Source organism: Mesoplodon mirus (genome assembly GCF_964341445.2).
Source record: "Mesoplodon mirus genome assembly, chromosome: 15".
NCBI lineage: Eukaryota > Metazoa > Chordata > Mammalia > Artiodactyla > Ziphiidae > Mesoplodon > Mesoplodon mirus.
In genome coordinates, this window is record NC_138991.1 from 51,472,100 (window position 1) to 52,048,815 (window position 576,716).

The 576,716-nt window shown below is 45.1% G+C and overlaps 2 protein-coding genes and 1 pseudogene across 3 annotated transcripts; 2 read left to right on the forward strand and 1 right to left on the reverse strand.

The window, feature by feature from the left end:
* Positions 1-24,781: 24,781 nt before the first annotated feature.
* XYLT1 (xylosyltransferase 1) lies at positions 24,782-331,634 on the reverse strand. The gene is made up of 12 exons (XM_082645213.1): positions 331,188-331,634; positions 243,881-243,919; positions 161,668-162,178; positions 103,442-103,614; positions 102,267-102,469; positions 71,336-71,416; positions 56,248-56,464; positions 53,022-53,198; positions 52,223-52,485; positions 45,636-45,831; positions 38,798-39,131; positions 24,782-33,047 (listed from the first exon to the last, which is right to left on the reverse strand). The coding sequence occupies exons 1-12, from the start codon at positions 331,539-331,541 to the stop codon at positions 32,725-32,727; spliced, it is 2,871 nt and encodes a 956-aa protein (XP_082501339.1). The 5' UTR covers positions 331,542-331,634; the 3' UTR covers positions 24,782-32,724.
* A 63,627-nt stretch (positions 331,635-395,261) lies between these two features.
* LOC309817160 (polyadenylate-binding protein 4-like) lies at positions 395,262-397,504 on the forward strand. The gene has a single exon (XM_082645214.1). It carries the CDS (start codon positions 395,503-395,505, stop codon positions 397,348-397,350), a length of 1,848 nt encoding a protein of 615 aa, XP_082501340.1. The 5' UTR covers positions 395,262-395,502; the 3' UTR covers positions 397,351-397,504.
* A 59,136-nt stretch (positions 397,505-456,640) lies between these two features.
* Positions 456,641-457,041, forward strand: LOC309816751 (ubiquitin-conjugating enzyme E2 W-like; annotated as a pseudogene). Its single transcript has one exon. The product of its transcript is annotated as a ubiquitin-conjugating enzyme E2 W-like (transcript).
* The last annotated feature ends 119,675 nt before the right edge of the window (positions 457,042-576,716 follow it).

The window sequence follows — 576,716 nt, forward strand, 5'->3', positions numbered from 1 at the left end:
TGCCTTGGGAGGCCCAGGGAGGATGGCACAGCATGCTTCTCAGAGTCCAGGCTGGGTGGAAAAAATTCCGAGGCAGGTGAAATGTGACCTGTGAATCTTTGCCCACATTTCCACGTGAACTTTCTGTTTTCATGAACTTTCCTTCCTTCCTCTCTCCCCTCCTTCCCTTGCTTCATCCATTCCTTCCTTTCTTTCCTTCCTCCCTCCCTCTCCTTCTTTCCTTCTTCCTTTCCTCCCTTTCTTCTTATTTTGTTGAGTGCTTACTCTGTACCAGGCACCTAATAGGCATCACCCCATTTATTCTTCATAACTACACTGTAAGATAAATACGATTCTTATGTTACAGATGAGGACACTGAGATTAAGAGAGGTGGAATGCCCTAATCACATAGTAAGTTGCAGAGCCTGGATTTGAAGGAACTCGGATGTCACTACCCAGGGCCCTCATACCCTCTATAAATAGAAGTAAATATGTTTATTATTATCATCATTGCCCTCACCACCACGTATTAGTCAGCTATTGCTGCATAACAAACATCTGCAAAATCTCAATGGCATACAATAATAAGCATCTATTTCACTTCAGGATAGGGTGGCTCTGATCCTCATGTGTTTATTCTGGTGCCCAGGCTGAGGGGGAGGCAAATACCCAGGGAAAGCTCTTCTCATGGTGACGGTAGAGTTATAGAGGGTCTGCCCAACCACACAAGCACGTTTCAAATCCCTCCTGTTTCATGTCTACTAATATCCCATTGACCAAAGCAAGTTGCATGGTTGAGACCAAAGTCAGAGTAGGAAATACACCCTCCCTTTCGTAGGATGAATTGCAAGGTTTTATGGCAAGTGTGTGGATACAGAAAGGGGTGAAGGGCTTCCCTGGTGGCGCAGTGGTTGAGAGTCCGCCTGCCGATGCAGGGGACATGGGTTCAAGCCCTGGTCTGGGAAACCACGGAGCGGCTGGGCCCGTGAGCCATGGCCGCTGAGCCTGCACGTCCAGAGCCTGTGCTCCACAGCGGGAGAAGCCACAACAGTGAGAGGCCCGCATACCGCAAAAAAAAAAAAAAAAAAAAGAAAGAAAGGGGTGAAGAACTGGGGTCCAAAAGGTCATAGAGTTATTGTTGTCATCGTCATCATCCTCATCCTCATCCTCATCCTCCTCCTCCTCCTCATCATCATCCTCATCCTCATCATCATCACCTCTATGGACCAGGCCTCTCTTTACCTTGATCTGTGTTTAAGTAATGAGTGATTTCTTTACTAAGCTCTTCAAGAGTACCAGTCATTACTGGAGCAGCTAGTCATTCAACTGGATTAACTTTTCCATTAATTTTTTTTTAAAAGAACCTCATATATTGGTTTATCATAATTTTCAAAAATATTGTGGTGACTGTAGTTCAATATAATGTTTCTTTTGAATCACTGTGTACTTCACTTTATACATCTAAAAACCTAATTTTTCTGAGATGGGGTTCATAGGCTTCACCAGACAGCTGAAGATTTCTTCTGCACGAGAGTATTTAAGAACTCTTGGTCTTCACCTGTTTTTCCCTGGCACAAGACATCAACTTGATTTGTAATCACAGCTCTACACATTTGTAGCAAGCTTTACAGTTGACAAAGTCTCTTTCCCCCATCTTTACATTTCATCTGCATAGCCATTGGGACCTGCAGGTGACATACCCACGTAAGGTTTCTAATAGCCATTCCTTTGGTAAATGAGGCATTTAACCAGAAATTGCAATAATTTCAGTATCCGAACCTAATAAGTGAGGAGTGGTCAATTTTACTTAGAGAAAATCTGAAAATATAAGAAAGTAGACTCATTGTTTTAAAGAAATAAAAGCTATTTAAATTTTGTGTTCATTCTCTAAATTTCCACATTTGCAAACCTCAAAATGCTCAAAACACCTTACTTGTTCAGAAACAAAGCAGGAATAAAGGCAATCTTGGACTATGAAATATAATGAAAATGCAGGATTATTTCTTATAGGTTCAACCAGGTACAAAGTGCTTTTAAAAATTTGCTTAAATATTCCCTTGCAATTTGTTTATATATTACTGTAACCTGAGGAAAATTTTTATTTGTCTTTTTTTCATAGAGTCTTACTAGCCACTCCATCTCCAGCATTTAACACAATACCTGGTACAGGTATAAGCTCAATAAGTATTAAATGAATGCATGGATAAATGAGTGGGAATTTTTGGAAGGGCAAATCCCAGCTCTGGAAGAGCTCACATGGCTCATAGACTCTAAATCCATGAGTGTTCTCTATTAGTAGGTAATTCTGCTGAGAGAGGTGAGGTAGATCTGGAGTAAATAGAAAAGCAGCAGATGAACAAGGCCATTCTTGTTGCAGTGACACATTGGTACAAAGCGATTATTTGTTTTCTCTAACACAATGTAAAAAGTGCTAATGGGATTAACCTTTTGTGATGAATACTAATATGAAATGAAAATGAATGCTAATATGCAATGTGAAATTACTAACAAAGGAGAAAATTGCTAATAGAATTCAGTGGACCTCAGTGACAAATGCTTTGTACATCCCTCTGGTCTGGCCAAGGCTATTCTCGTAGCACAGGAATGGCAGTAGGCTGGGGGGAAATCATAGCATATGAGTTGCTTGGCGATGGGTGGATTTCAGTTGCTTCCTCTGAAATTACCTCTTTGTAGGTGAGGATGTGAGAGAAGGCACACATAGGATAACCACAAACATACCCACTTGGGCTTGCGGTGTGTGGAGGATCCAATGGAGAGGTCTCCACAAGGAAGCTAGAACATGGCCCTTTCCACCTCTGTGTCAGGCCTTTGAACTTTTCCAGTGTTCTCTCCCATCTATCATGCTGGTTGGCCTTACTACAACCTTGTGCAATTATGAGGCAGGCATGCAAATGGAAAAGTAGACACAGAGAGAAGTGTCTCACCTATAGTCACAGAGATGGCAGAGCTGGGGCCCGATGCTACTTCTGGGTCTTCCCCTGGCTCCTCCATTTCCCCCCTCCCATCTCCCCACCCTCCATCTCCTCTTCTTCCTCCTCCAGCTTCTCCCCTCCGCGTCTCCTTCCCTTCCTACCAGCATACTGATTTTCCCTCCTTTTGTTTATGGCAGGAGATGGCTTAAATAAATCACTTAGGTTGGTTTAAAAAAATCAGTCTGTGCTAACACAGGAAGTGACCAGGTTCTGGTCTCAGGTACTGAGACCAGTGATGGCAGCATAGGGTGTTTTAACTCAAATGGACGATGCAAAGAACTCTTGGAAAGTGAAAACTTTAGATGAAAGTCTTCAGGCAAAGGAACTATGGAAGGAACAAGAGGAGAAAGCAGAGATAAAACCCTTAAAAAAATTCTGATGACCCAGATGCAAAGTGGGATTCCTTTGAGGAAGGGAAGTTGAGGCACCACCTCAGGGGCAGAGCGAAGAGGATCCCGCCCTACACAAGAGAGGATTCCGTGGAAGATAGAGAGAGGATGATGATTCTTTGGCTATCAAACCACCCTAGAAATTGTTTCAGGAAGAAAAGGCTCATCACAGGAAAGAGGAAAAGAGAAATGTAGGCATCATAGTCATTCAGCAGAAGGCGGGAAGCTGGCTGGAGTGAAAGAAAACTGAGGAGAACAGGATAAAGCCTGCTGGAATGAGAAAGACAAAGGAGGAGGGAGATGGCAAGAGAACATTCCAGGAGAGGAGGGACCACCTTGAGCAGTTAGAGAGGAAGCAGATGAGGGAGAAGTCGAAGTAGCCAGAGCGTAGGGAGCGCGAGGCTGCACATCCATCGCTGGACCTTGAGAGAGGACCGTGACGTTAGTGAAGGCACACCACTGGACACCGCCATGTGAGCGGGGGCCCCACGTGAAGCCAGTAGAAGAGAAAATGGGGGAGAGAGACCTGCTGTCTGCCTTACAAGGGATCAGCGATGTTGAAAGGAAAACCGGCTGAGCTGAGGCCCTGTCAGTGGAATCCAGCTCAGGTTCTGAGGAGGAAGAGGGGGTCCCGTGGGGGGTGGAGGGTGCAGGGGGCAACTCCGGGACCCGTCTGGACCCGAAATGAGTGGAGGTGAAGAGGGAGGGAAAGAAAACCGTATTGTAGTTGTTCCGGAGTCACCGTTTGACTGAGGGCTGGGGAAAGTGAAGAAAGGGAGGAAGGCGTGGGGTGGGTGAGGGCACCCGCAGAGCACCACCGGGACCCAAGGAGACCTCCTGCGACTCCCAACCTAGGCGCCCACTGAGCTCAGAGAGGAGCCGCCCAGCACCCACGTGTCTGCAGGGCCGTTGGAAGACACCAGTGCCTGGCCAGGATGGAAGGAGGCACTGACGGGGCGGTGCACAGAGCACAGGACAAGAAAACAGACGGATGGTGGCTCTGAAGGGGCTGCAAGTGGAGAAGAAGAAGGGCTTCTGATTATGCTGCTGGGGAAGGCCACCCTCCCCGTCAAGGCCCAGCCTCCCAGCGTTATCACCTGTCAGAGGAACGGTCATGGGCAGCGACATGGACAGATCTACACCGTGATGAACTGCGTAGACCGTGACCTCAGGAGCCTGATGGAGACCGTGAAGCAGCCTTTCGTTGGGGAGGTGAAGACCCTGATGCTCCCTCCAGCTGCTACACTGGCGAAGCATCTGCAGGACAAACTGGATCCAGCACAGGTGTACAAACTGCTGCTGAGCGAGGCGGGCACCCTCCAGGTGGGAGTCTGGCCACACCCTTACTGAAGGTCACACCCTTACTGAAGGTCACACCTGGTCGGCACAACCCCGTGGTGCTGCACCTCAGAGAGACTGCGTGGTGCTGAGGAATAGGACACCAGTGGACATGTGGTTGGTAGGCTGCATCTTTGGGGGGGCTGCTGACTCAGAAGCCACTATTCCCCGGGAAGGTGGAAATCAATTAACTCAACATAGTGTTTGAGGACCTGTGGACCCCCAGTGAGAAAATCTAGCCTGGCTACAAAGACCTCCCCGCAGTCAAGAAGATGACCTTCACCAAGCACCCCTGTAACAACCGCCTTTCTCAGACCTGGGCTTCCACCTGTGACCTATTTCCCAGGGTGGAGGGTCAACTCGGAAGACAGCCTCGTACATGAGTATTTCCATGAGATCCCCCAGCCCCATCGGCCCCCCAGTGTTCCCGACGTGACCCATCAAGAGCGAACAGTGAAGAGTGAAGGGTGGCACCTGCCTGCAGCCCCCTGAGGAAGGCCTGGGTTACAGCTGGCTGGGCGTCGGCCTCCACAAACCACGGGGCCTCAGCGGCAGGCCTTGCCTTCAGCCTCAAGTTCTGAGATTCAGAGTGGACCCCAGGCCAGCCCTGGGGAAGGCCAGCTGATGAGGTTCAGCCAAGACTAGGGGCAGGCGCTGGAAACAGACCCAGATCCTGCCCGGACTGGACACACCCGCTGCTGGTTTGGGTTGCCCTGGGTCGTGACCATGTAGCTGGTCTTGTATGGTCTTCCACGTTGCGTTTTTGTTTTATCTTGGCTTGTAAATTTCTAGAATTAAATCATGTTTTCTTTCTTGTGGGAAAACAACATCGAACTTACTCATCTATCCCCTTCCTGCTCTCTCTCTCTCTCTCCTCCACTTCCATCCATACCCTCTGCACCTCTCTTATCTGTCAGACTCCCTCCACATTTTCCTCCTCCACTTTCTACCCCTCCATTGTTTCTTTCTTTTCCACCTCGTCCCAGTCTTCTCCTTTTCCCAAATCCTTGGCCTCTACTGTTTGTATCCAAGAATCATTTGCTCCAGCAAAAGCTAACATTTATTCTGAAAACAGACTTTGGTTTGGGAGCAGCTCATTTTGAAATCAAAGTTAGAGTGAAAACTTGGCTCAGGTGCTCATAAATGCTGCAAAGATACAGAAATTCTGTGAGCCTCAGATCCCATATCCATCGGATGGATTTCCTTAAAGGTCGCTGCAAATAGCCAACCTTTAATTGCAACTCTGATTGCAGTTAGGACTATATAGTTATGTGAACTATAATTGCAACTCTTCAAAAGTGGGTATGTGTGGGAAAGAGGACTGGGAAGGAATACTGAAAGACTGAAAATGGCTGACTAGGGTGAATTTTTTTCTTCTTCAAAATTTTCTTTAATAAAGTTGTTTCATTTTATTTCTATGGTTCTCCACCTTGTCAGACTCAATGCCCCTTTTTTATAACTAATATTTTGTGACATCCCCTTTACATGAAATGAAATTCATAGGTTATATAACTCACTTACACATAATTTCATAAAAATTTAATAGAATGCTCTAACTATGTTATACAGGAGAATAACAGAAAAGTAATTTGTATAAAATAATTTGTATTTCAATAGATAACTGCCTGGCTGTGAATATAGAAGAGATGATGAAGGCAGATTCTTGCATCTCTACCACGAACGGGATGCTTGCAGAAACCAACTGACACAGATGTGTTTTACTGGGGACTGTCATACCTTGAGTGGCTTCGCCACCAGTGATGGGGGTTCCTGAAATAGTAAAGGAACTGCTCGTAGTGTTCTTAATAAAACAAAGTGAGGTTTACAATTTAGTCCACAGACATTTCAGTATAAATTAAGACTGTGAAAAATTAAGTTTGTGTTTCTAGGAAAAGTAGACTTTATAAATAAGTTTTTCACTGATTGAGTGTCCAGAGGGACATTAGAAAGTCAGCTGGGACTTGGGCAGTTCTGCATGGGCTAAAGTGGTCCTCTCTGTGGCACGATCCCACGCTCTCAATATGCACGGTACCGTACCTCCAGCAAGCAGACAACCCAAAGCTTCCACACATTTCCAAAATGCCTTCTGGGAGGTGGAATCTCCCACGCTGAGGCCGCAGCTATGTTTTCATTAAAAAAAAAAAAATACTCCTGTTCTGTGCGGGCTTTGACAACCTCTGGGCTGGTGTCACTCTCTCTCTGAGGCTAAAAGCAACAAGAATAGCGACACTGATCCCACATCTAGAAAATTGAAAGTGAACTGATTTTTTATCATCTAACCTGACAGGTTCAGCACATCTCTCCTGTCACATTCCTGTCTGTCCTCAGAGCTGTTGAACAGGATCTTTCCACGGATCCCTGTTATTGCCAATAGGGTTTGTCTTAAACTAAGTGTCCAGCCACCTCTTGTTTCCTGAGACCATGGTGGATTCTCTCCTCTCCTCCCTGAGCCCAACCTTCATTGTACTTCAGCTAATCAAATAATTTCCTGCCAGATGGCAGGGAGAAAGCATGGCCCCTGGGAGAAATGATGGTGCTGTTACCAAAGGCTGGACTGGTCAGGACCAGTTTGGATTAAAGCCAGATACTCTCAAGATGAGACTAACAGTGAGGTTTGCAACAGACAGTCCCACCTGGACAAAGCAGACGCTCCAGGATGCTGGGACTCTCCGGTGGCGAACAAGCTTTGGTCCATGCGATGGGCCTGTGGAAATCTCTTCTGATGTCAGGGTTCTGTCTGCTTCAGAGTTGGGGGGATCTTAGAAGGGCTTGGGATTTCAAAAGGAAATGGTTTGGCTCAAGTGGAGAATTTAAGGTTCTTGAAAAAAGCTCTCTATTCATCCTGTGATTCTAGCACCATCCTGGAGGCTGAATCCTTCATTCTAAGCCTTTTTCCTGGAATGTATTATTGTTAAAAACAAGACAACACAGTCCCCAAATGGAGTTGCTTATGCTAAGCCCTACATCACCAAACTGAGATTCAGTGTAACCACAGTTTCAGCCCTCCCAGAAATGGAATCTTAACATAATCAGGAATCACCTGCTCAGCACTAGTGAGGTCATCTGCTGATAGACCGTCACCAGCCCCTAAAGGAAAGTGACCTTGCCATGACCAATCCTAGTTTGTCTAGTATAACTTCCTTGTTCTGCTCCCTTCTGCCTATAAAAGTCTTTCATTTTGTACAGAGCCTCAGAGCTCTTTTCTATGCGCTAGATGATGCATGATTCATGAATCATGGAATAAAAGCAAGAAAAATGTTAAAAAATTACTCTGTTGGATTTTGTTCTTTAACATTATCTTAGGAGATTCTTTCAGTTGCTCGGCCAAGACTTTGGACTAAGTTTCCTATTCTTTAGAATCTGAAAGGCAGGTACAGCCCTACCCTTGAGATTCCTCCTCCTCACCCTCCTCTAAAATATTGCCTTGTAACATTTCCCTAGGGTTAGTTCCATCCAACCACTGAAATATTATCTAAAGATTATTTCAAAGTAAAAATCCTAGATCTGGGCAAAATGGGGCCAGTGTCTCTCTCTCTCTCTCTCTCTCTCTCTCTCTGTGTGTGTGTGTATGAGTGTGAAATTCTGCCCTATTTCCTCTAGGATGTGATATTACATGAATCCTGGTACACGTCTTTGAACCACAGCTTAGTTACACGTGCAAATCATGTATCATCTTCAAGGTTTATTCCTTCACCTGTGAAACAGAGGCAATAATGGTACTGTAGGGGAGGAAAAGTAATTTTCCCTCTACCCTTCTAGTTTCCTGGCTGAGGACCTCCCCTCCCAACCGCCGAAATAAAAGACAAATAAATAGGAGAAAAACAAACAGAAGTTTAATAACATGTATACCTTCTGTATACATGGGAGATACTGAGGAAAATTGAGTAACTCCCCAACATGGCCCAAGCCATTACCTTAAATACCGTCTCCAGCTAAAGAAAAAGGAAGATGTTGGAGGGGGTTCAGGTATGGGAGGTTATCAGGCAAAGCGTACTAAACAAGGGTGTGGTTCTTATACAGATTTAAGTCACTTTCTCCCTAGATAAGAGTTTCTTGTGATTTCGAACCACCTTTTCTTCCTGGTACTGAGAGAGAGACACCCTTACAGATGAAGAGTTCCCTCATAAGTATAAAGGTCTCTTACAAAAGGATAACTTCTACTCTGCTTTCAGAACTTTTCCTATGTCTGCTGTTTCTTAAAAATAATCAGCCTAAAATAATCTTTATGCCAAAGAGGTATATTTTGGGGCGGTGAATGCTTGCTCCCATTTATTGCCTACCTTATGGGGTTGCTGTGAGGATTAACGAGATTCAGGTGTACAGTAATCATTGCAGTGCCCGGCTTACAGCACCCCCTCCTCAGATCGCCCCTACTAGCTCTGTGCTCTGTCTGTCTTGTCTCCACTCAACTCTTGGGCCCCATGCATCCCAGTCCCAAAGTTGCTCCCGTCAAAAGTGAGGATTCTTCCCCTTCTCTCATGCCCTGTGCACTTAAGCCATTGGTAAGTCCAATGAGCTCTCCCTAAAAAACATGCCTGAGTCTGTTCCTGTTTCTTCGTCTCCACCGCTACCATCTTCCTTCAAGCCTTCACCTTCCATCACCTTGGCTGTGGCAATACCATCTTAACTGATCCCTCTGTTTGACCCACGGCCTTTTAAAATCCATTCTCCTTGTGGCAGCCAGAGCCATCTTTTAAAATTTTGACTCATGTCACCCCTTTGCTTAAAACTGCCAATGGGTCCCCATACCACTTAGAATGAAATTTAAGATCTATACCCAGGTGTTCATGGTTCCCTGTGATCAGACCCCTGCTCATCTCTACAGTCTCATCTCGTACCCTCCCTTCTGTTCATCCTGGTTCTGCTACACTGACCTCTTTGTTTCTCCAATAAGTCAAACTCATTTCTCCCTCCAGACTTTGTACTTCTGGTTCTTTCAGCTGAGGATACCCTTCCCGGGATGACTTATTTTCACTATTCAGGCTGTAGCAGAATTATCACTTCCTCAGAGAGGCCTTCCCTGACCACCTTGTCTGGTGTAGCCAATGACTATAGGATCACTAATAAGGTGACCATATAATTTATGATCAAATCTAGAGCACTTAGAGGAGTGAAAGGGCCTCTATAACAATTAAGCCAGGACAATAGTCCTGGTTCAGTCAAGATGTGTGATTGCCCTTCTCCTTATTCATGCCTTCTCTACTGTATCACTGTGCTTTATTATCTTCATAGTCCTTGTCAATAACTGATATTATTTATTTACATATATATTACCTCTCTGCTCTATTACAATGTAAACTCCAAGAGGATGGGGCTGCTGTGTCTTTGGTTCACTGTTGTACTCTCATCCCCTTGAAAACTAAACTGTGTGTTTAGCACATAGTAGATGCTCTATAAATATGTGTGGAATAAAATGTATTGACTGTAAGGCATTGTGATTGCCATGGGTTAGGTAGTTGTGGGTGAGTTATCCTGGCTACAAGTCACTTGTCATTTGGAACAACGAATCATAAAACCTACCTTTCTCTGCTGACCAGGAATCGTGTTCTTGTCCATATCAGGAGATTCCAACCAAAGCTGGCTTAGGGTATACAGGGCCACCCAGAGATTACTTAGTTACTTCTGGTGACCCCCTTGTTTGAATTAGGTTTGATAAGTACAGATCAGGAAATAGTTCCAGGAGTGAGAGGTACTTACTTAACTTGATAAGAAAAATGTCATGGTTTTTGGGCTTCCCTGGTGGCGCAGTGTTTGAGAGTCCGCCTGCCGATGCAGGGGACATGGGTTCGTGCCCTGGTCCGGGAAGATCCCACATGCCGTGGAGCGGCTGGGCCTGTGAGCCATGGCCACTGAGCCTGCGTGTCCGGAGCCTGTGCTCCACAACGGGAAAGGCCACAACAGTGAGAGGCCCGCGTACCGCAAAAAAAAAAAAAAAAAAAAAAAAGTCATGGTTTTACAACATTTGGGGCCATAAAATCACTTTTCCTTCTTATTGATTGGAAATGCCAGAAAAGCAGTGCTAGAAATAACACAGCAGGATCACTGAATTAATTAGTGTGGATACCGATTGTGTAAGATTTGGTTATTGTGGAGTGGGGATTGGATTGCATATTAATATTTAAGTCCTTTGGAAGTGGCACCGAAGGAAGACCCCTCCCCCAATCCTTTGGTTCCTCCACAGCCCATCCCCCATGAGATGGGATTTCCTGGGGGCTCCAAACAGAAATCCCCTTATCCCAGGCAGCACAGATTACAGGCCGGTCTTGGACTTGCACTATTTGCATTTCTATAAAGGAAGGGCCTGGTATTATGTAACTGTGTGTGGGTTCTGAGGGCTTCTAATGGGCCTCCCTTTGTACAGTTTCTTAGCAGCCAACTGAAGTTTGTAAGCTGAAACAGAGAGACTCTGAGTCCATCACTCCCTGACCACACTGCTGAGTCTGGCCTGCCTCTAGGAAAGCTAGCACCTCCCCTTCTCTTCTCAGCAAAGCTCAGCAATCCTTGTTCAATCATGGTTCCTCCTGGGAAGAAAAAGATAGGTAGGGACCAGCTGTGTTCTGTTGTTAGAACTTCAAGTGAAGCCAGGGAAAGTCTTCAAAAGAGCTGACCTGCATTCATTCATTCTAAAATGAGGTAATGCTGCTTAATAGTGTTAAAGGAAAATTCAACTGAGTAAATTTTAAAGATCTAATTGGCTTTATTGAACAATTCATAAATCAGGTAGCATCCCATCCAGCAAGTAGAAAGGAGCTCTGAGGAGCTGTATAAAATGAAAGGCTTTTAAGGGCAGAAGGGGGAAGGGATAAGAAAGGGCTGATTACCTCATCTTTCTCTGGGGGAATAGAGAGGGTCTATGTGGCAGATTACTGCATTGGCACTGTCCAGGAAATTCCAAACTAACTGGTTAAGACTACATTCCTGGGGGAGGTTGAAACAGTAATTAGGTTAGGTATCAAGCTCTGGTTCGGTGGTGGTGATGTGGGCTTAGCGCAAGTGACTCCATTTTGGGCCTGTTGTTTCTTTTTGACAATAGTCAAGAGTATCCTTTAGGGTCAGTAGGAATCTGGGCTCTGTCACTTATTAGCTCTATGTCCTTGGACAAATTATACTTCTGGGTTTCAGTTTCTTCACTTGTCACACAAGAACAAAAATTGTACCTTCCTCATTGGTTGGCTGAGATCATTAAGGTACATCATACATTTAACAAATATTTATCCAGGGTTAGAGCTTCCTATTTGTCAGGTACTATACTTGGTGCTGAAGTCACCAAAGTAAATAAAATAGACAAAAAATCCCTGCCCTCATGGAGATTATATTCTAGTAGGAATAGACAGACAATAAAAATATAAAAATATATAAATACTATGGAGGGAGATAGAGAAGCTGACGGTATTTGTGAGAGCATGGTGGAAAGTATCACTGGGAATGGGACCACTGGGCAAGACCTGAAACACAATCCAACTAAAGACCTTTATATGGTGCACAGAGGTTGTAATATACATGTTAGCTATTTTTTATTCATTAACTCATTATTTTTGTTAGCCACTCATCCATTCAGCTCCTCATTCATTCAGTAATTCAATGAATAATTCTCAATCACCCATCTATCTCTTCATCTATCCATTCATCCTTCAGAAAATGTCAAGTAAAGGGATATATGCATTGTGGATTGAATGCCCATCTTATCATCTGACCCGAGGTTCATTCCGGAGGAATTAGGGAAGGGAATTGAAGGCTTGGGATGGTTATTGATCAGAACATGGTGTATTAGAGTTTTTCACAAAACATAGGATAGAAAGAGCCTAAGTGGTTTCTTTTCAAACTAATGTTTATTGAGAATATACTTTTTGCCATGACCTGTGATAAATGCTTTATATGCATTATCTTATTTAGCACTGAGAAGTTAATTTGTAGTTGCTACTTAATTTGTAGATGAGAGAACTGAGTCTTGGAGATAGCTAATCAGCCTAAGGTCAGAGAGTGATTGGCAAAGTTATCATTCAAACTTGGGTTCGACTTCAAAATTCATGGGCTTACATGCCTGGGCATATACCCAGGCAAAACTCTAGTTCAAAAAGATACATGCACCCCTATGTTCATAGCAGAACTATTTACAATAGCCAAGACATGGAAACAACCTAAATGTCCATCGACAGATCAATGGACAAAGAAGACGTGGTGTATACACACACACACACACACACACACACACACACAATGGAATACTATTCAGCCATAAAAGGAATGAAATAATGCCATTTTCAGTGACAGGGATGGACCTAGATTTTATCATACTAAGTGAAGTAAGTCAGAAAGAGAAAGACAAATACCATATGATATCACTTATATGTGGAATTTAAAATATGACACAAATGAACATATCTACGAAAGAGGAACAGACTCACAGACATAGAGAACAGACTTGCAGTTGCAAAGGGGGAGGTGGCGGGTGGGAGGGAAGGATCGGGAGGTTGGGATTAGTGGATACAAACTAGTATATACAGGATGGATAAGCAACAAGGTCCTAGTGTATAGCACAGGGACTATATTCAATATCTTTTGATAAACTATAATGGAAAAGGATATGAAAAAGAATATATATATATGTATAACTGAGTCACTTTGCTATACAGTACAGCAGAAATTAACATAACATTGTAAGTCAACTCTACTTGGATAAAATTTTAAAAACAAACAAACCAAACCAAAACAAAACAAAACAAAAAACAAAATTCACAGGCTTAGCTGGTTTACTGCAAGGACTCCACCAACTCTGGGTCCATAAGCCAGTCAGCTGACCCCTTTTACCTTCATGTTCTCAGTCATCAGATGTAAGATTCCATTTCTGCTCAAATCTCAAGGTTGAATGAGAGGACGTATGTGTGTGGACAGGATCGGGAATTACCAACCAGAAGGGGTGCCATGATTGATTCACTGTGCTCCAGCTCCAACAAGCCTGAAAGGGCTTGTTATTACATGACCTTTCATTTCTCAAGCCTCTGATGATGATAAGACAGCAGTCTGCATGCAAGGTGAATTTGAACTGCTACCTGCTTTCCAATTCCCACTGGAAGGGCCCTTAGCAGGCTAAGAAGCTGGAAGAGGTATTTCACTCTGGTTTCCAGTAATTTGTTCTGCTCTGTGAACTTCTATGTCTGCTTGTCCAATTTCATGAAAATTGGATTAATGAGTGTTAACTGGTGCTGCTTAGCTAGTTTAAAAGGGATAGTATCAAATGGAGGAAGAGCGTCCTGGTGTGATGGTTGGATCCCTAGGCTGCTAAGAATCAGGGTTCTGCATGAATGCCAATATCACAAGTTATTGTGACAGCCTCCTCCAAGCTACTCTTATAGAAGGCAGTATCACCCCAGAGACCTTTGAAAGGAGGAAGGACTCTTATTCCACTAAAACAAGGAGAGGATTTGCTTAAGAGACTGGTAGTCTTGGTCAAGATGTTCATTCATTCATCAAATCTTTTCCAAGCACCTGCTATGTGTCAGGCTCTGTTTTGGGCTCTGGAGGACCAGTGGTGAATAAAACAAATTTTCTGTCCTCATGAAGCTTATGTTCTATCTGAGGTAGGTAAACGATAATCAAATGAATATATGATTTAATGTCAAGCAGCATTTCCATCCGGTGCTTCTATATTCTCCACTAAGTATGAAAAAAGTTTGTCTTTTTTTAAAAGACAGCTTTACTGAGATACAATTCACATACTATAGAACTCGACCATTCAATGGTTTTTAGTATATTCACACATGTGTAAAAATCATCACCACAGTCAATTTGAGAACGTTTTCATCACCTCTGAAAGAAACTGTAACCTTTAGCTATCACCATCTTATATCCCAGCGCTCACCTCCAGCCCCAGGCAACCACTCATCTACTTCCTGTCTCTATAGATTTGACTATTCTGGACGCAAAAAGGTCTTTTGAGAGTGAGGGGGCAAGGAAGGAGCTTTTATTATCTCCACCTCCTAAAATGAGGCCTCTTGGACTCAGTTTCCCTTGGAGCTTTCTCCAAGGAAAGATCCAAATTTCCATAGCTTTGGTGTTTGGAGCTGATAGGGGGTGCTGGCCAGTGTCCTGACAGAGGCATGACAGAGATATTGCAGGTTCAGTTCCAGACCACTGCAATAAAGTGAATATTGCAATAAAGCAAGTCACACAAATTTTGGGGTTTCCCAGTGCATATAAAAGTTATGTTTATATTATACTGTAGTCTATTAAGTGTGCAATAGCATTATGTCTAGAAAAATTATTTGCATACCTTAATTAAAACATACTTTATTGCTAAAAAAGCCTAACCATTATCTGGGCCTTCAGTGAGTTGTACTAGTAACATCAAAGATCGCTGATCACCATCACAAATATAATAATAATGAAATAGTTTGAAATATGAGAATTACCAAAATGTGACATGGAGACATGAAGTGAGCAAATGCCGTTGGAAAAATGATGCAGTAGACTTGTTTGATGCAGGGTTGCTGCAAACCTTCAATTTTTTGAAAAAAAAGCAATATCTGTGAAGTGCAATAAAGTGGAGCAGAATAAAATAAGGTGTGCCTGTACACAATTACTCTTTTATTATCTTACCTTCCACATCTACACCCTACCTGAGGTTACATACTCCCAGCCAGCAAATGCTGAGCATGAATATGCATGCACAGACACCGAAGATGCCTGCCCCCTGTGCGGTCACATCTGAAAGCAGTAATAATCCCGTCAGGTTTATAGAAGCCCTGCCTCAGTCCAGTTGCCATAGTTCCCCACCTGGACTCTGCAGTAGCCTGCTCTCTGGTCTCCCCATTGCCCATCTGGACTTGCTTCCAACCTGGTCTTCCTAAGATACGAGGATACATGTTATAAAGCATGAATCTGACCACGTCGCACTGTGCTGATGAAAATCCTACATGGTCCTCATGACAGTCGAGGTTCCTCTTCGTGACCCTGTACAACCTGGTCCCTGCCAACCTCTCCAGTGTTATCCATCACTATTCCCCCTTCACTATCTGAGTCACTTGTGGTCCCTGCAAAGTACCACGCACTCCCTAGCAAAACTTTGCACATGCTGTGGGCCTCTCTGGAACACTCTCTCCTGTCTATATTGCCTGACTAACTCCCACTCATCCTTTAGGTCTTAGAGATTACTTCCTTTGGGGAAGGAATATTTCTTCAGGATGTGGTTAGGTACTTGTATTAGTTCTCTATTGCTGCTTAAAAAATTACTCCCAAATTTAGCACTTTAAAACAACAGATATTGGGCTTCCCTGGTGGCGCAAGTGGTTGAGAGTCCGCCTGCCGATGCAGGGGACTACGGGTTCGTGCCCCAGTCTGGGAAGATCCCACATGCCGCGGAGCGGCTGCGCCCGTGAGCCATGGCCGCTGAGCCTGCGCGTCCGGAGCCTGTGCGCCGCAACGGGAGAGGCCACAACAGTGAGAAGCCCGCGTACCGCAAAAAAAAAAAAAAAAAAAAAAAAAAAAAAAAAAAACAGATATTTATTATATCATGTTTTCTGTGGGTCAGGAATTCAGAAGTAGCTTAGCTGGCTTGTTCTGGATCAGGGTCTCTTGTGAGTTTAGTCTTGACATTGGCTGGGGCTGCAGTCATCTGAAACTTGATGAGAGCTAGAGGATCTGCTTTCAAAATAGCTCACTCATATGGCTGTTGGCAGGAGGCCTCAGTCCCTAGCCCCATGGGCTGCTTCATAGGACTGTTAAATGTCCTAACAACTTGGTAGCTGGCTTCCCCAGAGTGGTCCAAGAGACAGCTGGGAGGAAGCTACAATGCTTTTTATGTCTGCAGGGAACTAAATGTTTATGTACCCTCAAAATTCAGATATTGAAGTTCTAACCCCCAATTCTAGGAGGTGGGGACTTTGGGAGGTGATTAGATCATGAGGGTGGAACCCTCGGGAGTGGGATTAGTGCCCTCATAAACAGGACCCCAAGAACTCCCCCTCCTTCTTTCCGCCATATGAGGATATGACAAGAGGATCACAGTCTGTAATGTGAAAGAGGGTCCTCACCAGAACCTGACCATGTTTGCACCCTGATTTCAGTTCAGTCTCCAGAACTGTGAGAAATAAATATCTGTTGTTTATAAAACACCCACTGGCATTCTGTTATAGCAGCTTGTGCAAGGTAAGGCAATGTCCCAGAGGCCGATGTCACATACTGTGGTTTCTACCATGTTCTATTGGCTAGAAGTGACTCATTAAATATGGCTTACACTCAAGGGGAAGAGAATTAAGCTCTACCTCTTGAAAGGAGGAGAGTTTGTGGACACATTTTAAAACCATCATACAGCCCCTTGTCCATGGTCCCACAGCGTCCTCCAGTTATCCTTACATTAGCACTTAGCACACTATGTTGTCACAGTCTGTCTCCCTCACTACTGCACTGTGGGTTCCTTGAGCATCAGGACTGGTTTCCATTTACAGTTATATTCCTAGATCCTACCACAGTCCCTTGCACAGTGCTTGGTAAATATCTATTTGTTTGAATGACTCAACGACATGTCTGGACACATAAAATGTATAGATCAGTGCTTTTCAGATTTCCATGCATATACATCACCTGGGTGGTTTGTTAAAATGAGGATTCTGGTTCAGTAGGTCTGGGGTGGAGCCTGAGATGCTATTTTCCTAACAAGCTCCCAGGTGATACTGATGCTGTGCTTCATGGAGCAGGCATCTAGATCACATGATCCTACTCCCAGACAAGCTTAATAACCTAGCTGGGGAGACAGTTCATCTGGCAGGACAGCCCGAGGCCACCCACATAGCAGTGTCAGCCCAGTCATGGGCACACCTACTGCATGCTGGGCTCCTCTTCCTTCAATGGCCTAGGATGAAAGAGGAGATGTCAGTAAAAGACAGTCCAGAAAGGGTCTGCGGGGGCTTCCCTGGTGGCAGAGTGGTTGAGAGTCCGCCTGCCAATGCAGGGGACACGGGTTCATGCCCCGGTCTGGGAAGATCCCATATGCCACGGAGCGGCTGGGCCCGTGAGCCATGGCCGCTGAGCCTGCGCGTCTGGAGCCTGTGCTCCGCAACGGGAGGGGCCGCAGCAGTGGGAGGCCCGCGTACTGCAAAAAAAAAAACAAAAAGGAAGGGTCTGCGGAATACAGAAAGGCTTCCAAGGTTATGTGTGTTCTCAGTTGGCTCTGCAATGCACAGCTGGGCAGGGGTCACTCATGTATGGGCAAAGGGATTGTGAGGCCTGAGCAAGAGCCAGAGGGAAACTGGCTAAAGTGCCAGTGGGCAATGGCAGGTGATGGAGTCCCCACGCCCACCCCAGAGAACTTATGGAACCCAGTCTGTCTGTGTGATCAAAGCACCACTTTGGCTGGAGGCAGGGAGATTAAGAAGACGATATATATATTTTTTTTTTCTTTTTTCGGTACGCGGGCCTCTCACTGTTGCGGCCTCTCCCGTTGCGGAGCACAGGCTCCGGACGCACAGGCTCAGCGGCCATGGCTCACGGGCCCAGCCGCTCTGCGGCACATGGGATCTTCCCGGACTGGGGCACGAACCCGTGTCCCCTGCATTGGCAGGCGGACTCTCAACCACTATGCCACCAGGGAAGCCCCAAGAAGACGATATATTTGTACTGTTCTTCACAGTTCTTGGGATGTACAATTCTGAGTCACGTTTTAAGGAAAATTGAGTAGAGCCAGACCATTGAGATGTTTTCCGTTAATACCTAGGATCTCACTTTTATCCTAGTGGCTCTGATTTTAACAACGTGGGGCACTGGTGTATATGTGTAAAGTCTATGGTCTTAAGACAGGAGATTTCTTCTTACTACATGAAGGGCTGATATAAGCATAAGGTAATAATGATAATTCCCAACATTTGGGGAACAGTTTCACATCCATTTAATCTAGGGGTTCTCAACCTTGACTGCACACTAGAATCACTGGGGAGCTTTACTGATTACTGATGCCAGGGTCCTACCTCCAGAGATTTTTGACTTAATTTGTCTGGGGTGTGGCTTGGGCAGCATTTAAAAATCCTCCCCAGGCAATTCCATTTTGTGGCCATTGTTGAGAGGCACTGATTTAACCTTATAAGAACCCTTCACTAATAGGCAGATAAGATTATCTTTTCTTTTCCTGTCTTCCTCCCTCCCTCCTTCTCTCTCTCTTTCTTTTCTTTCTTTCTCTTCCTTTCTTTCTTTTTTCTTTCTTTCTTTCTTTCTCTCTCTCTCTCTCCCTCCCTCCCTCCCTTCCTCCCTTCTTTTCTTCCTTTCTCTCTCCCTTCCTTCCTTCCTTCCTTCCTTTCTTTTCTTTCTACAAATAAAAAGCTGTATCACAAAATTGACTGACTGGCTCAAAGTCACACAACCAGTAAGTGGGAGGTTCAGATCTCAAACCTATGTTAACTGGTTGTGCTTTTTCAATTTGGATCAGTATTGCCTCCAGGTGGCCAGTATTATGCCCATTACAAAGAAAGAGAAACTGAGTGTGATGGTTGATTTTATGTGTCCAGTTGACTGGGCCAAGGGGTCTTCAGATATTTGGTTAAATATTGTTCTGGGTGTGTCTTGGATAAGATTAATATTTGAATCAACAGATGAATAAAGCAGGTCACTCTCCCTAATGTGGCTGGACCTCATCCAATCAGTTGAAGGCCTGAATAGCATAAAAAGACAGAACTTCCAGCAAGTAAGGGGGAACACCTCCTGCCTGACTGCTTTGAGCTGGGACATTGGTCCTTTCCTTTCTTCAGACTGGAACTGAGACATCAGCTCTTCTTGGGTCTCGAGTCACCAGCCTTTGGACCTGCAGCTACACCATCAACTTTCCTGCTTCTCAGGCCTTTGGAATTGGACTGCAGTTTACATCATCAGTTCTCCTGGGTCTTCAGCTGGCTGACAGCAGATCTGGGGACTTAGCTTCCATAATCATGTGAGCCAATTCCTTATAATAATAAAATTTTAAAATAATAATAGTAAATAATAAATATTACTATTATTTATAATAATAAATCTTATATTCTAATAATATATCTCCTATTGGAGAATGCTAAGGGATGGAACAATTAGGTTTCTAGATAAAGGTCAGACTTTGAGTTAGGGGACAGTTAGCTAGGGTTCCAAGTCCCTTACGTCCCTGGATGTTCCTTCTTCTCTTGTTTCTAGTCTTTGAAGCTAAGTTTGGGCCAATACCCATATCAGATAAACAAATTCTAGACTCCTTGATGATAAGGTCAGTGTCAGTGTCTGCAGATGCAGGCCATGAATAGTCAAGGTTGGAAAATAAAAGTTGGCAGGAAAGGGCCTCCCTGGTGGCGCAGTGGTTGAGAGTCCGCCTGCCGATGCAGGGGATACAGGTTCGTGCCCCGGTCTGGGAGGATCCCACATGCCGCGGAGCGGCTGGGCCCGTGAGCCATGGCCGCTGAGCCTGTGCGTCCGGAGCCTGTGCTCCGCAACGGGAGAGGCCACAACAGTGAGAGGCCCGCGTACAGCAAAAAAAAAAAAAAAAAAAAAAAAAAAGTTGGCAGGAAGGACTGTACTTTATTGGAACCAAACCAAGAATGTCAATGATCTTAGTTTTGAGCAATTCTTGATCCTGGAGTTCATCCAAGTTCTCCTTGGACTCTTGCATCCTACCTGCCCACCATCCATCCCCAGTAAAATCAGCAGATGTTAATGATGGAATTTGGAGATGCTGAAATGATTCCCACGGTGGTGAGGAAGATCCTAAATGTTTTACAAAAAAATAAAAATAAAAAGTATTATCTAAGGAAAGGAGCCAAAGTGCTCAGACACCAGTTGGCAGCCAGGGAGTGTGTGAAATCAGAACAATCAGGAGGGAAAAGTACTTTGTAGTAATTTTTTTCGAAGCTGGTTCCAGAGCTCCTTCCTCTTAGGAGAGAACTGTCTATGTTTAGAACCAAGGAGAGTCTTACATTTAGAGTTTTCTGTAGGTGTGGAGTGTGAGTCCCTGAGGGACTGGTCTGCAAAGAGACAGTGGGATGACGAGATAATAGGGCATTGAGCGGGGAGGTGCCTGAGAGCAGACAGAAGAAGAGAATGAGGAGAGGGAGGCAGACATGTGCCTGGATGCTGGAGAATGTGCAGGTAGGTGGCTGATCAGAGATTTGGGGATTTTGAGAATGGGAACATCTAATATTAAATTCTAAATCATTTGAAATGCTCATGCAATTTCTTACCTGAAAGCTTTGGTAAAATATTCGGTTTATATAGTCTAGCCGTAGTATTTTGGGGGATTGATGGATTCGGATGTTTATTAGGAGGGGTGATATGGTGCAGAAAGAAGAAAAAGTATGTCTGGTATTTTTGCCGTAAGTACTTTTGCTGCGTAACTAATTGACCATAAGACAGGTTTGTTGTAAAAGATAAAATAAGGAAAAATAAAAGAGGGGCATTAAAAAGGACATAATGAAACATGAAAAATGGGTAACAAAAATTAAAAAGACTTTATTGCAAAATACAAAATATTTGAATACATTTGAAATGTGTGTAAATTCATGGTAATACTGCGCAAATAACTGATTTTATTTTGCATGTTGTATCTAAGCACTTGTCTTCCAAGTCTTTCATTCATAGTATTTTATACTGTTTATTTATTTATTTTGTTTGCTTGTTGACTTGTCGCCTCATTTGGCATCACACTTCTTCTATTTTGATAAAATTCTTCATTAAGAGAGGCATCAGCTTCCAAATACTAGGATGCAAGTTTGTACCTGAGCTTTGTATCGTGTTGGGAAAGCTGTTTGTTCTTAGCAGGTTGTCACATGTCCACTGATAGACGTTCCAAAGTTTTATGGACGGTGTGGGTTCAACACTACACCTTCAAATCACTGAAAGCTTTGCAAACTGATACATTATCATTTTCTAGTACAGCATTCACTCTGGCTTTACACTCTCTTAATCACACTTCCAGTAAGTTTTATCACCGTCTTTTCTACCAAGTCCATGTAAATAGTTATCATCTACTATTTTAAGACTACCCTGCTACTCATCACTGTTTAGACTATCATGAGGGCTAAGATTAATGGAATGTAAAAATTGGAGTCCTATGAAATGAAACCAAACTGTCAACCACTTAAAACCAAACTGTCAACCAGTTATCTTTTACGGCAAGATTGCCTTATGGCCAAGTAGTTACGAGGCAAAAATGTTTGCAGCAAAGATGTTTATGGCAAAGATGCTTACAGCAGAAGTACCTAGAACTGAAAAAAAGAACCTGCAGAATAGAGGAATGATTTGTAAAATGAACCAATTTAGTGGAAGTGGGAGCCAGGTTGTAGCTGAACTTGAGGCTCCCTGAGAATCTCCAAAGAGACTGGGGGCAGTGCTGTGCTTCCCTTCATTCAGGTCATTTGAGAAACTGTCACTTGAATCTTAGAAGTCAAGGTGATGCCACCTTGTCATGAATAGAAGACATCAATTCTCAAATAGAGAATAATTGTTCTGACCAGACGAAATGAAACGTCCCTGAAGAAATTATGGAAGTAGTGGCAGTCCTGTTCATTTATTCATTCATCAAACACTGGCACACCATTTTGTGTCAAGCCCCTTAATGTGTGCTGAAAATATGGACATTGTCCCTGCCCTCAAGGAGCTTTACATTTGGGTTGTGAAGGCAAGGGGACCTGACCTGTTTTGAGCTCCTCCTAAGTGTAGACAGTAGTTTTTGTATTTTACGTGCACTGTCTTTCTAAAATTCTCCCAACAGCTTTATGAGTAAGTAACTATTATCACCAAATAGACAGGTAAGCTGAGGCTCAGAGATGTTAGGGAATTTGATTCAGCTAATCCATAATGAACTCTGTGTTTGAACACAGGATTATCTGACTCTAAATTTGGAGGAGGGGTCCTTATTTTGGTCAGTGGCACTGGAAAATTGGTAGTAAGGAGTTCAGACTTGATAATGTGATTTGAAAAGTATTCCCCATATTTGTCTTGAGTCCTACCCAATCTGCTGCTGTGCCCATCAGCTTATCTGCTATCAGAGCTTTTCAACTGGGTTAACCATTACTTTCCTCCTCATCTCCTCTTTTAGAAACTTAACACCAACTCAGCAAGGCTCTGTCACCTCGTCATGGATGAATTTGCTAGCATGAGGGTTTTGGGTGCCTGCTGCAGGGGCAGAGGAGAGACTGGGAGCCCAGGAGGTCGATGCTACAGAAACATGGAAAAAGATGTTGTTCTTCTTTGTCTGGTACAAAGACTTTGTACCAGAGTCTTTGGTACACAGACTCTGTTTTTTGATGCAAGTTAGAACCATCTACCATAATTAGCAAAGGGCAGTAACATGAGCCTTTTAAATGAGTCCTGTGCCCAGGCTACAAGGAGGAAAGGAGAGATTCATTATGTTGTTTCATAAGCATAAATACAACTAATTAAGTGAAGGTGAAATCTCTACCATCTATATGATGTTTATTTAAAATGATTTGCTCAAGACATGCCCAGAATCCTTCTCTTTAGGAAGGTAGCTAGGAGCTGGGTGGAGACAATTTGGGCATTTGAGGAGCAGGAACAAATCGGACTGGCAAGCTGAGAAACCACCTGAGCCAGGAGTTGGCTGTGACCAGTGGATGGACATCTGATGTTTTTGTCTGTTCAGCACATCCTTGGGGAGATGTTCTTCTTCCACTCTGACCATGTGATTGGGATGGGGCTGCCAATCACAGTTTCTTACCCGATCACCTGGCCACAGGGGTTGGTACATGATCCAGACTCAGCCAATTATAGTACCTTGTTTGCCTGGCCCCAGTGATAGGTCCAGGGCTGGGCATGTGACCCAAGCTTGCTTGTTGGAGCCATTTCTTTTGGCAATGAGAACAAAGGACATAGATCTTTTTTCTGTTGTGCAGCTTAAAGGATAAGAAGGAGGGACTTCTAGGGCCTTTTTTCTCTATCACATGGCATCAGCTGTCTGTAGGGGAAAATGGAATCAAACTGGGAGCAGCAGAAATGGAGGAAAAGGAGACCAAGAGTATTGAGGATCCAGTTCCCATTCTTGAGTCTCCTAGAGAGGCTCTCATTCTTGTCCTTTGCATTTTAATTTTGTTCTTTTCTGCAATTTCATGAGTCAATAGATTCTCTTCCTGATTAAACTTGTTTGAGTTGGGCTACTGTTACTTCCAAGTGAAAGAACCCTGACTAATGTAGATAAGAACATCAAAAAATCATATTTTGAGAACATTTTCTTGTAAGGAGCTGGCACCTTACATGTTCTGTATTGAGTGCTTGGTTGAAACTTGAACCATGTAGGTTGGGGCAGCATGCAGCTTCCCAGCAGAGAAGGAGATCAGACCAACTAAATATGGAGGCACAGGATCAAGAGTGTCCAACACTTGACCTCAGGCCAGCCATACCTCCTTTGGGCACCAATTCTAAAATTCCACCCTTTTGACTTTCCAAGACCAGGTAAGGGGTGAATTAGTCTTAGTTTGGTCTCATTCTCAGAGATCCAGTCTAGAACTCAACTCGCAGCACCCTGGCAGCCAGGTTTCCAACCAACGCCACCAAAGGTCCAGCTACTTCTATGAGAGGTAAGAGTTTTAAAGCATGGTTGTCTACATACCTACCCCCTGGAGACACCAAAGGGACTGGCTGAGGAGGAGAGAGGGAGACACTGCTAAGACAATTTCTACTCCCACTTCAACTGCACCAGCCCTCCCAGCCCCCGATTTCTTTCATTTTGTTTTATTCTATTATTTTAAATTGAAATATTTAGTTGATGTACAATATCATGTAAATTTCAGGTGTACTACATAATAATTTGACATTTGCATACATTATGAAATGACCACCAAGCTAATTCTAGTAACCATCTGTCCCCATAAAAATTGAACACAGTATTATTGACCATATTCTTTGTGCTGTATATTACATTCCCGTGACTTATTTATTATATAACTGGAGGTTTGTATCTCTTAATCCCCTTCACCTATTTCCCCCGCCCCCCACTTCCTTCTTCCTTCTGGCAACCACTGTTGTCCTCTGCCAGCCCCAATTCCCCACCCCCCCTTATTTTTTGGCTGCGCCACACGGCATGCGGGATCCTTGTTCCCTGACCAGGGATGGATATTGTGGCTCCTGCAGTGGAAGCATGGAATCCTAACCACTGGACCCCAGGTCTTTTTTATATAATATGGGGGTTTAATGCACAATTTTGTTTGAAAATGGGTTCCCTTAAAATAAAACCTTTAAAACCATTAATCTGACGAACTTAATCCAACCACTACTATTCTCTGAACAAAAGGTGACATGTGACATGTCAAATAAATCAGTAGGAAAGAAATTCCAACCAACTCTTTCATAAAAAAAGGCCCAGAAACATCCTTACTGAAGGGGAAAAAATCACTATTTACTTTACAATAACCCATGTTTTGCCAAATATTATCAATCAAATGTTGGATGTAAAGATAGCATCTTGGACAAATGACCCCATGCCCATATGTTAATTAAGAAATATGGCTTGATTCGCTTGTTCATTCACTAAATACTCACTGAGTGCCCATACCTTGGGCTTACTGTGCTAAGTGCTGGGAACACTGGGTGAACAAGATCTTTGATCTTTCCTCCCATGGAGATTTTGGAAGTTTATCCTTCCCTTGCAAGAAAACCCCCTTTTTTTTGGAGGACTTATCTTTGAGCAAAGGAGGGGGAGATTGTCTATAAGATCCAACTGGAAAAAAGGTTTGGGCACTATACCTGGGGTCCAACCATCCTTCCAAACATAGAGTCACTTACCTTCTCTAACCAACTTTGTTCCAGCTGTAAAGTCCCATCTGGGTCTCGGTGCCAATCTTTGCCTTTAGGATTCTGAAGGATGATTTAAAGGCATGTCTGTGACCCAGCACCTGGGCACTCTCAATCCTTGGTTATGGCCGTCAGGAGTCACTATAAATTTCGTAATGAGGCCAACCAAAGGATGGAGAACCAGTCCTCCTAATGAGTTGTGAAAGTCTCACTGTGGGATAGGAAACCTTGGTTCTACTTCTGACCATGATGCTCATATCTTGGTAGCTTCACCCATCTGAGTCTCTGTATCTTTACCGATGGGATGAAGGGGCTGAAACTTGGACTTTGCCGGAGGACTATCTGAGTTTCCATATCTGGATGAATTAGTTAAGGTAAGGCTAGCTGCTGTAATAGATAAATTCTTGGTGGCATAACATAATGCATGCTTCTTTCTTTTCACATCATAGTCAAATAGGGGTGGTCTTCTATGTCACCATCTGGGGCCCAGCTCCTCCCATATTGTGTCTCTGCCCTCTTTTAAGTTAGGGGCTGTGTGAAGCTTCCAAGAAGAGCAGTAGAATAGACAAATTTATGAATGCCCCAAATCAAGATGATTTAAAACACTTGAGCTGGTAAATGGGGGGAGAGAGAGAGAGAGAGAGAGAGAGAGAAAGAAAGAGAGAGAGAGCTCTCTGGGGAGTTTTACAGGCCAGGTCTAAGAAGTGTCTTACATCCATTCCACTCACATGCCATTGGCCAGGAGTTGGTCACATGACCACACCTGAGAGCAAGGAAGTCTGGGAAATGCAGTCTAGCTGTGTAGTGAAGAGAAAAGGAAAACAGGTTGCTACACAACCGGCCAGTTGGGTATAGAAAACGCTTGCCACTTTAGATGGCAGTCCTCCTCACTATCCTCTATTTAACAAAGGGATTTAAAACCAAACACTTCTACCTTAACCAGGGGTATCATTTACAGGAGGGTGTTGCAATAATCTGGTTGGGAGATGACAGCGGGCTTGATTAGGGAGTGTGTGCACACATCAGGTTTTGAGAGATGGTCTCAGCACGAGGACCGTGCAGAGGAGGGGGGCGAATACAGAATTGCATGAAGATGCAGTTTATCACTGAAAATACATACACCCACTGTTGCATAAAGACAGTATTTTTTTTTAATTTTAAAATTCTGCATCTGAAAACACAGTATGACAGAAAGCGTCTATATACACCTGCAGTGTTTTTGGTATGATACAGTATTCAATACATCCACTGTTTTCTGCAAAAAATTTTGCTTTGTCAGACAGAAACAAACTCCCCTAGACAAAAAAATACAGCTAAGGCACAATTTCGTTGTTGTTTTTCTGCTAAATGAAAAGACAGAAAAGGTGCAAAAATGGGCGGGTAGTGCAATTGTTTCTGAGAATCACATTCTACTGCGAGGAAAAGCATTCGGATGATTGGAAATTTGATTACTGGTCAATTTCAGATAGTTCAGTATCTCTTAAAATACTCCTTTAAATAAATAGCAAAATATCTACATCTTTCAGTGTGTGCCTTTCGAATTCTCTTTTTTTAAAACTTTATTTACAGTCTCTTTTTTTAAAAATCAATACATTACAAAATATTTCTGTACAGTTTTATGCGTATTATGATCTATAACAAAATAGTTATTTTTTAAAAACTATATCACCACATGTCTTTGAAAAACAATGAGGGGGACGGTAATAACTTATTGTGAGGCCTCTAAAAAAAAATACCCAAACGTCTTTGACAACATAATAATATATATATATAAAAAAAAGACAAAGGACGACAAAGACGATTGCGCTCAATTCCAGTGAATTTCCTATGAAAACCCTGGGGTTGTCTTTGGCCTCCATCAGCCCTGGAGCTATGGCAGGGAAATGGGTGGGATTCTGAAAGTAGGGAGAGTGTGATCCCTTTGAGAACGTGACCCATCCGCTGGGACTATTTAATGCTATCACTTTCCAGGCAGGAAGGATGGAGAGATAAATTGAGAAACTCTCCTGATTTACCCGTGAATGAAGTACCTAAAGTCACCAAGTTTTTTGGGGCGGGGGGAGGGCTGGAAAGCCCACGTCGGCGGCCCATCGCAGTGGCGATATGCTCTAGGAGAGTGCTTCGGGAGCTGGCTGAGGTTTAGATGAGCACCCAAGCCTTCATTTTACCCATAGGAAAAACAGAAGAATATTTTTCTTCAAGACGACACAGAGAAGCCATTTCTATCACATCTGCAAGCTACAGCTTGGCAGCCCCTGGCTTAGGAGGTTGCCCTAAGAGCTTCAAGATGCTCTTTCTTCTCGGGTGTTGGTGGAAATGGGAGGGGGAGGGTGGTTAGCTTTCCCAACATAATTTTAAGGCCTCATTTCAAAAAGGAGAAACCTACGGCTTTTGGGGGTGGGGGAAGGGAAGGATAGGGAGGCAAACGAGGGGTGGAGAGGCTGGAGCTGGGAACGGAGGTGGCGAGGTGCAGAACCTGCTTTCCTGCGGGGTGTGTAGGCAGAGGCGGCTGGAGTGCCCCTCGGCCAAGGGGAGGGGGAGAGAGGGCTGCTTTCTCGCTGCCTGGGGCTTGGCAAGGCCAGAACCCATGACAACGTGAGGGGCAGACACGGGGGGCACGTGAAAGCCCTCCTCAGTCTCAAGAGGGGTCTGTACAGTATCTTGTTTGCCAGGTAAAAAAAAAGTAATACTTCTGAGAGAGCGAGAGAGAAAGAAAGAGAAAGACAGAATTTGCATAGATTATGCATTTAGCTCCAGCAGAGTTTGGACACCTTTATCCACCCCCCCGCGCCCCTCCCCCCCGTAAACTTCTCAGCAGACACATGAGGTAGCGCCTGTGGTTGACCCATGGGCATAGTAAGGTAAGTGAGGCAGAAACACAGAGGACCTCCCGTGAGCGCGGCTTCTGAAGATGTTTCCGGACATGTGGCAAGATGGCTGCCAAAACCTGGGATCTGGAGAGAGCCGGGCTGTTAGACACGCCAACCCCTCCTCCTGAAACACATCCTGGACCTCTCTGCCTGGTAGGATGGAATTCCGGAAGGTGGGGACCAGGCCAATGTGGACCTCCATACGTCTAAGGGGCAGCTCTTGGGGTCTGCAAATTCCGTGCCATCTTCCCTTCAGTACAAACTGTCTTGAGACCAGGAGAGCTGAACACGCCAGTTATGAGACACTTCTCCTCTGAGGGACCATTTCTTTGGGACGGGAATGACTAGTAAGAGGTCCCCATTCCCTTCGGAGCTCGACATAAGCTGTTAGCGTTTTGCCCCTTCCTAGTGGTGCCTTTTTCCTCCCCCACCGGGACAAGCCTAGCTTCCTTTCAAACCACGTCTCCAGAGAGCAGAGGCTGCCGGCAGTGCACAGGCTGAACTGTGAGGTTTCTCTTTGCCTACACTCTGGAAAGAAAAAAATGCCAACATTTCAAAACCATATTTCCTATAAAAATGTGGATTTCTGGCTTCCCTTACCAAATTAGATGATTCTGCTGCACTGTGCCCGTATCCTCACATGCAACTCAGGCTGGAGCTGAGCTGCAGCTGTAGTTTTTTGTCTGTGTCATGTGCATGCTGCAGACTACAGTACCCACCACTCCCTAATGTCTTACGCCAACTGCATCACTCATCTATGCTAGTGTACTGGACCCTATAGCCACTTGTAACCCCTGCCAGGGGGTGTGGCTTCGATCTGGCGGGTATTTGCCAACAGCTGTTTCTAGCACAGCCCCCTTGGGTGCTGCTGGAGGAGAGTGTCCTGAGTCCCCAGCGAACTTGGCTACGAAAGGGATCTTTGCTCGGCCCCCACCCAGCAGCTACCGCCCTCCTTCCCTCTGCACCCCCTCGGCAAAGAGATCAAGGTTCCAGCCAGCGTCCTCCTAGCACCTGCAAACTGGAGAACCGGAAGGAAGCATGTTCCCCCCCAGTCCCGGCATGTGCCCAGAGCAGCTGTAATCTGCCCTTTTGGTGGGGGGCGTGCTCATTCCTTGTCAACTCCACTGGCATTTTGAAAGTTAAACTAACAATGGCAAATGAAGTCGGAATGACTCCTGATGAGATCAGAATGGCCTTTCTCCAAAGGGAGGAGCATGTGCACTTCTGAGAACATGGGGGTCCTAGGAACTGCTCATGCTCTCCTTGGAGACAGACCGCCTTGCACATGGCCAGGGAAGTGGGACTCAGGAAGGCTGCCTGCCTCCTGAGCATGGTTTCCACCTGAATGTCACAGGGGTGAATGGGAAATTGGATAGAGTCTTGCAGCTTATTCAATGAGTCCTTCTCCCCCAAGCCCATGTCCCACCTCTAAGCCCTCCTGAAGTCCGAGGACCTGGTCAGTGACTCAGCCCACCGTCACTCTGCTTCTTTAATAGGATTTCCAGAGACCACATTCTCAGGTTTTGAAACTGTCAGGCAGCCACAGCTCAAGGTTGCCTGACCAATGGCCTCTAACTAATAAATCATCCTCAGGTAGATTATAAGAATGACTTAAACTATTTCCCCTGGGAAAACATCACCTTTGCTCAAATCATCCTGGGCTTTGTTTGAAATTCTCCCTTTTTTCCTTAAAGCCAAATGTAACATCTTCAAAGTGATTCTCTGGTTCAAAAACAGAAGTTGCTGAGGAACATCCCATGAGGCCCCTCAGCTTCCCAGTCTCCTGGCAGTGAGTAGGGAATGGGGTCTGGGCCGGGGGGGTGGGGGCCGTCCCCAGAGGAAGCCAGCTCTGCCATTTCTCCACGTGTTCCCAGATGGAACAGGAGTCAGCAATGTCAGGGTGCAGGTGGGGCCCCGTCGAGAAGTCTGCAGGCTCATGGGTGCACAGGGACATGCCAGGGCAGAGCCCCCCAAACCATCACAAATGACACACAGGGCCCTACTGGTGAGGAGGGTGAAAGGGCGGCTCCCCGGGCAGCTTCCACAGGCTCAGGGAGGCCCTGGCCAGAGGCAGAGGCTGGGAGCAGAAAGCGGATGTGACACGGGCCTCTTGGCTCCCACAGAACTTGCAAACCCATGTGGAGCTCATGGGGGCTTTCTGAGAAAAGCCACGCCGAGGTCCCTGGAAACAGCTCCTGGGCTCTCCTGGCCAGGTCTGACCCCCTACCATCTTCCTAAAATAGATCTCTTTTCCTCCAGGGCGTGGAGGGAGCCTGCTTTCCCTCACACGGAGGCCCATGGTTAGACTGGCCGCGGGAGGGCAGCGATGCAGGAAGCGGGGACGCCCCAGGCTCTGCAGCCGGCACAGCCTCCCTCCGCAAGTGGCTGGCTTGCCGCGTCCCTGTGCCGGGGGCGGGTGGCAGGGATGTCTCAGGAATTCCAACACCCCCAGAGCCGGAGGGCTGAGTCACGCTAACACCCTGCAGGAGGAAGAGCGGGGCAGCACTGTTCCCAAGGGCACCCCACTTCCGGCCATTGGATGATGCTGGTTGAGGCATCCTCCTCATGGTGTCCAAGTCCCCTGCTTCCCACTGAGGACGCGGAAAACGCAGGGCAGACAGAGACAGAGATGATAGATAGATAGATAGATAGATAAAGCAGCAGAGAGACAGAAAGAGACAGACATGAGGGGCTGGGGGATGAGAGGGGGAGGGAGTGGAAGGGCGGGGGGAGGGGGCCTTTTGTGAATAAAGGCAGCTTCAGTTAGTAAGATAACGTAATTGACAAGCTGCAAAAACAGCACCTACTAATTAGTCATTGACTAAAACATATAAATAATAAATATCTAAAGTGTCCCTTCTCTATATCCTCCATGGCCCATAGGACATTCTGCATTGCTGGGCTGGGGGTGTGAGTAGGGGGCGACAGCTGACAGGTCACTGGGAGCAAACGGCGGTACCTTCAAACCCACGCTGGAGGGGAATCCGCCAAGGACCAGCTCTCTGTGGGAAGGACTTTTCCAAGAGAACCCTGTCCTTGGCGGGAGGGTGGGATCAGAGGAGGAGGGGGCCTCCGGGGAGGGGTCTCCGGATGAGCAGGGCAGCCCTCCGATGTACACATGGCAAGGAAACCCTTTGGGTTCCTAGTAACTCAAGCAATTTGAATAACACTGTTCTTTAGGTTTCAAACAACCAGATCCTCAAGCTTCCCACTTTTACACTGCATGTCAGATGGGCCTGTTGGCACCTTGGATAAGAAAGGGCATGAATTTGAAAACCAAATCTAAAATGCTTTTTCCTGGCCGTGAAAAGTCTGTTCCACGCGGTTTGGTCGCTCCCAGCAGCACCGAGTGTGCGATTCACAAATGTTCCAAACGCCTGACCTCAGAACAAAGGGCTCAGGCACGGGACAGGTATTGCTGTGCTGACCAGCTCGGGAGGTTTGCTCCCAAGGATCTCTACGAGTTTCATGGCCATGGTCCCCAAAGTTCCCTCTGTCAAGGCCCAGAGGGGTCATGGTCTTGGTCTCCTCGCCCATGCACGGCTGGGGGCTTGACCCTCACGCTCATGAGCTCCGCCCAATTTCTGCCTCCAGGGAGGGTGGCCTGGAGCCCAGGATGTCTGGCAGTCGCACTTTGGGTGGTCCTTGGCCATGGCACATCAGAAGGCTCTCCGGCTCATCTAGTTACTAGGGAGGACGGCTGAACCTGAGAAGGGCTGGTGGGAGGCCCTGCCAAGCCCGCTACCTCCCTGGGGACGGGCCCACGAGAGAGCGTGACTTTAACGTCCTGTCACTTCAGGGCTGGCACAAGGGTTTCCTGGCCCAGAGGAGCTGAAGGGCGGGGCTGGAGATCAAACCCACCCTCTGGGCAGTGCTTTTCAAACTAGGTTTTGCAGAGCCCTTGCGTTCTGAAGAGGTACCTTAGGAGACGCCCTTGGCAAGGGACTGCCGGGTGGGCTGAGCTTTGAGAAAGAATCTCACACTCGCAGCTTCAACCAGAGCAGCCTGGATTTCATCCTCACCCTGGACCTCCCTCCGCCTACGACTTAGTAAACAAAGCTCTGCTGCTCAAAATAAAAGTTTTGGAATCATTTGTCTGGGTGGCGTGTGGGGGGGTCAGGTCACTGAGGGGGAAGACAAGGAACCTGTAGCACTCGAGGATCAACCAGAAGAGGTAAGACCACCACGGTGCTGGGACTGAGCCATCCCCACCCCCGGGAGCCGGCCTGCTGGGTGCAGGTGGCTGGCAGAACCTGCTTCGGCCTCCAAACCTTCCCTCTCCGTCATTCGATGGCCAGGAGAGCCCCGCTCCCAAAAGGCACCCCCCGGGGGTGGGAGGCCAGGGTCCGGCGCCCACTGGCCCTCTGGCTGCTTCCCCTTTGAGATCCACTGGGGCCCCCACGTGCCCAGTGCTACCTGAGCCGGCCGTCGGGTTTGACCGCGCCCAGCTCTGACTTGGGGTCAGGGCTGAAGGAGCTCCAGGCCGTCTGGCTGCAGGACTGCATGACTGGGCAGACGGTGGGGCCTGTGGCACAGATGTCCATGGCGGTCCACATCCCGCCCACCAGCGAGTCCAGCCAGCGCTCCAGTGCGGCGCCGGCGGACGCGGCGTTCCTCCGAGCCTGCTCCACCTGGGCGGGGTTGATGGGCAGGCTGAGGACGGGGTTCAGGCTCTGGAAGCTCTGCTCCATGTAGGCGTTGCGGAGGGGCCCGTTGTGCAGCCTCAATGCCTCCTCTGAAAGCCAAAGGGGACAATTACATCATTAGAAGAGCCATGGACCGGTCACCTACTACTGTGTGCTTGGCACTGTGCTGGGCACCACGTAGCACCATTCAGTTCACGGGACAATCTCACGAGGAAGTTCTTTTAGCACTCCCATTGAACAGACAAAGAAACTGAGCCTACGAGGACATTCCTTCAACAGGTATGAGCCCACTCTGTGCAGGGCATGGTCCATTCATTTATTCATTCAGCATGTATTTGTGGAGCCCTTTCTATAGTCCAGACAATAATTTATTCAACACATATTTACAGAACATCTACATCTGCAAGGCATTCATTCATTTATTTATTTGATACAGATTTATTAAGTGCCAGGCTCTATTCTGTGGTGGAGCAAACCAGACAATGAAGGAGACTGCAATCCAGGGGAGGAAGAGTGATGACAAGAAAGAAAGAAACAAGTAAATAAATCAGGTCGTTCCAGAAAGTGGCAAGTGTCATGAAGGGAATAAATGGGGTGTGTTGAGTCGGAGCAGGGGCTTGATAAACTACGGCCCTTGGGCCAAATCCGGCCCACCACCTGTTGTTGTAAATAAAGTTTCATTGGAACACGGCTAGGCCCATTTGGATACATATTGTTTATGGCTGTTACCACAGCACAGCTGAGTAGCTGAGACAGAGATTGTATATGGCCCACAAAGCTGAAAAATTTGCTATCTAGCCCTTTACAATAAAAGCTTGTTGATTCCTGGGTTAGAGAGTGACAAGGGTGTTTATTTTAGTTGGGATGGCAGGGGAGACCTCTCTGAGGAGATGACCTCTGAGCTGAGTGCTGATTCACGGGAAGGAAGAAGCCACATGCAGATCCTGGAGAAGGGAATTCCAGGCATTGGGAACAGAGGATGCAAAGCCTCATTAAGCATCTTTCCCCAAATCATACAGGTGATGAGAGTCGGAGCCAGGGTTTGAACCCGGGTCTGTGGACCTCAAAGCCTGGGGAGCAGCCCCGCTCTTGGCTGCTGAATGCCCACCATGAACTCTGTATAAGACATGGATCTCTGCTTCGGTCCAAGATGTGGGGCATGAATGGCCCACAGCAAGGAGTCCTGGAAACCACGAAGCTGGGACCAGAGTGGGGTTGGGTGGGAGGTCCAGCTGGCTCCCCAAACGGCTCTGCCTTGCTGAGCACCAGGGTCTCATGCCAGAGCTCGGGGACAGCAGTCAGGCTGTCTGGGTTTGAATCCCCACGTCCCACATACCAGGTGTGTGACTTCTTCTTCATCAATAAAACGGGTGGAGAACTAGTACCTTCCTCGTAGCTTTGTTTGTGATGATTAAATGTGCTGACTCATGTGAGGTGCTTAAAATGGTGCCTGGCATATTCTAAGTACTCAGGAAAGTTTAGCTAGGATTATTATTATTGGCATTATTAGTACACAATGCACACACACACACGCACACACATTTTATCACGCACACATTTTATCATCCCTATTTTACAGATGAGGAAACGGAAGCAGCTATAGTTTAGAGACAGACCTGGAGTTAAATCCAGGGCTGGCTGACTCCAAAGCCCATTCTTGTCATTATGATACCCTACCAAGAGGCTCATACATCAGCAGGAAGCTAAAACAATGCTTTTGTTTTTTATTTTATTTTTCCATCTGGGAGCTAGTCTTTTGCAGACTTGGTTTCCCCATCTGCAAAATGGGGATACTCACCCTTCCAGCAATTAGACTCACAGGGCTGGCACGAGGCTCAGGTAGAAGTTCATGTGCTTTGTAAACAGTAAAGTAACATATGAACAAGAGAGACAGTGACTGTTTCCCAGGGCTTAAAGATGGGGAAGCAGAAAGTCTAGACATTTGGGCTGAAGGAAAAAAGCTAGATGTTTCTAGTTTGAGGACGTTCCCACTCATGGCTTATTTCATTGCCAAACACAAGAATATATTTTTTTGAAAAGACTGGCTAATGATTCTGGTAGGTCATGTTTTACCAAATCAGGTTTTGCTATAGCCAAGATCACTAGGATTAGAAGAAACCTCCTTATAAGACAATGCAGCATTCAGATGACAATGCTTCCTCTTTGCTTGATGGTGGCTGTCACCCTCGGAGACAACCAGGAGAGCCTGGATAATCAGCACATTACTTTCTAATATGTGTGGTCTTGAGTGAGGAAGAAAGACCGTGTATATATGCCTGCCCTTCAAAAAGCAATGGGAGGGCTTCCCTGGTGGTGCAGTGGTTAAGAATCCACCTGCCAATGCAGGGGACACGGGTTCGAGCCCTGGTCCGGGGAGATCCCACATGCCACGGAGCAACTAAAGCCCGTGAGCCACAACTACTGAGCCTGCGCTCTAGAGCCTGTGAGCCACAACTACTAAAGCCCGCGAGCCTGGAGCCCGTGCTCCACAACAAGAGAAGCCACTGCAATGAGAAGCCCGCCAACCACAACAAAGAGAAAGGCCATGTGCAGCAACGAAGACCCAATGCAGCCAAAAATAAATAAATAAGATAAATTTATTTAAAAAACAAAAAGCAATGAGAAAGCTAGTTGAATTAAAAATATGCTTTGACTTGCATGTACGAGAAAGTCATTCCTTCAGTTCCCAATGCCCCAGGAAGCTGGGGGGCTGGACTCTGGTCTGGAGGGGAACCGGTGGGAGAAAGCCGAGAAGCACGCCTGGAGCACATGTCCTGTCTTGCTATACTTAGCAGAGCTTCTCTTTCTCGAGTTCCTTAAGAAGTCTGGCCCACCTCTCCCTGATGCCCACCAAAGGGTTTTCAGGAAAAAAAACCTGTTTTCTTTTCCTCTATTTTTTCAGGAGGACAGAGCCTGTTCTCTTTGGAGCAGGTCCTGACTTCCCTACTAGAGCCTCTCAACGCCTTCATCTCTGCAGGGACTGCAGAGATGAGAAGCTGGGGACTGGGGAGACACCCAAACTGAGAAAAGGCAGGACATTCAAAGTGAAAAGAGGAGCTAACAAATATTTGAATGCTGGAAACCAAATACTGTGGTTGGTGCAGAAAACCCTTATGAAAAATGAGGTTAATGTGGGAAATGCTATTATAGAATCAGCCCACAATGCTCGCCTCTATAATTAAATTTCCCTCAATTCCACCTCATCAGATTTCTTGAGATTACCAGGGATGCATCAATAGCAAATTACTCTTGATGAATCATTTTACAAATTGCATTGCTCCCACCTTCGTGTTCCTTGTCACCAGAATATCATTAACAGATACAATTACTGATGACAGGGGGGTTGCTCCCAGTAGGGTCAAATGACCCTTGGCTCATCCTGGGCATGCGTGGGGAGAGCCTCGCTGTCCTCAGAAATTCCAGGAGAAAAGATCGGAAAAATCAGGACCCCATGAATGGCCCCGGGCTATTTTACTGAGGTAGGGATGGATTCAGGGTCACTCGTTTTCTGTCCGATTAGCTGTATGGGAAGCAAAGAGGAGACGGCCACTTCCATCCCTCTCCTCCACGACTGGCTTTGGGATCCCTTAGAGATGCTAAGGATGTGAGCCTCATCAGTGGGACACTTGAGGACCCTAATTGGGTGGGCTCTGGCCCCGCTAGTTCTGGAGGAGCTGTCTTTTGCCTGTTTCATGGGGGAGAGGAGAAGCAAACTTCCATTACCTGAAAACATGAGGTCCAAATCTTTCTGCTTGTTCAGCACAGTAACTTAGCAGAAAAACTTAGCAGAAATTCACAGAATTCACATCAACACTCCCTTCTTAGGACTCCAGGTGCCCCTCCCCATATCTATGTCCCCCTCTCCTTGTGTCACTGGCTAAATAACACCCAGCCCAAAGCTCCTTTTAGCCAACAGAGGCTGTAACGCGTTTCTGGCTTCTGGGTTTGTGATCTGTTAAATGGAGGCGAACAATTTCAAACACCAAGAGACCCGGAAATCCTTTTTCTAGGAATCTATGTTATGGATGCATCTTCATGGGCACATACTATCTTAGGTTCAAGAATCTTCTTTGCAGTGGTATCTGTAACAACAACAACAGAAGAAGCTATGTGTCTACCCAGGTGGGGGTGGGGTAGGGACAGATAGATTGTGGGTCCTTAACCCAAAGGAATACTAGGCAGCTGACAGCTTTACATATATTGACTCGGAAAGTGAAAAAAGCAAGTTTCACTACAAAGTGTATCATTCTATTCTTAAAAAAATGACAATGTCTTTGTGATTTATTTTGTGTTTATGTCAATGCTTTAAAAGCACTGAGAAACATCTAGAAGGACTGTACACCAAACTGTTGGCAGTGGCCACTCCTGGGGATGGGATTGAGCAGGGAGGAAGACATTACCTGTGATAAAAGAAAGGGGGTGGGGAATAGAAAAATAAAAGAAACCCTTCTGGAAAAAAAAGAAAAAAGGCAGGCATGCTAGGAGTCTGACACCCCTCTCCCTGACCCCATGCCCAGTGGGAACCACCATCCTGAATTTCCTGTTAATAATTTCCTTCATTTCTTTACAGCTTTCTACTGAAACATGAATCCTGAAATACTATATTGTTGGCTTGGCCTGTTTTTGAACTTTAAATATATGCATGGTAATTTTGATATCCCCACCCTAACATTATGCTCTAGAGGCTTATCCAGATCAGCACGCGGAGGGTCCTATGCTGTGTTCCCTGCTGCGTAGACCTCCACTGTTGGAACAGACCACATTGTTGGTCCATTGAATGTCAGATGTTTGGATTGGTTCTGGTTTGGTGCTATTATGAACAACTTGCTGTATTTCTGCACAAGTCTCTGTGGCCTCTACCTCGGGTGGAATTTCTGTGCGGTAGGGTATGTGTATATGTTCAACTTCATCAGCAAATGCGAACTCATTTTATTACATGGCTCTCTCACTAGCACTTACATGGACAGTTATTATTCTCCATCTTGACCATCAAATGATGTTGTCTCATCTTCAAACATGTCCTAACATGGCAGATGTGAAGTGGAATCTCTTTTTGCTTTTAATTTGCATTTCTCTCATTATTCATGAGGCTGAGTATCTTTTTATATGTGTGTGTATATGCTCTCTCTTTTTTATTTCTTTTATATCAGGGACTGGCCCTTTCTCTAAAGGGCCAGATAGCAAATACTTTTGGCTCTGTGGGCAGTTACTCAATGCTGGCGTTGTGGCCCCAAAGCAACCACAGTCAATATGTAAATGAGTGTGACTGCATTTCAATAAAATTTTATTTACAAAAACAGAGAGTGGGCTGGATTTGGCCTGTGGCTTGTAGTTTGCTCTGACTTAGGGGATTTCTGAATTTGAGTACTTTTTGTATATTCCAAATATGAGTACTTTTTTGTGTGTGCAAATATTTTCCTTTAGTATGTGATATGTCTCCTCACCTAGTATATCATGCTTTTGATGAACAGAAATTCCTATTTTAGTTATTTTTTTTAAAACATTGAACAAGATTTGCTGAAACTCAATATCAGCTTGCGTTTATTTCCCACCTGTCTTAAATATGATCAGGACCTTCTAGAAGTCCAGGGAGAGAGCATCTAATAAATAGGTGTCTAATACAGAGACAGATAACGTCACCTCAGTGTGCAGAGACAGGCAGAAAATTAGAAGGTTCTGTATGACAAATGAGCAGGAAAAAATCCTGAGAACAGAGAGCACTGTTCTCGAAGGTGGCCCACATGCCCCATGTCTGAGCAACACTGCCCGCCCAGGTGAAGGACCCAGGAGGCCTCTGGCAATGGAATATTTACCCCACAGAAATATTGGAAGTACTCACCCGGTTTGATGGGCTGCCTGTTTGAGAAGGTCAGAGGCGCGACGAGGAATTTGGTTTCTGCGACTGGCACCCAGTGGTGGAGAATTTTCACTGTCCAGACCCCAGGCCTCAGGGGCAAGTTCAAAGGGGGCTTGTAGTGGGTGAATTCGGCAGTGGACTCAATCAGGATGTCGTAGGTGGCTGCGATGATGTTGACGGGATCCACCCAGACGACAGTCACAGTCACGTTGGGGCCCTTCCCCCATTTCTGCATGCCTACCGGCTCGTCCATGGGCCCCAGGAGACCCCCAAAGTTGCGAAAGAGCCGCTCCTTGGCATCCCAGTCAGTGCCGACCTGAAACAGGAGAGCGAGTTCTGAAATCACTGGGCCTCTTAGGAAGGAAGGCCTAGGATACTGCTTATTGGGCTTCATATACCCATATAACAGATGAGGAAACTGAGGCTCCAATTAAGTTACTTGCTCAGTAACTTAATGTTGGACAGGCAGTAAGCAGAAGACCTGGGATTTGGACCTAGTCTGAAGGAGTACGAGGCCTGTGGTCCATTTCACTAAGCCTTTGGGCCTCCTGTGCCTACTGTGTGGTGTGTACATGTAATGAATGAACCTGCTTGCAGGCCATTCCATGGAAACATACACCCTGCCACTCAACGGGTGCAGCTGATTTCCACTTTGGTCACTGGCTTTCCAGATAATGTGCCTCTTATTAGTACAATCATTCTGAACAAGAGTGGAGCTCAGGATTTGGAGCTGCCCTATTATAAGCTAGGAAACATGAGGGTCCCTTAGTATCACCTATTACTTGCAGGAGTTCAGATAGCTTTCCAAGGAAGAGGCAGCTTTGGCTTCCCTAAAGCATTCTGAGCTGGACTCTAGGGGTGGGAGATGGTTGTACAATATTGCATCCTTCCTGCCAGCCAGCGGGGGGTGTGTATGGCTTTGACCCCCCAGGAATCTGCTCTTGGCTTCCATCCTTCCTCTTTTGCTGCCTGCAATTTATTCTCCACCCAGTAACCAGAAAGACCTTGTGAAATGTCCTCTCACTGCTCAAATCCCTGTGGCTGGTCCCCTGCTGATTCCTGGTGCCCAGCACTGTGCTTGGTACACAATCAATGCTCCATCAATCACCTGTCAAATGAATGTGTGAATGACTTCGCAAAAAATGAATTAACCACATAGATCCCTGATACTGAGCTTTGATACTATTTCAAGTCAGATTAAATTAGGGGCTCTTCTCTCCCCCAGGAGGTTTAATATAATGTTCTGAAGACACAGTGTGTGGGTACATGGTAGCAGGTGAAGAGCACACTACAAGGACGCTGCCGTGGTTCTTCCGTGAGCAGCGTCTCTGATGTGTGTGTGTGCAGGTTGGGGTGCAGGTGTGGCTAAACATGTCTACACCCTGAGTAGACGTCACATGTGCAGTGCAAACATGAGCTGGTTTACTTTCTCGTTGTTTGGGCCACAAGTTACTACACCTAGGACACAGGGCTCCATGGCTAATATTTACCAAGAGCTTCTGGGGTGCCAGACCTACTTGCTAAGTGGGTGGGTGCATCGATTTGGCTAACATTCCCAACTCCACCGAGGGGGGACCCTTGACATTATCCTTACTTCACACATGAGGAAACTGAGGTTCAGAGCAGTTGATGACTAGCTCTGATAAGTGAGGGGGACTCAGGAAGTCTGACCCCAGAGTCTGGGTTCTTATTCACTCTTCTATATATTGCCTCCCATTCACTCACTCACCCACTCATTCATTCATCATACATCCGTATGAAACATATGTGCCGGGCGCCTACCACCTACTGGGGTGGTTGTAATACGTGCATGTTCACAGGCCCACAACCTGCTTCAGGTTTCCATCTTTAGGCCAAGATTGGCCTTGAGGAGCTGTCCTAAGGGGCAGCAGAGGGAGTCAGGCTGGGACAGAGGCAGCCGTCCCTCCCAGCCTTGGGAGATCTTGGCCTGTTCTGCCACCCTGCCACCCTCTCCAGGTACTGGCTCCTACTGAGGACCCCTGGGGCCTAGCACAGCAGCTGAAACACAGGAGGAATGAAAACAACGCTGTCTATTGAAGAAATAAATGAATGAGTGGGCAGGATGCAAGCTAGGCCTCAAAGTCAGAGATTGTTCTAGAGAAACCTGATCCTGCGACCTCCATCCACACAATCCTTTCCAGCTCCTTCCCACTGTTCGTGAGTCCAGTCTTTCCTCCTGTCCTATCCTGCGAGGTCTGGTCCTTTACGATCGACTCCAGCTTCATCTCCATCCCTCTCCCTCCCCTCTAGTCCCCCCTGCTCCAGGCCACCCTGGAACACTCTCAGCGCCTCTGCCAGAAGGGCTCTCTCTCCCCTGATCTTCTGTCCACGCCCGGCCCTCTCTCGGGCTCAGTCTTCCTTCCTTCCCCGCCCTCCTCCTGGCCAGTTCATCATCTAGCTCTCAGCCCAGGTGTCACCTCTACCTGGAAGCCTTCCTTGCTTACAGGCACCCCCGATGTGCTTGTCTAAGCATTTGCCCAGCATAGCTTTTTTATCTATCTATCTATCTATCTATCTATCTATCTATCTATCTATCTGTTTTGCGCAGTATCACAACTTCTAATTTACATGTCTCTCTCCATAGCTCAAAACTGTCATGTGAAGAAAAATATATACATATATGTGTGTGTGTGTGTGTAACTGAGTCACTTTGCTGTACAGAAGAAATTAACGCAACATTGTAAATCAAATATACTTCAATAAAACAAAAAAAACAAATTGTCAACTGCATGAGGGCAGGGACTACATCTGGCTTGTTCACTACTATATCACTAGTGCCTAAAAGAGTGTTGAGCACGCAGTGGGTGCTCAGTATCTCTATCTATCAATCCATCCATTATCTACGTATGTCATGAATGATTAGGGGCCGAGCACATGGACAAATGGATAAATGATCACAAAACCACTTTGGGGTCCTACTTACCGAAGGGATGTATGACCTGTTAGGGGAGTGGGGGGACAGTCCAGAACATCATCTTTTGATCCCCCAGTGAAATGGGGGTGAACAAGTCTCCTAAGTCTGAGTTCTAAAACCAAGATAACCCAGGTGGAAGAGTTGTGGAGCAGCTGACAGTGGGAAACTTGAATGTGTCCTGTATCTAGGAGAGGAGGAGGAAGTCAGCTGCCGTCTCCAAACATGAGGGGAGGTGGGGCTGCCCGAGAGGGAGCCCCACTGCTGTCACATCATCTGTGGCCCTCAAGACCTTCTCACCAGGCCTCACTGTGGAAGTCCACTGCCATTCACTGCCAAGTGGTCAATTACTCAAATTTAAGTACGTGTTGAAGTTCAAGCTCAATATACTGGTCCCAGCTTCAAAGTCACCAAGGCTTCCTTCCCACTGCACCTAAAATGCAATTCAAACTTCTTTCCAGGGCCCGCGAGACCCCTCATGATCTGTCCTCTGGCCCCCCTGAGACCTTCCTCCTGCTCACTGGCCACACTGGCCTTGCTGCTCCTTGAATATGCCAAGCTCCTTCCTGGAGCCTCAGGACCTTTGTGCATGTTCTTCTCTTGGAAGATCCAAGAATGTTCTAGGTCTTCCCACCATTGATTCTTTTACAGGTTTCAACCCTAAAGTTATCTCATTAGAAAAGCCTTCCCAAATGAATCGTTCCATCAAATGTAACCCAGCAGGACTCTATGGGGCCTTCTCCAGACAGATCCTCCTAGGTCCTCCACCTGCCTCTTGTCTGGAATAAAAACTTTAGCCTCCTAGGCCTTCCTTGAGTTCCAAAGAATAAATTTAATTAGAGAAGTGAGAAAATTCAGAAAGAAAGGAAAACAGTCAAGTGAGACAAAATAATAATAGTCTAGTCATTAAACAAAGTCAAGGACCTTTTAGTTCCTCCTCAAGGGCTATAGATAATATCCTGAGCCATATCCTTGAGCTGTTTTGCAGATACTGAAATCCCCACCAGGAGGAAGAAGTTAACTGTATGCTGCCCACAAGCACTAGACCCCAGATGGGTTGCAACCAGGAGGTTTATGATGTTGACTCCTGATTACCTCACCACCAGCCAATCAGAAGAATGTCCATGAGCTGATGATGCACCCAACAACCGCCCTCCCTCATCCTGTCTTTAAAAAACTTTCCAGAAAAACCATCAGGGAATTTGCGTCTTTTGAGCATTAGCTGCCTGGACTCCTTGCTTGTTGCCCTAGAATAAACACTGTGCTTTCCTTCACCACAACCCGGTGTCAGTAGATTGGCTTTACTGTGCTTGGGCGAGCAGATCCAAGTTTGGTTTGGTAACAGAAAGCTGTCCCTACCAGCCTCTCAAGTCCTCAGGAACCACATGAATGAAGTTTTATTTTCTTTATAATACTTGCCTTTAACTGGAGCGTTTTTGTTCATTAATTTGCTCACTCACTGGCCGAGTGCCCCACTAGACTTCAATTCCACACTAACAAGGGTCTGGTCTGTCTGGTACACTACTGTCCCTCCCATACCTCATGTATTGTAGGCACGTGGGGGCTGCCCGCCGAAGGAATGAGCATCTTTCCTCTAAGCCACAAACATGGGACTCCCAGGGATGGAGAAATCGGAGCTATTCAATGACACTGGCCGCCTGCCATGAGCCAGGCCCTATGCAAAGCCTTGGGACAGTGCCGACCCGACGGAGGTTCTCAGTAGCTCGCAAAGAGGCCCTGAAGTTCGTTCCCCTCTTCTCGTCCAATTTTACACTGTTTGCCTTAAAACTAAGGGAGAAAAAATCAAGATACAAGTTTCAGGGTTCCCTGCATCACATGCTGTTACTCTGCCAGAGATCAGGGTGGTTCCCACACCAAGGGCACCAGAGCTGTAGTGGAAACCCTCATAAATCACTAGCCACGGAGTGGTCAACATCCATCACTGCCAGAAGTGCCCAGTTACCCACTGGCAGGCTGATAAACAGGGAGAGCCCAGCCACCAGGCATCCATCTCCCTAATGGGACATTAATGTCTTCAATTGGCCTCTTGGGCCCCCAGCACAGAATCCAACTGGGACAGCGTCTAACTGCCCCCTGATGCCAGTAATTTATGGAGTGAGCTCCCATGGCAGCTCGGATCCAGCCAATCCATTTGGAGCCTTAACTGAAAATGGTGGCTGAACAAGAAACTTCCACCCATGCCTGTTCAGTGCCCATCCAGTTGGGCACAGGTCGGCCAGGCGGGGCCAGAGGGACTGGAAAAGGACCAGCAACTCAGACACTTCCTCCCACCCCACTCCTGACCTTCAAGATTCTCCATATTCTAAAACAGGATTCTTCATCCCTAACTCAGCAGCCAAACGCATTGGGAATGTTGAACTCTGGGAATGAATCACCTCTTTAGCTTCTTGCTGACGTGGGGAAGTTAGAAATCAGGTGCTGGAGTTTTGTGTGGGCAACACTCACCAAGCTTGATCATGTCTCCCCTTCCCGCCAGCATCACTACCCAAGCACATACACTCACTCATTCAGAAATCTTATTCAGCATCTACGAAGGCTGTGGACTCTTGTATGTGCTGAGGGTACAGCAGTGAGCCAGTGCTGCAGTCTCTGCTCTCTTGCAGACAATCACCAAGTGATCAGAGAAATCAACAAGATCATTTGAGATGGTAAATGCTAAGAAAAAAATAAAATAGGGGGGTTTCCCTGGTGGCACAGTGGTTGAGAGTCCGCCTGCCGATGCAGGGGACATGGGTTCGTGCCCCGGTCCGGGAAGATCCCACATGCCATGGAGCGGCTGGGCCCGTGAGCCATGGCCGCTGAGCCTGCGCGTCCGGAGCCTGTGCTCTGCAACAGGAGAGGCCACAACAGTGAGAGGCCCGTGTACCGCAAAAAAAAAAAAAAAAAAAAAAGGGATGTGCTGGGTGTAGAAATGTGGCATAAGTGGGTGGGCACGGAAGGCTTCTCTGAAGGTGCACTATTTGGATTTAGATCAGAATGAACAACAACAACAAGAAAAAAGGTGAAAATCTGGGGACAGTATTCTAGGAAGGAGGACCACCATGTGTCAAGCCCGAGGCAGGACCAAACTTGGCATGTTTGACAAAGATGCAAGAAGAGTGAGCGGGAAGGAGAGTGGTCCTGGATGAGGCTGGAGAAGCAGACAGAGGCCAGATCATGTAGGGCCTTTCAGGTCTCGACGTAGGGCTGATGTTACAAGGGTGGTGTTAGATGAATCCATCTCCCCAGGCAGAAAAATAACTAAAAGCCATTGCAGTCCTGGGGAGGTGGGAACTGCATTCCACGGATCCATGCATCAGACCATCTGTCCATCCACTGACACCTCTGTCCATCCCTCTATGCATGCATGCATCCATTCACTCATCCATTCAATGACTGATCTGGTGCTTACTTTCAGTTAAACCCTGTGTTAGGAACTGGGGAAACAAAAGCACAATTAAGCATGGGATTTGTGGCCTAAGAGACCTGGATTCAATGTTGAGCTCTTCCACTTCCTAGTTATGGTCCAGAAAATCACGGACTCTCTATAGGCCTCAGTTCTCCAATCTGTAAGATGGGACTCATGCCACAACTTCATTAGGAAACTGATTTGTTACTGGTTTATTACATAGGTTTAGGAGGAATCACTGGTTAGGGTGAAAAATGAAAAGGAATAGAAGTTCTACTATAAAAATATACCAAAGCTCAGGTTGGTTGGTGCACTGACATTGACCACCCTGAACCTTCTCCAGGCACAGGGCCAGCTTCTCGTTGGGCCTCTTCAAGTCCTCTTCTCCTCCAGCTCCAACTACAAGTGTCAGAGCAGAAACAGAACCCAGCAAGTGGACGGCCAGAGGGGACGTCGTGTGATAGTTTCTGGCCTCTTACCTCAGAAAACTGAAGTCTCCCAAAATCGCTGGGTGGGCTGGCGATCTTGAAGACTTTCTTTGGCATCACCCATGTCTCTAGGGTCTCGAGTTTGCTCACGGCCAGATTGGTAGCATGATGCTTGATCAGAAAGCCCTGGAAACGGTCAGCAAGGAAGTAGAGGTGGACAGAGGCTGGGTGGCCCATTGGGTAGTACCTGAAAAACATGCACAGGCTCATGCAAGCTCATGGGTCAGGGCTGGACATGTGTTGGATCACAATGGGGTTCCCCACCCATCACTCTGATCCTGTCCTTAAAATAATCCCCATTTTATACAGAGCTCACTATATTCCTGAAAGCTGCTCCCTGTGTTTCTATGATCTCAGTAACTGTTAACAATAACTTTTTACTGATCATAAATGTAAAACATGCTGACTGTATGAAAGTACAATCAAGAAAATAAAAATGACTACTTTTTTTTTTTTTTTTTTTTGCGGTACGCGGGACTCTCACTGCTGTGGCCTCTCCCGTTGCGGAGCACAGGCTCCAGATGCGCAGGCTCAGCAGCCATCGCTCACAGGCCAAGCCCTCCGCGGTATGTGGGATCTTCCCAGACCGGGGCATGAACCCGTGTCCCCTGCATCGGCAAGCGGACTCTCAACCACTGCGCCACCAGGGAAGCCCAAAATGACTACTTTTGATGCTTCTTTCCATAGATGATGTCAATTCACAGACATTCATTGACCCTCCAGTGCTAGGTACTGAGAAGTGACAATGGTGTGCAAACAATGTCATTGTGACATATTTCTTTTCCTCTCTAACCTCCAAGGGGCTCTTGATGTCTGCTGCCCAAGTTTATCAGAAACATTGTACTGATTTACACTTCACTGTCCTTAGCAGTGGCACTGGGTATGGTCCTTAAAAATTATTGCCAAAATGAGATAAATTCATACATACACAAGTAGGTAGCTTGTTTTAAGATGCATGCCTTTGATCCACAAAGGCTTCTGGCTGAAAGGGGCAGGGAAGCTAAGCAGAGATGCCCAGAGGAGGGGGGAGTGAAGAGAGAAGGAGGGAGGAGCCTGGACGAGCCCAGCTCTTTGTCCTTCCTACTTGTAAAATGAAAAGCTGTCGGCTTCTGCAGCGTGTAAGGTGCACGGTACTTAGAGGGTGCTTGTGGTTTCTTAATGACAGCGTTCCACAAATCACTGTCCCTCTCAGCCTTCCTTTCCTCTGGTCCTGCTCTGGAGTTTAAGTCTTTATGTCTGATTATAACAGTTAGGGAAGCCGCCTTCCTGTGTTACGCATCTCCTGAAATCACTGCCTTGTTATCAGATGCCTTCGGGGCTTTGAGAAGAAAAACCTGCACTGTCTTCAGACTGCTTGCTGGGCATTCCCGGCCCACGCAAGTCCACTTTGGTCTGGACCTTGGAAGCAGAAACCCCTCCGTCTGGACTGTGCTGCAGAACTCGCTGCCATGATGGAATGTTCTGCATCTGTGCAGTTCAGTTCAGTAGCCTCAGCCACTTCTGACAACTGAGCCCTTGAAATGTGGCTGGTGTAACCAAGGAACTGCATTTTAAATTTTAGTTAATTTAGACTTAAATGTCTCCTTGTGGCTGGTGACGATTGTGGACAGCATAGATGGCATTGTGAAAGTGTCCTGGGGACCGCCTGCATTAATGTCTGCAATTTGTCGCCTCTCCTGTCTCTTTCCCATGTGACTCTGTAGGTTTCCTTGCACCGATGAGATGAGTCTATTCCCCCATCTCAAATCTGCTTTGGCCAGAAGAGGAAGGGGTATCATGCCAGTTCTGAGCCAGGGCCCCAAGTAGCCTTGCACATTTCCACTCCCTCTCTCTCTCTTTTTTTTTTCCGGTACACAGGCCTCTCACTGTTGTGGCCTCTCCCGTTGCGGAGCACAGGCTCTGGACGCGCAGACCCAGCGGCCATGGCCCACGGGCCCAGCCACTCCACGGCATGTGGGATCTTCCTGGACCGGGGCACGAACTCATGTCCCCTGCATCGGCAGGCGGACTCTCAACCACTGCACCACCAGGGAAGCCCTCCACTCCCTCTCTTGCTCTTCTGTGATCACCGTGAGAGCACGCCTAGACTAGCCTGTGGATGGATGAAACACTCAGCAGAGCCGAGCCACCCCAGGTATCCCAGCCGAAGCCATCCTAGATCCGCCAACCACTCCCAGCCAAGACCTGCAGCTGGCTGCAGATGCAGGAGAGATGCCAGCTGAGCCCAGGAAAACTGCTCAGCTCACCTGCAAACTTGAAGGTTCTGTAAATGCTTATCGTTTCAAAGCACTGATTTGGGGCTTGTTACACGACATTACTGCAATAGGTAAATAATAGGTCGTCAGTGTTTGTTCTGTAAGGTTGTCAGTGTTTGACTAGTGAAGGTGGAAGAAAAGCAGGAGAGATTGTTGTCATGGGAGTTAAAAGAAGAAAGTGTTTCCAGAAGGCGGTGGTCAGTTGTATGGGGTGCTGCTAAGGGGTCAGGCAAACAAGCAATAGTCAAGTGCTCCAGAAATCTAGGAGTTAATCTTGGGTTGCTCGCTTTCCCTTATCTTCTTCCAAGAAATCCTGTTTTCTCCACCTGAATCCATCCTCTACTGTCCTATGCACCGCCAGCATCTTGGTCCAAGCCAACATCACGTCTTGCTGGACCTTTGCAGAAGCGTCCTTACTCGTCTTCCTCCTACTTTTGTCTGCTATAACTGATTCTCATAGTAGCAATATGCATCGTCCCTTCCTTAAATACTGCAAGGGGTTTTGCTTATACTTGGGTAAAACCCAAACTCCTTACCTGGTCTAAAACTCCTACCTCTTTCTCTAGCCTCATTGTTTCCCTCCGTCCCAACCTACCACCTTCTAGCCACGTGGACCTTATTTTGGATTCTTGAACATGCTAAGCTCATTTTCACCTAAGGGCCTTTGCATAGGACATTCTCTCTGCTGGGGATGCTCTTTTCCTCTTATGGTTGCATGGTTGTTTCTGTCTTATTTTGCTTAAATGTTACCATCTCAGAGAGACCTTCCTTGACCACTGAACTTAAGTCGCCAGCTCACTGCTGTTACTTGAGTTTATCTTCATTCTTCATTCTCTATAGGTCTTTTGTTCTTGTTTCTGTGAGCTGGGGTACTGCCTGCTTTCACTCTAGAAGGGGAGGGCCTTGAGCTCGGGGCCTGGTCTGTCTGGGTCATGGCTGAGCACCCAGTGCCTAACACAGCCTGCCACATGGTAGGTGCTCAATCAATACTTACTGTTTGAGTGAAGATTCTAGAAGGATTTTCTCTTGAACCCTTTGCTTCTAAGGTACATCTAGGGAACCTGTAACCCAGGACTGAACACAAAGCCCACTGGTACCTCTTCTAGACTCTATATGGTAATTAAGTAATTAAGACTAAGAAGAGAGTTGTAAGGAGATGCCAGATGCAATACAATAGAACCTAAAGGATGCTTCAGGTGCATTCACTTGGCCCAAAGGTGTTTTTACTTCTTATTTAAATGAGGTGGGTATTAAAAAATTTAGGAGGCTCACACAAAATTGTGGATTTCTGATTTGTCTTGAAAACTCAGGAGATGTGATTGGCAACTCCAAGGGTACATTCCCACAAGGAATGTGCTGGATGTGCCGGAGGGCAAGGATATGCTGGAGTTCAGCACCGGGGCCCCGGGGGTCCCTGGTTTACAGGTCAGCCCACCCTGCGCTGAGGATACATGCTTCCTGCCTGGCCCTGATGGTATTTGAATTTGAGGACATGTAATAAAATACTGACATCCTTATCTCTGAATGGGGCTCACAAGAAAACTTTCAAACTGCCATTTTGAGATTTTCTGCAATGAACAAATGTTATTACCTAATGAGAAAAAAATCAATAAACATAATTTTTATGAAAGGTTATACTATAGACTAGAAAGACACAATTTGCATGAAATGCCCAGAGAAAATGAGACTCCTGAAATAAAGTTTTCACTTGCTGTTTCCCCAGATAGCCCAGGGGTAGAAATTTACTGTTTTTTGCCTTTTGGGACAAGGGTCCTTTGTCCTGATTTATTTGCAGGCTCATATTCATAAATATATAGGCTTTGCCCACAGCAAGGCACAATGGTTCCATTATAATAGCACAGGGAGATCAGTTTGGTGCTTTGTGACCACCTGGATGGGTGGGATAGGGAGGGTGGGAGGGAGGGAGACGCAAGAGGGAGGAGATATGGGAACATATGTATATGTATAACTGATTCACTTTGTTATAAAACAGAAACTAACACACCATTGCAAAGCAATTATACTCCAATAAAGATGTTAAAAAAAAATGTGGTAGAAGCCAAAGGATTCCAGGCCTGAGGCAACCTGATGGCTTGCTTAATCCCAAAACAAATACCAGGCGAAAATTCCAACAACTATAAATCAATTGGAGGAATCTTTTGAAATTTCCTATAAGATTATTTACCTTATAAATGCTATGAAGCCTGGGATTAAAAGTACTCTTAAACGGCATTTGCCTCCCAAGCATCAGGCACTGTGCCATCTACTGGGGATGCATACTGTGGTTCCTCGGCCAGGGATTCTAACCCCGGACTAGCAGGGGGAAAAGACATTCACCAACGACCTTGGTCCAAGACACTGCTGCTAAGTGCAGTGGGAGTGTTGGAGGCTACTTTGGGCTCAGGAGAGGCACGGGGTGGGCTATCAGGGGAGCTCTTAGCAAGTTTCACAGAGGATGTGGCACCTGAGATGACCCTGGAAGACTGGGAAAAGGTAGAATGAGTGGGGACAGTGGGGACGGTCAGCAAAGAACAGCGCAGAGGGAGCGATGAACAGTTCATGTAACCAGTGATGGAGCATGTAGCTCACACAGCCGGCTCCCTATTGGCTGCTTTTGGCAGTTTAAGAATATTGGCAACTAAGATACCAACAACAACATAAACATGTACCAAGCACTTCATATGTAAAATACTGTTAAAATGGGGAAAATAATAATAATAATACACAACTCATAAGGTAGTTTTGGAGGATTATCCCCTTTAAACCTCACAACACCATATGCTGTAAGGCTTATGATTACTCCCATTTTACAGATGAGAAAACTGAGGCTCAGAGAGGTTCATGACTTGTCCAAGGTCAATAGCTAGTAAGTAGAGTGGAGTTCAAATGGCAGGTCCTGGGTTCCTAACCCATTCTAGTCTCCCTTTAAACTAAATCAGAACCTGCAGGGAGAGGAGAAGGAAGGCTGAGGGAAAAACTGTTGCAGCCCTGTGGAAATCCAGCTGGCCTGCATGCATGGGGCCCCATGTTTTCAGAGTTTTAGGGAACAAAATGGTTCCTTTCCTCTCTTTCTTCTGTTCTTGAGAAGAGGGAAGAGCGGGGCAGGGAGGGACACATAGAAGGCTCAGTGGAGAAAGACTGATATTAATAAATTTTTTTTCTTTGTTGTTTAAAGAGGAAGGTGGGAGGCGGAACAAGAAGGAGAAGGAGAGTGGCTAGAGGCACTTCTGGGAACCCATCCTCAGGAAATAATCAGAAAAGAGAAGGGGGAAAAAAGAGGCTTTCTGCAAAAAGATACTCATCAGAACATTATTTACAATGGTCCATTACTGACAATAGCAACAGGAAAGGGCTGAATTAAGCAAACTCTGGAATTCCTACTCAGTGGAATACTAGTGGCATTAAAAAGGGTCATTATCCTTACGGAAGCTGCAGAGCAGCAAGGAGAGGACGGGCTGGTATTATAATGCCGAGCGAAAGAAGCAGGATACCAAATCCTTGCTGTCATTATGGAAATATCTGCAATGTACATTGCTAGAGAATGGAAGAGAAGGTACACAAAATGAGAAGGGTTGATTGGCTTAGGGAAAGGCAGGGGAGAGATGGGGTTAAGTTGAATCGTTTTCCCACCTTCCGTCTTCTATTCATATACTCTAGAACATTCTTTCCTGAAGTGTCAACTGGTACCCACTAGTGGTAGGTGAGATGATTCTAAAGGGTACATGAACATTTTAAATAATAGTTCTGCCTTTTTGTGATGTTTTTGGTTATGTTTTTAGGTGTAACAATGATAGTATGGTTACGTTTTAAAAAGGAGTCAATTTTCAGAGACAAAATATGTCCGGGATTTGCTTCAATCAAACTGATCTGGGACGCGGGGAAGGTGAGTGAAGGCACACATGAAAACGCATTGGCCGGGAGCTGGTAATTGCTAGAGCTGGTGACGAGAGATGGGGTTACACTGTTCTCTCTATTTGGTGTATTATCTGACATTTTCCATAATAAAAAGTAAAAAAAAAAGTTCTGTATTTTCATGATTACTTTCCATGTAAAACAAACATAACTATCTAACACGGTGACATAAAGCTTCCTTCTAAAATACATATATTTAGCACAAAGAATGAGTCCACAGAAAGGAAATAATTAGGTAAATATTAGATCTGCTATCCTGGGAAGGTTAAAGGGTGACGAAGGCTTAGACAGGAAATGCTCTGAACGCTGGGATGTCTGCGTGGATGATTTTAGGGAGAAGCTTGGGTGGAGATGCAGCCCCTACAGAGGAGGACGGTCCCTCGTCCCTGGTCCCCCTGCTCCCCGGCTCACCTGCAGCTGTTCTCCCCGGCATCGTGCAGCAACAGCTCCGCCCGGCGGAGGCCCAGGCGGGAGAAGGAATGATACAAGGTCAGTGTCACGTCGCTCAGGCTGTGGATACCGTCAGGCTCATCGTAGACATTCTCCCAGTACGCGCGGAGGCCCGGGGTGCCCGCGGGGTAGTTCCCATACAGGTAATAGTCCAGCTGCCCAATGATTTCCTGATTCACCACGGCTTCGAACTTGCGGGCAAAGAAGGTGGGCCGGGCTGTCTGCTGCGCTCGTGAAATAAAAAGAACAATGTCAGCAAGTGGGGATGAGGGTAGGTGGGTATTTAGGAGCCAGGCTCTGCAGCCAGCCTGCCTGGATCCACATCCCAGCTCTGACACTTACGGCCCTCTCTGTTCTCAGTTTCCTCATCTGTAAAAAGGGTGTTAGGATTGAATGAGTTAACATTTGTAAAGCATGTGAAGCAATGATGGACATGTAGTAAGCATCATTTAAATATCTGTGAAATAGGGGATTCCCTGGTGGCGCAGTGGTTGACAGTCCGCCTGCTGATGCAGGGGACACGGGTTCATGCCCCGGTCTGGGAAGAGCCCACATGCCGCAGAGCGGCTGGGCCCGTGAGCCATGGCCGCTGAGCCTGCGCGTCAGGAGCCTGTGCTCCGCAACGGGAGAGGCCACAACAGTGAGAGGCCCGCGTACCACACACACACAAAAAAAGAACCAGGGTTGGAAAGTGCAGAATCCAATGACCTGCAGGGCTGCCTCGGATGCCTGCAGACGCTGGCTGGAAGGCGCGGCTCACCTGGAAGCGGTGAAAGTCCTGTGGCTTGAAGTCGTTGGGGGAGCAGCCGCACCAGTCCACGATGTGCTTGTACTGGCACTTGCAGCCCAGCTTTCGGTTCCAGTTGGTGATGCGCAGGTTGTTGTCCACCATGGTGTCGCAGTGGGGACTGTTCTCCAGGACCGTGTGGAAGAAGGACTGCGGGGCAGAGAGGGGCCAACCTGAGACCTCGTCCAGCCTCCCTCGAGTGGGCTGGGGTGAGGGGTCCTTCCCGAGGGCCACCTGACAGTGAAGGGACTCTCCTGGAGACTCAGCTGTTCTCCCTGCAAATGGGGTCAGTGCCAGTCCAGGCCAACCAAGGGTACACCCTGGAGGTTTTGTCCAGGGTGGCTTAATGCTGCTTAGAAGTTACTGCTCTGAGTGTTTCTCTAAGATGTCTCTCCCCAGCAGCCTAGAAACTGATTTCAAGACATCTCTTATCACCCAGGACATCCTCTGTCCGCTCAGCAGAGAGAGAGAAATTCCCTTAGGGTATGTCAACACATGGGGACCGGAGAAAAACACTGGGACAAGTTTCTAGAAAACCCTGGGCCAAAAGGGCTCTTGATTTTGCAAATAGTTAGACCTGAAACCAAAGAGACTCAGGTCTGAGATATCTTGAAAACAAAGACTGAAGCTCTGGAATTTCACTCCTGGGAGAGGGAGGCCAGAATCACAGATGCCCTCCTGCCCTAGTCACTGGAGTAGCGACTACAACACTGGGAGGGGAGGAGGTGGGGGTCCATTGGGCTTCCCACTGTCCGTGGTGCTGAACCAGGCGCCGTAATCTCCCCCTATTCCTGAGGCTTGGTCAACCTCTCCTAGGAATCCAAGAAAGAGGCAATGCTGAGAGTGAAAAGAGAGATCAGAGAAGAGACACATGGTTGGAGCTGCTAAAAGAGAGAGAGATGGGGTGTGTGTGTGTGTGTGGGAGGGAGAGGGGGAGAGGGGGAGAGAGAGAGAGAGAGAGAGAGAGAGAGAGAGAGAGAGAGAGAGTGTGACTTCTATTTGGACAACTGTTTTATAACAACCTCAGATACCAGGCAGATAGGTTTTCCCCTGCTCTCTGCTTCCTAGGGAAAGCTGTTGGGGAACACGTGTCTTCCTGTTACAAATTCATGGCACAGCCTTCAGATTTCTTCTAAACTGGTCCCCTGGAGGTGGTCTGGGAGAAGGGCAGGACAGAAAGGCTGGGATGGAGGAGGTGGGATCTAACAGGGACGCTGGAGTATAAAGTGCCTGTGTGCGCTGGGAAGTGGGGGATGGTTGGGACAGAGAGAACCAGCATTGGGATGGGCACCTTGACTAAAGAGCCAAAGCCCCAAACAGTCTCTTCTCAATGGGTGAGTGGACAAAAGGAGGCTCTATCCACACCCCAGCTGCCCTTCTGATGATGTTAAATGACATGCCTGTGAACCTGCATTTTAAGCTTGAATCGTCTACAAGCCCACAGAGGCACATATTCTCCATCAAGCAGTGAGGGAAAGTACCCAATTATCAATTGCCCTGTGTCCTTTTGTAATGATACAGAAATTCCCTGTAAGATAATGGATGAGGAGGTTATCAGAATTGATAGAAAAGGTGATTTTCGCTGAAATAGGATTAAAAGCTGATTACTTAACGTGTGTGCAGAATAGCAAAACCTGGCCCAGTGATGACAAGCCCATCATCCCTCAGGATTGAAGTGGGCAGTCAGCCTTACTCAGAGCTTGCCCTTGCCCCAGATGTCGGTGAGGGATGTGGAAACCATCAGATGAGTTGCATTGTCTTGTCTGGCCTAGAAACACACAATCTGAGTGGTCCAGAGATGGGGCACAGCCAGGAATGGTGGGCCATTCATGGGAGGTGTTGCAGGCACAATAGAAACAGAACCAGCTCTGGAATTTTCTGAAGTTGGAAATTAGGGTGAAAGTGAATTGGAGGTCAGGGAGCTAATCTAGAATCTCTGTCCAGGTCTGATAAGAAGGCTGCTGGCACGTCATGGGCAACACTTCAGCACTGAGTCCCTACCCATTTCCAGATGGGGCTGGGGCTGTTTCAGAATACCCTGCAATCTTACACAATAGGACTTCTGAAATAGGCTGAATGTTTGTGTCCCCCCAAAATTCATAGTTTGAAATCCTAACCCCCAATGTGACAGTGTGAGGAGGTGGTGCCTTTGGGAGGTGATTAAGTCATGAGGGTGGGGTCCTCATGAATGGGATTAGTGCCCTTATAAAGGGGACCCTCACCCCTTCTGTCATGTGAGGACACAGCAAGGACTGTCAGTAGTCAGCCTGCAACCCAGAAGAGGGATCTCACCTGACCATGCTGGCACCCTGATCAAGGACTTCCAGCCTCCACAACTATAATAAGTACATCCATTTTATTGTATTTTGTTTTAGCACCCTGAACTAAGACAGTTTCCCATCCTGAGGTCTGAAAAGTGGGGAAAGACTTCCCAGAGCTTTTCAAATACTTCCAAAAGCCGACAGGAAATGCCGAATCCCAAGCATTTGGACACAGTGACTGTCAATGCAGGGGGCTAGTGCAAACCCAACAGAAGCCCTGGCTTTGGGATCACTGGAATTTCTGGTGTGACTGATGAGGCCAAAACTACTGTCTGTCAGGGAATGATAGAATACTATTCAAAATTAGAAAAGGAATTCTTGGGTTGAAAAGTTATTACAGGATTGGTAAATGTGGAGGATCTGTCAAAAGTTGATGTGGGTGTTTCCTGAAAAAGCCAGCATATACAGTTATGCAGGTTACACACTGCACAATTCTAGGGGGCGCCATTGTTATTGTAGGTATGAGAGCTTTGTATTTATATAAATAACAGTTTTCTGAAAAATGGCAATAAAGTGTCTTGTTCTAACAAAATCAGTATATGGTGATGGTTTTACGACCAATGGGAGCCAAGTGTCTTGAGGAAGAACTGCCTTTTTTACTTTACATCTTTAAAGATGTTGTCTAGATTGCTGGTGGCAGCATTGTGCATCTACTCCATACAACCTCCATGTAGACTGGAGGGGACCAGGGGCCCTGCTGTGACAGTAAGGTCCCTGGTAGCCAATACAGTTCCCCATCTTCCTCTGGATGTTTGGAGGACAGCGTATTGAACCCTGTGTGGCTTTGCCAAAAATTCAGCAAAAATTCAGCATCCACTTTGCTCCAAAGGCTAGAGCCAACCCCTACCTTCCTCAGGGATTTTCTCCTGGATACTCACCTCTGCAGGAAGCAGGGTGTAGGAGTAGAATTGCTTCATTTTGGTCACCAGATCGTCTGTGGAGAACGTCACATACTCAACAAACTTCCGGTTTAGCAGGAACCAATCTGAGCCGCCATCCACAGCAATGCCCTCTGGGATCCGCCGGTCCCCCAGGCGCCACATGTGGGCATCACACTCCAGAAAGAGCCGGTCCAGGCCCTGTTTCCGGATGAACCTGGGCAAGACAAAGTAGTGCTTAGCCCTGAAAGAGCGCCACCTAGAGTCCAAATGAAATGGCACAGTCTTGGCAATAAAGGCATTTATTGAGTACTTGTTGTGTGCTAGGGACTGAGCTAGGGGCTCTGTGTGTAGTTTTTCACTTGATCTTCACAAGCGAGGCTGGTGTCTATAACCCTATGAGGTAGGTACTATTATTATGCCCATTTTACAGATGAGGACACAGAAGCTTAGAAGGAGACTTGCCCACCCAGCACAATTAGATGGCAATGATCATCTGCTACATCTGCTTCCTCTTTAGAGAACTTTTGAAATCACCTTTTCATGCCATGGATGCCTTGGCAGTTTGGTGAATACAGCCTATGGACCCTCATCTCAGAATAATGCTTTTATTTTTTTAATTATTTTTAAAAAATTAATTAGTAAATTAAGTATAGTTGACTTACAATATAGTGTTAGTTTCAGGTTACAGCAAAGTGATTCATATATATATATATATATATATATATATATACACACACACATATATATATATACACACACATATATATATTTCAGATTCTTTTCCTTTATAGCTTATTACAGTATATTGATATAGTTCCCTGTGCTACACAGTAAATCCTTGTTGTTCATCTATTTTATATATAGCAGTGTGTATCTGTTAATCCCATACTCCCAATTTATCCCATTGCAGAATAATGCTTTTAAATGCATACAACAAAAATACACAGGGTTACAAAATATTTTCAAAAATACCAAAGTGATGATATAGTAATTCACATGATTCTTGATTCACACATTAAAATGAGTATTACAAAATATTTTTTAAAACACCACATTTATGATAATTACATGTGTTTCCTTTGTAACACATTTAATAACAAGGTCTTGTCGTAGGTCTAAAAACTACTGTAATTTTGAAGAAGAGGTGAGCATATATGACATTTAGAAGTGGTTGCATCAATTATAATGCGATTTGAAAATATGTGATTCCTGGGCCTTTCCTGGCGGTTCAGTGGTTAAGACTCCACGCTTTCAATGCAGGGGGCATGTGTTTGATCCCTGGTTAGGGAACGAAGATCCAATATGTCACGTGGCATGGCCAAAAAAAATAAAATGTGATTCCTAACAGTAACTGCTAATACTGTGGTGGTTTGTTACCCTACATTTTGCCTACATTTAGCTAGATTTCAGTTAGAGTTTAGTGAAAATTAAGATCATTTTCTTCCTATTCAAAGTCATAGACCCCTGAATTCTATCCATGAACCTCAGATTAATAACTCCTGCTCTAGGACACACACACACACACACACACACACACACACACACACACACACACACACACACACACACACACACACACACACACACACACACACACACACACACACACACACACTTGGGATTCTGCTAGCCAGGCAGGGTGGAATTGGCATTTCCTAATTTGTAGATGCAGAAATCAAAGGTCAAAGAGCTGGTAAGGTGGGTGTGTTGGGAGGGTAGACAGAACTGGGGCCAAGCTCTCTGGCCAAAACTCTCAGTTCATTTGCAGTTAGCGTTAATTTCGCACCTACTATGTGCCAGGCATGTGCTGGCCTTGGTGGGAGGCAAGGAGAAGTGAGGATGGTCCCTGCTCCTCAGGAGCTGGTTATCTCGTTGGGAGTTTATAGTCTACAGGTCTCCCCACCCAGGGATCTTGCTGCCCCTCCAGCTCATACAACATGAAATCAACCATTTTAAAGCATACAATTCAATGGCATTCGTTCATTCACAATGTTGTGCAATCGTCATCTCTACTTTCAAAATATTTTGTCACCCCCAAAGGAGACCCCCATCCTCATCAGCAGTTACTTCCCATTCCCCCTTCCCTCCAGTCCCTGGCAATCCATCTAGGGATTTACCTGTTCTGGATATTTCTTATAGATAGAATCACACAAGTTGTAGTCTCTTCCACTTAGCTTCGTGTTTTCAGGGTTCCTCCACATTGTAGCAAATAATGGGGCTTCATTCCCTTGTTTCTGTCTGCCCAGCATCCATTCTCTGGGAACCACACCTTGATTTTATTTTGGACAGTTGCTCACCCTCAACTCTCAGTTCACTTGGTTTGTCTCACCCCCAGCACCAGGGGTGGGAACACAACTCAGCCTGGTCAATCAGAGTATTCCACCTGCTTGGCTGCCATAATTGCTTCATGGATGGGTAAGCAACTCAAGCTGAGTCTGAGACTAGGTTCTGGATTTTTGCTGGAAATACTAGGAAGGAGGACTTTTCTAGGGGAATTTTTTCTGGAAGAATGTAAGCTGAGGGCTGCTGACAGCCATCTTGTCACCATGAGTATAGAGGTTGTCTGATCATGAAGGTAACATAGAAGAGAAGACAAAAAGAGAGAGACGGAGAATGGGAGGAAGGGAGAGAGGAAGTAAGGGAGGGGGAGAGACAGACAGACAAAGCCTTGATGACTTTGCTTGAGACCCTGGATCTTGCTATACCTGATTCACCCCCAGACTTGACAGTAAAGTGCTTAAGGCATTTTAAGATGGGATTCTGTCACTTGCAATTGAAAAAGTGCTGACTAATACATTCCTGAATGATTTCCCCTTTATCGTTACCGTGATGAATGCAAATGTTCTTAGGCTCCAGATAGGGCAGGTAGCCATGGCTGTGGCACATTAATGCCACCTCTTCCACTAGAGCAGGCTGCATCCCCCACTGTGTGTCTAGAGGTCTTTGTGCCTCCATGGCAGACCTCATCTCTGTCTTCACATTAGAGTTACCTGTCTCCTCCGAGGTAGATGCTGTGCTCACTAGAACTGATCTTGGCTTCCTCCTTTCTGCCTACCTTACAGGTCCTGGAAGAGTACAAGGCATCTGCTCAGGAAAGGTCTATGGTGATGACCAGACGTCAGGGCATAGAAGCTGGAGATAGTTCCACCCTGTTGGTCATGCTGAATTCTACAAAGAATCTCTCCCATTGGGCCTCCCACAAATCCACCAAAGGGAACTGCCTGAAACCTCACTAATAAACCCACATCCCTAACACTTTCTTCTGCGTAAATAGAGGACCTGCTTCTTGACATTGGTCACTCACTGAGCACGATGGTGTAATATATTTAATTCTTAACCAAACTGATGCTAGTGTAATAAAAATGGTGACAACAATGATGCTGGTGGTGAACGGACTTAATTCTGCTAAAATGTGCTTTTCATCTACATTGCAGTGTGGCTCTACCAGTAACCAGCTGGGTGAATTTGGAAAATGATGACCTTGACTCAGTTTCCCCCATGGGAAACTGACAAAGTTGGGCTAGGTCTAGGTTATAAAATTAAATGTCTACAGGGGTCAGACAAATAATATAAGTTTGTGAGGTGGGCTTAGTATAAGATAACAGGGTAGGTGGAGTTAGCAAAGACGTAGAGACTGCATTTTCTGAAAAGCACTCAAATCCCTTAAAAAAAGCATTTCTGGCTAAATAAGACATATCCCTAGGCTGAATCCAGCCCACAGACCACCAGTCATAATAACGCTGGGTTAGGTAATCTCTAGGGTACTTTCCAGCTGTGACATTCTCTAAGTCCCTCTGTTATACTCAGGAAGAGGTGTGGGGCAAGCATTAGACGGATGCATGGGAGCCCAAAGAAGGCTGACAACTTTTCTGAGGATACAAACAAGGGCAGAAGCCAACCAGAAGACCCACGTGTCCAGCGTCCCTGGTCCTGTTCTTTCCCTAACACACCTTTCCTAGTGCCAAATCCAAGTTCATTAGCAAAGCCATGTCCTCTCTGGGGAGCGACCTGGTGAAGGGTTTTCAATACACTCACCATAGCACTCACTGACACCAAACTTGGCTCTAAATGACCCACTGAAGGAAGCCGCCAAGTCTGAGGAAATAAAATCCTACCTCGACTCTGGCTGGTGCCAATTATATGATAATGTCCAGTGGGCACACTTAACTGTGTTTAAAACTTCAAATTTTAGATACTCTATATCAAAACTTACATGGTAATCAAGACCAACCGAGAATAAGAGAGAGAGAGAGAAGAAATACAGGTGGGACGACTTGCAAAATGTTTCTTTCCGTGGACCAGCTTTTTAATTTCATGTTCCATTAGATGGGATAACAGCATCATCTTGCAATTTTAATGTGATGTCCCGGACCGCAATATCCAAATACAATATTTATGCAGTAATCTCCAAAATGAAATATTCACGGGGTTGGGAGATTGGCTGCTGTATTTACTGCCTTCAAAAACTGATAAGCGGCAAACACATGCTTTGGTTAATTATGAGTAAATAGAGACCACAGATTGCCTAGGTATCAGAAAGGGGCTACCAGGAACTTAGGTCTGGACTCGGAGAAGGTGGCAGACACCCAGAGTCTGGGTATCTAGCAGGCGAAAAGAATCAGCTGTTTCAACAGTGATTTGCTTTTTATTCTTCCCCGTGGATTTACTATAACTTGAAAAGGTAAAAGTTGGAAACCATAGTAAGTTTGTGAACACCTGGGTGAGTCTTGTCATTAATGCTGGCTCACCAGGAAAAGGTGCACGGCTCTCTCACCTGAGGAATGGAGGGAAGATTTGCAGCAATGGGCCCAATTCACAGAAGGTGACCAACGATGCTGACCTCCCTTCAGTTTTGTTTCCAGTTGACCTGGTTACCTGGTACAACTGGGGTCAACAGGTGACACCATAGAAGAGCAGACATGAAGAGGGTCTGGTACCAAGGCTGTCTGCTTTCACTGAGAAGTGGGGCTGGCTTAACTTCTCTGAATGCCAGTTTCCTCACCTGTAGGATGAGCTCCATGACACCTGTCCCGACAAGTTTCCAAATCAGCTGCAAAATTGTGATGGGTGATGTCTACAAAGGTCCTTGCAAAGTAAGCACTCTTCACCCAAGCAATGGGCTGACCCAACCATCAGTTCTTTTTTTCATAGAGATACCATCCCTCCCCAATCCTCCTTTGGTGTTTTATTTTTCTCCATAGCACTTTTCACTTTCTAATATAATATACAGGGTATTTATTAGTTTATTGCCTATTTCTACTACTGGATGTAAGCCCCAAGAGGGCAGAGATTTTTGTCTATTTTTGATCACTTCTGTATTCTACTACAGTGCCTAACATACAGCTAGTGCCCAATAAATATTTGTTGAGTGAATGAATAAAGGGAAAAATAACAGCCATGTCTGTCAGGCAGTCAGGAAGTAGCTGTCATTAGTTAGCCAGGTATCAGATTTTTCTAACACACATTCGACAGACAAAGGAACTGAATCACAGGAAGGTTAAGTAATTTCTCCAAAGTCACGCAGCTAACAGGCCTAGACATGAATCCAGGTCTGGATGAATCCAATGCAAATGCTTAACTACTCTGCCATTCTTCATTTCAATTCGCCAGGGTCCCTCCAAAAGGACCCAAAGGAAGGATCTGAGAACTTCTATTTCCTCAAAAAGACAATGCCCAGAAATGAGTGAACCAAGACAAAATGGAAGAGGCTTTCAGCCAGACCTCACAAGGGCTCTGTCTTCAGAATAAGTTACTTAAGGGCAAACATGGTATCGCTTGCATTTGGTTTTACCTCCTGGGCTCTCAGGGATGGTTTGCCTCCCTGAGATTTTTCTCCACTGCCACAATATGGGACAAAGTCAGAGCTAAATATGCTTCTACTAGGATGTCACAAGGACCAAATCTACTCAGTTGAGCATCAGAGGAAATCAGATGGAGGATGGCAAGGGGTCCTGAATCTCCCCCATGGGAGAAGAGGTCAGTTAAGAAAGTATCTGTAGCCTTTGGAAATGGCCTCAGAAAGGGCAGACAATGAAGAAGTCTCTCAATTCAGTTAATTCCCTGGCTACAATCTCGGTATATTCATCAAGTGTGGAATTATTCCAGAACTGTCTTGTCCTGTAATGAATTCTGAAAGGAAGAACACTGCCCCTCAGATTTTACAGCATGTTTGAGCAAGAAGGAATCTCAGCAATCAGCTAATATAACTAATTTTATAGATAAAAAACCCCAACACACTGAGACTCAGAAAGGATGTGTGATCCAAAGTCATCTGAAGTCACACAGCCTAGAAAAATATTTTCTCTTCTTCTATTTCTCTCTCCAGTGATCTCCCACTGAACCCAGATTACTCCTTTAGCCTAAGTACAACCTAAGCATTTTAGTTTAAAAATAAAATCATGGAACAAAGCATGAAAACACAATGTATGAAATCAGCCAGCTATGTGAATGGACTCACACAAAACAGCCATACCACACAGGGGCCAAACTTTGGGCTCTGGAGCCAGAATATTTGGAACAAGTCCTGGATTTGCCACTAACCTTGGGTGACCTGAACACGGATGCCTCAGCTTCTTACATGGAAACTGGTGATTGTCATAATATCTGCCTCAGAGAGTTTAAGTGAGATTATATTATATATGGAGAGGGCTTAGCGTAGTGCTTGGCACTTAGTAAGTGCTTAATAAGTGTTTACCAAGATACTTAACTTCTTCCCTCATCAAGCCAGAAAATTAAAACTTCTACCTCTCCTCTTCTCTGTTCTGGGATTTGGTAGACAGGCATGTGTAGGGCACCTCCACAGCTAAGGAGAAACCCTTTAGGCTCTGAGAAGCAATGCCTTTTCAGCACCAAGGACAGAAGCCCAAGCCCTCATAGTGCACCCATCTCCTGCAATTATTTTAGTTCAGCAATGCCCATGGCTGTGGTGGTAGAGGGTGACAAGCAACACGGGCACCCTGATTCTGTCTGAGAACCACAAATACAAAACCCTCCCATCTTTCCAAGGCACAAGTCGGTGAGGATTCAGGTCACTGGGTTCCTAGTTTGGCAGCTCCACAGGGGCTCCGCTAGCCCTTTCTCACATGTCCAGTGTGGGTTATGCCCCTTCCCAAGCTGGGCTGGAGTCAACTGTCAGGCCCCAACTCTGCAGTAGTTGGAAGAGAAAAGGGGCTTGGGGTATTTGCTCATTCAGCAACTCTCCAAGTCTCTGTGCTGAGAATATGGTTGTGAAGAAGACAGACATCATCCCTATCCTCTCTCTTCTAGGATGAAAGATAAAACCATAATATTTACCATTTATTGAGCACTTGCTACTTTCTAGGTCCTGTTCCTTGTATTTAATATATATTCTCTCATTTAATCTTTTGTTTTTGTTTTTTGTTTGTTTGTTTGTTTTTACATCTTTATTGGAGTATAATTGCTTTACAATGGTGTGTTAGTTTCTGCTTTATACCAAAGTGAATCAGCTATATGTATACATATGTTTCCATATCTCTTGCCTCTTGCGTCTCCCTCCCTCCCACCCTCCCTATCCCACCCCTCTAGGTGCTCACAAAGCACCTCTCATTTAATCTTCATCACAATCCTATGAGGGTTCATTTTCCAAATGAAGGAACAAAGACACAGAAAGGTTAACTAATTTTCCCAAGGCTACACAGTTGGTTAGTGGCAAGGAAGGGATTCAAACCTTAGCAGTCAGGCTCTGGATTCCACACTCTTAGCTACAGGACTATAACACTACTCTAATAAATAGGTAAGTAGTCATAAACAGCTACAAAACACATGAATATGTAATTAGGTGTTTGTGATAAGTGTTATACAGGAAAACTTAGAGCGCAATGACAAAATAAAGAGACAGGAACTTAATTAGTGGAGACTATTGGGGAAGACTTTGCTGAGGAGGTGGCACTGACAAGAAGGATGAGAAGGAATCAGTCATCTGAAGAATTTTGGAGGAGACAGAAATAGTGTGTGCAAGAGCCCAAATGAACGAAAAGAAGCTAACGTGGTAGGAGTGGAAGCTACAGGGAGAAGCTCAGCTTCACTACCTCACACCAGAGGAGACCAGTCACAGGAGAGGCAGACTCTGACCTGATTGGTGGAAGGAATGTATCAGCCATAAGTACATGTGGCCTGGACATGGCAGGAAACTCCACAATGAACATACCTAGGGAAACGGTATAGCACAGTGGCTAGGAATGTAGACTCTGGAGCCAGACTGCCTGGGTTTGAGTCTCTTTCCCCATTCCCAAGCTGTGTGTTGTTTAATCTCTCTAGCCTCAGTGTCCCTATCTGGAAAATGGGCATGATAATGACTGCACTTACACCATGGGATTGTTGTGAAAACTGAAAGAATTAACATCTCTAAGGCATTTGGGCCAGTCTCTGGCACACAGTAAACTCTATCATTACACATTCCCTGGGCAAAGAAAGCTGACTTGGCTTTGACATTCAGGAATGGAAAAAAACCCAGCCTGAGCAGAAATGCAGAGCTAGGGGCCCAAATCCTGGAACTGAGAATCCCAGGCTTGGTGGCCCATGCTCTTCACATGGGCCCAAATCAGCTTGCACCTCTAAGAGTTTAAAGGTCCATTGAGGGCTAACTGATTTTCCCTATTTCACACATATTTAAAAACAATGTCTACTGCCTTCTGTTCTTATTATAAAAGTAATGCAGTTCCTCCATAGAAGGCATGGAACACAAAAAGAAAGAAAAGAAGGAAATAAAGAACCATGCTCTATGTCTCAGAGATGACACTGCACATATTTTCCTTCTAGCCTTTGGTCCAACTTTGACATGTATTGTTTTGAAAAAAGAAAAGATTGAAAGTTGACCTCAAAACTCATACGGAGGGCTTCCCAGGTGGCGCAGTGGTTGAGAGTCTGCCTGCCGATGCAGGGGACGTGGGTTCGTGCCCCGGTCCGGGAAGATCCCACGTGCCGCGGAGCGGCTAGGCCCGTGAGCCATGGCCGCTGAGCCTGCGCGTCCGGAGCCTGTGCTCCGCAACGGGAGAGGCCACAACAGTGAGAGGCCCGCGTACCGCAAAAAAAAAAAAAAAAAAAAAAAAAAACAAAACTCATACAGAGGCCCAGAGAGCGTCTGTGTACACAGCTTTGTATAGGTGCCTGTGTGATGCTAAGTTTTATTTTGACATGGCTACCATAACTGGATTAAATAAAGTGAACATGCAAACAGGGATAAACTCACCGGTTGGGTTTAAGAAAAGCAAGAGGGAAATGCAATCTGCTTTCCCCATTGGAGATGAGATATTAATTACCTCCTCCCATCAATCATGGTGCTACGAAACAGATGGGGAGAGAGCTCTTCTCCTGATAAGCAAGTTGGCACCAAAGGGCCTCCTGAAAGCAGATTTGCTTGGAGGAGGTTCCTGGCCAGGCTCTCGATGGATCTGACAACTTTTGGTTAAACAATTGCCTATTTATACATCAAGGGAGGTTTGGGCCTGAAGATTAGTTCAATGTCAGAGAGAAGAAGCTGCTGAAGCTGCTTTAGCTGCCATGCTGGTGCCCAGCGAGGGACTGCCGCCTCTAGCAAGTGGGCCCCAGACCAGGGAACAGGAAGAAACTTGTTTATGCCACTTCTGGCCTGAGGGCTGGGACCCCTCCTAGCTTCCTTCTGGTCTAGTCTTCTTACATTTGAAATGCTAGTTGTTTCTCTAAGAGTTGTAGAAAGTGTTTCGAAAACATTAATCACGTGTATATATACCATCTTCAAGGCTTTTCCATCATTGTCACCATCACCACTATCAACATCACCACCATCATCAACTTAATATGAGTAACTAACTATTCCAAGAGCTTACTCACATAGTCACTCATTTAATTCTTGCAGCAATTCTATGAGGTTGATTTTATTATCATTATTCCCACTTTACAGATGAGGAAACTGAAGCACAAGTGATTGATGTAACTCACCCAAGGCCACACACCTAGTGAGTGCTCAGCATACGAACGCTGGCAGTCGGGGTCCAGAACCCAGATTCTTAACTGCTATGCTATAGGTTTTATGAAGTCTGTATGAGACTTTCCTTAATATTTCTTTTCTAAACCAACTTTAGATAGCTTCAACTGTTTTCTTTTAAACTTAGTCTTATTCTAAGCATCATGTCCATGAAATCATAGATGGGCTAATTATATAAATTTTAGTTGATATACATAAAATCAATACTAACTCTCCCATGATGCCCATTTATGAACACCCCAAAATAATCTCACATATCACTGGTGGATTGTGAACACACTTTGGGATAGGGTGACTCTAGAAAGTAGGGGAAGGACTGATTTTCCTCCCTTGCTCCTTTAAAAAGGATTCTGCTTAAAATCAGCAGAGTTTTGCTCTTTCATCCACACACCCCAAGAACTGAAAACAACAGGTCCTCTCAGATGCAGTCATTAATTATGGGGTGATAAAAGTCAGACCTAACCAGACTCCAATGCCAGCTGTGTGGAACCTTGAGCAAGTTAAAGCAACTTTGCAAGCCTCAGCTGTACTCTTGAAAAGAGAATAAAACAACTCGAAAGCACCTGGCTTGGCACTTCCTGTGGTCAGTGAGGATACTCAGTCCTCTGCAATCCCCACATCACTGTCCAGATCTTATAAAGAAGAGGACATGGAGAGTCAAAGCCATTTGTCAAAGTCCCCTGGCTGTCATACGGCAGAGCTGGCATTTTGGCACAGGTGTCTGGACTCCATTGCCCAAGCTCTTACCACTACACCACACTCTGCCCCAGGGCTAAGCACTGGGGCCCTGGTGACCTTGAATTATTTGGAGAACTTAGACCAATCAAGGCCAGAAAATTCCCAGAGGAAACTCTCTTCCAGCTGAGGGAAATGATTTTCCCTTTCCATCTCCCTGTAAGGGGGCTGTCCCTACACACTGAGCCTTGATCAGGCTGCCGAGATTTGGGAAACTTCTCCAATACTCCCCGAGCAGAACCCAGGAGTTCCCGGGGATGTTTGCCAAGACCTGCTTATTCAGGGCACTTACTTCTTTTAGCCCTGCAGAGGTCATCTGGGAAACTGATAATTGTGCTATATGTCTTTCAATATATCTAGCTACTTCATTTTTGGAGGAAAGCAAGGAAATACAGTGAACACAACACTCCCCTTGATTTAATTATAGGAACAGTCAGGACCAATTTGGCAGCTATTAAAGTACCAGTTTGCCTTTATGCCATCTCTTAGCAGCGGGAGCTGGAAGTCCAAATTGGCTGCTAAAGGCTGAAGTTGGGGACGGAAGGTCAAAACTGCTATCAAGAGCCATGTGGAATTAAAAACGAAGGCGCCCTGTGGCCTATTTGGTATCTCACTGCTTGCTTTTGTCCCTCTCCATCTCTCTGTCTTCTAAACTCTCTGCCTCTGTCACACTGTCTGGTCCCGAAGCATGAAGCATCAGAATGGGAAGGCATTTGGAGATCATGTCATTCAACCACTTTGTTTTTCAAAGGGAGAAAATGAAGCCCAGAGGAGCAGAGTGGCTGCCTCAAAGCCACCCAGCATATTGGAGGAAAGCAAGACCAGAACACAGAGAGGCTGCATCATGCAGGGATTTGAGCTTGGGCTCTGGGGACACACTCACTTAGGTTTGAGTCCTAACCCTGCCCTAGTTGCGTGAGCTTAAGCAAGTTACTTCACCTCTCTGAGTCTCAGTTACCTTACCAGTAAAATGAGGCTAATATGTTGAGAAGGGTCACCGTCTGGAGCCAGAAAATTAAACCAACACAAAGCGAAAGAGAACTAACAGAAGTTAATGGGTGAGGGTGGTTAAAAGGTACAAATTTTCAGTTATAAAACAAGTAAGCTCCGGGGATGTAATGTACGGCACGGTGGCTACAGTTAACAATACTGTGTTGTACATATTTGAAATTTGCTATGATCTTAAAAGTTCTTATCACGAGAAAAAAGAGTGTAACCATGGGTGATGATGGATATTAACTAGACTTATTGTGGTGGTCATTTTACAATATATACATATATTGAATTGTTATATCACTTACTTGAAACTAATATATGTTGGTTATATATTAATTTAAAAAAAGATTCCTGCCAGTGAACTACTTGGCTATTTGATGTGATGTGTTTATTTTACTTTAACCCTCTCCAGAAATAATAAGAAATAATTAAGCAGCCAGAAAAAAAAAAAAAAAAGAATTAACAGAGAGTCTGGGCTTGATGATATCATTTGAACTGCTTGATGCAGCTATGTCTGAAGTCAGATACTAATGTTTTAGTTGCATCACCCAATAACTTCCTTTACCCTTTAAGCGAGTTTGGGCTGAGTCTCTGTCACTTCCCACCAAAAAGGGTCCTTCCTAACATGCCGTCAGTGCAGAGCCAGAGCGAAGCCCCACCCAGGCTGCACCCGTGGGAGACATGAGGGAAGATGGGCGTGGCTAGGTTTGTTCACTCAGCAGGTGAGGCCTCAACTGACAAAGAGGAGAAAGTCACCGTTGATGGCTCATTTTACTATTGAATTAATTCTAAATTAATCTCCTGAATTCATCTAAGTGAGAGAATCCCAGCTGAGGACTCATGCGTGAGTGTTGGAACTTGTGAGCTGTTTTGCCCAGAGAGCCTTGGGTTTTAGGGTTTTAGAGGGAGATGCAAGCAGCAACTCCTTAGCCTGCGTCTTTATCCTGCTGTGCCGTTTGGGTACCACCTGTCAACTGCTGATGCATATCAACTGGACAAGATGTACTCATACACCCAGAGGCACAACTCTGGCCTATACACCATCTATTTATTTCTCCCACCTGCAATATTTGAGTCCAATATTTATCATGGCAATGACATCATCACTACCACCACCATCACCATCATCATCTTCATAGGGCATTTACGATATGCCAAATGCTTTATATACAACATCTCATTTAATCCTTCCAACAATCTCGTGTGTATAAGTCCATTAATGCTTCCATTGTACAGATAAGGGAACCGGCTCAGAGAGGTTAAGTCACCAGTCCAGTGAAACACAGACAGGACGTGGTGGATCAGAACTTCAACCCAGGAGGTATGACCTCAAAACCTCATGATTTTAACCTCTGTGTTGTAGCCAGTTCCTAGCACAGGGTCTGGAAATAGTAGATAGAGAATAAATACTGAGCAGGCTGAAACAACAATACTAGGGTGGATGTAATTCAGACACAAGTCTATCAACTTACAGTGGATTCCTTCTAGTGATATGACTTTGCACAAAGCATGTATTATAAGTTACCTGGAAGTGAAGAAGCATCTTCATTCTCTACCTAAGGGTGGGGATACCAATATCTGGTCTAGTTCTGATAACTTACCACCTCCATGGAATCTTGTTCAGCTCCACCCTGCTTCCATGGGCTTTGGGGCCAGAGAATTGGGTTCAAACTCTAGCACTTACCAGCTGTGTGACTTTGGGAAAATCATTTGGGCTCCCAAAGCTCCCCTTTCTTCTCCTGACAGATGGAGATAATAATACGTATTTTTACATGGAATGACTGTAAGAATAAAGTTGGATCCCGTGTGAAAAGGGCCCAGCAGAGCGATGTGCACTTAGCAGGAACACAGTCCACTATATGTCTACAATTCTTCTTTATCCACCAGGCCTCTTCAGTGTAGTGGCCAGAGCATGCTATATTAATCTGTGCTAATTTACAGAGCATCTTCAAGTCTGGGGGCTCCTTTTAAGTGTAAAGAATGCAGGCTGCCAGGAGGACAGGCCCAATCTAGAAATAGACAGCTGGATGCAATCAAAGTTAAAGTTAAGGAAAATGATACAACCCAAGGATTCTGGGGTTACTTCCTGAAAACTCAGGAAATGGAGCTCGCTGCTTGCTCCTGTGGATCCCTTCTGTGGATATCTGGGTAAAGTGGATCACAGAAACAGCTAAAATGACACCTCCACTGGCAGTGGCAGAGGACACCTACAGCAGCGATGGCAAACTGAAATGCCAACAGGGTGAGCTAGGGGAGAGGGCAGCAAGGACTGCAGCAACCCGTAGAACGTGGGCTTTGTCTAAGATCCAGATCATAACTTCCATGAGGAAATTCAAGCACAGGTTTAGTGGACCTTTGGCTCTTTTAAGATGAGCTGGAAATCTGGATTTCCCTGGGAAATATTGCTATTTTTAAATGGGGCTATTAACTTTCAAATGAAGCACCTGAATTAAACAAAACAAAACCAGCACGAAGGCCAAACAAAACACATTAACACGCTAAAGGTATCCTGTGAGCTGCCAGATTAAACTCTGAATGCAACGCTAGGAAAAGGCTCTAAGATGGCAGAGTGATCCTGGGCAGTGTTTTATGTCCAGATGGTGGAGCGGATCCTGTGGTCCCTCCTACAGAGGGTGCTCAAGACTGTGTCCCTTCTAGCTGATCTCTGGCCACGGAGATTTAGACTCAGCTCAAAGCGGGACTGTAGTGATGCTGTTTGGCTTTGCTCAGTGTAAGTGAGAGAGGCACAAAGACCCAGGTTGGGTTTCTGGTGCCTCAAATCCCTGCCAACGTCTTAGGCAGCAAGAGTGAGGCAATGGTGAGGGCACAGCGCTGGGAGTCGGGATACTTGAGTTCAACTCCATGCTGGTATGAGACCCTTTCCTGCTAGAAGGTAAATTCCATGAGAGTGAGGATTTTGTCTTGTTCTCCTCTAGAAGGGTGCCTGGCACATGCTTGGCACTAAGTGAATATTTGTTGAATGACTGGCTGACCGAATGAATGATCTGGGGACATCATTTACTTCAACTATGGGCCTTAGTCTTCCTACCAATAAATTGGGTATTAAAATGACTACCCTAGTTTCCTTGAAGGACAGCCATAATGTGATCATGGACTCATGAAAGGGCTTGGGGGAAAAGGTGTAAAGGACTATGACACGATGAGACACATTCACTGTTATCTCTGTCCCTGGCTGTCAGGAGACACCATTTCAGATGCTACAAAGAAAGGGCCAAGGCCCATCCATGCCAGGCCTCTCTGCCATCCCCAACTTTTCTCTGGCTGCATCAAACCAGCCTAGAAGGAAGCCCCCAAATGATCACTCAGATTTTCATTTCCCTTTTGCACAAGGGTAGGGGGAGGATATACTACCTTGCATTGTCCCGGCCGTGTGACTTCAAGAAATTCATATCTCGGTATCGGGAGAGAAATGCCACCAGCTGGTCATTTGTCCTGTGGAAGCAAACCGAGAGGAAAGTCAGGGTCCTCCAGAAATCATGGAGACTTTGTGTCCTGGCTCCCTTCTTTGTCACAGAAACCAGGTCCTCTCCTTCTTTCACACCATGCAGGTAGGTAAGGCATCTTCTTTCATGTGTCGCCATCATTGAGCTTACCACAGTATGCTAAGATGGACTGTTTGTCTCTTACATACTCCATATGCTGTGAACTCCTTGAGAATAAGCATAGTACCTTATTTGTTTTGGAACCTCCAGTGCCCAACACTGGGCTTGGCAAACAGTAAGGCATCAGTGAATACGTCAATGCCAGATACAGAGTAACCTCAGGGCCTTTGCACTTGCCGTGCCTGGGAAATTCTACCCCATATCTTTCCATGTCTGCTCTTGTCATCCAGGTCTCCTTTCAAATGTCACCTCTTCAGAGAAGCTTTTCTTTTTCTTTTTTTTTTTTTTTTTTTTTGCTGCCCAACCTAAAGTAGCACCTGCCTCCCCCCACCCCCATCACATCACTGTATTTACAGCATGAGCTCATCACCATCTGAAAGAGCCATATTTGCTTACATTAGGATGTAAGCTCCGTGAGGACAGAACTTAATGAAACTCACTCATCACTGGCACATACTAGGAGGTACATTAATGTTTGTTGGATGAATGGATGACTCAAGGTGAGATGAGTTTAAACTGACTCCTTCAAATGACGCCTTCAAATTGAGGAATGAATGAGTCAATGAATGAATGAATGAATCCATAACCCCCAGGCTGACTGAGAGAGCTTTAAGAAATACGAAGTGCGATGCAAACGGGTGACAGTGTTCCCGGCACTGTTATCCCAGATTTATCGCCATCAATCTCAGCACTTGCACTGTAGTCACAGCTAATCGGCTTGTGCATACAGCTGTGACAGTACTTTAAAAGGCAGTCACACGGGGTCTCCATCTGCCAGAAACGCGGTTGCCTCTTACGCTGAATAAACCCAAACAGGTAAATGGTGCTGAAGTGACAGCTCCTTTATCATCTGGCTTCTCTGCTCAGGGATTTTTACTTAGAAGGAAAGGGTCGACCATTGTTTCAAATTGGGAGAAACGGTGAAGGCACATCTCTGGGAAGAGAAAGGAGGCTAGACTTTGGGGGGCAGGTGGGTGCCTAAGAAAGCGATGCCTGTGCTCTAGAAGCAGAAAGGGCTGGGGACAGATCCCAGCTCCACTCCTGACCCAGCTGTGTGTCCTACGGTAAGTCATTCAACCTGAGTGGTGGCCTTCACCTGGCTGCCCTTTACACAGTAGGTATACATACTGATGCATAACTGGGTGGACTTAAAGGGCATTCAGTAGGTGCACAATAAATGCGAGCTGCTCTGCTCTTGGCCTCCCACCACCCGGTCAGGGCCGCCCTCACCCCTCACCCCTCACCCCGTCCTTCAGTTCCCTGCATCACCTGCGGTCGCGCCACTCCAAGCCCCTGCTCTCTGGTTGGACAACTGTTGTTGACCAACTCATAATTTCAGCGGAGGGGGACAGAGAAGTTAACGGATGCTGCAGTGGAAACGAGCACTGCCGACATCCCGTACTAGTTTACAGAAATCAACACCACTTCAAAACCTGCCGTTCTAGTGGCCGCAGATGCCAGAAAAACCCCGTGTGCCTACAGCGAGGTAAACCCGCCCAGGCACAAACACAGAAGGCTTAGTCCTGCGGATGCGCACAGAGGCGAACCCCAGGGACGCAGGCAAAAGGCCAAGTCCACGTGTCCGTGCGTACGTGGAGCATCTCCGCAAACAGGCGACGTAAAGCCCACGCGTGCTTCCCTCCCAGTTACGGGTTGCTGTGGGCAGAGGGCCTCTTGAAGTCGCTGGAGAGGTGGAAACTAAACCAGCCTGCGAAGGAAATGAAAGCAATCTCTTTCCAAACCATAGAGGCCCGTTCCATCTCCGCGTCTTAGTAGTTCCTGTTTACCAACCCCCTCTCTACTCTCTGCGACAGTTCATTATTGTCCTCCTGATGAATACCGGGACAAGTTAACCTCTGAATGGGTCCCTGGCAGCAGGAATAATAAAGAGGGGCCTCTGAGCGGCCTCAGAGCGGCAGGATTGAAGGGGCCGGGCCGGGGCTCCTAGGCCCCCTCTCACGAAGCCTCAGGCCTCCCAGGGTCAGCGGCTGAGGCTCCATTTAGCAGCCCCAGAAAGCGCTTTTCAGGGCCCCGAGCTGGGGCCATTGTCACATTTACCGCTTCACTGCGTCCCCATCTGACGGGGATGAATAGGCATTTAGCGAATTTACTTAGCGATACTTCCACATGAAATCGTCTCAAAAGATGACATCTTAGGGGAGGGAGCGCAGACAGGGAGGGGGCTGCGGATTCCAGGCCCAGAGCTTGTGGGTAAAGCGATTTTCAAAGCACAGCGCTGGGTCCTGGCTGGGCTGGACACGGAGGGGACCCTGCCTCCCCCTCCCTGGGTGAGGAGCCTGCCCCGTGAGCTAAAACCTGTCCCCCCAGCCCTTCTGCAGGGGCAGACAATTCGGCTGAGGACCAGGTTTCCCTATGGGGCTTTCCGATGCCTGTTGGTAATTGCCTACATAATATTTAGTTCCCTCTGGATAATTAACAGCTTGTGATCTGTTGTCATTTTACCCAGTTCCCTGCTCTCTCCCACTCTCTCCCCCTCACACGCATTTCTCACTCCTTTCTGGTGGAGTCATTTGCCAAGTGAATTCCACAGCTCATCACTTGTGTCTGTCTCCTCCACAATTTCCTTCCACTTTTTGTGGAAATTATCAGAAGACACGTCTATGCCAGTTCCTCCGATTCATGGTGGGCCTCTGGGACCCATCACTGTGGCCTTTGGAGCCACTGGGACATCTTTATGGGAATATGTAAGTAAATAAATATTACAGTAAATAATTTGTTTTAATAAATACATTTATTTTAATGTAAATAAACTTCTTGGAACCATGTGCGAAGCTCGGTTAGAAGGAAATACATGAATAGTAAAATGAGCTCCCGAAGCACCACCATTATGAAATGTCCACCATGCCCTAAGCCCCAGGGCAGACTTTTGCTACAATTTATTGCATTTAATAATCACAAAGGTCTCTAAAATGCGAGTTTCATTCCCATTTTACAGATGGGCAACTGAAACTCAGAGAAAACACCCATTTAGTGAACAGTGCAGAACTAGGATTGGAACCTGGTTCCAAATGCAAAGCTCGTGTTCTTTGCTACTAGATGGCTTCTACAAATGAATGGATGGATGGATGAATGAATGAATGAATGAATGAGTGCATGAATTCCATCCCAGGTACAAGAGAAAACACACATGTGTTCCACTGCCTCCTTATTCAGAGCCTGGTCTTGGGAGCAGCAGCATTAGCCCACTGCTATTAGACACGCCCTACCTCAGGCTCCACCCAAGACATACTGAGTTAAAATTTGCCTTTTAACAAGACTCCCAGGGCATGTGTGTGCCCTTTAAAGTTTAGGAAGTGCTGCTTCGAGCCAAGCATGAATATTGGTAGTTAATTCTCTTCCTCTTCATCTTCTCCCCACGGTCTCTTCCTGAGAGCCCAGACTTCAGGCAGGTTACTTTCATCTCAATAAGCCTCAGGTGTTGGGAGTATTAAATAAAATAATGCATGTAAGACCCGTGCAGTAGCACCCAGCCCACAGTAAGCCCTTGATAAAGGTTAACTGCTATTTAATAGTATTATTATTGCCATAGTGAGCATCAGAAGCTTAAGACATTTTGAACTGAGGACAGCAGTATAAAGACCCAACCGGATTTGAACTTGGAAAGCTCCCTGTGCGTCATACCCACGAATTTTCTGCAGAGCATGGTTTGGGAGATGCTCCACAGAAGGGAACCTGTCTACAGCCTCCCAGCTGGCGTCACAGTTATGAACTGGCTCCCAGAGGACCACCACACTGCTGTGTGTGTCAGATACGCATGTAGCTCTGGGCATGAAGACACTCAGGAAGAAGGGGGAGAGCTCTTAGGTCCTCGGGTGCCCAGAAGTCCAGTCACAGCCCAGCCTGTCTGCAGGCAGCGAGTGGCAGGGCAAGGAGCGATGGGACCTGCTCAGTCCCACTTGGAAGGAGCCCATCACAGAGCCAACTGCCCTCCTCTGGGTCCCTCCTGCCCACCCCAATACCCCTTCCCTGATACAGGATGCTAAGACGCTGCCAAAGGTGTTCCTGGCTGATGGCGAGGCTGATGGCGCTAAAGCAAAGTTCAGCAAAGAGTTGAGTGAATGTCAGGATTTCAAACCCCTGATGCTGCCAGGTATGCCCAGACCCCAGAGGGCACCGGATTTAGCCCTCCTGGATGCAGTGGGTGGGCCATTTGTGGAGCAAAGTGTGTGTGAGAGGCAGTGGATGGAGGCCTGTGGAATCGGGCAAGCTGAGCATTGAGGCACCTTCAATCTGAGCTCAGAATATACTACAGTATTTCCCCAACTTCTTCCACTAGCGTATCATCTGTACAGTTATTTCCTATATATGTTCAATTTAAGTACCATCTTTGCATTACCCTGTGCAACAATATTTGTGGTAGCTGATGTACCCTTCTATTTTTCAAATTTTAAATGGTGGCAAAATACACATAAAATTTGCCATCTTGACCATCTTAAGTGTACAGTTTAGTTGTATTAAGAACATTCATATTGTTGTGCAACCATCACCACCATCCATCTCCAGAACTCTTTGCATCTTGCAAAACTGAAACTCTGAATCCGTTACACAACAACTCCCCACATCCCCCTGCCCCCGGCAACCATCCTTCTACTTTCCGTCTCTGAATATTCAGCGTAGTCAAACTCTAGGGACCTCACATAAGTGGGATCATACAGCATTTATCTTTATGTGACTGGCTTCTTTCACATGGCACAATGTCCTCAAGGTTCCTCCATGTGGTGGCATGGGTCAGAATTTCTATCCTTTATAAGGCTAAAAAATATTCCATCCTGACGTACCGTTTTTATGTCTTCTCCTATGACATGTGAAAAGCAATAATGATGCCTTGTCCATATTCCTCCTAAAGCAACTGGGCCACCAAAGGCATATGGAGAGTGGCCATCTGCCTCGGGGTGCCCAGGACTGAGGGGGTGCCCAGGACACAGAAGTCTTCATTTTAAAATCAGATGGTTCTGAGCACATGGATCTGCCACGGGATGTGTGACCCCAGGAGAAACGTCATCCTCCATCTTTCTACGATAAACCCGAGTACAGAAAACCACGATGGTGGGAAGGCCAACTGTAACCATCTCCTGTGCTTTTAAAATTATAACTATGAAACTCAGGCTACAGCAAGATCATGAAATTACAGCAGAGGCAACAACACCATCTAACACTTGAGTACCTACTATGTGGGGACACTATTTTAAGCACCTTGCACCTGTTAACTCACTTATTCCTCATGTCGACCCTATGAAGTAGATGCTGCAGTATTTATATCCATTTTTTATTACAGAAACGGGAATATGCATCTTCGTGGCTTTTAATTTTTTTATTTTTTTTTGTAGAACGCGGGCCTCTCACTGTTGTGGCCTCTCCCGTCACGGAGCACAGGCTCCGGACGCGCAGGCTCAGCGGCCATGGCTCAGGAGCCCAGCTGCTCTGCGGCATGTGGGATCCTCCCAGACCGGGCATGAACCTGTGTCCCCTGCATCGGCAGGCGGACTCTCAACCACTGCGCCACCAGGGAAGCCCCAGACTTCATCCTTTTAATGGCCACACAGCCTCCTGTGGAATGGGCACAGCCGATCCCCTAGTGATGGACATTTAGGTTGTTTCCTCATTCGCCTCCCTGCTTGCAGGTATTGCTCCTACGAACATCCTCGCACATTTATCTTTCCACATGTGGTATGATAGATTTTTGTAGGATTAAATTCCCAGATGTGGAAATGTTCATGCAAAGGATGCTTTTGAGTCTCTCTTTGCTTTCAGAAAGACTCATTACGTGGACTGAGGCTGCCCCAAGGGTCGAGGGCCTGGCGGGGGCTCACATCATTGCACAGGAACTGACCAGCTGGCTACCAGTGGTGTGGGCAGGGAGAAGGAAACTGTAAAGGGGATGGAGGGGGAGAGGCTGGTGGGCTTCTCCAGCAGGCTGGCCAGGTCTGAGCAGGGGCCTTCTGGCTTCCCCATGGTACCAACAGCCAGTGGGACCCAAATGAACCTTCTGTCAAGCAGCAAGGGGTGTGGGGGGCACGGCAGAGAACTATCCTCCTCAGTACTCGGGGCAGCTGTTCCAGCTGGTGCCCATCTGTCTGCTAATACCCCCGGGATTTTCAATCAGGCACCTTGGATGATACTTTTCAGGAGCCTGGCTAGAGTCATAAGGTGAGCAGGCATTGGGTCTAATTCCATTCTGTTCCTCCAGGACCCGGTACACAGTAGGTGCTCAACAGTGATTCAGCACAGCGCCCGCCCCATGGGACGGGCTCAGCCCCCGAGGGCGGAGAGCACAGGCATTCACTTCTACATCTGTGCCTTTGCCCAGCCCATTCCATCTGCCAGGAATGCTGCTCCCTGTGTCTGTGACCTGGGAGAGATATGGGGCAGAAAACAATAATAATGAGGGTAGAAAACATGCCTTTTGTTGCCTGCAAAGTGCTAAAGGCTCCTCCTTCTTTTAATTTCACAGTAACAACATCAAGCAGGTACTAGTTTATATGTGAATAAAGTGGGACACACAGATTTAACAGTTTGGCCAAAGTCTTAGAAGAGGTGGAGCTGAGATTTGGACCTCAGCACCCCAGGTCAAGAGTGCAGGCTCTTTTCAATCCTGCTTTCCTCGTGGTGAACAGGCTACAAAAATGTGCTTCATTTCTTTAGAAAGAGCCAGGAAACAAGCAGAGGAAACCGCAGCCACCTTCTGAAGCCTCCTACTTCCTTCCAAGGGGATTGTTGTGGAGCATATGTTGCACATAGGAGTTCATATAGATAAAGCCGTCTGTCCGGGGTGTGGGCCTTTCTGTGGTGCCGTCTATAATCTGACCCCAGCCACCTGATTCCTCTCACTGCACTCCATCTCACAAGTGGATTCAGACCCATTTTTCCATAAGGCTTATTTCTTTTTGGGTTGGGGAGAGACACTGCCATCACTGTCCTCGACTTTCCAGATGGTTCATGCTTGAGCCTTAACGAAGTCTTCTTATCTGCTAGGAAATCTCTCAGGAAGGCCAGAACTCCAGAACAACCAGAGGAAAGGCCAAGTTCAGGGCTCCCTGAAGAAGAGGCAAGAGCAAAGGCAACTGGAGATAAGAGAAGGCAACCCCTGATCCAAACGTGGTGGAAGCTCACAGCGAGACCCGAGTGCTAGGATACAGGGAAAGCTAGATGCTGTAATTCTTCCTGGACCCTGGGGGCATAATTACAGCCATAGTTGGGTACCTGAGGAAAAGTGAACTGGATAAAATGCAGCCCCACTAGACTCTAGACTCCACTCTAATCCATCCTTGGGGAAGCAGTTGTAAGATCTTCTAAAACGTAAGTCTGATCGTGCCTCCTCTTCTACTTAATATCCTTGGTGGCTCTCCATCCCCTGCAGGACAGTGTCCTAACTCCTTAGCAAGGCTAGAAAGTGGGTTGTCAGCTGGTTCTGCCTGTTCAGTCTTCGAGATTACTTGAAGTTCTCTAAACGTTCTGTGCCCTTTCATGACTTTAAGACTTGGCAAGTTCCGTCTGCTCTCCTGGGAAACATGATTTCCCAGTTTGATAGGTCAGATGCCAGACCCCTGGAACCTCAGTAGGTAAGGCAGTCATGGTACCTGTCCTCTAGTGGTGGGGACAGTGGGGAAGGCAGACAAACAGGGAGATTCTTGGGATAGGGGGCGAAACACCACGTGAACTAAAGCACAAAGCATTCTGGAGGCACCAGGGGACAGCTCTTCCCCTCCATACAGGCAGAGAGCAAACTAGATAACCACCTGGATAATAAAACCCAATTGCTTTTAATTGGATGCATCTTTTTGTTACTGGTGAAAATGACACAGAATTAAAACATGCTCACTGCATTTCTAGGAACTGGCAAACCATTTCTCAAAGCCTCAACGCTTTCACAGAACATTTGTAAAACACATTTTTCATTTTAAGCATACATCAGCCATTCTAAGAGGCAGTTTATGACTTTCCATCAGTGGGAACTCTAAACACGGCAGTCCTTCCTCCAGACGGCTGTAATGGAAAGGTAACTGACAAGAATCAGCACCCAGAGGCCGAGCCTGATACAAGAACACTACTGGAATCATGAATGAAGAACTGAATTGCCATTCAGCTGCACACGCACGCGTGTGTGTGAGTGTGAAGTCTGTTTGATTGTATTTTAATTCTCTGAAATCTGGTTGTCCTCATATGCCACGAGACATCTCAAATGAGCAGAACATTTGGTTAACTAAATTCTGCATCCCTTTACAACGACTGATTACAGCCAGTTATTTGATTTGGTTTTGAGGGGGACAAGACAAGCCCTCCTTTGGAGGACATCAAAAGACTGAATCTTAAAAGTAAATGCAATTTATGTGGGAAAGCCAAAACTTCGCTGAAATGAAAGCTGTTTTTAGAAAGGTGTTTGTAGAAGTTTCTCTCTGATCTTTGCCACTTTCTGGCTGTTTGATTTTAAGCAAGCTCGCTGAGTCTTAGTTTTCTAATCTGCAAAATAGGAATGACAATGCCCTCTGAGTTGCCTGTGTGTTGGGGGTATGGCACACACAGTACCTGGCCCATAGTAGGTGTTCAGTAAAAGGGAGCCTTCAGAAGGAAGTCCCTAGATCCTTTGCTTAGAAATGCTGGAGGGAAGGCATTCCCACTCCTTATCAATCTTCTATCAAGCTGTGACATTTTAACTCTTATATGCCTGTGTTCCCATTTATAAGTTATATATGTTCAGTTCCCTTGACTGTAAGCTACCTGAGGACGTGAACCTTGTCTGATTCGTCTCTCTTTCCCCACAGACCTGAAACAGGGCAGGTTCTAGCAGCCACATGCCTCTTCCTCTTTGGGTCCTCATGCCTGTTTTAGAGTGGCCCACAGAAACTGCTCTGCACACGTGTGCTGCATTCCAGAATGAAGTCCGTTCTGTACTGTCCCTTATGCTGGTGACACCTTTCCGGCACATTTGCCTGGTCAATTCCCGCCTGTTTTTGCAAGAATCGGCTCAGTGTCAGTTCAACTGGCAAGGGATAGAGTATAAATGAGTGTTAAACTAAACTGATCTGTATTGATAAGTTCAACTTTCCTTCTGTGTGTATGGCTAAGAACAGATATTTTACACCATTTCACATTCCCCTGGGTTCAAATGATGGCAATGACCTATGATCCATAACAAGTCACCAGACAAGTGTCCCCAGTGCACCAACACTGACACATCAGTATTTGAAGTGGTTAAACTAATACAGAGATGTAGGTTCAAGTTCTGGTTCCACCACTTATGAGCTGGTGGCCTTGGGCAGGTCATTTCATCTATTTGAAGCTCAATTTCCTCTTCTTTAAAACTGAGGATGGGGGCTTCCCTGGTGGCACAGTGGTTGAGAGTCCACCTGCCGATGCAGGGGACACGGGTTCGTGCCCCGGTCCGGGAAGGTCCCACATGCCGCGGAGCGGCTGGGCCCGTGAGCCACGGCCTCTGAGCCTGCGCGTCCGGAGCCTGTGCTCCGCAACGGGAGAGGCCACAACAGTGAGAGGCCCGCGTACCGCAAAAAAAAAAAAACAACCAAAAAACTGAGGATGATAACAATACTTACGCTTTATGGGGTGGCTATGAGGATTAAATGAAATAAGAGGGCATTAACTGTTGCTTGCAACTGAACAATCCTGGCTGATACGGAAACTGGTATCAGAAGTGGGGTAATGACTGGTGGGCAGGGGAGAGCAACAGGGATCACTCTAGGTTGAGTAGCTTAGCCCACAGAAGGCTGAAATGCTAGCTATCACTATCGTTGTTATTATTATTACTTCTCTAGGACTAATGTCTGCGTTCTGCTGGGGGTGGAATACAACAAGGATCTCCATCTCCCAGAACATCAGGGTTAGGTCAGTTCAGATTTCAGCCCTGGGGTGAGACTTAGCTCACAAGACAGCTGACTGTCCCTGAGCACCTTGGCAGCCTGCCAGGTTCACTAGCCTGTTCATATTGGAACAAGGTCAAGATGCAACACAGAAGAGAAGCCATACACTCCTCCACGGGGAAAAAAAAAATGCTGTAGCCACCCTTGCAAACCTCAAGCAGACACAGATTCTAGGCTCAAGAGAGATTCTGGAGGATCAGGACATGCTACACCCAGTGTATTCTTTTTTTTTTTTTTTTTTTTTGGCAGTACGCGGGCCTCTCACTGCTGTGGCTTCTCCCGTTGCGGAGCACAGGCTCCGGACGCGCAGGCTCAGCGGCCATAGCTCACGGGCCCAGCCGCTCTGCAGCATGTGTGATCTTCCCAGACTGGGGCACGAACCTGTGTCCCCTGCATTGGCAGGCGGACTCTCAACCACTGCACCACCAGGCAAGCCCGGATTCAGCTTTTTCAACTGGTATCACTGAGTTGTATGGACCCATTTCAATGGGGGTAATTTAAGCCCTGGTTTTATTTGACTCTCCATGAATTCATGCATCCTGCTAATTGGGTAAAGCCTATCCATTTACAGGCACTCCTTTAATGATGTGTTTACTAGGGGTAATGCCTTAGTCCCACTCCCCTTTTGTTCTTATAGTGACAGTGTTTCTTAAGAAAAAAAAGTTTAACAAATGTCATCTGGGACTATTCCTAAGACCTGTTCACACATGGCTATGCTGGAAAGGTGCTGGTACAAATTCACTGATCATTGACGAATTATTTGCAGTGCGAGGTCCTCGGTTTGGACTATTAAAGAGGACTGTATTGTAAATTGTAAAACAGGATGTATGTATGTTGCATGGGGGGGGAGTCATGTGTATTTTGTTCACGTCACTCTATCCCTGCTCATCCATTCAGCAGATATTTATGTTAGACCTACTGTGTGTCAGGTACTGTTCTAGATGCTGGAGACACAGCGGTGATGGACTGAGACCATGTCTCTGTCAGAACTTATCCCTGCTCCCGGGGCATCCACTGTATGTCCTGGATTAGCTTGCCTCCTGTGTATCGGGAATGGTACTAGTTATGTTCCATACTTGCAAGAATCAAGAACACGGTCACTCTGATGATCTGCTGTGTTCTGAGGTTCAGATGAGGAACCCCAGCTGAGAAAGCCTTGGCTGGCACCATGTCTGGCACAGAATAGTCGCTTAATATACACAGGGACAAAGGTTGAATGAAATCCCTGAGGCTGTGCAAGGTCCCTGAAATGGAATTACCAAACGTACATAGAATCCCTTTTACACCAAGGCAGACACCTGGGCAGGTCCAACTGAGATGAGTCCAACTGAGTGACAGCCAGATGTGCCACTGTCCTGCAGGGACATCACTCTGCGTTGGGTGACCGGGTTTGAAGCTTGCCTATTTCCTTCCTTGCTGTGTGATCTTGTAAGATCTTTACCCCTCTGAGCCTCCGTTTCCTTGTCTGAGTTGGGCAAAGACTTCATGAGATCATGTATGTGAAAGGCTCAGCCCAGAGCCTGGCACACAGTAAGTGCTTGATTATCCCAGAGCTCTTGTTGCCTGTTCCCTCTGAGGGAGGGGAAGGATGACTGGCTAGCTGGCCTCCCCAGGCACACCAGTTACCGTCATCAGGGCTTTCCCCAGGGGGAGCTGTGGCCCTTGGGGGCACGGACAGCGCCCAGGAGCTCAAGAACAAAGCCAAGACCAAACTCTTTGTGGTTGGTTCCCTTGCTGGCTCCCAAACAGCTGAGGTTGGCAGAAAAAGGAAATCCAGATACAGAAGCCGAAATCCCTCTTTTCCTACTTTATCTTTTTACTGTTTCTTCCTTTTCTCACATAGCTGAACCACATATGTTAAAAAGCCAATAATACTCAGAAGAATTGAAAACGGGTGTTCAAAAAAACCCTTGTATATGAATATTCATAGCAGTACTAGTCACAGCAGGCAAAAAAGAGGAAACGACCCAAACATCCACTGACAGATGACTAGATAAAGCAAATGTGGTCTATCCATACGACGGAATATCACTCAGCCATAAAATGTCACGAGATACTGACACACACTTCAACATGGATGGACCTTGTGAACATGATGTCAGTGAAAGAAGCCAAACAAGACAGACCATATACTGTACGATTCCACTTATGTGAAATGTCCAGAATAGGTAAATCTATAGAGACAGAAAGCAGATCGGTGATTGCCAGGGGCTGGGAAGCGGGGGAAATGGAGAGTGACTACTTAGTGGGCACAGGGTTTCCTTTCGGGATGATTAAAGTGTTTGGAACTAGATAGTGATGGTGGATGCACAGCATTGTGAATGTGCTAAATGCCACTAATGGTACATTTTATGATATACGTATTTCACCACAATAAAAAAAATACCAGTGGAAGCCCCAAACTTCAAACTGAAAAAAAGTCATTATAACATAGCTACAATAAGAATCATGCTTCGGGGCTTCCCTGGTGGCGCAGTGGTTGGGAGTCCGCCTGCCGGTGCAGGGGACGCGGGTTTGCGCCCCGGTCCAGGAGGGTCCCACATGCCGCGGAGCGGCTGGGCCCGTGAGCCATGGCCGCTGAGCCTGCACGTCCGGAGCCTGTGCTCCGCAACGGGAGAGGCCACAGCAGTGAGAGGCCCGCGTACTGCAAAAAAAAAAAAAAAAAAAGAATCATGCTTGGTATTTCGTATTTTGTATGCACTATTCACTTGATCCTTGCACCACTCCAGAAGGTAGGCAGCAGTAGCTGTATTTTACAGTGGAGCAAACTGAGCTTCTCAAAGCTTGGATAACTCACCTAAAAATGGTGATGATGATGATGATGATAATGATGATGATGATGATGATGGCTACTGAAGATATAAATCATGTGTTCCAGGCACCTGCCATATATTGACTCTTATTTTGCCTTCTCAACAACCGCATGTGACGGGTGCTGTTATCATCACCCATTTTGCAATGAAGAAGTACAGAGAGGTTAAATTACTCGTGCCAGGTTAGACAGTCCACGTATAACAGGAACAGGGATTTGTACCTGGCCACCTGACCTCAGGGTCCAAGGGCTTCACCAAGGAGGCCTGGAGGATACGTGGTGGTCATGGAAACTGGAGGGAAAGTGCTGCTATGTCTGCCTCCCAGCCCCCTCTTGTGGAGACAGGGACAACTGAGACACCTGCCTTATGACATCAGGGGATTGCATGTGATATCGGACCCTCTCCCAGCTGCAAGGGAGCCAGCATGTGGCCGGACAGGTGTGACATATCACCATCCCTTGGCCTGCTGGGCCCCCAGATGGGGCTCCTCTCTATCTGTGCCGGCACCTCCAGTTAAGGGGAGAAGTGGCTGAGCCAACTTTAGGATTTACGAGAACCCACCATGGCCCATTGCTCTTCTGAAATGGACTCTCTGGCTCTTTGGAATGTTTTCCATTTCTATGGCGGAGAGATCTGAAAATGCCTCTGGTGGAAAGAAATAAGTAAAGACAAAAACCTTTCCACTGGTCCTCAATCTAGGAAAAAACTCTGAGATGCTTTTAATAATCATGGAAGTAAAAAAACATGCAATAAAGGATCAGCGAGTCTTCCACCACTTGGGAATAAGTGGCAACTGGCACTGCAGCCACAGTGGTGTTACATGGGATGGCCATGGATCCATTTGCTCCCTGATTTCTTACTTCAGTAAGGACTTACTGAGCTCCTACTATGTGCCAGGCACTGCCCCCGGCACTAGAGACACAACCTAAGTGAAACAGATGTTGTTTCTGCACTTGAAAAACTGTCAACCTAGTGGATTTACCCTATCGTCACCCTATTGTCATCATTTATTGATTGAGCACTTTCTCTGCGCCAGGCAAGGCACTTCACATTTCACAGCTTCAGCCCCACAGCGAAGGCTGAGGTAGGTGACTGATGGTTCCCATTTGACAGATGAGAAAACCAGGGTATGGAAAGGATGAGCAACTTGTCCAAGGTTTCATGACCAGTAAATGGGATAGGCTGGCTTCAGACTCTGCTGACTCTGCAAGTGTACACTCTGATCCCTTTGCTACACTTCCCATGGCCTCAGTCCTGAAAAATTTCTGCCAAACAGAGATGAGAAAGAAGGTTTCTGGGTCCGGCTCCAGGTTACAGTGTCCCTCCAAGAAACCCAGGGGCCTGGGGATTAAGAAACCCGTGTGGGCGGAAGGCCCAGCAAAGAGAGAAAAATAACTGTACCAAAACAACAGGGGCGACTGGCCTGATGCAAAGTTATTACCTGAACTATAATGTATATATCCACTAGCAGAAAATATTAGCTATTGTATTTCCCTTCTTGCAGCAGCCTGATATAGCTCTCTACTTTTTTTCCTTCCTTTTATTCCCACTGCCAAGCAATTGATTAAGAACTAAAGCAATCTCATCATGGTGCTTTCCAATAAAAAACTTTTCACAGGTAACCTGATGCTTTTAGGATAAACTGGGGCTTCTTAACATGGCTCTCAGGGTCCCACAGCATCTGGGTCAGCCTACCTCTTCAGCCTCATTCTACTGGCTTATCCCCTTACCATACCCTGTCCACCTAACACTCTCAACTTGCTGCATGGGCCATGTTCCCTCATGTCTCAGGGCCTTTGCACACGCAGCCCTCTCTGCCTGGAATACTCGTCCCCTATTTTTTGTTTTTCACCCAATTAGTTCTTTCTCTACTTCTCTCAGTTTAAGGACACTTCTCCAGGGAAGCTTTCTCTAGATTCCCTAGAAGAGAAAAGGTTATATACAGGTTGGTTTCCTATATTATATGTATGTGAACTTCTGTCCTAACAATGTCATAAGGATATAATTATTTAATGCTAATCTATGAAGGCAGGAATGTTAACTACCCTATTGGTGGCTGTAACTGCAGGTCCTAGCAAATGTCTGGCACATTGTATGTTTCCGCTAAGCATGTGCTGACTAGTCAGTCAACAGATTGACTATATGAATGGATCAGTCATTCAATAGTGAGGAACTTATATGTATGTGTATAACTGAATCACTTTACTGTACACCTGAAACTAACACAACACTGTAAATCAACTATACTTCAATAAAAATAAATAGTGAGGAACTAAAGCTGATATATCATTAGAGTGTATTTTGTGGTCATCACCTTGGTTAAAAATTCATCTCTCTTTTGTCAAATCAACATTGCAACCTGTGGCAGACTCATGGGACAAATTACAGACAGGGAGCCCAGACACACCCAGGCAGAAAGACGGTGGGGAACCAGACACACAAAATCAACCAGATTTACAGAAAGCACTACAGGAACACGTGTCCAGTCACTCTGGGAAATCTTTGAGAATTAGCTGGCTTCAGGGCATTAGTCAGCAACTTGCCTGATCAGCCAAGGAAAGACAAATGAGTCTTGTGCTTTGAGGGGAAGCGGGAAGCTGGGGTACATCCTGAAATCAATGAGTCTCAGGATTCAATGTCATTAACCTTTTTGATTCAGATTGAGGTAGGTAGCGCAGGGTGATTTAAGTGCTAAGGGGCACCAGCTATTTCTGACAGGCTTATTCAGAGAAGGCTGAGTGGTAAGAACATCCAATTTGCTCTGGTTGACACATACTATGAAGGGCTGGATAGGCCTACAGTGATGTAGGCCCCTCTGTGAACAAACTGCCATGTCTCTGCCTGGCCCTGGTCAGGCAACACTGACGGGTGAGATGGATTTCATGTGCTTCTTTCTAGCTCAAGTTCAGTATTGGTAAGCCATGCAGGTTGGGGAAAAATAAAGTAAAAGGAGACTGTTGTTTTGTGTCAAGTTCAGCTACCCACGGCTGGGTGGGGGTCAGGCCAGGCTCCAGAGGATGTTGACCAGAAGACCGTGGGAATCTCTACCACCCTTTCTCTATCCAGGGTCCTGAAAGTTGAAGTAAGGAGTCCATCAACGTTGGCACCTGGGTGACAGACTCATCTGAGATAATGCAGGAAAGGCCATGCCTGGGAAGATGGGTGGGTGGATAGGGAACTAAATCTGCAAAGGTTGAGACAGGTGTGTTCTGGGCAAGGCCATTATCTGAATGTGGGAGATCTGGCAGAATGGTCTAGTTCAGGGGTCTGTGAACTATGGCCCAACACATGTTTTCATATATAAAGTTTTACTGGAACACTGCCATGCCCATTTGTTTACATCCTGTCTATGGCTACCTTATTGCTATAGTGGTAGAACTGTGTCATTGTGACAGAGACCATACAGCTTGCAAAACCTAACCTAAAAATAATAAATATTTTATTTACTATCTGGCCCTTAATAAAAATGTTTGCTGACCCCTGCCATTATGCTGTTCTTCTTTTTTTGGTCATTCATACGTTTTTCTCACAATGTTTTGGCATATCCACCTTATCAAAGCGCCTTCCTGGCCCACCCTCCCTTCTCTTTCCAATGCTGTAATTTTCCTCAGACATATTTCCACCCTACGCATTACCCATTCTCTTATCTATTGTCTCTTTCTCTCATCAGCACCGGGTGGGGTGGTGAGCACACCATGGATATGCTTTATTTATTGTTGTATCCCAGCACCCAGAAAAGTGCCTGGCATACATAGCAGACACTCAATAAATATTTGTTGAATATCTGAAGAACCACTCACCCCTTGTAGTTTGCTTTATTAATATTTTCTCATTTAGATCAACTATTTTTTTAAAAGAAAACTTCCACTTCAGAAAGCTGGGGCATGCTAGTTTTTCCTTACATGTGTTAATATAGATAAATACTGCCATTTTCAAAAACTCACCTGCGTACTCCTTTAAATCATCTGGCTCACTGCGGCTCAGACTTGGGAAGCCCTGGCTTGTGGTTAAGGACAGGTGGGTTGAAGCCTGAGCTCCATCTCTCAGGAGATGAGTGACCTTGGGTGAGTCCTCACATCCCTTGTCTCTCCAATGGGGATGATGAGGTCCTGCCTCACCAGGTAGCTGAGACATGAAATGAGACCACAGAAGCATTAGCAGAGCACCCTGTGCACGCTTGGGGCTGGGTGAACAGAGGCGGGGACACCGGGGGGAGCGGGCATCTCCTGGCAGATCAATTCATGACAAGCCGCACCTCGGTTCTGCAGCCATTGCTCTCAGTGAAGCCCATCTCGGACACTGCCCTGTTGCTGAACGGCTGCTGCACCGCATCCCGGCAAAGCAATTTGGATTAATGGGACCATTTAGCTGTAGGTGTTCAGAGAATGCCTTGTTTAAAGTAACTTGTTAGAAACTTCCCCAGGGTGGCAAACTTTTAAACAAAGATTGACTCTGTAATAAAAAATTGCTTGGCCTTAAACCACATTCCAGCATCTCAAAGAGCACATGTATGCTCAGAAAGGAGTGGCAACGTTTGTGCCCCTGGCTGGGTCTGCCAAGTAATGTTGACTGATGAACACAATTAAATTGCAGCAAGGACACTCCTTCTCTGGGGGAGGAAAGGACACAGGAGACAGCCGGCAGCTCTTGGGGACACAATTTCCATCCCTCCTCCATGAGGGAACAAAACACTGATGTGGGATTCCACTCAGGCCCTACCCTGGGAAGCCTGGCCAGCACCACCAAACGGCCTCCTCTTTCCCACTCTCCGTTTTCCGACTAAGCAGTGTTATGGGCACTGGGCCAGGGCCAGAATCTGGGTTTCAGATGCCCAATCTGGCCTCAGTGGGGCTGTTTCACTTCAGATGGACAAGATGTGTGGGAGGAGGCTTGGGTCTCCGCTCTCTGCCTTGGCATCTACTCTGTGACTATTTCCCAGGCTGGGACCCATCCAGATGTCAGAGCTGACATCTGACATGTTCAGAAACTGCCTGGGAGCCTTATAGTGGCCACCAGGTTGGTCAGGGACAGATTGTTTGAGCCTGGTGATGGGGTGGGGGAAGTGAGGTTGAAGAGGAGGTCTACAGGTAGAACTCTGGAGGAAGGTTCCAACTTGAACCTTCAGGGAGGTTGCAGCTACGATGACTCAAGAGTGTGGCTTCAGCCCATTGCAGTCAAGAAGGCTGATCAATGCCAAGGCTCTTTTCAAACAGCCTTGCAGCAGGAAGGGGCAATGGGGGCCGGGCTGCTCAACTACAGACTGACCACAAGAAAGGCCAGACCATGATTTTGGTCCAGAATTAATAACTGTCCAGGATTTTTAGCTATCATAAGAAGAACAATAAGAGACCCATGTTCTGGGAACTTGTAATAAATGCCCAACTCTGCACTGGGCCCTGTGTTTTACTATCTCTCATTTTTATAAGGACCCTAGGAGGAAAGTGTGGTGGGGAGAGAGGGCTCCGGCCTTGCTTCGCATATCAGGCCCTCCTCTGCCCATCTCCTTAGGTTTACCCAAAGGGAGGGGAACTGATGGTACGATTAGTCAGGGCCGGAGAGATTGCTTGGTTACTAGTGGGCTGGGTTACTGTTTGGTGAAAGCCCCTACCTGGATTCCACTACTTTTTCTCATGTTTCTTACTCAAACCTAGGCTGCATCTGAACACTTGGGGCCAGAATCAGTCACGCTTTCTTCTTATGCCTCTTCCGTTCATGTAACCAGGTGGTCTCCCCGGCAGACCCGGCCATCTCTGTCTTCTCAGTGCCGTCACCATGGCTGAGCATCCTGGGCCCAACGTTTAGATGGTGGGAGAGATGAACACGAGGACGCACGTGGGTGCCAGGCCTGAGCCTTTGTGCCCACGCCTGGCTGCATATCAGACAGCTTGCAGAGCTGGACCTCAGGCAGACCTCTGATTCCCACCTGGCCACTGCTAACATCATCATCTCCCTCTTACAGGTGAGAAAATCGAGACTCAGGAAGGTTGGGTTCACCTGTCTTGAGATCACGCAGGTAGAAGGGGATGGAGAGAGGATTCAAAGCCAGGTCAGGATGACACTGCACATTCACCCACGTGCCCTCGTGGAGTGAGTGAAGGCACAGAACGGGCCAGCATCGTTTCGATTCTGCAGTGGAACAACTGCGCACGTTTGGAGGGAAGGCAGCCATTCGTTCTTAATTATGCCGCTTGAGGCTAAGGTTTAAACGAGTGAGAATTCCATCAGCACTGCAGTTTGGCAGTTTGGGGAGGGGTCTGGACCGTCTGAGATCAAAAGGGACAGGATTATAAAGGAATCTGAAAGCTAGGTGTTCCCAGCTAATGCAGAACAGCTGGTTCCTCCGTCCACGCTCACAGCAAACACAACTGGTAAAGCGCGATCTGCCATCAGCCAGAGGGAGACAGCCCACAAGTGTGGAAATGGGACCACACTAGCCATGGGGGTCACGTGGTGCGGTCTGTGCTGTTGTGATTGGCTTTTTCCCCTGGGGTCCACCGCCGGCCAGCCTCACAGTGAGGGAGCTGCGCGAAGCCGAAAGAGGTTGCATTTGCGAGTCACCTGCACCTGCCTTCAAACCCAGGCTGGGCCACTGCCAAGCTGTGTGACCTTGGGCAAGTCACTCAAACCCACTGAGCCTCAGTGCCCTTCTCTGTGCCGGCCCCCTGGGGATGCTGTGGGGGCCAACACAGAAAATGACGGCTGCTTAGCAGCTGGCTGAATGATGGTGGCTCTGGATTCAGGTTCTGATGTGCACTGCTCCCCTCTTGGTTACTGGACATCTTTGCCACCTGGATTCTCTTCCAGATGAAGAGAACAAGGATTTAGATGGGGAAAGAATGAGCAGGAGAGCTTTGGTCCAGAACAGCCCAGTGGGTGCAATATGACCTATTGGTGAACTTTTTTTTCCTTTTTCCCCCGGTGATGAGAGAAGCATGAGTGAATCTTGGTTCTGACCCCCACCAGTTGTGAGGCACAGGGCAAACTCCTTAACTTCTCTCAGCCTCGGTTTCTTCATCTGTAAAATGGGATGCAGACATAGCATCTACCTTCTGGGGTTTCTGTGACTTTAGATAACACATGGAAATCGTCTGGCTCAGGAAGCCACATATGGTAAACACAGCCACCCTTCCGTATATGCAGGGGACTGGTTCCAGGACCCACTGCGAATCTACCAAAATCCGAGGATGCTCCATCTCTTACAGTCGGCCCTCCATATCTGCGGGTTCCAGATCCAAACAACCTGGATGTGGACCTGTGGATACAGGGGCCGACTAGACTCATGAAATGCTAGCTAATATTATTAACCACCGGAGTCTGGCAGATCGTGAAGGGCTTCCCCAGGCATCTATTTTGAGAGTCCGTAGTGACCACTCTCCGTGCTAGGCAATGATTCAGAGTGGCAGCAAGTGGGAGGAAGGAAATGAATGATGATGATGGTGATGATAAAACCCCCATAGTTTCCATCTATCCACCCAACAACTGGACCTTAACCCTGTCCATTGGGCCCATGCTCATCTAAATCTCTGCTGCCATCAATAAAAAGGGGTAGAAACTCCCCTCCTTTATCCCACTTGACCTTTTAAGACATGCCGTTCCTCTACAATGCCCTTGAGAATAATCTCCATCTGCAGTTACACGTGAGGGGGAGGCTGGGGAAGAATAACAGGCTCTGCAGCACTGATTGCCCACATTGTGGGCCACCTGGGCTCACATTCAAACTCCCAGGGTGCACTTGGATGTGCTTAGAGCATCCCAGAGTGCACAGCATCCCTGCTCTTTGCCACTGGTGGACAAGCCACATCACTGAAGCTTTCCCGAGACGCAAACATGCTCAATGCACTGGACAGGAAGATGCCTAGGGCTGGAAATGTCCCATCAATGGACACGTAGAGAACTTCTGCCAAGAGGAAGAACTATGAGATCTGAGGAGGGAGGAGTTAGGAAGAAAATACCTTACAAAATTCATGGCATGGTCGGTCTGGGATGTGGTGAGACCATCAAACTGGCAGAGCATAGAGATCACTTTTGTTTCTGAGCTGGGAGCATCCACTCTCTCTTATTTGCTAACAGCAGTGCAGTTCTCTCTAGTGGAAGTATTCCTGCCCCACGACAAGGTCCACAAGGGCAGGAGTTTTTTTTTTTTTTTGCGGTACGCGGGCCTCTCACTGCTGTGGCCTCTTCCGTTGTGGAGCACAGGCTCCGGACGCGCAGGCTCAGCGGCCATGGCTCACGGGCCCAGCCGCTCCGCAGCACGTGGGATCTTCCCGGACACGAACCCGTGTCCCCTGCATTGGCAGGTGGACTCTCAACCACTGCGCCACCAGGGAAGCCCGGGCAGGAGTTTTTTAAATCATTTTGTTTACTACTCCATCTCGAGCATCAACGACTGTGGTGCTTAGTATGTTATTTGTTTACATTTAAATTAAAATCAAATCACACTGAAGATTTGGTTCCTCGGTCCCACAAAGCACATTTCAAGCTCCCAACAGCCACATGTGGCTGGTGGCTACTGCACTTGGACATCAGCACAGTAAGTTCTACTGGACAGCGCAGGTCTAAAGCACTGCCTGGCATCCAGTAGGGTCTCACTAAGCGTGCGATGGATGAAGGAAGGAAGGAATGACTGAAGTGCTCCGCCCTGCTGGCCAAAGCCAGGACACGTGACTCAAGATAAAACCATCCGCCTCCTTTCCCCAGGACTGAACTTTTCTCAGTAACGAAAGAAGGGAAAACAAACAAACAGCCAGCAAACATACAATATGGCTGGGAAGTATTTAAGCCAAATGGCGGTATCCCTTGGGTGAAAAAAGTCATGTCATTCTTGCCTTGTGTTCTGCCACCTTCTGCACTGATTATGTGGACTCCCTACGTCCTCCCAGGATGTCCTTCCTTACCTACTTTAGCCAACACAGTGTTCTACCTTGACTTTCTGAGGAGTCTCGGTGCTTTTCATCTGTGTCCCATGAGAACTCCAGCCTCCCTCTGTCCAGGGGATGCTCTGGGTCAGTCCTCCCCTCCAGAAAGCTTGAAGAGCTGTCCAACCGAAAGTACAGCTCAGGAGACCCAGAAGAGCCAGCAAGGGGAAAGCAAACTGAGTTTCTGCAAAGGCAGGAGTGCGACCCGTCAGGCTGAAAAATAACAGGGCTGAGGAAATGATTATTTTGCTACTCGATGCAAACAAAACTGTAACGGCATAATTACTGGCATGTTTTTCCAGTTCCCTCGTGACCAACAGCCTGAGCGGATAACACCCTTTCCGACTCACACATTATCTGGGCGGAGCTTTCCTTGGATGGTGCCCACCTGGGTTTTGGGGTCTCAGGAAAGAGGATGTGCATCTCTGATCACTCAAAGAATAAAAGTGGCTGGATTCTGAGAAAGCAGCCAACAAGAGAGATGGTCGCACCCAGAGATCTGGTGTCGGGCTCCCAAATAGGACGTCCCACAAAGTACTGAGGCTAACAGATTTTCCACCCTAGCACTCACCTTGCTATTTATTACTGTAATTAAGGGATGAATGTCTATGTCTCCCCCAGACCAATGACCTGCAACTCTCTCTGTGTATTCAATCACCTGCGGAGCTTTAAAAAAGAGATAGATTCTTGCTTCCCGTAAGGAATTTACACTCAACTGGTCTGGGTTGGAGTCCTATTATTTTAAAGAACCTGATACTTGAAAGGTGTTTTAGAGGAAATTTCCAGGAATCACACAGAACTCTGATTTTCCCTCATTGAGAACCATGTCACGGGATGCCGTGCTCCCTGTGGCAGGGACCCTGTCTGTCCTGCTGTCTGCTGTCCCCCAGGGCCCGGAGGTTGGTAGGTGTTCGGGAAATGATTATTGAATGAAGGAACTGGAGGACGTCAGCTCCATCACCACACAGAGCTAAGAGGATGGGTTCCTTGCAAGAGCTGCCTTCAGAGGGGGCTCCCAGCAATGCCCACCCCAGATGCTGCTGGAGACCCAGGACAGCACCGTCCCCTCTCGCAGGGCAGCTGCATCCCACACTTGGCCCAGCAAGGGGCGGAGGGAGGCTGTACCGGGTTTAAGGGTGTCCCCCCTCCCCAAATTCATATCCACTCAGAACTTCAGAAGGTGACCTTATTTGGAAATAGGATTTTTGTAGATGTAATTAGTTAAGATGATTAGGGTGGGCCCTAACTCCAATGACTGGTGTCCTTATAAAAAGGTCGTGAGAAGAGAGACAGACATATAGGAAAGAAGGCCAAATGAAGATGGGGGTAGAGATTGAAGTGATGCATCTACAAGGCAAGAAACACCAAGGGCTGACGGTGACCACCAGAAACTAGGAAGAGGCAGGAAACGTTTCCCCTTAGAGCCAGTAGAGGAAACATGGGCCTGCAGAAACCTTGATTTCAGACTTTGAGCCTCCAGAACTGTGAGAGAATAAATTTCTGTTGTTTTAAGACACCCAGTTGGTGGTCATTTCGTACAGCAGCCTGAGGAACCCACAACACAGGCTAAGGGCACGGAGAGCAAAGGCAGGTGGGCAGAAGCAGGAGTCACAGGGCTTGTGTGTTTCTCCAAACTCACCTTGCTCCACCCCCCTGCCTCCATCACTCTGCTCCACCTACTGCTCTTCTCTTTAGTTCCTGGATGCGCTGGGCTCTTCCCTGCCTCAGGGCCTTTGCATATGCTGTTCCCCTTCACCTGGTACCTCCACTCCCTCTTTTGCACAGTGGGCCCTATTCCAGGAGTTGGCTTAAACAGCACTCTTTAAAAGCATCTCATCTTCCCTGACCATGCTCCTTAAAGTAGGACCCCCTTCTTATTCCCCATCACGGAGCCCTGACATGACTTTACTGACGCCATCACCATTTCTCCCATAGATTGTAAACCCCCTCAGTGAATGAGCGAGTCCGTTCCTCTGCTGCATCTCCCAGTCCCTAGCACAGTGCCTGGCACTCAGCCTGGCTTAACACCCAGTCGGTAAGTGAACTGCACACTTGCTTGAGTAAATAAATGATTATATCCTGCAAGCTGCTCCCAGAGGGGGTAGTGGCCACTGCTTTTCCAAATGGCCCTGGAGAAGCTCTAGCCTGTTTTCAGAGTCTGGCTCAGACTATGTCCTCTTGGGGAATTCTGAAGGCCCAGGTGTGAAGCAATGAGGGTCTGAATTGGGCCTAGATAGAGCAATCATAGGTGGAAACACACATGAGAAAGATGTCAGGGTTAGAATGAGAATATGCAGGCCCCCATGGAGTGGTGAGATAGAAGGCACACAGGTTTCCAGCTGCTGGTGAACAGGTGGTCTTATTCAGGATGGTGAATGAGAGGGGGGACCGATGTGGGCTGGGAAGAAGTTCTAGAATAATCATTTGAGGGCTATGATCCTGTGGGGAGACAACTGCCTGTAGCTAACCTCATGGGTCTACTGAGAGTTGTACCAGCTACTCAAAGCTTCCAAGGGTTCCAGGGCCCTTGTTTTGGGAGTTTATGTTCCTTAAAAAGAATAAGAAATGCCTCGCACCCATTAGGATGACTACTATCAAAAAAAAAAAAAAAAAAAAAGCAAGAAAGAAAAGAAAAATATGTTGGCAAGGATGTAGAGAAATTGGAACCCTTGTGCACTGCTTGTGGGGATGTAAACTGGTACAGCCACTAAGGGAAACAGTACGGAGGTTCCTCAAAAACTAAAAATAGAACTACCATATGATCTAGTAATTCTACTTCTGGGCATATACCCTAAAGAATTGAAAGCAGGGAGGTGAAGAGATATTCATACACCCATGTTCATAGCAGCATTATCTACCATAGCCGTAAGGTAGAAGCAACCCAAGTGTCCATCAGTGATGGATGAACGGGTAAGCAAAATGGAGTCTATACATACAGGGGAGATTTATTCACTCTTAGAAAGGAAGGAGATTGTGACACCTGCTACAACATCAACGAACCCTGACATGGTAAGTGAAATAAACCAGTCACAAAAAGACAAATACTGTCTGATTCCACTTCCGTGAGGTACCTAAAGCAGTCAAATTCACAGAAACAGAAAATAGAATGCTGGTTGCCAGCGCCTGGGGGAGGGGCGATGGGAGTTTTGTTTAATGGGTGTGGAGTTTCAGTTTTGCAAGATAAAAAGAGTTCTGGAGCTTGGTTGCATAACAATGTAAATGTACTTAACCACTGAACTGTACATTTAAAAATGGTTAAGATGGTAAATTTTATGTTACGCATGTTTTATCACAATTAAAACCAAAAGAACAAAGAGGGGTCTCGAGCCACCTTCTTTCTCAGGCCTTAGCTGTCCCCTCCTGCTGTCCCCTCCTGCCTCTCACTCAGTCCTCTTCTAAAACTCTGGCCTCAGGCCCCTGGGCGTCCTGGGTCCTCTGCGCCAGCCCTGCTCTACGGGTCTCCTGAGCATGGAGCTGTTCCGTGCAGATGGGGGGCCTGAGCGCCACACAGGAGGCGGCCTGGCTCTGTGCCTCAAAGGCTGAGCTGCTGCTTAGATTCAGGAAGCTCCCAACGGTTTACAGGCCTCCGGCCTCCGCTGGGAGGTTTAGGGAGGAGGGGGCTCCCTGAATGTGGTTCCAGGACAGCAGCTGCAGCCCCCATCCTTCCTCACTGGCCTCCCCTTTCCCGCTCCATCCCCTCCCCACTCTTGTCTCACAGTAGCCAAAGTGACCCCTCCACATTGTAAATAAGGTTACTTCACGCTGAAACCACACAGCTCATGGGCTAAGGATTCAACCACTGGATAGGTGATCAAGAGTCCCTGCAGGAACTGGCTGGACCATCCTCCCTGGTAGTAAGGCAACCCCTGGCTCGCTGTGTTTCAGCCACGTCAGCCTTCTTTTAGCTCCTCAGGCATGCCAGCATCCCTCCTCCCACCAGGCCTTTGTCCATGCCATCCCCTTTCCTGGAACACTACCCCAGGATCATCCTGCATACTTCCGCTAGCTAAGCCCAACCCATCTCGCACACCTCAGTTCACGTGCTGCCTCCTCAGGGAGGCCACCCCAGGCTCCCTGGTCCAGGTGAGCTTTGCTAGCTAAGTGCTCTTATATCCCTCCTTCCTTTCAGAACACTTGCCTCACTTTGTGACCACGTGTTCACTCGTGTGATCATTCTGGTTAACGTCTGTCTTCTCCCATCAATAACAATGGCTGTCACACAGACAGTGCTTACCGTGTGCTAAACACATTACATACATTAACTCATTTCATCCTCTAACAACCGTATGGGGTGGTGCTGTTATTGTACCCATTTTACAGATGACGTAACTGAGGCCCAGAGATATTAAGCGATTTTTCTCAAGTTCACTTTCACACAGCTAGTAAACCGAAGAGCTGGGATTCAAGCTCAGTAAGTCTGCACCCTTGACCACTAGGTTGAGGGCAGGGACTGACCATGTTCTTCTTTCCCGTTGAACACCTGGTACCCAGCACAGTGTCTGGCACATAGTAGGTGCTCAATAATTATCTGTTGCATGATTGAGTGAAGTCAGAGGAGCCCTGTTTCCTGATCTCATCCGCAAGACCATTTTCAGCTGGCCTCACAGGCAGGCCTGAGCTCTTTCCTCCCCAGGACACCCCCAGGCTGCCTTCAGAAGGGGCTTGGATGGTGAAAGAAGGAGGAAGGGAAAAAGGGAAGCTTCGAGCTCTGACCCTAAGCCTCCACCTTTCCATCTTCAACCTCAAATCTGCCTCAGCCAACCGGAATCACTGGAAAGTTTTCTGCTAGAACTAGGCAGAGGTGGGCCAGGCTGAGTGGGAAAGGTCACCAGGCTTCTGTGGACGGGGGTGCATCAGATCAGCACCCCTACCCCGACCCCAGCATCATCAGGGATCAGTCAACAAAAGTCCCTAAGTACCGGGCTTCCCTGGTGGCGCAGTGGTTGAGAGTCCGCCTGCCGATGCTGGGGACACGGGTTCGTGCCCCGGTCCGGGAGGATCTCACATGCCACGGAGTGGCTGGGTCCGTGAGCCATGGCCGCTGAGCCTGCGCGTCTGGAGCCTGTGCTCCGCAACGGGAGAGGCCACAGCGGTGAGAGGCCCGCGTACAGAAAAAAAAAAAAGTCTCTAAGTACCAATGCTGTGCAGAGTCTCACGTGATGGAGCTGCATCTTCTTAAACCTGATGAGGTCCTCACCTCAGGACATATGGCACAATCCAGGCTGGCCAAAAGACACGGCTTTTGGGGAGTTCTTAAGAATCCCGGCTCTACCACCTGATGAGTGGGCAAACAAATCGTGGTATAGCCACACAATGGAAATGTATTCAGCCATAAAAAAGAATGAAATACTGGCACATACTACAATGTGGGTAAACCATGAAAATATTATCCTAAGTGAAAGAAGCCAGTCACAAAACATCACACACTGTACAATTTCATTGATATGAAACATACAGAGTAGGCAAATCCAGAGAGGCAGATTAGAGATTGACAGGGGCTCATGGGGGGAGGTGAATGGGGAGGGATGGAGTTTCCTCTTCGGGGGATGAAATTGTTTTGGAACTAGATGGAGGTTCTAGGTCGCACAGCATTGTGCATGTACGAAAAGCCACTGGATTGAGCACTTTAAAATGCTTAATTTAATGTTAAGTGAATTTTACCTCAATTTAAAAAAAATGATCACTGGCTGTATCCTTGTGGTCAAGTTCCTTAACATCTTTGTGCCTCAGTTTCTTCATCTGAAAAATGGGACCCCCAAAGTATGTATGTACTTCATGGAATTGCTGTCAGGACCATGGATAGCACTTAGAATCAGGCCAGGGATGTACTAACTGCTGTAAATGGCATTTGCTGTGTTTGCATTTGCTGTTAACAACAGGATTTCCTTGACCCACTCGAGAATCACTGAACTGACTAGAGGAATGAAAAGCAGGGGATCAACTGTGCACAGATGCCTGAGTCCTCTGCCCAGATCCCAGGGCGACTAGGCTCTGTGCCGAATATTATCAAGGGCTTAAGTTTCCTGCAAGGTTCACTAGAAGTTCTGTTTGAATACTAACCTCTTTAAACATTTTTACACACCGGAAGTCATGCTTTAACGGATGAGGATTAAGACACATACGTGTTAAAGGTCCCAGCAGAGGGCCGGGCACACAGTAGGTACACAGGAAACAGCTGCTGGATCTGGGCGCTAGTCTTGTTTGATCAGTGCCATGGAGACACTGGTCTTGGGGACGTTGCAGAGAAGCCGAGACACCTGCTTCCTGTCTGTACGAGCTGGCCTTTCCTGCTGAGGAGCCGCAGAAAACCTCTCAGGCTCCTGCTCTGGGTCCCTGGTGGTATGTCAAGAGAGAGGTTCGGGTCTAGGTCAAGTGTAGCTTAAATAGCCACACGGTAGGTCCCGCTAGGTTAGCCCTTGTTGCTGTGGATCCCCAAGAGGCAGAATTAGTAGATCCTGGGTTTAGCTTGAAAAACTGAAATACTGTTTTCCCCTACCACATGCTCGCACACACCTACACACATGCATGCATGCACCCACGCATGCACACATACACCACAGACAGAATGTGAGCCCCAGAGGGGCCATGGACACACTCGGCCTTTGCATCTGATTTGCTCCGGGACACAGAGCCCAGTGATAGACTGTGTGGGCTCTGTTGCTAGTGGCCCAAACCACACAGACCAACGGCACAATACTTTAGGGTTTCATCCCTTCCTGTGGCCCATCTAACCAAAGAAGCTAGCGCAGTGTCCAGCCTTACTCAGTACATAGAACATATTGAATAAAACCGTCATGTCCTTTGAGGATTCCAGATCTAGCAGGGTCTCAGTGCTTGAAAACATCCATTTTCATTCACACGCTGGATACATAAACATCTCCAACCAGAGCCTACGTGGGCCAGGCGGCCACATCAATGGCGAAGGGGGAAGACTTGGATTTTTTTTTTTTTTTTTTTGTGGTACATGGGCCTCTCACTGTTGTGGCCTCTCCCGTTGCGGAGCACAGGCTCTAGATGCGCAGGCTCAGCAGCCATGGCTCACGGGCCCAGCCGCTCCGCAGCATGTGGGATCTTCCTGGACCGGGTCACGAACCCTCGTCCCCTGCATCGGCAGGCGGACTCTCAACCACTGCGCCACCAGGGAAGCCCCCAAGACCTGGATTCTTTAAACATACTTCACTTGCACATTCCAAACATGAGAATAGTCTTCCCATTCATAGATGAGTTGGTTCTATCCTGCTTCTCTTGAAACATTTTAGCCTTCAAGCCTAACTTTGATTTTCCCACTTTTGAAAGAGATGTGGGTTCAAGAAATATTTTCCTGGTCTTCTCACGAGTGAAGGGAAAAAGGAAAGCAACTCAGTTGATGGTGAAGTCCAGCCCACGGGGTCCACGCTACTCCACCACTATAATATAACAGCCTGCATTTAACGAGCACTTCCTGTGTCAGGCACTGTGTTAAGCCCTTGACATGCAACATTTCCTCTAATCCTCCTAACTGCCCTATGAAATAGGTACTGATATTGTGCCTCCTTTTAGGTGCTGACGCTGAGATGCAGAAGGCTGAAGCTGATTGTACCAATTCACACGGCCGGTCGGTGGTGGCAGATTCTGCAGCCATGCTGTCTGTGTCCAGAGTCTCATCGAGGCTACTGGCCAGTGAAGAACAATAAGTCTGGCCAGCAGTCAGAACTAGGCAGCAGACCAGGCAGGCGATGTCAAATCACAAACAGCTCAGAGCAGCCACGACAGGTGGCCTCTGCCCTTGGATATCTCCCCAGGTTTTCAGAGCCTTGTAGAAGCTACTGACTTGGGCACTCATGCCCCTTCAAGAAGGCTCCTAAGTTTGCTCATCCTTCCTGGGAGGGGAGAAGTCATGGTTTTGGAAGCTACAGATGGAGCGGCAGATGGGAAGTGAAAGCTTCTCAGAGTTGCCCAGGATAAAACCATTCATCTGCAAAATTCATATGTTTCTGTGTGGGGCGATTTTACGAAAACAACAGCAAGAGGAAGCAGCAGTGCCTGATGCGTGAAGTGCCTCTGGCCACGAGGCTGGCAACGTGAGTGGCCAGAAGAGCCTGGGGTGGGGCGCATGGGAATGAGGGCCCGTGGGGGGCAGAGGAGAGACAGACTGACAGAGATGTCGAGACAACTGAAGCATTAAAGCTAAAAATATGACGACTCCCTTCTCTGAACCCCCAAAGGGGTGGGGCACACGGTCTGAGAAAGGATTTCTGGATCTTTCTTGGAGATTATGAGGTGCAGCCTTGGAGACAGATTGGGAATTAACAGTTGACATTTACTGAGCTTTGTAAGTGCCCAAACTCTGCTCGGTTCTATTGTTATAACCTGATTTCACAAAGACTGAATTTACTTGCCAAGGGTCACCCGCTAGTAAGGTGGCAGAACTCAGAGTCAAACCTTAAGCCATCAGATGGAAGCCTGAGCACTCATCCTCCTGCATACAAAATGCTAGAAATCCTGACATCCTGGCCGAGGTGACCTGGCTAAGTGCCGCTGTTACAGCTTCAACTTGCAAATCAACAGAGGGCCTCTGGGGGGCAGCACTGAGACCTGATGAGATTCTTTGGGGAAGGGCCATGGGCTGGCCCACCGGCCCTTGAGATCTCTGGCCAAGTGTCACCACCTGACAGAGGCTGAGATGAACTCTGAGGCCTCCACAGGAGGTCCGGAGGTGGGAGAGTGAGACCCTAGACCCTTGAAGGGAGTGCCTGCCATGCTAGCAGCTGCACTCAGCATTCTGGGATAGTTCTGAATGCGGTCCTTATTTGGAAGGTGGAGGGAGAATGTTCTAACTCACCCATGTACTTAAGAAATCTCTGTTGAACGAGTGACTGAATGAGCGAATGCTCACATGACTCTCAGGCTCAGGGTGGACCCTGTGCAGAGAGATTTCATGGAGACAGTGCATAAGCGTCTCACAGAGGCAGAAAGGCTTCTCCAGACAGGGGGCAGGCTGCTTCTGCCTCTGGCTTCCCAGCTGTGACAGGGGAAGCAGGACTTCAGAGCAGGCTGGCCTGGGGCCGGGGCCGCCTTACCTGATGGGGTAGTCAGCCGCGCTGAGGTTGATGAAGAAGTCCCAGGGCCAGTCGGTCATCTCCAGGAGGTCCCGCATGCTCTGCAGGTACGTGGACAGCAGGCTGGCTCCCCCCCAGATGGTGGCCATCCTCCAGGGGGTGACGCGGACGTTGCTGTACTGCCTGGCGAACTGGAGCACTTGGCGATGCAGGTAATTAGAGCGCTTTTCCCAGGAGAGAAAGGGTGACAGTCAGCAGCGCAGAAAACACCAAGACCTGTCCCTTGCCCCCTCTCTGTCCCTTCCCTTCTAGTTGACAGGGCTTCTGAACTTTGCCAAGTAACTGATTCAGGCCTGGGGTGTCTTTCTGCATTGCTATTCGAGCTTCATTATTTTTAAAATATTATTTTAGCTATCTGAAATGCAGATTCCCTGGCCCCACCTCTAAGTCACTGGTTCACTAGGTGTAGGCGGGTGCCTGGGAGTCTGCATTTTTCTACAAGATGGATACATATGGTCTGAGGTTAACAAGCTAAGAAATATAGCTGCATCTAGACCTGATGAGTATTTCAAGAGGTGGAATTTCTCCATTACCCTCTCGCAGGCCTGCTAGAAGCAAACTTTTTGGATAGGCATCCCCTTTGCCTTCTTGACCAAAGACAAAATCATGTCACGTCAGCAGACCAACAGAAACCTCTGGAACAAGGTGCTCAGGGGTCAGCAAGCTGGCTGCAGCTTTTTTGTAAAGTTTTATTGAAACACAGTCACACACATTCATTTATGTATGTTTGTTATGGCTGCTTTCATGCTACAATGCCAGAGCTGAGTAGCTGCGACAGAGCGTATGGCCCACAAAGCCTGAAATACTTGCTCTCTGGCCATTTACAGAAACAGTGTGCCCACCCCTGGGTTAGTTATCTTCACAGAGCAACAGGCACTGCATTGGGCAGTGGGACAGTGAGGAAAAGAGGTACGAGTGACAGTGTTTATGGAGAAAGTCTAAAGTCACAGCTGGGAACTTTGAAACCAACACACACACACGCGCGCGCGCGCGCACACACACACACACACACACACACGGCACTTCAAGACCAAATGCTCTGGGGGGAAGCAGCTGTTCAGCCTGCAAGCCTTCCCTGAAAGGGAGGTCAGCTTGGAGAGAGGCAGACAGACCTGCAGAGAAAGGGTGGTCCTCACCTTGTCCACGTGGATGTAGTAGAAGTGGTCTTTGTGGTAGATGGCCTTGAACATGCGCTGCAGCTGCCGAGAGGCGCGGCCGTGGACCACTAGGACGAAGGCGATTCTGACCCGGTTGGCCGGCATGTACTCCACCGAATCCTCATCCCACTGAACGTTCTTGCTGGCTTTGCCTGGGAAAACCCGAGAAACCACAGAGGCGGGGTAAGCTCGGTCGTCCTCGGGGGGAGTTTCTCTGATGCTTCCTCCCGGAAACTATTTGAGGGGCACAGGAGTCATATTGGGCCCTGAAACCTGATTCAACTGAACGAAGCAAGTCCTGGACTCTTACGCTGTCCTGGTACAACAGGAGTAGGAACCCTGAGGACCCGAAGACATGGTTTCCATCCCCAGGGAGCTGAAAACAACGGACGGAGACATGTGTACACATATTAAACTACTGAACAAGGCAGGAGGAGATGAGAGATGTAAGAGGTGTATTTCTGAATCACAGAGGAAGGAGCAGTTAATTTCAAGTTGGGAAACGCAAGATACACTTGCTGTTTTTGCCTGTCCAGAATACACTCTCCCTTCTCCTCCTAACAGCATCCATTTAAAAAAAAATTGTAGCAAGAACAGATAACATGAGATCTACCCTCTTAACACATTGGTTTTTTTTTTTTTTTGCGGTACATGGGCCTCTCACTGTTGTGGCCTCTCCCGTTGCAGAGCACAGGCTCCGGACGCGCAGACTCAGCTGCCGTGGCTCACGGGCCCAGCCGCTCCGCGGCATGTGGGATCTTCCTGGACCGGGGTACAAACCCGTGTCCCCTGAATCGGCAGGCGGACTCTCAAATACTGCGCCACCAGGGAAGCCCTTAACACATTTTTAAGTGGACAGGATAGTACTGTGGATTATGAGCACAATGTTGTATAGCAGATCCCTAGAAGTTATCCATCTTGCATATTGGGAAATTTATCATCTGATGTTTTGGGGGGCATCATCCCCCTCCTCAACTCTCAGTCTGTGTGGAAGGAGAGGGTCTCTCTCCATTGTCAGTTTCAGGGGTGGCCACAGGGATGAGGCTTGGTTAATCAGGACACTGCCTCTCTCTGGCCACAGTAGGTATGGTTCAGCCCTAACCAAGCTGTTTAGCCAAGAAGACAGAATTCTGGACTTTGGTTGCAACTACTAGATGAGAGAGGTTTGAAATCCATGAAACTGGCAGGTGCTAAGAGCCCTTTTGTCCCCACATGGAGAGGAAAGCCAACACAGAGGGAAGCACTGCTGAGTGATGGAGGGGGTCTAGGTCCTCATGAATCCACTTGAGCTCCTGGATCAGCCCGGGTGGGGATCAGCCACGGTCAGAGCTTATTTTTCTTTGAAAGCCCAGAACCTATACCAGATGCTCCTGAATAAATGATTCCAGACATCTTTTATCCTGGAAGCAGCCTCAAAGACACCTTTTCTCCTTTTCTTCCCTTGCAAATGCTCCAGGGGCAAGGTTTCAGGGAGGAACACAGCTTCCTGGTTCAGTTCATTACAGTCCCAACTAGAAATATCCTGGTTTTCCTGAGCCGAATTTCCTTTGGGTTTAACCTGATTTCTTGTGGGTTCTAGGTTTGTGGGACTCAGAACCTTGTCAGGGTAGCAGCTGCAGGTGTCTCCGAATGTCAACTGGGAAAGCTGAGAACTAGGATTGTTTAGCCTGGAGGTCAGGAGATTGGGAGCCTGTCAGCTGCCACTGGGAAGCTGAATGGCCACCAAATGAGCGAGGCTCCTTCTATGTTGTCCCAGAGGACGGATTGAGATTAGCGTGTATTGTGTCCATGGCCTGCGGGACCTGCTTCCTGCAGATATGACTGCACACCCCTGTGCCTTGATGGCTCCTACCATCTACCTCACCCCTTGGCCTTTTATCTTTTCCTTGAGCAAGCTCATCTCTGCCTTGGGACCTTTCCACTGGCCATTCCTGACACCTGGGACACACTCTCCCTAGATCTTTGTATGCCTACATCTTCTTGTCACTAGTTCACAGGTCACAATAAGGCCACCCGGCTCCCACCAACGACATCACTCTCTTTCACCTCGGCCTATTTCGATTTTCTGCATAGCATTTAACACCATCTGAAATTGTTTCCTTGTTTATTGTCTGAACCCCCTACTAGAACGTAAACGCCAAAAGATGAGGGACTATATCAGAATGTTTGTCATTGGATACATAACACTATAACAATATCTGGCACACATCTGGTTTTTGGTGAAAATAAAAGTTACAGGTGGGTACATTTTGGTATCATAACGATTACAGTATCTCTTCTTGAGTATTCAGCAGTCCTTACCATTATTTCATTTAATCCTTATAGCAACCCTGAAAGGTAGGGCCATTATCTCCGTTTTGCAAATGAGGAAACCACAGCTTAGAGAGGCCAAGGGATTTATTTGTTCAAGGTCACACTGCTTTAATTAAGTTAAGCTGAGATTCAAACCCAGGTCTGTTTCCAAAGCCTATGTGCTTAACCACTAATACACACTACATTACCATACCCAGAATTTGGAAATATTTATAACAATTCTTCTTAGTTAATGAAATATCTTGTAAATTAGTTATTGCAGGTAGATTGGCATGTACTTGAGGAAGTCAGAGGCATTGCAAGGTGGATTCCTGTATCGTGTGGGAGGCTGACTCTAGGTGGCCAATAAGGTTACATGTTTTCATCCACCCTCCATCCATCCATGCATCCATCCATGCATCCATCCATCCATCCAAATTCAACCACCCATCCAACAAACCATTTAACTACCCACCTAGCAAAGCATTCAATGGCCTATCCCCTATTCCCCTCAAAAACCCAACCATTCATCCATCCACTCACCCATCATCCTCTAAGCAAATCATCCATGCATCCACTCTTCCAAACATCTAACGATCAACTCAGTGATCCACGCAATATTAACTTAGCCTATACTACATGCCACATACTGTGCTAAGTACTAGAAAAATAAAATTGAGGGAAAAAATCCTTGCCTTTGAGGACTCTCAGCCAAGTGGGAAAAACAGAAGACAATGCTCAATTGTTTTATGATAGAAGTGTGCTCTTGGAGGGTGGGGAAAGAGTGAACAATCTGCCTGCAGGGACAGAGGAGACCTCAGAGAGTTTAGCCCAAAGCTCCTGAGCTCATTTCCCCACGCTCTTCTGATATCCCACTATCTTTGGCTCCTTGACTGTTCAATCAGTAGCTGTGATCCTGGGGATAATTACCATCTTGGCTCTGGTTGAAGACAAACTGGGGAGCAAGCAGAGGGTTATCCTAACCACCCTCTAATCTTCTCTCCAAACCACTTGCAAATACACTGGGCCTTCCTGGTGGTCGTACGAGAGGTGTGCCTGGAAGGATCACGTCCCTTTAAACACTCACACAACCACCTATTCATCCATCCATCCAACCACCCAGAATCCTTAAACCCTCCCACTTGCCAGTCCTGGACAAAGTCTTGAGCACAAAGGCACATGGGATGTGAGCCTGTTTTCACAAATGGATTATGAATGGATTAAGGAATGTGAGAATCCAAAGGAAAAACATAATGACAAATGAGAAAAGCTTACATTCTCTTTCCCACAGCCACAGCCCAAAGGCAGCATAATTATCTCAGGGCTGGCTGTAACCTCTCTCCGCCTCCCTTGGAGACTCTTTATCAAACAAAGGGAGGGATGCTCAAAAACAATGGCTACTTGTGTCACTTTTTTCTACCTGGATTTCACTGGGTGATTTTTCAGAGGTTTAAATGTGGACACTATGCTTCACAGGAAGTCCACTCTGTAGGAGTTCCCGGTGGCACTCAGATAATACTGCTCATCCCTGCCCTGAGGTCTCTGGGTAACAATGATCTGGAGTTCCCAGCAAGTAAGGTTTATGAGGCCTTTGGGAACAGCCACACTCTCCAGCCCTGGATGTCTCTCGCCATGTTGTTGAATGAGTGAGTGAATGAATGCATTCCGGAGAAGACTGGCCGCTCTGGTCCAGAGGAGCTGACGTCATCTGAGTGCCGGTCCGGGGGGCTCTGTGTGGGTCATTACTTAGCTCCAGGAGGAATTCTCTATCATACTCGAGACTCAGAGAGGTCAGCACGTTTCCCCGGGTCACGCAGAGAGTGCAGACAGAGGTGGGAGTAGGGGCCCCAATCCAGCCCCACTCCTGCCACCCCCCTCTGCTGCATCGGAGAGCAGGATGGGGAGTGAAGGTCGCTGGTGTCTAAGGGGACTTGGGTGTTGACGATGAAAACGCCTTTTTTTTTTTTTTTTTTTTTTTTGCGGTAAGCGGGCCTCTCACTGCTGTGGCCTCTCCCGTCACGGAGCACAGGCTCCAGACGCGCAGGCCCAGTGGCCATGGCTCACGGGGCCAGCTGCTCTGCAGCATGTGGGATCTTCCTGGACCGGGGCATGAACCCGTGTCCCCTGCAACGGCAGGCGGACTCTCAACCACTGCGTCACCAGGGAAGCCCGAGAAACGCCTTTTGTAACTTCTCTTTAGGGTTTTTAGAAAGCAGAGCAGATTCACAGACAGACAGACGCAGACATGGATGCTTCCCTTCTGGAGAAGGGGAAGGAGCACTGGGAAATCAAACACTGCCACACCAGCAGCAGAGGCTCCCGGGCGTAAATAGTATAAAGCCATCCTTGGGTCAGACGGTTGGTCTGGGGAGAGTAAAGACAAGGGGGAACGAAAACCCAGAGTTCTTCTGGAGCACTGCTATTTTGGGAATAAGGGTGGGTGAGAAAGACAAAAATATCTACAGAAAGGAGATAGAGAGATGGAGATGGGGATGAGGGGTGGGGATCGGGGGAGGGATACAGAGAGGCCACACACATCGAGAGAAACGCAGAGAGAGACCTGCAAACAGACAGGAGGACCTTCCCCTCCCACACATACGGGGGACCACGCATGTAGAGAGACCCACACAGAAACGCGGGGAAAGACAGACACACAGACATAAATGGAGACAAACACACATAACCAGACACACACACTGAGACAGCTTAGGCAGAGGGGAGCCACGCTGTAAAAGCTGGATCCACTCGACCTCAGAGCACTGCAGCTATCCTGAAAAGCAAAGGCCAACGAAAGTTCCAGAATCTCAGAATCAAACAGTGCCTCCAGGCCTGAGACGCTGCCTGCTCCTCTCCCCCTGCCCCCCAGTCTACCTCCATCCTTTACACACCTGCCCCTCGCCTGTGCCCTGACCAGCCCTGTCCACTTATGAGCCCAGAGGTAGAGGAAGAAGGTGAGGCTCAGAGGGGCGAAGTGCCTTGCCGAGGACCCATCAAACTGGTGGGAGAGTCTCAGGCTGGCTCCACGACCACAATGGCAATGTTCCCCATTCTGGCACATGGTTGGACCCTGATGGGTTTTATCGAATAAACAGGAGAGTGAATGTGCGAGTTCTCTGCCCCGAGTTGCAGCAGGGTGGGGTACTGTTCAAAGGGGCCGAGGTTCATGGTGCCCTTTGCCAGCTGCCAGTAACCAGCATCCTATTGTTGCTCCACACCCCCGGCTCCTGCATCGCCCTTTCTGGCAAGCTGCTCAGACACGGGGTCGCCGGAGAGGACAAGAAAACACCCCGTAGACCAGGCAGAGAGACCCCCCTGGGGGTGGGCCTCCTCCACCCGACCCACCGTTTCTGGGACTGTGCTCCTGAAAAGCACCCAGCCTCCTGCACCAGGAGGTGAGATTCCCAGCAGGGCGGGAACTGGGGATGGGCTCTCTCCCACCCTGCTGGAGGGAGTGGCAGCTGGCACAGCTTGGCTGTGATGTGGCAAAAGTATACAGTGTTAAATATGCAGTCCCCTTGACCCCGTAACTCCATGCCTAAAAATCTATCCTGGGGGAAGGAGAAGGCAAATATGCCCATCTCTGTGTATAGGATATTCTTTGTTCATTTAGTTACTCATGCGGCATCTCCTCTGTGCCAGGCACAGTTCTGGTCCTGTCAGTGGACACAACAGAGTCCTTTCCCAAATGCTGCTTAGGCTAGTGGGATAGAAAGCCACTAAAAAAGTAAGCAAATAGAGAATACGATTGCAAACAGTGACATAAGTTGTGAAGAAAAAAATTTAAGCATGTTCAGGGTGGGGTTTATTTGGCTATGGTGGCCAAATGTAGGCTGATGTGACATGGATACACTTGAACAAGCTTGAACGAGTGAACTGAGGGAGTGAGTCATGCAATTATCATGGATGGAGGAGGATTCTGGGCAGCTGGCATAGCAAGTGCAAAGGTTCTGGGGCCTCCACCTCAATAGTGTGTATAATGGTCCAAAATGCGAGTCGACCCAAAGGTCTTAGTAATACTTGTTGATACAGAATTGTCTATAATATATTAAGCAAAAGAGAAGTCCTATAATGCAAACCATAACAATTTAAAAGACATGGACCCAAATATTAACAGAGGGTCAGGTGGTGGCATGATGGTTTTCATTTCTTCTTATACTTTGCTGTGTTAACTGCATTTTGTAAAATGGATTACATTTTTTTTTTTTTTTTTTGCGGTACGTGGGCCTCTCACTGTTGTGGCCTTTCCCGTTGTGGAGCACAGGCTCCAGACGCGCAGGATCAGCGGCCATGGCTCACGGGCCCAGCTGCTCCGCAGCATGTGGGATCTTCCCGGACCGGGACACGAACCCGTGTCCCCTGCATTGGCAGGCGGACTCTCAACCACTGCGCCACCAGGGAAGCCCAAATCGATTACTTTTATAATAGAACCTAACAATAAAGGTGATGCTTATTGCTAGTTCTAATACTGTTTACTGAATGCCTACTATGTGTAAAACAATTTCTGTGCATGATTTTTTTTACTTCTATCCAAACCACTATGAGAAAAGAGTTATTACCTTCCTCTTATACAACTGAGGAAGCTGGAGCTCAGAGACATCCCAGTTAGGAGTTGGCTGAGCTGGGAATGGAGCTAGTCTGTGATGCCAGAGCCCTATCATTGCCACTATGCTAGATCAAATTGTCCCCATTGCCAAAAGACAAAAATCTGTTCCTAGAAGCCTGTCAGTTGACTTTTTTCCAGCTGCAGGACAGATAACAATGACGTGTGGTCAGAGCTCTGTGTGTCTTTACAGACTGAAACCCAAACACTGCCCGGCTCCTAAAAAAAAGCTATGAATTTAACAGTGTAATCAGATTCCTGTGGCACAAAACAGAAAATAGGTGGAAGAATCAGAGTGATTAGAGGCAGCGGGGAAAGCTGACTTCAGACAAATGTTAAAAACCCTGGGTTGTAGGGAAGCATATCAAGTATACTTTTGCGATGCAGGTGTGGAGGCCAAGGATAGGGACTCACGGAGGGCTGGGCCACCTTAGGCCTGTTACCCACCCAAGCGCTGTGTGTCTCTTTATCATCATATGGTCAAATAAGGATGATGTAAACCTTGGGCCCTAAAGAGACGGTGAAGATGAAGGTACTTGGCAAGGGTCAATGGGCTGTGCAGATGTCGTGATGTTAGCAATGATCACGCTTGTGGTACCTTGTAGGAATATGATCTGGGAGGAGAAAGTAAGCTGCAGGGGTTAGGAGTGTGGCCTCTGGTCAGGCAGGTCTGCATGACCTTGGACCAGTTAAGCCACCTTTCTAAGTTTCGGTTCTCTCATCTGTAAACATGGGTATGTTATCATCAGAGCCTGTCTCTCGTGGGCGCTCGTGTCTATTAGAATAGCTATCATCACCATCAGTGTTACTGTCATCGCTCTATTTGGCTGTTCATCCCCAAGGATCAGGATCAAGTCTGGTGGACCCAGTGGGCCCAGCTCTAGCATCCTACCCCAAGGCGGCACAGTCTCCCAGGGCTGTGTATACCCCAGAGCCCACTGCTTGCAAATAAACATCCACACCCTGGATCTCCCTCTGCAGCGTCTGCCTCTGAAAACAATGTCTAAATAACAAACGCAAAACGAAGGAGCCTCTTGACTGGAATAGTTATTCCACCAACAAAGCCCTCGATTCTACTTATACTCTGAAAAGGCCTCTTCCGGCTACTGCGAGGGGAGCTTTCTGACTTGGTTCCAAATAAGAGGGGAGGCTGGGTCCTGGAGACCAGTGGAGACAAGGCTGTGTGCAAACGGGGCTTGGGTCAGGAGTGGGCCCAGCTCCCTGCCGCCAGCGAGGCACGGGCTCTGCGGCTCAGAACTGGGTCCAGCTCTGCCTCTTCACCGCGGGGGCTTTGGAAAGACACCTCTCCGGTTGTCACTTCTTCTTCTGTAAACTGGGTTAGTCACAGGTAGTTCTATTTTTTTTTTTTTTTTTTTTTTGCTGTACGCGGGCCTCTCACTGCTGTGGTCTCTCCCATTGCGGAGCACAGGCTCCGGACGCGCAGGCCCAGCGGCCATGGCTCACGGGCCCAGCCGCTCCGCGGCATGTGGGATCCTCCCGGACCGGGGCACGAACCCGCGTCCCCTGCATCGGCAGGCGGACTCTCAACCACTGCGCCACCAGGGAAGCCCGGTAGTTCTATTTTTAATATGTCGAGGAGCCTCCATACTGTTTTTCCATCGAGGCTACTCCGTTTTGCGTTCCCACCAGGATGAACGCTGAGGACATGCGCTGAGCGAAATAAACCAGTCCCAGAAAGACAAATCCTGTGTGATCCCACTCATATGAGCTATCTTCCATGGTCTAATTCATAGACTCGAAGAGCGGAAAGATGGTGGCTAGGGGCTGAAGGGTTGGGGAGATGAGGAGTTATCATCAATGGGCAAAAAGTTTCAGGCAAAAGGCAGATGAACCAGCTCTAGAGAACCTGAGTACAGCACTGCATCTGTAGCCAACGGCACTGTATTGTGCACTTAAAACCATGCTAAGAGGGTAGAGCTCATGCTAAGTGTTCTTCCAAAATACAATAAAATTTTTTAAAAAATAAAGAGGGATGAGTGATCCATCCCTGGCCCTGCTGGCGGTGGGGTGATTTGTGCTTGTGGATGGCTCACCTTTGCCCACCAGGCACACCGCACGGAGTGGGGCTCATGTCATTTGAGGGGAAAGCCTGACAGGCTCCAGGTTTTGTCAGACTTGGGCCGAGGGGACTTTCTCTCACTGGGCAGCACACCAAGGGCCACAAGTCTGGGTCCAAATCCTGCTTCTGCTGTGAATCAGCCGTGGGGCCCTAGGCGAGTCATTTCCCTTCCTTGGTCCTGAAGACTCTTCTAGAAAAATAATGATGTCTGAGGCATATTGAGCCCTAAGCATACATGATTTCATTACTTAATTTTCCTAAGGCCTACGAGGCAGGCACCGTGATTATTACCCCCATCTCATCATGGAGGACTCTGAGGCTGAGAGGCCCTGAGTAATTGATGAGTTACCCTCTCTGTAGAGTGTCGGCTCAGAGACAAACCCATGCTTTATTCTAGCAGATGAGTAGATAACATTCCCATAGTCTGGGATTCTAGCCCAATCATGGAGTTAGCGTCACTGAATAGAAAACTGTCCTCCCTTGAGACAGGGTTGGTTTTTGGTAATTCACTTCGTTTCTTCCTCCCTCCCTCCCTTTTTCAGGTTTATTGAGGTATAATTTATTATTATTGAGGTATAATTGACATATAAAGTTGTAAGATAATTCAAGTTGTACATTGGGGTGATCTGATATACTACACGTTGTGAAATGATTCTCCCCATCTGGTTAGTTAGCACATCCACCACCTCACTTATTTGTTTGTTTATTATGTACTTTGGGGGTGAGAACGTTTAAGTTCTACTCTCTCAGCAAATTTCGATTGTACAACACAGTGCTATCAGCTATGGTCACCATGATACAGTCACATTAGATCCTCAGACCTTATTCATCTGATTGCTGAGAGCTTGTATCCTTTGCCAGCCTCTCCTCTTTCCTCCACGCCCCAGCCCCTGGTGACCATTTCTCTACTCTATTTCCAAAAGTCTAACTTTTTTTTTAAGAGTCCACATATAAGTGATATCACAGTGTTCGTCTTTCTCTGGCTTAGGTCACTTAGCATCATGTCCTCAAGTTCCATCCATGTGGTCGCAATGGCAGGGTTTCCTTCTCTCTCGAGGCTGAGTGATACTCCCTTGTATATATCACATCAGGTGGGCTTTCTTTTTTTTTTTTTTTTTTTTCTTTGCGGTACACGGGCCTCTCACTGCTGTGGCCTCTCCCGTTGCGGAGCACAGGCTCCGGACGCGCAGGCTCAGCGGCCATGGCTCGCGGGCCCAGCCGCTCCGCGGCACGTGGGATCCTCCCAGACCGGGGCACAAACCCGTGTCCCCTGCATCGGCAGGCGGACTCTCAACCACTGCGCCACCAGGGAAGCCCTGCATTTCTTCTTTTTAAAAAAAATCTGTGGTAAAATACACATAACATAAAATTTACCTTTTTAATCATTTTTGAGCATACAGTTCAGTAGTGTTAAGTACCTTCACGTGGTCGTGCAACCGTCACCACCAACCTTTTTGTCTTGCAAAACTGAAATTCTATACCCAGTAAGCACTAACTCCCATTCCCCTGCCCCATCCCCTGGCACCCAGTATTCTACTCCTGTCTCCATGACTCCTCTAGGTGCTCACATAAGTGGAATCATATAATATTTGTTCTTTTTGCAACTGGCTTCTTTCATGTAGCAAAATGTTGTAGCACATGGCAGAATTTCCTTCCTTTTTAAGGCTGAATGATATTCCACTCTGTGTATGTACCACATTTTGTTTATCCATTCATCTGTCAGTGAACAGCCGGGTTGCTTCCAACTTTTGGCTCTTGTGAATAAAGCTGCTATGAACATAGGTGTTCAGATATCTCTTTGAGACCCTGCTTTCAATTCTTTTGGGTATATACCCAGAAGTGGAATTGCTGGATTATATGGTAACTTTATTTTTATTAAGTTATTTTTTGAGGAGCCCATCCTGCACTACTGAACTCAGCCATCCCATGTAGGGGCTCAGCCTGGGTCTGTATCCTGAACCCACCACTTACTCACAGGTCATTTGGCTGCTGTGTGCCTTTGTTTCCTCATCTGTCAAAGAGTGCTCACCTCCAAGGGATGCTGTAAGGACTAAAAGCTATAACACAAGCAAAATATGGTCATGCAGCTCGACAGTGGAGAAGCCAGCTGTTGAGCCCATGCGGGGTGACTCTGGAACCCTTGCCCAATGCAGTGAAACTTGTAATTGTCCACACAGCTGGGTGGGGTGGGGGTGGGGAGGCAAGACCTGACCATAAGGACTTCAGAGCTGGTGTTCTTCCCAAGGGAAGATTTACATAGCCCACACACAGGACATCGAATGGCACTAAGTCAGAGTGGGAAAGGGTTCCCTTTTCAATTCTCATCCAGCCTTTCTGATTAGCCAGCCCACCAAGGGAGTCTCAGATCAATGCAAACATTTCCTCAACAGCAAGGGGACTGAACTTCCTCTCCCAACAAGGGGAGATCTGCCCACAGTATTGGTGTCTCCGGCAGAAAAGAGAAGTAACCACGGGCACTGAAGACCACTGTTGTGATTTCACCGATTCTTTTGCATGGTTGCTGTCTCTATGGCAAGGGAGAGAGAGATCTCCACTTCTGGCAGTGATGCAAAATGACTTTCAAAATACAATTGACTTAAGTAAAGATGAAAGTGAGTCTATTGCAATGAAAACGTTATGCAAGTAATAGGGCATAATGGCAAATAGGGATTTGGCAAAATCGTGAAGGTGAGAGAGTGTGAAGGGAGCTTGGAGAATATTAATTAGACTCCACAAACTTGCTTTTCAACTAGGATGTGCTGAGTTTGCTAAACAAATGAGGGCAGGTGAAGGCCAGGTACAGACTGATGCCCAAGCAGCCTCGTATTTCATGGAAGGACTTGTAGGTCCAGATAACATTTGCTTTCCAGGCTTCAGAGGCCCAGGAGGGTTTCGTTGGGAGTTTTCTGGAGTAGCCACTGGGAGGCCACCTTCCTGCCACACAGAGAGAGAGAGACAGACAGACAGACAGACAGACACAGGGGTCTGCTGAGAAACACTGTCCTTTTGACTTGCACTCCAATATGTTGAGCATTTAGTATTTATAAAGTGGGGCTTCCCTGGTGGCGCAGTGGTTGAGAGTCCGCCTGCCGATGCAGGGGACACGGGTTTGTGCCCCGGTCTGGGAGGATCCCGCATGCCGCGGAGCGGCTGGGCCCGTGAGCCATGGCCGCTGAGCCTGCGCGTACGGAGCCTGTGCTCTGCAACGGGAGGGGCCACAACAGTGAGAGGCCCGCGTATAGCAAAAAAAAAAAAAAAAAAAAAAAGTATTTATAAAGTGTTTTGCACAGACTTCTTACCTCTCATAGCAATGCTGCATATAGAAATTATCCCCATTTACAGATAATTGGCCCAGGCTCAGAGAGGGTGAGGAACTCACCCAAGGTCACAGAGCCAGGAGGTGAAGAAGAGATTAAGAAACAGAAACAAACTGACATGACTTCAGATACCATGCTCCATGCATGCTCCTAGCAAGAATCTGGGCATCTCTGTCTCCACTCAGGCTCCCATTGCCAAGCTCATCTGGACCCAAAGCATCATATTCCCTGAATGGCTTCTAAACCTCTGTCTACTTTAGAATGGGGTTTTGCAGTCTGGGCATGATTGATATTTGGTACCAGATAATTCTTTGCAGTGGGAGATGAGCACCGTCCTATGCACTGTAAGACGTTTAAGTTACATCACTGGTCTTTACTCACTAGATACCAGCAGTATCCTCCCACTTGTGAAAAAGCAAAAATGTCTCCATTCATTGACAAATGCCCCCTGGGAGGAGGGGCAAAATCACTCTTGGTGGAAAGCACTGCTCTAGAACAGAAGTTTTCAAAATGTGGTCTCTGGTCCGCAGCATCAGCATCATCTGGGATCTTGCTAGAAAGGCAGAATCTCAGGCCCTACCCCACTCCTTGTGAATCAGAAATTCTGGGGTGGGGACCAGCAATCTGTGTTTTAACAAGCCCTCCAGGTGATTCTCACGCAAGCTGACGTTTGAAACCACTAGCCCAGGCTACTGATGCTCACCTCTGCCCATTAGAATGACCTGAACGTTGTAAAAGAACAAAACAAAAAGCAAAACCCATGCCTTGGTCCCACCCCAAGAAATAATAATTTAACTACTTCGGCGGGTGCCAGTATTGGCGAGTTTTTAAAGCTCCTCAAGTGATCCAACATGCAGTCAGGGTTGAGGATCACATTTTGTACCTTCTTTTCCTTTCAACCTCCTCTTAAAACCTGCATCTCTCAAGGTGGAAAGAGTTTTACCCAGATACATCTCTGGGTGCCACCTCACATGCTCACAGCCTCCCGCTCCGCTGGAGACCCAAGTCTGCCTCACTCGTTATTTTTCTCCCACTCTGAGAAATGTCTCCCTCCACTCCTGATCAAGCACTCAGGAAATTTTCCTGCTCATTGATTTTTTTTCCCCCCTCATTCAAGTCTGGAGTTATTAAACCACAGCCCATGGCTGAACCGTCTTATTGATTTTATTGTCAAGAGCCCTGGGATATTCTAATGATGTACTGCTCAGTAAATGGAAACCAGTGGGATAAATATTGATGGCGTATGGTGCATTTCGCCGCAATTCACTGGGTCCCAGTCACTTTGCCGGTTACCCAGCAAAAGCACTGTGCTGAGGCCTGCAAGCTCTTGTCCATCCTGCTGATGTTACTTTTCCCACACATCAAGGATGAAAGCGCTATTATGATGAACAGCTACTACTGTGTGCCACTTCCGGGCAGAGTGTTTTTAAACAGATATTATCTCATTTACTTCTTATGGCAGACCTATGAGGGAGGTATTCTAATTATTCCCATTTTACAGATAAGGAAGTCAAGACTCAGAGTGGTTATGTGACCTGGGGCCTGTTAATACACTGTGGAATTGGGATTCAAATCTCCATTTGTCAGCCACTAAAATGAGGGCTTTTAACCCCTGCTATGGTGTGAATGTTTGTGTGCCCCCCAGAATCATATGTTGAAAATCTAATCCCCAAGGTGATGGTATTGGGAGGTGGGGCCTTTGGGAGGTGATTCAGTCATGAGGGTGCAGCCCTCATGAATGAGGTTAGTGCCCTTATAATACAGACCCCAGAGACCTCCCTTATCCTTCTGCCAAGTGAGGACACAGGGAGAAGACAGTGCTCTATGAATCAGAAGCAAGTCCTCACCAGACACCAGATCTGCTGCACTTTCTAGCCCCCAGAACCATGAGAAATAAATTTCTGTTGTTTATAAGCCACTCAAGTCTGTGGTATTTTGTTATAGTAGCCCAAATGGACTAAGGCAAGCCCTAAGCTAAACCATGCAAGGAAAGAACAGCTTCTATTGTTATCCGAGTAACCTTTCAGACGGTTTTGGTACAGATTAATATTTCACACATTTCCCCCCCCCTTCTCAAGCAGTGTTTCTCAACAGGGACCACTGGCATTTGAGGAGAGATAATAATTCTTTGTTGGGTTGGGCTGTCTCATGCCTTACGGGACATTTGCGCTGTCCCCCAAACAGCCTCTTCCCCTTTACATTTCCCAGAGTCCCCTATAGTGAATCAATATGGTTGTTGCTTGAGAACCACTCATCTTACTGGGAGGCAGAAGGTTCCCTGCCAAGATGGCCTACTTCACTTTTGGCAACATGGGCAGTCACTCTGGAAAGGCAGCATGGCAAGTGGAAAGAAGTTTGGCTTTGCAATCAGAGAGATCGGGCTCCAACCACAGCTCTTCACTCCCTAACTCTGTGAGGTTGGGCAAATTATATCACCTCTAAGATTCTAGTCCATTATCAGTACCAAAAGGGTAAAATATTGACTCCTGTTTCACAGGGAGGGACCCACGGAATCATGTGCTCAGAAAACCTAGTACAGAGTGGTGGTTCTTAACCTGGGCTATTTTGTCCATGCCACCACCCATCTCCTAGGTATTCTTTCTGAATTCCCGATCCACAGAATCAATGTGCATAAAAAATGAAGTGTTCTGTGCCACTGCATTTGGGGTGGTTTTTTTTACTCAGCAGTAGTAACTGGAACAGGCACCTACGACATGCCAGGCAGGCAGTGTTCTAGGTGTAACAGAGCAAAGCACATGCCACCGAGAGCCTGGGCTTCTGAAGAGCAGACCTTCCCAAAGGGAAGACAGACAATAAACACATACACATAAATATTTCCCAGATCATTTCCATGACATGAAGAAAATTAAATGGTGGCTGTCATTACAATTACCTTACTTAATGACATGCAAGGAACTGCATTCTACTTCTCTTCTCCCCTTTCCAGCTCACTTCCCACTGTACTCACCCAGTTTCCCTTTCCGGGAAGCTGTAACATAATGTCATCAAACCCCTGTTTCTGTTCCTAACTGTTCTGTTCCTTTTTCAAAGATACGACTTGCTATGAATGGAATTGTGTCACTCACCCAAATTCCTATGTTGAAGGCCTAACTCCCATGTGATTGTGTTGGAGATGGGCCTTTTAGGAGGTGATGAAGGTTAGATGAGGTCATGAGGGAAGAGCCCTGATCCGATGGGATGAGTGCCCTTATAAGAACAGACGTCAGAGACCTTGCTCTCTCTCTCTCTCTGCCATGTGAGGGCATAGGGAGAAGGCAGCCTGTCAGCCAGGAAGAGAGCTCTCACCAGAAACCAACCAGCTGGCACCCTGATCTCAGACTTCCAGGATCCAAAACTGTGATAAGTAAGTGTTGTTATATGGTATTTTGTTATGACAGCCTGAGCAGACTAATATATTAGTCGGAGCTCAAGGGATGCATTCCTTGGAGTAAGATCTACAGGTTGAGTAAGAAGTTGATTAGGTAAAAGGGGGGAGCAGGCAGAGGGAACAGCATATGCAAAGGCCCTGGGGTGAGAGAGAGCATGGTAAATGAGGGGACATGCAAGAGGGTCAGTGTGGCTGGAGCACAGAGGCCATGACAGAGCACAGGGTGAGATGGGGATGGAAAGACAGCAGGGGCCCCATGCAGAGTCTTGGGCACCATTTTAAGGGCTGCAGTGGAAGAGAGTGACAAACCATCACAACGGGCTTGCTAAGGGTGGCTGAGGAGTGGACTGCAGGTGGAACCACAGGTGGGCTGGTGTGAGAAGCCTGGCTTCAGGGTGCAGAGTGGAGCCTGGGCCCTCCTGCAGGCTGCAGCTTGAGGTGTTAAGATCACCTGCTCCCTCCCTGCCTTCCGAGCCTGAGCTGCTGTTCACAGGTTCTCCTAAGAGCCTTCCCGTCGCCTGACACTTTCATCTCTGTCCTCCTGTCACCTCTCCTGAAGGTCCTCGAAGGCTCCATAAATCCTGCCCTGGAAAAACAAAGGGACTCATCTATTTTTATTACAAATGGAGCCACTGGAGGAGGGAACAACACTTATTTACTTCTCAGGAAAGGGTTTGAGAAAATAACAGGTTTATTTTCTCCAACTCTCCAAGGACTAGAAGAATAATACGCTAAAGTAACAGTACATTAATTAATGCCAAATTGGTTGGAATTTTCCTAATAAAAATCCTTATAGTAATTACATTAAGGGCCATTAACACTGCCTCCTGATCCTACACCATAAATATGTCCTGCAGGTGCCTTCTATTTAAATAGGGATGTTTCCTCCAATTGTTACCCATTTGTCACGTTAATGCTGTCACATCACGGAACGCAGACGGGAGTAATGACCTAGGCTCACGTTTGTGCAGCGTTTACTCTGTGCTGGTCACTCGGCCATTTAGTCCTTGCAGCAAACTTAGGAGATGAGTGCCACTGTCATCCCCATTTTCCAGATGAGGAAACTGAGCCACAGAGGGGATCTGCCCAGGGCCAAACAGTTAGGAAATAATGGAGCTGGGCTTTGAATCTAGGCGAGCTGATTGCAGAAACCTCAGCCATCCTGCCTCTGAGAAATAAGTACCTGTGGGAGCCTCTTGGCTACCCCCAGTGCTAACAGGCTGTCCAGTTGATTTCAACAGCAGTGACAGACACAGTCAATCCAATACAACATTAGGTTTTGTTCCTACTGGGCAGGGATTACGTTTTTCTTTACTTCTGCCTCCCCGGGGCTCAGCCCAATGTCCAGTGACAATGCCAGAAGCACCTGGGACACACTGAATACATTCCCGTTGAAGGAAGAAATAGATGTCAAAATACACGTGCAAGAGGGCTCATGGCAATGAGTAACACAGCATCTCAGGTGCACTTGGGATCATGACAGATCCGTTTCCCTGCACTGGTGAGACTAGGGCACGGGGACAGACACCCAGACTGGAGATCACGGCACTTGGGAGCTGCAGTTACAGGATTAAACCAAGAAGAAGCCCATCTAGCTTTGCCAGCTCTGGGTGGTTTCCTTGGTGTCTCTGTCTATGTAGATAACATATACTTATTATAGGAAATTCAAGCATACAGAATAATATGAAGAAAGCAAAAAAAAAAGAAAAAACTCAAATAGTAGAGCATCCAGATATCACTATTGTTAACATTTTGGTGAATGTTTTCCAAATATTTTTATGCACACATATTACATATTATTATGTACCTTCTGCTTTGTCATATGCGTTCTCTTTTCAACAATATGCTCTTGACATCTTCTCCATGTCAGTGAGCACAGATGTGCTTTCTTTCCTTCCTTCACAAATATTCACTGAGCATCTACCATGACCAATGTCCCTGCCAGGAGCTGGGGATGCTCAGAAGAATGAAACAGATATTGAATTTGTCTTCAGGGAGCTTACAGTCCAGTAGAGGGGTGGGTGAAGGGAAGAGACAAAACATATTTTACAAAAGATGTTTAATGCAATGAAGAAAAGGTACAGAGTACCAGGAGGAGGAAGACGGGGTGGGGGGGATCCATGCAGACCAGGTGTTCAGACTTCCCTGAAGAAGCAACAGTGAAGCCCAGATCTGAAACACGAGGAGGTGGGAGCCAGGTAAAGAGGGTGTCTCTTCAGGCAAAAGAAAGGCCACGAGTCAAGGTCTCAAAGAGGTAAAAACGGTACTTCGCAGAATTTTTTAAAGGGGTGGGGGTTTTTCCATTTTTTTCCGTTTGGTTTTTCACAATCCTTTCCTGTGTTTGTTTGGGGTTTTTAAATTATTTATTTATTTATTTTTAACATTTTTATTGGAGTATAATTGTTTTACAATGGTGTGTTAGTTTCTGCTTTATAACAAAGTGAATCAGCTATCTTTCCTGTGTTTTTGAAATTTCTCTAGTGTAATGACAAAAAACATAGTGAAGGGTCTGTCAGTTCTTTCTTGAATACCTCTAAAGATGCGCACCTCAGTGCCTTATACAGCAGCTAGCCACGCTTGTGGACAGTGCTGAGCTGTGTTTTTCCAAACTACGCCTGCCAGAAGGTTTCATCCACTGGTCCTAATTCTGCCTTCAAAAATAGCACTGCAGCCTCTCCAGTACTTGGAAATTATTATTATGCAATTACCCCGCCCCCGACCGAACTCCAAGTCCAGGCCAAGTGTGCACCCCCAGCTCACTTCAGTTCGCTCCTGCTGCATTTAGGGTGCCTTCGTCACGATCTTTCCTGAGAGTGAGTAGACATCATCAGACTTTGGCTGACATCTGTGGCACAGTACAGCTTAAGATCACTGTAAAAATTTTTTTAAGTCTCCCGAGCATGTGACACCATTCATTTGATACATAATTATAAATGCCTGTGAGTGCTATGCCCTGGGGTGGGCAGCGCACAACAGGATGGATACAGGCGCACCTCGTTTTATTGCTCTTTGCTTTATTGCACTTTGTGGATACTGTGGGGTTTTTTTTACAAATTGAAGGTTGGTGGCAACCCTGTGTTGAGCAAGTCTATCGGCACCATTTTCCCAACAGCATTTGCTCACTTCGTGTCTCTGTGTCACATTTTGGTGATTCTCGCAATATTCCAAACTTTTCCATTATTGTTATATTTGTTATGGTGGTTTGTGATCAGTGATCTTTGATGTTACAAAGCCTTTGACTGAAGGCTGACAGACTGGTTAGCATTTTTTAGCAATAAAATATTTCTTAATTAAGGCATGTACATTGTTTTTTTAGACATAATGCTATTGCATACTTAATGGGCTACAGTATAGTGTAAACATAACTTTTATATGCCCTGGGAAACCAAAAAATTCGTGTGACTCGCTTTATTACAATATTTGCTTTATTGTGGTGGTCTGGAATCAGACCCACAATGTCTCCAAGGTATGACTGAATATCACGTATTTGAGAAATAATTATCAGATGCCTGCTACTGGGTGACACACTGAGGGGTCTGGCATGGACCAGATGGGCGCAGTCTCTCTCCTAGCAAGTCTCTAAATAAATGTAGAATGAACAAATGCTATGTCTTGTCTTTCACCACTAGAGCTTCATGGTGGGATAACCATCATTTGCCATGGTGTTTGTATTAATCAAGTCCCCTAACATGTTGGTTTGAGGCTTCTTGATCAGCCTAGAAGACCAAAGGGACACTGGTTTCTCAACCATGGCTTGGAAGCTTCATTTAAGCCAGGGGACTTCTGAGAATACCCTTTCGTAAATAAGAACCCCTATAAATGAACTGGCAGACGAAGCTCATCTTACATGTGGACTAGATGTTAGACCAGAGAACTCTAGGGGAAAGCAGAGTCGTAGCTTTTGAGACAGGATGGGGTTAAGATAAGCCTTTGAGGAGACAAGACCCGCACTACTGCAGCTTTGGAAGGCCACTGACAGTGACAACAATTTAAATTAAATTAAATTCAGTCAGCTCCAAAAGGAAACATGTGTAATGTTAATTTCATGGGGGTACCAATGTGTAAATCTAACAGATGATGCTTAAATGAGAAAGGCAGAGAAATGACATTTGGTTAAATAATGCATCAGTGGGTAGAATTTGTTAAGACTGTCATAAAAAATATACAAGCACAATTGAAAGTTCAGCAAGCTGTCACCCAGGCCAGGGCCCCTAAGCGTTCTCAGTACCATGTGCTTGAGAGGAGCAGTGGCAGCTTGGGCTGAAGGTGGTCTGGATGAATTGAGGGGACTCTGGCCAACGCCCCTGTTGACTTTTCTCATGTTTTTCAATTGACATATAGTTGATTTACAATGTTGTGCTACTTTCAGGTGTACAGCAAAGTGATTCTGCTATATATTTATATACACACATATATACCTACATATATTTTTCAGAGTATTTTCCCATATAGCTTATTACAAAATATTGAGTATAGCTCCCTATGCTATTCAGTAGGTCCTTCTTGTTTATCTATTTTATTTTATTTTTTTAGATTTATTTTTTTATTGAAGTATAGTTGATTTACAATGTTGTGTTAATATCTGCTGTACACTCACCTCAAGAAACAAGAAAAATCTCAAACAATCTAACTTTACACCTAAAGCAACTAGAGAAAGAAGAACAAAGAAAACCAAAAGTCAGTAGAAGGAAAGAAATCATAAAGATCAGAGCAGAAATAAATGAACTAGAAACGAAGAAAACAATAGCACAGATCAGTAAGACTAAAAGTTGGTTCTTTGAGAAGATAAACAAAATTGATAAACGTTTAGCCAGACTCATCAAGAAAAAAAGGGAGAGGACGCAACTCAGTAAAATTAGAAATGAAAAAGGAGAAATTACAACTGACACTGCAGAAATACAAAGCATCATAAGAAACTACTACAAGCAACTAGATGACAATAAGATGGACAACCTCAAAGAAATGGACAAATTCTTGGAAAGGTAAAATTTTCCAAGACTGAACCAGGAAGAATTAGAAAATATAAACAGACCTATGACAAGTAATGAAATTGAAACTGTAATTAAAAATCTTCCAACAAACAAAAGTCCAGGACCAGATGGCTGCACAGGTGAATTCTATCAAACATTTAGAGAAGAGCTAACACCTATCCTCCTGAAACTCTTCCAAAAAATTGCAGAGGGAGGAACACTCCCAAATTTGTTCTACGAGGCCACCATCACCCTGATATCAAAACCAGACAAAGATATCAGGCAAAAAATGAAAATTACAGACCAATATCACTGATGAACATAGATGCAAAAATCCTCAAAAAATACTAGCAGAGTCCCACAACACATTAAAAGGCTCATACACCATGAACAAGTGGGATTTGTCCCAGGAATGCAAGGATTCTTAAGTATACCCAAATCAATCAATGTGACACAACCATATTAACAAATTAAGGAATAAAAACCATATGATCATCTCAATAGATGCAGAAAAAGCTTCCGACAAAATTCAACACCCATTTATGATAAAAAACTCTCTAGAAAATGGGCATAGAGGGAACCTACCTCAACATAATAAAGGCCATATATGACAAGTCCACAGCAAACATTATTCTCAGTGATGTTTTGAGAAAGTATTTCCTCTAAGATCAGGATCAAGACAAGGATGCCCACTCTCGCCACTCTTATTCAACATAGTTTTGGAAGTCCTAGCCATGGCAATCAGAGAAGAAAAGGAAATAAAAGCAATACAAATTGGAAAAGAAGAAGTAAAACTGTCACTCTTTGCAGATGACATGATACTATACATAGAAAATCCTAAAGATGTCGCCAGAAGACTACTACAGCTAATAAATGAATTTGGTAAAGTTGCAGGATACAAAATTAATGTACAGAAATCTCTTGCATTCCTATATGCTAACAACGAAAGATCTGAAAGAGAAATTAAGGAAACAATCCCATTCACCATTGCAACAAAAAGAATAAAATACCTAGGAATAAACCTACTTAAGGAGGCAAAAGACTTGTAGTCAGAAAACTATAAGACACTGATGAAAGAAATCAAGGATGACACAACAGATGGGGAGATATACCATGTTCTTGGATTGGAAGAATCAATATTGTGAAAATGATTACACTACCCAAAGCAATCTACAGATTCAAAGCAATCCCTATAGAATTACCAATGGTATTCTTCACAGAATTAGAACAAAAATTTTACAATTTGTATGGAAACACAAAAGACCCCAAATAGCCAAAGCAATCTTGAGAAAAAAAAAAAACAGAGCTGGAGGAATCAGACTCCCTGAGTTCAGACTATACTACAAAGCTACAGTAATCAAGACAATATGGTACTGGCACAAAAACAGAAATATAGATCAATGGTACAGGACAGAACTCCCAGAGATAAACCAAAGCCCCTATGGTCAACTAATCTATGACAAAGGAGGCAAGGATATACAATGGAGAAAAGACAGTTCCTTCAATAAGTGGTGCTGGGAAAACTGGACAGCTACATGTAAAAAAATGAAATTAGAACACTCCCTAACACCATACCAAAAATAAACTCAAAATGGATTAGAGACCTAAATGTAAGACCAGATGCTATAAAACTCTTAGAAGAAAACATAGGAATAATAATCTTGGACATAAATCACAGGAAGATCTTTCTTGACCCACATCCTAGAGTAATGGCAATAAAAACAAAAATAAACAAATGGGACCTAATGAAACTTAAAAGCTTTTGCACAGCAAAGGAAACCATAAACAAGACAAAAAGACAACACTTAGAATGGGAAAAAATATTTGCAGATGAATCAACAGACAAAGGATTAATCTCCAAAATGTATAAACAGCTCATGCAACTCAATATCAAGAAAACAAACAGCCCAATCAAAAAAATGGGTGGAAGAACTAAATAGACATTTCTCTAAAGAAGACACAGATGGCCACGAGGCACATGAAAAGATGCTCAACATCTCTAATTATTACAGAAATGCAAATCAAGACTACAATTAGGTATCACCTCACACTGGTCAGAATGGCCATCATTAGAAAATGTACAAACAATAAATGCTGGAGAGGGTATGGAGAAAAAGGAACCCTCTTGCACTGTTGGTGGGAATGTAAATTGATACAGCCACTGTGGAGAACAGTATGGTGGTTTATTAAAAAACTAAAAATAGGGCCTCCCTGGTGGCGCAGTGGTTGAGAGTCCGCCTGCCGATGCAGGGGATACGGGTTCGTGCCCCGGTCTGGGAGGATCCCATATGCCGCGGAGCGGCTGGGCCCGTGAGCCATGGCCGCTGAGCCTGCGCGTCCGGAGCCTGTGCTCCGCAAGGGGAAGGCCACAGCGCTGACAGGCCTGCGTACCGCAAAAAAAAAAAAAAAAAAAAAAAAAAACTAAAAATAGAGTTACCATATGATCCAGTAATCCCATTACTGGGCATATACTCAGAGAAAACCATAGTTCAAAAAGACACATGCACCCCAGTGTTCACTGCAGCACTATTTACAATAGCCAGGTTATGGAAGCAACCTAAATGCCCATCGACAGACAAATGGATAAAGAAGATGTGGTACATATATACAATGGAATATTACTCAGCCATAAAAAGGAATGAAATTGGGTCATTTGTAGAGACGTGGATGGACCTACAGACTTTCATACAGGTGAAGTAAGTCAGAAAGAGAAAAACAAATATCTTATATTAACACATATATGTGGAATCTAGAAAAATGGTACAGATGAACTGGTTTGCAAGGCAGAAACAGAGACACAGATGTAGAGAACAAACGTATGGACACCAAGGGGGGAAAGCGGGAGGGTGGGTAGGATGAACTGGAGATTGGGATTGACATATATACACTAATATGTATAAAATAGATAACTAATAAGAACCTGCTATATAGCAAAAAAAAAAAAAAAAGAAAAAAAACCCCCAAGAAACAATGTCTACATTGAACCTGCCAGAAATAGAATACTGAGAAAAACTCACATTTTGTTGAGCCCTTACAATATGCCAGGCACAGTGTCAAGTGTGTTTTTGGTTTTCTGTTTGCTCTGCTGCACTTTTTCCTCATTGAATCCTCATGAAACACTGTGAGGCAGGTACCGTCGGCTAATCTGATTTCAGAGACACTACCCGCTTCTGCTTTAAATGTATTGTGAACCTGTTTCGGGGGGCAGGTGAGGGAAAGAAGGTGACTGCTTCTCACATGGAAGCCTCTGAGCACTAGACCCTGTATTAGTCAGAGCCACACAAGGCTCTGCTGCAGTAATGTGTACGCCCTCAAATCTCAGTGGCTTGACACAACGAACGCTTATTTCTCACTTGTGTGCCACGCTGGCAGTTCCTTCCCAGTGCCTATCCTCCAAGAGGTGACTTGAGGACCCACTTTGTTTCCACTGCAACTCCACCATCTCAGAGTCCTCTTGCTGCACAGAGGGGTTAGGGATCAGGGTGGAGTTCACACCCACCCTTAATTGCCAGGGTCAGGAAGTGAACCATCACTTCCACTCATGTCCCTATTACGGAGACCCAGCCCCAGGACCCCACCCAGAAGCATGGGAGTGGGCAAGAGAGAGGAGAACATGGGTCCCTGGGGAACATTTACAGTTTATGGCACAGAAACACAGTGAGTCATGTTCTAAGCCAACCAGGGGCAATTCTGCTCCCTCCCGGGAACATTTAGCAATTTGTCTGAAGACATTTTGAGCTATCATGACTCGGGGAGAGGGTGCTACTTGGATCTAGTGGGTAGAGGCCAGGGATGCTGCTAAACATCTTACCATGCACAGGACAGCACCCCAAAAGGGATTCATCAGATTCAAAATATCAAGTGCTGAGGTTGAAAAACTCCGCTTGAAACCAGTGATTTGCAAAAGATTCACTGGGCAGCTTATCAAAAATGCAGATTCCTGGGCTCCTCCCAGGAGCTCACTCTCCTGACAGCTTTCACAAGGTCCTCTGGTGATCGTGATGATCGCTATTTGTGGACCCCATGCAGGGGAACCTCGCCAGGAAAATGAGACAAGAACGCCAAGGGTGAGGGGAAGAAGTGCTGATGGAACGGTGCCGAGACACTCCCCGAACTCCACTGTCGGGGTCAGTGTGAGACAGCTGTGCCAGGGGAAAAAAAGCTGACATTTGTTCAGTGCCTCTCTCCGTCTCTCTCTTGCAAGCCTTGAATTGCAGGGAACATATTGTAAGACTAACCTGTCAGCCAATGACAACTAAATTACTAACCTCGCCTTCCCCCGTGCCCCGTATCCCTGTCAGACACGCAGCCACATTAACAGAGTAATGTTTCCTGAAGATGCATCCCCAGCATCGGGGAAGGTGACCCTTTTGCCGGAAAAGAGCCACATGGTCACATACTTCAAAGGGGCCAGGGGACTTGGGCTTGGATAGAAATAACCCAAAGGAGAGGGAAGCAAGACCAGAGCAGTAGAGGAAGCAAGACCAGAGCAGTAGAGCAAAGCAGAGTGGTGCAGGCTCCTTGGTAAACCCATTTCTGCTTTTTCCTTACCACTCATTAGAACTGACTTCCCAGCATCCTCTGCAGTTACATCTGGCCCAATGACTGCATTTTAGCTAATAAAGTGCAAGTGTAAGTAACAAGCATGCATTTTAGGCTTGACCTGCAGGTACCTCCCTCTCACTCTCCTCCATGCTTTCCCCCCTCCACTTCTGGATGCAGAAGAGCACGGCGATCTGTGTGTTGAAGCTGGTGGAGCCATAGGACTGAAGGGGCCCGGGTCCCTGAATCACCAGTTGGAGGGGAACCAATTTCAGGAACATCCATTTTGGATGGCATAGCATTGAGAGACAAGCCTCCTTCGTGTTTGAGGCATCATACGTTACTGGGTCTGTTTCTTACAGCAGCAAAGGTTGCCCTAAGTAATATACTGATTGCACATTTGGGCTCTGAAAGCAGAAAAGTCTAGGACCAGTGCCTGCTAACAGTGTGATCTGGAGAAGTTACAGGAACCTCTCTGAGCCTGATTTCCTCAGATGTAATGGAAATATACTTGGGAGGATTAACCTACATATTTTAATTAAAGGGTGTGACACAGAGTAACCATCTAGTAACTGGTAGCTATTACATAGGCTCTCAGCGTTGGCCTGTCAGCAACCAGTCGGGGACATGAATGGAAGGCAAGGCACCGAGCCAGGCACAGGTGCAGGCATTTAGTTATTAGCCTAAACTTTCCAAATGGTGCTTGAATGAGCAAACACCTTTAGCAGCATCACCTTTTATGAGGATCAAGCACGTGCAGGCCTCATCTCCCCTCCAGGGCAAGATCCACTGTGACTCAGCTAGTTTTCTTTGTCAGTCTGAGCAGAGTGCTGTGTGCAGAAGATTACTCAGTGCATGTCTGTTTGTGACCTGATGCAGGTAAACTACTACAATTTAGAAAACATGGACTTTAATTAATTACTTATACCTGGACAATTTATTCAACATCCTATCCCAAGTGCTTAGCCCAGGGCCTAGCACATAGTATACCCTGATTCAGTATTTATAGAATAAATTTGTAGTATCTTTTTCAACACAAGCAGACTTCATTTCTTATTTTACATCCCTCAAAAAACATGGTGTCAGCTCCTGGAATAAGACTGACAGAAGAGAAACTATGCATATTTATGTATTGAAGAGAGGATGTTGGAGAAATGGGGAAGTGACAGGTACATGTTTTTATATCAGATCAAAAAAAGAACATGCACTTTAATACTTTCAAGTCAGGTGGACCTCTCTCTGTGAGCAAACGGTTCAATCTCTTGAAGTCAGTGGGTGTGGCAGAAACAGCTAACCACCCATCAAAATCCATTCTCCCCTCTCTTCTGTAGATGGGAAAGTGGCTGCCCAGCTGGGACAGCACTTCTGAGCCCCTCGTGCAGCCAGGTGGATGAAGTCCCCCCTTGGTTTAAGACAGGGCTCAGCAAACTTCTTTTGTAGGGGGCCAGAGAGTAAACATTTTGGACTTTGTGGGTTATACAGTCTCTGCTGCAACTACTCAACTCTGCCCTCGTATGAGAAAGCAGCCCCAGACAACACCTAACCAAACGCATGTGGCTACATTCCAGCAAAACTTGACTTACACAACAGGAGTGGGCGCCATAGTTGAGCAACCCCGGGTTTAAGAGAAACTCAGCCACCCAAATATAGTCACTCGCCTTCCAGAAAGAGCCATCTGATTAGACATTCTGCCCTGCCTGACCTCACAAGCCACCGATTCTTATGACACATACATGCACACAAACAGATACACATATTTGTCCAGTTATAACTGTCTGTGTCCCAGAAATTCTCACCATTTCCTTTCACATCAACTCTTGCCTCACCTTTGACCACACCTCCATGGGCCATGTCACTGCCCCGTTCCTTGCACTTTTGCAGGTTGGACTCCATAATTTGCACGGCCCAGTATAAATGAAAATGCGGGGCCTCTTGTTCAAAAATGACGAAGAGGGCTTCCCTGGTGGCGCAGTGGTTGGGAGTCTGTCTGCCGATGCAGGGGACACGGGTTCATGCCCCGGTCCGGGAAGATCCCACATGCCGCGGAGCGGCTGGGCCCGTGAGCCATGGCCGCTGAGCCTGCGCGTCTGGAGCCTGTGCTCTGCAACGGGAGAGGCCACGGCGGTGAGAGGCCCACGTACCGCAAAAAAAAAAAAAAAAAAAAAAAAAAAAGATCAAGAATTTCAAGAGAGTGAAATCAGAGCAATAAGTCAAATGCAGGCCCTTCTGGGCGTGGGCTCTGAGCGACTGTCCAGCTGGCACATCTGTCCATGAGCCAGCCCTGCTCATGTGTGTATCACCATCATCCAGCCCCAAAAGTTTTCTAACTTCTTGACAAGTAAAGAAACTTTCCACCTTCTTGCCTCCTGAAGGGTTTCGGGAATGGTTTTACACATGACAGGAAGAAGGAGAAGAAGAAGAAGGGAAAAAAAAGAAACCCAATTTTCTTTTAGTATATTACTTGTCAGACAGCGAAATGGGATATAATTACAGTGTGACATTTCCAACAGCAAATATGTTCCAGTGTAAGCAATTAACACCAGTTCTTTTGGCAGCCTTAAAAAGATTACTCAGAGACTGTGGTAAGTTACAGTGCCCCATGAATAATAAATAATGTAAAATCGCAGCTAAGTTGCACACTGGGACCAAAGTTCAAATTTCTTGATGAAAATGGATTCAGTACTGTTAACCCTCTGCTGACTTCATGGGGTGTAAGCAGATCGGATCATGGGTTCTCTGCATTTATCTGAATTACTTATTTACCTTGCTCCTAAGAGCATCTGCTCCCTCCCCCCACCCCCCAAAAATCTGCATGTATTTATTTCAGCTGCTGGAAATCTGCATAAAGCAGTGGGTTTGGAGGTGACCCCTCAGGGGTGGACAGACTGGGGAGGAGACAGCTACACTGAGACCTATCTATCGTCTTTGGGTGTTGTCATGGTTTAATGTCTTTTCTGAAGGCCTATGATTTAGAATGTACACCTGGATGTGTGTCCCCATCCAGTCTTGATGTAACCAAAGAGAGGACAGCTCCTTCTAACGGTATTTTTGCAGTTTGTAAGCCTTAGCAACCAAAACCAGTGAAAACGCCAACAGTTAAAAGGTACACATACTACAGAGAGGTGTTCAAGGCCATGATTATCTGCGAAGGGTCATGGGCAGGGTTTCTCACCCTTGGCACTACTGACAATGGTGGCTGGGTAATTCTCTGTTATTGGGGGCCTGTCCTGTGCATTGTAGGATGTTTAGCAGCATCTCTGGACTCTACCCACTAGATGCTAGGAGCACCCTCCATTCGGTTGTGACAATCAAATATGTCTCCAGACATTGCCAAAATGTCCCCTGGGGGAACAGTTTAGACAGAAATGGGTCCTTCCTGGGTGTGGCCTTGAGCCCATAAGTGCCTTTGTCTCTCTGAGCCTTGGTTTCCTCTCATACAAAATGGAAAAAAAGCCTGACTACCTCATAGAAGAATGGAGGATGATGATGCATGTAGGTGCTTAGCCCAGTGTCCAGCATAAAGTAAGTGGTCAATAAAGAGATGCTATTTATCCAATCACTTCCTTGATAAACAGCTAGTGACCACAGTAAAGCCATGATAGGTGCTGAGGACATAGTGACGCATGAGCCATTGTCCCTGTCCCCACTGCGGGAGCTAGAAAAACTAGTGGGCAGCCAGACATGCAAACCAACCACTTCAGGGCAATGGGACACTTGCTGAAAAGGAAGTACAGGCAAGGGGGGGCTTAGAGAAAAATGCCCACATCTTGGAGATTCATAGAGATGACACCTGAGTGAAGGAAGAGTTTTCCAAGCAGACACGTGTGAGAGAGGGCATTCCAGGCAGAAGAAACTGCACATGCAAAGGCCTGGCGGCATGAGTCGTTCATAACTACCCAGAGCTCAGGATTGTTGGGAGGTGAATTCCACAGTAGAGGTGGGGGAAGGGTTGGAGCAGCAAGAGACAAACAAGACAGGCAGGCAGAAGGCAGGTGACGAAGGACTCTGACATATCAGTGCCAATGAGCTCATAGCAAAGCTCTGTTCAAATCCTGCTCAGCAGGAAACAATGCAGTGATTGATCAGTAATGTCTGCTTGGGCCCCGGAGGGAAGAGGAGACCCAAACACGCAATGTATTTACTGGTTTTGTGATGGAAGGATCTTCATCAGGGGAGTGATATGAGCAGAAGGACGTTTTTAAAAACTCATTTTGTGGGCTTCCCTGGTGGCGCAGTGGTTGAGAATCTGCCTGCTAATGCAGGGGACACGGGTTCGAGCCCTGGTCTGGGAAGATCCCACATGCTGCGGGGCAACTAGGCCCGTGAGCCACAACTACTGAGCCTGCGCGTCTGGAGCCTGTGCTCCGCAACAAGAGAGGCCGCGATAGTGAGAGGCCCGCGCACCGCGATGAAGAGTGGCCCCCGCTTGCCACAACTAGAGAAAGCCCTCACACAGAAATTAAGACCCAACACAGACATAAATAAATAAATAAATAAATAAATAAAAAAGCCAAGCATTTGTAGCCCTTTAAAAAAAAAAAAAACACTCATTCTGAAAGCCCTGTTTTTGTTATCTTTTTGCTGTTGTTATTGTCGTTTTAATTGGAGAGGCATAGAGGCAAGAGACAGAGTGGGGGAGTGACAGTAATACCATAAGAGAGAGCTCATAAAGGCCTAATGGGGGGAAAATGGTGGGGGAGGAGGAGGTGGACACAAGAGATGTTTAGGAGTTTAAATTGAGAGTGACCACATGGATTTAAGGGAGTGGAAGTAACAGAGACTCCTGGGCTTCTGGGTAGATCCCAGGGTAGAAACGTCCATTGACTGTAGGATGGTTGGAGCAGGAATCCAGATGAGTGATACGGACCAGGGTCACTGGCTTACACACGGCAGCTGTCATCACCGGGCAATCAATCACCTGTAACCACTCTGCTCCCCCAACGCCCGGGAAGGCCCAACTGTAACTGAGGAAGACAGCTCCTTCCACTGGGATTCTCTCCTAATCTAAAGCTATTCCTGATTGACAGGATTAGTGAAGGACGGCAGAAGAAAAGTCATTACTGAATAATCCCCTGCACATTTCATAGTCAATGCCACATTCACATGATCCTTGTAATCCAATTAGGCATTGCAGGAAGCTATATCTTAATTCCTGTCTTCATTGTGACTTGCTGGGTCACAGGCAGACCTTGCTTAATAAAGTGTCACCTAAACACTGGAAGGTGCATATGAAATGAGCACAGAACATGGGTGGAGGTGGGGGAGAAGGGGATGGGTGGTAGCTGCTTAAAAGACTTCCTGTTTGAAATGGCCAATGGGTGACTTAGAATCCTGCTGTCCTCCTTACTGAGGCTTGTGATTGGGGGAGGCTTCGTCTTCCCTCTTCTCCATCCACTTTGCTCTCCCTGACCTGTGAATGCGATGTGCCATCTGTCTGGTGACTTGGAACTCATCTAACAATAGAACTGGTAATAATTTGTCACGGTTGCATTTATCAAGTGCTCATTTCAAACCTGGAACAGTCTGAGGCACTTTCCATACATTATTTCCTATTCTCACAAAATCCTCATTCTAAGGCCATACAGGTACTTGGGGCTGGCCTTAGAACTCAAAGTCAGATCTGTTTGATTTCTAAAGCTGGCACCATGCCCTACTGAAGTGGGATTCCAGAACTACCACCATGGGCAAGGGCCTCCTGAACTTTAACCGGAGAAACACTAGCAGACCCAGCCAGTCCTGGTCCAACACCCATAGGAGGGCCCAGTGGGGTTCCCTGCTTGTGTAATCCCAGCTGTGTGCTTCAAGCTGGATGGTTGAACATGACTGTGGTTAAACCCAGGATCAGAAAGAACATCAGGGGAGGATGACAGCTGATCTCCATCAGGCCGTCAGGAATTTAGAAAATGGGGCCCTGCTCCCAGGGCTTTGGCCAGGCACCTGAAACTCCAGCCCATACAGGGGCCACCCAGGTAAGGTCAATGAGGGAAGCAGGCTGGGCAGGAGCTGTGGCAGGTTAGAACGAGCCCACTCACCCTAACACGGGCAATCACTTGTCTGTGCCAACTGTTTTTGCCATGGGGGATACAGTCCAGTGTTGCTAAAGCTTCTGGTTTTCCAGAAGACTCCAGAAATACTGATTCTTATGTTCCATATTCCAATTTTTAAAATGGTTATTGAGTCAAATTTGTAAAAAATCTGTATGTGAATATACTGGGTTGAGTAGCTGTCTCCTCAAACTTCATATCCACCTGGACTTTATTTAGGGTCTTTGCAGTTGTCATTAGCTAAATTAAGATGAGGTCAGCTGTGAACCCCTCTGCTAAACTCTAGCCCTGTTCCACTGTGTAGGTCAGATGGTCAGCCTCTGGGCTTGGGAAGAGAAAACTCTGCCATGCCAAGAACCCTCAGGCCCTGGAGTTGGGTATCGGCTCTTTTAGCCAGCTTTTGTGGGAATTGCCTTTGATTGAACCATTAAAGAAGCAAAGGCAGTATGAGGCCCCAACTACCCAAGACAGACCAGATGTCCCTCAAAATCAACTTGGGTTCCCAGCTACAGACCCTAAGAAGGTGAATCAAACCTTTTTCCTCACTGGTTTTTCTTTTCAAGTTTATTTGCTTTTAAGAACTATAAACTCTGGCTGTGGTTTTTTTGTTCCCAGGGCCCCTGGGTAGACAGACAAAGCTTGATGATTTCAGAGCAGATACAGGCCAAGAAACCATGGCATTGAGTGTGCTGAGCCCAGACTAATGATATTTATATACACATCCAAATTTGAAGAGAAAATGTATTTCTTTAGGTTTCAAACCCTGTAATACATATAAAGCAAAAATAAAAACCTGTTGCAAAGAAAAAAAATGATGAGGTCAGCTGAATCAGCTGACCTACATCCAATGGCTGGTGTCCTCATAAGAATGTCAGGTGAAGGCACACAGGAAAGACAGCCCCATTAGGAGGCAGAGATAGAATGCTGCATCCACAAGCCGAGGGATGTGAGAGTGGCCAGCAGCCACCAGCGGCCAGGAGAGAGGCATGGATTCTCCCTCTCACCCCTCCCAGAAGGAACTGACCCGGAACCAACCCTGCTGACAACCTGATTTTGGACTTCTGACCTCCAGGACTCCCATTCTTTAGAATGAACCAATAAATTCATGTTGTTTTAAGCCACTGAATTAGGAAACGAATACAGTGGGCTAAACCAAAGATGTCTGTGAGTCTGTGAGAAGCAAGTGCCCACCGCCCCTCTTTTGGTGAAAAGATCACGTCCTTGAACCTTTCTCTGCTTCTTCTGGATCTTCATCAACCCACTTCCCCCCCCCTTTTTTTTTTTTTGCGGTATGCGGGCCTCTCACTGCTGTGGCCTCTCCCGCTGCGGAGCACAGGCTCCGGACGCGCAGGCTCAGCGGCCATGGCTCACGGGCCCAGCTGCTCCGCGGCATGTGGGATCTTCCTAGACCGGGGCGCAAACCCGTGTCCCCTGCATCGGCAGGCGGACTCCCAACCACTGTGCCACCAGGGAAGCCCCAACCCACCTCCTCCTTGACTCCCTCTCCACCATGCCCTCCTCCGTCCTTCTCTGGACCAGGTCAGATTTCCCCATCTTAATGGCATTTTCTGCTATTGGCTGCTCTAGTCCTTCCGTGGACAGTGCAAGTTCTGCCTCTGGGTCCCTGGAACCCATCTGCTGCTTGTTACTCCACTGGAGCTGCTTCCTCAAAGGAAGTCAATGAGAAGATTGGGAGCTTCTTTTCCCTAGGTCCCTCTTCTCCGTAGCTTTTGACACCACTGGGGGCCACCTCATCTTCTGGGAACCCACAGCTCCTTTGGCAGTCCTGGTACTGCCTCTCCTAGGTCATCCAAGCTCTTTTTACTCCTTTCCTTGGCTCAGCAGTGGCCTTCCCTTCATCCTCCAGCCCCTTAAATGTAGGCACTTCTGGCCTGTTCTCTTTTTTATTTTAGCTCTAAATAGCTAAGCCAGTGGCCCTCAGCTGGAAGTGATTTTGTCTCCCATTATGTCAATGTGTGGAGACATTTTTGATGATCACAACTGGGGGAGGGGGTCCTACTGGCCTCTAGTGGGTCAAGGCCAAAGTGCATCCAACGTGCATACTGTAGCCCTGCCCAAAACGAAGGATTCAGTCCCAAATGTCAATAGTGCCACAGTTGAGAAATCCTGAGCCCACTTAACCCCACTTTGATGCTCTTGACTATTTATCTCATGATCTGTGTTTCTCAAGGAACCCTAATCTTGACCATATGCTCAGGGGGTAAAGGTTCCTGCATTGCTTCTTGGAGATTCTCAATGTGTGTTTATACTTGGAAGGCTCTGACAAGTTCTGCAGCCAAACTTGCTTCACTTTGTTTGAGTTACCATTTCCTACAGGTATTTGACTACAGAAGCCCTTTGACTGGCAATAGCCATTAACATTCTTCTGAAAGAATCTACAGTCTCTAACACTTATTGGGCACTTACTACGTGCCAGCAGCGCCCTAATCCCTTCACATGTACTCTGAGGCCTTTGTCCCCTTCAGGTATTGGTGTACGGCCGGCAGTGAGGTGTAGGGGTTGAGTGCAGGCTCTGGAGTCCGGCAGTTGGCTTTGAATCTGGAGTCACACTAATGAGCTGTGAGAAGGTAAGTCCCCTCATTTCTCTAAGCCTCGATTTCCTCATCTTTAAATGGGAATACAGTCAGTACCCATGTCAAAGGGTTGTGAGGTTCAAATTAGATAAAGCATACAAAGGACTTTATTTTAAGCTCTCAGTAATGTTGGCTATTGATTCACTGAGGATAGTGAAGACGGTGGTGGTGACGGTGGTGGTGATATGGAGGTGATGATGATGGTGTTGGCGATGGTGCTGGTGGCGATGGAGGTGATGATCATATGATGGTGATGGTTAGTGGCTGATGGTGGTGTTGGATGGTAATGGTGTTGGCGACGGTGGTGGTGGCAATGATGGTGATGGTGGTAGTGTTCTCTCTCTGCCTGGACTGTCCTTCCTCTTCTCTCCTGAACTGGTGAAATTATATCCACACCTAGCGATTTAGCTCAAAGACTATGACACTTTCACTGATTGCCTCCTTTGGGCATAATTCTTCCCCACTTGTGTTCTGTAGCATTTTTGTTAATGCCTCCACCATACTTGCCATATGATCTCAGGATTCCTGTACCTACTTGTCTCCCCTGCCCTACAGGGCACCCCTCCCCTCACCTGGCCCGTGCAAAGAATGGCCGTTTAGTAAACACATGCTAACAGTGAATGGGGTGGATTACTAAGGCGCCTGAATGGTCCAATTTGTCTCTCCCAACCGAAAGAAACAATGAGAACAAAAACAACTCAGGGGAAACTTGCATCCCTGCCTGCTTGAAGGAAATCCCCCCCCCCTCAAGGCAAGCCCATCCCCAGCTTCAAATCACTCTGAGAGTCGGGGCAGCCCCAGAAGACAAGCTTCCTTACAGGATGGAGTCTGACCATCCTTCTTGTGAACAGTGAGTGCTGGGTGCTGGGGCTGAGCCCCGCAGAAAGAGGGGCTGGAAAAGAAGCAGCCCTGCTCCCTGCTGCCAGCCTGTGCCAGAGATTTCTCACTGCCCGGAGACCAGCAAGGGTCCTCCAAGCAGAAACTGAAGTAGGACGAAGTGTGCAGGAGGCTTTTAAGGCACCTAGTGGCCTGCAGAGAGGTCTTCCTTCACAGTAGAGCTTGCAGGCTGGCAGCCCCTGGGCCTGCCCCATCTGCAGACAGGTTTTGTTGGGCTCACACTCTGGTTTTTTTTTTTTTTTTTTTTTTTTGCGGTATGCGGGCCTCTCACTGTTGTGGCCTCTCCCGTTGCAGAGCACAGGCTCCGGACGTGCTGGCTCAGTGGCCATGGCGCACGGGCCCAGCCACCCCGTGGCATGTGGGATCTTCCCGGACTGGGGCACGAACCCGTATCCCCTGCATCGGCAGGCGGACTCCCAACCACTGTGCCACCAGGGAAGCCCCACACTCTGTTTTAAATGAAAATAATTGTCAGTTAAATCAAGAGATTTTGGACAAAAATTCAGATTTCTTATTTTCAAAAAAATTAGAAGAGTGAGCAAGCCTGAGCCTGTAATCCACAAGGCAAGATCCTGTGGGGCTTTAGATGGACCTGTGCTATTATTCAGTCAGTCACATCCCCGCCTGCCTGCTCCAGGCATTCACGTCCTGCCTGGTCCCTCAGGGTATTTTGTGACCCTTGCATTAAACAACACAGATGTATGAAAATGCTCACTTCATACTGGTTCAGAGCACGCACTTGGGAGGACAGGAGACTTGCCTTCCTCTCCTGGTTCTGCCTCTGGCTGTCTTGGTGACCTCGGGCAAGGTGCTTACTCTCTCTAAATGCTAAGTTTCTTCCTGGGTAAAAAGCAAGAATGCCATGACAACTAGTTCCTCCATACTGAAGACTTCAACAAGACAATACACAGGAAATGCAAAGCGTTCATGCACATAATGGAACAATAGTGCGGGAGTCCTGTTATCACCCCCAGCTTGCAGAGGAGAAATTTGGGATTAAAGGAATGATGTAATTTGCCCAGGAATTCCTAGCTTGTGAGTGATGGGGTCTGGGTTCAAATGCAGACGGTCTGCCTCTTGCATTCAAGTTCATCACCACTGCTACTCTAGGGGCTACACTCCTGAGGCTGCCTGCATGCAGTGGCAAAATCACCTCTCCAGTTTTGCTATGAGCAATCTCTGTGCATATGTCTATCCCTGTAGAGCCTAACTGCTCAGCTGTGCCCTTGCCTCTCCCCCTAGGCTGTGAGCAATTCGAGATCTTGTGATACTGATCTCTGCAAGGCCAGGATTGGGCCCTCCGCCATACCCTATCACCTGTTTGCCTAATGAATAATGAATAAATGAACCTAATGAATCAATAAGCACATGAGAAATCAATCAAATCCACTATGGGGTATGGAGTAGATAAAAACAACAAAAAATTAAGTAAGCTCACTGATTACCCTTTTTTTTTATATTTCTGCAATCTCTATTGGATCATTGTAGATGTCACAGCAGTACTCCAAGTGTCCTCCACCTGGGAATCCAGCAAGCTGAGCCATGTGATAAATACAAAGAAAATAAACTATCTTCTCCCCTCCCCAACTCAAAGGCTCCCTTCCACCATGAACAAAATGAACCCAGTGTTCTTTGGTGAGGATCCACAGTAAATGATTACTTAGCCCACAGAGAAATGTCTGTCTGCAAGACTGTGTTAGTTATTATCCTATAAAATAGATTATGCTCTACGAACAAATATGACCATAATGGTTTGCTGGCAGCTTAATCAATGCATTCCTCAACTGCAACTGAGCAAAAGTAGGTAATAGAGTATCATTTGATCTACATTTTAATTAATTTGATGCCATTTGTCTTCTGGTTATTTTAATGATCTCTCATTATGAGAAAATGGGGAAACTCCCTAAAAAAAAAAAAAAGTAGAGTCACAATGCTCCATTTCATTCATTGTTTTGTTTTAGTGTGGAAAAACAGCTCACTCCAATTCAGTTTGGGAACGAAGGTTCCTGATGCCAAATTAAATGAAGTTCTGGATTTCAGAAAGAAAAACTCCCTGATCCCAGACACATCAAAGCCATTCGAATCACACATAAGATGAAGTGTGTTGAAAGTGGCCTAGAGTTGGTAGGATCAAGTCTCCAACACCATCATGATGCTGGTTTTTTTGAGGACCTACTATGTGCTACGCACAGTGCAGAGCGCTCTTCCTAGGCCTCCCACCGAATCTGCAAAGGGAGGTACCAGTATCCTCATTTACAAAGGGGTCAGAGTGGTGAGCGGCCTATTGAAGGTCATGCAGCTAGAAAGCGGTGGCAGCAGGATCTGAACTCTCATACACATGAGAGGGATTGTTTATTTCTCAGTCCCCAAAGATGCGCTGAGTCAGGGTAGGAATTATGCATTTGAGATATTGAGTGGGGAATTATAACAAATGCCTTCAGAGTAGTTCCTTTAAGGATTGTGTCTCTCTTGATCATGGGGCTTTCAGGCTGGAAACACATTTGCCTAGTGCCTGCATCTATTTACAGAAAATCTGATGTGTTGATAAAGTGGCATCTCGAGCATCCTTCAAGAAACAGCTTCTGTCCAAAGCCAGTTCCTAGGTGCTATCATCCTTATATTTTTAACCACGTACTTTATACTTGATTATTTTATCCAAGACTGTATGGATGGGGAGAAGGAAGGACCAAAGTCATTAAGAGGTGGGGGAGATTCAGTGGAAACTGGGGTGCTCACTGGATGATGGGATGGTTTAATTTCTCCTCACCATGGAAATTCTGGAGCCTTGTCCCCACTTATCCACTGTGCTGGAATTGGTCCCCTGGCATCCTGTCAACTGCTGTTGTCAGGGGCCAGGTGGGTAACCTGATGAATGAGGAAGGCCGGGGGGAAACCAGACTGAGTGGTGGGGACTGCAGGAGAGAGAATCTGTGTCCCAGCAGAAGAGGTTACTTCTCAGAAACAGACAAATGTTGCAACATGGGGCACTGCAGGCTTGGGGCTGCCAGATCTTCCCATTCATTTCAAGGGAATCTGGAAATTTGGAAATTTAAATGAAGATCTCCAATTTTTAATTATTAGCAACTGATTCAGAATATTTAACATCTCGTCCAGACCTGCCAGTGGACGAGCCCTAGCCCCAAGGCTAAGAGGGACAGTCAGAGGGTGTTAGGGTTTAAATGCCTCTCTTTTGTTTACTAGCCTAAATGGCTATCAGGAAGCAAAGAAGACATCTGGGTTGTTTGTTAGAGTGAATGACTGAAAAGGGGAATACCAGAAGGCTGGATTTGGTGGAGGGTTTGAGGTGCCAGTGGGACCTCTGGGTGGCGATGTCTACTCTTTTAGTTTCCTGGGCTGCCCTACCAAAGTACCACAAACCAGGGGCCTTAAACAACAGACAGACTGTCTCAGAGTTCTGGAGGCTGGAAGTGGAGATCCTGAGGGCTGTGAGGGAGATTCTGTCCCATGCCTCTCTCCTAGCTTCTGGTGGTTTATTGGCAACCCTTGGCATTCCTTGGATTGTAGATATATAACCAGCATCTCCACTTTTATATTTCATGGCATTCTCCCTGTTTATCTCTATGTCCAAATTCCCCCCTCTTATAAGGACACCAGTCAGATTAAGGGCCCACGCTCATGACCTCATCTTAACTTGATCCTCTGCAAAGATCCTACTTCCAAATAAGGTCACATTTACAGGTACTGGTGGTTAGGACCTCAACATCTTTTTGGGGAAATGATGCAACCCATGATATCTACCTAGCAGTTGAGTGTAGGATTCTGTAACTCTGGGAAGAGGCCTGATTTGGGAACTCACCAGGATTGACTGTTCACTGTTCAATGAAGAAAGTAAGACGGAGAACAACCTTCAGGTGAATCTCATTCAGGGATTTAAAAAATTAAAGATGCAAGCATGTGTAATAACACTGCTTGGTAATAAAGCTTTGGTGCTTCTCAAACTTTAATGTCCAGAAGTGGAAATAATAGCAATCAATGAGCGATACTATTATTATTTTTATTATTATAATTACTATTATTTGAAAGGGTTCCAGAGTCAGATCTGTATTTTCCAGTATTTTCTTTCCCAGTCTCATTTTGGAAAGAAGCTCAAAGAAATGTAGGAGAAATTATTCATCTTTTTTCCAAATGGAATTTTCTCACCCAAGCTGGTGTGCCCTCCCCTCGCCTGCCGGGCATAACACTGTGTCTTGGTTGGAGATACAGGTGATGTTCAAGGTTTAAGATCAATGCCCTTTTTCCTGACAGGCGGTGAGTTCGTTTGTCAGAACCTTTCTCATGGTTTCAGGAAGTGCACATGTAATTAACCAGAGCCCGTTGGGTTTCAGATGAGTTGCGAAGTGCGCCTGTGGCAAAAGGTCTCTTCCTTCCTGAGAGACGCAATGGTGTAATTAGAATCCGGAGACCGTAATCATCAGCATTTCTTACCAGCATTTTAAAATGATGATATGATATTCATCTGGGCCCAGTTCTGCTCCCTGTGAGACCACAGTGGTGTTGATGATGTGTGTCGTCTGCTGGCAAAATTCAGGGGCTCCTCTGGTGCCACAGGTGAACACTGGGGGTTTAGGCCATTCAGGACAAGTTAGCTGATAGAGAGCCCAGGTAAAAGGCAGCAGCAGGCTGGTTAAGTCTTTATCCTATTTCCAAGTCAGTATTAAAACACTCCAGGTGAGAGGCCAGCTCCAAACTCCTCTGAAAGTCATTATTCATCCATTAGTCATTCCACAAACATCTGCTGAGCATCTGTTATGTGTCAGGCATCCTGCCTTCCTGCAGCATCTCTCCAGTGAGTGTAGGTGTATCTGGGACATAGGGTGGAGGGTTTTTTTATAATGAGCTAGAATCAGAGCATTTTTCCTCTGACTTTTCCATCCATCCACCCCATCCCTGAAAATCAAATGAAACCCTGCCAAAATGGTTTAGTCATTCCTTGTTAAATTTTTAATTTATTCCCGTCAATCAGTTTTGAAGGCTATGGCAAATCTGTAAAATGTTGGAATATACACAGGACATAGCAAGCGGGAGCTTTTTATCTTAGAACAAGGGTCAGCAAACTTTTTCCGTAAAGGGACAGACTGTAAATAGTTAGGCTTTGGGAGCCATTCAGCCTCTGCTGTAACTACTCCATTCTGTGCTTGAGTTTGGAAACCAGCCATAGGCATTACGTATATGAATGGGTGCAGCCGTGGTTTTACGGAAGCAGGCTGCCAGCCCATTTGGACCAAGGACTCCTGTCTTTGAGAAATCAGGTGTGGTTTTTGTGATGCTGTTGGACCCCACCAAAGAAAAATTCTAAATTCCTTTTCATGGCCTACAAGGCCCTGCCCAATCCGACCCTACCCTCCTCTTTGTCTTCATGGCCCAGTGGACCCCCCATTTCTTACTGATCTTCAGTCACCCATTCTTCCTGTCTGTTCTTGGTCCTGCCAAGTGCTTGGCTACTTCAGGATTTTGCACAGCTGTTCTTCCTGTTTCAAAAGCTCCACCTGAACTGGACTCCAGTTTAGTTCAGAATCTAGGAAATTTTTCCCACTTCCATCGGCTTTTGCAAAATAGCCAAGGAGTTTACATTATCTTGTTTACCTTCACAACAGTGATGTGGGTGCAGTCATCAGCTTCATTTTCCAGACATGGTAAACGGTAAATTCTCCATTTCAGCTGGTTTTTACCAACACCAGCCAGTCACTCTAATGAACAATCCAGGTATCTCCTTTGATTCCTTTCCATCCTTCGTCTCTACAGCCAACTGACAAGTTCTATCAAATTTGCCTCCTGAATTGTTCTCAAATCCAACCTCTCCTCTTTCTTTTTTTTTGCGGTACGCGGGCCTTTCACTGTTGTGGCCTCCCCCGTTGCGGAGCACAGGCTCCGGATGTTCAGGCTTAGCGGCCATGGCTCACGGGCCCAGCTGCTCCGTGGCATGTGGGATCTTCCCGGACAGGGGCACGAACCCGTGTCCCCTGCATCGGCAGGCGGACTCTCAACCACTGCGCCACCAGGGAAGCCCTCCTCTTTCTTTTTTTTTTTTTTTTTTTCTTTTTGCGGTACGCGGGCCTCTCACTGTTGTGGCCTCTCCCGTTGCGGAGCACAGGCTCCGGATGCGCAGGCCCAGCGGCCATGGCTCACGGGCCCAGCCGCTCCGCGGCATATGGGATCCTCCCAGACCGGGGCACGAACCCGTATCCCCTGCATCGGCAGGCGGACTCTCAACCACTGCGCCACCAGGGAGGCCCCCCTCCTTTTTCTTAATTGAACCCATCGTCATTTCTCACCTGGACCAGGTCCAAAACATGTTTATTGGACTCTGCCTGCAGATTTCGATTTCTCTAATCTATCCATCCACTTATTCATCCATCTGTCTGTCCATCCATTCATTTAATCCACTCATCTTTTCATCTATCCATTCATACATTCACCCATCTTTTGATCTGTCAACACATCCATCCATCCATCCACTTATCCATCCTTCCTGGGTACCTATTTTGTGCCAGATGGGGTAAGTAGTGAATAAAAATGTAGGACCGACCTTCCTGGATATTTGAGTCTAATTAGGAAAAAGATGCTAAAGAAACAACCACAAAAATATATGTATGTGACAAACCAGAATAAAAGTTATAAAAGAAAAGTAAAGGTTCCCTTGAGAAAGCATAACTTGATTTAAACTCAGATCCAAGGAATGATGGGAGCTTGTCAGGAGAGACACGAGAACAGGGGTCTGGACAGGGAGATCAGCACGTGGGCTAGGCTTAGGCTGAAGTCTGCTTTCTCTAGGGGCTGCAGGATGCTGGTGGGCCCTGGCACCGTGAGCCATGGGGGAAGGAGGGGTGAGAATGATGGGAGATGAAGCTGGAGAGGGAGGCGGGGCTCCGAAGGGTGCCGTAAGGAGGCAGATTTGCCCTAGTGCCATAGGCAGCCTTTGGCAGGTTTTCCGCAGACAAGGAGCAATGTCCACAGTAGACCTTAAGAAGAACGCTCTGGATGCAGACTGGAGAATCACTTGGCAGCGGGGTAAGGGGGGTTGCGGCAGCGTAGATGTGAGAAGATGAGTTAGGGACGTATTGGCACAACCCACACAAGAGATGTTGGCAACTCGTCCAGGAGACAGAGATACAGGGACCAGTGAGTGATATTCAGGAGGCAGAAAGGAAAGTTTTCAGTGCTGGGTGAGATGTGAAAATAAAAACTGATTTTTTACATCTCTTCAGAAGCAAGCCTGAGCCAGCCTCAGTACCTGAGCGCCTCAGAAGGGAATACTAATCCACGTGACGATGGCAGAAATAGGACAGTTAATACTGAACGAGCACCTGCTCTGTATGTGCCAGGTCCTGTGTTATGTGCTTTATACGCATCACCTCATTTAACGGAACCTATGAGTTAGATACTATCTTTAGTCCCACTTTACAGATGGGAAAAATGAGGCACAGAGAGGTTTTTAAACAGCACGCCCAAGGTTCCATAGCTAGCCCTGGAGAACCAGGCTTCACCTCCAGAATCCCAAGGATCAGAACCCCGTGTCCTTGTCCATCACCTCAGTAGTCCCATTTCTGCAATTCTCAATTTCGCAAGGATCCTGCCCAAGATAATTCAAATCAGGAAATCCCAGTGCAGACAACCCCCTGGAGAGGAGGCTTATAGGATTCCAGCTGCATAAATAAAGTTTGGAGGCTGAGCTCCACTGATCTGCTGGAGTCTTCACTGTTCTGCAAATGCATTATTAATCAGCCACTGGGGTCCTCCCCATAGAGCCTTTTAAATTACAGTTAAATTCCTTGATAGCGTTCCATGCACCATAACAGTGCATTTCCTGTATCCACAGCAATAAACAAGGGGAGGAGGGAGGCCTGGATAACCAGGGTGATTGCCCTTTGAGGTCTAGGCTGAGAAAGCGATGGCAACAGCACCTCTAAATTCTCTGGGTCCCCGGCTGCAATGCTAATAAAGTCTTAAAACAAACAACACTGTCAAACCGGCATCCAGGGCCCAGACGGCTGGCCTGGCTGCTGTGGCTTCGCTGGGCCTCCAGGTCACCTTGTCAGGGTCCTGCCCCCTGGGGGCTTTCAGTATAATTAGGGGGAGCGGAGGCTGCACCTAGGTTGGGACCTATGGGCCACCAGTGGGGGCTTGCTGCTTCCTTGGGAGGCTCGTTACAAGTTCCAGGTGATGACGTGGGGGACTCCCTTGGGCGTATGGCTGGGGAAGAGGCAAGGAAATATCCTGTCTTCTGCAACTCTTTTCCCAACCCACCACAGCTGAGAAGTTACAGCAGTCAGCTCATTGTGAAGCTGGGGTCAGCAAACTATGGCCCTCGGGCCAAATCCAGCCTGTCTGTTTTGTAAATAACATTTTATTGGTCACAGCCAGGCCTATTCACCTCCATACTGTTTGCATATTGAGTTGAGTAGTTAAGACAAAGACCTATATAATACGCCCTAAAAGACTAACTGGCCTTTTATGGAAAGTTTGCTCCTGTCATAAAGCATAAATCAGATCATGCCACTGTTCCTACTCAAAACCCATCAAGGGCTCCCTACTTTCCTAGGGAAATGCCTTATCCAGACTTTAAGAACCTTCTAACTGGGCCCCAGTCTAATGTCCCACACTCTCTCCGTAATTTGTCTGTACGTGTAGACAAATCACCCAGCCTCACTTAGTCTTAGGATCCTTGTCTATAAAATGAAGAGAACGAAGCTTACCTCACTGAGGCCGAGTGAGGCGTACGTGAAGTAATACGTCTGTAGAAGAACTAACTTTATTTTTTATTGTGGTAAAATACACAGAGCATAAAATTTACCATCTCAACCATTTGTAAGCTTTTAAGTTTAAGTACAGTTCGGTAGCGTTAAGTACATTCACATTGTTGTACAACCAATCTCTAGAACTCTCTGTATCTTGCAAAAGGGAAACTCTACCCATTAAACAGCAATTCTCCATTTCTCCTCCCCCAGCCCCTGGCAACCAACCACCGTTCTAATTTCTGTGTCTATGAACTTGACTTCTCTAGAGGCCTCATATAAGTGGAATCACATAGTATTTGTCTTTTTTACATCTGTCGTATTTCACTTAGCATAACGTCTGCCAGGTTGATCCATGTTGCAGCATGTGCCAGAATTTCCTTCTCTTTTAAGACTGAATAATATTCCATTGTATGGATAGACCAATTTTTGTTTATCCATTCATCTGTCGATGGACACTTGGGTTGCTTCCACCTTTTGGCTCTTGTGATTAATGCGTCTATGAACATGGGTGTTTAGATATCTCTTTGAGACCCTGCTTTCAATTCTTTTAGGTATAGACCCAGAAGAGAAGAGCTAACTTTTATCAAGCACTTCCTAGGGCCAGCCTCTGCATGAACACGCCACATAGATCACCTCACTCAGTGCTCAAACAACCCTACAAGGTTAGACTATTATTATCATAAGAGGGACTACAGAATTTATTGCCCACACTGGGTAACTCTAGAGAGGGAAAGGGAGCACTATTAATAATAACAGGCACAGATCGAGACTGTCTGGGATAAACTGGAATGTCAGGCATCATCCCCATTTTACAGATGAAAAATGAGGGACAGAGAGGTGAAGTTACTTTTTCAAGGTCACACAGCTAGTGAGTGGCACAGCCAGAATTCAAACCCAGGCCAACTGACTAAAGCTTTCATTGTTAAGCACAATTCCACGTACATAGCACGCAGCCTGGCAACAGTCAGTAATCAATACATGGTATCTAATTGTTATTGGCTCTTCAGACTGGGGAGATGAGCCTTCAGGGGGAAAGGAGCCAGCTAAGGGCTTAGAAAGGTGGGGGGGTGAGGTGGAGGCATTCCATGGCCAGGAACCAGGCTGGGGATGCGACACATCCATGCTGAATGTGAGCTGGCACATGGAGGAGATGAAGGCCCCCGGAGGGAGGCAGATGGCCCCGTCTCAGACACACCATCCCGGTAGGACCACAGGCGGGTTTCTCAACCAAGGCACTATTGACATTTTGGGACGGAAAAGTATTGTGTGGCTGTTCTGTGTATTGTAGGACATTTGTCGGCATCCCTGGTCTCTACCCACTAGTTGCAAATAGCACCCTGCCCCTGCATCAGGTTGTAACAGCCAAATATGCTTCCAGGTGTGGCCCGATGTCCCTTGAGGGGCACAACTGCCCCATTCAGAACCAATGACCTGGAGAATGGGCAGAACTAGAGGGGATGAATCATTCTTCCAAGTCAGTAGTTCTCGAAGTGTGGTTCTGAAGCAGCAACTGCAGCATCTGTTAGAAATGTAATTTCTTGGGTCCCGTGCTAGACCTGGACCAGCATCTCTGGGGGCAGGCCCAGGTGCCCACGTATTAAGGAGTTCAATGTTCAAACTACTGTCCTGGGTCATGGAAGAGACTTGCTAGGATCTCAGAAGGTTGGGATGCAGAGCCATTACTAATTTGAAACCTGACCAGGGCTCCTGGGAAGAAAGCAGATCCCTTTAGGAGGATGAGGATGTTCTGGAAGCTTCCAACATCCTGTGTATGACTAACAAAGGATAGAACAGGCTGCCATAATTGGTACAGCGTGTTTGCAGGATAGTTTGATGGTATTTACCAAAATTTAAAACAGACAAGCCTTTGGACCCACCAATTCCAATTCTCAGATGCTCCGAGCAGCCAGTCTCAACTCAGGGTCCCCAAGAGAATTAAGCTCTAATGTCCTGAGGCATCCATCATAAGCAGCAATTAGCTTTTCTCTGATGCACCTAGAATGGTAGAGGTTATGCACCATCTTTGGGAGAGTTGAGAAAAGAGACACCTAACAAAAACCTGGCAACAACCTAAATGTCCACCAATAGGGGAATGGCTAGTTAAGCTGTGGTGAAGCCATACTCCAGAGTTAACAGTCAGCCATGACAAAGAGTTATATAGGCAATAAAAGAGACTGGGTAGGGCTTCCCTGGTGGCGCAGTGGTTGAGAGTCCGCCTGCCGATGCAGGGGACACGGGTTCGTGCCCTGGTCAGGGAAGATCCCACATGTTGCGGAGCGGCTGGGCCCGTGAGCCATGGCCGCTGAGCCTGCGTGTCCGGATCCTGTGCTCCACAATGGGAAAGGCCACAACAGTGAGAGGCCCACGTACCGCAAAAACAACAACAACAAACAAACAAAAAAAGGAGTCTCATAAATAAACATTATACTGGGAAACAGAAAAAAAGGATTATATAGTTCTCCATCTCCTGACAGGGATACAGGTCTCAGACCTAGATACACGTCCAGATGAAAAAAAGCAAGTTCCAGACCAGATATCAATTTCACATGATTTTTGAATTTTCCCATGCTCCAAACCAGATGTGATATTTTTGTAAGTTCCAGATTTATACATCAGTTTCTTATTATTTATAAACCCTCCGTTCCAAAACAAACTCTATTTTTGCAAGTGCTGGTTTTAAAGATCTAAACAAAACCAAAAATGTGCTTGCAGTGGTTACCTCTCCGAGGGGACTGGCCAAGTTTTTAAAGATTTTCCAGTTATCTACTGTGTTTTCCAGTTTTTTGAAATAATGAGAATGCATATGGTCCCACTTGAATAAAGGTATTATAACAAGCATGCTTTCTGTATTATTTGAGCAAGTTTTAAAAATTAAAAAAAAAAAAAAATTCTGCCTCCCTCCCCGCTGCCCTGTCTTCTCCCCATCTTTTCACTTTGGCCGCTGGAAACACCACCAGGGCCAGGCTCCTGGCAGCCTCCCAGTTACTCAGCTGAGGCTTCTCGCTCAAACGGTGCCACGCTCTGAGGTGAGCTATTAATTTGCACTTTGTGCCTCATCCTCGATTCTGATTTAGGGCAACATAAACCCCCCTCAAAATTCCAAGGAATAAATTAATTTACTAATTTCGCCATTAAGAGTTTCTCAGAGCGAGCCCTATTTCAACTGTCCTCTAATCAATCACCATTTTCCATGTTTATCTCCTATTCAATTTTTACCACAGGGTTCTCTATACATCAATTTGCCTGATGCTCTTCCTACATATGTTTTAAATTACTTTATCATTGTATAAATTTCACAGCCATTAAAAGGCTCTAATACCAGCATGGCTGACATGGTGTTAAAAATTGGATTCAATTCCACAGGGTAATAAATTGTGACCTAAATCCAATCTCTCATGGGTGACTGAAGGATACAATGAAAAATTATTGCTTTGTCATTTTTACACTAACACAAATATACCATGGAAACTAGAAACTGGCAGAAAAATGGGAGGCCACTGCCGCTGGCTACTTTTCACCCAACGCAGCTTTGCAGGTGAGACCTGAGGTCTTTCACGGGATCAGCCCCGCTCCAGCACCAGGCATATTACTTGACTGCATGGATCTCTTTGCGACAGATGGACAGAGCTTGAGGAGGAAAACTGCAGCTAAAAGGCAGCCGCTGCTAGAGGGATAGAAGCACGGTGGTTCAGCATTTCGCCGCTGGCACCAAAGCCTCTGAGCTCAGAGCCTGGCTCTGTCACTGAGCAAATGTGTGATTTTAGGCAAGTGTCCTCCCTCTCTGTGCGTCAGTTTCCTGAAATACAGAGTTGTCAGAAGAATGAATGACCTAATATGGCTAAAACGCTTAGGATAGTCCCTGGCATTTAGCAATCCCTAGGTCAAGGTTAAGCATTATTATCTAAGCACAGATTCTTATACGGAGACTTCGGCGCCCTGCTCTTTTTGGTTGCGGGGAAGGAGAGTAATGAACAGCTAGAGATAGGTGTTAACATTGCCTCTGCGTTTCCCTCTATCTTTGGAGAAACTGCAATACTCATTCGACACATTCCGATGGCAGGTTTACTAAAGGTTCCACAGAGCAAAGAGGCTGAGATGTGGGTTTTGAAGTCAGGCAGACAGAACTGAGTCTGAAAGGTCTCCCACTTGCAAGTGTGACCCCGGGCAAGCTACTCGACCTCCCCAAGCCTCAGTTTCCCCATCTGTAACATGGGGTTAGCAAACAGACTTTGCTCCAGCAGGGGCTGGAGGTATGACCTGGAACACAGATGAGACTGGCCTCGTGGCTAAATGGGGGCTGCAGATGACCCTGGCAACTCCAGGATAATGTGATGTGTGCTCCACTGGTGAGTGGGTAAGGTGATTTGGGGGTACACAGTCTGAGCCCCTCATGGAGATGTAGGGAGAGAGTCCCAGAAGACTTCCAGAAGGAAGTGATGTTGAAAGGAATTCCTAACGCTTAACTGACAAATAATTTGAGAGAGGAGAAAAAGCAAGCTGGTTTTGTTGATTTGTGCAAAAAGGAGGGACTAGCTTGGACTGACTGTCATCCATCGGCCGCTGCAAGGGCCACGCCCGGGCTCTCTTTCTGCATCAGGGCTCTGATTTCCCAGCCCTGGGCGGCTGACATATAAGCAGCTGCACCCAAAGGAAGGAATGGCTCAGAGCACAAGAAACTGTCCAAGTGACTCGCCATTGTCTACCTGGTCCCAGGGCAGGCTCTGGGCGAGACACTCATGGAAGCTGAGAAAAGCATCCTAAACTGCCCGGCTGGGTAAGCGGGTCCACTGTGCCCACACTGGGAGGCTGGCTTCTGAACCGCAATAATCTAATGCTGATTTGTAACAGGTGCTTGTAAATATTCGCTGACTGAATAGAGGGAAAATTTTTAAATATTCTCAAACATGGTATTTCATACAGCAACCCGAGGAGGCAGGAGAGGCATCAAACAACCCATTTTACAGGTAAGAAGTGAGGCTCAGAGAAAACAAGTGCCTTGTCTGAGGGTCTGGCAGCTCACTCAGTGGTAGAGGGGCCACCAGGCTTTCCTGGGGAGACTGGTTCAGAGCCTTCCCCCAAGCCTGCACTAGCTCAGTGCCAGTGGAACACCCCCGGGCACACTGCCTGCTTGAATCTGTCTCACCGCTGGGGGCATTGAGGCTTCCCCTCTGTGCCCTGGATGTCCTGGAAAACAAAGGTGCCACAGGAGGTGAGGCCCCCAGGAGTTGGCAGCCCGTGTTCAGGCTGGGGTGGAGGTGGGGGTCAGGGCCCAAAGGTGGAAGGGGCACAGTTCTCTGGAGGGGATGTGGGACCCGTCCCCGGTCCCGGACTGCCAGAGCCTTGCCTGTCTTTCGGGCTGGTCTTCCCTTGGCTCTCCGGTGATTTCGGTTTGGTCCCTACAGATGCCTCTGATCCATTCTCCTCGCTCAAGACAAAGACATAGATCATCTAGACCCAGTGATTTGGGGAATTAAAATCCGGCTGGGAAGATGACAGACCAACCCTCCTGCTCATATTCAGAGTCCCCAGGTGGTCTTGTTAGTTCTTCAATCTCCTTATACCTTCTACTGCCTCAGAGCCTTTGCACATGATGGACCCTTGTCCTGGAAGACTCCCCCTCCTGCTCTTTCCCTAGGTAATTCCTCCCACTCTTCATCTCTCAGTCCCACTAAAATTCAACCACATGTCTCTGCCGAATCGGTGGTGCGGTTGCAATTCTGCATTTATTTTTGTGCTCACTGGATTCATGTGTCTCCCCTCCCACGTTTAACAGGCTGCAAGCTCCATAAGGACAGGGATTCTGTCTGTTTTCCTCCCAAACAGATCCCCCAAACCTAGTGCCCGGCACAGACAGAGGATGCTCGGTGGATAACTGCTGAATGAGTGAATGTTGAAGGGAGCGGGGGACAAACACTTTCAGTCCCCAGCTGGTGGCTATGCCACTCACAGACTTCTAACTGTTCCATTCCCGTCCCAGTGCATGCGGGGCTCTGCATAGCTCCTGGGACGGGTAGCTTGAGCCACTAAAGCTCAAAACAACCGTGTTATCTTCTTACCCAGGGAGGATAAGATTGAGGCCTATGACATGCCAAGCAGTGCTATTCTCAGATGAGTAAGACAGAGCCCCTGCCACGTGGAGGATGGGTCTGGGGCACAGACAGATAAACAGTAGGGGGCACTTTCTTCATGCACCATGTGCAATCTCAGAGCAAATGCTGACCAGCGACTCTTAAGAGCTCTCCTGGCTTCCGTCCTCACCCCTAGCATCCACTGTCAATACTGCAGCCAGGGGATCCTGTTATACATGTCAGGTCAGCCCCCACCCCCAGCCCTGCTCAAATCCCTTCAGCAGCTCCCCCAGGTCACCCAGGTAAGAACAAAATCCCTACTGGTCTGCAAAGCCCCCGATTAGTCAGGCTCTCTGCAGAGCTGCTCCAAGCAGCGGTCCACAAATGCAGGGTTATCAACATGCTCCCGGTGCCCTAGTCTCTAGATGTCATTGTGAGCACATGAGAAGGAAAAAAAAAAAATCCATCTAACCATGATCCCCTTGTCTCAAATACACTGCAGAAGCCTTGGGAAATGTCTGCCTGAAGTTTCCAAATGGGTTGCCCGGGTGAGGCCAGGGAGGGCGCTAATCCCGCTCTTTCAGGGCTGGTGTTTTCATCTTCTTTCCGTGCCTAAACCTTGCAGCTCTGCCTTCTAGGCATGGCAGTTAGGGAACAAACACACCCTAATGACACCTTTCAGAGTGAAGGGCAGAGCCGTGCAGCTGGCAGGCCATTCCGGGAGGAGGAAGGGGGGAGGGAGGTGAGGGGGGCATTTATGATATTTCCCATAACTGCATATCTCTCTTTCTAAAAAGCCATGTGGGCAACAGCTGGCTTTTTTTACAATTCCAAAATGGGGAGGGGGTAAAATACCACGGTGCTTTAGAAGAAGTCCACGTGGGATTGGCCTTTGGAGACCCACCTTCCGATGGGGGGTCTCGGGGGACTGCTGGCCACACGACCTGGCACACAGCAGAGCTCAATAAATGTTTGCTCAAGGGCCAGGCTTGAGTCGTCTTTGTGCCCCAAAGAAACCCCTCAGCCCAGAACACCAACAGTTGGTCACCCCCATCCAGTCCATCGGCCAATCCTAGCAGCTTTTTCCTACTACCCTATCCTCTCACTGGGGCCGCTGCAAGAACCTCTCCACAATTCCCCTGTTTCTACTCCTTCCTTAAAGCTAAGTCATGTGAGAAGCGGGACTGGTGGATGGTATGGTAGTTCTGTTTTTCATTTTTTCAGGACCCTCCGAACTGTTCTCCACAGTGCCTGCACCATTCTGCATTCCCACCAACAATGTACAAGGATTCCAATTTCTTTGCCTCCTCACCAACACTTGTTGTCTTTTGTGTGAGGTGATATCTCACTGGGTATTTATCCAAAAGAAGTGAAATCAGCATCTCAAAGAGACATTATATTAGCACACCCACATTCACTGCAGCATAGCCAAGATGTGGAAACAACCTCAAGGTCCACTGAGGGATGAAGGGATTAAAAAATTCAGACTTACATGGAATATTATTCAGCTTTAAGAAAAGAAGGACTCCTGCAATGTGTAACAACATGGATGAGCCTGGAGGACATCACGCTGAGTGAAATAAGCCAGACACAGAAGGACAAATACTGAACGATTCTACTTATATGAGGAATATAGAACAGTCAAACTCACAGAAGCAAAGAGCAGAATGGTGGTTGCCAGAGGCTGGGGGGATGGGGAATGGGGTTCAATGGGTATAAGGTTTCAGCTGAGCAAGATGAATAAGTTCTAGCGATCTGCTGTACAACACTGTGCCTGGAAACAGCAATACACCATTGTGCGCTTGAAAATCTGTTCAGAGAGTGGATCTTACATTAAGTGTTCTTATCAAAATAAGATAAAAAAATTTTAAAGTAGCATAAAATTTAAAAAACAAATTCAAAATCAGATAATGTTAAAACTCTTCAGTTCCTCCAATGGCTCCCATCTCTTTGACATCAGTATCCGAACCCCCTGTGGTGGCCTGGCCATTACCCCTGGCCTCTGACCTTTCACCCTTCTGCTCCCCTCACTGCTCCCTCTGCTTCAGCCATACTGACCTCCTGGCTGCCTCTGGAACAAGCCAGGCTGTTTGCTAGGACTGTTTCCTCTTCCCGGTGACACTGCCACCGAGGCTCCTCAGAGAGGCCTTCTGTGGCCACCTACCTAAAACGTCCACCTCCCCTGTCCTGTCACCTGCTGTGCTTGTCTACGAGCTCTCGTCACACCAGACAGTGGACTGTAGGTCTACTGGGTCACCTGTCCCCTGTGGCCTCTCCCATTAGGGAAGAAGTGCCACCAAGGTGGGGCCTCAGGCTGCACGCCTCCCAGAGTCACCATCCAGCTGGTGGCAACAGACATGGTGCTCTGAGCTGTGCAGGGCAGAGGCCCTGCAGGGACGAGGCATCCTGTGCTTTTGTTCACTGTTACGTCCCCAGATACTAGAATAAGAGCTGGCAAAGGGCAGCTCACCACTGCCTGTTTTGGTATGGCCTGCGAGCTAAGAGCAGTTTTTACATTTTTAAATAACTGAAAAAAAAATCAAATGGATGACCTTTCGTGAGACATGAACATTACGTGAAATTCACATTCTGATGACCAGAATAAAGTTTTATTGGAACACAGCCATGCTGGCCGTTTATTTATGTATCGCCTGTGGGTGCTTTCATGCAGAGTTGAGTAGTTGTGACAGAGACCCTGCAGCCTGCAAGGCCTCATACTGTATTTACTATCTGGCCCTTCGCAGAACACGTTTGGGGAGTGCTGGCCTGGGACGTCGAATGGCACCTAGTGGGTGACCAATGAATGGGGCCTGCTGATTTTTCCTGGACTGACCGCGGTCAGGGTCCTGCCCCTCACTCAGAAGCTCAAGGAGGGCCTTTGGCATGAGTTTATTCCGACCCCAACGAACTGTTACCGGAAACCTCCTTTTCACTGGGGTTTGACAAGAGAAAGACGAGAAAGAGTCCTCTGCATACCTGGCCTTTGGGCAAGTCGGCCCCATCGGCTTGGCTGAGCCATCGAAGGATCATCTGGCTTCATCACGGCCACCCCAGTGGTGTGGTGGCTCTGAGTTGTCCACGGCTGTTCCTTCATTGTCTCATCCTAGGCTATACAGCAAAGACCCGGGAGAAAGCAGTGTTCCTGCCCGACAGATGGGGAATCGGACGCAACAGTCTCCCCTCAGCCACCTCCATCCGGAAGCCCATTTGTCCAGAGTCTTTGGCTTCCTGCAAAGACTGATGGGTAAAGACGGGTTGCTGCGTCCAAGGACAGTTGCCTTTTCATCAGAAACCTCCTCCGGTCCGTCCTCACTCCTAATACTGGAGCCCCTGCCCCTGCCACGTGCACGTGCTTGCAAACTTGCAGCTGGTCCGCTGACTTAAGAGGGAGAGCCCTTGCTCATCACTCATCGGGGGACCACCGGCCCACTCAGCGGCTCGGGCCCGGAGCCCCCGCTACGGTGGCCCCCAACCCCCCTCCCAGTGACTGCTTTCCGTGGAACCTCTCAGTTTTCATCTCTCATTCTTCACCTGGACACCTGGGCTGCAGTCACTCCACTGGCTTTACCTGGCACAGCAAAGAGTGAGGAGGTGTCAGAGGCACCCGGGTAACCGGTGGGGCCTCTCTTGAGATGCTTTTTTTTTTTTCTTGAGGCATTTTAACTCAAGATGGAAGGAGGCTGGTGGCCTATGAGGGCCATTGGAGAGAGCATCTTGATATTTAATTGTTCCCAATATAATGAGGCATTGCCTGCTTAGAATGCCTCTTACAGGTCAAATGGTCTTTATTGGGAAAGCAACCCCTCACCAGGGTTAGTGTGTCCTCTGTGGCCAGGGCTCCCCGCGGAAGGTGTGGTCCAGCAAGGCTTCTCTGAGGAAGGGGCATTTAGGCTGAGATCTAGAGAGGGAAGAGGTGGGGTGGAGTGTGCAGTGGGGGCAACAATGGAGGGGGCTGGGACGAGCAGGAGGGAGTGGCTGAGGCACGCGGGGCCTTGTCTGAAGACCAGAGCGAGACAGCTAGGGCTGGGCAAGGGGAGGTCACCCTGCAGGTGGGCCTTCCACTCTTCTCAACGCCACCACCACTGTCTTGCTACAGCCGACGGCCAAACACATTCACTGTACCCTAACCCCTCTGCACCAGGGGTTTCATGATCCCATGTCAGCCAACAACCTATCTGAGGATAGGGTACAAGTATCTGTGTCCATTTTACAGATGAGGAAGCTGAGGCACTAGGAAGTCAGGGTCACACCACTAGCAAAGACAAAACCAGGATTCAAAACCCAGTGTCAGCAGATCTTCCGATGGAAAAGCTTCTTCCAGCACAGGCCACCCTGGGCCTTCCATCCAAGATGGTTTCATTTCCATGAAACTCTGGGAGGTCCAGTTGGAGTGCCTGGAGGCTCCTGGGTGATTCTGGAGCCTAAGGAAGGGCCAGGAGGCCTAGGCAACTGTGGGGGGGGGGCACTGGGGGCTGGGCCACCTGGGTAGGGAACGTGGGTGGGGGTGGGGTCCGGTGGCTTGGCGGCTGCAGTGAGCACGGGGGCTCTGGGAGGAACGAGGGGCGCTGCGGGATTAGAAACAACCCGCTCGGAGGCCAGGCTTGGGGGCCAATGGGGTAGAGCGCCCCGCCTGACCTCACCGCATCTCACTCCTGGGGGCTGTGAGTGGATGGTCCGCAGATCCGCGTTTTCCTCCTGAAAACATGTCACCATTCCAGCTGCTTCCTCCAAGAGGCTGGCAGTGAAGCAGACGAGTCACAGGGGCAAGGTATCTGTGCAGAGCACACCAATCCGGGGTTCTAGACTCTTCCTTTTCCCTGAAGGTGCCGGGGTGCGCAGACTGGAGGCGTGGGGATCGGAGGAGGAGGAGCCCTTCACACAAGCCGACATTTCACATCGATCCCCTCGTAACTTTTCAGACTTCAAGCCATGAGGAATTGTTTCCTTAGTGACATTCAACTTCCGGCATCCTGTCGGCTGAAGTCTGGGTGACGCTGAGTTCGGCAAAATGACAAACAGTGCGTACATCTGCGTGCGGACGTGTAAGTGTGTCTGTCTGTCTGTTTACACACATACCTACTTCCCCTCCCCTCCCCTCCCCACTTGGCTTCCTCACTGCCCGCGGAGCTGGCGCTCAAATCCCTCCTGAGCGGAGGGAAATCCGGGTGTCATGGTTTCCAGAAAGGGAACGCGATCTCCGTATGGGGTGTAATTACATCTTAGCTTTCTGCAGAGGAATAGTTTACGGTTTAAATGCTATTAATTGTAAGCTGTTTTGTTCCACGGGAAGTTGTTCGTTGATAACTGCCCAATTAGGGTTATTTTGCAATTAGTCTATTCACAGAGAATTTATTGCAAAAGGGGAAGGCTGTGGTGCAGTAAATGAAGGCACTGCCCGGGCTGGTGTGCCAAGGCTCAGACGCCCATCTTATTACCCAGCTCCCAGCTCCCTGGAGGGTGTGCCACCTTGGCGGACGCAGCAGAGGCCACAGGGAATCCCCCAGGCTGCACAGCCATGCTGGAGGTGTCTCAGCGGGACCAGGACAGGCCACATCAGCCCACTCACTCCCCCATCAACACCCACCCTTCTCCTTGCAACTGTACTGATGGCGGAGAGAGACAGCCTGCGGGCTCAGGACATCCCCGAGCTCGGACCGTTTAGGCTAAAGTGAAACCTTCTGCCTCCTGAAGAGGGAAAGGCTCTCGGGAGGGTTCAGGCTCTGTATTCCTGAGATACGATACCAGCCCTGCCATCTACTAGCCATGCACCTGTGACCAAGGACTACACCTCGTTGAGCCCCCATTTCACCATCCATTAAACGGGTCGATAAGAGACCGACCTCATAGGGCTGGTGTGAGGATATAGTGGGATGGGAGGCACAGTGCTGGACGTATTACTACACAGAACTGGTACCTTGCAGGGATCAGCATGGGCCACATCCCACCCACAGCCTGTCTTTGTAAATTGAGTTTTATTGGAATAACCAAGTGCATTTGCGTATGTATTGTCCTGGCTGTTTTTGAGATATAATGACAGAGTTGAGGAGTTGCGACAGAGACTGCACGGCCCACAAAGCCTCAAATATTTACTCTGGCCCTTTATAGAAAAACTGTGTTGACCCTTGGTACACAGCGAGTACCCACTGTCATTCTCACGGAAAGACATTCAGCTCAGGCCTCTGCCAGGCCATGCACTAGCTAAGAAAAAGATTTTGGAAACATCTCCACTTATTTATTCTGCCACAATCTGCCAAGTCGTGTCAAGAGTATGATGGGAACCCCGGGACTGTTTAGACAAGGGTTAAAATGCAAGAGAGAAGCAAACCTTTTCTTTTTAGACCTTTCTATTGAAAAGAGAGTATATAGTACGGATACAGGTTTCCAACAGGAAACTTAAAAAATACAGATGAACTTGAGTAAAGAGTTGAAGCTGTCCCCACTGCACCCCACCCAGAGGACCACATGAAGGGCTTGCTGCGGACACTTCCAAGCCTCTCTACACACTTACCCACGTGGCTGTCCCCCACCTGATCCACACCCTCTGTTCTGTGACCAGCGGTCAACAGAGAAGCATGTGTGAGAGATGAGGAGGCCTGAATTTTAGCCCAAGTTCAGCCTCTAACTGATTCGGTGACCTTGATGATAAGTCTCCTCTCCTCTATGGGCCTTGTTTCTGACCTGTCCAGTGGAGAGACGGAATTAGGACTTCTCTAGGGGTGATCTAGTCCCCTTTTCCTTGGGAGCCATTCTTACCATGCACATCCTTCTCTCGAGAGAGATGGGGGATTGAGGAAGCACGAGGCATCTTCCTGCCTGGCTTCCAAATCCTCCAATGTTGGGGGAACTGAGAGCCCCCTGCCCCCACCCTGCCTCCTGGTCCAGCTCTGTTGTCACCTTTCCTGATGCTCTGACCTTCTGTCTCGACAAAGAGGCGGACCCGGCCGCTGGGACCATGGACCCGTTCCTCTTCCACGCGTGGACTCTGTCGCTGCCCCATGCAGGTCTTTCCATGTGTCCTCCCCCCACCCCTGCCCTCAGGACTTCTGGGTTGTCCCATGGTCGGGGACCTTCTCTCTCCACTTGAGAGTGAACTAAAGCATTTGGTGGTATCTGAATTTAGAAGCAACAAGGAGGCATTTTCAATGCTTGACCATTTAGTGAGGGATAGCGGGGTACTCCTTGCACTGATTATGGCCAATGAGAATGAGGGGTGACCAAGAGCAAATTGGGAAATGGGCCGCAAGGGAAGACCAAGTGGGAAGACCCTTCGTGTATTTAATGCAGGGCGCTCCCTGGACAGATAAGGAAGCCGGAACCAGCGAGGGGAAAGGGCTTTTCCTATCAGTTCATGGCTGAACTCAACTAGAACACAATCTCTCCATTTCAAATGCATCCCTCTCTGTTTGTTCCCAATGACACTGGCTCTTTCTTTGCAGAAAGTGTCTTTTGGATGCAGTCCGCCCTCTGCATGGAGAAAACCACTGGACGAACTAATTCACAAACTATTTGGGATGTAACGTCTTCTGCAAGGAAAAATAACATCTACTGGCTCACAATGAGCTTACGTGGGGATGAGGGTACCTGGGTGAAACAGTAGTGGCCACCACGAGTTAGCTGTAGCCAGATGATGGGAACATGAAGGTCCTCCCTACTCTGAGGTGGGTTTGAAATTTTCTGCCATAACATATTTCTTTTTTTTAAGAAGGGATCTTGACAAAATATGGCCTAACCCAGAATGGCAATATCTCTATCTCAGGATGTCTCTACGTGCAGGCTTGAAAGGCCACTTACAAGCCCCGTGACCTTAGGGAAGTTGTTTTACATCTCTCACGTGTAAAAAAGTTATGCTCACGATGATGGTGCTAGCCTCACTGGGTGGTGGATGAGATGAGCTGATTGAATGCAAAGTGCCCGTGCTGTGCCCGGGACACAGTGAGTGCTCGGTAACTGTTATTACTCCCCTTCCACACGCACTGGAAAGGGTGAAAACTGCCAGCAAGGAATACGTGTCAGAGGCGTGAGGTGAGATGCAGAGATGCATGGTGATGCCTCACCTGTGCAGAACTGTCCCCCGCCAGTTTCTGAGGACCCTCCCCTGTGCTTGTGAACGCCGCTGTTACAGCTCTGACTCGCACTGCATCGCAGCAAGAGGTCTGATTTATCACTGGTTATCAGCACAGAGAAGAGGGCCCAGCACAGGGCAGGAGGGAGGGAGGGAGAGAGAGGGAGGGAAGGAGGGAGAAAATAAGGAAGGAAGGAATTTTAGGTGGAGGAAAATGGGAAGGATGTTTTCCAGAGCCTCCAGTGTCAATGCAACCAACTAGAAACCTTTCAAATCTTATTCAATTACAGTAACACTGGTGTCAATTTTAATCCCAATACTCTGCTGAGACAGAAAACAAACCATATCAATACCATCGCCTCCTATGACTTCCACATTAGCCCCGATTGCACTGTATTTTATCCTTTGCCACAAAAGCAACAGGTTAAAGCTGTAACAAAAGGGAATTGGATTTTGCGAAACTTTTCTCACACGAGACTTCCGAATTCAGGGAAGCCCACAACAAAAGATCTCCTGTCTTCATTTGGGGTTTGCAAAATAGGGCGGTGGTTCTGAGAAGGTCTGCGAATGTGAGCAGAACGGGGCTGGGACTTACCTTCGAGGGGGCAGAAGCGAGTGACCTTCTCGGGCATCAGCAGCCCAAGCTTGTGGCGGCAGTAGGTCTCCCCGATCTCCTGGCGGCAGTGCTTGGACTTGGAGCGGGACAGGGCGGAGATGGCCTCCTTACCCGAGATGTCACACTTGAGGGGCCGGTCAGACTTGATCTCGGGGGAGCTGCCCCCACTCTTCCGGGCGTGGGGCTGTCTGGGGGCATCCTTCCCTTGGCTGCCGTTGACCGGGGCTCTCGCACCAGGAGGCAGCACCTCATTGGCACCTTTCCCTGGGGACAGACGCCCCTTCCCCTTCTCCTCCTGCCCCAGCTTCCTCTTCAGAAGCTCCTTCTGTCCTCTCGGGGGCTTCTTCGTCAACTCGGGCTGGTGCTTTTGCTTTTGAGTCCTGGGTGCGAAGTTGCTGTTGTCCACGTTCTCAAAATCCTTGGGCACAGAGTTCTCGTTGTTGCTGTCTGTTCGCACTTTCTCTTTTGGCCGGTGAGAGAAGTAGCCATCCTGGAGAAGACAGGAAGGAAACACAGAAGAGAAACTTGACTTTGCCATCACGCTAAGCAGGCTGGCCCTGGAGAGTGAGGCACGTAGGTTTGGAAGTCTGGGCCCTGGTCCCACGCCCTGCCTTTGCTACAAGCTTAATGTTAGACTTCATGTTAGGCTTTTCTCTTTGAACCTCAGTTTCCCAACCTGGAAATAGAAGATGTTCCAACCAGAAAATAAAGCTTTTGCAAGCTCTAACGTGCTATGACTATGATCCTCAATGCTTGTTATTAACCACACCCCCTTTTCATATGTCTCCTTGGTTGTCTCTGCTACTGGAATCTGGACAGTTTGTTCCAAGCTTCCTGTTTAAATTCTAGCAGCAAGCACGGTGATGGTTTATTTAATGGCTAGAAATGCCATAATAAAGCTATAAGGGGAGAAAATATCGGTAGGATACTATATAATTTACATTGCCTTTAGGACATGCTCGTAGATCTATGCCCGTAAGAGAAATCAGACCGTGCCATAGTTAATCCTGAGGGGGAGACACCACCGGCTATCTTGAGGGGAATATGCCCTTTATAGGACAATCCTATGCAGGGATCCTACAGTGAGTCCCAGGGGGATGAAAACCTGTGACAGTCTTAGGTTTGAGCTTTGACTCTTGATGTCTGTACCTAGAGCAGAACTGATTAAGTCACGGGGTTGGGGGGCAGGGTGTCAAGAGAAAGGCCAAGAGTCATTCTGGAGAAAATGAGTCTTTCTGGGAAGGCGGGCACCCAAAACTCAGCTTTCTCCATGGGTAGGTGGGCCCTGGCCATTTTGACCTCGGATCAAATGCACTGGTCAACTAACATCCTGCATCACTTCCAAAACACATTGCTTCTGCTTAGAGCCCATTATCAAGGCCTTAACCTGAAAGAGAACCCACTGTCCCAAAGCTAGTCAGAGGGGACACAGAGGCCACAGAGAATGCTAATTGACTCCATAAATCTACACCCATTGCTCTAGAAACACACTGGCAATGAGTAGCAATTCTGAGGGCAGACTTCCTCGTTCGTCTTCCTAAATGTGCCGATTAAAGGTTCTCAAGGAAGAGGGTGGTGGAGAGTAGTGGAGGTAGTGCTGGTGTCCAGGATCGGCTGACGTGCAGCTGACACTGAGCGTGGCTCCTCCTTCAGCAGGTCTGCCAACTACTGCCCTCCCCGAACCAAATCCTGCCCGCCATTTGTTTTTGTAAATAAAGTTTTATTGAAACACAGCCATGCCTGTTCATTTATGGACTGTCTATGGCTGCTTTCCTGCTACAATAGCAGAGGTGAGTGGTTGCCATAGAGACTGGTCTGCAAAGCTTAAAATATTTCAAGCTGGCCCTTTAAGAAAAAGTGTGCAGACCCCAGCTCTCCAAGAACTGTGAGTTTAGAAGGTTCCCCTGGGCTTGGTTTGAGCGCCCTTGTCTCCAATGTCCCCATTTGGCCCAGCAACGTGTCTGCCCTCTTCTTGCCTTTGTCCCATCTCCCCTAGCATCAAGCACCAATTTCAAGAGGCTGTAAGAATGAAGACTACACTAAGATACCTCGTGGCCATTCTGTAAGTTGATGTTACTTTTATTCTCATTTTGCAGGGACTGGGCATCAGTGACTTATCCAAGGTAACTCAGCTGGTTGGTGGTGAAGCTGGGATTCAAACCAGATAGACTGCAGACCCCATGCCCTGGGCTACCAGCTCCACCAGCCACTTCCAGGAAGCTGCAGAGCCCTTCTGATCCCCATCACTCTGTCCCCTTAAGCACTGCAGCCTTCCCATCCACTCCCACCCAGCTAAATGGATCTGGGATAGGCATGTCATCTCCAAATAGCCGTGTCAAGGCTGGTCAGTGGCCATTAGGTGGCAGGGAGTCACAGAGAGGGAGAGGACAGTAAGGAGGGGCCATGAAGCACCAGGAACTTGAGGTGGCAGGAGGTGAGAGGCAATGGGTAGGAAGAAGCAAACAAGGAGATGCCGAGGGAGAGTGGAGTCTGTGATGGGTCCTGGAGTGGCTACTGGTCATACACAGGAGCTGCTATTACATGCTGGTCTGTGAAGGGGAACTTCTGGTTCTGATACCTGTTTCCAGTCTTTCTTACCTCTCCACGTATCTTGCAAGAAATCCCCCTCAGTGAGGGGCCATTCCTCTGTTCTTATAAACAAACCACACTGATATACCTGTTTTCCCTTCTTTCTGTCCAGAGGCCCTTGAAGAATCCCAAGCAGCCTCTCAGATGCATTTTCTGAGCACGCGCTGTCAGCCAGGCACCATATGCAAACGACTCACAGGTATTACTTATTGGATACCAACAATCGTCCCATAAGGGGTACCCTCCTCACTATTTTACAGAAAGAGGCGCCAAGGCTTGTTGCTTTAACACGCTCAGGCACGGGCACGTATCAAGTGCCAGGCACTGGGCTAAGCCCTTCCATGTTTAACCTTCAGAAGTAACTTTCAAGACAGGTATTACCATTCCCCCATCTTACAAAAGAGGGACAAGGGGAACTTGGGGATGTTCAGTGATTTGCCCGACATCATTTAGGGGAGGCTGTGAACGCGTACCTGCTTAATTCTAAAACTTGCTATAGTTTAGTGCCTCTTCTGTTTGGCTGAGAGGTCAAGGGAGGAGCATTTAGCTCCCCCTTCTCTGTGGGGGAATGGATGGGGTATCTCTCTCTTTGCTCATATTAGCCTAGGTTGGGATGGAGCTGGATGGGGGGATGGTATTCAATAAAGCTCTTGACAAATATTCCAGTTCTCTTCCTTCTAGGCACATGATACAATTGTACTCCCCATCCCCTGCAAATGAGGCACAGCCAAGCAACCTGCTGTGGCCAAGACCAGTGACTTGGGCCAGGGCACAGTTTTCCATGTCCCTCCTTCCCCCATAGCATCCAGCCACACTCCTGATGGTGAAGGCCCTGCATTCCTGAGTGAGGCCAGGGTGGAGGATAGGCTCCACCAACCCTCCATGGGCAGAATAAACCTCTGCTGTTTTCTGTCACTGAGGTTTGGGGATCTTTGTTACTGCAGCATAGTCTAGCTCATCCTGATTAATACAGGAGCCAACCTGATCTGCTTTCTTCCTCTTAGCTGTTCTCAGATACAGGAGCCAATTTATTATTATTTTTTGCCTCTAATGGTTGGAAAATCAGTTCGATGACTCCTGCCGCCTGAAAACAAGAATTTAAATTCTGTCCCTAAGCCCGTTTTCTAGAAGTTAACAAGAAGGCAGAGAGTGCGCAGAAAGGCCTCTGCCCTCACAGCCATCTGCATTCTCTCTCATTAAACACATCCGCAGTACTGTTCCTGGGTTGTTCTCTTTCCTCATCATTAACTGATGATCACCAGTTTGTCCCCCAAGCAGAAAACCTCCGTAAAACCACTAATTTCAAAAGCTCACGTTCTCTACTACCTTCTGGCAGAAGTTCTCCAAGCAACACCAGCCGCAGGAAGCACTGCAATCAACGAAGCTAATTTGGCCATCAGAGAACGGCTGGCTCCTCTGGTTAATTTGTGATATCAGGACCAGGCGCCACCATCAATTCTAATAGGACTCCTGATTTATAAGCGTCGTCTACTTAGAGACACCCCCACGACGGGGATGGTGAGCTCACGGTGGCCCCTTGGCCTTCTGCCTGGCCCCAGGTGCTACTCAGCTGCCAATCAAAAGATTCGAGCGTAAGAGAAAAGGGAAATATTTTGTCTTCTGGAATGACGAGCTCACGGATATTCGATAGCTTCCAGAAAAGCCACTGAGCCATAGTCAGTGAGAACCAGGCATCACCCAGAGGCCTGGGATGATCTGTCACGCTGAGTCAGGGTTGCTTCCTGCAATAGCTGATGAGTTCTCCTACACCTTCCCTCCACAGTTTTCTTTCTTTTCTTGTACATTTTATTTTATCGTGGCAAGAACACTTAACATGAGCTCTACCCTCTTAGCAAACGTTTTAAGTGCACAATACAGTATTGCTACCTACAGACACAAGGTAGTACAGCATATCTCTAGAATGTATTCATCCTGCATAACTGAGACTTTATGCCTGTTGATTAGCAATTCCTCATTTCCCCTCCCCCAGCCCCTGGCAACCACCATTCTACTCTCCGAATTTCTGAGTTTGGCTATTTTAGGTTCTCATGCAAGCGGATCAAGCAGCATTTGTCTTTGTCTGTCTGGCTTATTCCACTCAGCATCACACCTTCCGGGTTCATCCATGGCATCACATACAGCAGGATTTCCTTCTTTTTCAAGACTGAATAATATTCCATTGCACGTATATGCCACATTTTCTCTATCCATCCATCCCTCGATGGGCATGAGATATCACCTTGCCTTCCCTCTAACTCTTCACCTGCTCGCCAAGAGGCAAACGGGTCTCAGCTTTTCTCTTCTTCCCCTGGAGAGTCAAGATCCAGACATCCAAACCCAGGTTCCCTTCCCTGTAAAAACCAACCTTGGGAGGTTTCCAGGCAAATACATGCAAGATGACCATCATATCCTCAGCACCCATGTCCCCTCATACTCTGGCCCTTCACACACCTTGTGTCTCTAATCCTCTCGAATACCCGGTGAAGCAACAGCATGAGTCCTAATGAAGGGGAGGAAAGTAAGGCACAGGGAGGTTAAGTAACCTGACCAAGGAATGAATGTGATGCTAGAAATGACATGATTCAAATTCTGCATGCCTCAGTTTCCTCATCTGGAAAATGGGGATGTGAAGATAATACTTATGTCATGGGTATTTGGTGAGGATGAATGTATGTCAAAACTTCCAGAATGTGCCCACCACACCCAAAGCAGGAGAAACAATGAGCAAAGAAGTTTCCCTACTAATCAACACTGGGCCTCCACCAACTCACCCTGATGGTCTCCAGCTGGAGGACAGATCAGTTAGTATTTCTTCACGATGATTGCTAGCTGTGTCCCATTTATTCTTAAGCAATCCAACATTCTCACCTTGGGTTATTTATGCAAATGCAACCCTTTGACTTATTTTATTTTAATGTACTTATTGCAATGATTGAACATTCAAATGTTTGCACGCGAGCTCCAAAACTCTAATTGCTCTGCTGTTGCCTTACCCCTAAGCTGCTGATAGAATCCATTTTTATTCTGGAGAAATAATTAAATGCAATAATGTCCTCTATTCCCATTCAACCTTGGGCATGTTTAGAGTCCATTTCAATCAGGTAGAAATATGCCAAGCACAAGACTGCTTCCAGAGGCAGGTTACATGACCCAGGCTGGTGTTTCAGAGACGCCTGGGTCTGCTCTGTCCTTCCTGGTTCTCTAACGTTCAGACTTCAGGATGGATCTCTCCTCGCTTGATCAACTGAATCGGCCCAACCTCCTCCCCTGCACCCAGGTCCTGTTTCCGAGGCGTGGAGGTGGGTTGCTGTGTTTTCAAACTCTCCACTCATTGATAAACCTTTGCTCTTATTTTTGTGTAGAAAGAACACCGAACAAGAAAGGAGGAGACCTGGGTACTTGTCTTGCTTTAGCGACCGTCAGATTTTCTCATCTGTAAAATGACAGGTCCTGTGTGTGTGCTTCTGAACATTCTCTGAATTAACCATTAATCAATACAATCGATTAACAAAGTTCTGCCATTTCAGATCATTGAGAAATAACTGATGGATTTTAAGAGACCAGGGACTGAGGGGTAGATGGATGCTCCTAAGTGCATCGTCTTCTCCCTGCCTCATCCTGTGATCATTTTCTCCAGCAGCTCTTTGACCTGGGACAGACCATTTCACCTTCCTGCACCCTGACGTCCTCATCCATCCCAGGGGCTGAAGCTGGCATCTATCTCCCTGGAACTGAGAGAACAGATGAAGCACAGAACACAGTGATTGACACATGCAAGGTGCTTACGAAACATGCATCTATTAGAAAATATGCATACAGTGCTGGCTCTGCCCCAGGCTCTGTTCCCAAGCCCTCTGCAGAGACTAGTTCATTTGATCCCCATGAGGACCCTAAGAAGGAGATGCTACGTTATTCTCCCCATTTTTTGGATGGGATCATGAAGGTTCAGAGAAGTTAAGTGACTAAATCCAGATCTAGGAAGTGGAGGAACCAGGACTCAAACCCAGGCAGTTGGGGTCCAGAGGCCACACCCGCCAACACTGCACTGCCTCTCTGCAGCTATGAGGAATAGAGATGGTGTCAGAGGGGAGCCCCGGCCAGGTGCGCTGTGCAGGCGTGAGGGCGCCTGTCCCACCTGCTCAGTCATCATGACCCGTTTACGGCTTTCTTTTGTGCCATGTGGATGCACTGCCAGCCGAGTAGCTGTTTGCTGTTGAACTCAGTGTCCGAGGCTTCATTCCAATCACCAAGGTGATCGAGGCCATTGAGAGGGGCACATGGGGGAGAAGCCCACACCTGCTTCCAGAAGGACTTCTGTGCCAGGGCAGTGGAATGGAGGAGGCGCAGTGTGCATGGCTACACCCAATTAGGACATGCAATTACCAGGCTGCCAATGCAAATAGACCTCACAGAGGCCCCTTGCCCGCCCGCCTGGCTCATTTGCATGCACAAAAAGTGGCAGGGCTGGCCAGAGCTTAGAAACCCGTGGGCTCTGCTGGGCACGGGCAGGCCAGGCTTTAACAGAAACCTCAATTATAAGCCTGGTGTAATTTAGCAAATTTAGTCATGTTAACGGGACGCCCAGCATGGGGTGAGGAGGGAGGGAGCTGGATGGATAGAGCTGGCTTGGAATCCAGCCTCTGCCCCTTAACCTTGAGATACAGAGAAAGAAGCTTAGCCTCTCACAGCCTCAGTTTTCTCATCTACAAAAAAAAAGGGGTAGGAAGACCTACTTTGCAAAGGTGCAGGAGAGATTAAATAATAGGGCACACTCATATTTAATTCTAGTTAACAACAGAACAATTAGCATGAGGCTTGATATGTACTCAGCACTCAATCGACATTTTTAGCTGGCACCCCATCATTTGATGAGCAGACCTAAATCGTTTGGAAAGGCAGGGTCGGGAGGTGAAGTGTGTTCAGATCCACCCGGCCTCTGCCTCTTGCTCACTGAGTGACCCGGGGCACAGTACCTAACTTTGAGGGCCTCAGTCTTCCTCTCTGTAAAATGGGCATAATAACTAGTACCTACCTAACGGGGCTTTTACGACAGCTCAAAGAGTTAATACGTGTAAAGCACTTAGCATAAAGCCTAGAACTTAATAAATGTTAGCTACAGTTGATTTAATTGGAATTAATGCTTACTGTGATGATCTAATGAGGTAGATCTCAAAGTGTGCTCTGGGGACTCCTGGGGGACCCTTTCAGGGGATCTTCAAGGTCACTATTTCCATCATAATTTGAAGATGTTATTTTCCTGCTTCTCACTCATCCTCTCACACAAGCACACAGTGGAGTCTGTAGAGGCTCCATGATGTGTGAAATCGCAACAGATTGAAAGCAGAAGCAAATGTGAGAATCCAGCTGTCTTCTATTAAGCCAGATATTACAGACTTTCAAAAATGTAAAACAATGCCTCTTTTCACGAAATTTGTTTTTGTTGTACAAAACATATGCATTTTTCATAAAATTTTTTACTTATATAGATAGGTAACGGGTTATGGTTAAGTTTCTTTTTTTTTTTTTTTTTGCCGTACACGGGCCTCTCACTGTTGTAGCATCTCCCGTTGCGGAGCACAGGCTCCGGACATGCAGGCTCAGCGGCCATGGCTCACGGGCCCAGCCGCTCCGCGGCATGTGGGATCTTCCCAGACCGGGGCACGAACTCGTGTCCCCTGCATCGGCAGGCGGATTCTCAACCACTGCGCCACCAGGGAAGCCCGGTTAATTTAAGTAAATCAATAAATAACCATTTTAAGAATGCCCTAGTTTAAATTTCAATATATAGCAAATAATTGATAGATATAACCTACATAAACAAAAGCTTTTTGGGGGTCTGAAATAATGTTTGAAAATATAAGGGGGTCCATGGAGACCACCAAGTTTGAGAATTGCTGAAATACTTGTCATCCGAAATATCTACTCATTGAGGAAATAAAGAGTTGAGGGCCTTTTTATGTTGGGTCTTTCCCTATACGCCAAGCCTGTGGATTTATATTGTACTCTCACACACAATAAATACACACACACGGATAGAAATCTAGGTCAACTGGAAATGGGGTGCTGATAAATACTTTTATATAGAGAGAGGCAGAACCCTGAAGCCCTGGGCCACCCTCTGGGGGGAGAGTGACCTGCTGGCAAAGATTTCCCCTTTGACCAAACTCTAGCTAAGCCCCTCCGAGTCCCTCCTCAACCAGGTCTCCACCTTGGCCTGTAAAGACGTGAGCAAACACTAACATAGTTTCTGACATTTCAAGGACACAGCTCTTGGAGGACCTGAGCCCCCCGTATAGCACCTGCCTGAGCAAACTCAAGGCTGCTAATAGAATCTAGTTTGCTGCAGCCAACCCCCGAAGACAGGGCCCCAGCATCCGTCCCAGCCTTTGTGGGAGGGAAGAGGACTAACTTGGAGAAGCGCCAGTCAGCAAACCCAGATGAGTTTCCTGGGGACACAGCCCCCTCTTTCTGCTTTTTGTCATTTTTCACTTCCCTGACTCTACTGAGCCCCTGCTCACCCCCGCACTATTCCCTCATGCCCCCTTTAAAAGACCCAGTCACGCTGTACAAATCATAGTGGAGTTCAGTTCACACTGGACCCTTCCCCCTAGTGCAATAGTACTTTGCAGATTAAAATCTGTCCTTACGGTCTTGTTTATCTCTGACACTGCCCAAGGCCACATGGCCTGGACCTCAACCCCATAATGCCGCATCTTTGGGGCCTCAGCACAGGAGTCCAGACTTGACCCACGCTGTCCTTCCAGCCCACCAGGAGGATGTGACAGTGACAGTCACAATGAACAACCCAGTCTTGCTTCAGTAACAAAGCCTTCTGGATTCCTCTAAGATGGACTTTCTTAACTATGATATTATGGGCATTTGGGGACAGATCACGCTTAATTGTGAAGGCTGTCCCAGGCATTGTAGGATGTTTAGCAGCACCTGTGGTCTCTACCTATTAGATGATAGTAACACCCTTGTGAAAACCAGAAACGTCTCTCGACATTGCCAGATGTCCCCCGGGCGCCAAAAATCACCCTGGTTGAGAACCACGGAGCCAGGGGCAAGTGCTCCGGAGGCTGGTGCTGGCAGCCTCAGCAGCTCAAACCCTGTTCCCATCCAGAAACAACAGCCCCTCCTGACCAAAATGCCCAGATCAGGACAGCTAAGCCAGGAAGAAAGGAGATGGCTGGAGAAAGGGCCCAAGTTAACCAAGGAAAGGTGTGCTGGAGGGGGGGAGGGGGAGGGGGCTGGAGGAGGTCAGGAGAAGCAGCGTGTGCACGGGGGCAAGTGGGAGGAGTGTTAGAGTCCCCAGCTGGAAACGGGGTGACCCCGAGGAGGGGCACATTCATTTGGGCAGTGGCTAGTCCCCAGTCTGCTGGCACATCCCTAACTTAAACCAGAAGTCATAACTGGGGCCCCAGTGGTTCCAAGGGCACAGATGTTGGTTTGTTTCATACAGTGTTTTCATTTGCTTGGTTTTCAGTCCCAGCCAACATTTCAAAATCTAGAGATTCCATCTAAAAATCTGGATTTCCACACTGTCTTGAAGCATCAGGGGACCTGATAGCACTGGGCTTGGATTCCTGCATGTGACAATCATCTTGGGCTGAGCAGTGGCCCATAGTACCGAGAAGGAGCAACTCCTCTACAGATCATCACAGCTCTCGTCCAGCCTGGCCCAGGTCCCCTTACCCACCCGCATGCCGTGAGCCTGCTCGAAACCAAGGACCCAGGATCTTCAAGTAACTCAACTTCAGAGCCTTGCCTCAAAGACCTCAGAGCTCTTAACGAATCCTTTAATTCCAGGGTCTTCCATGGAAGTGGGACCGCCCCCCACGGGGTGTTCTTAAAACATGTGGTGCCATTTTGATTGCCACAATGACTGGGGGACGCTCCTGGCAGACACTGGTGGCAGGACACCAGATCCCTGGCAATGCATGTTCCCAAAGCAGTAAGGAAGTGTCCCACATCCTGCAGGACTTCTAAATGTCTCTACATGTCGTGTGGGTGAACAACTCATTTTTAATTTTGCAGGTCAGGAACCTAATACAAATTTACATATGACAGAGTACTTTTGAATGCTTTTAATGTAACTGAATTTTCTAGGAAAGTAACTACCTTTAACTCAAGAGGAGATCCTACATCATTCAGAATTTTAGTATGATTTCAAAAAAATTCTATCATCAACAGCCACACAAGCTGTGTGTAATTCTTGTAACTATAATTCTTGGTGATTCAACATCCAGCACTGGACCTTTCCATGTGTCTTCCAGGCCCTCGACACTCAAAGTGAGGCCCATCAGCCGGCAGCATCAGCATCCCTGGGAGTTTGTTAGAAATGCAGGATCTCAGGCCCCCACCTGGACCCACTGCATCTGCATTTTAACAAGACCCCCAGGGGGTTCATCTGCACATTACAGTTTGGGAAGTGCTAGTCTGGTGGTGTTGTGCCTGATCATTTACAGAATGAAATACACATTGTTTTTATTTTAAATTACTTTTATATATTCGTTATATTATTATCAGGGCAGTATATTGATATGTTTCAGAGTTGTGAGTGTAAGTAGGTTATAACAAGTATGGATTTCATTTCATGATAGACAAAAGGAACATTTTAAAAGATTTATTGCAGGAAGAGGGGTTGGGTCCAATAGGGTTGAGAAGCACTGGTTTATTTACTCTATGTACTTTAATTGGGTGGCCACTCCCTACCAGGCATGGTGGAGGCAAAGGATAGGAAAGTGAATTAAGACATGCTTCCTGCTGTTGGTGGAGTTCAGACACAGGACAGGGGAGTGGGCGTGGACATACTTTATTTCAATACAGGACGGGAGTGAAGGCGGGCAGGGGGGCGATGAATAAGTGCCAAAGGTTTCATCAAGAGTTGAAACCTAACGTGGTCCGGGGTCCAAGGAGAGTGGAGGAGGCTTTCACAGAGAAAGCAGTTTTCCTGCCCAGTTTTGAGAAGAAAGAGCATGTTCATGAGGCAGACAAGGGCATCACGGGCAGGCGAGCTCAGCAAAACCAAACTTGGTAACAACAACGAGCGTAGCTAACACTTATAGAACATTTATTCCAAGAACTGCGCTAACACTCGACACAGATTATCTTTAAAAATCCCAGAACCATTTGTTAACGAAGTCAGTGGGGTTCCCACTGAGTTCCTTACATTGCACACTTTAAATATCTTACAATTTGGGCTTCCCTGGTGGCGCAGTGGTTGAGAGTCTGCCTGCCAATGCAGGGGACACGGGTTCGTGCCCCAGTCCGGGAAGATCCCACATGCCGTGGAGCGGCTAGGTCCGTGAGCCATGGTCGCTGAGCCTGCGCATCCGGAGCCTGTGCTCCGCAACGGGAGAGACCACAACAGTGAGAGGCCCACGTACCGTAAAAAAAAAAAAAAAAAAAAAATCTTACAATTTTATTTGTCAATCATACCTCAATACAGCTGAAAAAGAATCCCAGAACAACTCTTTTGGGTAGGTACTATTAGTATCCACATATTACAGGTGAATGAATGTATGGAGGCACAGAGAGGTTAAGTAACATGCTCCAAATCACACAGCATGGCTATAAAAGCTACACTCTACTCCTTCAGGCTGTTAACATCCAGGCTTGGAGGAGCGTCCGACGTGTACCCAAAATGACCCCTAGGGGGTGACACCACCTCCACCAAAGACCCTGGAAGAGAGCAATCACTAAGTGGGCTGAAATCTTTAACAGGGGAGAGAGGGTCAGCAGGCAGAGGGTTACTTGAACAACTTGAGTCCTTGGTGTAAAGTCCTCTTGCGCCACTGCCTTGTCTCCATTACTGGAGACTAACCCCAGCCTTGTACCCGCCGGCCTCAGTGTGCTATCTGTTGTGGTTTTATTTCCCTGCACACTGTCCATATTTCTCTTGCCCCAAGTCCCTGGAAGCCCTCCTTGTTCCGGCATCTCCTGCTTGATGTTCTCCCATCCAGGTACTCTGGGGAAGGGGCACTTGAGGAGACAAACAGGCCTCCTGCTGATGAATCAAACTCATCCTTTGCATCTGCCGGGTCCCCTGCTCCCCACACACCCTGCCACAAGTGGGTAATGAATGACCCACTTGTAAGCTCATTAACTGCAGAGTCTCTAAAGAAATGTAAATGCTCACAGAGGCAGTGATATAAATAAGGAAAGATGCCTGTAAATAAATAAATATATATGTACAAATACATACATACAAACCCAATTAATTTATACCATCTGAAAGCCAGAGCCATTTGGGGTGGGGAGAGGAAACAAGGGAAAGGCACCTGATATTACCATCCATGTGATTCCAGAGCTGAGCTTCCCAGCAGCTGCCAATAAATCATCTTTACTATGCAGGGGTACAAATGAGTGTGCTGCCGTCACCCCCTAAATCTCCTTTATGAGCGTATGTTTGCCTTGGCCCTACCTACCAGGGACGGGGCCTCCAGGCAAGGTTTCACTGGCTAAGTTCCCAAAGAAGGCTGTCTTTTTGCGGGCCTACCCTCTGCCAACTGTAGGAGCCCCACCGGTACTTCCTGTTTACGTGTGGGTTTGGCGTGACATGGAGAACAGCCGTCTCCTTCGAGGGCCATGGGGATGGAGGTGACAGTGGTGCCCACTTCAACAGCTGTGGAAAACGGCTCCTGCCTCCTGGCCTGAGGGGGCTGTGGCTTGTGGGATGGGACATGCCATTCACCGCCACACGGCCCATGAGCCCCTGACATTCTCTGTCAAGCTTCAGGATGGAAAACCTCCTCACAACTAACTTTTGTGTGCCCTGTTCTCCCCGCCCAAAGGAGAGTTCTGGTCACTCCCTTCAGATGGGATGTGTCTGATGTTCATCTCTCAAACTGTGCTGAGTCAGAGGGGGCAATGGGCAATCACGGCCACTGCGACACGCTGGCGGGTTACAAGGGCATGCTCTGGGGTCACTCTTCTGGATTTGAAACCTGGCCCTGCCCCTTCCTAGCTGTGTGACCATGGGAAAGTTAGCTAACCTCTCTGAGCCTTGGTTCCTTCCTGTGTAAAACGGGTATAATGATATCTAAACCTCACAGGGTTGATGAGAAGATATATCGACTTTGTGCAAAAGCACAGCCCAGAGCACAGACAATGGAAGGTAGCTGTTATCAACATCATTTCGTCCAAACTGCTAGAGTAACTTTCTGTGGCGCACCAATTCATGCGTATTTACTGAATGCCAGGTACATGCCAGCCACCGTCCTTGGCAGCAGGGCTATGTCTATCACTAAGATACAGAGACGCCTGCTCCTGTGAAACTTACATTCCAGTAGAACAAGATAGACAACCAACCTACCAACAACTCAATAAAAAGACAAAACTAGACGGGACGTGTTGTGGATGCAATGCTGAGCATCTCTTACCTGTTTTTATCCACCCATTTTAAAGATGAGGGAACTGAGGCTGGAAGAGGTTCTCTAAGCAGGTTAAAGAGCCAGGTCTTTCTGGCCCCAGAGAGTTGGGAAAGCGAGAAGAAGAACTGGAGAGAGGCTGGGTGGCCGGGCGACAGGTAAAAGGGCTGTTTCTGCTTCCTCTTGCCCCTCCTGTTCTGGAGAGTGACACTCCTCCCCCAGAACATGGGCCATCTGGGTTGGGGAGATGGTTTGCTGTCAGACAAGTTCCTTATTCAAGGGGCTGTTCAGTGGATCTTTCCTGGCAGACGTGCCCTGACTTCTCAAGTCTGGCTGCAGTCAGACAAAGAAGCTCCCCTTTATCCTCAAACGACCCATGAAACAGACTCAGCAGAAGGTGGTTCTGGGAGACCCGATGGACCACAGTAGTTCAGGCCACTAGATGGCTCTTTCTGTGAACTTTACAGAGTGCAAGCGACTAGCTGTACCGAGGTTCTGAAGACAGGCTGCCTTCTCTCTGGATGGGACACTTCTCTAAGTAGTCCTTCTGAGTCCTCAGCTTCTGGGGAGCCCTCTAGGGTCTCCTCGGGTCTCCTGGCTGCCTGACTGCCCCAGGGCAGGTCACTTTCCTTTTCCTCAGGTGGTGAATACCGTCAGGATTTTTCACTTAAGATAAGTTGAAGACAGCAAGACAGGGACTCCCACGCTGACTACTACATACAGGCCAAATGCCCGAGTCATTGCAGCTCCCCCAGCAAAGCAGGCCCTGCCCACTTTCCCAGTTCCCTGCTTCATCCCACCTCCTGCCGTCCTGTCTGTCTGCTTCGTCCCATCCCATCTGGCACTCGCTACACGGGAGAGCGCCTGCACCTTACCTAACACTTGGCAAAATTCCCTCGGTTAACCTTCACATTGATCTTTGACATATGGGATGTTATCATCCTCACTTGACCTAAGAGTAAATTGAGGCCCAGAGAGGTCATGTGACTCACGCAGCGTCACACAGGTAGGAAGGGGCAAGGCTGGGATCAAACCCAGGCCGGTCTGATTCCAAACCTTGTGCTCTTAGCTTCCCAGCCTCATCTCTCAATAGCCTCAGAAGTGTCCGAACTTGGACCAAGGCCACCTGTGAACTTTCCCCTCCTGGCTGGACCTCAGGAAGACAATAGAATATTACCTGTTGTATCCACACGCCTGTAGTTGAGACTAGGAGAATCCTAGCTGACACCAGGTGTTCATGATTTCATGATGCAGCCCCTGCTGCTAGGGCAGCATTTTCCATGTGGTCTCCTGTTGAATGCTCCCAACAGCTTTACAAAGAGGCAGTGTTGCTCAGCGGCCAGGGCCATGAGCACTACCTGGGTCCCTGTGCCATTTCAAAGCTCTGCGATTTGGGGCAGGTTTCCCAGCTGTAACCAGCTCAAAACATTACTAGGAAGATGTAACAAGTCATTGCTGGGAAAGCCGTAGGACAGTGCCTAAAACACAAATCACAGCTGTAAATAATACTCCTGTTAGTCGTAGGATATCCTTTTTGACAAATGAGTAAACAGAGGCTCAGAGAGGTAAAGACACTTGCTCAAGGCCACACAGATTGGGGATTTAAACCACAGTGCCTGACTCTGGAGCCTCAGCTCAGAGACACTTCCCAAAACAGCCCCATTCAAGCCACAGACTGGGAATGAGCTGTTCTTGTTGGGAGTGAAACACCTAGAAAAAGGGCTGGCAGTTTCCCTGGGGGCAGCCATGCCTGAAATTTCAGATCCACCCTGGGCGCACTCTCTGTGTGGAGAATGACCCGCAGAGGTCAGCTGCCCAGCACTGTCTGGTTTCATCCACCTCCAGGCCACTGATGGCTCCATCAGGATGGCCAAAGAAGCTCATGAGGGTCAGGCTGGGCCTCCCCCACTTTCGCCTTCCTATATTAATTACCGCTTGTAGCCAAGGCTTGAGGTGTCCACGTCAGCAGTAACAGGACAATTCCAAGTCCCGGAAGAAGTCAGGTGGAGGGCACCCCACCTTCACTGGGACGGCCTTGCATGATAAGGACCTTGACTTCATTCACACCCCCAGGGGGTCAACCTGTCTCCACCTCTGGGTCTCTGCCCTTTCTCTGTCCCTCTGTCTGTCCATCTCTTTCTTCTCTCTCACCCCACTGTCCTGCATCATTCCTCAATCAAAAGGCTGCCCATGGCCTGGGACATTTAAAAAGTTGTTAAACTTCTGAAGTGAGGTGGTAAAATTATGTTTTTTAAATCATTTTCTAAAATGGATCTAAATATTTTCTTAATATAAATGTTTATCAAATATAGAAATTTCTAATATAATCATCATTTAATTATGAAAGATTTCAAAACATACTGAAAGTACAGAAAAATAATATAACACCCCATGTACCAGTCTTGCCATGCTTTTTTTCAACTCTTTAAAGGAAGAAAACTTTAGATACAGTTGAAACACCTCTCATCACTTAATCCCCTTTATCAAAAACCCAGAGGTCACTTCTACCCTTCACATCCGTGTGTCTATATCTTTAGTAAATTTTTATGTTTCCACATACAGTATATAATATTGTTTTTTGTGTTTATAAGTTTGACAAAATGGCACCAGGCTGGCTGTAAATATCCCCTTCGCACTCTGCTTGTTTCATTCAATATTTTATTAGCATTCCCCACCCGCCGTCTCCCCTTAATTTTTGTTCTCAATTCTTCTTCCCTCAGATAACATGATGCACTGAGAATGGGCAGCGTTTAGCCCACTGGTTCTCATCTTTGCTGCCCACTGGAATCACCTGGAAGCTTTTAAAAATACTGATGCCCACGCTGCAACCTGGGAGATACGACTGAGTTAGTCTGGGCTGGAACTTGGGGATTGAAACTTCTCAAAGCTCCCTAGGTGATCCCAATGTGTAGCCAGAGGTGCAAACCCCCGACTCAGCCCCCTCCAGCCTCAGGTCCTGTTGTGAATCACGGTCAGCCCTGCCCAGACGCCAGTATGTTTTGGACGATGGTTGGGGAGAAGGGGTTGTGTCCTTAAAGGTGTCAATGTGAAAATGGGAACTTCTGGGGCGCTGTAAGATTTGCTATAGGTGACCATTTTTAAGACAAGTTGTACAGCTGTAGAAAAGAGGATGAGTAACAGGTGGGGAGCAGGGAATGAACACTCTTACCGAGAGCAAGAACTAGTATTTACTGCATACTTACTCTATGCCCCCCATCCATTGCAAGAGATTTAGATACATTATATCATTTCATCCTCACAATGATCCTTATATGTAGCTACCACTATTGCTAAGCCCATTTGACAGGCAAGGAAACTGAGGCACAAAAATGGCATGTCACCTGCCTAAGGCCTGCTAGTAAGCAGCTGATCCAGAGTATGAACTCCAGAGCCCACCGCCTCCCCACTTGTTGCATTTCATGCATTTCTCCACATTTCCAAAACACCTAGGATGTGCCCGGTCCTGCATGAGTAGATCGAAATGAACGGGCACATCCTGCCCTGGCTTGGAAGGAAAAAGGAGCGGCCGTGGAGAGCTGACAGGCTGGCACGTCTGCAGGCGAAGCCCAGCCAACGGGAGCAGATGGGGCCCAGGCGGCAGATGTTAATGCAGTTTGCTTTTTCCATATGCTTTTCTGTTTAGCCGAAATAAGTGAATTGTTCTTTAATATCTGACAGGAGCTTAAACTCCGGAGGCCAGTGGCAGTCACAGTCACTCAGAAAGACACAAAGGCATCTGGCTGGGCCGTCCCCTCACATCACAGAAGAAGGGTGCAGGGCATCAAGAAAGAGGCCCCAGACAGCATGGTCCAGGCCTGTGAACCTGCGTGGGTGTGCTCACACACATAGACACACACACACAATCACGCAATGCTGCCTTTCCCTGACAGCCAGGTTCTCACTTGACATTCTAGAGTCTCTGAAAGCCCATATCAGCGTCCTTTGTATTCAGCAATGAGATTCAAGCGGAGTTTCAGATTTTCCCTTTGGAAAAAAAAGCTCCAATTTGAAAAGCTGTAAATGGCTCAAGCCGCTTAGCTGCTTAGCACTTTCAAATCAAACACAGCTCATCTTCTTAATGAAGTAAAGCAAGAAAACTCTGGAACCCTGTCTTCTGGCCTGTCTCAGGGTCCTTCGTGTGTCCTGGGTCACACACACAACCCCATCACCACCATTCCAAGGGGGGTGGGGTTTGATGGTGGTGGCTGCAGGCAGTATTTTTCCACTTGAAAACCACTTTAACCTTCAGACAGTCTCACCAACTTCACTGCCTTTGATGGAGCCAGCTGTGATTCTGTCGACAGCAATAAGCCCCCCTGAGCCCTTCAGCCAGGGAAGGAGCATAGAGGGCATGGCCCCTGGCCCCCTGTCTTCACTATTCCAGATCAACACAGAGCAGGGATTAAGAACGGAACTGAATCTCAGCATCACCCCTTACAAGCTGGGTGATCTTAGGCGAGTTACTTCTAACATCTCCAAGCCTCAGTTTTCTCATTTGTAAAATGGGAGGAAATAGCACCAACCTCAATAGGCTTGTCGCAAAGATCAGATGAGAAAATGTAGGTAAAGTGCTTAGCCTGGTGACAGGAACATGGCATGCACTTGAAGAGCAGTAGCTATTGATTGTTATTATTATTATTACTACTACTATTCTATCTATTGTTACTACTACTTCTTATTCATTCATTCATCCCTCCAATATCTGAGCACCTTCTAAGCAATACCTAGTGTTCTGGGTGCTGGGGAGTGAACAAAATAGATCCATGGAACTTACATTCTATAGTCAAAGAGATAACAGAGCAACAAATGGTTGTAAAATATGATGTGATATTGCGCTGAGTCCTTTAAAAGAAGACAGAGCAGGAGAGAGGTGGGGAATGACAGATGAGTGTCAGGGAAGACGTTTCCGAGGAGGTGGCATTTGGGCCTGACGTTAGGAAGAAGCCGACACAAGAAGATTCTGCCATAAACAAGACCAAAAGACAACCCTCAGAATGGGAGAAAATATTTGCAAATGAAGCAACTGACAAAGGATTAATCTCCAAAATTTACAAGCAGCTCATGCAGCTCAATAACAAAAAAACAAACAACCCAATCCAAAAATGGGCAGAAGACCTAAATAGACATTTCTCCACAGAAGATATACAGACTGCCAACAAACACATGAAAGAATGCTCAACATCATTAATCATTAGAGAAATGCAAATCAAAACTACAATGAGATATCATCTCACACCAGTCAGAATGGCCATCATCAAAAAATCTACAAACAATAAATGCTGGAGAGGGTGTGGAAAAAAGGGAACACTCTTTTTTTTGTGTGTGTGTGTGTTTTTTTTTTTTTTTTTTTGCTGTACGCGGGCCTCTCACTGCTGTGGCCTCTCCCGTTGCGGAGCACAGGCTCCGGACACACAGGCTCCGCGGCCATGGCTCGCGGGCCCAGCCGCTCCGCGGCACGTGGGATCTTCTGGGATCGGGGCACGAACCCGTGTCCCCTGCACCGGCAGGCGGACTCTCAACCACTGCGCCACCAGGGAAGCCCAAAAAAGGGAACACTCTTGCACTGCTGTTGGGAATGTGAATTGATACAGCCACTATGGAGAACAGTATGGAGGTTCCTTAAAAAACTAAAAATAGGGCTTCCCTGGTGGCGCAGTGGTTGAGAGTCTGCCTGCCGATGCAGGGGACGCGGGTTCGTGCCCCGGTCCGGGAAGATCCCACGTGCCGCGGAGCGGCTGGGCCCGTGAGCCATGGCCGCTGAGCCTGCACGTCCGGAGCCTGTGCTCTGCAACAGGAGAGGCCACAATGGTGAGAGGCCCGCGTACCGCAAAAAAAAAAAAAAAAAAAAAAAAAAAAAAAAAAAAAAAAAAAACTAAACTAAAAATAGAACTACCATATGACCCAGCAATCCCACTACTGGGCATATACCCTGAGAAAACCATAATTCAAAAAGAGTCGTGTACCAAAATGTTCATAGCAGCCCTATTTACAATAGCCCGGAGATGGAAACAACCTAAGTGTCAAACAACCTAAGTGTCCATCATCAGATGAATGGATAAAGAAGATGTGGCACATATATACAATGGAATATTACTCAGCCATAAAAAGAAACGAAATTGAGCTATTTGTAATGAGGTAGATAGACCTAGAGTCTGTCATACAGAGTGAAGTAAGTCAGAAAGAGAAAGACAAATACCATATGCTAACACATATACATGGAATTTAAGAAGAAAAAAAAATGTCATGAAGAACCTAGGGGTAAGACAGGAATAAAGACACAGACCTACTAGAGAATGGACTTGAGGATATGGGGAGGAGGAAGGGTAAGCTGTGACAAAGCGAGAGAGAGGCATGGACATATATACACTACCAAACGTAAGGTAGATAGCTAGTGGGAAGCAGCCGCATAGCACAGGGAGATCAGCTCGGTGCTTTGTGACCGCCTGGAGGGGTGGGATAGGGAGGGTGGGAGGGAGACGCAAGAGGGAGGGGATATGGGAATATATGTACATGTATAACTGATTCATTTTGTTATAAAGCAGAAACTAACACACCATTGTAAAGCAATTATACTACAATAAAGATGTAAAAAAAAAAAAAAAAGATTCTGGGCAGAGGCACCAGGCAGCGGGAACAGAACAGCAAAGTTCCCAAGGCAGAAATGAGCCTATTGTGGCAGCAGAAAGAGGCCGGTGGGGCTGTGATGTGGCCACAGGGTCCGAGGTGCAACAGCGGAGGAAGGCAGGGGTCTGATGGGGCTGGGCCTTGCTGTCCACCTAGAGGGAAGGACTCCAGATCTCATTATAAGGCCTTCGGAAGACACCAGGCTTTTCAAGCAGGAGAATGTGCCATGATCAGACTTATGTATCACAGAGTTCCCTCTGGCTGGTGCGTGGAGGGGCCCTTTCACTCACCACTCACAGACGCAGGCAGAGAACAGAGGAGTGGGGGACAAAGGTGCAGGCAGCCCTCACCAAGTCCATGATGATGAGAACACATTTCCTGGGTGCTGCTCTGGCCTTTCCCCGACTCTGGGGTGTTGTCAGGGACAGCTGGGGACAGACACAAGTAAAACTGGAAGTGATGGGAATTTATTTAATAGTCTTCGGCTGCAAGCTTGGGTGACCATCATCACCCAGCACCCCGTTGTGATCTCACGGCAGTAAATGGGCCTAAACCACAATTCTAATGAGTCTCAAGTACCAGGGTAGAGCTGATTAATTGGGAGCCCCCCAGAAGCCCTGGCTACCTGTCCTGGAGGGGCTGCATCTGACCTGCTCTCAGGAGGTCCCTAGTGGCAACCTTCTGGTGAGTCAGTGGCAGAATTAATGACTCTGTCATTTCCCACCAGATCTGGGGGCTCTGATCCCTGGTGACCTGGGGCAGCCCCTACCCCATCATGGTCTCAGAGCGGGAGGTGCCTACCTGCTGGAATGCAGTGGCTACTGCGTGTTCATGCCCAGAACCAAGAATCAGCATTCAAGCTCAGCTGCACATTCCACCACCACCTGGAAGGGCTGCTCTCTGCTGTTGCCTTGGCTGAGAATGTAGTTCACCCACAAGCTAGCATGCAAAGGACTCCTGCTTTCCGTCTCCCCTCTGTTTTACAGCCCTGTGCTCACCAGACATGCTTCTCCTCCTCTGCACTTACAAAACTCTGTTCTCACCTCCACACTGCATGCGGGTCACTGGTTAGCACAGGTGTAACCTCCATCCAAATACGTACTTCCGAGAAGCAGAACTCACTTATGTGTATAACCCCCAAAGGTCTAGCCCCAAACCTGCCACGTGTATGTGTGTGTGTGTGTGCGTGCGCATGCGTGCGTGTGCACATGTGTGCAAGTTATGCCAACGATAACACCAGCAGCAGCTAACGTATGAAGCTGAGCCCATGTGCCTCCCCACATGTGCTAGACACTTGACTTGCCCTCACAGTAAACCTGTGACCTCTTACTATTCCCATTTTATAGCAAAGAAACTGAGGGTTAAGATGGCTAAGAAACTTGCCTAAGGTCACACAGCTAGTAATTAGTAGAACTGGGGATATGAACCAGGCCCACTGAAGCCCATAAATCAAGCCCCATCAACACTACTCTGAACTTGAAAGGGTGGACCGAGAGCGGGTTATGGGTGGGTAGCAGTGTGTGCCACTGGCTAGAGCATCAGGAAAGAGGATGGCAGATGGAAAATTAGAACTACTACGTCAGAGAATCTCTTCCCTCTCTTGGTGGAACAGTGGAAATGCCCATCGTCTTGCCAACATACAAGCTGCTGTTTCTTGCATCCCAAACCACTCACCTTCAATTATCCACAGCTGCTTATTCATGGCGAATGCTCCAGCCCAGACTGACTTGTTACCCACATGGATCCTTGGTCGTAACAGCACTAAAACTGGCTTGCGTGGCTGATACTTATACGCTAACTAAATCAGCACTTTATAGATACTAGCTCGTTTAATTCTCACCATGACTCCATGGGAAGGGAATATTATTATCACCCCATTTTAAAAGATGAATAAACGAGAGCATTTAAGTAACTTGCCCAAGGTTTCACAGCTAGCAAGTGGCAGAAAAGAATTTGAACTCAGGTCATCTGCCCTCTTAACCACTAGGGGTAACCATTATTGATTGGGCCTTTTTACTATTCCAAGCATTTTACAAATACTTGATGTGATCAACAAACTCATGATCTGGTGCTATTTTCATCTCTGTTTTATAGATGAGGAAACTGAGGTTTAGAGAGGTTGAGCTCTCCCAGCGCAACCCAGCCCAGACCGTTGCTCTCTCAAACTGCAGTTCTGTAAGAATTATTAACAGGAATTGTCCCTTACTCTGGGCAACTTTAGTGCTGAGTTTAGGTGCACACCTTGCTGACTAAACTGCAAGTTGAATTTTAGCTCCAACTTGTTCCCTTGTGCAGTGTACATCCTGGACAACTGTACACAGAAGTAGTGACCCAGCAGATAAATGGCAGACATGAGATTCCAACCCAGGTCTGACTGGCATCTGGCTTTTAATCACTATAGGTGTTCCATCACCCACCTCAGACACCACACCCCTCTTTTCTAACCCAATTCTAGATTCAATCCTATCCAAGGATGCTCAGAAAATGCCCAGTCCAGTATCCTTAAGTGAGCAAAAGCTCAGTCAAGGCGTACTGGTCGAGAGAGATCCTACCAGAACAGACCCCTTCCATCCCCAGGAGCTGTGACAACTTCATCACAGTCTCAGAGAGACTCTGGGCTCACAGACGGTGACTCTCCACTGCAAGACAATTGTCGAATTCTTGCAGTGGGTACCTCGGTGGCGCTATCTCCCCATCTCAATCAGGCAGCCACTTTGCACAGTGACCCTTCCGGATCTACACTGTCAAGCTACAGTTTAGCCATTCCTGGGACTCTGCTCTGCTTGAGGCTTCTGCAGCCAAAAGCGCTTGTGACCAGGGAGCACTCCCAGGGCCCTAGACTCAGAGCAGATGTCACTTTGCATTAAAGGCTCACTGGCCTGGGCTCCCAGAGATAGAGCACAACGGCTCTCTGCTAAATGTCGCCAAGAGAGAAGCTAAATGAGGGAGAGGGAGAGGGTGAGAGAGAGAAAGAGGGAATGGGGGATAAAGGGAGAGAGGTGAGAGGCAGGGAGAGAGAGAGAGACTGGGCATCTGAAGAAGTAAAACAGAGACACCAACCCCAAGTCTGTGTGGAAGGGAGAGCCTGGTACTTCTGACTAGTAGTGGAAATAATAACAAGATATCAAGTTTATCAATCACTTATTAACAAAGACTAACACTAAATGGGAACTTAACAGGTGCCAGGCGCAATATTCAGTGCACTTGTTCAATCATGGACCTGTAGCAGTTACCTGCCCTTCCCCAATATAAGCATGATGCCCTGCCCAAGCAGGGAGGCCACGAGATACACCCATCGCAGCCACACCCTTGGAGTACAACCCTAGGTGTGCAGCCTCACTCTTGCAGCAGCTGGGATTTCTTACCTGCCTCCTGCTTGTCAGTCATGGTCATGACTCTTTTGTTCCTTCTGGGGCTTGTCTTATTAGGAGTGGAGTAGACCCACTGCACTAATGGCCCCAAGCCACAGTCTGCTGTATCCCCGCCCTGGGCGAGGTGACTTTGCATGTCCTACCATCTCGGACTGGAATCTGCTTCCCCACGTCTTGAATAGGGGGCTACCTGGAGCTTGCTTTGGCCAAAAGAATGTGGTAGAAGTGACCCCGTTCCAGTTCTAAGTCTGGCTTCAGGAAGCCTTGCACACTTCCTGCACTCTCTCTTGGAACCCTGTCACTGCCGTAAGAACAGGCCCAGGTTCCTTTGCTGGAGGATGAGAGACCACATGGAGGAGAGTCCGCATTTCCTGGATGAGACAATCCTAGAGCAGCCTCATAGCGAGTTGATCCCCAGACATGAGAGCCTGCCAAGATCAGAGGAGCCACTGCAGAGACCAGAAGAACCATTTAGCTGACCCAAAGACCTGTAAGCAATAACTAATAACAAAAACACTTACAGTTTTACAATACCGAGTTTGGGGTGCTTTGTTAAATCACCTCAACGATATAATGAGCATTATACAAACAAAGAAACAGACTTGGAGACATGAAGATACTTTCAAAGGTCATGCAGCTAATAAGTGATGGAGCAGGGATTCTGCACCATTGTCAGAGTTTTTATCCGTGATGATCTAGACCATCTAGACCATAGGGGTCAACAAACTATTTCTGTAAAAGGCCAGCTAATAACTATTTTAGGCTTTGTAGGCCATTTAGTCTCTGTGGCAACTATTCAACTCTGCCATTACAGAGCCAAAGCAATCATTATCCATATGCAAACAAGTGGGCATGGCTGTGTTCCAATAAAACTTTATTTACAAAAACAAGTGGAGGGCCAGGTTTGGCCCATGAGCTGTAGATCACTTCCCTACACCATCACTGTTTGTACCACCCTTTCTTCCCTTTCTTTTCCCTGTAATTTCACTTCTTCCTTTTCTCTAGGATTTCCATGTAAAACCCCTCATTATATTGCGCCATTTTTATATTCTACTCCACGACATGTGACAACTAACTCTAAACTCAGTGGCTTTGTTTTCCCAGCATGTGTATAACTCCACTCCCTAATTTTGCAAATCTCTGTCATTTACAAAAATCAATTTGACTGATATGTTTTCCTAATGTTAGGTTGATAGCTCTCTGGATTCCCCAGGTATGGGAACTTTAAAAAGTTATGATTATATTCTAAATCCAAGACCCAACATCATCACTGTGACAGTTGGGAATGCAAATTACTCCTGTTCAGAACATTTCAAGAAAAAGTTTCAGATCTGTAGCTGTAGAAATTTGACTCACTCCAAAAAAGTCCCCCCTCCCCACATCAAAAATCCAGAGTGATACAGAAGTAATTCTGAGAGGTTTTTCATCTCTCCACACACCCGGTCTCTGGGACAACCTCTCTCTAAGAAGCAGACAAGGCATGTGATGATGACTTCTTGCAGATAATAAAAACTGGGGTTGGAACAAATGAAATCTCAGTGATTTTCAGTTTTATGGATGGACATCTCATCCAGAAAATAAAATGTTATAACAGATTTCAGTTTTTCCACCTCTTTCTTGAGCCCTTTTCACTTCTTAGCTGCCCTACTTAAAATACAGAACCTTGTTGGCAGTTAAAATGAACTCTGAGCTTGGCTATTTTTTCCCTTCAATTGGAAACAAAAAAGTAGACTTAAGAGTTTAGCAAAGGAGCTCATCCAACTTAGAAGCTGAGAGCCACGTCTTGAAAATTTCATCCAAGGTTAGTCAGGGTTAGTGTCAAACTTTCCAGAATTTTTAACCTTCTAAGTAAAAATAAAGATGTCTATCTGGACTGACTTAAGTTTTAAAGTCCTAAAACTAGGAAGGCAGAGGAAGACCCATCTCATTTTTCATTATGGTTAAATTCAGTTTCCAAGAACAGCCGCCCTTGGTCCCATGACCTGGCAATGAGTGAGCTGTTTCTGGAGCCATCATTACCACGATGGCCAAGGGCTAAGAGAAAAGGGATGCCTCACAGAACAGGGTCCTCAAGTGCGTGGAGCTACGTGTGCATTCCATGTCCAGAACCCTCTACTGTAGTTGGGGCACCCTAATTAGTCTGATCCACTCAACGAAGAGCCCAAAGCCAGCCACAAGCATGTACTTGTCAATGGTTCCCAATGACGTATGCTTGTTCTGTGCTAGAAGCTGTGTTAACCACTTTGTACATAATTATCTCAGTTATACAGATAGAGAAACCGAGACCAACACCCAAGGTCCACAGCTAGCGAATGACAGAGCTGAGATTCACAGCTAGCTTGTCTGACTTCAGAGGCTTCTCTTAATCAAGATGAAATAACTGACTTAGCAAAGGGTCATATTTGTGTGGGTGGTGACAGTGTCCGGGTATTTGTCAACACCTCTGGATCTCCCACTAAATCCCAACCATCCTTGGGCCACCTGCCAACTGTCTTGTTTTAAAAGGACTTTCATTTGACGAGTGGCATGTAAGATATGGGACCTATGAGGTCAGCAAGTAGGGGTAATTATTTCCCACTACAGAGATGTGGAAACTGAGGCCCAGGGAAGGGAAAAAGCCTGCCCACAGTCACCAGCCCGTTAGTGGCACAGTCAAGAATGGATCACACATCCTGGACTTCCAGCCCAGAGTCGATAAGGGGGTGTGGATTTGGCTGGGGGCTGGTGGCTGGGGGGAGGAGTGCCCACCTTGCACAGCCTCTACACACTCCAAGGCCAGGAATCCTGTGAGCCCTCTGAACTGTGCTTTCCTAGACCTTTGAAGACCAAAATAAGCTTCTGAGTGCCTCACATTCAGAATATACTGAAAAGGGGTGCAGGGGGCAAAACATGCTTAAATAAAAGGCATACGCACGCAAAAGATATAGCCGCAAATTGTATTTTTATCTCGATATCTATTTACCCCTGGCCTGGTCTTCCATGTTAATAAAAGGCTTAAGCAAAACACACTATCCCACTGACCAAAAATTACAGACAAAACACACTGTTCCACTGACCAAAAATTACAGACAAAACACAGGAGGTAGGGGGAAGTAAGCAAGGGAATCAAGAAACAGGAAATTTAATTTGCCACCAGGAACTTGGTAAGCGCCCAGAAAATTACCACAAGTCCTGGGCACTTGTGAGAGGTATGAATTCTGTCTCTGAGCTTCCTAGTAGGCACTGCAAAGAGAGAAACAAAGCTAGTTATTTGCTTCTGTGTCACAAATGGGAGTCCTCATTTTTTCAAAAAACGAAGACTCTGTCACCCCTCATTTTTCAGTGTCATCAGCTCTGATTGTACTGCGTTTTCTGTGCGTTAGTTTTGCCTCCATATCTGCTGAGCTGATTTGGAATGATCTGCTGCACGGCTCTACAGAAAAGCTCAGATGAGCTGGCCGGCTCACATCCCTGCACCCCTGGTACAGTCAAGTGTTTATTTACTGAGCATCACATGAACAAACTGGTGATAAAGGAGAAGTCTAAAACCTCTTTGGTAGGAGGCTGTGCCACCAGAATAGCAATCAGAAGTGAAGTAGAGAAATCTCTTACTTTAAAGCGGAGGTGAATGAAAAAATGAACGTTTGGACAGATGCCATATCTATGGGCCACACAGATTTTCTGAAACCCTTTTCTGTACAAAGTGAGGCACCTGGGGATAAGGTGCCTGCTCCCCACTTCTCTCCATGCCCTACCCAGTCCCTCTGGTGAAAGGATGTAAGGCCCATCCAACTGATCTCAGCCCCAAGCACTGAGAGGGCCACATGGGGCACCGCATGTGAGAGGCAGGGGCCAGCCTCTGGCAGACACTGCTCTGCTGGCTCCATGCGATCGAACCATAAACTGAGTTGGGCTCGCTGACCACACGGGAGCATTCCGGGGCCAAGATTCAGATCTGCAGCTGCAAGCGAAGGAGAGCAGAGAATGCCTTTCCACCCTCCAAGCCCTATGCACCAGAGCAGCCCTTTCAGGAGAACGCTGCGCCAGGACATGGGGAAGATGATTCCCTGTCTGCGGGACAGGTATCCTGCCATCCCAGACTTTAATGCCGTCACACAGCTCCAGAAACCTCTGCTTAATACCCAACAACTGCTCTTTAATCTCTCCTTCTGTTGACCTGCCAGCATCTCCCTAATGTAACCTCCACTTAGCAAAGCCACTGTGGTTCCCTTAGGATAGTTGTACCAATTAAATAATGTGACACTTTAGAGGCGTAAAGCCATGTATTTACTCCCAAACCAGAGGCCGGAGGGTTCTAACTTAAAGATTTTAAGTGGAAAAAGAATCTCTCTCTTAAGAGTCCGTGACTATGGTTTGCTATTCAGAAAGGGCATCAAAAAGCAGCTGCAGGCAAGAAACCCTGGAGAGCCCTGGGGGAAGGGCAGAGGGCAGGGTGGGGCCAGGACGGGGCCAGGACGGGGCCCTGCTCCCAGCGTGGGCTCGAAAAGGAGAGGGTGGGATCCTGGCTCCACCTTCTACTGCCCACCCCCAGTGTTGATCTTGAGCTGGTCACTTCACGTCTCTGCACCTCACTGTCCTCTCATCTGTAAAATGGGGGCAAAGACAGCTACCAACTGGTGGAGAAAGTTAAAGGAGAGAAAATGTTTCGGCCAGTGTCATTAGGAGTCCCCAAAGCAGCCTTGTGGCTGAATGCAGGAGCATCTACAAGGGTCAGGGCAGTTTCCCTGCATGGGTTCTTCTGCTCAGCACAGCCTCCAAATTTGCTTCTGTTCTATTCTTTAGGGGTTGCTGACAAAGACGGGGGACGGAAGGGGAGGTTTCTGGAAAACCTGGCTGCCGGGGCTGGGTCCATCTGGCCAATGTCCCTGACAGCTGAAGACGCATGTCAGACAACGGGGCACCTGGGAGGCTGTCTCAAGGCTGCTCAACGCCAGGGAGAAATGATGAGCTTGCCGGCCCGACCTGTCAGAAGACGTGTTACTGCTGCAAAGTACAAAATAAGCAGAGTGCAGGTAACTAAACACTATTTTTATCATCTTTCCGACACTCTCAGGCCACAGGCAAAAGCTGCTGCCTAAGGCTGGATGACAGGGAAATGTTTATTCAGAGCAAGGGGTGGCCTGAATATCAATGGGGGCCCCGCAGGAGGCTGGCTGCGGGGAATCCCAGGGGCCAGGGCCCTGCCCTGCCAAGTGGGGAGACCTGGAGGGGAGAAAGGCCCTTCTCCCCAAACTCAGCCCTGCTCCCTGCTGCCCCGGGGGAGGGCCCTGACTTCTATCTGCCCAGCCGAGGAATCGTCACGCTCCTTTTTCCTGTGGCACCAGGGGCAAAACTTAATTTTCCAGCTCTGGGCAAGTGGGATCTGCGTGATGACCGTTCTGACCTCTGTCCGGGCAGGACCCTGATCTGCCGTGCTCACCATTATCTTCCCAGTGTCCAGATAACACCTGGTGCATGTACACAGCAGGCACAGTAGAAATCTGTCACAAAAGAAGGGCTTATACAAGGGCTTGGGAGGCATCGGTGAACAATGCAGACAAAATTCTTGCCTTCATGGAACTTTATTCTAGCTTAGGGAGACAGACAATAAATAATAATAACAATAATAATAATATGTACAAATAATGGGGGAGGAGGGGAGAAGAGAGCAGGAGAAAGGGGGGTTAGGAGGCTGGGAGGGGTGCAACTTTTAAAAGAATATTCAAGGTAGGCTTTGAACTGAGAGGGTAGGATTTGTGCAGAGGCTCAAAGTGGGTAAGTGAGCACGCTGCGTGGATAACTAGGGGAAAAATGTTTCAGGAAGAGAGAGCTGCAGTGCAAAGGCCCTGAGGTGACGGTGTGCCCGGCAGAGCTCACCTTGCCAGTACGGACCAGCAAGGAGGCCAGTGTGGCTGGAATGGAGGAAGTAAAAGAATGAAAAGTAGGAGATTACGTCAGAGAGGGGGAATGGGGGCTAGATCATACAAAGCCTTCTAGAACCCTGGTTCTCCTGGGGGCAGTTTCACCCCTCATGGGACATCTTGCATGTCTGGAGACATCTTTGGTTGACACAGCTGGGGATGGAGGGTCCTGGCATTCTAGTGGGTAGAGGCCAGGGAATATGCTAAGCTCCTACACTGTACAGGATAGCCCAGCAAATAATTATCCAGCCCAATAAGTCACAAGTGCAAATCCAGATCACTGTAAGGACTTTGGCTTAAGTGAGTTTGAGATTATTTACTGAATGAATGAACAGCCCTACACCTGCACCAAAGATAACACAAATCTTAAGTAGGGAGGTGTTCCATCTTCTTTAGAACCCTTTCTCCTATTAACAGAGTCGAAATGAAAGAAAAGGGACCTTTCTTCTTGCCAAAAGCACACAGTGGAACTCCTGGTTTGGAAATGTCCTACTTTATGTGCAGCCTAAAAGGAGGACAGCTGTCCTCTGGTCTGGTGACAACAGAAGGAACTTCTTGGAAAGCTGGCTGCGGGGACATGGAGGTGGCCAGGAGCTTCCCAAGTGAAAAAAGCAAAAATCAACAATAACAAACATGATTACTGCGACCTGGGGCTGTGAGGGGGCCCCAGAGGAGAGCAGATCAATGTTTGGTTCTCCCCATGTGAGGACTGAAGGCAGGGGCTTCACTGGTGATTTCCTGAGTGTTTTCACCTCTGATCTTCAAATCCTGGCCAAGCCACTTCCAGATACCTACAGTCTTGCCTGAGTTTCATGTGGGTGATTAAAGCACGGAGGACTCGAGTCTCCGTTCCTGCCTCTGTTGGTGAATAATCAAAGGCTAATTAGCCATGGTCCCATGGGACGAGGAACTAGATGTGCAAGACATCTAAGAAACTCTGAAAATAAAACTGTGAGGTGGATCTGAGACAAATGTCGGCGGGGATCGCTGGGGATGAGGTCAGCTGGGGCCAGAAGCCCAGGGCCCAGGGCCAAATGGGGGTGGCTTCTCCAGGGCCAGGCTGACCCTTTAGCTCAGACCAAAGACACAAGGACAGATGAGTTGCTAAGGTCCAGCCTTCTTCTGTCAGCTCACGGGTAAATCAAATCAAAGCAGCAAGAATCCAGAGGGAGCTTCGAGATGGGAGAGGGCAGAGGAAGGCTCTCCAGGCTGGAGTCAAACCACCAGGGTTCAAATCCTCGCTCCTTCACTTCCTGGCTGTATTAAATAGTCTAACCTCTTTGAGTCTCAGTTTCCTCATCTGTAAAATGGAACCAACTAGGAATTACCCTTGGAAATCACTTTGGCCAGGAAGGGAAGGAATGGAGAAGAGAGAAGTCATATTTACTGATTCTAGGGCGCTGGATGCTGGGCTAAATGTTTACACTTATTAGCTTGTTAAATTCTCATAACAACCCAACGTGGTATTGGGTGTCCCATTTCAATACGAGAGTGCTGTGATTTAGAGGGATTAAACCATGTCTTGACCAGGGAGTGAAATCTCCTTTTCTCCATGTTCTGTTAGTGACACTACCATACGCAGAGCACATAGAACTTCCCACGTGTGCTGCCAGGCCAGGTCCTTGTAACACACCTGAGAGCCAGCTACGAGAATCACAGCTCCCTTTCACAGAGGAGGAAACCGAAGCACATCCCTCACTGCTCCACTTGCCAGAAGTCTTCATCGGGAAAACAGAGCCCCCAAAGAAAAGTCCAAACAAACGCAAATGTGGTTTGGGTCAGGTGACAGCCACGTAAGGAAGGATGGGTGTCATACCTGGGGGTGAGGGAGTAGGCGGGGGGGGGGCGGTATATTCAGTACCAAGAAGTTTGCGGCCCTAAGATTCACTACAGACTAAGCTACTGCACATCACACACTGAGCCCATGTGTTACTTAATCCTCACAGCGAGCCTGAAGGTAACTACTCTCATTATTCCCATTCACAGATGAGGCAACTGAGGTCACTTCAGGGGAAGTGAAGTAATTTAAGCCACACAGCTGGTGAATGGAGATGTTGGGAGTTGAGCCAGGTTGGTTGACATGACACTTGAGGCCCCTCAAAGTGTGAGGATGGGAGTCAGTAGTCCTGAAAAACTGTTCCACCAGCAGCTGTATGATTTGGGGACAGTCAGCTACCCCTGCTCTGGCCTCAGTCTTCATCTGACAGGGTAGGGGCTTGACTGAATAGCCTTCAGCTCTGACCTCCTGTGGTGCTCTTTGCAGACCTTACACTGGTGCTTCCCAAGGCAAATGCTGTAACCAACCTCAGGGCCTTTGCACTTGCTGTTCTCTATACCTGGAAAAAGTCTCCCCCTAAATATTCTCATGATTCACTCCTCATGCAACTGCTCAGAAGACATCTCCTCCAAGAACCACCCCCCCGGTTAACCCCACCACTACCCACCGTGGAATCCAGCTACATCCAATTTTCAACTTGGCCGCCATGTTTAATCAGCCAAGCTGAGTTGGAGAAAGTTTACAGAATGGGAGTGGCAACAGCCAGACTTCACAACCAAAGTAGGCTGCAAGATCCTATTTGTACCAAATACTATTCATGCCTTCCCATCCCGTTAACCAGTCTTCCTCATGGAACTTAACAGAACAAACCACTGCCAAACACCATTAGGTTTAATTACTCAGATGATTTTAATAGTGCACAGGCTTTAATCACAGCCCACACTGCTCCAGAGAGGGGCTGAAGGAAACTTCCATGAGTTTCCAGTCCCCTTTCCACCTCACGGTTTTCTAACTGAGATCACAGTATATGGGAGTCGATTTAGTCTTGACTCAGCCATAGAAACTCTACCACTAAGGTCTAGGAGAAGCGATTTTAATTTGCCCCCTGCAGATACTGAAGCAGGACCACTCATGCTGGATTTCCTTGACTGCCAAAGGACAGCCCTATCCCATATAAGTGAAGGTCAAGGAAAGTCTGCAGACTGAGACTTCGCTCTTAGAGGAACTTTCAAAAGGACTAGCAACAAGGGAAGGATTTTGCTTTGCCCCCAACCCGAGAGGCATCAAGACCTGGGAGAAGCCATGTGCTGCCTCCTTCTAAGCCCTCTTCAAAGCACGTACCCAGGTGGCAGGAATAAAAGCTGGCTGCCCAGGCTTTCTTTTAATGAAATGAGAATTGAAGTTCAAAAATAACTGTGCAAAGCCTCGTAGGGAAATACCAGATGACACAAGGACAATCCAGTGACCAAATGCATAAAAGGTGGCAGGGGTGGGGAGCCCATATCTAAATCAATAACCAGGTCAGGCGGAATGAGGGGGTCAAAACAGTAGCTTAGAAGTTGAGAAAGTCGTCCAAGTCCACTTTGGATGGCTCCGTAAGAATTTCAACAGTTTCCACACTCCCAACCAAAATGCTATCTTTTAACAAGTGTGCAGCGATTCCATTTCGAGGAATTTAACCTTCAGGGTTGCTTGCACTTAAGTAAAATGACATATACGCAGGGAGGATTGTTACAGCTGAGTTTGTAATTGCCAGAGACTGGAAATGACCCCAATCTTCATCAGCTGAGGCCTGGATAAATAACAGGCTATGCTGATGCAAATGGAAAATTATGCGGCAATAAAAAGAACAAGGTGACTCTATATGAACTGAAACAGAGCAGTGGACAAGGCATACAGGTAAGTGAAAAAAGCAGGACACAGAACAGAGGCACAGTTAGTTGGCACGTGGCTCAAAGCACAGTCTAGAGTCCGGCTGCCTCTCTAAGATTGAATTCCAATTCCCTCTCTCTAGCTATGGGACTTTGGGCAGGTTACTTTACCTCTCTGGGCCTCAGTTTCTTCATCCATCAAATGGACTCTTAAGAAGCAGCAATATCTCTAAAACACACATTCTCATGGGGTGATATCATCCCCACAAGGGAGCAAAGACTGGCTCAGAGGAAGCAGTGGTGAAAAAAATCTTAGCTATTACAATGGTTTGTGGTCCTCCAAAGCTCAACATTACATGATCAATCTTATCTCTTATTATTTAATTTCTCTCACTAGGGAGAACTTAAATTAAATTAAATTAAATTTTTCTTCTTGGGAGGGTACTAATGAAAAAAAGGTTGAGGAACCCTGATCTAAAGTTCTCAGCAGCATAAGGCAAATGGGGATGGCATTTACCTTACAACATGGCTGTGAGGCTTAAACAAAATGACGGCTTCAGAGGCTGCAGGACTGTCTTTCCATCCGGGTGCTGAATGCTAATATCAACCCCCATTTCTCAGATGATGAGCCTGAGGTCCAAAGAAGTGATGGGACTAGGCCAAAGGTCAAGAGCAGAGGCAGAATGTTCACCTGGTCTCCCTGACTCAGAGCTTCCACTTAAATGCTCTAGTGCTGCTCGGAGGCCACAGGGTCCAGATGTTTATGAAGCTGCCCTGAAATCCACTCTGGTGTTGCCAGGCCAACCCAGGCCCAGATACCCAGATGTGTCTTCACCCATCTGAGCATCAGTGCAAGATGTCGAGTCCAGCCCAGGGACCGCAGTACCAAACGGCCAGGAACTCCCAGCATGTCCACTGTGAGGAAGGCTCAGAGCTGCTATTCCTTTGCCCTCACAGTTTCCTCTCGTGAGTCCCTTTGGAGACATTTTCAACTGACCTGAGTGCTAAGAACAGCTTCGCCTGCCACGAGCAACGATCTGGGTCAGTTATTTGGACACAAAGTGGTGGAAGGGAGTATATTTGCTTTTCCTGCTGGCTGCCCAGAAAGCTCTGAGCCAAATCTCCAGTTCCCGCACAAGCGAGGTCTTCGTGGCCTGTGTTTTAAGTCAATTCTGACTCCCACTTGAGGCCCCAGCATCGTGTTTCCTTCCTTTGGCCTCATTTTAATTTATGCAATCTTATTTTGCTTTGTTGACTGCCATACACCCTTCCTAGGACAGGGAGGGGTGTAAACAGATGAATCAGTACACACACAGAACTCTGAGAGGTTCCAGAAAAAGCCACCACTGGCAGAATAACTCGTTGGGCTACATCACCCAACTCCCTGGGGTTTTTTTTTTTTTTTTTTTACATCTTTATTGGAGTATAATTGCTTTACAATGGTGTGTTAGTTTCTGCTTTATAACAAAGTGAATCAGTTATACATATACATATGTTCCCATATCCCCTCCCTCTTGCGTCTCCCTCCCTCCCACCCTCCCTATCCCACCCCTCTAGGTGGTCACAAAGCACCGAGCTGATCTCCCTGTGCTATGCGGCTGCTTCCCACTAGCTATCTACCTTACGTTTGGTAGTGTATATATGTCCATGACTCTCTCTCGCTTTGTCACAGCTTACCCTTCCCCCTCCCCATATCCTCAAGTCCATTCTCAAGTAGGTCTGTGTCTTTATTCCTGTTTTACCCCTGGGTTCTTCATGAGGCTGGGAAAGTGGGAGCGGTCTCCTGGGCCTGGAGTGGTGAGAAGGAGAGGCAGGCCGGAGAGAAGGTCAAGGGAAGGAAAGGGAAGTACGTGTATGAAGAGGAAAAGGGAGCTTTAGTCACGGGGTCTCAACAGGCAGAAACCACAGGTCCCTGGCTCATTCATTCATTCAAGACCTACCATGTGCAAAGCACTGTGTTCCCTAAACGGGATCCAATGATGAACTAAAAAATGGCAGGGTCCTTTGCCCTCATGAAGATTATACTTAGTTCAGAAGTCAGCACGCTCTACCTGCTGGGCCCAGTCTGGCCTGCCAGCTGCTTTTTGTAAAGTCTGACTGGAACACTGCCCCACCTGCTCATTTACATGCTGCCTACAACTGCTTTAGAGCTACACCGGCAGAGTCGAGTAGTTGTGACAGAGGCCATCTGGCCCACAAAGCTCCAAATATTTACTATCTGGCTCTTCACAGAAAGCCTGCCCAACTCACATTTTATTTGTGAGTATTTAAAAATGTTTAAATCAACAAAAATGAAATCCTGATGCCCTCTTGAGACCCCAGTTTTCCCTTCTATTAAACTGGCACGATAAGCATGCCATCGTGGGGATTAAATGGGAGAATGCATGGGAAGCGCTCAGAAACAAGCCTACAACACAGGCGCCCGCAATACGTTTTTATTCTCCTTATTTCTGATATTACAGTGGCTGGAAGAAGAGAAATGATTTCACTCCAACACGTCTTTAAACTACATTCTGTTTTTTCATCCTGATTCCAGGAATAGGTATGACTCGTTGATCTAAGTAATCCAGGCATTTTTCAGGATATTTTACTCTGTTCTCTTGATTTTAAGACAAACATTTTTCCCTATTTTAACATTTCTGAAATTAAGGCTTGTCTTATAATCAATGTGTACACATGATTTGTTAATTCTTATTTGTTGCAAACCAATGATGTGGCAGACTCTCAGGATATATGAACAAAACATCTATGTGAACAATACATATATGGATGTGTACATACACGGGGGTGTGTATATACGTATATATATAGTTCATAAGACATAAGGTCATGTTCGCATGGAGTTTACATGGGAATGGGGGAGCAAACAGTGACAGCACATAGTAGGTCAGTTGCTAATAAAAGCTATGAAGAAAAACAAAGCAGAGCAGAGGGACAGAGAACAGTGGAAGTTTTGCAATTTAAAAGTGTCGATGTGGGTATGGCCTCCCCAGAAGAGGACCCAAGACAGGGGAGGGAGCGGGCCTGCTGGAATCTGGGAGCACAGGGCTCCAGGCAGAGGAAAGGGCAGGTGCAAGTTCAGGTGCAGAGACGCATATCTGGCTGTGTGTCTTTTGTTCCCCCTCCCCTCACCAAAGCGGTGACCAATGGCTCACTCTCCTCGGATTACAGAAGGACCATACGTGGACGTGGACGGGACAGTCGAGGCGTGAAATAAGGGACTGGGATTTGGCCTGGGAAGGGGAGAGCAGTCAGTGACTGCAACACATTTTATTTCAGCTGACTCCTCTCAGCTCCTTTGAAACAGCTGACATGTGTTCTTGGTCCTAAACCTGCTGTAAGCCTATGTCCAAATGCATCACCTGCCAAAAACCTACTAAATCCACAGGTAAGACTTTTTTTCCCCCAGAAAGTCGTGGGAACTGGATGCGTTGTCATCGAAATTGTAGGACCAGTTGAGCAAGTTCCTTCTTTGCACCTGGCCAGTAAAACTGAGTGAGAAGGTGTCTGTTTCCACAGAAGGTTTGCAGAGCGCTCAAGACAAGTACATCAAAGTGTGTACATATCCCCCAACTTTGCAGAGACAGAGGACAGGATGGGGTAATGAGGTCATGGCTCCGACATTCTTCTGCAGGGATTCTCGGTCGGCAAACTCACTGAGAACAAAGCCACAGACCCAGAAAAGGCAGGGTCGTGGCATCTGGGTAGCCACGAAGTCTTGACCCCAAAGCCCACGTGCATGTTTGCAGTCACACTTCCTAGTGTCTCCCGCGGTCACACCCAGTGACCCTGCACATTCCCCCTGTTGTACAGGGAGGTGCTGACTCCGAAGCTCGTTCAGTTCCCTACGTCAGGATGCCCTGGCCTTGAGCAACCGGGACAGGAGTTCAGCTCATTCTCAGATTGGGGTTCAAGTTCACGTGTCCAATGTGAGTATAAATCTACGGTTACTAATCTAACCACTTTCTCTGATTTCTAAAAAAATGTCCTTCTGGATGCAGATGAGAATGTGTACGTGAGTGTGAGTGAGAGGACAGGAGAGGAAGGCTGGGGAGGGGAGATCCATACGGCCTCCTAGAAGCAAGTGCGCTGAGAAGGAGGCTGCAGAAGGGAGGAGAGGGCGGAGTCAGGAGGAGTAGGTGCCGGGGGAGGGGCCTTCAGTGGACAGGCAGAGAGCTCTGTCGCACCCTCATAACTCCTTCAGGTATCACAAACCACAGCGCAGCACAACAATCAACGATGAGAATGATGACGCCATTGAGAACACTTTGCATTTTGTTCTTCAGACCATGTTTGATAAAGCATAGACGTGACACATCCTTCATGAGGACAAGTCAACTAAATCGTGTGTGTGTGCGTGTGTGTGTCTGTGCGTGTGTGTGTGTGACTTATAGGGGTCAGTCAGCTTTTGTTCTCTGGAACATTTATTTAAAATACAGAATAGCTTTCTGCTGAACAGATGAGGTGTTGCTCTACTAAAGCAACACCCTAGGCTCTGGCTTCTGGACAATTTTTATTTCCAGATGAAAAGAGCCAGGTCTGGAGGCCACCCGTGTGAGAAACAGTCAGTCCTGTGTGCTGACCCCCTTCCGGCAGACCAGATGCTTGGGCAGCCATGGGGAGCCTGGGCGGGGGTGTTAACTCACTGCTTCTAACCTGACTGTGACTCACCCATCACTCCTTCGGCCTTGGGTAAGGCTAACTATGGGGGAATGGGGTGCCCTCTCCAGCTGGGGAAAACTGCCGTGTTAAGCCCCTTCCCCTACACATGCAGAGGGAAGTACACCTGAGCCGGGAAACAACTATAAAGTCAACCCCGAGGGCCTTTGAGAAGCAAAGGGCAGCTGAAAGCTCTTCACTCTCCTTTCCATGCGGGTGTCACTTCCTGAGTAACTTAACAAGTGCATTCTTCTATTAGGAGGTTACGTATGGCGGTTTCCCCCAAAATTCATGTTAAAATCCTAACCTCGCAATGGGATGGTCTTAGGAAGTGGGGCTTTGGGGAGGTGATTAGGTCATGAGGGTAGAACCCTCATGAATGGGATTCGCGACATTATAAAAGGGACCCTATATGTGTCCATGCCACTCTCTCACTACCAAACGTAAAACAGATAGCTAGTGGGAAGCAGCTGCATAGCACAGGGAGATTAGCTCGGTGCTTTGTGACCACCTAGAGGGGTGGGATAGGGAGGGTGGGAGGGAGGGAGACGCAAGAGGGAAGAGATATGGGAACATATGTGTATGTATAACCGATTCACTTTGTTATAAAGCAGAAACTAACACACCATTGTAAAGCAATTATACTCCAATAAAGATGTTAAAAAAAGGGGGGGGGCCCTAGAGAGTTCTTGCCTTCTTCCTGCCACGTGAAGACACAATGAGGAGTTGGCTGTCTGAAGCCAAGAAAAGGGAAACTGACCATGCTGGCACCCTGATCTCAGACTTCCAGACTTCACAACTGTGAGAAATAAATGTCTGTTGTTTATAAGCCACTGAGTCTATGGTATTCTGTTGGAGTAGCCTGAGCTAAGACGGGGCGGGGATACATCGTATGTGTATTCGAATGAAGAGCATTCAAATGTAGGTCACTGAGGGGGGAAAAAGAGTGAAAGAATAGGAAAAAAGTGAGAGAAGAAAAGAGAGAAGGAATGAGAGAGGAGAGAGAATATACAAGATAGAACAAAAATTCAGACCACACAGGGTTTTTGCTGACTTTTAAACCTAAACCCCAAGTAAGATACAATTCCACTGTACACGTGTTTCACTTTATGTGGTAGATGCTCTTCTGAAAAATTGGATATGAACAAAATTTTTAAAAAGTCCTCTTTGTATACATCTTTGAAAGCTCACAACTTGAAGGTATCCATCTGTCTTAGCCCATTTGTGCTGCAATAACAAAATACCATAGACTGGGTGTCTTAAACATCAGACATTTATTTCTCACAGTTCTGGAGGCTGATGAGTGTGAGATCAGGGTGCCAGCATAGCCAGGTGCTAGTGAGAGCCCTCTTCCTGGCTTGCAGATGGCAGCCTTCTCACTGTGTCCTCACACAGTGGAGAGAGAGTGCAGGTATCTCTTCTTTTACTTACAGAGGCACAAATCCCATCTTGGGGGCTCCACCCTCATGAATTCACTGAACCATAATTACTTCCCAAATGCCTCACCTCGAAATACCATCACATTGGGTGTTAGGCCTTTGACATACAAATTTGCAGGGGGCTGGGGTTATGAATGTTTAGCCTCTAACACCATCTCCAAACCCACTCACAAAGACAAGGGTACTCTGGGAAAATGAACACCAGTCCCCAGCCTCTAACGTGTATCCTTTTGGTAAGTTTTGAGTTTCCAAGTCTTGAATGTCCCTACATTCATGAAACCAAAGGATATTAGAGGCATGTATTCCAGCCTCCTCATTATACAGAGGAAGAGTCTAAGGCCCAGAAAGGCAAAGTTACTCGACCAAGGTCACACAGATGAAGTGAGTCATAGCTGAGTCTCTAACCTGAGAGTCTGGTCTCTTTGGCGGTACCTGTTCGGGTGGTTACTCACTTGTGTTACCTGAAATAAGTGGGCCAGTGCCTGGGGCTTGGGAATCCGTTAGTTATATGAGCCTGTACTTTTAACATCCTATTTTCTGGAAGTCAAAACTACATCACCAGGGTGTTTCTTTTTTTCATTACAGCAGTCATCTCTATTTTATTTATATTTTGCAGTGAAATGATTTAAATCAAATGAGCTTGGGCCCAGAGGAAACTTGACCTGAAAGAGGGTTTTTTGTGGCAGAATGATAGCCAGCAGATACTTATTTCCTGAGGCCAGTAACATCCTGGTGCAAGGGGATCCATCAATACATCTTTCATAAGGGCTTCTCTGAACAGTGAGGTAGAAAATCTTTCCAGTGACTCGGCCCATTTGTAACTTTGCCCTGAATAAAAGAAGGGATTGATCAAGGCTTGGACTACTTCCATGCCCAGGGGCCTTCCTGCGCTCTCGGAGGCAGAGTCTACAAATGGAAGTCAACTGAGCAATTGCTCCTGGAGGGAGTGCCCAGTAGGGGCAAGCATGGCCTCTGAAGAGTGGGCAGTGATGGGTTGATCGTGCTCAGCCTCCATCTGCTGGGTCTGCAGAGGGACTGATGCCTGGAAGTCTCTAAAATAAAGAAGTTTGAAAGGGATCACAGGAAAGGCTTGCCTGCCATTGGGAGTTCAGAAACAGCAGATCTGTTTCCCCTCTTGGTGATCACCAATGCACGGTTGATGTAATATAGCCTCAGCGCGTCCATCAGCCAGTCTGTTGGCATCTCTTAAGAATCCACAATGGGCTGGGCAGAGTGGGAGAGCCCGAAGGCTCCAAAACAGGGCAAAGGGGTGTAGGGGGTTGAGAAGGATGGCCCATTCCTCCAGACGCTTCCACGACCCCCAACTGCCCAAAATGGCGGCCGATGTCCTGAGCGCTCCATTGGCTGGGAGACCAGGAGGCCTGAGTTCAGTCTTAGATGAGGCTACTGGCTAACTATCACCCCTTAAGCAACTGACTTCTCCCTCTGGGCAGTGTTTTCCTTTCCTACAAAACTGGTGTGAGGCTGCTTATCTTAGGGCAGTGGTTTTCAATTTGTGGGCTGGGGCAATTTTACCTTCCAGGGAGCATGTGGAACTGCCTAGAGATATTTTTGATTTTCACAACTTGGGGAGGTAGGGTGGGATGCTACTGGCTTCTAGTGGGTAGAGGCCAGGGCTGCTGCTAAACATCCTACAATGTACACAACCCCCTTGCCCCCGCACAACAAAGAAAGATCCAGATCGGAATACCAGCAGTGTGTCTGAGTTGACAAAACATGCCTTAAAAGTTGCTGTGTGGGGCCTCCCTGGTGGCGCAGTGGTTGAGAGTCCGCCTGCCGATGCAGGGGACACGGGTTCGTGCCCCGTTCTGGGAGGATCCCATATGCCGCGGAGCGGCTGGGCCCGTGGGCCATGGCCGCTGAGCCTGCGCGTCCGGAGCCTGTGCTCCGCAACGGGAGAGGCCACAACGGTGAGAGGCCCGCGTACCGCAAAAAAAAAAAAAAAAAAAAAGTTGCTGTGTGACGTCCCCAAGATGTGAAAGATGGGCACAGACCAGGGCCGGGCACAGACCAGGGCCAGGCACAGCACAGACCCAGAATGAAGGGAGCTCCTGCCCTTCTCCTCTTCAGAGCTGGTGAGGGTAGGACTCCACTAGAACTGACACTTCTCGCTTGGTTTCTCTAAGGTGGCTGAGGCTGCAGAGAAGACGGAAGCTCTCTCTGCCTCCTCACAGGCTGGTTTAGTCCTAAGACACCAGCCCATGCTCTGCAAACCAGCCAAAAGATCGCCCCGATCCCAAGCTTCTCTCCCACTTCCTAGGCCTGTGAACCTGACTGAGATCCTTCTCTCATCCAAGTGCCAATGTTGGGATAAATGGGATTATAAAACCTAATTCATGTCAGAGTTGCCATGAGGTGTAGAAATCAGTATCCTTCCCACTGCCTGGCACACGGATGTTCAGTGTATGGGATTCATTATTTTCTGTGGGGAAAAATGCCTATTTCCTCTAATTGTCATGAGAATTAGAGGTAAAATAGGAAGAATAGTTAGCATGGTGCCCTAATGCCATGACTGATGCTGAGTAAACCTGGGTGGATGGAGACAGGGGAATGAAAACCTGAATGACCAGAAAAAATGAAGGTTCGTGGAAAAGCAAATCTGCAACGCGGAGCCTAGCATGAAGGAGAGCTCAAAAGACATCTGCCCAGTGGGGAGGAGGGGCCAGGGAGGCTCAGGGAAGCGCAAGGGTCTACAACAAGGTTTCTCAGCCTCAGGGTTACTGACATTTGCGGGCAGATGATTCTCTGTGGTTGGGGGGCTGTCTGTGCACAGTAGGATGTTTAGCAGCATCCCTGGCCCCTACCCACTAGATGCCAGCAGCATCCCTCCCTCTGCATCCTGGAATGGAGACAACCAAAACTGTCTCTGGCCTTTGCCAAACATCCCCTGGGGGGCACAAGGGCCTCCTGGTTGAGAACCACTAGTCTGAAGCGCCCGACACACAGTGGGCCCTCACTCAGCACCTACTTGCTGGAAGAAGGCAGGCGCAGTGGAGCGAGGGCACCGCACTGAGCCGCCCCTGCTTGCCTTGGCTGCCTCAGCCCGGAGAGAGGCCGTCCAGGGCAGACACCAGCTCAGTTTCTCTGAAACAGTCGGCTGCTACGAGAGTGCATCGTTTGTGCTCCGCCTTGTGAAGAGGGAGGCTTTTCTGAGAACCTACTTTTCCAGCCCTGAAGATTTCATGTGGATATCGTAGTAAACATCCCCGCCACTCAACCTGCCTCTCCTTCCTCTCCCTCCAAAGTGATTCTTTCGAAGCACTTCTCGTCCCAAATGGTTTAATGTTCCTATTTCGTGGATGAGCCTCTGCAGTCGAGAAGATGAAGAGGTATGGAATTAAGTTGCAGGTTTGTGGTTTGGGCTTAGAGGTAGCAAAACCTGCGTTTCTCTTTAGCATCTGAACATAACCTTTCAGAGGATGCTTAGGGAGGCCACGGAGAGAGAAAGCAAAGGTCACAGGTACATGGGTGGAGGGACCCCAGGGGAAAAGGGTAGCAGGGGAGAAAAGTCATGTGAGCTCAAAGGCAGCTGGGCTTGGAGGCTGGTGGCAGGGCATAAAGATAGAATTAGATGGAAACTTCCGGGATCTGCCTTTAGGAATGAGCTGCAACCAAAATGAATTACTGGACACTACCTCTTTCTCTCATCCCAACTCCAACCCTTTGCCAAGTCCTAGGTCTCCCTTGGCCCCATCCACTTCTCTCCAGCTCCCCCATCACCTGCACCTGATGAGAACTGCAGAATCCTGACTGAGCCCCTGCGTGTACCTCACCCACCCATCCATCCCTTTTCCCCTCTGGCAGCCAGAGCAATCCTTTGAAAAGACAGATCAGATGCTACTCCTCCACTTAAAATCCTTCCATTCTCCCAATTTTTCTTAGGACAAAGATGGAATTCTGACTGCAGCCTGCAGAGCCCTGCTAGATACAGCCCCTGCCCACCCTCCCCTTCCCTTCTCCACTCTCTCCAGCTTCTTAGCTTTCTCTCCAGTCATTATGAGTTGGAGTGGTTTCCCACTGAGCCTAGGGCCTTTGCACAGCTGCTTCCTCTTCCTCGGTTAATCCTTACCCAGTCTACACTTCGTTGTTTCAGCTTAAATGTCACTTCCCCAGGGAAACTCTGCTCACCCGCCCTGGTCAGCTCCTGCGGCGGAACCCCTCAGAACACTCAGCCTTCATCTCACCGCACTTATCACTGTCCTGCTCAATGACTGACATCTTTCCCCAGACAGACGACGGCACTGTCTGAGGGCAGAGCGGGAATCTATTTTGCCCACTAACGTGACTTTGCTCTACTCAGTTTCAATAAACGTTTGCAGAATAAATAAGTGCATAAATAGGGGGAAGAAGAGAGAGGCTTGCTCCAAGTGTAGACAAAGAGTGTCCCTTTCAGGGGTCACGTCCCATGGCTCCACTCCCAGACACCATTAGGATAGAAAGGCGGCCGGGCAGAGCGTGGTGTCTGCCTGGCTGGATGGTCTGCGGCCAAGCCTTCCCTCGCCACTTTACAAGCTTCCCTCTTCCAGCTGCAGCCACATGAGGATGGGTCCTGGCTGCCTGCCCCCCGCCCTCCATGAGAAGAACCGCCCCCTCAGTTCAGGATCACCAGCCCCTGCAAATCCACCCGCTGTTTCAACAACAACAAATTGCCAAGTTCCTACTGCCTGGGCAGTGGAAAGGAGATGTGGACTGTGGCCTCCGGGAGCCCAGCAGCAACTGCAAACTGCGGGCTGGTTTGGAAATGCAGACTCCCAGGCCCCACCCCAGACCAGCTGAATCAGAATCTGCACTTGACCAAGAGCCCAGGTGTGATTTCTGTTAACTGTGAAAAGCTCACCTGGGGGGTTTGTTAAACTGTGGATCTCCCTACCCCACCCCCCGCACTTTCTGAGGCAGGAGGTCTCTGGGGCGTGGCAGGAAAATCTGCATTTGTCTCAGGTTCCCGTGATGCTGATGCCACCTGTCCACCCAGGACCATGTTTTGAGAACAACTGCTTTATAGCCTTGTGCGGGTCCAGGTAGAGGTCACGGGGGCCCAGGAAGGTATTCTGAAAGAGGCAAGTGTGAGCTGGAGCGCACTGGACAAGAAGGGTTGGAGGGGCGTTCCAGACAGAGGGCACTGCAAGAGGGCCGCTCAGCAGCACGAAGCAAGGGGCGCACAGGGAATGTCTTGCATCAGCCAGGCGAAGGGAGAGGGGGGAGGGGAGAAGGGGAGGGAGCCTGGAGGCCACAGAAGCTCTGCTTCCTCTTGGCCTGTAAGATCTCTGTCACCCAGCGTCATAAAAGATGGACTGAAACATCCTCAAATTATCATCCTTATCCTCATCCTCACACCAAGCCTCGTCCTAAGGCTACTTACATACTTTAACATATTTTCCTTTCTTTCTTTTTCAACTTTTTTTTTTTACATCTTTATTGGAGTATAATTGCTTTACAATGGTGTGTTAATTTCTGCTTTATAAAAAAGTGAATCAGTTATACATATACATATGTTCCCATATCCCTTCCCCCTCGCGTCTCCCTCCCTCCCACCCTCCCTATCCCACCCCTCTAGGTGGTCACAAAGCACCAAGCTGATCTCCCTGTGCTCTGCGGCTGCTTCCCACGTTTGGTAGTGTATATATGTCCATGCCTCTCTCTCGCTTTGTCACAGCTTACCTTTCCTCCTCCCCATATCCTCAAGTCCATTCTCTAGTAGGTCTGTGTCTTTATTCCCGTCTTACCCCTGGGTTCTTCATGACATTTTTTTTTCCTTAGTTTCCATATATATGTGTTAGCATATGGTATTTGTCTTTCTCTTTCTGACTTACTTCACTCTGTATGACAGAATAATTATAGACTCACAGAAGCTGCCAAGATAGTCCAGGGAGGTCCACGATCCTTGGCCCAGCTTCCCCTAAAGGTGACACCCTATGTAACTGCGGTGCAATATCAGAGCCAGACAATGAACATCAGTCCAGTACTGTGAACCAGACCACAGACCTTAGTTTTCAGATTTTCCTTGCACTCACTTGTATGTGTGTGTGTGTGTGTGTGTGTGTGTATGCGTGTATTTACTATTGATTCCTCACAACAACCCTATCAGAATCTCATTTTGCAGATGAGGAAACTGAGGCACAGAGAGAATAAAGCAACTTGCACAGGAGGGGCAGGGGGCAGAAATATTAATACATTCCAGAAGTTTGGCTCAAAGCTGATACTCATTATTGGTTCTCTGGCAAGTTCTGATATTTATGCAAGCTCTCACGGGTCAGAGATGTTTCTGGGGCTATCCATATCTGAAAACCACTGCTGGGTGGCAAATGGAGGCTCCAGGCTCGTCCTGAAGGACCAGGTCCTCTGGGAAAGAGCCCACTGGCAGAGGCTGAGTGGAGAAGCTGGGGGAGAGAGCTGTGGCCACAGATGCCCCGTCCCACTGGCTCCTAGGCAGTCTCGCTCCGGCTCAAAGGTGCTCCTGTCTGCCAGGTCTGCCCCCAGCTACCTGGTCTGGTGATGTTCGCAAGACTGGCCTGGGCTGTCTTGCCAACATCAGGACCAGACAAAAATCTGCTGTTCCATGTCCCAGCCCCTTCCCTGGCGCCTGGCAACCCCACAGAGGCCTGCTTGTGAGGGCAAGAAGCAGGAGGCTGGGCTGCTTGGCCAACCTCTCAGCCCCTGGCTGCTGGGGTTAGGGTGGGGTGCAGGAGCGGGGAGCGGGGATACACAGCGAGGCCTTACAGCATGGAACAAGGCCTCCCTCACCAGCCAGGCCTCCAGACACTGCCTCGTGGTCAGCAACCTACCAGACAAGGCTCCCCTTTGCTGCTGACTTTCATGGCATGTGGGGCTCCTTGGAAGGGAACGTTCGTTGTGCTTACAAATCTGTAAGGATGATCTACGTGTGTGGACAGCGACTGCCCAGACCCATGTACGCTGTGCTTGGTTTCTGGCCAGATAGGTGGGGCTGTGGGTGAATTCTTTCCTTCGTCAACTTGGTGCTCTTCATGTTGCTATAATGCTATTGGCGTAGTTAGGTAGAAAAGGTTTCTTTTCATTAAGAAAAAAAAAAATTCAAACCATATGGGAAAAAAAGTTTGAAGAACTCCACTACGGCACTGGGAACGAGTTCGCGTCGACGTGGAGCAGCTACTGTCGGGGCCCGATCAAGAAGCTCCTCTCTTAACCTCTCTGAGCCTCAGTTTCCCCAACTGGAAAGTGTGCATCAGGCTGGAAGGATCCACCCTAGACTGTTAACCCACAGAGCTCTGTATGGGAGAGAGTGGGATTGAGCGGGCAGGGTTAAGCAGGGGGCGGTGTCTTTTACTTCTCTTCTGTCCAGAGATTCGAAGTGCAGCCCCAGACAGGGTGCATCACTGAGTCATGGTCATTGATCCGCTGTAGGAGGGCCGGGAGCACCGGACAGGGCTTGTCCAGCCAAGAGAACATGGAAACCCAGTTGTCTAAAAACGTTCTACGGGTCAAAGCAAACTTGATTCACTAGTTACTGGTTTTGATTTCTAAATAACCCTTTTCCAGGAACCATTTCAGGAGCTCTCTGTAACCCTCGGACCGGGAGATTCAGAGAAAGTTCTGCAGTGACAGGACCTGGGGTAATGAACGGCGGCCCTGGTGCGTCACCCAGCTTCCCACTCTCTGGCAAGGAACCCCGTGGGGCTCTGACTTCAGAAGCCTCCGGATCGTCACCCACACACCAGCACCTTGGGTGCTGCAGAAGAGGAAAAGTCGGCCCACCCCAGCTGCACCGGCTGTGTCAAAGTCATTTTTAGAGCCCTCTAGAAACTACTAGCTTTGACATCCCAGAATATGCATCGCGGGTCCCCTCAGAGTGCTAGAGGGTTCCCTCTCCCCCCGCAATGCCAACAATTGTTTCTCCATGAATGGCATCGGTGCGCCTGCTCTCCAAAACCCATACTAGGGGGGAAATGGACACACCGTTAGGTTACCGCAACACGTGAAACCAACTTACAAGTCACACCTTCCCATTCCAAAAAAAGGCAGGCCTGCGATGAAAGACACAGAAGCCAGACAATGACTGCACTAGAGACAGAAAATCAATAAACACAGTGACGAAGGGGAAACTTTACAAACCAAACCTAACAGAATGATTACAACTGACATTAGATGAGGCTCTGAGCTTCCTGGCGGCCAAAGCAAAAAGGGATGCCTTGTCTTATATAACTTGCGATCTGATAACCTGGAAGCTTAGGCAAAGAAAAGAGAAAAGCTCAGACCTGGTGTGATGTGCCTGCAGGGAGGGAGGAGACAGTAGGTGATGAAGTCCAGAGGTTAGTGGCAGCCTGGCCAAGGATGCACCTTTGGCTTATACTCCAAGTGGCACGAGAGCCACTGGAAGGCTTTGTGCAGAGGCATAACCTCATCTGACTCATGATTTAAAAGAGCAGCTCTGGAAGCCGTGCTGAGCATATCTGTTGAGGGGAGGGGGGTGGGGGAGGGAAGGGAGAAAGAGGGAAGCAGATGTGGAGGCTAAAGCAAACTGCCAGGCAAGAGACAGTGCAAACCCTTAGAATAAAACCACGCTACTTCCTGGGACCTACCACGCTTGGCGTGCTCTGAACTCACCTCTCCATTCAACCCTAACTCATGCCTCTCTCCTTCCGTCCCCTCCCTTCCGCTACCTTGATCTCCATCCATCTGTTGTCCTGTGTGTTTATCGCTTTGGGCATTTGTGCACCCTCATCCTTTGCATCTCAGCTCAAAGTTAGCCCCTGGAGAGCCCTTTCCCGAGCCCTTATCTCATGTAGGACCTCCCTCAATTCCAGACCTGTTCTCTTTTTTCCTAGCACCCAGTCACAGCGGGTCATTATGATCTCCACCAGGACATCTGGTATCTCATGAAGATCAAGACATGCCTTCCACTGCATTTCCTCCAGCATCACAGCCCCGGACCTGACACATAACAGGTGCTTAATAAATTCTGGTGAATACGTGAGCCCTATGAGGTAGACAGAGAATGAGTCCTAGATTAGGAAACAGAAGCTCACGAGGTCACCAACCTGTTGGTGGTTCCCAGGTCTGCCTCCAAGGCCAGGGCCCTTGATCCTTCCCTCCAACTGCTCTGGACTCAAATCAGAAGATCTGGCCCTGATGTTACTCTGCAAGATTCTTACCACTGAATTAAATCAAGATCTTTGTGCTTTGACCCGGGGCCAACAAGAATGTGATGACGACCTGCAAAGTTCCCAGAAGAGGGTTAGGAAGTTGCAGCCATACCTGGGTCAGGCCCCAGCAGAGTGCTAGAGCAAAGAGGGACTAGGCAGGATCCCAGCCGGCTGGCTGGCCGTACTGCCGCCATGTCCCACTCTTCACAACACAAGCTGTCCTCCCTGAAGCATACAGCCTTTATCTGATCAGTTTTCTAGGCTGCGGCAACCAAACCGTGGAATCCACAGGAAATTAAGTTTATTGACTCAGTCTTTGGATACCACGCGACAAGAGATACCTACACATGTCATCTGGGCCTAGGGTGCTGTAGGTTATTGGCAGCGGGTATGTACTGAGTTTTGAATGACAGCTGGGGGCGGGGTGGGCGTGGGGCACAGTTACCCTGCTTCCCCACTCCATGCAGATTTCTGAGTTGGGGTCCCTTCTCCTGAGGCCCTGTTTTACCCCTACTTGGCTGGCGTGGACAGTGGAAGGATTTGGGATAAAGCTAATTTTCCACAGAACCTGGTATCTGAAAGAACTGACTTTTAAGCTCCAGGCAGATTTAATGGGCATCTCATCGTTGGCAGCGATGAACTGTGATGGGATTCCATTTCTAGGTGTTTGCCTTGTGCCATCTCTTCAGGGTTCTTTGAGCTGTAACTTCTTAGGTCATTTAGGACTGGAGAGAAAAGGCAACCTTTGAGATTCATGGCATATACTCCAGAGATCTGGGGAATGATGTCCAAATAAAAAGTAACCATAAATAAATAATGAAACAAATAGTTAATATTTAGAGGACCTAGCACACGTGCCAGGCACTGTACGGATATTTATATGCAGTATTCCATTACCCTCATGTGTTCTTTTGTAATTAAAATAAAATCCCAGCCCCCTATCACAGCCTGCAAGGCCCTATGGGATCCGACGACTGCCCCCCGACCCCACCCCGTCAGCCCCTCCCTCCTCCCCTCACTCATCACTGTGTTTCAACCACCAGGCCAAGCTCATTCCTTCCTCAGGACATTTGCACATTCCGCTCCTCTGCCTAGAGTACTCTTCCCTACATCCCTGAATGTCAGTCTGATTGATTCTCATCATTCAAAGCTAGGCTTAAATACCACCTACCCCACACAAGTCGTTAGTCCATCTCATCACCCTTTTTTTTTTATAGCACCTTACCACATCCCTGAAGTTTCTTATTTATAACTTTGCTTAGGTGTTCATAGTCTGTTTCTACTTATTGAGCTCCGTGAAGTCAGGGACCTCAGACTCCCAGTATGCCCAATGCCAGGAACGATACCGACACACAGTAGATACTGAATAAATACTCCAGGAAAGAATGATAGAGAAAGTGGAACCTGGCTTTGGTTGATATCACCCCAAAGCTTGAGTTCTTAACCACTGGGCCACACTGCCTCAGCACAGGACATCCTGCTAAGTCTGCTGGACTTCCAAAGACACTACCATGTTCCAAAGACATGCTGGTGCATGTGGCTTTGGGCGGGGGGGAGGGGTACCTTTCACCAGAAGGCTGAGATCTTATTTTGTTTCATAAACCACTGCCCAAGAATCACCTTGGCTCCTATGTCAATACTTCCCTAATATACGGGGTCAGGGGCTCCTGGCTTGGTTCTAGCTAGAGGTCCCTTTCCTGTATGCTAGGACCAAGTTGGTGACTTAGCAAAATGCAACGTTAGGCAATACAGAAATCAATGATGTAGATCTCAAGCGCTACTGCAGTTCAGAACCTGGCCCATGAATTCAACAACTGATGCTATATACAAATGTATATAATGAACTTCCAGGCATCATGGACAATGCAGGGACAATTCAGAAAAGCACAGTGGAAGAAAGCATGGTGTGTTGTCAGGTAGCCTGAGCTTGCTCCCAGGGCTCTGCTTACTCCCTTACTGGGTGAGCTTGAAAGAGCTGCCCCCACTTTCTAGGCCTTGGTTTTCACATATGTAAAATGGGGACAATGACAGTCCATCTATTTTAAAGGGCTTACCTTCAGTGCCATGTCCAGAAATACATGGCAAATGTCGATTACAGAGCCTGGCGCCTCACAGGCAGTGGTCACGAAAGATGTATTAAATGCCTAAGAAGTTCAAGTGCAGTCGGTACCTTGCCAGAGTTTTCTCTGCCTCTTAGATCCTAGAAGCATGACAGGAAGAGCCCTGTCTTCACTGCGTTTCTCAAACCCCACATCAGAACATCAGAACAGGCTGACCTCGGGGCAGAGGAGGAAATAGGGACCATTCTGGACCATGTCACGTCCAGGTCGCACAGCCTGGATTTGAAATCGGCTCTGACACCAGCTGTGTGACCTTGGGGAAACATTGCACCTTCACCCTGTTTCTGGCCATTAGTTTCCTCAGCCATCAAGTAGGATAACGGTCGGTGTCATCTGGTCCCCGTCCACCTCTCTAACCTCACATCCTAATCCCCTGCCCACCCCATGCATAACGCCCCTCCCCGCTGGACTTCTTCAGGTCTTCAATCTGAGCCTCGAGAATTTACACCTGCTATTCCTTCTGCCTGGAACAGCCTTCCTTCTGGCTCTATGGTGCCTTGGCTAAAGTGGTCCCTCTATGAGATTTGACCACAGCTCTGTATTAATTTTCTTATTACCACCCCTCAACGTGTGGTTATATACTGAGTGCCATTCACTGGTTTCCATTCTGTTTCTTCCACAGACTGTGAGACTGTAAGCCTCCTGAGGACAGGGGCCATGCCTTTTTTAGTCAACAGTGTATTTCCAGAACCTAGCACAGTGCCTGGAACACAGCAAGTGATCAATAAAGGTTTGATGAGTGAATGGATGAGTGCTTGGCATTTCTGTACACATCAAAGCCTTCATCCAGCCCAGCCCCCAAACTCCAACCAAACCACCCCCAGTGCCCCATCCTGTCCTTTTCCCGCCTCACCTCCTACGGCAATGGGGGCATGGGCTCTTGGGCGACGGACACGTCTCCTGGTTCCACCGCTTTTAGCTATGTAACCTTGGAAAAGTTTTTAACCACTCTGTGCTGTGCCCTAGTGTCCTTACCATTAAAACAGGGGTATTGATACCAGTACCTACCTCACAGACTTGTTTTCAGCATTAAACGAGTTAACATATGTAAAACACTTAGAATTAGGTCCTGTACATGAATAAACGACGTCTAGTAGTGGCAGCAGCAGCAGCAGTGATAATACTCCTGTCACGACCATTTCGTGGCGCAGAAACACAAGGTCCACCCGAGCACCTTACCTTCCACACAGGTATGTCCACTCCGAAACCAGGCAGTGGTTCTCAACCCGGGCAGCCCATCAGAATCACCTGGGGAGCTTCATGTTATCCTCATGCCTGGGCGGCATCCAGCTCAATTAGAGCCGACCCTCCAGTAACACGAGTCTGAACTTCGCGGGTCCACTTAAACATGGATTTTGTTTCCATAGTAAACGCTACCGTAATGCACAATCCATAGATGGTTGAATCCGAGGATGAGGAGCCTTGGGTACCAGGAACTGTGGACACCTGGCAGCACGGATACACAGGACCGACTATAAGTTATAAGCAGATTTTCAACTGCGTGCAGGGCAGGCGCCTCTAACCCCGGAGTTGTTCAAGGGTCACCAGTACATCGGCGCCTCTAGCGGGGGGTGCAGGCATCAGTTTTTTATCCTTCCTAGGTGATTCCAGGGCAGAGCTGAATTCGAGAACCACTGTAAACTCCTTAAGCTCAAAGGGCCTCAAAACCATCTGTTGTATACTCCCTTCTCCAAGAGATTTTTACCATTTTTATCCTACTATCCAATGATCATTCCCAAAGTAACAGCTAGTCTACTTGTTCTATTTTTCTCTAGAGCAGTGGTTCTCAGCTGGGGGCAATTTTGCCCCACGGGGGTATTTGGCAAGGTCTGGGACACTCTGGATATCACCCCTCAGGGGAGAAGGATGGTAGCAGCACCTAGTGGGTAGAGACCAGGGATGCTGCTAAACACCCTACCGTGCACAGGACACCACTAGAGAAAAGACTTATCCAGCCCCAAAAGGCAATAATGTCGAGGTTGGGAAACCTCGCTATAGAGATACCCTTTCTGTGGGTGTGGGAAGGACAACAGACAATGATAAGAAAGAAGAAAACTCCAAGGGAATTTGTCATTACTGAATATCAACCTCGAGCCACGTGCCAAGCAGATGTCTCATGAAAAATGACAATAGCTACTAGTCTCTGAGTATCTACAACAGACTACAAGAGGACTAAACCACAAGGCAATGTCCACACTTCATCCAAAAGAAAGCAGGGACAGCAAGGGCAGGTAACCAGGCTAAGGTCACCAAGTTTGCACACAGCAGATCTAGATTTTAGCCCATTTTGTTTGATTCCAAAGTCAAGGCTGCCCTGGCTCACACTTCCTGAGCCTCACCATATGCCAGGCAATGTTCTGAATGCTTAACGTGTATGATCTTAATCTCCACAACAACACTGTGAACTAGATACTACCATGGTTATCATCATCATCCCCGTTTTACAGCCTGGAAACACTGAGGCAGAGTGGGGTGAAGTGACTTGAAGAATTTCACACAGCTCGTCAGTAGCGGAGGCGGGTTTGGACCCAGGGAGCTTGTATCCAGAATCTGGCTCATTGCCACCATACTGCTGCCTCCAAGAAAATGATGAAACGGAAGGATCAAACTCCTCCCTGCCTCAGGACCTTTGCATAAGCTGTTCCTTCTGCCTTAAACACCCTTCCTCTGGCCTCTGGGTTCAGCTAACTCTCCTTCCCCATTGGCACTCAGCTTATATACTTCACCTCTCTGGGATACCCTCCCTGACCCTCAGACCAGGTGAGTTACCCCCGTTAAACCCCCTCCTAGGTCTCCTTCACAGCACTTCACAGTTTACAATGAACTAAAGACTTGTGCAAGTGTTTGATTAACATCGGTCTCCTCCTCTAGACTACAGACTCTGTGCAGACAGGGACTGTGCCTGCCTTGATCAGAGCTGTAGCCCGGGCGCCTGGCATGATGCCTGGCACAAAAGAGGTGCTTAAGAAAAGCTTGTGGTTGAACGCATGAAGCAGAGGACCAGAAGCCAAAGCAACAGCTGGTGCCTGATCTGTCCATTTCCCCATCCCCAGAGAGGGACAGAGCCATCTAGCGGGGCCTGTCCAAGCGCCTCCAGGACAGGGCAGGGCTGAAGAGCACACCCGGCCAGCCGGCAGTGGGGGCCATAAACCAACTCGCCGGGGCCATTTCTTCTTCATGGTGGCTGGTCTTTATCATCTTCTAATCAACGCTGGTTGAGTTCTAATTGATTCTCTCTGATATCCCTCTCCAGAAGGGAGAAAGGCTCTGTTTACTGGGGCAGAGCGTAGAGGACAGGCCTTTTCTTCCTGCTGTATTTAATGCTGCTGCTAATCACGGAGATTAGACTAAAACAATTACAACAGCTAATTAAAGAACAATGCAGTTTTTGGCATCTTCGCACAGACTGCACCATTGGGAATTCCTAACTTGGGCAAAGCAGGGATAATTAAAACCCCTGCTCCACTCTCCCCACTCCAGCAGCTGGATCACGCTGATTAAACTGCAAATAAAACACATGAAACCAACACTTTGTAGTCTATCCAATTTCACTTAAAAGGGCTTTTAACTGATTCATAAACAGAGAAGCCGTAAACAGCAAATTATTTAACTAAAGCCAGTTATTTTGTCATCGGGGTTTGCTTTATTCTCAGCACTGGCCTTGTGCGTGTCATCCAGGGGACATCAGGCTGGTGGAGCCTGAGGACCCACATTCCAAAGCGTGATGTCACTCACTCCTGCTCACCGGCAACAAGACGTCGCCAACGTGCAGCTGTCTTCTCTGGGTTTGAAGCCCGCTGAGAAAAAGATCAGGTACTGCATATGCCCCCCAAAATGCCCAGTTAGCTCTTGACTCTCCATCAGGGAAGGATGGCAGGGATAGAGAAGGTGACAAAGTGTAGCTAACGTGAAAAAAAATGTTCAGCTGTAAAACACATTGAAGTTATTCAGAGACGGCCAACTTCACATCTAAAATGCAACCAGTATCTACTAAATAAGAAAAAGCCTCGTTCTCCAGCTGTGGGAAGATGTGTCACAACAGCTGGATGAAAAAGCATGTTTGCTTTACACGGAGCCACTCTGAGACCCCAGTTAGACACACTTCCCAACTCATTCTAACAAGTGTGTAACTGGGGTTTGCTATCCTCCTCCCTTGTTACCAGGAGATAAGAGGGGGAGAAATGAGAAGAAAAAGGAAGAAGAGGAAAAGGTAGGAACAGAGAAAATGAAAGACATCCTCAATGTGAGCAGCAAAAAGGGACAGAAAAAGACAAAAAAGACAGCAAGAGAGCAAACCCAGGAATTTTAAAAGCCCGTACCGCACGTGTGGTTAGGATCAGAGAGGGAGCATCTGCCCTCCCTGTGCTGGAGCCCGGGCGTTGGCTGGGTTATGTAGCAATGCTTCTCCATCCCGCTGGGATGAACGGTCTTTTTCCTCCTCTCTATCTCAGACTGATGGCTTTGTAAAAAAAAACAAAAAATGAAGTATCGAAAAAAAAGGAAAAAAAAAGAGATGCTTGGCCATGCTTGGGTGCCAGGCAATGCCCAATTACTATAAAAGTTTCTAAAAGCTTGCCCTCAGTTTCTGAAGCTGTCTCAGCACAGACGGTGACAAACAAACGCTTCGTGACTGGCCCTGACCCATGGACCTCACTTTGAGGAGTTCTTTTCCCACAGTCACTGGGAATGCACTTAATCAGATTCATAATATTCTATGTAATGTTCACCACATGTTGTTCAGCGACAGAAAAATGCAGGCTTTCAAATGCATACAAACAAAGGAAACCAAGACCAGAAAGAAATGCCCCAAAGACTATATTTCAGGATGATGATTTTACTTCTTGCTTTCTTTCCACCTTTTTCAAGCTTTTTAAATAAAACACCATTTTTTTAACATAAAAAAGAATCAAAGTGATTTTTATTAAAGAATATTCCATCTATGAAGGCAAGGGAATAAGATGCTTTATCATAAGACAGTTATTTGTGTATAATTATGTATGCTGTTATAATAAGTATATTAATTACTACATAAAATAGGCTAATACTGTTCAGTAAAAGTTACATAACTGCATGCAGACACATGATGGAGTTTTATACAGCCAATAAATATGACGTTTACAAAGAATACTCTATGATTTAAGGAAATGCTTTTGCAATTTGGTTGAACATCAAATTGCCAATACAGTATTCAACCCTTTTTGATCTACAAAAACAGCAATTTCACATGGTTTAACCTAATATAATGTTAAACAGAATATAAAGGTTCAACGAATAGACTTAGAGATCAACTATTTAAAAAATGTGCATGCGTGGAAAAGAAGATTGGAAAAAATACACATAAACTGTGGCATGGGGATTTTTTTTTTTCTTCTTGGTCATTTTCCAAATTTCCAACCATGAGAATGTACTACTTTTGTAAGCAAGAAAGAAAGTGCCATTCAAATTTTTAATTCAGGGAAATTGCTAGCATTTTTGAGTTTTGTCCTAATTTTTATACTGTCAATAAGAATTCCATTATACCACTTTCGAATGTTACAGACAAAACTGGTTACTTACTCTGTGTGCATGTGTGTTGGGGAAAGGGGGATAAATGGCAAACTTAAATTCATCTGTATTAACTGCTTAGATTATTATTAAATTCGCTCATCATCCCTAATCATGAACTGGGCAGGAAGCACTGCCTCTGTGTAGGAGAAAGGGGCTGTAATCACAAGGGACCTGAAGATCGGGGGTGCCACGTCTCTGAATCTGCCACCCATTGCCCTGTTTCCTTGGGCAAGTCACTTCCACCTTTGTTTTGGCCTCAGTTCCTCCGTATTTAAAATGAGGGGTTTTATATGATATCACTTGTATGTAGAATCTAAAATAGGACACAAATGAGCTTATCTACAAAACAGAAACAGACTCACAGATATAGAGGACAAACTCATGGTTGCCAAGGGGGAGGTGGGTGGGGGAGGGACGGATTGGGAGTTGGGGATTAACAGATGCAAACTATTATATATTGGATGGATAAACATCAAGGTCCTACTGTAGAGCACGGGGAACTATATTCAATATCCTGTGATAAGCTCTAATGGAAAAGAATATAAATATATATATGTATAACTGAATCACTTTCCTGTACAGCAGAAATGAACACATTGTAAATCAAATATACTTCAATAAAAAATACATTAAAAAATTAATAAAATGAGGGGTTTTGGAAGGCTGATCTTGAAGCTCCTTCCAACTTTGATGTTCCATGATCCTATTCCACAACGGCCAAAATCGACTACGTAACGTGCGGGGCCCAGTGCAAAATGAAAATGCATGGCCTCTCATTAAAAACTTATTAAGAATTTCAAGGCAGTGACAAGAGAGCATTCAACCAAGTGCAGGGTCCCAGTGAGCACGGGACACACACCCATCTAGCCCCACCCTCATCTCTAGCTTTTGCCATCTACCGGCAACCGCCCACCGAAACAAAAGCGGATTTAAAAGTGTTTGGCAGACCAAGTGTGTACATTTCAATAAGAATTACTCACACATGTCAACAAAAATAGTTAACCACACTCAGGTCGGGTGCGTTTTCATACTTGATTACAATCAGTTTCTATTTTAAAACACGTCTCTAAATATGAAACTGTGCTTGGATTTCAAAGGCAACTCTGAGTTTCCCAAGCCTTAAATTCCACCATGTTGAGCCTTATTTCTGCTAACATCTGTGATGAAGATGAAAGTAACTCAGTCAGCTCTGGCTATTGAAGCTCAAACCTGAGGATAAGATTCGGTATTTTGCAAAGTGAGAGGCGCCAGCCACACTCACCATCTGCTTCCGGTGCTTGCTGTTTCCTCGGCTACTGTCAATCTGAACCCTGGGACACCAGGGCCATCATGGAGAGGGAAACACGGACCACTTCCTGCCTTCGGGCAACAGCAGGAAACCAACACATACGGTGTCAACTCGCTTCCATGGAGCTCAGCTACACAGAACAGCCAAGGACAAGAGGGATACACAGGTGCCAGCTTCTGAAACACAACCTATTTACTCTCTGTACATTTCCAATGAGTGTGATGATTTCTGGAGTTGAGAAGCAGAGCCAGCTGAGCGTTACAATCAGCCACATTGAAAGCGGGGAGAAATAACAGTGGGCAAGAAATGTAAGAGCAGGAAAAATGATTGAAAAGCAGACAAAGTTTTTTTTTTAAAAAAAGGACTCTGGGGCCATTGAGTGAAGAACTACAGCATTCTCGATGCCATCAGGAGTTATTAGTGCTTTTAGCAGAATCCAAAATCTAGTGCTTAAAATGATGGTGAGATTTCTTCAAGGAAAGTTTAACACATGCCCAGCATACTCTGCCTCAGAAGGTAGGAAAGTGGGTGATATAATTTAGAAATATTCCTTATGGGTAAAACGTAACTTGAGAAAATTAGGTTTGTCTTATCTCCCAAAGGCTCCAGATGGCTGGAGTTTTTTTCTGTACACGTGCAACATACACAGTACATGTGCATGTTCACATTATTTAGCATTTCTTCTTTACCTACTTTAAAAAATCATTCTTACCACAGGCCTTATATTAGAGTCTAGGGGTTTGCAAACTTTTTCGGTAAAGGCTCAGATAGTAAAGTCTTCCAGCTTTGCAGGCCATATCGTCTCTGTCACAATGGCTCGGCTATGCTGTTGTAGCTCAAAGCAGCCATGGACAGCCTGTAAGGAATGGGCATGGCTGTGTTCCTAATAAAACTCCACTTACAAAAACAGACAGCTGGCCGAATTGGGCTGGTGAGCCATAGTTTACCAACTGTTGGTCTAGAGCAAAGAACATGGGCTCCAGCAGGGCTAGACCTGGATTTGAACCCTGTCTCCACCATTCTCCCTCTTTCATATTGTAATATGGGGGACAATAATACCCACTCGGCTGGGTGATTATGAGCATCAAATGGAAAACTTAGTAGAGAATTGATAAAAATTAACTTTCTTCACCCAAAAGTTTTTCTTTCCATCTATAGGATACTTTTCTTGGTTCTTTATCCATATGATTCTTTTCAGACAATGGCCTTTCTTGAACATTATCTCATTGCCCCCGACCCCCCTGCTCATATTCCATGAGGCTAATAGACAAGACATCATCAACTGATTCACTGATAAGGAAACAAAGACTCATGGCAGTAGATACTGTAGCCAGAGGGATAAAGTATACTCTCAAACCCAGTAACCTCTGGCTTTGGGGCTACTCATACAAACAGGGATGCACAGGAATTTGTAGACATGCCCACTGAGAAATCTATCCATGTATATAGACGAGGCATCATGGTTAGGGGCATGACATATGAGTTCCAGCTCGGCCACTTACTGGATGTATAACCCCAGGCAAGGCACTTGACCGACTCAGCTTGGGTCTCTTCATTTGTGAAATAGGGTTAATAATAGGATAGGTTCTAGAAGGCTCTACCTTGAAACGCTAAGCTTAGTATTCAATATAATGCCTCGCACATACTGTAGTAAGTGTTCCATCAACCTCTTTTGCATGTGGTTGTGAGGATTAAATGAAAACTGTATTCTCAGGCCCAGGGCCTGACATTCAGGGAATGTTCCATCAATGATCATTGCTTTGTTAGTGACAGGCCTACACACACTTACACACACATGCACACACACGCACACAGGGATGTGAGTTCCATGTAGGCAAGAACTATATCTGACACAAAGCATGGGCTCACTGAAGAGCTGTTTGCTTGTTTATGAACAAACACATGCATGTAAACAGATCATTGCAAACAGCTGATAGGTGGGCTGGGCTGGGCTACCCAAGGTCCTCGCACCTGTCCATCCACATCCATTCGTCCCCTGGAAGGCGCTGAGGAGCGACCCAGGCGTGGGATTATGAAATTCTGCTGGCTGTTTGCCGGATTCCAGAACACCACCACCCACATTGCTCAAAGAACAACACCAGTGTAGTCCCCTGAGGTGCTCAGCACAGCTGCGAATCCAGGATCCCAGGACATACCAAGGTTGGGGTTTCCATGGAGAATGTCCCTGCCAAGGAGGAGGGTGAACAAGGAGCAGAAAAATCCTCAACACACAGATGGAACTGAAGCAGCAAAGGAGGCTTGAGGGTGGTCCCTTGAACTGCTGGGATGAGGTTTTCTGTCTTTGAAGAAAGACAGTGTGTGTACCTGGAAGGAAAAAGCCAACAGATGCCCCACGGTTCTGCATGGAGGGGGTACTTCTGCTCAGCCAGGTCCCTGCTGGTCCCCTGGGTGTCTGTGCAGGTGAGGCCACCTCTAAGCCAAGAAGGCAATGGCTCACCTCTGGAGGAGCTGCAGCATACACGGCCATCGAGCTACAGGGTGCCTGGTTCCCAGGCAGCTGCCTTCACTATGCCAAGGAAAGCCCTTGGAGCTTGGACTTCCTTATCTGAACAAGGGTGGAGGCTGTGTCCTCTTAGCATTACATAAACTAACAGCCTGGCTCCTTGGCCCTGAATCAGAATGAGCCAATGTCTGCCTCTGTCCATGCAAAACCAAATCCTCAGTAAGTCAGTGGAAATAGTACATGGAGGGCCAGATGTAGCCTTTGGCTGGAAGAACACAGTTTGCTTAACTGACGCATCTGCTTTGCATTAAATGCTGTTTTTGAGTTGGTTGTGGTTATGTTGTTGTTTAAAGCTGGTGGTGGGGATTAAACCACCCTTTTGGAAAGGAGAAATATATGTGTGTGTATGTGTGTGAGTGTGTGTGTGTGTGTGTGTATCTATGTATGTGGGTAGATAGGTAGATAGTTATATAGGCAGACACACACATACATACACACACACATACACACACACACTCACACACACGGTAGATGTTAACATCCCCGATGGGCCTATTGAGGGTCCATGAGCTGAAATGCTAATAAGTAACACAGCCAAGATTCAAACCCAGATATGATGATTCCACCATCCAGTTTTCCCCCCACCACGTTGTGACATAAGGGCTAAAATTAATACTATGCACTGCCATGGTATCTGGGGAAAACCAGGAGGGACTCAAAGGGCCTGAATGTAATTCCCCCTCTACTCTGCTCCCCAGGAAAAGGTCCCCTATAGCCAAAGGACTCTTCTTATTGCAGGCACCAGGTGCAACTCCTGCTCATCCCTGCTTCAGGTCCCTGCCAGTCCTCGGAATTATTCAAAGAAGGTAACCACGTCCTCTTGTGGCAACCAGTGGTCCCCTCATCCTCTTGGTACTACAAAGTCAGCCTCCCAGAGGCCGTGGATGAACACTCTGTCCCTAAGTGCAAGTCCCTGCGTGGCCCTTCATGGCATGTGACATCCTCCTCCCTGGGGCTGTATCTGGGACTAAAAAACTGCTGCCCGTCTCACCTGTTGGCACTGGGTGTCGTGCATTCAGCCATCCCCAGGACCCTGAGTGGGAACCCCAGCCTCCCACACTGCCTTGCTTTCCTGAGAGATGGAGGCCTGTTAAGACACTGATAGAATATATTGTTGCCAAGTCCCCCTCAAGAGGTCATCTGGCAAAGTGCCTCCTTGAAAGTGCCGAGGGCTCTGGCATTCAGATAACCGGGTCTCGATTCATTCCCAGACTGGGCACTGACAGCACCCAGCAGTCCTATTTCTTTCAACAATTCCGTTGTCACCCTACCACGTGTCTGCAGGCAGGACCCCTGAATTCTGCAACCCGTACCTTTCTTAATGGAGCTTGGGCGGGAGCCACAGAGAAAGCGTGAGCAATTGATAACAAGTGATGTGCCCTGTACCTGGTGAGAGGTGACAGGAGATGCAATTAGAGGCAAAGCCCTGATTAAGTGAACTCAACTAACCAGAACCATCAATTAACTGAAAGCTTTTTGCTTCCTCTCAGGAGACCCTGAGCTTAGGAATTGAGAACATTACAATTTGAAAAGAAAAATTGGGGCTTCCCTGGTGGCACAGTGGTTGGGAGTCCGCCTGCCAATGCAGGGGACACGGGTTCGTGCCCCAGTCCGGGAAGATCCCACATGCCGCGGAGCGGCTGGGCCCGTGAGCCATGGCCGCTGAGCCTGCGCGTCCAGAGCCTGTGCTCCGCAACGGGAGAGGCCACAGCAGTGAGAGGCCCGCGTACCGCAAAAAAAAAAGAGAAGAAAAATTGGAGAATTCCCTGGCGGTCCAGTGGTTAGGACCCAGCGCTCTCACTGCTGGGGCCCTGGGTTTGATCCCTGGTCGGGGAACTAAGATCCCACATGCCACGTGGCCAAAAAAAAAAATTTTTTTAACTCTAAAAAAGTAAAAAGAAAAATTGTTTTCTAAGGTTTGGCTCTGCTCCAGCCCGATTTCCTTCATCACTGTGTGAACCATGAATGTAACTTGAAATTTTCTAGTAGCCAGTTTAAAAAAAAAAAGAAAAAGAAATGAGAGAGATTGATTTGAATCATCTATTTTATTTAACCTAATATATCCAAAATATTATAATTTCATCATGTAATCAAGATGAAAAAGTATCGATGTGATACTTTGGTACTCGTTCTTGCTAGAGCACAACTCAACTTGAACCAGCCTCATTTCAAGGGCTCAGCAACCCCCATGCTGGTGGCCACCGTCCGGGACAGGACCGCTCTGGAGCTGACATCTGAACTGACTGTTGAGAACGCTGGTTCTGGGTGTTTACAACTAATTGATCGTCAGTCAACAACTGCTTACGTGTCTCTTCCCAACTGGTGCGTCGTAACGGACAAGTTGAATTTGGCCTCAAGTGGGTCTATTAGGACCTGGAGAAGGGGCTGCCAGGGCCTTTCCCAGCAGAAAGGTGGCTGCAGTAGGCGCTGCCGACCATGGCCTCCACCAAACCACCTGCCTCTTTCTCAGACTCAGACTATGACAGTATTTGCCCCATCTTTCACTTTAAATGAACTCACACTTTACAGCCAAACAAAGTAAATCCTTCTCTAAAAAGACCTTTTTCCTACTGACCACCCAGGAATGTGTAGAGTTTGATGACGCTTACAAAGACTTTCCCCAAAGGAGCCTGCAGTCTAGCAACAGGCAGTGACAAATCACACACGAAGAAAGATCAATTAATTATGGGTCCAATAAAAACTGGCTGCTGGCTGCCTGGAACGAGGGTTGGACAACGTATAAGACAGGTACCATGATGAGAAAACTGAGATCAGAAAAATGAATGAATTACCCATCTGCTGCACTGGGAATTTCAGGAGGAAGAAGACAGCAAGAAACAGTTAGCCCTTCCAAATTTTAATCATTCATCTGCTAACTTTTCCGATTTTGACCTATCCATGTAGCGTCTGCTGTATTCTTTATTTACCAATGCTCTTTACATCAGCTCATCTATCTTTTTCTTTAATGAACTAATTTAAAAAGCAAATATTACCCAAAAACTGGAGGACAAACTAGTATATTTTTTGCCATAAATAGAATGTAACTAGAAATTTAAACAGATAGCAATTAATTTCTTTTAAGTTTGTTCATGCACTGCTGGGAACGATCTTGTGCTCTGCCAGTTCATGCGGCACTTTGGAAAAGGCTGCCATCAGAAGTCGAGACCTGGCTTTGCCTGACTGGCTGGCAAGACTTTGTGTAGGAGGAGGGGGAGGAAAGGCACCCCAGGCGGGCAGCACAGCATGGAGAAAGGTGCAGAGGTGGACACAGGTGGAATGTGGAGGCATGTAATGTGGAGAGGAAATTGACACCTGTGTAATTAAATCACTACAAACAGGTTCAGTTACCCGCAACGCATTTACCACACTGGGAATATGGACTGACATACTCTGGAAATACTTTAAAAGCAAGGGTTGAAACAATAGTGTTCTCATAACTCCCAGTTAACCAGAAAACAATTAACCCAAGCCCCCGCTGCCACTCCCCCGTGTTTCCCAAAACTGTCATCAGATTGCACTTTTCTGGCAGGGAAAAAATCCTGTTTTCTGGAGGATGGTGAATTCTGAATGCAGATGTCCAAGGTCGGGGTAGCGGGGATGGGAACGGAGAAAAAGGCAGGGGTAGTCAAAGGCCAATGAGACGATGCTGACACTGGAATCCCATTCCCCACGTGTGTGTGTGTGTGTGTGTGAGTGTGAATTCTGCCAGGGCTCCTCCAGGCCATCAAAGACACTCATATCTTGTAAAAGGTCAACTTCTAAATTGGTCAGAGAAAGTCTAGCCAGGCTGAATGCCATGGGGAAGAGCCAGCCTGACCTTTGATCCAGCTGAGCTGACATCCCTCAAACATGGGGGCTTTTGCATGTGTGTCAGATCAGCACCCCCCTCCCTGCCAGTGGCTGCCTCCTCAGGGCCTGGAGACCTTGACAGTGACAAGCAGTCCCAGAGAAGATGCTCGCCTGCCCACTCGGATGAAGTGCAGTGAGGCTTTCCTGCCTGTCCAAGCCAGAGACGATGCTTTAAAAAGTCCTTGGAGGGCTTCCCTGGTGGCGCAGTGGTTGAGAGTCCGCCTGCCGATGCAGGGGATACGGGTTCGTGCCCCGGTCCGGGAAGATCCCACATGCCGTGGAGCGGCTGGGCCCGTGAGCCATGGCCGCTGAGCCTGCGCATCCGGAGCCTGTGCTCCGCAACGGGAGAGGCCACAGCAGTGAGAGGCCTGCGTACCGCAAAAAAAAAAAAAACCCTTGGAAAAGAAAGTCATATATTCCGTGATACGATATTCGTTAGACGCTATCATGGCATTTTATAAGGTCATATATAACGCCAGCTATAGCTGTAAAAATTTATTATTCAGCCCCAGAAAGGCACATAAATCCCTGCGAAGTGCAGGTTTTTCTTTTAAAAAGTGGTTTAGCTCTCACTACCCTTTGCCTGGGTTCGTTCCTGGGAGATAGTGGCCTGCATTAAACTTGCAGCACTGCAATGCCACCCCAAATAGGTCCTAGGCGCAAGATTCCATATTGCTAAGTCCAGAGAGGAGCCCCTTCCAAGGCTTGGGCTTCTGGGCAAACAGGCATAGGAGGCTCCTGAAGGGCTTTTCCACTCCACTTGCTCCTCGACAGCCTCACAAGGTTTTGCACAAACTCCCGGGTCCAAAGAAGATTTCATCTTGCCTCCAAATTGGTCCTTTATTTACACATTCTTACCTCAATTTTTTCTGTGCCCTCCCTATCCCGTGCTCCCCTCAACTGCTTGCCAAAATCCTGCCCTGTCCACTCTACATATTAATGGCCCTTAGATCTCTCCCCTCCTCTCCTTTCCCACTGTCTCTGCCCCGTTCGGGCCTTCATCATAGCTCTTCTGAACTGAATGCCCCTTTTCTGGTCCCCCTACCTCCAGGCTCACCTTTCCAATCTATTCCCCAAGCAGCAGCCAGAGTGATCTTCTCACACTGGTCTTGGACCATGTCACTCTCCTGCTCAAACACCTTCAATGGCTCCCCATTGCCTACCTGATAAATCTCAAGCTCCCTGAATGGTCTACATCATCCGGGCCTGTTCTCATCTCATCAGGCCCATCTCTTGCCATTCTCTGCTCCTCTCCCTGTTCACCATTAATATCATATTTCTTGTAATTTCCTGATAGAACCCATCATTTCAACTCTGTTCTCTCTGTTGGGAATGGCCTGTACATCCCCGCATCCCTGCCTCTCCTGGCCTACTCTCACTCACCCTTCAGGACAATGGTGTGGGCAACGGCTCCTCCAGGGAGCCTTCCAGGAGTGCTCTGGGTTGTACTGGGTGCTCCTACATTATTACAGACCTGACAGCACTCCACAAGGGAGAAATATCAGAAGGTCCATTTATCTTACAACAATTTCAATTGTAAATGGTCAGGAAAAACACAAAAGGGCAGAGACAGAGAGACAGCAAGACAACTCATTTAAATAATACAGGTGACCCTGTCCACCACTGTGCTCAGTGAAATGAGTACACACCGCCTTGCAATGATTTGTCTCTCCATCTAACCCAGGGGTCCTTGTCCATGGACTTGGGGGTCTGTGGAGAGAATTCCGGGGGTCTTGAATATGTACGTATTTATTTTCATAATTATTTTCACTAACTCTAACTGAAATTTAGCATGTCCTTCAGTTATGTAGGTAGGCACCAGGCTGCAGAGGTATTAGCAAGACCTGAGACTCTGACACCAATAGAAATTACAGATATTTTCATATCACATTGCTTTGGTACCAGATGTTGCAAAATATTATTCACACTTGTCACTACTTCAAAATTACCATCGTTATTAGATCTGCTGCCAAATCTAGTTACTTAATGTGTTAATAAAGATGCAAATGCATTATTTCTCAATGTACTTGTTATTTTTATATATGTTTTGAGAGCTGTATTTCAATACAACTGCTTTCCTTTGTAATCTTATGCATTCATATTTTTGCATTTAAAAAGATTATTCAGGGGAGGGGACCATAGGTTTTTGCCGGATGCCAAAGGAGTCCACAACACAAAAGGTTTAAACGCCCTGCTCCAGATGTGAGCTCCCCGGGTGCAGGGCACTGGGTCCGTCACCTTCCAATCCCGGGTACCTGAAGCAGTGGTCAGTGTATAGCAGGGATTTTTTAATATGAACTGAGATCTTGTATCTATCTATTAATCTATCCTTCCCTCTTTCCTTTCTCTTCCTTCCTCTCCTCCCATCCTTCCTTCTTTCCATCTGTCCCTGCGTCATCTTCCATTCGTCTCTCCAGCTACCTGATCTAAGCCACAGTTCTAACTACTGACACCTCTGCAGTCAGCCCCCAGATCCAGTTCCAGGAGGAGATGTGTTCCGGGGGGAAAAAAGGTGAGCCCGGTCTCTTGTGTGGCCTTGGGCACGGCGTGCCTGGCTCAGAGCTGTGTCTCCAGCTCTCACCCCAGGGGCTGGGGCCCCAGGCTCACGTGCGGCCACATGCCAGGTCCAGTCCATGTATTTCCTAAAGCCAGGGAATGCTTTGGCTTGTTTTCCAAATATCAGGTCAAGTCCTAAAGTGGGGGATCATGGCCATTACCAAATCCACTGATCTGTCTGGCACAGCGGGTAAGAGTTCTGCCCAGGTCCGATGCAGGCGCACCTCGGAGACGTTGTGGGTTTGATTCTAGACCACACAGTAAAGCAAGTATTACAGTAAAACGTGTCACATGAATTTTTGGTTTCCCAGTGCGTGTAAAAGTTGTTTGCACCATACTGTGGTCTATTAAGTGTACAATAACGTTATGTCTAAAAAAACAATGTACCTATCTTAATTTGAAATTTTTTATTGCTAAAATATGCCCAAACAATTACAATAGTAACATCAAAGATCATGGATTGCAGATCACCATAACAAATGAAATTTTTGAAATATGGTGAGAATTACCAAAATATGACACAGACATGAAGTGAGCAAACACTGTTGGAAAAACGACGCCAACAGATCTGCTCAAGGCAGGGTTGCCACAAGCCTTCAATTTGTAAAAAAAAAAAAAAAGAAAAGCAAAAAAAACCCACCACAGTATCTTCAAAGTGCAATAAAGCAAAGCGCAATAAAACGAGGTCTGCAAGCTCCCCATGTACACTCCACATGACACATGACCTCCGAGGACTTATTTAACTCCGCCCTAAGCCTCATTTTCATGATCTGAGAGGGAGGACATGACCACAGCTCCTTCACAGCGTTTATGGAGCATCACCACATGAGTTAGCACATGTGTAGCACTCAGCACCGTGCTGGCACAGCAAGCGCCCGGCAAGTCTCGGGTATCACCCGGCACGTCTCAGGGAGGCCAAGGATGAGAGTGCTGCCTCTGGCACCCAGGAAAACAGAGCGAAGGGATTCATCAACAGATACGACTTTTTAAAAATGCTCCAACCCACTCATATCTAAAATGCAAATCAAGACAGTAAGTACTGTTTTTACCCATCAGTTTGACACAGATTATACAGATTGATAATCCCCAGTGCTTTTGAGAGAGGAAACAGGAAATCACTTCGATAGGTGAGTTGAAGAAACCTCTGTATAGGACAGATCCACTATGCCTGCCAAAACCTAAAACACACATACCCTTTGAGCCAGCCGTCCCAGATCTAGGCATTCTCCCTACAGACGTACACGCTCAATTGTGAAAAGATATGTGTATAAGAATGTCAGCATTAAGACAGGAAAAAAAAAGAGAGAGAGAAACAATCTAAATGTCCACCAACAAGAAATCAGTTAAATAGATGATGGGATATTTAATTCATTCGATTAATATTTATTGAACAGTTACTACATACCAGACACCATGCTGGGTGCTGGGAATACTTGGAGAAAATGGAAGGCAGTTAAAAACAATGAAGAAGAGTGATGGGTGCTGATATAAGTTGATGTCTAAGATACAGAGAGAGGAACGGCAAGTTATTATAAAATATGTTTCTTCAGATTCAGTTTCAAGGAAACAAAATCCCTGCCTATGTACCCTTCCCCACCCCCCCCACATTAATATGCAAAGGAAAAACCTGGAAGGAGAAATAAGAAAACTGTTAATAGTGGTTACCTCTGAAAACTGGAAAAAGGGGTATAAGATTTACCTTTCACTTAATACTCTTCTGTATTATTTGATTTTATTTATTTGTTATTGTGTGCCTGTATTGCTTTATATGCGTTCAACCCACAGTCAGTCCAGTTGGCTCTATTCTCAGAAGTGTCCAGAATCAAACCACTTCTCTCAGCCTCCACTGTGAACACGCTGGTCCCAACCACCATTGCATTTCCCTGGATATTGCAAAACCTCCTCCCTCGCCCGTCTTCCTGTGCCTGCCCTTGACTAACAACCGTGCATTTTCACCAGGGCAGCAACCAATCCCATTTTCAAAAGTCAGGTCATGTCACTCCTCTGCTCAAATTCCTCCAGAGACTTCCCAGCATGGAGTGTAAGCAAAGTCCTTTCTAGGTTCAATAAGATCCTAACGCTCTGGCCCCACCTCCACCCCTCTTTCCCTTGCTCACTCTTGCTTTAGACACACTGGCTTCTACGGTGCAAAAGCCACGCCAAGCAAAACCTACCTCAGGGCCTTTGCACTGGCTGCTCTCTGTTCCTCGCCCACCCATACTCTTTAGGACTCTGCTCAAACGCTGCCTCATTTCCAGGCGGCCCTCCCCAGCCCCACCACAGTCAAAGGGCAATCCCTCCTCGACTGACCTGGCCTGGCCCACCCCTCCCCTGCCTCACTTTCCTCCTTAGCACTTGTCACCATTTGACATAACACTGAAACACACATCTCTTGTTTACCATCCATCTAGAATGAGGGCGTGAGAGAGCAGGGACTCCTGTCTTGTTCGCTGCTGTATCTCCAGCCCCTAAAACAGTGTCTGGCACAGAGTAGGCACTCAATAAATATTCAATGAATGAACTAATCAATAATATAATACTAGCCAGAGAATACAATATACTACTGATCATAGCAACGATGAAAAACAAATCAAGAAAAAGATCTTAAGTCCCAAAAGGAAAACCTAAAAATAAACAAATGAATAAAAATTAAAAACAAACATGTTTCTAGCCATAGAGAACAGGGTGGAGAAACGCTCAAGGACAAACTAACACGTAAACAAGTAACCTCCGGCATGGCACACAGCGGCCTGGTTGTTCTAAGCTGATGCTCTGCACATAGGACCCTTTCACGGAGTCCAGGGAGTAAAGAGCAGCGTATGAATGCGGTACAGTTAGAGTTAGTAACTGGGGAGTAAAACCAGCCGGTTTGAACACGTTACAGTCAGTCCCAAAGCCACAGACTATTTCCGGGTGTCAGGCAAGCCCACACCCTCCTGAGAGCGCCAAACCACAGCAAATCTGCCAACCCCACGCTTGCAGGCTTCAGGAGCCCTGCCTGGAACTTGGCCCCCGCTCCACCAGGCACCCGGCCTAAAAGCGACTCGGCCAGCGTTCAGGGCTTGGGTTAGGGTCTCCAGCCCCCAGGAGCACACTGGGCCCTTCACCTTTCCGTGCCTCAGAGTTTGCTGGAACATTCGAGTTTTCCTTTGTATCTCGTCTCACCAGCAACGAAAGGCTTGGCATGTGCTGGTTTGTTTAAACTCTCCCTCTCGCCCCACCCATATAAAGTCACTTAAGAGCAAAGACGTCAAATCCAATGCCATTTATAGGAGGAATCCAACCCGTGGACTTCACCTAACCCTCCCAGCACCGTTTCATAACACGGTCCCTGCAAACCACACTCAGGCCAGTGGTTCTCAGTTGGGGTCAACTTTGCCCCTAGGGGACATCAGGCTGTGTCTGGAGATATTTTGGGTTGTTGCAACTGGGGAGGGGGTGTCACTGGCACGTAGTGGGTAGAGCCCAGGTACGCTGCACAGGACAGCACCCACAATGATGTCCAAAATGGCAGGAGTGCCTCGGCTGAGCAAGCTTGGTGGATGAGCAGGGCGAACGACGAGGCTGCCCTGGGGAAGGGAGACCCTGAAGTAATGGGCAGACGGGAGGCAGAAGAATTGATGAGACCCGGCCCACACTCCGCCTGGGGGCTACTGAGATGCTCGGCGTCCGGCCGTCTAAGGAAGCTGTGTGGGGCTCTTAACCAGGGGCAGTTCCACTGCCCAGGCTAGTGGGAGAGCCTCATCTCCCCTCATCTCCCCTCTCCTCCCCTCCCGAAGATGTTTTTTCATTAGAAGAACTGTGCCTGCCTCTGCCACTCTGCTGACCACCCGGAGTCCAGGCAGACCTGGGCTTTGCTTGTGTGGTGACAACACAGCCTACCCTGTCCCGCGTGAAGACAAATGTCCCAGCCCACTCACAGGACGCAAGCACCTGGCTCAGCTGCCAAAAACATACCGGTAATTTAACTAATGCTACTTCCCTCTCTGCAAAGAGGGAAGCAGCCATCCGAATAGAGAAGGAAGAATGTTCCAGAAAAAGGACAAAGCAAATTCCTGCATGGGGAGACAATGCAAAGAGACTGAAGAGCCCTTGCTTCTGGGGTCTGCTCCTGACACAAGAGAGAAAGGGGGGTGGGGTTAGTGTTTATAAGTGACAAGGGGGCATCATCACCCCAGCCTCTAAAGAGTCCAAGGAGGTAGGTGACGTGGTTGCTTTGACTAGTGGGGAAACTGAGTCTCAGGAGGCTGAATACCTTCTCAAAGGTGACACATTCAGTAAGTGAAGAGGTAGGATTCGAACCCAGGACCCTGGGCTCCATCCAAAGGGGGAAGCTGGTCCTTGCCACTAGCTGACATCTAAAGGCTCAATGTAGTTTTACCTTCCAATTTTTCAAAAATCTTTCAAACCACCTCCCTGCCCCCCAAAACCCCGTGGGCCAGTTGGAGATGCCACCAGGAGGCCTGTGTATGACTCTGGGTCTAGGATGATGTCATGAGAAAGTTACCTCCTGCCACCCCATAACCAGGGCCGGTTATAACTGGGGCAGGGAGCTTGTGGCAGAGAAGTCGCTTTAGGCCCCTAGTATAGCTGGAGTTTCTTTCTTCTAGCATTGAGCTGGCTGGGCTCTTCCTTCTCAAGACAATAAAACTGTCCCACTGTCCTCAGCCCCACCCATCTGGTACCTGCACCACAGCTAACTTGAGTTTTCCATCCAGTCCCCTTCCTTTCAGTGGAAAAATAAGAGCTATAGTTCCCAGAAGAAAATCAGAAGGGATTACTATTATTAATAAGATGTTCCTTTTCAGAAAGGCACTTGAACCCAGCAGGGAGGGTTGCACTGAGGTTGGAGCTGGGACCCCACCTCTCCAACCTGCTGGGAGAGGACAGCCCAGTTCCCCAGCCAGAACCACTTGGACTGGAGAAATGGCCATGTGCTGGCCCTCCCAGGGCCTCTCAGAGGCAGAGGCGAGGTGGTGGCACTTTTGAGAAATTAGATTCAAATGCTAAGACAGTTATATTTCCTGGAGGTGTGACGGAGAATGAGAAAAGGAGAGTTTGCAAAGGCCTTCCCTGCTGGCAGAAATAGCCTGTTTTCTCTGTCTTTCTGTCTGCTCTGGGGTTACAGGGAGGAGCTGAAGTCCTGCCCTCCCCGCCTTGTCAGCCTAGACCTTGGTCCCTCCCGGGTGAAGGAGTCCTTCACTGCCTCAGAGCCAAGACAGACAGAAGGGTGTGAGTGACAAGACTCAGAGCAAACTGGCCCCTGCCTGGGGCATCTTTCTCATGCATGTGGGTCCTCTCGTGCTTTACTTAGCACAGTGGTATTGAGAATGTTTGCTTCTCGATTTGGTTCTGGGGGGAGGTTGTCACAAATAGAATGACAGCTCTGATCCTCTGCCCAGAAAAATGCTCAGACACCCACAATTGGGCATTCAGTTTCAAAAGAATCACTGCTCCCTCCCATCCATTCTGGGACCTTCCCTTGGTTTGAAGACCCCCCACTTTATCACAACAGGACAGGAAACGACAGTGATTCACCCTGGGAAATCCCACTGGCAGTGCTATGGGAGGAAGGGGCTGGAGGCTCCGTGTCCAGGCCCCGAGGAAACAGAGGCCACTCTCCTAGGGGAAGCTGAGGACACTTTACCAAGAGACACTTTCTAAGGGAAACTGACAAAGCAGCTCCGGCCACAGCGGGGAGCTGTCACCACCTGATCCGAGTGATCAGGTCCTGGAGAGAGCAGTTGTAGCTGTGGGACAGGGTAGCTCTACAGGAGCTGTGGCCCTCCCAGGCGACTCAGCCAACCCACAGAAAATGACCCCATCCCCCTGTCCCCACCTCCTCCCATCTCCTGCCAGCACCTCCCCTGGACCGAAGCAATGAGAAGTCCATGCTGATGAAATCCATCAAGGTCAGCCTCTGGGGGCCGAGGAAAGGGAGGATGGGGGGAGAGTGGATCTGAGGAGGGTGGGGACAGAATACAGCCAACACGCTTCATCTCAGCTGAAACCTAACATCCGAGGTGGCATCAGCAAGAGGGTGCGTGAGGCAGACGTGGGGCTGTTGACCTTCCACACGGAGGCTGAACTTCCCGTGGCCAGGAACCACGTGTGGCTTATCTGACTGGCAATGGTGAAGTGTCACCTGAATCCAGGTCTGCCACTAACATGCTGGGTGACCATGAAAGCTGTGGAGCCACTCTGGGTTTTTCCACATATAAAGCACAAAGGTGAGCCCTGAGGGGCAGGGGGCACAGCAAACGCTGCAGGAGACGGAGGTCTGGCTTCGGTCCTCCCTCTGCCATTCAGGAGGGCTGTGGCCTTGAACCAAGTACTTAACCTGTCAATGTCTCAGTGTCTTTACCTGCAAAGAAGGGGAATGTGAGCCCCTTCCCCAGGAGCTGCCATCACGATTAGATGAGATGATACTTAAAAAGCACTTAGCAGGGCTTCCCTGGTGGCGCAGTGGTTGAGAGTCCGCCTGCTGATGCAGGGGACACAGGTTCGTGCCCTGGTCCGGGAAGATCCCACATGCCGTGGAGCGGCTGGGCTCGTGAGCCATGGCCACTGAGCCTGTGCGTCCGGAGCCTGTGCTCCGCAACGGGAAAGGCCACAACAGTGAGAGGCCCGCGTACTGCAAAAAAAACAAAAAAGTCCTAGGTGTGGAGCAAACATGCAGGCGACGTTGCAGAAGCAGCATTCAGATCCTCTCTGGTTCCTAAATCCTCCAAGTCTGGGCTCTGGGTATTGATTTTGATGTCCCTCCTCCACCTGGACCTCCGTCGTGCTGCTATTTTATGTGAAAGCGATTTTCTTGACTGAATTATCTCGACAACTAGACGTTCAAACACAGCCTGAACATTCTAGGCCTGGAAACTTCTCTTTTTAAGCTCCTGGGTTCACACCGCCCTGCCTGAAAACCTCACGGAGCAGACAGACTAAGCCTCAAAGATCCTGGTCCATGTGCTATGGATGCCAAACAGAAGCAACGCCTGCTCACCGAGACTCCAGCTTGTAATTCGATGCAAATCTGGCGACAATGCCATGTTGCTCAGCTGGTGGCACTGTGGGCTTCCCCTCAGTGCTGGAAGTTGTGTGGGCGGGTGCTCTTCAAGAAGGTGCATCTGCTGGAAGGGAAACGTGAGTGTCTCCTTCTCACTGTGAGACCACTCTGCTTGCTCTCTGCAAGGGGACCCTCCCGCTGCATGGAACCTCGGCTCCGCACCTGGAATTCACTCCATACGGACAGATAATTCCAAACCCGTCTGCTGGGGATGGCCAAGGGATTGATCTCTACCTCTGTCTCTAACTCTACTTATATCTGTAACTATACATATAACTATATCTGTAGCTATATCTATATCTAAATCTTAACTATGTCTATATCTACATTTATTGCTACTTCGTATCTGTATATGTTCTATATCTAATCTATCTCTCTATTCCTAATCTCTATATCTAATCTATATGTAGCATATATGTTATTTGTATACATTACACAGACATGCATTATAGTATATGCACTATAATACATATATATGTTAGATATAGATATAGATTAGATAGATATAGGTTCAGATATAGAGATATAAATTAGATATATTGATAGATATAGAATTATATTTTCTAATGTATAGTGTATAATATATGAAATCTAATGTATAATGGATATCATAATGTATATATGTATTATGTATATACAGTCATCTCTCAGTATTTCCAGGCAGATTGGTACCAGGACCCCCATACAGACCAAAATCCATAGATGCTCAAGTCCCTTATATAAAACGGCATAGTATTTGCATATAACCTACACACATCCTCCTGTATACCTTAAATCATCTTTAGATCACTTAAAACACCTAATACAATGTAAATGCTAAATGAATAGCTGCCAGCAAATGGCAAATTCGAGTTTTGCTTTTTAGAACTTTCTGGAATTTTTTTCCAGATATTTTTGATCCATGGTTGGTTGAATCTGTGGATGGGGAATTCAGAGGGCTGACTGTATACGCTGTATATCACATACACATTATGTAATTAAGTTACAGATCTATAACTACGTCTACATATCTACCTCTTATACCTATCTATCATCTGTATCTATTCTCTGTCTATATTTAATCTATGTCTCAGCAACATAGCAGCGAAGGAGACGGTGCTTCATTTGTAAGCTGGCTCTAATCCAGCCTCAACCACTTACTGACTGTAAAACTTTTATAGGAAACTCGGTCTCTCTGGGCCTCAGTCAGCTTTTCTGTAAAATGGGGCTAAGATCTGTACCTGCTAGACTGCCAGGCTCAAATCCCGGCTGCTCCACTTGTTACCTGTTGGACAAGCAGCTTAATCTTGTTATGCCTCAGTTTCTCATCTGTAAAACAGGGGTGATTTAATACCTCCCATCTAGGGCAGCTGTGAAATCTGAGTTGAGTGAATCCATGTAAAGAGCTTACTTAGAAGAGCGCCCAGCCCACGTTACCAGTGCTTAGTGGATATTGGCTAAAAGTACTAAGTTTACAAATACACATACAATGTGCAGTTCTCGGCTCATAGTAAACTTATAGTCAATGTATATTGGTCATTACTGACAAGAGCAATAGTTTGAAGTGTTCTCAGTCAACAGTTAAACTCAAACCTTCAATGTCTTGGGAGAAGTCATCTCCCACAGAGAACAGAGGAATAATGACCTCAACACGATCTATTTTTCGTAACAGCGCATGTGGCTACACTTTGGGGAACTTGCCGGCTATTTATGGAACGTTGCATCACTTCGTTTGCCCTGAGTCATACAGACTAGAGACGCACCATGGCCATAGGAACGCAAATCCTCCCCGAGAACGTTTCTACCGCCAGGTCCAGCCTCCTTGCCTAGCAAGCCAAGTCCTGGCCCGGGCAGTGGTCCAGCTGGTCACCTCCTCCCTGCCCCACCTCTCCCACCAGGTCTAATTAAAGACCCAGCAAATCAGAGCCAGAGGAAAAGACCGTGGTGGAGGGATTTGGCTTGTCCCAAAATCAGCCTTGTCCGCTCTGGAGAGGTTCTGCTCCCCCAAAGAGGCTGGGGGGAGGAAAGCAGATGGGATGAGAAGCAATTTGGTCTCAACGTCCTCTCAACAGATGCCGGGCACTGTAAGAATTAATGGGCTGGAGACTCAGGTAAGAGCCATTCAGAAGTTCCCTGATCACTCCCCAAACCGCTCTCCACGGAGGAAAAGGTTAATCGAAGCCCAGAGCTGGAAGCGAGGCGAGGAGACAGCAATTGCTTTAATCCCGGGAGTGGGGAAGAGCTTCTGGAGAAAGAAGTTTGCACAGAAGAGGCTGTGGTCTGCCTCTGAAAGAGGAACTGGGCCTTGAAGCTGAGGTTTTCATAAGTCCTACTCTGTTGGTCCAGAAACGTTAGCCCAACCCTCTCTGAACTCAGCCACGTAGATGGGCTTTTTAATTTTTTTATTAGTTTCTGCTTTATAACAAAGTGAATCAGTTATACATATACATCTGTTCCCATATCCCTTCCCTCTTGGGTCTCCCTCCCTCCCACCCTCCCTATCCCACCCCTCCAGGCAGTCACAAAGCACCGAGCTGATCTCCCTGTGCTGGCAGCTGCTTCCCACTAGCTATCTACCTTACGTTTGGTACTGTATATATGTCCATACCTCTCTCTCGCTTTGTCACAGCTTACCCTTCCCCCTCTCCATATCCTCAAGTCCATTCTCAAGTAGGTCTGTCTTTATTCCTGTTTTACCCCTAGGTTCTTCATGACATTTTTTTTCTGCTTAAATTCTATATATATGTGTTAGCATACGGTATTTGTCTTTCTCTTTCTGACTTACTTCACTCTGTATGACAGACTCTAGGTCTATCCACCTCATTACAAATAGCTCAGTTTCGTTTCTTTTTATGGCTGAGTAATATTCCATTGTATATATGTGCCATTTTTCTCCAAATGCTGTTGGGCCCTAGCATCTCTCAGAAAACTATCTCTAAGAGGTTTTTTCCCTTTTCCACACACTGTACACATGCTCATACGCATCATGAGTCATGACCCTGCATGTAGTCACTCCCTGGCAACTCAGACCTAGAGGCTTTGGGGGATGGAGGTATCACGGCCAAGAGCCTGGAGGCGGAGGTGGGAAGGAACAAGTTTCGCCCTTCTACACGGTCACAATTATGTGGCTGGGACTGTCTTTGTAAAATAAGCTGTCCAGGTAGCACATGAGGTCACACCACCACTTCTTAACCTTGGCACTATTGACATTTGGGGCCAGATAATTCCTTCTTGCATGCGTGGTAGGGTGTTTAGCAGCATCCCTAGCCTCTACCCACTAGATGCCAGTAGCACTCGCCAGCCCCCAAGCTGTAACAATCAAAAATGTCTCCAGACGTCACCAAATGTCCCCAGGTGTGAAGGTAGTAAATTTGCCCCAAGTTGAGAACCACTGGTTTAGACTCAGGCTTCAGTTCAGCTGAAAGGGAGCCAGCTAATTAGCTAATGATGACTATTAGCTGATTTCTCACATAAGCCCCATTATCACAGCACAACACTGCTCGGGTCAGAAGTTCCCTGTCAAAATGCTCGCCACGGGTGTTAGTTTGACTGGATGCCCCAAATTTAAGCCCCTTTTCCTCTGTCCCACCCCCTCAGTCCTTGCCCTTCACCCTTGTCTGATAAGGTAATTCCTTATTCATCCTGACGTTCCAATGACACCAAGGCATTGAAGGAGCTCCAAGGAGCTAAACCTTTTAATTGATTCTAAGGAGAAACGGCATTATTTTTACAGGAACCCAGGTATAATATGCAAAACTCTCAGAACACAATTACTGCCATCTCTTTGCCTGGTTAACTCTTTCTACTGTAAGCTCTCAGCTCAGTTGTCACCTCCTGAGCTTAAAACTCACCTCCAGAGACTTCCCTGAACACTCTCCACCTTGTGGCGCCCAGCCACTCCCACTGACAGACACGCTGGTCTTCTTTTCGTTCACTCATTACTCCCTGAAACCATGGGCATATTTATTTGCTCTTAAATTCACTGTCTGACTCCCCCAAACAGAATGGGGGCTCCATGGGCAAGGTACCTTCTGTCTTGTTCACTGCTGTACATTTAGCATCAAGGCCTGGACTCTTCCTGGACCCCAAACTATTTATTAAATAACCAACTGGATGAATTTCTCATGAACTGATTTCCTTCCACCCACTACTCGTTTTCTTCGTGAGTTTTGTTCACAATCTTCAGTGACCCCAGCGTAATCTTTAAATAATGTGAATGTAACTCCCTCCCCTTATACCCCCAGCTGGTTGATCAAAGAAATTCAAGTACCTGGTTGGTTGTTGAAAGCTGAGCAATCAGGAGTTTTTCTCCTGATGGCCCTGATCTTCAGGTCCTGAGAGGAATCTCAGCGTAAAGGAAGGTTTGCTCCCCTCCAAGTACAGCAGACCCAGACTGACAAATCTTCACTGAAGAGTTCCTTTATTACAACTCCCAGGGGACCTCACTGTTGGCACAGAGGCCATGAACTACCTGACAGTGAAGATGCTGGGGGAAGGGGTGGCAGGAAGGGAGACAGAGAAGCTAAAATTGAATAACGAGAGGTCTTGCCAACTGGAGCGAAGTCAGAAATGATAAACCAAACCATCGTGGGGATCAACGAGAAAGAGAGGATCAAATAATGAGCATTCATATTTACCAAAACACTACTGATGCACAGGGAGACGTTTCATTTTTGTTCTTTTAAAAATAAATTTTCTATTGGGTCCATTGCTTAAACCCTTTTACCTACCAGCCTTGTGGCAAAACTATCGGTCAAAGAATCACTCATCATGTAAAGCATTATTATCTATTTATTTATATATCCACCCACCTATCATCTATCTATCATTCCTCTACCTACTTATCTAAGTACATCTGTGGATACTTGTACAAAGCACTATCCATCCGTCTATCTATTTATCTATATTGAACTTGGGGTGCGTTCGTCAAGCTCGTCCCTCCAGCTTTTCTGAGCATCAGCAAATCTTTCTAGGCAACTTTTTTTTTTTCTGGAAAAATAGGAGAGAGGTTAAGAAGACAGATTATGATGTCATATGGCCCCAAGTCAGACGCTCATCAATGTTAGGTCCTGTGTGACCTTGGTCAAGTTACTTAACCTCTCTGACCCTTAGGGTCCTCATCTGGAAATTGGGTATCATGAAAAGACCTATGTAATAATGACATTTGAGGATTTAGTGGGAGAAGCCAGTTCTTGGCAAGTGGTAAATATCAGTAAGACTGGGGATGATTGACGATGCTGCTAACCAAATTCAAATTCCTTTCAGACACTTTTTTTTTCATCTCTAGGTCACTTGGTTCCCAGGTAACCACCATCTGGAGACCAGAAAAGTATTCACCACTGCAAGTCAGGGAGTCCTCGGTACCCCCCAGAGGCAACCTGCTGAGGGAAAGCTGACACCAGGGATTTAAACCTTACTCGACTTCCTCATCCTATTAATCTGGCTGTTAAGCAGAGAGAGTCCTGCTGATGCCAACAGATGCGAAGCTTTGCTGTGCCAGTGGCAGAGCATTAGAGGAGGCCTCAGCAGCCAAGCAATCCAACCCCCCCAACTCAGAACAGCTGCCCGGGGACAGAGGCACTAAGCACTGGGCGGGGGCTGATGCAGTGAGTCCTAGGGAGAGAGAGAATGCGTGGAGGGAAGGGTCCCTGGCTGGCCCAATGTCCCTATGCAGACTGGGCCCTGGGCAAGCTCGCCACTGAAGCATGATGTACAGACATGGCTCACAGTGAAGTCTCAAATTCAGGCCCACCTGTGGCACCTGTGCTCCAGGATGGAGCAGGTGATGGCTTTCTTGGGAACAAAGGGCACAGGGGGAGGAAGTGGGAACTGACCCAGGGCTCAGAGCACATCTACCACTCACCTCTGCATGGCTGGCTCTTCCAAGCTTGGCCACATCTACCACCTTGCTTGTGCCATACGGGTAATATTTGGGGTGCCATGTCCTGCCAGAGAACCTTTCCCTGCCCCTCTCATCTGACCTGCCTGCAGGCAGCTGAAGAGGATCCCATCCTGAATCCCATGATGGGCTGAGGCCCAGCACAAAGTCAGATCTGGCCACGGGCTTGTGCCAACAGTTACAACAACAAAAAAAAACATCTGCACTTTGGTCGGGTTCCAACGTCCCTGTAACATGGGAAACCAGAACTCGGGGAAAGACAACAGCATCCTACAGCTCCCCAAAGACCGAGCTCCAGGTGAGACTGACGGAGTGTTGTTTGGAGACATATTGAGTCAGCTCCCCAGTGCTGTGGCACCAGGGCAGAAAGCCGGCCACGTGCCACAGCTGGCTGCATGCGGACCAGGGCTCCGGTCTCTCAGGCCGATGGATGTGACTCGGGGAGAGGTCACTGTGTAGGTAGGGGTGAGCTGTCACAGCCCAGAGCCAGGGCATGTGACTGTTCTTTCCCATGGAGCTTTTGAAGGGCTGGTGGGGCGAAAGATGCAGCAGGGCCAAGGACAGAACCATCCAGAACCATCCAAGCTGCAGCCACTCCACCTCAGATTTGGCTTCCAGAATTCTGGGTGCAGACTATGTACCCTGAGTCTAGTAACTTTTCCTTCTGGGGAAAGACTGATCAAGAAGAGAAGGGCCAGCATTTCAAAAACCCACCCTGGACGTTCTCTCAAAATACGTGGGGAGAGACACGTTTCCCAAAGTATGGCACACATACTTCTGAGAGAACATTGCAGTGATTTTCGAGGGCACCCAAAGGAGCTTTTCAACTGTATTAATTTAACATTTAATGTTTTGCAACACAATGTAACTGGCACATCAAACCTGTGATTTCACCAATATTATTCCTTGAGATAGCATTTCTCAACCCTGGCCCTTCTGCCATCTCAGGCATGGTAATTCTTCCTGTGGGGGCATCCTGTGCCTTGTAGGATATTCAGCAGCCTCTCTGGTCTCTACCTATTAGAAGCCAGTAGTAAAGCCCCCTCCCTCCCAGCCCGCCAAGGTGAGATAACCAAAAATGTCTTCAGACATTGCCACAAGTACTCTGGGGCTCAAAGATACCCCTGATCGGGAATCATTACCTTAGGGTAAGTCTACTTCTGAAAGTAAAATATGTTCATTTCAGGGAGGATGTGTTTCTAGGTGACTTGGCACAGGTACAATTCACATTTGCCAAACGTGGCCGAGGTGACAGGTGACTGGCCGAAGTCTGGCAAAAACCAGACCAGAGGATGGCCAAACAGAGGCTAAAAACTGGGCGTTTATCCCCTCCAAGTTCCCCCCCACTGCTCTTTCCTGCCAGCTTTGTTGTCTGGTCATCCCTGAAGCCGACGTAAGTAAGTGTGTGTGGGGAGAGCGGGGGTGGGTAGTGAGAGGCCACAAGAGCCCAAAGAAACCCTGAGAATCCACTGTCCTCCCAACGTCCAGCCTTTCTGATGAAGGAAGGAGGGGCGAGGCAGAGATGCCCGCGATGGGGGTGAAGAGTAGGGCGCAGCTGGTCCCAGGGTGTGCAGGAGTCACCGAGACGCCTTGAGAAGCTCAGCTACATTCGCCTGTCTGACACGCCGTTAGCTGTGAGGCGCTGGTGGCATCCACCCTGGCTTCTCTGTTTACTGCCTGACCAACCCCCAGAGCTAAGGAAACCATCCATCCAAAGATACACTCCCTTCAAGTCCTGTCAGAAAAGCACTGTTGTACTGGTTTAAAAAGCTAACATTCTTGTTAAACAGCAGAAACTAACACACCACTGTAAAGCAATTATACTCCAATAAAGATGTTAAAAAAAAAAACAAACTAACACTCACAAGCGCTTAGCACATACTGATGACTTCACAGACACCCTGTCCTTTCCTCCTCACCACAGCCCTGCAGGGCAGGCACTATCCCTGTGGTAATAATATTCCAGATGGGGAGACAGAGGCTGAGCGGTTCAGTGACCCTCAGGGCCAGAAGACACAGCTCTGGGGCTCTACCTGGGTCTGCTGGACTCACAGCTGCCTCGCTGTCCTAGCTCTCCGGAAAGCAGAAAGTGGACAGTAAGGGCCATTCCCTCCTTACAAGGCCCACTGGTCACCTGCCCCCCACCCTGCACAGAAATGCCACCGTGATTCACAATTCTCAGAATGGCCCATCGCGCAAGCAGACACAAGCACACGACTAACTACCCTGGGAGAAAGTTCTCCAAACCCAAGGCATGAAAGGGCAGCCATCCCCCACTGCATGCCTCCTCTCTGCCTTCCCTCTCCCCCTGCATTCACCTCCTCGCGACTGCTGGGCGGAAGCAAAGGGCAGAAGACAACTCAAAAGAAACAGGTCTGGTTCTTCCCACGGTGCTTTCAGAACCTGGGTACATGCATGCGTGCACACACACTCATGCACAATCAGCTGGTGTGTGTACACATGTGGGTGCACGCACATATCCCAACCGGGCAGGAGGATGGCCGTATGTGTCCGTCCAGCCTTTCTGAATCCTGGAGCCAAGAGGATGCACGAACGCTCCCTGGAGAGCTTGGTCCGGGGACATCAGTGCAGAGAAAGTGACAAACACCACGGGAAGGTACTCACCTGGGCCTCCAGGGTGATCACAGGGCTTGGTTGTGCGGCCTGTGGGAAAAGAAGAGAAAACACACGTGAGCGGTGGGAGAAGTGTAACCTACTGCCCCGGCATCAAGCAACCCCGCAGGGAAGCTGGCCCCACTCTGTCACCCCCATTCCACGTGACAGGAGGACAGCCCGGCCCAATCTCCCCCCACCACACCTCCTCCCACACCCACAGGATGAAGGAGGCTGTAATCTTTCATTAGGGGGATACAGGGACACCCGCGTGGAGATCGTGCACAACCATGAAGTGTCAGCGTAAAGAAATAAGAAACAAAGGCCCCTCGCCGAGTATCTCAAAGCGTGTTCAAATCATTGATGTGAAGGAGAAGATGGGTCCGTAAGAGGATTAGAAATAAACCTGAAAGCATATAAAATCCCCATTAGGGGCAAGGCCACCACTTTGTGTCTGATCTTGGAAAGAATGAGGGAAGGACTGAGAGGAAAAGAAGAGCTTAATTCCTGGTCTGTGTGGCACATTCCAATGGGCTGGGGAAGACTCCTTTCAACCGAGAGAAGGCCAGAGAAAGTCCCATTCATTCACTCGCTACAAAAGCCAATTGACTGGAAATGCTTGGTGGTAATGTCTCGGGTCATTAAACGTGAACTCTTGGGTGGGGGGCAGGGTGGGTACGGAGGAGGAAGGGGCAGCTGGGGAGGAGGTAATGGTTTGCAGCAAGTGGATTCCAAAGAAAACAGGAAGCTCGGCACATAAAGGCTATTTTTGTCTGGACTATGTCAGCTCTGAGCTTCATCATCTTGAATTCCTGATTCTGGGAAAGTAACCTCAAGCTGCCTCTTACAGAGAATGGGCGTGATTTTACGGCCCCTCAGTGCGAACTCAACTGGAAACTTTGCTTTATCCGAGCAGATTTTCCAACACAGGCTTCGAGGAAGCCGTGCAAATTAGCCCCAGCCCACTGGCCTCTGCTGTGAACAAGAAGGAGATGTAGGAATCACACCCTATTTGTTTGTCTGTGAACGGCTTATTTTACTTAGCATAGTGTCCTCAAGGTTCATCCATGTTGTCACAAATGGCAAGACTACCTTCTTGTTTGAAGGCTGAATAATATTCCTCCGTGCTGGGCTTCCCTGGTGGCGCAGTGGTTGAGAGTCCGCCTGCCAATGCAGGGGACACGGGTTCGTGCCCCGGTCCAGGAAGATCCCACATGCCGCGGAGCGGCTGGGCCCATGAGCCATGGCCGCTGAGCCTGCACGTCCGGAGCCTGTGCTCCGCAACGGGAGGGGCCACAACAGTGAGAGGCCCGCGTACCGCAAAAAAAAAAAAAAAAAAAAAAATTCCTCTGTGCATATACATACAACGTATTTTATCCATTCACTTGTCAATGGACATGTAGGTTCTTTCCATGTTTTGGCTATTACAAATTTGGTTGCCATAAACATGAGAGTACAGATTTCATGATTCCACTTATATGAGGAACCTAAACTCTCATAGAAGCAGAGAGTAGAAGGGTGGTTGGCAGGGGCTGGAGGGAGAGGGAAATGGGGAGGTGCTATTTATCGGGCACAAAGTTTTGTTCACACTAGATGAATAAGCTCCAGAGAGCTGCTGTTCAACACAGAGCCTAGAGTTAACAAACTATATTGTACACTGAAAATTTTGCCCAGAGGGTAGATTTCATGTGAAGTGTTCTTTCCACAACTTTAAAAAAAGGAAGTGTAGAGAAACTGGAACATCTTAAACCACTACCCTAGGTGAACTGTCACTCATTTCTCGCTCTTCTCTTTGGTACCTAATTGTGATGAGTGTCGGAGTCCTGACCCCAGGATCATTTTGCGTTCTGGTCTGTACTGACTTTTCCTTCAAGAAGAGGGAATCCTCTCTCCCGATTCCTGTTCTAATTCCCAGCACTTCTCCAATGGTGCAGCTCAAAGACTGTTGCCAAGAGAACATCTCACTCTAATTTTCACATTCCACCCTGGCACTGAAGATTCCTCGTACTCGGGAAGAGGCTGAGGGGCATTTTCTCTCCCACGTTGCAGCCTTGGCCCATAAAGGAACTTGGAGAAGTCTTAAGAGAAATACTGCAGGCCTCTGTCTTCAAACCCTTACTAGCTCCTTCTCAAGGGGAAAGCAGTGGCAACTATGACGGGGGAGAACCTACACTGAACCACTTTTTTTCAAGTGAGGTTCATTATTTTAGCATCCCTCACGAAGCCCCCCAGCCAGCCCCTGTATCACTCGTACGTGGGGAGAGAGGACCCTGTACTCCCAGTTTCCCTGTGTCAGGCAAGTATGCTGGGCAGGGCCCATGCTAGTTGCCAGGAGGCAAGGCCATCACCCTGGTCTGTGCCGGGCAGTGTGGGTCAGATCCCACCATGCTGTTCAGTGAGCGAGAACAGGCAAGTCTGTGCCTCAGCTCAGTCTCCGTGTGTCTGTCTGTCCCTCTCTTTATTCAGATCCCACCATCCAGATTTTGACTAGAAGAGAAGCTGCTTCTCAGACTCAGACATCAGCCTCATTTTTAAAGCCAGGTCCTTGCAAAGCATTGCACAGGGTGTTGGGTGCGTGCCCAGATTAATTAAGCTGTAGTTCACAGCCCATTTGGCTATTGTTTGGGGATTACTCTTCACTGCTCAGAATCCCACTGGGTGCGGTGGGGTGGAGAGGGGAGAATGCCATCCTGAACCCCTATGAACAACTCCACTGGAGAAGACCTTCCTGGGAAACCACAGGGAACCTCTGACAACTGTGTTGACAAAACCCAGAGCCTGATCCTTGGATACAGTGTCGCACCAACTCTTTATTTGGTGTTCCAACGGAGATGGAGAAGAGACCCTCTGGGCTCAGGGTCAGGGGACTAATATTCATTAAAAAGCTTCTGAAAAACAAAAGCAAAAATGCTATCTATTTAGCATGTTAATTACCTAGCCAAGAAGAAGACAAAGTAACTCACAAATGGCCATGTCATTGACACTTGGGATTCACTTGCCAAGAAAATTGTGTTCCCCTCCTCTGTGCACATTTGAAATATAAGACTCTCCCTACAGAGGCTCAGTCCAGAGGATTGAAGGTATGGCGGTACCTCTGTGAGGTCTCACTTTCAGTAACATCCTCCTTAATTGGAAAGGCTAACGAAGTGGAACCAGGTCATTGATGCTGTCTGCCTAATCCATCGTGTCTGTCTAAATTGGGACTCTTTGGTTTACAGTAGAGTAAACTCCTGTCTGTCAGAGGAAAGGCTCCCAGAGATCAAAGGGGAATTTGCAACATGCTCAGATGGTACAGTGGAGTGCTTTTAGAATCTTAATGTGGGGACCGGGAACCAGGGAACCACCTAAAGCAAGGAAAGCCCTTTCATATCATCTACTGCAATGACTAGATGGAGGAAGTCAAGTGGGGAACTGGGTAGGTTGAATAAGTGGCCCTCGTTTCCACCACTCCCTAGATCCACACCCTCTGGTCCTGTGATTTTGCATTTCTTTGCCGAGCATGCTTCCTCATCCCTTGAACTTGGGCTTGCCCATTAGCAGTTACGACATAGTAGAAGCTTGAAATGTGGTTGCGTGATTGAGCATGACCTCTTGTGCTTTTGCCATCAGCACAATTAGAATGTGCCCCAGGTAGCCTGCTGGTCCAAGGAGGATGAGAGACAGTCGGGGCAGACCCCATCCAACCTGCAGCTTGAAGCTAAGCCCAGCCTAGAGCAGCCAACCCCTAGCCAACCTTCACACATAGAGAAAATATATGCTTGTTTTTTCCAGTCATTGAGTTTCAGGTTGATTTGTCATACTGCACCATTGTGGCAGATACACTCTCCAAAGATTGACCTTGATAGAACCAAAACGTATTGTACAGACAGTCCAGCCTTGGAAACGAAATGATGCATACTCCCCCTAAGTCTGCAAATACATCCCAGGAACCAGAAATAACCAAACTGATAGCTATCATTTATTGAGGACCTACTACATGCCAGGCTCCATGCAAGATGTACATTACATCAAGCAAAGGAATTACTCGACCATCAGGATCTTGTACTACTTATAAGTTAGCCTTCAGCCCTCTTTGCTAAATATACCAGTCCTTCTGAATTTATTTAGATGCCATTACAACCACATTAATGGAAATCATCACTCAGAGTGCCCTTGCCCTGAGATAAACACATTTTTCATTCTTTTGGTTTATTCTAAACTTTATCCCATGGGCATATTACTTGACCACAGTTCAGAACAGTCATGAATACTAGTAGTAACTAGTAACTTACCAAGTTACTTGTTAAGTAATGGCTAATAATTTGTTAAGTTCTTACCATGTTCCAGGCACTGGCTTAACCTCTATACATGTATCATTCCATTTACCACTGTAACAACTTTATGGTAGGTACTACCATTACTCCCATTATAGAGATGGGGAAACTGATGACCACAGAGACTGAATAACCTGTCCAAGGTTACACAGATAGTGTTGAAGCCTGGATTCAATCCCAGCGCCCTGCACTCAAGAAACCTGTGCTCCACTATTTTACACTAGCTCTTATCTGAGAATATAGTCCCACCTTAGACAATGTAATCCTGCAACCTAGATGATGTCTATCTAAAGGAAGAATACAGCAAATGAAAGGTACCACCTTGACAACTACTGGAATCCTTTTTTAGTATCTGTATTTTTTTAAAAAAGGTAGTGGACATGGTTGATAGAAATCAGTACATGTGTCATGACTAAAAACAAAATGCAGCCACTGTGCCACGGCAGGAACCATGCAGAGTTAGCCAAACCCGTCCACAAATGTTTACCCTGTTCCAACTCAGCAGCTAGCGCTATGCCTGGCGGGTACCCTGAGGGAGACAAAAATGTGTTTAAAGGGACCCTGTGTGCCCTTCCATCCCAAAGCTGTTTAAAAAAGAGGCAAGAGCCTGATTACAGCTCCTGGAGAAGTGAAACTTGTCTGCACCTCGAGTCTTGCTCGTAAGACCAGGAAGCCAGGCTCAACTACTTTCGAGCCCATCAGGGCCAAAGCCCTAATTTTAACAAGCAATTAAGCTTTCATAAAGAAAGCAGAGAGGAGGAAGAATTTGTTCATTTTCATTCCAGGCATCCATCAAACATTTCTGGCTTTCCTGGTTATGCTGAGACCTGCGTAAGCCTTAGTCAGTGGAAGGGGCGTTCTCTTCCTTGGCTCTGATGATATCATAAGATAGCATTTGCTCTTGCGTGTTGAGTGCTGACTTCGGTGTACCGGTGAGACAATCCAGTGATTCAAGCCTTCTGAGCCAGTTTCCCCCTGAGGCCCATCAAGTCAGCATATAGACAATGGGCCCCTATAGTACAGCCTCAGCACAGACACACCCAAGACAACACTGCAGAAGGCTGGGTGGTGCTCTCCCCGGGAGCCCTCTGCTTGGTGATAGAAGGAGGAAGCTTCCACCATCCAGAGACTGGACCTTATTCTGGTCACTGTCAAACACCAGGTGCCTTGGGAAATGCAATGAGCTCTTCATGGGATCAAAAACTCAGCACCCTTGTCTGCTGGAGAAACTGGCTCACTGGAGACCACCCAGTGGAAGCTGAGTTTGGATGTCAGGCCAGAGACCTAAATGGATGAGGTCACTTGTACTGCAGCCTGGCATGGAGCAAAGAAGGTTCATTCATGGGAAAAAAGTGCAGGTTTGGGGTCAGCTCTGGATTCAAATCATGCATAACCACTGTTTTAGTCTGCTCAGGCTGCCGTAACAAAATACCACAGGCTACGTGGCTTACACAAGAGAAACTTATCTTCTCATAATTCTGGGAGCTAGAAGTCCAAGATCAAGATGCCAGCAGGGTTATTTTCTTCTGAGGCCTCTTTTTTCAGCTTGCAGACGGCCACCTTCTCACTGTGTCCTCACGTGTTCTCTTTCCTCTGTGCAGGAGCCTCTATGTGTCTCTGTGTGCCCAAATTTCCTCGTCTTACAAGGACACCAGTCAGACTGGATTAGGGCCCCCCTAAAGGCCTCATTTTAACTGAGTCACTTTTTTAAAGGCCCTGTCTCCAAATATAATCATGTTCCCAAGTACTGGGGTTGGCGAGTCAGCAGGTAACAACCACTTAGACTAGTGACCTCCATAGCTTCTGTGAGCTTTACCTTTCTCATTTATACAATGTAAACAGGTGGGTCTGTATTCTCCTACAGAGCTACTGCAAGAAAGTAAAACATAGAGTGTATTGCCTGGCAACTTCTGTAAGTGAAAAGGAGCACTGATAACTATTACACCAGCTTAACAGGTGTAAACCTGGACTGTCTCACAGGAACCCAGATACACAGTCACCTCCTGCCTTGAAAACAGGATACCACTGACATCACAGGTTGTCGTGAACATTAAATAAAACCCGCTATTTTAACTGTCTGGTCCCTGGGTTAAAAGCTCAAAGATAACCTTCCCTTTGTTTTCTTCTTCCAGGCTTATGAAGGCTAAGACATATCCCTCCACACCCAACCCTACTCAAGCACAGTTCTGAACTGAGAGATATTGCAGATAACTGGACAGCCGTGAAATGGGCAAATTTACCTACTTTGTTCTGAATGCTTACTTTGTACCAAGCATGTGAACTACTTGCAACTCTGCCAAGGGAAGTCTCATACTCCCCATTTTACAGATCAGATAACTGACGCTCCAGCAGGACAATTTGCTCTAAAACACAGATTTGATAAGGAATGGAGCCTGGACCAGTGCTCAGGTTTGTAAACTGCCAGAAACTGGTCCCTTACCCAATATCCTGGTGTTTCTAATAGCGTGAACTTACTGAATCAGGATCTCTGGGTAAGGATCCAAAGAATCTGCATTTTTATTAGATACTCTTGGGCAAGTCTTACGCAGGCTGAAACCTGAGAACCCCTGATTATATCCCGCATAATACAAGACTGAAAGCATCCAAGGTGAGGACAGTCAGTGAAAAACCAAAAATTTCTATTACGACCCTAACCTCTGATAGCCAGCCAGCTACCAAGTGTCTAACGCATGCTTAGGACTTTGGTGCTCGTGCTCTGTGCCCCCAAGAAATTTCATGATGGGTGTGTCTTAGCCCGTTCGGGCTTCTCTAACAGAATACCACAGACTGAGTGGATTATAAACAACAGAAATTTATTTCGCACAGTTCTGGAGTCTGAGAGTCCAAGGTTAAGGTGCTGGCAGATTTGGTGTCTGGTGAGAGCTTCCTGATTCACAGATAGCTGTCTTTTTGCTGTGACCTCACATGGCAGAAGATTCGAGGAAGCTTTTTGGGGTATCTTTTATAAGGGCACTAATCCCTTTCATGGGGGCTCTTCCCTCATGACCTAATCACCTTCCAAAGGCCGCACCTCTTAATACCATCCCATTGGGAGTTAGAATTTCAACATATGAATTTTGGGGGGACACACATTCAGTCTCTAGCAGGGTGGCTTCCACCCCTTCCTTTCTCCCCACTTAAATGGTGACGGTATCCCTCCTGCCCCAGAAACCCTGTCATCAACCCTCCTCCCTCCACCATTCCCTCCCCAGGGGTGTGTGACCCCTTCTCAACTCCTCGAGATCTGGTCATGGCCATGAGGGTGCTCACACAATGGGGCTTTCTGTCTAGGCGTCCCTGTGGGATGTCACAGCGAGCTTATCTCGCATGGCTGTGGCTCCTGAGATGAAGGCGGGGCACGTGCATGGCAGGCGGCACTGGGAGACCAGGGAGAAACGCCAAGGACACAGACCGCCCTTGTTCTCTGAGAAAGGCTGCACTTGGAATGTGAAGCTGGCCAGCACGACACAGACTCACCTTGTTAGAAAATGCAAACTCACCTTCAAATAGGACTCAGGGGGGAAAGTAGAAACCCCACAATGAGGGCAAGGGGACTCTCACTGCTTCAGAGAGATGGTGACAGATGTGGTTACACCTTAAAATGGGGCGGAATTTCCTCCCTCTGTCGGTCTCTCTTTTGTCTTAAAGGTTTTAAAAGTTTAGAGTCCTCTTTGCTCTTCTGTATTCCCTCCACATTTTTTAGTCCAGACCCCAGAAATGAGCACCAGAGCCTCAAAATGAAGCTCCAGCCCTTGGAGTTGGTAGTTGACCATCCCCACCCACCCTGGGAAGATAGGAGAAACCACAGACTCCTGGAAATTCGGCAGTGATTTTTTTCAGCTCGGTGTGTGTATCTTTGAGCACAGACGGTTACCAAAAATCTAAACCATCGTATATAACGCTTTGTTCTGTGTGTGCCTACAGAGGTTTTGTAATTCTTTACAAAGTACACAGAATTACAGTTCTCAGAACTATAACGTTTTGAATACACCTACCTGAGACACTGGACAAGTATTTCTGCCAGAAAGCAAAGCTCCTGGCCGTATGGCTGCTGCCTGGCAAACAACTGTACTGTCACCTCCCCCTTGATCATGCAGTTATCCTAGGGTCACATGGCTGATCAATAATGACAATAATCAGAACAGTAGCTAACACTGGGCTCATACTGAACACAAGACATTATTTTAAGTGGGTTGTAAGAACTATCTCATTAAAACCTCACAACTCTTAGATTATTAATAGGTATCATTAGTAGATATTAATAGCCCCAATTTACAGATGGTGTAACTGAGGCTCAGAGGAAAAGTAATTTGCTCAAAGGCATTCATTACTAAGTGGCAGAGACAGGATTTGTAGCAGGACAGCCTAATTCCTGAGGCTGCGCTTTTGGACCACTAAATTACACTGTTTTCCAGTGGGACAACCACATGGTAAATCGTAATCGCTAAACCATAGTTCATAGTTTTGTGAGTTGCTGGCCCTAGGAAGCCTTATGGAGCAGGGAATTGGATCACATGGTTTTAGGAAATACCGGATCTTCCCATTTCCTCATTGTGGATCTTCAGCTAATTATTTAACTTCTAATAATGATAATAATAACAAACCATCTCGACAGTCACTGTAAAGACTGACTGAGATGGTGTATCAGAGCCTTGCTCAGTCCTGGTGTTGAGTAGGCAAGCCACAAATGTTAGTTCCTCTTGGAGGACAATTATTGTCACTTTATAGTGTTCTGTTTTTCACAGCTCGAAGGCATTTCAGACCAGAAAGAAGGCATGCCTGCCACACACCAAGAAAAAACTGAGAAATGCAGGACAAGAGGTTCTGGTAGACCATCCAGGGCTCTAGGTCCTTCTGAGGCTGGCCACCTGGCCTCGGCCTGTACACAAGCCTTCCTGAAGCTCAGAACACAAGCCACACCTCCAGCTCAGCCCAATAATTACCTTTTCCCAGGCACAGGCCACACGGCACCTACCAATTTGGCACCCATTTGCTGTGGTTGCCAAGATGGCATGTGGCCCAACTGCAACCAATGCTGCCAGGTGTCCTGTAGACACTGTCCAGATTTCCAAAGACACTATGCTCTGTTCTACAGCTCCTGGGACTACTTAGTGGGTTTTCTGTTCCACGGGGATCTAATTTAAAGATTTGAGCCCCAGAATCTAAGACTGTGAATGCTGGAAAGATACTTAGAGATGTAGGATAGGTAAGCAGCAGCTTCTCTATGGGATGCCCAAGGTGGATATTACTAAGCAATGACTTGGCCTCAAATTTTCAACACGGCTCTATGAGCAGACACTACCAGTAGATTCCTGCTTTCCAGTAAGATGAAACACATTTCTTCCCCTGACCTGAATCAAACCCATCATTTTCTGGTGAGGCATATGAGATCCAAAATGGGAAGTGGATTTCCTAACGGCCACACACCATTTATAGCAAAACCCAGTCTAGAATCCAAGTTTCTTGATAGAAAATCCTGGGTTCATCCTTTTTTGCCAAAATAAATGTCTATGTGTGTCCTTGCCCCACCCCCCCTTTTCATTTCTTCTTCTTCAGCTCCTCACCAGAGCCTCTAACTAGGACATATTTTGTTCAAAAGATAGCATATCCCAGCTCTGGGAAAACTGTGATCCAGCAGTGCTTTATGTCTGGAATGTTTCCGAGAGGCGCACACAGAACTGCTGATTGAAACTGGGGGAAAATGGAGCCCAGGATGTGGGCACATGGTGATGGAGTGGAGAGCTCTACAGCAGGTCCAGGGGGCGCATCCCCCGCTCCAGGCTGTGCCTCAGAACAGGGGAGACTCCTTCCTGGGCTGGAAGAGAGATGGCTGACAGGTGGGCCTACAGGAGACAGATGGGCAGAGGCTTCCTACAGTGAGAGTCAGGTTCAATGTCAGGAGGTTTCAAAGAGGTAGGACCTGGGGGGACTGAGTGCCCCCTGCCTGCCTCCCCAGCCTTTTCCTGTATTTCTTCTTTTTTTTTTTTTTTTTGCAGTACGCGGGCCTCTCACTGTTGTGGCCTCTCCCGTTGTGGAGCACAGGCTCCGGACACAGAGGCTCAGCGGCCATGGCTCACGGGCCCAACCGCTCCGCGGCATGTGGGATCTTCCCGGACTGGGGCACGAACCCGTGTCCCCTGCATCGGCAGGCGGACTCTCTACCACTGTGCCACCAGGGAAGCCCTCCTGTAATTCTTAATGCTCATGATGGTAATGAGGATGAAGATGACTGGATGGATGACAATGGCCATTAGGATAGCTTTCCTTTAAGTCTTTATGGAGCACCCTGTTCAGCAATTTCTATGCATTATTTCAGTAAATCCTTATTTCACCCTCACGGGGTGGCTACTACAGGATGGCCATAGAGTCTGGAAACACAGATGATTTTATTTTATGCTCTTACCATTGGGAGATGCTCCTGATGACATTATATGTTTGCCTCTGTTTCCAGACTATGGATTTCCTGTAGTATTCCTAATTTAGAGAGGCTCAGAAAGACTTGCCCAAAAGCCAGAGCCAGGCCCATTTAGCCTTCATATCTTCTAAGTTAAAAAAATAAAGTAACCAAAATACGTGGATGTGGTATGGTTTGACCTACACAGTGCACAATATCGTTTAAAAAAAAACTAGTTGCCAACATTTAAAAATTGGGTGATTTCACAATACCCAAATTCTGGCTTTTCTTAAATGTCAGAAGATCCAGCCAAGTGGGTGTGCAGGCTGGCATGGCTGCAGCTGGAGCTGAGTAGCTGCTACCTCTTTTTTTTAAAATTAATTAATTTTTAATTTTTGGCTGCGTTGGGTCTTCGTTGCTGCGCGTGGGCTTTCTTTAGTTGCGGTAAGCGGGGGCTACTCTTTGTTGCGATGCGCAGGCTTCTCATTGCGGTGGCTTCTCTTGTTGCAGAGCATGGGCTCTAGGCACACAGGCTTCAGTAGTTGTGGCATGTGGGCTTCAGTAGTTGTGGCTCGCGGGCTCTAGAGTGCGGGCTCAGTAGTTGTGGCGCACGGGCTTAGTTGCTCTGTGGCATGTGGGATCTTCCTGGACCAGGGCTTGAACCCGTGTCCCCTGCATTGGCAGGCGGGTTCTTAACCACTGCTGCTACCCCCTGAAGATGGGTACACACCCTCCTCTTGGCTACAGCCCCCACCCCGCCCACCTGGGCTGGCCCCAGAAGCATCTGAGTTTGTGACCTCCCACCTCTTAACTACCATACTTTATTTCTCCCACCAAAGGACAGTACCATTTTATCCACTGGACAACTTATTCTACATGACTCCAGGCTCACCCCAGATCCCAAGAAAGAAAAGTTCAGGATGCCAGGACCTGAGAGAAGAAAGAGGAAAGCTCTAATAATGCACAAGTAAGCTGAGCACTACAGTTCATTCATTTACGAGCCTCTACCTGGAGCTCAATGGTCTTGACTTTTCCAGGGGGCAGGGAGGCTTCAGTACAGAGTGCGGAACAGGAAGAACTTATTAGCGCCCACTGTTCTCTTGCTTCCTGCACGGCCGCCGCATGCAGCTGCCTGTGAACTGGCTGTTTGTTCCCAGCTCTCCTGGAAGGAAGCGCTCTCATCACCCACGACAACAGAGTTGGCCCAGAGAGCCAAGAACGTGCACGGGGGCTCCAAGCCCAGCTCTCCTTCTGTACAGGACAGCCCCAGAGCTGCCGAGACAGGAAAATGGGAAGAAAGCGCAGCCTGGCCTAGAGCATCCTGCGGGGCCCGCAGACAAAGCCCCAGCTGGGGGAAAGGGAGGAGGGGGAGGCCAGAGGAAGGGGATCCAGTGGGGCCCACCGATTCTGTACAATGAGCTCCTTTCAGCGGTGAATAGAATACTCTCCTCGACTCGGTCTCAATGGCTTTGTTTCTGAAACGACCCATTCTACACCCAGAAAGCCAAACTTGCCAGACCCTGTGCCAAGGTCAGGAAAGAGCCTGAGATCCCCCAGCAAGCTGATAATCAGCCCCCAGGAGATGACCACTGTGCTGCTCAGTGCTGCTCGGCTGACCCAGCATCTACAATGATCCCCTTTGATTTCTACGCTTTTCTGCACGGGGGCAGGGGCGGGGGCCCCTCACTCACACGCGTGACCTGTTTGGCGTAACTGTAGGATCTATGTAGGATAGTAAGTGCTCTTTTCTCATGAACTTCATTGAGACATCTGTATGGAGGGAGAGGGTAGGGCAGGATGAGAAAGGATGACACTGGAGAAGCACAACGCAAGTTCAAGTCTGCTGTCTCAAGTTGATCAGATTCATGATGCAGTGGGACTCATCGCTGACCACCCAGCAGCAGCCTCTGCTTTTTCTCTTTTTTTTTTTTTTTTAATAAATTTATTTATTTATTTACGGGTGTGCTGGGTCTTCATTGCTGTGCGCAGGCTTTCTTTAGTTGTGGCGCGCGGGGGCTGCTCTTTGTTGCACGCTTCTCATTGCGGTGGCCTCTCTCGTTGTGGAGCACGGGTTCTAGGCACTCAGGCTTCAGCAGTTGTGGCACGCGGGCTCAGCAGTTGTGGCTCGCGGGCACTAGAGCTCAGGCTCAGTTGCTGTGGCACATGGGCTTAGTTGCTCTGCGGCATGTGGGATCTCCCCGGGCCAGGGCTCGAACCCGTGTCCCTTGCATTGGCAGGTGGATTCTTAACCACTGTGCCACCAGGGAAGCCCCGAGCCTCTGCTTTGTAGGCTCCTTGAGAACACCATCTTTGAGGGTTTATTGCACAGGGAGCAAACAGCAAACTGGGGGCCAATGGGCAGTGTTCAGCTCAGACATGTTTTGTTCAGCCCCAATGATGTTTTCAAAAGAAGAATGTTACGTGTGATGCCAACACTTAAAGTTCAGGAGGTTTCATGTAAAACTACAAAGCTCTGGCATCTCTCTGAAAATCAGAAGATCTGGCAACAGGAATTCATCATTTCCATAAGGCACTGACTGTGAGCTCAGATCTGGAAAGAGGCTGTCTCTCTTAGATGGAGCACGTGCCCTCCAGCTTGCCACTGACCCCCTGACATGCTTCCCTCACTAAGGCCGCCACGTGGCCGCTGTGAGCACTGAAGTTTGCAATCTCTAGTATATCAAGTCCCGAAGCTCTCAGCAGAGGCCCTGGGGTTGGAGAGGAGGATGGGATATGGACTGGTTGTAAAGCAAACTTGGCTACAAAATTCAAAATTCAACTCAAGAAATGTACAGGAACACACACCCAGGAACCCTTGATGAGGAGCGGTGTCCACGCCCACGTGAGGCTCTTCTGCTCTCGTCACTCTTTGCTTTACACCATTTAACAACTTGTCCTGTTTCCAAGGCAATCTTCTCTGTGTTCATGTTTAACGAAGTCCTGGGCCTGCCACATGGACAGCACTGGGCAAATTCTTGTTGAACCAAAATCAACCGAAGCTCAAGTCATGTTGGGTTGGAACCTAAGAGAGGCATGCTCCAAACCCAGCCCACTTAAGAGTTGTAGGATGTTTTCCTAACTGCAAGTCAAGACAAGTCCCTTGGGAATGAAAGACTGAGCAGAAGTAGATAAGCTCAATCTACTGGTTGGCTGATGTCTGAGATGATGAAGCAGAGGTCATCTTTATATATGACATGCAGCATACTTGATATACATGCTATACAGCAGAAGGTCTGTTGGGAAGATATGACATGTGCTGACATCGTAAAATGAAAGTAAGTTCCCAATGTATCCAAGGATCCAAAAACTCACCAGAAACAAGGTAGCCCTCAGAGTCGGGGCAGGTGCAGCATATTCTCTTGCAGCTTTTCTAGGTCTAAAAAGGTAGACTGAGGTTTACTGCATCTGCTTCTGCTGTATGTAGCCAAGACCATTTTCCAGCTGTGTATATGAGTGTGTGTGTATGTTTGTGTGCATGTATGTGTGTGCACACATGCAAACATTTGTGAACATTCACATGCATGTACATGTGGTCTCTTCCATCCAAAGCCCTGCTAAAAAGCTGCAGAGGGATCTGTGGATTTTGTTTGCCCAGCTTCCCTCATTTTGGGGAATTCCCCTGAGTCACCCCACTCTTGTACTAATTTCAAATGGCCACTGGGGAAGCAGCATCAGGAGAGATTCCACTAAGCAGACTTTTATTTCTGAGCTGTGACACAAGCGAGAAAGAATAAAAGCATGCAGAATTTCATTTCTGCACTTTGCACTTAGTTATAATTATTCATGCAGGAGCATCTTTAAAGACCAAAAGGGGGAAATATTACAGTTGTTCTGATTTCATATGCTAACTGTGTTTACATGCTAACAGCACTTCTCAGGGACAATTATCTTATTACTAGTGCAGTAATCTTTTCAATCTTTTCAACACCGTTTACAGCTGCCAACTTCAAAAATTAAGGCTAATTAAGACCCCGCTTTCAGCAGGTAGGGTAAACTACTCACGCATTTTCACCAATTAAAAGAAAATCAGTTTGGGGAGAAGGCGTGAAGCGGGGGAGGGCACAGTGTCAAAGGTAAAGAGAAGAGATTGTATAGCTTCCACTGATTTGAGGGCTAACATTCTGCCGACGCTAGTATTCCAGAATCCACTAGACAAGTTTCATCAATGGAGAGACCTGTAGATATCAGGACCAAGGACAGCTGGTCCTGCCCATGCAAGAAGAAAGCGGGTATTTTGCATTCACTTATTCTACTTCCATTCGTCATATTCTTCCACGTGGCTTCAGCATGGAGTAGTGGTTGAGAACATGGACTCTTGCATCAGATGACCTCTGCTCAGATGCTGGGTCAGTCAATTGCTCTGTTCAACCTTAAGCAAGTTACTTACTATCTTGGTGCCTCTGTTTCCTCCTACGTGAAATAGGGATAATAATAATGCTTACCTCCCATGCCTGTTATCAGGAGTGATTGAATTAACATTTGTAAAGCACTTAAAATAATGTCTGGTTCATAATCATCCAATAAGTATTTCTTTTAAAAAGCATGGGCTCTATTATAAGGCTGTAACACACCTGAACAACATCTGTTTTCTAACTCTTTCTTGACCTCATGCATACTCACCGCATTACGAGCCATTTGAGAATGGCTAATATATAATCGCAGCTGTATTTACTGTGTCTTTTAGCAATAACTTCTCCAATTACTTGTCCTGCTATCTCGTTAGCTGCCATATAAAACCAGCACCTTAGATCATCCATCATTATTTTTCATTTTGTTTTGTTTTAAATCACAGAGAAGCAGACCTCTCCCTGAAGGGCTATTGCGGGAGCCCAGATTTACAGTCTGGTTCCTCAGAGCCCGAGCACAGCTCAGGCTGTGGCATCTGAGGAGCCCCTGAGGAGTTTCTCACAGTGCCTGGACCACTAAATGTCACCAAGCACCTGCTGTGTGCCTGGGCTCAGCCGTCCACAGCCCCATCTTTCTGTACTCACACAAGCCCTGTGAATAGGTAACATGGAGTAGGTGGCACCGAACCCATTTACAGATGAGGAGACTGAGGCTTTAAACAACTCTTCTGTGACCACAGCTTGCTAATAAAACAAAGTCATAATGTGGCACAAACAATTAACAATCTCTCCTTTAACATTTTCTTAAGCTACATGTCTGAAGACGATTACTGCTGCTAGTAGAAGAACTAATGGTAACAACCAGCACCAGCCAACACATATAACGTGCCAGGCATTATTCTGAGCCACTGTCAGGTATTAACTCACTTAATCCTCACAACTACCCTGTAAGCGTGGGGTTGTTATTAGCCCTCATTTTACAGATGAGGGAACTGAGCTCAGAGAGGTTATGCAACATGCCCAAAGCACACAGCTGCAAAGTGTTAGAGTTAGAATTTGACCAGATCCAGGAGATCTGGCTCCAGAACCCCTGATCTTGAACCCTCTGCTCTATAGTTTCTCATAATAGCTGTAAAATTCGACGACCGTCACCTTTTCAATGAACACAAAAGGCATAAAGAGACAGAGTAGGGATCGATTGATTCAATCATCATATATCAAACAATTGATGACCAAATTGGTGATTTAGTTAATTTTGTGATAAGCGCTGCCAAAGGGGAGCGAGGGAGGACACAAAACAGAGGGAACTTCAACCATTGTGGCGGGTCAGAAAGATTCATTCAGGGAGTGAGACTTAAACTGGGCTTCGAAGAAAGGGCAACTTGTCTGAGATGGGAGACAGGATAAGCATCTCAGGCAGAGGGAACAGCATTAGTGAAGGCTCCGAGGTGGGAAAGAACACATAACTTTTAAGAAACAAAGAGAGGAGGTCTGAACTTAAGAATGCGAACGGGCGAGTGGCCGGCAACAAGGTGGGAAGACTGGTGTAGGGGCTGGGTGATGGAGTCCCGCTGGGTCCGAGGAAGGAGTCTGGATCTTATCCAAAGAGCATGGTGAGTCACTGACAAGGTTTAGTGTGGAGGGACATGTATCTTCGTTAGAAGCCAGCTTTCAGTACCACCATCTAAATCACATATACTTGGCTTTCCATATCGGATCCACAGGTATTTCCGAAAACCAACTCAGTGAACCAACACGCTGAAGAGTCAAGATGAGTTTCAAGTCATTTCTATTCCCCATTTTTAGGGGTCATAACACAGCCCACAAAGTCTAAGCCATAGGTGGCTACAACCTACCAACGTTGTGAGTTACTCAATCTTCGTTATTGTTCTAGACAGTGAACAAAGTGCTGATATGTCACAGCATACAAGAGTCTGATATCTTTCTTACGTCTACAAAACAGAAAGACAAAGCAAATTGATCTAGGTTATACAAATGTCAATTTGCAACTCTGAGTTCTATGGCTTACGAAAATGCCAGAGGCATTTTCAGGTTAAAAGAGATGCATAGCAAAAACGCCCCCCCTACCCTGCCAACACACACACACACACACACACAGACACACACACCAAAGCTGTATATACTAATTCCTGCAAGCTCCCATTTCCTGACACCTACTGTGTGCCCTGTGCTCTGGTTTACTTTAACCTCGTAACTAATGTGGCCACCGTCCCAGTTTGTCTGGATGTTCAGTACTCAAATCAGGAAAGTCCCAAACTAGGATGAATTGGTCACTCAACCCACCATAACCGTAGGTATTAATATAAGGAAACCACAGGCTCAGAGAGCTAAAGACACTTATTAACTTCACACAGCAGGTAAGTAGTGGGGACCAAGGCTCAAATCTGGTGTTCAGGACAGCCAGCCTGCTCCACCTTCTGGGGAAGGACTTAGAAAACCATTCAGTTGGATCACTGTCCCCTCCCAAGACCCTTAAAGACCCTCATCCCCACCTGACACACACATATCCCAATCAAGAAGGCTGAATGACTGTAACTTCTGTGCAATGGAAACTACAATCCCATGCGATCAGTCCACTCTCTCCATAACTCCCTTTCTAAAGACAACTAGAATGATCAGGGAGCCCTCAAAGCCCAGACATGACTTACTTCCTGTCTCTGGCTTGACCACATGATGACTGCAAGTTGTGAGCATTTGAGCATTCCATCGCATGGTGGAATGGCCTCACCAGCAGTTCTGAATCGGCCTGCTGGGGTGCAGATCAAGGAAAAGAAACTCCTGACCTTGGCAAAGTTCTAGAAGCAAAGAGCTACAAAGAATCTAGAGACAGTTACATCCAGCTGTGTTCATTGTACAGACAGAAAAACTGAGGCTTAGAAGAACAAAGGTGACATTCAGATGATTTGCATTGTTCTTTTTCTCCTTTGCTTCCTTCTCCACAGCTGAATTAGGGCAGGTCAAACATAACTACTCAACTGTTAGTTTTCACACCAATGGGCATGGCATACAGCTGACACTCAATAAATATTCAGTAAATGTTCAGCAAGCATTTAGTAGGTACACTGTTGGAGGGACAATATGTGTGTGTGTGTGTGTGTGTGTGTGTGTGTGTGTGTGTGTGTGTGTGTGTGTGTGTGTGTGAGAGAGACAGACAGACAGAGACACTGCTGTCCCCATACCAAATGGGTGTTCACTTGTTTTTTGTTTTTACCAAAAAAATCATTTTATTATAACCACCTCTTAAACAATATATTCTATAATCTTGATTATGTCTATTAGATTTGCTCAAAGAGGCCAGGCCCTAGCAGGGAAACCTGATGGAAGTCTCCTTCTGCCAGACCACCAGTAAGTGGCCATTTTCCAAAAGATGACCCTTTATATACACATCTGCATAATTTAACCTAAAATCTTAGTATTCTAGCAAAGATGCCTCCTTCTAATTAAAGTAATTTCTAGAAAGATATTGCTAAAGGCTTCCTTTCTTTCAAATAAAGTAATGAGCTGCTATTTTTATTAAGCATATATTATGTGCCAGGTACTCTATTGGCCATAACTCTTTTGTTTTTTGTTTTGTTTTGTTTTTAAATTTATTTATTTTTGGCTGCATTGTGTCTTCATTGCGGTGCGCGGGTTTCTTACTGCAGTGGCTTCTCTTGTTGCAGAGCACGGACTCTAGGCGCATGGGCTTCAGTAGTTGTGGCACGTGGGCTCAGTAGTTTTGGCTCATGGGCTCTAGAGCACACGCACAGTAGTTGTGGTGCACAGGCTTAGCTGCTCCACGGCATGTGGGATCTTCCAGGACCAGGGCTTGAATCCATGTCCCCTGCACTGGCAGGCGGGTTTTTAACCACTGCGCCACCATGGAATTCCTGGCCTTAACTCTTTTGGATTCTCATTTTCACCTTCATGATGACACCATAAGGAGACATCCCCAGTTCACAGATGAGAAAACTGAGGCTAAGAGACAGTAAAATAACTGCTCCAGTGTCTCAGAGCTAGTAAGAGGCTGACTGAACCTGGGTCTTACTCTGAAGTCCAAGCTCTTTACACAATGTCCTATTAATCTCAGATTAAAGCCCACTTCCACCCTCTACTTTCTTCTTAGTATTTTTCTATGCACAGGACACTCCAAGGAACTTAATTTTTACCAGAAGGATATGAAACAAGGAATTGGAAAACCTCTGTCCTGACTCAGCTCTATTACAACCGCTTCGCAATTACTAGCACATTGCAAAATCACTGAGTCTCAACTGTTTCACCTGTTAAATCGGTGTAATTCTCAACCACCTCTCAGGACTGTTGCCAGCTACAGAGGAGAGTGCAGCCAAAGTGCATCTTCTTCTTACACATTAGTGTAAACGTACTAATGCCACAGAACTTTCAGAGGCCAGATCTCCCTGCAGGATGTCGGTCTTACCAATCTCTCAAATGCTCTCCTGGGCGAGCAGCCCCATCTACCATGCCCTGCTCCAAGGAGTTACCTCCTAAAATAAACCATGCTCACTTCAGTTAGCTCATCATAAAGACTAGACATAGAAGAAAACACTCCAGAGTTCCCATCTGGCAGCAGCTTCTCCAAAATTCAGCCCAAACGGCTAATTTCTAATGTAATCTGCAGCATCTCACAGGCAGTTTTAAATCAGAAAGGCTGCCTAAGAGATGGAAACACCCTGTGCATTAGCACAGTCTGTCCCAGCAGTGATGCCCCAGGGTTTCTGAGCAAACAATTACTGCAAGAAAATGAGAGCTTATCCCAGGGAGGGTGCTGGAGTGAAATTAGACAGGGTGCAGTGGGTGGAGGCTGGAGGGAGCCACGTCAGGGCTGCGGGTCTTGGGGTGGTAAGGGGGAAGAGGGCAAGTAATCTGTGTGCCAGGGGCTGCGGTGATCTCTAAACCTTCTCTGAGGCTCATGTCATTCTCGGGACTGGCAAGAAGCCAAGTGTAGCCTCTCAGTTTCCCCATCCTTGAAGTGAGGGATATGACTCAGTTACACACACACACACACTCTCAAGACACACTTGAAAATGTTGATACTTCCCTTGGAAAGATACACAAGAATTTGTTAGCCATGATTTCTTTTAAGAGAGACTGGAAGGAATGGGGGAGATAGAATTCTACTTTATTTGTATCCTTCTCTCATGGGTGAATTTTCTTGTCATATGCTTGTAACTCCTTTTACTTAAAAAGCAAATGTCACTTAAAAATGAAAGAATAGGGCTTCCCTGGTGGCGCAGTGGTTGAGAGTCCGCCTGCCGATGCAGGGGACACGGGTTCGTGCCCTGATCCCGGAAGATCCCACATGCCGCGGAGCGGCCGGGCCCGCGAGCCATGGCCGCGGAGCCTGTGTGTCCGGAGCCTGTGCTCCGCAACGGGAGAGGCCACAGCAGTGAGAGGCCCGCATACAGCAAAAAAAAAAAAAAAAAAAAAAAAAAAAAAATGAAAGAATAGTACGGTGGTTCCTCAAAAAAAATAAGCATAGAATTATCATAGCGCCTAGTAATTCCACTTCTGGGTCTATACCCAAAAGAACTGAAAGCAGAGACTCAAACACATATTTGCATACCCTTGTCCTAATGGCATTATTTACAATAGCCAAAATATTGTAGGTAACAACTTAAGTGTCCACAGAGGGATGAATGGATAAACAAAATGTAGTATACACATAAAGTGGACTATTATTCAGCCTTAAAGAGGAAGGAAATTCTGACACATGCTGCAACGTGGACGAACCTTGAGGACATTAAGTGAAATATGTCGGATACAAAAGGACAAATACTGTATGATTCCACTGATATGACGTTTCCAGAGCAGTCAAATTCACAGAGACAGGAAGTGGAATGGTGGATGCCAGGGCTGGGGAGGTAAGAACAGTGAGTTGTTGTTTAATGGTTATGGAGTTTCAGCTGGGTTTTCAGAAGATGAAAAAGTTCTAGAGGTGGATGACGGTGATAGTGTGCAACCATGTAAACATACTCATGCCACTGAACTGTACACTTAAAATGGTTAAGATGGTAAGTTTTATATGTTACACATATTATACCATAATAAAATATGGGGAAGACAAAAAATAAAAGGATAAGACAAAAACCAATAAAAATTGGTACTTAGTGGTAAAAAGAGGGACTGCTCCAAATGCCTCGTTTTGTAGATTTGACTTTGGAATCAGATAGAGGTTTTACCGAGAAACAAAACAAAAATTTTTAAAAAGCAAATGCATTAGGGATTACTGGAGCCAGGGAATTATAAATAACTTTTTATTTCTTCCGTAAACTTTCCATGTAAGTAACCACCCAAATTTCCAAATATGAAAAAATGAACAAATTGTGGTACATCCATAGAATGGAAGCCTACTTGACAATAAAAAGGAATGAACTATTGATACGAATGAATCTCAAAATAAGTATGTTGAGTAAAAGAAGGCAGACAAAAAAGAGTACGTACCCTATAATTCCATTTATATGAAACTCTAGAAAATGGAAACTAATCTATAGTGACAGAAAGCAGATCAGTGGTTGCCATGGAATGGGTTGGGGGGGCGGGCATTACAAAGAGTCACAAGGAAATCCTGGGGATGATGTTCATTATCCAGTTACTGCAGTGACAGTGTCACAGGTGGAAATATGCATCAAAACTCATCAAATTGCACCTTTAAACATGTGCAAGTCAATTATCACAAGTCAATTATTCCTCAACAAAGCTGGACCAAAAAAAGTTTTAAAAACCTATTTAGTGCCAAGACTTCCCTGGTGGTCCTGTGGTTAAGACTCCACGCTCCCAATGTAGGGGGCCCGGGTTCAATCCCTGGTCAGGAACTAAGATCCTGCATGCTGCAGGGAGCAGCCAAAAAAAAAAAAAAAAAAAAAAAAAATTTAATGCTATACAACTAAACAAAAGAGAATTTATAAAAGAAAACAACATAAAATAATAAAATAAAATAAAACAAAACAAAATGAGGGGGTTAGATTAGAAAATTTCTAACCTTCTAATTCTGACAGTCTATGAATTATAGTTCTAAGTCCAGGTAAACTACCAAAAGAAAATAGAAGACTTCTAGGAATTTATTTACTCAACTAATCACAGTGAGAGCTATCATTTAATGAGCTCTAACTACGCACCAGGCACTGTGCTTAGTTCTCTGTAAACCTTGTCTCATAAATCCTCACAGCAAGTCTATGAAGACATCACTGGTGTTCTTCCCATTGAATGGATGAGGAAACTGAGGCACAGAGAAGCCATCTGTCCAGAATTTGAACCAGGGCTGGATTATTCCAGAATCCATGCTCTTACATATGCTCTTACCCACTGTGCCAGACCCCTCTGTCAATTATTATTGAGAACCTACTACATGTCAGGCCCTCTCTAAGGCTGGATTCACAGTGACAGAAGCCACTTTCAGCCATAAGTTTGCAAAAAGGGACAAGTAAAGATGCCAGTCCTGGTGCCTTTTCTTTTCACCTCTAGGGTAGGCAAGCACTATCACCCCCATCACAGGCACACAGAGAGCTCCTCCAAGGGAAAGATTCAGCAAGGGTCCAGGAGTTGTCTAAGGCAGCAGTGCCCCATAGAACTTTCTACAGTGGTAGCAATGTTCTATATCTGGGCTATCTAATGCGGCGCCCACTAGTCACCTGTGTCTGCAGATCACTTGAAATGTGGCTGGTGCAACTAAGGAACTGAACTTCTAATTCCATGGGAGATGAGCCCATGCACTTCAGACTCTGAACTGCAATGATAAGACAAATGGTTTAAACAAAAGGAAGATTTAAATTTTAGGAGGTGAATTAAGAACTGGCTTATGTCAAAGGGAGAGAGTTGTGAGAATGTTTCAACGCCTCCCGCCCTGGAGATGGACCAGGGTGAGTTTTCCAACTCGGCTACGTTCTAGCTGTGTGACCCTAAGCAAAGGATCTTAGCTTCCTGGAGCCCACAGTTCCCATCTATAAGGTGGTATGCCATTAGGATCTACCTGCAGGGGATATTGTGAGGGTCACCTGAGTTGACAACAGATGGAAAGCACTTGGCATGGAACCTCAGCTCAGACAAGACACTAGGTAAATGTCCTCGATCACTGGAAAGTCACCTAAAAGGATAGCTTATGCATCAGAGCTCATCCAGGCGGACCCCAAAGACCAGCCAGCTCTGGGCCCAACGTCTCAGAATGAAAGCATATCAGAGAGAAGGAAGTGGCACCGGACAGCCAGTCCCAGGAAAACAGGTGATTTGCCAATGTCTTCCTCCTCATTTCTCACTAAGTTCTGGGAGACTGCACCCATTTGGCTTTCTCAGCTGGCCAGGCCTGGGTTTTGAGGGTCCCTCAGACAAAAGACACTGAGCGGCCAGATATATTTTGACTCTCAGATGGATTTTGGTTTTGGCCTATGAAGCATTTTAAAATTTTTCAATTGGTTGCCAATATCTAAAATTCAGGAAGACACCATGCATTCCAATTCTGGGTATCCCACCTTTCTTGAAAAATCAGAAAATCCGGCCATGCTGGGTCTGCATTCCCAATCAGCCAGAGCTAAGAAGCAAGTGTCCACCTGCAATAGGGTGTGGGAGCTCTCAGCTCCCTTGTGACCACCACCCTGGTTCTCATCACCTGCCTGCTCAGAAGGCATCTGACTTAGCCCTGCCCTATGAGAAGGGATCTGGCCAGAAACAGTCCTCCCACTGTTGATTTAGCTGGAGGCAAGGAGCAGATCTGAGTCTGCGTAAAACTCAGTATTCCAAACCCACCTGACTTCTCTTTGACATCACCAATATGTAAAGACACAGATGAATAAATGGTTCTGTTTAATAATAAACTAAGCATGTCTTTGCTGCCTCTCTCATGGAGAAAGCTAAAAATAAATCACTCGTGGCTCAGCATATCAATCTACACCTGACAGTCGGGTGTCAGGCGAGCGTCCTTTTCCCAGCTTCAGGCCTGGAAGAACTCTCGATTTTAGGTGACTGCAGAGTCCTTGAAGGCTGCAGGAGCTGCCGAGAGACCTGGGCCTGCGAGTTCTCTGCATTTACTCACAGTTCAAAGGGGAAATGATGGAACAAGGAGATATAAGCAGATGAAGACACAAGCATATTCATGTCACTTTCCTGTCTCTTCTGAAGTGTCACCTGGTAAAAGCAGGCCCCTGCTTTCTGTCCCTGTCCCCGTAACACACACACACGTCTGCTTTTCCCCAGCACTGTAATACCCTCCCCTCAAGCTGCAATATCTTATTTGTTCTCTTGTGCATTGTCTCTCTTCCACTAGATTATATGCTCCAGGGAAGGCAGGAAACAGACATGGTCTGTTTCCAAACAGCTGTGTTTCTGGAGCCTCATGCAGTACTTGGCACCAAACAAGTCCTTACTGAAAACCTGCCTGGTACCTCTCTGACATCATGTATGGCGCCTGTAACACATCCACGCTTCCAAAGCTTACACGACAGTTTCATGATTCTTGCCATATTTCTCTAGCCACCCGTACAACTGAGTATTTTCTTTGACCAACTCTCATTTTTTTAAAATTGAAGTATGTCTATTTTTAAAAATAAAACTTTCTGGCACTATAGTTAGGCAATCGAGAGACACCTGTAATCGATGAGCTTGGGAGCTAACCATCACTTGTTAGCTGCATGACCTTGGAAAAGGGAGTAAACCTCTTTCCTCAACTTCCCCATCTGTAAAACAGACTAATGAGCGCTACCTCCATATGTTAGGGGTAAATGAACTAAAACATGTAACGTTAATTCACAGCAAGTGCTTAGAAAAGCGCCTGGTACATAGTAAGTACAACGAGTACTATTTGTATTAGGATCTTTAAGAAAAAAACTCCAAACAGTATCATTTAACATATTTAAATAATTATATGACAATTGAAAGGAAAAAAAAAAGTCACTGATGTAGCAGCTAAAAAACGCTTATGGAGACACAGGGCTGAGCCTCTGCTTTGCTACTATCCAGATGGGTAAAGCCCCCCGTCCCCAGGCCCCCATCCTCCCATCTTTTAAATGAGAATTCTGGGCTAGACACTCTTAAAATTCCATCCACCTTCCAGCTCGGAATCTCAAACTCTCAATCCATGAATGATCCTACCTAAAAAGAAATAAAATTGGAAAACCTGATTCTAAACAATGAGAGTCAAAGGGAGGAGCTGGGGGGCAGGGGAGAGAAGGTTATTCACATTCCAAAAGGATTTGCTCTTACAAAAGGATTAACAGCAGAGTTGCTTTAAATAGCAGCTTAAGCCTTGTTTATGGATTACTAAATACTTGATGGAGAGGTAGAGGGGCCCAGGAACTGGAAGCAAAAGCCTGATTACGCCCAACCAGAAATTTAAAAGTGTGCATGCTTTCTTTAAAATTATAATGGACTTCAACAACAGAAAACTATTCCATTTCAAAGAACCCTATTCCTTACCCAATATTTTGGTTGTGCGTCAACTGCATGAAAGAAGATGCACTTGTATCCATGTGTCCATGAGCCAGTTTAAAGCAGCGATCCAGCATGTTTATTCTTAAGCCCTTACTATAAGAACACTGATAACTTATTAAATGTCATCGTAAGTCCCTGTAATGTACCAGGTGCTGTTGAGCACATGACATGCATTATTTCGTCTAACTACCAAAGCGACCCAGTGCAGAGGGTGTCATTGTTACCATCATTTTGTAGATGAGGAAACTGAAGCTAAGAGAGGGAACATGATTCTCCTACAGCCAGTGGGTGGCTGAGTGAATACTCAAGCTTACATCCAGGAACCAAGCACTGAGGTTCTATTATAAAAGGTAGGATCCCTGCCTCAAGGAGGACACAGAAGATCAGCCGAGGAGGTCAACAGATACAGAGAAAGATGATAAAGGCCCTAAGAGAGACTTTTGTGGGAGCAGAAGATGGGGATCCCCAGGGTCCAGGGTGTGCCCAAAGCCAGATGTGGCCCCCTGTTGTCCACGCTCCAGCACCTCTAAACACTCAATGCCCAGACCCTCTCCTCCATCCTTAACGTTAGGGATCCTGACATCAGCACCTCTCTGAGCACAAACCAGTCTCTCCTGGGGGCCTCTACGCCCCAAAGGTGAGCTGTGGGCCTTGGGGATAAAGGGAGAATGAGGAACTCTTGGCAGGGGCTCCCTCGCTGCTGACACCGCCTTAGGAGGCTACCTGAGGGCTTCTCATGCCTCATTTTCCTCCCTTGAAAAATGGGGATATTAGCTCCCCCTCACCTCCCTCGGCAGGGAAGTTTTGGTGATTAATTAGATAACATCTGTGAAGCAGTCCCAGCTTCGTGGAGAAGGGCACCTTGGGAGAGCAGCTATAAAAACACGGAGGAGCAGGCTATTATCAGCACGATCATTATTACTGTCATTTTCATCATGACACGCGCCTGCCTAAAGGCCTGCCGTGGCTCCCCACTGCCCAGAGAAGGTGCAGTTGGCAGCCCGGCAGGCAAGGCCACTGGTGCAGCTGCCGCTGCCCTGCTCCTCATCCTACTTCTCATACCCACACGTTCATCCCAGATGATCCCCTACAGGAGAGCCCTGCCACCCCACATCATCCCATGGGACCCATCCTCCAGGGCCAAGTACCTCCTCCAACACCCCAGCTGGAAGCTCAGCATCGGGGATGGGGGTAGGGCAGGGAGACACAAAGTCAGGATCCTGCACGCTCTTCTCTCCTCCAAGAGCTACAAAACAAAGATGCTACACAAACTCGCTGTGTTAAATTTCCAGCTAGACAATAAGCACGTTGAGGGCCAGGCAGAGTTCAGATAAAGCCCAAAATTCATAAACGGAGCCTCGGTAAATAGTTAGCGGCACAGGCAAAGAATCTGGGTTCAGAGAGACCAGAGTTCCCTCTTCTGCCTCTTACGACCTCCCTGATCCTCAACTTCCTCCTCTGCAAAGTGGAGATCTTTTTAACAGGTACCGTCCAAGAGAAAACAAATCTGGACTTAGTAAAGACAGGCTTTACTTGAAGGCTTTACTGCAAGGGTGAGAAAGGGGCTACGGCAAAAAGGGGATGGGGACTCTTGCGATAAGAAGGCTGCTTTGACCATAAGATCTGCAAGCATCTCAAAAGCTGGGGGTTTTCTTTTATAGACAGGAGTAAAAAAGACCAGAAAGAACTGGGTGGGGGGAAACCAGATGAAAGCGTGGAGGGATTGATAGATGAGAGGATGTTTTACGCTGAAGCCAGCCTGTTCTCAGGAGGGGCTGCCCACTGGCTCAGCCTGAGGCTGGCAGAAGGAGAGAAGCTTAAGCAAAGTTTGGTTAACAAGCATTTTGTTCTGCGTGATCAGAGGTGACGAGCATTTCAGCTAATCATTTATGAGACAAAGAATGGGATTGCGGAGGGGATGCCTGGCTTTCTCATCGGTAAACAAGGGGGCACCTGTGCATCGTATACGTCAAACGGAGAAGGGTGGCTCTTTGCAGTGAGCAATTTTCAAAAACACAAAAAGGTGGGGAGAGCCCTCTGCTCTTTTCCAGGAGCACAGGGCTCAGGTACAATTCAACCCTGTCAACACTCAAGAGGGCTGTTGTGTGGATTCAATGCGACAACCCAGGTGAAGTGTTTAAAACAAACTCCATCAGCACTAGCTGCTTTTAGTTTTTGGTTCATGATGGTTTATTTCCAGGATAATCTAGAAGGATGTCTATTAGAGCTGGAAGGTAGAGAATGGGATGGAGACATTCTGGAGCTGTCTTGCTGATAAATATGTGGCCTGGGAGCGTTTACCCAGCAAGGCACCAGACGTGACTGATTTACACTAAGCTTGCCCTGGACTCAGCCCCAGGACATTTGCATCTCATCTTCTCTTAAGCAGGACAGAACTAAAAGCTATAATGCATTCAATGGAGTCCCTGGCCCTCAAGAAGTTAAAAGAAAAAAAAAGAAAGTTAAATATACAACCTGCCATCCCAACTCCCCAGAGAATCAAAGTGGTTATTTAGGACATAAGACAGGATGGAGAAGCAGGAGTTAAAATGGGCAGCCAACAATTCTCTCCCAACTTTTTATGCTCTGCTATAATCAGTGGCATGTAAACCTGTTTTAAATTTACTGACAGCGTTTTAAGCTGCCACCTAGCTCTTGAGGTATTTTTAGTCAACTAGAAATTCATTTAGACCCTAAAGTCAGGAAATGGAATCGTGTCAGGTTGCTCTTACAGAATTCCCGTCGTGCCCTCTGTCTGCGGCTTCTCATTTGCACACAATTAAATAATCACTTCACCCCCCACTTCTTTGGCATCTTTAGCATCTCCCCACAGAGAGAAAAACACCAGGAAAGTCAATGCCAGGTTTAAGAGGTCTGTTCTTAGTGCTAACGTCATTTCCAACAGCAGGAACAGACTTCACGGAGGGCAGGGGGGAAGCAGAGCCCTGAACCAAGCAAGTCTCACTTTCCCCACTCACAGCAGACGTATCCAAAAAGGCTGAGGCTATATATACATTTATCAGCTACCAGAAAGAGCTCGGCAGACAGAGGGAGGAAGGAAATCAAAACAATACTGCAGGCTGGAAGCAACATGAAGGACCCTAAGTCGATGGGAGAACCATCCACCCTGGCACTCAGGCCAAAAATGCAGGAGTCCCCTTGACTCCTCTGTCCTTCACATGCCCCCCACAGCCAACCGATCTCCAGTTCGCTGGCAAGCCCGGCAGAATCCACCACCGAACTGTGTCCAGAGCCGTCCACTGCTGGTCTCGGCCACCATCATGCTAGTCCAAGTCAAGGTCATATCAGATCAACACCTCTTCCCTGCCTGGGGTCCCGTCTCCACCTGGCCGCCGGAGGGACCTCTGTAAAATTATAAACCAAATAACATACAAAATAGCGACTCATCCATCCAACATTCCCATCTCACTGGGAATAAAATCTAAACCCCTCACTTTGGACTGCTATTAGTCCACCCTTAGTCCTGCCTATTCCTCAGGCTCACCTCACACCACTCTGCCCTCTTCCTCCGTGCTTCAGTCCTGATGACCTTCTGTTTCTAGAACATTCCACCCTCCCTGACAGCCCAAGGTCTATTCCCCCTGCCCTTAATGCTTTTTCTCCAGGTTTTTACACAGCTTCTCTGGTCATTCAGATGTCAGGTCAAATGTCACCTCCCCAGAGGGCCCTCTAGTGACCGGCCTCTCCATCATATCATCTGGCTTTAATTCTATGTACAATGTTTATCATTTGAATTTTTTCTTCTTTTTTGATTTCTCATTTTGTTCACTGCTGCACACTCAGCATGCCCGTAGCTGGTGCTCAAGAAATCTCTGTCCAATGAATAAATGTCCATTGGAAGAAAACATGGCTGAGCTACATTAAGGGAGAAAATCAGTGAATTTGGAGGGCACGGTGTGTGTTATACATTACAGCACATCTCAATCTAGATGATACATTTTCATTAAAAATATGTGCTCCATACTTGGTTCGTAAAAATGTCAAATGGAAAAACAAAGTCTCAGGCCCAAGTTGTTCCAAACATGTTTAGAAGCTTTCCAATAACTGTATCAGATTTTTAATTTAAATTAAATAAAATCAAATAAAATTAAAAATTAAATTTCTCATCATACTAGCTATATTTCAAGTGCTCAACAGCCGCCCATAGCTGGTGGCCACAATGCTGGGTGATACAGGTAGTGATACTCCCAGGAGCAATTATCATTCCAACAAGGAGGCAGGTGTTTGGGAGAACAGAAGGTGGTCACTCCATCCTCACTGACCTCTGCCATGACCTCGGCCGGTGTGTGCCATGCTCCCGAGCCTCTGTGTCTGACCATGGAGAAGGACATTTCTGGAAGCAAATAAGACCACGCACAGAGGGAACAGCACAGCAGGCAGTGAAGAGCTCGGGCCCCAGAGCTGGCCCGTCTGGGCTCAAGTCTCAGCGTTCACTAGCTGTGTGCCCTTGGGCACGTTATTTAACTCCCATGCCTCAATCTACCCACAGGTCAGCACCTAACCTAATAGAAAAGTCGAAAGGGTCAAATGAGAAAGTGTACAGAAAGCAGCTGGCGGGGGGCCTGGTAAACAGAAGGTCTCAATAAAAATCATCATACTCACTATTATTACTCTTTAGGACGCTTGGAGCTCTGCTGAGAGAAATGCAGGACAATACAGGTGCCCCAGTTAAACCGAAGCCAGACTCCTAAAGCAGGGAAATTACCAGGAGATCATTTATAGCCCAGAGGATTCCCGTCGGAAACTTCTTTAAACGTGGTGAAATACCTGAAGGGCTTTTCAAATTGAATCAATTTACCACATTGACACGGAAGTCTTCAGGGACCCACCCAGACCTCCTGCGTCTTCTCTGTTACGCTCATCTGTTCGTTGGTTAGTGGGAGATTCCGCTCACAAGTCCCTCCAATCAGCGGCAGGAGGCTGTGATGGTTCTCAAGGCAACGAGGCAGAGAGATCAACCCTGTCACAGGTCTGTCAGATTTTAGGGCCGTTAAGAGAACCAGATGTTCAAAATCAGGCCCATGCAAGCCCAAATTAGAGTTTCCACCCCCCCAGCAGTCGCTGCCAGATTCCTGGTGCCAGGGAGGCAAAGGGACCTGCTTGGAAAAGTCTGGGGGCAGGTTCCTGCCACAGGTGGACTATTGCAGTCTATTTGGAAACGTGGCTTTTTTTTTTTTTTTTTTTTTTTTTTTGCGGTACGCGGCCTCTCACTGTTGTGGCCTCTCCCGTCGCGGAGCACAGGCTCTGGACGTGCAGGCTCAGTGGCCATGGCTCACGGGCCCAGCCGCTCCGCGGCATGTGGGATCTTCCCGGACCGGGGCACAAACCCGTTTCCCCTGCATCGGCAGGTGGACCCTCAACCACTGCGCCACCAGGGAAGCCCGAAACGTGGCATCTTTATCCCCCTCCTGGACAGGTCTGCAAGACCTGAAACAATGCCTGTCACTCGCTCAGTGATTCCTGAGCACATCCTTCGAGCTGGTCCGTGTTGGGCACCAAGGAGACACTAAGGTGAAGAGGACCATTCTGCTGGGTGAGCCAGAGAAGCAGAGAGTTCACTTTAATACACTGTGAAAGCTCAGTTTTTTGTGAACTGGGTGATTCTGGGCAAGTCACTTAACCTCCCGGAGACTCAGTCTCCTCATCTGTGAAACGGGGATAGCAGCTAAACCTTCCAGGTAAACTTGTGAGAACTGAGTAATTGCAAATGACAGACTGAGAACAGCTCCTGGCACACAGCGCTCAATTAATGTTTTTATTCTTAGCTGTAGTAGTAGACTGCTTGTAAGGGGCTAAGGTCACAGTGTTAGGATAATGTATAAAAAAGGCATCTAATTCAGGGGTCAGCAAGCTACTACAGTCCATGGGCCAAATCCGGCTGGTGGTCTGTTTTTGTAAATAAAGTTTTACTGGAACACAGCCATGCCCATTTATTTACATATAGCTGCTTTCACACTGCAGAGTCAGAGTTGATTAGTCACCAAGGAGACTGAATGTCTAAAATATTTATTACCTGGTCCTTTAAGAAAAGGTGTACCAACCCCTCATCCAATTCAAATTGGTGGGAATGAGATCAGGGAAGTCTTCCTGAAGGAGGTGACATCCTAACTTTTCCTCAGTCAGTATTAATTCTTGCTTTTCACAGAGTTCTTGAAGGTTTGGGTAAAAGAAAGGAAGCAAGGACTGCCACCAACCCCTACTTATATTAAATTCTACAGCAGAAGCCACCAAACGGTGGCTCATAGGACCAGAAACAGTCTGCAAACCTGCTGTATGGCTTTAAAAGTACTTGAGATGGCACTGGAAGACTGGGCTATATCATGCTAATCTGCCTTTCTGGCTTCTATTGTAAAATTCTGAATATCTAGCACACTGTGGGCCTGCCCTCCTACAGAGCCTCTCCAGCTCACTGTGGTCCCCACCAGACCCACTTCCCGCCCCCATTTTATACAGATCTGGCCTCCTCTCCATTGCTGTCAAAGGCCTCCCATACATATTCTTTGGTCCCCTACTAATCCAGGAGATAAACAAGGCAATCATTACCACTTTGCAGATGGGAAAACTGAGGTTCAGAGGGGTTAAGTGCCTTCCTTAAGGACACCCAGCTGGGAAATGCTAAAGCTGGACAGGAGCCAGGGCCTCTGACTCCGGCTCACTGCCCCTCTTCAGACATTCGAACAAAAGAATCCATCATCACTGCGATTTTTCCAGGGCACTTTACAGTTTGCAGGGTCTTTCACATACGTGAGACCTTAGAGAAGGCAGAAGAGCTTGGATCCACGTAGGCTGCATAAAGATTAAGGAGCATATGCTCACCAAGGGATTAACGAGGAAAGAGGTTAAAACTCCAGAAAAAGAAGGACAAGTGGACAGCTATCAGAGGTCAGGGTCAACAATCTAATGAATCTGACCAGCACTGACTAGGTACCTACTGGAAGCAGGTCACAGAGAGAGGCCTGGTTGGGCTTCTGGGGCTCAGAATCTCACAGGGAGGCCAGTACCTGCACAGGAACAATACAAGGCGGATTGTGTTTCTGGAAAGTGCGAAGGGCAGCCTGGGCTGAAATCTAGGTAGACCGAGCGGTCGTGAAGGGCCCACCCCGGGCACAGGGTGGATATAGAGATTTGAGTGGATACGAGTGGGTTTTTTAGGGGTGGGGAGTTAGCGGTGGATGTTAGGTCAGTCAAGCCTGGATGATACATTCATTTCTTATGGCTGCTGTAACAAAGCACCACAGATGGGGTGGCTTAGACAATGGAGACTTATTGTCTCACGGTTCTGGAGGCTGGAAGTCTGGGATCAAGGTGTCAGCAGGATTAGTTCCTTCTGAGGGCTGCGAGAAAAATCTGTTCCATGCCTCTCTCTGAGCTTCTGGGGGTTTGCTGGCGATCTTCAGGGTTCCCTGGTTTATAAAAGCATCACCCCAACATCTGCCTTCACATTCACATGAATCACCCGGTGTGCATGTCCGTGTCCTAATTTCCTCTTTTTATAAGGGCACCAATCACACTGGATTAGGGGCCCACCTTACTCCAGAATGACCTCATCTTTACTAATTACATCTGCAACGACCTTCTTTCCAAATAAGGTCACATTCCAAGGTACCGAGGGTTAGGATTTCAACATAACGCATTTTGGGGGGACACAGTTCAATCCATAAGAGATGATTTCCTCAAGGTGGCGGGAAAGCATGGGGTCAGGAGCTGAGAGTCTCAGAACCCTTTCTGAGCCTCCTCCCTGAGAAGAATAAGGACCTGGGTTCCCTTGGGTCTTTCTGAGCAGAACCAGGGCCTCCTGAAGTTTCGATACGGCCAGAGGATCCTGAGAGTTGAGGGAGGGGGTGGACAACTCAGGTCCCCGCACTGCAAGCAGCAGGGAAAGCCCTTCTCCCCATTCATCACACCGTGGAAAACAGAAAACTCGATTTATCTGAGAACAAACAGGCTTTAACCCGAGGTTCATTCTCCCACTCGGCGACTTCTCAGCCTCTACGTGCAGGAGCAGCGCTGGCAGCGTGCTACCCCAGAGACTCCCAGGGACCTAGACTGGGAAAATAATGGCATTTTCTCAACAAATTATCTCACGGCTGAAGTAATAACTTGTTTATAGATAGGCCAATTCAGATTTTCATCCCCTTAACCTACCTTTAAAAGAAAAGCACTGTGTACCCACAGCAAAATGGCAGCACTTTAATCACCAGGTCCCTGCCCTCCCTGTCCCCACCCACCACCGCTGAGCCTTTATTAATTTTAAGCCACTGACAGAGTCTCTTTGGAAGCTATGTTTTCACATTGCAGGTCAACATCCTCCTGCTCTATGCCAATAAAACACACACTGTCAGAGATAAAGCAAATATTTCTTTGGGAAGGAAAAAAACCGAACCACTGTATTCTAAATCCAAGCACCAAGGACCAGTCAACAGATTTCCCCCAGGGGCTGCCATCAAATTAACTGGTCCTCTCTGGGGTTCACATTCATTATGCAACAAGGAAATCACAACCTTGAACTCTCCCCAGGCGCTCACAGCCTTCTTAGTCTATGGCCATGTTGATGGCAATGACAGGTGCCAGGAGGTACATCAAGCATTCAGTCAACCAACAGTGGGTACAGCTCACCATGTACCAGCACTGCGCTAGGTGCTAGGTACCTTGGAGAATAACACAGTTCTGGTGCCTACTGCCCTCGTCAAGTTTATAGTCTAGGCGGGGAGATGCTCAACCAACCCACCAATCCATCTCTGATGAACAGCCAGGAAGGCTGCTCACAGCAGGAGGAAGCGAGAGGTCCCTTTCCCAGAGGCCCATCCCAGAATAGCTCACCCCGGTCTCTACTTTAGACACAAGGTCTCATTGAGAGCTGGCCTCCCAGACCTCAAGCCCTGGGGGTAGACAGGCCGCCTGAAACACCAGAGTCACTCTGAGGAGCCAGAGGCTGGGTAAGGAGAGTCCACTCTATGGATCAGCACAAAGACATTCTCTCTACATTTCAGACCACAGCCATGGAAAATTTTATTTAAGGCCCCCTGGAAACTGCAGTGACATCAGAAAGATCCCACGCGCGCGTGTGTGTATGTGTGTAGTCCCGTGCGCGTGTGTGTAGTCGCGCACGCGAATGTGTGTGTGTGTGTGTGTGTGTGTGTAGAGGGGCTCGGAGAGAGGGTGACAGGCATGAGTGAGCTGAGGAGCACACAGGGCACCAGCGGGACGGACACCTCTCCCCTGCGCAGTGAGACAGAACAGGCTGGGCAGCCTCAGTGAGACCCAAAGAGCCTCTGATGTTGTCACTTCCCCTTCAGAACTCAAAGTGCTGGACCTTTAGCTCAGAAAGAAAGAGAAAAAGCTGACACAATTCCTGTCAAAGCTGACGACGTGAAGTGAGCCACAGAGAAACTCACACATGCACACACACACACACACACACACACAGTCAAGACGCAGTAACAGTGGCAGGAACTGACATTCATCCACCACTTACTTGGGGCCCGGCACTGCCTCATTTATCGTCCGTGACTATCCTGTGAGGTGGGAACCATCATCATCCCCTTTGCAAAGGTGAGAAAAGGCAGGCTTACTGGGTTAAGGTGCTCTGTCAAGGTCACGGGGCCGTGATTTGAATCCAGGTAGCCACACTCGTGCACACAGTAATGTGCACACAAACAAGATTAAGAGTTGTGTTCACACACAAAAGACAGGCATAAATACAGGCTTCCTCGGAGATACAGCTGGTTCAGTTCCAGACCATCGCGATACAGCAAAAATCGCAATAAAGTGAGTCATACGAATTTTTTGGTTTCCCAGTGTATAAAAGTTATGTTTATACCATACTACTGTCTAGTTAGTGTACAATAGCATAAAGTCTAAAAAAAAAAAGGTACATGCCTTAATTTAAAACGACTTTATTGCTAAAAATGGTAACCATTATCTGAGCCTCCAGCAAGTCGGAGTGGTAACATTAAAGATAAGTGACCACAGATCACATTAACAAATATCATAATAATGAAAAAGTGTGAAATACTGTCAGAATTACCGAAACGTGACCCAGAGACACGGAGTAAGTCAATGCTGTTGACACGGACAGACCTGCACACCCGTCTCCACACCAGGGCCACCGCTCTGCACACTTCCAGGGGCACCATTCACACGGAATACAAGGTATGAGCACAGAGCTTCCTGGAGGGGTAACTCAGACGAGAAGCCAGCATTGAGGGTTCCCCCAGCTCCACCTCTCACACGGCGACCCCGCTGTCCCACGGCGGCTGTGCAGGGGGATGGGATGCCACCCAGGGAGGGCCTCCTGCCCGGGAATGAATGTGCCGCTTGTCGGCTCTGCCTGAGGGGCAGCACGACACGGAGCCCTGTTTCTCCTGGAATCGGATCCCCGCGTCCGTTCCAGCCCTCATTTTCACGTCTTTCTTCCCAACAGACACAAGGCCCGCTCAGTTCTGCCGAGTCGGCGTGGCTGCCAAGGCCCGGTGGAGGGAGAAGGCCTTGAAAAGTCACTTTATGAAACATCCCTGCTCACGGAGGCCAAGCCACGCGGCCCAGGCGGCTGACTTTCCATTCAGCACTCACCCCACCCAAAGACTGGGGGGCTTGGGTACAGCAGGCCCTTGTTCTCGCCGGCTGGGAGCCCCAGGGAGTTGGAATTCCCGGGGATGGCATCGGAGAGCCGTTGGCAGTAGACCTCGCTTCTGGCATCTTCCTCAGGGGCCACAGCTTGCTGTGGTCACAGCCGAGACGGGCTGATAAAAGAACTGAAAGACCATTCATTCACCGTGGGGCCTTTGGGAGCCCGGAGACACTCAAGCCAGGACTAAGGCGAGCAGGCTCTGCATCACCGGCAGGGGCTGAAATGGACTCAAGGCAGAGAGAGAACCTGGGGCCGGGAGCCAGCAGAAGCCAGGCGGCAGGGCCTGGCGTGATGAGGAGGAGGCAGCTGAGCGGGGCTGGCAACGGACCTCCCGAACCTCCTCCAGGGTCTCAGTTACCCTCCCCCGTGACCCCACCATGGGGAGGAGGGAGGTTCTAAGACTTCGACTTCATCTATTCACATATTCATTCACTCATTCATCCAGTCAACGATATTTATTGAACACCTACTATGTGCCAGGGGGTTACTGTTTTAAACACACACCGTGATGAATGAAACAGTCTCCACACTCATGCAGTTTATTCTCAAAATCCTTAAGCTCTCCCCAGCCTTTCCCCCAATTAATAGCTGTGTGATCTGGAGCACACCACTGCCCCTCTCTGTGCTTCAGTGAATTCTCTCCTAGGGTTCTGTGAACCACCATCTGGGACCAAGTTCCCAAGTTCCCCCTTAGGGTCTGAACAACACTGAGTTGGTTTCCATCACTTGTGGCCAAAAGAGTCCTGCCCAGGAGACTAGCAAAGAGAGAGGAGAAGACAAAAAAGCAGGTCTGGGAAGGCTGCAGGGAGCTGGTGAGTCATTTGCTCATCTGGAAAGCAGATGGGGAGAAGGAGGCCCTGGAGAAAAGAAGCTGTGTTCACGCCAACCTTCCTCAACAGCCCTTAGAAGCTGGGGGTCAAAAGGGACCACAGGGTCCTTTAGGACAAGGAGGAAGATGCTAAACAGCTAAATTGTTAATTCAAAAGAAAAGAAAAGAAGTGGCCTTTTCTTCTCCTCATGAATTCAGGGTTCATTCAACAAATTATATGGTGTGCTCAGAATATGCCAGACACTGGGCTGGGTGTGGGGATGCAAAAGGAAAACAAAACAAAAGAACAGAGAGTGTCTCTTCTTGCAAGGGTCACACAGTCTTTCCAAGTCACCCTCTTCATTTGAAACCCTTTGCCGCATTCATTCATTCATTCATTTCTTTGCCTGCTCACCACCCATCTGTGGGACTCCTGCTGAAACAAGCACTGTGAAGGTCAATGTGGAGCATGGCCCTGGGAATCAGGCAGGTATGCATTCTAATCCTGCCAATACAGGCTGTGTGACCCTAAGCAAGTTACTTAGCCTCTCAGAGCCTCAGTTACCTCTCCTGCAAAACGGAAATCACATAGATTTCTTTTTAAGGAATAAACGGGATCTTGCTTTTTAAAGTCCCTACTGGGCCCAGTGACACGCGCTTGGTAAGCACTTACTAAATGGTCTATACGAATATATCACAAATTCTTGTGAAGTCTTCAGAGCCAAACTGCCAGGAAGGCCACAGCACTGATCTTCTAGAACCAATCTCAGCTTCCTGAGTGGTTGACATTCACTCCTAAGCTTCACATCCGAGTGACCACAATAGCTCACCCAGAAATTTCCTGACCACGTACCCAGTTTCCAGCCTCAAACTGGAAACATTCCTCCAGCTTATTCAAAACCCACTAGATGGGACCACAGTAACCTTGGTTGATATGTTTTTAGCTAGAAGAATAAGAAATGTCAGATGTTCGGTGGGGAGGGACATCGGGAGGCACTTGGTCGACATCCCCAGACCTGTTCTGGGTTCAGATGCCAGATTTAGATAGTACTCAGGACCCAAATTGGGCTCTAGGAACTGGGCCAAAGGATCTGCTCATAATGACACACATTAAAACCAGAGAAAGCCTTAGTCAAGGGGAAAAAAAGATGAAAATTACAAAGACCTTCTTCCGAACCACCTTCTAAAAGTGAACAGAAAGAGGAGGACGCTGCCAAAGTGAGCCCAGACCTCCTCCTTCAGAGCTAGAAAGAGTAACAGGTCAAGTTCCAACTTGCAATTTAATTCTATTTCGAAATTTACTGGAAAGCAGAAAATAAGAAAGGGATTTGAGAGAGGCCGGCAGTCTGAAGACAAGGAGGAAACTGAAACACACATATTAGGACCAAAGAATTAATAAGTCCAACAGCTTGGGTTCCCCATATCTTCACGGCCCCTCAAAGCCCCCATGTGCACAAGCCAATGAGCAACGATGTGCAGGCCTTTCACTCGGAACCACAGTTACCGTCCTAGCTCCTCTAGTTAGGACACAAGACGGGTGGCCACAGATTGAGAAGGAACGCCCGCCTGAGTTACTCAGTTGTTTTTGAAGTTTTGATATCTGAAGGGTGTGTGTACGATAAGGATGCAGTTGTAAACACAGACTCAAAAGCACTAAATGATACCAGGTGATCTGCGGGGCCTTTGGGACAACGGGAGTCAAGTCTGGAGGCTCTGCCGGGGGAGACGATGACCCAACCACACTGGGACCGGCCCGTACAGACCCTGCCATTGCTGCTCTCGAGTTTACACCGCGTGTGCCGGGCACAGAACCCAAACCATGAGTTCGGGCTGGCTGCCCTGCAGCCAACACCTCCATTGCTGCCCTCCACACCAGAGCGCTGGGCCCGCTTCCTCATTTCATTTGCTTCCTCGTGAAATCCAGAAATGCTGATACGAAAGGTGCATTAGAGCCTTAAGTGTGTAGAGAGAAAACCTGAACATCGCCGGGCCACCGGGTCCACTACACTTTGGCTCTCTTTTGCCGACCATCACGCCTTGCGTAAGGCTTCTTGCATATTCCAGACACTGATGTAAATATTCTAATAAAGACGTTGGGCTGCCCACTCAGCAGTAAAGAACCTGAGCACTGGAACCAACCTGCCTGGGTCTGAACCCTGCAATCTAGCCCTTATGACCTGGAGGACTTCGGGCAATGAATCCAACCCCCGCTGCAGAATGCGCATCACAACAGCACGCCTGTCACAGGCTAGTTGTGCGGTTTATAGAATACAAGTGAATTAAAGCCAAGCACTCAAAGTGGTGCCTGTAACATAAATATGTGCAAAAATATTAGTTGGAGTTGCTATTATTGATGCTGATAATAAAAATTAAAATAATAACATTACAACCCCCTTCGCGGTGCTAGTTTCTTGACAGAGTACCCTTAAAGCCAAGAGCTAACTACTTAATGCAATTTGCTCCCCAATAAATTAATTATAATATATCCAAATTGAATTATATCATCTCACTCTCAGAGGAATACTGGCAGTGTCACCGCGGGCTGTTAAAAGTGCCCCACCACCACGAAATTGCTTAGCAGGCATCCCTGTCATCTCACTTGATGAAAGCTTATTACTTTTCGAAGAAGTCTTTTGGCCATGAGGCCTCCTGACACTGAATTGAGAAAAATCACATCTGGAGAGCGGATAAAAACACTCCTTGGTTGGCTCTGGATTGGAGGGTAACTGCTCAAGAGGGTGACTTTTCCGAGACCTCCCATCTCTGACGGCTCTGGGTCAGAGTGTGTAACTAGGGTACATCCTGCTTCAGCTTTGTTCTGTGAGGGTAACCAACTGCTTACCTGGCTGTAAAACATAGTCAGGGCTCCTGAAACCATCCAAGAAGAGAACCCTGGTGCCTGGAGGCCTCTGTCGGACTTAGATGGACACAGTTGATCTAGCTGTTTAAATCATTAAATCTGCTCTGGCACTCAGCCCGGCGCTCAACAGTAGGTGGCAAGGCGGCCTAAGGTGAAAAGGATGTTTCCTTTCCACTGGCACATGACTTTTAGAAAGGCCTTCAAACTTCCTCGGGGGGCAGGGGGGGATACAGAGGGGGAACTAGATTTGCCCCCATCGTAATATAATCATGTTTTTAATGCCCAGGCGTCCAGAGCCTCTTATCTCACACCAACTTGCCGTGAAGGGCGTGTGTGAGAAGTACGTGCAAGATTGTTTCTCTGGGTCCCCAAACGCCCCCCACAAATGCTGTACACAGATCCTGGAGGTGAAGGTCCATATCCTGAAGAGGTGGAGTTTGCGTTCTCATGGCTACAGTTCACCCCGAGTCTAAGGGAATCACTCACATGAGAAACTACATGAATAGCACCTCTGGAGGTGTGGAGAGCATAACGCTCACATCCATGTGAGAAGCCCCCAGCATGCAGGCACGCACACACACACACACACACACCCCAAGGATTCCAGAACCCCAGGCTTAACCCTGCCTGGACTCAACCCCATTGCCCACAGTGTACTTAGAGGCCACACTAAAACCCATGTAAACAGATTAAATGCCATGACAACCAAATTCCAACCTTACAAATACCAAGGATTGGGGGAAAAACGATTCACTTTGAGATGATCAATTCTCAGGGGAGTAGGGAAGTGCAGAGAGGCTCTCATGAATCTAAGTAATCAAAGTTCTTTTCCAACCCTGATGGAAATAGGGTGGTCTCAAACTTTGGTTTTCCCAGTCAAGTACCATCCGCCCTCTTGGAAGGTGGCCCAACTGATGGAGCTCCAAGGAGGTCTAATCACATTTGATTTCCCAGACAAGAAACACCTGGACAGGGGTGTGTCGACAGCTGCAATGCTGTTTTCCTGATGGTCCTACTGTTGGGGTGAAGCAAGGAGGGGTATATAACTTGTCAAATCCTACACCTGATTTGCAATCCAGCCCATGTTTAATATTCGTATCTGTTTAGTCACTTCCTCCAGTGACTAATATGGGCTGAGTGTGGCTGGAGGGTGAATACATATAGTGACACTCCTCTCTTCCCCGAAACTCATTATCGCTCAAGCCTAGATAGACCATGAGACAAAGCACACCCCACAAAGCAATCCAACCTTCACAAAAGGCCAGATTTGAACCCCCAAAGGAGGCGCTGGTCCTGGTTCTTGGCACAGAGGTGTTCACAGGTCCTTCAGAGCTAGAAGAAAAGTGTATTCTGGGGTTGCTACATCCATTTTCCCCTTCTTCCGGCTTCCACCGGACATTATCAAAACACCCTTCCAAACTCAGCTACAGTGTCACTTCCTCCAAGAAGACTTCCATGATCTCCCAGACTGATCTCCCTGCTGCCCAGTCTCACTATCCTCAGCCTCCCCCACTAGACCGCGAGCGTCTGGAGGCCAGGACTGAGCCTAACTGCTCACCACTGTTCCGCAGCACCTCAGCCAGAGCCTGACACACAGCAGGCACTCAAGGCATGCAGCCCACAGAGAGGCAGGGCGACAGCTGGCCTATCTGTGCCTCTGGGACCTGACACTCTACTCAGAAAAGAGGTGGCATTTCTGATGACAAGATGAATAACACCGCACAGCTCTGCACTTCAGGGGGCCCAGGCTGGACGCCCCAGTGTCACTCCAGGTGCCCACATGTTAGCAAGGGAGAGTGATGCTCTGTGTTTTCTTTGTCTAGTGGGTATCCTCATCACAGGGCCAGTTATATTAACTGTATTTTCTTATTTTCTGTATTCTTGATGCTCTGGCATGTGACGGCCTTACGGACCCGGGGAGAGACTGTCCCCTGGAGGGCGAGCCAGCTCTGAGAGACAGCACTGGGTCCACATACGAACCACCCGACCTCTAGTCTGCAATCCTCCACAACGACCTTAACGAGACAATATCTCCCCTGCCCTAAATCGCGCCAGGGCTGGGTTTTAGGCAACCAGAGGCCACCCCTGTAGCCCAGAGCCCTTCAGAATGATCAAACTAGCCAATCCTAAGCTGTTTACTCTACCCTACCTCGCCTTTCCCTCAGAAACCCCAATAAAGGCTCTGGCCTAGACGGTCCCCTCCTTCTCGTCTTCCACTTCCTGCATCTCATTTCTAGGGAAACCGTTGAGTAACATGAAACTTTTCTCTCCATGGCCCTGGCCTCTCCAGGTCATCACTCAGTCACCTTCATGAACTAAGACCAGGACACAGAATGGGGTGGGCGTGTTCATGGGTCTCCTTATGAGTGTCCTGCCCTCCCCGTACCCCCAGCCTCGACTCCATTTGACTAATCAGCTTGTCTCGACTGCAACCACAGGAAGTCCTGACACACGCAATGAGAAATGAGAAAAAAAACATTTCTACAAAGTGAGGTGAGAAACAAATCCTAGGTGGGTAGCTCAGAGTCCTAGTTAAGACTCTGGAGCCAGACGGCCTGGATTTGTTTGAACCCCACCCCTGCCACCCACTCACCGTGGGCCCGGCTCAGCTGTTCCCATCCTGAACTGCCCTTCCTCAATGGGACTCGTGACACCGGAAGCGGGGTGAGGATGAAAGAGCATTAATGAGCGAAGGTGCCCAGCGCATAGAGAGTGCTGTCTGGGTGTTAACTGCTACCGTTTCAAATCAGGCACTCAGGGCATCAGTGCCAGCCCCCTGTGGAGGAAAGATCATCCCAATGTTTATACCCTTGATTCAGCACTTACTACACATCTGGTACAAACACTGAAAAACATCCTCACACAGCAAGCCAACCAGGTAAAAGTGATTATCATCCCCATTACACAGATGAGAAGACCGAGGCTCAGAGAGGTTGGGTAAGTATTCCCCAAATCACTAAGCTAGAAATTGGTGCATGCAGCCAGGATTTCTGATTCTAAAAACAGTCCTCTCCTCTCCCCACTTTCAATCTCCCCCATTTCTTGTCCCCCAACTTCAATGAATATATACTGAGCTCTGTGCCAGGCTCTGGGCAGGCAGCTGAGGACATCAGGTCTTTATGACTCTTACAGGGTAGTGGAAGGGAGGGTCATAGGGGATGGTGGCTGGCGGCAGACACAAGTGGAGCATTGCGGACAGAGAAAAGAGCCATGAAGGGGAAGCAAGAGCTGCTGTGGAGGCTGACTGAAATCTAGAGACCAGGGAAGGTGTCTCTGGGGAAGCACATCCAGGCAGAAGGCAGGCAGGTATGAGGGCCCTGAAATAAGACGGGGGTCAGCGTGTTTGCAGAACTACCAGGGAGCCAGAGTGATGGTGACTTAGTAACAAGAGGAGAGCCACAGAGAATGGGAGTGGAGCGGGGTCTCTCAGACTCAGCACTCCTCACATCTTGGATCAGAACATACTTTTTTATTGGGGGCTGTCCCGTGCACTGTAAGTGAATTCACGTGTTAACTACAGCTGGTCAGGTCAGGGAGGGGTGCTGAAGGCTGGGGGAAAAGTTATGCAAATCAGCACTGAGGGCAGGCAAAGAAATGTACCCTTTGTGCAGTACCCACATGTGCTACTGAGGCGGTGGTTGGTGTCACTTTAAAACAAATAACGGCCAGGCAATGGTTTAAGTTCACTGGGACTCTTCACAAGCCCCAGGACTTCACAGTTTAGGTAAGACTTCATGGATAGACTGCAACTCTAAAGGCATGAGTTGCAGGCTCACTTCTGACCCTGGAGAGAGATGATGAGTGAGAAGGAGATGGAGAAGAGGGGCCAAGGGGATGCTCTTCTCATTTGCTAATGGCCATTTCCAAGAGGAAAAAATATTTCACTGTGCAAGGCTTTACTGACTCATTCTTAATTTATCCTCACAATAGCCTCATGTGGCAAATATTATCCTATTTTCTAAGTGAGAAAACAGAAGTTTGGAGAGATGAGGAATTGTGACATTCATCACCAAGCTAGTAAACTCAACTCCTACCACAATCCCCTCACACACTAAGCTCTAGCTACACCAGCCTTTTTACAGTCCTGCCCCAGGACATTTGCACAGGTTGCTTCCTGTCCTCTTTTCTTCATCTGGTTAACTCCACTGGACCTTCACATCTCAGTTTATTCATCCACCAAGAAGCCTTCTCTGGCTTTCTTCCAGACCAAACCACCCTATTAAAAGCTCTCTTATCATTAGGGCTTCTTTATGTTGCAATTTAACAAAAGAGCCACTGTGTGCTGGCTCCCCACTGCATGTATATGTGTCAGATTCAAGAGGCCACAAATTCTTTGATGTTCCCCTCAATGAAAGGTGCGGTCGTGTTCCCTTTGAAACTGAGTTAGCCTTAGCGACTTGTTTGACCAATAGAATGTGGTGGAAGTAATGTTCTGGGAACTCTGAGCTTAGGTTATAAGAAGCTCCTGCTGGGACGCCTGGAACATTCACTCTTGGGAAGCATCCTCATGGAACCCAGCCACCATGCTTGGAGGAGCCCAAGCCACGTGTGCTCCAGTCGACAGCTCCAGCTGAGTTCCCAGCCAACAGCCAGCACCCACTGCCAGCCCTGTGAATGAGACACGTTGGGCTCCATCCCAGCCAAACCTGTGATGGCAGCCCCAGCCCACAGCTGATGGTTAACACATGAGAAAACCCAAGGGAGTACCATCCTGCTAAGCCCAGTTAACCCACAAAAACTTGAAAAGATAATTCTAAGTAACTGTTTAGGCCACTAAGTTTGTTACACAGCAATAGATAACCAGGATCCCATAGGATCCAGGATAATGTACACCTTAGGTGTACATTCTTGAGGCAGCAACTATGAGTAGGTGCTTAATAACATATTATCTGTGGATTAAATAAGAACTTGAATATGTGAGTTAACTAATGGTGAAGTCTGGATTTGATGCAGAACTCCAAATCCCCATTCCCTTTTCTAACCATAACCTCATGTTCCCTTGAAAGGAAAACGTCATTTTTTCCCCCTGCCTTTCTTATTTGCTACAGGTTTGGGAGGAAAAATGGAATGCTCAGATCGAGTCCTGTCACAACAAAGTGGTAGCCTCGGCAGCTGTCTAAGCCAAGGGAAAGTTCAGAGTTGAAGACAGCTTGCTCTTGTGTTGTTACACCCTCACTATGGTATTTTGCACAGAGGCCGACACACTTTTTCTGTAAAGGGCCACATAAATATTTTCAGCTTTGCAGATCATAAGGCCTCTTGTTGGAACTACTCAACTCTGCCATAGGGTGAAAGCTGCCATAGATGATATGTAAATGAATGACCACAGCTGTGTTCCAATAGAACTTTATTTACAAAACAGACAGTGGGCCAGATTTGCCCATCCCTGGATAGAGTGTAATCCAGTGGTCCTGAAATTTGGGAGTGACCAATGAAACAGGCAACACCTGTGATGGAAAATGACTCTCAGTACTCAATACTGCATTGTAGATGGCATCTTTCACTATATTTTAGCATGGTCAAGTAGGTTCAGATGCTAAAGATGTAAGAAAAAGATACAGTTTAAAAAAAAAGTTAAAAAAAATAATATAGAGAAAAATCTCATCCATTGACCTCTTCTTTTGTCTGTAAATTGGGGGAGGGTGAGCTTGCTTTCTTTGAGTTGAGTGTGGGATGCCCTTGGCCAGCTCATGAGAGCAATGTCCCATGAGAACGACATCTGGAAAGTACTGAGGCAGCTAATGGCAAAGCGAACTTCCCCTCATAGACCCTCAGTAAATTATTTGTTAATAAATAACTGAATCTATGTCTATTAGAATAGGAGTAATCCACTCATTACCATTAGTCCATTCAACAATAGGGCTCAATTGCTGTGTGAAGTTTATTCAAAGCAGCAAAACATTGTCTAATGGCTTCCTTACTCTTTTGTCTTTGTAGACTCAAGCCTTTAATTTCAGAAAGTACTACATGTGTTAGCCCAAACTGGCAAAATAACCAAACTTATGAACATATGAGGCACAGTGCACAAATTATGAGTTGTACCCAAATTCTAGATGTCAGAGTTATACAGTTAATTCCTCAACCTCTGTATTTTAAAATAATTATAGACTCTATACATTTAATTTTTAAAGGAGCCACAAAGCCATGTTTGTGTTTATTCTCAGGCAACAGAAATTTGCTATGCTAATTATTATTAGCAATGATGACTCAACAGGTAAAGGATTTCTGAACTCACAAAGCAATTTTAAAAAACACTATGGCGTCATCTTATTCCTAGATCAGACTCAGAAGCGGATGGAATAGGTACAACTGTTTTCATTTGAAAGGTAAAGAAAGTGAGGTTCACAATAAGTACCAGTGACCTGCCCAAGGTCACAGCTCGTAAGTGGCAGAGAAGAGGCTGCAGACCACGGCTTGTAGCCCCAGCCCGCTTACACGTGGAGCACCTCGGGAGGACAGGATAACTCCTCTCCAGTTATAGCTGACGTGCAACATCTCCTTCCATCGTTCTCTGCAAAGTTTAGCAACATCTAAAAAAAAATGTGCTTAGCTAATTATTCAGACTTTTTTTTTAGCTAAGGGTTCAAATGTTCAATTGAATGGGCGTGCATGTTATTTGTCACACCACATCTTTAAAGGGAGACGAATGTCCAGTAATGACCCAAGGGCTTGGCTTGGAAGCAAGTTTCCACTGAAAACATCAATTTACTGTCTGAATTTGCCTCCATTTCAACAACTGAATCTTTCTTGATTGACTCAGTAAAATGCACTTCGAATTTAAACACCGGGACAGGCGCTGAGTTGGTCCAAGTCAAAGGGCCCCATCTTTGAGACCTCACCAAACCCAAGCCAGCTGCTTTTGCCACGGTGCTCCTGAGCCACCAGAGACATGCACCTGGCCTCCTTCCCCCCACAGCAGTGCTCACAACTGGGGTTCTCTTCTCTATGCAAGTTGGTTTACTTTATTGGCATCACCTTTCAGATCAAACTGGACTCCATTAACAAAATTAAGAATTAGACATATATTTTGATCTTAAAAGAATACGCCTGTGCTCATTGTTCTTCTGATGGGAGGCTGAGGGGAGTCCAGGAATCATTGTGAGGTCCCTGAAAAATCCCTGCCAATTAAGAAGTGGCAGACTGTATTTTCCAAAGATGACTTCAATAATATCGCCCATCCGATATGCTTTTCTGCAAGGTGACCTTGCCCCACACACCCCCTCTCCCCATACTGACAAGAGATGGGATCTATTTTTCCAGCCCCTAGAATCTGGACGGGCCCTTGGACTGCTCTGAGCAGGAGAACCGGCAAGGGCAATGCTGTGCTTTCTGGCAGCCTCCACTTCCTGCCTCATGGAGGCCAGTGGCCACAGAAGAAGTGTCACTCCTCTGAGACCATAACGCTGTGAGAAAATCAGGCCACACAAGAGGCTCTGGCAGACGAGATGCCGCACGGACAGAGAGGGAGGTAAGGAGGAACAAGACACCTGCCACATGAATGAAGAAGTCATCCTAGAAGTGGGTCCTCCAGCCCCAGCTGCAGAAACAAACCACCCGACAGAGCCCTTCCTACATGCCTCACCCACGAAACCATGAACAAGACAGAACGGATGTTTCAAGCCACTAGGTTTTCAGCGAGCTTGTTATACTATACTAGAGAACTAGTACCTGTAGATTTTTTTAATATTTATATTTTGTGTTTTTTCTTTTTATTGAAGTATAGTTCATTTACAATGTTGTGTTAGTTTCAAGTGTACAGCAAAGTGATTATTCAGTTATACAAATATATCTATATATTCTTTTTTGGATTCTTTTCCATTATAGGTTATTATAAGATACTGAGTATAGTTCCCTGTACTATACTCAAGGTCCCTGTTGTTTACTATTTTATATATAGTAGTGTGTATATCTTAAACCCAAACTCCTAATTTATCTCCCCCCTAACCCTGCTATCCCCTTTGGTAACCATAAGATTTATTTTTTTTATGTCTGTGAGTCTATTCCTGTTTTGTAAACAAGTTCATTCGAGGCCACTGTGAATGGCCATCTAGTGTGCAGACTGCAAAGCGGTGGCTGAAATCCAGCCAGTGCCCCTCACCAAGCTGTGCCCGGGGAGGACGGCCCTCGCCCAGCTGGACACTCTCTCTAGTCCTCCACGGAAAGGGCGCCTTTATCATCCCAGCAAGGAGAAAGGCCCCCTATATACCAGCACTGACCCCAAGCCCAGCTGTCCAGATTTGAGCCCTTGACCCCCGGAAACTTATGCGTTTTAAGGAAGAATGTGATGACCGCGGCCAACTGCAGTTATCCTTCCCGCTGCTCTCCTGGCCGCCTCGCTGGGCTTGCCCTCTGACTCTAGCCCTTCCTCCTTCTCTCCGTAAGCTGCAAACCAACCCCACATGCGGGCTGAAGCCCTCCCTGCCCAGCGGGTCTGCTCACTCAGTGGTGGTGCTTGTTGATCGATGCCATGTGAAACAGCCCAACCCGGGGCAGAGCTCAGCGCTCGGCCGTCACTACCCGGCCCCGAGGGCAAGGGCAGCCGAGTCTGCTTCCTGTCACTGTCCAACTACGACTGCCAGTTGGGCTCGTTCAGAACCCGTTAAGATGATTTTCTTCCTCCGAGGTCCTCGCGTGAGGACTGACTACTAATGAGCCTCCGGTAGAAAGGAGGGGACTCCCGCCACCCTGGGCGCTGGGCAGCGTCTCTGTGGGGACTGTCCTGTGTGCCGTCCCTCCTCCACCTCACCCTTCTGGGCTTCTCAGCAGGAGTCAGTATTGATCACCGTTATTTGAGGGGATGATTAAAGGCTCGCCGTGCCATGGTGACAGTGTCCCAAGGACAATTCTTAGTCGAAGCAGGTCCCATAGCCAAAAACCAAAGGAATCTAGATGTCGGAGGCTGAAGCTGTCTTTGCCTCCCAAGAAGGGGCAGGAAGTCTGAGCGGCCTCACCATCCGTGCCTGTCCTGAGAAGCTTTCAATTTGTCCATCCACCCCAGAGAAGGTTTGGACACCCTTCCTCCTTTTCTTCCTCGGAGAAGCTGGTGCATATCACTTGGAATTTAGACAGAAAGATCTGTGTTCAAATCCATTCACTTCCCAGCTCTTTGAGTTTGGGCTCATTGCTAAATCTCTCTGGGTCTCTAGAACAGCTGAACCAGTGGGCCGTACACATCTTGCCCACACTATTTTTATTTAAAAGACTGTTTCTTTTCTTACATTCGTGTTTTAAAAGAAACTGTTAGTTCTCTCTAAAATCACAGGTTTATTTTACCAGTAAAAAATATACTTTTTCCTTAAAATACAATAAAGACATTCTTTTAAACGTTCACCTGTCTACCACCTAAATTCATCTCAGCTACTCTTTGGGAAACAAGTGCTGACGTTCAAATCTGCCGGAACCTCATTTAATGCAACCTAGGACCAGCTCCTGACATGACTTTGGGGAGGGAATGCTGTAGTGGTTTCAGAGGGGGCGGTGAGGTCAGAGGGCAGCTTAGGGAACCTGGCCCAAGCTCTGGAGTCAGACAGAGCTTAAATCTGACCCTGTCACTGACCAGCTGTGAGCTCTGGGCCAAGTCAAACCTTGAGAGCCTCAGATTTCTCACCTGTAACAAAGAGCTGGGCCGTACACAGGGTAAGAATTAAGAGATATGCATGACTCGGCCCAGGCCCTGACACACAGTAGATGCTCAATAAATGACCACAGCTGTGATGACAAATACATAATTATTTACGGTTATAATTATGATCATCAAATGTCCTTTGGTCTCTCAAAAAGTGCTAAAAGCATCTTGTCACCAACATGTCTAAGCTTCTGAGACATCCCCAGCGCCCGGCTCACTTATCACCCTTTGGGGACCTCTTGGCTGAACAGTAGTTTTCCATTGGGTTCACTAAGTCTCCTTTTTCTTGCTTTCCTTTTATTTTTTGTTTCCAAAAGGTTCCTGATGAACAATCATTCAGAGGGGAGGAAGAAAGAAATTACAGCAATGTTCCTTGTTCTGGTCCCTGCTGGGTTGGGAGGCTGCTATTTCAGACTCAGTCAGCCACCTGCAGGGTCACTGGATGCAATTCCCCCCCACAGGGACCAGGTGGAAGTGGCACCCTTGGGACGCTTCCACCAGTTGACCTGTGGCCTGAAAACCCCGACTGCTTAGATGTCCCCAGAGACCTTAACCTAAACCGGGTGGGAGCCCGATTTCTTTAAGGAGCAGCCCTGTCAGAAAAGCGGCATCTCTCACTGGCTCTGCAGGGAAAAGTGCAACATACAACCCCTGAAAGCAATCACATTTGAGTTGTGAGGCTCAAATACCGACCTTAACTGGAGATAATCTGAACTTCGCTTTGAGTCGCCTCTGCTCGAGCAGGTTTACCTCTCTAAGTGCTTAATCTAAGAAATCATCCAAAGTGGTCTTTCTTCCCTTGGCACAAAGTAAGGTTAAGAGAAAGAGCCAGACACACGTCGGGTTGGTGATGACAGCTCAGCAGTGATACAATCACTGGTTCAGGATAATTCAGTGCCGGCTAATGGGACGGCACACACACAGCTCTCAGCTTCCAGGAACCAGGCCCTGGGCAGGTCTTCCAACCCCATCACTAGCTTCCAGCAACTGCTACCTAAGTTTCAGGGCCTGACGCAAAACAAAAGTGGGGGCTCCTGGTTTTAAAGTTATTAAGAATTTCAAGATGGTGACAATAGAGCATGAAACAAGCACAGGGCCCTCCTGAGTGTGGGACCCCGTGCATAGGGTGCACCCCACGAAGACTGTCCTGCCCACTTCCCTTTCTGGGTGCCTCCCATGACCATCCTGCTGAGATTTTCCCACCCTAACCAGACCCTGTGATTTGACAAAGGAATTCATTTCTTTCTTCTACTTTGTGAATATCTCCATTTTCAAGCCTTTACAAAAAATAACAAATATGGCCTTCCAGTTTCACAAATAATCTCCTCTTTTGCAAAGAATAAAATGACATAAAACAGAGCTTACCCAGAGCACTCTTCAAGCAGAGCGGGATGGCATCTGAGAGATCAGGGCACCTCAGAGTTTTTCAGTTTGTGGATGAGAAACCCAAAGCCTAGGCTTCATTTAAGTTCTGTCACTTTATTCTAAGAGGCAGGATCCTAAGAGAACCTGGGGATGGACGGCACTCATAACTTAGTTAAAAAAAAGAAAAGTGGAATGACCCAAAGGTTATAATAAATGGAAGATGGAAAAAGTAAAATAAGAAAAACTAACATATTTTTAGAAATTAAGTAAACAAAAATATAAGTAAATCATAATTAATTATATATCATATAATAAAAATAAGTAAATAAGAATAAATAAATAATAAATAAGAATAAAACTATCTCCAGAGCAAAGGTCAGCAACCTTTTCTGTAAAGGTCCAGAAAGTAAACACTTTCAGTTCTGCGGGGCATAAACACTTTCGGTCAGAGCTCTTAACTCTGCAGTTCGAGTCCCAGGGAGCCAGAGACAATACAGAAAGAGTGGGCGTGGCTGTGTCCTAATAAAACTTTTTTTTACTAAAACAAGCAGCTGCCCAGATTTGCTCCAAGGGTCTTATTCTGCTGACTCCAGATTTAGAGCGGCGCTTTGCGAACTTCAAAGTTCATGAACGTGACCTGGGGATCTTGTTAAAATGAGATTCTGATTCTAGAAGTTGGGGGTGGGGCCTGAGATTCTGCAGTTCTAACACGCTACCAGTTGATGTCAATGCCAGTGGTCCAAGGACAGCACTTTGAATAGCAAGGAGAGAATTCCCAAAAAAGAAAAGAAGGAACACCTACCAAAGAACGCAAATTTTAAGAAGTGCTTAGCAGAATACGGTATTGAAAAGTAATTTATTTTCTCATCATCAAGGAACAGAGTTATGCAATTTAAGTCCATCTCCAAGAGGGGAGTACCATGTCATTGGCGATCAAGGATGGAGTTAACTATCATTACCAGAAAGCAAAATGTTACACAGTTTTTAAGGACTGCTGTGCATTTGTTGGCGGCAGTTAACATATACCAATCAATGCAGGTAAATGAATCCATTTGAAAGCAGGCCACGGATGGTAAATCACATTGTCCAATAAAGTTGCTAAATTAGCGCCAATGCAATGCAGAACATTTTTTCATAAGAGCGAATCCTCTTTGGAATGAGATGGGCTGCAGGGGAGTGTGGCTAGCAAGGCTGGAGCTGGGGAGGGAAGTGGAAGTAAGGGACAGCGGCCCCTCTGGGCTGAAGCTCTGACATCTGCTGGGGAAGCTTATGTGGAAACTGGGGTCAAGACCCTTCTGGTGTGTTGTCAAGATCCCACTGAGGGCCTGCTGCCCACATGCCGGGGGCAATTTTTGGATTTCACTTGCAGTGGTCTCTAATAAACATCTTCACTGTCCAGTTCGCAGTAAGATCAGAAATGAATGGTTCTGCTCATTCATTGCTGGCGGGAATGTAGAATGATGCAGCTTGGGAAAACTTTGGAAAACGGTATGACAATTCCTTAAAAAGTTAAATGTAAATTTACCATATGACCCAGATTTCCACTCTTGGGAGTCTACCCAAGAGAAATGAAAACGTATGTCCACGCAGAGACTTGGACAGAAATGCTCACAGCAGCATCATTCACAACAGTCAACAAAGTGGAAACAAACCAAGTGGGCATCAACCGATTAATGGATAAAGAAAATGGCCATCATCCAGTGGATTACTACTCAGCAGTATGCCACAAGTATAGACCTCAATAACATTATGCAAAGTGAAAGAAGCCAGATACAAAAGACCACACATGGTATTAGTCCCTTTCTATGAAAGGTCCAGAATGAGCAAATCTATAGGGACAGAAAGTAGAAGAGCAGTTATCTGGGGAGTGACTACAAATGGGCATAACGAATCTAATATTGGGGTGATGGAAATGTTTTAAAACTAGATTATGGTGATGTCTCCACAGCTTGGTGAAATCACTAAAAATCACTGGATAGTATTAAAATGTGTACATTTTATGGTATATAAATCATACATCAATAAAGTTGTTTTAAAAATTAACTGTTCCCGTTGTGTCCTTTCCTGTGTCATTCTCTGATTCTTAAAATACTTAGGAATCCCATAAACTTCAACAGACCCAGAAGGCACTTTGATTATTCCAGATGAGGCTGAACCCAGGCCTTCGGCCCAGACAAACACCCTGGAGGTGGCACATCAACTGACTCACCAAAGGAAGGAAATAAACATGAAGGAGCAGGTCCTTGATGTGTCCAGCAAGTGCTGAATTCATCTGTGGTCTGAGCATCATCATCCGGGCCCAGCAGGGCGATGCCTGTGAAGATGCCTCCACACCCACAGCCATGGGGTCCAACCCAACCCCAGTCCACCAGGCTCCCAAAGGCCTTGGCCTGAGGAAAATCAAGAGTGAGGGCAATTATGGTGAAGGCCTAATGCATCAGCTGTAAACAGAAGAGAAAAAGGAAACTTGCTATGCTGAGAGCCAATTCACCAACTCCCCAAGTACACCCACACCCACAGACTCACCCACCAAGGCAGCATGTTCTTTGAAGCATACTGTCACCCTGAAAGTGACTCTCTGGGGTCACATTCTGATGCCAGAAGCAACTCTCCTGTGCTTGGAAGAAAGTGAAAAAGTCTCACTGGCAATACAGCTTTGGCTGGCCTCCAATGGTACCAAAAACATCTTACAAAATTCTGAGCTATTACGCTATCTCCTCCTTCGGAAAAACAGGACAATCCAAATCATTTGCAGGAGATGATATATTCCTAGCTGATGGAAAATCATAAAACATAAGAAGCAGGGGATCAGGAGGAAGTATCTAGATGGACCCACAGTCTCCACTGCAGCTTTCTTCTCCTAACTCACTTCATCACCCACAAACACACTTGATGGCAGCAGCCAAAGTCAAAGGCAGAACTTGGGGATGGGAACTGGGACTCGAGCTGACCCACATGCCAGCCCAGCCATGACCTCGGTCACCTGGGTGCCAGACCCAGGTACCTGAGCTGACCAGGTATGGAAGGAATCCTGTCGAGGAGGCTTCAGGGCTGGGAGAATGGAACTGGGGCTCCAGCTAGTGATTTAATAGAACTCCCTCTGTAGCCCAGAAGGTATTTGGATCAGGAACACTGGTTTCACAGCTAGAAGTCTGATAATCTCTTTCTCCTTTTTCATTGAAAAAGAAAATATCTAAGATACTGGAGAACACAGTAAAATCCTAAACTACATTTCCTCTCTCTCCTCTCTCTCTCTCTCTTTTCTTTCCCAGTGGCAAGGCTGGATAAGCTTATCAAGTGCAGGCAAACTACATCTTAGCTCTGATCCTTTCGAGAAATCCATTTGGCGCCTTTAACGTTTCATTTGGCAGACTGAATTTCGGACATGTATTTATGGGGCTGGGTTTGCCCTTAACAGAGTATTGCATAAATCCCATTACAGTATCCACTTTAGCGTGTTTGGGGTTTTCTAAGCCAGGGCTTTATTTAAGTGGACAGCCCTGGAATGAGCCGCTCTGGCTCAGAAACTCTCCCCTCTCCCTCTGGAACCAATCTTTGCAGATTATGTCCATCATCATCCATGTCAAGTGATGTTTTAGGAGTAGTCCTTCTGGTACAGCCCAGAATGAGCCATGTCCCAGCCTCGGTGACCGTGCATCCTCACCCCCCGGTGAGTTACATGCAGGGCTCCCTTCCAGGGGTCACCTCACCCCACATTCCTCTTTCTGCTGGCCACAGCCAGTGAAGGTTTGTTAACAATGCAATATGTATTCTGTATTTCTTCAGTTTCCAAGAAGAAAAGCACATTACTTGTAAATTTGTGGGGGGGGGAATTATAAAGAAAAGTGAGCTATAGGAAAAAATGGGGAAGCAAAAGATCTGGGTCAGGAATCCTCAGCAGCCAGCTCCTCTCTTTAACCCTGAGGTTAACCACTGAAGAAAATGGATTTAGCAGTCGCAACAACACGCCTGCGGTCGTAGAGATGAAAGGAGGGACGTGTGAGATGGTGCCCAGAGCGTGGGTCCCCAGGCTGCCTGGTCCTTGCATTCACCTCACACATCTCAGTTTTCCATTCCTAGCTCACTCTCTCAGTGGGGCTCTAGAGGGGCCATTTACATTACAGGCAGCCAGGCAGGACACCACTAAGATGCCTTCGGAGTAAGTAGCTCAGGGGTCCAGCATGCCATGTGGGAGGCAAGGGGTCATCAGGCTGAAGCGTCAGCAGGTTAGGGGCAGTTTCCATCCTCCTGGGACCTGTCCTGGAAGTGCACGCAGAGCTCTCCGATTACCGACTTTTCACATCATTGGGTCAAGAGCAGAAAGGCAAGGGAGGTGGCCGGCAGCAGTCCACCTCTGAAAGCCAGGTGAAGCTAAAGGAGTGCCACCTGGCCCCCCCGAGACCCTCTCTTTCCCAGCCAGGGTCCCCCAGAACCAGGCAACCCAACATCTATTCACTTTGTTCTAGCACACAAGCGAGCTTTTTTAAAAGGCGACAGCAGCTGCAGTAAATGAAGAAATATACATGATGAGGGGCTTCGGGGCTATTTCAGGCTCTGTCTCTGTCGGAACGGCAGCTGTGGCTTTGGTTACATCTAGGCTTGCGGAGGTAAACTGTGCCTGATGAGAAAAAGACTCGGCAGACGTCATCGACACCTTCAGCCAATATTTACAAAGTTCCTGCCGTGTGCCAGGCTCCAGGCAAGGGGCTGACATCCAGCGGAGAGCTGCACAGAGTAGGTCTGCCCGCAGGAAATGACAGTCTGGGGAGGGACACGCAGAGAGCAGATGTTGGGCCAGGGGAGAGGCAGGGTGGCCAGTGGCCAAGGACCCAGTCGAGACAGTATGGCCTCCCCAGACAAGACCAACAGGTGGCCAAAGGGAATCTCCAGGGTTTAATCTTCTCAGGAGTCTCTCATCTGCTTTATTTTCTACCTGTCCCACGTGACCTGTGAACGGCTGGGGACAGAGGCTGGGCACGATGCTTGGGTACCACAGGAGGCATGAAACAGACGATTTCATTTACGTCCAACTAAAGGTGGGCGGGTACTATTAATGTCTCCATCTTAGAGCTGAGGAAATCGAGGCTCAGAGAGGTGAAGTGACTTCCCTAAAGTCACACAGACAGGAGGAGGTGGTGGGATGTGAACGAAAGCTGCTTGGCTCCAGAGTCCCTGCTTGCAGCCACCATGCCCCCTCATCTTTCCAGGAAGTTTGCCGTGGCTCTGACGTTGGCACCACCAGCCTCCGGACATGGTGGCTGGCACACAGTAGGGGCTCAGCCAATGTCTGCTACGTTGAATTTGATCATCTTATTTAAAGCTACTGCAATCACTCTCAGCTTTTAAGCTATGGGCCGGGAACGAGGTCATTCTATAAAAAGGGAAAGCAGAAGTTTACCCTGAGGAATTTCTTGGAGTTAGAGGTAGGAATACAGAAAGGAATCTATTCAAATGATCACAGAGTTAAGACATGGCCCCAATATATTATGATTAAATGAGATGTGCCGAAGAATTACGTAACAGTTCAGAAACACAATTTAAGTCTCCACTGGCACTTTCCTTTTTGTAAAATTAGCATTTCTGTTAAGCTCCTAATATAGGAGCACAGGGTTTTATATAACTGCTTGGGTCACACAGGGAAATGAAGACTTATTCCACTCACTTTCCAACATTTGTGCTTCCCAGAGAGAACAGTCGGGAAGGCCATCCGTGTGAGATGGCTGAGCCTGATAATAACAAGAATAATAATAACTGACCCTCTTGTGTACTTCCTGGTTGCTGGACCCACATTAAATGATCTAACTGTACTACCCCATTTAATCCTCATAAGACCTTCTGTGACAGGCAAACGTCACGGGTCTCATTTCACAGAGGCAAACTGAGCGAAGCCAGGCTCTGAATGCAGGTCATGGGACTGAGGGTCACGTGACTCAGTCCTTAGATCACATTTCCCACACTTTGCTGCAAAGAACACCGAAGATCACGTCAAGGAAAAAAAAAAAATGCTTGCCAAAATCCTGACATCTCACACAGGAAGGCAAGAAGGCTGGGACCATCCAGGCCTGTGTCGGGTACAAGCTGCCTGCTTCCCACTTTATTGGCATTTTCCCTGGGCTAAACTCCCACACATGGCCACAGAAAAGCACTTTTCAAGCCCAGCATCCTCTGCCTGTAATCATATTTGGCTCCACTGAAACCAAGAAGGCATCTGGGGACAAGTGATCTTTATCTGTACCAAATGTTTATTGGGACCACTCCAGGAAATGGTCCCATGTTAAGCCAATATGAACAATGTCACCCACATCTGCTTGGCATGCACTCATGACCACATTGCAACACTTGGAATTATGTCTCTCCTGGAGTGTCGTCCTGGAAAAGTGCCACCAGGTCCAACAAGATCAACAGCCTGCTTTTCATGGAGCAGTTATCTAGATAAAGAGAGGAGCGGGAAAGAGGAATGAGACCACTCCTTCGAAGTACCTCTCTCCATGCACCAGTTATAGAAAATTGTTCTTGGGGGTGGGGGGAATCTTTCAGAAGTATGCAGAAGCATAAATCTGGCCATTTTAAAAAACAGAGTGAAATTCATTTTCCTGGACTCCAGCACCATTTCCCCAGGGCCAGATCATGCTTCACAATACTTGCAGCAAAGGGGCTGAATACTGGATGCTGCTTGGTATAGACAGCCCTTCTGGACGGACCATTCACTCTCTTCTGCAAATCCCTCCCCTGGAGAGTGAGCTGGGTAAACGTCCATGTCTAATGAACAGAATATGGCAGAAGTGATGGTATTTCATGTCCAAGGTTCAGTTATACAGGAACTGCAGCTCCCATTTTTGGGGCTCTCTTTCCTATGGTTCTCCTTCTTGGATAACTAGCTCTGGGGGAATCCATATGTCATGCTGTGAGCTGCCCGATGGTGAAGAACTGAAAAAGGCCTCCGGTTAAGCACCAGCAAGGAACCAAGGCCCTCAGTCCAACAGCCTATGAGAAACCAAGGCCTGTTGACAATCATGTGGGTGAGCTGGGAAGTGAATCTTCCCCCCAGGTTGAGCCCTCAGATGAGGCCACAGCTCTGCTCACCAGTTCAAATGCAGAACGAATGGATAACTTTAGTTATCTTTTCTAATTAAAGTAATACATGTTCACTGAGAAAAATGTAGAAAATGAGGTTCAACATAAACAAGACCAAAAGACAACCCTCAGAATGGGAGAAAATATTTGCAAATGAAGCAACTGACAAAGGATTAATCTCCAAAATTTATAAGCAGCTCATGCAGCTCAATAACAAAAAAACAAACAACCCAATCCAAAAATGGGCAGAAGACCTAAATAGACATTTCTCCACAGAAGATATACAGACTGCCAACAAACACATGAAAGGATGCTCAACATCTTTACTCATTAGAGAAATGCAAATCAAAACTACAATGAGATATCATCTCACACCAGTCAGAATGGCCATCATCAAAAAATCTAGAAACAATAAATGCTGGAGAGGGTGTGGAAAAAAGGGAACACTCTTGCACTGCTGGTGGGAATGTGAATTGGTACAGCCGCTATGGAGAACGGTATGGAGGTTCCTTAAAAAACTACAAATAGAACTACCATATGACCCAGCAATCCCACTACTGGGCATATACCCTGAGAAAACCATAATTCAAAAAGAGACATGTACCAAAATGTTCATAGCAGCCCTATTTACAATAGCCCGGAGATGGAAACAACCTAAGTGTCCATCATCGGATGAATGGATAAAGAAGATGTGGCACATATATACAATGGAATATTACTCAGCCATAAAAAGAAATGAAATTGAGCTATTTGTAATGAGGTGGATAGACCTAGAGTCTGTCATACAGAGTGAAGTAAGTCAGAAAGAGAAAGACAAATACTGTATGCTAACACATATATATGGAATTTAAGAAAAAAAAAATGTCATGAAGAACATAGGGGTAAGACAGGAATAAAGACACAGACCTACTAGAGAATGGACTTGAGGATATGGGGAGGGGGAAGGGTAAGCTGTGACAAAGTGAAAGAGCGGCATGGACATATATACACTACCAAACGTGAGGTAGATAGCTAGTGGGAAGCAGCCGCATAGCACAGGGAGGTCAGCTCGGTACTTTGTGACCGCCTGGAGGGGTGGGATAGGGAGGGTGGGAGGGAGACGCAAAAGGGAGGGGTTATGGAAACATATGTATATGTATAACTGATTAAATTTGTTATAAAAAAAATGGGAGAAAATAAAAAATATATGCATAAAAAAAAAAAAAAGAAACAAGAAACATTTCACATAAACAATCTAACTTTACACCTAAAGCAATTAGAGAAAGAAGAACAACAACAAAAAAAAAACCCCAAAGTTAGCAGGAGGAAAAAAAAAAAAAAAAAAAAAAAAAAAGAAAATGAGGTTCAAGAGAGACCCTGAACCAGAACACTCAGCTAAACTGTTTATAGACCCCTGACCCGCAGAAACTGAGATGATAAATGTCTGCTGTTTTAAGCCGCTAAGTTTTAGGTGTAATTTATGCAAAATAGGTAATTAATACAGTGCCACATACGATCAATTTGAATACCACTGATAGAACACATCCCATGCTGTGGGATGCATGGGTCTAAAAGTATAGACGGTAAATGTCTTCATACTATAAAGACTGAGGTGTGTGAGAGGACCTTTGGAGAGTCTAGAGCCAAAACTAGGTCACAAATCAGAAGGCATTAGATGAATCTGCACTTATTTTGTGAAGACAGAAGCGAACAGACACCATCACTGGACCAATCAACATAAAAGACAGAGAATGAAAACACTTACTGAGAAAAATTTTCAACATGGAAACACAAATAGCTGTCAAATGTTTACCATTTTATCAACTTGTGGAGATGTGCTCACTCACACAAGTAAGCAATAAAGTACAAATCAGAGTGACTGTCTGAATGAGGATCCATACCCATACCCATATCTAGTTATCATTAGTACAACCGTATTCTCGCTCAGTGATTTGTACCAGATCTTTTTCAATTCTTTGACCTTAATTATGCAGGAGAGTAGCAAGACCACAGGCCTTAGGAACACATGTACCTGGGTTCCAGGTCCACCCTCATTAGCTACATGACCTTGGGGAAACAGAAACAGAGTATTATTTCCTCATCTGCAGAATGTGGATAAAATCCACATCACTGTGTCAATGCACAGGTTCAATGTGTTTATATTTAAAAGTGCTTAGCATGGTCTACGGCACATAGTTACCCAATAAAACATGAGCTTCCTTGTGTAAGCTCCTCCCTGGCTCTCTGCTATGATCCGTGATAACCCAGGCTGAAATCTCCAGGGGGTGTGAGAGTCAGCAACACATAGGAATTTAAAGCAAAGGCAATGGATTTAGAAATGCTAAATTCCAACACTTACTAATGGTGTGTCTGTGAGCGCCTAACTTTTCCTCATCTGTAAAATGGGGATAACATCAGCACCCACCTCGGTTCTGATGACTGCATGAAATAATGTAATCAGGGACTTGCAGTAGTGCCAGGTCCACAGTGAACATTAAACAAATGCTAGCTATCTTGTTAAAATTATTATTGATTACTATTATTCTCACTATGATTATTTAATTCATCACTGGTTACACAGAGGTCTATGGGACAAATCCAGCCCACAGAAATGTTTTGTTTGGTTCACACAGGGTGTTATTAAAATAAATTAAAAATTTTGAATTAGTTGCCAATATATATGAGATCACAGTGAAAAAATCCAAGTTTCTGGTTTCTCTTAAAGCTCGAAAGAGCAGATGACCCTGGGCCTGATTCTCTCACAGCTACCGGCAGCTGCAGCCAAGAAGCCGCCGTCCACTTAGGACAGAGAACTTGCTCTTCTATTCAACACCATCCCCACCACTCCCAATCGCCCTACACCTGTCCCACAGAACACACTTACCTACCTGCCTGGCCTTAAGGGCATTTGGGGTTTTGACCCTTGCTTTAATTCCTTAAGGATTTGGCTCCATTTGAAATTCTAAGACTTTTTTTTTTTTTTAAATATTAAGTACTCGAGGTAGCAATGGCAAGAATAGATAATGAATGAGATTAAGTCTTCCCTAAGGAAATCCTCAGCAACAGTAAGTGCCAGATAATGGCTGAGGATAAAGACAGAGTCAGATCAGAAGCAGGATGAAGATCCAGCTCTCTGTAACAACCCTCTGCACATGACCCAAAAACGAGCTGCCAGAGCTTATGGATCAAAATTTTGCCCTCCCCCCACGCTGTGGTGGTCAATTGTATGTGTCCAGTTGAGTGCGTCACCAGCCGCCCAGACATTTGATCAAACATCCTGGGTGTGTCTGTGAGGGTGTTTCTGGAGGGGATTCACATTTGAATTGGTAGACTGAGTAAAGCAGATTGCCCTCTCTAACATGGGTGGGCCTTGTCCAATCAGTTGAAAGTCTGAATAGAACAAAAAGGCTGACCCTCTCCCAAGTGAGGAGAATTCCTCCTGCCTGCCAGCTTTCAAGCTGGGACAATGTGGTTTTTTCCCTGCCTTTAGATACAAACTGAAACACTGCCTTCCTGGCTGTTGAGCCTGCTGCCCTTCAAACTGGAACTTACACCATTGGTTCTCCTGGCTCTTGGGCCTTCAGACTCAGACTGGAACCACACTCTCAGCTCTCCCAGGTCCCAGCCTGCCAATGGCAGATCTTGGGACTTCTCTGTCTCCATAACAGCATGAGCCAATTCCTTATAATAAATCTTTCTCCCTACAAATACATCCTGTTGGTTTTATTAGTCTGGAAAAAGCTAATACAACCCCCTCTCAAAAAAAAAAAAGCTGTTATCAAATCGATGGTACAGAGCTTACAACTGATGGCAAATCATAATCAAAGAACCATGGGAAGCCCCATCTCTTCCTGTGAACCATCGTTTAAGCTGAGGAGGCTCAACTACCTAGAGGTTCACCAGCTACTACAGGCTGACTGGAGTGTCTCTTTTAGCTTCTAAGGTCCCTCGGCTCTGGATGTTCAGTGAGCTTGGTGGATTCTCCTCCCTTGAGGAAAGAGACAGATGCCACCCCAAGGAATGCTGGAAGAAGTGCAGAACATCCTCCCATAAGCCTTTGCAGCTCTCTTCCCCTTTCCCTCATCTCTTCCCGAGCCCAACTCTCCGCATCCTTAGTCTCTCCCAGGAAAGAAGAAAACACGACCACCTTATTCCTGTCTTCCAGAAGTAAACTGAGAGTGGTGGTATGGGGGATTTGGATTTTCTTCTTCACACGTCTTGGTTTTCTAAATTTTTCTCCAAGAACATATGTTATTTTAATCAGCAAAGATAATAAAAGTTACCAATTCATTCTGCATTCATTCTATGGCGGGCATGTAGCTCGATGTTTAGAGGCTGGGGGCGCTGGAGCCAGACTCCCTGGGTGCAAATCCTGGCGCTGCTCTGTGACCTTGAGCAATGATCTTAAACCCTTTTGTAAAATGGGTACAAAAATAGTCATTACCTCATAGGGCTGCAAGGATTAAAATTCAAGCAAAGGGCTTAACATGTGCTTGGCAAATAGCAAATGCTTATCAAGTGCTTACTGTCACTATTATTGTTGTTGTTTCATAGTATTTACATATTATTATATGTATACATAGTAAAATATTTATATAATTATAGTATTTATTGAGTGCTTGCTACCTGCCAGTAATAAAATTAACCCCTGCTTCATGTGTCCTAGCCTGTGTAGTGGAGGGTCAGGTATTATATAAACACACACACTCACACACTCTCAGTGTCTGTCTCTCTGTCTCTGTCCCTCTCACTAACTCCAAGTCATTACCAAAGGTGATGGTGGGAATTTCCATCAAGGGAATGAGGCAGGTAGAAATAAGAGGCCACACTGACCGGGAACGGGTGTGAAGACGAACTTTGACCCCCAGCATGGCACTGAGCACCTAGAATACACTCAAAAAATACCAGCTGAACTGGAGTTGGTTGGGCAACTTAGATCAGTGACAGAAAGATCTTCAAGAGCTAGGGCTGCAGACCCACCACTCAACTAAGGAGGCCCCCTCTCCCAGGTCAGAAACCCCACTGTGCTTTTCCCGCCATAATCCCTCATCTGGTTGACCTCAAAAGCCCCCTAGCTGTTCTCCCTGTCTCCTCGCTCACCTTTTTTCAGTGCTTCCCCTAATACCTATTACCCAGGGGGAGCTTTAATGTCATAACTTTTATTCTCAGTTAATTTTAGATTTGTAGAAAAATTGCAAAGATAGTCCAGAGGGTTGCTGTGTGCCCTTCTCCCAGCTTCCCCGAATGTCCACATCTTGCCCTGCCCATGGTTCATTCATCAATACCAAGAAGTTAACATTGGTGCAACACTATTCATTAAGACACTAAATTGCAGCCTTTATACAGATGTCACCAATTTTTCCACTAATGACCTTTTCTTTTTCTGTTCCAGGATCCAATCCAGAAAACCACAATGTATTTTGTCATCATGTCTAGACCAGAGGGATTTCTTTTAAAAGCTCAAAGCAGATCACTTTCCTGCTTTAAACTCCTCAATGATTTCCCACACAGTTTCAATAAAACCAGAGCTCCTGGCCCTAGTCTCCCAGCCCCACACACTGTAGCCCTGCTGACCCTCTCCCATCTCACCCATGAGCCCCTCACTCAGGGTACCCAGGCCCAGAGGCCTCTGGTCGCTCCTCTGAATCCCAAACTCAGTCCAGGATCTGCCCTTGCTGCACCTTCTGCCTGGAAAACTGTATGTCTAGGTGTGAGTGTGAATGCCACCTGCTCAGAGGCCTTCCCTGGTCGCCCCAGCTAAGTCAGCCTCATCCCATCACAACCACCCTCTATCACATACTTCTCTCTCCCTTCGTGAGAGCACTCATTGCTACCTGAACTGATCCTATTTATATATTTGAGGTTGATGGTGTATCCTCCTCAGCTGGAACACAGGGGCCTTGCCTATCTCGTTCACCATTTCATCTCAAGTACCTAGGACAGTACCTGGCACATAGCAGGTACTCAGTAAATACCTGTTGACATGCGGTTGAAGGAATGAATAGATAAACGGCGGGTATCTGTTTTCAAATGTTCACAGATGTCCCAAGAAACTAGTACAGCACCTGCATATAGTAGGTGCTCAATAAATAGCCTCTTGTATTAAATACTGGTCACTGATTTATCCCAAGAACCTAGCATAGTTCTAGTTCACTAAGCCCACAAGTTCAAACACACCTGGCATACAGCAGGTGCTCAATATTTGCTGGATGAAGGGTATTTGAGTGAATGCCATCCATTTTCAAAGAAAGAGGTGACCAGGTAGAGTGAGTCAGCTGGAGGCCACTTTTCTAACCAAGGATCTCTCTCAAGAGGCTGCCAGTGAGGGAAGCTGGGAGCTTCCCACCAGCTGCCTGGACATCTGCTGGAAAGTGCACCAGTCCCCCACGGCTGTGCTGAGGTGGCGACTGCCACCAGGCCTGTGTGGGATGACGGCCCCCTGCTCGTTCAGGAAATCACAGCCACCGCCACCCCAGCATGGAGGCTCCTCAGCAGCCTGCGACGCAGAGTTGCCACAGCAAAGGCAGCTGATTAATACCCTCCGAGGGTCTATTGTCTGAATCCTGTCACCAGAGGAGAAACAGCTGTTTACAGTTTGTTTATTCGAAGGCTTTGGGAGGAAATACAAACGCTTGTTCTCCAGGGCACAATTCAGCAGCTGAAGGGAGTGGAAGAAAATGGTGTTTATTTTTAACAGGATGAAGAGTGGGGGACCCTTAGGAAGTCTGGACACAAGCAGGAAGACATCTCCCGGGGAGGCCCCAGGCCTTGGGGCAATATCTTGCACAATGTCAGCCTCTCAAGGGATACCTGAGAGTCCATTCCAACTCCCAGCTGAAAACTTAGGCATGGGCCAAGGGGTCAGCCAAACAGTGGACTCAGGTGAGCACCCATGGATATGAGAAACCTGGAATGGCTCTTTAGGCTTGGAAGTGAGAGAGCAAGGTGCCCAGCGAAAGTGACTACCTGCTACTAAATACAGGTGACATCCTACACAGGGCCACCATGTACAGGCTGGGCACTGCATATAGTGCCCAGTGAGGGGAAACTCTAGTCACGCTCCACCATCCAGGACTGCACTGCTCAGAGGAAGGGGCATCTTTTCTCTGCACAAGCACTGCTTTCTGGCCAAGCCATGTCCCTTCCCTAGAGTGGGCACTTTTCTCTAACTCACATAAAGGCACCAAGTAGCAGCCTACAAGCACCCAGTGTTCACCAGACCAGCTTGAAAACCCACAGGAAGAATGGAGGCCCGCTTTCCTTCCCCACCCAGGGCTTCTCCTGGTTCCCACCCTCTTTTCTCCTTCTTTCATAAGATTCATCCCCCATCACCTTCCCGACAGGAAGGCTAAAAAGCACCAATTCTCCCTCCATTCAAGTTCCCCACAAGATTCAGCTATAATGTAGAGTTAAGCAAAGCCTTCTCACAAGTCAGAGAAAGAAGAGAAGGTTCCAGAAACCTTCTGCGGGGTCTTTGAGCATCTGACTGTGGGCTATGGGCTCCTGATTCCCTCAGCAATGGAACATGAGGAAGAGGTTCACATCCTGATAAGAGACATGGGGTCAGGGACCCAGAGGGGCCACGGGCAGGCTGGGGTAAGGAAGAGGGAAAAGGAAGCAGGAAAGGTTTAAGGAGGCACAAGGGTAAAGCAGTTCTCGCCCAAGGTCGGCACTAAGCCCACAAGTTCAAACACACCCCAGAAAGTAGCTTTCACCTCTGGTCCCTGAAGCCCCAAGAAAAGCATCTCCCTGCTCCAGACAGAGGCCACAGTGGCTAGGAAGGTTCCTGGTGAGACACATCGACAGCCACCATGCTTCCTGGAAGGCAGGCAGGGACCACTTGAATGGCATCTGTGTCATGATGCTGATGACCACCAGTCACTAAACTCACCCTGGGGGGTCTAGGTCCCATCAGTCTCCCAAGGTGACACAGGGAAAGGATGGGCCCTGAGACAGCACCATCTACACTGTGTCACCAAGCTCGTTCCACTCGCTGTTCAGAGAGCACCTTGCATCTGGCCCTGAACCCTGCGGTTCTGAGAAGTCTCACTAGGCTACATGAGTGTCTACATGCGTCCAAACTCCAACACACGATAGCCTTCCAACCTGCACATCTGAGTCACCTTGGAGTAGGCCCATTTTTTCTTTCTTAGAACACTTACCACCTTCTAATACTCTTGTCTAGAACAGGGGTTGGCAAACTATGACCCGTGGGCTGAACCCAGCCAATGGTCTGCTTTTGTAAATAAAGTTTTATTGGAACCCAGCCACGCCCATTCGTTCACACACTGCCCGCGGCTGCCTTCACTCTTCAAGGACGGAGTTGAGTCGTTACAGGGAGTGTATGGCCTGTGAAGCTAAATATATTTACTATCTGGCCCTTTACAGAAAATGTCAGCCGATTCCTTCTCTAGAGTGTTTATTGTATTTATTAAAATGTTTATTACTGATTACTTGCCTTCCCCCTCTAGAATGTTAACGCCACACGGCAGGGGTCACTGCTTTGTTCAAAGATATATTTCAAGCTCTTAGGACAGTGCCCGGCAGGAATTAGGCACTCGGTAAGTATTTGCTGGATGGATGAATGAACGACCATCACTGTTCACATTACCCCACAGGGGAGGTGATATTATCACCCCATTTTGCATGTGAGGAAGTGAGGTTCCGAAGGGTCCAGCAGCACTGAGCAGGGTTTCACAGCTGGTCCATGGTGGCACCAGGATCTGAACCCAGATTGGAATCTCCAAGAACAGTTTTCCCAACTCGGCGGCAATCAATTATTTACAACCTCTCTTCCTACAAACTCAGAGGCTGTCTACCCTCCTTAGGGCAGCTGTGTGGCTTTGACTGTGTGGCTTTGACGCTGGATCCCTCCTGCCTGTACCATCTCGTCTGCCCATCCTTTCTCACCTTGCCTTCCTCACAGGCTGTTAAGAGGACCGAATGGGGAAACAGCTTCAGTTTTCTTTTATGTGCACTTGTATTTATTGATCCTTACGTTTAAACACTAACCTCGTTGTCACAACCATCTTTTAAAGTAGGGACCACTGTCAGCCCCACTTTACAGACGGCACACTGAGGCAGAGAGAGGTAACATGACTGGTTCCAGCTCAGACAGATAGTCAGAGTGGGTCCAGCATCCAAGCCCAGGCCCTCGGTTCCTAACGACGCAGTGACGCTGCATTTTCTAGAAACAAAGTGTGTTGAACCAGCCCCAAAGTGTCCTGAGGTCTGCATTCCAGTGTCACCCTTCTAAAGACGCACGGAACCGCTCTGCATCTGAGACAACCTGGGGACCTGCCCGCAGAAGGGGCCCAACCAACCCTCAGGGAGAAACAGCCCACCCAGCAGCACCAAGGTCACCTCTCCGCCCGACCCACCCACAGCTGGTCCCCCCACAGGGCGCTGAGCAGCCAGCGCCACCTCGGAGTCCAGGGGCCGTGGTCAAGGTCACGGGCAGACAAGAGGGAGCCTCAGAATGACCCCTGGGCTCCAGGGAGAAGGGAGCCCCCATCCGCATCTACCCCCTCCCAGTGAGCCCGCTGATTGGAATCTCTGAAAACGGGTTTCACAGCTCAGTTAGTGGCAATCAATTATTCACGACCCTGCTTCCCACAAACTCACAGACTGTCACTGTTAGCAAGATAATTTCTGGATTCTTCCCAAAAGCCCTCCTCCAGGCTGTCAGGCGGCCCACTGTTTATTTCCTCCCTTCCCCACAGACCCCCACAAAGTCTAGCAACCACTACCCACCTCGACACTGGGCAGAGAGACGGAGGGGGAAGGCCCCTCAGTGCCCAGAGCCTGGGAGCGGCCTGATAGCCAGTGGCTGCTCCCAGCCTGGGTGACTCGCTTCAGGCTTTGGGGCAGAATGTCTGACCTCAGTTTAATCCAACTGGAAAATAGGGCTCAGGAATTCTAGACCCTCTGCCAGGCTCTGGGATGAATCCCACCTTATTTTCTAAAATGCTTCAGACTCAGAAAACATTGTGTTCTGCAGAAAGCACAACTTGTGAGGGTCTCCCAGACATGCTGTTGCCCTGCCAAGCTCATGGTCAAGAACTTCTGATACTTGGCAGGGGCTTATGAGCCACTAAGACCACCATTAACATTTTTCTCCTGAAAAACTTGAGGCTGTCTTCAGGAACAACTTCCCACATCCCAGGGAGAAGGAAAGAGATGTTACCCGACACCCTTGGGAAAGACTTTCAGGTTCTGGCATCAGACCCATCAGTGGTTGAGCACTAGTTCTGCTGCTTAAACAAGCATGACCTTCCATGCAAGCCACTTTCTCTCTCTCTGAGCCTCAGTTTTCTCTCTCTGAGCCTCATTCCCCATCTGTAAAATGGGAGAGTAATGGTGCCTACACACTAGGGCTGTGGTTAGGAGTAAACACGTGTGAAAACACTCAGGTACCACCTTGTTTGGTACCTCACAGACACCATGACCTCTTAATTCTAAGACCCCATTGCTTCTGAGATGCATCATTGATTTGATAACTGTTTTACGGCAACAGGCTGTGTTAGGAAACATAAAGGAAATACGTCAATTGTAAAATCCATCCCAGATGTTAGAAATTCTCTTTATTAAATATAAAAATATGCATCTTAAAATGAGGTCAATTATTATTAGTACAATCACTATATTAATTTTAGGTGAGAAAGCAGGTACAGAGAGGATAGGTGACTGACTGAAGGGCACACAGACATTCATGGCTGAGTTGGGAACAGGATCCAGTCCCCACATCTCTCTGGAGGGAGGAAGGAGAGGAACAGCCGAGTCAGCCAAGCAACCCTTCCCCTCTTGCAGTTCTTCCTCCTCCTCTTCCTACAACGATGAAACGCAATAAACAGTTCCTCTGAGCCTGGAGAGCCCATCCTCCTCTCCCTAGGATGAGGCCAAGTCTGTGCCTCTCCTCTGAGCTCTCCAGCTGCATGGGGCCAGCTGACCATGGCAATGGAGGGAGGGCCACGTCTGCAGCCCCATCGCGGGTGAAGACTCTGCAGAGGCCAGCCTCTCACTCGCCCCATCTGTGGGCCTGGAGAACAGGAGACCCTGAAGAGGGCAGAAGCAGACGGAGGCCTGCCACACCTGCAGGCTAGAGGGAAGGGGCGGGGCCAGAGGTGGCAGAGGGGACCTCCCCTGGTCCACCTCGGTCCAGCCAATTCTCAATCACATGAGGAGAACTTAGCATTAGATAACATGGTGGTTAAGAACATGGGCTCCATGCCAGCCTGCCTGGGTGAAACTGCAGATCTGCCTCTTACCAGCTGTGCAATCTCGGGGGAGTCACTTAACCTCTCTGTGCCCCACTTCCTCAGTCCACAAAACAGTAACTTCCACAATGCTCACAGCCCAGGGCGTTGGAAGCATTAAAAGTTAAAATGCTTGGCATGTGGTAAGTGCTTAATATATGGTACCCGCTATTATTCATTATTGTTATTATTATTTAATTATTATTATTAGGTATCATCATCAACATCTTCATCCACAGGTCTCTGCATCAGGTACTAAACACATGAAGTAAATCCTAAGGTGCTGTCAATGTGGTTGGGGAGCCGATGAGAAACCATGGAAAAACACATGATTCAAATTCTAGCAAAATCTTTGACCTCTGGATGTTAAAATGTCATTTGAAAGCAGGGCTCTATAGCTCTTTTAGAGCATGTCATCATCTGATCTTTCACGCAATTTCTGAAGGAAACAAACAAAAAAAACACTTACTGAGCAACTACTGTGTGCCATTCACTGTTCTAGCACTGGGGATGCCCTGACGGAGGCAGTGGGCCAGAGACCAGCCGTGACAGTGATGGGGACTCCCAATACAGTCTTAAGACACTGGAGTTTATCATCAAGCAGAAGGATGTGGATGTCAGGGGGAATAAGACCCTTTTCTGCACATGAGCCACACCAGACCAGCCAACTATACACGGGGTAGGTGGGTAAGGCTCCCCATAACTTCCCCTGCTGGGGGCAGGTCATAGCTGGAAGAAGACAGACAGGCAACTACGGCACAGGAAACCACAAAAGACCTAAAAGCGGGGAGCATAACGGACTTGGAAATCTCTTAGTGCAGTTGAAAGACAGGGAGACAGAGGCCCTGAGAGGACCACACCAAAGCCACGCCAAGCAAGATGCAGAACAAAGACTGGTCCCCAGGTGTCTGACTCCTGGAAGAATAGATCCACTTTGTGAACTGCGTAAGCAACCTGGGGAGCACAGCACGGCACCTGCCACAGCCAGACACAGCTGCCAGGCCCAGGCCAGCAGGCCCCTCTCTGCCATTTCTCTGGGCTGATGCTACCAGGCTAGGGTTGATGCAGGATGCCAATACCAAACAAACTCCCTGAGAATGGGACCCAGGACAGGTGAGTTTTGATATGGAGATGAACGCAGAGAAAAGTTCCAAGTTGGAGACATCATGCTGGAGGAGAGGCCCCTGCAAAGGCAGGAGTATTTCCTGTTGGAGACAGAGTGGCAATAAAGACAGAGAAGCTCTGAAAAGACCACTGGAGACAGAATGGTTTTGGACAACAAACAGTAAACTTTTTCATCTGTTCAAGGGCCACCTCCAAATCACATAATGTCTAAACCAGTCAACGTTTTTAGGTTTTAGGAAAACAGGGCTGATGAATACACTGACAGGGGTGCGGGGACCCTTACATAAGAGAACGCTGCACAGTGGCCCAGAAGCCCCTGCAGGCCCTGGTTCCTGTCTCTCCCCAGCTGACGTTTATGCCCTTGCTCATGAAGGTCACACTCTGTCCCCGTCTTCCTCCAATCCGTGCCTGACTACCTTCTATTTGTTTCACCCTAAATGTCACCTTGCTGGAAAAGTCTGCCCAGATGGCCCCTCCATTACTCACTGTCCCCGCACCAGGATGTGAGCTACAAGCAGGCTGGGACCCTGTTTTGTCCAAAGCTCCCAGCACATGCCTCGCACACAGTAGGTCCCTGGTAATACTGCGAATGAATGAATGAATAAGTGTCTGTGAATGTTCTGGGTAAATCTAGACAGCGATACATGCATGTAAAACGTCTAGCACATGATACACCATAGATCCTCAATGGACGCTGCTTGGAGGACATTAAAACCGATCCCCAGCCCACAAGGTTGGCTTCCCATTCCTCCCAGAGAGCAGTTCTATGCTTAGCGAGACAGAAGCCTCTTGCCCGGCTCCCAGGGTCCACTCTCAAGTCCCCACCCAACCCCAACAGGTAATTCCAGGACAAGGAGAATGCTGGCTTTACAAGACCCAGGAAGGCATCAGACCTGGGGGTAAAGCTCTCCCGGAACCTGCAGGAGTGTCAATGTATTCTACAAAATAACAAAATGCCCTGCCAGCCTTATTGTTCTTAAAGGCAAGAGGCAGTTGGTCAAAAGAAAAAAAGTGCAGGAGGCTGGCTCTGCCTTGTTGTGGACAGGCTAAGCGATAACTTCCCCTAACCCACCCAGCCCAAATAACATGAAAGTTCAGGAACTCTTCCTGCTATCCACTGCTTCCTTTACTCAGCAGCCATAACAAAAGCGTTGAGCAAATGTTGGGAGTTAGGAACACGCAGCCCATTCACAGATTCTAACCCTAGGAGGAACTAGATCAATATTGCGTGCTTAATCATTAGAGGATCTTGTAGAACAACTGCTACTGTGTTTGTGTCATGTTTCATGAATTTCTGCTTTTATTTCTATTTAGACCCTTTCCTACATTCTTTCAGGTTGTTCTCAATGATTTTTTTAAAATAAAAATTGCAGTCTTAATCATTTTCATCTTCTGTATTTAATGTCCAAAGCTAAAGTGCTTTTATAATAGGCTATTAATTTTCCTCTGGGCACAGTTTTAGCCTCATCCCATGGGCTTTGATATGAGGTATTCTCATTCTCATTCATCACCCTATAATATGAAATTCTAAGTTTGACTTCTCCTTTAAGAGTTACTTACAAAAGTTTTGTTGGTTTGTTTAAATTTTCTAATGATAGCCTTTTAGAGGCTAATTTTTAATATATCTTATTGTTTTATAAATGAGGCTTGGACAATTTCTACTTTTGAAATCTATTATGCTTCTTTTGAGACAAATTAATCATCTATTTTAATTAGGGCATCTTAGAACATCTAGAAAATAGCCTTTAAAAAGAAAAGGCCATCTCCTAGAAGACACACACACACACACACACACACACACACACACACCCCTTTGTAAAGAATTTCATATAATGCTTACCAAAGAAAGTTTTATCTTTTCAAAAGTAAATATCCAAACAAAGAAAGTAAACAACCTATTAAGGAGGGGGAGGAACTACCAGAATCTAAGGATTGAATTTCTCTGATCTAGTTCCATACCTAGGAATTATTACCCACAATGGCATTGCTCTGTAGCCCCATTTTAAAGATATAAAACTGAGGCTGCCTGAGACTGAGCCAGCTACACTATGACATTTTAGCTGAGACTAGGTTTCAATTCCATTATCCCCTTCACCACAGAATCCAACTGTCTTCCAAAAGAAATACTAAAATATCCTCTGAACATCTTCTCTTGTGACATTCCTTAAGGTTGTTAATTGTGCAAGGCACAACCAGAAGGCAAGATTAAAACAAACAGGACTTTATCCCTGGTAAAGTGTGCTGGCTAGAAAAAGGAAGCCAATATGACTCTTTGAAGGGCTCCAGAAAGAATATTAAGCCATTTGTCAGCCAGTGCCAAGCAAACCTGAAAGGCCGGCGGATCCCAGGGAATCCTGACATTCTTCTCCCAACCCTGTCAATGCCTTTGCCTGCAAAAGTGGGACAGCAAATGGAAAAGGACCAGCGTTGCAGGGACTGACACAGGACCGACGCTGCTAAACAATACTGACAACGCACAGGAAGGCAGCTCCTTAGGGGGAATCTCTGAGCTCCATTGCTGTGGCCACATACAATGTCTGCAGTCCCCGAAGGGACATTTCAGCACACTGTTTCAATGCCAAATGACACATGCTACTGTAGGCTAGAGATCTTATTGGGGATGTAGAGCTGTATTCATCTGCTTCCCAGCAAGAAAAGCAGGACAGCTAGAGATAAACCGAAGTCAATCAAAGCAGAAAATGACATCGCAAAAACTCACCTAATTCTGCCAGACCTGTTTTGCCGCATAAAGATAAGAGGCCTTTGGACAATACAGCTTCAGTATAAGAAATTCAGTGATGGCACCATTCCCAAAAGCAACTAAAGCAGTCAATATCAGGCATGTTCCCAACATCCTTGAAGGTACTGAGATGGAAGAACAGTAATCCATTAATGAATTGCGGGTCTACGGATGCTCTATTTTGCAAGACTAATTAATTTTTTCAAAGTAAACCTTGTTCCAGAGTTTCAACACATGAAAATATCACCGAGCCTTACTCACTAGTAGGGAAAGTAAGACTTCCAAATTTAAATACAGTTGTGAAATCAACCCATTTAAAAAACAAAACAAAACAAAACAGAGCAGTGAAATCAATTCCTCTCCTACATATATACCCAACAGGAATGCTTATGAACATTTGTTTTTACCAAAAGACCTGCAAAAGAATGTTCATAGCAGTGCTCTTTGTAATGGCCAAAACCTGGGATCCTTCCAATAAACAGAACAGCTATGTAAATTGTGGTGTGTTCCACAAGGAAATACTATATAGCCATGTAAATGGACAATTACAAATACATGAAACAATACAGATACAGAGTCAGCAAACTTCTTTGTAAAGGGCCAGATATAAATCTTTCGGTCTTTGTGGGCCACATGGCCTTTGTTGAGTCTACTCAACTCTGCCATTAGGGGGCAAAAGCAGCCATTGTTGGTATGTAAGCTAATGGACGTGGCCAGATTCCAATAAAGCTTTATTGGTACATGCTGACATTTAAATTTCAGTGCTTTTCTCATGTCACAAAATATCCTTCTTTTGGTTTTCTTCCCAACCATGTATTTCAAAATATGAAATCCATTCTTAGCTCATGAGCCATACAGAAACAGACAATGGGCTAGATTTGGCCTGTGGGCTGTAGTCTGCCAACCACTGATTTGATCTCATATAATCTAATCACAAGTGATGTTCAGCAAAACAAACTGGGCACAAGGGAGTACAGACCACGTGATTCCATTTCTAAAAAGAGGCAAAAGTAATCTATGGGGTCAGAAGTCATGATAAAGGTTACCCTTGGAGACACAGGGATTAGAAGTGGGAACAAGGATCCTAAGGAGGAGGGAGCCGTAACTTATGCTCCGTGCTCTGGATCTGAGTCCTCATCATTCATGCATGGCCACTTGGTTGAGTTGTACATTCATGATTTCTGCCCTTCTCTGTACGTATGTTCTGCTTCAAGTGAAATTTAGCAAGTGGTTAAAATCAAGGCAAGACCATTCAATTGGCTTCAAAAATAGACATGTAAAGAGAATCACAGCCTTCCAATTAAATTAGCTACAAATCCATCACTATGGCCAGGTATCAGCCAATGCTAAAGCATTTACTTATTAAAGGTAGATTTAAATCACTTTTCCTCTAGCTGTTTTTGCATTTGCTTCCAGGGCGAGGTGCATTTCATGAGTTAAAGGATAGTGCGCCCATAGATCTCAATCAGGTTGTTTTTGTCCATGCCGGTAGGAAGCAATGGTGTTCGCCCGATGACCAGCTCCTCCTCGCGCAGAGATCTGCCATCGATACTGTGAACATAAACAGCATCTGGCAAAACATGTGGCCTTCAACCTGCAGCAGAACCTGTGCTGGACCCACACAAAGGAGAAAGGCCAGGCCTGGTTTCCATTTGATTCCAAGAGAATACGCAGTTAATTATTTTTCCTCACAGTCAGCAGCTGAGTCTCACCGAAATCTGTGCTTGTAATTATCACTGTAATTATTATTTTAATACAAATCAGCAACTTATCAAAATATTACCCTGTAGATACTATCCCGCTGCTGCAAGGATGGAGGGTGGAGGCCACCACCCCTGCCCTGCTCTGTGTGCGTGTGAGGATGGTGGGGATCCTGGTGAGGGTCCTTCTGCCACGGCCAGACTGCCAGCTTCACCAGTGCCCAAGTTCCACGGTCATTTTCATGCCTGTCCTCTCTTTAGAGATAGTGAGTCATGATCTGCATTTTCCATCATGGTTTGACCTTGGTGGGTCTCACTGGTTCCATCCATGCAATGGGCAAACAGTGCCACCCTTTTGCAAAGTCAATGTGAAGAATTCCTAACCAGAATTGCTTTGTTAAAACATTCTGTGCAGCACAAGTGATCTTACACACAGGCTCCCCAGCCACATTGCCTGAGTTCAAATTCCAAGTCTACTGTCTGTGACTTTGGGCAATTCCTTATTCTATGCCTCAGTTTCCTCATCTGTGAATGGGAATAATATCATAAGGTTGTTAAAATGATTAAATGAGATAGTCCATGAGATGCTGCTTAGCACAGTGCCTGGCACATAGCATTTAATAGATAATAGTTATTATTATTTTGAGAGTTGTAAATTCAAATCCTAACAGTGGTCCTGCAAGAAACACAAATAAGCCAAGTAGACAGGTGGGCTCCGTAGAAAACTGGAAAGAGGGGTTCCATGTAGGGGGGCAACCACATCTTCCCCCGCTCCCTCAAATTATTACCTCTTTGGGAATAAAGGCCAGAATTTCAAATTTTTTCATAGGAATGCCAAACAATTTTTATTTGAAACCACTGATTTTAAAATGTTGGCCAGTAATTTAATTTTTAAAAATAAACTAAAATAACAAACCAAGGAGAATAAGAAAGCCAGCTCTATGCTGCCCAGATCCAACCCACAGAGGGCCCAGCTCCCTTCATCGGTACTTTACAGCGTCCACTTTTATTGGGGGTTTAATACCATCTGCTCACTACAAAAAGAGTTCGTTTGCTCCACATGATTTTTTTTTCTTTAACCCTAACAGAAAGCCAAACAGCAGGCAGCCTCTGTCCTAAGAGGAGTTAATAACCGAGTCCACGCCCATTTGCAAACAGGCCAGTTTTTCTCCTAAGAGCTTCCCTGAGGTCATCTCCACCCTGTTCTCTGTCATCACCTCCTCTTCTAAAGAAGAGGGTATCAGATGTAACAATTCCAAAACTATTCCTCAGTAGGACTACGAGAAAGAGCAGGTAATGGGGGCATTTTACATCGGAATGGGATCTTCTGTAATGCCTGATGACAAGCAAACAGGGTTCTCTGTTTGTGTCTTTTATAACAGTTGCCCCTTCTGAGCTGGGGATAAAAGAGAGAGAGGAAGAGAGACAATGAACAGGCTCTTATTTCAAAGAGAACATCTGCAAAGCATGGTCCTACATTAAAAAATAAATAGAAAACAGCCACCAGTCTGGGAAGAAAAAAAAAGACTTCCCATTACCTCTCTAATTAATAAAGCATCGTTTCACAAGGAAAGAAGAAAAAAAGAGAGAACAACTTTTCCACATCCCCAAAGAAAGGATGCTTAATGACGTAACCACTGTACTGCTTGATCCATCTAATCTGGTTTTAATACTCTCCTTAACTAATGTATACATTAGCTCTCCATTACGAAAAACATTTGTTTATTTTATTAACGTGAGTCTGGTTGAGTGCTAAGACTTTCGGAAATTACCATGCCGTCCTTGGGCTCTCTTTTTATTGCTTCTCCTCTTGCTCATTATAAAATGATTAGTTGTCTCCACTGCCCTTTGGAAATGCTGTTCCAGTTGTACTGTGGTTCTGTTATCCTGGTTCTGAAGACAGAGTCTAGGTTCACGGTTAAGTTAATGTAGTCATTATGGGCCCATTTGGGGACCCATTCATCACAGCTAATTCATGTCCAACACACGGGGGACTCGAGCACAAAGAGTCAATGTGAAGTGGAAGCTCAGCGTGAAGCCAAGAGATGCACATGAAGGGTGCAGACCCGAGTCCAGAAGATGGGTTTGGGAAGGCCCACAGCTATAGGAGCAATGCAGAGAGCGACCCAGACCCTCAGAGAGAGGGCCCACGACGGGGATGTCCACTCAAACAGGCCCAGAGCACAGTTCCTCCTGATGTCTAACTTAAATCCTTTCCACTTGGACTTGAGAACAAAACAGCACAGCTGTTTACCAGAAGCGCAGGGTATCTTCAAACTGGTTAAGCCAACGTTTACCAAACCTTGGTCATTCCATTGCCCCCCTGTCAGTCATACATCTAAACCGAGGTCAGGATTAGCATTAGAATGAAAGTTTTAGATACTACAATTTATGCATTTTCACTATGTTAACTAACTTCTTTTTACATAAATGCCCCTTCACCTGCAGGCTAGGCAGTAAGAGCCCTGACGCGGTCATTTTGATTGACTGGTTATATTCACCTATTTCCCCTAATAAACATTTAAAGATATATACAGCTATGACAAGTGTTAAAAAATGTTCACCCAAGAAGCAAGGGATGGGTGCATTTGGGAGGTCGCAGATGCCCTGTTTCTTGGTCTGGATATGGGTTACTTGGGTGTGTTCAGTTCGTGAAAATTCATCAAATTATACGTTTAGAATAACGTGCACTTTTGTGTATATATTTTGGTTAAAAAAACATTTAAAAATATAGGCAAAAGTTAGGAAATAAATAAATTTTGCACAGGTATGAATAGAAACTCTTTATTAAAAGCTGCTACAGGGGCTTCCCTGGTGGCGCAGTGGTTGAGAATCCGCCTGCCAGTGCAGGGGACACGGGTTCGAACCCTGGTCTGGGAAGATCCCACATGCCGCGGAGCAACTAGGCCCGTGAGCCACGACTACTGAGCCTGCGCGTCTGGAGCCTGTGCTCCGCAACAAGAGAGGCCGCCATAGTGAGAGGCCCCGCGCACCGCGATGAAGAGTGGCCCCCGCTCACCGCAACTAGAGAAAGCCCTTGCACAGAAACGAAGACCCAACACAGCAAAAATAAATAAATAAATAAACTCCTACCCCCAACATCTTCTTTAAAAAAAAAAAAAAAAGCTGCTACAATAGAGACTGTTTACCCACGTAGCACCTTCAATCACTGGTGTATCAGAATCCACGTGCATATCACACTTGGGATTCCTAGGGTCAGTCTGGAGCTACTCTGGCAAAAGATGTCCATCCAGAATAAATCCTCAAGCAAAAATAGGTAACATTAATCCACCCCATAGTAAATAAATCTTCACCCACAGCCTCTTGTCTTCTCTCAGCACCCCAACTGGAGGTCACTACATTTGGAACAATTTGATAATTTAGAAAATTTGTTTGGGGCTTCCCCAGTGGCGCAGTGGTTGAGAGTCCGCCTGCCGATGCAGGGGACATGGGTTCGTGCCCCGGTCCGGGAAGATCCCACATGCCGCGGAGCGGCTGGGCCCGTGAGCCATGGCCTCTGAGCCTGCACATCCAGAGCCTGTGCTCTGCAACGGGAGAGGCCACACACACACAAAAAAATGTGTTTGTTTCTTTGGGGGTCATCCTAACTCCTGACCATAAACCCCATGAGGGCAGGCACAGCCCGCCTTCCCCCATACTTTGTAGTACAGTGCCTGGTACACAAACGCTCAAACACTACCTGCTGAAATAATGGGCAGATGGAGGAGTGGGTGGGAAACCTCAGGTGGATTTCACTCATTCATTCTCTCCTCGTCCCCCAGGGATTACAAGGCCATGGGAGGGGAGCACCGCCAACTGGTCTGACTGCTCCCACATTTTTCTGCTCCAAGACCAAAGAGCCCCATCTTATATTCATGCAGGGTTTCTGAGCCTCCAAATGCTTTCTCATCTGTTTATCGAATTACATCCTCACAACGCAGTGAGGGGGTGGAGTGAGCTTATTAGCATCATCTGGCAGAAATGCCAAAAAGACTCAGAGGTGAAAGTCGGGGTTTGTCCCTTGACAGAGTCGGGACCTGAGCCAAGATGCTCCGGAACGTTCCACTCTTCCAACCCCTGGCCAGCTCTCTGACAACTCACAACATCCCAACACATGTTGTGGGGGGCGGGGGAGGGCAAGGTGGTGCGGAGCACAGAAAAGAGAAGGCAGATGATTCAAAACAGCATGTTACCCACACCCCCAGCAGAGGGGAAACCAGTCCACCAAACTGTAGAATGCAGGATCCTATTTTTGTTGAGGACGCTGCCTTCACAACGCCCTAATGCCTAATGCTTACAAGAATTTGCATATTCTGGGTTTACACCAACGGCAGGGAGAGAAGGAAGGAAACCTCCATCAGGCCTGGAGAAGACAAAGGCACTCAGGGTAAAGAAGTGCTGTGAATAAACCACATGGGGATCACCGAAAAGTGACCACAGATACTTATTTTTAGCTCATCACAGTGAACACAGAGATCTTCCAAGCAGAGGCTGCAAACTTATCAGCCCAAAGGGCCCAGTCAGGTATCACAGGTAAAGGAAGAGATCTTGGGGGGGGCTCTCGGGAACCTGGAGGATCTCGGGAAGGTCCTCCCAGCTTGGCCAGCAGACAACAGGAAAGACTGTGGCCCAGTGCTGGCACATCTCATGACTTCTTAAAGGCATTTTTCCAAACATCCATGCTGTCTTCTATCCTAACCCTTACACTTCGGTTCCTTTTTATTTTAAGACAGTGTGGGCCAAATGAAACCTACCTACGGGCCATGAACACGAGGGCCGGTCTTGCAAACACCTCTCGTGGTGAGGTTGCATCAGGTGAAGGTGGGAGCAGGGGCTGTGCCTCATCGCAAAGCCCTCCCAGGCAGGAAGGTCCCTGCATCGCAGGTGAGGAAACCAAGCCCCAGGAGGCCAAGGAACGTGTCTGGGTCACACACTGCTCCCCCAACCTGACACTTCACGACACACCTCCCAGCCCTCCCAGCTTCCAACCACCTGCTCCCCTCAGAAACCTCATCTCTGGGTTTGTCTCTGGGCTCCTTATTCAGCCAGAAGAAGATGAGCTTGAACTCCATGGATGGAGCAGTCAGGTCTCAAGTCTGGCAGCTTTGGGGGTGGTAGGAGACTTGAGGGCTTCCAGGCTCCTGAATCACACTATTCCTGGCCCCACCTGACAGACGACAACTTTCTCTTGTGTCCAAGAAGCCACTCTGGAGTGAACTGGGCTAGGACCGGAAAGGAAGCTCTCTGTTGATAAGCCGTGGCCCTAACTCTCTCCTGCTGGACTAGCCCTCCCTGAGGGGAGGGGCACATCTGTCCTGTTTCACAAAGGCAGTCCCAGTGCTGGGCACGATTGGAGTGGAAGATGGGTGGATGAGTGAATGGGTGGACATGTGGATGGATGCATGGAAGCATGGATAGATGCATGCATGGATAGGAGGGAGGGGAGAGAGGGCAGGGGTAAAGGACAGGGGACTTACTGACTCTGAATTGGGTAGAAACCAAGAACGCAACCGTTGGGGTCACCACGAACCTTCAATTGCTAGTCTGGTTCCCTCTTATCTCTTACTTTCATCCAACTTATTGTCTTGCTTTTATTACTTATAATCAGTAAAACAGATGAGACTAAGAGCCCTTAACTTTCAGGACAAGGATTCAATAAGATCATGTCTTCCCAGTACTTCACAGTGTCTAGAGCAAGGTAAACATTCAATAAAGAGAAGGCCCCCTCCTCCTCATCAGGATCATAGTTACAATGTCTGTACCCCTTGGGTAGGGGACGTTTGCATCAATCTCTCTGCCCCATTAGCTTAACTCCTTTGGGCTTAAACCATGTGACTTGCGGCCAAGGATTACAGCAAAGGATCCCCTGGGAGGAGAAATGCTTGTCATTAGCATCCACGGACACAGGAGCATGGATTAGATGCCCAGATAAGCCAGCAGTCACCTGGCTGGAACAAACCAGGCCTGACACAGAACAAGTCCACTTTGTTGCCCTCAGAGGGCCCTGAAGGAGATTTTCTCCTCCCCCAGAAGACTGGAGAATGCCTTTAGGGTCCCGCCCCTTCCCCATCTGGCCAGGTGTCTGGGCTTCCAGACTCTGATACTAATCACTCCAGCCCCCTGCTCACTACAGTGTTGACGGGGTAAAGGTGACACACACCCGCCCCGTCCCCGCCACCTTCCTCCTCAAGGCTCTGGCTTTTGATGGGGGAGGGAGCAGCCCTACAGGGATCAGAAGGGTGCAACCCAATGAGTATCTGAGGGCAGACAGGTAGTTTCTGTTCCAGGTGGAAAGAAGGAAGTGCCTGCAAGACAATCAGCCTGTGTGTTCTTGGTGATACATCCTGGTTGCACCCAGGCTCCTGGGGAAAAGCCAACGGTGAGCAGACCGGCAGGAGGCCTGCTGACAATGAATAAAAGTCTGTCTCTCTGGTCAAGGAAGCTTGCACAGCACCCTCTTCCCCTCCTCCCCTGGCTGGGGGAGCTGAATTCAAAACACCTTCCTCCACCAACTCAGCAGTTCAAGTTCAATTACTCCCTAGTGTGCATGATGCATATTTCACTAAAGGGTGATACCTTCTTTTCCTGGACCATAAAATCCTGTCCTTGGGGCGGGGCACTGTGACCGAATCACTTACCTATGCGCCTCCTTAAATGAGGTCTGTGGTTCCAAGGTTGGGGACCTTCACAAGATGCTTAGAAGAGGGAGACTGTGGAAAACAGTGACTGAGAGCACAGACTGCCTGGGTTCAGATCCCGGCTCTGTCATTTGTACTGTGAACCTTGGGAAAGTTACTTAAGCTCCCTACACCTCAGTTTCCTCACTGTAGCATGAGGTTTAAATGAGCTAATATTTGTAAAACACCCCAAACAGGGCCTGGTTCTATTAAGCATCGTGACTGTTGGCTGTTGAAACATAACAGTACATTCCTTAAAGGAATAAAATACATAAGGAGGACAAGAACAGTGCGTGGCACATGTAACTGCTACATAGGCATCATTACCGTTTTATGATTACCCTTCTATTTGTCTCATTATTCAGGGGTCTGATTCAAGGAAAACTGCGTATCTCAGGGTTGGCACATTTTTAGGAATCTGCAACAAGTGAGAAAAGTGGTATGAAGATTTTCAGGAATGAGCTGGCTGCATTTAGGGTTTGTCAAAGAACTACACAGACAAGGCACTCTGAAATCTGTACATCGACTGGAATGGGGCAGTCCTGGGTCTGGATCCCAGTTGTGCTACTCCCCAGCATTGCAAGCTGCTTCCCTGCTCTGAGCCTCAGTTTCCTCATCTGTGAAGTGGGGACAGCAACAGTTCTATCCCACAGAGTTAGGAAGATTCACTGAGATAGTGAGGTAATATCTGCAGAGCTTTCATTATCCCTGCCACCTAACTGGTACTCAGAAGAGCAGCAATCTCTAGCCAGGAGTCCTCAGTCTCAATTCTGTATATAACACCTTCTTACATCCTGAATTATTATTTTTTGTGTGAGCAATTAATGTCATATGTGCATGACTTATGATTTGTTTTTAAACTGGACACTGTACAGTATCTTTTCATTTTTGTAAAAACAACATACTATCAAGTTTGTCTTTAGATAGCCCTGTCCTTAATGGTATTTTCAATAGCCACCAACCTTGCCTGGTAGAGTACAGGGGTTTAAATTGGCACAGAAATTTAAAGCAGGTTTTATTGGTACATGGTACAAATTAGTTACAGATAGAGTGTGGTTTTTTCCCATCTTCAACTGTCTTTAATTCAACTTGTACAAAATAACTGTTGTTCTATTAACTGTATACCACTCTGTGATTGCAAATTAATAATAATAGTAGTAGTAGTAAAAAAAATAACATCATATATGCAAAACACCTGAAGGATGCCTGGCAGCTGGCACTCAATGATGTTAGTGCTCCTCCCTCCCCCACATTCCCTCCTGCTCCAAGGCTGACACACAGAGGAGTTGGACGCACTCTATTGCCTTGGATTACACTCAAACCTTACTTGGCTTGGGAAAATGAATAATTGCGGAAATTTGCTTATTTTCAAACATACTAAGAGTTTCTTTTTAAGAACAACGGCTCACATTTGGCCGTTGTTATAATTATGTGCCAGGCGCAAACTGGCTCACACGTATTGTTACCTTTCATCCTCACATAACCCTATGAGGTGGCCCTGATTTTCAGAGGAACGAAGTTAGAATGACTTGCCTAAGATCCCAGGGGTGGCCAAGAGCAGAGCCAGGACCTGAACCCGGCAATGGCAGACCCAAAGATAGTTAATGGAGGCCTCTTTCACTTGTGCTGGGTCCTGGCACGGGTTTCGTGTGACTCTTCTCCTGTTCCCATACCCCTTCCTTTGAGCTTGGGTTTTGTTGAGGTTGAGTTTGTATTTTATTTATTTTTTCATTTTCCCCAAAGTATTTTCTCTCTGGTTCTGGTAGATAGGGGCTGGGGGGCAATAGAAATGGGAGATGCAAAGGAAAAAAAGGGAGAGTTATCATAAGTGACAAGTCTTAGGGCAGTATTGACCAAGATAGAGACCAGGTCCAATTACACTGGCAGCGTGCATTGTTGTCTTTCTGCATGTAGATTTAAGGCCCCACTGATCATAAATAGCTCTGGGTGGAAGGACAGACACTTACTGCAGAGATATCCTTAAGCATATTTTGTTTTCTGGGGAAACACACACACACACACACACACACACACACACACACACACAACGATGTCAGATATCTGCTCTAGCTCAAAGTAATTTCCTTTTCTATTAAGACCATGGATCAAAGTTGGACAATCCCCAGCAAACAGGAACTTATGCTTTGGCTTCCTATTTGCAAAACAGCAAGCATTTGTCACTCAACCTTCTGGAAGATTAAAATAAAAAGAATTGATAAACTAGAGAGAATGTCTGAAGTGTAAGACTGGAAGGAAAGTGAATATATATACGTAAAATATATATAAGCATATAATAATTTCTACTTTTATTTATCTATTTAACATTTTCCAGTACATGATTAAGCAGATGGCAACATTTGCATCAAGATAAATATTGTTCAGTGATGCATATTTCTGTATACAAAGTGTAATGCACTGCTCGGGCAAAATAAAACTCCATTGAGAGTGTGAGAAAAACAAACCATCAATAAAATACCCTCTGTTCTCTCTGGTCTCAAAACATTTGGATAGAAAGAAAAGCTACGCCTCTGAGGCTGTTAGAACCAGAGGCGATCTGGATACAGTGAACCAATTTTTCAAAGTCACTGCCAATGTCTGAAAAAGTCCTGAGTTATCTGAGTAATGTGAAGTATGAGGAATTTCTGCCGAAAAATCAACATTTCAAAGGGGTCAGACAATACAGAAAGCCCATTCTACTTTAAGAGTGTGTGAGTGAGTGTGTGTGTGTGTGTGCACAGTAAAAAATTAGGTTTCTTAAATGAAACTTACTGAGTAATAGTTTATCTAAGGGCGCAAGCAATAAATGTGAGGACTTCAGAGGATCACTGGGGGCAAAGGGAAAGAAAATAAACATTCGTTACATTAACATACGGTTCTCTTTCATTCTCCCCAAAATTGATTCAGAACCTGTAGTGTGATCTTTTTGACACTCTCCTCAATGTTTTCCCTCCCTTCATAAGTGAGCCCATCTGTTTCTTACATTCTGAGATGACAATAAAATCCACAGCTTACTGGAGACCCAATGAAAGGATGAGTATCACGGCCGCAAAACTCAGCTGCCATCCACCCAATAAGTCTAATAGGTAAGAGCTTTGACAGGGGCGGAGAGGAAAAGGGGAGCTTGCAGATCTTTTAGGGCTGTGCCCGGCTCGCCACCACCTGCACTCTCTCTGGCTCTGTCTCCTTGAGAAACTGGGTGTTTCTTCTTGACTTCTTAAAATGCACCAAAATTACAATCAGGTCCTTCCACTGGGGTGCAGCTCCCCAAACATAAAAGGTACAAGTGCAGAAGCTCCGGGGGGGTGGTGAGCATAAGGAAGCAGCAAGGTCTGGTTGAGAAAATGCTCTGTCCACAGCGCCTGCCTGACACTCCTTGGGACACACCCACCGCCACTACCACCAGAGCCACAGAGTCCCTCTGCATCCCAAAACCAGAACTGCCCTCCCCACCTGCATCCTCTGCAGAGCACAGAGACGAAGCATCATCTCCCAAGCACATGCCTCACCAGCTCTTTATGAGAGTCATCTGGAAAATCACAGGGAATTTTTTTTATGTCCCACTCCTGAGTCTCCCTCCAAAGCATCGCACACCGGCAGCCTCGGCAGGGTCGGCAAACAAACCACATGTTCTGAGGGCCTCCGTGGCCTGCCGAAAGGCCTGTTCCTCTCCTCCCAGCCTGCAACCTAAGCTCAGACAATGCCGGACTTTGGGAACAGCCTGCCCCCTTCTGGTCTCCTTGAGCTCCGTGGAAGGGCAGGGCTTGGGTGGGCACAGCTAGAGAAGGACAGACCCCCAACTCCATCCGGCAGGTCTGTGCTGTGATTTCAGGATCTAGCAGGGCACTGGGGTAGACGTCGGGGAAGGGAAGAGAGAGGACACAAACAGATAAAGTACAAATCCAGGAGAGACAGCAGTGAACAACCGCATGGTAGACAACCACAAAGAAGGGAGAAGGGCAGAAAAAAAAAATACAGGTATGTTTATATGGGAAGAAATTGAGACACTGGGAGATGTGTGTAGGGGGACAGTCACTGAACTTACAGATGAAAGCAGAGTTTCAGAAAAGCAAAGCAACTCTGCTGCTGGAACTGGTGTTTCAAAAGGAATAAAAAAGGAAAAGTGGCAATGCTCCTTCCCAATTGCAAACCTCAGTGCAGCCGAGCTGGGGGATGAGAAAGACACAGAACTGAACGCACAAAGAGCAGGTGTGGACATAGGACCCAAAATGTCAGGGACCCAGGAAGAAATCAGCCAACCAGGCCTCCTTCCTTCCCTCCACTTGTTTCAACAGGTGGTATTTGCCTGGAAAGGCACCTCCTGATGCCTGTTTGGACCCCCGGATGCAAAGGGTACAGTAAGCCCTATGCCTCCCACATGTTCCCCAGGCTAGTGGTGCATGTCCTGACCCCCTCCCACCCCACCTCCCCGCAGGCCTCCGAATCTAGAAAGAACTTCTAATTGCGTTTCTGCCCAGACACAACACTATCCACTCCTGGAGTTCAAAGGCAGTGTCTGAGAGTACTCTTCGCTATAAATAAGAGGCATTCGGAATGTTCTGGTTCTCCATCAGGAATCTCACTCCACTCTCCTCCCCACAAATGGGGAAAAGATGTCTCTCCCTGCTACCCACACAGACCAGCCAGCAACGTGAAATGCCATCGCATCACGTCTTGGGTTGGCTCAGCCCACAGGTACAAAGAGCCGCACTGTGGCAAAGAGGGTCGCCTTGACTCCAAAGAAGTTTAGCAGATAAAAAAGCATCACGCTGTGTCCGAAGGCAGCCTTCAGTGAAGGCTCCCAAAGTGACAAACGACAGAGACATGCATTCAGTACCTAAGAGCCTGAAACTACCCCCTGGTGTCTAATGTCCGCAAGGGCTGGAAGAAACTCTGTAGGCAAGCGGAGTGATGAAGATACAGACAGACAGACACACAGCACATCGTTAGACCTCAAGACAGACACGCCCACAGGGCACTGAGACCCTGGCCCAAAGTTGGGGACTGTGACCTCTCCTGTGTGCTCCTAGCTCAGTGGGCTAAACAAGTCAGCCCAAAGAAGGTGTGAAAGTCACCCCTGGAGAAGTTGGGGGCAGGGTAGAAGACACCCAGATGGCCCCAGAAGATCTGCGGAAGGAACGGTTTCAGAACCTTGTCTGTTCACACCCAAGGAGGGCAAAGTAAAGCCACAGGAGCCTAAGCCGAGATGATGTGATATGACACACAGCTGGTGACAGGAATTAGCCACACACAAGATAGAGAGCCAGACACAACCATCTAGGAGAAGGGGCCATGCCCTGACACTGGAGAGAGGGCACCAGGACAGGGCAAGGTTAGACACCGGCAGGGTAGAGACAGGAGTCTCAGACATCCAGGGATGGAAGACAGGAGACTCAAAGTAAGACCAGGCACCCAAGACTGAGTCTTGACTCCGGGGCACGGTTGAGGACTTGGGACACCGATCCCAGACCCCCTCCCTCTCAGGCCAGGCAAAAACAACGAGGCAGCAAGCTGAGGACTGAGTTGCCTGCACCCAGCTGGGCAAAAACCAGAGATGCGGTGAGCATCACCGCCTAGAGCAGCAGCTGAGGATCCCGGCACGGTCCAGGCACTCAGACTGGGAGCGAGGCGCCAACACCCACATGCACAGAGCAAGTCGGGGCGCCCAGCGAGAGTGACGGGGGACAGGGGCCCAGCCAGGCTCCGGTAACCCCCAAAGCGCCTCCTCTGGAGATAACTTCCCCAGACCCCAAGGGGGCAGTCCTCAGACTCGGGATGGGGCAGCCCTCGGCCCCTGAGCCTGGGAAGGGACCGAACCCCGGCTTCCACGCAGAGAGATGTGGAGCCAGCAGGCTTGGGGAGTCCCGGTCTGATGAGCGGGGTTCAAGGGATGGGGGGCGTGGGGTCGGGCCGCCTGCCCGCCTGCCTCCCTCCCTCCTTCCCTCCGGGACGCGAGCCGAAAAGGCATCTTACCAGCGACCGCGCGGCCAGTGCCCCTCGGCTGGCCGGCTGCTGCGCGCGGGGTGCTCCGGGGCCGCCTCCCCGCGCCCGCGCCGGTGGCCCCCGTCCTCCTCCGCCTCCGCCTCCGCCGCCTCCTCCTCGGGCTGCAGCCGGCTCGGCGGGCAGGTCCCGGCGCTCGCGGCGCGGGGCCGGGGGCGGCTGCTCCGCGCCGCCGACCGCTGCGCCCCCGCGGCGTTCCCCGGCCCCGGAGTCGAGGCTGCTGAAATTCCACACGACCAGCGTCTGCAGCAGCAGCACGGTGAGCGCCGCGAGCAGCGCCGAGTGCGAGCGCCGGGCCAGCCTCCGAGCGCACGGCGCCGCCACCATCTTCGGAGCGCGGCGAGCGAGCGGGGCGCGGGGGACCCCGGGCGCTCCGGGCCGCCCCCGCGCTCTCCGCGGCTCCCGCGGCCGCCGCCGCCGCCGCTCAGGCTCCCGCTCGGGCCGCCGCCGCCGCCGCCGCCGCCTCGGCTTGCCGCCGCTTCTCCGCCGCCGCCGCTGCCGCCGCCTTCACCGCCGCGGCGCGGAGTTTTCAGACGGGCAGGGACCCGGACGTCACCAGGAGGAGGGGAAGGCGGGGAGGCGGGGAGCTGGAGGCCGCGGAAGGGGGCGCGCGGGGCGGGCGGGGCGCGCGGGGAGGGCGGGGGCCTAGCCCGCGGGTCTTGCCTGGGCGGGGCGCGCGGGGAGGGCGGGGGCCTAGCCCGCAGCCCCTTGCCTGGGCCGGGAGCGCCGCGGGTGGGGAAGAAGCTGCGGGCAAGCGGGCTGGGGTGGAGAGGGGTGGGGCCTGGGGGCGGAGCACGGGAGGAAAAAGGAGGAGGGAGAGGAAGGCGGTGGGGGCGAGCAGAAGGGGCCCACACCCCACCCCCAGGACCCGAGCCGGAGTGGGTGGGGGAAGGGGGACAGTTCCCGCGGCCGAGAAGACGAGGAGGGGTCAGAAAAGCAGGGGAAGCTTTGGGTGAGGGTGGGCCCGCTCAGAATCTAGGGGAGGTCGGGAAGCTCTGGGGGTCCTAAGATCCCCTTCCATGTGGGAAGCAAGCACGAGGCAGCTGAGTGGAGCGGGCTCCCCGCCCGGAGTTTGCGGTCCAGGTGTCTTCTATGGGCACAGAGACTGCTTGGCAGGTGGAGACGGGGGAAACGTGTCAGGAATGTCTCGGCCAGGGAAGGGGCTCACGCTGCGGATCCCTGGATCCCTGGCTTGAAGGGGCAGGGAGGAGGCTACAAATGAGTGTGAGTGACTTCTGGATCACACCCCACCCCTTGTGCCAAAGATGTACTAAGTGCTTTATTGAGTCACTTCTCTGATCCCTAAGGACGAACAAGCCAAGAGACTTCCAAACCCAGTTGGCAAGCAAGTGCTTTCATGGGGAAAGGGAGACCCAGTGGAGTTTCTCAACCTTCACTGGCTGCAAGCCCCAAAGTCTGGCCCCTGCCTTCCACCAGGTCCATTCTTCTCATCCACCCTGAAGCCCGCCTTCCTGACTGCACAGGGCTCACCTCCTGGGAGAACAGGTCTTGCCTTCTAAAGTGGAGTTCTTTCCCATCAGCGCTGGACTGTCCTGGTGACCTTGAGCCAGGAGGACTCCTCCCTGGGCCTGAGCTTCCTCCTCTGCCAATGACAGTTAAGGCTGACGATCCCAACGGACTCAAGTTTCATAGTCAGCCTTCTCTGACTCAGTCTTTCCCTCCCCTGTCCTCTTGCCCAGCAGCCCTGAACACATGGTGAGCGGATAGAGGGAGTGGGTGGCCCAGACAGGACTTAGCACTATCAGAATACAATAGCAGATCAAATCCCCAGCTTGTCAATCTTGGACTCGGGGTGAACGTTTTGCATCTCGTCCACTGTGTTTGTAAACCAGATCCTAATTTTAAGGGAGGAAAGTGAAGGAATAAAGAGGATCCATCAGAGGAGGCAGGGAAGAGATTGTTTCATCCACTCAACGACAGTCTGTGGACATCAAGCTGTGTCAGACACTGGGCGAGGTGCAGGAATCCAAAGGTGGGTAAGGCTTAATTTCCCCTTCAGCAAGCTTGGGGTCTAGAGGAGCCAGATGTGCATGTCAGTCGTTAACAAGCAGTGAGGTCGGTGTCACTTTGGAGATGTGCACAAAGTGCTATGGGTTCATGAGGATGGGGCAGGAGTGGCCACCAAAAAGATGCTTTCTGGATCCATGTAATAAGCCAGCCCACTTCCCTGAACTGGGAGTGTAAAATGCCAGCTGGTGGGGGGGGGGTGGGGAGTGGTCTGAACTTCAAAGGAGACTCAGCCTTCAGACTATCCAAGCCTGGCCAGCCATGTGGCCAAGCATAGAGGCCTCCCCCTTGCGCTTAGCCCACCTAACCAGGAGTGAGCTAGAACAGAGGCAAGCTCCTATGGCCATGCCACAAGTCTTCTGTCATCTGTTTATCACCTGGGAATATTTTGGTTACAAGTAATAAAGCATTTATTATACCTTTAAAAATAGAGTTTGCTGGATCATATAACCGAATGTTCCAGAGTAAAGATATCAGGTGAAGTTTGATCCAGCAACGCAGAACTATGACCTAGGACTCTTTTACTCTCCATCTCTCCTCTCTGCCTTTCATGAGGTCTGCTTCATCCTGAGGTCCTCTCTTCATGTCACAGCCAGGCATCAGTTAATTGTATCCTTTGTTCATTTCTAGCCCAGGAGAAGGAGGGTCAGTATTTCCCAGCATTCTCCTCAAAGGTCCAGATATTCTCTCTTTTTGAACCAGCTTTAGGTCATAGGTCACCCCTAAACCAAGCACTGTGGCCAGAAAGATAGAATGTGCTGATCAGCTTGGCCAAGGTCCCATATACCTCCTCTGGCACTGGGGCGAAGCCAGCTTCCCTACAACCACCTGGATGTTCTATAGGGATCAGGGTCTGACAGGAAGGTGGGAATAGGTGCCGGGGAGGCTGCTTCTACTCTATGCAGACACTGTGATGCTTACGTGACCTTGGGCAAGCCACTCCTTTCCCAGGACTTCAGTTTCTTTAATGCCAAATGAAGGATTGGATGAGATGGTCCCCAAGATCATCATGTCATGTCCCCCAAACTCTTCCTCAGTGTCTAAAGAGAGCTTTCCAATCCAGCAGAGGCTGCCCTGGAGACTCTTGTCATCCCTGCCCTCTGGCCCGTCTTTGCTTCAACGGCTCTGCTGCGTTTTTCCTCTAAGCAGCAATGATGTTATCTGCTTCCTCCACGTGATACGTTTAACCACAGTCCTTTGGGGCCCACACTCTGGTTCAGCTCCCTCGAGGGCCACAGGCTGAAGGAGTGAGGTTAAGGATCCAGGTCCCCAAGTCCCTGGAGAAAGAGAGAGTGGTTTGTTTATCTCAACTCCTAAAATGCCACATGCAAAAGAGGTTTAAAAGCTCCGGGCAGGTTATGGGTGCCATAAACAGCTTATGTGAGGTTTTTAGGATGAAAAATCACCTGAGATAGAGGAGTGGGAAGGCAGGATTCTAGGGACCACCTTCCTGCCCCAAGACCGACGAGCAGCACCTCAGGCACCTTCAGGCACCTTCGTGGAGCTCAAGCACTGCCTGAGACTCTGGCAGCAGCAGCCGTTAGCAAAGCAGCAAGTTTCTTGAGAATATTTAAAGCTCATTCAGTCATTCAACACAGATGTATTGGACCCTATTATGTGCCAGGCGTCATGCTGGGCAAGCGAGATATAGAAATGAGGAAGATTCCCTAAGGAATTTTTCTTTTTAAGTACAATTCTTACCTTGCATTAACTGAGAGCCAGAGCTCAAAAGAAGTTCCAGCTGATTTGTGGGATTCCCTTCCCTTCCCCATCCCCAAATCTTGTTTCATCACTGCTTTCCAATGAGAGGAGAGTAGATCAGTGAATCAGTAGTTTTGAGCTCCTGGTTTGCCCAGCACTAGGCTCGGGCCCGAGAGGGAAATCGGAAGGAGAACCGGGGGGCGGTCTTCACCCTCAAGGAGCTGTCTGTCAGATTCCCAGCTCTGCCGCTTTTTAACTGAGACTTTCAGCATCAGTTGTTCCCTTCTTTATGCCTCGTTTTTTTTATCTGTAAAATGGGGGGATAATAATAGGGCTTTTCTCATAGATTTCTTGTAAGGATTAAATTAGATAACCCATGTAAAGATTTTTTTCTATAGAGACTGGCACACAGTAAGTGCTCAATAAAGGTAAGGCATTATTGATTTCATTTATAACAGTAAGGCAGTGTCTAAAGATATAAGAGGGGAAAAAGCATAGTCAGGGAAGGCAGCCTAGAAGAAGTGGCACTAAACCTAGTCCTTGATTTTGATGGAGGACTGCCAAGTACCCCAAGGGCGGGGACCTGGTCTCATTCTTCTCGGCTCTCTCTGGCACTTTCCATAGTGCAGGGCACTGAGTCAACTTTGGTTGAGCAATGAACACCAATGACAGGCGTGCAGCTGGAAATGAGCCTGGTGTGTTCCTCCAGCGGCAAGACAGCTGGCGAGTGGAGCTTGGTACTCACAAGTTCGCAGACCCCATCACAGCAACTTTTCAGTTGTATGATTTTAAGCAAGTTGTTTAACCAGACCTCAATATTTCCATGTGTAAAAAGTGAAAGAGAGTAATACCTATTTCTTAAGTTTACTAGGGGGCAGGGGCAGGAAAGCGGCGTCATATATTTCCTATAAGATGTTGGCACTGACCAATGGCAGAGTTGAAGGAATGTTAGCAGGCTGGTCTGTAAGGAAATGCTCTCCCCTTCTCTCAAATAGTTCTGGCAGAAGGTACCAGAGACCTAGGGCTTGACATGCCTTCTTCTGAATTTAAATAAACTTCAGTCTAAGAATAAATTTAGTCAAATACATGGTTATTATTTTTTTAAATCTTAAGCATGTGCCTGTTTCTTTTTGGTTTATTAGAGGCTTTTTTTATCCAGACTCTATAAATTGACCCTGACTTTGCTCTTAAAAAATTAAAAACCTCCCCCTAGGTTTCACTTCTGCATCAGAGAGAAATCATCAACACGGGTCACCTGTTCCTGACTGTCAGGAGAGCTATGCATGGAACATCCATCTTCCTATCCCCAGGAATTCCCAATTCTCTCCAACAAGTGCATGCAAACACCAGGGTTCCAGGGCGCTTGGAGGTCAGAAGAGCCAGGATGCCCAAAGCCCCTCCCTCGGGCCCCCAGAAGCACATGAAGCCATGAACACGCATCACCTGTACCACACACCCACCAACCCAACCCAAGAGAAGGAAACAGCCTCTGTTCAGACCACAGGCTTAGGCAGAGGACATGTCCCGCCAGACTCCCAGCTGTGCTTCTGAAACCTGCAGCTTTTCCAGAGAACCATCCACCCACTGTATCAGCAAATAACTTTCCTCTGACAGCAGACAGTACTTTCCTGTAAAAAAGATTTGCAGGAAACAGCAAGGAAAAGCAGGGGTCCTAAGTGGAGCTGGCATCCATCCTGTGCAGAAGAAAACCCCACCAATTTGCAAGGGTAGCTTGGGGGGTGGGGGTCAGGGCTGGGTGGTGATCCGGGAGAGGAAGAGACACCAGCTGAGGAAAGGATGCGTGAAAATCACCACACTGCTTAGCGGATTATCTGACCTTGTTCTGTACCAGCCCTTTGACCCACTTCTAGACATCTCACAGCCTTTGTACTACCCTCTCAATGATGTGATGTTTGAAAAGGGGACACACTCCAGATCCAAGTCTTAGACTAGTTTGGCAGACTTCTTTTTTTCTTTAAAATAAATGTTTATTTTGTGTGTTAGTGGTGTGCAATCTTGTCCCTTGGGCTATAGGCTTAGAACTGTGGGAGGACAGCAGTGATGATAGTGGTGATGATAATGATGATGGTGATGGTGAGAGTTAAAATTTTTTGAGCACTTACTACGTGCCAAGCCCTGTATTGATACTATTACCAATAGTAGTCACCAAATATTTATTGCGAACCTACGAGATACCCAGGATGGTGCTCATGTCCGGGCATTCAATGCTGAATAAAACGTGGAAGGTCCCTGCTCTCCTGGAGGTTGCATGCTAGATTCTAGATTGCAAATGGGACCAAGATAAGTAAATAAATATGTCAACAAGTAATATCAGAGAGTGATGAGTGGTCCGAAGAAAATTAAAAGGAGCCATCTGCTAGAATGACCAGAATAGGGCAAGTTTAAACAGGCTGGCCAGGGGGCCTCAGTAAGGGGGTTACACTGGAGTGTTTCGTGAACTGTCTCATGAAACCCAACTGTCTGAGGAGTCTGATTTCTTTAAAGCACCATGATCTGTCGGCTGAATAAGTAACAGATCTATTTTTTCAAACATGTATGCATGCTCTTGTAATGTATAAATGACAAATGCCGCTTAATTCATAGTAGTTCTTTTGTCGTTTTGGATTTTCTCAAACAATGATTAGTGAAAACTCAACAATTTGCGTGGTATGATGGGGGGATGGAATGAATTAGGAAAAAGTTCATTTAAAAAAGAAAAAAGTTAAAAGGACACCATCTTACCAAAAAAACATCTATAACATCTTATGGAAAAACCCAAATGAACCTTTTGGCCAAGCCAATAATATTACACCTCAATCTTTTTTGTCCAAATACCCTTTTGTCCTATTAACTTTACACTCATGCCTCTCAGAGGTTCTCTGTGTTACCAATGTTTCTGTCTAGTCCCTGTGTCTTTAAGTTGGTATGTTCAGCCTTGTACCCCAAACTCTTCTCCTATCTTGTTTGCAGCCTCTGTTCTGCACCCTCATCTCAACCCATCTTGTACCTGTTGTTATTCCTCAATGTCGCTCAAGTCTCTTTCACTTGTATAACTCAGGAATCCATTTCAAAAAGGCTCAAGGGAAAAGGGCATTTATTGGAAGCCTCTGGGATATGCTTGAGTCTGCTAGCTGCCTGCCAAATACCCGTTCTTCCCTTCTTGCTTGATAAAGAATCCTGATTTATTTAGGGTGATGATATGCCCAAACAGAAAACAATGGTCCCCAGCTTTCCTTGGAGTTTAGGGTGATCATAGAAAGAACAGTAGATATCATTGTGGAGCTTCCAAAAAATCCTTTGGGGGAGGGTGCTAAATCAGTTGGGATAAGTACCCTTTAGCACCTTGTCATTCCCATTCTTTCTGTCTGGAATATAGAAAGGATAGCTGGAACTCCAGCAACCATCTTGTGACCATGAGAATAGAAGCCATTACTCACAAGTAATGAGCCAGAAAGAGAGAAGCAGCCTGGATCCCTGATGTCTTTGTGGTCTGCTGTATATGGCCCACTCTTGGACTTTGTTTCAAACCTGAGAATGAACCCCCGATTGGATGAAGCCATTCAAACTGGGCTTCTGTTTCTATAGCTGGTACACTGAGGTGTGTGATGGAATTGAACAATTTAACTGAAAGAGGGTTAGGGATAAAGGTAGGCCTTGGAAAGAGGTGGAACCAGAGATCCAAACACGCCAGTCAGTCCTTCCATCTTCTGTCTCTGCTTCTCTCTGCATGCCTGGTTAATTCTCTCTCTTGTCAGAATGATGCACTCCATGTTTAAAAAACACAGCTGCCCAGCTTCTGAGTGTAAAGTCCCAGGGCTACCATAAAGGGACAGGTTTTCCCTCTACAACCATGGGCTGAGGGACCTCAAGGATGCTTTACCCCTCTGCATTTTGCTAGTCCAGTCACTCTCCCACGCCCTGGTCTGCACTCCCCTCCAGTCTCTAACATCCCTCTCCCTTCCTCGCTTCCCTGAAGACCTGTTTTCTAGGTCACTGAGGAGGGAAGAAGAGAACAGAAGGGAGTTTCCACAAGCTCCCTCTGCCTCATTTCCACACTCCCCTGCATGTGCACTGACTACGTTTTGATGGACATACTAGTCAGGCTCCTGCCTGAGGCTCACTCCATCTGCCCACGAGACCCCCGTCTCCCTCCCCAGTTTCTGGACATCACTCCACCGCTTCCCTCTCTCCTTTCCTTTATCATCATCTCCCCCCGCCCCACCCCCCACCGTCTACAGCATCATTCTTTCCAGGATTCAAACTTACTGCTCCTTCTCTGATTAAAAACAAAGTGGTACTTCCCTGGTGGCTCAGTGGTTAAGACTCCGCCTGCCACTGCAGGGGACACGGGTTCGAGCCCTGATCCGGGAAGATCCCACATGCCACGGAGCAACTAAGCCCATGTGCCACGACTACTGAGCCTGTGCTCTAGAGCCCGCGAGCCACAACTGCTGAGCCCATGTGCCACAGCTACTGTAGCCCAAGCACCTAGAGCCCGTGCTCCACAACAAGAGAAGCCACTGCAATGAGAAGCCCGCGCACTGCAATGAAGACCCAACGCAGCCATAAATAATAAGTAAACAAATAAATTTATAAAAACAAACAAAGTCCTCTCTTGGCCCCAGGTCTCCATGTTTCTGTTCCTTTTGCAGCAAAAGTCCTCAGAAGAGTTACCTAACTCACTGTCTCCAGTACTCTCTTCCCATTTTCTCCTAAATCAGGCTTTTGCTCCCTGTCCCCACACTGGACTTCACACACACGCTAAAACTGCTCTTAGGGCTTCCGTGGTGGCGCAGTGGTTGAGAGCCCGCCTGCTGATGCAGGGGACACGGGTCCGTGCCCCGGTCCGGGAAGATCCCACATGCCGCAGAGCAGCTGGTCCCGTGAGCCATGGCCGCTGAGCCTGCGCGTCCGGAGCCTGTGCTCCTCAACGGGAGAGGCCGCAACAGTGAGAGGCCCTCGTACCGCAAAAAAAAAAAACCCAAAAAACTGCTCTTAAGCCCATCATCTCTCACCTCCCGTGCTGCTCTCCTCCCTATTACTCACAGTCCCCATCACCCTGGCTTCCTTGCCGTCTCTGGCTTCTAGACCCTTCTCACGACACTGCCCTGGTTATTCACCCTGCCTGGAATGCTCTTCATCAGGATCTCTGCACACCTCCCTCCTTCACTTGTTCAAGCTTTGGCATCCATGTCACCTTCTCATTTAAGCTTTTCCTGACTATCCCAGTGAAATTGCAGTCAACACTCCCAATCACCTTTACCATAGCACTGATCACCTCATATAAAAATCATTTATTATGGCTTTTATGTCTGTCTCACCCCATAGATTATAAGCTCCATGAAGGCAGGTGTTGTCTATTTTGTTCACTACTCTACCTCCAGCACTAAGCGCTTGGTGCATAGTAGGTGTTCAATTAAATTTGTTGGATCAATTAATAAATCACTTTCGTAGACATAGTCCAAAAACATCTCAGCAAAGTGTGTTGATGATCCTGGCTTGAGCCTGGTGCTACCTGGGACCCATCAACTGTAGATACAGGAATAGCATCCCATAAAAAGATGGAGAACTTATGTTAGCCATGTAATGAAGGGACCATTTGCAGGAGGGGAAGACCAACCATGCCATAGATGTCAGATGCACAGTGATGCTTGAGAACAAGACTCCCTCTGTATCCAAACCATCCCAGTTTGAATCCTGCATCTACTTCTTACTTCTTGCCTCTGAGGCTTTAACAAGTTGTTTCACATCCCTGTTACCCTCCTCCGAGGATTGCCTGGAGCTTAAATAAATGAGTTAATATTAAAAAGCACTTGAACCAGTGCCAAGCACAAAGTAACACCAAGTTCAAAAACTGAAAACTACTAGAAAAATAATGAGAACTTGATAAAATAAATACATACATTTTTGAAGAAATCAATACTCTTCCATATCAAGCAGAATAGAAATACATAAGGACAGGAGAAATTGCATTATGCAACTGACAAACTCAATTTAATAGGTATGTAGAGAAACATACTTACGTTAACAGAAATAAGTATTATTTTCTAGGAGCCATGAAGTCTGAACATAAAGTCTCAACAAGTGAAATAAAAGAGATTTTGCTCGGGCATCATCAGAAAATCTACAAACAACAAATGCTGGAGAGGGTGTGGAGAAAAGGGAACCCTCTTGCACTGTTGGTAGGAATGTAAATTGATACAGCCACTATGGAGAACAGTATGGAGGTTCCTTAAAAAACTAAAAATAGAATTACCATATGATCCAGCAATCCCACTGCTGGGCATATATCTGGAGAAAACCACAATTCGAAAAGATACATGCATCCCAATGTTCACTGAAGCACTATTTACAATAGCCAAGACATGGAAGCAACCTAAATGCCCATCGACAGAAGAATGGATAAAGAAGATGTGATACATATATACAATGGAATATTACTCAGCCATAAAAAGGAACAAAATTGGGTCATTTGTTGAGACGTGGATGGATCTAGAGACTGTCCTACAGAGTGAAGTAAGTCAGGAAGAGCAAAACAAATATCGTATATTAACGCATATATGTGGAACTTAGAAAAATGGTACAGATGAACTGGTTTGCAGGGCAGAAGTTGAGACACAGGTGTAGAGAACAAACGTATGGACACCAAGGGGGGAACGCAGTGGGGGGTGGGGGTGGGGGTGTGCTGAGTTGGGCGATTGGGATTGACATGTATACACTGATGTGTATAAAATTGATGATTAATAAGAACCTACCGTATAAAAAAATAAAATAAATAAAATAAATATATAAATATATAAAAATATATATATAATAATATATATGTATAAATAAAAAATATATATATAAATAAAATAAAAATTTTTAAAAAGAATATAAAGAGATTTTGCTCAAGCCAAAGTCTCTCTGATAATAATCCAGTAATATTTAGAAATACATTTTTTAGAACTTTAAAAATTGAGAAACATAATCCTAGACAACAAAATTCAATATTTTTTAAAGCAATAAATAAAAGAACACTTTATAACAGAATCTATAGAATATAACAAAAGCTGTAGTTAGAGGAAAATTAATAGACTTCAATGCCTTTATTGTAAAGAATGACTAATAAAACAATAAGAGAACTTGTTATAACACCCCGGATGTTAGGATAAGAACAAAATAAACTAAAAAATTCTGAATAGAAGATTAATAATTATAGAATCTGATGTAATAGACTAGAAAGCACAAATAGCAAAAAAGAAAACAAGCTCAAAACCTCATTTTTGAAAATACCATTTTGGGTGAAGGGAATCAAAAGGTACAAATTTCCAGTTATAAAATAAATAAGTCCTCAGGATGTAATGTACAGCATGACGACTATAGTTAATAATACTGTATTATATATTTGAAAGATCTGAAAAATCAGATCTTAAATGTCCTCATCACAAGAAAAAACAATTGTGACTATGTGCGGTGATGTATGTTAACTAGACTTATGGTGATCTGTTTGCAATACATACAAATATCAAATCATTATGTTGTATTCCTGAAACAAATGTAATATGTCAACTATATATCAATTAAAAAATTTAAATTGGAAAAATGAAAATACCAGATTAAACCCCACACAGGTCTGATTAAGGAAGAAAGAAAATGTGGTCATATCAAAAAGAAGACAGCCAAGTTACAGAGAAGAAGACAAATGGAAGAGAATGTCATATGCAATTCTACAGCACAATATTTGATAATCTAGATGAAATGGCTACTTTTTTTTGAAAAAAATATATAAAATGATCCAAGAAAAGGTAAACATTTGAAGAAACCAATTACCAAAAAGAGATGAAAAGTTTAGCATTGAAAAAGACCTGCAGGGCTTCCCTGATGGCACAGTGGTTGGGAGTCCGCCTGCCGATGCAGGGGACGTGGGTTCGTGCCTGGTCCGGGAAGATTCCACATGCCGCGGAGCGGCTGGGCCCGTGAGCCATGGCCGCTGAGCCTGCGCGTCCGGAGCCTGTGCTCCACAACGGGAGAGGCCACAACAGTGAGAGGCCCGCATACCAAAAAAAAAACAAAAACAAAACCTGCAGAACGGAGAGGTTCATAGCTGAGTTCTGTATAATGTCATGTGGAAAACAAGTTGCTCCAATGTTGTTTTTTCTATTAAAGTATAATTGACTTATAATATTATATTAGTTTCAGGTGTACAGCATAGTGATTTGATGTTTTAATGCATTACAGACTGATCACTATGGTAAGTCTAGTTAACATCTGTCACCATACAAAGTTATTACAATATTATTGACTACATTATTTGTGCTGTACATTACATCCTGTGACTTGTTTATTTTCAGTTTATTTTACTTTTTAAATTGAAGTATATTTGATTTACAATGTTGTGTTAGTTTCAGGTGTACAGCAAAATGATTCAGTTATACATACACATATATCTATTTTTTTCAGATTTCGTTTCCCTTACATATTATTACAAAATATTGACTATAGTTCCCTGTGCTATATAGTGGGTCTTCGTTGGTTAACTATTTTATATACAGTAGTGTATATACGTTAATCCCAAACTCCTAATTTATCTCTCCCCCTCTGGTAACCATAAGTTTGTTTTCTATGTCTGTGGGTCTATTTCTGTTTTGTATATAAGTTCATTTGTATCATTTTTTTAGATTCCACATATAAGTGATATCATATGATATTTGTCTTTCTCTGTCTGACTTACTTCACTTAGTATGATAATCTCTAGGTCCATCCATGTTGCTGCAAGTGGCATTATTTCATTCTTTTTTATGGCTGAGTAATATGCAATTGTATAAACATACCACATCTTCTTTATCCATTCATCTGTTGATGGACATTTAGGTTGCTTCCATGTCTTGGCTATTGTAAATAGTGCTTCAGTGAACATTGGGATGCATGTATCTTTTCGAATTGTGGTTTTCTCCAGATATATGCCCAGGAGTGAAATTGCAGGATAATATGATAGCTCTATTTTTAGTTTTTTAAGGAACCTCCATACTGTTCACCATAGTGTCTGTACCAATTTACATTCTCACCAACAGTATTGGAGGGTTCCTTTCTCTTCATGCCCTCTCCAGCATTTATTATTTGTAGACTTTTGATGATGGCCATTCTGACTGGTGTGAGGTGATACCTCATTGTAGTTTTGATCTGAATTTCTCTAATAATTAGTGATGTTGATTATCTTTTCATGTGCCTTTTGGCCATCTGTATGTCTTCTTTGGAGAAATGTCTATTTAGATCTTCTGCCCATTTTTTGATTGGGTTGTTGGGGGTTTTTTATATTGAGCTATATGAGCTGTTTGTATATTTTGGAGATTAATCCCTTGTCAGTCACAATATTTGCAAATATTTTCTCCCATTCTGTAAGTTGTCTTTTCATTTTGTTTATGGTTTCCTTTGCTGTGCAAGAGTTTTTAAGTTTAATTAGGTCACATTTGTTTATTTTTGTTTTTATTTCCATTACTCTAGGAGATGGATCAAAAAAGTATTGCTGTGACTTATGTCAAAGAGTGTTCTGCCTGTGTTTTCCTCAGGAGTTTTATATAATAGTATTTGGTCTTCCATTTAGGTCTTTAATCTATTTTGAGTTTATTTTTGTGTGTGGTGTTAGAGAATGTTCTAATTTCACTCTTTTACATGTAGCTTATTTATTTTTTAACTGGAAGTTTGTACCTCCTCATCTTCCTCCCCTATTTTCCTCACGCCCCCCACCCCCCTCCCCTCTGGCAATCAACAATTTGTTCTCTGTATCTGTGAATCTGTTTCTGTTTTGGTACATTTGTTCATCTGCTTTGTTTTCAAAATTCCACATGTAAGTGAAATCATATAGTATTTGTCATTCACTGTCTGATTTATTTCACTTAGCACATTACCCTCTAGGTCTATTCATGATGTTGCAAATGGCAAGATTTTATTCTTTGTTACGGTGGAGTATTATTCCATTGTGTGTGTATCTATGTATATATATACAATCTTCCTTATGTCTTCATCTATCAATGGACACTTAAGTTGCTTCCATATCTTGGATATTGTAAATAATGCTGCAATGAACATTGGTGTGTATACTTCTTTTTGAATCAGTGTTTTTGTTTTCTTTAGGTAAATACCCAGAGTGTAATTGCTGAATCATATGGTAGTTCTATTTTTAATTTTTTGAGGAACTTCCATACTGTTTTTCACAGTGTCTGCACCAATTTACATTCCCACTAACAGTGCACAAGGGTTCCCTTTTCTCCACATCCTTGCCAATGCTTTGTTGGCTCTCTATTCTGTTCCATTGATCTATGTGTCTGTTTTTGTGCCAGCACCATACTGTTTTAGGACTCTAGCTTTGTAGTATAGTTTGAAATCAGGGAGTGTGATACCTCCAACTTTGTTCTTCTTTCCCAAGATTGTTTTGGCTATTCAAGGTCTTTTGTGTTTCCATAAACATTTTAGAATTATTTGTTCCAGTTCTGTGAAAAATGCCATTATTATTTTGATAGGGATTGGACTGAATCCATAGATTGCGTTGGGTAGTATGGTCATTTTAACAATATTAGTTCTTCCAATCCATGAACACAGTATATCTTTTTATTTGTGTCATCTTCAATCTCTTTCATCAGTGTCTTACAGTTTTCCAAGTCAGGTTTGCTAATATTTTGTTGAGGACTTTTGCATCTTTTCATCAGGGATATAGGCCTGTAATTTTCTTTTTCTGTGGTGTCTTTGTCTGGTTTTGGCATCAGGATAATGTTGGCCTCATAGAATGAGTTCAGAAGCATTCCTTCCTCTTCAATTTTTCGGAATAGTTTGAAAGGATAGGTATTAACTCTTTTAATGTTTCATAGAGTTCACCTGTGAAGACATCTGGTCCTGGACTTTTGTTTGTTGGGAGTTTTTTAAAGTACTGATTCAATTCCATTCCTAGTAATTGGTCTGTTTATATTTTCTATTTCTTCCTAATTTAGTGTAGGGAGACTATGTTTCTAGGAATTTACCCATTTCTTCTAGGTTGTCCATTTTATTGGTGTATAATTTTTCACAGTAATCTCTTGTGATCCTTTGAATTTCTGTGATGTCAGTTATAACTTCTCCTCTTTAATTTCTGTTTTTATTTAATTGGGCCCTCTCTTTTTCACTTGATGAATCTAGCTAAAGTTTTATCCATTAAAAAAATCTTTTCAAAGAACCAGCTCTTAATTTCATTGATGTTTTCTTTTTTTAGCCTCTATTTCTTTTATTTCTGCTCTCTTTGTTATATCTTTCCTTTAATTAACCTTGGGTTTTGTTTGTTCTTCTTTTTCTAGTTCCTTTAGGTGTAAGATTATATTGTTTATTTGATATTTTTTTTGTTTCCTGAGGTAGGCTTGTATTGCTATAAATTTCCCTCTTAGAACTACTTTTGCTGTGTCCCATACATTTTGGATTGTTCTGTTTCCATTACTATTTGCATCCATGTATTTTCTGATTTCCTGTTTGATTTCTTCAGTGACCCATTGGTTGCTTAGTAGTATATTGTTTAGCGTCCACGTGTTTGTGTTTTCTGAAGTTTTTTTTTCTTGTAGTTGATTTCTAGTCTCATACTGTTGTGGTTGAATAAGATGCTTGATATGATTTCAGTCTTCTTAAATTTATTGAAATTTGTTTTGTGGCTTAGCATGTGTTCTCTCCTGGAGAACGTTCCATGTACACTTGAAAAGAATGTGTATTCTGCTCTTTTTGGTTTGAATGTTCTATATATATCTACTAAGTTTATCTGGTATAATGTGTTATTTAAGGCCAGTGTTTCTTCATTGATTTCCTGTCTGGATGATCTGTTCATTGGTATAAGTGGGGTATTAAAGTCCTCTACTATAATTGTATTACTGCCAATTTCTCCCTTTATGTTTTTTGATATTTGCTTTATATGTTTAGATGTGCCTATGTTGTATGCATAAATATTTGCAACTGTTACATCTTCTTGATGGACTCAGTCCTGTATCATTATGTAATACCCTTCTTCGTCTATTGTTACAGTCTTTGTTTTAAAGTTTATTTTGTCTGATATAAGTATTTATTGCTACCCCAGCTTTCTTTTTTTTTTCCAATTTACATGGAATACGTTTTTCCATCCCCTCACTTTCAATCTGTTTGTGTCTTTAGATCTGAAGTGAGTCACTTGTAGACATCATATATGTATATATATATCTTATACATATATCATGTGTATAAGATATATATATGTATATCATACATATATCTTTTTTAATCCATTCAGCCAGTCTATGTCTTTTGAGTAAAGCATTTAGCTCATTTACATTTAAAGTAATTATTGGTAGGTATGTATTTATTGCCATTTTGTTAATTGTTTTCTGGTTGTTTTGTAGTACATTTTTGTTCCTTTCTTCTTTTGTCTCTTCCCCTGTGATTTGATGACTGCTTTTATGCGTTATGTGTTTGGATTTTCTTTCTTTCTTTTTTTTATTTCTTGTGTGTGTATCTGTTACAGATTTTTGGCCTGTGGTTACCATGAGATTTATATATAACTATATACTATTTTAAGTTGATGATCTCTTAAGTTTCAATGCCTTCTAACAACTCTGAATTTTTACTCCCTCACTCAATGTTTAATGTTTTTTGACATCATATTTTATGTCTTTTTGTTTGTGTATCCCTTACCTGCTTATTGTGAATATAGATGATTTTACTACTTTTATCTTTTAACCTTCCTACTAGCTTTATAAGTAGTTGGTCCACAAGCTTTACTATATGCTTGTCTTTATGAATGAGACTTTTCCTTTTGTAATTTTCATATTTCTAGTTATGGTCTCTTCTTTTCCTCTTACAGAAGTCCCTTTAACATTTCTTTAAAGCCAGTTTAGTGGTGCTGAACTCTAAGCTTTTGCTTGTCTGTAACATTCTTTGTCTTTCCTTCAAATCTAAACAATAGCCTTGCTGGGTAGAGTATTCTTGGTTTTAGGTTTTTCCCTTTCATCACTTTGACTATATTGTGCCACTCCCTTCTGGCCTGAAAAATTTCTGCTGAAAAGTCAACTCATAGTCTTATGGGGGTTCCCTTGTATGTAGCCAGTTGCTTTTCCCTTGCTGCTTTTAAGATTCTCTCCTTATCTTTCATTTTTGCTATTTTAATTATAATGTATCTTGGTGTAGACCTCTTTAGGTTCATCTTGTTTGGGACTGTCTGTGCTTCCTGGACCTGGATGCCTGTTTTTGTTCCCAGGTTAGGGAGATTTGTGGCTTTTATTTCTTCAAATAAATTATCTGCTCCTTTCTCTCTCTCTCTCTTCTCCTTCTGGGTCCCCTATAATTCACATGTCAGTATGCTTGATGTTCTCATGGAGGTCTCTCAATCTGTCCTCGTTTTTTAAAATTCTTTTTTCTTTTTTCTGTTCAGCTTGGGTGATTTCCACTACTCTCTCTTCCAGTTCACTGATTCATTCTTCTGTATCATCTAATTTATTGTTGATTCCTTCTAGTGTTTTTTTGTTTTGTTTAACATTTCAGTTATTGTATTCTTCAGCTCTGTTTGGTTCTTCTCTATGTTTTCTCTTTTAAACTTCTCACTATGTTCATCAATTCTTTTCCCAAGTTCATTGTGCATCTTTATAATCATTACCTTGAAGTCTTTATCAGAGGGACTGTTTATTTCCACTTCTCTTAGTTCTTCTTCTGGGGTTTTGTCTTGTTCCTTTGTTAGAAACATATTCCTCTGTCTCCTAATTTTGCCTAGTTCTCTGTATTTATGTCTACATATTAGGTAGGTTTGTTACATTTTCCAGTCTTGGAGAAGTGGCCTTACGTAGGATACATTCTATGAGACCAAACAGCATACTCTCCTCTGGAAACAAAAGCTGTATATTCTAGGGGTGCCTGCTATACAGGCTGTATATTCCCTTCTGTTGTGGAAGTGCCCATGGCTGTTGGCACACTGGTGGGTGGGGCTGGTCCCTGGCTTGGTTGGCTGCCAGGCCCTGCCTCATGCAGAGGTTGCTGACCTGCGGGTGGTTTGTGCCAGGTCCCAGGGTTCTGCCTGTGGGGCCTATGTGGGCTGGGGGCTGGTGTCAGACTTCCGGTGGATGGGTCTGTGTCCTGTGGCAGCTGGCTACAGGGCCAGGAAGGTCCAGGGTTGGTGCTGACCCACTGGTTTGGGGGGTCAGGTTCCCAGAGCAACTGGCTGGGCGTACTAGGGGGCCTGGGGCTGGTGGCCACCTACTGGTACTCCAATGTTGTTTAAACAATTGCAAATCATACACGGTGATGCTGAGACTTGACCAAATGATAGAATCACCTGGAGCATTTTTTAAAACTAATGATGTTCAAACCCCATCCACAGAATTTCCTATTCAATCCTTCTGGGTTGTGCCAGGCATCAGCATCTTAAAACAGCTCTCCAAATGATTCTAATGTGCAGCCAGGATTGATAACCTTGTCCACAGAAAGTAATTAGAAGTGTTTCAATTCTTTTAAAACCCAGTTCTGATGGATAACACCAGAAAAGAAAACTATAAATACATTTTACTTATGAATAAACGCAAATCTTTTCACTAGCTATTGGCACCAAACGAATAAAGTGTTATGGCAAAGGAGAGCTTATTCCAAGAATTCAAGGCTTGTTTGGATGAGGGAAGGTATCAACATAATACATTAATTACATCAATATTAAAGGTGAAGCTGAAAAGCCATTTCAATAAATTTGGTAGTCATTTCTAATAAATCAACAAGTAAATCATTAATAGAAGGAAATCACCTAAATATAATTTAGGCTAATGAATAAAAAACCCTATTCCAAATGGTGAATTATTTAAATAGATACAAAAGTTCTTGCAAATGCATTAAAATAAGAAAATAAAATAAGTGTAACCATTGGAAATAAAATTTTAAACTATTTTTACTGATGGTTTGCTTGTATACTAAGGAAACTAGTAGACTTTAATAAAAATTAAAACAATAGGGCCTCCCTGGTGGAGCAGTGGTTGAGAGTCCGCCTGCCGATGCAGGGGATACGGGTTCGTGCCCCGGTCTGGGAGGATCCCATATGCCGCGGAGCGGCTGGGCCCGTGAGCCACGGCCGCTGGGCCTGCGCATCCGGAGCCTGTGCTCCGCAACAGGAGAGGCCACAACAGTGAGAGGCCCGCATACCGCAAAAAAAAAGAAAAAAAAAAAAATTAAAACAATAATCTTACTAGAATCAATAAGAGTGTTTGTAAGATGACTGGAAACAATAAAATTATATAAATATTAATAGCTTTTCTCTATACTAACAATAATGACTTTGAAATGGATATGGGGAGAACTTAGATGGAAAAAATATCCCAATCACAATAGCACCACCAAAAAATAACTTGGGGAACAGTTAAGAAGAGAAGCTCAGGAATTATATGAAGAAAAGTATTTTAAAAATAATTTTCACTATCTCATTGAATTTCATAAAACAAGATTCACACAAATGGAAATAAATACCATATTTCTGAGTGGGAAGATTGATATAAAATGCAAATATTACCAAAGTTAATGAAATTAACTTAAAATTTCAGTATCAATTAGAATATCAACAACTTGCTTTTAGTGTTGAGGAGAGGGAAAGTAGGAGACTAGATTAAACAAACGGAAGAGGAGATGCCCTAAAATAGCCAATAAATAAACAAAAGTCAAGGAGAGACTTGCCTCAACTTATATCAGAATATAAGTCAAACTTAATAAATATGTTATTGCTGGTTTAGGAATAGAAAAAGGTAGATCATTTAGATCTCTTACACAGAACTCCTTATATGACAAAGGTGATGTTTGAATCCAGTAGGAGAATATGGTCTATTTAAAGTATGTTGCTGGCCCAACTGATTTTCCATTGGGAAAAAATAGTGTTGAGCACTTATCTCATATCATGTACAAGAAAATTCCAGACGGATTAAAGTCTTGAATATAAGTAAAATAAACTAAAACAATAAAAATGTCAGAAGAGAAAGAAAGAAGAAAAAGAAAGAAAGAAAGAAAGAAAAGAAAGGAAGGAAGGAGGGAAGAAAGGAGGGAGGGAGGAAGGAAAAAAAGAAAGAAGGAAAGAAGGAAAGGAGAAAGCAACTCTTTAAGAATAAACTACAACAGGAGGACGGGGAGGTCAGGCAGAGCTTGACCTGAGGGAGAGAAAGACACTTTTGAATAAATTGAGCCTTATAAACTGGGAAAGAATAAGAAAGATGCTTAGTGTGGTGAAAATATTAATGGCACAGTGGACAACTATTGGGTAACATAAAGGGAGGTGAGAATTCTACCACTGAACCACCAGTGCCTCAGCGTGGGTAACATAAAGGACTGAAGTACAGATTCATGCTACCACATGGAGGAGTCTCAAAAACATGCTCAAGAAGAAGCCAGACACAAAAGTCCATATACTGTGTGATTTCATTTATACGAAATGCCCAGAATAGGCAAATCTATTAAAACAGAAAGAAGCTTAGTGGTTGCCAGAGGCTGGGGAAAGGCAGGTACAGGAAGTGACTAATAATGTGTACACAGTTTCTTTGGGGGATGATGGGTATGTTCTAAAATTAGATTGTGGTAATGGTTGTATAACTGTAAACACACCCAAACAGGTGAATTTTACAGTATGTAAATTAAATCTCAATAAAGCTCATTAAACCACAGAGTAAACCACATTTGTTTACTAACTTTGCAAAACATAGGGTAACCTATTTCACCAAGGATATAAGGCTCAAATTTCCTTTTTCCAGAATTGGCGTATACCATTTCAAATAGGTCAGTTGTCAGAAATCTAAATGGAAGCTCAGTACATCACCATCACCTAAAACTTCAAGTGTGCGTTACCTTAGCAAGAGGTGTGGCTTATGGTGATTAAATATGCCAGTTCTGGAGGCAGACCACACCGGGTTCAAATGCCAGTCTCGATACTTACTCCCTGTGTGGCCTGTAGCCTGTCTCCTTATCTGCAAAATGGGAAGAATTAAATGAGGTGATGTATATAAATAATTTAGGTAATGTCTGGAACATAGTAGGTTTTCAATAAATGTGATGGTGTTGACGATAACGGGGTGGTGGTGATTAGGATTAGAGCAGGGAAAGAATCAGAGAAATATGTATAAATATGTTTATTTTTATTCATTCTAATTTTTACTCATATGTATTTTTTTGTATACATAGATAATTTATGTTACCATTCACACTATTATCCGTGGTGAGTTATCATCCAGCAAATTAATTTTATCAAGTTCCACAATTGCTGGACAGAAAATCACTGGCTTCTCCCAAAGTCATTTATTAAACTGGAGAGGAAAATATGTAGTATCTTTAAACTTTCTAATCAACATGCCAAGGACAGATGGAAGGACAGCTAAATGCTGTTTGTAGAGTCTGAATAGCACCCCTCTAAGTTCCTTTGTAGATGGTGGAAGCAACCTCTCAGCAGCTTGCTTTGGGAGGACCTTGCATACACCAAGGTTCCACGGTGAGGGGAAAGGAAGACATCTCTATAGTCTAACGCAGTGATAGTGCTCTGGTTTTTAAAGGCAAAGAAGGAGATGTATTTCTTTGTAGGGTTCAAAGTGCAAATTTTTATTGAAAAATCATGGCATAGAAAGGACTCATGGGTGCCTTTTGGTGTGCTGGAAAAGTACTACACCTTGACCTGGGTAGTGGTACCCGGATACATGCATAAAGAGTAGTTTAGCTCTACCCTTAAGATGTGTATACTTTATCACTTTATGTATTTTATATCTCTGAGAGAGAGAGAGAGACAGAGATAGAGACAAAGAAAGATTTGGAATCTACCCAAGTATTCCAAGGAAATACTCATACATTCATATATACAGAAAAAACCTTATATACAAATATAGTCATCATAGCATTTTTTTACAATAGCAAAACATCAGAATCAACCTAACATTGGAGAATATCATCTAAAGGTTAAGTAAATTATGGCATATTCACTTATTGGGATATTTATACAACTAAAATGTGTGTGGAGAGTTTGCAAAAACATGGAGAAATGCTACGTTATAAAGTTAAATTGGAAAAAAATCAGAATGTAAAATCTTTACATATAATACGCCAACATAATTGTGCTAAAATATGCATAGAAAAATGACAAGAGGGAAATACTCCAGATTTTAATACTATCATCTAGTGGTGAATCTATGGATGATGTTGTTTTCTTCTTTCAAATTTTCTGCATTTATAATAAATATGTTTAATTTTCACAATTGTATAAATGTAATCAATACTTTTAAATTTATAATAGGAAAAAGCAAACACTGGACCAGGAATCAATCTTGCAGTGACTAATAGCATGGGATGTTTGGAATTGCAGACTTGTTGTCAGATGCTGGTCTCTTTACTTTAAAAGGGCAGTCATTCCCACGGCTAAAACCAATTTCCTAAGGAGATCACCATCAGCTTCAGCATTACAGCTCAGTAGTATCCTCCTGACATACAGTTTTGAGATATGCCTCCTGCTCAGAAAATAGTTGGTTATGTTCTACCAATTAAGGATTTCTCCTTTGTTGCCAGAATAAGTGCTTCAGAAACTTACACTTCTGGGAAGTTTCTGTGCAGCCAGCACTAGATAAAAAAGCTGTAACTTAAAGGAGATTTAATATTCCAAGATGAGATCATACCAATATACATATTTTCAGAGGAGGTTCCTTTGAACCTATAGTTATAAGCATTCCAGCTTTCCTCCAAAACCTTCAACCACTAAGGAAAGATCCACATTATGGGAGGAGGAACTTGGAGGAATCTGAGCTTGATCACTGAGTAAGATTGCTAGAGAAGACATAGGTGATGACAGTATTAACTAACCTCACTGCATTTATCCTTTAGTCATCCATTTATTAAGTATTTATCGAGTACCAGACATTGTGCTAAACTCCACTATTTTTAAGCTTACACTAGAGGCTAGCAAATAACTTTCATCTTGCACGCCAAATTTGATCAGTTGGTAGTGGTGGCCTAGAGTGCTCTGCTGGAAAAGATTCTGGGACTGTATCCAGACTCAGATGAAAAGAGCAATGATCGATTAGTAATGTCTGCTATTATTGTGGACAAGGAAATTGTGGTTTATGTGCCATGCATTTGCCATACCTGCTGGATTATTTCTGCCAATTTAATGATGGACACTTCAGCCTTGACACATGCTCTATATCCTACAGGTTGAAAAAACCAATTTCTATCCAAGTTAACATCACTGGAGAAACATTAACAGAGGAGGACAAAACAGTAAATGTTGGCCATCTGCTCCGTGCTAGACCTTGAACAGTCCTCTGCATATGAGTCATAGCATCTCAGGATATCCCTTTAAGGTGAGCATTAGTATTGCCTTTTGACAGATGAGGACCTAGGCTAAGAGAAGGGAAACAACTCTTCAAAGTCCCACAGTCACAGCAGAATTACTCATTGAGCCAATGAACAACTCGGGCTTAACATGGAACCAAATAAAATATGATAGTGTCCCCTACTTTTCAGAAGGTCATAAAGCTAATCCTGCTAATTTTTAATAATTACTTTAGTTAAATGGGTCCCTTTGGAGAAATATGTAATCCAGTTTGTTCATCAAGACAAAATAAGGCACCGTCTGTTCCATTTTCTGCCCAGCCCCAGAGTGGCTGGTATCATTTGGTGAGGGTGGTACTCATGTCACCCTAGCAGCAAGCCCAGAGCTTTATGATCTTGGCTACAAATGCACCCTCTATGGTTGAGCCCCAGAAAATCCAACCCACCCTCTTTTTCAGTCTGGATCCAATGTCTGATTATTTGGTGGACCAGTCATTGCCTCATAAAATCACATATAATTACATCTTATTAAACGTTTACTATGTGTCAATCCCTCTGGTAAGAGCTCCAGCTGCACTATGGCACTGCATTTCATCCTCACAGTATCCCTATGAGGTAGATAGTATAGTTATCCTGATTAGACACATAAGAGACATGAGATTTTAGGGTAGAGAAACTTAGTCAAAGTCATAAGAGTTATAAGGTAGGGCTGAGGCTCCAACCCAGGCAATCAGACTCCAGGATCTATGGCTCAACTTCAATCTAAATGGTTTAATCTAATTTTTCTTACCAATTTCCAACACATCTTCCTTAGTGGGTTACCCTAGAAACAGACTCTGAGATAGAGATTTAAGTGGAAGTAATTTGGCAGGAAACACCAGTAGAGGAGTGGGAAATTGAAGCGGGGCGGGGGGGGGAAGGAAGCCTGTAAATGTATCTCAGGAAGCAATGTATCTGGGAAGCACCATGTAAAATGTGCCCAAAGGGCAGGGAGCTGAGGTATTTATACACCAATTCTTAGCAGTTAGTGGTTGAGTGCTGCTCTCAAGGGACATGAATTTACTGGCACTTCCAGTCTGCCACACATGTGGGCAGAATGAGTGCTGGTGACCAGAGAAAGCCCTTAGGCCAAGAGCTCTAGAACTGGAGGTGGAAGCCAGAGAGCCTGTATGGAAACCTACAGGCCTGGGGGATGTGGGCAGGACATCAGCGACTACTTCACTGTGTCCACTTTCTTCCTCATATTTTTTTTTTTTTCGGTATGCGGGCCTCTCACTGTTGTGGCCTCTCCCATTGCGGAGCACAGGCTCCGGACACACAGGCTCAGCGGTCATGGCTCACGGGCCTAGCCGCTCCGCGGCATGTGGGATCCTCCCAGACCGGGGCACGAACCCGTGTCCCCTGCATCGGCAGGCGGACTCTCAACCACTGCGCCACCAGGGAAACCCTGTTCCTCATTTTATTTATAAACAACTTTATTGAGGTATAAATTATAGACTATAACATTTACTCATTTTAATTGTACAATTTAATAATTTTTAGCAAATTTACTGAGTTGCATGACCATCACCATAATTTATTTTTAGAGCATTTTCATCACCTCAAAAAGAACCCACATGCCCATTTACAGTTAATCCCTGTTCCCACTCCCAGCTCTTGGCAACCACTAATCTACTTTCTGTCTCTATGGATTTACCTTTTGTGGACATTTTACATAAGTGGGATCATACAATATGTGGGTTTCTGTGTAAATGAGAAAGTTTCTCTCCAAATGGTTCAGGTTGCAGATAGGAAGTAAAAGAAAGATGGGCAAGTGCTTAGCAAGTAACATTTTGGTGTGGGAAATGGGGATATTCTAGATGAAGTGACCAATGACTGCATTACAGTGGACAATTAAAAGACACCCCATGCTTGGCCTAGAGTTCCATCTTCCCCAGGATACATTTATTCCTATGAGCTTTTGAGTCAATGTATTTTAAAAATATCTTTTCAACACAAGGGATTGGCAGTCAGCAAGCTGTTGGCTAAGAGACCTTGAAGCCCATTACCCCATTAACCTCAGCACTGAAATAAATGGGACTAACTCAGGGACTCCTGTGTTGTTAAATAGATCAAATGACTTTAGATGGTCTTGGGAGCCCAGTCTTTGGAAGTGACTGATGTACAGAGGGATCTTGTTTTCCTATCTGGCCTGCCAATCCCATCACAGTTTCCTCTCTGTCTTTGTAGAAATTAATAAAATAGAAACAAAACTAAACTTGATGGAGAGCAACAAGAGCAAAACAACTGGCCAACTGGTCAACCACAGTATGCATCCTGCAGACCTCCTGACATTCCCTGTGTCTGTTGTGTAAACTGGTTACAATTCCCCATGCACAGAGGCATAATTAGCCCACAGCTAACTGTCTGATAAACACAATAGGTTAGGATGTGGGATGTGGGATGTGGTCCACACCGTCTCACCCAAAGCAGACGCTGACTTTGCTGCTGAAGAACATTTTCTCTTAGCTGCTCCCACTCCTTGATTCTGGACCAACCCACAGAGTAGAAGTTTGGCTGTTTTTTCCTCTAATGTGCTATTTAGAAACATCACTTGTTCACCTTTGCGTTATGAACCAACTGAGAAATAGGCATAGGAACAAATAGCTGTTAAAATTTCAGCTTTATTGTCGGTTAACACTGGGCTGGAGGATATGACTTGAACCTATGACCCCAATGTGGCTTCCTGGTATCAGTTCCTGTACCTGGATCCTGGGATCCACTAAAAAGGAGCAACAGATGAGCAGAACATGTACCCCAGCAGGTGCAAGGGAACTGTTCTGCGCCCCAGGTGTGGAAATAGAGAGAGCTGGACATCCTCTCCTGTCTTGACAAGGCTAGCCTCAAGTCCTGACCCAGGCATGCTGCCTCCATGTGGGACAACCTCACTCTTTTTTCCTCCTGTGTTAATGCTTCTCCAGGGATATTAACTTGGATAGAAATTTGGTTCCTTCAAGCTGGAGGATTCAGAGCATGTGTCAAGGCTTAAGTAACCATCATTAACCTGGCAGAAATAATCCAGCAGACATGGCAAACACATGGCACATATGCCTCTGTAATGTGGGTGGGCCTCATCCAATCAGTTGAAGGCCTGAATAGAACAGAAAGATGCACCTCCCTGAGCAAAAGGCAATTCTTCAGCAGACTGACTTCACACTGGAACTGTCCCATCAACTCTCCTGGGTCTCTAGCCAGCCAGCCTATACTGCAGGTTTGGGCTCACTGGCCTCCGTAATTGTGTAAGCCAATTCCTTATAATAAATCTCTTACCAGATATATACACATCCTATTGGTTCTGTTTCTCTGAAGAACACTGACTAATATAGCAGGCAGATCTTAGCTACATAGTTGAGAATATGAACCTGGTTGGAAGTGGGGGAAAGAGTTGGAAGTACCCAGAATAGGAAGGTGGGTTTAGGCAGGGAATGTGGAAGAACGCAACTGTCCTCTCCCTGGCTTGGCTAAGGTCTGGCTCAGGTGACTATGGCCATCTTTCGATGGAAAAGTCCATCACTCCAGAGAACTCCTGGACTGATGCAGGCCCAGGACAACATTTGGTGTCTGGTGGATGCTAGCTCACAGATTTGGTCTAAATGGGTGTGAATAATAGGGCAAAATAATACCTCCTTTTGTCCTAATCTCCTCCTACCCTCATTTTAAAGTAGGGTTTCTCAACACAGCTTGCCTACAATTGCAACATTCTATTACTCCACACTCTGGGCCACAATACTCAAAAATGGAGAGAGACTGGGGAGAGACTGGTGGGGACAGGGGAGGAAGAGAATGAAAAACTCACTCTAACTTCAGCAGCAAAGCCTTCTGGATAACTCTACTGCACGCTTTCTTAACATGGGCACTACTGACATTTGGGACTGGGTAGTTTTTGTTGTGAGGGGCTGTCCTGTGCATTGTAGGATGTATACACGACCCTGGTCTCTACCCAGTAGATGCCAGTAGCACCTGACACCCAGTTATGACGACCAGAAATGTCTCCAGACATTGCTAACTGTCCCCTGTGGGCAAAATTTCTCTTTGTTGAGAACCATCAAGTTAAAGGGACGTAACCCCTGCCTGCCTCTCAAAGCTCCAATTGTTTATATCCAGGAGAATGATGGGCGCATGGCAGAGGATACTTAAAACCCACTTTTTTTCTGGAGCACTAATTCTCCTTGATGATAATTTAAAGCATTATTTTTATATTAAAGTGAATGTAGATGTATTACAGAGTAGATCCCAAACTTAAGGCTGGGAAGAATTTTCATGTCCGAGGTGGGGTACTTTGGCTACCCTCCCAGAACACTTGGCAGGTACACATTTACATTTCTCTGCCTTGGGGGAAGCTAATAATATCTACTATTTACTGAATGCTTACAATGTGCCAGGAGATCATTATAGAGCATATTTCTGCTTTGATCCTCATAGCCATCTAGTCTTAGTCCCACTTTACTGATGAGGAGACTGAGACCCAGGAAGGTCATGAAACCTGTTCAAAGACCAAGGGTTGCTAAATAATGAAGCTGGCACTGGAACCCATGTGTTTCCCTAAGCTCCTTCCCAAAGAGCTTCTGGGAAAATCCTTGAAGAAATGGGCTGTGATGAATGACCAAAGGTGACATCCTGGCCCTGGCTGGTGGGATGGCTTCAGTAAATTCAGAAAGACTCTGTTGAAACTGACCCACTCTTAGCCCCATCTGGGATGGAGAAATAGGAGATGGAGTGAGGGTCAAAGTCTGAATACTGAAAAGAAAAGGATTCCCAAAGTGGGGACCACTGCTCTGGTAGGAAATGGTCAATCAGCTTGGTAACATCAACTTAAGATCCCAGAATCTTAGAATGAGACCCTACACAGTTGCTCCCACACCCCCCAGCTGGGACAGCCCTTCAGGAATTTTTTCTTCTCAGCCTTTGATTTATGGATTCCTTTTGTTTCCGTCATACCTGTGGCTACAGTGCAGACAAGAGTCTCCTTAACTTCAGTCATTGCAGGAACCCTCCACAGACTGTCATCTCTGTGAACCACTCTGACTCTGATTTGCTCACTACTTTTGTTTCTTTAAATGGACTCACTCTTTTTTAAAAGATACATTTATTTGAAAAGGAAACATAATATCAGTTCCTTAAAAGGAAAGGCTGGTTTTCTTGGCCTTGACAAAGAAGTCACTGGAAAAACAAATACAAGTAATCAAGGCTTTATATTCTAGTTAGTTAGCCTGATAGCTGTCCTTGTTCAAAGAGGAGACTGATAAGCTTTGGAGAAATATTAGTCATTAGCACCTAGCCGAGACTATCTCTCTTGTGTGATCTGAGTAACTGGAAGAGATCTGAAAAGAGAATCACTTTCTCTAGGTACAGTTCAGTGCTGGTACACCTGTCTGGGTCATATCTGAAACCATGCTACTTTATCAATGGTACGTGTTTCACACCCGACGAAACACAGGTTTGGGGGGTTGCTATGGGCCCCACTGTGTTCCCCAAAAGGTCACATCTGGAAATCCTAACACCCAGTATCTCAGAATGTGACTGTATTTGGAGACAACGTCTTTAAAAGAAGTAACTGAGTTAAAATGAGGTCATTATGGTGTGCCTTCATCCAATCTGATGGATTTCCTCATAAGAAGAGGAAATTTGGACATAGACATGGACAGAGGGAACACCATGTAAAGACACAGGGAGAAGATGGTCATCTGCAAGCCAAGAAGAGGGGCCTGGGAAGAAACCAACACCTTGACCTTGAACTTCCAGTCTCCAGAACTGTGAGAAAATAAATGTCTGTTGTGTAAGCACCCAGTCTGTGATACTTTGTTATGGCAGCCCTAGCAGGGTTAACTGGCCCCCATCTGGGTTCCAACTGCCAGGATTTAAATCCTGTCTCTGACACTTACTAACTGTGGAAACTTGAGCAAGTTACTTCACCTCTGAAAGCCCCTACGAACTCTCTCTTTTTTTAAATAGATCTTTATTGGAGAATAATTGCTTCAAAATACTGTGTTAGTTTCTGTTGTAGAACAAAGTGAATCAGCCATATGCATAAATATATCCCTATATCCCCTCCCTTTTGAGCCTCCCTCCCACCCTGCCTATCCCACCCCGCTAGGTTGTTGCAAAGCACCGAGCTGATCTCCCTATGCTATGCTGCTGCTTCCCACTAGCTAACTATATTACATTTGGTCGTGTACATATGTTGATGCTACTCTAACTCCGCCCCAGCTTCCCCCTCCCTGCCCTGTTTCCTCAAGTGCATTCTCTATGTCTACGTCTTTATCCTGCCCTGCCACTAGGTTCATCAGTACCATTTTTTCTTTTTAGATTATATATATATGCATTAGCATATGGTATTTCTCTCTTTCTGACTTACTTCACTCTGTATGACAGACTCTAGATCCATCCACGTCTTGACAAATGACCCAATTTCGTTCCTTTTTATGGCTGAGTAATATTCCGTTGTGTATACGTACCACAACTTCTTTATCCATTCACCTGTCGATGGGCATTTAGGTTGCTTCCATGACCTGGATATTGTAAATACTACTGCAATGAATATTGGGGTGCATGTGTCTTTTTGAATTATGGTTATCTCTGGGTTTATGCCCAGTAATGGGATTGCTGGGTCATATGGTAATTCTATTTTTAGTTTTTTAAGGACCCTCCATACTGTTCTCCATAGTGGCTGTAACAATTTACATTCCCACCAACAGTGCAAGAGGGTTCCCTTTTCTCCACACCCTCTTCAGCATTTATTGTTTGTAGATTTTCTGATGATGCCCATTCTAACTGGTGTGAGGTGGTATCTCATTGTAGTTTTGATTTGCGTTTCTCTAATAATTAGTGATGTTGAGCAGTTTTTCATGTGCTTCTTGGCCATCTGAATGTCCTCTTTGGAGAAATGTCTATTTGGGTCTTCTGCCCATTTTTTGATTGGGTTGTTTGTTTTTTTTAATATTGAGCTGCATGAGCTGTTTATATATTTTGGAGATTAATCCTTTGTCTGTTGATTCGTTTGCAAATATTTTTTCCCATTCTGAGGGTTGTCTTTTCGGCTTGTTTGTAGTTTCCTTTCCTTTCAAAAGCTTTTAAGTTTCATTAGGTCCCATTTGTTTATTTTTGTTTTTATTTCCATTAATCTAGGAGGTGGATCGAAAAAGATCTTGCTGTAATTTATGTCAAAGAGTGTTCTTCCTATGTCTTCCTTTAAGAGTTTTATAGTGTCTGGCCTTACATTTAGATCTCTAATCCATTTTGAGTTTATTTTTGTGTATGGTGTTAGAGAGTGTTCTAATTTCATCCTTTTACATGTAGCGGTCCAGTTTTCCCAGCACCACTTATTGAAGAAACTGTCTTTTCTCTATTGTATATTCTTGCCTCCTTTGTCATGAATTAGTTGACCATAGGTGTGTGGGTTTACCTCTGGGTTTTCTATCCTGTTCCATTGATCTATGTTTCTGTTTTTGTGCCAGTACCATATTGTCTTGATTACTGTAGCTTTGTAGTATCGTCTGAAGTCAGGGAGTCTGATTCCTCCAGCTCCATTTTTTTCCCTCAAGACTGCTTTGGCTATTCAGGGTCTTTTGTGTCTCCATACAAATTTTAAGATTTTTTGTTCTAGTTCTGTAAAAAATGTCCCTGGTAATTTGATGGGGATTGCATTGAATCTGTAGATGGCTTTGGGTAGTATAGTCATTTTCACAATATTGATTCTTCGAATCCAAGAACATGGTATATCTCTCCATCTGTTGGTATCATCTTTAATTTCTTTCAACATTGTCTTATAGTTTTCTGCATACAGGTCTTTTGTCTCCCTAGGTAGGTTTATTCCTAGGTATTTTATTCTTTTTGTTACAGTGGTAAATGGGAGTGTTTCCTTAATTTTCTCTTTCAGATTTTTCATCATTAGTGTATAGGAATGCAAGAGATTTCTGTGCATTAATTTTGTATCCTGCAACTTTACCAAATTCATTGATTAGCTCTAGTAGTTTTCTGGTGGCATCTTTAGGATTCTCTATGTATAGTATCATGTCATCTGCAAACAGTGACAGTTTTACTTCTTCTTTTCCAATTTGCATTCCTTTTATTTCTTTTTCTTCTCTGACTGCTGTGGCTAGCACTTCCAAAACTATGTTGAATAATAGTGGCAGGAGTGGACATCCTTGTCTTGTTCCTAATATTAGAGGAAATGCTTTCAGTTTTTCACCATTGAGAATGATGTTGGCTGTGGGTTTGTCATATATGACCTTTATTATGTTGAGGTAGGTTCCCTCTATGCCCCCTTTCTGGAGAGTTTTTATCATAAATGGGTGTTGAATTTTGTCAAAAGCTTTTTCTGCATCTATTGAGATGATCATATGGTGTTTCTTCTTCAATTTGTTAATATGGTGTATCACATTGATTGATTTGTGTATACTGAAGAATCCTTGCATCCCTGGGATAAATCCCACTTGATCATGGTGTGTGATCCTTTTAATGTGTTGTTGGATTCTGTTTGCTAGTATTTTGTTGAGTATTTTTGCACCTATATTCATCAGTGATATTGGTCTGTAATTTTCTTTTTTTGTAGTATCTTTATCTGGTTTTGGTACCAGGGTGCTGGTGGCCTCATAGAATGAGTTTGGGAGTGTTCCTTCCTCTGCAATTTTTTGGAAGAGTTTGAGAAGGATGGGTGTTAGCTCTTCTCTAAATGTTTGATAGAATTCACCTGTGAAGCCATCTGGTCCTGGACTTTTGTTTGTTGGAAGGTTTTTAATCACAGTTTCAATTTCATTACTTGTAATTGGTCTGCTCATATTTTCTATTTCTTCCTGGTTCAGTCTTGGAAGGTTATACCTTTCTAAGAATTTGTCCATTTCTTCCAGGTTGTCCATTTTATTGGCATAGAGTTGCTTGTAGTAGTCTCTTAGGGTGCTTTGTATTTCTGTGGTGTCTGTTGTAACTTCTCCTTTTTAATTTCTAATTTTATTGATTTGAGTCCTCTCCCTCCTTTTCTTGATGAGTCTGGCTAATGGTTTATCAATTTTGTTTTGTTTATCTTCTCAAAGAACCAGCTTTTAATTTTATTGATCTTTGCTATTGTTTTCTTTGTTTCTATTTCACTTATTTCTGCTCTGATCTTTATGATTTCTTTCCTACTGCTAACCTTGGGTTTTGTTTGTTCTTCTTTCTCTAGTTCCTTTAGGTGTAAGGTTAGATTGTTTATTTGAGATTTTTCTTGTTTCTTGAGGTAGGCTTGCATAGCTATAAACTTCCCTCTTAGAACTGCTTTTGCTGCATCCCATAGGTTTTGGATCGTTGTGTTTTCGTTATCATTTGTCTCTCGGTCTTTTTTGATTTCCTCTTTGATTTCTTCAGTGATCTCTTGGTTACTTAGTAACGTATTGTTTGGCCTCCATGTGTTTGTGTTTTTTACATTTTTTCCCCTGTAATTGATTTCTAATCTCATAGCATTGTGGTCAGAAAAGATGCTTGATATGATTTCAATTTTCTTAAATTTACTGAGGCTTGATTTGTGACCCAAGGTGTGATCTATCCTGGAGAATGGTCCATGTGCACTTGAGAAGAAAGTGTAATCTGCTTTATGGATGGAATGTCCTATAGATATCAATTAAATCTATCTGGTCTATTGTGTCATTTAAAGCTTGTGTTTCCTTATTAATTTTGTGTTTGGATGATCTGTCCATTGGTGTAAGTGAGGTGTTAAAGTCCCCCACTATTATTGTGTTACTGTTGATTTCCTCTTTTATAGCTGTTAGCAGTTGCCTTATGTATTGAGGTGCTCCTATATTGGGTGCATATATATTTATAATTGTTATATCTTCTTCTTGGATAGATCCCTTGATCATTATGTAGTGGCCTTCCTTGTCTCTTGTAACATTCTTTATTTTAAAGTCTATTTTATCTGATATGAGTCTTTCTTTTGATTTCCATTTGCATAGAATATCTTTTTCCATCCCCTCACTTTCAGTCTGTATGTGTCCCTAGGTCTGAAGTGGGTCTCTTGTAGACAGCATATATATGGGTCTTGTTTTTGTATCCATTCTGCAAGCCTGTGTCTTTTGGTTGGAGCATTTAATCTATTCATGTTTAAGGTAATTATTGATATGTATGTTCCTATTACCATTTCTTAATTGTTTTGGGTTTGTTTTTGTTGGTCCTTTTCTTCTCTTGTGTTTCCCACTTAGAGAAGTTCCTTTAGCATTTGTTGTAGAGCTGGTTTGATGGTGCTGAATTCTCTTAGCTTTTGCTTGTCTGAAAAGCTTTTGATTTCTCCATCGAATCTGAACGAGATCCTTGCTGGGTAATCTTGGTTGTAGGTTTTTGTCTTTTGTCACTTTAAATATACCCTGCCACTCCCTTCTGGCCTGCAGAGTTTCTGTTGAAAAATCAGCTGATAACCTTATGGGGATTCCTTTGTATGTTATTTTTTGTTTTTCTCTTGCTGCTTTTAATATATTTTTTTGAATTTAATTTTTGGTAGTTTGATTAATATGTGTCTTGGTGTGTTTATCCTAGAGTTTATCCTGTATGGGATTCTCTGTGCTTCCTGGAGTTGGGTGACTATTTCTTATTCCATGTTTGGGAATTTTTCCACTATAATCTCTTCAAATATTTTCTCAGACCCTTTCTTTTTCTCTTCTTCTTCTGGGACCCCTATAATTCGAATGTTGGTGCATTTAGTGTTGTCCCAGAGGTCTCTGAAATTGTCTTCAATTCTTTTCATTCTTTTTTCTTTATTCTGCTCCTTGGCAGTTATTTCTACCATTTTGTCTTCCAGCTCACGTATTTGTTCTTCTGCCTCAGTTATTCTGTTATTGATTCCTTCTAGTGTATTTTTCATTTCAGTTATTGTGTTGTCCATCTCTGTTTGTTTGTTCTTTAGTTCTTCTAGATCTTTGTTAAACATTTCTTATATTTTCTCAATCCATGTCTCCATTCTATTTCTGAGATTCTGGATCATCTTTACTATTATTACTCTGAATACTTTTTCAGGTAGACTGCCTATTTCCTCTTCATTTATTTGGTCTTGTAGGTTTTTACCTTGCTCCTTCATGACACATTTTTTTGACATCTCTTTTTTTTTTTTTTTTTTAAATGAGTGGGATTGTGTTCCTTTCTTACTGCTTGTTTGGCCTGAGGCTTCCAACACCTGAGTTTGTAGGTAGGCTGTTGGGTAGAGATGGGTCTTGGTGCTGATATGAGGACCTCCAGGAGACCTCACTCTGATGAATATTCCCTGGGGTCTGAGGTTCTCTGTTAGTCCAGTGGTTCACACTTGGAGCTCCCACGCCAGGAACTTTGGCCCGACCCCTGGCTCATGAACCAAGATCCCACAAGCTGTGTGGGGCAGCAAAAAGAAAAAAAAAAAAAGGAGAACAATAACAAAGTAAAAAATAAAATTAGGTTAAGAAACTAAAAGATATGTTAAAAAGAACATAAAAATAAAAATATAGATGAAACAACAACCAGAAGGTAAAACAGACCACAATAGTAAGAAAGAGGAGGAAAAAAAATAAAAGGTGGAAAAGGTCTTGGCTGTGGAGGGCGGGGCCTAAAAAGGGGCAGGGTTTGGCAGTGGGCAGGGCCTATGCTTAGGACCTACAGGGCTGGAAAAGGCCCTGTGGGGTGTGGCTTGTGGGGGCTGGGGTTTAGCCTCAATGGAGCAGAAGAGGCACAGGCATGCCCCCACCTCTGGTCTCAGAGGGTGGGTGACCCCACCTGGTAGCCCAGCAGACTTCCTGGGCATGAGTGGGTGGGGCAGACGCCCTCCACTCCTCTACTGCTCCTCTGGTCCTGGAGGGTCCCTCCTGTCTGCCTCTCCTACTCTCCCCCGGCCTCCCTCCTATGGCCCCAGGACAAATACAGCCCAGAGAGGGCCTCTGAGGGCATAGGACCCAGCCTGAGAGCCAGGCAGACTTCCCTGGCTGATTGGGCAGGGGATATGCTGGATGCGCTCCCCCCTGATCTGAGCCCCCGGGGGTCCCTCCAGGCATGGGAACCCATCCCTCCTCTCAGCCTCCCCTCAGGGGTGTCGGTCCTGTCCAGGCTCCACTTCTCCCCCCTCAATCCCCCCACATCCTACTGGTTCGTTTGGGGGTTCCTCCCGTCTCCTTGGGCTTCGAGGTCCCCCACCAGTGTCCTACAGGCACCCTAGTCGTGGGGAGACGTGAACTCCATGTCTTCCCAGACCACCACCTTGACTCCTGTCCCTACGATCTCTTATCTCTCTAAGATGAAGTAACAATATGGACTACATTATGGAATTGTTAAGAGCGTGAACAATATATCCAAGGTGGTGACCAGAGTTCCTGGCAAAGAGGAGGGGTCAAAATGACAAAATCACCAAAAAAGACCAACCAACAAACAAAATATCCCAAACTATTATTATCACAATAGTTGGAATACTTCTTGGTCCCTTGTAGATTTGAAGATGTTTGTGATTTTTATCTCCCATAAGAGACAATCAACCCTCGGTATTCACCGGGGATTGATTCCAGGACCACCCCCATATCAAAATCCACAATGCTCAAGTCCCTTATATAAAATGGGGCAGGACAGTCAGCCCTTTGTGGGTGCAGAACTCATGGATATGGGTGGCTGACTGTGATCAAGACCTAAGGAGTTTGGTGCTAAGGACGAAGGGCTCTACCTTCAATACTAACCAACTGCAGTGGGGCATGGAGAGGTGTCAGAAACCAAATCATCACTGTTCTTGCCTCTTCCCCAAAGTTACCCCACCCAGTTATTGTGTCCTCCACCCTCTTTTCTCCACTCAACTTCTCCTTCATCAGGATGGGTCTGTTTCCCTGGCCCCCCTTTCAGTGTCTTTAGGCTCCCCACCTTACATATCCAGCTCTGCAAACCCCTTAAGCATCTTACCCAGGTCTCGCCACTTGTAAATTGTAGAGCCAGGTTTTGAACAGAGGCTTGTGTGATCTATGACACATCCCAGGAATGACAGAGAGATTGGAAGAGGGCTTTGATGCACCAATAATAATAATGATTCACCCATTAATTATAATTTCTTATCGTTACTCACAGTGATGAATGCCAATGGGTAAAGTATAATGTAAAGCTCTTGCTCACCCAATAATGGTGGTTATGGTGTCTGTTTACTGAGCACTTGCTATTTACCTGTACTTGTATTATTCTATGGATTCCTCTCAACAGCACTTGCACATTGATTATTTTATTATGTCCATTTGATATACAAGGGCCCTGAAATGCAGGGAGCCCCATGTCACAGCCAACACATCTACTGTTTAATAGATATGGAGAAAAACCCGAGGTCAGGGAATGGAAGGGTAAATATAATGTTGAAGAGGAGGGTGAAGGGAGGAGGAGGTGATTTTCTCATATTCTCATGGGTCTCCTGAATGACAGCAGGACTCTCTCCTCTAAATTCCCCTACTTTTTGAGACACAGTGAGTCCTTCAGCCTGGAGCTAGGACAGTTCATAAGGATCACCTAGTCTTCACTTGATTTCATCCAGCTGGGTTAGTTTGCTAGGGCCACCTTAACAAAGTACCAGAACCCAAGCAGCTTAAACAGAGGCTTCACCTCTAAATACCATCACATTGGGGACTTGGGTTTCAACATATAATTTTAGGGTGTAAGATAACAGAAAATATAAAGATTGGTCCTTGCCCTCAATACCTGGCACAGAGCTCCTAAAATCTTTACAACTTCCTAAGTGATAAGAGCCCTAGGAGCATCTTTTGTTCTACTGAGGTGACTCTGGGTGGGCTCCTGGATGGCTCCTGGTTGGGGGCTGGTCACCAGAAAGACTAAGCCATGACTAGAAGTTTGGAATTTTCAGCCCCACCCACATTCTCCAGAGAGGGAAGAGGGGCTGGAAATGGAGTTAATAATGGATCATGCCCACATGAGGAAGCCTCCGTAAAATCCCAATAATATGGGGTTCAGAGAGCTTTCAGGTTGGCGAGCACATCCACATACTGGGAGGGTGATACACCCCAACTCCACAGGGACAGAAGATCCTGCACTTGGGACCCTCACAGACCTCACCCTATATGTCACTTCATCTGGCTGTACATCTGTCTCCTTTGTCACATCCTTTAATAAACTGGTAAATATGTTTCCCTGGGTTCTGTGAGCTGTACTAGCAAATCTTCAAATCCAAGTGGGAGGAGGTCATGGGAGCCTCTGATTTGTAGCCAAGTCTGACAGAAGTTGTGGGTCATCTGGGAACCTCATACTTGTGATTGGCATCTGAAGTAGGGGGGCAGTCTTGTGGGAATGAGCCCTTAACCTGTGGGATCTGAGGCTGTCTCCAGGTAGACAGTGTCAGAATGGATTTAAGTTGTACGACACCCAGCTGGGGTTTTAGAATTGCTTGGTGTGGGGAACCCTCCGCCCACATCTGGTGTCAGAAGCTCTGTGATTGTCATAGTCGTGTGAGAGTAATGGAGAGGCACAGGCAGGGGGGCAGGTAGGGAGGGAGACACAAATATTCAGCTCAAAACAATGGCTTTCTCTTCCCCATGTCTCTTCACACCATCTTTCCTCTATGTCTGTGTCCAAATTTCCCCTTTTTAGAAAGACACCAGTCATTCTGGATTAGGGCCCACTCTAATGGCCTCACTTCAACCTCTCTAACAACATTATTTCCAAATACATTCACATTCTGAGGTAAGGAGAGGGGGTTAGGACTTCAACATGTGAATTTGGGGGGCAACACAATTCAGTCCCGAACACCAGCCACATCGGTGTGCATCTGAGTTCTAATGATTGCTCTTGACAGCTCACCCATGTTCAACATCCTTATCCAATAGGAAAACATTCCTAATCTAATGCAAACTTTCTCCTGTCGCAGTGTAAATTCATCTCCTTTCATTCTCCTATGATATCAATATCCTCTCCTTTCTTTTTTGAGCCTTAAGTTTTTGACTCTCCTTGTAGCTGAACAACCACTCCCCCTCCCCCCAAATTAAAGGACACAAAGAAAGGGAGCTGAGACGCGAGATTGGGGTGGAGGATATTCAAATCATTAGTCTTTAGTTCAAAATGTGAGCAAGATGCTGTCAAGGACTGGAAAAGGAAGGTGCATTCATGGCTGTGGTTCAGAAGCCTGAGAGCTTTGGTTTAAAAATAGGTGAACTGAAATAAACACTGAGAGCTACTGAGATGGCACCGAAATAGAGTGGTAATTGATCTAATGCAACTTTTGCCTGGGATAACATCATTATTTGTGAAATTATTGTTGCTGCCAAGTCAGCAAGCACTTACAGGACATGAATGCTAATTTGGGAATTGGACTATTTGTGGCTCATCTTTGAAGACAGTGGGAACTCAGTGGACACCCAGTAGCCAGACTTCTAAAAGCGCTGGTTCACGCTTGAAGTTAGCAGCATTGAAGTGTGGAGGAGGTCCCCTGTCCAGGCGCCCCTCAGAGGAGGGATTCCATGCCCAGCTCTATGCAGTGAGGCTGGAAGATGACCTCCAGCTCTCAACTCCTTCAGGGTCGGCCCCAGCTGCAGAGATTCAGGCCCCAGGTCAGCCCACAGCCTGTGATTTAGTGAAGCAGCGGTATGATCTAGTATCTCACTTGGGTCACTCTGATGTTACCCAGTACTTGCTCCAGAGCTAAGACCTGCCTGCACTGCGATTCCACCTCTTAACTACCTCTGTCTCCAGCCTGCTTCCTTTCCCTGGTGTTGATTCCTAATAAACACCTTGTACCCCAGACTCCAAGTCAACATCTTCTTCCAGAAGACTGGACATGCCATAGGTGCCCCAACAGTTTCCAAAGTGGATTCGTGTTTCCAATTGTATCTATTGTGCTCTTGAAAGACAGAGGGTGAAATTGTCCCTTCATGTCCTTGTGGAGCGGGCTGTAGGATTCTTTTGTGGAATTTCAAGTGGAAGAATCTTCTTTTTTTAAAAAATTTTATTGAAGTACAGTTGATTTACAATGTTGTGTTAATTTCTTCTGTACAGCAAAAGTGAATCAGATTATATATATATATATATATATATATATATATATATATATATTCTTTTCTATTCTGGTTTATTACAGGTTATTGAATATAGTACCCTGTGCTATACAGTAGGACCTTGTTTATCCATTCTATATATAATAGTTTGCATCTGCTAATCCCAAACTCCCAATCCATCCCTCCCCCAACCCTAACCCCCCTCTCCTCCTTGGCAACCACAAATCTGTTCTCTATGGGCTTACTTCACTAGTTATGATAATCTCTAGGTCCATCCATGTTGCTGTGAATGGCATTATTTCATTTTTTTAATGACTGTGTAGTATTCCATTGTATATATATATATATATATATATATATATATATATATATATACCACATCTACTTTATCAACTGGAAGAATCTTCTAAATTATTTAAGAATACATTTGGCTTCCACAAAACAAAGTACATGTGGAAAAATTATTTTTAGAAAGGACAGCCATTTTATAATTCAGAATTTTTTTCCCTCAGCTGCAGGGTTCCAGGAACTGTTCTAGGTGCCAACACCATAGTGAAAAGGATTTTCAGAGTTAGGTTCTATGGAGGGAGAGAGACAATAAATAAATAAATAAATAAACAAACAAATAAACATGTTAATGAGGAGGAGTATATATTAAAGCACATGAAGAAAATAAAATGGGGAAAGGTAGCTAGTGACTGGGTATGGGAAGAGTCTTTTCATGAAGTGACCAGGGAGGACCTCTGGAGGAGGTGGCAGTAATGTTGAGAAATGAAGGACAAAGAAGATCCAGGCTTCTGCAGATAAAACTCAATCTGTTGAAACTGAAGGGATTCACAAGTTCCTGCTCAAAGCTGAAATGAATCAACAGCATCATCTAATGGATGGAGGGGACCATCTTGTTTATCTGAGATGGTCAGCTGGACGACTGACCATCCCTAGTGGCCTCCATGAAGGCTGCATCTAGGTTGGACGGGCCATAGAAATTTGGCTCAGAATGGAAATTGATCATTGGAGTACTTCTTAATTCTCACATTAGATTTTTATCCAGAAACTGTGAGGAAAATGGCTCGCTTGCTCCCTTGGTTTACGTTGTAGGTCACAGATGGTGTGGCATCCAATTAGCAGGCATTTAAACAATCCCTTATCATCTTTTCGGGGCTTTCATGCTTGATTTTTTTAAAGTTTGTCCAATTCTCAGCAACTCGATTTTAAGGGTCATTATATTAACTGCAAAGATGAATCAGGGACGAGGTCATTTCTCATCCAGGGAAACTCTTTAGTCTTGCATGCTGTCATTTCCGTGCCCCATAGATTAGATGCTGATCTGGGTTTTAAAAAGACAATTCTATCTCAACATAGTATTCTTTGGGGGAAAAGACTGCCTTCCCTTCCAAAAGCCTTGCCTTCTCATGAAAGGAAGCCTTTGCATCACGTTTGTCTCACTCATATCTGGGAGAGCAGCTGCACACTCACAAGCCCTACTCCAGCTGAAGAGAGCCAAGGACTTTATTGTAATCACCTTGTTGAAATATTTGGAATTGTATATCAAGAGACTGGTTCTATGTTGCTATAATTTATGACAAAAGCCTGAATAAATTCCTAGACATGGATTTCCTATAAAACCCTTCCTTGTGAAAGTTTGTTGCACTGCAAAATGAAAAGAAGATGGGGAAGAAGAGAGAGAAAGGGGGGAAAAAGCCTGTAAGATGTACATAAATCTCTGAGGATGCTGTTTCTATTCATCATATTTACTGTAAAGACAGGGATTTTGTTTGGATGGAAAAAGAATGAATCATCGTGGTTTTTAGAGTCTAATGTGGAACTTGCATGAAGTATTTCCCTCTGATCTTTCTGCTTCCTCAAGATCAACAGAATATGGAACAAGGAAGGACACAAAGAATACTTTCTACCAACCCTGGAATGTTCTGTATTAGGATGGGCATCAGGGGACAGAGGGAAATCTCCTTTTTGTGCCTTTTACTGGGGGCATTCACTGGTCTGTGAAGGTATAGTGGCACAACAGTTGAACAACATAGTTGCATCAGAAGTATATTTTAGTCATCCAAATTATACTATATGGGATGGGTAGTGGGGAAGGCAAGAGAGGAAGAGAGAGGGGAGATAAGGGAAGGGAGAGAGGGAGGGAGGGAAGAAGGAGGAGGCCAAGGAAGAGAGAGAATCTTTTTAATCACATAGATTATTTCAACCTCCATCCCACCCACAGGCTGAGAAAGCAGAAGATGGAAAATCTGATTCTACAGATCCCTCTAGTCCCTTTGCCTCTCATAGTATGAGTGTTTCCCCATGCTGAGGGCCAGGCTGCTGTTTTTAGTCAGCATGATTTGCTTAAACACAACTCAGCCTCTTCATCCCTTGCTCAGCCCAAGACACGGTAGTCTGTTCAAGATGGAGGGAGAATGGACTCAGCTGGATGTACTGAGAAATGATCTACTTCTTCAGAGCGTGGGTAGCTTAAGAGGAGTTTTAAGGGACATTTTGACTCTCTGGGTTTTTTTCTTTGGAATCTAATTGCCTCTTATGAGCCTTCTCTACTGGGGTCCTCCTAAGTGAGCAGGTAGGGGAATGAGGATTCTGGAGGAGTCGAAATTTATTCATTAATTAGTCACCAAATACTTACTAAGAACCTTCTCTGTGCTGGGCAACTCTGCTGAGCTCGGAGGATTTTACATGATGCAAAGAGAAGTTTCTCACTGCTCTTTTCATGCAATCTCAGGGTTTTAAAGCTGGAAAGACCCTGGGAGGATATCATCTATCAAAAACAATGTTGAGCAACATTTTATACACAAGGACTGCTTTGGGGAAAATAAACATGTTTACCATCTACATTCTCTTGGTTCATTCAAAGTGAATTCAAAGTGGAATAGTTTTATTGAGGTCCTTGGCAGGACAGGATGCATTCTCAAAACTGAGCTTGCTTACTCAATTAAATGGAAGGCCATCAGTAGAAGATTTGGCCTCGCTTTTTGGCCACTAAAATGCAAATATTTGTATACTTGATATACTAAATATCAAATATTTGAGAAGTAGCCCCATGCCATTGGCTTTCAAATTGTTGAATTTGAAATTAGATTATAGACTGTATTCCAAACTTTAGGCAGGTCACATGGCCCACAGGCTGTGGTTACTCATCCAAGAGGTAGTGAATGGGATGCCGTGACTGATTCCACTTTACATCCTCCATAGCACATTGTGCAATAGCTGAGTCCCTATGAGTTAGGAATCTGGTTTTTTGAAACGCTTTTCATTGCAAAAGACCAAAAGAAAAACTTATGCAAAACAAAGTGGAGATGTAAAATCTCACATGCATTCAAAAGCCCAGATGTTAGTATCAAGCATGGCAGAAATCAGATGTTCAAATCATTTACTCAATATTCTACTTTTTTCCTTCCCACACCTCTGCTTTCCCCTCTGGTGGTTTCACTCCTAGGCAAGCTCTCTTGGTGTGCACCCACAACCTACCAAGCAAAGCCAGGCTTAGACCCTCCCAAATCCAAGTCCAGTAGAAAAGTATTGCCTCTCTCTAGGTCATGCCTGCCCTAGGTCTGGAATCAGAGCTGTTGGGCTCTGCCTAGCCTTGAATCAATCTCAGTGGTCTCATTGGCCAGGACGGGTCTGTTGGTAATGGTGATGGCCAGATCCATGTAAAACATATGGGCAGAGAATGATGAAGACTGATTCCCTAAAAAGAATTGGATTGCTATTATTGGATGAAAGGGGGTAATCCTGGAAATGCAAAGAAAGGCTCTCTACCATCCTTCCTATATATCTGGCTGTTCATCCATCCATCCATCCATCCATCCATCCATCCACCTACATATCTATCCATCTACCTACCCACTTAGTCACTCAGATAACTAGCTAGTTAGTGACTGCTCTTCCCTTTATTACAGAAAGCAATTAAACTTTCAGTGTATGACATATCTTAGGAGTTCCAAAGCTATTTTTTAAATGAATGAATAAATGAATTTTATCTTATTCTTATTTTACACATAATGAAAAGCTGGATCACAACAGCTAACACCAGCGCTGGGATTTGCACCCATCCCCCCAACTGTTTTTTTCTCAGCAATATGTTGCCTCATCCACTGGGGAGTAAGGCAGACATATTTAAGTGATTGCCTAAACATAATGGCATCATGCCAGGGTATACTTATCTGTGTTTTTTTAAACCAGTGTTCATTTTTCATCTCAAACTTTCAAAAGAAAAGTTTACCCTTATTATAATGCCACATCGCAGTAAAAAAAAAAAGTAAATAATTTAAATGTCAAAAGCTAGGTACATTCTGTTATTGTGCTTAACTCTAATCCATGAAGCTATTATCCAAGCTTTTGAAATATGCCTCAAAATATATGTGTCTTAATAAGGCTTTAGAGATTATAATGATATTGGTGGAGAGAATTAGAATGCAGGGCATCTGGAACACTTTCCGTGAGAAATGGTTCACTATAGGTCCAAAAAAGTTAAAGCTGTGGGAATGGGAGGTGGGGTGGTCAAACATGTGTTCACCATCATCTTTAAGATACACACACACACACACACACAAACTTTTTGCCAAGTTTAAGTGCCTTATAAGCCCAAGTCTATTTGATACTTGTTTTATTTGGATGTGTGATAGTGTTTTGTGCCCAAGGGTTCCAAGATATGAGTTTAACATGGAAGTTATGATTGCCTGTTGATTTCTTTACTTTGTTTAAAGGAAAAAGAAAAAAGTGACTGAGAGTTGGGACTCTTGGGTTCATTCATTTTCTCAATAAATATTAATTGAGTACCTACCATGTGCCAGGAACTGTTCTAGGATGCAACAGTGGGTGAATCAAACAGACTCAAATCCTTTCCCTCAGGAAACTTAGAGTGTTCAATGCCAGGTTCTGTCAGTAAGGAATGGTTTATGTTTTGATGCATCACTTGCCCTCTGTGGGCTTCTGTCTTCCTGCTTGAGATATGAGAGGTGAGTGAACTCAACACCAAGCAAAAGAAAGGAACAGCTTAAAAAAACTAAGCTGGGGGCTTCCCTGGTGGTGCAGTGGTTGAGAGTCCACCTGCTGATGCAGGGGACACGGGTTCGTGCCCTGGTCTGGGAGGATCCCACATGCCGCGGAGCGGCTGGGCCCGTGAGCCATGGCTGCTGAGCCTGTGCGTCCGGAGCCTGTGCTCTGCAACGGGAGAGGCCACAACAGTGAGAGGCCTGCGTACCGCAAAAACAAACAAACAAACAAACAAACAAAAAACCTAAGCTGGGGAAAAGGAAAACTCACAGAGGACAGAGTGCTTCTATCTAAATACTGAGAAAGATGTTCTGTTTGCAAGCAAGGGCTATTCGACACAGAGCTTAATTACGTATAAGGAGCTCAGGAGGTGGTGAGCTCTTTGTTACTGAAAGTGTACAAGAAGAAGAAATGAACTTGGCTGTGATGTTGGAGAAGTATTAGCCTTCTAAAAACTCTTTCAAATATGAGTGTGTAAGCATAATTAACACTACCATCCTCCATCTTGGTAGTGCACCATTTGGACCACGGGGCCTCCATGTTTGCTGCAACAGGAGAATAGAGTGAGAGGAGGCGTCTTAACTACCTTGGCCAGGAAGTGACATGGATCACTTCTGCTTATAGCCCAATGGCTATAACAAGTCATGTGGTCCAAAACTAATCAATAAAGGCAAGGAAATACAGTGGAGAACATGAATGTACAACGAGACTGTCTCTGGCAACTAAGATTTTGGAAAAATGGAAAGAATTACAGTAATACCTATTTCAGAGGGTTATTTTAAGAATTAAACGAGCTAAAATGGATTAGTTCATTTAATCATATATCATCCAGTGACTGACATTTTAAAAAATGAGATTTTCTTTCATTCTCTTTTTCTCACCTTCAAAGACTACCATGGTACTTGGCAGGACCAATTGGAAAGATGCTCTAGAGAGCCCCTGGGACGAGTCACAAAGGGCCTGATCTTTTATGGACACATCCCCATACTTTGACTCGATGCCTAAAATTCTACCATTAGAGCTATATCGCTGCCACTTTTCACAGCTCGAGGCTTGGAGTAGGGCATGACAGATCAGGAGAGTGGATATGGAAAGACCAGGTGGGAAGTTGTTAGTGACAATTTCAGGCCAACCCTGAGCAGGAGAGAGGTAGCATGGCTCGAAGACCCACCACCCATGGGTTTGCTCTTACTATACACATAGTTAGAAAGGCTGTATCCCCTTGGCGGGGCATCCTAGGAGCAGGCAGCCCATCTGAATTTAAAATGAATTAAATTTAGCCTTGTGTAATTGCTTATTTGATTCCTGATGATGACATGCAGTTAGGAAGGAAATTGACATTCTGTCATTTCTGTTCCAATAAACCAAACTCCGACAAGTTTCCTCTTAGGTACTTTGTGGCAACCGGCCCACCTGCTCTTCTTCTATAGAGAAATTAGTGAGCACTGGGAGCTTGGAAATACAGAATCCCAAGCCCGGTGCCTTTTTAGAGAGTCTGAAATGGAAGAAGAACATAGGCAGTCAGGAGTATATGCCTGAACTTCCTTTTCCCTGGCAAATACAATAGACCTCCTTTTGGAAAGTACTTAATATGGCTTCCTGCTTTAGAAATATGAATTCTCTCACTTGTTACCCAAAGATCATTTATGTTCAAGGTCATGTTTTAAAAATTTCAAACAATTTAGGAGTCTGGAGACATCCCTAGTAAATCATAAAAGGCTTCACAATTCCAAACACAGGAAAATGTTTTTGTTATCTCACGGCTACCCAGTGCCCTCTTTGTCCAAGTCTGTATATGACCACTGCATTCTGAACGATGTCTGCAAAACTGTGAGAAAGGGGAGCCCATTCAAGCTAAGGAGAGACCAATCAAGTGAATGGGATGGGACTTCACAAAGGTTCTCAGAATGTGACTGAAGGATCAGTGAGAGCCTTGAGCCTTACTGATGAAAGAATAAAATCCACAGGAGCTTAAATGGAGGGCGCAATTGTCAACAGCAACGGAAACGGAGCCTTCCATGCATCTTGGATAGATGTGATTTAGATGATAAGCCCATGATATGGTGAGAAAAATGTGAGTATTAAACCATTTCTTGGGGTTTAGATTTGTCTTTCTATATCACAATGTCACACTGAGACTGGACTAAAGGCAGCCTTGTTTTATCTGCGTCGTACACTGCTCCACCCTTTGCTCACTGGGCTCCCATCACGCCGGACTTCTTGCACAGCCTTGAGCATCATGCTTCCTCTTCCTACAAGTTCTTCCCTTAGCTTGGGTTCCAGGCTCTGCCCCTCCTTCTCTTACACACACACACACACACACACACACGCCACATCATTTACTCTCACCCATCTTTCTCATCTCAGATCAAATATTTATATCTGGAGAGATTTTTCTGACTCTCCCTGATCTGGCTCAGTTTCCTTTTTCATACATTTCTGTGCCTCCCTTGTCACTCTTATATGAATGGTGTATTCAGTAGGCTTATGCATTTTTTCCCCCACTTTTGATGAGCAGCTCCATGAAAATAAAGGCCAGGGCTGTACCTCCATGCACTGCACAAAGGCATCTAGCCCAGGGCACAGCTGGGGGCTGCAGGCTATGGATCCTCCGCTGGCCTGGTAGGCCTTGGCCACCATGATCACTGCACATCCCCAGCACTTAGCACAGTGCCTGGTGCAGAGCAGGCCCCCAGGAAATGTGGATTGATGGATGCTGTTTGGCTGGGCCCCGGCACCATCCATCATTGACATAGGAGGGAAGAGCCTCCTCGAAGACAGCACCTCCTATCAGCATGGAGCTCACATTGGCCAGCCATCAGCCCAGCTGCAATCTCAGTAAGTCAAGACACTGGGCACCATCTCCTAGGGACTAGCCATTGGCCACCTGGGAGCCCAGTGAGAGTTAAGGGCTGTGGCAGTCTGATCTCAGAGCTCTCAGATGCAATTGGTGAAAGAAGTCATTCCTCCTCTTTTCCTCTGTAGGTAGAGGTTGAAAGTCACACCTGGTTTCTAGGGCTCTGTCTCCTTGTGCCCCTAAGTAAATGATAAGATCACCTCTCTAAGCCTTCATCTCTTCCTCTGTAAAATGGGTGTGATAGGAATAGTCCCTACCGCCCAATGTAAATGTGGGAATGTAGAGCATTTAATGCTCTAATATAGTGTGTAACACATGGTGTGTGTGTGCATATATATATATATATATATATACATATGCACAAACATTATATTATATAAGTATAATATACATGTAACATATAATATAAATATAAGGTATACATATATGTTAAGAAGCCTCTTCTCATAAAGGTCACCAATCAAGCCAAAAGGAAACCCCTGGAATTAGGCAGTGAGGTCAACATCCCCAGCTAGGCTGTCTTGATTGTTTTACTTGCCCTCCTGCCCAGGCTTGCTAGCTCCCATGAGGTTATCCACCTTCTAGACAAACAGCCAGAAGAGTTGTCATTGATGGCAGAAGAAGGAAAGAAGAACAAAGGATATTTGTACGCCATCTTAAGGAGACAGACGCACTCCTTGTTCTCAGCAATAGCATTGTTCCCAATGTCGCTAGAGAGACCCAGAGCTCACAGTTGTGATGCTACAAGGAGAGGTCCCGTGGGCAAGGAGTCAGGTCCCCTAACCAGAGCCATTCCCTGTTTATCTGTTTTACAGGTTGGTGTTCAGGGTCAGTTCTTGTTTGGGGGAAAAGAGAACTCTTCTGTTAATGAGTAAAAACATACAAGTTAGGTGGATGCTTATTGCTACATATAAGAATTAGATGCTATGTGTACAAAACCACTTTGGCTGTCTGTACGTGAGAAGTTAGCTATAGAAAGGCAGATCTAATTATACTGGATGCCAGCTTAAAGCTGGGAAATAACATTAGGAGAAATCGCCACTTGAGAATCTTGCTTGTATATGCGAGCGTTTGGGTTTAACAAGAGGGTGAACGTGCCTGCCTAGTCATTCATTCCTCTCATAAATACTCCCTGGGGCCCTCTATGTGCTCAGCACTCTGCTAGGCTCCGGGGGGAATACAGAATAATAAGATTGAATCATTTCATAAAAATGGCTAAATCTTAGTGGAGGAGAGAAAACATTTAAACTATTAGTGACAATATGATTTCTGCATTCAACTAATATTACTGAGCATCACCTACATACCAGGACTTATCCTAGGTTCTGGGGACCCAGCAGCAAACAAAACATAAAAACTCCTCTTCTGGTGGAACTTATGTTCTAGTTGGGGGGAAGGCACCATAAAAGATAAGCAAATAAATGTGCAATTTATACTGGTTAGTAATGAGTGCTTTTATTAATAAAGCAGAGTAAAGAGATGGAGAGTGATGGGAAGGGGCTGCTATTTCAAACTGGGTGGTCAGGAAAGGTTTTTCAAAAGAGATGACATTTGGGCCAAGAGCTGAAGCTGAATCAAGTGAGGTGGTGAATCATGTCAGTTTCAAGGGATGTGAACTTCAGGCAGGAGGGAATGGATGAGCAAAAGCCCTGAGGAGGATGGTACCTGGCGTGTTCAAGAAGCAGTAGAGAGGTCACTGTGGCTGGAACCAAGGGAGCAGTGGGGAGAGTGGCAGGGCCAGATCATGCAATGTGACCTGTAATTGCATAGCCTTCAAAAAGAAGCAAATATCAACAACAAAAGAAAAGTTAACTCTGAAAAACAGAAGCGAAAACAAAACCCAGCTGCTACAGTAATGAAACTGGGCAAGCAAACTCTACAGTATTTTATGACCATGCCTTATTATACCAGAAGCACAGTTCACTCAGTAAGATGGTTCCGGGGCTGATGATAGCTGGAGATGCTGGGGACTCCCTGTTATTTCAACTGAATGGGAGGAGTTAGGGAACAGGATGGGGTTCTGCCCAGCAAGCCACCCTTAGAGGACACCCCTTCCTCTTTTTGACTGCCTAGCACCTTCCTATGTTTGGGGAATTTCCCTGCTATAAGTTCCCACCTTTTACAACAGAAGCCAGATGCCCCCTTTCCCAGCCTCCTTTGCAGCTAGAGTGAAAGCATGGTTTCCACCAATCAGATTGCTTGTTCCAGACTTTGCCTTGGAAGCTGGTACCGCCCATAATGGCAGCAGCTTTCATCCAGCTTCCAGGGGCATCAGTGGTCGATGGTGTAGTAGAACGTCCAGGGGGCTGACGTTGCAAGGTCTGTAGGGCCCACTGTGGGGGCAGTGATGCCGCTGCTGCACCAGTTCTGCAGTGTGAGTTTAGGGATTGTTCTTGGTGGAGCCTCAAAGCCTGGTTCTCTCCACTGGTATTAGTTTCCTATTGCTGTTGTAACAAATGACCACAATCTTGGTGGGTTAAAACAACAGAAACTTATTCTCTCACAGTTCAGGAGGCCAGAAGTTCAAAATGAAGGTGCTGGCAGGGCCAAGCTCCCTCTGTAGGCTCTAGGGGAGAATTGGGTCTTTGCTTCTTCCAGCTTCTGGTGGCTGTTGGCAATCCTTGACTTATGGGCCCATCACTCCAATCTGCCTCTTTGGTCATGTGGTCTTCCCCTTTCTCTGTGCCTTCACTTCCAGTTGTGTCAAATCTCTGCTTTGTTCTTGTAAGAACACTTGTCATTGGATTTAGGGCCCACCTGGATAATCCAGAATGATCTTATCTCAAGATCCTTAACTTAATTACATCTGCAAAGACTTTTCCCAAATCAGGTCACATTCACAGATTTCAGGGAGTAGAACATGGATGTGTCTTTTTGCAGGCCACCATTCAATCCACTGTACCACCTCCTGGAGATCCTGTGAGCTCACAAATAACCTTATATATATATATATTAAAAAACTTTTTTTAACATCTTTATTGGAGTATAATTGCTTTACAATGTTGTGTTAGCTTCTGTTGTATAACAAAGTGAATCAACTATACATATACATATATCCCCATATCCTCACCCTCTTATGTCTCCCTCCCACCCTCCCTATCCCACCCCTCTAGGTGGTCACAAAGCACAGAGCTGATCTCCCTGTGCTATGCAGGTGCTTCCCAGTAGCTATCTATTTTACATTTGGTAGTGTATATATGTCCATGCCACTCTTTCACTTCATCCCAGCTTACCCTTCCCCCTCCCCGTGTCCTCAAGTCCATTCTCTACGTCTGTGTCTTTATTCCTGTCCTGCCCCTAGGTTCTTCAGAACCTTTTTTTTTTTTTTTACATTCCATCTATATGTGTTAGCATACGGTATTTGTTTTTCTCTTTCTGACTTATTTCACTCTGTATGACAGACTCTAGGTCCATCCAGCTCACCACAAATAACTCAGTTTCATTTAAACATCTTCAATCGTTTTGCCTCTATTGTCATCCCTCTCATCTGATAACCTCATCTTGATTTGGTTACCTGTGGATCTACTGCCTCTTCTTCTGTTGTGAGTGCTGTATCGTACAGTGCCTGGCACATGAGAGGTGTTTTGTGAATTTTAGTGAATAAAGCTGTGTTGTTTTGATGGGTGTGTAATCTGTGTTGGATGGACCATAAGGTGACAAGACTAGATTGATCATCTTGGACACATATCCTACAGCCTTATTTCTCTGCCTTCATTCTATCTCCAATGGTGATAACCCCAGTCTCCACCCGAAGCTCACAGTACCAGCAACCTCACCATTTCTGGGAGTCTCTGGGGGAACATCTGGCCTATCCTCACAAGCCTAGTTCGCTTGGCCATCCTGTGAAGCCAGGCTTTTTCTTTCTGCTCTGGACTGCCCGCTATGGGTGAGGGGGTGAGGACACCATTAGCGCCAAGGGTGATGAGATGGCATTGGAACCACAGTGCCACTCACTCAAAAAGTCCCTGTCGAAGCAAATACTGCTAAGCCCACCAGTGACCATAGGTGCACTCAGTGTCCCCAGAAATTTCACTGAAACAACTCTTTTGGTTTTGACCTCCTCTTTTACTGTAGCCTGTGCTTTTTAGCATTCACGCAAGAGTCCCTTGGGTTCAAGTCCCTTGGTCTGAATTGCAAGACCTGTGCTGGGTTCTATCTTGTCCTTCCTTCCAGTTCTGGGACTAAGGTCTTGTTAATGAACGGTCAAGGCTTTGGGGGTGTGTGTGCATGTGTGTCATACAACAGGGGTTTAAATATTGGCTCCACCATATACTAGTTCTGTGACCCTGACTAAGTCACATAATCTTTTTAAGTCTGAGTTTTATTATCTGCAAAGTGGGAGGAATAATTATACTTCCTCACAAGGAAGGAAAATTAAGGATTAAATGAAATAATGATTGCACAGCCTGGTATACACTAAGGACTAAATAAATGCCATCATATTCATTTCCTTAGGTGAATTATTTGCCTAGTGGCTCTACTCTTTCATATGCAAATAATGCCTTTTGATTGATCTGCCACATCTACCAAATATCTGGAGATGAAGGGAAAGTGAAGTGGTGGCAGAGAAGATGGGGAAAGAGACTTTCTAACATCTCAGAGGAATAAAATAGTAACTGTCAGAAACATGACAACACTATAAAAATCAGCTAGAGAACCCGCTCTGTGGATTATGAAATGTAGGGCATGGGACAAATGCAGTGTAATTGCTAAAAGTCTGGACTCTGGAACTCAACAAGTGAGTTTTAACTCCAGTTTTCTCATTTATTAACAGATGTTCTTGGGCAAGTTTCTTCATCTTGTGTGCTTCAGTTTTCCCATCTTAAATGGGGATGATAGCACCTATATCATAGGATTGCTATGGGAATTAAATACGTAAATTCATGTCAAGCCCTCAAAGCAGTATCTGACACATAATAATTAACTGATAAATATTAACTATTAGTATTAATTCTACAAGTAATTAATTAAGAAAAGAAAATTTTAAAAAATCTGTAAGTGCTACTCTGTGGATAGATCTGTTCGTACAATGTCCAAGTGATCTATGCTCCTTCAAATATTTCAGTCAACTAGATGCCCAGATATGCAGAAATTCTAGGATAAACCACCTAAAACTATTGCTCTTTGTATAAACTCATGTACAAAGAGCTTACATGCTGAGCTGGATTTTTTTGTTGTTGTTCTTGGAATGCACATGTATTTGTTGCAGAGAATTTTCTACTTTAAAAGGCTTATGAAATACACTCACAGACATAGAAAACCATTTTATGGCTACCAAAGGGGAAAGGGGGTGGAGGGATAAATTAGGAGTTTGGATTAAAATATACACAGTACTATATATAAAATAGATAACCAACAAGGACTTACTGTATAGTACAGGGAAATATACTCAATATCTTGTAATAACCTATAAGGGAAAAGAGTCTTAAAAAGAATAGATATAGGGACTTCCCTGGTGGCGCAGTGGTTAAGAATCTGCCTGCCAATGCAGGGGACAAGGGTTCGATCCCTGGTCCAAGAAGATCCCACATGCTGCGGAGCAACTAAGCCCAGGCGTCACAGCTACTGAGCCTGTGCTCTAGAACCTGTGAGCCACAACTACTGAGCCTGTGTGCCACAACTACTGAGGCCCACGCGTCCTAGAGCCTGCACACCACAACTACCGAAGCCTGTGTGCTCTAGTGCCCAGGTGCCGCAACTAGTGAGCTTGCGTGCTGCAACTACTGAAGCCCATGTGCCTAGAGCCCATGCTCTGCAACAACAGAAGCCACAGCAATGAGAAGCCCGTGCACCGCAATGCAGAGTAGCCCCTGCTCACCGCAAGTAGGGAAAGCCCACGCACAGCAACAAAGACCCAACACAGCCAAAAAAAAAAAAAAAAAAAGGATATATATATTTATATGTATAACTGAATCACTTTGCTGTACACCTGAAACAAACACAACATTGTAAATCAACTATATTTAAATAAAAATTAAAACAAAGAAATCTTGGGTTAAAACAAGAATGCAAAAATATAATCAAATAAAATGCTCATAGAAGTGGAAGATTTGGCAGACTGTCCATGAAACCTTATTGTGCCCACTCCTGAGACCTGGAAGTCTAATTGGCAACAGTGTAACTGGCATTTCATGGAATGGTCAAGGAGGTAAAGAAGGTTCTCAGGGGGTGCTGGGTTGCAAGCCAAAGAAACTGACTCAAATCAGTCTAAGCTTGTTCAGAAGTATTCAAGGGTACCTCCTACAACACTTCTGGGCTCAAGGGTCTAGAGCCAGGAATTGGACATATCAGGGTCTAAGGCTGCTCTGTTCTCTCTCCTCATTCTGGAGCTGCATTATCCCTCCTCTCTGCTGCTCTCAACTAATCTGTTTTTTTTTTCCCTTGCTGTGCAGAGCAGCCTTCTATGCCTCTCCTGCCCACAACCCAAATGTGGCCACCCCACTTTTTCTTCATTTTCTCTCAGTTCTAGTCTCCATAAATGACCAGTAAAGACAACGAAGTACAACTCCAAATTCCCAGGGGAGAATCCGATTGGCCCATTTTGTGCCCTCTCGTCCCATCATCTATGCTTGGGGTCAAAGTCCCATATCACAAACATGGCTGCAGGAGCTGAGCCCTGAGAGGTAGGGTAGATATCAGGTCGCAGGGGTGTGAGCTGGATATGGGCCCTAAAAGGCATCTTCAATACACAAAGCAGGAAAAGAGGACAAATGCCTGCAGTGATTGACAATGACTTGGGCTTTGGAAGGACCACTTGACAAGGATCCATGTCAGAATCTTCTGGGGCAATAATAAGCTTGCCAGTGGCTAGTTCAGTCAGTCCCCCCGTCGCCTGCTTCCTGGCGTCTAAGACTCAGGAAAGGACCAGGTGGATTTGCAGGTGCACTGTGCCCTGCCCAACCCTCTCTGCACTCTCCAAAGAGCCAGCCTCTTTCCCTGCACCAAACCCTCCCCCTTGCCTGAACACTCTGTCCTGTGGCCCCTCCCCCTACACGTCCACAAAGCTGGCTCCTCCTCATCCTTCAGGGCTCACCTTAAAGTCACCCTCCACACCCTTTTTGATCTCCTCCACCTTTATACATACCCTGTAAACTTCCTTCATAGAATAATCATAATCTGAATTAAATGCTTATGATAATAGTAGCAAACACTCAGACGATGTTTCCTATGAGTTGGATATTTCCGTAAGAGCTTTGTACATGTGAATTCAATCCATCAACACACCTAAATCTGTGAAGTAGGCAGTCCTATTATCCCTCCTTTCACAAGTAAGCAAACTGAGGCACAGAGTTTTTAGGTAACTTGCTCAATATCCTCCGGCAAGCAACTAGCTCCAAAGTCTGAAACCTTAACCCCTGCTTCCTCTTGACTACAGTGTTCCACTGTTTATAGGCTGGATTACTTATTCATTATCTGTCTACTCAGTTATATGCTCTGCACAGTCAAGGGCTGTATTGATTGTGCCCACTCTATCTTTATCACTTATCAGAATGCCACGCACTAAAAATTTATTTGCAAAACGAATAAATGAAGGGACATGGGAAAGCAAGAATGCGTTAATTCCTTTTAAAAAGAAAGACCCAAGATGCGTGTCTGCATGATAACAGGGAATCAGGTAAGATCACTCTCTTCCAAGACTTTAAGGGGGTGTATATAGGATTAAACAGGGGGGTCCTTCTAGAAATAGCACCAGGGGAGGACTGAGAGATGGGATTCCTCTCATATAAAGGCTGTCTTTCTTTCTACTGCTATCATCTTTATCCTGTGCTCCTATCTTACCCAGCCTCAGATTGCCAATCTGAGCTTAATGGAACTGCTTCCATGCTGTCAGAGGTGGGAGCAGCCCGCATTAATAAATGGAGAGCTCTCCAGCAAAGCAGGGAATAGAGATGTGCGCGATGTCCCAAGCTTAGAGCTCAGGCATGGGACGCTGATGGTGACCTCCCTTCTCCCCTATTGTTCATGGCAGGAATAATACAGAGGTTGGGGGTGGAGGAAATGGACAGGGGTCTGGGGAGGGGGCTCTAACCTCAAAATATATTCAGAATCCTATTCCTTTCCATCAACTTCATCATGACCAGCTGGGCCACAACCACCAGCGTCCCCCACCTGGATTCCTGCTCTGGCTTCCTAATGGTCTCCCTGGTTCCAATCACCCCCCACCCAATATCTTCTCAACCAGAGGTTGGAGCCACCCTGTTAGAACCTACCTCTGATCATGTCCCTCCTCTGCTCAGAACCCTCCCGTGGTACCCTCAGCACTCAGAGCAAAAGCCAAGGTTTCTACATGTAGGGGCTACGAGGCCCTACATGATCGTGATCTGGCACCTATCACCACTGTGACCTCGTCCCCTGCTCCTCTCTGGTGTCCTTGATGTCCACGGAATACATCAGTCACGCCTCCACCTCCAGGCCTTTGCTCCAGCTGTTCCCTTTGCCTGCAATGCTTTTCCCCCAGAGATCTGCTTCCCTAAACCGTTCACCTGAGCCTTTGTTCTCACTGAAGCCTACTCACCCATGCAACCTACTCACCAGATACAATATTTAGCATAGTATCTGGTGTCATAAGGCATAAAAATCTCTAGTTTTTATCATTATGAATTGTCTTCATACCCCTCCATGTGGTACAGTACTTAGCACATAGCAGGCACCCCAGGAATATTTGCTGTGGTTCAAGTCTTTGAAAACCATGCACGAGGGGCCGTATTACTGTTGAAAGGTATCTGCTGCCTCTTCCCCATCATACCTCCCTGCCCCAGGAGGATCACACTTCTCTGACACTTTGGTCTTGGTCTTGGCCATGTGATTTGTTTGAGTCAGCGAAATAAGAGCAGAAGTGACACGGGCCTCTTCTCTTCCAAGGAAGAAGTTTTAAGAGCCATTGTGTGGTTCACGCTGATCTCATTTTGCCTTTGACAGGAGACCAGCAACATCCCAGAGGCTGCTCCAGAGACTAAACTTTGACCCTGGAATTGAAGACAACTTGACGCAGAGTCCGATCTGACCTGTGATGAGAGCTGACATGAAATATGAGCAAGAAATAAACCCCTGCTGTTCTGAGGCACTGAAATTTAGGGCTCATTTGTTACTGCAGCATACCCACGACTATCCTGATGGATGCACTGTGGCAATTGTGGTTATAGTACCATCTCTGGATTCTACATGTTTTTGAACAAAATGCATTTACATGAGCACAACCCTGTAGATAGAACAGAATGGTAGAGCATGATGGGATAGAGAGTATTCCAGCCTGGGCAGGAGAAGCACAGTGGCCAGGGCAGCCAGAGGCAGCATATCAGTAGTTCTGGTGGTGGAGGGTGGGAGGCAGGGGATATTAATGAGCCTGGAGGTAAGTAAGCTAGGTAACTTTTTTTGTTTCCCCAAATCACTAACTTTCATTGTTATTTCTCACATGGTAAGTACAATGTTATTTCTCACATAGTAGGTATATGTATAATATATGTGTATATATTTAGTTTTATATAAATAAATATAAATATTTATATATAATAAATATAAATATTTAGTTTTATATAAACCATATATATATAGTTTTTCTTTGAAAAAGAGCCCAATGGTAGAAAATGTTTAAAGAATATAAATGGATAAAGAAATTATGGAAATCTCAATCTTACTATGCTCAATTCCCCCCAGGAGATAATCACTAGTATTGCTTGGTACAAATCCTTTATCTGTGCATTTACATACACAGCTATTTTTTTTCCTAGCATAAATGAATGGAATAATACTATATGTATTGTTCTGTAATTTGCTTTTTTATTTTAACTTAGTATTTCTTGGAGACCTTTTTGTGGCACTCAGTAGAGGTCTAGCTCATTTTTAGAATGGCTTCATATTATTCCATGCTATGGATGAAGTGTAATTTACTTAACTTTTCCACTATTAATGGACATTTATATCCATTTGAAGTTTTACCTCCTTCTGTGATTCATGGACTAATAGCTCCACTAATGTCAAGCTTTACAACATGGCAGTATAAATGACCACATTTTTCTCTCCCTGAATTTGTAAACGTCTTATCAACAACAGTACAGGGGTGGATGTGTGTGCATTGGTTGCAGATGCCTTGTGCCTGGGCCATGGCAGTTCCTCCTGGAGGTGAAGGCTGTTTGCCTGCACTGTCTTGGGAAAGAGGAAGAAGCTCCAAGAAGACCTGCCTTTCTCATCTCTGACCCGCCTCTTTCTCTCCCCTTCCAGGCATAGGAACAGTCCACAGTTCCTAAGAAGATTCCAGATCAAAGTGCTTTCTGTCCTCTGGCCCAAGAACCATACCCACTTACAAATGAATCATGATTAACTTTACACTTGTGCTTGGGGCATTTCCCCAAACTGTCATGTAAGCCCACTCTTGATGTGTTTAGTTTTTATCTCTTGCTCTCTCCATTTATCTGTCTCTGTCCACCCTGTTTCTGTCAGTCTCCTTCTTCTCTCCTCCACTAAGATACAGAATTTTATCCTCAGTAGATAATGAATGTAGCCTTATCAGTTGTCATAAGCAACCTTGCTGGGGGTGAGGAAGCAGAACGTGGCAATTCTGGGAAAATGAGATGAGAATTTATTACTTAGGGTTTTCTCAGTGCCTCGCCCCAAACCTCATGCTTACTAGAGCACTAGATACCATCTTGTTGATTTTAAGATGCTGTCCTTACCATGCTGACATTTCTAAAGCCATCATGTGTTCTACGGTAAAAGTCTACTTTTAATACAATATTTTTAAAATAACCAATGGCATTTTATAATTGAAGTAAATTCCTATAAGAAGGAATGATTCAGTCACCCCTGCTATTAGGAACTGTGTCAAGGATGAGGACACCCAGAAGCCATACATGGTTCTCTTTCCTCTAGCCCCCTCCCACATGCTCATCATGCCTGAAATATCCACTATTCGAATTCTTTCTTAAGAGCCTTAAGGAACCTCGGGCTCCATGGGTGGTCCCCTGGCTTGGCAAACTAAAGCGTTAGCACTTTCTGGCTAGACTGATTGGTTCAGGGGCAGGCACATCAACCAAGCTGGGCCACTGAGACTTAGGTCCTCTTGGCTGGTAACAAGCCAATGGGATGTCGAGGTCCAGAGCTGCAGGGGGCCATCAAAATTTGGAGATGAAGCCAACCCAAGAAGTCAGAGTCCAAAGATGAAGAGAGGGAATTCCCAATGCCATTGTAGAGCACCTGGATACAGCTGTTCCAGAAGCTAGACCATTTAGGTTTAAGCCGGTTGGAGCTGAGCTTCTGCCACATGCAACAAACCCTGACCTGATGACTACAGCCGCAAATCTGTGCTGACACAGAACAGGGCTAGAGCATGAAAGAGAAGGAAGGGGAGGGGAAAGCTTGGAGTAGGGGCAAGGGGACAGGGGTTGGTGAGGCAGGAGAGGGAGAAATCCCAGAGCACTGAAAGGGACTGTGTGGAGATAAGGGAGCCATGAATAAGGATTTCTGAGGCCCTCCCAGTTGGACCTGTCTCTCTCTTTCCTTGCATTGGACAACCTCATCCCCTTTGCTTCCTGTACTCTCACATCCTAGGTATCCCTTCCTAAGGGCACATGCTTTTTCTTTCTGGACTGTTCATGCCCCATTGTTGGGTAGTTTTTCGGTGAGCCTTGAACTCAAAGATCTTCTCCTAGGGGGGCCCACCCATACCCATGCCAGGCGTACCTCTTCTATCTAACACCCTCCCCATCTGAAAGTACACATATGCATACTTGTGCATGTGTGTGTGTGTGTGTAATTATCTGGTTAATGTCCTTCTTTCTCACTAGACTAAGCTCCCCAAGGTGAAATCTCTGTCTTTGCAATCCTACACCCAGTGCCTTGCACATGCCTGGCATTTTCCCATTACGCTCGGGAAATATCTGCTGAGTGAAGGAGTCAGAGTCTCACTTGGGTTGAGGTCCCCCCAGAGCACACACTGATAAAGGTTCAGGGTCTGGACTCAGACTCTTGGGTGCCAACCTGACTAATTGTGATCTTGGGAAAGTCACTTACATTCATTAGGCTCAGTTTCCTCATCCGTGAAATGGGGATAATAGTGGCAATCACTTCCCCGGGATGCTGCAAGGATTACATGAGCTATTATCAATAAACCATTGAGAACAAGAGCTGACATGGTCAACACCAAATAAAAGTACGCTAAGCTTATTCTTACAAGGGCCCCTTTACCTGTGGCTGACAACAGGGAAAGAACAAATATTGTGTTGCCAAAGGACATATACCTCCAAGCCCAACTGAAATAAGACAAGAATAACTACAGGAACCCAGGAAGCATGAGGAGTTGGCTTTGGCTAGGTTTGCAGCCCATGGTGGCCCATGGCTCGACGGACCAGCCATGTTTAGAAAGATCACCTGGTGTCTAGAGAGTCCTCAAATGCAGTACTTCACGGTTTGATGGACCCAAGAACAACCTGACGGATCTTTTGAAAGTGCAGATTCTGATTTGGGGCAGGGCCCGAGATCGTGCATTTCTAATATGCTCCCAGGCGATGCTGCCGCTGCGGTGGGCAGACCGTGCTTTGAGCAGCCAGGCAGATGCACAGTGGGAAGCGATTGCCAGCGTTCCGAGGAAGAGGAAGCTGGATGGCTCTAGCACCCAGCACTGTTGGAGACAGTGGGTGATTGAGAAGGAAAGGAGACAACCTGAAATGGAAATAAATGCTGTGCACCACAACCTCATTATTGTCTAAAATTAGATTAACATAATTAAAAATTTAAAAGCTGGATTAAGGCATGTCAGTCTGAAATCTAGTGCTGAATGATGTTGTGGCTCTCTTTGCTTTTTCCTTAAGGGTTTGGACTAATGGGTATTTCAAAGATTACTGGGTTACATGTTGTTCTTTGTGATTTTAAATTATCACCAAACACCTCCAACCGGCCTTCTTTTCGAGATGACTTTCCCAGGACGTGGCTGCCACGACTCTGAAAAATGTCCCGGCGTCCTGAGCCCTCAGCCCCTTCCTCCCACTGACTTCCAGCCTTCTTGGGATGAAAAAGGAGGTTTACTCACCCTACAAACTGCAGGTATGCACCTGATACTTGTCACACCCATCACGGTGATTGGCGTAAGTATTACTGAGATTCCTGTTTTAAAAGTAAAGAAATAGAGGTTCAGAGAGGTAAAGTAAGCTGCATGGGGTCACACAGCTGATTAGTGGAAAAGACGGGATGCTAACACAATTCTGTTTGTTTGACTTTAAAATATCCATGTTCTTTCCATGGCCTCTCTGAAGAGTAAAGCATCATGGGGCTCCAGTAAATGTGTGTGTGTCTGGGTATTTGTGTGTGCATACAATGTATATACACATTGTGTGTAGGCAGAGGAGGGAGGTATGCAGAAAAAAAGAGAGGCAGAACGAACCTCCAATTGTAAAATATCTGTCTCTTCGTTTTTGCTAAAGTTGCCATACTGGAGCCATTACCAGCTGATATAATTTACTACATATTTTAATAGAACTGGGCTAAGTGATCTGTTCCCTCACCACAGTCACAAAGCACTTACTAACTTGGGCTCTAATTCCAGTCCTGGAGTCATTAAGTCTGTTCTCATCCACCCAGCGACTAATATCCCAAGGGTGAGTATTATCTTGGTGACATACTTGATTGCATGGCTTTGAGCCTGGAATGGAGAAGGTTATCCTTTCCCTCTGCCCAGGGTAGGTGGATGGTGATGGAAAATTGGGGTGGGGACCGTGGAGTTAGGCGAGGGTAGCAGTGGCCATTCTTTCGTAGGATGCACCCATATCCTTGCCAAGCTTCTCTCCTGAATACTCTGAGACAGTTGCAGTTTTCCCAAAACATGTTCCTATAAACCAGATTTCCTTCAGTAAACTGAGCTATTTTCAAGAAGTCCTGGGAGAGAACTTTGCCTAAGCTGGAGTTAGACTGGAGGGACACTGATGTAGGGAAGGGCTCCTCATTAAAGAGCTGTTGCTTTGAACTGAAGACGACTGTTTTCTCCTACCTATAAAAGCCAGAGAGCCACTCTAGTATTATTATTCATTTTAGAACAAAATGAGGACCTACTATGTGCCAGTCAGTCTTCTAGATGCTGAGACCCCCACTGTGAATCAGGCTTGGACTCTAGGCAGTGAGACATTAAAAATGTAGGAAAATGGTTCAGCCTCTGTGGACAACAGTTGGGTTCCTTAGCAAGTTGAATGTTGAATTACCATAGGACCCAGCAATTCCACTCCCCAAATAATTGAAAACAGACACTCAAACAAATGGTACACAAATGTCCAACAGCAGCACTGTTCACAATAGCCCACAATAGCTCAAATGTCCATCAGAAGATGAGTGGATGAACCAAATGTGGTCTATCCACACATGGAATATCACTCAATTATAAAAAGGAATGAAGGGGAACCCTCTTACGCTTTTGGTGGGAATGTAAATTGGTGCCGCCACTAGGGAGAACAGTATGGAGGTTCCTTAAAAAACTAAAAATAGAACTACCATATGATCCAGCAATTTCACTCCCAGGCGTATATCTGGAGAAAACAATAATTCAAAAAGATACATGTATCCCAATGTTCATAGCAGCACTATTTACAAAAGCCAGGACATGGAAGCAACCTCAATGTCCATCAACAGATGAATGGATAAAGAAGATGTGGTACATATATACAATGGACTATTACTCAGCCATGAAAAACAATGAGATAATGCCATTTGCAGCAACATGGATGGATATAGAGATTGTCACACTGAGTGAAGTCAGTCAGACAGAGAAAGACAAATATCATATGATATCGCTTATATGTGGAATCTAAAAAAAGGGTACAAATGAACTTATCTGCAAAACAGAAATAGAGTCATAGTTGTAGAAAACAAACTTATGTTTACCAGGGGGTAAGGGGGGGAAGGGATAAATTGGGAGATTGGGATTGACATATATACACTATTATATATAAAATAGATAACTAATAAGGACCTACTGTATAGCACAGGGAACTCTACTCAGTACTCTGTAATGGCCTATATGGGAAAAGAATCTAAAAAAGAGTGGATATAGGTATATGTATAACAGATTCACTTTGCTGTACACCTGAAATAAACACAACATTGTAAATCAACTCTACCCCAATACAAATTTTTTTTAAAAAGGAATGAAATTCTGATACTTGCTACAACATGGATGAACTTTGAAAACTTTATGCTCAGTGAAAGAAGCCAGGCACAAAAGGCCACTTATTGTATGATTCCATTTATATGAAACATCCAGAATAGGTAAATCCATAGAGAGAGAGAGCAGATCGTTAGAGGCATGGGCTGGGGTGGGGTGGGGGATGGGAGTGACTGCTTAATGGGTATGGGGTTTCCTTTTGGGGTGATGAAAATGTTTTGGAACTAGATAGAGGTAGTGGTTGCACAATACTGTGAAAATACCAAATGCCAATGTTATACACTTAAAATGATTAGTTTTATGTTATGTGGATTTCACCTTAATTTAAAAAATACATGTTAATACAATAATTTCAGATAATGGGAAGAGCTAATAGGAAAATAAAGCAGGATAATGAGGTCAACAGAGATGAAATGCAAGAGGCTGTCCACAAAGGGGCAACGTTTAAGGCAATTGTCTGGAGGGGAAAACCTTGCAGATTAGGGGAGAACTTTACAGGCAGGGGAAGAGTAAGAACAAAGGCCCTGGGGCAGGAAGGAGATGGGCCTGATAGGTGCTACTGTAGCTGGATGTTGTGGGCAAAGAGGGGGAAGACAAGAGCTGAGAGTGTGAGGTAGGTAGGAACCAGATCCTGGAAACTCACCTGAAGGGAAGAAGCTTGCATTTGACTCTAATTCTCAGGGGAAGCCGCTGGAGAGTTGTAATCAGGTGACATATGCTGATTTGCATTTTTTGTAAATACAGGTAAAATCTGCCTAACATAAAATTAACTAATTAATTTTAAAGTGCACTATTCAGTGACATTTAGTAAATTCACAATGCTGTGTAACTACCATCTCTAGTTCCAAAACATTTGCATCACCCCCAAAGAAAGCTGTAGATATTAAGTAGTCACTCCCACTAACCCCTCCCCGAGTCCTGCTAACCACTGATCTGCTTTCTGTCTCTATACACTTACCTATTCTGGATGTTTCATATAAATGGAATCACACAATATGTGACCTTTCGTGTCTGGCTAATTTCACTCAGCATCATGTTTTCAAGGTTCATTCATGTTGTAGCAAGTATCAGAACTTTATTCCTTTTCAGGGTTGAATGATATTCCATTGTATGGATAGACCACGTTTTGTTGATGCAGTCATTAGTGAATGGACATTTGGGTTGTTTCCATACTTTGTGAATGGTGCTACTATGAACATTTTGTAAAAGGTTTTGTTTGAACACCTGTTTTCAGTTCTTTGGGATATCTACCTAGGAGTGGAATTGCTGGGTCGTATGGAAATTCTATGTTTAATGTTTTGAAGAACAGCCGAACTATTTTCCACAATGGCAGCTCTATTTTATATTCCCATGTACTGATTGGCATTTTTCAAAAAGAATTTTTTGGTCTCTGCCCCGGGTCGCCGCAGCCTCCGCCGCTTTCAGGCCTAGCAGCCTGAAGGGAAAAAAAGAAAAAGATAAAAAAAAAAAAAAAAAAAAAAAACCCGAAAACACTTTAAAACCTTAAAAAAAGAAAGAAAGGGAAAAAAAAGAGCGAATCCTCCTCGGAGAACCCTCGGGGAAGTCACTTTTGCACGCTTCCTGCCCGACGCCGCCGTCGCCGTCGCCGTCGCCGCCGCCGCCGCCGCACCTGGGCGTTCGTCGGTCCCCGTCCGTCGGTCCGGTGGTGAGCCGCTCGCGCGCCCGCGTCCACGCGCCTCAGCCTGCCGCTCGGCCGCGCCGTGTGGCAGCCCCGTGCCCGCCGCCCGCGCCCCCCGCGCACCGGCCTCCGCGCTCCACGTGTCCGCGCTGCCCTTCGCCGGCCCGGCGTGGGAGGCGGTTGCGCATTCCGGCTGCGCGGGGCTTGCCGAGTCGGCACCGACAAATATTTGGTTTCCCTCTTCCGCGGGTTGCTGTAATCTTAAACCGCCGGGAGCCCGAGGCCTATATTTATAGAGAAACGCACGTTCCGGAGGCCGCCGTGGGCACCACTGGGTTGCCTCGGGAAGAATTTTTGTAATTTGGAGGACAGTCCCTGTTTTCATTTTTTGAAATTGGGAGCTTCCAGACCAGGACAGCTGAAAATTAACGAACTCCCAGGGAGGGCCATATTGTTTTTGAGAGCCTTTTGTCTGTGGTTGGGCAGTCTCGTCCGAGCCGTCCCCGCACTCCTCTCCGGCCCTCGGAGCCGACTCCAGCTTCTCTGAGCTTCACTGCCACCTGTGGGCCGCGGCTCGGAGCGGAGCCCCTTTTGTCCTGTGTGGCCCCCCCTAAGAAGTCCTCCTGGCGGGGCTCGGGGTACTGGGGGCTGGGGAGATGAACGCTGCGGCCAGCAGCTACCCCATGGCCTCCCTGTACGTGGGTGACCTGCACTCGGACGTCACCGAGGCCATGCTGTACGAAAAGTTCAGTCCTGTGGGGCCTGTGCTGTCCATCCGGGTCTGCCGCGACATAATCACCCGCCGCTCCCTGGGTTATGCCTACGTCAACTTCCAGCAGCCGGCTGACGCTGAGCGGGCCTTGGATACCATGAACTTTGATGTGATTAAGGGAAAGCCAATCCGAATCATGTGGTCTCAGAGGGACCCCTCTTTGAGAAAATCTGGCGTGGGAAATGTCTTCATCAAGAACCTGGACAAATCTATAGATAGCAAGGCACTTTATGATACTTTTTCTGCTTTTGGAAACATTCTGTCCTGCAAGGTGGTGTGTGATGAGAACGGCTCTAAGTGTTATGCCTTTGTCCACTTCGAGACCCAGGAGGCTGCCGACAAGGCCATCGAGAAGATGAATGGCATGCTCCTCAATGACCGCAAAGTGTTTGTGGGCAGATTCAAGTCTCGAAAAGAGCGGGAAGCTGAGTTTGGAGCCAAAGCTAAGGAATTTACCAATGTTTATATCAAAAACTTCGGGGAAGAGATGGATGATGAGAGTCTGAAAGAGCTATTCAGCCAGTTTGGTAAGACTCTAAGTGTCAAGGTGATGAGAGATCCCAATGGGAAATCCAAAGGCTTTGGCTTTGTGAGTTACGAAAAACACGAGGATGCCAATAAGGCCGTGGAGGAGATGAATGGAAAAGAAATCAGTGGGAAAGTCATTTTCGTCGGCCGTGCACAGAAGAAAGTGGAACGGCAGGCCGAGTTAAAGCAAAAATTTGAACAACTGAAACAGGAGAGAATTAGTCGGTATCAGGGGGTGAACCTCTACATTAAGAACTTGGATGACACCATTGATGATGAGAAGTTAAGGAAAGAGTTTTCTCCTTTTGGATCAATCACCAGTGCTAAGGTGATGCTGGAGGATGGGAGAAGCAAAGGGTTTGGCTTTGTCTGCTTCTCATCCCCTGAAGAGGCAACCAAAGCAGTCACGGAGATGAACAGACGCATCGTGGGCTCCAAGCCACTGTATGTCGCCCTGGCCCAGAGAAAAGAAGAGAGAAAGGCTCACCTGACCAACCAGTATATGCAGCGGGTGGCCGGGATGAGAGCGCTCCCCTCCAATGCCATCTTAAATCAGGCCCAGCCTGCAGCTGGGGGCTACTTTGTGCCAGCAGTTCCACAGGCTCAGGGAAGACCTCCATATTACACACCTAACCAGTTAGCACAGATGAGGCCTAATCCACGCTGGCAGCAAGGTGGGAGACCTCAAGGCTTCCAAGGAATGCCAAGTGCTATACGCCAGTCTGGGCCTCGTCCAGCTCTTCGCCATCTGGCTCCAACTGGTGTTCCCACAGCTGTGCAGAGCCTAGCGCCTCATGCCGCTGTTGCTGCCGCTGCTCCTCGGGCTGTTGCACCTTACAAGTACGCCTCCAGTGTCCGCAGCCCTCACCCCGCCATCCAGCCCCTGCAGGCACCCCAGCCTGTGGTCCACGTGCAGGGGCAGAAGCCGCTGACCGCCTCCATGCTGGCTGCAGCACCCCCGCAGGAACAGAAACAGATGCTGGGTGAACGTTTGTTCCCGCTCATCCAGACGATGCACTCAAACCTGGCTGGGAAGATTACGGGGATACTGCTGGAGATTGACAACTCGGAGCTGCTGCACATGCTGGAGTCCCCCGAGTCTCTCCGCTCCAAGGTGGATGAAGCTGTGGCGGTCCTGCAGGCTCATCATGCCAAGAAAGAAGCTGCCCAGAAGGTGGGCGCTGTTGCTGCTGCTACCTCTTAGACAAGGACAAACCGATTCAAAAGCCAAATAAACCCTCATGGAATTCAGCTCAAGGTTTGAAGACGTCCTAGCTTGTCCTATGGACCTCAACACCAAGAACCACAAATTGCAAATTTAATAGGTCATTTTGTATCAATTAAAAGAATATATTCTCTGGGTTCTGATATGGCCCAAACAGTGTTAACTTTTTTTTTTCTATTGTGAGTTTTGATTCCCCCCCCGCCAGAAACTGGTTTTATTTGATGTACCCAAGTCTTAAGTTTCTCAATAAAGAAAAAATCTCCATTAAAAAAAAAAAAGAATTTTTTGGCTGTTGTGAGGCAAAAAGATCATAGGCAGTAGGTGGAGGAGGCATGGAGACCAGTTCCTTTTGTCCAGGGAGGAGGTGACAGTGGCTGAGACTTTATTAGCAGAAGTAGAGGTGAGGAAAAGTGGATGAATTCTAGCATGTTTTGGAATGTCCTGACTTACAACTGAAAACTTCAGGTGGAATTCTAGCTGTGAGAGAAAAATTGTACAAAGGCAGCCCTGGTCTGATTTTGAAGTGAAATGTAGTGGGGAGATTTGAATCCTGGGAAGAAAAAAGTTCTTCAGCCATTCTCTATTCAGTGATTGGTGAGGATGTTTTGTAGGGAAATTTCCATTATCTTGCCAGCTGGCTTGAAAACTACTCTTGGGGATAAAACTTTTTTTTAAGAAAGACACCTTGATGGGCAGCTGAGAGGAAAAGTGAGACCCTGAAGTCATCAGTCAATAAAAGCAAAGTCCCCTAAAGCAAGGTTTAATGGTTCTCCAGAATTTTCCCTGGTGTGGGGTTGGAGGAGAGAAAAAAGAGATTAGAATGGGTGAGGAAGGCATCAGTTAGGCAATGCCCTGTGGATGCCTGGGACCACTGGCCAGAGAAGCATCTCCAGTGAAATCTGTTGAATCATCTGGCTTAAAGCCCGTGAAAAGACAAGACCACTGAGTCCCAGGGCAGCAAAATGCTTGCAAAAAGATGGGTAATAATAAGTGGCAAAACAAAAAATCAAATGTCCTTTCCAATTTTCTCTTGCTATGGAATGTTTTCAAAGGGTTTCTTTGAAGCGAAACAAGTAAATACTCAAGCTGCACTCCCTATAAGTTTACATTCCCATCCATCCATCCATCCATCCATCCATCCATCCATCCATCCATCCATCCACCCATGACCCATCCACCTACCCATGCATCCATTTCATCATTCAGCAAATTTCATAACACATTTACCATCTAAGTTGAGGTTGGGCTGTCAGAAGGCAATCCTGCAGGGCCTTATTTACCATGACAAGGAATTTGAATTTTATTCTAAGAGTAATGGGGACCCATGTAGGGGTTTTAGCATGAGGTGGCCTAAACGTAAGTTAAAATGATTACTTTGGTTTGTGGATGGTGGGTTGGACGGGGCAAAAGAAGGAGCAGGGAGATACAGTCTCTAAATAACACAGTCCGACTGTCCTATTGATACGGACCAAGGTTCTTGGCCTTCCCCAGTCAATAGAAATTGATCAGAGGTCAGACAAGAAATTCAAGCAAGGCTTTATTGGGACCCCTGATGCAGCAGCGGGGACCAAGAACAAGTAACACGTTCCCCAGCTCGCTCCCCCGAGAAGGGGGGGAGCTGGTTTCTTATATGGGGTGAGGGTAGGGGTGTGCCCAGGGGTCAGGGCAGAGGGGTGGCTTAGGTGTTTTGCCCACCCCTTTGCTGGTGTTCTGTGCAGGGGGCATGCACAGTACCCTGCTTTTGCTCCTGACACCCTGATTTTGCTCCTGGCTTTTCAGAAGTGGCAGTTGAGTTTTTTGATCTTTTTGTATCTTTTGTATCTTGTTGTCCATAATTTGCCCCAACTGTGCATGCACACAGTTATTTTTAGTCCCTTATATTTTCGTTGTATTTTGTTTCTCGAGGAGACATTTGTCCAGGTGTAAGCACTGCAGCAAAGGGTCCCAGGTCCTAAGTCCCAGTCTGTCTCACTATTGCCTTCAGCTATCTGGGCTTCCAAGCAGTTCAACAAGAACTTATTGAGTTGCTACTGTGTACCAGGCCCAGGCACTCTGGGTACAGAGATGATCAGGGAGTGTTGCCTGCCCTGGAACTGAAGCTGCAGTGGGAGAGACAGAAGGAAGCCAGCAATTATGACTTGGGATAGGACATCTGGATACCCAGATGATGTGACGACACAGGGTGGGAACCCCAACAAAACCTAGAGGCAGAGATATTAAGGAGGGCATCTTGGAGGAATTGGCATTTAGGCCGAGGATCTAAGGATGACTTGGACTTAGCTGGGGAAGGCATACTTGGCAAAGAAAACAGGATGAGCAAAGGCACTAAGGCATGGCACAGCATGGTTTTATGTGGGAAGTCACATGAGGTTCCTTAGGGAATGAGGCAGAATATTACTAAACAGATAGGTACAAGTGATGTGTGTGTGTGTGTGTGTGTGTGTGACAAGCTGATCAGTATGGGAGGGTGGCTGTGGGTGGAGGATGAGAATGGAGATGTTGGCAGGGGCTGGGCATGATAGATCTCACATGGTTCATACTCGGGTGGTACTGGGGAGCCACTGATTATAAAAGGGAGAGGCACAAACCCTCCTCCTTCTGCTTCTTTCTCAGTGAAGAGTCATAGTCTGAGCATGTGTGGGCAGGAGAGGATGAGACCTTAGGAAGCAAATTCAATATGCTGTTTGTTGGTATAAGGGGTATGTGTGGGGAGCCTATTTCCAGGGGCAATTTATGTCTGTTGTAAAAAATAACCTCTTTTCCTATTATACTAATAATCTATTTGTTTTGAAAATTTGGAAAATATGGACTAGAAAAATGAACAAAAAATTAAACCTGAAATTACATCCCCTAGTGATAAATCTGTTAGTATTTTATTGTATATCTTTCCTGTCATTTAAAATTACATAACCATGATGTTTATATAAATGAGATTATAGTCTGCACACTGATTTATTAGTTGCTCTTACACTTAGCAATATAGCATTAACAGCCTCTGCATTCATTTCCTAGGGCCGTCAGAATGAAGTACCACAACCTGGGTGGATTAAAGCAACAGAAATGGACTTAGAAATAGAGGGACCTTCAAGATGGTGAAGGAGTAAAACATGGAGATCACCTTCCTCCCCACAAATACATCAAAAATACATCTACATGTGGAACAACTCCTACAGAACAGCTACTGAATGCTGGCAGAAGACCTCAGACCTCCCAAAAAGCAAGAAACTCCCCAAGTACCTGGGTAGGGCAAAAGAAAAAAGAAAAAACAGAGACAAAAGAATAGGGATGGGACCTGCACCAGCAGGAGGGAGCTGTGAAGGAGGAAAAGTTTCCACACACTAGGAAGCCCCTTCACTGGCAGAGACGGGAGGGTAGCAGGGGGAAAGCTTCGGAGCCATGGAGGAGAGCACAGCAACAGGGGTACAGAGGGCAAAGCGGAGAGATTCCCGCATGGAGCACCAGTGCCGACCAGCACTCACCAGCCTGAGAGGCTTGTCTGCTCACCTGCCGAGGCGGGAGGGGGCTGGGAGCTGAGGCTTGGGCTTTGGAGGTCAGACCCCAGGGAGAGGATTGGGGCTGGCTGCGTGCACACAGCCTGACGGGGGCTAGTGCACCACAGCTAGCCACGAGGGAGTCCGGGAAAAAGCCTGGACCTGCCTAAGAGGCAAGAGACCATTGTTTCGGGGTGCGCAAGGAGAGGGGATTCAGAGCACTGCCTAAAGGAGCTCCAGAGACGGGCGCGAGCCGCGGCTATCAGCGCAGACAGCAGAGACGGGCATGAGATGCTAAGGCTGCTGCTGCAGCCACCAAGAAGCCTGTGTGCGAGCACAGGTCACTATCCACACCTCCCCTCCAGGGAGCCTGTGCAGCCCGCCACTGCCAGGGTCCCATGATCCAGGGAAAACTTCCCCAGGAGAACACATGGCACGCCTCAGGCTATGCAACGTCACGCTGGCCTCTGCCGCCGCAGGCTCACCCCACATTCTGTACCCCTCCCTCCCCCGAGCCTGACTGAGCCAGAGCCCCCGAATCAGCTTCTACTTTAACCCCGTCCTGTCTGAGCAAAGAACAGATGCCAGAGGGCGACCTAAACACAGAGGCAGGGCCAAATCCAAAGCTGAACCCCAGGAGCTGTGCGAACAAAGAAGAGAAAGGGAAATTTCTCCCAGCAGCCTCAGGAGCGGCGGATTAAATCTCCGCAATCAACTTGATGGATGTACCCTGCATCTGTGGAATACCTGAATAGACAACATATCATCCCAAAATTGTGGTGGTGGACTTTGGGAGCAACTGTAGACTTGGGGTTTGCTTTCTTCATCTAATTTGTTTCTGGTTTTATGGTTACCTTAGTTTAGTATTTAGAGCTTATTATCACTGGTAGATTTGTTTATTGATTTGGTTGCTCTTTTCCTTATTTTATATATAAATATATATTATATATATATTTTCCCTTTTTCTCTTTTTGTGAGTGTGTATGTGTATGCTTCTTTGTGTGATTTTGTCTCTATAGCTTTGCTTTTACCATGTCCTATCCTAGGGTTCTGTCTGTCCATTTTTTTGTTTGTTTGTTTTAGAATAGTTTTTAGCACTTGTTATCATTGGTGGATTTGTTTTTTGGTTTGGTTGCTCTCTTCTTTCTTTCTTTCTTTGTTTTAATTACTTTTTTATTTTTAATAATATTTTTAAATTTTTATTTTAATAACTTTATTTTATTTATTATTTTTTTCTTTCTTTCTTTCTTTTTTTCCTCCCTTTTCTTCTGAGCTGTGTGGCTGACAGGGTCTTGGTGCTCTGGTCAGGTGTCAGGCCTGAGCCTCTGAGGTGGGAAAGCCGAGTTCAGGACACTGGACCACCAGAGACCTCCTGGCCCCATGTAATATCAAACAGTGAAAGCTCTCCCAGAGATCTCCATCACAACACTAACACCCAGCTTCACTCAACGACCAGAAAGTCCCAGTGCTGGATACCCTATGCCAAACAACTAGCAAGACAGGAACACAACCCCACCCGTTAGCAGAGAGGCTGCCTAAAATCATAATAAGGTCATAGAACCCCAAAACACACCACCGGACATGGTCCTGCCCACCAGAAAGACAAGACCCAGCCTCATCGACCAGAACACAGAACCTCATCCACCAGAACCAGTCCCCTCCACCAGGAAGCCTACATAACCCACTGAAACAACCTTAGCCACTGGGAGCAGACACCAAAAACAACGGGAACTATGAACCTGAAGCCTGAGAAAAGGTGACACTAAACACAGTAAGTTAAACAAAATGGGAAGACAGATAAATACACAGCAGATGAAGGAGCAAGGTAAAAATCCACCAGACCAAACAAATGAGGAGGAAATAGGAAGTCTACTTGAAAAAGAATTCAGAGTAATGATAGTAAACATGATCCAAAATCTTGGAAATAGAATGGAGAAAATACAAGAAACGTTTAACAAGGACCTAGAAGAACTAAAGAGCAAAGAAACAATGACGAACAACACAATAAATGAAATTAAAAATTCTCTAGAAGGAATCAATAGCAGAAGAACTGAGGCAAAAGAACGGATAAGTGACCTGGAAGATAAAATAGGGGAAATAACTACCGCAGAGCAGAATAAAGAAAAAAGAATGAAAAGAATTGAGGACAGTCTCACAGACCTCTGGGTCAACATTAAATGCATCAACATTCAAATTATAGGGGTTCCCAGAAGAATAAGAGGAAAAAAAGAGAGTGAGAAAATATTTGAAGAGGTTATAGTTGAAAACGTCCCTAATATGGTAAAGGAAATAGTCAATCATGTCCAGGAAGCACAGAGAGTCCCATACAAGATAAATCCAAGGAGAAACATGCCAAGACACACATTAGTCAAACTATCAAAAATTAAATACAAAGAAAAAATATGAAAAGCAGCAACAGAAAAGCAACAAATACATACAAAGAACTCCCCATAAGGTAACAGCTGATCTTTCAGCAGAAACTCTGCAAGCCAGAAGGGAGTGGCAGGACATATTTAAAGGGATGAAAGGGAAAAACCTACAACCAAGATTATTCTACCCAGCAAGGATTTCATTCAGATTCGACGGAGAAATTAAAAACTTTACAGACAAGCAAAAGCTAAGAGAATTCAGCACCATCAAACCAGTTTTACAACAAATGCTAAAGGAACTTCTTTAGGCAGGAAACACAAGAGAAGGAAAAGACCTACAATAACAAACCCAAAACAATTAAGAAAATGGTAATAGGAACATACATATCGATAATTACCTGAAATGTAAATGGATTAAATGCTCCAGCCAAAGACATAGACTAGCTGAATGGATACAAAAATGAGACCCATATATATGCTGTCTACAAGAGACCCACTTCAGACATAGGGACACATACAGACTGAAAGTGAGGGGATGGAAAAAGATAGTCCATGCAAATAGAAATCAAAAGAAAGCTGGAATAGCAACTCTCATATCAGACACAATAGACTTTAAAACAAAGACTATTACAAGAGACAAAGGAGGACACTACATAATGATCAAGGGATCAATCCAAGAAGAAGATATAATAATTGTAAATATTTATGCACCCAACATAGGAGCACCTCAATACATAAGGCAAATACTAACAGCCATAAAAGGGGAAATCGACAGTAAAGCAATAATAGTAGGGGACTTTAACACCCCACTTTCACCAATGGACAGATCATCCAAAATGAAAATAAATAAGGAAACACGAGCTTTAAATAATACATTAAACAAGATGGACTTAATTGATATTTATAGGACATTCCATCCAAAAACAACAGAATACACTTTCTTCTCAAATGCTCATGGAACATTCTCCAGGATATATCATATCTTGGGTCACAAATCAAGCCTTGGTAAATTTAAGAAAATTGAAATCGTATCAGGTATCTTTTCCAACCATAATGCTATGACACTAGATATCAATTACAGGAAAAAAAATCTGTAAAAAGTACAAACACATGGAGGCTAAACAATACACTACCTAGAAGGAAACAATAGCAAAGATCAATAAAACTAAAAGCTTGTTCTTTGAGAAGATAAAAAAAATTGATACACCATTAGCCAGACCCATCAAGAAAAAAAGGGAGAAGACTCAAATCAATAGAATTAGAAATGAAAAAGGAGAAGTAACAACTGACACTGCAGAAATACAAAGGATCATGAGAGATTACTACAAGCAACTCTATGCCAATAAAATGGACAACCTGGAAGAAATGGACAAATTCTTAGAAAAGCACAACCTTCCGAGACTGAACCAGGAAGAAATAGAAAATATGAACAGACCAATCACAAGCCCTGAAACTGAAACTGTGATTAAAAATCTTCCAACAAACAAAAGCCCAGGACCAGATGGCTTCACAGGAGAATTCTCTCAAACATTTAGAGAAGAGCTAACACCTATCCTTCTCAAACTCTTCCAAAATATAGCAGAGGGAGGAACACTCCCAAACTCCTTCTACGAGGCCACCATCACCCTGATACCAAACCCAGACAAAGATGTCACAAAGGAAGAAAACTACAGGCCAATATCACTGATGAACATAGATGCAAATATCCTCCACAAAATACTAGCAAACAGAATCCAACAGCACATTAAAAGGATCAACACCATGATCAAGTGGGGTTTATCCCAGGAAGGCAAGGATTCTTCAATATATGCAAATCAATCAATGTGATAAACCATATTAACAAATTGAAGGAGAAAAACCATATGATCATCTCAATAGATGCAGAAAAAGCTTTCAACAAAATTCAACACCCATTTATGATAAAAACTCTCCAGAAAGTAGGCATAGAGGGAACCTACCTCAACATAATAAAGGCCATATATGACAAACCCACAGCCAACATCATTCCCAATGGTGAAAAACTGAAACCATTTCCACTAAGATCAGGAACAAGACATGGTTGCCCATTCTCACCACTATTATTCAACATACTTTTGGAAGTTTTAGCCACAGCAATCAAAGAAGAAAAAGAAATAAAAGGAATCCAAATCAGAAAAGAAGAAGTAAAACTGTCACTGTTTGCAGATGACATGATACTATACACAGAGAATCCTAAAGACTCTATCAGAAAACTACTAGAGCTAATCAATGAATTTGGTAAAGTTGCAGGATACAAAATTAATGCACAAAAATCTCTTGCATTCTTATACACTAATGATGAAAAATCTGAAAGAGAAATTAAGGAAACAATCCCATTTACCACTGCAACAAAAAGAATAAAATGCCTAGGAATAAACCTACCTAAGGAGACAAAAGACCTGTATGCAGAAAACTATAAGACACTGACGGAAGAAATTACAGATGAGACCAACAGATGGAGAGATATATCATGTTCTTGGATTGGAAGAATCAACATTGTGAAAATGACTCTACTACCCAAAGCTATCTACAGATTCAATGCAATCCCTATCAAATAACCAATGGCATTTTTCAAAGAACTAGAACAAAAAATTTCACAATTTGTATGGAAACACAAAAGACCCCGAAGAGCCAAAGCAATCTTGAGAAAGAAAAACAGAGCTGGAGGAATCAGGCTCCCTGACTTCAGACTATAGTACAAAGCTACAGTAATCAAGACAGTATGGTACTGGCACAAAAACAGAAATATAGATCCAGGGAACAGGATAGAAAGCCCAGAGATAAACCCACACACATATGGTCACCTTATCTTTGATAAAGGAGGAAAGCATATACAATGGAGAAAAGACAGCCTCTTCAATAAGTGGTGCTGGGAAAACTGGACAGCTACATGTAAAAGAATGAAATTAGAACACTCCCTAACACCATACACAAAAATAAACTCATAATGGATTAAAGACCTAAATGTAAGGCCAGATGCTATAAAACTCTTAGAGGAAAACACAGGCAGAACACTCTATGACATAAATCACAGCAAGATCCTTTTTGACCCACCTCCTAGAGAAAGGGAAATAAAGACAAAAATAAACACATGGGACCTAATGAAACTTAAAAGCTTTTGCACAGCAAAGGAAAGCATAGATCAATGGAACAGGATAGAAAGCCCAGAGATAAACCCACACACATATGGTCACCTTATCTTTGATAAAGGAGGCAAGAACAAGACGAAAAGACAACCCTCAGAATGGGAGAAAATATTTGCAAATGAAGCAACTGACAAAGGATTAATCTCCAAAATATATAAACAGCTCATGCAACTCAATATCAAAACAACAAACAACCCAATCCCAAAATGGCCCAAGACCTAAATAGACATTTCTCCAAATAAGATATACAGATGGCCAGCAAACACATGAAAGAATGCTCAACATCACTAATCATTAGAGAAATGCAAATCAAAACTACAATGAGGGCCTCCCTGGTGGCGCAGTGGTTGAGAGTCCGCCTGCCGATGCAGGGGATACGGGTTCGTGCCCCGGTCTGGGAGGATCCCATATGCCGCGGAGCGGCTGGGCCCGTGAGCCATGGCCGCTGGGCCTGCACATCCGGAGCCTGTGCTCCGCAACGGGAGAGGCCACAACAGTGAGAGGCCCGCATACCGCAAAAAAAAAAAAAACAAAATAAAACAAAACAAAACAAAAAAAAAAAACTACAATGAGGTATCACCTCACACAGGTCAGAATGGCCAGCATAAAAAAACCTACAAACAATAAATGCTGGAGAGGGTGTGGAGAAAAGGGAACCCTCTTCCACCGTTGGTGGGAATGTAAACTGATACAGCCACTATGGAGAACAGTATGGAGGTTCCTTAAAAAACTAAAAATAGAACTACCATACGACCCAGCAATCCCACTACTGGGCATATACCCTGAGAAAACCATAATTCAAAAGAGTAATGTACCGCAATGTTCATTGCAGCTCTATTTACAATAGCCAGGACATGAAAGCAACCTAAGTGTCCATTGACAGATGAATGGAAAAAGAAGATGTGGCACATATATACAATAGGATATTACTCAGCCATAAAACGAAATGAAATTGAGTTATTTGCAGTGAGGTGGATGGACGTAGAGACTGTCGTACAGAGTGAAGTAAGTCAGAAAGAGAAAAACAAATACTGTATGCTAACGTATATATATGTAATCTAAAAAAAAAAAGTTCTGAAGAACCTAGGGACAGGACAGGAATAAAGATGCAGACGTAGAGAATGGACCGGAGGACATGGGGAGGGGGAAGGGTAAGGTGGGATGAAGTGAGAGAGTGGCATAGACATATATACACTACCAAATGTAAAACTGATAGCTAGTGGGAAGCAGCCACATAGCACAGGGAGATCAGCTCGCTGCTTTGTGAGCACCTAGAGGGGTGGGATAGGGAGGGTGGGAGGGAGATGCAAGAGGGAGGAGATATGGGGATATACGTATATGTATAGCTGATTCATGTTGTTATACAGCAGAAACTAACACACCATTGTAAAGCAATTATACTCCAATAAAGATTTAAAAAAAAAAAAAGAAAGCAACAGAAATGTGTTGTCTTACAGTCTGGAGGATAGAATTCTGAGATCAAGATGATGCAGGGCCATGATCCCTCTGAAACCTATAGGGGATTCTTCCATGACTTTTTCCAACTTCTGATGGTGGCTGCCAGTTTTTAGTGTTCCTTGATTTGCAGGTGCATCACTCCAATCTCTGCCTTTGTCACCATATGACATTCTCCTTGTGTGTCTGTCAGTGTCTTCACATGGCCTGACTCTAGCATACCTCATCTTAACTAATCACATCTGCATCAACCCTATGTCCAAATAAGGTCACATTCTGAGGTATTGGGAATTACAACTTCAACATATCTTTTTTGGGGGGAAGGGACATAATTCATAACAGCTTCTCTTGCCATTCAATATTGTATAATATGAGATTTTTAAATTGACGTATAGTTGATTTACAATGTTGTGTTAGTTTTAGGTGTACAGCATAGTGATTCAGCCATATATATATATATATATATATATATATATATATATATTCTTTTTCAGATTCTTTTCCCATATAGATTATTACAAAATATTGAGTATAGTTCCCTGTGTTATACAGTAGGTCCTTGTTGTTTATCTATTTTATATATAGTAGTGTTTATATGTTACTCCCAAATTCCTAATTTATATCTCCTCCCTAGCTTTCCCCTTTGGTAACCATAAGTTTGTTTTCTATGTCTGTGAGTCTGTTTCTCTTTTGTAAATAAGTTCATTTGTATCATTTTTTTAGATTCCACATATAAGTGATATCATATGATATTTATGTTTCTCTGTCTGACTTACTTCACTTAGCATGATAATCTCCAGGCCCGTTCATGTTGCTGCAAATGGCATTATTTCATTCTTTTTTATGGCTGAGTCGTATTCCATTGTATACATGTACCACATCTTCTCTATCCATTCATCTGTCAATAGGCACTTAGGTTGTTTCCATATCTTGGCTATTGTAAATAGTGCTGCAATGAACATTGGGGTACAAGTATCTTTTCAAACTATGGTTTTCTCCAGATATATGCCCAGGAGTGGAATTGCTGGATCACCTGGTAACTCTATTTTTAGTTTTTTAAGAAACCTCCATACTGTTCTCCATAGTTGGTACACCGAGAAAATATTCTGTTTTATGGGCGTACAAATGTCCGAGGGTCTGTCCTGCTTTACACTGAATATGCAACCTGTGTCATGTCCTTGTCCAGCGCTGTGCAATAACAGTGGTCGTGACCCTGACAACAGTGATACTGGTATGGCCTGAGCTTCCACTGCCCCCTAGTTCCTACTGACAAAGAAGGTCAGTGGACTTGGGTTCTTCCAAAAGCCTTTTAAACACAGGGCAAGAATCAAAGGGGAAGTCTCGCATAACCAGACATCCAGGGATCCGAACTTCCCCCTGTGCAGATCCAGCTCATCCAGATGTGACCACACGTTGGAATGCACCCAACAGTAAGCTGTGATTCATCAGCTCCTCAGCCGAATCCAACAATCGTTTTATTCAACCTGCTTTACGAGTGTAGGCGAAAAATTTCCAGCCCATTTCTTAGGATGTCACCAGTGATCTCAGAGGCTATTGCAGCAGACTAAAAGGGAAAGTTGTTTGCTTGTTTTAAATCACAGATCCTCTCTTTTCTGAGCAGGGAAGCTTCAGAAGCCCGTCCTGATGAACCGTCAGAGCAACAGTACTATAAATATTGACTGTTAGGGATGTAAAGGGGGTTTCCATGTACATTCTCCCATTTGATTCTCCAAATACCCCAGCCCGATAGGGCAGGAGTGGGTTGTTACGTGAGGCTCCGAGCTGCCTTGACTCGCCCAAACCTGCTCAGCTTATGACCACACCTCCGTGGGAAGCTTACATTGTAGACACAATCTTATTTAATCTTCCCCCAAAACCTGGGAGGGAAGTGCAATGCCCTTCCCCCTTCCAGAGATGAACAAACGAAACCTTAGAAAACACGCTGCCTCACTCAAGCTCACACAGCTAGCAAGTGCTAGATCTGGTCTTGATCCCCAGCTGCCCGACTCTGGTGACATTTGTGACCACTAGTCAGTCTGCCCTGTGCAGGGCCAAGACAGGCCCGGACACCCTTGCTGGTTCTTGGCTCTTTTTTCCCTCGTGACCTCATTTGGTTTCAACAGCGAGAGTTTATCTGCATTTTAAACTGGGCAAGATAATATATACCCCTGGGGGCATTGCCCCTGATTCTGTTATTCATGATAGGCAAGGACTTTGGGTCGTGAGGCCTGCTGAAAACGGGGATATTATTTCAAGATTTTCTGGATCAAGGAGTAAGTGTCCTGTCACTTGATGGGAGGGAATCTTTACTGGGGGCTCACAGGTCCCCAGAGTGTTAACAGATAGTCTTTAGTGAAATATACGTATGAATGATCTTATAAGCATATGCCTTTTTCTGGGAGTTTTGGTCCATTTCACTCCTCATGAGAATTTGTAAGGTCTTTGTGACCCAGAAATAAATCCAGACCAAAAACAATGTATATTGTTTCATATTTGTATGGCAGGCTTTCTGGAAACCACCGTGGTTCTCTATTAAGGAAAGTCTCTTGCCTTTGAATACTGCAGTAGACAGAGCCTCAAAAGAGAACTCCAACCCGTGCACTCAGCAGATGCTTAAGAAACACCGGGTGGAGGAGACAATGCTTTGTAGAGAGAGCTCTGTCCCCTGGTCTGAGGAGGAAATGGAGTGACATGTACAGAGACTTGGGATGCTCATCATCCAAACACCATCACCAGCACCTCCGGGCTCTACCTCCAGAATATGCCTAGGATTCCCGCCCTGCTCCCCATCTTCCATTGTGGTATCACACTAATCCTGCCTTGCTGTTCCTTGAAGCCCTCCAGGAGTGTCCCACTGCCCTCACAATACATCTAAGCTCGTGGCAATGGCTGCAAAGTGGAAATGACCTGCCTGGTTCCCTACATTCTCTTATGCTTTCAACCCACTCAGGCCACACTGCCTTCTGCCCTTGAACCTTGAGCTTGCTCCTTCCCCTCAGGCCTCTGCATTTGCTGGAACCTTCTGCCCCTAGATCTTTGCAGGACCACATCCTTCTCATCAGTCAGGTCTCTGGAAGATGCTGCCTCTTGAGAGACGCATCCATTCTAAGGACCCCAATCTGTGGGAACGTGTGTTTGCTTTTCCTCCCAGTCTTTATCACCATTAAACAATGATCTCCTTTACTTATGGCTAGCCTGTAGGCTACAAGCTCCATTGGCTTGTCTGAAACTTAGAGCCTCAATACATACGTGTTGAGAAGGAAGGGATGGGCAGGTGGGCAGATGGGCAGGTGGTCAGCGTTCTCCCTGAAGTTGGGGCTCGCCAGATCTTCCTTGAGGGAAACCTGCAGTAGCAGACTGTTGGAATGTTACGGGGACTCACAGCTTCCTCCAAAGCACGGGAGGCTCATTTTCACCCCACTTAGTAGTGAATTACATTACCTGCTGGTGAGGGCGACGCCACAAGGCCTGTAATTAGTTCCCTGCTTATTCGCAATTGAAGCGATCATGGCTTACGGATGGTGTTCGCCACAAAAACCTGCAGGAGAGCCAGGCCATTTGGCAGCTACTGTTCCCAAGAAGGCAGATCAATTTCCATTTGATTTGTTTAAAAATAACAAATAAACAATGCAGAGCCGCTTGCAAGGTTTGGGTTTCTCCTTTTCTGAAATTTGGGGAAAGGAGGCAGCTTGAAATTGCCAGTTAGGAGAAGATGGGCAGAGCACGCTCACAGCTCAACAGGATTCCCCTATAATCAGAGCTAATAACTGTATTTTTCTACTACTAAACAATTCTGTTATTTTAAAGCTTCTAGTTAGTGAGCTGGCTAAATGATGCTCGGGGGCTGGCCATGGAGAAGACTCCTTCTGAAATAAAGCAATGAAGCCCATTTTTTACCACTTTGTTCTGATTTTTATCTCGGGCTGAAGGGTGATCCGCTAACACACGTGGGGAGAGATACTGGACAGGTGAGATGCCTTAAGGAGCCAAGAAATGTGCATCTTTCCCTGGAATACAAAGGGCACCAGTGTTTCCTCTAGGGTCATGAATTTAAAAGCTTTCTCTGCCTCAATGCACTCTTAATCTGGGCTCTTCCCTGACCTATGCTACTTCCTGAATATCTAAATATGTCCCTTTTCCAACTAAATCCTTCAACGATTTCCCACTGCCATTACTTGGTGCCTAAACCTTTCAGGTGTCTTACATGGCCATGTGGGCCCGTCCCCTACCTCCTGGCTCCACCTTCCCCATACCTATCCGCACCCCACCCCCTTCCCCTTCATGCTCCCAAATAGTGAATTACCATTTGCATGCAGCAGAGTGCTCAAAGTTATGCAGTCTGGGAGCCAGGATGTCTGGTTCTAATTCTAGCTCCACTATATATCAGCTGTGTGACCTTGGGCAAGTCATTTGACCTCTCTGGGACACAGGTGCCACATCTATGACACAGGGATAATAGAAGCATTTTCCTCTTAAGGTGATTGTGAGTGTCAAATGCATTAATGATTCTACAGCGCTTACAACAGCAGTTGGTGGATGCTGTTTGCTCAGAAGAGATAAGTGGGCAGTACTGCTCCTCTACTGTGCTTTGTTTCTCTTTGCACACACTTGTTTCCTTTGTCTGGATCTCTCTTTCTGCCCCAATCCCTTATTCTCCTGTTTGACTCATCTTTTGGTTTTCTGTTTAGACGTTTCCTCTTCCTGGAATCCTTCCAGATCCCTTATCTGCGGGTTAGGTGCTTTTCTCTGGCTCCTACAGCACCCTCTACTTTCTCCCTCACAGATGTCATCCCCAGTATATAACTTAATTAAAATGTTTATTTCAAAATAATTTTAGGTGCACACGTTGCTGTAAGAAATAATACACAGCGATCCCGTGTGCCATTTACCCCGTTCCACCAACGCCAAACGGTGGTCCGTACAGGCTAGAATATCGATGTTGGTACAGTTCAAGATATACATTTCCATCATCACAAGCATCCTTCTGGTTGCCTCTTTAAAATTTTTTTTATTGGGGTATAGTTGATTCACAATGTTGTGTTAGTTTCAGGTGTACAGCAAAGTGAATCAGTTATACATATGTCCACTCTCTTTTTAGATATTTTTCCCATATAGGCCATTAGAGAGTATTGAGTAGAGTTCCCTGTGCTCTACAGTAGGTTCTTATCTGGTTGCCTTTTTATAGCTATGATCATTTCCCTCCAGCTTTCACTGCCACCTTAAAGTTTGGCAACCATTCGTCTGTTATCTGCCCTCCATTTCTATAAGTGTGTCATTTCAGAAGTGTCATATGAGTGGAATAATAAAGCGGAATAATAAATAAACACTTAAGATTTGAAGTTTTTCAATAACTCTTGAGATTCATCTACATTGTTTCCTGTGTGTTATTGAGATGGAGAGATGCCAAAGTTTTTATACAATCCTATGTTGAAGTTTATCTGGGTTGTTTGTGGCTAATGTGAAACTCCTAAGCAGGGTCAGAGAAGCAGTCAGTAGCCAGAAAACCTTCAATGAAGAGAAGAGTCTAACACCCTCAATGTCATTACTTCTATCCCCAACTCCACAAAGTTTCCTGACTGGGCACTGAGAACTAGAGGTCTTGCAAAAGGGGCAGCATCCCAGGTCCTTTCAGACCACGTTTACTGGAAAGCAAACTTGCAAAGACTTTTTTCAGTGAAATTCAACTACATACATAGAATACAAAAATGACTTGGCCATTAGCACACATAAAATTCAAAAATGACTTTACCATTAGCACAAACAATTGTATAGATTTAGGTATCTCTAATGGCAAAAATGAGTACATACCCACAGAAAGTTTTTAAAGACTGTACCATATTACAGTCTATTAGCAACAGTGGAGGAAACATCCTGTGTGCCCGTTATCTGGGAATGCTTCAAAAATTACAGCCATGCATAACATAGAATATAATGTGACAAAGTTAAATGGGACAGATACATATTTAATTACCTGAAAATATAATAAATTCCTCTGGAGAGAGATAATTCCAGGTGGCAAACTTTCACATTAAAAAGAAAATGTAGTTGACATACAATGTTGTTTCAGGTGTATTACATTGTGATTTGACATTTGCATACATTATGAAATGATCACCATGATTTTTCCCCATAATAAGTTATTAAAATATTATTGACCATATTTCTAATGTTGTATATTACATCCTCGTGGATGATCTATTTTATAGCTGGAGGTTTGTACTCTTAATCACCTTCACTATACCACCCCGCCCCCATCCTCCTCTCCTCTGGAAACCACCCATTTATTCTCTGTATCTATGAGCCTGTTTTCTTTGTGTTCTGTTTGTTTACTTGTTTTGTTTTTAGACTCCACATATAAGTGAGATCATACAGTATTTGTCTTTCTCTGTCTGACTTATTTCACATAGTAAAATACTTAGTATAATACCCTCTGGATCCATCCATGTTGTCACAATCGGCAAGATTTTTTTTTATGGTCGAGTAATATTCCACTGTATATATGTATATGCATCTTCTTTATCTACTCATCAGGTGATGGACAGTTAAGGCGCTTCCATAGTGCGGCTGTTGTAAATAGTGCTGCAGTGAACATTGGTGTGCCTATGTCTTTTTTTTTTTCAGTGTTTTTGTTTTCTTCTGGTAAGTACCCAGGGTGAAATTGCTGAATCATATGGCAGTTCTATTTTTAATTTTTTGAGGAATCTTCTATGGAAAACAGTGGATGAACCAATTTACGTTTCCACTAAGAATGCACAAGTGTTCCCTTTTCTTCACATCCTCACCAACACTTGCCGTTTGTTGTCTTTTTGATGACACCTGACGGGTGTGAGGTAGTATCTCATTGCACTTTTGATTTGGATTTCCCTGATGATGACTGATGTTAAGCACCTTTTCATTTGTCTGTTGGCCACCTTATATCTTCTTTAGAAAAATGTTTATTCAGGTCCTCCACTCATTTTTAAATTTTTTTTTTTTTTTAATGTTGAGCTGTATGAGTTCTTAGTACATTTTTGGATATTAACCCCTTAGCAGATACATTGTTTGCAAATATCTTCTCCCATTCAGGAGGCTGACTTTTCATTTTGTTGATAGTTTCCTGTGCTGTGCAAAAGCTTTGTAGTTTGATATTGTTCCACTTGTTTATTTTTGCTTTTGTTTTTTTGCCTGAGATCCAAAAAAATATTGCTAAGACCAATGTTAAAGAGCATACTGTCTATCTTTTCTTCTAAGAGTTTTATGGTTTCGGGTCTTAACATTTAAGTGTTTAATCCATTTTGAGTTTATTTTTGTATATGGTGTGAGAAAGTAGTCCAGTTTGATTCTTTTGCATGTAGTTGTCCAGTATTCCCAGCACCATCTATTGAAGAGGCAGTCTTTTCCCCATTGTATATTCTTGCCTTCTTTGTCATAGATTAATTGACCATATAAGTGTGGGTTTTTTTCTTGGCTCTCTATTCTGTTCCATTGATCTGTGTGTCTTTTTTTGTGACAGTACTGTACTGTTTTGATGACTGTAACTCTGTAGTATAGTTTGAAATTAGTGAGTGTGATACTTCCAGGTTTGTTCTTTTCTCAAAATTGTTTTGGCTATTCAGGGTCTTTTGTGTTTCCACACAAATTTTAGAATGATTTGTTTGCATTCTGTGAAAAATGGCCTGTGTATTTTGATAGGGATTGCATTGAATCTGTAGATTGCCTTGGGTAGTATAGTCATCTTAACAATATTAATTCTTCCAAAACATGAGCATGGTATATATTTCCATTTGTTTGAATCATCTTCAATTTCTTTCATCAAGTCTTATACTTTTCAGAGTACAAGTCTTTCACCTCCTTGGTTAAATTTATTCCTAGGTATTTTATTCTTTTTGATGCAATTGTAAATGGGATTGTTTCCTTAATTTCTCTTTCTGATAGTGAGTTATTAGTGTATTTCTATGCAACAGATTCCTGTGTATCATTTTAGTATCCTGCAGCTTCACTGAAATCATTTATTATTTCTAATAGCTTTTTGGTGGCATCTTCAGGATTTTCTATATATAGTATCATGTCCTCTGCAAATGGTGACAGTTTTACTTCTTCTTTTCCAATTGGATTTTTAAAATTTCTTTTTCTTGTCTGATCACTGTGGCTAGGACTTCTAATACTATGTTGAATAAAAGTGGTGAGAGTGGACATCCTTGTCTTGTCCCTGATCTTAGAGGAAAAGCTTTCAGCTTTTCACCATTGAGTGTGATGTTAGCTGTGAGCTCATTATATATAGCCTTTTTTTTTTTGCAGTACGTGGGCCTCTCACTGTTGTGGCCTCTCCCATTGCAGAGCACAGGCTCCGGACATGCAGGCTTAGCAGCCATGGCTCACGGGCCTAGCCGCTCCGTGGCATGTGGGATCTTCCTAGACTGGGGCACGAACCCGTGTCCCCTGCATCGGCAGGCGGACTCTCAACTACTGCGCCACCAGGGAAGCCCTATATAGCCTTTATTATGTTTATTTAGAGGGTATGTTCCCTCTATACCCACTTTGTTGACAGTTTTTACCATAAATGGATGCTGAATTTTGTCAAAAGATTTGTCTACATCTATTGAGATGATCATATGATTTTTATTTTTCTGTTTGTTAATGTGGTGTATCACATTGATTGATTTGCAAAATTGAACCTCCTTGCATACTTGGGATAAATCCCACTTGATCGTGGTGTATGATCCTTTTAATGTATTGTTGATTGCTTATCTCCACTTTGTTTAGTCTTTTTCTAAGGTTATGCATGTCTTGTTCCTTCATTTCAAACACATTCCTCTGTCCCTTCATTTTGCCCAATTCTCTGTGTTTGTGTGTTAGGTAGGTCAGGAATGTTCTCAATCTTGAAGTGACCTTATGTAGAAGACATCCTATGGGACCTAGCAGCACACTCCCCTCTGGTCACCAGAGCTATGTGCTTTAGTGGTGCCTACATGGGCTGCTTGTGCCCTTCTGTTTTGGTGGAGGCTGATTACTGTGGGCACCCTGGTAGGTGGGGCAGGCCCTCAACCCGGGTGGCTATGAGGCTGTGCCCCGTGCAGTAACTGTGGACCCACTGGAGGGCCAGGTAGGCTTCCTGCATGGTTGGCTGTGTGGCCCAGGGGAGCATGGGTCTGCTGCTGGCCCACTGGTGGGCATGGCCAGGTCCGTGTGTGGCTGTCTGTGCAGCCTGGGGTGCTTGGTGCTGCTGCTGGCCCACTGGTGGGTGGGGCTGGGTCCCTGGTGCTAATTCACTAAAGGGAGTGCTTTTAAATGGTGCTTGCCAGTGCTGGTGTTATCGTGGTAGTAAGAGCTCCCCCAAATGGCTGCCCCCCCATGTCTATGTCCCCAGGGGGAGTCTCAGTGCCTCCTGCCTCTCCAACAGGCTCTCCATGATGGGCAAGTGGGTCTGACTCAGGCTCTTTTCAAACTACTGCCTTGGCACTGACACTCAGCAGGTGAGATTTTGTGTGTGCCCTTTACAAGTGGAGACTCTGTTTCCTATAGCCCTCCAACCCTCCCAAACATAAGCCCTGATGGTTTTCAAAGCCAGACATTCTGGGGGCTCCCCTTCCTGGTACAGGACCTCCAGGCTGGGGAGCACAATGTGGAGCTTGGATCCCTTGCTCCTTGGGAAGAGTGATGATTGAGGTATTTCTTACACTTGTGGGTTGCTGATCTGGGGGTGTGGGTCTTGACTATATCACTTATCAGCCCCTCCTACCCATCTCATTGTGGTTCCTTCTTTACATCTTTAGTTGTGGGAAATCTTTTCTGCTAGTCTTTGGGTTGTTCTCATGGGTAGTTGCTCCATAAGTAGTTGTAATTTGGTGTATCTGTGTTAGGAAGTGAGCTCAGTGTCTCCCTCCTCTGCCATCTTGGCCACCATCTTCCCCCTCCAGTGTATTTTAGTTGCCTGTTTATATGTCTGTCTTACCTACTATCCCAGGGGTTCTAAACCTCAGCACTATTGCCATTTTGGGCGAGATCATTCTGTGTTGCAGGGGCTCTCTTGTGCAGTGTGGGATGGTTAGCAGTGTCCCTGGCCTCTACCCACTAGGTGCTAGTAGCATCCTTCCCTCTCCATCTCAGTTGTGACAACCAGAAATGTCTCTAGATGTTGTCAAGTGTCCCAGGTGGGGGCAGGTGTGAAATCATCCCTGGTCGAAACCACTTCACTAGACTGTAAGCTCTGGGAGGACAGAAAGTGTGTCTATCTTTCTCATCCTAAACCCCCAGAATCTAGAATAGCACCTAGTACTTATTTGGTCCTTAATAAATGTTTGCTGAATGGCTGAATGAAGATTCTGGGCTGAGTAGCAAAGCATGACTCAGGCAAAAGTCAAAAGACCTGAATTCTCATCCTGAATATGCCAGTAACTGGTTATGTAACCCAACGCAATTCCTCCCCTCTGTTCTGAGATCGGTTCTCTGAAACTGACATGGATGAGCGTGCTTGCTCCTCTGAGTATGGTCGAGGAGAGTGGCGTCAGCATCATCTGGCAGCTGGTTAGGCATGCAAATTACTCTCCTCCTCCCCAGATCCAGAGAATTGAAGTCTCTGGGTGTGGAGACCCGAAATTTATGTTTTAACAAGCTCTCTGGGGGATTCTCGTTCATGCTTCATCAGTTCTTACCCCTGGCTGATCTGAGAATTCGCCTGGAACGTTTTTTAAAGCTGGGATGCCTGGGACGCTAGATTCCCCCAGCCCACTTTCATGAGCAGCTCTGGTACTGGGGCTGGCTGTTGGCCTTTCCCACCTGCCTCAGGTGATTCCAGTACACAGCCAGGATTGAGGCTCTCTCAATGCAGACAAGTTCCACAGCTCTGTGCTTCCCATCTCGAATCTTTTGGAAATTGCATTAACTCTTTCGGTCCAGCAGAGGGCCATTTACAGCGCTGAGAAGAAACAGGGCTATTTCTGGGTAGGGGCACTGGAGTCACGGACCCGCAAAGACACAGCTAGAAGTAAGTGTCTGAGACGTTCCTCCCCAGCTCTACTTGGAAAAATATCCGGATCAAATTAAGAAGCACCATGAGTGCCTCCGCTTTACTCATGCTCCCTGCAGCGTCCCGGGACAGCAAGGAGGGGCGGGCAAACCCTAACCAGCATTCTCTACTTGACTATGAGTTTTAAAACCCATGTCAAGAATCTTCCAACAAAATTTATTTCAGAAACCTTCCACTTGTCTGGGTCCATGACAGCTTCTTACTTCAGAAGGTAGCTGCATTTTAGTGTAGAGAGTGGTGGAAGTGAAGTCAGCCACACCTGCATGCTTCTGAGTAAGCCACTTCCCTCTTCTGGATCTCAGATCTCAAGGGGGGATAAGGCAACTTTTTGTCTGAATTGTGGTGAGGTTGTTAACCTAGGTGAACGGGTAAAGCACTGGCATGAGAACAGTTGCTCAAAAACTCAGTGGTTCTCCAAGTGTGGCCCAGTCCAACAGCATTACCTGGAAACTTGTTAGAAATGCAAATTTTTAGGTCCCACCCCAGACATACTGAATTAGAAACTCTGGGGGTGGGGTAAATGATTTCCCCTTTCTGAACCGCAATTTTCTCGTTTGTGAAATTATTAGAATAACAGCAGTACCTATATCTCAGAGACCCGTTGCAAGGATTAAATGAGATATGCATGTAAACTATTTAGCACAGCGCCTGGCATACGGTAAGAGCTCAATAAATGTTGCTATTACAATTATTACAATCTTCAAAACCCCCTGCTCCATGCAAGCCTCGAAAAGAAGCTTTTGTTAAAACTCTGCACAAATAATTCTTGCAGGGCTTTGCAAAATACCATATTTTGTCTCAGGATGCTCCCCACGGAATACAACATACCGAGCAGGAGTTACAGTGTACAAGTGTGCCATGCTACTACGTCAGCCAGCTTTATAACTCATTCCGAGAGAGGCCATCACTCTGAGCAATATAGCTATTTATCGTAGGGTCCTACTATGGGCTGTGATCTATTTAAGTCTATCCAGCTGTCAGAAAGACCAGCTTTCCTGCCACCAATGAGAAACAAGAAGATGGGCTTGGGGCATGGAAAAAAAACCCACAAACAAATAGCAGAGAGGACTTGAAAAATATTCCACTCATGGCTAGAGGAAATATAAAAGAGAAAAACAAATACCATATGCTAACACATATATATGGAATCTAAAAAAAAAAATGGTTCTGATGAACCTAGGGGCAGGACAGGAATAAAGACGCCGATGTAGAGAATGGACTTGAGGACACAGGGAGGGGGAAGGATAAGCTGGGACAAAGTGAGAGTAGCATTGACATATATACACTACCAAATGTAAAATAGATAGCTAGGGGGAAGCAGCTGCATAGCACAGGGAGATCAGCTCGGTGCTTTGTGACCACCTAGAGGAGTGGGATAGGGAGGGTGGGAGGGAGACGCAAGAGGGCGGGGATATGGGGATATATGTATACATATAGCTGATTTGCTTTGTTATACAGCAGAAACTAATACAACGTTGTAAAGCAATTACACTCCAATAAAGATGTTAAAAAAAAAAGATGCTGAGGGAAGGAAACAGAATCAGATCCTAGTGGCCTTGCAACAGTGGCAGAGAAATTTGTAGATGAATCAACTAAGGCAGAGGATTGTCTGATGTCTGTGGGCATCTTGATGGGGAGCTGGCAGAGTGAACTGAATTTTTAAGGTGGGGAGAGGGAAGGTGGGATTGAAATTTACATTCATGCATTGCAAGTTTCAAAAATCAGGGTGAGAAATGGAGAATCACTCAGCTGAAGGTGGTTCACCTTCAGCGAAATTGGGTTTTACTTCCTTTTTGTCTCTTGCAAAGGACTTTTGCTCAGATCTCCTGAGTCTCTCTCACTGGCCCCGACCATGTAAGGACCCCCCTTCCCCGAGGGTTTAACAGATCACTAGCTAAGAGGAAATCACAAGACAGTGTGTCCACCTGCAGCTAGCAAGGTTTGAGAACACAAACCCATACAACTCAGTAGTAAAAAAATAAAAAAGACAGAAAAACCCAAGTAATGGAATTAAAAATAGGGGAAGGACCTGAATAGACATTTTTCCAAAGGAGGTATTCAAATGGCCAACAGGTACAGGAAAAGATGCTCAACCTCATCAGGGGAATGCAAATAAAAGTCACAGTGAGATATTTCACACAAGTTAGCACAGGCTTCATCAAAAAGACAAGAGGTAAGTGCTGGTGAGGATGGGGAGAAAAGAGAATCCTTGTATACTACTGGTAAAAATATAAATTGGTAAGCCATTACAGAAAACAGTATGGACATTCCTCAAAAAAGAATTAAAAATAGAACTACTGTATGATCCAGCAATTCCACTTCTGGGTAACTATCCAAGGGAAATGAAATCCCTATCCCACGTTCATTGCAGTATTATTCACAACAGTCAAGACATGGAAACAACATATGTGTCCATGGATGGATAAATGGATTAAGAAAATGTGGCATGTATACACAATGGAATATTATTCAGCCATAAAAAAGACAGAAATCTTGTTGTTTGTGACGACACGGATGAACCTTGAGGGCGTTACGTTAAGTGAAATAAGTCAGACAGAGAAGGACACACTGCAGGATTTCACTTACATGTGGAAACTAAAGTAACTGAACTCAGAAACAGAGAACAGATTGGTGGTTGCCAGAGGTGGGGGTGTGGTTGGGGGGATCAGTGAAGGTGGTCAAAAGGTACACTCTTCCAGGTGTCTAATGAATAAGTTCTGGGGATGCAATATTCAGCATGGTGACTATAGTTCACAATGCTGTGGCGTATATTTGAAAGCTCCTAAGAGAGTAGATCTTAAAATTTCTCATCACACACACGTTTTTCTTTCTTTCTTTCTTTCTTTCTCCCTCCCTCTCCTTCCTTCCCTCCTTTCATTAACTTATAGTTGATTTATAATGTTTCAGGTGTACAGCAAAGTGATTCATATATATATATTCATATATATATATATTCTTTCTCAGATTCTTTTCCATTTTAGGTTATTACAAGATGCTGAATATAGTTCCCTGTGCTATATAGCAGGTCCTTGTTGGTTATCTATTTTATATATAGTAGTGGGTATATTTTAATCCCAAACTCCTGATTTATCCCTCCCCTTTTCCCCTTTGGTAATCAATAGTCTGTTTTCTATGTCTGTGAGTCTATTTCTGCTTTGTAAATAAGTTCATTTGTATCATTTTTTTTTAGATTCCCCATATAAGTGATATCATATGATATTTGTCTTTGTCTGACTTACTTCACTTAGTATGATAATCTCTAGGTCCATCCATGTTGCTGCAAAAGGCATTATTTCATTCTTTTTTATGGCTGAGTAATATTGCATTTCATATGTGTCACATCTCCTTTATCCATTCATCTGTTGATGGACATTTAGGTTGCTTCCATGTCTTGGCTACTGTAAACAGTATTACTATGAACATTGGGGTGCATGTATCTTTTCGAATTAGAGTTTTTGTCTTTTCTGGATATATGCCCAGGAATAGAATACCTGGGTCATATGGTAGTTCTGTTTTTAGTTTTTTAAGGAACCTCCATACTGTTTTCCATAGTGGTTGCACCAATTTACATTCCCACCAACTGTGTAGGAGGGTTTCCTTTTCTCCACACCCTCTCCAGCACTTATTATTTGTAGACTTTGATGATGGCCATTCTGACCACAGTGAGGTGATCACCTCATTGTAGTTTCGATTTGCATTTCTCTAATAATTAGTGATGTTGAGCATCTTTTCATGGGCCTGTTGGCCAACTGTATGTCTTCTGTACATTTTTCTGAACTATTTGCAAGTAAATTGTATACATCATGATACTTCAACACTAATATCTCAGCATGCATTGCCTATAAGTAATATATTCTCCTCTAATTCTGCTTATTCCCTAGCTTTATTGAGATATAATTAACATATAGCACTGTATTGTATGGAGAGCGAGACAGAGTCAGAGGGAGAGAGGGAGAGGGAGAGAGAGCAGAAATTGCAAAGTGGCAACAATTTTAAATCTAAGGTGGAGGATATGCAGGTGGTCACTTACAGTTCCTTCAGCCTTTCTCTGGAGCCAGACTTCTTGGGTTCAAATCTCCACTCTCTAATTTACTAGCTATGGGATGACCCTGGGCAAGTTACATAAACACTCTGTGCCTCAATGTTACCATCTTGAAATGGGAATTATTAGAGTACCTATCAGGCGTTTTGTGAGGATGAAAGAAGTTAATGTGCTTATAACCATTCCTTGAATGGAATAAGTGGTCAAATATGTTAGCCTTCTGGTTATCTGTGATAGACAGATAGATAGATGCGTGGATATATACATAGATGGTTGGATGGATGGGTGGATACAGATATGCATACATGAATAAAAATTATTAAAACAAATATGTTAATTATATAAGGCCCATAACTGGATTTCAGCATGCCAACAGCTGGAAGATTCATTTCCCCCTCTGAAGGGTGTCCTGTCCCTTGAGGGCACCGGCAAGAACACTGAACAGCAGTAACTGAGACCCACAGCGACTGCCTGGTGCCCAGAGTAGAGGTGCCCTCTGCTTCCCTCCTGTCTGGTTCTCACTCAGGGAGGCCACCTCCCTCCAAAGTCAATTTCAGTGCAGTCTCATTCTAAGTGGTGCCCTTGTGGATATGGGAGTCGTGATTGGCCAAGGATGGAGGCTCCCTAACGGTACTGCATGTAGAATAAGGCCCGGCACCTGGATCGTATTTTAAACACATTCCGCTCCATTAGGCAGCGCTCATCACTCAATGGATTGACGGCCGTGTGGCAGGGTCCTCAGGCCCCGAGCCAAGCTCAGCCAGTCTGGCCGGGGCATCCTGCCAAGACCCTCCAGCCGAAAAGCAGCCACTCTTAGGTCACCGCACACCAGTGGGGTGACCCGATGAGGAGAAACCAGCCCAGTGTCCACAGCAAGCCCTTTGTGAATTCAGATTAGAGAGGGCAGCCGTGAGGGGCCTTCCAGCCGGGTCCTTGGGAGCCGGGGTCTGCTTTTAGTAATAATAAGTGCTTTCTTTGTAACGTGCCTCTATCCACCTTGCTCCAACCCTGCAGCCACTCTGGGCTGACCTTCTTTCCATCTCTCCAGCACACCTGGAACTTTCCTTACTTAGGACCTTTACCCGTGCAAATCCTCTGTGGACATTCTTTCTTCTGCTGGTCCCTTCTCACTGAAGGGGTCACCTCCTCAGAGAAGCCCTCCTGGATCACACAATAGCAAAAGGTTGTTTTTGATTATCCTTGATCTCAATGCTGTTTTTCCTTTCCCTGTGCCTCACCTTTCTCATTGGTCAATAAGGATACCAATTCATACTGCATATTCTCTATCTGGCCGTCCTTTTCCACTCTCCTCTATGCTCTCTTGGGCTGGTCAATGGTTTGCCCCTGTCCTCCAGCTGGATTCAGTCAGTGAAAGGTAGGTGAACAGGAGATCAGGCAATTTATTCACCCAGCTCCCTGCCTGCTGGGTGGTGGCTCTGTTCCCTCCCCAGGCTCCTGATGGACAGCTGTGCACTCAGTTCTAGAAACTGCCCCCCACCATACTTCCTCAACACCAAGGAGGTCACAGCTCCCTGACGCTGGCAGCCTCCCCACCCCTGGTTGGTTTCGTTTAGCCCTGCCCACACCTCTGTAAATGTTCCCTTCGTTGCACTCATGTCGGTTGCCCCTTGGAGTATGCCATCTGCTTCCTGCGAGGATTCCACCCCACACAATAGCAGTATCAATCTCACAGGGTTGTTGTGAGAATTAAATTAGCTCCAGTGCAGGATATGTAGTTAGTGCAAAGATTATTTGCCATTATTATTTTTTTTACTAGCTATTATTTTCTTTCCTCGCACTACCATATTTTACATTTATTTATATGCTAATTGGTCACTACCTTTCTCTATAGGTTTGGGAGTCCACGTCTGGGTCTGTTTGCTCAGTCTTTGATGACCCAGTGCCTGGCGTGCAGTAGATCTCAAAAAATATCTGATGAATGAATGAATGAATGAGGGCTGGGTTTCACTTCCAAAGCATTTTGATATGTTAGGTTGAAATATGTAATATTACTGCTATTAGAATTTTTTGTCTTATAAAGGCAGCAATTTCATAAGATTTTTACCTACAACCTTATCCCCTTTGATTCTGGGTGGTTAGCAAGATGAGGAATATAATCACCATTTTATAAAATAATGAAGCAAGAGAAGAACCGAGGGAAAAGTAAGGGGGACTCGAACCTACTCTGTGCCTGAGCTCTGTTAGGCATTCAATGGACACGGTTTAATTTAATTTTCATAATGATTCTCATAATGACATCATTATCCCATGGTTCACAGATGCAGAACCTGGGGGAGAGCAGTTAGAGGACTCACCTATGATCGTACAGCTGGGAAGTGGCAGAAATATAATCCAATCCTAAGTGGGTTTGACTCTCAGTTTTGTGCTTTCCTCACACAGCAATTCTCCCTTTATATACCCTGGAGAAACATACCCATGTACACAGGGAAATATATACAAAAATATCCGGTTGTAATAGTAAAAACAAATGGTAGCAATCCCAAATGCCTGTCAGTGGGAGAAAGGATAGATAAACTAGAGCATTTAAACACTGAAATAATATATGGCAGTTAAACTGAATGAACTAGGGGTATTCTTCATATCACCTTTAACGTGGAGGAGAAAACAGTGTGGATGAAAAAAACAAACTGCCAAAGAGTCTATTAGTATAGGACCATTTCATATCAAGGTTCAAAAATATACCAAACATTACCACGCATTGTTTAAGGATACAAACGTTAATAGCCATGCTGAAATTCACGGGATCATAAGCTCCAAATTCAAAATTATGGTTAAAGGGATGGAGATGATATTGTGGAGAGTAACCAGGGGTCTCATGGTTGCTGGAATGGTTTCCTTAAGCTGGGTGGGTGTTTATGACATTATTTTATACTATTTTTTCCCCAGTGGAAATACTTCATTTATGAAAAGGTGATGCCTTGCCTAAGGTCAACCAGCCGTCTCGGGATGCAGCTGGACAGTATATCTGCCTCCTGATTCCTAGTCCAGTGTTCTTTCCCCTGCAGCAAGCTGTCCAAAAAGTAGACAATCACCCCATTGTGCAACATGGGGAAGAGGTGAAATGCCATATTGAGTAATCCGTATCTCTCCCTCCTTCCTTCCCTGATCACTGCCTTACCATCACCCTTGACACCTTCCTTCAAGTTGTCTCCCCATATCCCAGGGTATGGTTTGGTTTCCATGTAGCTTCAGTGCAAGAAAGAGGAATTTCCTTTCATAGACTGAATCAGGAAGTCACCAAAAATCCAGGGAAAAGTAAACATCCCATCCAGAAGCTGGATTGGCAGCACTTTTGTTTGCAGGCCCAATGACTCTGCTGTGCCAGCAGAGACTGTTTTTTATGACAGAAGCAGAAGATGGTAGCTATTCACTTTCTTAGCCTACCGACAGTGTGGCCAGTGACCCAGTCTCCATAAAGAGGAAATCTGCTCGGGGGTTTCTGGAAAATATACCTTCTGTCAGTAAAAAAGGAGGAGATGCAAGGAGAAGGCCTTCTTCTCCTCTCTTTCCCATTTGTGTGCTATCAGGTGAGGATGTGATGTATGGAGCTGTGGCAACCAACTTGGGACTATGAGGAAAGGGCCAAAGAATCATAGAGAAGCTCTTGTTAAACTGCCGAGTGAGCTCTGGAATCACCTACCTCTGGATTGCTTCTTCAGTACAAAAAAAATTAATTGATATGGTTAATACACTTTTATTTCAGAGTTCTATTACTAGCAAACAAAAGCGGATCATCTGACTGTCCTGAGGAAAGAAAGATAAGCAGGTCTTTGGTCCAGGTATAAATCATCTGGACCCATGCACTTGGATGCGATCTGCTAAAAATCATAAATAGAAGCTCGCCACTCCTTTGCTTAGACCCCACCATGGCCCTTTCTTGCTCTTTGGATGAGAATCGAAATCCTTAACAAGGCCTTCCAGGCCTGGCCTGAGCTGGCCCCTGCCTGTTTCTGGCCTCACTATGGGCCGCCCTCTCCGTTTGCCTCACAATGCTGCAGTCACACCAGTTTTGCTGTTGTTGTTATGTTGTTTCATTTTGTTTCTCTAGTTCACCAAAGCCCTTCTCAGCTCAGGGCATTTGCATGAGCTGTCCCTCTGCCTGAAATGCTCTTTTCTCTCCCTTTGCCTGGCTAACTGATTCTAACATTTCAATTCTCACTTGAAGTGGGAATTCTTCAGGGAAAACTTCCCCATTGTTTTATTTCATACTACCCTGTTTTTTCCTTCCTACCTCTGTATTTACTTATTTTTCTGGCATTGATGTTTCTTTAACTTCAGTTTCCACCAACATAATTTAAGCTCCACTGGGGTGGATACAATGTTGGACTTTTAACATCTCCCATCCAACTCACAGTCTAAGCCGAGATGCCATATATTGTGCCCTGTTTTCCCAAAGTGAAGCTCTAAGCAGTTCACCCCCTATTCTCAAAACTATTGAAGATGATACATGTTAACCAGTATTATTATTATGTCTTCTCATTGCCTAAAGTTAAATTTCATGTCCCTAGCCTGGCATTCAAGGTTGTCTCTCATTCATTCCTTTCTTCATTGACACAAAAAATATTTCTTGAAAACCTTGCATGTTGCTCTGGGCAACAGCCCATCAGTCCTCCTTTCTATGCACTGTCATCTGCCAAGCAAACATCCATCTCCACTCTCCCCACTTGCGTTCTTCTCTACACTAAACTCTAAACTGAACACTATTCTCTCCGTATTTTTGCTCAAACTGTGTCTTTTGCCTAAAATACCATCCCCCCCTGTAGCCATCCAATAACCCCTTACCCATTGCTTAAATCCCACCCTCCATCTTTTACTCAAAAATATGGATTAAGCCTCTTCTATGTGTCTCCCTGCCTCTTGCATCAGATTGCAAATCCCAAGGGGACATCGACTGTGTGTGGTTCTTCACTGCATCTGTATGATGTCATCTGCATAGTCAGTGCACATAATCCACTGAATTGTGGGAAGGGAAAAAAGAGCCTGAATGGAAATTCACAGCCTCTTTTGCTTCCACGGCTTAAAACTTCTGAGTCAACAGTCCTCAAATACGTCTGATCACGGACACCTCCTTCAAAAAAAAGTGGATGGGCGCTGTAATATTAGGATAATCACATATGTATAAAGTCTACATTGAACTACATACTCTCCAAATTATGATGCACGTATGAAAAAGAGCTCTTGAAAAGCATAAGATACAGATATAAAGATGAACAGAGATATTTTGTGTCCAGTAGCCCAATGGATCATGTAGCATGTCCCTGTTTTAGAGACTTAACCTCCGAAGAGGGCTGACTCTTTCTAGTTCACATGGGATGGCTATGAGTACCTTCTGGGGAAAGGCAAGGCATTTGGGCTGCAGCGGCAGAGAAGTATTTGGCCTGAGCCTTCTACTTCTGTTGCTTCCCATGACAATGCTTCTCTGTCCTCTGGGTTCCTTGAACCTTCTTTAGTCGGTCAAGGGGGCCTGACAGCTAAAGGATTAACTACTTTCTTCTATTCTTCCTTGATCGCCCATTACCTGAGATGAAGCGGCAGACTGTAGAGCTGGGCTGGATTTGGGAGCTGTCTATGGAGGTGCCAGGCCCTTATCCTGCTGGGGTTTTTGTTGCAGATGAAACAGCAACTTTTACTTCTCAAGGTAGTCGGGATTTCTGTGAATGGCTCATGCTTTGGAAAAAGCAAGCCTGCCGGGAGATGTGTACAGATATCGTTTCCTTTCGTGTGTCCCAACCATTTATACAGAGCCAGGCCATCTCCCTCCCAGCCCACTCACTCCTTGTGCCAAATGAGATCCAGCTGCTACCCCAGCCATCCCCAGCCATCCGCCAGCTCTGCAGTGAGCAGCCCCTTGGGAAACTGACATCCTAAGCCTGGCTGTGCATGCCATCCCGACCTGAGGGCTCAACAAATCCTCTGCCAGGTGCCCCCTTGAAGCAGCCAGGGGCTTGGGAGTAAAGCCACCAGATGCCCTTCTAAGGTGACCTACTCTCTTTTTGGCTTGGGCCCTACATGCCAGTTGGGGTGACCAACCCTCCCCGTTTGCTTGGGATGGTCCCAAGTTTAGCACTGAAAGCCCCATGTCTGGGGAATCCCCTCAGTCCAGGAAGAACCAACCACGTAATCTGCAGGGCCTGATGCAAAACGAAAGTGCAGGGCCCTTGTTCATAACATATGAAGAATTTCAGGACTGCGACAACAGGGCATTAAAGTAAATGTGGTGTCCTTCTGAGGGTGGGGTCCTGCACACATCGCAGGCTCATGAAGCTGGTCCTGCTCCCAGGCAAACCACAACTGCTGGTCACCTAATCCAGACCCAGAGATACAGACAAGAAAACGTACTGTTATTTCCACAAGGTCATTAGTTTCTCAGAGCAAACTGTGCTGTTGAGACAACACAACCTTCCACCCATCATCCCCTTACACAGCCCGAGCTTTCTGAAACAGACTTCAGCCCTTCAACGACCTCCTGGCTGTCTACAGTATTCTCAAATGTGAGTAATAATGATAATATAAAAATTGCAGACTCCTAGTACTGACTTAAATTATGTTTACGATATCGCTGTTTAAATATGTACCAACATAAAACTTGGCATGTAGTCCATATGCTAATAGCTCTTATACAACAATAAAGCCAAATTTATAAATTAGAAAAAGAAAGACTATAAGACCAATAACATTCAAATGAACAACATTAATTTAATGGGATGGATGAGATTGTTTTGCCAAAACTAAAGTGACCCTGGCAGAGAGATTATGGTGCCCTGTTGGCTGCTGTGATGTAGGTTCTTTCTCATGGAGATTCTGTTTTGTGCTCTGGTCCTGGGATGGCTCGGTTCTCCCATCCCTTTCCTCTCTTTGAACTAGATGGGGTACCTTTGTTTGAATATTGTGCCCTGACACTACTGGAACCTCGCTTACTATAAAAACACCCTTCATGGATCAAATCCACCTTTGTTCTTTCCCCATTAATCCATGACAATGAAAGATACGCTAAGTGGTGCCAGTGGGATCATAAATATTAATGCAAACACAGGCATTGTAATCCCATTGCTGTGCCAGGTTATAAGTGGGCCACCCAAATGACCTAAAAATGCCTGTATTCATTTTTAAATTTCATTGAACTAATAAGAATAACAATAACAATAACTAGTATTTATTGAGCAACTACTATGTGCCAAGCACCGTTCTAAGTACTTGCCATATAGTAACTTGTTTAATCCTCACAACTCTATAGGGCAGGCACTATTATTATTGCCATATTACAGATGAGAAGAATGAGGCTCAGAGAGGTGACATTAACTTGTCCTGAGTCATCCCACCAGAAGTTTCCTAAGAAAAATTCTCAAAGGGAACTCACAGACCTCTGATCAAGCATAAGGGACCTTGAGGGGTTCTTGGGCTCCAGGCTGGGATCGCTAGTTCAATTACTAGTTGAATGAAGTTCAGACTCCTGAGTTAGCTAATAAAGGACCTTCTTTGTCTTGCCTGCTGACCTCCTCATCTTTATCTCTTGCTGCTCCATCTCATAGCACACCTTCACTGCTGGGCTAGTGAAACTCCAAGAGGGCACCAAGCCTCCCCACACTTTCTGTCCCTCTGCCTGGAATGCTCTTGCCCTTTCCATCCTATGTGTCTTTGAGATGCTGAGTGTCACCTCTCTAGGATTCTGCTCCTAAATAAGGCAAGGCTGATGCTCTTCCTTTGGGTCCCCACAACACAAAGGTCTCACCTTCTCTTCCCAAAGACACCATTAACCTCCTCACAGCCCCGGCACTGACAGCCCCACAGAGCTGAGCCAGCCAGATCCCCATCTCCCCCCGCCCACCCCCTCCCTCCGATGGAGATTTGAAACCAAGAGGCCCAGTGCCTGTGGGAACTTGAGGTCAAAAGCGATTCTATAATAACTGCCAGCATGGATTTATTTAGTGCTTACTTTGTGTCAGGCCCTGTTCTAAGTCCCCTTGCATATTTAACCTTAATTCAAGCTCACAGCAATCCTACAAGGTGGGTACCTCTGTCTCCCTATTTTACAGATGAGGAAGCTGGTGCACAGAGAGGATGACAAAGTCCCCACCATTGTAGCTATGGTGGCAGCACCAATACGTGAATCGGAGTCCATGCCCTGAGCCACGTTGCCTCTTTTACTCCAGGAGAGCCGAGACTGGGGCTGGCATCGTGGTGAAACTCTGGGCAAGATGAAAGTAGAGGAGGATCAGAAACCGATGGGGCAAAGGGGAAGCTGGTTCATAGTGAGTAGACAGAGGCACAGTTAGGACAAAAATCAACACCAGGGAGACAGGCAGAGAGAGGGTCCTTTGTCCTCAAACTGCCGACGCCCCAGCTACAGCTCATGGTGACCTGCTGGATATCTTGTCTTGGAGTCCAAGGGTTTCCCATGTACCTTTTCCATTGACTTTAAAAAAAATCTGACTTAGGTTGAGTGATTTTTTTCCCCTTGCCATAAATACTAAATAAACCAAAAACACTAGAAATCCACCAGCCCCGTGAACTCTAAGTTTCTTAGAGCTGATATGCATTTTTGCTGCACCTAAAAGGATGCGCCCCTTTTGGCTCACTATGTGATATTTGGGTCACACTTATACTAATTTTTTTAAGCATATCTCATGCATCTATATTTAGAACCTACTTATACTAAAAACTTATTTGTTTTTTTTATCTGAAATTCAGATATAACTGGGTGTTCTGTATTTTATCTGGCAACTCTAACCTGGAATCATATGAGAACTGCAGAATCTCATGCCACCCCAGACCTACCAAATCAGAATCTGCATTTTAGCATATGATTAGTATGCACGTTAAAGTTTGAGAAGTCCAGCTAAATGGTGAATTAAAGGCCGTCTGGATATCATAGAGAAATTCCTTTGTCATCAGGGACCAAAACTCTTCCTATCTTTTCACTTTAACATCCTTATCTCATGGTTTCCATCCTCAAGTTCACTTCACGGTCCAAGAGAACTTTGGGGAGTTCTCATCACAAGTCTGGCCTCCAGAAAAGCAAGGAGAAAAGATCAAGAGACATTTCCCCAAACCCCACCCAATGGCCTCTACTCACTTCTCATTAGCTGCTCCTTCCTGCAAGGGGAGCTGAGAAATGTAGTTTTTCATTTGGTCCCAGGGTGCTCCTGTGACTTAGGTGTGTGTGTTGGCAGAGGGGGGCGGGGGGTGTTATTCAGCAGGCAGCAAATCTCTGCCACTCCTTCACTCTGAGACTTGCAGTTAAACAGATCTGTCCAGGTTGACCAGGAGGCCCTGACCAAGGCAAAGGGGCAGGCACGGGCAACAAGACCCTTGAAATTAGATGAAAGAAAAGGGAAGTCCTAGCTCAACTCAACAATAGAGTCTGTAGTTTCATGAAGAAGAGATATTTTGGGTATAGTCTTGGCTGATGCAGGAAGCTCCTGCAGACTCAGACACCCTAAAACCATGCTCTGTTCCTGAGACCAGTGGCTGACTTCTGGAGTGTTAAAGAGCTGCAATCTTACAAAACTGAGCACAAAACAGCATTGGTTATGTTGAACCTCAAAGAAGTGGGACTGTTTTTCCTCAAAGAACCACTGCAGCTTCTGTTGGGATTTATCAATACCTTCCAAAGTGGAGCATCACTGAACTGTGCAGAACTAATAATCAACAGCGACATCTTGTGGCTGCAAGGAGCAACAGCAGTGAGGGACTGAGGAGGCTCCAATACTCTCTGCTCATTGTTGAAGATGCCTGATTCCATTTGGATTGCATAAGCCACTTAAGTTTGAGGACCACCGAGGTTGGTCCTAAGTGGAGTAAAGATGTTACAGTGTTTAACTGCAAACAAAAATGAGATGTGGACGTATCTGCCCTCTGAGATTGAGGAACACAGAGAATCAGTATGCTGTTGGATGATAAAGGAGATGTTTCTGGTGAGGACAACTTTACATTGCCCATCAAGTCTCACCAAACCCAAGGACTAGGTGGGCTAGGCCAAACCCATAGCTACTCTTAAATCTTTTCAAGCCAGATTGCTCTCAAGTAATGCCAAACTGGATTGAATCAGGATTTTAAAATGTTTATTATACACCATGCCAAAATACACTTCCAAAGCAAGAAGCATTTCTCTTCGAATAGCAGTTGAGCATGGCAGGCAAGTTGTGACTGGAATTAGCCTGTCCCATATTGTGGAGCCTTATTAGCACACTGCCTCTCTTTAAGGGACATTCCTTTTGAGGCAATTTACAGAATAAAGATAAAAATCCCCAAATCACAAAATCTGCCAAATTACAACTTCTCCTAGAGGAACCACAAGGACCCTCACCTACTCTTTGTTCTGGGTCCAGCAGACGTGGGACTGGAAGGGTCAAAGATGGAGTGAAATGTCTTCCTCCTGGCAAGGGAGGGGACTGGCTGAACGAGAAGCCACAGTTTGGAGGCCATGCCTAGTGTTGTCAGTGGAAAGAGGAAGGTAGGGCCCCGGTTTTGCAGGCAAAGTGTTTGGATGGCCATAAAACAAAACAACAAAACACTTTCTATCTCTGCACATAAGAAGAATATTTATAAGAAGGAGGAAAAGGAAAAGGAAAGGAAGGGAAGGAGAAAGAGTTATTAGGATCTAAAGGATTGAAATAGCAAAATGATAGTGCAAAATCCACCTGATGGGTTCAGTGTCTGTGATTCATCAGGGCCACATGGCTTCACTTTGCTCTGAAATCCAGATGTGTTTGAAAAGAAGGCAGAACAAGGGCAGAATGAAGGGGAGCCTGGGTCTCGTGGCTTCCCTCAAAGTAGAGTTCTCGGTATTTTTGCTCGCCCCCTCTCGGTTCTCAGTGTCTAGTGGATTCAGTCAACTATGGACGGCAAGTCTATCCTCCGGAGAGAAAGGGTTTGCAGATACTGCAACACGGACCTCGGGGCCTCTAATGTGAACAGAGATTATAACCAACTGGTTTCTGCCTTTTAAGGGGCTCTAAATCCAGACCATCTGGAAACTAAATAAGGAACCCAGCTCACTGTACAGCTTGTCAATGTTATCAGACTGGGTAAGGCTCTAAGCGTCTTTTCTGAAACATACCAGCAACTGTAGCTTTTTTTCTGTCGATGTTGGTCTGATGCCGGTTTGAAGAATGCTAGCCTTGTTTCTGACCTCCCATAGCTTACTCTTTCTAGATGTCAGATTGAGTCAATGCCTTTAGTCTGATCTTCCTCACCTTTCTGACCTCACCTCCCCAGCGTTCACTCCAGACACGCTGGTCTCTTCATAATCTCTTGAACATGGCAGACAAGCTCCTACCTCAGGGCCTCTGTACACGCTGTTTCCTCTACTTAAAGTTCTCCTTCTCCAGACACATGCATGTTCCTCACATCCTCAGGTGTCCCTGGAACATCACCTTCCCCGACCTAAAGTTCTAAACTGTCCGTCTCTTCCTAACTCCCTTGTCTACTTTATCAGATTCTCCCACGCACGTATTCTTATCTCATATAGTATATAACTTAATGGTTTAATGTATGCCTCGTCTACCTCCTCCCATCTGGAATGAATGCCCCGTGAGGACAGGCACTGGGTCGCTTCAGTACACCTCTCAGTCCTCAGTGCTGAGGACACAGCCTGCAAGCTGGGAGGCCCATAATGAACACTGGCTAAATGAACTAATAAAATAACAAATGGGAATGGGCATTTAGGCAATTCTAGAAGCTGATAGCCCAGTGGAGTCTGGAGCTGGGCAGTCAGTGGAGGACTGAGGCTCACGCTGACTCAATTCCATTTCCATGAAGAACCACCCAGGGTACTTGTTAGAATATGCCCACACTTGTCCACTGGTCTATGGCCAGTGTTAGGACCTCCCTGGGAATGGTATCCCTGCTCCCCACTGTGCCACAGTTTGGCCACAGCCTCTGACGGCTCCCCTCAGGCCATTCGCCTCAACCTGGCATTCAGGGCTCTCCCCAGATCGGTACCAATCAGTCTTTACATCCCTGTCTCTAGTACTTTTCTATTTTATGTTCATTCACTCAACAAAATGTCTCAAGGTTTATCTTAAAAATCCACCCCAAGGTTTCATTCAAGTCCGTTACATAGTCTTACTTGGTGGCATATTAAAAGAACATTTTTCCTGCCAAAATTCTGTTATAACTCAAATTCTCTACCTTTGCTTATCTAAATGAAGTGTCAGGAGATCTCACAGATTCAGGGGTTCTGATTTTCAACATCTAGCATCCTTGGCTATACTAAGACCACCTGAATTTTCTTTGGTGGCATTTGCTAAGCAACACACAAAGCATAATCCTGGAGCCCACCTACACAACCCACTAAACCAACCTTAGCCACTGGGGACAGACACCAAAAACAACGGGAACTACGAACCGGCAGCCTGCAAAAAGGAGACCCCAAACACAGTAACATAAGCAAAATGAGAAGACAGAAAAACACACAGCAGGAGAAGGAGCAAGATAAAAACCCACCAGATCTATCAAATGAAGAGGTAATAGGCAGTCTACCTGAAAAAGAATTCAGAATAATGATGGTAAAGATGATCCAAGATTCTATTTCCCAGATCCAAAATCTTGGAAATAGAATAGACAAAATGCAAGAAACAGTTAACAAGGACCTAGAAGAACTAAAGATGAATCAAGCATCGATTAAAAACACAATACATGGGGCCTCCCTGGTGGCGCAGTGGTTGAGAGTCCGCCTGCCGATGCAGGGGATACGGGTTCGTGCCCCGGTCTGGGAGGATCCCATATGCCGCGGAGCGGCTGGGCCCGTGAGCCATGGCCGCTGGGCCTGCGCATCCGGAGCCTGTGCTCCGCAACAGGGGAGGCCACGGCAGTGAGAGGCCCGCATACCGCAAAAAGAAAAAAAAAAAACAAAACAAAAAAAAAAAACACAATACATGAAATAAAAAATACTCTAGATGGGATCAATAGCAGAATAACTGAGGCAGAAGAACGGATAAGTGAGGTGGAAGATAAAATAGTGGAAATAACTGCTGCAGAGCAAAATAAAGAAAAAAGAATGAAAAGAACAGAGGACAGTCTCAGAGACCTCTGGGACAACATTAAACGCACCAACATTCGAATTATAGGGGTTCCAGAAGAAGAAGAGAAAAAGAAAGGCACTGAGAAAATATTTGAAGAGATTATAGTTGAAAACTTCCCCAATATGGGAAAGGAGATAGTTAATCAAGTCCAGGAGGCACAGAGAGTCCCATACAGAATAAATCCAAGGAGAAATACGCCAAGACACATATTAATCAAACTGTCAAAAATTAAACACAAAGAAATCATATTAAAAGCAGCAAGGCAAAAACAACAAATAACACACAAGGGAATCCCCATCAGGATAACAGCTGACCTCTCAGCAGAAACTCTACAAGCCAGAAGGAAGTGGCAGGACATAATTAAAGTGATGAAGGAGAAAAACCTGCAACCAAGATTACTCTACCCAGCAAGGATCTCATTCAGATTTGATGGAGAAATTAAAACGTTTACAGACAAGCAAAAGCTGAGAGAGTTCAGCACCACCAAACCAGCTCTACAACAAATGCTAAAGGAACTTCTCTAGGCAAGAAACACAACAGAAGTAAAAGACCTACAATAACGAACCCAAAACAATTAAGAAAATGGGAATAGGAACATACATATCGATAATTACCTTAAATGTAAATGGACTAAATGCTCCCACCAAAAGATACAGATTGGCTGAATGGATACAAAAACAAGACCCATATATATGCTGTCTACAAGAGACCCACTTCAGACCTAGAGACACATACAGACTGAAAGTAAGGGGATGGAAAAAGATATTCCATGCAAATGGAAATCAAAAGAAAGCTGGAGTAGCAATTCTCATATCAGACAAAATAGACTTTAAAATAAAGACTACTAGAAGAGACAAAGAAGGACACTACCTAATGATCAAGGGATCGATCCAAGAAGAAGATATAACAATTGTAAATATTTATGCACCAAACATAGGAGCACCTCAATACATAAGGCAAATACTAACAGCCATAAAAGGAGAAATCGACAGTAACACAATCATAGTAGGGGACTTTAACACCCCACTTTCACCAATGGACAGATCATCCAAAATGAAAATAAATAAGGAAACACAAGCTTTAAATGATACATTAAACAAGATGGACTTAATTGATATTTATAGGACATTCCATCCAAAAACAACAGAATACACATTTTTCTCAAGTGCTCATGGAACATTCTCCAGGATAGATCATATCTTGGGTCACAAATCAAGCCTTGGTAAATTTAAGAAAATTGAAAGTGTATCAAGTATCTTTTCTGACCACAATGCTATGAGACTAGATATCAATTACAGGAAAAGAGCTGTAAAAAATACAAACACATGGAGGCTAAACAATACACTACTTAATAACGAAGTGATCACTGAAGAAATCAAAGAGGAAATTAAAAAATACCTAGAAACAAATGACAATGGAGACACGACGACCCAAAACCTATGGGATGCAGCAAAAGCAGTTCTAAGAGGGAAGTTTATAGCAATACAATCCCACCTTAAGAAACAGGAAACATCTCGAATAAACAACCTAACCTTGCACCTAAAGCAATTAGAGAAAGAAGAACAAAAACATCCCAAAGTTAGCAGAAGGAAAGAAATCATAAAAATCAGATCAGAAATAAATGAAAAAGAAATGAAGGAAACGATAGCAAAGATCAATAAAACTAAAAGCTGGTTCTTTGAGAAGATAAACAAAATTGATAAACCATTAGCCAGACTCATCAAGAAAAAAAGGGAGAAGACTCAAATCAATAGAATTAGAAATGAAAAAGGAGAAGTAACAACTGACACTGCAGAAATACAAAAGATCATGAGAGATTACTATAGGCAACTCTATGCCAATAAAATGGACAACCTGGAAGAAATGGACAAATTCTTAGAAATGCACAACCTGCCGAGACTGAACCAGGAAGAAATAGAAAATATGAACAGACCAATCACAAGCACTGAAATTGAAACTGTGATAAAAAATCTTCCAACAAACAAAAGCCCAGGACCAGATGGCTTCACAGGCGAATTCTATCAAGCATTTAGAGAAGAGCTAACACCTATCCTTCTCAAACTCTTCCAAAATATAGCAGAGGGAGGAACACTCCCAAACTCATTCTACGAGGCCACCATCACCTTGATACCAAAACCAGACAAGGATGTCACAAAGAAAGAAAACTACAGGCCAATATCACTGATGAACATAGATGCAAAAATCCTCAACAAAATACTAGCAAACAGAATCCAACAGCACATTAAAAGGATCATACACCTTGATCAAGTGGGGTTTATTCCAGGAATGCAAGGATTCTTCAATATACGCAAATCAATCAACGTGATACACCATATTAACAAATTGAAGGAGAAAAACCATATGATCATCTCAATAGATGCAGAGAAAGCTTTCGACAAAATTCAACACCCATTTATGATAAAAACCCTGCAGAAAGTAGGCATAGAGGGAACTTTCCTCAACATAATAAAGGCCATATATGACAAACCCACAGCCAGCATCGTCCTCAATGGTGAAAAACTGAAACCATTTCCACTAAGATCAGGAACAAGACAAGGTTGCCCACTCTCACCACTCTTATTCAACCTAGTTTTGGAAGTTTTAGCCACAGCAATCAGAGAAGAAAAGGAAATAAAAGGAATCCAAATTGGAAAAGAAGAAGTAAAGCTGTCACTGTTTGCAGATGACATGATACTATACATAGAGAATCCTAAAGATGCTACCAGAAAACTACTAGAGCTAATCAATGAATTTGGTAAAGTTGCAGGATACAAAATTAATGCACAGAAATCTCTGGCATTCCTATATACTAATGATGAAAAATCTGAAAGTGAAATCAAGGAAACACTCCCATTTACCATTGCAACAAAAAGAATAAAATATCTAGGAATAAACCTACCTAAGGAGACAAAAGACCTGTATGCAGAAAATTATAAGACACTGATGAAAGAAATTAAAGATGATACAAATAGATGGAGAGATGTACCATGTTCTTGGATTGGAAGAATCAACATTGTGAAAATGACTCTACTACCCAAAGCAATCTACAGATTCAATGCAATCCCTATCAAACTACCACTGGCATTTTTCACAGAACTAGAACAAAAAATTTCACAATTTGTATGGAAACACAAAAGACCCCGAATAGCCAAAGCAATCTTGAGAACGAAAAATGGAGCTGGAGGAATCAGGCTCCCTGACTTCAGACTATACTACAAAGCTACAGTAATCAAGACAGTATGGTACTGGCACAAAAACAGACAGATAGATCAATGGAACAGGATAGAAAGCCCAGAGATAAACCCACAGACATATGGTCACCTTATCTTTGATAAAGGAGGCAGGAATGTACAGTGGAGAAAGGACAGTCTCTTCAATAAGTGGTGCTGGGAAAACTGGATAGGGACATGTAAAAGTATGAGATTAGATCACTCCCTAACACCATACACAAAAATAAGCTCAAAATGGATTAAAGACCTAAATGTAAGGCCAGACACTATCAAACTCTTAGAGGAAAACTAGGCAGAACACTCTATGACATAAATCACAGCAAGATCCTTTTTGACCCACCTCCTAGAGAAATGGAAATAAAGACAAAAATAAACACATGGGACCTAATGAAACTTAAAAGCTTTTGCACAGCAAAGGAAACCATAAACAAGACCAAAAGACAACCCTCAGAATGGGAGAAAATATTTGCCAATGAAGCAACTGACAAAGGATTAATCTCCAAAATTTATAAGCAGCTCATGCAGCTCAATAACAAAAAAACAAACAACCCAATCCAAAAATGGGCAGAAGACCTAAATAGACATTTCTCCACAGAAGATATACAGACTGCCAACAAACACATGAAAGGATGCTCAACATCTTTACTCATTAGAGAAATGCAAATCAAAACCACGATGAGATATCATCTCACACCAGTCAGAATGGCCATCATCAAAAAATCTAGAAACAATAAATGCTGGAGAGGGTGTGGAAAAAAGGGAACACTCTTGCACTGCTGGTGGGAATGTGAATTGGTACAGCCGCTATGGAGAACGGTATGGAGGTTCCTTAAAAAACTACAAATAGAACTACCATATGACCCAGCAATCCCACTACTAGGCATATACCCTGAGAAAACCATAATTCAAAAAGAGACATGTACCAAAATGTTCATAGCAGCCCTATTTACAATAGCCCGGAGATGGAAACAACCTAAGTGTCCATCATCGGATGAATGGATAAAGAAGATGTGGCACATATATACAATGGAATATTACTCAGCCATAAAAAGAAATGAAATTGAGCTATTTGTAATGAGGTGGATAGACCTAGAGTCTGTCATACAGAGTGAAGTAAGTCAGAAAGAGAAAGACAAATACCGTATGCTAACACATATATATGGAATTTAAGAAAGAAAAATGTCATGAAGAACATAGGGGTAAGACAGGAATAAAGACACAGACCTACTAGAGAATGGACTTGAGGATATGGGGAGGGGGAAGGGTAAGCTGTGACAAAGTGAAAGAGCGGCATGGACATATATACACTACCAAATGTAAGGTAGATAGCTAGTGGGAAGCAGCCGCATAGCACAGGGAGATCAGCTCGGTGCTTTGTGACCGCCTGGAGGGGTGGGATAGGGAGGGTGGGAGGGAGACGCAAAAGGGAGGGGATATGGAAACATATGTATATGTATAACTGATTAAATTTGTTAGAAAGCAAAAAAAAAAAAAAAAAAAATCCTGGAGCCCAGGCAAAGGCAATATCTCTGGTTATTTAGCCCACAGTGCACATCAGCATTGACACACACAGAAACACAGAATTACAGGATCAAACACATACAAGACACAAACATGTAAATACATATATAGTGTAGACACATATGAGGCAAACATCCATAAACACATTGAATTTCTTGGTCTAATTTCAAGTAGGCTTTCAATCCCCTGTTTAGACTATCCTGGAAGATAAAATTGAAAGACATCAACAGCTTGATGCTTAATGAGAAGAGGCGAGGATCTTCACCTCATAGGTAGTTTTCCTTTTTCTCTTCCTGGAATTGACTGTCTTGACCAAATCAAACTTTTGGTTTGGTTTTGTGTTGAAATAACCATAGCCCAACCTATACCAGCCTATTCTGATATGCCCTTACTTAGCTAAATTGTTAAGTAGCTCACTTTATTGGGATTATATTTACTTATTTTTTTATTAGTTTCTGCTTTATAACAAAGTGAATCAGTCATACATATACATCTGTTCCCCCATCCCTTCCCTCTTGTGTCTCCCTCCCTCCCACCCTCCCTATCCCACCCCTCCAGGCGGTCACAAAGCACCTAGCTGATCTCCCTGTGCTATGTGGCTGCTTTATTAGGATTATATTAAGGAAAAGTATTTGCCTTGGGAATGTGCTGCAGATACAGTAGGAAATGACTGTATTTGGGGCTCTGCTTTGAGAAGCAATAGGTAATCACAGGCAGGGAAAAATCAAAAGAGGAACATTCTATAACCCTTTTTATTTTTTTGATCCCTGAAACTAGGATAAATATTCTAAGGATGGTTTCCCTTATAGCAAAAAGTCACCATAACCGATCTGATAAAGGAAGATAAAAAAGGAAGCAGGTTTGTTTCAAGGGAGCCAGGAGTCAGGAATCACTTTGCCCTCTTACTCTCTTTAACCTCTTGTATCCTTCACCTTTTCTAGCTGTTTCTTGCTGGAAACAATCTCAAAAGGTTTTCTCTGTTAGGTACAGAATTATTTATCTTAGTTTCATAACTCTGGGATAAAATGTACACATATACATGCACATACACACACATGTACATACACACAAATGTCCGTGGTACTGAAAAGGTTCAGGAAAGGTGTTTTTTTTTTCTTTTTTGAATGAAAAACAATGTGGCATCACTTCCAAACTTGTTGATAAGAGGAATATGCACCTAGTTGTGAGTGAGAACTCTGTAAAGGAAGAAGGAATTATTCTCATTAAGCCCTAAAACAGTATTCTTTTCCACTGATCAGCTAAACCAATTTACTCTATGTAGAATCGTTGTGTTAAAAAAAGAATTAGCTGTTGATATCATTCAATTACAATTAGATGGATTTTCCCACAACATAAGGTGCGCTTGTAGTTTTTCTCAGTCTCATAATTAAAAGAAGGTGATAAGTTATGTGTTTTGAATCAATTCACTTAGATTTCAAGGAGCATAATGGAACATCTGTTGTTCCTGAACTAAACAACAAAATCTTGACGACTCAGTCAGTCTGCCTAAGGGTGTAGGCATAACGGATAATTGTCCCAGCAAGGGTCCTCACCTGGGGACCACTGACCCACAATATCTGTGGATAGAATTCAGGAGTCTGTGCATTGGATGGGAAAAATTTGCATATCAGTTTTAACTAACTTCCACTTAAAATTTAGCATTTCAGTCAATTATGAATATAAACCAAAATGACAATGGTATTAGTAATATCTGTGACTTTTCACTTACAGAAATCATGGATAGTTTATGTCAAATTATAGGCTTCTTTTGTAATCCAAATAAGTCTATCTTATGCATTTAAAAACATCATTGTAAGAAGGAACTCATGGGCTTTCTCAGACCGCAAAGGGGTCCATAGCACATTAAGGGTTAAGACCCCCGTTCCAGGAGACCTGGGTCCTGAGTGAGCGCCAGAATCCGGCACAGCTGGTGGAGGTGCCCAAAATCCCATTAGGAAACTCTTTGTTTTGGGCCTTGAAGGCTTCTCAACCACCTGAAAAATACTCTAACATCCCAGGGTGGAATTTGTTGTTCGGTATTCAAGGTTTTCTGGAGCACCACCAGAGGTGCAGGGGAAGGAGAGAAAGGAGACCTGTATCCCTCCCCCATCCCTTTGCATATCTGAAAAATGAGATCATGCTCTACATCAGTATTTTGTAAACTTTTTCTCCTTAATATTCTGATAGTAAACCTTGATTTGAGTGCTGACTCTGTTCCAAGCACTCGAGCTGTGTAATCTGTTATTTCTCACACCCACTCTTTGGGGAGTTACTGTCATGAGCTCTCACAAATGTTGGCTAAATGAATGATTGCTCTTATGTATTGAATACTTATCACGTGCTGGGCACTGTTCTCAGAACTTAACCCACGGTCTCATCCGCTCCTCCCCAAAGTCCAGAGAGAGCTTCTATTATTATGCCATTTTACAAATAAGAGAACTAAGGCACAGAGAGACGAAGCATCCTGTCCAAAGTCACACAGCTAACAGGTCACTGGTGGAACATCCTGGACCTCAATGGAGGCACTCTGTCTGCTGAGACCTTGTTCTTAGCCAGCATACAATCCTGCCCTACTGTGAACTTTTGTCATAGTGATTCTTTGAGCATACTTCAGTTATTACAGTTGCTGCATCATTTCTGGAATTGGATGTAATTGTTTCTTTCCTATGGGGTGTTGGAGAAAGGTGAGTCTACCCTCAACATCATACCATTTCTTGAGAAAAAGCAGAGAAACAAAGCAGTGGCATTATCAATTCCTCTATTGGGCTGTAATCAAGGAGATGACTTTAGACTGTGGCTCAAATACCTGATATTTTTTTTATTCCAACAGCCTCTGGTTCAGGACACCTACTTAGCCACGCTCCCTTCCTGGGAAGCCTCCCGCCACCTAGTGATGGAATGAGGGATTGCACCCTCCCCTTGGCCCAGGATGGAGATCACAGAGGAAAGATCAGGCTAGATGAGCTGAAAACCACCCTCCTTCCCACGCTGATAAAGCAGACAGCAACGAAAATCACTGAGGCTGGAGTACTGCACTCAGCATCTGGGTGAGATGTCCATCCATACCTCAGTCTTCCCTGTGGACACATCTGGATGCCTGATGGAATTGTTTTCATGGTACATCTGGCTGGATAGATGTAACCGCAGCCGTCACTTCAAGCTCATGTTAACTGAACAGTTTTTTCCAACAAAACTAACTTCCCAGGGAGAAAAATGCATACACATAACACACTTGTAATTTGTTAAATCCAAATAATCCTGATAAGCAAATTGCTCTTTTTATTGAGACTTTCTGTCTTATGCTAGGCACTGTGCTAAGTGTTTTGTATACAGTGTCTCATTTGCTCTTTTTTTTTTTTTTTAACAGCTCTGAAAGCTAGAGACGAAATTATTCCTGTGATGAAACTGAAGGTCAGGGAAGCTGAGACACTGTCCAGTTTCCCACAAATGGTGTGTGACAGAACTGGGAACTGAGTGCGGATCTTTCTGACCCCAAAGCCTGGAGCAGTCTACTGTGCTCTACTGCCTCAGCCACACGCACACACACGCAGGGACACACACACATTTAAGGATGTAAAAGATCAGTTATTTAAGTTATCATCTGTACAGTAAACATAACCTCGAAGTAAAAATCTAGTGCTATTATAAGAGGACTAGTTAGTTATATGTAGGCAGGAGACAGTGGGCTACTGTTTATTACAATATGGATACAATGGAATTTTTGAGGATTTGACTCATTAAAAATATTCTTTTAAATCAACAAATGCTAGCAACTAGAATCCAACAGCATAATAAAAGGATTATACACCATGGCCAAGTGGGATTTACCCCAGGAATGCAAGGGTGTCTCAATGTAAGAAAATCAGTCAGTCTGACACACAAGACTGATAGAATGAAGAAAAATGTGCAATCATCTCAGATGATACCGAAAAGGTATTTGACAAAATCCAACACCCTTTAATGATAAAAAGCTCATAAAACAAGGGATAAAGGAAACTTCCTCAACATAATAGAACACATTTATGAAAAACCTACAGCTAACATCATACTCAGTGGTGAAAGACTGAAAGCTTTTCTTCTAAGACTAGGAACAAGACAAGGATGCATGCTTTTACCACTGATATTCAACACTGTACTGGAAATTCTTGCCAGAGCAATTAGATAAGAAAAAGAAATGAAGGGCATCCAAATTGGAAAAGAAGAAGGAAAATTATCTCTGTTCACAGATGACATGATCTTATACACAGAAAATCCCCAGAATCTACAAGAAAGCTATGGAGCTAATATAAAATTCATCAAAATTTCAGGGGATAAAGCAAACACAATTTGAAATCTATACACTGCAATAAACAATCCAAAAAGGAAATTAAGAAAGCAATCCCATATACAATAGCATCTAAAAGAATAAAATACCTGGGAATAAATTTAACCAAGGAGGTAAAGACTTGTACACCGAAACTACAAAATATTACTGAAAATAATTAAAGAAGACCTAAATGAATGCAAAAATATCCTGTGTTTATGGATTGGAAGACTTAATACTGTTAAGATGTCAATATATAGAAAGCGATGTATAGATTCAATGGCCTATGAAAATTATAATGGCCTTTTCTGCAAGAATGAAAAAGCTGTTCCTCAGATTCATATGGATTTGCGAGGGGCTCTCACTAGCCAAAATAATCTTGAAAAATAATAATATTGGTAAACTCATACTTCCCCAAACTTACTACAAATCTATAGTAATTAAAATAGTGTGTTCCTGGCATAAGGCTAGACATATAGCCCAATGGAATAGAACTGAGAGCCCAGAAATAAACCATCTATGGCCAATTGATTTTTGACAAGGGTGCCAAGTCTATTCAGTGGGGAAAGAATAGTCTCTTCAACAGCTGGTACTGGGACAACTGGATTTCCACGTGCAAAAGAATGAAGTTGGATCCCAATCTCACACCTTAGACAAAAATTAACTCAAAATGGATCAATAACTAAATATAAGAGCTAAAACCATAAAACCCCTGGAAGAAAACATAGGGGTAAATATTTACGATCTTGGATTTAGCACCAGATTCTTAGATATGATACCAAAAGCACTAGCAAGAAAAGACATAAGTTGTGTCTTTTCTTGTGTGTGTGTGTGTGTGTGTGTGTGTGTATGCATATCTCCAGGATTAGGGGAGGACAAACAACAAGAACAATAGGTTTTCAGAGCACTTTACCGAGACGAATCACAGTTCAGATGTGAAACAATGCCAAGAAGATGTGTAGATCATTTTTAGTATACTGACATCTTAACAATATTAAGTCTTCCAATCAATGCACACAGGATGTTTTTGAATTTATTAAAATACTGAAACCCAAAGAGAATAAGTGATTTATTCAAGATCATACAAAAACATATGGGAAACTATCAATTGGAACCCGGTTGAGTTCCCTTTCCCAGGACTCAAAGCTGAATTCTCTCTCCCGGGGAGTGCTAGGACAATTATTCATTTGTAATTTGTTATAATTCAGGCAAGTGTTGGTCTCTGGTTTCCCCTGTTCTTGAGAAGTGTAAACAGTGTGAGAAAAAGGTTGCAAAGAGAATGCTTAAACTACTGAGAATAAAATTGCTTTTTAGCATACTTCAGCACTTTAGAATCCATTCATATATTAAGAATGAGTATGTTAATTGCAAGCTATTCTTGTGTATCCTTGAGGGATCTCTATTGAGCAAGCCTCATTTGAATTACTTTCTTCCTTCAACCAACATCCATACTTGAGACTTACTGATTTTTGGTACGGAGTCTGAATTACCAAGAATTTTTTGTAAAGACAAAGTGACGAAGGTAGAATGAGAAGGGAACTAATTAGCATTTACTGAACCTCGAATGTGCCAGGCAAGGGAGCCCTTGTTCTCAGCTCATGCCTTAAGCAAGTAGGGGTCAGCTCTTCAGCAGATTAGCCCCCCTGAAAACAAATGGATCCAACTCCCCAACACAGTAAAAAGAAAGGGATATTTTACTGGAGTCCCGTGGATGGTGAAGGGAGAGGTTTTACATCAGACACTGCATGCAGCATGAAAATCCCCTTCAAATGCCTGTTGTTTTTTTTTCACCAAAATCTTCTCTCGCCAGTTGCCTCATCTTTCTCTCCCCTCTTCCCCTAAAGCATTACAAAGAAATGTCTTCTGTTGTCCTGAGCAATTCAGCTGTGCCTCTAGATTGTAAACATCACTCGGGAGGATAAAAGCCAGGTTGTTAGCGGAACAGTGACGATCAAAACTATTTTTGCTGGTCGTGTACCTGCATGCGTGTGTACGTTTGTGCTGGGTGATTCTCACTTCACCTGGAATCATTTCCATTATCTCCTTTGCTCTTTAAAATAACCCTCGTCCCACTTTATGGCAGAAAAGACAGAACAATTTGGTAACTGTCTAAGGCTGCATACCTTGTCTGTGGGGGAAGCCATGATGGACGACAGGCTTGATTCCAATATTCATGATGTGAAAGGCTGGTCCCAGAAATAGAAGGCCATGGAGAGGGCTTTCTTGATTGCCATAGCAGTGGGTGAATTCTTGTCTCTACCATACTGGCCCGAAGTGAGTGGTGGCCAGCCATGTATTAGGGTTACTCAAGAAACCTGTAGTTTAAGCAGAGTTAGCAAACTATAGTCAGTGGACCAGCTCCAACTTGCTGCAGGTAAATAAAGTTTTACTGACACATAAGAGGCCTGTTTCTTTACATATTTTTTATGACTGTTTTTGCACTACAATGGCTGATTAGAGTAGTTGAGAGACTGAATGCCGTCTGGAGAAGGCGGCATGGGGTCTCTGTCACAACTACTGAATGGGGCAAATGATTACTACCTGGCCCTATGCAGGAAGAGTGTACCACTTCCTGGTCTAGAGAGTTGACTGACAGATAAACTGGAAATTGAACACCAGAGCTCAGTGAGCTATGGGACTTCCCTTGAGTGGAACTTTGTTGTAAAACCACTCACAGAGGATCAGCAGCCCTCCATTTCCCCATTCTCCACAATGTCCTTAAGACCTGGAAAATAACTCATTAATGAACCAAGTCAATATAGTAAGTTAGTACTTGCTATGTGCCAAGCTCAGTCATAGTGCTGTGGATAGAGCTTTTAGTGAAACAGACCGAAAAATGAGAGTGGAATGTGGGAGGGACAAAGGCCCCAGTGATGGGTGCCAAGGGAGAGCTTGGAGCAAGGTGCTAGATTGGGGGCGAGGGGAACGTGGGGACAGAGGCAGGTCTTGGAGGCTCTTGGGCGATTTCATGCCAAGTAGAGTGGGAAGCCACTGAGAACTTTTAAGCAAAGTGGAAGGTGGCATGATCTGATTTAAAGTGATCCCCCTGACCACTCTGTAGTGAATGGATTATTGCAGGTTGGGGGTGGGAGCAAGGAGAAAAGGAGGATGCTTTTTGGCTAGTTATGAGGCATGAATTTGGGGTTAGCTTGTGAAGGCTGGTAACAAGGGAGATGGAGAGAACCGTTTGGATTGGAGCTAGATCTGGAGTTAGAGCTAAGTGGACTCTAGGATGGTTAAAATACAGAGGGGATCCTAGCAAAGAAGCCCAAAGCTTGCCACGCCTCTCCAAAGAACTGAGGATGGTGTGGCAAGTTGTAATGGGATTGATCATGATTCTTACCTGCTGCCCACCCACACGGGCAGGGTGGAGGCAGCGCCCAGGTACCCCTGGAAAAGAGGCTGCCATTTTGTTCCCCACAGGCTCTTCACCACCCCCCATACCCCCACTGCAGACACGGGCAGATGCAGCATCAAAATAAATGAATCGCTTTGTGCAGGGCAGCTGGCCTCCTCGCAAAAGGATGGATAGGACTGGTTAGAGAGAGCTTGACACTTGTGTTGTGGATCCATTAATGCCAGCCACAGGTTAATTCTGAGCAATTTCCAGGTGATCCAATAATTCATTAAACTGATGAAAACAAGTCTTTGGAAAATCGAGCCAGTGACAGATAGTGAGCCAATGATTTATTGTCTGGAGAGGAATAAGTGTCTTCTGTTCCATTCCTCAGTCTGTTGAGTGAATCGAAGTGTGCAGGAAGTACAAGGTAGGTGCGAATTCCACTTAATGGGCATCGTTCCGGCCCAGCGTGGCGTGCCCTTCATACTGCTTGTTTCATCCAGTGTTTAGGTGGAAGGAGGCATGATGTAGAAGGAAGACATGGATACTGGGATCAGGCAAAGCTGAATGTCTGCTCTGCCAGTTCCTGGCTTCTGTGACCTCGGGCAAGCCACTTCACATTTCTGAGCCTCCATCTGGTTCACCTCTTCAACTGGGGTCATAATATACTCTCTCCTGTACTCAGGGGTGGCTATAGTAAATGAACATTATGGAGCACAGTGCCTCGAACATCACTGGGGACTCCATACATAGTGATAACAAAGATGGGTGAGCTTTTCCCTTTAATGGACATACACACTCAGTGTGAACATTCATACCGCTGCTGCAAGAATGTTCAGAATGCTGACTTAGACCTGCAAGGACAGCAAAGTTTCCCAAGGTAAAGTCATTGGGAAAAAGTGGAAAATCAGAAGACTAGGAATATGAGTGATGGGATTTGGGGGGTGCTAGTGAGTGGGAAGAAAAGGGTCCCAGGTTTGAATCGAAGAGTTAGTGAAGGACAACTTGGGACATTCTTTCCAAGTGGCAGTGGAGGGGGTGAGTGGTGTGAAGGAAAGTGTCATGCTTAGAAAATGATACTGCAGTTGGTTTGATGTCTGGATGGAGAAAGTAGTATCTAAACTTGGACTTATAACATCTTAGATGTGGAAGAAATCTCAGAAATGAGTGGAAGAAATCTCAGAAATGAATGGAAGAACTGATGTTCCTCAATCCTTGTAGTTTTGGCTATTCACCATCCTTTTCACCATCTGGTGACAGCATTTCTATATTCCTCAGGGGCCCACTCCTCCCAAGGTGCATACATATCCCATTTTCTATATATGTCCTTTCATCTTTTACCAGTGTGATGTCTGTCATAGCCATAGCAAGTCTAGAAAGGAATTGTGACCTTCCTCTGCTGAAAATACCTAAAAGCCACAAAGATACCTGAAAAAGATGCTTACCATGGATTATCGTTACCATAAGTAGATCCCTACTCTAACAAAGTACATTTAGAGATTTATGGGTATCTGTTAGAAATCTGTTAGAAAAACCCTAGTTTTTCTAGGAGACCATAGACCCTAAGAACCTTCAAGAGGAACTTTGAGCTTTGGCATCCTCATAGTGTGTATAACAAGGCTTTAATTTGGTTTGTCTTCTCAAATCTGAAAATTAGCTTGCAATCAGAGAAGGCCTGGAAATGCTTAGAGCATAATCCAACCCCCCTGCTACACACACACACTTTGGAGGTGTGTCCCTAAATATTCACCAGTTCTTCCTGTAAGAGTAGTATATTTTTCTGATCCACTGATGTTAGATTTATCCACGTGACTTGCTCTGGCCAGTGGCATATGAGTAGATGTTATGCAAATCATGTTCAAGCAAAAGTTTTAAGATTGTGTGTTTTTATCAGGTCTCTTGGGGCTTTGACAGGGACTGTTCCTTCAATGTGGGTCCTGAAATGAGAAGATATGTGGAACAGAGCTGTAGCAGACCTGTGACTACCAGCATATAAAGAGATGGTGAAAAAAAACCTAAGTTGTTGTAAGCCACTGAGATTTTTGGGGTTGCTTGTTACACAGCATAACCTATTAAAGCTAACTGATACAGGAGGTAAGAGGGGTCATTGGCTAAAGAGCTGTTTGTTAAACATTTTAATAGAGGCCAGAGATTAGTTTCTCATACTAAACTTAAACTTACTCCTATGGAATATTGCTTCTACTTTTTCCACTGCTTTGGGAGTTTGGTGACCTAGTGGATCTGATTTTTCAGGCTGATTATGTGTGCATGTGAAGTGTGTGTGTGTGATGAAGCTTCCCAGACTGAGCTCTTGTCAGAAGGACACTTGATCCTGCTTAAAGCCAGCATGGACTCAGCCTTTAGGAGCTGTGTTTCCCAAGGCGATTATAGGTAATCAGAGGTTCGTTATTCAGGGGCTGATTATTTCACCTCTTTTCTTCTTTTAGTATAGATCTAGATCATCTCATTTACATGAGCTCTACTCTTCAATCGTGACAGCAAGAAGCTAAGGGAGAAGCCCAAAGCCACTTCTCTGCCTGCTGACTCATCACTGTGGCAGAAGTGAGCCATCAGTACCTGCCAGGCACTGTCTTGGCACTGATTAGATATGATCTAGTTTAATCTTTATGGCCATCCATGAGATAAGTGTTACTATCTCCATTTTACAGATGACAAAATTGAGACTGAGATGTTAAACCACTTGCCCAGAATCACACAACCGGGTGGTAGAGCTGGAATATAGAATCAGGTATTTATCTGTGTTTTCATGACTTCAGTGAGTACCAAAAAAATCCAAAACTGATTTAAATGAAGGATGAAGTCAAATGATATGAAAACAGTACCTATGTACCAGGTAGCAGTTGGGCTGGAGAGCTCCTATAATAATGTGATGGAAAAACTTGAAGCTAAGAGGCAAACTCACAAAGCTGAGACCACAGGGAGAGGGAACAAGATAAACCAACAATGAGCACCAGTCTTTTTTTGTTTTTTTGTGCACTGTATGTAAATTGGCTCCTTGAGAAGATCTTGCAGAAAGTGGCAGGAATAGAGGGTAAGCAGACTCTGTTTCTATTTTGGGAGGTTCCTCTTTCCTTCAACATGAAAAAGCAATAGCTTCTGTTTAAACCCCTAAACAGTTTACTCTTATACCTCATGCAATGTGAAACTGAGAAATGGGTGACGGTGTACTTTGAACAGTAATATTGTCCTCAGCTGGTGCTATTAGTGATGCGACAGGGGTATTTAATTAATTACCACTGACATATGTTTGTGCTAATTTATAAGACTGGTTAGCTTGCACATTGCATCTGAACTCTTGTCTGCTGAGAGAGCTTCCTGAATACAAAGCAATTCCTAACTTGAAGCTAAAGAAAGAATGAAAGAAATCCTAGAATACTTTAAGTTTGGCAAGTCCTGATGGGTGACTTCTCAGTGGTTATCAACCGAGGGAGATTCTGTCTTCCACAAGGGATGTATGGCAATGTCTGGAGACATCTATGGTTATCACAGTGGAGGTGGGAGTTCAGGGAGGGTTACTACTGGCATCTAGCGGGTAGAAGCCAGTGAAGCTGCTAAACATCCTACTGTGCACAGGACAGCCTGCACCACAAAGAATGATCTGGTCCCAAATGTCAGTAGTGTTAGGGTTGAGAAATCGTGACCTAGCTCAATACTCCTGCTTTAACCAACATCCAGAGAGGGAAAGGGGCTTACTTGAGGTCACACAGCAACTTGGTGGTAGAACTGGGCAGCAGAATGATCTACAGTTGTCAGAAGCACAGACTCTGGAGCCCAAAGGTGTGGCTCCCAATCGTGGATATGACTCTCACTAACGTGGGAAACTTGGGCAAATTACTTAGCTGTGCCTCAGTTACCTTGCCCAGAAAATTGGGATAATGAAGGCGTCCACTAATAGGCTTTTGAGGGTAATCCAATGAGGTAAAGCATGTATAGACTTGGCATAGGACGTGTGCTTTATTTATTGTTAGAATTCTGTACCTTCTTATCAGCAAGATTCACTGTAAGCTAAGATGCATTACTATAATGATTATAAATATAGGACAAGAAACATCCATGCAAACCTTGTTAGCTTCTTCTCTGTCCAGTGGTGGAGAGGCCTCTGAGTTACCAAGAACCGCTTACTTCTGTGGTGACTCTGGTCTCATGATCCAAGGAGGTGGCACTGGCTCTGAAGTGTGTATGCAACAGCCCGTGAACATTTTTCTTCTTTAGTTTGATAACCTCAGCACTCCCACTCTCCTTTATAAAGTGGTGGACAGCGTGGTGGGCTAAGTAATGCTCCTCCACCCCCAAAAGATACCCAAGTCCTAATCCCTGGATCCAGTGAATGTTCCCTTACGTAGAAAGGGGAGCTTTGCAGCTCTGATAAGGGTCTTGGAGGGGGTAGGGGATGATCCTGGATTATCTGGGTGGGTCCTAAATGTAATCACTAGGGTCCTTATAGAAGGGAGGCAGGAAGGTCAAAGGAGGAACAAGATGAGCTGGTGATAGAGGCAGAGGGAGATAAGGCCACGTGATACAGGGCCACAAGCCAAGGAGTTGAGGACAGCCTCTAGAAGCTGAAAAAGGCAAGGGAGCAGACTCTTTCTTAGCGCCAACAGAAGAAACTAACTCTGCAGACACTGTGACTTTAGCCTGTAAGACTCATTTCAGACTTCTGACCTTCAGAACAGTAAGAGAATACATTTGTTTGAAGCCACTCAATGTGTGGTCACCTGTTACAGAAGCAACAGGCAACGAATACAGAGGGCTGTTATGGGGAGGGGGGCACAGATGCATAGGGGGCTGAGACCCCCTTCTGGGGAGATGCTGACCCCTTCATACCTGAGGTTCAATGTTATAGGATATCTCTGCTGACTCATGTGGTCCTGACTGAGGTCACCACAAACCATGAGAGTCAGGGTAGGAGTAAGCAGCTGGGAGACTCACCACAGAGGCAGGGAGAAGCTGGACTGGGGTTGGGGGCTGAGACCAGGCTGTCATTGGGGGGCAGGTTGGTTCTGTGAGAGTGTGAGGCCGTGGCTGAGACCTTTCTAGAACCAGATGCCCTGACACTGCAGATGTAGGTTAGGAACCAAGGCCTCTGACAAAACTTGGAACAGATGTTGTCCTAACAGAGGTGAGATGACTATAGATGGTGGACCTGAGAAACCCCAGCCTGGTGTGCTTGGGGTCAATGCCCAGCAAAAGCACAGGGTGGGCTTGTAATGACCACACCTGAACAGCATCACCATGAGGGCAGGAGATGCACTGAGAGAGGGAGAAAATGGAACCACACGTGGTTTCCAGCAAATTATCAGGTGAAGCTGAGGCGGACAACATCCTCTCTTGCTATAAACATAGAATTAGGCAGGATAACACATCATAAAAACATAAGGATACCCACCCAAACTTAAAAGCCAGAGAGGAAACTCACCAGGGGCCAGAAATGAAGAAAGAGATGAAAGTAAGGGCAGTGCCTGGGGGTTTGAGATCTGCTTATGGGCTAGAAGGACGGGCCCGGGGTTCAAACCAGAATAAGAGAGGTGAACTCAGGCCGATGGAAGGCTGGGAGGATGCTGCCTGAAGTTTAGAGCAGTGGTGCTCCTCGGAGTAGCACTGCCTCTTGGGGGGCATGTGGGAGGATTTAGGGCATTTTTATTTTTTTTTTACATCTTTATTGGAGTATAATTGCTTTACAGTGTTGTGTTAGTTTCTGCTGTATAACAAAGTGAATCAGCTATATGCATACGTATATCCCCATATCCTCTCCCTCTTGTGTCTCTCTCCCACCCTCCCTACCCCACCCCTCTAGGTGGACACAAAGCACCGAGCTGATCTCCCTGTGCTATGCAGCTCCTCACACCGGTCAGAATGGCCATCATGAAAAAATCTACAAACAATAAATGCTGGAGAGGGTGTGGAGAAAAGGGAACCCTCTTGCACTGTTGGTGGGAATGTAAATTGATACAGCCACTATGGAGAACAGTATGGAGGTTCCTTAAAGAACTAAAAATAGAACTACCATACTACTTTGTCCCCCGCCCCACCCACCCACCCAGGGGACATGTGGCAGTGTCTGTGGAGACATCTGTGATTGCCACAGCGGTGGGGGAGGAAGAATTGCTCCTGGCATCTAGTGGGTGGAGGCCAGGGATGCTGCTAACTTCCTAGTGCACAGAACAGACCCCCAACAAGGAATTGTTTGGTGCCCTATGTCAATAGAGCTGCAGTTGAGAAAGCCTCGTGTAAAGAGCAAATGTTGTGAGATCATGCTCGAAAAGAGCTGGCCTGACTCCTGGCTCACGGAAGGTGCTCAGGAATTAGAACCTTTTTTCTAGAGTTTAACCATCAGCTGGGGTAGCTGTTTCCAGACCTGGGGACATGAGCTGGGGCCTGGGAAGGAAGGGAACAGCACCACCATCATTAAGTGTTATTCTTTTTACCACCACTGTTGTTGTTATGATTATTGCTAGTGACTGGTATTTGTTGAGATCCTCTGGAATCCTGTTTTCAGTGCTTTCCATGTAACGACTGACAACAACTCCACAAAGTTCCTGCAGTAGGTCTTATTATTATGTCAGTTTCACAGAGAAGGAAACTGAGTGCCTGTCTTAATCTGTTCAGGCTGCTCTAACACGGAGGAAGCTCCCTGGAGTCCCTATTATAAAGGCACTAATCCTATTCGTGGGGGCTCCACCCTCATGACCCAGTCACCTCCCAAAGACCCCACCTCCTAATGCCATCACCTTGGGAGTTAGGTTTCACCTTATGAATTTTGAGGGGGGACACAAACATTCAGTCCCTAACAGTACCTGTACGTGAGGGGCTGGTCACAGAGAGCACTCATATGTCTGCTGTTTAGATAGCTGTTCACTTTTTTCAAAGTGCTTCTCTGAGGATTTCAATGCTCAGGAAACAAGATCCTCTCCTGATCCATTAGTGCTTCTCCAAATGATCACGGGATCTTCCTATGGGGTGGGGAGAGGAATTTAATATCTGAGTTACAGCTCCCAGGGTTCAGAGAGGTTAAGTCATGTGCCTAAGGTCATACAGCCGGTAAGTGAGAGAGCTCTGCTTGTGACCACAGAGACAAATTCCACTCCAGAAGTCACAGGAACTGCTGATGTTCTGTTTGTCCTGGACCACATTCCACAGGTAGCTAGGAGTGAGGCTAGGCTTATGCAAGGACCTGCTTGCATTCCAGCTGTAGTCTTTACTGCCTGAATCAGGCAGGTGGCTGTTAATCACCCACTACCTGTGGCACCCCTTGCGCTGTGAGAGACGCTTATATCTTAATTAATTTTCAGCTGCTGTTTTTGTTTTTGTTTTTTATTCCCCCTGTTGACAAACTGAGATTCTACACTACTTGTCTCAAACTTCCTTGGTTTCCCTGCGATGTTTAACATGTTATTGGGAAAAGAGAAAAAGAGTGAAACAAAGCATTTCTTCGTTCATATTTCAGTAGATGCTCATTTATTTCCAGATTTTTTACTTGTGAATTTGCCTACTCGCTACAATTTTTCATCATCCCCAAATGAAAACTTGCAGTACTTTGGTGGTTATTTGCAGCCATGCACAGAGTTGCAAAAAATTCCAGTCACTCAATGTGCACATTCCCAGCTGATGTGCACGGCTTTGATGAGACAACCAGGCTTTGTTGTTGCAGTTCTTACACTGCAAACAAGTGCTCTTTTTGAAGTCTGTTTAGCACTACTGCTATTTGCTTTTTTGTCCTTTTTATTGGTGATTTCGCTGTTTAAAATGGTCTCCAAGTATAGAGCTGAAGTGCTCTCTGGTGTTCCTAAGTGCAGTAAGGCTGGGACATGCCTTATGGAGAGAACAGCTAGATAACAGGCAGGGGTCATAGTGCTGCTGGCCCTGAGACCAACATTAATGAATCAACATTAATATTAAAAGGCTTTTAAACAGAAACACACTTAAAACAAAGTTCTGTATTGATTATCTGATGAAAATGCTGTGACCAGAGGTTTACAGGAACCTAACCTGTATTTCCCCTAAGAACAATGGTTCAGTGTTCGCTAAATCGGTGTTCTCAAAACTTTATGGTACATGACTCTTGTGAATAATGCACCTTTTTTGGTCTCAGTTTATGTTCCCAGCAGTCTGTAAGGTAGGTACCATTCCACTCGACAGTTGAAGACACTGCATCTCCGAGAGGCTTAGCAGGTTGCCTGTGGTCACACAAAACTAGAAATCAAACCCAGTTCTGCCAGAATGAATCATCCACGCTCTTTCTATAAAATTTTGCTGATTTTAGAGTTTTCTGGTTGAATCGAATCATGCTGAACATTCAAAAGCACTTCATTGATGGTGTCAATGCAGAACGACTACAAAAAGAACCGTTGGCTTTGCAAAATGACCCACCTCCCGGAATGACTTTAAATGAAAAGAGTGTTCAAAATTCATTTACACAGTGGATTGTAGATATGGAAGGTGCACCAGGTACCTTATATGAAGGGGAAATTTTTCAACTTCTGTTTAAGTTTAGTAGTCGATATCCTTTTGACTCTCCTCAGAGATGACCACCAGAATTCTTTTTATGTTCGAACATGTAACAAGAATCCAAAGAAAAGAAATGGTGGTATCATGATGATACTTGTTGATGCCACTGTTATCATCCTCCTAGCAGAAGATAGTCCTACTGAGAAAATGAGCACTTTGATCATTCAGTCTTTGAACTTTAACCTTTGACTGGAAATGACCTATAGACAAAGAAGACTACTTCCTTTTACTGCATTTTTACTTGTGTGCATTCTGGGCGCATGTTGATCGCTGCTTCAGTCCAGGCAACTGACATGCTTTTATTAGTCATACAGTATTGATGCAGGTGTCAGGAAATGTCAAATATAATTCCATTTTTAATTTTTATTTTTTTAAGCTTTTGGAAAAGTTCCAGGTCCTCATGTACGGTGCAATAACAATGACTTCCTTGGCGGTTTGGGGACGTTCATTGCCGGCAACGGATGTTGTAACAGGAAAAATTTTCATCAACTCCTGCCACCCAATGATTAATGCATGATAGAGCCTATGAAATGAACTTATTCATTAGAGTGGGATTATAAATAAAGTGAGGGATCCAACATTACTTTGAAAGTCACCCCAACTGCTTATATTTGGATTCTATGCACTGTGAACCTAAGGTTAACAGCATGAATTAACATGCGTTTTTAAAGGACTGTAATGAAAAATCATTGCGTATTTATTGAATTGTTTATATCTGCTGTCAAATTGTTTTGACATGGACGGTTTTCAAGTAACATTGGCAGAGAGGTAGAATATGTTATCCCTCTGGTGAAAATGAATTCATCTGTTGTATATAGTTCCTCAATCTCTGAAGTAAAGGTAATATAGGGTATTGTAAAGTAAATATAGTATTTATAGTAAAGTAAAGGTAATATAGATATGAATGGTTTAATAAAGGCTTTATTTTGTAAGAAAAATGGCAGTGATGATTAAACTGCTGCAGTCCATAATTTGGGCTTGTTATTTGTACATTGACGATTTTTTTTCCAAGTAGATTACACTCTGTTACTTCCATTCCACTCTGTTACTAGCCATCAGCATTAAGCCCTGCTGCCCAAACACTATTTCATTTATTTATGTTTGGAAAATCCATAAACATTTTTGTCTGCAAGTTTGTTTCTTTTGTTATGTTTTAAGTCAAGTTTGAACATTACAATACTTTAATTGAAAAACTTTTGTCAAGTTTTTCCTTGTAAATTTTCTTTATTTGTAAGCATCATCTTGTCCTTCAATCCTGTACCCTAAAATAAGGAATACATTTTGACAGAGGCTTAATGTTTTTTTTTTTTTTTTTTGTACGCGGGCCTCTCACTTTTGTGGCCTCTCCTGTTGCGGAGCACAGGCTCCGGATGCGCAGGCTCAGCGGCCATGGCTCACGGGCCTAGCCGCTCCGCAGCATGTGGGATCTTCCCGGACCGGGGCATGAACCCGTGTCCCCTGCATCGGCAGGCGGACTCTCAATCACTGCACCACCAGGGAAGCCCGAGGCTTAATGTTTTAACAAAAGAGTGTGGACATTTTTATTTTAAAATTTAGGTAAAAGTACACTATAGAATATGGCATGTTTGCTTATTTGTCTCACACAACCATACAGTTTTGTTCTGGAGGGATTTGTTTTGTTTTGCTTTGCTTTGTTGGTATTTAAGACTTTGCTTACAGCTAGATAATATTTTGCTATAGAAAAAAAAAATTTCTGAAGGCTCCAGCTCTCAGTACCATGTAAGTTAATGATACTGTAATTAGGTTCTCTTTTTTAAAAATCAATTAATGTATTTTATAAATTACCTTTTCACATATGCAAAATCTGTTTCTACTACAATGTTACTTTTACTAATGCCTATTGTTGCACTCTTTTTGACATATCCTGCAGTGAATATATGAATCAATTTGGGCTTAAAAATGAAAGCCAGTTGGCTAAAAGGTTTGAAATATGTACCCCAACAAAACCTTCCAATCAATAATTGGCAAAGAATATTTTACAAATTGTTTTTAATCTCTGTATAGATGACATTTTGTAGCTTTGTATATGTTAATTAAAAGTGTATAATTTTATACTCTAAAAGTATAATTGTTGAACTCAGGGGTGGGTAGACTTCTAAAATATATTTATTATTCTCAATATTTCTGCTGTAGAAATAACTTGAAAAAAATTTTAAACTATGGCCAGCCACCAAATTGTGGACACTGTTTATACTGTTAGTTAGCAACTACCACTGTTTAAACTTAGAAACATTTTTGTTCTTGACTAGATATACATAAGTTCTCACAGTAGTAGTCTCTACCAGTATTATTAGTTGGCTGATTCAACCAAGACAAAAAAATGTTTTTTGGAATTTCTTCAGTCCTAAGCACATATATATGCTTAGATTCTACACTATTTGTCTCAAACTTCCTTGGTTTTAACTGCTTTTAAATATGAAAATTGCAGCTTTAAATTATGTATTTTTCATATTTTACATAACTGCTCTAAACTACTGATTCACTTGATCATTCTCTGGGGTGGGGTAGGGGGTCTCTCTCCGGACTGCTGGTCCTCTTACTAAAACCCTTTTATAAAGAAATGACCTGTGACATTTATTCACCAAAGGAATTAATATACCAGGTCAAAGGTTAACAATGCTACTGTATAGATTAATAGGTCATACATAGCCTCAATTGAGTTTTTAATACAAATAATAGTATTTTAACATACCTCTCTCTCTACATAGAGATACCATACAATAAATTAAAATGACACAGAGGAAAGTAAAGGAAAACCAAATAATTTGGGTACATTTTATGGTTTAAGGAGAAGAAGATAGGATGAAATATCCTAAAATATAGAAGCACCAACCATTCAAAATTTGCAATCTGATAACACCTTATGCATTACTTCCTTGAACTTAGGAGTCATTGAAAACTCCAGTACACTTAGATTTAATTAAGTTAATTTTAAATGTAAGTTACATAATTGAAAGACATAGATGTTTACCTGAGTCATTGCTTAAGAGAGGGCAATTAACAGTTTTGTTATAATAAAAAGAATATTTCTCTGTACTGCACTGTTGAATGACAACCAGAATAAGAAAGTGTACATGGGAACATGCTACTTCCCTCTTCCCTGCATTCCCTCTGTGAAGCATTATCTGCTGCATAGGTCTACAGAATTATACCTTCAGATTTAGGACAATATGTACTCTCTTCTTTTTTATTTATTTATTTTAAGGTCATTCTTCTGGTTTGCCAAATTCTGTTAAGGCAGTGATACATTCAGTTCCTTATTTTGCATGAACTTGGTGTCCTTTCAAAAAAAAATATTATGTCAAGTAGGTAATTAATACCATAGATTTTAAAGAGAGAAACGGTTTTCAGTTTTTTAAGATAAATTTTTAAAAATAAATTTTACGGCTGTTGTCTTAAGGAATTTAATATTCATCTCTAAAGGACTTACTTGTAATGTACAAATTCCTCTTTTTTAGCTAGCAGGGAAATAAGGCTTTTTTTAAATCCTTGGAAGAAAATGCGAAAAATAGCTTTTATATAGAGTTCATCTAGAGAAAGATCGTAATACTTATTGTTTTTTTGTTGTTTGTTTGTTTTTGTTTTTGTGGTACGTGGGCCTCTCACTGTTGTGGCCTCTCCCGTTGCGGAGCACAGGCTCCGGACGCGCAGGCTCAGCGGCCATGGCTCACGCACCCAGCTGCTCCGCAGCATGTGGGATCTTCCCGGACCAGGGCACAAACCCATGTCCCCTGCATTGGCAGGCGGACTCTCAACCACTGCGCCACCAGGGAAGCCCTTATTGTTTTGACTAGGTATATAAATATTTGGTATAAAGTAACTAGAATAGTTTACTACTTTTTCCCTTCTGAAATTTTAACTATATGCAAAAATACATATCATTAGATTCCTGTGGTGGATAATAATTTCTTCAGATCCTAGAATAGGTACCTAGTGACTGCTTAATTGTTCCCAGATTGCATCAAAGATGAATTGAAATGAATAATGATTTGAAAATGGTATGTAACCACATATTACTTGTTTCTGGTAATCAAGTCTTATTTTTTATAAAGAGCTGAGGCTTGACCATATGATTCTTTTCTGAGGATTCACTGTTATCAAAATCAGCTACTGCACTATTCTGTTATGCTAATGCCTTTGTATCATTAAGATCTGTGAAGAAGTTATCTTTTAATCTGCACCTCCTGGCCCTAATCCTCTTTGCAGTCTTTATTTTTATTCCTCCTTTATTTTTCTTCCTTCCTGTCTACTCACAGATACCAATGGATTAGTCTTCAGTGTCCCTCTGGTCTCTGTTTTTCTTCCCTTTCCTCCCTACTTTCCTTCCTTCCCTTTCCTCTCCCTTTCCCTTTCTTGAGGTTAGGAAATCCAGAGAAGGAGGATTATTAAAATTATATCAGAAAAATATTTTAATAAAAAGACTCCATCCTACAAATAAAATAATTTCTGATATCTAATTTTAGTCCATCACTAGATGGCTAAACTTGTTGAATAACTGACTACTTGATAAATAAGCTGTTGTTAGCTATAATTTAGTTCTTAACTACTGGTATTGAGGGAATTTTGTTTACTTTTTGGATGTGACTCCTCTCTCAAAGCCTAATTATTGCCCAAATGAATTAAATTACTTATTTTGGTGAAAGTGTTTTTCCATTTAAGTTTCTAAACCATTTTGTGATTTGGAACTATTTTCTAAAAATAATAATTTATGGGAGACTTTTACTTTCTCAGCATAAATTAAAGACAGACTTATATACACCATTATCATTAGAGGCCCGTGGAATCTAAGCATGTACTTCCAAACTTAGATCTCTGTCCTTCAAGTTGAAGTTTTGGTTCTGACTACGGTCCTGATAATTGAGGTGTTTATTGTGACTTTAATTCTCAAATGTTAGCATTGGGACTTATAGTTGGGGATGTATCTCCAAAATTATTACATGAATATCTTTCTTACGAAAAATTTTTTGTTAATAAAACAGTGTGATATCTGACGCCATTTTGAATATGTGGAAGGAATGTTTGAATAGAAGCCAGTACGTCTTCACATACCTAAAGAACTCGAGTTTTGCAAGTTGAGCGCAGTTGATTGTGAAAGGAGAAACAGTTCTTGTTCTATTTCTTGGCACATACACCATCAGGGTTTTGAGAAAAGTTTGCTCCTACAATAATTCTCAGAGCTGTTTTCTCAAAGGCAAAAGCATGGTTTCAAAACTCACCGGGCTTTGGCTTGTTAGGTGTGATTTCACTTGTCAGATTTCCTGGCACATCAAATTATTGAATAATCTTGCTTCTCTAATTAAAAACCTGAAACAGGATAAATAAAGAATTTGGTAGATTGTGTCAGATACCCTGGAAATGCAAGTCTCTTCATAGTTAATCACAGATTGTTTACATAATGCAAATTGATTGCCAAGCTCAAGGAACATAGTTATTTGAATAGATTATTATCTAGTAGCCAAAAATCAGGTGCATGTTCGAGCCATAATGGATATGTTATTTTTAGTTGGTACCATTTTTCTCTCAATATTCAGAAATACAGATTGTGCATTTTATTAATAGGAATGGAAGCTCATGCTTGAAGATTTGCATAGGGCAGATGTATGTATTTTATAAAATCAAGTTGTAAAATATGTAAAGCTACTGCTTTTTAAATAAAATATAAATATTGACAGATAAATCTATATATTATTTATTTTAAATACATGTATCAAACTTGTGTTAGTTGAATATAAACTACATTGTGTGCTTTATGGAATTCAGTAACTTTTAATAATAAAGCAGTTGTCAATTAAAAAAAAAGCACCTCATTTTTAAATTGGGGTACAGGCTGACCTCGGAGATACTGTGGATTCAGTTCCAGACAAATGCAATAAAGTGAGTTACGCAATCAACTGAGTTACATGAATTTTTCGGTTTCCCGGCGCATATAAAATTTATGTTCCCACTGTACTGTAGTCTATTAAATGTGCAAAAGCATTATGTCTAAAAAAAAGTGTTCATGCCTCAATTAAAATATACTTTATTGCTAAAAAGTGCTAACCATCACCTGAGCCTTCAGTGAATCATGATAGCATCAAAGATCACGGATCACAGGTCATCATAACAAACATAATAATAACGAAAAAGCTTGAACTTTTGCGAGAATTACCAAAATGTGACACACAGACACGAAGTGAGCAAATGCTGCTAGGAAAATGGTGCTGATAGACTTGCTTGATGTAGGAATGACACAAACCTTCAATTTATAAAAAAAAATCTGGGAAGTGTGATAAAATGAAGCACAATGAAATGAGGGACGCCTGTAGCTTTTTCTTGTTTCCATCTCTTCCCACTGCAGAAGGAGGTAGTTTATAGGGTGATGAGCTCGGGCAAAACAAAACACCCCAAGACAAGACAAAGTTCCTAGTGCCTCAGGAGAAGCAAAGTAAAAGTTTAAATATATCTTTTTAATCTAGAAGAGAGGGTGAATCTTAAATCAGTAAAACCACTGCATTTTTGCCTTTCTATTGATTTCTTTTTTTTTTTTTAATAGATCTTTGTTGGAGTATAATTGCTTCACAATACTGTGTTAGTTTCCTATTGATTTCTTTGTTTCAGTTAGCAGGACTTTTTTTTTAGGTTAGTTAGGCTCTTTTATGAGTTTTTATGTTGAGATTTTTATGCTTTCATTTGTTTTGCTTTGAGCACCTAATGATTTCTTTTACTGTCCTTTATGTCTGATCTGCCCCGAACAGTCATAAGAATGGCCCATAAACTACTTCCTCCAGCAATCCATGCATTGCTGTGTGAAACTTTATAAAGGAGAGGGTCATGTGACTCACAAGTCATCTGAGGACACCCTGCCCCACTTCCTTACAATTGACACAAGCCCCCTATCCCACACTCAGCTGGAAAATTTAATCTCTGCTCCAAGATTTCTGCAGATTCCAGGGTCGTATATTCTTAAGGTTACCTCTAGTTCTAACTTCCTGTTAATCTCACCGCAGTCTCATTCTGAGGAGGACTATGCAGATATGGACACCATAAACTTTTCCTTAATTTTCTGCGTCCAAAATTCACAAAAGACATTTATTTGGTGTGTGTCTTAAAAGAAAGTTTAAGGTGATGGATGACTTCTACCCAGCACACAACTTGAAAACTGATTTTTAGGCACACGAGATCTAAAAAATCCTTCAACTATTCCTGTTTCTTATTTTTTTTTAAATTGACCATTTCTGGCTTCTTTGCTGGATTTATTCTGTGACTTTTCCCTTTTCCTCTGTCTCTCACTTTTGCCAACCCAAAATGTCTGGAGTACAAAGCTGGTCATCTATCTCTCTCTGTTTTTTTACTATCCTTCTACACTTAAAGCTTATTATCAAGATGTCTTTCTAAAAAAGACAGGATCCCCTAAAGAGTATTTTCATGCCAGCTATAAAAATAACATTCTAAACTCCCTTTTTATGGAGTGGAAGCTTCATAGAAGGGAGGATTGGATGAGTTTACCAGGGATTTAAAGAATCAAGACCACAAAAGTGAGTCGGAAATACTACCATCAGAGAAAAATTGGACTTTGCATCTTTGTCTCTGTTTGACATTCTGCCCACGGCAGTTCTTATATTGATTGTTCACTTCTCTAAGAAGAATGTAGGTTCCACTCCCAGCCTCAGACGATGTCGCTTTCAAAGAAAGATGGCCAAACTCACTTCAAAATGATGGGATTGCATAGAAAATGTGAGCAGGTGGGACTGGAGTGATTAGCCCATTTTTGGCGTGCGTTTTCTCACCATTTCCCAGATATGTGGGACAGATTTTAGTGGAGAAGGCCTACTCCTTCATTTCAAATAACAATATTAACTCCAATAATCACCAACACTTACTTAGGGTTTACTGTATGAGTGTTTCCCATTACTTAATGATATTATTTTACTCATTGATCTTCACCATGAACCAACAAGGCAGGCACTATTTTCATCCCCATTTTACAGATGAGGAACTGAGGCAGAGACGTCATCCAAGATGGTTACAAACCAAGGCAGTTTGGCTCCAGAACCCATGTTCTTACTCGCCATGCTGCTCAGTCTCTCTCTGATTTCACAAATAGTAATGCCAGGGGACTGCTGAGCCCAGTGGCTCAACACACAGTGATTGGAACACCAAGGTCATATGTTAAATCCTGCCAGATCCTTTAAGCATCAGCCCAAATGCGACATCCACAGAGCAGTCTTTCCCATACCAGGGTCATTTCCTCTGTCCCATTCTCACCGGTCCATGTACTGTTTAGTACATAATTGCTAAGTAATTATCTGTGCAGTTAATACTTTATCTCCTCAGCTAACATGCAATCTCCATGCAAACAAGGATCACCTCTCTGTCACCACTGCCTTTCCAATACTCAGCAGAGTGTTTGACACATAGTGTGGCTTCAACAAATATTGGCTTCAAGGATGCATGAATAAGAATGGACACAGAAGTGCATAATTCCAACTCCTTCCAGAGCAGGGCTTCTCAGATTCCACACTAAGCAGAGAAAAGAACACTTTCTTAATGGTTGAATTTTACTAATAACCCCAGCTTATTATGAGATTACACTTTTGCAGGTTAAGTTCTTTGGGAACAAATATAGCAAGGAAGGGTTTATTTAATGATAGCAGCTATCATGGGGAAGTACATATTATATGCAGGTGCCGTGCTAAATGTTTCATACCATTATCTTACCTGGTTCTTATAACCCCGTGGTTGACAGAGGCCCAGAGGACTTAGTAACTTGACCAAGGTGACATCATTGGCAGGAAGGCCTGGGATTTGAACCCCGGCAGGTCTGGCTGATGGCAGAGCCCTTGCTCTCAGTCACCCAGTTATAAGAATCCATTAGTGCTCTTGACGTCTTATTTTTACAAACATTTCTCCATGCTCCAACACACATTTATATTCACGGAGAGTCTTCTAGAAGACATAAATGTGGATCCCTGTGCATGGAACAGTGCCTGGCACTTAAAAATGTTTGTTGAATAGACAAATGGTTAGAAAGGCCTTTCTTACTTCATTGTATTGAATATGTTATTAAAATAAAGTTCCCACTGTTTATGAAAGGGTGTCTACTTCTTATCTATTTCTTGTCTGTTTCTAAACCAAGCAGTTTAACCAAGTCTTCTGTCAGCCGAGCTTCTGCTGTCCCATGCCTTCCACGCTTTCCCTTTAATCTAAACCACTTACCAAGATATTTTCCCTAAAATGAGACAGTCTCCTCTCAACTAAGGCAAATTCATAGTAAAATACCCACCCCTCATACATACATTCTTTCATTTAGTTGAGACCATCTCCTCCATTTTACCAATGGGGAAAAACGAAGCTGGTCCAGTATGTCTCTTAATTAAAGCTTTTTAATAGACACACTTTTTTGCAGCGAACTCTTTTCTGTATTTCTTTTGCAAGCCATGGAAGTGGGCATAAAGTCTTCCCCCTAGCAATGCAGGCGGGATGATGCTTTCTGATGCTCTTGGTTTCCTCTTGGGGTGAAGATAATGCTCTGAAATGCTCTACCCCCCTGACTGCTGCTTCGAGACAGTGGGTGTGAGCCAAGAAAATCTATTCAGCCATTTGTTAGCTCCAAAAACAGCATCAGTGAGAGAGAAGGCCTCAAGCTACAGGGCCCAAAATGTGGATCTGAACATTCTGGTGCTTCTATTTTCAGAAGTGCAGCGGGATAAACGGCACCCACAAGGTTTTGGAAAGAAAATCTGCAAAAGAACAATGAAAATAGCTCTTGCTGTTGGTCCCCTCCCCCATCCCTGACTCTAGCCTGGGCCAGGGAGGGACTTAAGTGAGTGAGGAGAAAACAGAGCGGGCCACCAGTGGAAAGGAACTTCTCACCCTGAGTGGCCCCGTGAGGCAGGATGTGTTCTTTTTTGTGTGTGTTACATGGGCCTCTCACTGCTGTGGCCTCTCCCGTTGTGGAGCACAGGCTCCGGACGCGCAGGCTCAGCGGCCATGGCTCATGGGCCCAGCCACTCTGCGGCATGTGGGATCTTCCCGGACCGGGGCACGAACCCATGTCCCCTGCATCGGCAGGCAGACTCTCAACCACTGCGCCACCAGGGAAGCCCAGGATGTGTTCTTTAAGGGACTTACTCCTTTTGTGATGAAATCAACGTAGATAGACTACTCTCTCCAAAGAGATCTTCTCTCTGAGCTGAATACTTCTAGAAGAAAGCAAGCCACAGAAGAATACAATGACAGTGTCCATTCTTTGCTTCCTGGCTGTAAAAACCTGCATTTGAAAGCTATACAGTATAGTCTTGGGAACTTGCACAGAGTAGCTGAGTATCCTTTGTAGATTGCAAGAATGTCTGACGAGTATAAGGTCTGTTTGGGTACTTGTGCCCCTTCTGGAAAACAGGGTCACTGGGGGAAGAGGCTCTGGCTCGCTCATTTCAGAATCCAAGTTGCACTGAGCACGGGGCCAGACAAATAGGACATGGTCATCAGGGAGGGAGGGTGGAGGGACCAGGTTTGTAGAATCAGCCTGGGAGCCTGGTTCCTCACCACTTCCTTTGTTGATCCTTCAACCTTTAAACCAGAGGACTGAGCTTTTTTTTTTTTTTTCCTGTGGCTTGGACCCCTTCAACAGGCAGATGAAGCTTGTGGATATCTTCGCAGAATAATGATTTTTTTTAAAAATCCATAAAATGCATTGCCTTTTCAAAGAAACTAATTTCACTGAAAATAGTTATCAAAATATTTAATAACACTAATGTGTGAAATGGTAATATATGGGCTTCTTTATTTACACATTAAAGAAAAAGGTCCAGTGGCAGGTCTAAAGACTTCATAATTTTTAAATAGTGATAAGTGTAAATGATAATTTGAAATATTGGCAACACTTATAACATGATAATTAGCTATGATTCCTATTGGTGACATGGTCACAGCTACTCTAATACTTAATGCTGCTGTGGTTTATTCCCTCATTCATTATTGAGGGACATATCAAATTTCAGTTAGGAGTCAGTGAAAATGAAGACGCTTTTTATTTTTCCCCTCTGAGTTCATGGCCTTCCTGGCTAGAAGCCTCTGCTTTCAACACTGCAGTGGTCCAGGGGCAATTCCTCAGAGCTTTTCTCTGCTTTGTCTGTGTTCATCCCCTCTGCCGTATCTTCTAGTCCCGTGGGTTTCAAAGTAAGTTGATGATTCTCAAATTTCTGCTTCCAAACCTGGATGTCTCTGCCAAAACTCCTTCAGTAGTTCTGTAGGTGTCTTGTTGGCAGCTCACACCAAATGGTCCAAAGGGCTCCAATCTACCCACTTCCCACCTGTCCAACTGTAGTCTCTCCTGTCTCAGTAAACAAGGCTCCATTCTTCTGGTGGTCCAGGCCAAAGAAGGTGGGCTCTCCCTGTCTCCTCCTTTTCTTTCACCCACATCCAAACCAATCAGTAAGTCCTCTCAGCTCTACTTTCAAAACATTCATATTCCACCTGGCTTCCTGACACCTGCAGGACTAACACCTGGGCTCAGATCACCCTCATCCCTCGCCCAGATTACTGCAATAGCTTTGTAACCAGTCCTCTTTCTCTTCCATTGCCTTCCTAAAGTCTGCTCTCGGCACGGCAGCCAGAGGAATCTTTTAAAAACAAGAGTGACGCAATCTGTACCACTCCTTTTTTCAAAACTCTCCAAAATCCCTTCCATTTCTCCAAGAATAAAATTCATGTTTCAAGCAAGGACTACAAGGCTCATGCTCCCTCATGGTCTCTCCGACAGCATCACTCAATCAGCCTGAGTTGCTTTTGTCTCCTGTTGTTCTTCAAATTCACCCACTCAATTCCTACTCCAGGGCCTTTGCCCTTGCTGTTACTCGGCCGGAATGCTCTTCCAAACATCCACGTGACTCATCTCTTCCTTCAAGTTCTGGTCAAATACAATCAAATATAATATCAATGGGTGAAGGCTTCCCCAAACCTGTTATGGACTGCATTCTGTCCCTGCCCCCTTCCCCCCAAATTCATGTACTGATGTTCTAACCCCCAGTATGTCAGCATGTGACTGTATTTGGAGATAGGGTCTTTAAAGAGGTAATGCAGTTAAAATGAAGCTGTTAGGGTGAGGCCTAATCCAACCTGACTGGTATCCTTATAAGAAAAGATCAGGACACAAAAAGAGACACCAGGAGTGCACATGCACAGAAGGACGACTGTGTGAAGGGGCAGCAAGGGGCCGCCATCAGCAAGCCAATCAGAGAAGCCTCAGGAGAAACCAACCCTGCCAGCACCTTGACCTTGGACTTCTGACCTGCAGAACTGTGGGAAATAAATGTGTGTTTTTAGGACCCCTAGTCTGAGGTGTTTTGCTATGGCAGCCCTAGCAGATGAATACAACACCCTGTATACATGATAATTCCACTCTCCCTCCCAAGACTCATTTCCCCCTCCTTTTCCTGCTTTATTTTCCTCTGTTAGCACACATCACCATCAAGTCCACTAAATATTTATAAAACATAAGCAAATTATTTTATTTGCTCATGGTCCATCTTCCTTACTGGGATATATGCATTATGATGGCACAGACTTTGCCTAGACTGTGGACTGACGAGCACTCGGACTAGAGTCCTACACTCAGTAAATATTTGTTGAATGAATAAATTAATTAAATGGTTTGCTTCTAATAAAGCTGCTTTCCTATTTCAGCCACTGTTATTATTAACATCAGGCCACCACTCTGGAATTCGATGGATCAGCCGACATTCAGGCATGAACGGATATGGGCCATCTCAAGACCCTCCACTCTACCGGCCAAGGAGGGGACAATGGCAATCAAGTGAACCTAAGCTGACTCTCTTCCCCTCACACCTGAGGTATGTTCTTTCTCGCCTGGGCAGGGAGGTAGGGAGCTATTTCTAACTGCTAATGATACCATTTTCCTTTTTTTTTTTTTTAATAAATTTATTTATTTATTCATTTATTTAATTTTTGGCCGCATTGGGTCTTCGCTGTTGCACGCAGGCTTTCTCTAGTTGCAGTGAGCGGGGGATACTCTTTGTTGCGGGGCACAGGCTTCTCATTGTGGTGGCTTCTCTTGTTGCAGAGCACAGGCTCTAGGCGCGTCGGCTTCAGTAGTTGTGGCTCACGGGCTCTAGAGCACAGGCTCAGTAGTTGTGGCACATGGGCCCAGTCGCTCCACAGCATGTGGGATCTTCCAGGATCAGGGCTCGAACCCGTGTCCCCTGCATTGGCAGGCGGACTCTTAACCACTGCGCCACCAGGGAAGCCCCATTTTCCTTTTTTGTGTGTGTGCTTTTATATTTACATAGTTCTTCCCTATACTTTCAGTTTAATCCTCTCCCCTACTGCCTCAGAAAAAATTGCTTCTTAACTCAGTATTTGCATCCAATTTTATTCATACTGTGAGCAGGGCACTTTAAGTTAGTGATGTGACCTCTTCTGCTGGTCTGTGAGTTTCTAGAAGGAAAGAAAGTCTGTATTCTCAGGGCTGAGCGTAGTACTTGGCAGGTAGCAGGTGCTGATTGAACGTTTGTTGATGGTACTATTATCTAATATTTCGTGAGTTGTTCTAATTTCCTTATATTAAAATGGGGATATTATCACACCTCTCAAGGTTGCTGAGTTAACGTAAGTAAACCATTGAGACAATGTCTGGCACCTAGTAAGCACGCAACAAGAGTTAGCCATTGTTGTCCCTGGTGTTGGTAATGGTGTCATTTAAGCATCTATTCCGTGTACTAAAGTGCTTTCATTGCAACAGTTATGTGAGATGATAAACCAGCCATAATCATGATAACAGTTCACAGTTATTAGGTATCTAATAAGCACCAAATTTGGGGCTATCTAAAAAACCTGTTATCTAATTTTCACAGCAATCCTACATCATAGATTCTCTTGAGTCTCAATTTAGAGAAGTGGGAACAGACTCAGAGAGGTTAAGCGACTTGTCCAAGGTCACACAGCAGAGAAGTGGTAGAGCTGGGATTTGAACCTGAGCCACACTGACTCCAGGGTCGTAACCACTATGTTGTGGTGGGTGGTACAGTTTTCACTGTAGGAAAAAAGAAACAGAGAGTGGAGAGGTCAGCTAACTGGACAAAGTCACATAGCTTGTAAGCATCAGAGCAGATATTTGAGACGAGAGAATTTCCTCCGAGTCGGTGGGATTGGGGGCTGGCTGGGATTTGGGGTGCCCTTCACAAGGACATGAGATGATCCAGGGGATGGTCAGATGTCTGGGTGAGCCCTTGGGGTGAGTTAATTTAGTGCTATTAAATAAGTCTGAACTCTGAAAGCAGGCTGAACACACCAGGCTTGTCCCCTACCCTAAGAGGACATTACACAACTGCCTACACGATTAATTATTTAAATGCAGAGTGATAAGTGCTAGAAGGTGTAGGGGGCTCTGAGAGTTCAAAACAGGAAATCCTGACCGAGTCGGGTCAGAGGAGACCACAGCCACGAGGGGCAGGGCTTGCAGCAGGAGGCTGACGGCGCTCTGCACAAACCTTGCTCCCGTGGGGGCCAGAGAAGAAGCATCCTCCAGGGAAACAGACTTTGGAGAATTAAATGATCCCTTGCATTTCCTCTCAACCGTATGATTTAATTACTGGGAAATGCCACACGCATCTTTCTGCAGGGACAGATGTGTGGAAGGAAAGGCAGGCAGGTTTAATATTTTTTCTTCTGGTTTATGTTTCATTGATTTTTCTAGAAGGAAAGCCTTCTCTTTGACCTTGTCCCCACTAAGCGGGTTTGCTTGGGACAAGGAGCCTGGCAGCCTCTCGGAGATGGAAGACCCTGGCCCCGTGCCCCAAGGGAAGTCAGGAGGCAGCCAGGCAGGAGGGCGAAGGTAGAGACAGCCCTGCGTGTCTGAAACTGTGTCTCACCTGCTTCCCAAGCCCCCCATCTAACCTCTCACCAAGTCCTGTCAATTTAACTCCCAAACCTCCCTCCTATCTGCCCATTCCTCTCAGCCCACTGCTCTCTCCCTAACTCAAGTTGCCATCTTTTCCTGAAGTAGACTCCTAACGCCACCCTCAACCTCCACTCTTGTTTCCTTCCAATACCTTCTCATCAAGAGCCAACAAAGTGACTGTCTTAAATGTGAATTAGATCACTGTCATCCCATCTTCCTGAAACCCTTCAGTCGTTTCCCATTGCATTTGGGAGAAACGTCAAGAATCCTTTGCATGTGGAAACAACCTAAATGTCCATCAACAGACGAACAAAGAAAACGTGGTAGAGACATACATCGCAATACTATTTAGCCTTAAGAAAGAAGGAAATTCTGCAATTCTGCAAAAACATGAATGAACCTTGAGGATACGATGTTAAGTGAAGTAAGCCCGTCACAGAAAGATGCATGATCCCACTTATATGAGATATTGAAAATAGGCAAATTTGTGGAATCAAGGAAGGAATGATGGGTCCCAGGGTCTGCTGAGAAGGAAATGGGGAGCTGCTAATCAACAGGCTCAAAATTTCAGTGAAGTCAGGTGACTCAACTCTGGAGATCTGCAGTGCAACATGGCACCTGTCGTCAACCATGCTCTATTGTACACTTAAAATTGTGTTAAGAGGGCAGATCTCATGTTAAGTGGTCTTACCATCATAAAATAATTTTTTGAAAGAATTAAATCACATATCACCACTACTCATTATTTTAAAACTGAAACTTGAGATGAATGACCAATGTTTTGTGTGTTTCAGTTCATCTGGGAAATAGACGCTGACTAACTTATTCCAGTAACAAGATAAGCTACATGCACATTATTAATAAATGCTGGAAAGGTATTATTGATTTGATAATTTGATGATCAATGTTTTCTGTATATCAGGATTATTGGACTAAATTTATCTAAAACATACACAATGTGTGACAAAATTGGACATTTTTAGCATGAAAAAATACACTTTTTTATGTTAAAAAAAACCTTCCCACGGTCTTCCAACCCCCCGTGGTCTGGCCCCTGCTTACCCCCCTGAATCCTCTCCTCCCCTTCCTCACTGTGCTACAGCCACAATGACTCTATTCTAGCTCTTTGGAAAAACTCAATTTCTTCCCTTTTCGTGGCCTTGAGGGTTTTAATATACACGAGTGACTTCCTCAGGGAGCCCTGGTCTGACCCCTCCTCTGACAATATAGATTCCTATGCTACACTCCTCACAGCATCTTCTAATTCCCCCTTTTTAGCATCCCACACACTCTCCAAGCTTAAATGTCTGCAATTATTTGTTTACTGAGTCTCCTGCTGGAGTTGGTAAACCAGAAGGGTAGAAGGGACTGTTCTGTCTTGTTCACTACTTCATCTCCTGTGCCTCGAAGGTTGAATATCTTCCATGAATATTTATGGAGTTCTTAGGAGGTGTCAAAGGCTGTGCTAGGTGCTAGGGACACAAAAGGAATAAGATGTAGTCTCTGACCACAAGCTAAATCTCTACTGAGATACATGTAACTGTAAGTGGAAGAGATAAGACCAGATGTGCTTTCTGGTACATCAAATGTTTGAGGAAGTAAGGAAGGAAGGAATACTCTGAAATACATATGGCAAGAGTACTACCTGTAGAAAAGGAGAAGGGATCAATGAATTTGCCTGGAAAAACTGAGATGGATTCTCAAAGGAGGCGGTGATTGACTTTGACCCTAAAGGCGCCTAAAGGATGAACAGGAATTTGTCAGATGCACAAATTGGGAAGGAACATTATATCGCAGAGGCTGCTGTGCAGGAGATAGTCTGGATGAGACTGAAGGTAGGAAGGTTGGTTAAAAGGCTGGAGCAATAGCTCAGATGAAAGATGAGCAGGCCTGAACTGGAAAGCAGCAGAGCAGTTGGTGAGGAAGAGATGGCTTCTGGGGATATTACTGGGGGGACTGAATTAGAAATAGTTAGGATTCTGTTTGGCTGTAAGTAATAGAATTCTAATCAACAGTAGCCTAACAATGTAGACATCTCTTATCTCACTAACTAGAAGGCTGGAGACAGACACTCCTAGTTTGGTTTAGCAACTCAATTATGTCATTAAAGATCCAGATCTCTTCCAGTATGGATTACAATCTCTAGCTTATTGGCTTTTTATATTCAAGAATATATTGTTTGTTGATTCATGGTTGCAAAATGACTGCCACAATTCCAGGCATGGCTCCCTTCAAAGACAGGAACGAGAGGTTAAAATGGGGGAGCCAGGGTGTTGAGAGAGGATCATTTTACTTCTTTCTCCTTTTATTAGGGAGAAACTATTTTCCAGTTTCATAGCAGATATCTGCTGATGTCTCCTTGGCCAGGACAGTGTCCTATGGTCACTCCTAGCTGCAAGGTGAGCTGAGAAATACGGTATCCAGCAAAGGTAAACAGAGGTGCATGAGTGGCTTAGACGAGTCATGATCCATGCCCTGTTAGCTTGCAGAATGCCCTCCCTTAAACAAAATCAAGATTCTGTTAGTAGGAGGCCTAGCTTTGAGCACTGTCTTCCATAGGGTGGGCTCCGGTTTTATATAAACTGTCTCCACCTGGATATGAAAAATGGCAGCTCCCCCTTGGTTTCAGTGCTGTGGAAACGACCTCTTGTTCCAGCTGAGCCTGCTGTTCTTTGCTCATACATCCCAAAGAAGATGATTATACAGAACTGCAAGAGCTTTCTTGTTTCCCTGAATATCCTTGAGAAATAAGACTGCATTAATAATTTGTTTTCTTGGTATGGGTCATTCGGTTGCAAAACGATATTCTAGTCATAGCACGATACTTCCCTTCCTCATTTACATTCACCATTGGTTTAATTATGTTTTTCAGTCAGAATACTTATTAATTTTATAGACCTACCTGAAAATTAAATTGGATAAATTCCTTTTGGTTGGTACTTTGAAAAATGTGTTTTTCCAAGCCACTGCTGGAGCCCACCTCGGCCCTGTACGTTTTTGTTCCTCTTTAAGTTCATTTGCAAATAACACTGTGTTGGTTTAAAGGGTATTCATCATTTCCGAGCAGGAGAAACACTGCAAAATGCAGCCCAATTCAAAACATAGTAGGAGGACAATGGAGAAAATGGTCAAATATTTTATTTTCTCATGGGGGGTAAGCCACGGAGTGAGACATAAAATTTCTCTTGTGATTCAATGAATTTGCCTTGTTTGTGGAGAGACATCTATGTAGTTCTGAAAAAAGCCAGTAAGTCACAAAGTGCAAAAAGGACATGGAGTGGGTCCTTCTCTGTTGACCAGGGTTAAGGGGGCAAAAGGTGACAACAGCAGGTGGAGCATTTATTCATTAAACATTTACCAATCTGCACTGTGTCTCCGGCACCATGGTGTTAGAAACCAAATTAAGACATGTTATCTACCCTCAAGCAACTCATATTTTCACAGTAGATACAGGTAAATATACCATGATGATGAAACATGAGAAGTGTTATGATAGACAAAAGCACAGAACACTGGGAGAGGCCAGAAGCAGGGCACCAGCCCCCTACCCTGAAAGCACAATGAGGTCAGGAATCATATCTGCACTATAGGGGCTGGGACTCAGGCCAGTGCCTGGCATATAAATGCTCAGTGACTGGTTGCTGGGTGAATTGGATTAAAATGAATCAGACCTGATGCCATGTATTAATTAAGGTAATATTAGCTGCTATAACAAATAAGCCTGCAAATCACAATGGCTGTAATACAGTAGAAGTGTGTGTGGGTGTGTGTGTTTGTGTGTGTCTGTGTGTGTGTGCACGGCATCTCCAGCTTGCTGACTGCCGATCTTGGGACTTCTCAGCCTCCAAAATTGCACGAGCTAATTCCTTATAACAAACTTATTTATATATTGATATATACCACCATCCTGTTGGTTCTGTTTCTCTGGAGAACCCCAACTAATATGAACCGAACAAGTGAACTGACTTTGGTTAGTGACTAATCATAAAATGACAAAGTTATACTGATCATAAAAAAAGGCTCTACTTGCGAGAGGAGGACAAGAGCAAGTGATAGAAACTTTCATATAAAAACCAAAGCAGAAGGTAACTGGTCCCACACCTTGACTTTTGTCCAAACCCTGAAAATCCCTAAGAAGGTTTTCAAATCTATGAAGTTTGAGTTATGCAGGATGAATAAGTTCTGGGGATCTAATGTACAGCATGGTAACGACAGTTTAACAATATCATATTGTATACTTGATATCTTAATTGTTCTCACCAAAAAAAGGGTAAACGTGAGGTGATGGGAATGTAAATTAGCTGGATTGTAGTAACCATGTCATATTGTATACATTTATCAAATCATCACATTGTACACCTTAAATATATACAATTTTAATTTGTCACCTATACCTCAAAAAAGCTGGAAAAAAGGAATATTTGTTTTAAAAACAAAAGACACCAGTAGCTCAAGGTTCTAATCCTGTGCCTCTAAATCATTAGTTCAAGCCCCAAATGCTATCAGACCTCCATCTCTTCAGTGTAAAGTTAAGGAATTGAGTCACATGGTCTCTGATGTCCCTTCAGCTCTGAGAATCTATGACTCTTCAGGAGTTTATGAATTTTCACAGAGTTTCCTGAAGCCGTGTGGGTGGGTCCTGGCTACAGAATAAAAGAAATCAAGTGAATTCTTCGTTGTGGTGGGACTCGGGGGATGGGGTGAATTCTTCCTGGGTTCCCAGCCTGGCTCCATTACTTTGTGGCATGAACTTCGAGAAATTTACATAACCTCCCTGTGCCTCAGTTCCCTCACCCATGATATAACAGTAGCACCGTTAAGATAATAATAAACATCTACCTCATGATGGAGGTTGTAAAAATTAAATGAGATGATGTTCATAAAGAACCTATAGCGGTGCCTGGCACACGGTCAGGGCCCAGTAAACGTAAGCTGTTATTACTGCTGGTGTTACCATTCTCACCATTATTTCCTTGTTTAGAAACTTAGCGGTCGTCACTTTGCTTTTTAGTCTGCTCTTTTGTTTTGTTTCCCTCACCTAATTTATACATTCCCCAAATGGGTGAAGGATATCATGCATGGGGAGTGATGGGGAATAAAATACAATATAAAAGTATGTTTCTAGATACTTTGGAAACAGTAGATACAACTGCAAAAGGAGGCATAACCAAAAGCTAGAATAAAAAATTACAAGGGCACTATTTATACAGCATTCTCAAAATGTCAAAATTGTTATGATGGAAAACAAATCGATGGTTGCAGGCCGTTAGGGGTGGGGGTGTGGCTAGAAAAGGGTCGCGTGAAGGCATTTCTTTGTGCTGATGGAACAGTTCTGTGCCCTGATTGTGGTGGTTGCATGGACTTATTCATTTGATGAAATTTCGTAGATCTACAAACACACACACAGAGGCACGCGCGGGCGCGAATGAGAATCTGTAAAGATGGACAAAATCCAAATAATGTCTGTGATTTAGTTAATAGTATTGTACCAGAGTCACTTTCCTAATATTGATGGTGTAGTCTGGTTTATGTGAGATGTTACCATTGAGGGAAGCTTGGAGAAGGGCACACAGCAACTCTTTTAACTACGTTTGCAGCTTTGTAGGAATGAAAAATTGTTTCAAAATAAAATTTAAAAAATTACAATAGCAGTAGAAAAATTAAAACTATCCATTTAACAGTAACAGGTGATTACAAGATATAATAGAAAGTAAATTCCCAATTTTTCCAACAGAGCTGATCACAGACTCAGAATGGGGTAAGTCACAAAGGAAAGGAAACCAATTACCTTTGGTTATTGAGCGACAGACTTGGCAGGCACCAAAGTGGTCACAGTCACCAAACACCACCCCCGTGTTACCACGACTGGGCAAGAGTCCAAGAAGCGAGGGCTGAGTGGTTCTGTGGGACCCTCCTGGGCTGGAGCATGTGGTCCCTGCTGGAGATGCTTGAGGCAAATTTGGGAAGAACTGGAACAGGAAGCAGAGAGGGGAGGGTTTCAGACTTTGCATAAGCACCTAAGCCAAAGTGCGGGTGCTAGAGAGTACAGGAGTCTCTCCCTAAGCCCCATCCCAGCCTCTGTGCACCCTCAGAGCTTGCCGACTCCTTTTGCTACGTACAGTATTTTTGAGGGACTGCTTTTGCACTGGGATCAAAAAATGGGTGACCCCTCTCACTCCTTCTTGGCTGTGCTTGATTGTGGAAATGATGAGGGGGATGAGGCTGATGAGAGCACCAGACACAGAAATGCTGCAGGTGCGCCTGGCATGGTCCTAAGCATATTATATATTCTTACTCATTTAACCCTCACGACCACCCCTGGGAGGTAGGTACTATTTTCCCCATGTTAAAAGTAAAGTAACTGAGGCTCAGAGAAGCAAAATACATTGCCCAAGGTCACACAGTTTAGAGTCGACGCTGTTGAGTTTATTCTCAGCATGATCAAACCTTTTCCTTCCTCGTTGCTTATGAATGCTAAGAAGGCAGGACAGGGGGACCACAAGGATTAGAAACCCCATTTAGAAACCTTAATGATCGTCTCTTTGCATTTTAGCCTTTTTTTTGGGTCTTGCTTCCCCCCACTCTTTTGTACATTCCTGAAAAGGGAGGAGGGTGTCATGGTATGCAATGGAGAATAAAATAAAGGAAAATATAGTATATTAATTTAATATACTGGTTGGCAAAAAAGTTCATTCGGGGTTTTCCGTAATATCTTACTGTTTGGCCAACCCAATAATTATAATGTATTATATATTAAGATAATGTAACATTATAAAGTAAAAGTAGGTTTAAGGATACTTTAAAAATAAGTAGACATAATTGGGCAACAGGCATAACCAAAAACTAGCATCAAAAGTACAAGGGCACCATTTGCAGCAACATGGATGGACCTAGAGATTACCATACTAAGTGAAGTTAAGTCACAAAGAGAAAGACAAATACCATACGATATCATTTATATGTGGAATCTAAAATACGACACAAGTGAACCAATCTATGCAACAGAAAAAGACTCACAGAATATAGAGAACAGACTTCTGGTTGCCAAGGGGGAGAGGGGTGGGGGAGAGATGGACTGGGAGTTTGGGATTAGCAGATGCAAGCTATTATATGTAGAATGGATAAACAACAAGGTCCTACTGTATAGAACAGGGAACTATATTCAATATCCTGTGATAAACCATAACAGAAAAGAATATAAAAAAGAATGTATATATATATATATATAACTGAGTCACTCTGCTATACAGCAGAAATTAACACAACATTGTAAATCAACTATACTTCAATAAAAAAAGTACAAGGGTACCATGTATATGACATTCTCAAAATGTCAAAATTACACCGATAGAGAACAAAATCAGTGGTTTCCAGGGGCTAGGGATGGGGGGAAAGTATGTTAGTTAATAGTTTTACACCAGTGTCAATTTCCTGGGTAAAGAAGGGAATCTCACCACTCTCCACTCTCTCTCTCTGTCACTTAGGGCACTTAATCTAGTAAGTGCCTAGCCCATATTCTGTAAAAACTAGTAAAAGTGAAAAACACGGAAAACTGAAGCAACTTTAAATCCAGCAACAAAAAAATTATTAAAACACAGTACTTTTTGTTGCAATGGTAAATGGGAGTGTTTTCTTAATTTCACTTTCAGATTTTTCATCATTAGTGTATAGGAATGCAAGAGATTTCTGTGCATTAATTTTGTATCCTGCTACTTTACCAAATTCATTGATTAGCTCTAGTAGTTTTCTGGTAGCATCTTTAGGATTCTCTATGTATAGTATCATATCATCTGTAAACAGTGACAGCTTTACTTCTTTTCCGATTTGGATTCCTTTTATTTCTTTTTCTTCTCTGATTGCTGTGGCTAAAACTTCCAAAATTATGTTGAATAATAGTGGTGAGAGTGGGCAACCTTGTCTTGTTCCTGATCTTAGTGGAAATGGTTTCAGTTTTTCACCATTGAGGATGATGTTGGCTGTGGGTTTGTCATATATGGCCTTTATTATGTTGAGGTGAGTTCCATCTATGCCTACTTTCTGGAGGGTTTTTATCATAAATGGGTGTTGAATTTTGTCGAAAGCTTTCTCTGCATCTATTGAGATGATCATATGGTTTTTCTCCTTCAATTTGTTAATATGGTTTATCACATTGACTGATTTGCGTATATTGAAGAATCCTTACATTCCTGGGATAAACCCCACTTGATCATGGTGTATGATCCTTTTAATGTGCTGTTGGATTCTGTTTGCTGGTATTTTGTGGAGGATTTTTGCATCTATGTTCATCAGTGATATTGGCCTGTAGTTTTCTTTCTTTGTGACATCCTTGTCTGGTTTTGGTATCAGGGTGGTGGTGGCCTTGTAGAATGAGTTTGGGAGTGTTCCTCCCTCTGCTATATTTTGGAAGAGTTTGAGAAGGATAGGTGTTAGCTCTTCTCTAAATGTTTGATAGAATTCACCTGTGAAGGCATCTGGTCCTGGGCTTTTGTTTGTTGGAAGATTTTTAATCACAGTTTCAATTTCAGTGCTTGTGACTGGTCTGTACATATTTTCTATTTCTTCCTGGTTCAGCTTCAGAATGTTGTGCATTTCCAAGAATTTGTCCATTTCTTCCAGGTTGTGCATTTTATTAGCATATAGTTGCTTGCAGTAATCTCTCATGATCCTTTGTATTTCTGCAGTGTCAGTTGTTACTTCTCCTTTTTCATTTCTAATTCTACTGATTTGAGTCTTCTCCCTTTTTTTCTTGATGAGTCTAGCTAATGGTTTATCAATTTTGTTTATCTTCTCAAAGAATGAGCTTTTAGTTTTGTTGATCTTTGCTATCATTTCCTTCATTTCTTTTTCATATATTTCTGCTCTGATCTTTATAATTTCTTCCCTTCTGCTAACTTTGGGGTTTTCTTGTTCTTCTTTCTCTAATTCCTTAGGTGTAAGGTTACGTTGTTTATCTGAGATGTTTCTTGTTTCTTAAGGTAGGATTGCATTGCTATAAACTTCCCTCTTAGAACTGCTTTTGCTGCATCCCATAGGTTTTGGGTCATGTTTTCACTGTCATTTGTTTCTAGGTATTTTTTGATTTCCTCTTTGATTTCTTCAGTGATCTCTTGGTTATTAAGTAGTGTATTGTTTAGCCTCCATATGTATGTATTTTTTATAGATTTTTTCCTGTAAATGATATCTAGTCTCATAGCATTGTGGGTGGAAAATATACTTGATACGATTTCAATTTTCTTAAATTTGCCAAGACTTGATTTGTGACCCAAGATATGATCTATCCTGGAGAATGTTTCATGAGCACTTGAGAAGAAAGTGTTTTCTGTTGTTTTTGGATGGAATTTCCTACAAATATCCATCTTGTTTAATGTATCATTTAAAGCTTGTGTTTCCTTATTTATTTTCACTTTGGATGATCTGTCCATTGGTGAAAGTGGGGTGTTAAAGTCCCCTACTATGATTGTGTTACTATCAATTTCCCCTTTTATGGCTGTTAGCATTTGCCTTATGTATTGAGGTGCTCCTATGTTGGGTGCATAAATATTTACAACTGTTATATCTTCTTGGATTGATACCTTGATCATTATGTAGTGTCCTTCTTTGTCTCTTGTAATAGTCTTTTTTAAAGTCTATTTTGTCCAATATGAGAATTGCTATTCCAGCTTTCTTTTGATTTCCATTTGCATGGACTATCTTTTTCCATCCCCTCACTTTCAGTCTGTATGTGTTCCTAGGTCTGAAGTGGGTCTCTTTTTTTTTTTTATTTTTTTTGCGGTACGCGGGCCTCTCACTGCTGTGGCCTCTCCCGTTGAGGAGCACAGGCTCCGGACGCGCAGGCCCAGCAGCCACAGCTGAAGTGGGTCTCTTGTAGACAGCATATATACGGGTCGTGTTCTTGTATCCATTCAGCCAGTCTATGTCTTTTGGTTGGAGCATTTAATCCACTTACATTTAAGGTAATTATCAATATGTATGTTCCTATTACCATTTTCTTAATTGTTTTGGATTTGTTATTGTAGGTCTTTTCCTTCTCTTGTGTTTCCTGCCTAAAGAAGTTCCTTTAGCATTTGCTGTAAAGCTGGTTTGGTGGTGCTGTATTCTCTTAGCTTTTGCTTGCCTGTAAAGGTTTTATTTTCTCCATCAAATCTGATTAAAATATCTAGGAATAAACCTCCCTAGGGAGACAAAAGACCTGTATGCAGAAAATTATAAGACACTGATGAAAGAAATTAAAGATGATACAAACAGATGGAGAGATATACCATGTTCTTGGATTGGAAGAATCAACATTGTGAAAATGACTCTACTACCCAAAGCAATCTACAGATTCAATGCAATCCCTATCAAACTACAACTGGCATTTTTCACAGAACTAGAACAAAAAATTTCATAATTTGTAATGGAAACACAAAAGACCCCGAATAGCCAAAGCAGTCCTGAGAAAGAAAAACGGAGCTGGAGGAATCAGGCTCCCTGACTTCAGACTATAGTACAAAGCTACAGTAATCAAGACAGTATGGTACTGGCACAAAAACAGAAATATAGATCAATAGAACAGGATAGAAAGCCCAGAGATAAACCCACGCACTTATGGTCACCTTATCTTTGATAAAGGAGAAAAGAATATACAGTGGAGAAAAGATAGCCTCTTCAATAAGTAGTGCTGGGAAAACTGGACAGCTACATGTAAAAGAATGAAATTAGAACACTCCCTAACACCATATACACAAAAAAACTCAAAATGGATTAAAGACCTAAATGTAAGGCCAGACACTATCAAACTCTTAGAGGAAAACATAGGCAGAACACTCCATGACATAATTCACAGCAAGATCCTTCTTGATGCACCTCCTAGAGAAATGGAAAGAAAAACAAAAATAAACAAATGGGACCTAATGAAACTTAAAAGCTTTTGCACAGCAAAGGAAACCATAAACAAGACGAAAAGACAAACCTCAGAATGGGAGAAAATATTTGCAAATGAAGCAAAGGACAAAGGATTAATCTCCAACATTTACAAGCAGCTCATGCAGCTCAATATCAAAAAAACAAACAATCCAATCCAAAAATGGGCAGAAGACCTAAATAGACATTTCTCCAAAGAAGATATACAGATTGCCAACAAACACATGAAGGAATGCTCAACATCATTAATCATTAGAGAAACGCAAATCAAAACTACAATGAGATATTATCTCACACCGGTCAGAATGGCCATCATCAAAAAATCTACAAACAATAAATGCCAGAGTGGGTGTGGAGAAAAGGGAACCCTCTTGCACTGCTGGTGGGAATGTAATTGATACAGCCACTATGGAGAACAGTATGGAGGTTCCTTAAAAAACTAAAAATAGAACTACCATACGACCCAGCAATCCCACCACTGGGCATATACCCTGAGAAAACCATAATTCAAAAAGAGTCATGTACCACAATGTTCACTGCAGCTCTATTTACAATAGCCAGGACATGGAAGCAACCTAAGTGTCCACCAACAGATGAATGGATAAAGAAGATGTGGCACATATATACAATGGAATATCACTCAGCCATAAAAGGAAACAAAATTGAGTTATTTGTAGTGAGGTGGATGGACCTAGAGTCTGTCATACAGAGTGAAGTGAATCAGAAAGAGAAAAACAAATACCATATGCTAACACACATATATGGAATTAGAAAAAAAAAGTTCTGAAGAACCTAGGGGCAAGACGGGAATAAAGATGCAGACGTACTAGAGAATGGACTTGAGGATACGGGGAAGGGGAAGGGTAAGCTGGGACAAAGTGAGAGAGTGGCATGGGCATACATACACTACCAAATGTAAAATAGATAGCTAGTGGGAAGCAGCCGCATAGCACAGGTAGATCAGCTCGGTGCTTTGTGACCACCTAGAGGGGTGGGATAGGGAGGGACACGCAAGAGGGAAGAGATATGGGGATATATGTATATGTATAACTGATTCACTTTCTAATAAAGCAGAAACTAACACACCATTGTAAAGCAATTATACTCCAATATAGATGTTAAAAAACAACACAGTACTGACTTTCCAAAACAAACAAACAAAAAGAAAAAAAAATCCCAACAACCTCTTCGCAGTTCATAAAAATTCCAATGTACTTCAAGAGTGAGAGGATTTTCAATTATAAAAGAGACGTTAAAATGTAGACAGAGGCCCTGAAGCTCGCACAAACCACGAAGAATGCTTGGATGGAAGGAAAACTGTCTCCCTGTGTCGACAGAGTATTTATAATTGAAGAGTTGGAGAAGGCAAATGCGAATGAGTCACTGCCAACAGGGATGCCTAAAAGATATAAGTGAGAATTATGGCAATTAAAAACGTTGTCTCAAAGGAAACTAGACCAGTCCATTAATTTCAGTGCCTTAAAGGGAAAGAGGGCCCAATGAAATGCAATAAATTAAAACATCAATAAGAAGATTAGTAGGAAGAGAAGACGGAAGTGCCAACAAGAAGCTAATCTCAGAGGTGGTGATGAGGACGTGTGTCTCAGGTGTGCTAATTCCTGAGGGGCAGTGACAAACTAGGAGAAAATTAGAATTTGCCCTCCTAAGTCTGCTGCTGTCTGGTCCCGTCTCCCCCACCTTTGCCCTTTAAGTCAGCTGCCACGCCCACCAAGGTGAGCAGTAGTCACCAGGCTGTCCCAGGTAATAGGGTTCCTGATGTCCCTTGCTTAGAGTTCTCAAAAATTATGTGTATTTCCTGTCTCCTCGACTTGGTAGTGAAAAGCTTGAGCTTCTGTTTTTCATATATTGATGCTAATTGATACTGATTGATATTCAGATTTTTGATGTTGACCCAGACCCTCTGGACATGGTGTCCCCTCTACTCTGGGTTTTCTCTGATTCCACCACACGTAGACTAACCCCCTTTGCCTCAGGCAGGAATTATGAGTCCTAGTAACCTCCAGATTCCTCAGTCCTTGTCTGGGACCCCATAAAACATTCTTAAGTCTCCCTATCCCAGGGATAGTTGCTTTCTGTAATGAAAACTGTCCAAACTTTAATCGTCCGTGCTTTTTGCTACAAATGTTTATCACCTGCAAGATGATTTATTAATACGGCTCTAAGAAATTGCATTATTTGTTTTAAAGTATTTAAATTCTGTAGCCTCATCTGAAGCACTATTTTAAAGTATTTAAATACTTTAGGCTCATCTGAAGCAAAGTAACTGAAATCAGGGCTTTGCTATACTAATTATGTGTATTTTTTCTTATAAATATTAATGTAAATGCACGATGACACAACTTAAAATGTCCATCCAGGTGCCACTTGCCTCTCTCTACAGGAAACAAGGTTGGGGTGAGAAAGCATGGACTTTGAACTAATTACAATCTGATTTGGCTTCACCACTTGCTCTGGGACCTTGGGCAAAATTCATATTATCCCTGTAGCCTCATTTTTTTCATCCGCACATAGGGTGTAATTACACCTACCTTTCTAAGGGTTGCTTTGAGGACCTAATGGATGTATTAGGTTATATGTTTATTTCCTTGATTGGAGCTTCCATCTCCTTACCCCCTGTGTTCAATTCTTTGAGAGGCATGGATAAACTTTGACACAATTTTTATTGTAAATATTGATCAGATGTCTGCCTCCATACAACATGTTTACTTAAGTGATGGTATGGAAGAGGTGAGGGCATTTGACTTTCATAGTAGAACCTAAGCTCCTTGATGCATGGGCAATATTTCATAATTCTTTGCATCACCATGATGCTTGCCTGGTGCCAAGCATATGGCAGTGTTCCATCAATACCTGCTGACCATACTGATTGATTTCTCATCCTGGCCAGAACCCTGCATGTTGCCAAGGGTGGGGCTCTGCTGGAGGTGTGGTGGTGAGGTCGCCAGCTCATGTGTTCCCTGTAACAGTCCTGGCTTTAAGACAGGGCCATAAGCAGATCCCCAGCTCTCTCTCAGACTTGCCAACTCTGTTACCATTTCCCATCTGTGTTTCTATTTTTCCTGCGAGAGTAGCTTTATTGATCTCATTAATTCTCTTTTCCTTCTTTGGCATCGGGAGGTGACACTATCCATGCTTTAATGCCTCCTGTGTTCTGCAAATTACAGGATTATGATGGATGGAATGACAAGAAACACTGTTTTCACCAAATCACAGTGAAATCCATGAACTGCCCTTCGTTTGAATGGGTGGGGATAATCTGTCCTGGGGTGGGGCTAGGGGGTGTGTTCACCCAAGCTGGAGGATTGCAAACACAGATGTAGAGCTTCTTTTTAGCTGAGATATTTCCAGGCAAAACAAAGCAACGATTCCTTCACTTGAACATTTTTATTTTTGAATTCCTGAAGGCAGTTATAGATTTCCTAATAAGGACGTTTCTTTTCTTTTACAGCAATTACATTTGGCGATTTTTTTCCTTCTTTTTATTGAAAATTAGTTTGAGGAGGTCTTAAAAGGAATTATCTCAGGGATGCTGGGGCTCAAGATTTAGAGCTCAGTAAGTACTTTATAAAAAAGATCTCTCTGCTCTGCTGTAAAGACAAGAAAGACTCTCTCTTATGCAAGTTCTTTTAGTTCGATAATTAATTAAAACCACAAATACCACCAACAGAAAAGTTTCTCCTGATCTTATTGGTTACTTACTTTGCAAGAGAGGGAGAAAGAAAGAAGAAAATAAGTAGCTTCTCCATAGACTGGGCGCCCCAAGACCAGGGGTCCTTTCAACTATATGGTCTCCATAGAGCTTAGTAGGGTATCTAGAACAGAGTCGCCCCCTTATAAATGTTGACTACAGAACAAAATGAATAAACTTTTTTCTTTAAAAAATTTTTATTGAAGTATAATAAAAATTTTTACTGAAGTATCATAAAAACTTTTATTGAAGTATTATACACTTAGTATGCATCCTAAGTGTACAATTAGATGAATTTCTACAAACTTGAATTCATCCACATAACCAGAACCCAGATCAAGAAACAGACCAGTCCTGTGACCCCAGAAGTCTCCTTCGTGTCCCTCTCCAATTGTTTTCCTCCAAATATAATCACCATCTTGATGTCTCACAGCACAGACTAATTTTGCTTATTTTGAACCTTATATAAATGGGATCATATAGTGTGTCTTCTTTTGTGACTATCTTCTTTCATTCAACATTATGGTTCTGAAATTCATTCCTATGGATGCATGCTGTTACAACTTGCTCATTCTAATTGTGATAGGGTGTTGTATATGGGTGCTATGAAATGAATATGTGGTTTTCACCCCCACTTTATATGTTGAAGCCCTAATCCCCAGAGTGATGGTATTTGGATGTGGGGATTTTGGAAAGTAATTAGGGTTGGATTTGGTAATGAGGGTGGGGACTTCACAGTGAGATTAATATCTTATAAAAAGACCTCAAGCCTGAACAAGGAAAGGCCATGTGAAGACAGAAGGAGAAGACAGCCATCTGCAAACCAGGAAGAAGGCCATCACCAGACACCAAACTTACCTGAACCTTGATCTTGGACTTTTCAGCCTCTAGAATTGTGAGAAATAAATGCTTGCTATTTAAGCCACCCAGTTTATGGTATTTTGCTAAAGCAGCCCAAACTGACTGAGACATGGGCATATACCACAACTGATTTATCCATTCTACTGTCAATGGGCATTGGACAGTTTCCAGTTTAGAGCTATTATGAAATGTGCTACTTCAAATCATCTAATTTGTATGTTTTTCTCTCGGATTATATCCCCAGAAATGGAAATGCTGGGTGTAGATATTTCAGCCTTAGTAGAAACTGCCAAACATTTTTTTCAAAGTGTTTATATCAATCAACACTTCCAGCAATAGTGTATGTGAGTTCCAATTGCTCCATATCCTTGCCAACACTTGATGTTGTCAGTCTTTTTAATTTTAGTCATTTTGGCGGGTGTGTAGTGGGATCTCATTGTGTATGTGTGTGTGTGCGTGTGTTTCTTTTGAGATAATTGAAGATTCACATGCGGTTGCAAGAAAGAATGCAAAGAGATCTGATCCCATATATTCTTTTCCCATTTTCCCCCAATGGTAACATCTTGTGTGACTATAGTACAATATCACAACCAGGAAACTGGCATTTCATTAGTTTTACATGTGTGTGTGTTGTCTAGTTTTATGTAATTTTACTATGTACGTAGACTCAATGACCACCACCACAGTCAAGACACAGAACAGTCTATCACAAGGATCTCTCCTGCTGCCTTTTATATCTACTGCTACCTCCCTCCCTTTCCCACACTCTCTCCCCTGCAACCACTAATTTGGTCTCCATCTCTATAATTTGCCATTTCGAGAGTATTATGTACATAGAATCATATAGTATGTAACATTTTGAGGGTTTTTAATACATGTAATTCCTTTGAGGGCCATCCAAGGTGTTGCATATATCAGAATCATTCCTTTTAATTGCTGAGTAGCATTCCATGAAAGACCTTTTGAATAGAAAACGAGCACTCATTCCCAAACAATCACAGTGACTTAATTTCATTTATACTCAAGGGATGATAAGCTAGATTCTCACGTGTTCTTTCATTTGTTTATTAATTCAACCAATATTTTTGAAGTACCAACTGCATGTCAAACATTGTGCTAGACCCTGGGCACACGAGAGACATAAGAGGGCTCTGCCTTGTAGGGATTTTTCTAGAGTCTATGTGGGGAGATAGACATACATTTAATGAAACAATACAGTATTACAGATGCCAAGACAGTTACAGATACATTTCATTTAGGAATAAAGAAGGAAATAGCTGACTTTATGGAGGTGGGGATAGAAGATGAGTCCAGGAGTACTTTATGGGGTGTGATACATAAGCCAAGTCTTGGAAGATAAGTGGTTTTCCTGATGGCTGTGGACAAAGGAGGAGCAGGAGAAAAAGGGCTGTCAGAGCAGAAAGAACAGCTTGGGTATAAAATGGAGGTGATAAGTAGTCTATACTCAATGCAGAACTCAGCACACCGTGACTAGCTAAGCCTGAAAAGTGGGTGGGGCTGTTGAAGATATGGAGAGTTCAGGAACATCACCATCTTTCAGTAGTACATGTTCTTATGGCAGACAGTCCCAAGCTGCTGCACAGAAGCCATCAGCAGAATCCTGCTAAGAGACTTCAAGTCATGTGGACTCCAGCCCCAATGACTTTGCAGTCCCTCAAAGAACCCTGCCTTAGACGTGGCCAAAGACAACTGCTTTTACACCTCTGTCTCAGGAGTGTTTACCTCTCGGTTGTGTATAATAACATGAAACACACATACACACATCCATCCACCTGCTTTGGTGTTAAACAATAAGCTTCTTTCTTGCCCCTTGGCCTGAAATGGGAGGGGGGAGAGTTCCCTAAGTAATAACCATATAGGTATTTTTGCAGCTCCTCCTATAGCACAGGCACTGCACCACGCCTTCCATACGGCCCCTCCTCACAAGAGTCCTCTACTCTAAGGTAGGCACTATCTTCACACCCAATTTTTAGACAAGAAAACTGAGGCACAGTGAGGTTAAGTGGGTTGGTCAAGGTTACAGAACTCACGAAAAGCAGGGGCAGCTATGATCAGTCTCTGGAGTCCATGCTGTCGGCAGCCTCACGGAGAGGAGGGCATGGGAGCTCTTCTTAAGACCTAAGAGGTCTCTAGGACTCTGGGTTCAGCCAAGGTGGGACAACTCACCTGGAAGGAGGTGCTGACATGACAGGAGATCCAGAGGTCGTGTTCCTACTACATCAAAGCAAGTTCAGTCCTCTTTTTAAGAGGCTAATAGGGTGAAAATACAGTTCTCTCTAGTTTATGACGCATCTAAACCAACATGCTTAAACCAAGCCTTCTGTTCTCATGACAGTTTTCAGCCCACAGGTATTTCCTAATTTAATCATCTAAAGAGCATCCCATTACTTGCATATAAAAGTGAGGCAAAATCATACACAAGGGGTATTTTCTCTGTCTACAGTGCTCTCTTCCATTTCTGAACACTGGCACATGCTGGCACTACCTGGATTGTTCTGCCTTCTCCCTCTCCCTCTGGTCCTCACCCAGTTTCCTCCTGACCTCCTTAGAATTCCTGCCCCAAGTCCCCCCCCCCCCAGATATCTGCCTTGATTCCCCATGCTTGCTCAGAGCTCCTCAGTACATGTTTGCAGAGAATATTGTGTTTTTCCCTCTGAGTTCTGGTCAATTTGTAATTATATATCTACCTAATTTCTACATAATAAACATCTTTTCTACTAAAATATGAGTAGTAGAACTGAGACAGTGTTTAATTTTGCTTAGCATTTTATATCTATGGTGCAGAACCTGGCACATAGTAGGTACTCCAAAAATGCTTCCTGAGTGGATGAATGAAAAATGGAGGGAATGAATGAATGAGTCACCAAAGCTTCATCCAAAAGGATCTGGTGTCCTGTAATGACGTCAATTCCCGGCAATGACTTGGCCACCTTTGGTGCTCCAGGCTTCCTGGATGCCCAAGGCACAATATTTCAGACCAACTCATGAGGTTCCCAGGCTTCTGGGAGCCCAGCCAAGCCAAGCCCAGCCTGCCTGGCAAGTCTGTATTTCAGTTCCTCAGTTTGATTTCTATCATCATCCATTGTAAGTGGGAGCTGTTGATTTTCTTTAATCAAGGCTGGAAGGATGGCTTCTTGAGTGGGTAATATATTTCCGGAGTTCAGCGTTTCATCCACACAGCCCACACTTCACTCAGAAATGGGGCAGATTCATTAAAAGAATGCCCAGACGGCTTCCTCTTTGGTTCTTTGTTTGCCTATGTTTAATGAATGAATAAATTACATTCCTATTCATTACCGGCTTCTGAGTGGAAATAATTGCTGGGTTCCCTCATCTGCCTGGAATAACGTTCTTCACATTTGGAGTGCCTTCTGCCTCGGTCACTGCAGTATTTCCCCATCAATGGGCCATGGGCGTCCTCAAGGGGCTGATATTTACCTCCAGCTCACCTTTGAGAGAAGCAATCGCTCTTCTAGCCCTCCAGGGTCCCATTCAGTGCACTGGTAATGCTCATTTATGGAAGGAGACCCTGGGACTCTAAGAAGTAAATGAGACGGGTAGGCCCATTAATTCTCTGAGCACACCCTGCGGGCACCTGGGGCATAATGATGTAATTACTACTAAGAAAGTCTAAATTCCTATGTACTTTGCCAAAAAGTATTTTCCAGACAAGAAAGTGCTCAGCTGTGCCCTGTGACCACATGCCTAAATTTGACCACAGGAAGCCTAGAGGGTGGTCATGGTGACCCTTGGTTAATATAAGGGGCAAGCGACCCCTGAGACTTCATCATTCATCTCTCAATATCATTTGCCTAGTGCCTACACCAGGCAGGAATTAAAGATCACTGGATCCCTCATCTCTATCCTGGTCTGTGCAATTCCTGCTCAAATGGTGTCCCAGCCTCTTTCACGACCTCTGCCAGTTTTATTCTCTCTGTGGTTGCACGGTGTTCTTTCAAAAACACAAATATCATCATAACACTCCCCTGCCGAGAATCCAAAGGCTCCCTATAGAGTACAGGATTCAGGACAAAGTCCTTTGCATGACCCACAGGACCTTCCGTGGGCGATTCGGCCCTCGCCTACTTCTCCAGCTTCATTTCTGCCTGCCCTCTGTCCCACTTTATCATCTGCCTGCCACACAAAATGACGTGCCATCCCTTGAATATATTCTATGTTTCCCACCTCTAAGCCTCTGCCTACACATTATTCTCCACCTCTGTTCTGTGATCTTCATGCATTCCTTGAGATTTTTTGGTCAGGGACTACTGATTCAAATCCCTAGAGAGGATAGGCAAGTTACATAAGTTTATGATTGGAACCATGAATAATGTGATAGGGACTGGGGGGGAATGTGACACACTGGAGAATGCTCTCCCTTTCTAAAAGGTGCAGCTACCACTCAGGAACACGTAATTGTGGCATGTGGGGATGTGGGCCCAGTGTTTTCAGATCCTTGATTTTTCAAGAGAAGTTGGGAATCTGAATTTTATTTGAAATCTTCCAATATTTTAATATGGGAAACTACTTCTGTTTAATTTAATTTTTAAGATTGGGTCAGGGTGGGGCAACCAGAGTGGGTCTGGGCTCTAAGTACAGATCACAGATGTTCATCCTTGACTCCTACCCAAAACTCTTCCTTGTCTTGGAAAGGTTAGTAACAGGGCACCTCCTCAGTGAAGCCATCTTTTCTTTGTGTCTGCATTACAGCTTATAGCTCAACTGAGAGCTTCACGGGCCAATCTTTGTATCTCTGGAAGTTAGCATAGTACATGGCATATAGTTAATGCTCAGTAAATGTAGGATGGCTAGACAAACAGTTGAATGAACGAATGAAAAAGGATGGATATTTTTTCCACCTGTAAGCTTGTAAATCACACCCACTTCAGAAAGACTGAGGGATATTGTCATATTTTTTTTAATGATCAGGAAAAGAACAGTCTTATATAGCCAGCCTTCAACCCTGGTTATAAGAGGAGTTGGCACCCATCTGTGAAAAGCAATTTGAGAGAGAGCACTTGGTCCCGTTGACTAAAAATATCCACCACTTATTAGATCTGAAATTCCACCATTAACGCCTAAAAGATTACATCATAGAATATTACCTTTGGAGGCATCCTTGGGGAAGTAGCCCTCCCCTGGCAGGAAATGTAAGAACTATTGTCTGCTGCTGAGAGCTAGTATAAAAATTTCCTAGGTCTTTTTCCCATTTATGCTCTCAACTTGTGGTGTGACCTTGAACAACTTACTTCCCTTCTCAGGACCCAGTTTCTCCATCTGTAAGGAGAGAATTGAGGACAAGTGATGTCTGAGGTCTCTATCAGTCTTGACATTTGATATGAAATGAAATGATATTAAGTACTATCTTAGAAACTCAAAGGCAAGTAGGAATTGGGTTAGTGAATGATGTGGGCTGGGTGTAGAAGCCGTCAATTCATGATATTACATAAAATATACCCATTGTTTAAATGTAGGCAACTAAATCACTTAAGCCCACAAACCAAAACAATTGTGGCAAAACAAAACACTGATGTTGATAATACTGGATCCATCTCTGAACCGATCCCTGGGGGAATGGGATGAAAGCTGATTGGCTAAACCTGCATTGCAGGTCTATTTCTCTTGAGATGATTCCTAAAGTCAAAATCAGGAAAAATTAGACAAAAGCTACAGATACTTGATATAAGGCACAAACTGAAAAGACTAATATTACTAGGCTCCCTGCTGGTTTTTTTCTTCCTAGAGTAATGCGTTGTTTGGCTCGAAATGGCTTAATTTGAAAAAACCCATATACCTATTATAAGTGGATCATTCCTTCCCCATACAGGATTTCTGCAGCTTCTTCTCAAGAAGGAGGTTGTCCTTAATGATCCATGTACTCTCACCTCCAGAATTGCCAGCCACGGAATAAGTCTGTTCAGGGAGACCCTGGTTCACTTCCCAATAATTCTGACTTCTTGGGGACTGGATTTTGTTTATATTCCTCTCTCCAAAGCAGCCATATTTCATCCCTGGAACTTTTCTATATCAGCAAAATCTGTGGCACCAGCACCAGATTCCTCTCGTGCACTGGCTCCTTCCTGATTAACTCTATATAATTTATTTTAGTTGCCTGTTTTCCATTTGGGAGATCGATACACATTTAAATGAGAAGTGAGAGTATTTGCAGCCACTTCAATTGTTGATCAAATGCAGGGCAGGCTGCTCTGTTCTGTCTTGAAGATGAGCCCTCAGTGGGGTCATCAGGATCTCATCTTCCCAGAAAAGGGGAGAGATGTAGAGGGAGGGATAGAAGGAGGAAGGAAGGAGAGAAAGAAGGAAGTGGACAGGGAGGGGAAAAGGAAAAGGGAAGGGAAGGGGTGGGAGTGTAAGGAGAGAAAAGAACAAAAAGGAAAAGGAAAGAAAAAGTGGCCAAACCAGCTTTCCAGTTTGGTTGGCAAATGCTGAGCACTTCTAGCCTTTGGTTAAACTTTCATCCAGGTTGCTGCATGCTGAGACCTGACTGGAAGTAAGTCACCCATGACTTTGCTTATATTGGTCCCAGGTAAAGCAGGAAGACACTGCCAGCTCATGTGTGCACAAGTTTTTAGCTGTCAGTGCATATTTCAAACAGCAGGCAGGAACTGACTGCATAATTCAAGCTTTCAGGATGCTGGTGCCCTTCCCACCAAATCATCCAGGACATGATTTGGTTTCACCAGTGCTGTGTGGTCAGGCCACTCAAGATGGCTGTTCTCTTGCTCTCTGTACATCCCCTGCTCGACCAGGCCCTGCTTCACTCACATGACTATCTAATCCTCTTAATTACAGGGCTTAATCAGTAACTGCCTATGTGCTTGCCCCCTGCCCCAGCCTCTGGTTTTCCTGATAACTGTTGAACCAATCAGATGTCAATTCCCCCTGTAAACAGTAGCCTCCTTCTCCTCCGAAGGGGGAGATTGCTGCCGTGTACTGCCTGCTGTTTGTCGTACATGGTGGGGTGTCCCCCTAGGACCTTTGTTTCGGACGTGCAAGATCCCTTGTCCAATAAACCACTGATGTCTCTGTTGCTGTCTCCGGGCTCTTTCTTCGGCAACTACAAGTCTTGCAGGCCTGCCGGGTGCTGCCCAACAGATGCTCTTAATAGTGATGGGTTTGATGGCCCAGGCTTCCTGACCTGGACCAAATCCTGTGTACTTGGGAGGTGGGGGGGGCGGGTAGAGAGTCCTTTTGTCTAGACTCAATGCCCCTCTTTTCCTTCGTTCTCACTCTAGACACTGCCTGCTTTTTAAAGAGAAACAGATGGTTGTAGAGGCATTTTCCCAAGGAGACCCCGGCCATGACTTGGCACACATGTGGACAATCAGAGGAGTGAGGAATTAGGAGGCATGGTTTGACTCTGTCTTTCTGAGATTCCACCCAGGCCTATGATCCTGTCCTCAGTGCTGGCTGTGGCATCTCAACTGATGGGGAAGCTGTGGTTAATTTAATCAACGGAACTGTATATTTGGCTCTCCATCTGGAGGAAAACACAGCTTCACACATCAAATTAGATATAGAAATCAATTTTGAATAGATTGAATATGTAAATGTATAAAAGAAATAGGAAAGGAAATAAGAGACCATATGAGTAAACTTGGGATGGGAGAGACCTTCTTAAGCGAGAGGGAAAGTCCAGAAGCTGTGAAATAGATGATTGAAAAACCGATTACAAAAAAATTTCTTAAACCTCTTCAAAAACCATATAACAACAAAAGGCAGCAACAGATGCAGATTGAACGTTTGCAATACATGTGACTGACAAAAGGTTAATGTTCCTAATAGCTAAAGGGCTCCTACAAACCAATAAGAAAGAAGATAAACAACCCAATTTAAAGTTGGGCAAAACACATGAACAGGAACAAGCAAGTTGTGAGGAGGAGGCCATTAAACCTATAAACGTTGGCTCAATCCCACTGATAATCAGAAAAAGGTAAATTAAGGCGGCCATGTGGCACCATCCTTCTCCCATTTGTGGCATAATTGATGGATTGATAACCTCCAGTGCTGGTAAGGATGTGGAGGAATGGCAATCACACAATCACATGTACAACTGGTTGAAACTGCATAGGCCTTTTAGCAATGTAATTCTAGCAACATTTATTAAAATTCAGAATACTTTTACCATTAGGGCCAGCAATTCTTTTTTGGAAGCACATATTCCAGAAATAAAAGCTGTACAAAGGCTCGTTTGTAGAAGGGCACATGGGCACACTGTAGCATTGTTTGTAGTGTTCTCCTTCAAGGAAAAGAAAAGAAAAATGCAAAAGAGAGGCAGACAAGAGAGTGAGAGAGAGAGGCTGAGAACCATTCTGAATGTCTATCAAAAGGAAGAAGAGTTAATAGAATATGGTAAACCCTACAAGATAATATGATAGTAGTCATTAAAGAATGAGTCAGATCTATAACAAAAAGTGCACAGTAATAGATTTTTTAGCTTAGTTCATGATACTGAGGGTGGAGGTCTGGAGCCAGGCTACCTGGATTTCGTTCTCTTCTTCAGCACTTATTAGCTTGTAAGGTAATTAACCACATTATGCCTCCTGTTTCCTCTGTCAGCTGAGAAAAATATTAGGGAGATTGGAAGAGTTAATTATGTAAATTGCTTAGAACTGTGCCTGGTATTCAGTAAGCTTTAACAATCGCTAGCTATTACTATTCATAACATAGATTCCATTTTTTGTGATGAAGTTAAATGAAAAGGAAAAAAACCCTACCCATAGATGTAGATGTTCCTAGTGTTTGAATGAGGGGCAATGTACCAGACTAAGGACAAATGGGATTTAAAGGGGGAGATTAATCACTTCATCATTATATTCTTACTATTGAAATGTTACAACTAAGACAGCTGATATTCAGCAGTTAGGCAACCTTTGGGCTATAGCAGTTGTGAAAATACTGAAATATTTTTGTACCAGTCAGGAAAGAATGTCCCCACTATCCTGACCATCCAGGGCCCTTTCCTAGGGTCTCTCTCCCCCTGTAGTCTTCCCCATGATCCAGCAGGGAAAGAGTTAATGCTCTGACTGCCCAGATCCCTGCTCCAGCCTCAGGCTTTGATCCTTTGTCTATCACAGTTGCATATTCTGAATATCACCCCTAAAGACAGAAATGTATATTTTAATGTAATTTTTTAAAAAAATCAATAAACTATAACATGATATAATGCAAGCCTCCATTTCCGCAACTTGGTGGTATACAGCAAAGCCAAGGCTGACTTGTGTGATTTGCAAACTACTACCTTTTCCTCCACCAGCTCCTCCTGACTGTGATATTCAAATTACTCTCTACCTGAAGCTAGCAAGGTAAATAATTGAGCCTCTGAGAGAATATTAAAGAACGTAAAGAAAAAAAAACCACCTTAAATATTACCTACATTATCATTTCTAGGTCTGGCTGTGGATGGAAGCCAAGCCCAGGTTTGTACGAGTTGGAAAAGGATAAAAGATCCCTGGCTCCAAATAAATAGCAGGGTCAATAACAGATTTCAATGTGCTGTATTCGCAGAGGCCTGGGAGGAGAGAAGTGAGCAGCAAGATTAGATAATCAGCCTGAGAGGGCAAAGCAAGCCCCTCTAAGCTGGCTCTTTTACTGGGGAGGTGGGGGCAGTGGGATAGAGTGCCTAAAAGCAAGAGCCATATAATCCGCAGACATTTCAGCCCTGGAAAATATGCGTCAGGACTACAGAGGATACCCTGAAGGGACCCATTTCACAGATGTGGAAGCTGAGGTAGAGGGAAGTTAATTCTCTTGCCCACAGGTCTCAAAAGCAATACCCTTTGGCGGGCAGGATGTGAAAGCAGATGCATCTGTCCCTGAAGTCCACACTAGTCCTCTAAACAAGGCGTTTCTGTTTCAGCAGACAGAGAGTCACAGAAATGATGGTGAGAGAGGTAGGTCTCTGAGATGTTTTAAGATCAGGTTCATTTGCTGGAACCCCCAGATTAAAAATTAGTCCACTTCCGGGTGAAGCGATTTCTAGCTCATGACACGTCTCAGTTAATTCAGGGCTGACTGATTCGTTTGTTGACTTGGCAAAGCGTAGTCCTCCCCCCAGCAGTGCACACACATCCCTGCCTTGTTCTGGCCGTGTTTACCTGCACTTTGCCACTGCCTGTGCAGGGGAGTGACTTTGGAACGAAGACACTGTAAGGACACCAGGAGTTTCCACCATGCCCTCCAGCATGAGACTGAAATGAGAGGAAAGGAGGGAAGATCTGGAGGGTGCCTGGTGCTCCTCGGAAGAGATGCACCATGATTACATTTACATAGGGCAGCGACTCTTCACCTCCTGAAGTGCAGTACGATGTTAGGCAAAACTTTATTTAAATGCCCCAGTTTTCTGGGAGAGATTTTTCCTGGGGGTATATTTCCTCAAATTCTCAAAGTGATCTGTAACCCCAAAGAGGTTAAAAACCCACTGTCGTGGGGTCTCTGAATCTAATGTTAGGACACTCATCTCCATTCAGCCCTTCTTTCATTTAACACATATTTATTGAGATCCTACTATGGGCAAGTCATGGTCAGGTGCAAGGACTATGATGGGGAAACAGACTGATGCTCCCTCTTTTACGGAGCTTTTATGTGAGATAGGGAGATAGACAGTAAATGATTTGTCTCATGACTCATTAGTACGATGGTGTGAAGAGCTTCAAAAAATAAGGACAGAGAGCAATGAGGATGTTTCCTGGTCTTGTCTGGTTAGGGATGGATTACTTGAGGCAGTGATAGTTAAGCTGAGCTCTGAAGCATGAATATCTGGGAGATGAGGGGAGAGTTGAATAAACAGTGCTCTAAATTCTGGCTACTCCAAATGTGGTCTTCAGACCAGCGGCATCACCTGGGAATTTGTTAGAAATGCAAAATCTCAAGCCCTTTCCTCCATGTAGTAAATAAGAATCCAAACTGTTTAACAAGATCCTCAGGTGATTTATATTTGCGCTGAAGGCTGAAAAGTGCTGCTCTGAAGGGAAAGAATAGCATTTGAGGGACTGCAAGAGGATCAGGTCTTCCTTGAACTTGGAGAGAAAGAATTGGTGGTGATGGTAGAGATGAGGCTGGAGAGAGGGGCAGGGGCAGACCCCATCAGATTCTTATAGCCATATTGAGCAAAAAAGAAATATTTGAGGGAAAATAAATGATTATGCTTTGGGCAAGAACTTTTGAAACCCTAATTTGACAGCTCAAGCTATGGAGTTGTATATACATAATGAGTGTGGAAAATAACAAATGCTTGTGGCTATCCATCTTCCCTGCGATACATACCATGCCTCACCCCTGTTTCCAGATCTGTAAAATGGGGATAACAAATCCTCCACTTCAGGGTTGTTGGGATGGTTTTATGGATCAATGCCTACGATGCTCATAGATCAGGGTTTAATGCATAGGAGGTATTTCACAAATGAGTTTACTTCTCACTGATTCAATACATATTTGTCTTGGTCCTTCATTCTAAGCCCTTGAAATAGGAGCTGAAGATGCCGCAATGAACAAGATGTGATGTATAGCCTTAGGGAGCTCAACATCATGGTGGGGAAATTGGGACTCAAACAGGTGATTATGATAGATTGATAAGCGTGAAGACAGGAGAAGTAGAGGGGGCTGGAGGAGTGCACATGAGATGTATAACAGAAATCCAGGGAGCTTGGCAATGCCTTGTGGAGGAAGGGATGTCTAGGCTGATCCTGAAGAATCCTGGAGAGCTGGAGTCAGGTAGCCCAAGAAGAGGGAGGTGAGCATGATGGACCCTGAGAGATACTGACAACATCCAGAATCAAAAAGGAAACCCAATGGAAAGATTTTTTTTAAAAGCCCAAGAACATATGATTCAGACAATGAGAAAACTGAATAGCTCTGATGTAGGAAGCAGTGCTCAGACTCTTTCATAACTAGAGAAATACAAAGTAAAACAATGAGATGCTGCCTATCCATCAGAATGGCAGAACATTAAGACAGGTGGCAAATGCCAAGAAGCAGGGAGCCAGGAACCCTCCTTCCTTCCTGGGGGGAGGGTAAACTGGCAAAATCATTCAGAAAAGCTATCTGGTGGGACTTGGTGAACTTAGGCTTGTGTGTGCCCTATCACCTATTAATCTCTCTCCTATGTGTACCTCCTGGGAGAGTTCTCACATAGATTCACAAAGGGATGGGTTTGTAGCATCAAGTTTGTTTATAATATCAGGAAATTGGAGGGAACCCAGGTGTCCATCATTAGGGGATTGTGTAAATAAAATGTGAAGTGCACATTACAGAAAATCATAGAGCATGAGGAATTCACAAGCTAAATATATAGAAAGCAATACAGATAAATCTTAAAACAGTGTTGAGTGAAGAAAACCTCAGGATGTGGGTTATAACACAATGCTCTTTATGCTAATTAAAAACACATTCACAGTCAAAATAACTGCATATTTTACAGTATTTATGAACTTCTATCAAACAGATGAGAGAGGCAAATGATACTGGGGACTAGGTGTACAGGGGAAAAAATAAATGAATAATACAATAAGACAAGGGCCATCCAATGACCAAGCATGGGCTAGGGAATACGATTAATTCAGCTCTGTGCTCCTGAGATCCAATAAACAAACAATCAGTCAATAAAATAAAATTTGAAAAAAGGATGCAAAAAGTGTTTCAGGCAGAGAGAATAAGTATAATTTCCAGAGGCAAAAAAGGATGTGATGCATCTGGACACAGAGAGAGCTCGATAGGGCTGGAACAAACACTGTAAGGAGAGACCAGATCATGGAGGGTCCCCAAAGCCATGCTAAATAATCAAGATTTATCCCAAGGTCATAGGGAGTCACTGAAGGATTACAAGTGATGTGATTTTGTTTTCAGTCTTGTGCAAACTCTAGCAACAAGAAAACAAGGCAGTCAGATTGAGTCAGAGGCTCAGGGCATTTATTTGTATTCATGTGGTATATTTATCAAGTGTTAATGAAATAGGCTTTGGGAATCTTAGTATACAAATTATGGACTTATTTTTTTCCCACTTTTAAACCAATTATGAGACAGTTGTTGACACTTTCACCAGTAGCAACACATAAGAGGCAATACACAGAATCACACTTATTATGTGACCTTGAGGATGAGTTGCTTAGTGTCCTTACCAGTAACATCAGCAGCAAAACACAAGCACTTTCTACAACCAGTCACTACTAGAATTAAACAGACATTGATTCTTAATCTTCACAATAACCTTTTGAGATAGATATTATTTCCATTTTATATGAAGAAACTAAAATGGAGACAGAGATATTAAGTAACTTGCCCAAGGTCATTAACAGTTAGTAGCTAGGTTAGGTTGAAACAAGCAATTCTGTTTATAGGCTGTATAATACCTCATTGTACTTCCCTTACATGGCTTACTTCAGGGTTTGTAGCCTTGGATGAGCTACTGCATATAGTCTGTCTGGAACATTAGAACACAGAATTCTAGAAAAAATGGCCTCTGGGCTATATTGGAATTGTACACATGTTTTGTTTGACCTGAATAGTTTTTTAAAAATGTTTTTGTATTAATAGTCTATAGTTTAAAATCAGATTTTACATAAAAACCTGGAATTTTATTTTCTTGTGAAAAGTTGGAAAATTTGGCAAGACTGGTCTCCCATACCTTTCTGGAAAAATCAATAAGAGCTGAGTAGCAGCTACTCATTTATCAGGACATATACTTTCCAATTTTCCACAGTCCCCACTACTCCCTAATGCACCAGTATAATTTCTCTCATTCTCTTTAACTGCCTAGCAGTAACAGACTTTGATGTTATGACCCAGTTGTAGGCAATAAATTACCTAATCACGGAGAGGATGGAGCAGTCCAAGGTTTAAAACCCACAGATTGACCTATCTCAGAATGTGAATCAAAATTAAAATCTTCCTGGAGATTTACTTCCCTGGTCTCAACTCTCATTGGTCGTTTCCCCTTTGGTCTTAATTTCCTCTTTTATAAAATAGCTAAGTGATACAACAGTAAATATCATCAAAATGTGAGCACTGGAATTGTTCCCTTAGAAGCTGAATGTTAGACTTAGTTTTTCCAATAACTCCCTATTCATTCAAATCTAATTACAAAATGATTTTTAATCATTGTAAAATAAATTCACTCTTCATGTCTGGAAATATTAAAGCCCTAGTTTAACAGCAACAACCAAAAAAGTACCTTCTAATGGATTTGCACTAAGAAACAGAACATGGCCTGTGTTGTCAGATGTTCAATAATTTAACTGCAAATGAAGTGTGCAAAATACAATATTTGTGTCATAAACCACCTGGCTTGTCACATAATAGATTTTTGAAGAGTCACGTTTCACGACACTGAGCAATGTGATGTTGGAACAGTGGAGTAGCCAAAATGAGGTTTATAGGTTCCATTTGCTTACATAGAAAAGGATTGAGTCTCACTTCACCCAGTGGCAAGGAGCACAGAAATGCAATATTTCTCTGGATCCTGCCATTTGAAAGCAGAGGCTGGAATTCATCCATCCAAATGGATAATGTAACTCATGTTCAACCTTCCCTATGCTATGAGATGTGGATTTGGATCACCTTTGGTTTGGATTACCTTTACAAGTCTAGAGGGATTTTGTGGTTCCTTCAGTATCAATGACTGTGGTTGGCAGAGTAACAGTTCTCCCAAAGATGTCCTTGTTTTAATCCCTGGGACCTGTAATTATGTTAGGAGACATGGCAAAAGGGAATCAGGGTTGCTGAGGAATTAGGTTGTTTATCAGTTGACCTTACGACCTTCTGACAAAGAGATTAGCCTGGATTCTCCAGGTGGGCCCAATATAATCACAAGGTCCTTAAAAGTAGAACAGAGGCTGGGGAGGAGAGCCAGAGGAAGATGTGATAATGGAAGAAGGACAGAGGGATGTGATGTGAGAAGAACTTGATCTTCCATTGCTGGCTTTAAAGATGGAGGAAGAGGACCATGAGCCATGGAATGCTGGCAGCCTCTAGAAGCCAGAAAAGGCCAGGAAATAGATTCTCCCTGAAAGCCTCCAGATGGAATGCAGCCCTGTAGACCCCTTGATTTTAGCCTAGTGAAGATTTTCTGGGACTTCTTACCTACAGAACTATAAGATAATATATTTGTGTTAAGTCATGTAGCTGGAGGTAATTTGTTACAGCAGCAATAGAAAACTAATATGCCAACACTAAAACCATGCCCGTAGAAAGAATCATAGAGGAACTAACACACAGCCTTCTTTTACTCAGAACTAGTAGAGCAAGATACAAACGTTACCATATTTCCTCAATTTTGTGATGCTTGTTTGTTTTGTTTTTCAAATTTTAACATTTCTCAAATCAGGATGTGTCTTACAATTGAAGAATAGTTAACAGAATGTTTTTTTCCCAAAACCTTTCTAACAAAATTGAAAGCTGTTATTAAATAGATTGTACATTTAAAAATCTTCAGCACCTTAAAATCATACGAAGAGTAGTCGTTTCAAGAAGCAAGTGGGTGGAATTCAATTCAACAAGTATTGATTGGGTATCTTTTCTGTGAAAAGCATGTGGCTAGGCATCAAAGTGGGATGGACCTGGAAAGAGGACTGCTCCTGTCTCCAAGATTTTCTCATAAAAACAGAAAAATGACCTCGGCATGATAAATTATACTAAACTCAGACTCATATTATGATTATGGCTCCAAACACAAAATGCTAGGATCAGGGACAACGCCTGGCTAGTTTATCGCCAAGTTCCCTGGATCTAGCATGGGGCCTAGCACAGAGAAAGTACTCCTTTGACTCACTGTGTAATTGCTTTACATATTTTATCTCATTTTTCCACCAGATGAATTATGTTGTGTCCCCATTTTACAGCTGAGGAAACCAAGGCTTAGAGTGAGTAATTCATTTGCCCAGTCACACAGCTACTAACAGCTGAGACCAGGGGTTCTCAGCCTCAGCACTACTGGTACTTGGGGCTAGAGAATGTTTTGTTGCGGGGGTGCTGCCCTGGGTCTTGCAGCACGTTTAACAAAATCCATGGCCTCTAGTCATTGGATGCCAGTAGCACATTCCCCTCCACTTGTGACAACCAAAAATTTCTCCAGACACTGACAGATGTCCCCTGGCAAATGTCTCCTAATTGAGAACTTTAAGAAAGGCACATTAATATTAAAGTAGGTGTGGTCTTAAAATATGTCCCCCAAATCTTTCAACCTCTTCCTTTAAAGAGTTGGAGCCTAATTCCTACCCTCCTGAAAATGGGGAGAACTTGGTGACTTGCTTCTCGGAAATGGAAATACGGTGGACATAATAGGGACACATGAGATTAGGTCATAGAAGGCACTCTGGCCTCTTTGTTTTCTCTCTGAAATTGCTTACTCTGGGGGAAGTTACCTGCTATGTCATGAGAACACGTAAGCAGCCCTATGGAGAAGTCTCCATGGTGAGGATGGGGGCCAGTAAGGAGCTGAGGATCTAGTCAATTGCTATGGAGTGAACCATTTTGGAAGTAGATCCTTTAGCCCCAGTCAAGCCTTCAGATAACTGAAGCCTCAGCTGACATCTTAATGACAATCTCATGAAAGACCCTGAGCAAGAGCCACCCAACTAAGTCAGCCCTGGATTCCTGACCCTTGGAAACTCACTGAGGTAATAAATGTTTGTATTTTAAGCTTTGCTAAACTTTGGACTCTTTGTTACACAGCAATAGATAACTAATACAAAATCAATGACATGCTGAGGGAAGGAGTAAATGGTCCAGGGTGGGAGGGAAAGGATGCAAAGAAGAGAAACTGGAAAGGCAGAGAAAGGTCACATTGCAAAGGACTTTGAAATGCATGCTCAGGAATTGACCTTCATTCTGATGGCAACTGGGGCCATAATTAGGCAACAAGGCTTGTAGCTTTTTCATCTCTAGGAACACAATTCTGGACACTCTTCTGTTTAAGTTTCCCAATGGCATCTCCTTGCTTTAAGCATAAAGGACAAACACTAAGTAAAGCTGAAAGGGCCTTTCATTTTCTTTCTCCTGCCTAACTGGTCATCCTAATCTTCTGCCCTCTGTTCTGGTATCATTCCTGTATCAATACACACACACACACACCCCAGACACTCCTCTATCTTCTATCCCTTCTACACTTTCACTTCTCTTATGTGCTGTGTTCTCTTGTGCTCTTATATGCTTGCCCTGGGTACCTCTCCCTTTCTCTGCCTTTGGACTCCCTGGACTAATTGTCTCTTTTTTGAAACCCTTTTCTGTCCTTCCCAGTCTGGGGAGGTTTCCTCCCACATACTTCCATACCCTCCCATTTTAGTCTGGGCAAATCTTCCTCCCAGCACTTATGCAAATTTTCTGGACTAAATGGCCTATGATTTGTCCATTTCTGTAACTCTTTCCTCTACCTGGACTTGAGCTCTATAAGTTCATTGGCTGCATTTTTTAAAATCTCTGAAGAGGATAGGTGTCTAATAAATGTTTGTTGAACAAATGAATGAATACATGATAGCTGAGTTTTGCTGACTGCTACGTCTGGAGAAATCCAGACTTCTGTGTCCTTTGGTAGCCGGGTGATTTGTCTCTGATGGCTTCTGAAGAAAAATAAGTCCGGTATTAACCAGTTTTATCTTGTCCAATGGATGTATGTACCTTGTGTTTGCACTGGACATAGACACGGATATAGCAATAGAGGGTCTTGTTCTCCTCCACAAATCACTGGGCCAGTTCCCCTCAGAGCAGACCGAGAGGCATTACCCTCACTTTGAAACATGACCTAATTTCACTGACTCATGGGCAGAAATCCTGAGATGTTGGTCCTTTTCCACCAATGTCCCCAATGTTTCCTCATATGACAGGAAAAAAAAATCTACCTATAACCCTGGTCATTTTCAAACAAGTTTGTTCCTGTTAACTGTTTGGAGGCCATTAACTGTTTGTTGTGGGGTCTGTTTGTTTCTATAAACTGGGTTTGGCTTAAGGATATGAGCAGGGGCAGACCTGAGGATGTGAAGTGCTTCAGAGCTATTAAGGCAAAATGGTGAGCCTGAAATTTGAGAATTATATAGGACAGAGATCAGCAAACTATAGTCTACAGGCCAAATCCAGCTCTACTTTTTATGGCCCTTGAGCTATGAATGGTTTTTATATATTTTAATGGCTACATTTAAATGGTTATATAAGTACACATGTAATAGCTTTGATTTTGCCTCTTGGCTTGTGAAGCCCAAGATATTCACTATATATGGCCATTGAAGAAAAAGTTTACTGATCCCTGATGTAGAAGGAGAGAGAGACTACCTCAGAGACAGAATTTGCAGAATAGACATGTCTACCATGGATTTTTAAGTGGTCTACAATAGGTGTACTATATAACACTCCTCCTCTCTATCCCCTAGGGAATCTGTGTTATGTCTGTATTGGCCATTGAGACTTGTGAATTATGGGTTCTTTGTGTGAGGGATGGGGGGCACTGAACGTATGCATCTAAAACACAGGGTATGTGGGAGCAGAGGCTTGGGTACCAGACGGCAGCCATCATCTATCTGGTCACTTACGGCCTCTCTGTTTAGTATCTGTAGGGTCTCAGGTCAGGCTTGGAACGAATGATACAAACTCATCACCTTTCTCCTCCTCTTCCTACTGCCTAAGTGGGCTCCAGCTTGCTGGGTCTTATTGGCACTGTCCACTGAGAGGGCACGTCCTGCTGCCACTTAACCACGGGGTCCTATCCTCTCCCAGCAGCCCACCAGCCGAGTGCACAGCCACTTCTCACAGAGAGCCCTCTTACCCATCAGGGGACGATAATGCCTGGCAATCATTTTGGCTTTTCCAGACTTAATGTCCTCTCTCCTCCGGTCCTTCCTGCCCCAGTGGAAAGTGTAAGCATGCTATTTTAAGACATCCTTTAGTACCAAAATACCACTTTGAGACACTCATGTCCTTCCTTCCAATAATGTCTTTTGTTTAAAGCATAAAGAACTTATCAGGCGGGGCAAGTCATGGCTTCTTATGGGAAGCAAGCCAAAGGGCAGAGTGGAGACTTACAGGATTTCTGCTGCCCCAGGCTTTCCAACTCAAATGCCGAGGGCAGTGGAGATCCTTTGTCTTCTTCAAGTTCTCATTCTCATCTTCATAGACTGAGGGCTAAGGGGAGCGGTCACCGGGGACCCAGGCTTCCTGTGGATGTAGCATCAAGGTGAAAAAGGACAGGCTGATGATAGTGGGCTAAGTGGGCACTAAGCCTGGCCACAGGAAAAGAACTGGAAAACATGAAAAGTAAGAGAGACCGGGCAGTGGAAAGAGCTTTTCCTACAACAAAGATAATTTGAAACTATGAAGGTAGCATGAGGGGTGGGTGTCCAGTGACATCATACAAACTATCAGATATTTGGGAGAATGAATTATGAGCACAGCTCCACATGGTTTTAGGTCCTAATTCCATCACCGTATTCTGCCCTTCTCAGAGCTAATACTTACTGAATGCTAACAATGTGTCAGATACAGTGCTAATCCATGTATAAGTTTCAGCTCATTTACTGCAGACAACAGCCCTACAGTGTACGAGCTATTGTTACCCCATATTTACAGAAGAGGAAACCAAAGCTCAGAGAGGTTAAGCCACTTGCCCACCATCACAGCTCATGAGTGGCGAAGCTCAGACTCACATCCAGGCCCAACCCCAGAACTTGAACTCGGAACCTCTCCACGAGATCAGCTCTCCCAAGGAGTTTGCCTCTAGGATCTCATTTCCCATGTCAGTCAGGCACCAGCATAAACTTGGGAGAAACCAACTCCCATAGACAGCTGTCTAGATGGTGTTGATATTATAAATGGTATTATAAAACATCAGGATATGGCTTATAAATCAGGCAAAGGGAAGTTATGATTCTTCTGGACACTCTAATCTATCTCCCTATAATTGCTTGTATGTGAAACGTCTGCATGAGGTTATCGGAGCCTTCCCTGAATCATCTGTGAAGGTAAGATTGCAATTTTAGCAACCCTTGTTACACAAACCCAAGCAATCTGTTCTACTTTGACACTCTGACACCCCTGGCTTGCAAAAGGGTTGGAGGTGGGGGTAGGGAGGAATTTGTTCATGTTCCTGTTGCCAGAAAAAGTATGAAGGGTTAATTATGAAGCATTCTCTCTGCTGGTGATGGCTCTGGCCTCTCACTGAACTAAGGAAGCAATCTTGGGGATACTTAAGGAGAAAACCACAGCTCCATTTCTTTAAACCATCTTTAACCTTTAGTTCTAGAAACCCTAATTAAAAATCAATTCTGTTTTTTGTAGTCGATCTGACAGTAATTCTCTCTCTAATGGCAATGGTAAGAAAAATAGTATGTCAGGTATATTCAGCAGCAAAAGGACATGTTCATTAGCAATTTACTGGGTGTGAAATTTCTACCATGATAAAGCATTCCTGAACAATACAGGGTCACCGTTCCCCTAGGGTGACCCATTCTACTGATTAATGGGGGACACTAGTGGGATTAAATGCCCGCTACACAGATTATTTGAGTGTTTACAGCAGAATTATTTTGTAGGCACCTTGCACTCTGAAAATATGTCAGGACCCAAAACAGTAAACAAGCTGACATAACAAGATGATTGCAGCCTATTGTAGCCCAGAAAAATCTAATCTGGTGTCCTAACAGCATTGCAATCTTTATTGTGACTGTATAGATCCCAATTCATCAGCCCATTTTGGCAAGCTCTCCCCGCCGGTAATCATTCACTTTCAGTGTAGCCTCTGAACAGGTATCGACTTTAGAGCCTGGCAATTCATCCCTGGTTCTGCATCCCTCCATCAAGATTCTCTGACAGTCTCTGAAGCAAGTTGGGAGAGAAAAACGTGGCCTATACATGCAGGACCTCCAGAGAGACTCTGGGGGCAGGGAAAAAAGAGGGCAAGCAAAATTCTCCAGCTCAATGCAAAGGGATAATAAAACACTGGCGTCATATCTTGTCCTTGCTAAAATTCCAACAACATTCCCAGTGATCTACAGATCAAGGTGGAATCATGAAATATTAGAACAAAAAGGGATACAGGGGAAAGATAATTACATTTAATGAGGGTCTTCAAAATCATTGTCTCATTTCAACCTTACATCAAACCCATGATATAGGTACTATTTATTAACCCCTTTTTCAGATGAGGAAACTGAGGCTGAGGGAGGTAAAGTGATTCCCACAGGCTAACAAATGACTTCGAAACAAGATTATTTAAACTAGCAGTTTTTGAGCTTTTTTTTTATTGAGGTAAAACTGGCATAACATAAGGTTAACCATTTAAAGGGTCCATTCAGTGGCATTTAGTGCGTTCACAGTGTTGTGCAACAATCGCTTCTATTTGGTTTAGAACATTTTCACCACTCCCAAACGAAACCCCACCCCCAGCCCCCACCCCCAGCCCCTGGATCCACTAGTCTGCTTTGTGTCTCTGTAGTTTTTTTTTTTTTTTTTTTTTTTTTTTTTTTTTTGCGGTACGCGGGCCTCTCACTGTTGTGGCCTCTCCCGTTGCGGAGCACAGGCTCCGGAAGCACAGGCTCAGCGGCCATGGCTCACGGGCCCAGCCGCTCCGCGGCATGTGGGATCTTCCCAGACCGGGGCACGAACCCGTGTCCCCTGCATCGGCAGGCGGACTCTCAACCACTGCGCCACCAGGGAAGCCCTGTAGATTTTTTAAAAGGCAGTGGAACCCCAATCTACAAAATGAAAGGAGAGCTGCTAATTAGAATTGCAGGAACTGCATCTTGGAGCTTTGTGCCTTCAACCTTCCCAGACTCCAGTGGGGTCCCCAGAGGCCCACTCTGAGCTCTAGAGCAGGGATCCCCAACCCCCGGGCCGCGGACCGGTACCAGTCTGCAGCCTGTTAGGAACTGGGCTGCACAGCAGGAGGTGAGCGGCGGGCGAGTCAACGAAGCCTCATCTGCTGCTCCCCATTGCTCGCATTAGCACCTGAACCATCACCCCTCCCCAAGCCCATCCATGGAAAAATTGTCTTCCACGAAACCAGTCCCTGGTACCAAAAAGGTTGGGGACTGCTGCTCTAGAGGATTATTATGGGGGGCTCCTGGGAAAATCTGCTATAAGGGGTTCTGTCACGGCCCCATAATTATTTTTTCCTTTTCAAGGGAACAGATGAGACCAGGAGACTGTGGGAAATGTTCTTAAGCAGAGATATGACAAGGTTTGCTGACTAGTGAGAGCCTGCACATCTCCACCGGGGACAGATGAGTGATACCCCAGGGTGTAGATCCTGGTCAAAGCACCGATGTTGGGAATGCTGCTTGGTTGCTTTGCTTGTTATGTACATCTCCATGGACAGATGGGGAAGGAAATTTGGGTCTTAGATAAGGCAAAAGGAAGATGTCATTGGATTTTGCCACGGACTCATCATTTTGGCCTCCATCTTGCAGGAAAGGTCACCTCATATTCCAACCAGTAGGCTTTGGAGTTGAAGGTGGTGCAACTCTGTATGATTTCCTTTCCACCTGTACTTATTAATGGTGAATTGGAGTCATTCATGTAGCTGGCATGTTAATTACTCAGTGTGCTTATACCCCACCCCTTCCCCGCTCTGCCCATCTCAGGCTCTTCCACAGAGGCTGATGAGTGGAAAATGAGCCTTGTGTTCTGCCCCTTGACTGTAGGTTGGGCCAAGGATAGATACAAATCTAAGCCTAAATTGGGATAATGACAGCATCACTTGGGGATTGAGAATATGGTTCAATCTAAACAATAAAACAGACAGACATACATAACAAAGCAGAAACAGACTCACAGACACGGAAAACAAACTAGTGGTACCAGGGTCGGGGGTGAGCGGGGAAGATAGAGGTAGGGGATTAAGAGATACAAACTACTATGTATAAAATCGATAAGCAAACAAGGATCTATTGTACAGTACAGGGAAATTTAGCCATTATTTTGTAATAACTTTAAATGGAGTATAATCTATAAAAATATTGAATCACTATGCTGTACACCTGGAACTAATATAATAGTGTAAATCAACTATATTCCAATTAAAAAAAAAAGAATGTGGTTCAGGAGCTCTGCACAGTTGCTGTCAGGCACTTGAATGAAGAGCCACACAATTCTGAAGCCTGGCTCTGAAAGACACAGCTGCTATGCAGAGAGAGAAAGAGAAGAATGATGCAGACAAGCCTGTGGGGAGACACTTGTGTCCCCATCCAGCCACACCCTTGAGACGGACACAGACACCTGGTCCCAATTCCAGGCTCCTGGGAGACTTGGCTGGAATCCCTGCTCTCGGTCCTGAATGATGTCCTGTCATTTTAGTCAGGGTTCCTTTGCTTGCAAGTGCCAGAAACACAACTCAAACTTGCTCAAGGATCCATGGAGTGTATTGGCTTACAGAGCTGCAAAGTCCAGGCACCAGCGCTGCAGGTACCCAGACAATGTCATCAGGGTTCTCCTCCCCAGCTCTTATATATGCTTTCCTCTGGGTTGGCTTCATTCTCAGGTGGGCTCACCAAAAGCTCCCAGAAGTTCTGGCTTAGCAACGGCGATGGAGAAAGTGCCCACATTCCCAGTAGGTTTAGAAAAACTGGGGAGCTGATGCTCATTGGATGGTTTTGGTCACATAACCACTAGGGAACCAAGACACTGACATGAGTTATATGCTAACTTGTCAATCCATCCTTAGAACTCACTGTGAAGTGGAATCAGCCCCACCCAAACTATGAGGACTAAGGGAAAGAAAGCAAAGGGATGCTACCTAAAGGAACATTAGGGTGCTGTTCCCAGAACATGGGTGCTGAGCAGCAATAAGAGGGAACATCTGCTATAACCTAGCCTTCCTACAAAAAACAATAAAACAAAACCAACCAAACAAACAAAAACCCTGTTTTAAGTTAGTCCAACAGGTTTTTGTTTCTTGTCACCAGACAGTCCTTGACTAAATATCTAGAAAAATATGTGGGAAATAAAAATGAGTAAGACAGACTTCAGCTGTCAAGGACCATATCTTTTTATAAGGAAGATAAACCCAGTGTATGCAAATTGTACATCACAAGTAAAAGCTTGTTCTAGAGGTACAGAGAACCCCAGAATTTCAAAGGCAGTGATACCAGCTGAGGTAAGCAGGAAGTTCCTTATGGTATTTATTTGGCTTGGGGCTTAAGCGAATAATATAAGGTTTCAGGGCTTCCCTGGTGGCGCAGCAGTTGAGAGTCCGCCTGCCGATGCAGGGGACACAGGTTCGTGCCCCGGTCCGGGAAGATCCCACATGCCGCGGAGCGGCTGGGCCCGTGAGCCATGGCCGCTGAGCCTCCGCGTCCGGAGCTTGTGCTCCGCAACGGGAGAGGCCACAACAGTGAGAGGCCCACGTACCACAAAAAAAAAAAAAAAAAAAAAAAAAAAGAATTTCTCCCAGGTGGTCCCTCTGTGTCCCTGAAGGATCTCAACGAGGAGGGAACATGGGCTGTGGAGCCAGCCAAACCGGACAGATCCAGCTTCCAACCTCTGTCCCACAGCTTACCAGCTGGACAATTTCCTTAACTAATCTGAGCCTCAGTTTCCTCATCTACAAAATAGGGAAAACAACATTCCTTGTGTGGCTGAGAGCATCAGATGATAGATAACATTTGGATGGTACCTAGAAAAGTGGATAAAGGTGGATTTTCCTTCCTCTCTGAATGGAGGCACCCAGATTATGCGGATTTATCATCAGCTTAAACTATTTGCTGCCACAAACTATGACACCATAAACAGCTATTTCCACAATGGAGTATTATTTCAAAATAATACAGGTAGGGAAGGCTTAGTAGAAAGACTCTCCCATTTGCTTAGGAGCAGAGGGTGGAGGAAAAAGTTCAGGAGTTCAGGCAATAGAAATATTTTAATAACAGCAGAGCCAGCACATTTGTGGCAGGTCAATAGACCACTCTTCTCTCTCCAGTAAATTCTCCATCTTGAGTTTCTATAGTATCGGCATCTTTGTAACTTCTGATCTATTACTCTTATGAAGGCGTATTGAATGCATTTGAAGGAGAATGTTGCTTTATTACAGACCAAGGGCCTTGTGTTTATGATTTACAGCATGGAGGTGTGTGCCTGCCTGATACCATCCACAGAAGTGACAAATCAGGCAAAGGGAATGAACTTATCTTGATGCTGGGCCTGTGTGTTCAGCCAGCACTCTGCAGATTGCAAGTGACAGACACACAACTCAAAATAGCTTAAGGAAAAATGGAATTATAAAGACACAGAGGAATCTCATGAAAAATGGATCAATTAAGCCAAGGAAAAGGCAGGAATGCAGGTGGGCCTCAGGAACTGTAAAACCAAGATTCAGACACACTACGATTCTTCTTCCATTTCCTGTAGCATTTGTCTGCTCATTTCCTTACTCTTCTCTCTCACTGCAAATGGGTCTTGGCTACACAGCAAAAAACATGGCCCCTGATAACTCCTGAGTTTTCTACTTATGATGTCAGTCCTCCTAGAGATACTGAACTCATTCCCTCAATGCTAGTCCAAATGTCCTAATGAATGGACTCTTTGGCTTAGGTACCCACTCCTGGGCCAATCAATTGTTTCCAGTGAAGAGACGTAGACTCTGATGGGTACAAACTCACTGGGTTTCTTTGAACAAGAGTTATCCCCTCTTTGTTTCTGAGTTTTCTCATCTGAAAGGTGAAGAGCTTTAATATGAAATAAATCCTTACAACTCAGGTCTCATGACGGAATCTTTCCCTGAGATTCCAGGTGGTGTTATGTGGCCAAATTCTGTTCTGGACTTTCCTTCCTCCCTTCCTCCCTCCTGTCTTTCTTCCTTTCTTCCTTCTTTCCTTCCTTCCTTCCTTCCTCCCTCCCTCCCTCCCTCCACCACCCTCTCTCTCTCTTTCTTTCGCTCTCTCTCTCTCTTTCATTGTTCTCTGTTGTATTCATCTTTTACTTCTCTGTGTTCCCTGCCACACTGTAACTTCTAGAAGACAGAAACCAGCACCTACTCATTATATCCCAAATGCCCAGGGGAGAACGTGGCATGTAACAGACACTCAGTAAATGTTTATTAAACTAATGGATAGATATGGACACAAGACAGATCACTTTGGCTAATCTCACTTGTCCACAGAGGTATCTTATCCTGCTCTGAGCAAGATCAGTGATTACACTGACTTTTGCATTGTGAGTCTGTTGATTAGAAAATGTAGGCTGTCAGGGCACACAAAAGCCAACAGAATTCACATCTCCTTAGATGTTCTCCTGACCTGGATTCACAGACAATCCTGGTCTCATGGGTATAGCAGAGACCCAAGGGCAGGACACTCAACCCAGTATTAATGAGAGGAGTCGAGGCTGCTCAGATACTTTTTAAAAAGAAATCTTATTAACAGTTACTGAGCCCTTACTGTGTGTCTGGCACCGTTTAAGAGCTTTGACAACATTATCTAAACCAGTGGGTCTCAATCGGGGTGATTTGCCTCCCAGGCACATAGGGCAATGTCTGGACACAATTTTTTTTTTTTTTTTTTTTTTTTTTTTTGCGGTACGCGGGCCTCTCACTGTTGTGGCCTCTCCCGTTGCGGAGCACAGGCTCCAGATGCACAGGCTTAGCGGCCATGGCTCACGGGCCCAGCTGCTCCGCGGCATGAGGGATCCTCCTGGACCGGGGCACGAACCCACGTGCCCTGCATCGGCAGGCGGACTCTCAACCACTGCGCCACCAGGGAAGCCCTGGACACAATTTTGATTGTCACTCTGGAAGTGGTTTGCTGCTAGTAGTTAGTGGGTAGAGGCCAGGGATGCTGCTAAACATCCCATAATACACAGGACAAGCCCCCACAACAAAGAGTAGTCCATCCCCAATGTCAAGAGTGCCAAGGTTGAGAAATTCTGATCTAAGTGAATCCCCTCTACAACCCTATTATTATTATTTTCCTGATTTGACTAGAGAGAAAACCGGGGAATGTGTAATTTGCCCAAGAAGTAGGGCTGGGATTTGAACCTCAGTCTTTTGGTTTTGAACCCTGTGCTCTTACAGTCCAGCCTATAACTCTTGACTGTCTATAAGGATGAACTAAATAGGGAACTTTACAGTGACAATCCTGAACCTACTTAATATGCTGGGACTTGAAGATTGCCCACTGCTCCAACAGCAGATTTTTACCTAGTTTCACGTGAGAAACTAAAGATGTTACTTCGGCCAGACCTGGGAGTATCTTTAAATTGAATCCAGTTCCTCCTATTGAAACATAATAACTTTTAAAGTAATCTAGTCTCTTCATTACCAGTGCTATAGCCAGTTGTCGAAATCTCTTTTGAGTTGGTAGTTAAAAGGCCCAGCCACACATCCGTAACGTTATTGTCGCTGGCTAAAATCCTTAGCAACGACACAAACATCACTCAGAATCAAATTATCAGATGTGCCGACAAGATGCTTCTCGATTTAATAGTGTGGTAAATGATGGCTGGGAGATGTTCTTTGAAGCTGTGGAGGCAAATGTGAAAGCCAATTCAATTTTCAAATGAATAAAAGTGAGAAACTGTTCTTATAAACCTGATATTACCAGATATCTGGCCCAGAGATAGGGCCAGAGCATGCTGCTGCCTTGCGTGGGGGAGGAGAGAAGGGAAGAATCTCTTTTATTTCTGATAATAAAGAGCTGGGCTCTGCGACCACACAGGTTTGACCTTGGTCCCTGGTGGAGAACTTGAACAGGAGTGAGGGCTCATTTCCAACTCAGTCAAGAGGCAGGCATCCTCTGTCACCAGTTCCCCTGGGAGCTGCTTGCGAGAGGAAGGGGCCCTCTAAAGCGGCATCCAGGGCCTCAGGGAAATCACATCTCTGTTTATTAGACTTGGAGGGTGTGTAACAGGATTTCCTGAGAGAAAAGGGGATCTCAGATCACCTAGGCCAGTGGCTCTCCAATTATTCACTAGGGCCCCAGGTTTTCACAAAGGCAACTTGGGGGTAAGGAGAAGGAAGCTTTGGAAGAAATTTGGGCCCTGAAATTTGCTTTAATTTATTATATATACAGCTGACCCATGAACAACATAGGTTTAAGCCATGCAGGTGCACTTATACATGGATTTTTTTTCCGGAAAATACATACTAAAATATTATGTGATCTGTGTTTGGTCGAATCCATGGTTGTGGAACCATGGGTATATTTGGACTAGAAAGTTGTATGCAGATTTTCAACTGGGTGGGAGTCGGTGCCCCTAATGGCTGCTTTGTTCAAGGGTCAACTGTATACATATAGATATAGATGTATTGGGCTTAGGGGTAAGATATTATCTAGAGAAAAAAGTATTTTGCTGCTAAAAGTCATGAACCCCACTAGTCTACTCACTTAGATGAGAAAAGCTAGGCCCAAGGCCACAAACCACTCAAGGGCTACACCCCAACACCAATTCTCTGACAGCAAATGGGCGTCCAATAATTCAATTCAAGTCTGATACTAACTACCTGGAATTAGCATCAAACTGCACATACTAAAGGACTCAGTCCCACAAGATCGAATCACTTCAGATGCTAGCCACAAGTCCCAAGGGCCACCCACACTCCTCCCTGACCAACATGGCTATAAACTTGGTGGTACCTATGATCCTCCTTCAGGTTCAATAATTACCTAGATGGACTTAGCTCAGGAAGTGCTGTATTTGTGATTATCATGTTAATATAAAGGAAGCAAATGAACGGCCAGATGAAGAGATTCATAAGTTGACAAGGTTTGGAAAGACCCCAAGTACAGGAGCTTCTGTATCTGCGGAGTCTGGGCTGTACCATCCTACCTGTACAGCCATAGGTCACCAACCAGGAAGATCTATGAGCCTCCTTGTCTAGAGTTTTTGTTGAGGTTTCATTAAATAGGTGCAATTGATTAAGTCATTGGCCATGTGCTGAACTCAGCCTCCAGCTGCTCTCCCCTCCCAAGGAGGTCTGGGCAAGAGTGGAGATGAAACTCCTGAGCATATATCTGGAGAAAACTCTAATTTGGAAAGATACATGCACTCCAATGTTCATAGCAGCATTATTCACAATAGCCGAGACATGAAAACAACCTAAATGTCCATTGACAGATGAATAGATATAGAAGATGTGTTTTATATATATACAATGCAATATTACTCAGCCACAAAAAAGAATGAAATAGTGCCATTTGCAGCAACATGGATGGACCTAGAGATTATCATCTTAAGAGAGGTCAGACAGAGAAAGACAAATACCATATGATATCCCTTATATGTGGAATCTAAAAGAATGATACAAATTAACTTATTTATAAAACAGAAACAGACTTACAGACCTAGAAAGCAAATTTATGGTTACCAAAGGGGAATGGTGGGGGGGAAGGATAAATTGAGAATTTGGGATTAACAGATACAAACTACTATATATAAAATAGTAAACAACAAGGACCTACTGTATAGCACAGAGAACTATACTCAATATCTTGTAATAACCTATAATGGAAAAGAATCTGAAAAAGAATATATATATATACACACATACATATGTATTACTGAATCACTTTGCTGTACACTTGAAACTAACACAACATTCTAAATTATCTAAACTTTAATAAAAAAGCAGAGTGGGGCTAGAAGTTCCAACCCTCTAATTGCATGCTTAGTGTTTCTGGTGTGGCCAGATCCTCCCTAGAAACCATCTAAGGGTCCACCATGAGTTACCTCTTTACGTAAACTCAGGTGTGCTCAAGAGGAGTTCTATGAATAGCAAGATTCTCCTACCATTCAGGAAATTCCAAAGATTTTTGAAGCTCTGCGCCAGGAACCAGGAACAAAGACGAGATTTTTCTTTTTTATAATCATACCTCCAGGGCAGAGGTTGACACCACCACTCCTTCTTTCTCTGTCACCCCAGCTTCCCTCTTGAGAACTGGCTGGGTGTTTTCAGAGTGTAGCCGTGTGTTATTTTACAGAGGAGTGAAAGCAATTCAGAGATGCTGAGGACCTCAGTGGCTAAGCTGGTCTGAAACCTTGGTCTCTAACCCTGAATTCTCTGAGATTCTCTGTAGGGTTCTCTGTTTGTTTCTTATGGCTGCTGTAGCCAAGTATCACAAACTTAATGGCTTTAAACAACACACATGTATTATCTTACAGATCTGGAGGCTGGAATTCTAAAATGGGTCCTCAGGGCTGCGTTCCTTCCGGAGGCTCCAGGGAGAATCTGTTGCCTTGTCCTTTCTGGCTTCTAAGGCCCTTTGCATCTTTTTGTTCATGACCTCCTTCCTCTGTCTTCAAAGCCTGCAGTGTAGCATCTTCAAACCATCTCTCTCCCTCTGCTTCCATCATGACATGACCTTCCATCTAACTCTGACCCTCCTTGCGTCCCTCTTCTAAAGGCCCTGTGATTATATCAGGCTCATCAGGATAATCCAGGATGATCTCCCATCTCAAGATCCTTAACTTGATCACATCTGCAAAGTCCTGTTTTCCTTGTAAGGTAAGACATTCACAGGTTCCAGAGATGAGGATGCGGACATCCTTGGGAGGCCACTATTCAACTGACCACGCACAGTTCTATCCTTTCACCACCAGGGGCATGCATTTATTAGCCTCAGCCCGTTTTTGCTGCATTACAGATGAATGGTGACTACTGTTGCAGAGGAGGGACAATGTCTCTTTTCTCCAAGCTTGTTTCTCTGGCTAACCCCTTCCTAGTTTTCCTAAGGGGTGAGGATCTCTCAGGGTCATATTTACTCGAGGGGAGAGAACTTCGTTCGCAGTTGATGTGCTCTTGCTTTCACTCCTCCCTGCTCTGTGTTGTTGGTTTGTGTTGCATTTCTGGACATCCCACATTGTAGGTGGGACAGGATGTTAAGAAATACTGTCCAGTCATCCTGCAGCGTCCAACTCAGCCCTCACTGGAGAGTCCTGCAAAGCAGTCTTTGTATTTTTCTGACTAAATCAATCGGTGATTCATTTTCTACTTGGACAAAGTTTGACCATTCATAAGAGATGGTTAACTGCCCAAGCAGCGTTTGCAAACCCATTTTTTCCTCTCTCATCATCCATTGATTTGCTGTGTGAACTTCGGGGATTTGTTTCCTTCTCCCATTTTTCTAAGAGAAAGCTGTAGTAGATCTCATGAGAAATGTTCTTACTCCCATGGTTCTGCAGAGGTCAGCGGTTTTTGGCCCTCAGGGGGTTTTGTGCCCCCTCCCTGCCCAGAGGACATTCAGCGCTGTTTGGAGGCATTTTGGTTGTAACAACTTGGGAAGGGGGCTGCTACTGGCATCTAGTGGATAGATGCCAATCCGACAGTGTGCAGAACAGACCCCACAACAAAGAATTGTCTGGTCCAAAATGCCAGCAATGCTACAGTTCAGAAACCATGAGGAGGAAAAAGAAATATCCTGGTAATTTCAGTCTCTTTCTCTATGGATTTACTTGTCCTCTCAGTGGGAGGGAGAGTGAGTAATCCTGTTTGTCAGAATATGGGACAATTGTTGAGGCCTATTAATAAGCAGTCAGGGTCTTTGGGCTCCCAAAGCTTCAAAAACAAGAGCCAGGCTGTCTACTTCCTCTGGTCTCATCTGCCCCCAGACACAATAAGTCTTCTTTCTCCTGTCCTGTTGCTGACCCCTGCAGTAAAAACAATAAGCAGGGCATCCCTGCTGAGGACAGCAGATGAGGGAGGAGCCTGCCTTTCACTGATGTCTGCTAGTGTGGACTCCAAGCCTGTTCCGGACGCTTTGTCATGCTTTCATACATTAAAGGTGTGTCCTTTTCAGGGTTAGATTTGGGGAGGGGGGCCTGTGAGCCCCCATCTAAGCCATTTTCTATAATACAGTTTTACCAAATAATGAGGATTTGGTGGTGATGGGGGTGGGAGAGTGCAAACCATCAATGAAGCTCATGGAAACTATACTACCTATAAAGCTCAGGGTTCCAGCTCTTCGTGTAAATTTCCATTAACCAGGAAGGGGGAAAGGAATGCATTTTAGATTTGAATCCTTTGCATTTGGGTATCTTGGTGACTTTGGGGTGAGGCATAAACAAGGATAAGTACTCAGGTTTATTTCTTTGTCTTTATTCCCCAGGTCATGGGGAAGGCAAGGCTCTGAGCAGAGCCAGGTAAAGCTCTCCTCCAAACAGGCTTTTTCTCAAGTAAGGCTGTAAACCACATGGGCTTGGGGGAAACCAGCACATTCCAGCGAGGAAGACTTCTTTGGACTCTGTCTCCGATTGAACTGTGACTGCTATACGGGGAAGTCAGGTCCTTGGCTAGCAGGAATACAGATGGCCAAGAGGAACTTTTACATTACGTTGGAGCAGAAAAACCTTCCTTCTTCCAATGACAGAAAGGAAAAAAAAAAAAGATAGGCCACTGCTTCCTGTTTAAGAGATAAGTTGTATTGTTATACAAGCTATGTAGTTATAGAGGATTTTAATTCTTCCTTTAAATGCAAAGAAAAACAATAATTTTGAAATGGCTTCATTGATCAAAAAATAACTATTGGCTGCAAACATTTATTCACACTACAAAAGGCATAAGCCTCCTTTATCTTAACAAGAATATTATCTTGTTAAAGTTAATAGTTATTGAGCTTCTTGTTATGTCCCAGGCACTGTTTGAGGGTGCTGGGAAATACAGTCTAATTGAATTTTCACTCCAATCCTCAGCCATAAGGTGCTGTTATTACCTTGATTTTACAGATAAGGGAACTGACGATCAGAGAGGTGAAGCAACTTGTCCAAGGTCATACAGCTGGTAAAGTGTTAGAGAAGGAATTCTGAACCTCAATTTGGCTGACTAAACAATCCCTCTTAACCACAGTCCCATAGAATTTTTATCCAGGCTGGTCCTCCATATTTTCACATCCAGACTCTATCTTGGGAGTGACCAGAAACTCGCTCTGTGATTTTCTTTTCTTGTAATGTCTTTGATACAGTTTTGGTGTCAGGGCAATGCTGGACTCATATAATGAATTAGGAAGTATTCCTCTTCCATTTTTCAGGAAGACTTTGTGTAGAACTGATATTATTTCTTTCTAAAATGTATAGAATTTACCAGTGAAGACATCTGAGCCTAGAGTTTTCTTTGTGAGAAATGCTTAAGCTACAATTTCATTTTAATAGATAGCACTATTTAGGTTATCTATTTCATCTTGAGTGAGCTTTCCTAGTCTGTGTCTTTCAGGAAACTTGTCCATTTCAACCAACTTGTTGAATATATGGACATAATATTCACCTTACTATCCTTTAAATATCTATAGAATCTGTAATGAGATCACCTTTCTTATTCCTGGTATTGGTATTTATGTCTTCTTTTTTTTTTTTTTTTTTGATCAGTCTGGCTAAATGTTTATCAAATACACTGATGTTCTCAAAGAATCAGCTTTAGTTGTATTGATTTTCTCTTCTTTTTTTTCTGTTTTCTATTTCATTTGTCTCTGCTCTCATATTATTACATCCTTTCTTCTGCTTACTTTGAATCTAACTTGCTCTTCATTTTCTATTTTAAGGTGGAAACTGAGGTCATTGATTTGAGACCTTCATAGCTTTATAAGGAAGGCATTTAAATCCTACAAATTTCTCCCTAACAATATCCCACACCTTACCATGTGCTATGTTTTCATTTTCATTTAGTTACAAATACTTTCCAATTCCCCTTTTTGATATCTTCTTTGACCCATGGGTTATTTAGAAGTATGCTATTAAATTTCCAAATATTTTGAATTTCCAGAGATCTTTCTGTTATTAACATCTAATTTAATTCCATTATAGTCAGAAAATACACTTTCAATGACTTGAATCCTCTTAGCTATATTGGGACTTGTATTTTGGTGCAGGATATAGCTAAATGTCCTGTGTGGACATTCAAAACAGTGAAATGAATGTGTATTCTGCTACTGTTGAATGTTCTGGAAACGTTAATTCAGTGATGCTGGTTCAGTGCTGTTCAAGTCTTCTATTTCCTTGCTAATTTTCCATTTACTTGCTCTGTCAGTTATTGAGAGAAGAGTGTGATTTTTCTAACTATAATTGTGGAATTCTTTATTCCTCTTTGCATTTCCTTGTTTCTTCTTTGTGTCTTTTCAAGGTCTGTTACTGGGTGCATAAACACGTATGTCCTCTGGAGTAATCGACCCCTTTATTGTTATGAAATAAACTTCTTTATTCTTTGCTCGGAAATTTATTTTCTCTGATAGCAACATAACTTCTCTGGCTTTTTATAAAACTAGTGTTAGCACGGTATATTTTCTCTATATTTTTATGTTTAACCTATTTGTGTATTTATATTTAAAGAGCATTTCTTGTATTTCCAGCATACAGTTAGGTCTTGTCTGTCTGTTTTTTTTTTTTAAATCCAAATTGGCCTTCTTGCCTTTTAATGAGGATGCTTAGACCATTTAAATTTAATATGATTATTAATATAGTTAAGTTCATGTCTATCATCTTGCCATTTTTATTAGATCCATTTGTTTCTTTGTTTCTTTTCTGTTTCTTCCTTTTGTTGAACTGAGTATTCTTTATGGTTTCATTTTTTTAAGTTACAGCTTTATTGAGATGTAATTCACATGCCATAAAATTTAGCTTTTTAAAGTGTACAACTCAGTAGGTTTTAGTAAATTCAGAGCTGTTCAACCATCACTACTGTCTAATTCCAGATGATTGTCATTATCCCCCAAAGAAAGCCATATCCATTATGTAGTCACTCCACACTCTTTACTCTCCCCAGCCTGTGGCAACCACTATTCTACTTTCTGTCTTTGTGGATTGTTTGTTCTGGATATTTCACATAAATGAAATCACAAAGTATGTGTCCTTTTGTGATGGGTTCTTTCACTTTGCATAGTGTTTTCAAGGTTCATCCGTGGGATAGCATGTATCAGTACTTCAGTCCTTTCTATAACTGAATAATATTACATTGTATAGATATACAACGTTTTACTTTTCCATTCGTAAGTTGATGGACACTTGGGTTATTTCAATTTTTTGGCTAATGTGAATAGTGCTGCTATCAACATTTATGTACACATTTTTGTATGGCTGTATATTTTCAAATCTCTTGGAGATACACCTAAGAGTAGAATTGCTGTCAAATGGTAGATATGTTTAACATTTTTGTGAAATTAACAAACTGTTTTCCAAAGTGGCTGCATCATTTTACAATCACACCAGCAATATGTTAAGGTTCTAATCTCTCTAAATCCTGTCTACACTTGTTATTGTCTTTTTGTTTATAGCTATTGCAGTAGGTATTCAGTGGTATCTCATTATGGTTTTGATTTGCATTTCCCTAATGACTAATGATATTTAGCATCTACTCATCTGCCTAGTGGCCATTTGTTTATTTTCTTTGGAGAAATGTCTGTTGAAATCCCTTCCTCATTTTTATTTATTTTTTTAAAGGTTTTTTTGTTTTTTATGTGGACCAGTTTTAAAGTCTTTATTGAATTTTTTACAATATTGCTTCTGTTTTATGCTTTGGTTTTTTGGCCACGAGGTATGTGGGATCTTAACTCCTCGACCAGGGATTGAACCCACACTCCCTGCACTGGAAGGCAAAGTCTTAACTGCTGGAATGCCGGGGAAGTCCCATTTCCTCATTTTTAAATTGAGGATTTTTTTTAAATTGTTGAGCTATAAGGCTTCTTTATATATTCTGGATACAAGGTCCTCATCTGATATAAGATTTGCAAATATTATTTCTTAATCTGTGGGTTGCCTTTTAACTCTTTTTCATGTTGTCTTTCAAAGCACAAGTTTTTAATTTCGATGAAGTTCAATTTATCTAATTATTTTTTGTCATTTACGTTGAATGTCATATCTAAGAAAGTTTTGCCGAACACAAGGTTACAAAGATATACTCCTATTTTTTATGGGAGTTTTATAGTTACAACTCTTACACTTAGTTTGACAAAATGTTTTCAGTTAATTTTTGGTGTGAGGTAGGGATCTAGTTTCATTCTTTTACTTGTGAATATCCAGTTATTCAAAATCATTTGTTGAAAAGACTATTCTTTCCCTCACTGAATTGTCTTGGTACCTTTGTCAAAAATCAATGGGCCATAAATGTGAGGGTTTATTTCTGGACTGTCAGTTCTATTTCCTTGATCTATATGTCTAACCTTATGCCAGTACTACACTGTCTTGATTCTGTAGCTTTGAAGTAAATTTTGAAATCAAGGACTATAAGTCCAACCTTGTTCTTCTTTTCAAGATTGTTTTGGCTATTCTAGGACATATGAATTTTCAGATCAGCTTGTGAGTTCCTGAAAAACGTCCGGTTGTAATAGCGATAAGGACTGAATTGAATCTGTAGATCATTTTAGAGAGTGTGGTAGATATAGTAAAAAAGATAGCCATGTTCTAATCTCCTTAAGCTGTGAATATGTTATCTTACATGGCAAAAGGGATATTGTAGATGTGATTAAGTTAAGGATCTTAAGATGAGAAGGTGATTCTGGATTATCCTGGTGGACCCAGTGTCCTTTATAAGAGGCAGGAAGGAGGGTCAGAGTCAGAGAATGAGATGTGACAAGAGAGGCTGTTGTTGGAGTAATGGGGCCACAAGCCAGGGTCTGTGGGCAGCCACTAGCAGCTGCCTAAAAAATCTTAAATTGGGCTGGAAATGGAGGATATGGAGGTGAGCAAAAATAAACAAACAACAAAACAATCTGTAGTCTAGTGGAGCTTAATCAAATAAACTTATCTATTTAAAAAGTGCTTGCAGGGGGAGATAAGAGCTTATAACAACTGTCTTGGTCTTGGATTTAATATGTTGGGAGGAGGCGGCTGACATCAGAATTAGTTGCCCAGAAGAGGTATGAGAGAAAGAGGAGGGGCTAATTTGATGAAGCAAGTGAGGCAAACACTCCAGGCAGAAGAAACTAACATGCAAAGGCCAGGAAGCAAAAAGCAGACTTCAGCTCTGCCTCCAAGCTTTCATCTCAGAGCACGTTGGAGCAAGAGCTATTCCCTGGCCTCGTTTCCCCTCCTCACCTTGGAGGCCCCAGCAATGCTGGAGTCGAGCTAGGGGCTGGCTTGCTTGCTTTTGGAGGATAAATGTCTCTCTCCCTATCCTCTTGTGACCCCCCTGCCCACCAGATCACTTTCTGCCACTCAGCAGGTCCCACAAGCACCTGGCTTCCAACATGCAGTGTGAACTGACTGAGGTTCCTGCGTGTTATTTCTTCTCTAATTAGCTAGCACACCTGCGTTGCCAGTGGCTTCTCCTGAGCCTATGAGGCCACCAGAGGTCGCATTAACAGGCTTGGTATAATAAGTCATTGCCATGAAAGCTCAGGGTAATTAATTCTAACACTGGGAACTGCTCAAGACTAATTCCATTACTGTGAAATCAGGGCAAAAAAAAAAAAAAAAAAATCATGCTGTCACTTAGCAACTTCCTACATCTGATGCTTTTTGTTACATGACTTCCTTTTCCTCCTCATGACCAGCTCATCCATTAGGTACAATAGTACTTATTGCTCTTCTTGTTTTACAGATTCTAAGAAACTAAGGCCCAGAGAGGTCTTTAAAGTCACACAGCTTCAGTGCTGGAGCTGGGATTCCATCCCATGTCTAAGTAATAATTTAGATCATGTTCTTTCTAGTACCCTCCATGAGCTACGCTTTTAATACTTTGAACTATATTTTACATCGAGAACTTAACTAACCGTTTTTATTACCAGAGAACTGATGCAGCAGGCTTCTACAGTTGTATATGTATATTTTTAATTGCATGATCTCTGTCTAAATAAAACCCTTTGGCCCTATTGCATGTCCTGGCACTGTTGATTGTCTGATCCAGGGAGAGACCCTGGAGTCTCTGTCCAAAGCCTTCTGCCTCCCTGAAGACCTAACTAGGCAAAAAGGTAACAGAAAGCAACTTGCTGATCCTAATTGCTTTGCCGGGTGTACATGTCTCAGATCAAATATCATTTTGTCCTCTTTTTCTCCTTTGGAGGGGAATTAATTAAGCTCTAATTACACTGACAGAAAAAATAGAAGCTACAATAAAGTTATTTTTTTTAAAGCTATTAACAAGGTCTGAGCACAGAGCTTGTTATAACCCAGGGAATGAGCCTCATTTGAATTTTATGACCTCTCCATTTACATTTTTTTATTAAACCTTTTCTTACAATCCTCAATATGTCTTCCTTCCATGGTATAATCATCCTCAGGAATTTTCAGGCATTAAATTAGATACTTGGGGGCTACCTGACTCCTCCTGCTTTTGGTCACAGCATGCTGTATCCCATGAGGCAGATTAATAATAATTTTTTAAAACTGATTTAAAAGTTCTTATCAAGTTTTTTCCATCTGGAAGGAGTCTGACTTGCAGAGCCCCTCTGGTCCAGGCAAATTAGATGGGAGTGAAAGTTTTCCATGTTAGAGAGAAAGTTTAAAAGTGTATTGCAATCAGGGCATCTCACTGCAAAGGGGAAACTCAGTTCTTTTTCCCTAACAAACAGAAGCCAGCCATGTAGACAGGGCTAGGCTGATGTGAAGGTGGAAAGGACCTTCCCACAAGGAGGGACAGGAGAGGCCTCCTTGGCCTGCTGTGCTGCACAACACTGTCCTGAATGTCACAGCTTGAAAGATAAACTGTCCCAGAAGGAGTTGTGACCTGCCAAGTCACACAACGAAGGGCAGAGCTGTGTCTCAATCCTAGACCTAGACCCACACGTGGTTTCTCTACCACACGTGGCTGGGCCACCTGGGTAGGGTCTTCAGAATTCAGATTCTCAATCCCAAGCCGCCATCTACTGAATCAGAACATCTAGGAATGGGATCTTGGAATCTCTATTTTTTCAAACGCCTCCAGGCAGATTCTGATGACTAGTCAGGCATGGGAGTCATCTGATTAAAATGTCAAGAGTAGATGAAAAACACAAGTTTTCAGGGAAGAGAAACACACTAGGTATCCCAAATGGCAGAGAAGAATGAAACATACTCCCAAGAGGCTGGAGCTTCTAGCCTAGATGGTTCCCACCAGGGAATTTCTTGGAAATTTTCTCATTTATCCTAAAAATGATATAATTTTGGATTCCATTTTAATAATAACCATTATATAAACATATGCATATATATGTGTGTGCATATCTATGTGTGTGTGTGTATGTTCATACCCCAGATATTAGCTGGCTCCAGAATATCTGTTACATTTCCTAGAACAGCCCATGCTCTACCCAATGGATATACACAGCCTTTCCCAAAATGTCTAAAAATCCATGGTGGGGTAGGGGTGGGTGCTTATAACCTCAGGTTCATCTCCGGGCTCTAAATTCCTTTTTCCACTAAATCTGTTTCTGGATCTTCTCACCATTCCATGGACATCATCTCTACTTTTTGATGCATGTAAAGTGACCCATACTCAGTAAAATCAATTCTCACAAAATATTGGTCTGTACAGTACACTCTAATAATGATTTTTGGGGGAAAAACAGGGGAGAAATGCATGGAGGAGGGGCAATGATGTGCAGGACCAGGCTCATACAGGCTCACAAGAGTCAGCTATTAAATTTTCAAGATTTTTGCAATCTGGTTGTTAAACACAGCCATTATTAAAAGTCAAATTATATAAACTTATAATTAAATAAACCATGTTATTGATAAAGGTAATAAATATCCAAAACTCATTACTTACTAATCATTTCGCTACATTCTATTATTATCTATACCATAGATATAGATATAGAGGTTGTCTACTATAGTCATGTGGCAGAAATATTATAAAATGAGCTGCTATTGCATCTCTTCCCAAGTCTATGTTCAGTGATTTCATACTGGTAGAATGAAATTGGCCATGGTGAGAGTTTTTATACCACATAAATTGGCAAATGCTATAAATCAAAGCTTGATTAACTGTTTTGTTGATTGCCTAGACTTAAAAAGTCATGGAGACTATGTTAATAATATCAGTTAAATTTAAGTGTGTCATATCTGTGACTCGCATAAAAGGCTGAAGAAATTTTTGTCAATATTTGAAAACTATTACCCATTTTAGCAAAGGAGTCATTCATGTCATTGACAAATGAGTGAAGTTCTGACAGGTCTGTCTCCCTTGTTTCACTTCCATCTTATTCACCAACATAAATGAAAATATCAACCAACGTTCATGTCAGAATTACACTTGTAATCAAGTATTTATTTTTAGCCCGATTTTGTCAAATCATGGTTGAATTGTGAGCATAGATCAGCTACAGATACAAGAATTCTGCAAAATTCATGAAAGCATTCTGTGAGAATCAAGTGGCTAGATGGTAAAGAATAGCCTATATTTTGTCCTCATTTGTAAATTGTGTGCTACACATCCTTCATGTCAGTAAAGGTTTGGATAAACTTATGTATGTTTCCCCGGAGAACTAGTTGTTAAACATTTACCAGCCCAGCCCTCAGAAGGATTTATATCATGATAATATAAACACACTGAATAGTAAACATATATGTGTGTGTATATATACATATACTTTCTCACCTCAAAAATGGGTAATTTTTCTTCTTCCTCCCTCTCAGGTTCTTTACCTTCTGCAAAGCTATTTAATCATCTCTTTCATTGGGGTATTGGATGTTTGCAGGTTACCATCCAAACATCCATGTCCCTTTCCCCATCAACAGCCTATTACACTTTCAATGTGGAATGCACCCCTCCTCCCCTCTCAGTTTCACTGTTTGAGTAGAATGAACCCTTCCCTACCTACAGGAATTAGCTCTGAGAGGCTTAGGCCAATCAGCATGTGCCAGCTTCCTGGCTACAGTGATTGGTTTAGAGTTGAACACATGACCCAATGTAGTCCAATGAGGGAGAAGGAAACCCAGGACTTAAGGAGGAGATAAAGAGATATCTGCCAGAACTTGAGGATGAAGCCAAAGACAATGGAAAGCAAAGAGGAAAGACAAAATCTGGGTCCTTGGTAAAATCATTTGAAGATGAAGCCTGATCTGAAACCAGATCTTCCTGATTTTTAGGTACAAGAAGTAATAAACGCCCTCTGTTTTTAATGCCAATTTGAGTTGAGTTTTCTGTTACTTGAAACCAAAAATATCCTTCACTTTTATATTTGTTTTGGCTCCTTACTTCAGGGGCCTCACTTTCTACCCCAAGGCTAATAAAGCCTTTGAGTAAACATAGGAATTTCTTCCCTAAGAAATTCTATTCAAGCTAATAAGATTTTTAAAAAATAATTTAAGTACATAAAAGTAGTATTTATAATAACTTATTGTCAAGCAAAGCGAACATTCTAGAAAGTTGCACCATATTTATTCCATGGCTTCTGAGTACTTGCTAGCAGAATTGTATACTAAGGGATGTGCTCACTTCAATTTGAGAAGCCTGGCACTAAAGCATTAAGACACCACTTGTGTCTCAGATAGTCAACCCTTGGTTGATTATTCATGTGTTTTATGCCAGTCACAGAGTAGGATACTGAGAGAGCTGGATGTAAAATGGAGTAATCTGAGGGAGATGAAGGATGATGATTATGGTGACTATAATGATAATTAGAGCAAAAACTTGCATTGTGCTTGCTATGTGCCAAGTTCTCTGCTAAGTTCTTTCCATGAGTTAATCCTCACTGCCATCCTAGAAGGTAGGCATTGCCCTCCCTAATTTATAGGTAAAGACGTGAAAACGGTTGCCCAAGGTCATACACCTTGGCTCCTGAGTCTGCACTCTGTCCACTAGGTTGTACTGCTTCCCCACTGTGTGCTTGGGAGAAAATGGAAATGTATCTAGATCCAACTCACAGGAATAGGTGAGCCCTGGTGGGGATCTGCCTTTGAGGCTTTGAGCGTGGTTGTGGAGTCCCAGCATCCACAAAAGATGCTTAACCAATGCCAGCACAGAGACCAAATGCAATTTATGCTTGAAGGGAGCAGCAGGTAGCCAAGAGCACAATTTCCATGGAGCAGATAAGGCCATCAACAGTCAAGGAACAGAGGTCAGAAAGATGTAGAACATGTCAGCAAGGAGAGGGAGTAGGATGAAGACATCGGTTCAGAATGGAGACCATAAACAATAAAAGGGCAACAAAGGATGATTTTTCTGTATCAAAGTAGGAAAGGTTCAAAGGTTGAAGGCCAGGCACTTGGCCAGAGGGGTCCTGGAGTAGATAATATCACAATAATAATATGTCACGAGCCATGCCAAAACTCAGTTGCATACAATAACAAGTATTTATTTCTGGTTCACAGATTTGTGGACCAGCTGGCGATACCAGTTATAAACGAGTAAAGATGCAGTATTAGTGGTGATAGATAGATGATCTAGGCTACACTCTACTCCAAGCTGGAAGCTGGGTTCAGGTCAATTCCACGTGTCTCTCGTTCTCTTTGGACCAGCAGGTGAGCCAGGGCAGGTGTATGTCATGGCAATGACAAAAACACAAGACAGCAAGTCTAATCATACAAACACATTTCAATCTCTGCTGGCATCTTGTCTGATATCACCCCACTGGCCAAGGCAACTCACATGACCAAGTCCAAAGGTAGAGGGTAGGGGAACACTGCCCACCATGAAACCATGGCAAGGAGGTGGGTGTCTAATACTATTCCAAAGGAGGCCATAATTAAGACCAATAACTAAATCTACTACAAGCCCCAAAGATAAACTTTGCCTTATAGTGATATAAAGATCTGCCCCCAAGGTGTGAGACAGTGTCCTTGGCATTGAAGAAGGAAAATGGGGAAGGTCCCATAGAGTGACCATGTATATGAGAGACTAAAGGAGATAAATGGGGGGAGGGGTTGCTTTTCCCAGGCTTTGATGAACAGACAGATTAGCCATGTTTATTTGTAAGGCAGCCCAGTGGAAAGACCCACTCAAGACTTATCGATCAAAACTGTGCTCAGGCCAGTTATAAACTTACTAGTTTAAGGTACAATGTTAGTGGTGATAGATGGTTAGGTGTCTTTTGTTTCTGAGGATTCTTGGGTCACCTTACTATGGACCAAGCATAGCCAGCACAACAGATGGCTAAGTTTGTGCTCAGGTTTCTCCCTGTCGTGCTGGCTACATTAGGTCTGTTTCTTAGAGGAAGCATGCAGTGATACAGAGTGATTGTGTTTCCTTGCCAATTTCACCTCTTCCTTCTTGATCAAGCCTCTTTCAGTCTTTTCTTCCCATCAGAGAATGCAGCCATGGCCAAAGGCAGGCTCCCCATTAGAAACCACCGCCCAGTCAATCTACATTCGTGACTTCCTGAGCTAAATGAGCTTTACGACTTTTATTTGGCTCTTTGAATCTGAGACCACATCCAGTATTCCTTGGGGGTCAGGGCAACCTAGCTAGATTTACTGGATATTAGAGTCAGAAAGGGTAAGGAATCTACACCTACATAAACATCAACATCTGCTCTTTATTTTGCACTGGCAGCCTCAAAAAGCCACAAAAGAAACAATTTTAGATCAGTGGTTTTCAATGCTAACTGCATGTTAAAGTCACGTCACCATGGGAGCTGTGATATCATAGATGCCTGGGTCCCTTCCCAGACCAATTAAGTCAGGATCTCAGGGTAGGGAGAGTGCCTGGACATTGTTTTGGGGTTTGTTCATTTTTAAGCTCTCCAGATGTTTCTAACGTGTAGTCAGGTCTGAAAAATCACTATTTTAGAGTCTCCAGTTTAATCAGCACAGGGCTGTATTGGTCTGGCAATTTCTATTATAAAATTCACTGTGAAAATATAAAATATGCTCATATTCATTCGGTGTTCAGTTTTGAAAAACCTAACTTTCTGAAGATCAGAACATCATTTTTCTTTGTTCTGAAAATTCTGCCCTAATCTTCAGCCAAAAGCAAGGTGGAGGCATGTCTTTTTAAGCATAACAGGAATAATAATCAGGAATTATGGTGTTGGTGAGAGTGTTTTATAAAGTGTCAGGACGCCTTGGCCAACCGTGCTCAGACATAGAATGTTATAAGTTTTTCTTTCTTTTCTCATCAGGAATTTATGTGCATCTATTGATTTACATGGAGGCTTTTGTTTTACAATCAGGGAAGAACTGGGAGTTGGTATTTTGTTGGGTCAAAGAGGGAGAAAGAAGACAACCGTGGAGGGGCCTGCATGATATCTCCCTTCCCCTGGCCTCTGGGACTGCTCTTTTCTTATATGTGCTTGAAACTGCCTTGTCCTTAGACGTTGTGAACTCTTGAGTATTTTCAGAGTTCTTTTAGGGGTAGATGGCAAAGCGTAAGGTAAAGCTGGAGGAAGCCCTCTGAACTGAGCCCTCTAGAGCATCCTCAGTCAGAAATGGTCATTCCCATTTTACAGTTGAGACAACGGAGGCACAGAAAAAGTAAGAAATTTGCTCGGCATCACTCAAGAGAGATGAGCAGAGATCTGAACTCAGATCTTCTACACCCCAAGTTCTTTGCATCAGCAAAGAATTCTCTAAGAGAGAAAACCACAGTATTTGGGGGACCTAGACACAGAACTATACATATATTATCTTTAGTTAATAGCTCCCTGACGTCAGTTGCCCTGGACACTTATGGTGACTTCTTGTTGAGAAATCTCTTCAAGTAATTTCTAAGACATCAGCAAGTCCTATGACTTCATTTTCCACCAATAACCCAGTGCTGTGGAAAGAACATGAAACTATTGGCTTCACTTTTGCAACAAGGAATGGAAAGATTTCCTTGCCCAAATGTATCTGTCTTTTAGCTTGTCCACCAGGGAGTGGAAATGGAAACACAGGAAGCAGAGGCCTGGGGCATCAGTGACTCTTCTCCACCAGGGATGCTGTTCCTTAGGGTCTAGAGGCTGCCTTGGGAACCACCTCTATGGTAAAGAATAGAGATTGCAAACTTTTTCGGACCAGGAAGCTCCTGAATGGTTTGGAATTTGCCCTGAATGGCCAGGTTGGAGAATTTATTTTCAAAGCTGACCTCAACTTGGAAATCTCGCAGCTGAGACACAGGGAAGAGTCTGGTCGTCTGTGTCTGCGTTCTGTGCTGATTTCTTTCTCGTGCTCTGAGCTGGCTTGGTCACAGTTTGACTTTTTATTTTTCCTCTGCGTTTCCCAAATGCAGCCTTGGCATACTCTCCTCTATTAAAAACCTCATTTTGCTGTAAGCGGGGTTAGTTAGACGTTCTTAGATTCCGCTGCAACACTCTGGTCAGTGAACTTGACCAAGTGCCAGAGAAGCTGGTGGGCATGCTGGTGGTGCAGAAACGTGGCTTTCTGCTACAAACACATTTAGTGTATAACCCTAAATTTCTTATTACTTTTCTGAAGCACGAGAGCAGCATGGGAGATGATACAGACATTCCAGAAAGGAAAGGTGAGGGTGGGGGGAGAACCAGCCTTCCTGTGATGAAGCAAATCATTCCACATTGCTGATTTACCTGGGAGATTATTCTGCATTATCTATTATTGGAATGGAGTGTCAAAAATATTCCTTTTCCTCAAACATGTGAGAGGTTGCGGAAACTCATTTCCATTGAAAATACCTGGCCATGATTTCTCAACTAAGGAAATAACCATCTCTAAAGTTATCTGTGGAAGTCAGAGAGCCAATAATGTTTGGCTACTGTGACGTTTATTTGGCTTAATGGGTTCCTTCCTGAGAATTTAATGTCTTTCCACATGTGGCGGCTACAGTGGAATTGAAACTGACTTACTTCTACCCGCGGGTCCTTTCTTCTCTTTAGATTATGTGAAAAATGAGCCCATTTGCAATTCTCTTGTTATGTTCACTCACCTAACACTGAACAAATGTCTGCTGAGCACCCCATTTTCTCTTTCAGCCACAGAACTGCTTTCTCGTCTTCCCGAGTACCTAGAAGTTTGTCCAGGGCTGCCCAGGTCCACCCTGCTGTACAACCTCCAGGAATTGGCTCTGGGTCCTCCCCGCACTGTCTCTCCATCTGTGCAGGCTCCTTCTTACAACACATAAGAGAACAAAAATCATACAGTCGGGATTTTTAAAAAACTGAATTTAATGAATATTTGACTCTGCCTAGGGCCCTGTTTGCAATGGAAAGACCTGTCAGTCATCTTTCCTGACTTCCCAGGTGGATGATCTCAAGAGGGAGATGTACTCATATGCAGGGTGATATTCAAAGTCCTTGATAACAGGTATGTAGGAGCGCCCACAAATCAGAAGGGCAATGGCTTCAGCACTGGAGAAGACCCCTGAAAACCCCGAGTGAGCTGGGCAACAGCCCTCTATTAGCTGGATTGTGAGAAGTTCTAGTTGAGAGGCTGGGATGGTGCAGGAGGAGGCTGGAGCACCAGAGATTGGGGTCAGCATGTTATCTGTTTCTACCAATCAGAATGGAGGTATGCTGATGTTTAATCGACTCGGGTAAGTGTGCCAGCGCACACCAGCAAAACACCAGCCCTGCTTGGACAGAAATAGAGGGTGTATGTGTGTCTGCACATCAGAAACCTTTTGGGGCATTTATTAAAAATTCAGAATCTGGGTCCCTAATTCTGGTTCTGATTCAGTGATTCTAGGGTGGGTCTGGGAATATGTATTTTTAACAAAAGTCTTAGTGACCATGATGGGACCAGCTGATAGACCTGGATCTGGAAATGGCTGTTAACATGCTGGACAAGAGGGCAGGGCCTGGGGTCTGGTGGGTCTGGGTAAAACTCTCTGAGTCCCAGTTTACTCGGCTGTAAAATGATGCTAACGATGGTGGTCATGAGGATTAAATGAGAAAGTGTTTCTGAAATGCTTAGTCCAGACCTGGCCCAGAGAAAGCACCCCATGACCCTATCCAATTCCCATCCAAAGCAAAGTGGAAGGAAAGCTCTCAACTGAACCTTCTAAGGTGTCTGTGGGGATGGAGACTCCTGGAACTGCCCTCACTCGAATAAGGCAGTATTTCTTAGTATGAGAATCTACATTTTTAACACATACCTCCACATCATTCTTATGTTCACTACACTAAAAACAAACATTGCTCTAGTTGGAGAAAGAATAAACAGTAGTTTCAGATCACAAGAGCGGGTGGCTACCTGCTCTGCCTGCATACGAGGGGGATCTGAACACGGCCAGCATGAATGAATGATTTAGGCCCTGGAGGACTGGGGCTCCAGCATCCAGGCTGCCTGTCACTACATTCCCTGTATCCACTTCCCTCTGGGATGTTTAAGCTCCCCCTCCCACATATTGTGAAGACAAAATGAGCTAATGGGGATGCAAGTATCTGTGCCTAAGAAAGCATTTTAATTAATGACACAAATCCATAGTCCCTTTGGTCGAGCGGGAAGCAACAATTTATCTTCTCCTTTAAATTTAACTAGCATTTTCTTTTATTTCTCACTATTTGCCCAATTATAAAAATACTAGGACAAATGTGGGAAATTGGAAAATAGAGAAAAGCATAAAGTGGTTAAAAAAATTTACTTATCGGGGCACAATGACTACATTGCTAAAAGGGTTTACCTGCTAAATCAAAGAATATGGGTGTTTCCCTACACAGTGCCTTGAGCAGAATGGAAGGACAGAAACAATCTAGCGGAGGGGTCAAGGGCATGAGTTCTGGCGTGAGTTCCAATGCCTGCAGTGTGACTTTGGCCAACTTGCTTAACTTTTCCTTGCCTCAGTTTCCTCATCTGTAACGTGGGGATAATGCTATTTCCTGCTACATGAGGCTCTCACAAGAATTAAATAAAATAAAACACGTAACATTCTTAGCCTACTCAAAAAACACTGGGCTATTATTTGAATAATACATTTTGATCAAGTGAGGAAAATCAGGTCAGATAATGACTATATATGATTGTCCATAGGTGTCATCCGTTCTGATTAGTCCATTTACAAATATTTTGGCCATCACCTCTGGACAATTGTAACTCACATCATTGAATACTTACTATAGCCAGGCACTATTCTAAATGCATTACCACATTTAACCCTCAAAATAGCCCTCTGAGACTGGAGTATAAAGGATTTGGTGATTTATTCTATTTTATGTCATTTTATTTTATTACTTTATTCCATTTTATTTTTCCTTTCTTACCTGAAAATGTCACCTGCCATAGAAACTGATCCAGGCTCAAATCACACCACCCCCATCCAGATGGGCACGCCTAGAGGTATATAGCACACCTAGAGCACACCTGATGTTGCTTTGAAGGAGTGACGTCTGTGATGCCAGCTTCTGATTGTCTGCTGCATGGCTAATTTTAAATATTTGTTTAATACGCAAATGATACCTCCCAGAGACAGCCTGGGGAGAACTGCAGATGTCTTTCCTTCAAAACGACACAGCCCCGCTGCTGTTCCCAATCAGTTACTGACACTGTTACTTCAATGTGGGGCTCTGATTTACCCAACTTGATAGCAAACGCCCTGACTTCAAGCAAGGCTACTGCTAACACATACCTTTGTGAGAATGAGAAAATGGGGCTCCCTCTGGACAGATGAGTTAAAAGAACACACCACCAACAACCTCCACCCTCCCATCCCCCCAACCCTGGAAGAAAATTAGAAAAGCTATTTCTACCTCATTGGTTGACCTAGGAAAAAGTACCTCTCTGAGGGTACCCAACATCAAGGGGCACACAGCTTGGAGAGTGGAGAACTAGCTACATTTTGGTCCCTATCTACCTCTTGGCCACACACCTTTGTGCAGTGCACAACTGGCAAAATCTTATATGGTGGCCTTGACCCAGAGTCCAAAAGACATTTGTACTTCTGAGTTTCCCCATGTTGTGGAATAAAAATGTTATCTCAACAGCTGGAACCAGAGATCCTTGGGTGAGAACCATGTTTGATTAGGAAAATACTTGATGGGCTGCTTTTGTATGGAAAGATCCTCCATGTGAAAGGAGACAGATAAGAGAGAGGAAAGGTGGGAGAGGCAAAAGGGACTGAGTAACAGGGTGGGAAGATGGAGCCTGTTGAGAAATGTATCAGTGATAAGTTCCCAGTGGCGAGGTCAGAGAACATTATCTAGGAGCAGGGATGTCTAATACTCCAGCTTGGATTTGGGGGAATCGCCACATGAACCTCCTCTGTTGCCCTAAAGCTTCACCAACAATCTGATGAATATAACCTTGCCTCAGGGATTGGTGGAAGTGAAAAAACTGAGGTTTTACTCTTGGTGGACAGAGCTTGGAAGACAGTGAGGTGCCCCCTAAACAGATCTAATTCAATGAAAGGAGAAACACAGGACAGTGACCAGAGAAGATGGAGCTTATCTAAATCAGGCCTCTGAGAATCCTAGAGAGACAGGAAGGGGCAGTGGCCTTCCCACCATATGTGGAGTGAAGACGAAGCCAGTGTCATTGGAATTTCAAAGGACAAAGTAACGCCAGTGGACATCAAGCTCACACGTGTCAGCAATGATCATAGAGTTTTGGCTCTCCGTCATCCCTCTCTTTCTCTCTGAATTATGATGAATAATTACAGTTCATGGCTACTGAGTGTCTAACAGTTACCAGGAGCTGAATATACATGATCTCAAACTTCAAAACAAACTTACCCAAGTATCTAGTAGTTAGGTCTGCATTTTAGAGTTCAAGGAGCTTGAGAATCAGATCCAGGTGAGGATCGGGAAGGGAAGGGAAACGCTTTCCTCCAGTGAGAATGGAGGTCTTGCTGAGTCAGGATCCCTTCCTAGTGTCCACACTGCCTTAAGTCTAGGAGCACGTAGTCTGGTGCTCCTTTTGAAGAGAGGAATCGGAATCACTTTCATTTATGAGCAGAGCATGTGATATGTGCCTAATTGTCCTGCAGCATGGCAACAGTGATGCTTATCCTTAGATAGGTGTGGGATCATCTTGGTTAGAAGTTGATATCAACACAAAGTTCCATCCACGTGTGCTCAGAGTTCATGGTTTTTTAATCATGTTGCTGTGTGGTTACAATTAAGATAAAAGCTAGAGGGAAACAGGCTGTGCAGTAACGCCAACTAATGAAAGAAGGAAAGTACTGTTTTCTATGTGCCCAGCACCCTGTGGCAGAGGAGCTGGCTCTTCATTTGGACAACCAAAAATATGGCACCATTTTCAAATACCCCACTCTCCAGAAGATGGTGTCCCCCCTCCCTGAGGACCACTTGCCCAAATACAAGCATTATTGAGGCATGAGGGCCTTCAGGGAGAGGGCCAAAGGGAATCTGAGAATATCCTAATGGGATTCCAGAGAGCAGACCAAGGAGATGCTGGGAACATGGGTCATAATGACATTCCAGAGAGAGAGAAAGTTGAGGGAGGTTCTGAGAATGTGACATTCCTAAGAAAGAGAGGTTAGAGAGGTTTTCTCTAGGTACCTCCACAGGGGCTGGCCCACTTAACCACTTCCTCATCTTTATCCTACACAGGTAGAGATTATTTCACTTCCTATCATCCATGGGATTGGAACCCAACAGAGCTGAAAATTTAACATACTATCACTACTACTAATAGCAAATGCTTAAATAGCTCTGGCTTTGTGCCAATCGCTGTTCTGAATACTTAATTTATATTAGCATTTTTACAAAATTAAACTTTTTATTTTTAGATAATTGTAGATTCACATGCAGTTGTAAGAAATAATAGAGAAATCCCATGTGCCCTTTACCCAGCTTCCCCCAGTGGCAATGCATTGCAAAACTATCGCACGATACCACAACCAGGAAATTGATATTCATACAGTCAATATACAGAACATTTCCATCACCAAAAGGATTCTTCATATCGCCCTTTTATAGTCATGCCCACTTCCCTCCTGCCCTATCCCCTCTTTAGCTCCTGGGCATCACTAACCTGTTTCCCATTTCTATAATTTTGCCATTTCAAGAATGTTATATAAAGGGAATCATACAGGATGCAACCTTTTGAGACTGAATTTTTTTCTGTCAGCATATTTCTCTGGAGATTCATTCTGGTTGTTGCATGAATCGATTTTTTGTTCCTTTTCATTGCTGAGTAATATTCCATGACATGGATGTATCACTGTTTAGCCATTTGTCCCTGAAGGACATCTGGGTTGTTCCAGTTTATGTGATTAGGAATAAAAGTGCTGTAAACACTTATGTGTAAATATATGTTTTCATTTCTCTGGGATCAATGGCCAGGAGCATAATTGCTGGGTCATAATGTAGTTACATGTTTAGTTTTTTTGGAAACTGCCACTGTTTTCCAGAGTGACTGTACCATTTTATATTCTCACCAGCCCTAGATTGAAGTTGGCATGTATGACAGAATCAATATGCCATCCTTGGGCTGAAGCAACCAGTTTTCCAGAAACCCCTCATTAGAATGTTCCTAGAATGGAGAATTAGTTAGTCCACATTTTAGAATGGATGTGTTTGTCAAGTTAGCAAGGCAGAGAAAATTTGGAAAGAATAGATCACAGGAGAGGTGAGTTTTGATGGGGATACAGGGCAAGGAGGAAAGCTTGTGTGGTTGTCCAGGACTGTCACAGCACAATTACCAAAAGAGCTCTGGGTCTCTTGATGGGAAAAACTAAGGTGTGAAGTAAAAAAGAATAGAGAGCAGCCAAAATCAACCTTCAGGAACTCTGAAAACCCAGATCAAACTCAGGGGTCAGTTCCCCATAGTCCACTCAATCCTACTGTTTGCAGAATTCTTGCAGTCGATAGTGCAGTAAATATGAGACTTCATTACCCAAACATGCCACTGTTAATCGGTTAGTGACCCAGTCTCTCTAATGCACAGGACTTTCCCATACCTGCCTCGCTCCTCCACCCCTCACTTCAGCCACACCTTGCTCCTCTCTCTTGAACACCATCATTCTCACGGATGCAGCAGGACCTGGTCTCTGCAGCGTGGCATCTTTTCCCCCATCAGTCACCTTCCCCATTCACTCAGAAAATCCTTTGCCCTTGTATTTCCAAATTGTTTCCCCATCTCATCCCCTAAAACTTTAGTTTAGCATTTCTGTTATGACAAAGAGTAAGGGTGGTAAAAAACAGAGATCAGGATGAAATTATGAAGGGATGGATAAAGTATGGCTCAACAAGGAGAAAAAAAATGAAGGGAAAAAATGCCATAAAACTTTTCACTCTGGGGATATTAAGATTACAATTAATTTTTACTCAGGGCTCATAAATGTGCCAAACATTGTGTTAAATACTATATCACATGCAATTCTCAGAACATCCCAATAAACCATGTTCTCTTTCTATTCGCTTTGAAAGTGAGCAGAGTAGATTTGAGAGATTAGATTACATGCTCAAGGTCATAGTACCGACAGTAGTGGAGCCAGGATTCAAACTCAGGCAGTCTTATTCCAGAACCGATCTGCGGTCCATGATAGATCAACTAAGAAAAACGCATTTATGCCAGCTCAGAAATTGAGGTGAGCCTTCTGAAGCCAGAGAGTATATTGTAAGAGAAAAAGGCAAGACGGGGCTGTTCCAACATGACTTGCCTATGTGAAGATCTGACCTAGATTCTAGGATTAGATCTGGCCTTCTTGAACTTGTTAGATGCTCTTGGGTGCCAGTACTTGGTCTGGACAACCTAACCTCACCAGGCATGGTTCCTGATATCCAACTGAAAGAAAGAAGAGCAATTATTATGACTGCAAAAAGTGACAATATTTCTACAAAAGCCTACACAGAAGATCATGTTGAACTTCCATTTCTGATCAAATGGAAGGCCAGTATTCCCACTGAAAAAAACTAAAAATGCTGATAGTGAAGAATTGTCAAATCAAAATCTAAGGGAAGGCAGAAATTCAGAATGGTAAGCACAGTATTGAACCATCTTTGTGCTGAAAGCATTTCCCTAAACTGATCAACTTAGGCTTCAGTTTTTACATCCTCATGGGGCACAAGGGACTAAATACCAAGCCTAGGACCTTCCCAAAGTGAGAAGTTAAATGCAAGACTCCACAAAAATATGGAACCCAAAGAGCTATAATATCAGTGTAAAGATGAACCAGAAGTAAAACCACTGTACATATATGGCCCCAATCCCTGCAGTCTGCAAGAAAAATTCTTCAGGATTTAGTACAGCAGGGGGAAAAAAAATACCTTCTAAAAAAGCTATAATCACAGTTACAGCCCAAACTGAACCACCCACAGGTCTAAAAGCCTCCAAGCCATGAACTGGTTTAACACAATCGCATACTGTGGCCCCAGGTGTCCAGCAGAGGAAAATGAAAATGCTCTCTGGAGGAATGCAACTTTTTCCCAGTCCTCAAGGGATTGCCAGAAATAAATCTCCAAGAAAAATGAGCAGAACATAGTAATAAATGTCTAAGCATGTAGGAAGTAAGACATAATGAGTAGAAAGTAAGAGAAAGAAACAACTGTGGGATTCTCAGAAGACAGTAGCAGTGGCAGCTTAGTTTTTCAATCTCTTTCAATCCCCATACGAAAACAGAGCAACTAGATAGCAAAGCTATAAACACATTTCAAAACAAATCTAGGGGAAAAGATACCACCCACAAACTCCAAAAGACAGGAGGGTGGGGACAGATCACTAACAGATATCAAGACTTGCCTGGTGCTGAAGTCTATAGGGGAGGATGAGGAGAGAAGCAATAGATGCAGAATCTGAAGAACTTGAGAAAAAGAGAATCCCATAGTAGTCAACTAGAAAGAACAAAAGAAATGATGCTTTAAAGAAACAGAAGGTGAAAAGGAAGAAAAATTCAAAAGTCAATAAGAAATGAACACAAACCAATATCTGTACAACCATGCTCATAGCAGCATAATTCACAATAGTCAAAAGGTAGAAACCATTCAAAATTCCATCTACAGATGAATGGATAAATAAAATGTGGTCTATCCATACAATGGAATACTATTCAACCTTAAAAGGGAAGCATTCTGACACATGCTATAAGGTGAATGAAACCTGAAGACAGTGAAATAAGCCAGTGAAAAAAGGACAAATACTGTATGATTCTACTCATACGAGGTGCTTAGAGTAGTTAAATTCATAGGGACAGAAAGTAGAATGGTGGTTGCCAGGGGATGGGGGAAGTAGGAAAGAGAAGTTATTCTTTAATAAATACAGAGTTTCAGTTTTGCACGATGAAAAACGTTCTAGAGATGGAAGGAGGTGATGGTGGCATAACAATGTGAATGTACTTAATGACACTGAACTATACAGTTAAAAATGGTTAAAATGTTAACATTTATGTTATATATATTTTATCACAATTAAAAATAAATAAAAATAAATTTCAAAAGAAGAAATGAAGAAAGAATTGAAGTACTGAAAATAGGCAAAGAAGATTGAACACATGGAGAATAGGAATTTCTGAAGATGAAAACCAAACAAGGGAACAGAAGAAATACTAAAAACTAAATGTTTTCAGGAAGAAAACATTCCTGAAATTAAAAAATAATAATTTTAAATTACATTGCGAAAGAGCACCACATACATGAGAACTTTGATCCAAAATGATCACTATCAAGACATATTCTAATCTGATCTGGGATTTAAAAAATCCTTTTGGCATCTAGCAAAAAGAGCATGTGACTTTTAAGGGAAAGAAGATTAGATTATTATTAGGCATTGAAAGCCATGCTTTATGTCATAAGAAAATTGAGTAATATATTTAATATACTCAAGAAACAGAGCACCAAGGATGTTATATGCACCACAACTGATTTTTTACGTACAAAGGGCATAGACAAACTTATCAAAGCACAAGAACTCAAGAAATACTGTTCCCACAAGCCTTTTCTGAGTAATCTAGCATGGAATGAGTTTTAGACAACCAAAAATAACTAAGGAGCCAGTGACATAATGACTGCTCATGAGCATGAAACGAACAGCAGTTGAGACAGAGAAAACCAAGACAAATGAGGACCCATAGGAGGAGTGTATTATGAAATGCCTATATGCTCTAGCCATGTATATATAGTACAATTATTAAGAATGGGGGGGGATCTTTATAAGTTTGTCAAAATTTATAGAGCTGTGCACCTAAAACAGGTAACCTTTGCTGTATGTAGGTTTTATCTCAATAAACTTGAAAAAAAGGAAGGGGATGAGAAGAACATATACCAAAATTTCTTAATGTTTTCAACAATCATAATTCTTAATGGTATGAGTAGTATTATTCCAAGAGTGTTGTGTGTTTAAAATTGTATAAAACAGGTGAGAAATTATGGTATATTCTAATTCTATCACCCCTTGTGCTCTTGAAAACCAGTATTCTTGGGATGGAAGACAAGACATATTGATGTAATCTGAAGAAGTTAAATGAAAGAAGTCTTCACTTAAAGCTGGAAATATCAGTATGAATGCATGAGATATTATATTATATTATATTATATTATATTCTCTGAAAGCTCCTAAAAACAATAGCCAACTCAGTAACAATGAGCAACCTTAGTGCCTAGCACTACTGCATGTTTTCAAATAGAAAGCCAATAACCCTTATGGAGCCATGGTCTACGGATTACAGAAGTTGTCCAAGCACTCTTAAGTCCCAAGCACACAAACGCAACTTTCCTTACCTCGCTTGTCTTAGAAAGTGGGATAGAAAGGAGTGATCATTATCATGAAAAGTCCCACTTCATGCAGGAATATGCTGCCTTGGATTGAGACTAGTTCCACTTGGGTAGCCTCTTGGTCTATCAGCACCAGAAATTAGAAATGTAGAGAACATCAGTGGGCACCCAAGAGCTGCTTGGTTCAGAGTACACAGCTGCTTACTAGCTGTAACACTGGTGAAGAACAGGATGCAGGGAGATGGCCCTATCTGCATCTCTAAAACATTCTCATCAATGGGAAAAGCATCAATAGTTGCTTTGGCCCTTAGCACCAGCTAACGCACAGGCACTTCCTGATTCTGAGCTAACACCAGAAACGCTAAATCAGAATCCTTTCTAAGATTTATTCATCTTGGATCCCCAGAACCACCTTTTGCTATTCTTTCCTGAGTTAGTTCCAGAAAGAGATCATTGGTCTTGCATCTCTCTATGCTTATGATGACTTTAATTAATGGCCCCATTACTCTTCTCTTTCACTGAATCTTGTCCAGGTCCACTCCAGTCCTTTCCAGTAGAGCTTCATAAGTAAAATAATCAGGGGCAAGTATGTTAGCATCTTCCTCCCAGAAAACCCCTGGTTTCCATATGCAAAGTAGCCTTCTTCTCTTTGCAAAAAGGAATGTATAGGTAGCTTCTCTAAGTCAAACCAAAGGCCTCATCATAATAGTTCTCAAATCTGAGTCTCTTTGGAATATATCTGCATATTAAAGAGAGTCCATAAACATCTGCTCTATATTGACCTTCTATCCCCACCAGAACGAAGAGCAGCTGGCACCTTCTTTAGCTAAACAAGGAAAAAATCTGGTTTGGCTATTCCACTCCACAAGGACATAGCATAAACCTATTGTCAGAATCAGAGAGAAGCTTCCACTAATAAGGCTTATGGATAAAAACCGAAAATGTGTTTGCAAATGTCTCACTAGATATTATAGGACGTCCTTTCTTCCTATAACTCCTGTCCCTCCCTGCACACATCCTTTCTAAATCCTGATCCCCATAATCACCAACATCTATGGGACCAGACATACACAACCTCAACTCTAAAGAAAAAAGATGACTTTTCCTCCCACTTTTTCATACACAAATTTTAGGTTAGGTTTCTGATTGGTCCAACTAGGATCCAATCACTATGACCAGGAGGACTAGAAATATTTATTGTCCAAACTTGTATTATCATATGTCTTATCGGCAAGATGCTATGCTTCATTCTTTAAATACTTGTATTATACAAAATATAGGGTTGTAGTGAGGGAGGAATAAATTCTCTAAAGACTGTGATTAGGGAGGGTGTTTTTTCCACAAGGAGATCATTGGTTTTGAGCAGTCACGAATTACAGAAAGTCCTCCAATACAATCCCAAGTCCAAGAGAGGCTGGGCTACTCAGCACCACCCTTCCTATATATCTTCATAAAATGCACCACCAAGACTGGATATATTCTATAAGCAGCATCTGTAGGACTGGTGCCTCAATTTGATACTCTGGCTAGACACTCTGGCTAATTTTGAAAGCATACAGAGTCAAAAATACTATTATCTCAGGTTCCAGTCTCCATTGATTTTTCACAATCAATGATTGGAACAGGGTCAGTGCTTGGCAACCAGGAAGGCTTCAATTTATCAAAGGACTTATCACTCCAGACAGCTGCTGCTTTTGCTGATTCGGAATTTGCAATAGATGATGACAGAACAATGAACAATGGCTTTGCTACTGTCATCCTTCACTATTGCCCTTTGAACATCACTCCAGAAAAAAACAAACAAAAAGAGTTCAATTCTCCTTCCTGGTTGTTCCTGCCCCTGAAGTACTGATAGGATGACTAGGTTTAGTAACAGTTGTTTCCTTTAGTGGAGGAATGAACGTGTTTCAATAATTGTACAGTGTGGACTTACTGGACCAGGAGGAAGGAGACTTGACTTGGCCGCTCAGCACACATTCATCCTTTTTCTATTTAGAATAACCAGATCTTCCTCTGGGAACATTCCCCTCTGACTCTTAGCCCATGTGCTTTGGGTGGAGTTGAATCCACTTCCTGTTCTAGGGATGGGCATGTGGCTCAGACCAGACCCATCAGAGCACATATTACTGTGGTTATAGTGATTAGTTCAGAGATGGTCACATGATTCAAGTTGAGCCAATGAGATATAAAAGATACTTTTGATGGTAAAGATCACAGGCCCAGGCTCTTTATAGCCAGACTTGAGTTTGGAGTTGGGGGTGCTGGTAGCCATTTTGCTACCCCATGGCATCTGACATGAGGCCAATATGGAAGGAAGCATTCTGACGGAGACTTCATTATGATGACATGATCTGAACACCTGGCTCGGGCCTCACCCGAACCTAATTCTGATCCTCAACTTGTCATTTACAGAAATCAAAGCCAGTTTCAGTTGGGTTTCCTATCACCTTAAACAAACAAAAAGAAGAGCTCTATACTTAGAGTCTACTCCTAACTCTGCCACAAACTAGTAGTGTGACCTTGGGCAAGCCACTTTATCCCTCTGAATCTAGATTTCCTCAGCTATAAAATGTGGTTATTAGTTGAAGGAGATATTTTTGCTTTGGCATTCTAGGGCATTTTACTGAATTATTGTTTTTGTTTGTCTGTTTGTTTGTTTTTACATTTTGGTGGTGCCACGGGGCATGTGGGATCTTAGTTCCCCAACCAGGGGTCGAACCCGCGCCCCCTGTAGTGGAAGCTTGAAGTCTTAACCACTGGACTGCCAGGGAAGTCCCTGAATTATTGTTTTAAACATGGATTTTTGTAGGAGACAGGCAGAACCTTCTCAATTCAGACCCTTAGGACAATTAGATGGATTAGAGCAGATGCGTCAGGAATGCTTTCTAGAAAGGGAAATGAGTATCTGAAGTGTTCAGGAGGAACTGGTTCTCCACACTATTTCAATAATTAAAGAGCTAATTGGGGGACTTCCCTGGTGGGGCAGTGGTTAAGAATCCGCCTGCCAATGCAGGGGGCCACGTGTTCGATCCCTGGTCCGGGAAGATCCCACATGCTACGGAGCAACTAAGCCCGTGTGCCACAACTACTGAAGCCCGTGTGCCTAGAGCCCGTGTTCTGCAACAAGAGAAGCCGCCACAATGAGAAGCCCGCGCACCACAACGAAGAGTAGCTCCCGCTCACCGCAACTAGAGAAAGCGTAGCAATGAAAACCAAATGCAGCCAAAAATAAATAAATTAATTTAAAAAAATAAAAAATAAAAAAATAAAATAAAATGTGCACATTCTATTTAAAAAAAAAGAGCTAATTGGTAGCAGTGTATGTATGTGTGTATTAGGAGTCAATGTGTTTTACATAGCTTTCAACCATTTGAATTTCTTCTTCCAACTACCAAGTTTGACTTTTGTAATACAAAATAATAATAATAATAATATTATGAGAAGAAGGGTTAAAAGTAATTGTGGCCCTGGAACATAATCTGAAACTAGTAGGTTTTATTATTTTTTTAATGACTGACATGATCTTGATTTCTTATCACTGTAACTCAGATGAGGCCAGACGTTGAGATTTTTTATTTTACACGAGTGAAATTTTCAAAATGATTTAGCAGCTAACCGAAGGTTGATATATCATAAAATAAGAGTATTTTAGTATAGCAAGAATAAAAAATAGTGGGACATAATCTTTAAACAAGGAAAATCTTTTCCTAGAAAAGATAGTTGGAACAATTAATTATTTATAGCTTTCTCCAACACTTTATTGCTAATATTTTTTATGGTTTATTTAAGTTTTCTTAAGCAACATATAGTTAGATTTCCCTTTGAAAAATCCTAATAGTGTCTGCCTTTCAATAGGAGGAATTGTTATTTATCTTTACTGCAATCACTGTATGTTTGGTTTTATTTCTGCCATCTTAATTTATGTCATCTACTTTTCCTCGTCTTGAGTTTTCCCTTTCCACATTCTACTTAACTGAGCAAATACTCTTTCTTATTTTTATTTGCCCAGTGGAATAGAGGTCTGCCTTCTTTTTTAAAAAACTTGTATTTTAATTTACATATATTTTTACAAAAACAAATACATTTCAAATCCTATTTTCTTAGCAATGTCAAAAAGTAACCAGTAGGGCTTCCCTGGTGGCGCAGTGGTTGAGAGTCCGCCTGCCAATGCAGGGGATGCGGTTTCGTGCCCCAGTCCGGGAAGATCCCACATGCTGCGGAGCGGCTGGGCCCGAGAGCCATGGCCACTGAGCCTGTGCGTCCGGAGCCTGTGCTCCACAACAGGAGAGGCCACAACATTGAAAGGCCCGCGTAACGCAAAAAAAAAAAAAAAAAAAAAAAAAGTAACCAGTAGTCTAAAGCCTCCTCTCTGAAAAGACAATCCTTGAAGTATCCCTTCATTTCTTCCACCCTCCATTTGCCACCTCTTAGGTCTTATTACGTAGAATTTTGGTCTAAGATGAATAGTTTGATGTAGATATGCACGGATTTTACATACTTACCTTTGTGGCATGTCTCTTTTATTTTACTAACTGCTATCTCACAGTTGCTTTGAAATTTTACACCTGTATTTTCAGCAATTATTTGGATTTTGTCCTCATTATTTCCTTTTCTTAGTTCCATTATACCTTTACTGTGTTTCTAGAAACATCCTTTGATGAATACTAGGGCTCTTGGATCCATCCTTCATGTGTCAACTTTTCTGTTGTAATTTTGTCATTACTTCATGTATTGGGAGACTATTTTGGTTATATATTCCAAATCCCTAAGTCAATCCTTTTATTTAATTTTTAATTCTGCCATTCAGACCTTCTATTTAGCTTTTAATGTTATCAATCATATTCTATTTTCCAAGATTTAGTTTGCGTTATTAAAGTACTCTTATGAATAACCCCAGGTGGTCGTATGGATGGTACATCCTCTCAGATCTGAGGGTACTAATCAGCATTCTTTGAAGTCATCTTCTGTTTTCTATATTAACTTTGGTCAAGATTTAGGATCTTAGTATGTTCGGTTTTATGTCTCTCTTTGATGTCATTTAGTTCCCTCAAATGTTGGGTGATGCAGCTGTTTATAGTAATGGAGGAGAATGTGCCGTCCCATATGGCAACAATTTCAATAGCCAATGTGGTAGCCACTAACAACATGTGGCTATTTCAATTTCAATTTAGACGAATTAAAATGAAATGAAATGCAAATGCAGTTCCTTGGTGCTGTTAACCACATTTCAGGTGCTCAGTAGCTTAATGTGGCTAGTGGCTGTGGGAGTGGGCAGCACAGATTCATAAAGTATTCCTTTATTTTCTTTTTCTTTTTTCAGTTATTTAGTTTTTAGTTTTAATTGTGGTAAAAAACACATAACACAAAATTGACCATCTTAACCACTTTTAAGTGTGCAATTCAGTAGTGTTAAGTATATTCATGCTGTTGTGCCATGGATCTCCAGAACTTTTTCATGTTGCCAAACCGAAACTCTATACCCATTAAACAGCTTCTCATACCCCATCCCCCACCCAGTTCCTGGCAACCACCATTCTTCTTTCTGTTTCTGAGATTCATAAAGTATTTCTCTTTTTTAGAATACTAAAAAAAATTTTTATTGAAGTATAGTTGCTGTACAGTATTATATAAGTTACAGGTATACGACATAGTGATTCACAATTTGTAAAGGCTCTACTCCATTTATAGTTAATATAAAACATTGGGTATATTCCCCATGTTGTACAATATACCCTTGTAGCTTATTTTATTTTATTTATTTTTAAAATTTTTATTGGAGTAGAGTTGATTTACAACGTTGTGTTAGTTTCAGGTGTACCGCAAAGTGAATCGGTTATACATATACCTATATCCACTCTTTTTTAGATTCTTTTCCCCTGTAGGCCATTACAGAGTATTGAGTAGAGTTCCCTGTGCTCAACAGTAGGTCCTTATTAGTGAGCTATTTTATAGAGTAGTGTGTATATGTCCATCCCAAGCTCCCAATTCATCTCTCGCACATAAAGTATTTCTATCAGCACAGACTTCCACTGTACAGTGCTGCTTTAGCCTGACCAGTGTTGGCAGCTAAAATGGCTTTCCTCCAAACATGTGACAGTAGTGTAGTCACATGTCCTGCATTAAGTGGAGAAAAGTTACATCCAGTGGGCTTCTCTTCATGATGTGAGGTAGGGAAGCATGCTTCTAGTTGCGGGTGCTCCGTCTCACTTGTGCTCAGCAACGGTTACTCAGGGCAGTGACCCACGTCTCTCTCTAGCCACCTAAGCTCCAGTTGTCACTTTACATAGAAAACTGACTCCACAGTGTGATAGCCAGCCTCTCTTCTGAATGAAGAATTGTGGAACTGTTCTGCTGTTCTCTAATATATTACCCATAGACCATTGTTTCTCCCACACTGCTCTCTCTCTGATCTTGATTTCTTCTCCAGAGTTCTGTTGGGAAAACTCAGTTTTACAATTGTCTCCTCTTTTGTCTACTTGGGGTTATAGTTTCCTGAAGGCTGTTAAGGAATGGCCATTAATCTGATGCCATATATTTTATCTCTTCCACACATTTCTCAGCATTTTTGGCCTGCTGATTGCAATGTTCCCCATTTTCCAGCACTGCCATTGATTTATTCTTGCTCTTATATTTCTTCTGTCAAGATGTGCTCAATCAGCCATCTTGAACTGTAGTAGACTGATTTCTTATGCCTTTTGTGTCTATAGAATAAGTTTTATAAGTAATCATAGGATGTCAGGGCTAGAGAGGAAATCCGAGAGCCAGTCCAATCCATCATTTTATTGATGAACAGAGTGAGACTAACATAAGGGAACTCACTCGCCCAAGCCTCCACAGCACAGTGGTGGCAGAGCTGGGACAAAGAAGGAAGTCACTCACCCTCTACACTGGCCACTGGCCATTGTCTTCTGCCCCAAGAACTCTGAGAAATTATAAGAGAAAGTCAGTGTCTCCACCCACCTGTATCTTAGGCTCAGCACAGTATTTGCCTTATTGATCACCTCTTTTCTAGGCTCCTCTTTTTTTTTTTTTTTGCGGTACACGGGCCTCTCACTGCTGTGGCCTCTCCCATTGCGGAGCACAGGCTCCGGACGCGCAGGCCCAGCGGCCATGGCTCATGGGCCCAGCCGCTCCGCGGCATGTGGGATCTTCCCGGACCGGGGCACGAACCCGTGTCCCCTGCATCGGCAGGCGGACTCTCAACCACTGCGCCACCAGGGAAGCCCTCTAGGCTCCTCTTAATACAAAATAATGGAGGACTTTCTAGAAGAAATTTTCAACAAAACTGAATGAATTTAAGAGGATCTTCCTCTTAACCTATAAATTCATTTACTCAGAGCTGTCCTTTCCCCAAGCACAGTGAAAAAAATCAAGGTTATACTTCAAACCCATAAGAAGGGGCTTGGAAAATGCAAACAGATCTTGCTTAGAAATGATGATATTGCCAAGGTGGGAGGGGGGAATATATGAGAAATAAGCTTCTCCCTCCCCCCAAAAAGTTCTGGGGGGGCAGCTTATGGTCCATCTTAGTGAAATGTTTCACCTCGAGCATCTGCCTAATTGCACTGATCTACAATCTGCTTCCAGTGAAGCAAAGTAATTAATTGTTTGAAAATGGTTTTTGAGATTTTGGAAAACTGACCTAAGGTTAATGGTTCATAAACCTCATTTGTGCTTCTATTAGAGAATTTAAAATGTGAGCTGATCTGTTTCAGGACTGGAGAGGAGGAGAGGGCCTCAGAGACCTGCATGAGACCCGTAGCAGTGGCTGCAGCTGCGGACTTATTCCTCTTCTAACACATTTAAGGAAGAGAGAAAGCAGTGCACATTCCCCGACATTGTCCTTTAGAAGGTTTGATTTATTGATGATGTTGTGTTATACTTGGAGAGAAATAGTACACTTGTCTGTCCTGAAAGCTTCATCTCCTACCCTCATACATCTTAGAATGGGGTTCTGAGCCAGAGTTTCCAGTCCTAGCTGGGTTCCTGTTCCTGTGTACTTCCAGACAAAATACCTTAATCCCTGTACTTGGCCTCATAGACTGTGATTTTTCTAGGAACACCAAGAAAGCCTATCAATATCTCTTCTGCTATGAGTAATTCATTCCTGTGGCTCACAGAGGCTTAGTTTGGGGATCATAAACTCGGGTGCATCCAGACACCAGACAGGTAACATAAATAAGTCAGGAAGAAGGGTAGAGACTGGGGGAACGAGCGGAGGCACATCCCTTTTAAGGAGGGCAGCTGCTTTTCAGTTCCCTGGGAGTTGCCACGCAGAAATGTGTGCACAGGCATTGCAGGGGAATCAAAAATCCACACGACAAATGAAGTCTGACTTCTACTTGGTGCTGATAACTAATTAAAAAACAGGGACACTTCTTGGTGCAAACCACACACACCTGTGAGTGATGTGCTCTCTGGTTTGGTTCTCCCAGAAATCACTATCAAAATGTAAAGATGAAAGGATTAAAGGAATGACCACCTCAGGCTACCAAACGGTCCGTGGGTCTGCAAAATCTAAACACATGCAGCCAGTCTGAAGATCCAGCCCTCCCATTACACCCCATCATGGTTACCAGGGTTTTCTTTGTAACACGCACACTCCTGTTTATTTGAATTCTGGATCAGACTAGAATGGTAGTCACTTCAAGAAAGGGGGCGTCTACAATAAGGTGAGTATTCCTAGGGTATTCCCTAGGGTACAGGCCCTAAGGGAGTCAAAAAGATTGAACTTCAGAAGTATACACACTCCAATCAATTGTAATATAACCACAGCAATTACAATAAATAGCTTTGATCCACAGATTGCCTACTGCATGTCAGGGTAAGTGATTTACAGACACCATCTTATTTCATTTACACAAAAAACCCAACAGGTACTACAATGATTCCCTTTCTATAGATGAGAAAGCAGACTCAGAGAGGTTGTCATTTTCCCTGGATCTCACAGGTGGTAACACTCAAATATGTTAGAAAATGAGCTCCCAAGGTCTGTGTGTTATTCTTTGCCTCCCTTGAGGATACCAAATAGGAAGTCCAACATAATGTTGAAGAGATTTCCCCTCTCAATTTCCAATGATTCCCAGAGTAGGTTTAAAAGTATGAGAACAGATGGTTGTTGGGTGGTGGTATATTAATTTCCTTAAAGCCTACAAATGTATATCTGAAATACACAAAAACAAATTTGGGTGATCAGAAAAATCAGCATGCTCTAAAAAGGAAAGAAATGACTCTCTAGCTTCCAAGATACATATTGTTATGGGTACTCTGAGACCATATGGGTAATATCAATTTGTTAAGCTTGGTAGGATAAGGAAGGCAGAACCACAAAGGCTTTGAGAAAGCAATGGGTGGGCACTGAGAGCAAGGGCATGGCCAGAGGCAATAGATCGCCTGTGTTGGTTGTTGAGATTTTTAAAAACAGCTTTACTGAGATATAATTCACATACCATACAATTCACATTTAAAGTGTATAATTCAGTGGTTTTTAGTATTTTCACAGGCATGTGCGGCCATCAGCACAGTCAATTTTAGAACATTTTCATCACCTCAAAAAGCAGCCCTGTACTCTCCATTTATCACCCTCCTACTCCTCCATCTCCCCCAGCCCCAAGCAACCACTAATCTACGTCTATATGAATTTCTCTGTTCTGAACTTTCATATGAATAGAATCATATAATATGTGGTCTCTTGTGAGCTGCTTCTTTCATTTAGCATAATGTTTTCACTGTTGTTGAGATTTGAACGGCTTTTAAAATGACGTTCTCTCCCTCAGTGGGTTACTTTGGCAGATTTCTTCTTCCAATCAAGTCTTTGAGACTTCTTCTGGCATTGTGAACCACACTGGGAGCGTTCCTGTCTGGAGTCCTTACCAGAAACAGTTGAATGTTATATGCTTTCCCTTCCCTGGGATCTCCAGGCAAAGCTCTGGACTACTCGTGGAATTTCCAGGAGCATGAGCCAGAAGTCCTCTGCTGATTCATTATACAGAATCAACAGCACGAGTCAAATACTAAAGTCTTTGCCCCTTTCCCTCACTCCTACCTTTGCAAGAACTTAGCATTTCCAGTTCTGGATAGATTTGGGGAAAGGGTTAGATTTATAAACAGTTACCTCAGATGTTACCCAAGAGGTCTCTATGGTTAGAGTGAGGTCTACATGTAGAAACTAGTGTCCTGGATCTTTCTCCAAACAACATCAAAGACACTACTGCTTGACGTACCTTCACAGTGTTTTGTCTTATTTTCTGCATTATCTTGAAGAGATAAAATACAGGAACAGAGCAATTTTTTGTTCAAAGCAATGGTGAGACTGGTTATTCTCAAACAATGTCTATTAAGGACCTACAAGTGAACTGGAAGCACTAGACATTGTAAGGTGTGTAGAGATTTCAGTCTAGTTGAGGGGAGATGGAATATGTATTGTAAGTGCAAGGAACATTATATGTGAACAGAACATATTCTTTAGAATCAAACCAATCTGGTTCAAATATTAATCTCACCACTTACAAACTGTGTGACACTGGACAAGCAAGTAAGATTCTCTAAGCCTCAGTCTCCTTATCAATAAAATAGAAATAATGTTATCTACTCCGTAAGATGTTTTGAGATTGAAGTATGCAAGGATTAAACAATAACCACAACAACTACTGCCAGTACTATGACCACCATCACTACCATTTATTGAGCATTTATATGTCAAGACACTGTTAGGCACTTACATTGTTGCAAACTTTACTTAGGGGTTACTTTTCTAACCCCGTCAACAACCTGGCAAGGTATGCAAGATATTATAATCTTTATTTCATAGATTAAAAAAAACGGGCTCAGACAAGTTGACTGATTTGCCCCAAATCACACAGTTAGTGAGAGGTGGAACTGAGTGTCAAAACCAGATTTGTTGGTCACAAAGATGGCATCACACCCATTATTGTGGCTACTGTGGTTAACAGAACAGTGAAAGAATCAAGGACATGAAAAGAGACACTTTTCATCCAGAAGCTAGAAACTCATCTTTTAAAAGTCACGCAAACACTGTAAAATTTAAAATAGGCAATTTCACATTTTGATGACTGTGTTTAAAACTAGGCAATTTCAAGTACATGGTTTAAATACCAGTGTAAGGATGAGAGACTATGTCTAGACATCTGGTATACCAGCCCCAGTACATCCACCTGTGGTTCACCCCTCCCCACCACAAGACGAGCTGAATTTTTAGAAGGAGATGCTATTCAATTTCACTTGAAAGGGGCTCCCAGAACATAACCTCCCATTCCTGGGACAATCTTTTGACATCCCAGGCAGAGAAACTCTGTTTATTGCCAGCAACAAACTCGGATTTGCCCAGTTTCTTGTCCTTGGGTTCTTGCAAAGTCACTGTAATTTTAATGTTTATAAATCAAATCCCATTTCACATGCAATTGAGGAACTTGCACTTTAAAAGAATTCTGTCTTGAATCCTCAAGAACATGGAAGTCTGCCTTTAGAACTGAATAGCTAATTTTGAAATAATCCATTTTTTAAATTCAGAATTTGGTTCACAGCTTTCTGAAAACAACCTTTAAACTTTGAAACCAATTTGAAATTCAAATTTGTGGCTGGGTCTTGTGGGCAATCCTTATCACCTTAGCTGATAAGCATTTAAATATATTCATTAACAAAAATAATTGTTGTCACAGTTAACTACATTAGCACCTTTTAATTGAATTAGAAATTAGATGGGGGTCATGAATATTTCACTAAGGCTCACTGCTAGCCTTCCCAATTTCCATCTTTTTTTTAAAAAAAACAAACCCTCACATAGCCATAAACAGGTGGATTTGCAATGTTCATGTTCCTGGCCTTTCTCATACTTTTGCCACAGAAGTCATCCCATAGTCAAAAATAAATCAAAAAAGAATTTGTAACTTTCTTGCTGCTCTTCTGTGCTTCCAGGCAAAATGCTAGGAGTTTTCTGTCCTTAGGAAACGTTAAATGAACATTTACTCAACACAAACCAGAAGCCATCAATCCCACTGCCTGCTGAAGACATAAAGCACTTAGAGCACAGTAGGGGCTTCTGAGGTAGAGTCCAAAGTTCCCAACTATGGCACAACTGAAATTTGGAGTCAGAAAATTCTGTGTCGTAGGCAACTGTCCTGTCATTGTAGGATGTTTAGCGGCAGACTCAGTGCACCCCCGCCCACACACACACAGACACACACCAGTTGTAACCATCAAAACTGTCTCCAGATAATATTTGGATATTCAGATAATATCCAACCCCCCCGAGGGGGGTTTTTCCCAGTTGGGAACCACTGATAGAACAATATGGGTTCAATTACCAGCCCTCCCTCTTATGTTTGACCTTTCTCTGGGCCGCAGTTTTGTATATGTGAAATAGAAGCAATCATACTTATTTCACTGGGTTGCTAGGAGACTACACAATATCAAGTGAATAGAAGGCATAGCTGGGTAAGTGTTCGTTAAATTATTAGCTGAAGTAGTGGTAGTAATCATGTAGTAGCAGCAACAGCATTAGCAGAACTTGCATCAAGACCTGAGGGATCAGGAAGCTTGCACAAGCCTCTTACATAGCCTCATCCACCAGAGGGCAGACAGCAGAAGCAAGAAGAACTACAATTCTGCAGCCTGTGGAACAAAAACCACAATCACAGAAAGTTAGACAAAATGAAAAGGCAGAGGATTATGTCACAGATGAAGGAACAAGATAAAACCCCAGAAAAACAACTAAATGAAGTGGAGATAGGCAACCTTTCAGAAAAAGAATTCAGAATAATGATAGTGAAGATGATCCAGGATCTCAGAAAAAGAATGGAGGCAAAGATTAAGAAGATGCAAGAAATGTTTAACAAAGACCTAGAAGAACTAAAGAGCAAACAAACAGAAATGGACAATACAATAACTGAAAGGAAAAATACACTAGAAGGAATCAATAGCAGAATAAATGAGGCAGAAGAATGGATAAGTGACCTGGAAGACAGAATGGTGGAATTCACTGCTGTGGAACAGAATAAAGAAAAAAGAATGAAAAGAAATGAAGACAGCCTAAGAGACCTCTGGGACAACATTGAATGCACCAACATTCACATTATAGGGGTCCCAGAAGGAGGAGAGAGAAAGGACCTGAGAAAATATTTGAAGAGATAATAGCTGAAAACTTCCCTAACATGGGAAAGAAAACAGTCAACCAAGTCCAGGAAGTGCAGAGAGTCCAGGCAGGATAAACCCAAGGAGGAACATGCCGAGACACATAATAATCAAATTGACAAAAATTAAAGACAAAGAAAAAATATTAAAAGCAACAAGGGAAAAATGACAAATAACATACAAAGGAACTCCCATAAGGTTATCAGCTGATTTCTCAGCAGAAACTCTGCAGGCCAGAAGGGAGTGGCACGATATATTTAAAGTGATGAGAGGGAAGAACCTACAACCAAGATTACTCTACCCAGCAAGGCTCTCATTCAAATTTGATGGAGAAATCAAAAGCTTTATAGACAAGCAAAAGCTAAGAGAATTCAGCACCACCAGACCAGCTTTGCAATAAATGCTAAAGGAACTCCTCTAGGCGGGAAAGAGATTAGCAACTTAAAAAAAAAAAAAAAAAAAAAAAGGCCTAAGGGATGGGGAAGTAAGGACCAGCTACTCCCTTTCTACTTATTCTCTACCCATGGAATTGACATATTACTGGGTTGGGCCAGAGTTGCCCTCCTTGCCTGAAGGAAGACGCCAGGTGGCACCTTTGAAGGCAGCAGTGGTCCCTCTTCTTTAAATCCCTAAGCTACTCAGACCCACCCTACATACCACTTGGCCAGTGGGTGGTCAAAGCAAGCCCCAGATCTTTCCACAATAGACATTCGAGCAGAGCATGGTGAAGGTTGAAAAACGTAGGGTTTGAAGTCAGGCAGACCTGAATTCCAAACTTGACTTCTGATTCCAGGAGGTCTCAGGCAAGGTTCTTAATCTCTGTGACCCTCAGATTCCTTAGCTTTAAAAGAGAGTCATGAGAATTATCCCACAGACTGGTTTTGAGAATTAAATGCAATGGTGCCTGCAGAAGGCCCTTAGTGCCATATCTGGCACACAGTAGGTACTCAATAATCATCAGTGATTATAATTTTTATGATGAAGAATATTATGCTATTCTTTTTTTTTTTTTTTTTTTTTTGCGGTATGCGGGCCTCTCACTGTTGTGGGCTCTCCCGTTGCGGAGCACAGGCTCCGGACGCGCAGGCTCAGCGGCCATGGCTCACGGGCCCAGCCGCTCCGCGGCATGTGGGATCTTCCCAGACCGGGGCACGAACCCGTGTCTCCTGCATCAGCAGGCGGACTCTCAACCACTGCGCCACCAGGGAAGCCCTATTATGCTATTCTACAGCAGGGTTTCTCAGCCTTGGCATAATTGACATTTGGGGCTAGATAATTTTTTGTTGCGGAGGCCTGCTCTGTGCTTTGTAAAATGTTAGCGGCATCTCTGGCCCATTAGGTGCTAGTAGCACCCGTCACAGTTTTGTTTTTTTTTTTTTTTTTTTTTTTTTTCGGTATGCGGGCCTCTCACTGTTGTGGCCTCTCCCGTTGCGGAGCACAGGCTCCGGACGCGCAGGCCCAGCGGCCATGGCTCACGGGCCCAGCCGCTCCGCGGCATATGGGATCCTCCCAGACCGGGGCACGAACCCGTTTCCCCTGCATCGGCAGGCGGACTCTCAACCACTGCGCCACCAGGGAGGCCCTCGTCACAGTTTTAACAACCAAAACTGTCTCCAGGCATTGCCAAGTGTCCCCTGGGGAAAAAGGTGCCCCCAGTTGAGTGCTACTGTTCTACAGGAAATAGATCCCCTCCCCCCAGTGTGCTTGGTCACTCCGCCCTGAGTTAACAGCACCTCTTCTGGGAAGATGCCCAGCTTTCCTCCTGTTGAATTAGCCACTGCCTTCATTGTCTCATAACTGTTTGCTCATCTGTCTGGTCTGCCAGGCTGGGAGCCCCTTAAAGGCTGACTTCATTTGTATCTGTATCTGTAGTTGGCACAGAGTGGAGGGTAGCAGAGCAGGATAGGGAAGAAAGTAAACTACTACTTATTGAGCACCTACTATATATCAAGCACAAATCTAAATTGCTTGCATGTATGATTTCCTTCCCCCTTCTAATAGGTTTGTACAGTATGTTTCATTGTATCCATTTTGCTGATGAAGAAACTGAGGCTTAGAAACAAGGAACTCATTTAAAGATACACAGCAAGTATGTGAATGTATTTGGGGTTTGAATCTGGTCTGAATGGCCCCGAAATTTCTCCCCTTCTTCACCAAGCTTCTCTCAAGAGCAGGAAATGAGGTGCCTTCTTCCCAAGCTGTGCTGTACCCTAGTGCCTCCCCCTAATCCTCAAGCTAGAGAGAAAGGCATTCTTTCTACTCTCTTGCCCACAGATGAGATCACAAAATTGGGGTGGTGTGCCAAAGGTCAGGAATTGAGTAGAAGTGGCTGACCCGCTTGAAGAAACAATCCAGTCTGGACCTAAAGATGAGGCACCGAACATTTTTCACTCTCACTGAAAAGGTCAGATTGGAGGCAGCAGGACCCAGAGTGAGACCTTCTGGCAATTTCAGTAAGTTCAGCCCGCAGCTTGGGGGCAAAGCCGAGGCTAACGCCCACGTCACCCTAGCCTCTCACTCCACCTCCAGCTCGAGACACCAGCTGGCACCAGGCTTACCTCATCAACACCAGCCTGCGTGGGGCACAGGTCCCGGGCTCAGGAAGGAGGCACCCCTTTGCCCCAGACTTCACCACTCCCAGGGCAGCTGCTTCTCTGGGTCGGAGAGCCTCATTATCTCAGACATTCCGAGAAACACTGCAAATATGCTAAGGAGGGCATACAAAGTGGGCAGCAGGCTCCAAAAGGTTAATATCTTCCTTTTCAGATGCTTCCTGCAGTTGCTATGGTATCTCCTACAGGAGGCTTTGCTAGTTCCACATGAAGGGCCTGAAATGAATAAACTCCTTTGAACTCGGAGGAAACAAACCATGTTGGGCTGCAAATACCGCAGCCTGTTTATTCCTCAGGTGGACAAGAGGCCTGGGTGTGCAGGTGTATGTGTGCAGGGCGTCTGGAGCTGCAATCACACATGCCATTGTGGGTGTGCTTTTGTTTTGTCTGTGCACAGGTATGAGGGAGGGTCAGGAAAGGATCAGACTGTCTGCATATCCATAAAGGCAAAGATATATCTAAAAACCATTCAGCAAGATACTGAGGTCAAGGGCTGTGTCCATTCATCTCTGCAATCCCACTAGCACTTAGTCCAGTCCCTCGTCGATGGTCAGTGACCGCTTATTGAACACTCATCTGTTCATTTAACACATACGTTTGAGTGTCTGCTGTGAGCCAGGCGCTGTGTTATGTGCAAAGGTTAGTACCGCACAGGTAAACAGGGTGGAGAGTCCCTTTCTCTGGGGAGCTACGGTCAGAGAGGAGATGAATGGACTGATGGGTGAAGAAGATCCCAATTGGAAGATCATTTAACTACCTTTTCCTTTGGTTGATGTGTGTGTATGTATATATGTGCACGTGTTTATTAATAGTCAAAAGAATCCTTTGAAAAATCAGTGTCAGAGAGGGGAAGGGTCCCAGGATAGACGATAAGGAACATGGGCTCTGGAGTCAGAAACTGGGCATTTGGGTCCTGCCTCTGTTGCTTACTAGCTACGTGTCCATAGTCAACCAGAGCATCAGTTTCCCCAGACTATTCATTCTTTGAATCATATATTTGCACACCTACCAGGTGGACTTCCTAGGCTCTGGGGACAAAGCATGGAGCAGAGCAGACAGAAATCCCTGCCCTTATGGAATAATTGTAATAAAGCACAGTGAGCGTCACCAAAGAGGCGGGTACACATACAACAGGAGTGATGGCAAGAAGCCCCAAGGAGGGGCTTCCCTGGTGGCGCAGTGGTTGAGAGCCCGCCTGCCGATGCAGGGGTCACGGGTTTGTGCCCCGGTCCGGGAAGATCCCACATGCCGCGGAGCGGCTGGGCCCGTGAGCCATGGATGCTGAGCCTGCGCGTCCGGAGCCTGTGCTCCGCAACGGGAGAGGCCACAACAGTGAGAGGCCCGCGTACCGCAAAAAAAAAAAAAAAAAAAAAAAAAGCCCCAAGGTGACCCAGGGAACTAGGGAAGGCAGTGACCATGAGTCCAGGACATGAAGAAAGAGGGTCCCAGGCAGAAAAAAATAATGTGCACAGAGTACTCAAGGAGAGAGTGGGTGTGGCACGCACAAAGAGGTGGAAGAAATTGAATATGGCGGCAGCATTGAGTGTGAAGGGGAGAAAAGGCTGTATGTGAGTGTGCATGTGTGTCCTTGTATGTGTATGTCTGTATGAGTGTGTCTATGTGTCCAGGCATATGAGTGTGGGTGTGTCTGAATGAATGTGTACATGTGTGTGCATGTGTGTCCATGTTTGCATATGTGTATGAGTCTGTATTTATGAGTCTATATGTGTACAGGGGTATGAGTGTGAATGTGTGCATCTGAACGTGTGTGTGCATGTGTGTCCAGGCATATGAGCGTGGGTGAGTGTGCAATTCTCACAAAGAAGCTTGCAGATACCATGGCTAGAAAGCTGCAGAGAGTGGAAAAAGACTTCCCATGGGAACTCTGTAACCACACAGCAAAATCGATAACCTAACCGAATTGCGTTTACAGATAATGTGTGATGTAAGAAAGGTTGTAATTAAAGTGTGGTCTCTAAAAAGGTGCCTCTAAGACTCGCAGACCTTGGTGCTCTGCTCAGGCAGAGTCAGGGCAGGTGGGGGGCAAACTGGGGCCATTTGACAAAGCAGTCCCCCCATTCCCTGTCCTCCCCTGCTTGGGGCCCCTCTCCCCTGCCTTTTTGGAAATTCACAAAAGAAGAAGATATGTAGGAAAGGCTATTAATCAATAAATGAATGTTCCTTAAAACCATTCAAGCATATTGGCAGTCAAAGACACACAGATGAAAACAAAATACTTTTTGCATAAAAGACTAAAAAATACATTTAGAAATCATACTTAGTTATGGCGAAGGTACAGTATGCCAGGCACATTGGTGATGGAAGTGTACATAGGTCCATCTTTTCTAAAGGGCAATTGAACCATATGTATCTGAAACTTTAAACTTAGACATACCTTTAGATTTAGCATTTCCATTTCCAGGAACTTAGCCAAAGAAAATTATCTCTCAAATAGACAGGTTAAACGTAAAAAAATTGCTCATTGTAGCATTGTTTATAATTTGAAATGCTTGTTATGATGGTGTAATCTTTGCTGAGTTCTGATAATTGGCCTCTAAAAGCTGAGAATGAAAAAGTAGTAAGCATCCCGTATTTTACGTACAGTGACCACCAACTGTTGGGTGGGTGACAGAGAGGCAATGGTGAGCTGGTAAATGTTTAACAACCAGCTCTGGGCGGGGGTGGGGGTTGGGGACGGTTTCTCAGATACTGCCCATTTCCATGGTGTAAATATTCCCACCAGGGCTGATTTCCAGCTACCAGTGTGCCCTTGCCCTCCCTGACATGGACTTTGGAAATGGGTGGGCTTCAGCACACCCTGGGCTAGAGGGACTGCTTCAGCAGTCCAGCAACATCCTTCCTGCCCATGCCCCAGGGAAAATATAAAAGGACAGGGAGGGAGAGCCAGGTCGCCTTTTGGAGAGTCTCCCTACCTCTTCCCACTCCCCCGGAGGCTCTACTTCTCATCAGCAAATGAAGCAGGCACGAGACAAAGCGTTCGTTAGGTTTGGAGCTATTTGAGGAGGGTCCCTCCCTGCTTGCGGACCAAATCTATTGTATCTTGAACTGAACACGAAGGCACTGGGATGCCATAATCGTGCAGACTGACCAGCATGCAGAGGAGATAAGAACCACCTTGTTCTCTCAAGTCCCAGCATCCCAGGGTGGAAGGGGTGGGGGAGGGGCTTTACATAGCATACGAGATTGAGACTGTGGAATGACCAAGACATAATCGTAAAAGTCAAGGCAAGACTTTTAATACCGGAATGTGTCTGTCTGATCTAGGTCAGGGATCTCCTGGAGGAAGCCCACCAGGTAACAGGAAAGGGGAAACTTGAAGGGCAGAGTTAGTCGCAGCTACTGGAAAAATAAAATTCCTCCCTGTTTTTCCATCAATGACGGGACCTGTGAATCAAATGGGTCACTTTTTTGAAATAACCTAAGTATCCATCATATAGGAATTAAACACAATTTGGTACATCATTTAATGGAACAGCACATAGTTATCCAAAGTTCTTTGTAACAATTTGTGTGTGTGTGCGGGTGTGTGCACATATGGGCTGTCAATAATGTAGTTCAAATAACATACAATGATCACCAGTATGTGCTTATTCAGGGTTTTTTAAAGTCTATGTTCTCATTTTAACTAGATAGTTAATAACTGTAAGTCTAAGAAAACCTCTTTCCCACTGGTCTACTCTGATGTGCCCAGCACTGGAGAAACCCCAGGATATTCTTCCTACCATAGTGACCAGCATGGAAATATGACCACAATAAATTAGTAAGTGGGAATAAAAAGTGATTCACAAATCATTATGTACATTATAATCACACTTTGGTAAAATGATCTAAAAAGTCTATAACCATATGTATAGAAAAACGTCTGGAAATGCACACATTAAAATATTGAGTGGTTGTGCTGGATAGTGTATACAGAGATTCATTTAATCACCCCTCAGCCTTGCTACTATTTCGCTAATGTTTGTTAAGTTCTGAACATGAATCAGAGACACTCTGCTAGGTACTCATACTTATCAGTTTTATCTAGTAATCTGCTGGATATGTATATCTTTCCCTACAATTAGCATTATTATTGTATCCAGGGCAGGGAAATAGGGAACTATTCCTCTGTTGAAAAATGAAGTACTTAGCACATAATATTTAGAACCTAGTGGGTGCTTGGTTATGGTGGCCATTATTTTATCAGTATGGAATCTTGGGTCTTATCTACCACTCTTGAGCAATCATCATGACAACAACAATAATGATAGCAAGTTTTTATATAGTATTGATTACTATATACAGTAATACACATACACTATATATATCATATACTATAACAGTGTGGGCATTGTCCTGATACTCATCTTTCTTGATCCTTATGACAACTATGAAGTAGCTATTATTCCCATTTTACATGTCAGCAAACTAAGGCAGAAGTACAGTCCCTGAAACACTGGCCTCTTCCCTTTACATCCCCAACCCAGCCTTGGTTGTAGGGCAATTTTATTCACCCTCTCTGTCCCAGAACCTGTTCTGATGGGAACAGTGGAAGCATGTGCACAGGCCCGCACACACACAAGCACACACACACACACACACACACACACCCAGAATTGGATGGGGCTGGGGCTGGCCGGGGTAACTGAGGGTGCCTCAGACGGTCAGAGGAAAAGGCAGCGTAATGAAGACAAATGAGAGATATAAGTCTGGAGCCAATGAACCGGAAGAGAGGGAGAGCACATATTAACTAAAAAGTCATGAGTCCCTCCAGCCTGGAAAGGGATTTAGAGGTTACTGGAAAAAAAAAAATCTTCAAGTCGCCAGCACCTTGTGCTTCTGGAGTCAACTTGGGAACCCAGGGTCCCTGTATCTATCCCTATGCTCTCCTCCTCCAAGGACAGAAGCCAGGAGTGGTGGGTGTGGTCCTTCCATCCTGTTGGGGCCAGGCCAGGGGCAGGAGGGCCCTTTCTGAGCTGTGGGCAAATGCTGTTACCGTGTCCAAAGCGAGATCTTAAGTTTGAATGGACAGGAGTGTGTACCTGGCCACAGTCAAGCAAGAGATGAGGTGGGGTAGGGGAAGAAGATTAGTTTTAGAATCTCAGAGTAAGGAGTCTAATGGTGGCTGGAGAATCTGGGGAGGAAGGTGAGGGGATATGAATTGAGGATTGTCAGGGTGAACTGGATGCATCTAAAAAAGCTCAAATCGGAAGAACTCAGCTAAACACGACAGATGACAGCCAGAGGGAAGTCTGCTGAGGCAGCAGTGCAAGTTTCCATGCCTCAATCCCAAGACTCACAATGCTTTTAAGTCTCAAGTTGAGACAACCTGAGGTCTAGGGGGAAGAGGACTCTGGTGTCAAACATAGCAGCCCTGGGCTGTATCCTTTCCACTGAACACCTGTGTTAGCTTGAGCAAGCTGCCTCGCCGCTCTGAGCCTCATTCCCTTCATCTCTCAAAGGTGGAGTGGATATGTGGCTGAGAGGAGATGGTGTGTCCACTTGAGCTGAGCCTTCTGTCACCTTCACTGGACGTCAGACACGTGTGGGGAGGGTTGGATGGAAGATTGATTACTCAAGGGCAGGAATGGTGTAGAAAAGCCTCCCAAGAGACAAGGCAAAAAGGGGCAGCTGCAGCCAACAATCCAGGGACAAAGCCCTCCATGTTTGGGGGAGTAGACACCTGAGCACAGGGTGATGGGTGTGGCTGAAACCGTACCAGGAGGCATTCCTGAGCCCAAAAAACAGAGTGAGATCATATCAACAACAACAGTGAATTCAGTCTTCACACTTGGGAGGTTGGAATTATTATCCCCATTTTACAGATGAGGAAACTGAGGCACAGGGAGGTTATGTAACTTATGTCAGGTTACCTAACCAGTAACCAGCAGAGCTGGGACTCAAACCAAGGTCACCTGGCTCCACCACACATGCTCATAACCATTATGCATACGTCTCCACTGTTAGGCAGAAATAAAACCTGTCTCTAAGAAGTGCTCCAGGATACACTAACATTTGGGGCCAAACAACATTGGCTTGGGCCACTTCTGAGTACCAAAATTAGGCCGAGAGGAGAGAATAATTCTCTCACAGACCACAAGCTAGCCTTGGTTTGATGCTAGACCACATATTTGCATCTAAAGTCTTAGGATGGCAACCACGTGAGCTAGAGGGATCCTCTGGTACCTAAATGGGAGGCTGAGACACCAGGGGAGGAGAACCCTACAGCAGGAGTGACTAGTGCCCACAGATCAGCACAGGGGTGCATGGGAGCTGTAGGATAGAATGCATTCTGGAACACTCATGAGAGGCCACTGCGGGGTCAGAGTCGCCTGGGGAGAAATTTGTATGAGGCCACGCCTTCCAATGTAAGCGAGTGGGGCTGGAGGATGCTGGGGTCTTCAGATTGCCCAGACTGGTGAGCTTGCAGGAAACTGTAAACATTTCCTTCTTTTTAGTGACTTGTTCCAGAGAGGTGAGATATAATTTTCTTGGAGAGGGAACAAGGCTGGGCAAGTCCATTTCACTCAGATTTCAAGAATGTTTCTATTAGGGAAAGGAAGAGTTGGGATGCTTTCATCAAGCAAGACATTTCAAGGTGACCTTGTGGAAGGAGCCGGCATTATGAAATGTTTTTGATCGCGTGGAACAAGACTGGCTGTTTATGTCAGGGTTCAAAGCCCTGGACACCAGCTGAAATAAGAAAATTCAATTTCTGGCATAAGATTGTGCTTTTTCTGCCTTCTAGAAGAATATACACATCCACCCCTCCCATCCCCTTAATGAAAGCAGAGTGTTCCTCAGTGGTGATCCTGACATCAACAGGGCTGTAAAGGCAGGTTTGTGTGGCACAGGTGACGTTGCCTGCAGGTATTTGGAAACAGGATTGCTGTTTCGGCCCAAGTTCTTGCATGGAAACTCATGTGGCCCAGGGTTATTTCAATATCCTGTTCTCTTTTGTTCTCCCAGAAAATGGACACAGAAAACTCCTCCATGTTTATCTAAAACAGCACTTTCCAGCAGAACTTTCTGCATGGATGGAAATGTCCTATATCTGTGCTGTCCAATATGGCAGCCACTAGCCACATGTGGCCACTGAGCATTTAATGTGGCAAGTGTGATGGAGAAACTCAGTTTTATATTTTCTTTCATTTTAATGAATTTAAATAGCCACACGTGGTTAGTGGTCACCTCATTGGACAGCACAGCACTGAAAGATTCAGTGGAAAGAGCATGACCCTTGGGCCTACCCAGAGTGGGCTTGAATTCTGCCTCAACCATTTATTAGCTGTGTGACCTTGGACAGGTATCTTAACCTCTCTGACCCCCAGTCTCCTCACTTGAAAAATGGGGATGATGATAATCTACATTGCAGGATTGTTGTGGAAATGAGTTACATATATAGGCTACATGTCAGGCCACACGTATTTAATAAATCATAGCTGCAGTTATCAAGCAATAGCACGATTCACAACTGGCTTGGAATTTCTCAGCTGTGAACCTGGGCTCTTGCTGAGAGTGATGGGACAAAGTGAAGTTGAGGAGTGAGGGGTCTTAGCTGTATTTTTCTGTGGAATAGGCACTAGAGAGTAGGAAGTGACGAGGATCCTGGAGGGGGCCAATCAGCGGGACAAGTTCAGATTCAGGGACCCCACCCTTCTGTAGTACAGCAAGTAGGTCCAGGGTCCTGGTGGGCGAGTGGGAGTGGGGTGGGCTGCCTTCCCCAGCCCAGCCCTGCCCACCACTGATTAGGTCCACAGTGAGAAGAGGCTCTGCTCCTAGAGATTGTCAGTGCCCCGGGAAAGGGCAAGGAGGAGGAGGATCTGGCTGAGACGCTGAGAGGTGGGGAAGGGAGAGGAGAGGCTGTGAGAGAAACACAAACAACGGGAGACACCCAGAGGGGGCAGGGAGACAGGTATGAGACGGAAATGGATAGAAGCGGGCACATCAAAGAGGCAGAGAGGCAGAAAGGATGACATATACACAGACAAATGCTAGAGAGCCAGAGAGGGGCAGAGAGAGGCACAGAGAGGCACAGAGAGGGAGACAGAGACTCAGAGACAGAGAGGCAAAAAGAATAGGCTCCAAGCGAGACAGTGGAGAGCGAGACTGAGAGATGGCGGAAAGCACGAGTAACACGCGATCCCTGAGGGAGAGCTGGAAAGACAGGCCAGTAAAGATGAAGCAAAACAAAGGAAGAGAGAAATGAGAAGAGTGAAGAAAGGGGAAGTGGAAGAGGAGAAACTAGGAAAGATATAGCCAGACAGGCACAGAAGACGCCCATGGACCACAGCTCAGAGAAGAGTGGACAGCAGGACAGAAACACAGCGCAAAAGAGAAAACCAAGAAAAGGGGAGCCTAGGTTATGCTGGAGTGCCAGGGAGGGGGACAAGACAGGGTGGGCACCCGGGCGGGGGCCACAGGGCAGGGAAAGAAGTCCAGATGGGCTTCCCAGCAGAAGGGCAGATTACAAGTAAACTCCCCAAGCTAGTGATGTTTTCTGTCCAGCAGCTTCCTTTGTTCTGGTCTCCTCACTCTCCACAGGAGGCTGGGGACAGCAAAGGTTTCCAGAGCCCCTGCTCGCCTGTTCCCCCTCCCTCTGTCTTTCTCCTGAGTCGTTAATCTTGGAGGACAGGTTGGTCTTTTATTAGCTATCTCCAAGGGTCAGCTTAGAAGTATCTGTGGAGATACTGGTTCAGAATGTCATTTGTCATCAGGGGCCTGACAGGCAGCCACATTGATTCAGCCCCCTCCTGGCTCCCATTAACTTAGGAGGAAAAGCTGCTCTTAACCTTTTCCTTAAAGGAAGCATTAATTCCTCTCTCCTTCTCTTTGTTTACACATCAGGGCAGGGCTGCAGGGAGAACAGGAGGCAACAGGCAAGGATCGGGGAGCGGGGACGTGCCACTCCTAGGAAGGCCAGAGGTGTGTTCCTGCTCCCTGCAATGCCTTTCCCATCCCCAGACTAGTGGTTCTCAACCATGGCTGCATGCTGGACTCTCCTGGGAGGTTTTAAACAATGCAAAGGCCCAGGCTCACCCACAGAGGTGCTGCTTGACTTGCCCTGGGGTAGGGCTCAGGCATGTCCTTAGGTGATGCTAACGAGTGGCCAGGACTGAGAACCACTGAGCTAGATGGTCCCTTGCCTGTCTTCCTGTAAGCCTTCAAGCCTTAGACCAGGGACACCACCTCTGAGAAGTCTTCTCCCCCGAACAACTCTCTAAATACCCACATTTGCTTTCTACAAAGCATTGTTGCCATCTGACGTAGTATTTAAGAGCCTAGACTCTCAAGCCAGAGCATGTGGGTTCATATCTCTGAGCCACCCTCAATAGCTAGGAGACCTCTGCACCTCCATTTCCTCTTCTGTAAAATGGGCATTATAACACTTACTCCCAAGAATTCTGGCGAGGACTAAATGAGTTCATCCATGAGGGCTGTGTAGGAGAGGCTGGCATACAGTGAGCGCTGGATTGATGTTCACTACTATTATACATAATAATAGTTTGTTTTTGTTTATCTCCTACTTGAGTGTAAGCTCCGTTACAGACCCAGCTACAATTTTACAGATCCTCGTCATCATCCCCATTTTACAGCTGTGGAGACTGAGGCACAGAGAGAGTAAGGGACTTATCCAAGGGACTAGGTTTCTCTGGGACGGTTTAATCGGGTGATCTGGAGCTAGCGAGGGTATGGAGTCTGTGCAGGAAGCTAGCTAGTCGGGGGCGAGGCAGTAGGTCCATTTGACGCTGTGCAGTAGTTCCAGAAGATGCCAAGGAGAGCAGGGGCAGGAAGGAGGTGGGGCTTCTGGGAAAGGTGTGAGGTTCAGAGTGGTGTGGGTGGCATGTGAGGGAGTGGGGAGAGGTGAGGAGGAAGGGTAAGCAGGGCCAGGACCCAAGGGCTCTGGAAGAAATGTAAAAGGCTGAGTCTTTATTCAGAATTTTATTTTCTGTCCACGTGGAGATGAGAAGTGATTAGAACGCAGATCCCCTGACATCCAGTCCTTGGTCCTGATGCCCAGGCTGCAGACCTTTAGAACCAGGTCGTTCAATGACTAAACCTCTTTAAAAGGTGCCCGAACTAGGTTACCTTTCACCCATCTCTCTCCAGAGTGACAGAGTAACTGGCCCTATACTGACTCCAATATACATATTATGAGGAGGTTGGGTGATATTCAAGTGGGCAAGGGGGTCATTTTCTAACCATAATAACATTAAAATCATGTGATGTTGCTAAAAACATTCTGAAAAAGAATTCTTTGGAAATTCCTATTTTCAAATCTTTGGGTCCTGCTATTTGAAACCACAGGCAATTGTGACCTTGTGTCTGGAGCTGGTTAGGTGAGAAGGGTCTGAGGTCAAACCCCTCTGATCTGGGTTAGAAACCCAACTCCCGCCTCTCCAGCTGCATGACCTTGAGCAAGTTCCCAGTCTGTGTCTGCCTTTGCTTTCTCAAGTGTAAATGGAGGTAACAGAACCTTCTCAGAGGGCCAGTGAGGACTGACTGAAATAAGCATGAAAAGCATCAAGCACCTTGCGTGCCTCCGTGAAATAAATACTTGTATTGTTGTTAACACTGACAATCACCTCCTGGGTAGTGTTGGTGAGGAGAAGAAAGAGAACGAATAGAAACAATTCCTCTTGGGATGAAGAAGGAAGGAGGGAGGGAGAAAGGAAGGAAGGAAGGGAGGGAGGAAGGGAGGGAGGAAGGGAGAAAGGGAGGGAGGGAAAGATGATCAAAAGTCCTGGTTTCCCCCAGACTAAGGAGTCTCCTAATATATGTGACTTTCAGTGGTAAAACAGGAAAATTCCGGGCAAATCGGGATGAGTTATTCATCCTAGAGGAAGGTCTAAAGGAGTATAATTTAATTCTTAAGAAAAACCAGTCAAAAAGAAAACAACGAAATAGATTCAAGCTACAGCAGAACTGAGGTTAGATCTCATGCAGGACTTCCTGGTTGCTGAAAACAAAAGACAAGGTTGGTCCTGCCCTTTAGCAACCCAGGAGGAAGCTCCAAGCCCTGGAGGGAGCCAGGAGAAATGCGAGAGCATCCCTCTCTGGATGAACTGTCTGTGTTGGCTGCTGGTTGCTCCCTGTGATAGATTCAGCTCAGTCTCTACTCACCTGTGACCATCATCCTAGACAGAGCCAGCAGCACATTTCCAAATTCTAGACATCAGTGGCTTATGGAGGATGCTCAGCCCAATTCTGACTGAGTAGTGAGGGGAAGGCATATGCTTGGTGGCACACAGCCTATTCTCAGAGAACATGTTCTGATAGAAAGATTCATGATAGCCATCCAGGCTGCAGACACAAGGTCTTAACTTCCAATTCCGAGAGCCCTGTGGCACACGCCTCTTACCTGCCGAATAGCATTGCATTGGGTCTTAGATGGGGCAGATTTACAGCATGTTATCTGCAAATGAACGTCACAGCAGATCTTGGTGCTTCAGAGGGAAAGAGGGCAGTCCAGGAAAGGAGGCCGCAGGATCCAGGTGATTCTGAGCTCCTTTCTAATGTGCTGTGCAGACTGGACATACAGGGTGGGGTGGGGGCAAGGATGACCCTGCAGCTGTGTCTACGGATGGTGCTGACCCCTGCAGGGATGGGAAAATGGGATGCAGCGAGCGAGGGCCTTTCAACAAAACAGGGGAGCATTCTTGGCTCTCTGCATAAGCAGAGAGAGCCGGGAATTGTCACTGCTCCAGGAAGGGATAATGCCACGACCCCGAGCCTGCTAACAGGTCCTCATTGTGCACACATGTCCTCATGTCCACTGTGGTCCATGATCTGCAACCTGAGGGCCCTGCATTGGTACATGAGGCGACAGCAGGGGACAGACTCGGAGCACTGCAGCCTTTCCATCTAACTTCAGGCAGCGGGCAGGGCTGGGAAGATCACAAATTCTGTTTTATTTTCCTCAACTTGATACTATGAAAATTTCCAAATATTCAGAAAAGTTGTAAAAGTAATGTAATAAAGATCGCCTAGGTTCAACACCTAATATTTTGTTATGATTGTTCTATCATTGATCTGTCCAGCTGTGTAGCTATCATCTATTTATATGCATTTGTATCTTTTCTCAACTATTTAAAGTTGCAGGGCTTCCCTGGTGGCACAGTGGTTGAGAGTCCGCCTGCCGATGCAGGGGATGCGGGTTCTTGCCCCGGTCTGGGAAGATCCCACATGCCGCAGAGCGGCTGGGCCCGTGAGCCATGGCCGCTGAGCCTGTGCGTCCGGAGCCTGTGCTCCGCAACAGGAGAGGCCACAACAGTGAGAGGCCCGCGTACCGCAAAATAAATAAATAAATAAATAAAAATAAAGTTGCAGACATCATGATGCTTTGCCACTAAATAGTTCAGTCTCCTAAGAGCAAGGCATTCCTTACGCAACCAAAACATCATTATTACACCTAAGAAAATGAACAAAGGCTCCATAACATACAATATCTAAATTCAAATTTCCTTGTTTGTCTCAAGAGTGCATTTTAAAACTGTTTTAAACCACTGTCCAATCAAGATCCATGCACTGTATTTGTTTACTGTCTTTTAACCTAGACACACCTCCTGAAACACACACACACATATTTGTATGACATTGACTTTTTGTAGTCTGGGTGAGTTGTCTTATAGAATGTTCCACATCCTGGTTTTGTCTGATTGCTTTCCTAAGTTGTCATTTGACTTGTGTCTCTGTCCCTTATATTTTTGGTAAATTGGAATTTGGGTCTAAATTAGATTCAGTTAAATTAGATTCTAGTTAATTTGAATTAGATTCAATTTTTACTTTTGTGGCAAAGATTGTTTACAGGTGATGCTCTGTCCTTCACAGTTTACCACGTCAGGAGGCATATAACATTAAGGTGTCCCACCATCAGTGAAGAGAAGCTTATCACTCGGTTAAGGTGGTGACGCCAGATCGCCCATTGTGAAGGCACCCACTTAAAAAGGCATCCATGGGGCTTCCCTGGTGGCGCAGTGGTTGAGAGTACGCCTGCCGATGCAGGGGACACGGGTTCGTGCCCCGGTCCGGGAAGATCCCACATGCCGCGGAGCAGCTGGGCCCGTGAGCCATGGCCGCTGAGCCTGCGCGTCCGGAGCCTGTGCTCCGCAACGGGAGAGGCCACAACAGTGAGAGGCCTGCGTACCACAAAAAAAAAAAAAAAAAAGGCATCCATGGGTGAGGCATTGGCATTGGGCAAAATTTCTGTTGTCCAGTAACCTTCCTCCTGGAGATGACAGCATCCATTGCTAGTCCCTGCCTGCAATGATTATTAAAGGGCAAGGTTTAAAATGGTACTTTGTCTAAGTCATTCCGTCACTCTGTCTATATTAGCTGGTCTTAAAGAAGCTTTTTCTTTCTGTTTCTTTCACTCTCTCCTTTCCCTCTCTCTCGCTTTCTCCCTCTCTCCCTCCCCTTCAAGAGTCCTTATGAGCTCATGAGATTTCAGTCATTCAATGTATAACAATCAACTCCTGTCATTTCTCATGCTAAAATTGTCCCAAATTTGGCCATTACAAGTCCCATAAAGCTGGATTTGGGGCTCTTTTGACACATCTCCATTATTTTTGATGGCTCCTTGATTCCTGGGACAAGCAGATGACCCAGGCTCACCTCATACCTCCCTGCCCCAGACCTGGAATCGGCTATTTCTCCAAGGAACATGGCTCCTCTCAGCCGGGAGTTGAATTTTTCAACCAAGATCCAGGCTTAAATCCTAGCTCTGCCACCTACTAGCTGTGTGGCCTCTGCCAAGTTACCTCACCGTTCTGTGACTCAGTTTTCTCACCTGTAGAATGGACACAATAACTATATACCCCACCTTGTATGATGATTAAAAGAATTAACAATATTCATATTGTTAGTACTGAGGTACTGTTCAAATAGTACTTGACACATAGTGAGTGCTATACAGATGTTTGCTAAATATATGATTGCTCACGATTTATGCAGACAGAAGCAGAGGGTGGAAAAGACCCTCGGGCATCCAGAGGCAGGGACAGAAACTGTTCCTGAAAGAATTATTCTATTCAATTAGGACAGGCATAAGTAAAAATACCATTACGTTTATATTATACTCTTGCCTTCTATTAATGACAGTTGATACTGATTTGACATTCAGAGTTGAAATAAAGTTACCTTTTTAAAAAAGTAAGTAAATTTTTATTGAAGTAAAACACAGACACAATACAAAATTTCCTTTTAAAATCAATGTGTTTTAAAAAAATCAAATAAGCCAATTTTTTTAAATGACTAATTTGTAATCACTATGGAATGAAGAAATGTCAAAAATTAATGATGATGGCATGAAAGTGACCAAGGTTTGGGCAACACTGTAAAAGTTCCCTGGGGAGAATCCATACCCCCACTGTTTGGAATGATTTTAAATTTAAAATTGAAATAATTTTAATATTCTCTGGATGCTTGTGCTATGTTGTCCTCTAACATCGGGTCCCTCAGGGCTGATGAACCAACTAGAGAGTGTAAGTGATCTCCATGTGATGATGGAGACGGAGCTTAGGAGTTACAAATTCGTGACTCTGCTTATCCACATTAATCATATTCTCTCCACCCACTTTTCTGTGATGATATGTGGGTGGAGGGAGGGCTTCAGTTTTGAGAAGGGCTGCTCCTGGGACCAGACGGTATATACTATGCTGGGACTTCTTGTGATCCATAAATGCTCATCTTAAACACAGTAGTGGAGGCCATAGACTGTCTGCTGGTGGGTTCTCTGTGCATGGAATGGAAACTCTCTTTCCAGCCACAGCGGTCACTGACTTCTTTTTACTGCTCCCAGGACCCCAAAGAGCCATGATTACTAAAACAGGGTTCATTGACCAGTAAGCTCACAGAGATCTAAAAATGAACTTAGTCAAGAGCCCAGCATACAAAGGAGCAGGAATCAAGGATGACCACACTCAAACAGGAAAGGTAAAAGAAAGATAGAGCCGAGTCTGTATGTGGGGTTTGCCTCTTCAACTCAAAGATCCAGTTTAATGCTTTGACATCGGGCTCATCAATCCTTTAATGAGCATCTATTATGTGCCAAGCACTGAGCTCTAATGACACATGGTGTCGCATTTCCTGGTAATTCCAGCTTCTGTGAACACCACTGCAGGTCTTTTGACTGATGGCCCTGTCTAGAAACAAAGTTTTCAACAGGTGGCCATTTCAAGATTTTTAGGAAACCATCCCATAGGGCAGGAATTTGAAATTTGGAGATCATTAAAATTGTAGGGGTCTTCTAGCCTAATCCTTCAGCTCGCCCTTCCTTCCTTCCTCCCTCCCTCCCTCTCTCCCTCTCTCTTTCTCTCTCTCTCTCTTTCTCTCTTTCTTTCAGTTATTTAACCTATTCTCCTGCCATCTCAGAAGACAGAAAATCTCTTATTGTGAAAGTGATCTAGCCCAGCCGGGTAGGGACCCTCCCCAGAGTACATTTCAGTGTACAGTACAAGTAAAGTGACAGTGTTTCCTAAACCAAAAACTGGGGTGCACAATCTGCCAAAAATAAGTACCTGTGGGGACAGTAAGACAGTCTATTTTCAGTTTGAACTCCCCCAGAAAATCTGGGGTGTAAGCTTATGACAACTGCCATAGAGGTTCACTCTAGTGTATTCTGCACAAGTGATTTTATCGTGTGTCTTTGTGCATTTCTCACATGTCCACAGCATCTGCCAGCAGTTGTGTTCACATGTGCTTTGTGATAGATGGGGAGGGGGAATGTGAACCCAGGAAATCCTTGGTGTGTGTGGAATACAGAACCTCTGGGCATAAACAACAAAGGCAGAGTTCTAGAGAGAAGATGAGGGATTGAGTGGGGTGTCCTGATTTTCCTTCCTCTGACCCCTCTACTGAAATAATTAGAAAACAGCCTCTCAAACCAAATGTCTTTATAGAATGGTACCTACCTGGAGAATTGTTTTAATTTAAAAATTTTAGTTTTATTAAAATGGCAAAATAATTAAGAAAAATAGAGTATGACTACAGCATGAGAACCATCAAATTGGGTGAAGTAGATGCCTATCAGTCTCATGAACAACCAGGGACAACTTAAGGACAGCCAGGCCCAATGAGAATGGAAACTGTGAAGTCAGGATTTGGGGGCCCTGTATCTCCAAGTGGGCATTCAATAAAAATCAGCTGAATGAATGAATGAACTCTACATAAGTTACAGATTAAGTGACCTATATATTTTCTCTATGTATTTTACTTTCGAATCTTGAAAAACAAATCTGATTGGCTCAGCCCAGACTATGTGTGGACTGATTCATCTTGAATCCAATGGACTCACCCTGGTCTAATCAGCTGTGGCCACCAGGGTAGATCATGCTGCACAAATAGTGCCATTAGATAGGGTCTGTGGCAGGTGGACACTTCCAAAGGCCATCTGTATTAAGCAGGCACTCCAACCTGATTTTAGCCTCCAGTGCTTCTTTGCTAAGGAAGCGATAAGGATATGTCATCAGTGTGGCTAAGGGAATGATCCTGACCTGGTTTAAATGATCTCTAGGGATCCCACATCATTATATTCTATGTTGGGATAGTCATGTCTTGCTTTTAGTCTAAAGCCCTGTGTTTACTCTAAAGCCCCAAAGTTTGCATCTGAATTTACTCATAGTTGTGTATTTCTATGGCAAATGCTGTTTTTTCCTCCCAAAACAGTCTGCTGCAGTATTACAGCTCATTCATTCATTCTCTCTCCCTCCCTCCCTCTCTTTCTCACTCTCTGTCTCTCTCTCCTTCACCCAAGTGCCCTGTTGCTATACTTCTGTCCTGTCCTCATTAGCTTTAGAGTCTTTCCGGCAGAATTAATATTCATTTTGTGGAACTCAGTGAGGCCTACTTATTGTGTTTGGGTGAGAAGTTAGTTATTCCTCTTTCAAATCTGAGCTGTAAATAGGCTCCCCACTGCATAAGAAATGTAGCCTTTCTGGATAATGATACTTACTGTACAATGCCGTTACATATTCCCCTAGCCCCGGAAAGAGCAGTTAATTGGCATTATGGCTTAATCACTCTCTTTGCAATGTTATGTCGCCTGTACTTATAAATGAGGGACTTAATATATGGTTAGTTATCTGCATAACATTTAGTCATGACAATGAGAAATGGGTCTGAGGTCTCATGGGTACAAGAGTGTACCAGGTTCATCAGATAGTGCTTTCCATCAAATGCTGCCAGCTCTTCCCCAGGGCACACAGAGAACTGCACTTCCTCACTCCCCTGAGGTTATATGTGGGCCTGTGACTTGTTTTGTCAAATGATGTGAGCAGGAATAGAACATGTTACTTCTGAGTGGAAACTTTAAGAGCCAGAGTCTGATTTTCTACACCTTTTCCCTCTACCATGGTGCTGGCAACACTCCTGAGCGGCAGCTCCTTCTATCTGGGTCCTAGAGACAGGAGGAGGACCCCTGGCTGAGGCATGATAGATTTCTTTTCAAGCTATGGAGATGTGGGGATGTTTGTTACTACAGTGTAACTTAGCTCAGCCTGAATGATACATAGTATATTTGTGCCACATAAAACAATTTCTTTCATGAGTTTGTTCATCTATCCATCCATCTGTTCAAACATATACTGTTCACTTATTATGCAAAAGGTATTTAAGTTAGAGAGAAACAAAATTGATTGAAAGACATGATATCAAATAAGACATGTGATTACACACACACACACACACACAGGCTTGCAAAATAATAGAACTGAGTTTTGACTATGGTTAAGGCATAGTGCTAAGTACTTTGCATGAATTAGCTTATGAAGTTTTTTTTAAAAATTAGAACCATTCTACAATGTAAGGGGAAAATTCAAGGCTCACAGAGGTTCTGGCACTTACCCAACATTGCATAGCTAATAAGTAGCAGATCTGGTTTCAGACCGAGGTGCATCTGCCTCCAAACTACTTAACCAACACGTTATATTGCCTCTTTCCAAACACTAAGATAGTTCTGTGTTTCTTCCAAGAATTGCAAGGAAGCAAAGAAAAATAAAAACTCTGCCCTTTCAAATCCTTGCAAACAGCCAGGCTCTCAGGTTGGCTTTGACAGGTTGTCTTCCCTTCAAAATGAAAAGAGAAGCAGCCTGGACAGAAAGAAAGGCCAGCTGTTCAATAGAGCAAGATACCTGCATGGCCGCCAGCAGAGCCCGGCCTGTTAATTCAGGAGCCCCTGGAGTCGCAGTTCTGCTCAGGGCTTGACTTGACTCACCCTGGGTGTAAGCGCTTAGGGTGCGTCTGACCCGAATAAGGAATAATCTCCACAAATGGCATGTTGTCATACAGGCTTAGGAAAATATGAGGGATTATGGTTAAGAATGTACTGATACCATCATTAATCAACAACCAGGGAGAGAAAATGAAGGG

Excerpts from the sequence above, each read along its gene's own strand:
- LOC309817160 (XM_082645214.1), top strand. The coding sequence starts at position 395,503 with ATGAACGCTGCGGCCAGCAGCTACCCCATGGCCTCCCTGTACGTGGGT.
- XYLT1 (XM_082645213.1), bottom strand. The coding sequence starts at position 331,541 with ATGGTGGCGGCGCCGTGCGCTCGGAGGCTGGCCCGGCGCTCGCACTCG. Across the intron at positions 52,486-53,021 it reads AGGACTTTCACCGCTTCCAG|CAGACAGCCCGGCCCACCTT; the intron begins GTGAGCCGCGCC and ends TCACGAGCGCAG. Across the intron at positions 33,048-38,797 it reads CAGGCAGCCCATCAAACCGG|AGGAGGCATTGAGGCTGCAC; the intron begins GTGAGTACTTCC and ends TTTGGCTTTCAG.